Raw genomic sequence first — 576,716 nt, 5'->3', positions numbered from 1 at the left:
TATTGATGCTATTAGTCAACTGTGAAATCAAGACCAATAGATCAGTTACATACCCATTCCGACAATTTATCAAAAGTCCTCATGATGGTTACAACAACAGGTTATCAATGTACGGATCAGATAATTAGTATTGTAATATTGAATTAAATCAGTCAGCATCAATAAATTTTCAACTTCAATCCAATTTTTTTGTGTTGTGGGGGGGGGGGTTGTATGGTGTTAAACCCCAAAACCTTCTCTTGGCTATGCCGTTGCATGGAGTTATTTACTTCGCTTTCATTTTCCGATATGTTTCAGATCGATCCGATGGTTATAAGTTAGAAAAATTGCAGTCAGAAGATTCGTACAAATCAACATTTTTGCACTGATAAGTTATCAAGTTCCTTCCAGACAACTTCGAAGTGTTCGGTGATTATTTCTAGCGGTTGTAGATAGAAAAATGAAATACAAAATTTGTTTTATCGAAATATTGTTTGGCTTATTTAAATGGATTATTACTAATTGAACAATAAATAGGCGACAAAGAGTAACCCACAAACAACAAGCCATAACTTTTAAAGTATTCAAAATAGATATTTGAAGTCTTCAGTAAAGTTATTCGCAAAAGTAAGAGCTACAAAGTTTCTGAAGACATCATTTCGATATAATCACTTCCACGAAAATTTGTGAAAATATCTCACTCATTGGGGGATTAATCAGCAAAAGCACAATACCAAAAGAAAGGGCATATTGCCCCCATTAAATTCTCCGAAGATACTATTGACCTAAAATAAGCCGTTTTGGCGTTAATAATAGATTACATGTTTTTGGTCATATTTCTGGCAATGGGAAATGATAAAAATCTTTCGTCCGCATTTAATGTTAAATATCTTTTTTGATAATAGTCTGATTTCAACAATCTATAGCTTGTTCGAAAGGTATTCGTTAAAGCTGTCTAAAAACATATAAATTGTTAATCTATATTGTCAATTTCGGCAGATAATTTAAAAAAACTGCAAAAAACGCCATTTTTACGCATTCAAACATTCATATCTTGGAAACTAAACATCAGAATCAAAAACAAATTAATAGCGTTCATACTGTTTTTTAGTTCTTTCATTTAAAATTGGTTTGGATAAGATCGGTTCAGCCATTGCTGAGAAACACGAATGAGAATTTGTCCGTTACATACACACACAGACACACACACACACAGACATTGTCCCAAATCGTCGAGCTGAGTCGATTGGTATATAAGACTCGGCCCTCCGGGCCTCGGAAAAAATCTTGAAAGTTTGAGCGAATTCTATACATTTCTTTTATAAGAAATGTAAAAAGTAGTGTCCCACATTTATACGTTCACCCTACTATTTTTGGACAACTTTTTTTCTATTTACAAAAACTGCTCCAGATTTTCAGCGCTTATTTTAAAACTTAATGAACGATTTTTCTCGAAGTTTGGAAACCTTGGTGCATCTTGTTCGTTTGTTATGGCAATTTAAGTGAAAAATGTGTTCCTTATGTATAACGTTTTTTTCATTGAAACTTATTGCCCCAAATTTTCAAAGTTTATTTTAAAGCCTAATTTACGATGTTTCTCAAATTTTCGAAGCTTTGGTGCATTTCGTTCGTTTATTATAGTAGTTTAAGTGAAAAAAGTTGTTCCTGTATTTATACGTTCACTAAGAAAAAAATATAGTTGTTACCAAAAAATGCTTTACTCAAGTAAATATCCGGTATTAATCAACACTACGTTTATCAGTCAATCGAATTCCCATCATTTTTGAATACAAGTTTCATTCGCTTTGGCATGTAATTATTACGGTTTTCTATATTTCATGCTCTGAGCTTGTTTTAGAATGATTTGATAGCTTTCTTGAACTTTGCAACTGACGAATACTTCTTTGCGTTGTCATACATATCAGAGGTCATTCAAATATCGATTTCTCCGGACGTTATCCCGATTGAAAATGTTTCAAGTATGATGGTTCGTGATGTATATGACAACGCGAAGCAGTATTCGTCAGTTGCAAAGTTCAAGAAAGCAATCAAATCATTTTAAACCAAGCTCAGAGCAAGAAATATAGAAAATTGTAATAATTCAATGCTGCAGCAAATGAAACTTATATTTAAAAATGATGGGAATTCAATTGACTACTACATGAAGTGTTAATTATTACTGGATAATTACTTAAATAAAGCATTTTTTGGGAAAGACTATATTTTTTTTCTTAATGAATGTATAAATGCAGGAACAACTTTTTTCACTTAAACTGCTATAACAAACGAACGAAATGCACCAAAGCTTCGAAATTTTGAGAAACATCGTAAATTAGGCTTTAAAACAAACTTCGAAAATTTGGTGCAGCACGTTTCTATGAAAAAAAAATGTTATTCCGAGAAAATAGGGTGAACGGATAAAAAAGGGTCAAACTTTTCACTTAAATTGCCATAACAAACGAACAAGATGCACCAGGATTTCCAAACTTCGAGAAAAATCGTTGGTTAGGTTTTAAAATAAAAGCTGAGAATCTGGAGCAGTTTTTGTGAATAGAAGAAAAGTTATACAAAAAATAGTTGGGTGAATGTGTAAATGTGGGACACTACTTCTTTCACTTAAACTTCCATAACAAACGAACCAAACGTACCAGAGCTTCCAAATTTCGAGAAACATTGTTGATTAAGTTTCAAAACAAACACTGAAAAATTGGTGCAGTTTGGTGGAAACGAAACAAGTTATCCCAAAATAACGGGGTGAACGTATAAATGTGGGACACACTGTATTAGAAACCATGGACTCACGAGTTTCCCATGGCTGAAGAGAAACTAACTCATACTGAACTAGAGGGCTTTGGTTTAAAAGGGCCAGGCAGTAATACAAGCCTTGGCGCCCGGCGCGGCTCTCGACGACCCTGGGTGCAGGGCTTGTAAGTCATCTGTCAAAATTGACTTTGAGAGAAAATTAACATTTCATTAAGTACTGTGGGTTTTGTGCGGCCGGTAACGGCTTGTTCGAAATTTCAATTCAAAGAGATTTCTGACAGTTGATTTTTCCCCGTAATCATATGTTTGTCGAGAATTGTTCTAATATTTCTAACTTCCGATTTTTTACTTTTTTGTGGACCTAAGCGCAGTGTCGTAGCGTGCGGTTGGCCCGCCAAGGGCGCCAATTTTAGGGGGGTGCGCTAAAATCTTGTTCTACTTTTTAAAATAAGTGACTAATAAAATAACTTAACCAGTCATGAAATTAGTCAGGATAGGAGTATCATTCACAGGTACACTCAAAATTTTTGTTTGAAAGTCGAACTGAAAAAGAAAGCCAAAGCAGACAGCAAAACGGCGCATTACTGACACTCTACCAAAGGCGTCAGACGACTACGCTACGGTCCTGTTAGTCCAGAAGAAACAGCAAACTAGACAAAGACAAATTTTAACAAAAATAGCGAAAAATATTGCAAACTTTTTCCGCTCGTTTTCTCAGTTTCATAGGAACAAGGCGAACGGAATATGGTCATAGCCAATAAAGCAGGCCGTCCTAAAGCTGTAGCAAAGATCGTAAAGTAAGCGAGATCAATTACCATCGAGAAGATAACCCTATTAAAGTCTCATCGATGCCGGGAGGAGTTCCGTAATACCACAGTTCCCAAGCTTGGTCTAACTAACCCAGCACTAAGTTGAATCTCTGGTTGGAATGTCACATGGTTTTTGGAGTTTCTCGAAGCGTTGGAAATTCTTCTGAATTATCCAGGTGCTGTTGATTTTGGATTTTTGGCACAGCTTTTTCTTGCTGGTATATTTAACGGTCGTTCAAAAGAGAAGACTCATTTGCTTGTAATTAGTGCAATACTGCATGCATTACGCGCGGTGAAAAAAACAGCCGATCTTGCAGACGATCCATGTAGAAGAAGACGCTATGCAGTCTCGCCAAAAGGTCACTCAACACTAGTTTGAATGTCCGGTGCGATTGTCACTCAAAATCTTCGCTCCACTGAAACAAGGGGTCATGGAAACAAACAATCCCGTCCTACACTACACTATCGATCTCAATTTTGTGAGCGGGCATGTAAACGCGCTAGTTCTTCGTGAAAGTCTTGTCGCCAGTAACGTCATTTGTTTGCTTTAGACAAATAATCACAATCCTGAGCTTAACTAGGCGAACTTTCGAGATATCTGGCAATGCTGAATATTTATGCGCCTTGCGGAATATTTGAATACTTCGCGGACTATCTTTGATCCGAAAGGAGAGCGGAAACGGTCGAACCCAGTTCAATATGTTCGATTTTAAATAGAAGCTTGGACCTTTGACGACGAATCTTGTTCGACATCCATTTTAGGATCATTTCGGTCAATTCAGGAGTACTCTTAATATAGGTTAGAGTGTCAATATTTATGGTCTTCCTGAAATTTTAAATCGGATGCATCTGAAAAGTATTGGTACTTCGAAAAAAGTCCCCAGTAGTATAAACCTTCAATTTAATCGATATTAGGATCCACTAAAGATCCAATCGAAACACTGGGCAAATCTGGGGATTACAAAATATCATGTTCTCATTGTGATAAAATTTATATTTGGCAAACTAAGAGAACGATGGAAGTTCGGTCTAAGAAACACATCGCTGAAAACGCAAATGCTTTAAAGGCCGCTGTTAAAGAGTTGGCAACCATAGTTGGTTCTCCTGAACGGAACTCGCAGAAGATAGTTCTTACATAGAGCTCGAACGCGGGCTTGAAGATCCAGACGTCCGAGGATTGTAGGGCAATCCCCTCTGGCAGAGAGTAAGTCCGAGACGAACAGGGCTCGAGAGCAGTCCCTACGAATGCTGAGTGTATCGAGATGTATTGGCTGGCAACGGTTTTCATAGCTCGGCAGCTGAAATGTGTTTCGCCATAGGAGATGCCGAAGGGCGAAGCGTAATGAACCTGCGTTGGACAGCCTCGATTCTGTCAATCCCGTTCTGGTAGTACGGATTCCAAACGGCAGAGCAATATTCTAACGTTGAGCGGACCAGTAAAGCGAGTAGTAAAGTAGTAAAGCGATTTAAGACAATATACGTCCCTAAAGTTTTTCGCTATTCGGAAGATGAACCCAAGCTGTCGTGATGCCTTATCCACGATGTATGAAATATGTAATTTGAATGTTAGTGCCGAATCCATGATGACTCCGAGATCTTTGATGTGAGAGTGTCTTGGAATGCTCGAGCCGAAAAAATGGTTGTTAAACTGAGTCGGATGGCGTTTCCGCGTGAACGTAACGATTAAGCATTTGGTCGGGTTTAAAACCATTCTGTTTAGAGCACACCACATACTAAAGCTGTCCAGTTCCCTCTAAAGAAGTTCGGCATCGGTTTTATCCCGTATTTGTTGAAAAATTTTCATGTCATACGGCACTTAAAAACGAGATTCCCCGATTACTATTAATGTTCGAAGGAGTCGGTGCAGTGCAGCAGTACGGAGCGTAGTCCCGGGCACTTACAAAGCAGAGGTGGTTGCAATCATATCTGTCTAGTCGGAGGGCTTTCGTTGAAATTGGTTCAACACGTTCTAGCTTGCTCGACATGCCAACCGGAGTCCCTCAAGGAAGTCACCTAGGGCCGCTAATTTTTATTTTATTTATAAACGACATTTGTGCTCGTATCAAATCTGGAAAACTATTCTTCGCCGACGATTTGAAAATTTTGCGTTCCATTGCTTCTGGACTTGACTCTGCTGCACTTCAAGATGATGTACTTAATATTGAACAATGGTGCCTGTTGAATGGTATGCAGATAAACGTTGACAAATGTAAAATGATAAGTTTCAGGCGATCATCCACTCTATCTCATTATGAGTACTTGCTCCAAGGCCGCGTCATCGAAAGAGTGGACTCCATTCGTGACTTGGGAGTGCTTTTTGATAGAAAGCTTAGCTTCTCGGATCACATCACCGCAACGACGGCGAAGGCATTCGCAACACTTGGTTTCCTGAAGCGAAATACCGCTGGCTTTAACGATTTCTGCGCACTAAAATCTCTATATTGCGGATTGGTGCGAAGCATTTTGGAGTATGCTGTGCAAGTGTGGGCTCCACATCACAACGTCCAAATAAACCGATTAGAACGCGTACAAAGATGTTTCGTGCGATACGCTCTAAGACATTTGCCGTGGAACGATCCTGCCCATCCATCACCTTACAACGATAGATGCATGCTGCTTGAGTTACCGACGTTAGAGTTCCGCCGCACATTCTTGCAAAGAATGTTTATATTTGATATGTTGTGTAATAACATTCACTGCCCAGATATTCTTGTGCGGAAAAATGTGATTGTACCTCCTCGCGCTCTTAGGAACCGTCCTTTTTTGTGGATTCCTAGACATCGTACTGTTTACGGTCAAAACAATCCTGTGGATAGATGTTGCTACAAATTCAACGAAACTTCACATCTGTTCGACTTTACTGTCACCAAATCTAGTTATAAGTTAGCTATTAGGAATTTTTAATTAATTTAGAAAGTATGTTCTATTTTTTAATAATCTGTACGGTATCTACCGAAGATCGAACAAATAAATAAATAAATAAATAAATAAATAAATAAATAAATGAATAAATAAATAAATAAATAAATAAATAAATAAATAAATAAATAAATAAATAAATAAATAAATAAATAAATAAATAAATAAATAAATAAATAAATAAACAATGTACGTCCATTCTCGTTGGTGACATTATTAATTTGCCGAAGAGTTGCGCTGCTGTAGTTGTCCAAAATACAACTGGCATTGCTAATGAGCGCAGATTTTTCGATATCCAATCGTAGAAAACCATTACTTGCCTGGCACCACGTCAAGCCAGGTAAGTTGAAGTCGCCCAGTATAACAATATCATCAGACGGGGCGGCGATCGAGGCGATAAAAGAAACGGAGGATTGGATTATGAGATTGCGTTGTCAGAAGATAAGAGACAAATGATGATGTCTATGTTACTTGCACAAATAATATTCTTAACATTAATATATGTTTATGCACTATAAAATAAAACTAATTACTAGCGTACAAAACATGATTTTCGTGCCACCCTAGTGCCCGTGTAGTTAGTATTGTACATTTCGCTTTATTGCACCACATCGTTTCCTCTAACTTTCCATACAATGTCTTATGAGCTATGAGCCCGCGTATTGTATCATTACTTTGTGGTGCTTTACACCGTGTATGTGTGTGTGAATCTAGAACGAATCTCCCTCGATCGTCTATTCAGAAACCTGCTTTATATGAGAAACACCCACCTCGAAAGCGCGGCGCGGCGTCATAACAAGAACGTGATTGGAATCGTAAGTATCGGCTGGCTGATGGGTATTTAACCGGGACGCCGCGACTTGTTCTTGCTATGTGTTGGTATCATCCGGAGCTGGAACAAAAAGAAAATAAGAAGAGAAAAGATATCACAGAGATGCAACGAGGGTGGAAATGGCAACAAGGAGGATTTTGTCTGGCGGGAGTGTATCGAATTGGTACCTAATCACAAATAGGTTTGTTCAAATGCGCTTGTGTGAATTTAAGAACTTTTACAGAAGTCGCGAGAGCATGTTTGCCGCGAGTTTTGGGAGAGTTAGGATTAGATACCTCTAAAATATTTGGTAATGCAGCCAACAAAATAATTTGGTGCTGACATTCAACTCGAAAAGTGTGCGGATAATAACAGTTTAGTCGGTTGATAATTGCTATATCGTTTAGTATAATTATTGGCGCTTTTTCACCAGGATACAACATTTTTGTATTTCTAAAATTATCGATTTATTTTGCGTGCCTGAACCAAAAATCTGCTAAAATGTTATTCCACAATCCATGCGCATCGTGATACTACACAATTATGCCGACTCGATCTGGAGATTGTCATCTGCAAGTGCTTCTGCTCCAGTTCCAGTCACGATCAATCGTCGGTTGGCCGCAACCTGTTGCGTGTTTCGTCAGTCGAGCCGGGACAAGGTGACCTTTTTACCGCCCAGACAGAACCGATTGGTGCACGTGCTAAACGCGGCCTCGTTTGCGGTCGATGCGGGGTTGATGATTAATTCTCGATATATGTATGTACTTCGCAGTGGGAAACGATGACGTCTGTTGGAAAGCGGGAATGAATTTCATAATACTGATGCAGTTTTGAGTCACTTGTATAAGTAAACACTCGTAGACAGTAACTTCATGTAGCGGTGGTAGTATAAGCTATCTCTAGATGATGAGTTCGTGCGTTTCGCGCAAAAAAAACTGCACCATGAGATATGTACTACAAAAACATAATATGAAACTTGACACACTTAGGATAGCCAAAAATATGATCAAGGCGACCAAAGAGAACGAAACGCTCCTAGACACTCTAAGTATTTAAGTGATATTTTTTGTTTTGTTTTGAACACTATCCGTAAAGATATAATCTATCGCAAAGGATAGAATATTGTTTTCGACCAAAATGCGAAGAACACACACACTAACATTTGTTTTCGTTCCTAAGAACCAGTGTTTCAAAAATGACATAGTGAAATACTATCTACTGTTTGAGCACAACGAAAACTCCTATAGAGTATGCCAATTTCCACCGTACCATTAGAACCAATGCGTTGAACAAAGATGTTGCTACTTTAACCAACGGCTTCAAATGGGTAGGAAGAATTAATGTAAAAGAAAATTATTGATGTCCTAGCTTAAAAATTACTTGACGTCCTATCTTTAAAATTTAGAAAAAAATGAAATATTTTTTATTCCCTCTCCTAGGTTGACGGGTTTGACGGTATTGCAAACAACTTCAAGCATATTTGAGCAGACACCTGCTTTAGGATGGTTGTTGCATTGCGCCTCGATAGTGGTGCATCGAGGAGACCGAGAGGGCTTATGGACCTTTTTCATGTTTTGTGTTTTTTCATACTCTGCGCCAGTCCAAACTAACAGTCAACTAAGAGCCTGTGCACACTGGCGTGGCCGATTGGCGGGTCGCCGTGGATTGACTTTTTCTGTGGGCTGTGTTTGCAGACATTGTTCAACAGCTTAACGGCAGTCTTTGTGAGCACGGCTCGCAGTGGAAGTCATTGTGTGTCGATTTATCGGTCGACCTCGGCAACGTGCACAGGCGCATTAAAAAAAAATAACAGTAGAACCCTATTAGTTGTGTTGTGTTGTAATAATTGTGGTTTTTGGTACTAGTGTACAGTTGTGTGCTAGCCGTGTGTCTATCTGTGTATGTGGGCGTCTGAGTATTTGTGACATGTGGACCAGAGAATGGATGCAGAACTGACTTATATGATGGAATAGTGGGTGATCCTTCTTGGGATTCGTTGGTCATTTTTTACTGGTGTTCAATTCGTGCATTCGATTCGATTCATTCGGATTGGATAAATGAAGGTACGATTGATTTACCGATGCACGTCAATGATCCATTCCCGTCCAGCATAGCATGAGAAACTTCTAACGGAGTTAATTGTCGTTAATGGTAAATATATATATATATATATATATATATATATATATATATATATATATATATATATATATATATATATATATATATATATATATATATATATATATATATATATATATATATATATATATATATATATATATATATATATATATATATATATATATATATATATATATATATATATATATATATATATATATATATATATATATATATATATATATATATATATATATATATATATATATATATATATATATCATTTTCTGGCATTTGGACGATTCCAAGTAGTTTTATTGCATGGTACATGTGTTGTTCAATTAATATTCAATAACAGCACTAACTCTACTCTTTATTTTATTTTATTTATTTTTAATCTCATGCGTCATATTCCTCTGATGACTTCTCCGAGATAATTTAACATAAAAGGGCAACATTGCTGTCAACAAAGACTATTCGCTGCCATCAGACGTCGCCAGGTTTTAGAAAAATTGAGACGTACTTCCATACTCAATTGAATCAGATAAGTAGGAACGAACAACAAACTGTAAGTAGCATATTACACATGTCTTATTTTAACATCATGCATATTTGTATTAACATATTATTTACAGGTAACACACATATCTCAACATGCAACACTTCCCATACACACGTAAACATTCACACACGCAAATATACAAATGCTCGACAGGTGACTGGGCCAAGTGCATTCACTCGTAGGATCTATCATTTCGATGATCGCCTCGATTCTACGAAACCAGTGCACAATTAAGCTGACATAAGCTAGTCTCGTCTGGTGAATGCATGTAACCTGGAAGCCCCAGACACGACAGGACGAGACGGACAGATGACGGACTGGACTCGACGGGGCCTAGTTCAGAGTTTTAGGCATTCTTCAATGCACGGCTAGCGACCTCAAAAAAAAAATGAAATATTTTTTATTGGTCTAAAATGTGCTTTGGTGTCATGAAAATGACATACCAAAAATGGAATGCCAAAATAATATTTTTATTTATTAATTAATTAATTAATTAATTAATTAATTAATTAATTAATTAATTAATTAATTAATTAAATAATTAATTAATTAATTATTTAATTAATTAATTATATTTTTTATTTTTTTTTAATTTTCGCCAAGCATATGTAGACTACATAGAACCATTTTTTTCCTGTCACTCTATTGTACACGTTGAGAAATAATGTGGTTGGCTTAGCATGGCTAATTCGCGGCGTTCTTTGAGTGTTTGTATATCAATGAGCATGCAACGTGCTTTATATGATGGAAGAGGAAATGTCCTCCAGTTTAGTTTACGAAGTATGTATGTATGTATATGGGTAACCACCATCCTAGCTTGAGTCTTGCTCTGCATGCGGCTCTACTTAAGAGTACACTGAAATTTGGTCACTATTCTGAATTCAGCATACCGCTGTATGAAGGGGCAAAAGAGGGTTGACGGAACCGTAGACAATTAGACATACTCAGTATCCACGGGAATCAAAGAGTATCCTTCCAGCAATATGATCCAACAGATTGAATAACGAATTTCGCGATACTTGTCTAGCTTTCCACGGTATGATATGTTTGAAGAAGAGCGGGTCAAAATGTTTACAATTGTATATCTGTCGTACTTCCCGAACCCTCTTGCTGAATCCGCCGCCGGTTTTAAGTGTTTTAGCGTCGACACATAGCATTTCAAGTTCGTGGCTGTCGTTTAAGGAGGGGGTAAGTGTTCAGCAAGACAAAAAAAATACTTTTTTTGCGATTTTTTTTACAAATTCAGGTAAAGCGAACCAATCAAAAAAAAGTGTATTATAACGCATCATTTCAATAACATTCTATGATTTTTTTATGCACAAATATCGACGAGCGACTCGATGACGAAGTTTTTTGTAAAACATCTCTGAAAAAAACATGATTTGCGGTGTTAACTGCCATTCAAAGCCTACTCAACCGATTCTTTTCAAATTTTGCATGCACATTGTATGTAAAAAAAAACCTAACCCCTACGTTGAGCTTTTGTGAAAAAATACAATTAAGGGTGTTTTTTACTCATTTGAAATAAAAATTGCCAACTTTCACGAAAAATTCCACCATTTTATGTGTATTTTACTCATAAAACCCCCTTAATCGAAAAAATTTCACAAAAACTTAACGTAAAGGTTAGGTATTTTTTATATACAATGTGTATGCAAAATTTGAAAAGAATCGGTTGAGTAGTTTTTGAATGGCAGTTAACACCGCAAATCGTGTTTTTTTTTCAGAAATGTTCTACAAAAAGCTTCGTCACTGAATCGCTCATCGGTATTTTTGCATGAAAAAATTACAAAATGTTATTGAAATGATGCATTATAATACACAAAAGTTTTGATTAATTCGCTTCACCCGAATTTGTGAAAAAAATCGCAGAAAAAGTATTTTTTTTGCTGAAACCCTAACATTATTCTGGAGGAACTAGGAAATTTTATTTGAGGCGTGGGACTTGATGGTGAAGGGGGGCTTTAGTGAAGGGTGATTTGTGATGAGGGGGGGGGGGGAGGGGGTTGGTGATAACCCCTCACCGCATACCTCTAAATACACCTCTGTTAAAATACAGAAAACCTATATCAGTAAAAAAATTGGCCAAGCTGCCGGGATTAGGTTGACGAGGATCAGAGTGATTGCAGTACCTTTCTAAATGAGGAGAGGTAAAAATGTGAATTTGCTGTGTGGCCGCACTCTTCAACCCGTAACTCCAGAACTGAAAGTCGAATTCCAATGAAATTCAATAGCAGCCTACGTTCATCAGATCACCACGTAATCCACGTAGGAGTGAAATAATAGATTTCTCATACAATTCATATTCGTACTATACTAGTGGAACCACCGAGAGCAACTGTATTGTTGAATCCCAAAATTCTAGTTTTACTTTTACAAAATATATGTTATGCTGGCCATAGCGCAAAAAATATTAGCTGCATTATTTATAATAAGGATGTAAGGAATCCAAATATCGCCTAATTTATAAAAAAAATAATGTCACAGCACTATCACTTATCATTCATCAGTCGTAAACCCCCCCTCTACCATTTTTCACTCGCCACTCACAGAAACAAATTTAAGTACGAATGTTTTATCCTACTTGGCAAAGAAAATATTTGTAGTTCTGAGAAAATTTGCAAAATGTTTGTATTAAGAGAAAACAATAACTATTTTATATAAGGATGACTCGAAAGAGTATGCCTTGTAATCGACTGAATGCACGGCTTTTGTGCTATCAACAATAAAATAATCGTCAATATAGCTTAGACAGTTTAACACTCCCTACTATTTACTTCATTTTTTTAAATTTCATTCCGTACACTCCATTTTTCAGTGTATTCCTCATATGGATTTAATTCGTTTTGTTCATTTTATTCATTTTGAATATTTGACTAATTTGGATTCGATCTGATCATTTTCTTCATTTCATTATTATAGAAAAATTCCTACATACGTTGCTTGTTAATATTGTTATAGTGGATCGAACAAATTTAAGCTCTAGGTCAAATATTACGGAAGATAGATTTCCGGTCGTGGGCACGTCAAAGGGAAAATGCTACACAGACGCCATCTTATGGCAAAATTATTTGAAACAAATATATTTTCTACTTCATAACTAAAATAATAAATCCTTGCTAAGTCAAAAGAAATTTCGATATCATTAATTCCCATCAGCTTAACTAGAACTCCTTTTCTTAAGGTATATCTCGAAAGTCTAGGGGTTTGCTCAGCAACACAAATAGTGTTCTCGTTTTTTGGAGCTAGCGTCAATCCGGCGCTAGCTTATTACTATCACTAAGTTAGTGTCGGATTCTGATGAGTCGATGAAGTCGAAACACAAATTCCATAACTGATTTAACATTATTGGTTCTATACCGGTCTATGTCATGTCAATATGTCAAAAGAAAACTTTTTTATTGAAAGCTTCTTCATGATCTAAATACACCAAAAAAAATTGTGTCTTTAAAACGATAGAAATTATATTGTTGATATTTTATAATTGGGAAATGCGAATAACTTATAAAAATTTGTATTAATTGTTTTTGTAGCAGTAAAATTTCAAATATCTCAACAACTATTGCAATGTGGAAGATTTTTATTAAAAGTGCGAAATGGTACTTAGAATGATATTCTGTAAAAAATAGTTTTGAATGTCAATTTGAATTAAATTTTAAAACATGTATAAAGTTATCGTTAGAAAACCTGTTTTACCAATAAGTTCTCCATCATGCAATCTTATTCAAAAAGTTTCTTTTCTATTTAAATTTTTGTTGACAAAATATAAGAAAAAGAAATGGGTTTTTTTGCAATATAAATTTATAACATAAATTTTTGTTTTTGTGAAAAATTACACATTTTTGCAGAGTATCGCTATGTTTTTATTTTCACGCTACCCATTTGAAGCCGTTGGTTGGGTCAAATGGTAGCACAACAATAGTGGCACTCGATTCGTGTTTTCGTTGCGCTCAATCACGAGAATTTCACTGTTTTCAGCGCATGTATGTTATTATCTTGGTACTTAACAACGAAGCAAAGCTGTTGATGCCAATTTGTACGCATTCCATTGTTTGTAGGCCAAGTGATTAATGAATCAGTGAGGCGCCCTCCTTAGTATGGTGAAAATAGGCACTTCACCCTATATGTTTCGTACAGAAGAGTTCATTCCCTGTAACTCGTTCTCATGTAATTTTGCTGATTGAAATACAGTAATCGAACAAAAAAAAACATTTAAGGTGATGTACACAGAAACGTCTACGCCCTTTCGAAAAATTGCTCTTGTATCAAAATATTGGCATTGATAGAGAAACTCATGGAGATTAATGCAGTTTTGTTTGAATCGGCGATGGTCATATTTTGTGATCGGATCGAAACTGGTTCTCATGTAATCCCTCTCCTGTCACTAAGTTACTGTCGGATTCTGATGAGAGGAGCTCGAAATGCCTCTCCGATAACTAATGTAGTTATAGATTTTGTGCACTTTACGTGCAAATGTGGTTTAAAACAATTTTCTCCTTAGTGGAGAAAAAAAAATTATTTAATTTTTCTCCACTAAGGAGAAATATAGCATAGTGCATGGAATTACAGTTTGGAGAAATGAGAAAGGCATAATAGCACCACTAGGAGGACTAAACAGGTTTTTGTATTGCATTCGATAAGACCTACTACCTTCACTGGGTTTCCTGAAAGTTTGAACCACTGTTGTAGCACCGTGTAATTAATACCTGAAAGTTGTCTCAAACAAGTGAACAAGCTTAAGTAAAAATAATAAATTCCTAGAAATATTTCACGCATGTCATTACCTCTGCAAACCACCGATTCAAAAATCGCGATTATTCGCTGGTAAAGAAGAGTCGAGAACTTTTTTCCACCCATGCGTTTCCATCAGATGGCGCTTTTAAAAGTCTATCAATATCTTGATCCAGAACCACATGGGGTAATTTTTCTTGCTCACAGTTTCTAAAGCGCCTGCTCGTCTTTAAAATTCGTATCATTCTAGCTTTCGTTCGGTTGTTGTTGTTCCATACAGTCAGTACAATCGAAGCGCTACTGACGAATGGTAGGATGTAGGTGGTAGAAATGTCATTCTCCCTGTCTGGTTCGTAAAAGTTCTTTCGCGAACGAGCTGTGTTTACGCAGTTTGTGGAGAACGTCATACAGTAACATTCAGCCAGTCAGCCTACCCATAGCAGAGCCTTTACATGACGCCATCAGATCAGATGATAGGGTAATAGTTCCCTAATTCATCTTAGTACCTCTGTTTATGCCACCCATTTGAACACATTAGTTAGAGCAGTGTTTGACATCAGATGTTCAGATTCTATGTTCAGCGCATTAGCTTGAATGGAACACAGAAAATAAAATATTGGTGAAAGTAAGAGTGTTCTGCTCTTAGCAAAAAACAACCAACGCCAACTATTAGGTTGAAAGTAAAACTTTTAAATTAATCAAGAATAATAATCAAAGTAAAAGTTTTCCTTTTAAGCAAATGAAGAATAGTACTCAAAACAAAAGTTTTATTTTTAAACTAAGAGTATGCGTTTGTTGTTTTTTGCTAAGAGTGAAAAACTCTTATTTTTACCAATCTTTTTTCTGTGTGTAGGATGAATAAGGGGGTGCGATGCACTCGATTTTTTACTTCGTTCAAACGCGAGCATTTTACATTTTCCAGGCCAAATTTTTCATTGTATTACTTCTTAGGAATGAAGCAAATATATTGAAACTTAAACGCAATCCAATGACAATTTTCCGAGTTATTAACAAAATAGTGTGACATTCTGACTAATGAGATGAATGAGGGCTCATCTACCCTATATAGAATCCTTCGTGTAAATAGGGAACCATTTCACCCAGAAGAGATGACAAATATTAAATTGAATAAGGATAAACATTTGCGTCGAGTGAGGACACAGTCCCCAAAGCCAGCCAGTCGGTGCTATGGGAAGCTAATCAAAGGGGGAAACATGGAGAGTAACGATGTTGACTAATTTGAACCTGTTTCGGCGAGAGGATGCCACTGGCAACGGTCTGAAGATTGTCTGGTTCTCGAAGCACAAACTTTCACGGTACAACCCGACCGACGCGCAAGGATGAATATAATCAATGTGCAATTTATTTTCAATTACCACATTATAAATTGCTTGTCTATTTGCGAAAGTTATTCCACTCCAACTGAGGTTGGGCTTGTGCTGAGAAAGTTGTTCAAGCTAAAGTAAGAGGGTCCAGTGGGTCGTATTACCTTGTCGCAAGGCCCGCCCAACAGGATGAAGCCATCATGCGCATACGACCCTTTTTAGCACTGCTGGTGGCTGAGGAAAGGCTAGCTAGAAACTCATCTAGGAATTGGGGATATTGACAGCTCAATCGGGCAGTGGTGGTTATTGTGTGCAGTTTGAAATTTCTAAAATCACAAATCATACGAGAGCCAAGTCGATCAAAATGAAATAACAAGATCATAACAAAATAAAACATTCGTACCAAACGTTGTTTTAAATTGGGTCTAGTTTTTAGTTTGAATATCAGAACATTATAACAAGTACCAACAAGATATACCGTTTTGGTAATGTTTTGTTGTGATCTTTTAATCGGGGATCGTTTAATATTTTAGCTGATTGATACTTCGCAAATAAAAGTGATAGCTATGGAACAACGGTCTCCCCTATAAGTGTTGCAAAGTTCACTTGGTTAACCTGTTCAGATAAGTTTCGTATTGCTTCAAGGAATATTTTCCCGGTTGAGTTAATTTATCTGAGGTTTTCTTGCACGTTTTACCTCTCTCTTCATCACCAAACCAGCAGCGGTACGATATCTAACGTTGCACTTAAGAATGCTTGAATAACTTTTATATTTCTGTTTTTAGTCACGGTGTGACAAGATAAATTTAAATTTCTTTTTGAAATTTGAAATCTCTTTACTTTGATCTTTGTAACCCAGATGACATTTCCTCTGGTGCAGAATTAATAGGCTAAATTAAGGGTTGTATGTCGTAAAACTGGATGGTATGCAGAGTTACGTATTTTTTATTATAGAGGTCATTCGCCTCTTTTAGGAATAGAGGAATCTCTTTTGAAAAAAAAAATTCTAACCGTTTGTGCGGGGTTGGGAATCGAATCCAGGTGAGCTGCGTACAAGGCAATCGATTTACCAACAACACTATACCGGTTCCTCGTTACGGATTTTTCTTCAAGTTTTAAGATAAATACTAAAAAGAAATAAATATGAACTGTTTCCATATGTATGTAACATACAGGGATTTTGGTTAATAGCATTCCACGGGAAGTGATCAAGGCACGTGTAATCGACTTTCACGGATTTGAACCAAATTTGGTGGAATTGTTCATCTAAGGCCAATATATAAAAAAAACCCAAATTTTTGTGTCAATTGAACCACCCTTCGGGTCATGGAAGCACCCCCCGTTTTAAGGACATTATACATGCGAGCCACAACATAGCTCCTACGCCGCACACACCCCTCTCCCCTGCCTAACCATGTATCTGACATGGGCAAATATAAAAATACGTTTTTCAATACACTAATACACACGGTGTACCACGAAACTGCTACTTGAGGAAGCTAGAGCATTTTCCTATACAATCAACCCGAGTTTTTGACGGAAATGCATCTGTAGCTCTTATTTTGTGCGCAAATATCGCCCCTCTTCACTTGGGGTTTCTTTGCGAAAGACTCTTATTTTTCTTCTTCTAATTTTCAGAACACTTTTTCAAATGCACTTTAATCACACACCACTGAAAAAACACCCGCGAAACATTAATCGTTTACTAACTAAACTTCAAATTTTCTGCCAATGTCCAGATGACCAAAGGAAAATGTCCGAAAACTCTCATTTGTGCTTTTGAATTTTCACATCGAATTCCATTTTTTTCTCAATGTAAACAAGCGCGTCGGTGCCTAGCAACAAGCGTGCTTTCCTGGCTTCCACATATCTTCACCTTAACAAATTGCCAAAATTCTTGATTTTCTTTTGTTCATATCTCTGGTTTAATTTACTCTAGAATCAAACCACAAGTTGGCTTTTGAAGAAAATTATTCAAGGAGTCTAGACAAAATATTAATTTTTAGTGGCAGTGCTGTCAACTATGCGATTTTTTCAGTTAAATATTAAAAAATATTTTTTCTTCCAATACATATATTTTAATTTTGAAAATTCTAATGCCATCGTGTTCCTCAGACATTTTTACAACACTAAAAAACCAACTTGAGTATTCTAAATTCAAACATGATTTTTCGTGACGTAGACGAGAAGTGATGAAAAACTACGTTTTTGGTTTGCTTCTAGCAGATCAGGGTCGATTTTTATGACCGTTTGAAGATTTTCTCAATTTCGGTCAATAAAAATGGGTTTTTATATGAGAAAATGCGAGATTTTCCCTTCAAAACGGTGTATCTCAGGATGCGCTCAAATTATATTGAGATTATAAGTGTTTCTTATGTAAAAATGTCTGAGGAACACGATGGCATTAGAATTTTCAAAATTGAAATATATGTATTGAAAGAATTTTTTTTATTTAACTTAAAAAATCGCATAGTTGGCAGCACTGCCGCCAAACATTTATATTTTTTCTAGACTCCTTGAATAATTTTCTTCAAAAGCCATCTAGCGGTTTGATTCTAGAGTCAATAGAACCGGAGATATGAACAAAAGAAAATCAAGGGTTTTGGCAATTTGTCAAAACGGGCGGTGCTCCCATGACCCGAGGGGTGGTTCAATTGACACAAAAATTTGGGTTTTTATATATTGGCCCTAGATGAACAATTCCACCAAATTTGGTTCAAATCTGTGAATCCATTTTTTGATCACTTCGCGTGGAATGACCCTTATAAATTTCTTGACGGTAAATCATACCACTAATTTAAGAAAATCGTGTTAAGCTAAGAAATTTTTTTTTTGTGAACATTTATTTGTTGTTCGCAAATAAAACTTTTCCCAGGTTCTTCCTTAATGTTCATAAATTATGATGATCATATAAGTATAAGAAATATAAGCATAATAAAACGCGAAAAATCCAATCTAAATGGTTTAAATTACTTCTTTTCAAAACATCCCAAACACCTTTCAATGTATATTTATGTTCAATATACACCGAAAACGTTCGATAATTTCTTATTTTGAAATTACCGAACCATTCGGTAGATTTTGACAGATCATTAAACAGTTCAATTACTGAACTATCCGTAATAAATTTAATTACTGAACTGATTACCGAAAGTTCAGCTGTGGAAGGTCGGTAAAAACTTACCGAACACAGTAATGTTTTTAAGTATGAATGTTTGACTTAGCGAGGAGCAATATTTAAAACGTTTTAACCGTTATGTGTTGTACGCGGTACCCGGGCACCTTTTAAGGTTTCAATTAATGAAATTCCCATGTTTTATCCATAGCTGGAAATTGAAACTTTGTGACATCTTAGAACTTCACTAAGTCAAGCTTTTGAGTTAATAATATTGTTGATATGGTAAAGGGGGAGTTAGGAGGGGCTCCTGATTTTTTTTTACTACGTAACAGGCCGACGTGGGTACCCGGGTACCCACAAAACTGAAATGCCAATAACTAACGTAATTTCCAACAGATTTTGATACTTTTAGGTGTTTTGGATTCAATAACTTTAAGACATGGTAAAAATGAATCGGGTTACTTTATTCGGTTACGAGGAATCCGGATTTCCGGAAGCATGTTTCAGTGCTGGGATACAATTTGTGAATTTGAATGGAATACCGGCAATATTGGTATCAAAATTCTTGGTTTTGGAACCATTTGGTGATTTGACCCCGGAACTGAAATTCCGGAGCAGGTTCCCGTGGGGCCGTGAGTGGCCATTCCAATTCCATTTTTCAAACTGCTATAGGGTCCCGTAACAATAAAAAACAGACTTCCGAGACAATTTGAAGAGTTTTGATACGCATATTGCTAGCACATTATTAAAATTTACAAATCATACCCTAGTACTGGAACATTACTCCGGAAAATTTGGATTACCAAGAACGAGATCCATTCATCCGGTTCAATTTTACCGAATCAAATAGTGGACGAGTTCCTGAATCCAAAACATCTAAAAGTGTCCAAATCGGTTAAAGGAAGCCATAGTTATGAGCATTTCAATTTTTGGATACCCGGGTACCTTCGTTGGCCTGTTAAAGGTGTTTTTTTGTTGGGCACATAACGGTTAAACAAACCGTATTAGTATATGCCAACAAGCTGCAGAAGGATAAACTTTAATCAATAGATCGATTTTCAGAAATATTGAAGATTACTCACGCTCAATGATACACAATGCCATCTTCTAATTTGAAATTTTCACACCTGAAGCTCAGGTAGATTTCTTACATTTGCTAAAATTACGTTCATTCTATGTGTTTATGTTATAGATTTCAAGAGACATTAAATTGAATCTCGTTGGTGTCACATGAACTAATAATCTTGGCACAAAAAATCAATCTATCATATATTTCACGTAATATTTTTTGAGTGTATCAATATGAAACACGTCTGGAGAAAATTTTAAATAGGACACTAGTAACAACACGGTGTCTCTGGCAGAAAATAATAAAACAAAAAACTAATATCACTGAAGTACTTACTAATCGCAAGCTCGTCGCGGTTGTGCTATCTTATAAAAAGCGCTATTTAGCACATTTCGAGAAAATCGATTTTTAAAATTTGAGATTGAATATCTTGAAACTTATAAATAGTATAAACAATTCAAAGAAGACAATTGATGCTTCTATCTTTTCTGTATTAATCTCCCCAATATTACTTACTCAATAGATCGGTTGACTATGTTGCGAGTTTTTACTATAAATGAAAATAAAAGTCGCACTCACACGTGTCATAGGTGTGTATCGATGACAAAATTTGTATGACGTGTCATAATCGTGCATGGAAAATTTTCCATAGAAACAAATCATAAATTTTTAAATTTTATTCATGGCTTTGGTTATAAACAATCGGTGAGATGCATTTTGAAGGAAATGAGTCCCCTGACTTACAATCTAGAAAAAAAATTGTTTTTGGTTACAGTGTTTGCCAAATATATTATATTTCCAGTTTAAAACTTAAACTGCATTTTTCTCACAATTCGTGTATTTATGTTTTGAAAATGATTTTGCCATTGCGTTTCTCAGACAGTTTTACACATAAATACATTTTATATATCAAGCTAACTTGAGCCAATCCCCAGGCACAGTCACTTGAAGCAAAAATCTAAAAAATTCTCAGCGCGTTCCTCGCTATATCTCAGTAACCAAGCAGAATGTTGAAATTTTGAAAACGCCACTTTGTAGAGATTTTTTAGACAAGTGTGCCACATCACTATCTATCTAGCTCAGTTTACCCCAAAATGGCGTTTGTCATAAGATAGCACAACAACGACGAGCTTAAGTACTCCTACTTCATCTAAGCATTTTGATAATCAATTTTTTAGGTAATTTTCCAATGAGTATCTTAAAACAGATAACTTCCTTTTAAGAGGTTAAATCAGCGAACACACATTGTTAGAGGAACGGACTTGTAACGTTAATGAAATCCTTCGAAGAAACCATTTAGCCAGTTTCGTGTTTGTAATTGGGTGTTTAAATATTCGCAAACGAAACGATTCCTTCAATTCTTCCGCGGAAATTTTGGAAAAACGTGTCTTTAACAACTGCGCCAGGTTTTGTACTTCTGAATGACTTCTTCGGTGTCCTTATCGTCGCCAGAGTGTGGAATGGAAGTTGTGCATTCCGGCTCACGTGGTTCTTACCTTTTATTCCTTTTCCTTCTTTTGAGAATTTGAACGGCACAATACCTATGTATAACACTAGTTTCCAAAAAGTAATTTGAGGATAAGTTTTTTCAAGCTAATTTTGGGATGCTGAGAACAAAAAATCGTTTTAGACATTTTTTCGTAATATAACTTTTGCTTCCTTTAGGTATTGGTCAATATCTCGTGAGACAATTATCCGATCAATACAGATAATAAACGTTTCAAAAGATGTAGGTAAGCTCTTTCCAGAAACATATGTGGATCACATGTAAATTTTCAGAGTTACAAGCGACCGAAGTCAAAACTATAAAATAATTTTAGTTAGGTCGTTTCGAACCTTAATAAATATATATATATCGTCTACACATATTGCACATTTTTGGAATTGATAGATCAATATCCTTTCGAATTATAAGATTGCCAGCGTCGGCGGTAAAACATGATGATGAGTTATGTTCTACCATAGACCATGCGGTAGACTTGGGTGCAACGCCCAACTCCTACTTAGCAGAAGGCAAAGAATTCTTCACATTTCCTTTCGATCATGTCCATATGAGCCTGCCTAGTCCTAGTTTTCCGTTCTAAGTTTATAACTGATTCGCTCTAGAATAATATCCGTCTTTCAATTTCATTGCTTTCGTTTCTCTTAGTCTCAAATTTGCCGAAAATAACCAACAAAATCGATACAGTAGAACCTTGCGGAAATTAAAACATAGTAACAATTATAAGATTATTACGTCGATCTGATTTTCTTTTACGAGATATTAACAAAAATCTCTAAATGCACTTAAAAAATGTTTTTTCACAAGATTTCAAAACGAAAGATATTTTTTCGGGCATTTTGTCAATCAACTCCATCGAGAAAAATCTGTTTTAATCCACCTAGTGGTGTAATTGTGCTTTTCTCATTTGTTTAAACTACGATTCCATGGCTCCATTATGTTCAATACAATGGTGGAAATGTATATTCCATATTCAGTACGATTTGCACATAGTACATACAATGGATCGACAGCCACGATTTTGAGATACTATGTGTCGGCACTGAAACATCGCTTGAAACCAGCGGCGAATCAAGGAGGAAGATCCGTTAAGAAATTTTTTCCCATTCATGCCCATGTTGTTTGTGGACAACAACGTTTTTAAACAGCCATAACTTTTGATTGAGGTAAGATTTGCTCACAAAAACAAGTAAGACTAATAAATATGACTATTGCCTTTCATTTAAGTATTAACACTTATAAGCATCAGCTCTAGAACTGAAGTTATTGTAATTAGTCTGATTGGATTCCGATGGAGCAGTGCTGCCAGGGACAGTTTATCTTGACTACGGAAAATGAATTTTCCATATATCTTTGTTATGTTGCAATATTATTAAAAACTGATAAAACTTATCAATTTAGATTGTCTTTGGCTACGTTTTCCACGCAAGTGATCTATTGTTAATATTCTAGAAAAATTGTATTGAGCATTGGAAGGTAAAAAATGAGCAGCTTCTAGCACTGCGAGGGAGGCACCTATCTTTATGAAAAAAGGCTTTTTGTGTTTCTAGACCCCAACGTTGTCAAGGAAAAATAGTTTTGAAACCCTACATACGCTAGAAAAAAGTTGGGCATGAAAGGGTTAAACTAGTTATAATTTTAAAGTAGCAACCCCTTACTGCATATTCCTACCTGACCCTATAACGCCGGGATTAGGTTGACGATTTTTAGAGCGATTGCATAACCTTTCTATAGGAGAAAGGCAAAAATGTGCCAAAGTCAAAAAAAAAATTTCGGGGTTACATTAAATCTCAACGTTTCATGCATTTTAAAGTTATTTGACATCCAAAATAGAAATTCGATTTTGAAAATTTCCCTTACTCCCCCCTTTGAGAATTTTTCATTTCAGTTTATATTGGAATTTGCTGTGTGGTCGTACTCTTCAGCCCATAACTCCGGAACCAGAAGTCCAATCAACAAAAAATTCAATAGCAGCCGATGGGAAGGTTGTACCTTTCATTTGAGACTCAGCCATCTCTGAGAAACATAGGTGACTTTTTTCCACATACACACATACATACACACACACATACATTTTCCGATCTCGACGAGCTGAGTCGAATGGCACATGACATTCGGCCCTCCGCACCATGGGCCACAGAACGATTTTTTTGGTCGAAAATCCAGTACTCATAAACCGTAAGTACTAGACATTCAGTTCAGAGTAATTTCTCCAGAATAGATGCGCTTCATTTTAGGGGCAATATAATTAGGGTGGCCCTTGCAATTTTAGAAATAAAAAAATTATCTCCTGAACCAGAAAAGATAAAGGAACATGATATATTAGAAAAATGTAGAGCAGACATTGCTGAGAAACTTTGCTGAAAATATCAAAACTCTATCGTTAACGGTTTTTAAATTACAGCGATTTCCCCTAGTTGGTTTAGGGTGACCCTTAAAAAAACAGTTTTTTTCAGTATAGCATCTTCGGTGTTAATTTCTCATAAATTTCGTCTTCAGACAAAATTTAGCTTTTACAAATGCGCATATTTCTTCTTCAGAGTCTAACTTATTATCTTCTATATATTCGGAGATATTGATGATTTTATGTGAAAAATTCAACATTTACAATAGTAAATAACTCCGAAGGTGGCAAAAAGTGGCAATCAACCTTATTTCCATTCGATAGTACACCTAAAACACTACAAAATGAGGGGTAAACAGTTTGTCTCCTAATGATTCTTCACGAGAAATTTCGGCTTGTAAACTCTCACAGCTATGGAAAATACTGGAGTTTCGAATTGAGAGGAGTGTTGAAACACTACCCATTGCTAGCGGAACTATACTGATAGGATGTTGCAATTTTTTTTTCGCGTGTACATACTTCAATGGCATAATAGTTTAATTCAATTCTTTTATTACTAACTCGAATGGCTACATTATTGTATCCTACAGTTAACAGTTTATGTAATTATATTCTCTACCGGTCCAGTTACGATTCTTTGTCATAGACAGAGAAATCAATTTCCAAATCTCGCAATCTTGTGAATAAATCTCGCTGCATAACATGTTTTGATTTTTGACTATTTTACAACAGGGTCAGAGGAATCCATAGCTCTATAGAACACATCTTCCATATTTGCTAATCTAGATCACTTTCGTCCATGGAATAAGCGGTCATACCGATAATATTTGTTCCGTGCTTCGGCTCCTTGTTCGTTCATAAATCCAGTTGAAAGTGGAAGGGTTGACATTATGGAAGATGAGTGAACTAATATTTTGTGCAAAGTGGCTGACATTGGAAACCATTTGTAAATACTTATATACAGATTATAGGTATATGCACACAAATTATCAAATTGATTTAAATCGACCTGCTCCAAGCTATTTACAATAAAAAAGATAGCGGCCAAATTTTTACTAGGGTTCTATCCAGGCCCAATGCATCTGCTAATTTGATTGGATTTTCCAGTAATCTTCTACACAACGGGGGAAATCAACTCGCGCATTGAATTCATCAAGCAATATTTTTTGAACTTCCAGTTTCCGATCTGCTAATTGCGATTTGTGCTTTACTGTCCTAGCTTGCCAAACTTTAATATTAATTCTATAGGAAATATGCAAAAGACAATTAAAAATATTAATGGTGGCATGGAGTGGTTGACAACCGTACACCAACAATGAGTGGTTTGCATTAAAATCTTCTCTCTTGAGATTATTAAAAGTCGATGGCCTAGCGTGGCAAATTGGACAAGTTTGTGATGACTTCGTGCCTGTTATGATATTTAACACTTTGCCATCTATAACCGTTTCATGGAACTCGCAAACAACTTCAAGTTTGTTACAATTTTCAGTAAATATAATGGAATTCAATTTTCTTATCTGTTCGTTAAAGCTGAACATCAAGTACGTAGTGTGGTTCCTCTTTAGCATGTTCCAACATCAGGGGGCGAACGAATTTCACGGATTGAGGTGCCTCGTTCTGCCATAGAATTTCGCCACTTTTTGTGTTAAGTTGCAACGGCGTCATCGTGACTGCAAATAGTGAATGATCATCTACCACTATCCCTTCGGAACATGCCTGATTGTACCGAGATTGCCCTGTGGAGCCGTTCATTCCCCATGAAAAAATCATTGTTGCTACATAAATAAATTATAGTTATATCAAACCAGTATATAATGTAATGGACAAATATCACCTTCTTCTGCTTTATCGATTAACGAATAATGATCAACAATTCGGCTAACTGTATGCTTAGCAAGCGCAGCAATTGTAGTTATTGCTTTCGTCGATGAAACAGAAATTGATTTTGAAGTAGAATACTTCTAACGTCTAACGTTTTATAGGGGTCCCGTTTCAAAATTTTCTGCCAGAATTTTACCCGATTTTTTAAACGTGAATATCCGCCTTTGTACTGAATGAAAAAATAAGATTATTACGCTATCTGATTGAAAATATGTACAACAATTTTGTATCCAATTCGGTAGTATGTACAATTACTAAAAATAGCGGAAATAATGGATTTTATGAAAGTAGTAATTATCTGATCCATGATTGGTTGGTACAATTCGCTCAAAAAGCAAGCGTTGCTGGGACTGCCTCTTTTTCGTCGAAAGAACTGTGACGGGTATAAAAAGAGAACACAAGAAAAATTCGTTAGTTTGTGTTCTGACGTTGTAAGCGTAGCAGCAGCTGCGTTTCATGTCAGCACATTCTTCGATGGTAGGTAATAGATACCATGATTGCCGCCAGGCGCTGATGATTCTAATCATGAAATGACGTGACAATTTTTGTATTTCAATATCACACTATTGAAAAACAAGCAAAAATGAACAGATCTGAAAAACGTGAAAACTACCATACATCAGTCAATCTATCCCCTCAATAGGGAGCAGGTTAGTAATTCAAACGAACACGAAAAGTTATAAATAAATGTGCCGCGCGCCTGTTTGAATCAGTTGTTGCTCTTTTGCCAGACAAGTAACATCGTGCCTATAGCGTCTCGTACGACAGATTTGATCACCCAGCACACTACGCTTCTATGAATGACGTCATCATCGACTATTTAAAGAATACAGTTAACTCTCTCTATGTCGATATTCTCTATGTCGATATTTTTCTCTATCTCGATTATTTTGTAGGTCCCTTCAGATCGCACGTATAAAAACCCCTCTATGTCAATATTTTCTCTATCTCGATATCTCCCTATCTCGATGTACCTAGCTTTATATTTGCCTGCATTATTCTCTCTCTATGTCGATGTGTTTTTTTTCTCTCAGGACATCACAAAGCATATACGTAATGAAATGAAAATTGGCGATCAGGGCGCTAAGTCCTATATCAATATTCTGCATGTAGGGGCAGTAAAGACATGATTTGGGGTAAAGTGGATATTCAATATGTTTTCCTACGAGACTTTGTGAAACGATTTCATCTTAATCTGCATATATCGAGCTTTTATAGAAATTATGCATTTTTAGGTTCAAAATTTTAACTTTAACGTGCTATAAAAATATTTAAAATGCAGGCATCTGTAGCACGAAAATCATTCTTTCGTGGTGAAAACAATATCAATTAGGGGATCATGGAGAGACTTGACCAAACGCAGAATTCTATTATTGGCTATGACGTGTTCTATTAGGTTCTTTAAAAAATTTCAGATATTTTTATACTAGTTTCGGTCTGTCAAGGTAATTTTAAAAGTTTGGAATGAAAAATGCTTTCCTTATAGAAAAGATTCCGTATTTAATAAATTTACCTTAAACGATGTAATTTTGTATCAAACTTTGTATGGACATATCTACTCGCCTAATAATTACTTCTAAAGTACTCATACATTATTTTATACTTTATGAACTAGTGAAATAATTTTACATAAATCAAAACATTGAAGTAGTTATTACTAAAATTTGCGCGAGATTGACGCAATAACTAATGCTGGGGAGACTTGACCAAGATTTTATGGGGAGACATGACCACGTGGCAATAAGCCGAAGAAAGATAAATTTTTTTCTGATATTTACTATGCTGTCGTACCTACTGTTAGTGTAAATCACAAACACCAGTCTATATCTTTTTGTACTAGTAAACAAAGTTAGTAGTAATGGCTGATTTCGTGACGTGTTGATATGCAATGTAAGCAGTACAGTTAATCCTTAAAAGGAAATGCATTAAACACAATCGAAATTTATGAAATGCAACCCTTTTATATTTTTTACTGCTACCCAATGACATCGACAATATGGAAAAAGGATTACAGAATTATTTGTCATTTTTTCTTCTGATTTTTCAAAATTCTCTTGGTCAAGTCTCCCCAGGCCTTGATCAAGTCTCGCCGCAGTGGGGAGACTTTACCAAAAAAAAAACGATCTCAGACAAACTTTTACAACTTTTGAAAAAGTAAATTAAAAATTTCGCAAAAACATATGAACACGAATGATACCTTTTTACATTATATCTCAATGACTTTGGAAGGATTGACAACTTTTCTAGAGATTTATGCAGGTTTAGCTGAAAACCTGGTAAAGTCTCCCCATGTTCCCCTACATGTGGGGCAGAATGATAAACTGCAAATAAGGGATTCCTTCTCAAACAGCACTCTTGATGTTTTGCAGTGCGAATGCACTTTACCTCGTCGTCTACTACCCTACTCCCCCCAATACGAGCATCTATCTTCATTTCCCGGTATGTATTATGATGTCCTGAAGTAAAACTTGTCTCAAAGAAAATCATTGTGTTCTATATGTCGATCTCTCCCTATGTCGATGGTCCCTTCAATATCGACATAGAGAGAGTTAACTGTATCATTTCTCGAGCGACTTCATTCTCCCGTCAAACGTCGAGCCGTAAAGAGCAGCAGTAGCAGTCATGCATGTTGACAATGCGCTGCAAAGAGTGCTGCATTTGATCACTGCTACCTCTGGGGGTGATCCGATGTAAATAGCGCGCGGCTGGAAGAGTTGGCAAACCTCAGTTCAAGCTGACTAATTGTTCCATAAATTAAAAGCCTTTTTAAGGGCTATAACAATAAAAAAACAAAAAAGAACAAATTGTAATATTTCCAATCATTGATAGCGATAATCCAATTGCGCAGTTTATATTCGTTATTTGTTGCTTGCGCGTATATTGACAATCTGAAATTTGCAACAATCTGTTATTTGTTTAAATTTATCCTTCCGAAACAATACAAAAATGTGCAGCTACTTAAAGTACATTTCCAGGTTGAATTTAGCGAAAACCTGTGATTTATTAAAAATCTCGACAAACATATGATTACGGCCTAAAAGCCAACTGTCAAAATTCACTTTGAATGGAAATTCCGGACAAACCGTTACGCGCCAATCACAGATGTTGGTAGTAAACGAAAGAGAAAAGTTTTCTCTTTCATAAACTGTTGTGAACTGTGTTCGACTAGTAACGGTTTGTCCGGAATTTCCATTCAAAGTGGATTTTGACAGTTGGCTTTTAGGCCGTAATCATATGTTTGTCGAGAAATAGTCTTTCGGAAACATAATCCAAAATTCTGCAATGTTTCAGAAAATTGGAGGATGTGGCAACACTGCCAGCTAGCGAAAGCCGTACCAAAAAGAATCCGCAAATATTTTTTCGTTATTCTGCATGAAGGCAGTCCTTCCATCATCAGTGCGAAAGTGATAAAAGCCGATGTCACGTTTCAAGTTATCAGTATTTCGTATTAGATGCTGAAGAGAAAGGTCGTTTCTTTTCATTTCGATATATTTATCTTATGTAAGTAACGTGCGGCTGGAAGAGATGGCAAACCTTTTTTTGCAGCTGACTAATTGTTCCATTCTGCATGTTATTTTTGTTAAACCAAAAGCCCTTAGCTAGTTTAGTATTTTTCATTCCATAGCACACGTGTTTGTGTATCCCACAAATAGTCTTTTTCAGGGCCCCACATACAAAACAGTTAATTTGAATGATTCCCTTAAAATCGTTCGTTTTAGGACCCCAAATATAAAACATTTCAGAGTTAATGTTAATTAAACCACCAAATATATAAAGATACATATATTAAACTTTCTTCGTTTACGAATAATTTGATTTATGATCAGTTATTTTTCTATCGTGCTTGCAAACATTTGATTTGATAGCAGGTATTTAAAGATAGATGTAAGGTTTTGTTTGTGAGCATCATTAACTTATGATCCCATTTCATGGATTTGAAACAATTTTTTTTTAAACTTGAATTTATCACACTATAGGTTATCGATTTTAATTTAAAAATTCAACAATTATCTCTAGTGAAGAATAGCATGCCTGTGTGTAGTTCTGAAACAGTCGATGGAATTAACGGGTTTTAATTTGGCCACGGATAATATTGCTTGCTCATAAAACTGGCTGCATTTTTAATGTCATCGTGGTCGTGTCTTGCACACAACACTTATTTTTTTTCAGAGTTGAATAAATGGATTGGCGATGGGGTGGTTTGGTGCGAGAACCGCGCTCTGTTGTTCTTTAAATTATATGTGGCGTCAGGTGCTTGTACAGATAAATTCACCCCGACGCGCGTTCCAGTGTGCACCGTGGTGAATTTATCTGTGTGTTTGTTTCCTCCGGCAAGCCGTAACGCGTACTGGTTGTTTCGTTGTGTAAAGGAGATGGTGTTGGCTTATTGGATACTGATATGATTTTCTGTTCATGATTTGATACGAGTTACTTCGGAAAGTTTATTTACAAGTTTATAGAGCATTTTTGCACTACCAGGGGAAATTTAAAATACTTGGTCCTCGGAGCAAACTGAGCAAAAGTTTAACGTATCATCATGTTATAAACTCAGTTAAATAACGGTCCGGAAAACAGATTAATTGTATCCACATTAAGCCCGGCTTATTTTGTGTGCGGCTAAATTACGCAATGTGCTTTTTACTTATTTTGTTTGCGAATATCGCGGCTACATAAATGAAAAGCTCCATTATTGTGAAAACTCCACTCTAAGTCACCTGCTTGGTTAAGGTTCGAGCATATTATTATTTATGAAAACATGGGGTAAACGCGCCTCCTAAGGAAATATGATCATAGTTTAGCTATAGAACATTAATTGGGAGAATTTAATAAATATAATTCAACCAACATTTCCCCCTGTAATCGCAATCATAACGCTTTGAAAAATGTTCAAAATTTAAATGATTCCCAACAACAACGGGACAGAAAGCTCGTTGGACTAACACGTAATTTTGTTTTCTGTTGAGATTTCACAAAAGTGTAGCTTTAAATCGCCTTAGGTTATGCAATTATTAAGTTTTCAAAACAGTTATTTCGGTATTTCTAATGGAAATAGCGAAATAACGGTACAAGTATATACGATTCTCTACTGTTGCCAAATTAATTGATTCACTCTCATTTAATGCTCTTTGCAGGGTTACCATATGAGGATAAATATGTTGGTATATTTTAGGTTTCGATGTACGTGTACCGATATTTCGGTATTTCCATTAGAAATAACGAAATAGCTGGTTTTAATATAACCTAACAGAATATAGTCAAAATTGTAGCATTCGCATTAACATCCTAAAGTGTATTCTACTTCACTCTGGTTATGTCTCCGACATTACCCACCCATCTTTTTATTTCTAAAATTAAAAGGGCCACTCTAATTATATTGCCACTAAAATGAAGCGCATCTATTCTGGAGAAATTTCTCTGAAGACACTGAAAGTCTAGTACTTACGGTTTATGAGTACTGGATTTTCGACCAAAAAAATCGTTCTGTGGCCCATGGTGCAGAGAGTTGAATCACACGTAGCATTCACTCAGTTCGTCGTTATCGGAAAATATCAGTGTGTGCGTGTGCATCTTTTTCATCGAGGGCGAATCTTCAAAAATTCGGTCTATCGACTTGGCCGTGGTGCTGTCAGATTCTTACTGCAGCTCTTTCTTCAGAAAGTCAACAGACTAAACATAAACCTCTTGTATCTCCATATCCTCTTCCTCCCGGGACCACCGTTGGATATTACTGTGCGTAAGCATGTGTCAAATAATCTCACCAACTCACTAATCTCAGAAATGTCTGGACAGATTTCAATTATATCATATTCAGATGAAAGTTAATCGCCATAGACTGCTATTGATTTTTATTTGGTTCTGGTTCCGGAATCACAGGTTCAATATTTTGGTCACACAGAAAATTCCCATATAAACCGATAAAATCTTATATTTTCTAAATTACTGGAATTCATGATGCTGTCTCACTGACGCCAAATTAAATGCTTTTTGATGACTTTGGCCACCTACGATGGAACCGGAAGCGTCGAGGTAGTACAAAGTCCCTGAATTAAATACACATTTGATTCGTCGGGATGGTTAACTCTATTTTAACTAACTTAAATTCGAACGAAAGGTAATGGCGGTGATGGCTCTCCCGAAACCGTTGCTCGCTGTTCATCATACCATTTCCGCTGTAAGGTGGTCATGATCCGCGTCCCCACTCTGCTTTTCGGACCGCCCACGTTTGGCATGATCCTCACTATCCCGTTCGTTGCTTTCGCTGACCTTTCGCAGGCGTAGTCGACGTGGTTGTTGAAGCTCAACCGGTCGTCAATTAGTTTTCCGAGTTTTCTGAATGAATCCAGCAGACATATATCCCTAGTAGCAAATTAGATTTTATAGTGGTTTTGTAACCCTTCACAAAACTTAGATTGGTGTGGTAACATGCTATAAAACTTCAATTATTACTTGGGTAGGCCTGTACGAGGCGGAATCACTCTGTAACCATTTCGAAGAAGTTGCCATCATCTAAACACTTCTGCAGCACCATCCTGAATAGGTCCGTATATACTAGGGATCACAGCTTTCAAAGCCACGTTTCGGATTCCATCCGGACTGGGGCTGAACACCGTTTACTGTGTGGCTCCAGTTTTCACGGCATTGTGGCGTCACAAGCCATCACAACTACCTCAACTTTTCCACGCTGCAGCAGGTTTCCTTGGCCGATGTGGTAGCGAATCGTCTGCTGGTTGCCATGGGTATACTTCTCTTACACTCTCCACGTTCGCCGTTAGTGAAGGACTACAGAATGTGACGTCGATGATAGGCTCTCTACCGTCTCTTCGAAATGTGCCACCTGAACCTTCATAGCACAATCGAACATCATTCACTAGAGCGTCCTGCTGTGTATATCCTCTTGTGTTGGTTACTCTACTGCCCACTTCACAAGCCAGACATTGAAGTCACCACCAATGACTACCGGCTTTCGGCCGATCAACTACTGGTTTAGCTGTTCCAAAACTAGGCTGAACTGCTCCTTGAACTGCTGTTGTTTCAGATTAGAGTTCAATGTACACCTGTGAACAGTAACACGGTTCTACAAAAAACAGTCTTCCCAAATGAACATCGTAAACAATGTTCGTTCTGGTTCTGTGCTCATATTAAACCCACACCCAACTCAAACACGCTGTTTCATACCGGAACACGTGCACATGTTCGCCTGCACAACCGAACCTATGTGCGTACACATAGGTTCGTGGTGAGATGCAGTATCGTATCGTTGCTAGTGAAACTAATCATGGTACCCCAGGACCGCGAAACACAGAATCAATAAACCGACCAATCAAAATAAAACAGCACGTGGTGAAAATAAGTATGGTGTCCGGGATCGCAAAAGTGCAAATGTTTACATCACTAACCAATCAGAATGAAGTATGGAACCACGAGCTTTTGTTTTCTCCTTCATTTCTTCTTGTTTGCTCAAAAAAGTGACAGCCGACGCACACAGAAAAAATGTGGACACCTGTACATCTCGGATTCGTGGCACCAGCTTTTTCTTTCTCACTATCATCATCACTAGCGTTGACTCTTTTTTCCTTGTGTGAATCGTTATCGTGTACGCACCCGGTGTACGTACACGGATGTTTGAGCCAGAGTTTATACATCGTTAACTTGAGTTCGATGCTCGAGGCGAACCTGTAAATCGAGACGAAGCATGTTTGAGGTTGAACGCGTGCATGAAATTTTTGTACACAGGTACAAACTTGTCAATGTTCATGGGAAATCTAAAAACAAAACAAAACCTGAATGAGCTTTTCATGTGATCTAGTATGGGTTATAGGTCTAGTTATATTCAACACAAGTCAACTAAAATTATAACTCATATTAGATCACATGAAAAGTTAATTCAAGTTTTGTTTTTTTTGTAGAACCGTATTATTGTTCACTGGAGTACATAGAAATCTAATCTGAAACAACCGGATGAACGATAATGTTATTGAATAATTTGCCCATATCTTCCTTTCCTTTCACGATCAGTTAATGTCAGAACTGTTATCATAATGTATTAAAAGCAATTTATCAGATGGATTAATCCGTTTTTTGCACAATCAAATTTGAGCTCGGCGTGCCCAAATCCATTGAAAATATATGGTTCTATGACGAAATTCCCGAAAGTATTTCAGGTCGCTTTTCTTATAGGGAACACTGTGCGTTCGAATGAATGTAGATATCGAATAGTGGAGAGTTTTGAAATGAGTTTTTGCGAGGTACTGTATAACTACCATGAATATCAATGGATTATCCATAGATGAGTTTAAGTGGAGATAATTCCATATATTAGAATCCTTTAGTTAAACTCACAAGTTTTTCTTTCATTTTATACCTGCAATTACCCCCACAGTAGCATGCTTTCGAGAAAGGCAATTTCCATAAATATCCCATTTATATTCGATCCCATCCTGCCGGCTGTTGCCAAACATCTTATCAGCATTCCGACGAGCCGTTCGCAATCCGCATTAGAAACCACAGTGGCGAAACCCGTAAAACATGTGTTATCCTCTGGTTGAAGTTCCCAACACGCCAGCAGTGCCCCAACGGAAACAGCTTTTCGGAACATGATCCTGATACCACAATCACCAGTTTCAGCATTTGCTATCTGTGGCGTTATAAATTTCACAAACATCCTTCCACAGGAAAGGAGCAGCCTGGAAACCACCACTCCTATGCCTTTATCATACTACGAAAGCTCAATCCACGCTCATTTGCTTTATCTAGTGGATACGAGGGGGAGGGGTGATTTTGTTTGGCGCATTTTGCTGCGACCCAATTATGACCACACTCGGTTTTTCATCGTCAGCAAACCGATCGTGATTTGAACACCAGCGCTCCGCGTCGGCCAGGAATCCAGACAGACAGACAGACAGACAGTGGCAAACGTCCCTATCTACTGTTAATCTGACTTGCGTGCCATGGCTATCGCTTTCCTATCGGTCGTGCTGGGAATTCACAAAATTAGTTAGTAACGTTCTCTGAGCAGAACAGCAGCTGAACAAAAAAAAGCAAAAATGCAAAAAAGCAGAAAGGGAAACATTTTTCCGGTTATCGCTACCGGTGGCCAGGAAAGGGAATTCCAGTTTCACATTCATAATCCGGATCTATGGTGCATGGTTGCTACTAGACTCTGCTGATGAAAACCATGCCGATTTCAATCTCCCTGTGTCTCTCTTCAGAGGGAGAGAGAGACTGATTAACGAAGGGAAACTTTCAATTGAGTTCAGTTGAAGAAGAAATTGTTTGTCACAGATGAAACCATTAAAGGTTTGTGCTTAGTTTAAATATTGAAACAGTGTCTGATCCTATATTTCAGTTCGCAACTTCCTTAACTGTCAAATTGTAAAAAAAAATGAAAAAGTCTAAAAACTTCGAAATGAATGATAATATTTACATACAATATTCAATGATTTTATTGCCGCCACAATGGTCTCACTCCACGCGAATAACCATTACTAGTTATCCAGCACTACTACTTTAAATACAAAAGAAATTTCGCCTCGCCTAATCACTACGTATTAACACCGGAACCTGCAGTACTGCAACACCAAACCCTTCGTTCATTCCAACAAACTATTTGCTGCCCGCTGTAATAAATCATCATATTAAAGGCACTGACAGAAAGCTTTTCCGATTCTATTTGCCACCCACCCACACATACCTGCCCACCGAGTAGCAATCAGATACATATAGTCAGTCTGAAGTATAATCTCTCCCAGTACCACCGGAACAGTTGCTATATAGCCCTAGTGACGACGAAGGATTTTGCTGTTGCTTAGCTGGTTAGTTGCTTCGTTGAATGTTATGATATCCTACCGTGAAATCAAGATTGCCGATCGCCCCCGCCCGCGAAAATCCCTTCAGGTCCGATAATGGTGGTCGGTGAATATAAAAGCCAATGGTCGAGTGGCCCATTCCTTTCGAACCGCTAGCGCACCGGGGAATTACTTATCTGATGGTGCATGGAAACGAGTGCCCAGTGCAGCAGTGGTAGGATGATGATAGCAGTCGATTTCAATGAATCCGGTATGTTTCCGATGTATATAAAATGTGTTTCTCGTTGGTTTGGAATTTTAAACAAAATGTTAACTCGGATTAACATTTGGAAGTTGCTGATTAGCGGTGCTACTACATACCTTAGGGCAAACAAAATATAAACATTTTTAGATTTAATGTTATTCTCTCGAATGGTTTTAAGCAATTGTTTCAGTGGCTGATCCAAGGGGAGAGTCCTGGGGGTCTGGATCCAACCCGAAATTTTTTAACTTGTTGAAGAATTTTAAAATAGATTTTTAATGGAATTCGTTCTGTGCTCCAAATCATCCCAAACGAAAATTCGACCACCAAAACTAAATTTAATTTAATGAAGATATTACGTATTATATAATGAACATTTCAAAATTGAAATTTCTGGATCCGCCCCTCAATTGTTTCCTTAGTAAAAAATATAGTTCGAAGCATTGCATTGGCTTGAAAACAGAACCGTGTTTCGATCTTGATCTGTTATAAATTCGTCGCTGTTGTGCTATCTTATGACAAACGCCATTTTGGGGTAAACTGAGTTAGATATGCCACATCACCTGTCAAAAAAATCTCTACAAAGTTGTGTTTTCAAAATTTAGACATTCTACTTGGTTACTGAGATACAGCTAAAAACGAGCTGACAAATTCTGTGATTTTAGCTTAAAATGTAAAGTTTAAAGTTATTTAAAATCGGCGAAAGACCATGCTGGTGCAGCTTCTCTGACAGAATGTTGATAGAAGCTGAGTCAAAAGCCCCCTTTATATCCAAGAAGACTGATGCCATCTGCTCTTTGCTAGCATAGGCCATTTGGATTTCTGTAGAAAGCAACGCAAGGCAATCGTGCGTCCCTTTGCGGAAGTCAAATTGTGTAGCTGACAGTAAGCCATTTGCTTCGACCCAATTGTCGAGCCGAAACAGGATCATTTTCTCGAACAACTTCCGAATACAGGACACCATTGCAATCGGTCGATACAAGTTGTGGTCAGAGGCTGGTTTTCCTGGTTTTTGGATGGCGATGATCTTCACTTGCCTCCAATCATGAGGAAAGGGAAGAAACTTGTTAAATAAGTTCAACAAGCGCCTTTTTGCAGTGTCAGGCAGATTCTTCAGCAAGTTAAATTTGATTCTGTCTAACCCTGGGGCGTTATTGTTGCATGACAAGAGAGCAAGTGAGAATTCCACCATCGAAAACGTGAGGAGACGCGGTACGTTTTCTGTACCGGGACAGAGTCCGGACAGATCTTCTTGGCGAAAGCGAATATCCAGCGGTTTGAATATTCTACGTTCTCGTTGGTACTGTTTCGGTTACGCATACGCCCAGCCGTACCCCAAAGAGTGCTCATCGCTGTTTCTCTCGTTAACCCGTCGACGAACTGGCGCCAATAACTGCGTTTTTTGGCTTTCATTAGACTCTTCATTCGCCTTTCTAACGACGCGTACTGTTGATAGCTAGCGGGTAGCCCGTCTTCCCGGAAGGCCATATAGGCATTGGACTTCTCCGCGTACAGCTCTGAGCACTCTTTGTCCCACCACAGGGTGGGAGATCGTCCATGGGTATTCGCGCCCAGTACTGGTTTAGTCTGAGCTTGATTCGCGCTGTCGAGAATCAAGCCAGCCAAAAACCTGTACTTTTCCTCCAGAGGAAGTTCTTGATTGGATTCGATTTTAACGGATATCGCAGTCGCGTAACTCTTCCAATCAATTTTCCGTGTGAGATCGTACGAGACGTTGATTGTTTCTGATGGTCTTGCACCGTTAGCAATTGAAATCAAGATAGGCAAATGATCGCTACCGTGGGGATCAGGGATCACCTTCCACATGTAATCTAACTGTAGCGATGTCGAGCATAGCGATAAATCCAACGCGCTTGCGCGTGCTGGTGGTGTAGGGATCCGCGTAATTTCTCCCGTGTTTAAGATGGTCATGATGAAATTGTCGCAAAGATTTTTGATTAATGTTGATCTACTATCATCGAGAAGACAACGCCATACCGTTCCGTGCGAGTTAAAATCGCCTAGAACTAGCCGCGGTGCCGGTAAGAATTCCGTGATATTACAAAGCGTTCGGTGCCCTACCGAAGCTCTAGGAGGAATGTAGATAGAAGCAATGCAAAGGTTAATTTGATAAAAACTTGACAAGCGACAATTTCAATGCCTGGTGTCGAAAGGAGGTTAATTCGGTTGAAAGAATAGCACTTTTCAATCCCCAAAAGTACTCCTCCATAGGGGTTTTCTCGATCCAGGCGAATTATATTAAAGTCGTGGAAGTTGAGATTTATATCGGAAGTTAACCAAGTTTCACATAATGCGAAAGCATCACATTTTAAACTATTTAGTAAAAATTTAAAGGAATCTATACTCCTGGATACTTCTGCTGTTCCACTGTAGAACAGTGATCGAATCGGTGACCTCGTTCGATGACTAAGCCATCGAAGGATACGATCGCTGCAAGGAGGGGCCATTTAGTAGTCAACTGCTTCAAAAATGTTTGCACTATAGGGAGAAAACGTATCAGAAGGCTTTTAAGAGAATCAGTAACATTGAAAGCTGTGAAAATTAAGTCGATGTCAGAAAATTTTATTAGTCCATTACTGGACTGAGTGTCTGTTTGAAAAAGAGGGACACTTGGGATTTCTGGTGCCCCGGAAGTAGTGGGTATGGGTACTCCTTGTTTGAATTAAAATTTCCAAATCCGGGAGCAGATTGCTTCGGGTTTAAGGCAGCACTTCCGTTGGATTTATTAGATGCTGTTGGCGTACTCTGAGGAGGACATCTTGGGACCCTTACGAGGTAGTCTAGAGGAGGCTAGAGTTCTCCTCTTCCTGGACTCCCCCGGGTTAACGAGAGATGTTCCCTTTTGAGGGTCGTCAGATTCTTGCTCAACGCGAGCCAAAGCAACAAAGGGATTTTCAGACAGGACAGATGGCGAAGCATTCTTTAACATTTCTGCATTAGAGTGCCTCGAGCGTTCCTTAAGGGAGCGTTTAATTTTATCCCCGCGCTGTTTGTACGCAGGGCATGCGAAGGGCCCCGCAGCAAATACACTTTTCAGTTTCTTTGTCAGTATGACCATATCTACTTTCATGTCAAAAGGTCCATAGGGGTGCCGACAACCAAGCAGTGCCTGCAACCGACAACTTTCCCCAACGTATATGTGATACTACATACGTCAAGTATTATAAAATTAATAAAACTTTTAATTTATTTTCTTTCCTATAACATCTAAAAGTTCGTGTTTGAATCTATGTAGGACATCGAACAAGACTTATTTTGGGTTTAAAATCTCAAAATCTGAATTTCAGAATGATTTTAAGTATATTGAAGTTTTGCGGGCCAATACAGTAAAATCGGTACGTCGTAGAAGCCAATGTGAATCCAATATAATTTCAAATTACAGTCTTCTAGATGTTTTAAAAACGTAAAATAAATTGTTAGTAGAACAAAAGTTGACGAAATAGTTTAACATTTTGCGTCATCATGGATTTCCAATATGTAAATAAGGTCGATGTGGAGCGTGTAGTATACAACGAAATTTGTCCATATACGATTATGTAAGACACATGTTAATATTTTTTGATACCAATTTTTTTATGACATAACTCCACTGAGCCAATAATTTGGCTGTTTCTGTTATCAGAAGTTAATTAATGGAGCCAAATTATTGTTATCAGAAATCTTGAATCATTTGGATAAACGAGTTCGAATGTAACCTCAGATTAAATTCCTTCAGAACTCTTCAATTTGCTTGTATAACAGAATTCTGGCAGAGCATCCCCCGTATATTATGAAACAAGCCCTAGAAAAAATTAGATTGAGACGGTTCAATCAGTTGACCCAGAGAAACTCAAAAGTTACAATTCCACGAAAAATTAAATAACTTTCACAATTTCCATCCGATTTAATCTAATAATAGCTTATTTTGCTTGGTTATTGGCAGGCTTTAATTTCCTATAAAAATACAATTTTTAGGATTGCCTAATCGTGCCCAAAATCTTGACCAAACGCTAATTTTTCATTAAAAAATGAGGATAAATTAAGAAAAAGTTCAATAAACTAGTAAATAACGTCAGAACTACCAGACGCACTAAAACAAAATGTTCAAACGACCGAAAGTGCATTTAATTACCTTTAATTCAACATAATATTATTCCATATCGACGCACTACAACCGAAGATATTTGTATTTTACCGAACGTACTTTATATTTTAAAGGTAAAATTCATTTTTTTACTGTAATTCGACAACTGTTCTGCTGTAATTTTTTGGACTTAATTTTCGGATTCAGCACACGATTTTGTAGCTTATTGAGTTCAGAAATGTTTCACGCAACCATCAAACCACAGTAAGGATCGATTATCATCGAATAATCCGAAGCCTAGAAATGCTGTCCAGCAGATTACTAAAATCCGCCCGTTTTGACCTTCCCTAAAAAAATCCGCCCGGCGACGTTCCCTGGAGCTGGGATAACCTTTCGTCTTGTCTGATCGATTCGATTTCCCGTGTACCATTATCACACCCCGTTGCCAATCTTATGGCTAAAAAACCACCGTACTCGAAATGTTTCGACAGATTTCCCACTGCGTCAAAGTTGATTCCTTATTATCAGGAATGCGGGTAGGTACTGTACAAGGATAGATTGCATTTATTCAAAATCTACGTGGCGGCGGAAACCTTATCAGATCCTCGCTCGTAGAGGCGGAGAGAACGGCAACTAAATAGGAAGACCAATCACGACACTTTCCCGCCTCGTCCTTGTTCGCAGTCATAAAACATTTATTAAATATGCTAATTTGTTGTGCAAACAATCGCCTTTAGCTTAGAGGTTCGCTTCCTCGCTTGCTCAACCATTGTTCATGCCAAAACAAAAGACGCCTCACACCATCGTCCGAGGGATGGTAAAGATTTCACAGCTAACAAAAAAGGGGTAGTAATATAGTATTGATTTTCCGATAATAGGTTAGATAAATTGCCGATAACTTGCCCGAAAGACAAGCGTCAATCAAAGTTTGTCTTCGTCGGGCAGGCTGAGAAAGGATATTAACCTTGGGGTTGAGATTAAAAGTAAACCGAGAGTAAATTAAAGTCGACCCAAACAAGAACGAAAAAAAGGTCGACGAAAGGACTAGATTGTTAAAAGAAGGTTTCAGTTCCAATAAATGAGGTTGAGTGTTGTTCGTAACACTTTACTGAGAAACACTCATCGAATCGGATTTTTTTGCTACGGAAACGTGCTACCTTCAGTCAGTAGAGGTTTATGCTATATGTTTGATTATATTTGCAATATATAGCTTCAAGTTATTAAAACACAAATTACATTTTCTTCTCTCTTACAGCAAAAAGTCAAGAATTGAGACCTTTAATTGAGACTTCAATTAAAAGGTTAAATTCAAACACAAAAAATTACTGTTGGCGTCGAATAATATTTAACTGACATTCCATTCAAACGTTTGAAATTCATTAAGGAGTAGTAAATGTTGTTCTTTGTCGAAAAAACAAAACGAAAAAACAATGCGTATATTTGAAATATGAGGGATACCACGAGAAATCGGCCGATCATAAAATGTGCCTATCGCCGATTCGAACAAAACTTTGCAGTTGTGTTCCGTTTTTGAAACTGCCTGATTTTCTCTGGAAATTTTAACATTTTCACACAAAAGCAATTTTTCAAAAGGGCGTGGGCGTCTTTGTCTGCATTTCATTAAAACAAAATTTGTTCGATTTCCGGAACTATCTAAGAAAGTGTTAATACTTCTACACGAAAAAAATAAACACTAAAAAAAATGTTGATCAATTTTTTTACGAAAAAACATTTGTCAAAAGACATTTTTAATGGTGGCTGCATGATGGAGAACAACGGATTCAGTTCAATATTCCTCATCAGCAAACATGAATTTCAGCGCTCACTACCGAAACAACATGTTCTATTAGTGATCAGGATCACAAGCGTGTAGTGAAAACTTTTAAGCGGAATCCCAATGCTTCGATCAGCGAAATGGCCAAAAAGTTGAATCTGTCCAAGTCTTTCGATCAGAAAGGCAAGGACCGGGAGGGACGTACAAAGTGCAGAAGGCTCCAAATCGTGACGAACGGCAAAATACGGTGGGAAAGTAACGGGCCCGGAAACTGTACACCCAGATGCTGACGAAGCTTCATTGTCTCATCATGAACGATGAGATTTACGCCAAGGCAGACTTACGGCAGCTTCCGGGGCTACAGTTCTTCATCGCCCAGCACAGTTTGATGTTCCGGAGGAAGTAAGGTAGCAGAAACTTACAAAGTTTTCCAATAAATACATGATTTGGCAAGCGATCTGCTCATGTTGCAAATGGAGTGCGCCGTTCGTGACTACCGAGACTGTAAACAGGGAGCGTCTTCTTCCTCTGTTGAAGAAACACGAGGGCCTTATGATCTTCTGGTAGGATCTAGCTTCGTGCCACTATTCAAATGTTGTCCTGGAGTGGTACGAAGCCAACGGGGTTACTTTCGTACCCAAGGATATAAAACCAACCACGCCCCGCCCCCCAATGCATCGGAACCAAAGCCCATCGAAAAATAATTGGCAATTATGAGGCAGACACTACGGAAGCATTCCAAGGAGGTCAAATCTGAGGAGAAGAGGATTTGCGCTCAGAAGAAACTGCAGCCAGATCATTTGCAGAACCTAATTAGTTGAGTTAAGCGTAAGGTGCGAGCGTACGGCTATGGCATTGAAATAAATATGCCAAATGCTTACTAATAGCTTATATTTTATTGTCTGAAAGTTTGAAAAGGATCGATCTACTAGATAATTTTCTACAGCGTTTTTTCCGTAATGCAATTTGATGTGGGACACCCTTTACTAACCACTAGTTTGAGCGTTCACGCAAAGACGTGTGACTTTTTCGATATTAGTGTCTAACTGACGCAATTTGTTGCTGGTTTAGACTTATTTAACTAGCATTATGTTGTTGTTAGTTACTTTTACGAGCAGAATCCGAAACACTAAAAACCAAACTTTTAGTTTTTTAACCTGGGAATTCGTTAAAAGTTTTCAGTGCAGCATACTTGGATTGATAGACCTGGATATAGGCGACTTCAGTAAGCATAAGCTCCATTTTCACCTTTAGTCAATGTAGCACATTGCGAATACTCGGTCTAATATAGAAAGGCCGGCAGTCAATAGCCACTGTATTTGGCCTGAACTTCACTACTTGCTTTTGCGACTCTATCATCCTGTGTTTACTTTATGTTTCAGCCAATGCATACAAGTCATTCGCATCGCGATGAAAGAATAAAAAAGTGGAGTATCATAACCGTTGCAGTTGCGTTTCTATATTGCTAAATCTTAAATATCCCCTACGTGGTCTGAAGCACATTAAGTTTTTTTTAATTTTTGAGAGTATTGTACAGTACAATAGCACAACTGGTTTGTCCATTTTGGACCTTCACATACCCGACCGTAAATACTATAGCGGCCTTTTTTACCAAAATGAAAAGCGCGTTGAAATATACTTCATTAGAATGCTTAAACTTTCGCGGGTGAACGATGAACTGAAACAGTAACCCCTCCCATAGTGGGCTATTTACTACTATCACACTCCACCCGCAGTACGATTTATTCCTAGCGAGCCAATACTATGCTCACCACACCGGTATTTATTCCCTATTTCGTACTGAAAATATTCCGATTGATTCGTGTGATGATGTGTAATGATGAGAAAATCAAATAAACACATCAATGAGTGCATAACAAGGCACTTTACATAAATATTAATTTCAATTGCTCAACACTGAATATATACAGGCAATTCTCCAGCTGCCAGCTCGTTTTTTGGTATTACATATTTACAGTTATTTAATTGATGTCTTCCCAGCATAAAAATCGAAAAAGATACTAACAGGAAGGATTACCAACAGTTTTATAGCGATGATTCTGTTTGAAGTCACCACAATTTCGGCCAGCTCAGCTCAGGAAGCGTTTGGTGTTGCATGCGGCAGGGAGTGAGGATAGTAGTGTATTCTATAGCACTTCAGTTGAAGTGTGGCCGTGGGGAGGAGGAGAGCATATGGTGTGTCCGGGCGGGCGTGGGATTTGACGTATTTATATTGTGAATGTGTCAAATTTCATGCTCGTTTGGATAGGTCGTGTTTTCTTCTGTCGCATGGCCGCACTCTGACTGGATTGCTCTAGTGAATGCTGGTGTGGTGGTGTGGGATCGGGGTGAGCTGTGGTTCAGATGCAAGACGGTACAGGTGGCCGGGGATGCCATTATGCCAGTTTCATCAGCCAGATTTTTTTGAGGTGAAGGGGAACGTAAGCGAATGACGTAGTACACTTTTCTTTGCCATTGGTTGTTTCTGTTCGATCATAATTATTTTTATCGGTGGTTTCGAGATAGTGGGTGGCCCCGACTGCAGGGTTACCATATTCACAGATTTTTCTGAAATATCACAGATTTTGTTTCACAATGTTTGATCACAGATTCTTATTCATTAGGAATTTTTGTTATTTGAAATTAGGAAGCTTTGTCATTTGAAAAATTAGTATTCTTCGGCATAAATAATAAAATAACGGCATTTCAGAGACTTTATCGGCATGTCGGCATTGAGTATAAAAACCGGTATATCTGGCAACGCTGGTGCATGGTCTTGTTTGAGTGGAATGCTGGCTGTTGTCATGTATGAGAGTTGGGAATAGACAATTCGCAAGAGGGACCAAGGACCAGTTAATAATTTACTGCAGTCGTGTCGGCTCGCGGAGCAAATGTTTTGGTGACATGTTTATTGATTTGTTTTATGGAGCCGTTTTCTTCACTCGCGCTTTACTTTTAGGACTGATTTAACGCACCGTTGAACCCTGTGTGGGGTTGGGCGTGGATGAGGAGAGTGGTTCATTAAGTCATGTACGTTATATTTGTTGTTCTATTTGTGGTTGTTCCTTCTGTATACTATCATATACTTAGCAACATGAGCTCAAACACCTGAGGTAACTCTCCGCTTGTTTATTCACTCGAGGGGCGGCTCTCAATGGGCATCTCGACCATCCAACCGTGGTCTACCTCCAGCGCCTTGTCAGCAGCGGATACCGATAAAAGAATTATCGCTGTCTGAGTCTCTCCATACCCCTTCGTTAACCGGATTGTCATGTGCACCTCGCCCAGGTTGCACTGCTGGTTCAGTGTACCTCTCAGCTCATCTACAGTCGTGATCTCATCCACGTCCTTACACAATCACCGTCTCCGGGTTTAAGGCTTATCTTCTGCCTCTTCACTGGGAATTAGCTACTGCATAGTTGAGCTGTTAATCGTGGGATCCCCCTATCCTGTGTATGTATACATGTATGAAGGTGCGGATATGTATGTGGGTATGTGTATATGTATGAATATATGTATGTATGAATGTGTGTGAATATATAGGTATGTTTATATGTATATATAAATGGACCCAAAATGATTTGCATTTTACATGGGATTGTCTTGTAATGTATTCATATAATGTATTAATGTGAAAAACTTGTAGATAGAAGCCAGATCTTCCTCCAATTACAGCTCCTTGGAGATCTCCAATGAAACGACCTACACAAGTCCTACAGGCAGTGATACCAGGCTAAGAGAAACGAATGCGCTGAGGAAGACACGGGATCTATCGGCCCTTTCTTATTATTTCCTATTCTCTTTCTTCAATAAGCAGGACTTTCAAGAAATATGGAGTTAAAGGAAACGTAAATAGGAGTCAGGAAAAAAAGGTAGCATACTGCAAAAATGGTAAGTTTTCTAGTACACATGTTTAAATTTATATATAGAAATCAAAGTAATACACTAAATACGCGTCGATTTCTTTTTTCCTGAAGGAATTCGAAAGTTTTACTGTAATGTTAAAATCCAAATGATACAAACATTACAGTAAGGCGGGGCTGATTGATGGAACGATGACCTCGGAACATGTCTGGCTCTGTACACGAAATGGGTCATCGGAAAGTCAATTGAGCTAACACCTACCTAAATCCGTGAACCAAGTTATTTGCATGAATATGTTTAAGTACATGCAAACATCTTTTTTCTGTAAATCACTACCAGCTAGTGGGAGATAGGATGGTTAACACACACACACACACACACACACACACACACACCACAATTTCGGCTTTTCATTTTGATTATCACTGGTTAACTCCGACCTGGGGTATTAATATTCACAACACAAATGTAGCAGCAATCCAAAAGACGACATCCTACAGACGGATCAAAAATCACCCAACCAAAATAAACCTTGTCAACCCGACACATCTTGTGCTCAAACCACAATCAAAAGGTTACCCGGGCTTTCAGGATTAAACATTTATTGCATAAATCCACAGCATGTACAGGAAGCGATTCGAACGGAAAATCATCTCCATCACCATCAACATCAGCAAGTCGCTATAAATAAACCATTGTACAGCTCGGAAAAGCCTCGAATGTTGAACGTAGACATTTGGGCTGTTCGCCATTTATCAGAAGCACATTTATGTACCTACGTGGAGGGTTGTGGTGAATATCACTTCCTTCACTGACACATTTAATCTACATCCATTGAAACATGAACATAAACAAGTGGGAGCTGAATATGAAATTAGATTTTCTGAACGTAAGTTTCTGCTATCGAGTTGTGCAATGAGAATCTGACTTGAGCGTTGCCTGGCCAAATGATACTCTGTAGCTCGAGACAGTCACGAAACGCGTAGGATGATCTCATTTGGGTTGTAAAAGGGACTTTCAAAAGTGTACCATATTTGGGGCCGTACACAAATGACGTAGCTTTTTTTCGGCTATTTTTAACCCTTCCCTCCCCCCTCGTAGCATTTTGTCACAAAATTCTAACCTCCCCCTCGTAAATAACGTAGCATTTACCTACCTTCTCCCCTAGTCCCACGCATAGCGGCCGGGTGAACATAAGTTACATATGTTTTTCAATTATTTTAAATACATGTCCTTTCAAAATGTTTGACGACTTTTATCAACATTTTCATTATGACTGCAAATTGCGTTCAAAATAAGCCCATTTCATGACAAATATAGAGTTGATAGTTTTGTTTTAAATTTTATATGTCAAGGGGAGCATGAAGAGAATTTCTCTCAGTTCACAATCCTGCAGCTGCCAATGATTCTAAGTAGCATACGTTCACCTAAATTACTAAATTTTGTTTGGTTGAATCCGAAGTGAAAATTTAATTCAGCTTCCAAACTAAGTCTACCAGTTAGCAACATTAGCTAACTAATGTAGCAAGTTAAATCCGCATACAAAATCTTTTCGTATTATTGCGAACTTGCAATTCCGCGAATCGTAATTTACCTCATGAAAAACCGCATCAAAAGTAACTTGTTTGAATTTAAATTTATTTCTCTTGGGAATGGAGTATCATTAAATTGTTGTCTGTAAACGATGGGTTTTAAACTTAATGCTACGTCATACAACTTTTGACCCTACCCTCCCCCTTGTCATACTTCGTCACAAATTTGGTATACCCTCCAAAAAGCTACGTCATTTATGCATGGCCCCTTTGATGGCGAATAAGCCCAGAATTTAAAGCTGCCGATATTGATTTTTTGTTTGTAAAATAAAACGATAGATGTCTACCTAAAAGAAAAAAATCCAAAGCTTTACACTTCTTCCGTATTTAATATCACGCTAAATCTAGTCATACAATTGGGAGAAAAAAGTTACCCCTGCTTGGCGTAGACAGAAACTTGTCTTAGGGGGATTCTTATTAAAATTTGCGATTTTTAAAGTTTTTAAAGTAAAGGTACACTAATAAATATAAAATATTTCATGAGTAGGTGTAGGCAGATTTTTGTGAGACAAAGTCGTTCAGTAGAATTATACTAGATTACACTGAAAGAATAAAGATGTAAATAGAACGCAAATGATCATACAATGTACGAATTCATTTGTCGTTTTCTGCAACGAAGCATTTTCGTGCATTGTAAATAGTTGGTTTCGCTCATTTCGCAGACTGAAAAAATAGTGACTTGATGAACGAAAATGTTCTAAATACTACGTAGAGTACGTTGCACGAAACTAATAATCGTAGATTTAACTATTTTACGAGAATGTAACAAAATGTTTCGTTCTTTTACTAAATGTTTGTATATAGTACGAATATTTTTGGAAAGAGCGAATTTAATATTCGTAAATTGAACGATTTTATTAGTCACACGATTTCATTTCCGTTCCTCGAAGAAAAGACTTAGTATATATACATATTATTTTTCATCCTATCCTTTAGGAGCGATGCTTGACGTCATCGATTTATTTTTGAAATTAAAATACTGTTTACGAAAATTGGATGCACTATCGTAATAACTATTTTTTTATGAATAAATTTCTTGGGTATTGACAAACACCGTGAAATTTTCTTGGTTTGATGACAATACTTTTTGCCTTTTTCATATAGAAAGGTTATCCAATCGCTCTAAAAATTATCAACCTAATCCCGGCCCGGAGACTGGGGTACAAATGTACCCCACGCCAACTTTGACACCTGCTTCCACAAGGGCTATAAGCAAACTGGCTATACCACCTTTTCCTATTCTTACTAAGAACTCTAAATTGAATTATGGTTAGGATCCCAGGTCGATAAATGCCGGATTCTCGTTTTCACACGGCTCCAAAGAAGGTGTGGGGTACATTTGTACGTTCTAGGGTTAAAATATGGGTCATTCCACGCGATGTGAACAAGGCACGTGTAGTCAACCTTCACGGATTTGAACCAAATTTGGAGGAATTGTTCATCTAGAGCCAATATATAAAAACCCAATTTTTTGTGTCAATTGAATCACCCCTCGGGTCATGGGAGCACCCCCCCCCCTCCGTTTTGACAAATGGCGAAAACCCTTGATTTTCTTTTGATCATATCTCCGGTTCTATTGACTCTATAATCAAACCGCTAGATGGTTTTTGAAGAAAATTATTCAAGGAGTCTATTAAAAATATTTATTATTGGCGGCAGTGCTGCGATTTGCGATTTTTTCAGTTCAATATTAAAAATTAATTTTTCTCTCAATACATATATTTTAATTTTGAAAATTCTAATGCCATCGTATTCCTTAGACATTTTTACATAAGAAACACTCTTAATCTCAATATAATTTGAGCGGATCCTGAGACACACCGTTTTGAAGGGAAAAAATCAAGGGAATTTTGAATATTGAACTGAAAAAATCGCATAGTTGGCAGCCAAAAATTAATATTTTTTCTAGACTCCTTTAATAATTTTCTTCAAAAAGGTTTGATTCTAGAGACAATAGAACCAGAGATATGATCAAAAGAAAATCGACTTTGCAACCGAATCTTCAATGGCCGAGTGTGGTATACCATTCGATTCAGATCGTCGAGGTCGCAAAATGTCTGTGTGTATGTATATATATATGTGCATGTGTGTATGTATGTGTGTGTCAAAAAATGTCACTCAATTTCCTCAGAGATGATTTGCACAAACTTAGTTTCAAATGAACGGTATAACGCTCCCATAAGACTCAATAGAATTTTTAGTAGATCGGACTTCCGGTTCTGGAGTTACGGGTTGAAGAGCAAATTCCCATATAAACTTGTAACCCTATGATATCCAAATGATGTGATACATATTCAAGTCGGTTCACTATTGCTTGGATTTGCAGGTCTAGATCACTAACGATTAATCAAAGTAGCTTTGACCACATTGGCCACCTATGACGTATCTTGATGCCCTCGGGAAATTCGTCATGTTCCTGAGCTAATGTCACACCTATTTCCCAGCGCACTCTTAACCGATTTCAACGAACTTGATTTAAAAAGAAAGGTATAATACTCTCATTTATCTTGAATATCATTCAGTTCTGACTTTTGGTTCCGGAGTTACAGGTTGGTTATTGTCGTCACTTAGGAATTTCTCATATAAACCGGTACAATTGTAATACCTACTAGGTTAAAAATTGGATTGGATCCGCTCCTGTGTTGAATCAAAGATTTTTGAAATATATTGTCCAGTATCGATAAATCCGGAAGTTCCGGGTTCCGGGCAAATTCCTGAACTGAAGCCACTTCTAGGGTTACCACCTCTGGCAAGACTCTGACCCGGAGATTTTGAGTGACCTCAAGGATCATATGAGTATTTACTGGAATCAAACAGAAATGTGAATCAAAGTGATTGCACGATATTTATCGCTTTTTATTATCCAATGAGTTAAAAGTGATAAGTATGCTCTCATTTATTTCTTCTGAAACTAGTCGAAATATCAATTCAGAGCTGGTTGATTGAATTATTACCTAAATAAACTCACATTTGCAAAGTAGAAAAAATACCAAAACCAAGAAAAAATACTACTAATTTTCCTTGGTTTTGACATACTTTTCTATATGAAAATCCAGTTAACAAATTTTCTACTGCGATTAGAGCTATGTTCACCTGTTAAAACATGTTAAGATATGTGTAAGGAACAACCTTTGATGATATGTGGACGTGTAGGGCTTATCAAATCAGAGTGTAAGTGATCTTCCTATGGAAACATAGCAAAAACACGATTTTTGCTTGGAGACACCTCTAAATCATGTCCAAATTAAGCACTTTTTGGCAAAAGTTCTTAAATTCACGCCTAGAACAAAAATTTGAGCTGACCCATGTATATTTCAAAACTTTTTCAAAATGTGGAGAGGTCTAATATACATATGAACACTTCATTACTCGTTTATATATCGATATATGAAACTAACTTTTTTTTGAAAGTTGACGTATAATTAGTATCAGAAAACGATTTCTTAGTTAATGATTTATTTGTGTTCTTTGAATTCAATTAGTTATGTGTATGTATTGCTTAATACTTAAATTTAGAGCATTTGTCACAAACGTGCTCCCTTTGAGCGAGAAGCCATTTTGATGTGTACCAATTTCAATGATTACAGTGTTTGTTAGAACACTTGTTATAAGTACGTTGGCCTAATATCTGCTTCCTATTTACTAATATCGGCTTCCTACTTCCATGGTAAGTGAGATAAAAGTGTCTTTGTAGATTAATCTTCTGAAATTGGCTGAAATTTTCAATACTTTCTTTTTGGATTTGCAGTGCATTGAGCACTAAATATTACTATATTTTGCCTTAAAAATGCTACCATATGGAAAACGTTACAATTTTTCGCATCTACCAAGTTGTGAAAATATTTAAATTATTTTTTTCATTTTATTATTTTAAATAATTGAGTTTTTGGGCCAACATAGGGTTTAAATCTGTAACAATAACTTTTTAGAATTTCTTCAAATTCGCAAAACAATACCATTTTGTTTATATTTTATGATAATAGATTTTTTTTTGCTCGGGATTCTTTTCCGACCCTTTTCTTGCTTAAAATTATATCATTTTTGGATTCCTCAGAACATTTTACCTTTATTTGATGTATTTAGATCCTTACCTTACTGCTTTCAAATATTTTCTCGCACCCTCCAAATCAGATAGTATGAAATGATTATGCGGAAAATATAATTTTCTGCTAAAATGTGAACCACTGCTCCTATGTGTTTTAGAGGGAGAGTCTGTCGATCGTGTTTGAACTCGTAATTTTCAAGAAAACTGAAAACTAAAACAAGTCAAATTGAGCATTGTTCGAGCATTGGTAAAATTTTGAATGTATCATTAGTTGCAAGGAAACCCCGAGCAAAAATATATTCCGAAGAAAAATAAATTGAAGGAAACGATTTGTATTGCAAATTTCAAGACCCCTTAATACCAATGCGAAAATGGCTAAATGGTGTCTTCGAAGCATTTCATTAACGTTATAAGTCCGTTCCTCTGATAGTGTGTGCTTTAACCTCTTAAAAGAGAGATGTACGTTTTGAGCTACTCATTGAAAAATTACCTAAAAAATCATCAGAATGCTGAAAAAATGTTCTAGACCCCCCGATAGATCATTTCAAAGTTAGGCTCAGATGAAAGAGGAGCATCTAAGCTTTCGATTAGTGAATATTTTGGCAATACTGATTTTTTTGTTTAAATATTTTCTATCAGAGACACCGTGTATAATACCGGGAGAAGGGGAGATATTTATAAATTACATTACGAACCATGGGTACTCAAACACTACCATGCGTATCCTTCAGACATATCTTACCTTAGGTTAGAAGGGGGCACAAAAGACATGATCTTTCCGAACTGTTCCCAAAAAAGTACTGCCACTTAGAACATTATAATTTAATGCATTTAATGCACGATTTACTATTTTTTCTTCGTGTCTGAGTGAGAAGAAAGGCTTGTATCGACTTAATCGAATCGCAAGTATATGTTCCAATCCGAAAAGGCACTTATTGTTGAGGTTATAGTGAATTTATCTAAACCAGAAGTTGCCATCTTGGATTTCAAAAATGGCTTTTGGCAACGATTTCCATTATGTACTCGTCAACCCCATTCCAAAAATACACATATTGTTGAGGTTATAGAGAATCAATCTGAATGCCATCTTGGATTTCAAAATGGCTTCAGATATCGGTTTCCATCAGTTACTTTTCAAGCCTATTTCAAAACTACTCGTATTGTTGAAGAGAGAGATTTTTTCTAAATCGGAAGTCGCCACCTTGGAATTCAAAATAGTTTCAGACATCTATTTTTCATCATCTACTCGTCAACCCCATCCCGAAAATACTTCTATTGTTTTAACGACTTTAACCTTCCGGAAGTCGCGCTACTGCACTGAGTGTACGCTGCTTTGAAAATTTAGCGAAATCGTCTCAGGGCACCAGCGCGGAAGCGACTTCCGGAGGGTTAAACCGAAAATTTCTATCTTGGATTTCAAAATGGCTTCAAACGTCGATTTCCATCATGTACACGTCAAGCCTATTTCAAAAATACTCATATTATTGAAGTTAGAGATTTTTTTCTAAACCGAAAATCGCCGTCTTGGATTTAAAAATGGCTACAGGTATTTATTTTCATTCCCATTCAGAAAATGCCCATATTGTTGAGGTTATAGCAACTTTAAACCGGAAGTTGCCCCCTTGGATTTAAAAATGGCTAGAGACATCGATTTCCGTCATATACTCGACCCCGTTCCGGAAATACCCATATTGTTGAGGTTACAGAGAATTTATCAAAACCGGAAGATGGATTTCTTGGATTTCAAGATGGCGTCGTACAGCGATTTCAATTATCTACTCGTCAACCCCATTCCAAAAATACCCATATTGATAGGTTATAGCGACATTATCTAAACAGGAAGTTGCCATCTTGGATTTCAAGATGGCTTCAGATATCGATTTCCGTAATGCACTCGTTAACCCCATTCGTCGCTGCCGTGCTATCTTATGACAAACGCCATTTTTGGGTAAATTGAGTTAGATATGTCATATTATTTGTCTAAAAAATATCTGCATAATAGCGTCACTGTATCATGGAATTGATTCAAGTTATATTAAAGTTTTAGATGTTTTCCTGTGTAAAAATGTGTGGAGAACACAACGGCATATTTATTTTCAAAATAAAGATGCACGTATTGCGAGAAAAATGCTGTTTTGGTTTTGAACTGGAAATAGCGCGAATTTTTGCAACAGTGCAACCAAAATTACTATTTTTCTAGATTTCTTGATTGAGTTCCTTTAAAATGCATCTCACTAACTGTTTCTAGACAAAATTTAGCCGAAGATACGAAAAAAGTTCATAATTGATGTTTTGTTTGTATAGAAAATTTTCCATTCACGATTATGACACGACATGCATAATTTGTCATCAATACGCACTTGTGACACATGTGAGTGTGACTTTTGTGTACCGTAAACCGGGGTGACATTGATCACTTTTTGAAGTAATCATTACATATTTTTAGTCGCAACGCATTTTTTTCGAGTTTCATATTATTAAACCATGTACTGATGTATGGAGAATAAGACTGGATGGTTTTACCTAAAATTGTCCGTTTACAGCTATTTTTTGAAAAATGATTTCAAGTTGAAATCCGTTTTCGTGTTCCGGGGTGACTGTGATAACCTGCATGTTCACCCACATTAAGTTATTGATGTAAATGCTTTTCATTCAAATGTTTGTTTAAACTAATTCTGGAAAGATACTCATTGTTAAATAGATGTTAATTAGTATTATATAAAGTATTTCAATGTACTGTAAAATTCGAGTAACCAAAATTCGTATAATTTGTGTCCAATTAGAATAAAAGATTCTGAAAACTTTTAAAACTGCTAAAATTGTTTTGTTTTAGTGTTTTATCAATGTACAAAAAGTTTCATCCATTTTAACACGTTGGAATATTGAACAATAAAAAAAATGTTGCGAATTTTAGCTTAAAATAATTTGAAATTATTGCCAACTAGTTTCACAAAAAATATATTAAAAATAAACAAACTCTTAAAACTAAATTTAGCATATCCCAATCTAAAGGAAAATAAAATTGTAATGTATTACTCTTGCTCAAATATGAGATTTAATTGTTTTATAAAAAATAGACACTTTACGAAGCTTCGTAAAAATGAGGTGAAGTCAAATTTCGGTTTTTTGTAGTTTTTGTACCCAAAAACCGAACAATATTCTCAAAAAGTATAACAAATCATTATTTTATAAGTTTAGAGTAAAAATCAATTCAAATTAAAATGATTCGGTAGACTATTCTATTGGTCGGCAATGACTGGGCAGTGCGTAAGCCTCTTGTACCTGAAGGCATAAAATAGACCCCACTTGCGGTCCTTAGCTTCCTGCCCAGTAACTCCTAGCCCTGGCCTCCTCGTGGCGTCGACTGGGATACGAGTAACCTTAGTGAAGATCGGGTAACCAACCCCGGTGGGAACTTTGGTCGTATGCTGGCAGGGAAGGGGGGTTACCCTTCTTCGGAAGGTGTAAACCTGTCCTGGTGTCCAGGTGGGACCCTAAGCAGTCCTGGCAAATCGACCACGTTCTAATCGACGGTAGATTCTTCTCAGACATCACAAACGTCCGCACTTATCGCAGTGCGAATACAGATTCGGACCACCACCTGGTTGCAGTATGCTTGCGCTCAAAACTTTCGACAGTGCATAGCTCTCGTCGAAGCCGAACGCCGCGGCTAAACATCGAGCGGCTACGAGATGGCAGAGTGGCTCAAGAATACGCGCAGCAGTTGGAAGTGGCACTACCAACGGAAGAGCAGCTAGGCGCAGTTGCCCTTGAAGATGGCTGGAGAGATATCCGATCCGCAATAGGTAGCACCGCAGCCACTGCACTAGGTACGGTGGGCCCGGACCAAAGAAGCGGTTGGTACGACGGCGAATGCGAGCAGTTAGTCGAAGAGAAGAATGCAGCATGGGCGAGAATGCTGCAACACCGCACGAGGGCGAATGAGGCGCGATATAAACAGGCACGGAACAGGCAGAACTCGGTTTTCCGGACCAAAAAGCGCCAGCAAGAAGACCGAGATCGCGAAGCGATGGAGCAGCTGTACCGCACTAAAGACATACGGAAATTCTACGAGAAGTTGAACCGCTCGCGCAGGGGCCACGTACCACAGGCCGACATGTGCAGAGATACAAACGGGAATCTTCTCACGGACCAGTGTGAGGTGATCCAGAGGTGGCGGCAGCACTACGAAGAACACCTGAACGGCGATGCAGCAGACGACGAGGATGGCACGGTAACGCACCTGGGAGCACGCGCGGAAGACATTACACTACCGGCTCCGGATCTCCAAGAAATCCAGGAGGAGATTAGCCGACTCAAAAATAATAAAGCCGCTGGGGTTGACCAAATACCAAGCGAGCTACTAAAACACGGTGGCGAGCCACTGGCTAAAGCGCTGCACTGGGTGATTACCAAGATTTGGGAGGAGGAGATTTTACCGGAGGAGTGGATGGAAGGTGTCGTGTGTCCTATCTACAAAAAGAGCGACAAGCTGGATTGCTGTAATTACCGAGCAATCACCCTGCTGAACGCCGCCTACAAGGTACTCTCCCAAATACTATGCCGTCGACTATCACCAATTGCAAGAGAGTTCGTGGGGCAGTACCAGGCGGGTTTCATGAGCGAACGATCTACCACGGACCAGGTGTTCGCTCTTCGTCAAGTACTGCAGAAATGCCGCGAGTACAATGTGCCCACACATCATTTGTTCATCGACTTCAAAGCCGCATACGACACTATCGATCGAGATCAGCTATGGCAGATTATGCACGAGTACGGATTCCCGGACAAACTGACGCGATTAGTGAAGGCGACGATGGATCGGGTGATGTGCGTAGTACGTGTCTCAGGGACGCTCTCGAGTCCCTTCGAATCACGCAGAGGGTTACGGCAAGGTGATGGTCTCTCGTGTCTGTTATTCAACATCGCGCTGGAAGGTGTAATAAGAAGAGCAGGGATCGACACGAGTGGTACGATTTTCACAAAGTCCGTTCAGCTACTTGGCTTCGCCGATAACGTTGATATTATTGCACGAAACTTTGAGAAGATGGAGGAAGCCTACATCAGACTGAAAAGAGAAGCCAAGCGCGTCGGACTTGCCATCAACACGTCGAAGACAAAGTACATGATAGGAAGAGGTTCACGAGAAGAGAATGAGAACCGCCCGCTTCGAGTTTGCATCGGTGGCGACGAAATCGAGGTGGTTCAAGAGTTCGTGTACTTGGGCTCACTGGTGACCGCCGACAATGATACCAGCAGAGAGATTCGTAGACGCATCGTGGCAGGAAATCGTGCTTACTTTGGCTTCCGCAAGACACTTCGGTCGAACAGAGTTCGCCGTCGTACGAAGTTGACCATCTACAAGACGCTGATTAGACCGGTAGTTCTCTACGGGCACGAGACCTGGACCATGCTCGCGGAGGACCAACGCGCACTTGGTGTCTTCGAACGGAAAGTGCTGCGTACCATCTACGGTGGAGTGCAGATGGAAGACGGCACATGGAGACGGCGAATGAACCATGAGTTGCATCAGCTGTTGGGGGAGCCGCCCATCTGTCATACCGCGAAAATCGGACGACTACGGTGGGCCGGGCACGTAGCCAGAATGTCGGACAATAGCCCGGTGAAAACGGTTCTCAATTGCAATCCGACCGGTACAAGAAGACGTGGCGCGCAGCGAGCACGATGGATCGACCAGGTGGAAGACGATTTGCGGACCCTTCGCAGACTGCGTGGCTGGCGACGCGCGGCCATGGACCGAGCGGAATGGAGGAATCTTTTGTATACAGCACAGGCCACTTCGGCCTTAATCTGTTAATAAATAAAAAAACGGTAGACTATTCTGGTTTAATAAGCGATCTACGAAAAAAGTTTCGAGTGATCAAAGTCACCCCGATGATCAAAGTCACCCCGGTTTACGGTACATATTTGAAAAATATATTTACATATGTTTAGTCGCAACGCATTATACCATCAATATAGTTAACAGATCTTCGCAATAATATGTAGAAATATCTTCCCTGAATTGTTTCTGAAAGTTTCAAAATATTGAATCTTAAACCTTAAAAATCATTTTTCTCGAAATGAAATGTGCTAAATGGCGTTGTCATAAAATAGCACAACAGTGATGCATTTCGAAAATACCCAACTTTCATTAGTAGCAGTTTGCTTCGAATCTGATAAACTGTATACAACTTCATGCTGTACTGTACGTAGTCAAACTTTTTTTGAACGTGGCTCGTAAAAAAAGAGTTCATTATTTCGAAATTAGTTAATTAAAAAAGTTACATTAATTGACTATTACGCAGAAAAAGGGTTCGTAAATGGAGGTTTTAGTGTGCCGGTATTTTGATACCTACAATACTGCACATAAAAGTATGCATTTTCGCCAATCATGCAGTGGATTATATTGCGGTTCACCTTAAACCTAGAATTTACAACTGGAACTGACCACTATCGCGTAAAATCCCAAAACTAATTTGTCCCATTCATACGACTGTATGGAAAAGTAAATTCTGATCAGTGTTTTCCTCGGCTTGCTGTTTTTCATTCTGGGACTTAGGATATGCATTTATAGGCAGAATGGATCACTGCCGATGCAGCAACCTTACACGCCCATACTGACATACATGAGCAGAGCCAATGCAAATTGCTCAATAGCTTCTACTTGTACGCTTCCTCCATGTAAGCAGAAAATCCCTTCCCAAAAAGCTCTTCGGTTGACCGGATATGAAACTCGAATGGTGTTGAGTTGGCCCCATAAACTGATTATTTACGGTCAACCAGCAGGGATTATTAATCGAACCTACATTAAATAGACAGATTACTGAATAATAATGGCTTCCCATAACTTACAGCATGACCAGACCGAACCAACGGCCGTTCAGTGTCCAGCCGGACAAATCTCTGTGTATTGTTTAGGACAGCTGCTGTAGACTTCCAAAGCGGAACGTGACGTAAACACATGTTTCCGTGTTGGTAATCTCACCAGACGAGAGAAAGAGAGCCCACCAGCTTGCAGCAGACGGAAGTTCTATTGAATATAGAGTCTATCGAGCAGGATGCAATGTTCAAACGAGAAAAGGCACTGGCCATAATTTATGCGAATACGCGAAGCTTATAGGCAGTAATTGGCTATCAGGGTAAAGGGAATCTACGATAACAATGGATGAGATTTTTTAATAAAAAGACATTTGCGCAATGCCTCATTATCTGACATATTTAGATATTGTCTTCTTGTAGTAGTTTATAAGAAGTCTTGAATCCTACTTTACACCGATGATTTTGACAAAGAGGCAGCATGTAACTTTCGATGAACATAATTTGTAAATCTAACAACATTAGCTATGCTATTTATTCATATAATATACTATTTGAAAATCGTATTCGATAAATTGTATGTATGATGATGGCATGTAATCAAGTTAGAGTGGATCTAACCAGAAACCACATCATTGCTCTGTTAGTCTGTGATGCTTCGAATTAGAAGCTTTTGCTTACTCCTTCAGAAATACGCCGACAATAACGTAATTGATAAAGTAATTATTTCAAGAGCAGCACTGCGACTCAAGCATCTAATTGAATCCTGAATCCCTCTGGTCGGTCGGTTGATCCAAGAGTATGCGGTTTGAGCAAACGTCTATATGGTACGACGGGGTTGATCGCTCCTGCTGCTAATATTTGCAATTATCGCACGATGGAAAGCTTAATGGATAATAATTCATCGAGAAGCTCCGAGTTCTCAGAGTAAGCACGTAATACTACGTGTGAACATACCACACAATCAAAGTGAAGCCGCTTTAGTATAACAATTTTCAGCGGTGCGTTTTATGTTCAACCCCTCTGCAGGAATGACCGTCACGTTGCCACCACCGCACCGGTACTAGTAGGGTTGAAATGGTACACATAGTTACACATTCAAGTGGGAAGGGGCTCCATGTTAGACCTGAATATGGTGTGATTATGTGTTGTTGGTATATCCGATGGTTCTTCCCGATCGACCGAGGTGGCGGTTTGAACGGTGCGATTTGAAGCGAATGAAGCGTCGTGTTCTAATGGGCTAATTATGCAGTTTGTAGTACTAGACGGATGAATTATGATGTTGGCGGTTTTCCAAGTGGCTTTCAGCGCTGCTTTGATTGGTGTTCTGTTGATAGGTTGCATTTAAAAGGGGATAATGCCATTATGCGTCATGGAAGGATCGGCCATTCATTACTAAGATTGGTGCTTTTTGCTTTCGTGATATGAATTTCGCTACGAAAAAAAAATTGAGTTATTTTATTGATCATTGACCGCTGTATGGGTTATCCTTATGTTCAATATACAGTCGGGTCTCCTACTACGCGATTAACTGGGGGCGTGAAAAAGGAATCCGCGTTGTAGGATACCCATAGCTTATGGGATTTCGACTAATTGGGGCTGTGGCCGATTATTTCGTCCGTGTCAACATGTAGCGCCATACTTTCTTTGGCAAAGTTGTGGTACACACTTGGGCCTACAGCTTAGTGTAATTGGGTATCCAATTAGTTGAGAACTATGCCGCCAGGGGTGCTATGAAAAAAGAGTAAATAAATCGAAATTCTCGTCGTAAATTCGACTATCATCAAATGGATTCAATGTCAAATATATCAAGACCCTGATTATTTTGAAAGGTGGTGTCTTCGGGGAATTTATTAAAGAAGTTCAGAGCTTCTGGATGGTAGAAAGTATAACTCGCAATTACCCCACCAGGCGGCGCTAGTGCTAATGCAAATATTCAACACATGTTAAAATAATTCTATATCTCAACATCGTGATTAGATAGACTAGTACTGTCTTCAGCAAAGTTGCTCGAGAGGTCGAGGACTACCCAACGGTAACAGATTAGTTTCGCATATTCTCACTATGCGGCGCTAGTGACCGTAGAAGCTTTCAACATATGGTAGATTATGATATATCTCAAAAGTCTAATAACTTGGAAAAATGGTGTTTTCGGCAAAGTTCTCGAGGAGGTCAAAGGCTACTAGATTATGGATAGATTAAACTGGAATGGACCCACTAGGCGGCGCTAGTGAGCATTTTCTTTCAAACCATGTATCTCGAGATCATGATCATTTGGAAGGGTGGTGTCTTTGGCAATATTTATAGGCAGGTCGAGCTCTGTCCTACGGCGAACAAATTAGTTCAGAACTCGCCCACTAGATGGCGCTAATGAGAATGAAACTTTCTTAACATTATAGATATATTTCTAAAGTCTGATAATTTAGGAAAACACTGCTTTTGGTAAAGTTCTCCAGGGGGACAAGTGCTGTTTGACAATGAATAGGACAATTTCGATTCTACCCACTAGGTGACGTTAGTCAGCACGAATTTTTCCTTTCAATTTCTGCATCAAAGGCAGTTTAGAAGGGTTGTGTTTCAACAAAGTTTCTCGAGAAGTCGAGGACAACCCAACGGTAACAGATTAGTTTAGAATACTCTCACTATGCGGCGCTAGTGAGCGTAGATGCTTTCAGAATGGAGTAGATAATGATATATCTCAAAAGTCTAATAACTTAGAAAGATGGTGTTTTCGGCAAAGTTCTTGAGGAGGTCAAAAGCTACTCGATTATGGATAGATTAAAGTTGAATGGACCCGCCAGTTGGCGCTAGTGAGCATTATTTTTCATATCCTGTATCTCGAGATCATGATCATTTGGAAGGGTGGTGTCTTTGGCAATATTCATATATAGGTCGGGCTCTGTCCTAAGGCGAACAAATTAGTTCTGAGCTTGCCCACTAGGCGTCGCTAATGAAAATGTAACTTTCTCAACAATATATATTTCTAATGTCTGATGATTTAGGAAAACGCTGTTTTTGGTTAAAGTTCTCCAGGGGGACAAGTTCTGTTTGACAATGTATAGAAAAATATCGATTTTACCTGCTAAGTGACACTAGTGAGTACGCATTTTTCCTTTCAATTTCTGCATCTCAACATAAAGGCAGTTTAGAAGGGTGGTATCTTCAACAAAGTTGCTCGAGTCGTCGAGGATTACACTAGTTTACAGCATTTCTGAACTAAATAAGCAAGTGGTCATTTTCAATGTAAAATAGTGTGCTGAATCCGAAAATGAGGTCCAAAAAATTTACAGTAGAACAGTTTTCGAGTTACAGTGAAAAAATGAATTTTACTTTTAAAATTGAAAGTACGTTCAGTAAAATTCAAATATCTTCGGTTGTAGTGCATTGATCTGAAATATTATTATGTTTAATGGAAGGTAACTGAATGCACTTTCGATCGTTAGAACATTTTGTTTTAGTGCGACTACTGGTTCTAACGTTATTTACGAATCTATTGAACTTTTTCTTAATTTATCGTCGTTTTTTGAACAAAAAATGAGCGTGCGGTCAATATTTTCGGCAAAATAAAGCAATCCCAAAAATATATTTTTATAGGAAAGTAAAGCCTGCTAATAACCAATGAAAACAAGCACTTGTTAGTTTAAATCCGATGAAAATTTCGAAAGTCATTCAATTTTTTGTATAATGGCAATTTTTGTGTTTCTCTGGGTCAATTTATTGAAACGTCTCGATTCCAATTTTTCTAGGGCTTGTTTAATAATAAATGAGGGACTCTCTGTCAGAATTCTGTTAAACAAGTAAATGGAAGAATTTTGAAAGAATTTAATGTAGGGTAATATTCGAACTCGTTTATCCAAATGATTAAGGACTTCTGATAACAATAATTTCAGCCTCAGTGCACAGTGGTCCGAATTCACAATTTAGGAAGACAAAAATGTTTGTGGCGAAACCTTATGTTTTAGAGCTATGATGTCTTCAGGACAAATAATCAGTATTAATTAGGCCATCTCCAGATGTAGATGGTATTAGGGTGGCTCTTATTGTTAGGGTGCTTCAAAAATTATTTTCTGATTGTGAGGAGATAGAATATTGCAGTCTTCAGCAACATTGTAGAGGAACTTACACCAAGCAACTTTGCCGAAGACGTCATAGTTGTATCTCCAAAGGTTTTTATTTTATAGCTATTTTAATTGAGCAACTTAGGGTGTTCCTAACAAAAACATTTTTTTTGCTCTAACTTTTTTATTTTTTATTTCTCATAAACGGTGACTTCAGACAACTTGTAAAGCTTATGGAGACAAATTTTTTCATAAAAGAAGAATTCAGATATCACTTTCAGAACCGCAGTTATGAGTAATATTGAATAAATAATAGGTCCTTTTAAAATATTTATATCTAAAATTGGGGCAATTAAAAATAATTTCTTCTTCTTGCATTTCAAAGAGCATACTTTCAGGCATGTTCATTAAAAAAATTGCGAAATTTAAATGGAGTTTGAAAATTGTGATTTTACTACCGAAAATTCCTCATATAGAGTCAAAATTTGTCGAATGGGCCACCCAAATTGTCACATTTTCGATGGAAGATCCAATTTTTTGGTAGTATGTGGCATTGCAAAACCAAATCAAGATGGGCACCTAAAAAAAATTTGTTTTTACCATAATATCATAGGTTAACAGACATAACACTTTGAGGAAATTCGTTAAAAAATATCGATCCGCGAATTTTACTAGAACACTAGCTCCACCTTTTATACACGATCCCAACCATTAATTTACAAAAAAGTTATCCCTCAGGCTCAGGCACAATTTTTCACTAGTGTTCTATCGCCCGTATACTTGCGCATATCGTCGCTGTTGTCCTATCTTATGACAAGAGCCATTTAGCACATTTCGAGAAAAATGATTTTTAATGTTTGAGATTGAATATATTGAAACTTATAAATGGTAAAAACAATTCAAAGAAGACAATTGATGCATCTATTTACTCTGCATTAACATCTCAAATATTACGAAGACCGGTTGACTATGTTGTTTTTACTATAAATGTAAACAAAAGTCGCACTCACACGTGTCATAGGTGTGTATTGATGACAAAATTTGTATGGCGTGACATAATCGTTCATGGAAAATTTTCCATAGAAAAAAAAATCATTAATTTATTAACTTTTATTCATATCTTTGACTACATTTGGTCCATAAGCAATCGATGAGGTACATTTTGAAAGAAATGGGCCAAGGAATCTAGAATAAATACATATTTTTAGTTACAGTGCTACATTTTCGGTTTAAAACTTCAACTGCATTTTTCTCAGAAATTGTGTATTTTTGTTTCAAAAATGATTATGCCATTGTGTTTCTCAGATAGTTTTACACATAAAAATATCTTATACATCAAGATAACTAGAGCCAATGCACAGAAACAGTCATTTGAAGCAAAAATTTAAAAATTTCTCAGCACGTTTCTCACTACATCTCAGTAACCAAGCAGAATGTTAACATTCTGAAAACGCGACTTTGTAGAGATTTTTTTGACAAGTTATATGGCATATCTAACTAAGTTTACCCCAAAATGGCGTTTGTTATAAGATAGCACAACATCGACGATATATAAGTGGTGCCATAATCTCAAATGCGACCACAGTCCCAACTAAAAATGACCGTCAAAGCGGGCGAAGAATTGTTTTCCAGTTTTATGTGTGTTAGTCTGTGAATATTGACATTTGAAGTTTTTAACCCGCTTATTTTTAAAATGTTACTACGGGCGACCTAATTAAATTTTAACGAACTAATCAGCAAAAAAAATTGTCACAGATTGTTCGTAATTTTTTCCAATTCGAATTTTTGTAGATTTTTTAAGCAATTGTCTATAAAAAATGGAATAAATCTTTTTAACATTTTTAACAACATGCCGTCGAGAAAAAAGATGGTCCGCCATTTACATTATTCTAAATTAAATGTGGGGACGAGCATAGCGTATTTGGAAATCGATTACCTTGTACGCAGCTTAAAAAAATATATAAAGAAAACATTTTTTTTCGCGGAACCCATCTGGATTTGGTTTTGCAATGCTATATACTACCAAAAAATGGATCTTCCATCGAAATTGCGATATTACCTAATTTGGGTGACCCATTCGTGAAATTTTGACTCTACATGAGGCATTTTTCAATAGTAAAATCACAATAATCAAACTTCATTTAAATTTTTATCAGAAATATCACCTTTGCAATTTTTTTTCTAAACATGCCTGAAAGTATGCTCTTTGAAATGAAAGAAGAAGAAATTATTTTTGTTTGCCTCAATTTTAGATATAAATATTTTAAAAGGACTTATTTTTTACACAATATTACTCATAACTTCGGTTCTGAAAGTGATATCTGAATTCTTCTTTTATGAAAAAATTTGTCTCCATAAGCTTTACAATTTGTCTGAAGACAGCGTTTATGAGAAATAAAAAATGAAAAAGTTAGAGCAAAAAAACTGTTTATGTTAGGAACACCCTAAGTTGCTCAATAAAAATAGCTATAAAATAAAAACCTTTGGAGATACAACTATGACGTCTTCGGCAAAGTTGCTTGGTGTAAGTTCCTCTACAATGTTGCTGAAGACTGCAATATTCTATCTCCTCACAATCAGAAAATAATTTTTGAAGCACCCTAACAATAAGAGCCACTCTAATACCATCTACATCTGGAGATGGCCTAATCAATACTGATTATTTGTCCTGAAGACATCATAGCTCTAAAACATAAGGTTTAGCCACAAACATTTTTGTCTTCCTAAATTGTGAATTCGGACCACTGTGCAGTGGAGTAATGTCATCAAAAATTTGGAATTAAAAAATACGCACAATATTTACATGTACAAAATTGTATATTTACAAAACTGCACGCTCCACAATGCCTTGTTGCACACATCGGAAGTTTATGACTGTGCGAAATGCTAAATTCGGGAACTAGCTTCCCTCCCCCTTTCACCTATTTCGTCACGTTTTGTTCTACTAGCAATTTATTTTACGTTATTAAAACGTCTAGAAGTTTATAATTTGAAATTGGATTATTGGCTTCTATGATGTACCGATTTTACTGTACTGGGTCACAAAACTTCAACATACTACAATATATTGCGTAAAACATCTAAGTGCAATTGCAAAATATTCTACGTTCTTCAAATCATTGTTAAGTTCAGATTTTGAGATTTTAAACCTAAAATAACTCTTGTTCGATGTCCTACATAGTTTCAAAATACGAACTGCTAGATGTTCTAGGAAGGAACACAAATTAAAAGTTTTACAAATTATTAATTTTATAATACTTGACGAATGTAGTATCACATATTTCCACGGATTCGTATAGTTTGTATCAACATTGTACAAACCCAATTGAGCAGCTAGCGTTTCAAAATATTTTATAACGTGTGCGGGTTTAGTTTACAACTAATTTTGTATCATAAGAGTGTTATTTTATGTAATACACTTGTAAATATTACACGCAGTATTGCATACCAATCATTCGATGACTTATAATTTTATTGAGTTTGATAGGTCAAGGACTACCCAAAGGTGACCGATTAGTTTGGTATACTCTCACTATGCGGTGTTAGTGGGCGTGGAAGCTTTCAGCATATGGTAGATTATGAATTATCTCATAAGTTCAATAAATTAGAAAGGTGGTGTTTTCGGAAAAGTTTTTGAGGAAAAATAATGGTTACTCGATTATGAATAGATTATTTACTGCTCTGATTCTTGTTAATTTTATTTCAATTTCTGAAGTAGCCTCAAAATGGATAAGAGGATAAATTCATGCCATCATCAGACAGCTCTAGAACTACAGAAAAATTTCACTGAAGAAAGCCTGCTTCTAAACTGTCATGATTTTGAGGTGCTAAAATACGTAAACATTTTTTTTTCTTTCTAATGCCACGTAGTAACTGAAATCCACGTTAATCTGATAACACTATTTTCATGAATTATCAAACTTTTGACTTGAGCTACTACGTAGTAGATGTTGTATTATCCTTAGCAATGAGTGAGTTCTGAACTAATCTGATCACAGTAAGATAAAACTCAACCTGTCGATGAATTTTGCCAAAGATACCACTCATCCCAATTATCCTGATCCCGAGAAATAAAATTTGAAAAAAAGCTTGCTCATTAGCGCAGCCTAGTGGGTCCATTCCAATTCAGTCTGTCTATAATCAATTTCCTCAAGAACTTTGCCGAAAACACCATCTTTCTAAGTTACACTCTTGAGATGTATCATAATTTACCAGGTCTTCTGCGCTCACTAGCGCCGCATAGTGAGAGTATTCTAAACTAATCGTTGGGTAGTTCTCGGCCTCTCGAGCAACTTTGTTGAAGATACCACCCTTCTAAACTGCCTTTATGTTGAGATGAAGCGGGTTAATCTAAAATATTTTTTACATTGTCACACAGCACTTGTCCCCCTGGAGAACTTTATCAAAAACAGCGTTTTCCTAAATTATCGGACTTTAGAAATATATCTATAATGTTGAGAAAGTTTCATTCTCATTAGCGAGGCCTAGTGGGCAAGTTCTGAACTAATTTGTTCGCCTTAAGACTCGAGCTGTCTATGAATATTGCCAAAGACATCACCCTTCCAAATGATCATGATCTCGAGATACATGCTTTGAAAGAAAATGCTCACTAGTGCCAACTGGCGGGTCCATTCAACTTTAATTTATCCATAATCTAGTAGCCTTTGACCTTCTCAAGAACTTTGCCGAAAACACCATCTTTCTAAGTTATTAGACTTTTGAGATATATCATTATCTACTACATGCTGAAAACATCTACGCTCACTAGCGCCCCATAGTGAGAGTATTCTAAATTAATCTGTTACCGTTGGGTAGTCCGCGACCTCTCGAGAAACTTTGTTGAAGACACCACCCTTCTAAACTGCCTTTATATTGAGATGCAGAAATTGAACGGAAAAATTCGTGCTCACTAGCGTCACCTAGGGGGTAGAATCGAAATTTTTCTATACATTGTCAAACAGCACTTGTCCCCTGGAGAACTTTACCAAAAACAGTGTTTTCCTAAATTATCAGACTTTAGAAATATATCTATAATGTTAAGAAAGTTTCGTTCTCATTAGCGCCATCTAGTGGGCGAGTTCTGAACTAATTTGTTCGCCGTAGGACAGAGCTCGACCTGCCTATAAATATTGCCAAAGACACCACCCTTCCAAATGATCGTGATCTCGAGATGCATGCTTTGAAATAAAATGCTCACTAGCGCCGCCTGGTGGGTCCATTCAAGTTTAATCTATCCATAATCTAGTAGCCTTTGACCTCCTCGAGAACTTTGCCGAAAACACCATTTTTCCAAGTTATTAGACTTTTGAGATATATCATAATCTACTATATGTTGAAAGCTTCTACGCTCACTAGCGCCGCATAGTGAGAATATTCCAAACTAATCTGTTACCGTTGGGTAGTCCTCGACCTCTCGAGCAACTTTGGTGAAGACAGTACTAGTCTATCTAATCACGATGTTGAGAAATAGAATTATTTTAACATGTGTTGAATATTTGCATTAGCACTAGCGCCGCCTGGTAGGGTAATTGCGAGTTATACTTTCTACCATCCAGAAGCTCTGAACTTCTTTTATAAATTCCCCGAAGACACCACCTTTCACAATAATTAGGGTCTTGATATATTTGACATTGAATCCATTTGATGATAGTCGAATTTACGACGAGAATTTCGATTTATTCACTCTTTTTTCATAGCACCCCTGGCGGCATAGTTCTCAATTAATTGGATACCCAATTACACTAAGTTGTAGGCCCAAGTGTGTACCACAACTTTGCCAAAGAAAGTATGGCGCTACATGTTGACACGGACGAAATAATCGGCCACAGCCCCAATTAGTCGAAATCCCATAAGCTATGGGTATCCTACAACGCGGGTACCGCGCAGTAGGAATCCGCGCAGTAGGAAGCCGCGTTGTAGGAATCCGCGTAGTAGGAGACCCGACTGTAGCTTCATTAGCATTGTTCTTGAAAAGTGTTTGAACATTTGAATACCTTTTAACAATTCTAACAGATTTTCAATATTCTTCCAACCTTGACAATTTTGTAGAAAACAATTTTTTTTCTAAAACTATCGATTGTCTAAATTCTCAAATTTAGTATTCATAGGTAGTCAATATTTTGTACGTAGTGTTGTGATACTTTTCTTAAAATGTTTTCACCAAGTTCTAACTAAACAACCTAATTGTAAAGATAATATTGAAGCACTTTACTTTTGTTGGGGTACAGACTATTCTGCTCCTTTGAAACCTAAATCTCCTTCTTCAAAAAAAAATCGATGAATTGGCTTACGACATGGTTATTTATATTCTCTAAATAAGTTGTGGAATTTGCGTTTCGACTTCGTCTCAACAAAATCCGACACTAAATTAGTGTGAGGACTAAGCTAGCGCCGGATTGACGCTAGCTCCAAAAAACGAAATTACTATGTGTTTCTGAGCAAGCCCCTAGTTCTGCGTGATGGCACCCAAGAAAAGGAGTTCTGATTAAGCTGATAAGAATTAATGAAAACGAAACTTGGTTTGGCTTAGCAAACCAATGCAGTATGCACTTCTTCTCAGTGGATTTTTTTTTGGTAAAGACTATTTTTCTCCAATCACTCCACTCGTTAAATGAAAACAAAACGCAAAAAAAAATCGAAAAAATACACATTTCTTAGAATCGTAATACACTGAATCAACGCATAGGACGACCAGATGCCCTGGTATCCCATGATGTGTTCTGGTTTTTAATTAACTGTCGCGGTGTCCTGGGAATTCGAGGAAAACGGTTGATTTGTCCTGGTTGTTCTTCCCATCGCTTAAACACTTTTCACTGAGCCTTTGATTTATTCACTCTGGTCCCGGCCGCAGCCACGTCGGCAGCTATCAAAATTATTGAAATAAAGTTCTACTATGCTGGTGCCAACGGAGACTCCACTTTGGATCGATTGGATTCGCGTTTAGCTGTCAAAAAACGAATCCAATCGAACATTGCCTATCCTTATAACATTGGACGTGTTGCCATACAATGCGGGGCATACGTTGCCAAAAATGCTGTTTTTTCTCTCCGCAGTTCTCTTACTAGAGTTTTTCTAGTGCCAACTATGGTGGGTAGATTCGCTGCACCGATTCATCTTTGTTTCTTTTTGTTTGCTTTTCTCTGACCTTGCATTCTCGTTGTCAGATTTTAAAGATGTTTTATTAGGTCATTGAAAAAAATCAAGAACAGCTGGCTTTGAATTTAAATTTGGTAAGTGGTACGAAACTTATACTCAGGGCCGGCGGAAAGCGTGGGTAGTATGTGTAGTACTACCCACTCGAAAATAACCGAGTGGGTAATTACCCACTCGAAATTTTGAACCATTTCAAAAAATTTAGATGTGCAACGCATGTATCTCGCACTACACACATTTGAAAACATCGATGTACCACAATTCCATTTGCATAAACGAACGTGATTTAATGTGAATGTAATGTAAGCGTGTGCATTGCGAAAAGTGAAAAAATCCTTACTTATGGACCCCTCACCCCATGCTTTCTATCCACTCGGGCGTAAAGTGTTTCGCCGCCCCTGCTTATACTTAGAGTCAACTTTTTATAATAAAATACAGAAAACAGAGAAAACTGTAAGAACAAATCGAACCGGTACATGGTCACTTTTCGTGCTGAATATTTTGTTGGAATCAGTGCCGTAGCCAGAAACGCTTGATGAAAGTCACTATTTTTCTCAATTGCTTAACATTAAAGTGAATTTGATAAATTATTGAAAGTTCACAAACATAAGCAGTCAAACAGATGCCATGTAGACTCTATATTATAGAGTAAATTCTCTATAATTACTTCCAAGACGATTAACCGCCAAAATAATTCTATCAGAAGATGTGCCGTTTTACGTTGTAAAACTCTACAAAGATATGTTTCAAATTGATATGATCTCGACCGAAATATAAATATTTATTTATTTTTTTTCTTCACTAATAATGCTCACATCTTGCGAACCAGTCCTTGTACATACGAAATTTTATTACGCAATTTAATTTAGCACTCAAATATACAGTAATAGTAGCCAGTAACATGAAATATTTGAAAAAAATTGTTTTTTTCCAATCCTACGTGAAGGGTAGTTATATAATTGTTATGTATGTTGCGATGTAGGAAAAAAGGGGAAAGTTCGAATTTTTATAAAGATATGTAGCCACATTTTTATGAAATACTTGGTATACGTCTAGCGTAGTACAATGTCAAATTCGCAAAATCCACTTGAGAACATAAAAAAGCATTGATAATTGTCGAAGCAATTTAAGCAAAACACGTTTTTTTTCAGAGGTTTGCTGTGACTACTATTCCAGTCTAACAGCTCGACTGAAAGCATGAAACTAAAAAAAATATCATAAGTGTATGTATCTGTGGTGTCTTTAAATGATAGGTAAATTGTTTTTCTTCTTTTTGGAAACGGGGACGATTTTTTCAAAAAAAAACCTGAAAAAAATATTAAAAAATTCATAACATTAATATAAAAATTTTGACAAAAAAATAAAATCGTTCAAGAACACGGCAGTTAAATTACGAAAAAGGTAAAAAGAAATTTGTGATCGATTTAACACTTTTTCGACGATCGTAGTCACCACAAACACGTTTTTTAAGAAATAAGATTTCGAGATAATCGCGTTTAATGTTTCAAGTATAAGCCACGACTTCGTAAGGGAGCAAGATAAACAAAACGAATAAAATTCATGAAATGAGTATACTGAAAATGAAGGGGACTTGGCCAGGTTTTCAGCTAAACCTGCACAAATCCCTAAAAAGTCTTCAATCCTTCAAAACTCATTGAAATATTATGTGCAAATGTATTGCGCGTGTTCATGATTTTTTGCAGAATTTTTTATTTACTTTTTCGAAAGTTATAAAAGTTTTTCTGTGAACGTTTTTTTTTTGGGCAAATCTCCCCACTGCGGGGAGACTTGACCAAGGCCTGGGGAGACTTGACCATGGGAATTTAGAAAAATCAGAACAAAAAATAATGACACAAAATATACTATTCTACTTGTTTCAACATAGTCAAGATCCTTAAGTAGCAGTAAAAAATATAAGTGTTACATTTCATAAATTTCGATTTTTTACATGTCGTCGCTGTTGTGCTATCGTATGACAAGCGACATTTAGCACATTTCGAGAAAAACGATTTTTAAAGTCTGAGATTAAATATCTTGAAACTTATAAATGGTATAAACAATCCAAAGAAGACAATTGATGCTTCTATCTATTATGCATTAATCTCTCAAATATTACGAAGATCGGTTGACTATGTTGCGAGTTTTTACTATGAATGTAAACAAAAGTCGCACTCACACGTGTCATAGGCGTGTATTGATGACAAAATTTGTATGACGTGTCATAATCGTGCATGGAAAATTTTCCATAGAAAAAAATCATAAATTTTTAACTTTTATTCATATCTTTGCGTTCATATGGTCTGTAAACAATCAGTGAAATGCATTTTGAAGGAAATGAGTCAGGGAATCAAGAAAAAATAGTTATTTTTTGGTTACAGTTTTGCCAAATATGCTTTATTTCCAGTTTAAAACTAAAACTGTGTTTTTCTCGCAACTCGTGTAATTTTCTTTTGAAAATGTTTATGCCATTGTGTCCTCAGACATTTTCACACATAAAAACGTCTAAAACTTAAATATAAATTGAGCAAATCCCTAGATACAGTGATTTGAAGCAAAAAACTCACAATTTCTCATCATGTTTCTCGCTATATCTACGTAACCAAGTAGAATTTCAAAATTCTGAAAACGCCACTTTGTCGAGATTTTTCAAACAAGTAATGTGGCATATCTAACTCAGTTTACCCCAAAAAGGCGTTTGTCATAAGATAGCACAACAGCGACGATGTATTTCCTTTTAAGGATTAACTGTAGGGGAACATGGGGAGACTTGACCAAGCGCAAAATTCTATTTTTGGCTATGGTGTCTTCTATTCGATTCTTAAATTTTTTTCAAAATTTTTTTTAAACTTGTTTAGATCCCTTAAGGTAATTTTAAAAGTTTGAAATGAAAAATCATTTCCTTACAGAAAATATTACCTGATTAATAAATTTGCTTTATATGATGTAATTTTTGGATCAAACTTTGTATGGACATAGCTACTCGACTACTTATTACTATTAATGTACTAATATACCATCTTAATCTTTGTGAAGCAGTGAAATGATTTTATGTAAATTGGAACATTGGAATAGTTATTACTAGAATTTGAATGACATTGAACGCAATAACTAATATTGGGGAGACTTTACCAAGATTTTATGGGGAGATTTGACCAAGTGGCAATTAGCTGAAGAAAGATAAAAAATCCCTGATATTTATTATGCTTTGGTATCTACTGTTAATGTTAATCACGCCATAAAAAAATCTCACCTCAAACATAAGTCTTTATATTTTAGTATTAGTAAACAGAGTTAGCAATAGTACGGCTGATTTCGTGATGTGTGAACATGCAATGCAAGCAGTACAGTTAATCCTTAAAAATAAATGCATTAAAGAAATCGAAATTTATCAAATGCAACCCTTTTATATTTTTTACGGTTACTCAAAGATCTCGACAGTATGGAAAAAATAATTACAGTGTGTTTTATGTCATTATTTTTTGTTACGATTTTTCAAAATTCTCTTGGTCAAGTCTCCCTACACCTTGGTCAAGTCTCCCCGCAGTGGGGAGACTTGACAAAAAAAAACGATCTCAGAAAAACTTTTGTAACTTTTCGAAAATTAAAATTAAAATTCATTAAATTAAAAAATCATGAAGACGCACAATAACTTTACACATTATATCTCAATGACTTTTGAGGGATTGAAGACCTTTTTAGAGATTTATGCAGTTTTAGCTGAAAACCTGGTCAAGCCTCCCCATGTTCCCCTACTGCTTACATTACATATTTATACGTCACGACATCACTCATATTACTGCTAGCTTTGGTTGCTCGTTCTAAAAGATACAGACTGGTGGTATTTTTTGTGACGTAATAAACATTAACAGTAGGGTGCAACATCATAAAAAATATTTGAAATTTTGTATCTTTCTTTAGCTGATTGCCACTTGGTCAAGTCTCCCCAACATGCGTTAAATGTCGTGCAAATTTTAGTAATAACTATATCCATGTTCCGATTTATGCAAAGTTGTTTCACTAGTTCATAAAGAATAAAATAATGTATGAATACTTTAAAAGTAATTATTAATCGAGTAGATATGTCCATACAATGTTTGATGAAAAATTACATCATTCAACGCAAATTTATTAATTACGGAATATTTTCTATAAGGAAAGGATTTTTCATTCCAAACTTTTAAAATTGCCTTAAGAGATCAAAACAAGTATAAAAATATTCGTCATAGTCAATAATAGAATTCTGCACTTGGTCGTTTCCCCTTGTTCCCCTACTTTGTAGTGTTTCCTTTCCTTTTGTTTTCACCTTTTCGTTTTCGTTCTTCTTTTCTTGGCGGAGTCGTTTAACATTATCTGATGTTTCTACTATATTGATGGACCTTAATTAGTTGTAAAAAACAAGGAACGTTAAATTTGTGTTGGATGTCTTTTTGGTCCCAGATGCCTGATAAAAACCTATTTTAATCCACCTAGCCTTTCTCAATCATGAATCACGAGAATGTGTGCGTTGTTTATATTCATTAAAAACTTTTAAATGCATATATTACATTTTATTATTATACATCACATGACAACTATTTTTAGGAAAATAAATCATTATTCGAGTTCTAAAATTTTGAAAAAGAAAAAACAGCCATGGTAATATTGAACTGAAAAAGGTGCAAAATCGGCAATGTCCCAAAAAGTCAATTTTGATAAAAAAAAAATTTCGAGATAACATAAATTCTCGACGTTTCATGCATTTTAAAGATGTTTGGCATCAAAAATACGAATTCGATTTCTGAAATTTCATGGGGTCCCCCCTTTGAAAAAAAATTAGAGTTCCGACTTATATGGGAATTTCATATGTGACCGGACGATTTAGTCTATATTTCCGGACCCATAGAAGCGATCCGTATTATTATACATCACATGACATCTAGAACAGCAAATTTAAGTTGTTTGAGAGACATTTTAGCGAAATTTTTACCTTTTTTGCTTTCATCGGAGTATCGGTTTGAATCACAATTTGGTATGTGATCGCACGCCACAACCTGTAACTCCGGAACCGGAAGTCGGATCGGGATGAAATTAAATAGCCATTTACGGGGACGCAATACCTTTCATTTGAGGCCAAGTTTAGCCGAATCGGTTCAGCCATCTCCGAGAAACCGATGTGAATGTTATTCTGAATTTAGATACTTCCGCCGGGGCTTCCGGAACCGAGGATGGTGGCCAATGTGGTCAAATAGGCTTTGAATGGATGTTAGTGACCTAATACTACAAATCGAAGCAGTTGTGGTCATATTTTTGAAAAAATTTCACCTTTATACATTATACATTATCACCATTGCAGAATTTATTAAAATCGACATTTTCTGCGTGTTCGTACTTATCACCCTGTAATTCCGGAACCGGAAGTCGGATCCATTAGAAATTCAATAGCAGCCTATGGGAACGTTGCACCTTTCATTTGAGACTAAGTTTGTCAAAATCGGTTCAGCCATCTCTGAGAAAAATGAGTGACATTGTTGGTCACATACACACACACATACACACACATACATACATACATACCTACATACATACATACATACATACATACATACATACATACATACATACATACATACACACATACACACATACATACACACAGATATTTTGCGATCTCGGCGAACTGAGTCGAATGTTATATGAGACTCGGCCCTCCGGGCCTCGGTTAGACAGTCGGTTTTTGGAGCAATTGCGTAACCTTTCTATATGAGAAAGGCAAAAGAATAGTATTTAATTAGCTTAATCAGCATGAGTTCAATGTTATCTTCATGTGATTATATTTTGAAATGTTGGTGGAATGGGTTTAAAAGTGGAGGGAATGGGGGGTTAGTAGAGTGGGAGTGGAGGATGCGTCAAAAATCCTTCATCTTATTTTGGTATACGGGGTGGATGAAGGAAATGCGGGCGTGAGGGTGGTCCAAGGGGACGGTAGTGATGAAGGAGGGAGATGTAAGGGCAAGGCGGGGGGGTTGGGGGGGGGGGGGGCGGAGGGGCTCTGATGCAATACTCAGCTGCTTATTTTGCCTTCCATTTGAGACTTGGTTTGAGAAAATCGGTTCAGTCATCACCGAAGAACCGATGTGACTTTAATTGTGGAATATGCCCGGAATTCCGGACTTCCGGAATCGTCGATAGTGGACAATATATTCAAAGAATGTTTGATTGGCAATCAGTGATCTAGATCTGCGATTAGAAGTAATTTGGTGACCATTTCAATAGTTTTTAGCCTCTGAGGTATTACGATTGTACCGATTTATATGGGAAATTCCAGTGTATCCTTACTAACACCCCTGTAACTCCGGAAGCAAGAGTCAGAACAGAATGAAATTTAGCAGCAGTCAATGGTATTACTGTATCTTTGATTTGAAATCAAGTTTGTAAAAATCGGTAGAGAATTTGTTGGGGAATGGGTGTGATATTAGCTTAGGAACTTGGCGGGTTCCCCGGGGGCGTCATGAACTGTCATAGGTGGCCAATGTGGTCAAAGCTGCTTTGATTGATCATTAGTGATCCAGACCCGCAAACTAGAGTAATGTTACATCAATTTTAATATGTTTTACATCATTTGAACATCATGGTGGTACCAGTTTATATGGGAGTTGTGTGTGACCGCACTCTTCAACCCGTAACTCCGGAACCGGAAGTCGGATCAACTAAAAATTCAATAGCAGCTTATGGGAGCGTTATACCTTTCATATGAAACTAAGTTTGCGAAAATCGGTTCAGCCATCTCTGAGAAAATTGTGTGAGTTTAAATGACACACACACATACACACACACATACATACACACACAGACATTTGCCGATCTCGACGAACTGAATCGAATGGTGTATGACACTCGGCCCTCCGGGCCTCCGTTAAAAAGTCGATTTTTGCCTTTCTCATATAGAAAGGTTATGCAATCACTCTGAAAAACGTCAACCTAATCCCGGCCCGGAGGGCCGAGTGTCATATCCCATTCGACTCAGTTCGTCGAGATCGGAAAAAGTCTGTATGTGTGTGTGTATGTGTGTATGTATGTGTGTGTATGTGTGTGTATGTGTGTGTGTATGTATGTGCATATGTGTCAAATAATGTCACTCATTTTTCTCAGAGATGGCTGGACCGATTTGCCCAAACATAGTCTCAAATGAAAGGTGCAACCTTCCCATCGGCTGCTATTGAATTTTGGATCGATCGGAATTCTGGTTCCGGAATTACGGGTTTAAGAGTGCGGCCACACAGAAATTTCTCATCTAATCTATAGGAAAAATTAAAAATAGAATTTTTTTTGATGCTAAATGTCTTCAAGGTGCATGAAACGTCGAGCTTTGATGCAAACTCAAAAAAAAATTTGACGACTATTCACTTTTTTGGATTTTGGCACATTTTTGCCTTTCTCATATAGAAAGGTTATGCAATCACTCTGAAAAACGTCAACCTAATCCCGGCTCTAATAATTTTTTTTTGACTCTCAAAAGGTTTTTGGATTTTAACAGGGGCGTAGTTGATGGTTTAAGGAGAGGGGTTACACCCCCCCCCCCCTCTACCGTTCACTCCCCTCTCTTAAAAATCTCCTTAAATCACCCCTCAGCCCTCATACCCCTTCCCATCAACCCCATCATCTTTAAACCACCACTATATCATAAAGCAAACCAATTTAAGCTGGGGAGTCGTTCGTTCATGGAACTTTCGCCCACCTCACATACCCACCCCCGCATGACAAAATGAGTTAGCAAGCAGATAACATTGATCTAATACTGATTAGGCTAATGAAGTACGATGTTTTTTGTTTCAAGTGTTTCACCGTCGACACGTAGCTCATCAAGTTCGTGGCTGGCAAGCTATTGTGTATAAATGCAAAGTGTACTAAGAATGTAATGGACATTTCCACAACTATGTTGAACATAAAAAGCCTCCGTGCTATAGTTTAGAGAAATGAGAAAGGCACAATTGCACCGCTAGGTGGATTAAAACAGGTTTTACAGTGATTGCATAGCCTTTCTTTATATGAGAAAGGCAAAAAGATTTTTGAGCAGAATAAAATTTTAGGGTCCAGTATTTTAACGCATAATTGGACGTAGTAAACTGAGATAAGATGTGCTTTCAAGTCTCTTAAACAGAGAGGGAGAATGCGATCCGTAAATGAGACAGGTAGATAGTTCAAAGTATTCATTTGCTTTAAAGTAAATAGAAGAGAGTGTGAAGTGTCTAGGCTATGTTGGCTATGCTATCTTATTGTCGATAGCACACTCGATTTCAATGTAGTCTCTTTCCAGTCACCGTTACAGCTTGCCAATTGTTTTGTTCGGAATTCTCGTTCCAGAGGTATGGATTGATGCGCCCCATACAAAGCGGTACCATGAAAAAGAAATGGTTCAATCTATCCGAATAAGTTTTTAAATTCTTGGAAAAGCAAGTGGCCATTGAAAGCGTCCCCGAACATATAAACTGCTTTTGAGGTTTGAACATTCGTGACATTACGAGTCCTAATTTTTTGCACTAATCGTTTTATTTATGGCTATACAGGAATATGTATGGCGAAAATGTAGTCAGATCAGCTAGCTGTCCAATGCATTAATTCTGATTGTAATCATCGTTAATTTTCTTGTAGAATGCGGAGCATCCCAATGAAACGCGTGCTGAATTATCCAGCGCCTCTCAACTAATTGTAACTACCATTGGAACTTCAATTGAAGCGTTTTCTCTATAGTGCAAATATGTGCAACTGAAACCGTCGTTATAAGTTAGAAAAAAAAAGATATATCATTTAGAAGAAACACTCCCATCGAGAGTCTTTGGGAGACTTTTTTTTCTAATTTGTTGATATTTTTGGACTATGATCCGTTGTTTTTCATCGAGAGTCTTTGGGAGACTTTTTTTTTTAATTTGTTGATATTTTTGGACTATGATCCGTTGTTTTTCATGAAATTTAAGCAAGTACAATGAATATGCATTTTCAATAATATCACAAAACGGGTATTCTTAGTTTTCAAATAATATATTTGACCATATATTTCATTCAATGCTCAATAGAGATGCGAAGAGTTGTGAAGGTGAAACTTCTCTCTTCAAACATCCATGTTACTTTGTTTAATATTTTTCTGAGATACCCAAGAATTTTCTTGATCATACTGTATAGAAATTAATTAAATTAGAGTTGATGTAGTTTTCGATTTTTGGTAATATGTCTTCGCATAGTGCAACGTTTCGAATGTATGTATCTCTCTTCATCTTCAGAAGAAAGCAGGGTTTGAACATAAATTAGTTATGGTTTTCTCATAATACAAACATTTTGCCAAATTTCTCGGGACCACAAATCTTGTTTGCCTAGTAAGGTGTAATGTTAGATTTCTTTCTGTGAGTGGCTCTGTTCTACACTAAAATGCGGAAACTTTAGGCACCCAATGAATTTACTGATAGCCGGACGAACAGAGATACCTAAAATCTTGAATTTTTTTTATCGAATACCTATCCCTAATCTCAATCTCCCTCCTCCTGTTACACTTGTTAGAGTGTTCAGTAGTATGGACGGCCTCTAGTGATAACAAGTGGCTGAATAACATTCCTTCTTTCTTCTGCTGCGATCTACGCATGGACCTGTCCGGGGCCGATATCGATCAATAAACAACTTTGGATAACTAGGAGTTGTACTCCCACAGGCCTGTAGCCAGAGTTTTGTTTCGGGAGGGGCTTAAAACTTGTTGCATAAATGTGTTAATTCTGGTGACTGGAGATGGTCACTTGAATCTGAATGTAATTTTGAAAATTTCTTAGTGAAAACAGTTCCAAAACTAAGGCAATAGGCAATCTGTTGTCTGATACAAGAAATGGTATAGTACGTGGCGTATTATTAAAGATATTTGTCTTAAATATGCAATAAAGTTTAATAAAAAGCTTTTGTTTAAGGACTAACATGTCTTTCATACAGCCTATTTTTATATTATACTACTAGCAACATGCCCAGTAGACTGGTTCAATTTTTGACTTTTAGCTCCACCAGGCTCTACTGATTCCTTTTATGGCCCTTAGTAATTGTGCAAATTTTGGTACCAATCGGTTGCGTCTACGGACACTCCAAAAATTTCAAAGTTTTTTTAGTATGGAAAATCGGTTAAAATTGAAAATAAATTCATAAAAAATCATCTCATCAATCAATTTATGAGAACACTATATATTTATAAAGATATTCTTCTACTGAACACATTCGTGGAACATTGTAAGTTTGTGAAAATTCGCTGAGAAAAGTTATTAACTAAAGAAGCAGCATGACATCAAAACAAATGGATTTTATTATTAATCATAGCAACCCTGTTTTTCTAAATCAATGGAAAAATGAAAGTATTAAATGTGGATCTGAGTTATTGTTCCTGTGTCAACAGTAACAAGAAGCAGTTACCGATGAAGACGGATTTATTATGAAGACGGATTAAAAAAATATTTCATTCTCGATATTTTACAGCCCTCCATCCGCCCGAAGCAGCCAAGTACGAATGATAATAGAAACAAATCTGTAGCGGACCTATATTCAAAACTTTTCATCAATTAAGTGTTCGGTTTTGTGCACCAGATTGACGGCTCTGACCGAGATAAGCTGAAAATTTCCACCATTACCGAGTAGTTTTCGAAAGATTTTTCGAAACACAGTTTTTTTGTTATTTAGGCCTGTTATACATACTCCAAATTTTAATACTACATTGCTGAATATATTTTCGATCAAATGGCCTGACACGTCAAATTATTCTGTTAAGTAAAATGGAAGTTATTAACGTTCAAAAACTGATGCGGCTGCCACATCGACATTCTGAACCGGAACCCCTATGTTGAATGCTTAAATGTATTGTACATTAAAAGAACACTTCTTGCTTTTGAATTTGGTTTTTAATATTAATTTATAAGCTACCATTTTCACCGTTGGAATTTGCAAACGTGGTCTGGTGAGTGCCCCCATCATACAACTTGAAGCCAACGAAGTGAGGTTGTCCAGCGCAGATTCATACGATATGCGTTACGTCAATTGCCTTGGAACAATACGTTGAACCTGAACCATACGAAGATCGTTGTCGATTATTGGGACTACATACTTTAGAAGATCGTAGACCCGCGTTGTAAACTGCTTCTTATGGCTGAATATGATGTTCCCGATCTTCCATCACACCAACCCGTGTCCTTTGTTTTCGAACACTGCTGCACTCTGAAATATACAACACTAACTACGGTGCCAACAACCGATATTAGAAATGACCTGTCGCTTAAACGATTATAACGACATCTTCGACTTCGTTATTAGTTCCGCGCATGCCACTTCCGGTCATTTCTTTTTAGTATTGTTCATTAACACTCAATTATTTAAATACAAATACAAGAGAATGTCGAAATTTGCTCCAAATCTTCTGATTGGTGAGGCGATTTGTAGATGCGCAGAAACGGTTCAACTACTATTCAACCCAAATTTATAGTAATTTTCAATTTAAATGATGATACATTAAAGACTATTTTCAGACAAGAGAAAACAACTAATTATTTATCTATTTAAGTATTCAGATTTTTCACAGATCCCATTCTTTTATGATATTGATACTTTTTATATCATTAGACAGGCTTATTTTTCTAGGAAATTCTTCTACTAGATCCTTGAAACTATGGCAAAAGACAGACCAGTACATTGGTTTGTTGACATGTAAAGGGTGTACAAAAAATACTACTGATTTCTCTACAAAGCATAAATAAGAACTATAGCTGTATTTACCTAGATTAAGCAAATATTATATTTGAACACACGAAGCTTACATCCCAAGTAACAACTGAAGTTTTATAGCACGCTACAAGTGCAATCTAAGTTGGCTATAAAACTATCATAAAACCATAATTGTTACTAGGGAGGTTTTATTTCGGAATTCATAGATTTTTGGACAATACAAAAGAGATGTTTCAAAGACTTAATTTACTAAACTAGCCGGAATTTTATCTACTATAGGGCTGTTCACTAATCGTAAGGAAATCCCCTGATTACTGTTATCTTGCAAAATTACGTAATGTTGTTAAATGTAACCAGAGCTTAAAAAATTGACATCCCTGCGTGAACTTGAAAGAGAACCGAAATACAATCCCTGCCCGCCGCGATGAATGAAATGTTTGGTTCGTTTTCCTCGTCATTCATTCTCCCGACATAGCGCATTCGGCTTCGCATATGTTCGGTTTCAGAAGCAAACTGAATTTTGTTTCTATGCTAGCTCTGAGAGGGATTATTGAGCAAAAATGCACTAGACATAGATTACGCAGCTCACTAATGCTCGAACTGTCCGCATAATAACAAATGAATGCTTTGGTTGGTGAAGGAATTTATATTACCTCTGCCCTCAAAAATTCGATTCTGCATAAAATTTCAGTCAGTTGGAAAGTGAATCTTTTGCAAAATTATCGTATCCTATCGTATTACTAGTTGCCTTGTCTTGTCTTAGGAGTAAACGGTCGAACTCGTTAAAATCACTTGCAATAATTCGAGTTCACTTTTGGAGAGTTTTAGTACTCAGTCGTCCATTACACTTCTTCTACTATTTTTTAAATAATTCATAAGTGAACTCGGTTCAATGCTTTAGCCAATCGAAATAGTGGTTCTGTTATCTAGTTATATCTGTTTTCAACAATAAAAATAATAAAATGAGTTTTACTGGTTGTCCGACAGAACTCACGCAAGCTCTTAACCATTGCACGTAGATACCTGTTTACGAAGCAGGGAAATATTTTTTCCTCACCAAATGCGTATAGGGGGTCGTTCATATCTATCTCGCTATTGAAAACTTCCGTGTCATATGTTCGCATACATGCTTGCTTGTTGCCTTTATGATTGTGAATTTCCTCAATGATTGTGCTGGTTATAGATTTTGAGATATTGACGCAGCTTTTGCCGTTGTCAATATTACCTGAACATGTGCCACATATTTTGTAATTGTTTGTGTTCAGCGGTAAATAAATCGTAATGTGACTTTTTTCCACAGAACTGGAACGTACTAGTTTGCCTTTCATATGTGCAAAGAATACTATGTGTAATTGTACTATCGCATTATGTTTTGTACTGCATTTCTTCCATATGTGATATGTATCTGCAAGTAAGCGGTATCCGATCTTGTAACCGAACATTAATTTTCTCACCGTCCATTTATATGAAAATCTTAATTGCAGCATTGTCACACACAACCATTAAAATTTAATGGATTTAAATCATTCAAAATCAATGATTTCGCCGGATCCAATTTGTTTAACGCTATGAGCGCAGAATACCTGAGGTGGTAGAACTCAATAAAGATGGTTATCGTAAGTATAGCCTCCATTTTCACCTTCAGAAAATGTTGCTCATCAAAAATACTCGGTCTTATGCGAATCACCACTAATCACAGTATTTGGCCGGTGCACCACTTCTGCTTCTGCGACTCACTCATCTCAAAAAATTACTAGGGCATAGTATAGTAGAAGTTTCATTTGTTCTTCAGACAAGGAACACAATATAAAAGTAACTTTATTTGTCGTTCGCATCACACCGGCTGGGACAGAAGCATAAACCACACTGTTTTTCTTGACCATTGATTTTGGTTGTTGGAAACAGCAATCTTCTAACTTTATCTCAAACCAAACGAGCTACAAGCTAAAGTCGCTGATAATAATGTTTTTGAAATTTATTTTCAAAACATTTCGGGGGGGGGGGGGGGGGGGCTATAGCCCCCTAGCCCCCCACTAGATAAGTGCCTGACTCCCAAGTATTATCTATTGATTCTCGGAGCAATTTCTGCTAGTCCCGATCAATAGTAGAATTGCGGCTCTGGGTGGTCGCACAAGTCCACCTTATCCGATAATCGTAGATTGTTCATATTCGCGATGTTATCAGAACATTAAATAAAATCTCTTATATCAGCTATCTCTAATGCGTTTTACCAATAAATATTATTTTAATAAAAACATTGCCAGGTGCAAAGATTCTACGCTGCTCTTAGCAGTTCCAGCTTCTTCGTTTCTTTGCAATTCATGTATCATTGACCCACTGATATGATATTCATATTTGCTTTGACACAGACTTTGGACTTTGTGATCAACAGTTGGCTGCTGCCGCAGGAGTGAATTAATTTTCACATGCACATGGTTACTCGTTCGTTTAGCAACACTTGGCATAAAAATTTTAACAGCAGGAATTCATTGGGTATATTTTTTATAATATTCTGTTGAACCCGTTTCAACCCGTAACTTCGGACCCAGAACTCCGATACAAATGAAATTCAATAACAGCTTATGGTGATGTTGCACCCTTCATGTGAGCCTATATTTAAAAAATTTGTAATTTTTTGTAAATCGCTGCTAGTCAATGGGATATAGGATGGTTAACACGTACACGTAAAAATTCTTCTCTCCACTGCAACTCCCTTTAGACATTTGCAAAAATTGCGTAATACGTCACATGATCTTCCAAGCTAGGATCAGGAATCACGTCTAGTGCACATTGCATGGTTTAAAACTAATCCACCCAGCCAAACAGTTTCCGGCTGTGTAATACTTTCAGTGATGGACGGATCGCAAGAACGAAATTAATCTGCCGCTCGAGGCTAGAGAAAGTGTTTTCCATATCCGCGACCAAAAACTCTGGTACGTTTCCGTTCTGCTTTCTGCCGAAAGGAATACAACCACGGTTCGATTGTGATGAAATATCAGCCTAAAACGAATCCCGATGCCATCAATATGCTGCTCCTGTTAGGATTGAATATATGCACGTAACATGTTTGGGATGGCCACCCACCATGTGCACCAGCACAGCTGGTGCATATCGGGCAGCGCGCATTTGCCCAGCGGCTAGTATTTCACTGTTGAGCTGTTGTGACGAGATGCATGACTTGTTCGTCCAGTTGGACATATTAATCCTTCCAGTTGATTCTCCAGGCCATACATTGGATTTAAACTGTTGCGGTGAGGTTCGGATGGTCAATTGAACGGGTGATGGATGCGATTTAACGGGACGGCTTGCTCTAGCGTTTTCACTGAAAGTGAGAAAGGTACCGTCACATTCCATTCGTTATGAAAGAATGACAGCAGCAGCAGCATATGTATATCAATAACTCGATATCAACTTACTATGTTTTGCTTCCAATTTATAGTTTTAACGGTAAACTATTATAAAACTGTTAGAAATATATTCAAATTTATTGAAAATTCATTTTTCAGTTCTGTTCAAGGTGGCACCAATGCAGGCTGGTTCAGAATGCAAATTTAGCAGGAATTTTAAGTTTTTATTAAAAGCAACTAATTTAGCCTTATTAAATCTTTGGGAAAGTTTTCGTCGTTTATGAGTACAATATTTTTATTATATTTAATAGTGGGTAGGATGGTTCTAAATTAATTAAAATCTGTTATTAGTTCAGGATAGAGATTTGCAGTCTTTCAGAAAATTAAAAAAATCTTATTTTCTAAAACTTTGGCGAAGACATTGGAGCTTCATGTCTTATAACTTTCCTTTTGCAAGAAATTTATCCAAAAAATGGTTTTATTTATATAATTTTCGCAGTTTTAATTTTTCGTTAAGATAACTTTAGATATTTTTAGGAGAACAGTTTGTCTCCATATACCGAACCTCTAGCTACGTTGGTAAGTTATATAAACTTTTTACCACAAATTAACTATTTTTTGAGTAAATAATGCGATATATGACAAATATCGTCATGGCCATTTTGTTTACGTATATCACAAATTATGACATTTCATATGGCAGAAACTTGCCCTAATAGAGGATAATAATGTTTGAAAAAGTTGTATATTTTATTTATTTATTTATTTATTTATTTATTCTTATTTTTCATCTGACCTATGTTGGTCTACATGAAATATAGTTGAAGGGAAAACCCATTTCAGGATATACTTCAGAAGCAATCCTCAAATGGGCACAAAAACCTATTATCTTTTCATATATTCACACCTGATTACAATGGATTCACACTACAATAAAATATAATCACATAGTACACAGCATTACAAAAATAAAAAATACAAATATTAGAAAAAAAATAAATCTTAAAATCTAAGTCAACCTTTGTAATCTACTTTTGAAAACATCACAAGATACAGAAAAGTCAAAATGGTCATAAACACTATTGAAAACATTACACTTCGCCCTAATGGGTTCGTTTTGACCGTACTCGGTGCGTTGAAACTCGAGTCTTAAAAAGCTATGTGATCTGAGTAATGATTTCTGAATATCAGTTGTGAGTCCAGAAGTACACCGACGTCTCTGACAACTGTCATTCTCTCTAGCGATTCCCCGGAGATGATGTAGTTCCACAGTATTGGATTTTTTCTACGTGTAAAAGATATTATGGAGCACTTGGACACGCTGAGAGACAGCAAGTTACGATTACACCAACTACAGAAACCATCTAAGTGTTGCTGTAGTTCCTTGCAATCTTCTATTGACCGCACAATAAGAAATAGTTTGAGATCATCGGCATATATAAGTCTACACCCAGGACGTATTACAAAACAAACGTCATTGAAGAACAACGAGAAAAGCAACGGTCCTAGATTGCTCCCTTGAGGCACTCCCGACAAGTTGATGAAACTGTATGACTCGTTATTTCCTAATTTTACAGATTTACGAGATATGATTTAAGCTACCCTATAAAATTTTCCGAAGCGCCCAGCCGCTTCATCTTTGCCAGTAGAAGAGAGTGATATACACGATCGAATGCAGCCTTGAGATCCGTGTATACTGTATCGACCTCATATCCAACTTCAATATTTTTGAAACAGAGCGAAGTGAGTTGGGCTAGATTAGTAGTTGTCGATCTACCTGGAAAAAGCCATGTTGGTCCTTCGATATATATGATCTGGTCTCACGAAACAGCACATTTCCTACTAATATTTCAAATAACTTTGAACCAGCGCACAGTGGTCAAAATGTGTAAATTCATGCCTTTAATTATTTAGCGAAAAAACTATAAGGTTCTGTGTTTTGGTGACTTCGGAAAAGTTGTTGGGGCTACCAAGGCGGATTTTCGGAAGTAGACGGCCATGTTCCAAAATACAGTGTAAAGACATTTCTGAAATCTAACTTTTTACTGGTAGCAGATAGACAGTTTCAGTCTTCGGCAAAGTTGTAGAAAATATTATTTTTAGCAAATCTTTCATAAGAACTGACTCTCTAACTATATCCGTTCCAATGTTATGCGGTGTTTTCATGAGGACCCCCTTCAAAATTGGTTTTTTCATTATAACTCTTGTCGTATTTATTTCTCTACAAATATGTGTTCCGAAATGTTTTAGATATTACGAAAATGCATAACTTTGTTGAATATTTCAAGACAATATTATGTTTTTGGAGAGAGTTACAGCTTTTTTTATGATTAATATTATCAAACTTCATAGCCAGTTTTCTCAAAAAGTTGCAAAAATATGCAGATGAAATATTGTTATTTTGAAATTATTATAAATTCCCTACAAAATCCTGAAGGAATGGTTTGTATCCGATAGTATCCTAAGATGTTATGATTGAATGAACTTGTGAGTATATGAGTTTTTTCGGCGACACTCCGATGCTTGGTGCTCATGGAAGGCGTTACACAAATATACAAACTCATTCTGAAGAAGCGTTTATCTGTTACGTAATTAAAGAAAAAATTTAGAACAAAAAAATCTGAGTTATAAATCAAATTAGTTTTCAAATGCTGAAAAAATCACTTACACTTTCTGATCACGCGGTGCGGTGTAATTAATTTGAAATATGTATTCAAATATTGCGGGTAAGTGCAAACTGATGGTTACCATGAATATTTGTTTAGTGTATTGTAATCTGTGAAAACCACGCAACATTTTATTTAGGCAATTTCGTTATCTGTTAGTTTGGTGGGTAGTCCTCTCACGTTCTGATAGTATATACTAAGATGTTCCTGCAAGTAATATCCTGACGGTTGAGCGGTAGAAAGATGTGCGGCGATGCCGTCCACCTGTAATGGGGGTGGGTTTTCAGCGGTGGCAGCATCTGTATGTCCTACTTCGGAGGAACATATACATTCACTGCATTTACCTGACAGGGAAAGGTTGCTACCATAACATAAAAGTTCCGTGGAGAGCAGAACGTCGTTGATGGAATCTGGCTGATTGCACCCGGCGGCATACTGCAATTGTGGATCTAGTTTAAGGTGCGCAGTATCTTGAGTAGCTTCGGTAGGACATATACCCTCCTTAGCTTTACATAACCGGAAAAGGTCGCTGCAATAACATACGAGTTCCGTAGAAAGCAAAAGAACGTTGTTGATGGAATCGGGCTGATTGCAACCATCGGCATGCTGCAATTGAGGATCTAGTTTAAGGTGCGCAGTATCTTGAGTAGCTTCGGGAGGATACCCTCCTTAGCTTTACCTGACCATGTTATTTTATGTAAAAGTTCTTACAAATCTTGAAACCAAAATAGTTGGTGTATATCATCAAATTATGCGCCCTGAAATAAGCTTCAAGTTGTTCAAAGGATACTTTAGTGTAGAGTAAAAACCCAAAAGTTATATGAATTAAATAATTCTTTACAGGTACATCTCGTAGACTAGAAAGTATGAAAGATAGAGTTTGTATGTCTTCAGTAAATTTGTCTAGAATCCTTTGTTCAACAACATCATTGAAGACAGTCAAGTGAAGCACTTTCTGGAACCGTTGAAAAGATCAAATTAATGTCTTGCTAAAATTAGAACCACCATGTTTTCTAATTAAACTAAAAGAGAGGCCTTGTAAACTATTATTACTCATAATAATTGACAATTACAAGACTATATTATTTAGCCAAAAGTTACAATTCCTGCAAAATTCACATTCTGGTTCACTGTGCAATGAGTTTTGCAACATGTTTTCGTGCAACTTTTTCCACATCTTTCGTCATTGTTTTCAATCTATATATTCCATGCACCAGATTTTTTTCCATACTACATTTCCAACTTGCCAAGTACCTTCTGCTACTAATCGCATCGTAGCAACAATCCGCCACAAGATGGAAAACTTTTCAAGCGATCGTTTAAAGAGAGCAATCGGAAGAAGTATCCTATAAGTGCAAATGTTGCTTTAAACTTTCAACTTGGAGCGATTAGTTCCATCACCACTTCAACCAACAACACTTAGCGTGGGTGGGAAACTTCTGCCGACGCTAGCAAAATAACAAGCCGAGAAACCAGAGAAACTTGGTTTGCTAATTACGAAAAAAAAGTGAAAGCAGTCGAATGGACAAATATTTTGACGAAGAAACGGAAACGACGGGTGGAACGTAATCGCGATGATAATCAAACGTCCGGGAAAAAGTTGCTCTAATCTCGCGTCACTGGTGATGCAGCTAATGGGATGGTCTTGATGAGTTCAAATTTACGCTACGTTGCACAGTAGTGGATCAAAAAGGTCCTCGACAGCTGCCAGTAGGAGGATAAACCCTTGAAGCCTCAACGCCCCCAGTTTTTTCGCATCGCCGAAAATGGTTCACTTCATGAAGTTAGACTTTATTTCACTTCGTGGGTTGAAGAAACCATGACCACAAATGTTCCGTAGATGAGAAGTATTTGTAGAGGGCACTGGTTGAGTAGGATTAGGGTAGGGTAACCTCGGCGGTTATGTTTTGTGGGGTGTGGGAAGAAAACTCATCAGGGGCCGTACACAAATGACGTAGCTTTTTTTCAGCGATTTTTGACCCCTCCCTCCCCCTCGTAGCATTTGGTCACAAAATTCCAACCTCCCCCTCGTAAATAACGTAGCATTTACCTACCCCCCCCCCCTCTCGTCCCATGCACAGCGCCCGGGTGATGAAAAAAAATTACATGCTTTTCAATTATTTTAAATACATGTCCTTTCGAAATGTTTGACGACTTTTATCAACATTTTCATTATAACAGCAAAATAAGCCCATTTCATCACAAATATAGTGTTGATAGTTTTGTTTTAAATTTTATATGTCAAGGGGAGCATGAAGAGAAGTTCTCTCAATCCTGTAGCTGCCAATGATTCTAAGAAGCATACGTTCATCTAAATTACTATATTTAGTTTGGTTGATTCCGAAGTGAAAATTTAATTCAGCTTCCAAACTAAGTCTACTAGTTAGCAACATTAGCTAACTAATGTAGCAAGTTAAATCCGCATACAAAATCTTTTCGTATTTTTGCGAACTTGAAATTGAAATTCTGCGAATCGTAAAATTTACCTCATGAAAAACCGCATCAAAAGTAACTTGTTTGAATTTAAATTAATTTCTCTTGGGAATGGAGGATCATTAAATTGTTTTCTCTAAACAATGGGTTTTAAACATAATGCTACGTCGCACAACTTCTGACCCTACCCTCCCTCTCGTAACCCTTCGTCACAAATTTGGTATACCCTCCCTACCCCCCAAAATACTACGTCATTTATGCATGGCCCCTCATGGCGCAAATGGAATTGAAACAGTGAGAAAGGAGTTCAAATATGAGAAACTGATCGAAATTTACTCGTGGATCTATCGAAGGGCTCGATGCTTTAATATCTTAGCGTAAAATTTCAACAAGTTAACCGGATTAGACTATTACATTAAAATACATTCCAATTAAATGTCTGCTGATTTGCAAATCCATCAACCAGCGATTGATTTCATCGGCCATTTTTTTTCCATCGTGTTAGTAATAATTACAATCATAATTTTGCGGTGGAAAACGGAGTAAGCCATTGTCATGGTTATAACGGAACCGCGGAAACGCCAAGCAGACAAGTGCCCTCGCTGTTGGCAATTCGTGACAATCACTCATTTGAACTCACTTTCACCATTATCGTTCATCAATAATAAATTATGCTATTATTGTCAAGAACAATCAAACCAATTTGGTCGTCCATTTAAATGCTCATTCCGCGGGACAGTAATGGGCGTGAGTTATTGTGCTTTCAGTGTTCATTCGTACTATAGGAAACTGTACCAATGAGGACCTTGATCTGGCTAATTGATTATTATGCGAAATGATTTTCCATTAACGTTAAATAATAATCGAAATAATGTTTCATTGCTGCGGTTGGTCGTCAAATTGCTGCGAGATTGAAGTGTATTTTACACTGGCTTAGTATGGATCCTTTTAGAACAGCGAGCGTAGATCTTATCACTGTGTAAAGAGATTTGCGCCATTCTTTTATATTCAATTTTGTGTTTGATTATATTGTATACAGTGGTGGCCCTTTAATTAGCACAACGACTCGTCTCTTCTAAAATAACCTAGAAACGCTCTAATCCCGGTATATATTTAATAAACTTCATACAATTTATGAAATGTAGCGAAAATATCATGAAAGGTAGTAGTTGTTTTATAGTTTTTGATTTATTTTTTGTATTTTTGGTTAATATTTGTTACGGAATGCATTTTTTACTTGGCCGTATAATTAGCACATGTTACATTTAATAAAGAAAATTAATCAAAAAGTTATGAAAATGAATCAGATACCATCAATACTTAGTAGGGAAACCTTTCTGTGCAAGAACTGCTTCTAATCGCTGGGGTAGACTTTCCACAAGTCGTTGACACCTTTGGATAGGAATACTGTACCATCCTTCTTGGGCAGCATCCCATAGTTCCGTCAAATTTTTAGGTTTTTTTGCTTTAATATACTTTTCAACGTCGTTCCACAAATTCTCAATCGGGTTGAGATCAGGACTTTGTGCTGGCCAAGGTAAAACATCAATCTTTTGATCCAAAAGCCATTGCTTCACAAATCTGGAAGTATGCTTTGGATCATTGTCGTTCATGAATGTCCATCGCAATGGTAAATTTTCCTCTGCAAAAGGTTCCATATGCTTCACCAGAATGTTTTTGTAGAAATGTTGATCCATCCTACCATCAATCTTTGCAATTGATCCTACTCCATGCCAAGAAAATGCAGCCCATACCATTATACTGCCACCACCGCTTGTTTTTGAACGTTTTAGAGAAGTGAAGTCGACCTTTCAAATTTTTTTTGGAGACCAATGGTTTGTGCTGAGCTACACATCCTCGCAACCCGCTCCCATTCAGCCTTTTTCTAATGTTCGACTGCTAACCTCGATGTCATAATCTTTAGCGATCATTTCCCGAATTTCCGCAGAAGTGACAAATGGATTATCCTTCGCGAGGCGCGAGATTATATGATCTTCCGCCATAGTCGTTTTTCTTGGACGAGGCTTTCTATTTATTTTTGCAACAGTTCGATGTTGCTGAACATGTTGAATCACGTTGTACGCTAGTTTCCTAGAGCGACCGAGAAGATCTGCAATCTCAGTAGGAGTTTTCCCTTTATTTTTTAACCGCATGTTGATTTCCCTGAGTTCAGGGGTACATGACGCATTTCGGCGCATATTGACTGCCTGTTCTCGAAAAGTGCCAATTTTTAATTGTGAAATCAAAATACAACCTATTCTTAATCGTTTCGAAGAAATTAAGAACATTTACCTCGATTTGGGACTGTGTTTTAGAAGAAACTTTTTGAGTGTGCTACCTGTGACCACACTATTTAGAGCAAAACTAACAATGGCGTCGATTCTGCAGCTGTCAATCCCTTTCTGAGGGGAAAAACCAATACATATGGACGGCAATAACGCGTGCATCACGAATACTATAATAAAGTTGAGTTTTGAGAGGAGGCGTGCGAATGATTAAGAGGATAATACTTTTAAGATGCGGTGTGCTAATTAAAGGGCCACCACTGTAGTTTACATCACATTCCCGAGCAAATTCCCATGGTCGCAAACACCTTACAACTCCTTAAAATATCCATGAATATGATCCGTTTTGAATTGCACAACCATTAAAACAGCTTAAAATGGTCTCAACAATCCATAGCTATACTAAAATATGGCATTGGTGTTCCCATGGGTTGATCCCATTACAAACACTATTCAAATACCGTATCGTGGAGGTGAATCTGGACCATTAGCATGGGGGTAATATGGACTTCTCGTTTGCTCGGGTTTCTAATTCAATATATTGAGTGTTCAGAGGAGAGTTAATTGTTGCAGCTGATGATTGCCAAGATTGTTGTCGGAAATAGAAATAATTTCTAATGTTTCTATGCTTGCGAGTCTGTGCAATTCGTTTAAACTAACTGAATTGGTTTGAGCAAAATTCCAGGATCGGTATTTAGCGTTAACATCTATTATAAACTTCGGCTGAATTCTGTCTGTTTCCTTTCAAGAAATTAGTTTGTTCATCAATGCATTGAAAAGATAAATGCGATCCAGCAAAAAAAAATAATACCAAGAGCGATTGCAATTTCAATACCCAAACTCTCAATCACCTTTTTATCAATAGAGCGTAAGACGCAATGTTTGATTCTGCGATTAGCCGCTATTGCGATTCTTCCGCCGAATCCAACAAATTGATCAAAACATAGAGTTACTCTTCAATTTAATAGTTGGTTTTAAGAAGTTCGATCACGACGGCTATATCCACAAGAAGTTAAAAAAATCATTTTCGAACGTTTTTTAATGAAAAAGCTTTCCAATTTTATAAATTTTGATGATTATTTACAGTCGTTAGTAAATTTTAAATTCATTACTATTCTGTTAGCAAATTCCCACCCAGTTGAAATGCTTGAAGCACGGAGGTATAATGGAGCATTGTAGTCATTAATTGAAACATTGATTGCTGCAAAAAATCAATTTTTCATCCGTAATGCTACCTAGATCAATTGATGCTAAGGTAGAGGTATGCGTAGATGGAATCGGTCTTTTTGACACGTTACCTGCCACTGAAGCATAAGATGACGCACCATTGTAGGATAATTTGACTGAGATAGAAGATCCTTGTATTGGTAGAAAAGTTGTATTTCTTTTTTGAATTGTTGAACATGAATAAATAAATTTTGTTGAAAGGTATCTGAAGAAGTTGGTTGATTTTTGCTGTGTTTGTTGGGATATACTAGGATTTATAATTTATTCTTGAATATCACCGCAAGCGTTAAACCCCGCTGAAAAAAGATGGGTGGTTATTGTCAGAGACATAACCGCAATGAAGTAGAATACACTTGTTTTTCCCTTATAACTTGCGCCATAAATTGTCATTCTGGAATATGCAAGCACTTTAAAACTATGAACATTTTCTCCAGAACAATATAGACTGTACTTACTTTAATAGCACTATTACACGGTGCTACAATGATTTTGTGCTTTTCAAGTGACCTGGTATAGGTTGTAGATCTCACCAAATGCAACACAAAACAATGTTTGAAAAATGTTGTATAGGGGAACCCGGGGCTATTCGGACCTACTTAAGCAAATCGCCTTTTTAGGTAGATAGATGTGCGAAAATTTACCGGTCAAAGGTCCTAATTGTTAGTTTGAAACCTCAGCTACATTTTGATGCCATAAAAAGTTCATTTTCACCACTCAATGGCAGCGCTAGGCGACGATTTGAAAACCTCTACGTTTTTCCATCTTTTTACAATGTAGGGGTAACTTGGACCTCCCTACGGGGCAATCCGGACCGTGATTTTTCTTTAACATTTTTACAATGGAATTATGTTTACCTATGAAATATTTATAAGAGAAACTCCTTAAGAAGCAAAAAAATTGCTTTACAAAAACTTAATCTGGTATGTCACAGCAGTTTATTGGCGGCCCATGTATTTTCTTTGCTGTGGCGTGTGCAATCGTGTGCGCAGCCGCAAGCCGCTGAACGGTGGTTGCCGGAATAGGGGGTCCGAATAGCTTCGTTCGCTTATTTCGCACAAGTGTGGTGGGAAAGTATTTGTGTTTTCATCCAAACAAAAATCATTCCAAAAAAAGGAGCCTCAAGCTTTCCAAAACACTTATCTTATATTTTTCACTTTTATTTGTTGCGTTAAACACATTTTTTCCATTATAATGATTTTTGTTTTGAGAATGGCAAAAAATGAAACATTTTGTATCTCCTTTCTATAAAGAACAAAGAATCAAATTCAGCTGTCAAAATTAATGTTTCAGAATAGCGGTTCCAAGAATATGTACGATGGTCAGAAAGTCTTGATATTTTCTGAGAAATCGAGGGGGTCCGAAAAACCCCCACTGTCTTAATAGCCCCGGGCTATCGGCTCATCCGAGGACTACAGACTATAAAGGAATTCCACGAAGATCCATCCGACAATTTTTAAAATAGTGACCGACCATCTTAGATTCCGATGAAACTTTACACGTTTCACCGGCATGGCATGGAAGACTAAATATTTTCCACTGTCTGTGTCTAGGTGCAACAGTTTCAAAAAATTTTGCTCGATTACTGTATTTTAAACAGTAAAACTATCTGAGAAAGAGTTACAGAGAATGAATATTTCTATGCGAAAAATATATGCTAGACCGGCAACAGTTTTGACTTTTTTTTCGGAACACTGCTAAATCAAACGGTAATTGACTTCACATAGCATTTATCAAATATGAGCTTTTCCTGAAAACTCTAGTTCACTCACAAGAGTTTTGAAGTTTGTATGTAAAAATATATGCAAAATAGGCAATAGAAACAATCAATTCAATACAAATGTTTGCCCTCTCTCTTGTATATAGAATCTTATTTCTAGTCTTAAAATAGCTGTAAAATTGCTCTCTTCTATAAAAAAAAATATTACAATATTGTAACCTTCTAGTTTTAAGATATCCAAAATGTAAAAACAAAAGAATTTGGCACCGCCAAGCTAACGCATTTGTGCCTATCAAATACACTCAAGTTTTTTTTACGCGGTTTTTTTTTGCGCGGTATTTTTTACGCGGTTTTTTTTACGCGGATTTTGAAAATTACGCGGTTTTTTTAACGCGGTTTTTTTTGCGCGGTATTTTTTACGCGGTTTTTTACGCGGATTTTGAAAATTACGCGGTTTTCATTTACGCGGATTTCGAAATTTACGCGGTTTTCATTTACGCGGATTTTGAAATTTACGCGGTTTTCATTTACGCGGATTTTAAAATTTACGCGGTTTTCATTTACGCGGTATCCATCAACGAGGTTCCCTTTAACGCGGATTCTTAAATTTAAGTGGTCTTCATTTACGCGGATTTTGAAATTTACGCGGTTTTCATTTACGCGGATTTTGAAATTTACGCGGATTTCGAAATTTACGCGGTTTTCATTTACGCGGATTTTGAAATTTATGCGGTTTTCATTTACGCGGATTTTGAAATTTACGCGGTTTTCATTTACGCGGTTTTCATTTACGCGGTTTTCATTTACGCGGCCTGTATCCCCCGCGTAAAAAAACCTGGGTGTAAACGAAATGAATAAAAAAATGCCAGTTTCGTTTTGTGCATCCCAAAGTCTGCAGATATATAGCTTAAGGTATAAGGATCAACATTGCCGAAGACTGCAAATTGATCCGATTTTGCAGTAAAAAGATATTGTCATGTAAAGTTATGTGTTGCCTCTCTTTCTCGCACATGCTTAGAATAGGAATTTTCAAAAAAATCGGTTGGTCTTCAAAGTTAAATAACTTTATCGGGGAACCTCCTATCAATATGCAATCTTCAACAAAGCTGTTCGTTATAAAATAAGCTACGCGACCATAAGTTGCGAGGTATGCAGAGTTACTGTGGAATTTTTAATTGGATTTTAAGTTTTTATTTCCGAGTTTCCATATATATTACTATAGAAACTTGAAATCTCTTGTGAGTAAACTTGGAAAAAAGCTCATATTTAGCATATGATCTGTGCACCCAATTACCATTCGAATCAGCAGTGTTCCGAAAAAAGTCAAAATTGTTGCCTGTCTAATATATGCACTAAAAAAATGTTGTGTTATTTTTCACAAAAACAAAAGTTTGTCTCAAAAATTTAAATTTCAATAAAACACATTTTAAGGTAGATTCAATAGTAAAGTGTTTAATATTGAAGTTTAAAAGTTGAATTGGAACGGAAAATTCAACAAAGGGTTTTGATTTATTATCTCGAACAGTTTTGCTTCGATTTTTTTTTAATTCGAAACAAAACTGTTCGAGATAATAAGTCAAAACCCTTTGTTGACTTTTCCGTTCCAATTCAACTTTTAAACTTCAATATTAAACACTTTGCTATTGAATCTACCTTAAGGAATTTGATTTCCGGCTATTCGGCATTCTATGGAAGCTGTCCTTCAATGTCAGCTTCCTTCTCCGAGCAGCCTAAATAAGCTGTGTAGTGTCGGTAGTGGTTGTTTCAACCGGCTAAGAATTACACTATGGACCACCTGTTCCGGTGGTAAAACTCCCAAACAGGGAACCCCAATTCCATAGTGTCATGCGACCCGTGCTATGGTTAAAATTATTGAGGCGGTTTCAAGTATTCTCAATGGCGGAGCCTGGGAAGTATCGGGGCGAACTCCCCTTTCTGCATTCCTATGTCAGTGATGCAGTGACTGTTCACTCTACACACCGAATTTTCTTCGCAGAGGTTAGGCGGAATTTTGCTGGGTTTTCAACAGTTTGGTGGCTTACTAGGGTTTTCAGCTGATGGAAGTTCGTTGAAGTTTTGCTGGGTTTCTGTTTTCAAATTTCGGTGTGTACGGACGAACCTGTCGTGTTGGCTGTGATCCACTAGGAGGCTGATAAGTCTATTATCTTTCTCTGAAAAAAGCAGCCTATAGGCCGTGTGGCATCCGGTGGGTTGAAGTATCTCAGCCAAGAATGGATCCACTGGGCTTCTGCTCCCAGGTCGTAAGAGGCGACTGAAAGCAGAAATCCCAAGATGTATCTCCGTGTCGAGGACTGAATGGATGGCTGGGAAAAATATGCCAGTCGCGAACGGAGTATCATGGGCTTTGCCCTTACTGTGTTAAGCGAATCTCTTAAACAGTGGACTTTTTTTTCTTCGCAAGTCGTGGGACTCAAAGGATGAGTGACAAAACCAAAAAAAAAAAATATCCAGGCGAATCTGAATCATGCGAAAGGAGCAACTTTAATCCTTTGTCGCAGATTCACAAAAGAAAATATAGACGTGGCTATAATTCAAGAACCATGGGGGAACCCGGGGCTATTCGGACCTACTTAAGCAAATCGCTCTTTTAGGTGGATAGATGTGAAAAAAAGTTACCGGTCAAAAATCCTAATTGTTAGTTTGAAACCTCAGCTACATTTTGATGCCATAAAAGGTTCATTTTCACCACTCAATGGAAGCGCTAGGCGACGATTTGCAAACCTCTACGTTTTTCATCTTTTTACAATGTAAGGGTAATTCGGACCTCCCTACGGGGTAATTCAGACCGTCATTTTTCTTCATTTTTTTACAATGGAATTTATTTTACTTATGAATTAGTTACAAGAGACACTCCTTAAGAAGCAAAAAAAATCCTTACAAAAACTTAATCTGGTACGTCACAGCTGTCGATTGGCGGCCCATGTATTTTCTTTGCTGTGGCGTGTGCAATGGTGTGCGCAGCCGCAAGCCGCTGAACTGTGGTTGACGGAATAGGGGGTCCGAATAGCTCCGTACGCTAATATTGCACAAAAGTGGTGAGCGTCTCGAAAATATCTCTGTTTTCACCCAAACAAAAATCATTCCATAAAAAAGGAGCCTCAAGCTTTGCAAAATACTAACCTTTTATTTTTTTCACTTTTATTTGTTGCTTTAATGACGGTTTTTCTATTATAATGTTTTTTGTTTTGAGAATTGCAAAACAACGAAACACGTAGTATCTCCTTTCTACAAAGAACCAAGAATCAACTTCAGCTCTCAAAATTAATGTTTCAGAGTGGCGCTTCCACGAATATGTACGGTAGTCAGAAAGTCTTGCTATTTTCTGAGAAATTACCTGATATCTGATGAAATTTCTCTATCAGACCACACGTATAGGGTAAACAATTATAATACGCCCCCCTTAAGCAAAAATAGCTATATTTCACCATTGGATGCTATGATCTCCGCACCAACTACTCTAATTTATTGTTAAATTAGTTAGAAATTAGTACCCGTTTTATTTTTTATTAAAAACATTCTGATACAAGTATCATTAAACAAAGATGCCTAAATTCTAGTTTTTTCTTTCACCCAGGGCAAAATGCCCCCGGTTAAAGTGGAGTATGCCCCACAACAAGAGAATGATATGCTCCACAGCAATCGGTGAATATGCCCCACAACAATGGGTGAGGCATTTTAGCCGGTATTGAGAAGTTGTGAATGCGTGAATAATTCTGCACGCACGCATAGTTTTAAGCCAAGCTAAAAACTAAGAAAGTAACTATTAGATTCTAGTAAGCTACTTGAAATAGTTCTATCAAATCCGACTGTTTCTAATTAGTCGTAATGCTATTGGAAAAAGTGAGAGCTTACATCAAAGTAGCTCTTTTGAAACTTTGTGTTTATTGTTGTTTTGCAACATATTAAAAATACCAAACTAACTTAGTACGTTGATTTCATGAAACGGTACTGTTATCAGTCATTTTTACTTTTTAGATAATTCAGGAATCCTGAGAATTGAAGAGGGGCATTTTGCCCCGGTGGGGCGTATTATACCCTTTTACCCTATACTCTTCCTATATAAAGCAGGAGAAACACTAACAGAAGTTTACAGAAATCCCAAAAACACAAACTGAGATTCATTCTGCTCTCAACTGTTTAGCGCAAAAGCATGTTTTGAAGCAGAAATCCAAAACGAAGAAGAATTGGAGATCTCCACAAATATTGTAACATCTAAACTGACGGATGCTTATAATAGAAGCTGTCCAACAAAACGCGCACATCCAATAAGGACGCACCATGGTGGAACAAAATCCTAGAAAAGCTCAGGAAAGTTTCTAGGAAACTGTTCAACCGGGCTAAACGGACTGGACAGTGGGATGAGTATAAAAAGTCTCTTTCGGCATATAACCTAGAAATTAGGGAATCGCAAAGAAAAAGTTGGAGGTTGATGATCGAGCGGGTTGAACAAACTCCCGTCGTTGCAAGACTACAAAAACTCTCTCAAAAGATCATACAAACGGGTTGGGTAGTGTGAAGAAGGACGACGGAACTTTCACCATTGATTCCCAAGAAACACTTAGTATCATGATGAAGAAATATTTTCCTAGTTCGTTTCCCATTAATAATACACTCAGGTTTTTTTTTACGCGGGGGATACGAGCCGCGTAAATGAAAACCGCGTAAATGAAAACCGCGTAAATTTCAAAATCCGCGTAAATGAAAACTGCGTAAATTTCAAAATCCGCGTAAATGAAAACCGCGTAAATTTCAAAATCCGCGTAAATGAAAACCGCGTAAATTTCAAAATCCGCGTAAATGAAAACCGCGTAAATTTCAAAATCCGCGTAAATGAAGACCACTTAAATTTAAGAATCCGCGATAAAGGGAACCCCATTGATGGATACCGCGTAAATTCCAAAATCCGCGTAAATGAAAACCGCGTAAATTTCAAAAACCGCGTAAATGAAAACCGCGTAAATTTCAAAATCCGCGTAAATGAAAACCGCGTAAATTTCAAAATCCGCGTAAATGAAAACCGCGTAAATTTCAAAATCCGCGTAAAAAAAACCGCGTAAAAAAATACCGCGCAAAAAAAAACCGCGTAAAAAAAAACTTGAGTGTATACAAACACAGAATCAAATTGAAGCAGAGTCTGACTTATATGAAGCTAGTACCGAAGCTCACGAAATAGTCAGTGCTATATTTACAGGCGCAAAGGTGGAATGGGCGATCGACTCCTTTGAACCATTCAAATCGCCGGGGATGGACGGAATACTGCCAATAATACTACAGAAAATCAAACAGCATATCATTCCATACCTGACGAAAATGTTTAGGGTAAGCCTGATACTAAACTGTATACCTACAAGCTGGAGACAAACAAGGGTAATACTTATACCAAAATCGGGGAAGCGCGATACATCACTTCCAAAATCTTCTAGGCCAATCAGCCTAACTTCCATACTTCTGAAAATAATGGAGAAAATGATTGATTTACACATTAAAGCAGAGTACTTGAAAGACTCTCCACTGAGCGAATTTCAATTCGCATATCAAAGAAACAAATCAACAATAGATGCATTGCACATGTTGGTTGGAAAGCTAGAGAATTCTATTGAAACAAAGAAATTGCAGCTTTTTTAGACATAGAAGGAGCTTTCGACAATGCAGCTCATAGTTCAATGCGGAATGCAATGAGGAAACATGGGTTTGACATTTACACAATAAATTGGATCAACTCAATGCTTACAAACCGTGAAATAACTAGTACGCTTGGAAACACGTCATTGACTATGAAAACAAATAAGGGATGTCCTCAAGGCGGAGTTCTATCACCCTATTAATTGTAGACGAGCTATTGAAATCATTAACTGAAATGGGATACGAAGTGATTGGATTTGCAGATGATGTTGTAATCGTGAGGGGAAAATGTGATTATGTTATCTTAAATAGAATGCAATCTGCACTGAACTTCACTTCGAAGTGGTGTAAAAAGGAGGGCCTGAACATAAATCCCTCCAAAACAATCATTATCCCGTTTTCTAAAAAAAAGGAAATATTCCATATCAACACTTTTGCTCAACGAAACAGTAATTGAAATGTCCTCTGAGGTAAAGTATCTGGGATTGATACTCGATAAAAAACTAAACTGGAATGCGCACATTGAGCTGGTTATAGGCAAGGCAACTAGTGCTCTTTGGGTGTGCAGTAGAACAATTGGCAAAAATGGGGTCTCAGACCAAATGTGGTTCACTGGTTATACTCTACAATAGTCTAACCAAGAATAACATATGCCTAGTTAGTTTGGTGGCCTAAAACAAAAGAGACATCAACTCAAAAAGCTAGGTAAACTTCAAAGGCTTGCTTGTGGAGCGATAACCGGTGCCATGCGAAGTACTCCATCAAAAGCATTAGATGCAATGTTGCATCTCCTTCCGCTAAATTAGGTGATACAACTTGAGGCGGAAAAAACGCATTGAAAATAAGTCGTCGTAAACAATTATTATCTGGAAATTTAACAGGACATCTTGCGGTTCTGAAAGATTTACCTATAAATAACCTCGTCATTGTAAATTAAGACTGGTTGCATGCGATGCCGAACTTTGAAACTACTTACAATATTGTGGAGCCTGAACGATCAACCTGGGAACAAAGTGGCCCTAGTCTCCGCCCAGGCTCAGTAATTTTCTTCACAGATGGGTCAAAAATGAATTATTTGACAGGATCTGGTATTACAGGACCAGGAATAAACGCTAGTATCTCCATATATGCCATTCTAGAATGCACTTACGTATGTCTGAAGAGAAAATACCGGTATGCAAATATCTGCATTTTCTCAGATAGTCAGGCTGCGCTCAACGCATTAAGGGCTCCCATATGTCGCTCAAAACTCGTATGCGAGTGTATTCTTGCACTCCGACAATTGGCAGTGAAAAATCATGTTAATTTATACTGGGTTCCAGGGCATTGTGGAGTTGCAGAGAATGAAAAAGCCGATGAGCTTGCAAGGGTCTTCCACTAAGTTTATCGGCCCAGAACCATTCTGTGGAGTCTCATCGAGTGCCCTCAAAATGGAATTGAAGAAGTGGGAAATCACAGCTATAAGGAACAAATGGAGTACCACACCTGGACTACGACAATCAAAGAAATTCATCTCACCCAACGAGAAAAAAGCCTGGAGTTGCTTAGACTAAACAAAAAAAGAGCTAAGCATCATGACGCGACTATTTACCGGACACGGTCCGAGTACATATCATCTTTAAAAAAAATTGGTAAGCTTACAAACGATACATGCCGCGTCTACGGATTTGAAAGTGAAACATCAGAGCATCTGCTCTGCGAATGCAGTGCATTGATACAACGCAGACTAAGAGTCCTCGGTAAAAGAACATTGGAGCCTTTTGATATTTGGACTGCAAATCCCAAGCAGGTAATAAACTTCATACGAAGTGGAGTGCCTAATTGGGAAGAGTGTGTATCTCAATAACGACAATCACTCATCAATAGTGATACGTCATAGTAGATAGTACACTTAGATTAAGGAAGGAGCATACCACAATAGATCTAACTACTGGTCGCGGTGGTTCGTCTCCAACAAAAAAAGGAATTTGATTAATATAAAATACTAACACTGTTACTTGAAAACCTATGATAATAATAAAAACCAATCAGTGTCCTTTCTTGGTCAGATGGTATTACATTTAACGGGTGTTCAACAAAAAATGAGAATGATTTCAATACCTATACAGGTAATTAATCATTCTGTCGAGGAGTTTAAACCCGTTTTGAGTGTCGTATGTTATTAGCAACTCAAAACAAGCTTTTTGCAAAAGAATAACAGATAAAATATTTTTGGCCAGATGTTTCTATGAGACCTTCCCATAGTACGTTATTTATAGCCAGCTAATCGTCTCCTTCAAATCAACCATAGCTAAATGTATAAAAACAACACCGTTAAATTGTTATATATGTGACCCTGAGTTGGTTATTATTTTGAATTTTGCATTACAAAATGGGTATCTATTATTATACGATTTCATTAGAATACTTCTTAAATATGTATAAAGTAACAATAAATACGTATATCGGAAGTCTGTCATGAAATTTTCAAACCGCTTCTAAAGTAAGTTTTGCAAGCTTTCGTTCGCTGCCACTTGTTTTTAGAACTCGTAAAAGCTTTACATTTTTTATTCCCATGCACATCACAAACGACTACGGGCCACCATTTTTCTTGCAGCATCACCCCGGCAATCAATCATAACTGCTCGCTGTTACCCGTCAAAGCCAGCCCACTCACACTGATCGCTAATGCCTCCCGCCGCAACAAACTTTCATCGGTGGTTTTTTGGTTACCGCTGTTGCACACTGAACTACAGAAAAACGTATAATCTTAGGTCTTCTGTATCAAACCTGAACGAGCATCTCAAATACGTAAGCGTAAGCATAAGAAGATATTCGTTTTGTCTTGCTAGACTGCTTCCCACTATGCGTTGGTTTAATGCTTAGAAGTTCAGTTTGGAAGAGGGGTTGGTAAGAAACAGGCTTTTCCGAAATTGTTTTCCAGTACCTAAATGTTTTCAGATAGGGTTTTCGATTGATGGCACTGACACCGCGCTAGTGTTTTGCACTGGCACGGTGCCAATGGAACACTCAAATGCAAATCGAGTGCAGACTTGAATGTGTGCGTGTAGTTGCCCGAGCTGTCATTTAACAGCTGATGTTTTGCACTTTTTAAACATTTAACTTTCCCGTGCCGTTTAGTGGAATGTATATTCACTTTTTGCTACTTACAAGCGGAAAAAGGTTTTTCTCCCCACAAACAGACCGATCATCAAGTCGCTTCTGCAATATGGAAACTAAACAGAATAAGGAGGTAGGTAATGCTGATGCTGTTACTGGACAACAGCGGGCATAAGTTATTTCGAATCTCGCAAATGTTACAATTTTTCAGGATACTGCTCGTGGATGCTTAGCCACAGTGTGGTTCCCTCGCAATAAACTGATTTTGATAATGAATATTCAATACATTTCCGGAGATGTTTCAGGCTTGATAACATGATGAGGGAGTTCAGGTAAGTAGGTGCGAATAACATGACAATGAAAGCCGATCTTTGATCATTTTTGTCATTTCCAGCAATTCTTATCTTTGCTTGACGCAATGTTGAATTTTTGTGCCTACCTGCGGACCACAATGGGCTACAGTTGTAGCTATTTGCGCACAATTCGCACTAAATTAGTTTCCTGTCGAAGCTCGCAGAAACTGTTACGATGCAAACTGACAAATAATCGAATCGATTGCTATAATGAGCTGTGGAAAGCTGATGACGAATTTGTTTCTTAAAGCCTAACTAAATTACCATGTTCTCGAGCTGGTGTTGCTCCGCCAACAACGACAAACAAGAAATTAAAGTGCTGGACGGCAATTTTCTCGGAACCGGACTCAAAATTTCCACTCTTATCGATGTCCTGCTGGGGAAATTGGTAGTGAATTTTGATTTTGAAACCAGTTTAAAAGAAATTACGGTCTGTATCAGCTAATTTGGCAATTTTATGAATACAGGCAACCGGAAGTGACGTAACTCTACTAAAGTATTAGAGCTAAACTGCCTGTAATTGGAAGTCAGTCCCATATAGTTAGGCATCCCTTTAGAACATGGGACTGACTTGCGATTATGGGCAGTAAATGCTGTACTCGAATTTGTTCCGACTGGGACATTTTCTGCTCTTATTTTAGTTATTTGTTCAATGTTTTATGAGAAACATTAATCGGCTGGAATAAAGTTCAAAACATTAGAACATGAACTAGTATCATTTGAAAGAAACCGATAAAGAAGTACGACAGCTATTCTGTTCTTCACAACCGTTGTATTCCATGGTCTAGTAGCAACTCGAAGATGTTCGTAACAAATCCCGACTGTTACGATTCATCAATATCTTCGGCTCTGTTAGTGTTAGTGCTAATTTTATTAAAATATCCCTTTAAAAGTGAGATTACAACGTTTCAATATAGGGGTCCGTTCCAAAATATTCGGCCAGAAAGGGGCGGAAAACTTCAGATTGTCTAATTCACCAAGCCCTTGGGCTCCCTTATGCCATTCAGCACCATGACTCGACTCCCTTGTGCCAGTTAACACCGCAACTCCCTTCTCCTATAATTCAGTGCCATATACTCGTAAAGCTCCCGACTTGTTTATGAACTACTCGATCTAGTCCCCGACGGTGGACTTAGCCTACTCCGACGGAGAATTCCCCGGCGAGAGTTCTCCTGAAACCGAGCTAACCTACCAGGTGTCGAGGTTATTTCGGCGATTCCGATGGAGCAGGGCATCCGAGTCGCTGGTGCCCCGACGACCCGCGACTAGTGGTGTCTAGTCGCGGTCTACGACCAATTGCTAGCTGTGCGACGCAGTCTACTCGGTCTAATTCCCGGTGGATGATCTAGCCTACCGACAAGCTACCCGGGAGGGTGTCGAGGTCGGTCCAGAAATTCTGGTGAAGCTTGACGTCCGGTTCACAGGCACCCCGACGACCCACACTCTGTGCTACGTCACGTATTACTCAACTGGTCCCCGGCGGTGGACCTAGTCTACACAGTCGGAGAGTTCTCCGACGGCGGAATTTCTCTCGAAACCCGATTTGTGGCTTCTTGTTGGTCCCTTCGCCACTTCCTCTGCAGCTCGGAGAGTATGCTCGTAATCACTCTGTTAACAGCATCCTAGGTATGCTCGTCGTGGCACATCTCTTCGACGATATTGTCAACTGTCACACCAAGTATACCCCTACGAGGTTCTTCGAACCTAGGGCATTCGAAAACCACGTGTTCCGGTGTCTCCTGCACGGTCGCACACTCCGGGCAAAGGGGTGACGAAGCATGCCCAAACCGATGCAAGTACTTCCGGAAGCAACCGTGCCCGGACAAAAACCGCGTCAAATGGAAGTTCACCTCTCCATGCTTCCTACGTACCCAAGCGGACACATTTGGAATGTCAGTGGGTCTACCTTTCTTTCTCCGCGTTGTCCAACTCCTGCTGCCATTTAGTCAACTAGTCCGCTCGGACCAATCTCCTTGCGTTACGTGCATTTCTTCGCTGGTAGCATTCCACGTCCTCCGACAGGGTGATGCAGATGGGGATCATCCCAGCGATAACGCATACTGCCTCCGACGATATTGTTTTGTAGGCATTCGCGACTCGTACGGCCATCAGCCGGAATTTCCTTATATAATCATTTTTGCGTTAACAGTTTCATTAAACTAATGATATTATTCACCCATCCGCGAACTGGTTCTTGATACCTAGTATATTAGTTAGAACTCACCATTCGTGTTAGTAAAATAGTTCACAAAATTATAAAATATGATTACAAAATAATACTGCAATATTAATCCACAAAACGGAAAAGCCAGATTAAACCGATTTGCGCATTAAGAGCACAAGATCTAACTTTATTCAAGATTTATTTCCTGTATTTCGAATTCATCTCGTCAGTAACTAGCAGCAACTTGGGACTAAGTTAGACGATGTATCACTAGCAGTACCCAAAATAGCACTAGATAAACACAATAATCCAAACAGTCACATGACGCATGAGAACTAGGGTGTCCCAAAATGACATCATGTTAAAAAAGTCATCGGGCTCACTTCTTAAATGAAAGGTTAGGGTATTAGGACCACTTTCTTCTTCTGAGTGCGTTTGCTAAAACGCTTCCTACTGGTGGCGACTTTTGATTTTTTGAAAAATGGGCCGGATTTGGATAAAATTTCAAATTTATGCCTGTTGAAGTGGTCCTGAACTGTCTTAGATTTTTTTCAGATTTTTTTATTTTTTGGAGATCCAAACGGAGAAGTTTGGTTAGTTAGTTTGCACCAATTTTGCATTATAAGAGCGGCAGAGCCATTAAAACTTAGTAAAAAGTGAAATTTTTGGTGCTTTTCAGTATTTTTTCTTCAAAACTGGGTATCTACAAAATTTGAAAAGTACAGAAAACACTTTATATAGTTGAGCCGAATTCAGGGGCGTAATTTTGCTGAAGAAAGTGTATAGCTACGGCCAATGGAGTATAAGTTATTTAAGTTTTTGTTAAATAACCTTTTGGCATTTTATGATATTCATAAAAAATAACACTGTTCTACAAAATAAAACAACTTAAGTGGACTTAGTCCGCATATTATTTTTCGGAAAATAGAAGGAAAATGATGAAAAATGGCGTTTTTCGCTTGTCTCTAGTACATCAGAATCGGTTTTTATGAGCATTCGACGATTTTTTTAAAAATTATTTTTTATACTAATAGTCACCTAGCGGGTTTGAAAATCACTAAAATTAAACAAATATGTCGAGTTAATGGCAAGTTATGGCGTATATTTGAAGGCTGAATTGATTAGCGTACTTACATATTGTATATACAGTCTTATTTTCATGTTAGGAACTTTGAAATGGAAAAAAAGCAGAAGAGTGAGGTGAGTGTTGAAAAACTGATATTTACTGTTTAGATCACATAATTCCGAAATTGTCAAATTTGGGGCAAATATCCTCGAAAAAGTTGTACAACAGCAACATTAGCAAAGTTATTATTTTTATAATTTAAGTTACAAAAAAAATCATCAGATGCTCATTAAACCTCGGCCTGACATACTAAAGACGTGCAGAAAACGTCATTTTTCAAAATTTTTCTTCTATTTTTCGAAAAACAATGTGTGGTCAAAGCACATTTGAACTGATTTACTTTTTGGAACAGCATTATTTTTGATAAATTGCCAAAAATGTCAAAGGTTATCTAACAAAAACTTAAATAACTCATACCCCATTAGCCGTAGCTATACACTTTCTTCAGCAAAACTACGCCCCTGAATTCGGCTCAACTATATAAAGTTTTTTCTGTACTTTTAAAATTGTGTAGATACCCAGTTTTGAAGAAAAAATACCGAAAAGCCCCAAAAATTTCATTTTTTACTAAGTTTTAATGGCCTTGCCGCTCTTATAATTCCAAATTTGTACAAACTAACTAACCAAACTTCTCCGTTTGGATCTCCAGAAAAAAATCTAAGACAATTCAGGACCACTTCAACAGGCATAAATTTGAAATTTTATCCAAAATCGGCCCATTTTTCAAAAAATCGCCACCAGTAGGAAGCGTTTTAGCAAACTCACTCCGAAGAAGAAAGTGGTCCCAATACCCTAACCCTAATTCATTTAAGAAGTAAGCCCGATGATTTTTTCACCATAATGTCATTTTGGGACACCCTAGTAGGCACTCACGACTCGTATGGCCATCAGCCGGAATGTCCTGTTCAGCTTTTCACGGTTCACGATTGCTTTTCACGGTTGGTTTTCAGCGCAGCACCCCAGGCAGGAACTCCATACAGGAGTATCGATGACGAAACAGTAGATAGCAGACGTCTCGTGCTGCTTCTCGGGCCGTCGATGTTTGGCTTCGCTATTGCGTTCATTGCCTTCGACGACTTTTCGCAGGCTCAGTCGACCGGGTTGTTAAACCTGTCATCGATTATCACTCCTAATTGCTTCAGTGCACGCTTCGATTCAATCAATGCCCTCCGACGTCGATCTGCATCCGCTGAACCGCTTTGCACTTGCTGACCAACAACACCTCCGTCTTGTGGTGGGCTATTTGCAACTTGATCCCGTTCATCCAGCTCTCGATCGCGTCTATTGTCTCCGTCACCTCCTCTTCTTCAAGTGTCTCATCATCAACGTCGTCCGCGAAACCCACGATTTTCACTTTCCTGGGCAACCGCAGTACATCGTACATCCCGTTCCAAAGAGTTGGACCGAGAATGGAGCCCTGAGGAACGCCCGCTGTGACTCGCATCGACTTCTGTCCTTCACTCGTTTCGTACAGCAGCACTCTGCTCTTGAAGTAGCTCTTCAGGATCTGGCGCTGCAGCGATGGCTTCCCAGCTGGTGCAGTTAAATGCATTCTTCATATCTATCGTGACCACCGCGCAGTATCGATCTCCTTTACGCTTCTGTTTAGATGCCTTCTCGGCACTCTCGAGCACTGTCCGAATTGCATACACTATCGATGTTCGTTTGCGAAATCCGAACTGCATCTTGAACAGTCCGCGCTTGCCTTCCGTGAATTTCGTCAACCTGTTAGGAACGATCCTTTCCAGGAGTTTTCCAAGTGTATCCAGCGGGCATATGGGCATGTACGAGGCCGGATCGCCCGGTGGCTTCCATGGCTTCGGCAGCAACACCAGCTTCTGGACCTTCCACATTTCGGGGAAGTTGCCTCCATTTAGACCCTTCTGCAGCCCCATCCTGAACATGTCCGGATATGCTTGGATCGCAGCTTTCAGCACCACGTTTGGTATTCCATCCGGACCGGGGGCTTTCTTTGATTTCATGCGCTTCGATGCTTCTGCGAGCTCGTCATTAGTTACTTACCGATCGTCCGTGTTTCTTCCTTCTTCTTCGCCGTACGGTGTTGGTGGCCAGACAGTTGGATCGTGCTTCGGGAAAAGACCCTCGACGATTGTCTTCAGCTTAATTGGGTACATTTCGGCAGACGTCGTCGAGCCCTTCATTTTCGCCATCAGGTCAGCCGCATCCACGTTCTCGGTCCCGCCGTTCGGCCGAGCTGCCTCAATGAAGAGGTCTTTGTTGAAGGCTTTCGTCGTCCACTTTCGTTCACCGGACTTCCTTCTCCATACTGCAGCAGGGTTCCGTTGACCGATACGGTAGCGAATCGCCTGGTGGTCACTATGCGGATACGTTTCGCATACTCTCCAATCCATGTCCGCCATTAATGAAGGACTACAGAATGTGACGTCGATGATAGACTCTCTCCCGTCTCTCCGAAAAATGCTAACAGAACGTTCATTGCACAATCGTACGTCTAACTTCGCTAGAGTTTCCTGCAGGATACACCCTCTTGTGTTGGTTACTCTACTGTCCCATTCCACAGACCAGGCGTTGAAGTCACCACCTATGAGTACTGGCTTCCGACCGATCAACTGCTCGGTTAACTGCTCCAGCATTAGGCTGAACTGCTCTACTGTCCTTAGAGGAGCGTAACAGCTACACACGAAGACGCCATTGATTTGGCGATCACGAAGCCCTTATATGCGCGTTTTACCACTTCTTGAAAGGGGAATCTGCCCATAACTTGTATCACAGCCGTTTCTGATTTATCCGCCACCTAGTTACCGTTGTCAGGGGGACTTGATAAGGCTCTGCGATCAATATGACATCACACATAGTTTCTGTCGTAGACTGCCACAACAGTTGGTGTCACAGTGATTCAGGGTTATGTCCATTACCGTTGACCTGCAGTCGCCTTCTTCCGGCATTACAGTGTGTCAGCGTCAACTTGTTGCTCAATAGGTTCGTGCCAGTCGTGCACTTGTAAAGGGTGCCTTTTAAACGTCCGGCCAAGTAAAGTTATCGCAGATTGCTGCCAAAGAATTATCTTTTCGGGCGTGGCTCATGTTTGATTAAATGATTGTAAACAAACAAGACTGCCTATTCGTTGTGATGAGTATTCGGAGCAGATCCTAGAGATCCTATTTCATGCTAAAACAATGTCTGTGTGGTGCAGTTCTTACGCGAATGGTATTCTGGGCTCAGTTTTCGTCAATAATGATGCTGGAGCCAACGTTAATATCACTGACGAGCAATATCGAGAGATGGTCTAGGGCGGGTTGATTTCAAATGTTCTTGCACAACATTTTGAAGACTTAAATCAGAATCAGAAAGGTACAATTGCCTTACTAGGTGGATTAAAACAAATTTTTATTAGACCTAGTTAGAGAACACCGAATGAATCTGACCACTGGATTAGACTTTTCAGATGAAGAGTTTTCTCACATGTACTAGAAGTTTTGGCGTTCTATACTACCACTTCGGGGGATTGTTTTAGGTTGATCTTTCCTTCTTTAGACAGTTCTCAATCCAACTTTTTTGTTTTAGTACGCAATCTCAAACGACTAGAGTTTGGGATACATTGATCTACCAAGTAATGGAACTTCGGATGAAAAAGTAAATTACTAGTCAGAAAATTCTGTTCATCTCGTTCTGAATTTTGTACATGAAACCAATTTTTTGAACAACCATGATCTTGAGAAATAGAAATTTAAAAGATTTCATACGCCCGCTAGCGTCTGAGTTCTAAATTAATCTGATCAAGAACTTTGTTTGAGATACTATTCGTCTAAACCACCATGTACTCAGGATTGTGAAATAAAGCATGCTCTAACATGTACTGAAAATTTCAATATTGCTAGTGAACGAATTCAAAGTTAATTAGTTTACCACCAGTAGCCCTCGACGTACTCAAGAGCTTTGTCGAAGACATTATACTTCTAAATTGATACATAGGAGTTCTTCAAAATACATGCGCCGTCCTGTGAGCTCATTCCAATAACCCTAATTTTTTATACAATTAGGAATTTGACATTCAGGATGACGGCGCCGATGGTTGGGTGGGTGGTAGACGTGACCGCCACTCACCCCACTTGGTCTGGGTTCAATCCCAGTCGAGGTCGTTGAGAGTTTTCCGAGGTGAGAAAAATCTGAGGGTTACGCCTTGCTTCGGAAGGGAAGTAAGGCTGTTGGTCCCCGGTCCATAAGTTGATGGGTGATATCTAGTCCAGATGGGAGTCGTCACCTTTCTGGCGTCGGTTTTTGCCATCGTAGCGGAAATAGACCGACGAAGAATAACCAGAACTAGAAGAAGAAGAAGGCAGTCAGGATTTTAAAATATTGCCCGTTAATAGAATTCTTAATATACTAATAGAATTCACAATTAATCCGTCGATCTTAAAATAGTTCTTGACTTCTTCAAAAACATTTCCGAAAATAAAATACTCTTTGGATTTTTATGAAGCGTGAGTTCAATATTTGCCCCCTATCGGAAAACCCAGCACTATACCCATATACTTCAACTGTACGTATCCACACTTTCCGACACAGGTACTGCACCGGATAGATGTGAATGCGTACACGTAAAATATATGGGAGAATAAAGTACTATTTACACCTATCCGACCCGTTTCAGTGCCGGTTCAGCTCCGTGCACGGACGCCAATTCAGCAAGCATTCACACTTGTCCGGGGCGGTGCCGTGCCAGACAAGTGTGAATGTTCGCATTTGGACAGCATGAAAGAATATTAGTGTCCGTGCACGGTACTGTACCGGCACTGAAGCGGATCAGATAGGTCTAAATAGTGCTTTATGCTTTAATCTCTCGAACACCCCACCGCTCTGTATGATTATTATCAAGGCGTTTGCATGCGTAGTGATACCGCCTAGGTCAATTCCAAAATTATCTGTCCATCATCCGAAATACTCGATTTCCTGAAGAGCTTATCCGGTGATCACCCTTTCAAAAAAGCTTCGTTATATTGTATTTAATAAAAGCGGTTTGATTTATGCACTCTGTAGCACCCACAGCGGCTATTAAATAATTAGTTGTCCAAGGACTCCAAATCGTCCTGTTAGGAATTCAGTATGTATCAGGATGTTTGAGAAGGCAAAATAATGTTCATGTTAGAAAGGAATACAGAAGACGCTGGTATATAAGCCAGATTCCGAATGTTCGAGCTCCAACCACAAAGGACTTACTATAGTTTCTTAATTTAGCCGTACACTAAGTCCGTAGAAACAGATGTCTTTATTCGCTTTTTTGAAAACGAAATTCAATTCAAGGGATACGTTGCCGGTTTAGGGGATGGCCAATAACGACGGATGCATAGGTCCCTTAATGGATTTTGTAGTGTCTTGCTTGCAGGCCGACATTTGAAATTGTTACCAAGGTTAATGGAGTGGACTCCATTAAAACCTGTGCCTCGAATTTTCCTGCAAATATTAATTTGTGTTCATACGGTCTATCTGTTTTACCCATTCACAAAAGCAATTAAATGCCATATACTTACAACCAATTGTATATCCACTTTTCCCGTGTGCATTAGAATTATTTGAATCGGTTTGCTTGCGAAGGTATATTTCCATCTAGTATAATGTGGGTCGGCATTCGGACAAATTTGGGTCTTCACGACGCTGGCCGGTCACGTAATAAACCGATTCACCTGAGTGGGATGATACTCGTTGCCATCATTTACAGCAGGTCAACATAAGCAATATATTCGTTCGGCTGTCGTGATAACTTTCTGTATTATTAGATGCTTTCTCGTACAATTGTGCCAGTGAGCCAACATGTTTCTTGCTCATTAAAACATCGCAGTTAACGTAGTTCAATCTTAAATTAACGTAAATAAATGGAGCAAATTAAATATATAGAAAATTTAATCAAATAATGCTTATTTACCGCTAACGATTGTCCGGTCACTGATTTTCGATTTTTTTCGTTTCCATTTTGTGTTGTTTTGATCGTGGTTTTGACGTTTCCGTTATTGGTGTTAGTGCGTGCACTGGCTCCACCGACAAAATTTTCGGTGCCAAATCTCTGCCCCGAAATTGCACTGGAATTGCACTTTTTTATTGCAGTTCCAATCAATGGAACATGGTGTCGGTGTTTTGACAACACTTCTGCAAGAAAAGTGCAATTTCAGTGCAGAAAACTACACCAGTTTCTTCAATCGAAAACTCTAAGAGTTTCACCTTCAGAAATTCCGAGTAATGTACTAACGCTATGCTTGAGTTAGATTTCAAATAGCCAGTTCGCGTACTTCAGGAAAATCGTGCATACTTTCTGAACGAATCCTTAGTTAATTTATGTTGAATCTATCCCTTGACATCACAAAACCAACATGATGATGATGGTGATGAGGCTGAAATCCACATGGGTGCTATAATTCAATAAATCGTATTAATTAAAAGGCTTTTTGTTTTTGCTATTGTACATGAAACAATTCGGTGCGGGGGAAAGCCATATAGCAACGTGTGAAGCGAGAAGCAGTTCCTGTGTTGAATAATGTGGTGTGCCCGAGTGGGGGTGGAAGAGAGTTGGACGGAGCGTTGATTAGATTATGAATATTAATGATGGTAAGCTCGGATTTAGTACCGAGAATTGAGATGGCGCCGGAAATAATTTAGTTTCTAACAAGCGTGTCACCAAATGTTGCATATTTTCACACGGAAATGGCTTAAGTGTACCGAAAACTGACACAATACCCATTAACGTTTGAATATCAAAATCCAGTTTTGTTTTCGAGAATAGCACCACTGACCACCAATATCACTTCGTTGGCCATATATTGTTAAAGTTGAAAGTTGAAAGTCGATAGGAGTAAAGCCACCGAGTGCAGTAAAAGCCGCCGATAAAAGTCAATTATTCCACAGCTCTTTACTAGGTCACCGAAGCTGTCACAGTAAATCATCTGGGAATGCGGATTAATGCCCGAAAATGTGCACAAAATTAGTCCGAAAGCGCACGATTACCGTTTTATCTCGCGGAAAACCAACGGAACTGGAAACGATGGCAATGAGATGGCATCAGCACCAGTAGCCCGAAGCCGGGGTTGATTTATGCACGCGATGGTGTACTCTGCCGGCTCATCTGACATAATTAAAAGGCAACATAAATTTAATTAAATAATAATGTACAGATATGCAGGCAGCAGCAATTGTTTGGTGAACAAAAAGTCAGTTTGATTCCAGGGGGCTATATTTACAGTCATTGAAAAGTACATGTTTAAACAAAATAAAAGACATCTTGCTTCAAGTGTCCGGACCAGAATGGCACCAAAAACCGTCCTAAGCGGATGATTAATTTTGAAACTTGATTCGTCTTCTCAAACAAAAGTAGAAAGCAACTGTCATGGCCACGGACCATATGGACAGTGCAAGCAAATCTTGCTTCAATTCAAGCACTGGCATTTGCAGAGATTTCAGATACTTGGAAAGCTTGCTGTAGTAGCAGAATATCTCCGGACACTCCATATCTTTCCGGTCCAGACCGTACAGCACGTGCAGCAACCCTTCGAAAGCGTACCGCTCAAACGACACGTACGTCAGTGGTCGAAGAATCTCCGGTATCTGTTCGAGGGTTAGAAAGCATCCCGAAAAAAGCATCACCGGAATGGTGCTGACACCGGCCAGAAAGGCAGTCGTTTGTAGTTTGAAGAAACATCCGAGCATCAGGCCCCACATCTGCGAGATCCATCCGAACAGCAGGCAGATCGCCCAGAAGTACAGGATCCGATGAAGTTCCATTGGCTGAGATGTCATTACGTATACCAGCGCCATCATTAAGGCGGTATTAAGTATCAGAATCGGAATTTCCACAATCATCTTGGAGAGATAGTATGGGAAAAGAGCGTACGCATTGTTGCGGTGTTCCCGGATGAAGGCTGCCGACTCGAGAGGAACTGAAACGAAAAAAAAAACACAAACGTAATGCTATCTTATTTCGAAAAAAAATGCTAAAACTAATCTTACAAACCACCGCTGCGGGTCCGATAGTTGTAAACATGATGGTGTGTAGCACAATTTGGAAGAATGTAGTGTTGGAGATGATGCGGGCTGCATTGTTTCCAATGTCGTAATACACGGTGCCAACTAGCAGTCCAACGAAGATACTGATTGCAGTTTTCACTTTCGTTTGTGTCTGGAAATAATTATCACGGTTAGCGATTTTGGTGGAACAATTTTTAATACGACATTTAATGCTGGTGTTATATGATGAGCAGTATGAGTCTTTGGATCATATGAGTGATTTCAGTTGTTCAGTCGATATGATCATAAATCAATATTAATCAATTCGGCACAAATTACATTTTTTTAGTTGGATTAGGAATTGGGTCACCTTGGGAAACGAAAGCACTATCTCAACAAGGATTTTATATGCAAAAATTATACAACGAATGCACAATAGGATTGTAGGATTTTATTAGCCTTGACACAGTGCACAGTGGTCAAGAATACAAATTCAGTAGGAAGTTTAATTTTTACATTTCTTATAAACAAAGGTATAGAATTCGCTTAAACTTTCAAGATGTTTTCCGTTGCCTAGTTTTATGTACCAATCGACTAAGTTCGAGGATTTGGTATAATTTTGTGTGTGGCAACCCGCATAAACGAGAACAGTATATGGATTATTTTTATTATTGTTTTTCCACAATTTGTCATATTGTGATTCGACAATAAACACTATTTTACTGTACTATTATAACTGTTATAAACCTGTGCGCAAAAATTGATTACTATTTTCACCTTTCTTGTCCTGAATATTTAGCCGTACCATTTTTGTACTAATTAATATATGACCTATTTTAGCGTGAGGTTGCGATAAATATACCATTTCTGATCTAACAGAATATTTTAACCCACTTTTACTCTGAACAAAATTTCAACCCACTCTTGCTTGCAGCCTCTCATACAGGGTGTTTGGTTCATGGTTAAGAATCTCTTGGGGGTGATAGACTGCCATATTTGGAGAAAAAAATTGTTCTACACATACCATCAAATCTCAACCGTTACAGAGTTATTGAACTTTTTGTGTAAAAAATTTATTTGTCTTAGAATAGCTGTAACTTTAAAAGTATACTTTGCATTTTAAATATTTCAGTTCAATTCGAAAGGTGAGAAAATTTCCTATTGAATGGTGTTCCCATATCTTTTAAGTAATTAGTTTTAATTACCTTTTAGCTGTAAAGTATTTAAAAGTTAGTGTTTTTGAGGAGGTTTTTGCTAATTTTCTCGAAATAATGAAGTATGATTATAGCAATATACATTATCCAAAAGTTGGGTTTTAGGACAATTCATAATTTGTTCTTGGACGTCATATTTCTATCTCTTCTCATTTCTTTGTAATTTCATTACTATACTTTTCCTGTAACCGACTTGCAAGTGCTTAAAAGACTCTAATCTAAAAAATATGCTTTCTATCGTTATTTACAAGATTTCATTGGAAAGCTGTGAAAATGTCTTATCAGTGTATGTACAAATATCTTTTAGTTAAGTGTACTAAGTGATTTTTTGCTAACGAAATAACTCAAAATTTGTGTTTTTTGGAGAGTTTTTTAATTATTCTAATTATTAATCAACAAAATTTATCGTTACTATTGTTCATTTGATGCCCCTTAATGTTCTCTATAACTTTTTATTTGACACTTTGTCTATATCTCTTTTCATTTTGCTGCTATTTAATAGTTAACACAGCATGAGCTCGCCACAAATGTAGTGGGTTCGAAATCGTTATTTTTGCATATGATGTGATAAAAACGATTTTGCGTCGAAACCAAAAGAGATAATTGAATGGAGTCAAAGAAAGAACTGTAGAACTTGCTGAGATGCATTATTTCCATGATAATAATGGTGATGTTTATTATTTACTATTTAAAGACAATTAACGAAAATGCTAACAATAGCACTAACTTTAAACTAATTTACTTTTAAAAGAATACTAAATTCACTTAACTGAAAGGTATTAATACATTTTTCACTGTAAAATTTTCCTGGCTTTCGAATAAAAAGAAAAAAAAGTACAATAAGTGCCGTAATTTTCCAATTAGAGCTGGTACTAGTGAAAATGAGATAAAAATATCCAAGTTGAATAACCCAAAATCGTGAAAATAAGAAAAGGTAAGTGTATCATGTCAAAGAACGAATTAAGCAGCTCATCAAGACTAACAATCTGAATTATTAAAATGATGAGGTCAACTATTAGGATTTTCAAGAAATGAACGAAAAATCGTTTAAAATTGTTTAATTTTCAATAAATTACTTTGAAAAGGCTACTTAAACTCATTAACTGAAACATGTGAGGGCATCGCTCAATGCGAAATTTTCTCACCTTTCGAATGGAACTAAAACATTTAAAATACAAAGTATACTTTTAAAGTTACAGCTATTTTAAGACAAATAAGTTTTTTACACAAAAAGTTCAATAACTCTGTAACGGTTGAGATTTGATAGTATGTGTAGAACAATTTTTTTCTCCAAATATGGCAGTCTATCACCCCCCGAGAGATTCTTAACTATGAACCAAACACCCTGTATATCGTTGCAATCTTAAATTATGCGATACCAATTCAAACCCTTTCCAGGTCTCTAAAAAATGCTAACTTTGGAAAAAACTTCTCAAAGTCAAATGAAAACAGAATGCTTTACATTTGCCATTCAAATTCAAATTCACCCACACCTTCTTTAATTATATACTGAGCCTCTACTAAGGTGTCCCAAAATGACATCATGTTGAAAAAGTCATCGGGCTCACTTCTTAAATGAAAGGTTAGGGAATTAGGAGCACTTTCTTCTTTGGAATGAATTTGCTAAAATGCTCCCTACTGGTAGCGAATTTTGATTTTTTGAAAAATGGGCCGATTTTAGGTAAAATTTCACATGCATGCCTCTTGATGTGCTCCTGAACGAGCTTAGATTTTTTCACCATTTTTTTTATTTTCTGAAAGTCCTAATGGAGAAGTTTGGTTAGTTAGTTTGCACAAATTTTGAATTATAAGAGCGGCAGAGCTATTAAAACTTAGTAATAAGTGAAATTTTTGTTGTTTTTCAGTAATTTTTCTTCAAAACTGGGCATCTACAAAATTTTTAAAATAAAGAAAACACTTTATATATTCGAGCCGAATACTGGGGCGTAACTTTGCTGAAGAAAGTGTATAGATACGGCCAATAGGGTATGAGTAATTTAAGTTTTTGTTAAATAACCTTTTGACATTTTATGATATTCATCAAAAATAACTCTGTTCTACAAAATAAAACAACTGAAGTGTGCTTAGACCGCATATGAGGGATTCCATGAAAAACCGGCCGACCGCAAAATATGACCATCGTCGATTCGAACGAAGCTTTGCAGGTGTGTTCGCTGTATGAATCTCCATGATATTCTCTGGCAATTGGAATATTTTGATACAAGAGTAATTTTTCAAAAGGGCGTAAACGTTTCTACGTGTACGAATTTCAAAATTGTTTTGTTCGATTACTGTATTTTATACAGCAAAACTATCTGAGAGTAAGTTACAGGGAATGAATACTTCTGTCCGAAAAAATATACACTGAAAAAAATGTTTCATTTTTCAAAAAAAAACAAAAATTTACGATAAAAATTTAAACTGCGAAAAACCCATTTTTTAAAATTTTTTATATTTTGTTACCAAAAACTTAAAGAGAAAAGAAACATTTTGATTGTGATTGCATGATGGAGAAAAAATCGGTAAAAAAGTTTTTCTAACAATAACTTCGTACATGTACATGTACATACGTACATACGTACATACGTACATACGTACATACAAAATTGTAATTTTATTACAGAATATAATTCTAAGCACCATTTAAAATCAAAATGCATTTAACAAAAATCTTCCAAAATGCGATAGTCTTCGAGATATTTGAAATTTTGCTCCTTCAAAAACAATTAATTTGTGTAATTATGCTCTTTTTAAAAGTTATTCGCGTTACCCCATCAAGAAATGTCAAAAATTTAATGTTTATCGTTTTAAAGACGTAAAAGCAACCTTTTTAGTGTATTTGGATCATGGAGAAGCTTTCAATAAAAAAGTTTTCCTAACAACAACTTTTGACATTTTTTTATAATTCTTACTATTTGCAGTCAAAAATACAATTTTCTTTTTGAATATGACTCTAAAAGCTATTTTAAATCGAAATGCTCTTAACAAAAAATTTCTAAAATGTAGTAGTTCTCGAGATATTTTTACTTTTGTTTTAACAACACAATTATTTTGTTTTATTACGACCTTTTCATAAGTTAGTCGCATTTCTCCATCAACAATAATAGGTTTTTCAAAAGGCCCGTAAACTTTCGTGCAACTTTCTCTTCGACATCAAGGCGATATTGTAAACCATTTGAAAGTTACATGAAAGCAACCAAAATATATTTCAACCATAGGGTCTGTTGATTAAACTATATAGCTGAATCATATGTTGGTTGTTTTCATGTAACAACATTTTTTTCAGTGTATATTTTTTCAGACAGAAGCATTCATTCCCTGTAACTCGTTCTCAGATAGTTTTGCTGTATAAAATACAGTAATCGAACAAAAAAATTTTGAAATTCATGCACGTAGAAACGTTTACGCCCTTTTGAAAAGTTGCTCTTGAGTCAAAATAATCTTATTGCCTGTGGAAAATATTTAGTCTTGCATGACGGTGAAACGTGTAATGTTTCATTGGAATCTAAGATGGTCGGTCACAATTTTAAAGATTTTCGGACGGATCTTCGTGGAATTCCTCATATTATTTTTCGGAAAATGGAAGGAAAATGATGAAAAATGGCGTTTTTGCTTGTCTCTAACACATTAGAATCGGTTTTTATGAGCATATGACGATTTTTTAAAATTATACTTGTATACTAATAGCAACCTAGCGGGTTTGAAAATCACTAAAATTAAACACATATGTCGAGTAAATGGCAAATTATGGCGTATATTTGAAGGCTGAATTGATTGGCGTATTCACATTTTGTATATAAGGTCTTATTTCCATGTTAGGAACTTTAAAGTGGATAAAAATGCAGAAGAGTGAGGTGAGTGTTGAAAAACTGATATTTACTGTCACGGATTAAATAATTCCAAAATAGTCGAATTTGGGGCAAATATTCTCGAAAAAGTTTTACAACAGAATACAGCGCATCTTCTGACACAATTATTTCGTTGAAGATGCCTTCTAGATGTAATTATAGAGAACTAACTCTTCAAAAAATAATTAGAGACTTGGCGTCATTAGCAAAGTTATCATTATTTTTATAATTTAAGTTACAAAAAAATATCAGATGCTCATTAAACCTCGTCCTGGCATGCTAAAGACGTACAAAAAACGTCATTTTTCATCATTTTCCTTCTATTTTCCGAAAAACAATGTGTGATCAAAGAACATTTGAACTGATTTCTTTTTTGGAACTGCATTATTTTTGATGAATTGTTAAAAATGTCAAAGGTTATCTAACAAAAACTTAAATAACTCATACCCCATCAGCCGTAGCTATACACTTTCTTCAGCAAAATTACGCATCTGTATTCGGCTCAACTATATAAAGTGTTTTCTATATTTTTAAAATTTTGTAGATACCCAGTTTTGAAGAAAAAATACTGAAAAACACCAAAAATTTCACTTTTTACTGAGTTTTAATGGCTCTGCCGCTCTTATAATTCAACATTTGTACAAACTAACTAACCATACTTCTCCATTTGGATCTCCAGAAAAAATAAAAAATGCTGAAAAAAATCTAAGACAGTTCGGGACCACTTCAACAGGCATAAATTTGAAATTTTATCCAAAATCGGCCCATTTTTCAAAAAAATCTAAATTCGCCACTAGTAGGAAGCGTTTTATCAGATTCACTCCGAAGAAGAAAGTGGTCCTAATACCCAAACCTTTCATTTAAGAAGTGAGCCCGATGACTTTTTTAACATGATGTCATTTTGGGACACCCTAGCCTCTACACGAAAGTTTATCTTACCGGGTCCCGAATAGTACATATCACTGTTCTTTTCGTCAGCAAAAGAAACTGCTTCCACGGGCTTAACTTTGATCGACTCCTCTGTAGCACCAAGTGTAACGGGGTAGGCTCAATCTCTTCCGCAATATTCATATTCTGGTTGTCTTGTATCAGATTTAACACCCGTTCATCATATTCCATACTGGCGACCTCTAGTGCTGGAAAAACCAAATCACTTCCTGTCATTTCAATTCACACGGTTGTATTTAAATGTCAAAAAATACCAAAATCAGCCGGATTATGAGACAGTGGACATTCCAAGCCAACCCGGGCAAACCGTGGAATCACATCTGACAAAGACCCCCGATACAAACAGTTCCCTCTGGCCACCAGATAGACATCGTCAAACATCTTCAAAATACTGGAACTAGGCTGATGAATTACACACACCACAATACGTCCACCGTGGGCTAGGCTTCTCATTTGAGATACCACCTGAGTTGTAGCTATCGTATCTAAACCGCTGGTTGGTTCGTCTAAGAGCATTACTTTCGGATTCGCAAGAAGGTCTATCGCCATAGCAAGCCGTTTGTACTCGCCACCGGAAAGATTTCGCACCAAAGTTGAACAGCATTTTTCCAAACCAAGTGATCTAATCTGGTCGAGCGCAATGTTCTTCTTAGACAATTTCGCCCACGAGCGTGATTGCTGAAACTCAGCGGCATACCGTAACGATTCTTCCACCGTCAGATTCCTCCACAAGGAAACTTCCTGCTCAGTGTACGAGACTTCGTTGCGCAACTTTGAACCTTCTAAAGGTTCACCATTCAGCTTGATGATCCCGTCTGCTTTACTAAAACAATGAACTTACAGTATGTACTTCTAAATTTTCACAATCACTGATACTACCGGAATCCACTCAGAACATTCAGCAAGGAAGATTTTCCCGACCCCGAAGGACCGATAATCGCAGTCAGCCTACCGGAACGGAATGCACCACTCACATTGTTAAGAATTGGTTTACTACATTTTTCGGTTTCAAAAGCACGACTTGGCGGAAAACACTTCAAATTATTTGTTAATCTAGCAGGAATTCGAACTCGGTACGATATATTCTCAAAAGAAAACAATACCTCACTGTCTCCAGCGATGGGAGATAATTCGTGCACTTCCATAATGACAACCTTCTCACGCAATACTAATCACGCTAACGAACAAATAAATATAAATCATGTCTCAACTCCCCAGACGCAACGTACATTATGATGATCGAAATTCAAACACATCATGCATCCTACTGAGGCACTGCGATTTATCTAGCAAATCTCTTTCTCGCTCTCCCACATCTTTACTACCAAGCATTGAAGTCACTTGCGGTTTAGTTTGCTGTAGCTAGAGCGATCCCCAACAAACGCTCGTTGCCATTGGTTTCCAGTCGAGCCTGTGGCTCACCTTAAAATTTTCAGTAATGTCGTGTTTAGATGAATTGCACGAGCTGCAATGTTAAGGTTAAGCGGTAATTGCGAGGCTAGGCGAGATCGGTTAATTTCAGGTGAGTGTTATGAGCCAAACTTTGGACTCAGCTGACCCGATGATCATAAAAATGTTTACAGCGGTTAGATCAGTCTATTGTACCATATGACGCAAACAGAGTGGGACCAAGAGAATCGAATTGTTCGTAATGTATGACTGATACGAATAAAACTAGATATTGCAAACTCATCGAAAAAAATAAAACTAGATATTGCAAGCTCATCGCGGTAAAATCAACAGTGGCACTTGACCGTCGACCTTCAAGGTAATCTTGTCATTGCATACAAGCTCAACAAATTGACGCTGAAATGTGCGGTCAAAAATATTTTGAAGAAGCTTCAGTCCTTGGCTAAAAAATATCATGTCTAGAGGCACTGTCATCGGAGGTAACTTTACGGCGACAAGTGAATGGCTAATTAATAAAAGGGGTAACTCACATTTTTCCCAAAATAGGCATTTCTACATTTTTTAATATTCCCCGCGGCCGAAGCTTACGATGTTTTGAGAAATTTTTGAATTAGTGTAGACGAGCCCTTATCCATCTCATTAGACAGGATGTCACACTATTTCGATGATAACTCGACTTAGAGTGACTGAATCGCGCTTAACTAAGTGTCATCATCTTTGCTTCGTTCCTAAGAAGCAGTACAGATAATTTTTGCGTGTAAAATGTGAAATACTCGCGTTTGAGTGAAGCGAAAAGTCGAGTATAACGTTTCCTTATTCATCCTACCATTTAAGCTAATGCGTTGAATAGAGATAGCAGATACTGCTCTAACTAATGCGTTCAAATGGGTGGGATGAATAGACGAGCTAAGATGAATTAGGGAGCAGCAGTGGCGGATCCAGGGGGAGGGTCCTGGGGGTCCGGACCCCCTCCGATTTTTTTTAACTTGTTAAGAAATTTTAAAATAATTTATATTTTAAATTCGTTCTAAGCTCAAAATACTTTTAAATCAGATTTAACCACCAAAGCTTACTTGAGGTTATGAGATATTGCGTATTGTACACTGAACATTTCAAAATCAAAATTTCAGACCCCCTCCGAATTTTTTTTCTGGATCCGCCCCTGGGGAGCAGTAACCCTACAATGTTCAGTTTTTTACTATTTATCAAAGCTGCCCTAAAAGGTAACTCCAGATTTAGCTGGCGTCCAAACAGGAGTAACCATAGATTGCGTTTTATGGAAACTCGAGATATCTCGTTTATTTTCCGAGGTTTTAAGGAAAATGTAATCTATGAAACCATTATCTATGTTTGATAGGCTACTGTTCATATATCGGCAAATTCTATACATAACCTATTCTAAGTTATATGGCGCAGGTTGAAGAATCGATTATTTCAGGAACCGATTACTTCAAGAATCAATTATTGTATCGGTTTTGTTGGCTATCTTCGGCAAATTTAAGACTAAATGAAATTGAAAGACGGATAGGTATTCTAGAGTGAATCAGTTATAAACTTAGAATGGAAAACTAGGACTAGGTAGGCTCATATGGACATGATAGGCGGCGGTAAAACATTCTGATGAGTTATGTTCTATCAATGTCCATGCGGTAGACTTGGGTGCAACGCCCAACTCCTACTTAACAGAAGGCAAATGATTCTTCACATTTCCTTTCGATCATGTCCATATGAGCCTGCCTAGTCCGACTTTTCCGTTCTAAGTTTATAACTTATTCGCTCTAGAATACCGATCCGTATTTCAATTTCATTACTTTCGTTTCTATTAGTCTTAAATTTGCCGAAAATAAGCAACAAAATTGATACAGTAGAACCAACGACACGACTAGACACTGGCATTTCAAAACTGCATCGCAAATATGACTACCCCTCAGTGACTCAGGTAACTGGTACTGTCAAATATGACATTTCCTTAGAAAATACCTGAAACCAGCAACACTTTTTATTTTGTTGTTGACTTCGCGTCAACTGTCAGAGATATTTTTTCACCAGTCTAATTTTGCAATTTGTGAAATTATTTGTAAAGGTTTCGCTGGAGAGGATGGATGATGTTTTTTGAAGTTGCAACAGGTACTTAAAAGAACATTGATTGATTTAGTTCCGTTTTTACAATTCACATATTCGTCATGAAGTACGTTTGTTTCATTAGGAAGAGGGATCAAATATCGGATCCAGATTTCAATGGAGGTGTCATCAGCAAAATGAAAACTGAATGAAAAATGAAAAAAAGAACTCTTTTAAAGTAATTTATTGGATGTGGGAAGCAAGAGGTACGATTCATTGAATCAGAATAATGCATGCTTTTTCTCAATAATATGATCATTTCAGATGTTTACTTCGCACAAAAGAAAGAATTTTACATTTAGTTGCAGATCTACGTCTTTGCCACTGTAGCTGCTAGGGAATTTCCCATTGCTTCCAGTTCAATATAGCTCGTAGAAGGAAGAAATATACTGTAAGCAGTGCAATTCAAGAGCGCGAGAATACTAGCGAGTATTTGAAAATGCACCGAACAATTTGTGGAAACAGTTTCGAAACCGGCGGTGAATAGTTCACACGTATCATGATGAATTCTATGGATTAGAGCACATAAATGTGATCAATATGGCAAGTCGTGTCGGAGTCTAATCCACTCGAAAGTATAGTACCTATTATTAAGAATAATTTCGGTTTAGTCAATGTCTGACGTGTTTAAAAGCAACCAGCTATAATACAGAACCGACGGCGTATTTGCTGTGTGATGCGGGAAATTGTGAAAATAAGACATGCGCTAGACCAGTTGGCTTCAATGTAGCTGACAATTCAGAATAATTACTGCGCATTTAATTTCAAAATGGTCCCCTGGAAGTTGTCGTCGGTTTCGGAATGCTGAGAACTGGCAGGGATTAATAAATATGTGTTTTAGTAAGGTAAACACTAGCTTAATTCCAGAGTGACTAGAGTTTTTAGACAGCAATCCGCGCCACGATGTGACGTTTCACGTAACTGGCTTTGTTTGTACAGCGAAGAAGAACAAGTGGTCATCAGGGATGTCCCGATTAAGCTCAGCTGGGAATGAACCGGAATTCTGGCTGGTTTCAGTTCGCATTCCGGCTCCAGTGACACAACCGATTCTAGTTAGAATCGGTTGTGTCACTGGAGCCGGCGTACTAACTGGAACCAGCCAGAATTCCAGTTCATTTCCGGCTGAACTTTACTGGGGTATTGCACCTCAGAGCAAATAAAGAGAAGAATAAAAAACGCTCTTTGCACTTTTCATGCGAACCACCGCTCTTCACTTTCACAATAAACCTCTTCACTCCGATGTGTGTTGCTCCAATACGTGCATTCTACTCCATGGCTGCACACCTCAAAGTGTAGAAATAAAAAGGCTCTTTAGTGTGAATCCTGTTCCCCCGCGCTCCGTGAGCAGAGAAAGCAACCAAAGAACATTTTGATTTGATTTGTAGTTTGATTTGCCTTCCTACCTGCTTGCCAGTGAGCAGAGGCTCAAAAAAGTGTATCTTCAAGGCGACTGCGCGAAATTGTGCAGCTTATGGTGCACAGATCTTTCTTTTTCGTTTTCAAGTTTCTCTTTGTGTGGTCGTTCTGCATATCGCAATGTTTTTGTGATGCTCTATTTTTCATCGGAGTATTTCGCTCTTTGTGCACATTGTGTGAGTAAATAACAAGCCTGGTGGTCAAAATAGTAGAGTCAATACAATGAACAAAGATTGTCGATGTCCGGAACATTCAGTATATAAGGTCGTTGATATGTGTCAAACTAATGGATATTAAGTGCGTGCGAAAGATCGAGCAAGCAGTACTACTAGCGACTATCCTAATCTTGTCTCTTGTATCTACTGTCAACAACAAAAAATTCAGAATGTGAGCTTCGGCGGTTTGCTAAAGAAATTTATTTTTATATTTCGAAGTGAGAAATTTCACAATATTGTTATTCTAAAATACAATTTTTTGCTAACTCAAACCACTAGTACATAATACAATAAAGTGTTTATTCGTAACTAATACATGTTTTAGAGAAAATTTGGTTGAGAAAACCCTGAAATGAACCTTCTACGGAACTAAAAATTATAGTGGGTTAAATCCTCGCTACCAACATGCAAGAGCTACATAGTTTCACTGACCCATGGCACGTTTTCTATATTCATAAAAGAGATTGCCGACTCGTTTGATTTATAAAAAGCAAAGGATGATCTTTGTCACCGAAAATTAACAGCTTCAATGGTAATATTCAAATAGTAACTTATATCAATGGCATCTAGAAGTAAATGACAATAGCATAAAAATCCTCATCACATTATACAGCTCGCTTTGCCAATGCAATTTTATTGTTGGGCGAGCGGCGAAATCTTCATCGGGGCTTTTGTATTTCGGCTAGATCTGTCTGATCTAGCCGGTTATAGTCGGTGAAAATTTTCTTCAGACCTCCTCGCTCTAGAATGTAGCGGAATTAGCCAATCAAGCATTGATCTGCAACAGTTTTTGATACGATATTGCTGAAAAATCATTGATGCCAAATTGCCACAGACGCTGGAATAGAAATTATGTTGCAAATACGAAAAATACATTTATTTCGGAATTACTTACTTGTCTGAAAGATGTAAATGAAAATGTTTCCATACAAAAATTGTTCTGTTGGACGAATTAGTGGCTATTAATTTGCCATTTGGACAGTACAACGCGGACATGGTAACCATTGCAATACAGATAACGACGGCTACATCCTCTAGCTGATACTCCAACAATCATACAACCTGGTCCTGCACAAAAGTTTGCGGTAAATTTCGCAGGAGCATTCAGCATTAGTATCATATCGTGCGAATCTGTGGGGTTCGATCTTTTAGTTAATTTAAACAGCGGAATGTGCGTTACTTACCTGATGATACGAGAAACTCAATCCTATCACACAATTTTACAAGAAATCGTCCATGAACACGTCCGAATGAAAAAAATTTGGTAAACATGTTGGTTGCTAGCAGCAACTGAAAATCAAATAAACAAGGAAGTGTTGCTGCAAAAAATATTTTTTCGGTAGAATCAAGGGGTCACTCAATGTGCTGGTAAGTGGCTGCAAATATTTCGGTCACTTTTATCAGTATATATTGCGGCAATTAAAACATACTAACACAGAATCAATTATTACAAGAATCGACTATTTAAAGAATCGATTACTTGAAGAATTAATTATTTGAAGAATAGATTATTTGAAGAATGGATTATTCGTATAATCGATTATTTGAAGAATCGAATAATTGAATAGTCGATTGTTTGAAGATTTCACTATTTCAAGAATCGATTATTTGAAGAATCAGTTATTTGCAGCTGGGACGGGACCTGCGGATAGATGTTTTCATTTCCATTTTTTTGTTTTTCATTCTCCATACTACTCACATACGCTCTCATTCTGGTTCACATATCGCTCACATGTCATCTCATTCTGGCACACACTGGTTCAAAATGACGTTTGAGAGCTGGTTCAATTTGTCACTTGTTTTTTCTCAATCCGCATGTCCCGTCCCAGATTTACAGAATAGATAGCTGGAAGATCGTTTCTTCGTAGAAGCGGTTAATTGAAGAGATGATTGTCGTAAGCATCGATTATTTGAAGAATCAAATTGTATAAAGCAGTGATTCTCAACCTGGGGTCCGCGAACCCCAAGGGTGCCGTGAAGTTGTTGCTGAGTGCATATTGAAATTTACATTTGTTTCCTAACAAACTGAAAATAACATATTGATAGCATACAACATCGATGCTTATCCGCGGGGGTCCGCAGCAACCCAGGGTGATTTCTAAGGGGTCCGTGGTACGATAAAGGTTGCGAACCGCTGGTATAGAGAATCGGATTTTGAAAGTCTGTTATTTGAGCGACCGAAATTAAAAGTCGCAAGGATATAACATGCTTCGAAAAACCCGTTCCAAACATATTAGAATATAATAATCGGTAACAAACTTCAAGCATAAAATTCGGACAGAAATCCTTCAGCATAAGAATCGCTTAAAAAGTTCTCACCCGTAATACCCGGCAAGGGTAAACCTCCAGTATAAAAATCGTTTAAAAATAAATAAACCGCTCGTAGGAGCATCCGTATATCTTGATGTTCAAGATTAAAAGTCGGCTAACAAAAACTTCTTTGTAAGAATCGGATGTATTTCTTTCCGGTTTTTTTACTGAATGTTTTTTTATCCAACTCTTACGAAGGAATGTCCCAGTCCGATTTTTATGCTTGAAGTTTATATCCGGTTTTTACATTCTAATATATTTGAAACGGGTTTTACGAAGCATGTTCTGTCCTTGCGACTTTTCGGTCGCTCATTTGAAGAATCGATTATAGGGAAAATCGATTGTTTAAAGAAACGATTATTTGAAAAATCGATTATTTCACGAATCGATTATTTTAGGAATCGATTTTTTGGGAATTTTTTTATTTGGAGAATCAACTTTTTGAATAATCGGCTTGTCCAAGAATCGATTTTATGAAAATTCGATCATTTGAGGAATCGATTATTGGAAGAATCGATTACTTCACCAAACAAATATTTCAAATATCTACAATTTTAAAAAGCGATTTTTTAAGGAATCGATTAATTCAGGAATCGATTATTTGAAAAAGCCAATAATTGATAAATCGATAATTCCAAGAATCGTTTTTTAAGGTCAATTTTTTCGAATCGGTTAATTCAAGAATCGTTTATTTAAGGGATCGACTATTTGAAGAATCGATTGCTTGATTTTTTGAAGAATTGATCCATTCAAGAGCCTATTAGAATAATCTATTATTTGAAGAATTTATTGTTTAAGAAACCGTTTTTTTACCAAACGATTTTTTAAGGAATCGAGTATTTCAGGAGTGGATTGTTTGAAAACTCGCTTAATTCAAAATCGGCTTGTTTGAGACAGTTCGATTATTAAGAGAATCGATTATTTGAAGAATCGATATTTTGAGGTTTAGATTATCTTGAGGATCGATTTTTTACAGAATTGATGATTGGAGAATCGATTAATATAAAAATCGGTTACTTGATGAATGAGTTATTTAAAAACTGATCGTTTCAAAAATAGATTATTTAAAAAGTCATCCAATTTATCCAAGAATCGATTATTTGAAGAATCGATTATGTAAGGAATCGATTTATTCAAGAGTTGATTATTTCAAGAATCGATTCAACGAAAAATCAAATAATTCAATTTCGATTATTTGAAGAATCGATTATTTTAAGATTTGATTATTTAAAGAATTTATTTATTACAGAATCGATTATTTCAAGAATCGATTTGAGAAATCGATTATTTGGAGAGTGTAATGGTTCAAGAGTCATTTCTTTAAAAAAATGATTCTATGAAAAATCATTTAATTCAATTTCGATTATTTAAAAAATCGATTATTTCAAGATTTTATTGCATGAAGAAATTATTTATCGATAATTTGAAGAATCGAATATCTGCGGAATCTACTGTTTGAAAAATTTAAAAATTATCTCTAGGATCGCTTTTTATCAATTATTTGAAGAATCGTATTTTTTGGTATTGGTATTGGTATTTTTGGAAGAATAGTCTAATTCGAAAAACCGATTATTTCAAAAACCGTTTATTCGAAAAGTCGATTTGTCGAGGCATCCATTATTTCAAGATTCGATTATTTGAAGACTCAATTCTTGGAAAATTCGGTTACTTTAGGAATCGTTTAGTTCCTGAAACAATAATTATAAAAAAATCTATTAATGCTAAATCGAGCATGTGAAAAATTTACTGTGTTAAGAATCGATTTTTTGAAGAATTATTTTTTTAAGATTATTGAAAAATCGATTTAAAAAAAAACGAGTTTTGAAAGAATCAACTAATTCAAGTATGAATTATTTAGAGAGTCGATTACATGAAGAATCGTTTATTTGATGAATCGATTTTTTGAGGAATTGAGTTTTTAAGAATCGAGTATTCAACGAATTGATTAGATGAAGTCGCGTCGACCTTTTGGAGAATCGATTTATTTGGGAATCAATTATTTATGGAATCGCCTATTTGAAGAATCCATCATTTAAAGAATCCATTATTTCAATAATCGATCATACAATTTTTAGAAATTGCTTTAAAAATCGATTTTTGCAGAACCAATTATTTGAAGAATCAACTATTTGAATAATCGATTATTTGAAGAATCGATTGTTTGAAAAACTGTTTGTTTGAAGAATATTTTTTTTTGGAGAATCGATTAATTAAATCGTCGATTATTTCAGTAATCGACTATTCAAAGGATAATTATTTTGAAGAATCGATTAATCCATGAATCGATCATTTAAAATATTAATTATTGAGGACAAAAAGTTATTTCAAAAACCGGTTTTGTGAAAAATCGATTATTTCAAGAATCGATTTTTTGAAGTATCGATTGTTCAAAGGATCGATTGTTTCCAGAATTGATTATTTGAAGAATCGGTTCATTGAAGAATCTATTATCTAAAAATCGATTATTGGCGCTATCGATAATTTGGAGAATCGATGTTTTGAAGCATCGACTATCTAATTCGATTTTTTGAAATATTCGTTATTTCAAGATTCGATTATTAGAAGAATTAATTATTAAGCTTATATGAAGGATCAATTATTTGAAGAAACGAATATTTAAAGATTAAAACGATTTTATGAGAACTCTTTCTTATTTCTAGTATCGTTCTTTTAAAGAACCGATTTGGAGAACCGATCTCTTGAAGAATCGATTTTTTGCCCAATCCATTATTGGGAGAAACCAAAGAGAATAGGGAAAGAGACGAATAGTGTGAAGCCAAAAATACCTTATTGAGCAGACCAATCGTGCAATGTAAATAAACATTACTCATGCCTGAGTTAGAGGAGATAAGTATTGTACATCTATCAAAAAAGAAATTTGAGTTTTCGTCAGAACTTAGTTCAATCGTGATTGTAAGGTACATTCTAGAGTATATGTATGAGTAAAAACAAGCTTTAGAATTATTTCATCTCTTTGTTTCGGAATGCACATCTTTTGATAAACAAAACCAACGATCGACGTACGGTTTGTTTTCAAAATATAATAGGAGTCATTTAAAGTGCTGCCTGTGGAAGCGGTTGCCAAAATTCTAGTGTTAAAATCATCATAAAGGGAGTGTTGCCGTTTTGACTGATTTTCACTCTTCGTCTCTTTCCCTATTCTCTTTGGGAGAAACGATAGTTTGAAGCATCAATTATTTAAGAATCGAATTTTCGAAGAATCGATTATTTATGGAACCGATATTTTAAAAATTTCGAATTTTTGAAGAACTACTGCATGATTCGATTATTTGATGAATCGTTTTCTGGAAAAACGATTATTTTAAGAAACGATTGCTTGAAGAATCGATAATTTGATTAATCGATTATTTGGAGTATCGATTGGTTCAAGAGTCAAGTATTTAAAGAATCGATTATATGAAAAATCAAAGCCAAAAATTGATTATTTGGAAAATTGATTATTTCCAGAGTTGGTTATTTGAGGAATTAATTTTTCACCGAATCAATTATTTCAAAAATCGTTTATTTAATGAATCTATTGCTTATAAAAAAATATTTTAGAATCTTTATTATTTTATTGGGAATCAATTATATGAAAAATCATATATTTGGCTCGATTATTTCATTATTCGATGCTATTTTAAGAATCGATTATTTAAGGAATTGATTATTACAAGAATCTATTTTTTGAAAGAATCCATTAATTCGCGAATCAATTATTTCAAGAATCGATTAATCGAAAAATCGATTTTTTGATGCATCAATTATTTCAAGATCGAATTATTTGAAAAATCGATCAATTTAAGAATCGATTATTCGAAAATTTGGTTATTCTAAAAACCAATTAATTCAAGAAACGGTTGGTTGAATAATCGATTAATTAAAGAATCGATTATTTGAAGAATCGCTGTTTCAAGAATCGATTTAAAAAAATCGGTTTTTCGAAGAATAATTTTTTAACGAGTCGATCATTAAAAATCGATCATAAAAACTACCGATTTTTTAACGAATCAATTATTTCAAGTATTGTTTATTTAGAGAGTCAATTGAATGAAGAATCGTTTATTTGATAACTCGATATTTTAAAGAATCGGTTTTTGATGAATCGATTATTTCAAGAACTGTTCAGTTGAAGTGGAGTCGATTTTTAAAGAATAAATGAGATATCAATAAATAAATCAGAATCAGATGAACAATCTCTTATTTGAGGGATCGCTTATTTGAAGAATAGATTATTTAAGGAATTGATTATTTCAAGAAAAGATCATAGCTTTTTGGAGAATCGATCGCTTTGAAAATCAATTTTATGCGGTATCAATTATTTGAAGAATCAATTGTTTGGAAAATGGATTATTCCAAGAATAGATTACTTGAAGCATCGATTTACTGAAGAGTCGATTACTTCAAAATCGATTATTTACAGGATCGATCTTTTGAAGAATTAATTAATTAAGGAATCGATTATTTAAAAAATCGATTTTTTTAAGTAAATGATATGTTAAGTAACTATTTTATGAAGAATCGAAAATATCAAAAATCGATCATTCAAAGAATCGATTATCTCCAGAATCGATTATTTCCAGAATAGATTACTTCAAAGATGAATTTTTTGAAGAATCGATTATTTTCACAATCTTAATCTTGACAATCGATAACTTGAAGTGTTGATGATTAAAAGAACCGATTTTTTGATTAATCTATTATTTCAAGATTCGATTCTTTGAAGAACCGATTGTATCAAGAATTGCATACTTGAAGAGTCGATAATATGGTGAATCGATTTTTTCAGTAATCGTTTATTTGAAGAACTGATTGTTTGAAGAATCAATTATTTGAAAAATCGATTATTCGAAAATTATGTGAATTGATTAGTTGTAAAATCGATTATATTAAAAAAAAGTTTTGTTGATTAGATTGCATCACGATTTTGGAAGAATCGTTTAATTCAAGAATTCATTATTTGAGGAATCTATGATTTTAAGAATCGTTTCTTTGAAGAATCTATTTTTTGCAGTACTGGTTATTCCAGGAATCGGTTATTTGAAGAATCGGTAATTTCAAGAATCGATTATTTGAGATATCGATCACTAAAAATCGATAATTTGAAGAATCCATTGTCTCAATAATCGACTATCGACTATTTGAATTCTTTAAATAACAGATTACTTCAAGAATCGGTAATTTGAAGAATCAATTTTTTGAACAAGCAATTATGTTTTTTATATTTCAAGAATCAATTGTTTGAAGAATAAATTATTTAAAGAATCGATTTCTTTAAGAAGCGAGAATTTCAAGCGTCGATTATTTGAAGAATCGATCATCTGAAGAATCGAATTTTTAAATAATCGCTTTTTTCAATAATCGATTGTTTAATGAGTCAATTTTGGATTTTCCACAGAATAGATTATTTGAGGAATCGATTATTTTATTAATCTATTATTCGAAGAATTGACTTTTTCATGAATCGATTGTATGAATAATCGATTATTTGAATAATCGACAGTTTGAAGAATCCATTATCTGGAGAATCGATTTTTTGAAGAATTTTTTATTTGAAGAATACATTTTTGAAGATTCGAAAAAATGATTTTTTTAATTATATGGATATGAATACTGTGACGCATATCGTCGCTGTTGTACTATCTTATGACAAGCGCCATTTAGCACATTCCGAGAAAAACTATTTTTAAATTTGGAGATTGAATATCTTGTAACTTATAAATGGTTGAACTAATTCAGAGAAGTCAATTGATGCTTCTATCTATTCTGTATTAATCTCTCAAATATTACGAAGATCGGTGAACTAAATTGCAAGTGTTTACTAAAAATGTAAACAAAAGTCACACTCACACGTGTCATAGGTGTGTATTGATGACAAAATTTGTATGGCGTGTCATAATCGTGCATGGAAAATTTTCCACAGGAAAAAAGCATCCATAATAAACTTTTAATCATATCTTTGGTTTAATTTGGTCTATAAACAATGCATTTTGAAGGAAATGAATCAGGGAATCTATAAAAAAATGTAATTTTTGGTTACAGTGTTGCCAACGGTGCTATATTTTCAGTTTAAAACATAAACTTTATTTTTCTCGCAACTCGAGTATTTTTCTTTCGAAAACTTTTATGCCACTGTCTTTCTCAGACATTTTTACATATAAAATAAAAACATCTAAAACTTGAGCAAATCCTAAGATACAGTGATTTGAAGCAAAAACCTCATAATTTCTTATTATGTTTCTCGCTATATCTTAGTATCCAAGCAGAATTTCAGACAAGTAATGTGGCATATCTAATTCAGTTTGCCCGAAAATGGCGTTTGTCATAAGATAGCACAACAGCGACGATATGGGTATTATTAGGGTTGCCACCCCTCCGGGTTTGACCCAGAGACTCCGGTTTTCTGGAGCAATCTCCGGGCCTCCGGGTTTGACGTCAATTTCTCCAGGTTTGGTGGGAAGAGGCACAATCTCATTTTTTTGGAATTAATTGATTGCTTGCAAAATATTTAAAGTCTAAGTTAACTATTACTCTGGTTCAGACTTATTTTGCCCGACTAACCCTTCGTTTCAAGGTGGCGAAGATGAGTTCACCAAATATTGCTGATTTCTTTCATAAAGCATTGAAAATGGAAAAAAATAAAATTTACTACAAATTAAGGAAAGTAATATTTCGCTGTATGCTACAATTAAAATGTATCCAAAATCACTTCAGTGTTAGTGGTGCTTATCACCAGCTGCACCAAGGAATGTCAGATTTCTCGACAAACATATTATTACGGCCTAAAAGCCAACTGTCATAATCCACTTTGAATGGAAATTCCGGACAAACCGTTAGATGCTAATCACAGATGTACCTATCTAAACGAAAGAGAAAAGTTTTCTCTTTCATAAACTGTTGTGAACTGTGTTTAGCTAGTAACGGTTTGTCCGGAATTTCCATTAAAAGTTGGTTTTGACAGTTAGCTTTTAGGCCGTAATCATATGTTTGTCGAGATTTGTTCTAATCCAACTGACTAGATCAACATAAAACGAGTTCTTCCCGTGTTGTTGCTACTCCTGCAGCGACCCTTAACTGTTGGCTAGGGAGGTGAGTTTTGCCCCTTCGTTGCAGCCTCTGGTGATGAATAACCGACACCGCTTCCCATGTGATGCCGCAGCGCTGTCTCCTTTGCTCTCCTTTTCTTGTTAGTTATGGGGGAGAGCAATGCTCGAACGACTTATCCTCCACAGCGAGAGTAGCTGGTGCTTTGGTATTGGCACTTAGACGGGGAAGTGAAATACTACACCAGATTAAACCGACAAAACAGTTCTCAAACGTGAAAAATTTACAGTATTACTGTAACGTAGTAATAAAGCGATTAAAGTGCTCTTAAATGCCGAGCAATCGCTTTGATTACAATTTCCGTCTAGTTCCACTCATAATCCACCACCTCTTCCAGGTCAGTGAAAATCTCCGGGTCAAAGCCTCTCCAGAGGTGGCAGGTATTATTGTGGAAATTGTGTGTCCACTTCTGTCGCAATCGGCATGAAGCTTACCTAGGCTTACCATTCGATTGACCAGTATTCCGAAAAAATAAATTCCTTTTTATGCCAGTCTTATGTGTATATTACGTTTTATTATTTGTGCTGTTTAAAAAAAAGTTTGATATATCCTTTATACACAAAACTATTACTAACAAAATACGACTTTGAATCTTGTTAATCATGTTTATGCAAAATTTCAATCTATCTGATTTGATATAAAGTACATGTTTCCCCAACTAGTACATATTGCATTGATCATCCATCCAGCTACACTACTTACTCAATCGGAGTGGTGGTACTGGAAGGACTAGCAATGAAGGGTAATGAGCCTATTATGAAAGTAGTGTGTTGTATTGTGATCTCATTTCGCTCCTCTTGGTTTCGAACCAAGCATATGAGATAATAACTATAATGATAACTAAAAAAGTGTGCACGGATAAGCTCAAGTTGTAGTCATCATTAGTTAGTTATGCACATATTTATTTAGAGCTATCAGCTGAATCCAACTTTTGTTTAAAATAAAATTACCTTTTTGAAATATCTGCTAATTCGCTTCATTCACATATTGAACCGAAACAGGACGTGATGGTGTTTAGTAAAACCACAGAGAACAGACATATAAGCTAGAACAACCTGTGTAAGCATTTAATTGAAAATACGTTGAAAATCACCATCGCATACAGTTTCGCATGCATGAATCTCCTTCGTATCCAAGTTTGCACGCAACTGCCGTATAGCGTTTACTTACCGATCGTAGGGCTAGTAGCAAGTTGCTACTTGATAGTGACATTTCAAAACGACAGTTTCATTTCTTACACACATTGAAAACTTGACTTGTATGTCAGTTCTCAGTGGCAAAACTAGAAATATGAACAGACTTCTACCGCCTTTTATTACGTTATAGCGTCAGAAATATATTAAATATTGCGCTGATACATACCAATATATTAACTGGAGAATCTATGTAAGTTTAATTCACTGTAAAAGCTCCCGTTAAACGCATTGATAAGCCTAATGTTATAATACGTAAAATACGAAGGGTCCATTGTTCGCCATGTTTGTACAGACACACTACCACAATCAAAACAATATTTCTGCAACCAGCACACAGGAAAGAATCGGCAGTTAAATTGCAGTTATAAGCAATAAATTATTTTAAGTTATTCAACTGAATGCTGAAAGCAGAGATTTTCATCTGCACATAAAAGTCGGCTCGGGACAATACAATGTTTGATGTGAAACAAGTCATTACCAGTTGTTAGCCTTCGCGTAGTTTTTTTCCTGCAAGGGAAATTCTCGGAGAACTTCTTCTAACAGCTGATAAAGATAAACTTTATTCATGTGCATGTTTTTTGAACAGATATATCAAGGTATCAAATTCGAAATATTTCGGCGGAATAAAAATAAGGCATTGCATTTCAACCAGCGCAGAATAAAACATTTATTTTCATTGATGCTCAAAATAGATAATTTTTTGCTAAATAAGTCTTAGATGTTTAAGAAGCAGTACACTGATATTTCATGCTGAGAAAGGGTATATAGATAATATAACATCATTTAAAAGTTAGTCAAAAATATTGCTGTCCTTTCCCTAGCGTCGAAATAAGCTCATCGGTTGATCCCATGTTCGTAAACTAAAATACCCTTTAGCTGCTGACCAAAACATAGTGTCGGTTTTTTGCACTTCTAGTATGAATGGTTCTAATCCTTGTGTGCCGATCCCATTTCGACAACGATTTATAATCTCTGCGACAAGAGATTCCCCTTGCTCCGATACCTCTCCAGTCTAGCCATTTAACCAGTTTCCCAGTATACAGCCGGTGTTAGTACCATGTTTATGCTGGTTTATTTTAATGGAACATAGAACTACGAGACGCCATTGACGGTCGGTCGTGTAGTCACTGCTGGATAAAGGGAGTGTCATCTTTTTATCGGGTTTGTTGTATCTTGTTTGGCCATTGTGTACATTTATTCAGAAAAGCTGCTCTTGTCGTACGGAGGAACCTCTCCGCTCGGATCAGCTGAATGAAAAGCGAGGTCAGTATGTGTGCAGTTTGTTGGTCTAGTTGGGTTATGCAGCAGTTCACACATGTTGACTCTGGTGATGGCCGGAAGATGCGTTCTTCTGCATGTTGGTCGGTATGTATGTTGATAACCTTTTCTCCGAGGAATAAGCCCTGGAGCTTATCTGCTATCCGAGTCTAGCTGATGGTATGATGAAATCCTCTGCTCAAGCTTTTGACGTTTAATGCGACATTGCTGTGAGGACATTGATAAATATGATACATGTTTTGCCATAATTTTACAATGTGTGCGAGAGTGGTTTGTTCGGTGGATTTGTCAACCTACAGTAGAATGAATGAGCATAATTTCTATACGTAATGTCAATAAATGATTCAATCTATCTTAGTGATGCTTTTTTCTAAGATAAAATTCAAGAATTACTCTTTAATACGGCATGTGAACGTTTGGGGCTTTTTAATGTGGGCATAGCAATTTATCAATAGGTTTGTCACTGTATAATAGTTAAAGGTACCTAATTTCAATTTGGTATTAGGTCACGAATTGAAACGACAGAGAAGTTGGGGTTCATGCTAGGTAATCAAGAATATGTTGGCTCGATTGAAACGCATCCTATGTTATTCAGAGCTTTATGCCTTGCCATGTCGTATCATCACTTTCCTGATGGGAAATGGAAAATGGTAACACACAGTACAAAACATTAAACTGCCTGGATTCTTCACTCCTGAAAGAATAATGAACCCTACTGATAAAGTCTATGGTTCTCTACCACACTGGGTTAGGAACAATAGCACATTTTTGAGTTTTAACTCCCTGAACATAGGTTCATCTATGTATGGATAGGCAATTGCATTACTGCAGAGCAGTTACAATTCAAATGAGAATCGGATTCACAAAGATCACACGAGTAACTGTCTAGTCAGTGTCATGATCAGAATACTTCAATTGTGCATAGAAAATGCAACAATTTCTTTAACATTTTTGTACCCACATCTGACAGAAAAATGGAGTAGCATGTTAGGATGGAACCCAAAAGAAAATCTTATGCTTTATCTAACGTATCGACAGGGGTTAGAACTTGTTCCGGAGCATTCTTTTCCAGTAATACCAGATTTTTTTAAATTTCGATTATAGAGGTTTTAACCTTAAGGTCATTCGCCTCTTCGGGTTAGAAAAATCTCTTATGAGAAATTTCTAACCCTAATGTGCGGGATCCGGACTCGAACCCAGGTGCGCTGCGTACAAGGCAATCGATTTACCAACTACGCTACGCCCACCCTATAAGACCAGATTAACCAGGCATACATAAAAAGTAGAAAGCATTTGATATTGAATGAAATATCATCGATTTGAGTTCGACATGCGATTACTAATTTCGATTCCGAATCTGATTGTCAGAGCAAAACTATAATCTTTTACAACATATTCTCTGTTGAAGCGCTGATTGTACGCGGCACAGTATCTCGAAGATCTCTGCTTGGACCTTGGAATACGGTGTTGTATCTACCAATAGAAATCAACACCGGCTCGGCTCTTCAACAAACTATGTAACAAATAATGTATTGTTCAGTTGTTGTTCCATACAGCCAGCCAATCGTTCCTGGCGAGGAAGAATTCTCACATTGGAAATTTTAAAAGGAAAACTACATGTAAATGTAGGATCACTGGGGGCAAGTATATACTTATTCCAATGAATGGCTGGCATCCAAAAAGGGCTAACTCACATTTAGTTTTCCAAAATTGACATTTTTGCATTTTGAATAGTTGTAAGTAATTCACGTGGACTGTCATTTGAGAAATCTGAAAATAATTTTTAGATTTTTGCTAAAAATCACTCTTGACCATGGTGAGTACCCCAGTATTAGGTGGCGTTCAAAAAGAGCTAACTCCACATTGTGTCTTATGGAAATTCGAGTTTTCTCGTTCGTTTTCCGAGGTTTTAAGAAAAAGTAGTCTATCGGTTCGTCCTCAGTAAATGTAAAGTTGTAGCTCACATATCGGTGAACTCGATATAATACTTTGATACAAAACTTTTTCAGTTGGATTACATTGTATGTTGACGTTTCGGCCCAAAGAATCGTTCCTGGAGATGAGTGCCCCTCACATGCACATACTTATTAGGTATGACTATTTTCTATTATATATTTCTTGCATATATATTGTTGAACTTAATTTTTCGAAGATTCAAGTGCAAAAGTTACGTCTCTACATTGAAAGATCACCGAGCAATAAGGTATCAAAAGAAAAATGGTACATTCTTGTCGGGAAATAAAAAAAACGAAGAATCAATTATTATCTTTCATTACAGAGTTATGGTGTCTTCGGAAAAGTAGATGTATGGCACTAGAGCTTTATTTGGTTGAAGCATACTAGTTCGGAATTCAGTTGCTATGCCGGCGCTGTTATCAAGTATTCACCATTAGCAGTTCTAGTCGAACTGACATAAAAGTCTTACTATTTTGAAAGAAACTCATTTAATCTACTAGTCTCATTGAGACTTAAGACAATTGTGCAGAAGCTTTTACAACCACTTCGCATAGATGATCGAAGGGCATTTCTGCATGCTTTGCGGGCCAACTTTAATAAGTTAGACCCGTTCCTGCGTATGCGATTCCAAGCTCGCCTACATAACTTTTTGAGTCGAACAAGCTCAGTATTCCACCTAGGTGTTCTTCTAAGAGCACGCATAACACGAAGCGGACAAGTCTAATGGTATGTTACTACTATGAGTGAGTTTGTTTTATCCACGACCTCATCCAAGTCACTTGGAAATTCAATCGATGTACTTATGATCATGACGGTTTGAGCTCGTTGGGTACGAACCAGTGTGTCAAATCATGCGTAATGCCGTCAGAGTAGAGAGTTACATCTAACACCTCCTCTCGACCAGATCGTGCAATTGTTGGCCAATTTCCTACATTAATTCTATGCTGATTTGTGCTATTTAACCATTCCATCAATTCGGTGGATCTCAAATTGATATCAGAGCTTCCTCAAAATATTTGGTGGACATTTGCATCACGGTCGATTATAAGAAGAACCACATTTCTGCCACAATATGATACAACCCTTTCGAAATCATCAGAAGGTAATGATTCATTATGCAGCAAATATTCCGAATAATAGACGCATTTCTTGTTTATGTTATCAACAGTTCAATTGAATGTAACAACACCAGGCATGGGAAAAATTCATTCGAAATTCATTCCATTGCATTCATTTTCTGATATAACTCATGCTCTCTATCTCTATGTTTGTCTCACGATGTGAACGCCACAAAGTATACACTGAGCTTGTGACAAATCTCATTCGTGCGTGGAACTATATTGATTTCCGTTCATGCTAAATCGGAGAGCCTCTCATTCTCTCAATATTTTTTTGTGGATGACGAATGGATGTGAGTAAATAAGATTGAAATATTATGGTTTTGATTTGCGAGCCACTCAAAGAGTCCATATCCATTCAATCGTCATATTCAATCATTCAATCGGCTCTCTATTAGACTGGTTCAATTTTTGACTATAAGCGCCACCAGGCTCTACTGATTCCTTTTATGATCCTTAGTAATTGTGCTAGTTTTGGTGTTGATCGGTTGTAATTACGGGCAAAAATTTCAAATTTTATATGGAAATTAGTATGGTAAAACGGTTAACATTGAAAATAACTTCTCCAAAAATCACCCCATCAATCAATTAATGAAAACACTATATATTTCTAAATGTATTCTTCTACAGAACACATTCGTGGAACATTGTAAGTTTGTGAAAATTCGCTGAGAAAAGTTATTAACTAAAGATGTAGCATGACTTCAAAACAAGTGGATTTTATTATTAAATATAGCAACCGTGTTTGAATAGCTGCATATATCATATTTAAAAACCTGTTTTAATCCACCTAATGGTGTAATTGTGCCTTTCTCATTTATACAATAGTAAGTTATATTCAATATATTTGTGAAAATGTCTATTACATTCTAATTACAATTTGCACATATTTACAAGAGCACGTCACGAACCTGATGAGCAACATGTTGACGATGGCGTCCTTGGAAAAAATAGAATATTTAACTGGATAAATCAGCATGAATTAATTGTTGTCTTCGTGTTAACATATTTTGGAATGCAGTGGGCGGAAAAAGGGATTATAACTGTAAAAGAGGATGTGGGAGAGGCCTAGTTGGTGAAAATGGATTCAGTCATCACCGAATCCGATGTGACTTTAATTCTTGAATATGCCCGGCACCGGTTTAAATTCCTATGTAACCGTAGTAACTCCGGAATCAAAAGTCAGATCTGAATGAAATTCAATAGCAGTCAATGAATGTGTATTGATCATTTGAAACCAAGTTTGTAAAAACCAGACAAGAATTTGCTGGGCAAAAGGTGTGACATTATCTAACGAACTTTGATAGTTCCTCGAGACTATCAAGAACCGTCATAAGTGGCCATTCATTTTTTTGTTTTGATTATAGACATTTTAACCTTAGGGTCATTCGCCTCTTTATCGGGTTAGAGAAATCTCTTTAGAAAAATCTCTAACCCTATGTGCGGGGTTGGGAATTGAACCCAGGTGAGCTACGTACAAGGCAATCAATTTACCAACTACGCTATCTCCACCCCCTAAGAAGTGGCCAAAGCTACTTTTATTGAGTTTTAGTGATCTAGGCCCGCTAATCTAAATAGAGGAACTGGGGGTAAGACGGACATATTAAGGATATACTGAAATATAACATAGTATTAGCATGTTTTTGTCAACGTGTAATACTTTATGTTGTAGTTCCGTATGTTGGTTTTTGAGTGCCCAGAGGGATTATGTTACAAAAATCAATCAGTATCATTTTTTAACGAACTAGACAATGAAGAAATATCTGCTCTTTTTCCAGACTGCGAGTGAAACGGACATATGGTGGGGGTAAGACGGAAATGTTGAAAAAAAGATGATCACAACACCAAATATTAAACTTAACGGATGTTTTGAATAAATTGTGGTTCTTCTTAATATATTTGTTAAATTCGAGGTAAAAAAACGTTTTGGGGTTTGATTTAGAGTTTAAGCAAATGATGTATTTTCTAATATCGTTTTTGCCATTGTCATAAAGAGAGCTATACAATCAGTTCCAATGATCAGTCACAATTATTTATACAAAACTGGAAATTATATATTGAATGCGTATTTGGTAGGGGGGAGTGGGTACGCTTGATCCCACTTTTGTTTTTTTCTCATAACTTTTCAATGTAATAAAAATTTCAATTACAAAATTTGCCATCTTGTAGTCAATTCGAATTGTTAGAGCTATGAATAATGTGTAAATCCGAATACTATGTCCTGTCAGTAAAATGAGCAGTTTTGAATGTCATGCCAAAACGAGGTTTTTGTAAACACGTGTGGTAACTTGATCCCTCGCCTACTAGGGCTAAGGAAACAGCACAATATGACCTATAGACGAAAGTTCAGCTAACCACCTATCCTGACAAATTAATTAATAAGACTAGCTTTTTAGATGCACGACAAACTTTAACCACATTAGAAAGTCAAGACAAGTATTTGCGGTAAATCAGTGATGTTTGACTGGCTTTTTCAACCTTCAATAGCTTATACCATCATTTGTCCACGGAAGACCATTTTAGATCAATTAATAGTGCTAAGCACGTTAAGAAAATGATGTTTTTCTATTTCTATACATTTCGAAAGTATTTGAGAGAACTAATGATAGGGATCAAGAACACCCAATGTTACAGGGATCAAAGATATCTGTTGTATGAGGTGAATGAAATTTATTTTTTTTTGTGTGTGCTGTAAATCTTTTTATTCGAAAAAAAAAACTTGTTTTTCTAGGCAAACGCCCTTAGAAAGTAATTCTACTTGAAAATATTCATAAATAATTAGTTTGGCGATCTCAAATAACCTTTTAAAAAATTGTGGAAAGATCTTCGAAATGGATTTAAACACATATTTTCTAAAATATTATATAACTTTTCCAAACCAAATTTAATACATCAGATTTGTTTGTTAAACATCATCAACGACCAAATACTTCATTTTCTTTTTATATTGTGATAGCTTTATGCGTATAGGTTAGGAGATATTGCCAGGGAATCAAATATCCCCAAGGATCAAGTGTCCTCACTCTCCCTTAATCTCAGTTCCTCGATTACACACAGCCAGATTATGGGACCTGCACAAAGTCGTCTACCTTATCCAGGTTCTATGTCACATTAACGTACATCCTACAGTCTGTTGCATATGAGATTTCAGCTAACTGGATTATTATCCACGTTTGACTGCTAGAATTTCGTGTCTACACGTGAGACATTCATATAACCAATAGAATGAATCAAGACTGCCCGTCTTGCCCGGCCAGTACACATATTTTTTAAACGTTTGTACGTTCACGCATAAATCTACTTGCCTGTTATTTTCCACAAAGATGTCACTGAAGAGTTACTTTATCGAAATAAAGGAAAAAATCCACGAAAAAATATTTTTTCATCGATTAACCTTAAAATCAGAAACTTGAAAATTACATCCGCATGAAGCTGCACTACTGATTATCAATATTTGCTTTAATTGTACACGTTTAGCAGTATTCAAGGCCTACTAAGTGTTTCAAAATTCAAGGCTACCCATAATGATAGGGTACACATACAATACAAGTTTTAATGTCATATCCCTAAAATAACCACACGCAGAAAAAATTAGCATATTTAAACCAATAATATGTGTTATGGAATCCAATCATTTATTGTTTATCACTTTAACAAACAAACTTATTGGTTTGAAAATATTTTTTTATTAGAACAATAACAAATTTTTGCTTTCAATAAATACATTTTTAGTATCAATAATTTTCTTTTAATTTCAATAAAATTATTATTGAAAAACGGAACGATAATTTTGTTGTATTGAAACAATAAATAAATTTTATTGAATTCAATAAATAATTTTATTGTCTCCCGACCAATAATTTAATTTATTGAATTTAATGCATAATTTTATTGAACCTACAAATCTTTTTTCTGCGTGCATGTGTCCGTCTTACTCCACCTGTCCGTCTTACCCACAGTTCCCCTAATGTTAAATCCGTTTCAATATATATTGCATCATTTGGATATCATTATTGTGCAAGTTTATATGGGAATTTGCTATGTGGCTGCAGTCTTCAACCCGTAATTCCAGAACCGGAAGTAGGATCAACAAAAATTCAATAGCAGCTTATGGGAGCGTTAGAACCGTTCATTTGAAACTAAATTTGTGCAAATCGGTTCAGTCGTCTCTGAGAAAATTGAGCGGCTTTATTTGACACACATGCACCCAAAGACATTTTGCGGTCTCGACGAATTGAATCGAATAGTATGTGTCACTCTGAGACTCGATTGGCAGCTCCATTTTTTGGAGTTATTGCCTAATATGTATATTTGAAAGCCAAGAAACATTTATATTTCCAAGCCAAACTAATTTCCTATTGGTATTGCAGAATAGATTTGTTTTGTAATGAAATGTTTGATAGGTCGATTGATTTGAGATATCATCTAATGAAAGTAGTATTGCTCGTGAAATCTTGGTACTGGTTGTAGCTTCGCCAAACGGTAATCAGTTTTAGTTTAGCTGTGTAAATATTTTTTCGTAATAGATGTTCAAAAACATGGTAAGCATGTTTGGTTATATTCAAGATGATGTTGTTCGAATAATACTTCTAACAGTAATAGCATTATTTCAGCAACAATTATTAGCTGACAATTAGGTAACATATATATTTTCCATATCTGAACGGATCTGATTTTTTTCAGATTTGGACGAATCTGAAGCTGACAAGTAACAAATAGTGTTATAACTACTGTATTAGGAAAAGCTTGACGATTTAAAATAATTCATTTGCTCCTTTTATAAACTGGCTGTCCCGAAATGGACGAAAGCAAACAGAACAAAATCAAATATGATTTTCAATTATTCGAATTGCTTGAAACACACAAAGAACATCACTGGACGTGTGTGACAAAAATCTATTTTGCGGAGAGTACATTCGCAATGAGACGAGAAGGTTTTTATGGAACATTGTTGTCATGTTTGTTACTATTTCAAGCAAGGTACAGTCAATGCACATATCTACATTATAGAGAGAACGATACCATTACATTATACGATTGATAGATTACAGTGAAGAACCGATTTTGTCAGCTTTTTGATCCGATTTTATCAGCCTCATATGAAAATTGATAGTTGGTAGTTTGACGGACCCTCTAGCAGAAGAACCAAGTTGAATTCGAATAATTTTTTTCTTGAGCTTATTTTTCTTATCTTAGAGATCCTAAATATGAAAAAAATCCAAATTTTAATTTTTTTTAAATTTTGCTCTGTCTGACCCTATTAAGCGGAATTTAAACTAAATAATCGGAAATGGTTATGAAGCTATATCTAAAGAAGAATATTTTAAGGTGAAGATATGTAGAAGCCTCGTTGCTAGGCACCGACTCGCTTGTTTACATTAGGAAAAACTGAAATCTGAAGTGAAAATTCAAACGCACAAATGAGTGTTTCCGAACATTTTCCTTTGGTCATCTGTACATTGGCAGAAAATTGGAAGTTTTTTTAGTAAACGATTAAATTTTCGCGAGTGTTTTTGCAGTGGTGTGTGAAAAAAGTGCATTTGAAAAAGTGCAATGAAAACGAGAAAAAGAGTGTTTCGAAAGGAACCCCAAGTGAAGAGGGATTATATTTTCACACAAAACAGGAGCTACAGATGGCATTCCGTCAAAAACTCGGATTGATTGCATAGGAAAATATTCTAGGTTCCTTAAGTAGTAGTTTCGTGGCACACCAGCAAGGTTAGTGTGTTGAAAAACGTATTTTTATATTTGCTCATGTCAGATACATGGCTAGGCAGGGGAGAGGGGTGTGTGTGGCGTAGGAGCTATGTTGTGGCTCGCATGTATAATGTCCTTAAGAGATTCGGTTTGTTAAAAAGAAAGAAAAATATATGTCCCGATTTTGTCAATATCCCCGTTGTAACAGCCTAAATCTCACCAAAGGGCTTCACTGTATTAGAATTGTCTAAAGTTTATGTAAGTTATTATGAAAATTCTGCTAATTAATTTGAGTGCTTATGCTACAGAATTTGCGAAGTTGAATGCTGATGATTTACTATCTCTGATAATCGACACTAAGCTAACAAGGCACCAATACTTATTAATTTGCGAATAAGTAGTCGAAAAGCGTCTTTTAATATTTGGCTAGATTATAAAGAAGCGCTTTTTCTAAAGATGAGTGTCATACCTAAATCTAAAATACAGCTAAGAAATCAACCGAATTGAGGCTAGTCTAAACACACAATTGATAAAATCGTCGATTAAAACCAACAAACGATACCGAGTTGATAGCTGAAAGTCATAGTAAGAATCTCGATAGATTCAATCATCTAATATAAAATTTGTAGTAAAAAAAGTAAAGTACGTTAAAATCTAATCTGCAAGAACCGAATTGACGATAATGAAATCGGATAGTTTATTTATGTTCTCATTCGTATTCATTACCAACTATAGGCAAAACTTATATCATAAAATGTGTGACAAAATCAATTCATCACAATAAGATGAATTGATCCGATCTTTTCGATATCAAATTTGAGCTGAGCGACTCCAAATTCACTTATAATATATGGTTATGGGACGAAATTCTCTAAAAATATATATATATATATAACGGATGAAGAGAATATAGGTCAAGGGGGAGGGAGGGGGATGTGATGTAAAAAGAGATGGTGTGAGAGGAAGTTGAGAGGGGGCTGATGGAGTATGCAACACCCACCCACATTTGAGATTTGGTTTATGAAAATCGGTTCAGTCATCACCGAGTAATCGATGTGACTAATTCTGGAATACGTCCAGAACCCGAAAATTCCGGAACTGTCGATAGTGGACATTATACTCAAAGAATCTTTGATTGGCCGTCAGTGATCTAGACTTGCAAAACGAAATGATGTGATCCTAGACTTGCAAATAAAAATGGATTTTTAACCTTCGAAATATTACGATTGAATCGGTTTATATAGGAAATTCCTATGTGGTCGCAATAACAAACCTGTAACTCCGGAACCAAATGGCAGATATGAATGAAATTCAATGACAGTCCATGGGAGTATTGTATCTTTCATTTGAAACCAAGTTTATAAAAATCGGTCAAGAATTCCCTGAGAAAAAGTTGTGAGATTAACTTACGAACTTGGAAAGTACTTGGTGGCATCAAGAACCGTCATAGGTGGCCAATGTGGTCAAAGCTGCTTAGAATGATCAGTAGTGACCTAGACCCGCAAATCTGAGTTATATTGCACCATTTTTAATATGGTAATACATTTCATTTGGACATCATGGTGTTAACATTTTATATGGAAATTTGCTGGGTGACGGCACTCTTCAATCCGTAACTCCGGAACCAGAAGTCCGACGGACAAAATTGATTCAATAGCAGCTTATGGGAGCGTTATATTCATTTGAAATCAAGTTTGAGCAAATCGGTTCAGCCATCTCAGAGAAAAGTGAGTGAGTTTTGAAAACACACACACATACACACATATACAGACATTTGTCAATTTTGACGAACTGAGTCGAATGGTATATGAGACTCGGTCCTCCGGGCCTCGTTTGAGAAGTCGGTTTTCAAACTGATTGCATATCCTTTCTATATGAGAAAGGAAAAAATCGCTTCAACATAAACTCTATCATAAATGAGTGTGAATTGAATTATCTTGAAAGAAAACTTGAAAATCTCATATAAAAACAAAACAACCACCGTTCGATTCTGCATTGCCGTGCGTCTGTCCTCTGATTAGACAGTCAAATATCAACGAATACTAATTTCCCAAATCAAATACTAATAAATCGTTTGTAAACATGCTTCATAGGACCACCAAAAAAGCTGATACTAGCTGTGCGGTCCTCGTTATCACAACGAATGGTTTCGGTTGAACGTACCCAAGAGTGTACCTTAATGATTCATTTAGTGGGTTGTTTTTGGCAAAAGATTGAACCACGCAGCGATCAGCCAACATACATATTGCATTGTTTCGCGTTTGAATCGGTACAGAGTTCACCGCTAAATCGGATGTCCATCAAGAACAGTCCGAAATTCTGAAAAAAGCATGCCGTAATAATAGGGTGACCATACGTCCTGGTTTCCCAGGACATGTCCTGGTTTTGCATTGACTGTCCTGGTGTCCTGGGAAGTCAAGGAAAATGCTTGATTTGTCCTGGTTTTTCTCCTGTAACCCTAATATATTTCTATTTATTCAGTCTTCGCTTTTCACTATGCTCCAGATCGCAGTTATGACCGACTACAACCATAACTGCAACGTATACTCATCCTCAATCGGAATGCGTCAAACAAAACTTAATACAGTCGAATCTCCCAATTTTACCTTCCAATGTTTTTTTAATCGCTATTTAGTACCTCGTCAATATCGATGAAATAATGGTTACAAGCGCTTCTTTTCGGCTTAAATCGTCTTTCAATCCGGGACCCGAAGAATTCCCTTTGGTACCTCTGAAAAGACACATCGGCGTTTTGGTGCTTCTGCTTCTACTTGAGTTCTCTTGCTATTGGCTTTTTCATCTTATTGGAAATACATCCCATAAAAAGAAAAATAGCAACTGTCGTGGAATAATTTCATTGAGCGCTCCCTCGAGCTGGGGATTATGGAATTGCTACAGGCTCGAAACCAGAATCTAATCAGTTGCTCTGGTTGTTAACAGTGCAGTGAATCAAACGAACGTTTCTACCTAAACTCTGCTGTCTATTTGTACTGAGCTAGTACTATAAACAAGCAAAGAAATTGAATAATAAAATCGTCCAAAGCCAGTGTCAACAATAAAGCACCGTTACTTTCATCGGTGCGATATCGACCATTCATTTCAAGATGTTTGAAACTCAGCAGCAAAATTCAACAGCAAGTTTGCAAATGCAGTTTAGACTAACGGAAGTCGTCGTTATACAAGCCCACCATACTCGTTACTGATAACGATTAAAACTTCGGCCATACCGGAAAGCTACGCTATGGAATACAACATGCATTACGTCGTTGAGCATTATAATGTTAGGACCAAGATACCCGTTTATATTGACAATGATAAGATTTATATGCGCCTGCACGATGCACACCTGGGTACTATTAATAAATTTATTACAACCATCATGTCGGAATACGTAACGGTGGAATCATTTAAGTTTGAAACCTGGAGGAAATTTTTCTAGGTATTTCCAACGGTATTTGTTTCGTGAGAATGCGAGTGAACGAACCTACTACTGCATATGTAAACTTTCAATTCAAAGCAAAACGCGTGACCAAATCTCAAATCACGTTGTGCACGTAGGGAGGACAGACCCCTGCGAGCCCTGCTCTGTTACACAAGAAGACACACTACGATAAACCATGTACACAAACCTCTAACGAAGCAATATCAACTCCAAGCATACCCATCACACAGCCCTTCATCAGCATCAACTAAATCATAAACCACCGGAGCTGCAGCTCAGGCTCCAACGAATACTGGAACAACAGAACCTACGCACAACGTTAACGGTCATTGTGATGCGCCTACTACTTCCCAATCAACTGCCAGCACCACCGAAAATAAAGTAAATAACAAAGAACATGGATAAGCGATCGTGACCCGTAGGCCCCACAAACAACTCAAACCAGGTAATCGTGAAAGCCCATACAACATTAACAGCGAGTATAGAAAGAAAACGATAAACCGAGAGAAAGCGGACTAAGTGATCCACAAGCAACAAGAGGCAATGAAGTAAATAGATCTTCAACAAGAAATAAGATCTTTACGCAAAGTAATAAATCGCGTACACAAGATCCGATGGATATACAATAAAATTCGATTTATTTATTTTTATTTACACATTGAAAATATTAAAAGATCCACGGCTCAGGTAATGCATTGAGGCGTGTCAAATAAATGAAATAGCTAATGGACGATTAACATGTCTTCACGCCTGGACGCTGAACAGCAACTAACCGCCGAGTCTAGCATCCTACATAACAGGGAGTATGCTGCGACACTTCAAAATCAGTTACTTATTTCTGCGTGTATTTACTGAAACCAAAATTCAGATTCATCGCCTCTCTCATTCATTAACTTCCCAACTGACTGAAACTGCATGCGGAATGGAATGCTTGAGTGCAGTGGAAATATAAATTCCTTCACCAACCAAAGCATTTATTTGTTTTTATGTGGACAGCTTGAAGGCAGAAGCTGGCATATGTCTACATTTTCGAGCATAAGTGAACTGCATAATCTATATCTGGTGCACTTTTGCTCAATAATCCCTCTCATAGGTAGAATGGAAACAAAATTCAGTTTGCTTCTGAAACCGAATATGTCCAAACCTGAATGCGCTGTGTCGGGAGAACGAATGACGAGGGAAACGAACCAAACATTTCATTCATTGCGACGGGCATGAATTGAATTTTGTTTTCTTTCAAGTTCACGCAGGAATGTCATTTTTTTCAAGCTCGGGCTCAAACTGATATTAATTACACCAAGCTATCCGTCGGTTTTCATATAACAATCTATTAAACGGAGAAATTTTTGGTAACAACGGAAGGTTTTGCAGATCTCAAATCGAGAGATAATGGTTGTCATTGGAAATTACCAGGCATAGCGCAGGGAATCTAGATGGGATCGCTGGTGATTCTGATTTACGTCAATGTCGTGTTTTTAGCACTGAAAACTCGTCGCCGGTCGTACACAGACCATCTCATGAAACGTTTGTTGATGGTGGTGTAGCAAGAACTGCCTTTGTGTAAGTCCGAAAAAGTTCTTGGTGATCGAATTCCGATGAAAGACTTTCTGGAAGAGCTCTTCCTCCCAGACTTCCAAAACTTTTTTACTGTCGAAGCTCTGCCTGCCAGACCCCATAATTTTATAACAGCCGAAAACATGCGGAAAAGGCAATATCGATTGAGCGGTAACGAGGGGAAGCAGTTTCGGCTGTCCTGGTTTTTTACTCGTCTGATATGGTCACCCTACGTAATAATGATAAGTGTTTTGTAAACAACCAATCCAAAGATTTTTTAAGCTATTTTCGTCCCGCGAGTAAGACTGTTATCATCCCAAGAAAGTGGTGACCAAAACAAACCCGCGATCGGATTCAATATGACTAGACAGTATCGTTCTGAGCTTCCCCGCGTACAGTCGATTATTTTGAATAACGCAAGAGTAATTGAAGCTACTTCAAACAAATGCAGCCAAGCGTTGAAACATTAGCGCAAAAAACATTCAGTTTATCTTTTCATAACATCACGTACCGATGCAAACAGAAAGGTGCCCGAATTGTCAGTGCGCAGTGATACAAGTGATCATAATAGGTATATCGAAGTCGTTTCAGATGAATCTGTGAATCTAATTCTTAATAATGTATCCGGTTCGTTCAACTCCGGCCGTATGGCCTGTATTCTGGGACCATCCGGAGCAGGTAAATCGAGCTTTTTGAACATCCTCAGCGGATACAGGTTTGTTGCACTCTGAATGTTCGAGAGCAAGGCACTGATTTGAATCTTACAGGAAATCGGGAGTCTCCGGTCAGCTAAGAATCGATGGTGCCATTCTATCGAGTCGACAAAAACGGAAGTTAATTTCGTACACACCTCAAGAAGCTAGTCTCTGGTTGAATCTAACCGTTATCGAAAGCATGAACTTTGCAGCTGACTTCAAACTCCCAGCAACAGTGACAAAAGATACTAAACGTGCGAACAATCGAAAGTTACTTGAAGTTTTGAGTCTCGGCAAATGTTCAAACACACTGGTGAAGAATCTCTCCGGCGGGGAATTGAAGCGACTGGCGATAGGTGTCGAGCTTGTTTCCGATCCGAAAGTAATGCTCTTGGATGAACCCACCAGCGGACTAGACACGGTCACTTCTTATCAGGTGCTGAACTACGTTCAAAGTTTAACGTTTCATCAAAATAGGGTCATAATCTGCGTCGTACATCAGCCGAGCTCCAATCTTTTGAGGTTGTTCGATGATGTGTTGGTTATCTCGAAGGGTAGGAGACTATATTGTGGACCGTTAGCGGAGATGGTGAATACTTTCGGAACGGTTGGATTAGAGTGCCCGGTTTCACATAGCCCAGCTGATTTCGGTACGCACGAACGCAGTAATGCAGAGAGGGTAAAGTTTAATTCTCAGTCTCCTATTTTATGTTTTAACAGCACTTGAAGTTGCCTGTCTTGACCACGAGGATGACAGATTGCAGCAATTGATGGCTAGCGAGGAAGAGAAATCGCTAAAGGTGTGTACTGAAGAACGAATCTCGGTGGACTCTGAAGATCAACGGAGGTATATGCTTAGTAACCGTGAACAGCTCAGCGTTCTTCTTAAGAGAACAGTTCGCTGTACGCTAAGAGATAACGTACGTCTATTTGGGTATAATTAATGGTTTGTTCGTAAATTGATTTTTCATTGTAGTACAACGTGAAAGCTCGCACTATAATCAGCGTCCTGATCGCTACGCTGACCGGTATTGCATTCTATGATACAGGAAACAATGTGGCGAAAATTATTTCGAATACCTCAGTGCTAATGGTCATTATGTATAGCGTGTTCTTCACAAGTGCATTTTCAGCGATCCTTACATGTAAGTGTGATGATGAGTTTATCTGATATTAAGTATTCTAATGAAATTACCGTTTCTATTGAACAGTTCCTTTAGAATCAGCTGCCTTCATTCGAGAACACAAAAACAACTGGTATTCGCTGACACCATACTATTTCTCTAAGCTTATAGTGGAAGTTCCAGCTCTGGTTCGTGATATAAACAAAACAATAATAAGAGATCGTTACACCCTGTATACATTTATTCTAGATTTTCTCTACAACAGCGTCCTTCCTCATAATGTACTTTCTGACAGGGCAACCGATGGAACTGATACGAATACTGGTCCTGTGGATCACATCTATACTGTCCGGTTGGGTTACCCTACTGCTAGGGCTTCTCCTGGGGAACATGTACCCAATGCAAACGTCGGTTTTTCTTACCGTGCTCATTATCATCCTGTTCAGTCTGTTTGCCGGATTTTTTGTGACGCTGAAAGATATGCCCCTGTATTTGAAACCCTTAACGTTCATTTCTTTCGTACGCTATAGTCTGGAAGGAGCCGTCAACGCTGTCTACGGTTTCGGCAGAAGGGATATGGAGTGCCGAGACGTGTTCTGCTATTTTACACTAAGGAAGTTTCTAGCTCTGCTGGGTATGCCGGAGATTGATTGGATTTACGACTTTCTTGGTTTGGTGGTTTGGAGTTTGATTCTGCATGTAGTACTGTACCTAAGTTTGTTGAAACGTACCAAAAGGGATGCATAATTGTTGTTGTATATACCGTATTATATTAGGTTAATGGATAAATTGCTTGTATTTAACTTCGGAGTTTAATAAGTTGGACTTTGTGTTACGAATTTTTCTCATCAGTAGCTGGCAGACCAACTTAGCTCTTTTGCTAGATACCAATAAATTCTCATACAAAATAAAACCCTAATTATTCTGTATTGGTAACAGGGTTACCATATTCACAGATTTTTCTGTAATGACACAGATTTTTTTTCACAATTTTTAATCACAGATTTTTTTTTCACAGATGACAGATTTTTGGCATTTTGATAAAAATTTCACAGATTTTTGGAAATATTGTGATTTTTCACAGATTTTTTGGAAATTTATCAAAGATTTCCACAGATTTTTTCCCCGTTTTAGTCATCACAGATGGTAAAATGATTTTTTTGGCCGAAACACAGATTTCAATGTGTCATCCCTGATTGGTAAGTCGAACTTTATTGAAATTTTTTATACTGTCATGTTATTATTACTGCATATGCTTTGGAATGACACCGCCTTTTACTTTCTTCACCAGCATCAGGCGTTTCTCAAAACCATCACAAGCGGCACGCACGGCCTCAATCGACATTTCGTCCCAAATTCGTTCAATTACTTTTTTGAATTGGGTTATATTGCTCATCGATAAAATGTTTGACCACACAAAATAATCCAAGGGATTAGGATCCGGGGAGCTGAGAGGCCATTCTTCCTCTGCCAAAAAATCGTCCAAATTATTCCGACACCAGCTCTGAACGACATTCGCTGTGTGGGAAAGCGCTCCGTCCTGCTGAAACACGTAATGGTCATTTCCAAACATTGTTTGAAGACTTGACTTTAAGACTTTCTCCAAAACTTCAGTTTTATAATACACAGCGTTAATTTTAACGCCTCTGTCGATGAAAACAAGCGAAAATTTGCCACGCTTGCAAATTGCTCCCCAAACCATCACTGAACCGCTTTGGAATCGAGGAATGTTCCTGTCACTATCTGACAAATTCCTGAAAGTGACAGCACACAATCGATTATTTTGGGCATTGTGAGACTGCTGCAGGAAAAATAATTTTTCATCAGAAAATATAAATTCTTCCCCAGCGTTCCGTGATAGGATAGTACTTGCTCTTTCCAGTCTTTTTTTTTTCTTGGAAGCTTCCGAAACTCCGTGTACTTCACGTTTTGCTTTTCTCATATAAATAAAGGCTAATAATCACTCCAAAAATCGATTTTCCAACCGAGGCCCGGAGGACCGAGTGTCATATATCATTCGATTCAGTTCGTCGAGTTTGCAAAATGTCTGTGTGTGCGTATGTATGTGTGTCTGTATGTGCGTATGTATGTGTGTGTCAAATAAAGCCACTCAGTTTTCTCAGAGACGACTGAACCGATTTGCACAAACTTAGTTTCAAGCGAAGGGTATAACGCTTCCATAAGACGCTATTGAATTTTTAGTTGATCGGACTTCCGGTTCCGGAGCTACGGGTTGAAAAGTGCGGCCACACAGTCTCAGGTCGAGATTTAACATATTGTGCATCGATGATTTCGACATATTCAGATCAGCGGCCGTTTTACAAACAGAGCGGTGAGATTTTCGCCTAATCCGTTCCTTGACGACTTTAACTATGCAAATTCCCAAATGGGAAAATTTTGGACGATACCAAATTTTTTGTGCATAAGGACACATACCTTACATAAAGTACGGTTTTGTTTTAGTGTTTCGGATTCTCCTCGTCAGTAACTAGCACCAACTGGGTGTCTAGTTAGACGATGTATCTAAGCTAGTACCCAAATTAGCACTAGTTAGACACTAAAATCCAAAAAGTCACACGTCTTGCGTGAACACTAAACAACTGGCTTATACCGAGTGATGTCTCGATAGTAAGCACAGAAGTTCTGTTTGCCGACGAAGAATATGAACCGAAACTGTCTTATGGTTTGAAGACCCAAACGCCTGAGATTATGCAAATTCCCAAATGGGAAAATTTTGGACGATTCCAAATTTTTTGTGCATAAGGACACATACCTTACATACTAACTAGTGCTAATTTGGGCACTAGCTTAGATACATCGTCTAACTAGACACCCAGTTGGTGCTAGTTACTGACGAGGAGAATCCGAAACACTAAAACAAAACCGTACTTTATGTAAAGTATGTGTCCTTATGCACAAAAAATTTGGTATCGTCCAAAATTTTCCCATTTGGGAATTTGCATAATCTCAGGCGTTTGGGTCTTCAAACCATAAGACAGTTTCGGTTCATATTCTTCGTCGGCAAACAGAACTTCTGTGCTTACTATCGAGACATCACTCGGTATAAGCCAGTTGTTTAGTGTTCACGCAAGACGTGTGACTTTTTGGATTTTAGTGTCTAACTAGTGCTAATTTGGATACTAGCTTAGATACATCGTCTAACTAGACACCCAGTTGGTGCTAGTTACTGACGAGGAGAATCCGAAACACTAAAACAAAACCAAGACTTTAACTACTTATCCAGTCCTTACCGAACAAGGACGGCCGGATCTTTTTCTGTCATCCAATGAGCAAGTGTCACGGTACCTTTGGATGGAACATAATCGCGCTTTACTCCTACACTCTTCAAACTTTTGAAAATAGCGCCCGGGTGCTCACCAACCAAAAACTTATTTATCACCACGGCACGGAATTCCTTCATCGTTGATAGAAAATGTAAACTGAATGAAAGCATGTATGTCATCATGTCAGTAATAGTACAAACATAGTACTATCTTCAAGGCTAGATTGAAACAGTACTTTAAACATAGGCTTAACGAAATATTTAATTAATGATATTGTTTTGTAATTTAATGTAAACATCCGTCAGCAGTATTTAACTTTAATTTAATTTATAATGTGGATCCCTTAACAGGAAATCTATTTCCACTGGGATTCCACCTTAGTTAATTATCTTAAACTAATTGCACATCAATAAATGTCTGTCTCAGCTCAGTTTGTTTTATTTGTTTTGTTTGTTTTTGTTGCCATTGTTCATGGGCTGAGACAAGTTGCGTCCACTACCAGGGCGCTCTTGTATGAGTTCTTTGGTGTGGGGGAGTGTGGTGGGCAATTAAAAAAAAACATAAAAAAATATATAGTACAACATGTCACCAATACATAGGTAATTTATGTGTTGTGCGTACACGACAACAATGCCTTTGAAGAAATGTATGAGAATTTATTGGACACGGTGTAAATGCAAAAATAACATATTAGGTACTTGTTTTTTTTATTATCGAGGGGAAATCTTTAAAAGAGACCGCCTTTGTACTGTCGGATTCTTACTGCACCTCTTTCTCCAGCAACTCTGCCGACTAAACCTAAACCTCTTGTACCTGTGTATGTACTTACTCCAGAAGCCACCGTTGGGTATTACTTCGAGAGAGGATTGTGCTTTTGTAACTCTTTTTTCCTAGAGCCTATTGGCTTCTCGACTGCGCCTGTTCGCTGTGTGGGTGCTTCCCTTTACCTTTTTTCGTTTTTCTTTTTGTCTTTTCTATATTTTGTTGTTTGTTGTTGCGACTGCAAACGTCGGACTCCATCGAGGCGTGAACCGATCCAGAAATACCGAAAACCTAACTCACATCCCTTTGCAGCCACCCTCGCAGCATTTTAAACAGACGCGAAACTACTTGTGGGTGTTGCCAACTTAATGCTCGTAACTCCGCTGCGCTGAAGCTCCGACAGAATTAGTGTTACCGTCATTAGTTCTGAGCTGTCCTGGAGCCCGTTAACCTCTCTACGTACGCGGAGCTCTTTGGCTCCACTGCGTAGGCTGAGTCAGCCCGCTATCCAACCCTCGCTGCGTAACCAGTCGACTCCAGGACCGTCGCCAACGTTGGAACCCGTCGAGACATGAACCGATCCGGAGATGACGGAAAATTTGACTCGCATCGCTTCACAGCAACCCTCGTAGGATTTTCCACTGACTTGAAACTACCATTTCGCGTTTGCTAACTTGCTCGTTTCTCCGCTTTCGATTCCTTGAGCCCACTGCCTCCTCTGTATATGTTGAGTCAACTTGTTTGCAAATCCTCGCTACGTAGCCGGTCCACATACAACCGTTGTCCGCGCTGGAATCGGTCGAGACGTGAACCGATATGAAGGAGCCAAAACACCTGGCTCGCGACCCTTCACAGTCGCTGGGTTTATAATCAGCTTGTACCACTCGCCCATATCTTGCTAGTTGGTGTTGCCAGCTTGCCCTTCTATTCTCCACTTTCGCTGAAGTTCCGACAGTATTAACACTAGACCTGTGCGCCGCTGCGCCACGCCGCCGCCGGTAATTTTTAACGTACGCCGACGCCGAACGGTAGACCGGCGGCGCGCCGCCGATGCATTTCTCCCGCGCCGAAAATTCGCGAACTCTAAAATTGTTGACTCATAATTTTATCCACAAATCTAGGAACACCAGCCTGGAAAATGAAGTAATGTGTCTACCTTGAAAGGTGTCCTTACACGATCATTAAAAGTGACATTTCTGCGCAGTAATGCCAATAATAACGCCTCGTGTTAGGGTACCTGATATCTGCGGGATTCTAAAAGAGCGACGGTAAACAACTCAGGGACAACTTGACAGATAGTGCTTGTTTCATATATGCACCACCGATTTGATGGTGGCGCTAGTATGCCTTCTCTGTATGAGTAACACGAACAACGAAACGAAAAAGTTTCAAGAGAAAAGCGTGTTTCGTTACGTGTGTTATGAACGCCGTCAATGCGGCTAGAACAACATTTAGAAAAAACTTATTCCAAAATATGAATAAAGAAAACCGTCAGCAAAGTTGCATAAATCTTGTCGTTGTTTTTAACAACCGGCTCTCTTCCTTCCTAAACATGTTTTGGTTTTCTTGTTGTCTGAAGTTTGAAATCGTTAAATCATTGGTGCTTTTTATCTCGAGAAATGTAAATGAAAAACATTTTGGCGAATGAAAGTACATCACCACCAAGCTTAACAATTCGTTTTGAATAGAATTTGTATTTTTATCAGAATTCTAGCAGCAAAAATAAATGGTAGAAATGCTTAAATTTATTATTTTCCACAGATATGGAAAATAATAAATGGGATGCGCCTTTTTCAAATTTTGCTCCATTCGAGCTGCCATGACATCACCAAATCACCCCAAAATTTGCTTATGAATTCAATATATGGGAGCTGTCAATTGTCCCCGGGCTTACGGTAAAGATGACTAAATAGAAACAAAAAACAATGAAACGACAACAACAATTAATTTCCTCAAACAAAACAAAAACTGTTTTACCGTTGCTTAATTTCCCAGATATAGAACAATAAATAATTATTATGGGTCATTGAAATACAGTCGTTACTCTACATTCTTCAAATTTGTCCATTGCAATCATTATTTCATGCGAAGTCGTAGTATGCGACATCGACAATTTTTCTATTTCGTTCTTCAAATTTTACAACTGTAAAAATAGTTCCACCTTTCATTTATTATCTTGCATTTGGCAAGCAGGGTGGGCACTATTGGAGCTTCAGTTGAAAAAAAATTGATATGGTTGCGAGAATTACATTTTGTGCAATGTGTTCAATAGATGTCGCTAGTACATCGTGGGCGATGATTTTTTTAGATTTTCTTAAAGCTGTAACGTTTGTTTGTATGTGATGTGAAGTCTGTTATAATAGAAACCGAAATTTTGGGAAAGGACTTGTACTGTCAAGAATTTCTTTTAGTTACATAAGCGTCAATATTCGTCACGCCGGCGCGCCGCCGCCGATAGAGTCCAACGGCGTGACGCCGCCAACGCCGCCGCCGCCGGCCAAAAATGTCGCTTACGCCGCCGCCGATTAAAAATGCATCGGCGCACACCTCTATTAGCACATACTAACAGACATAACACTCGGTAACAATACTTCGACCGCTTTAACGGTCATTTTAAATATATTTGTAGTTAGGACTGTGGCCACATTTGCAATTATGGCACCACTGACATATGAACAAGTATATGGGGGATAGATCACTAGTGAAAATTGTTCTCAAACTTGAGGGGTAGCCCACCTACAAATGAGTGTTTGGGACCGTGAATAAAAGGCGGAGCTAGTGAAAATCTATGAAAATTGCCGCTTCGATGTTTTTTGAGGGAATTCCCTCATAGCGTTAGCCTGTGGTATTAGTGTCACTACTCTACTGACGGCATTCCATGCGCCCTCGTCTCGACACATCTCTGCGCTCTGTCACAATATTCCCTACGTTAAGCGAAGTTAGATACACTTCGTGCCGTAACCCAGACCAGGCCTCGCTACCTCAGTATCCACGATGATACGCTATCCAGAAGACGTCTCTTGCTACTGCTTGATCCGGAATTGTTCGGCATAATGCTGGCCAAAGCGTTTATGCCTTTGGCCAGCATTATCGATCATTACGCCCAGCTGGTTCAGTGCCCGCTTCGTGATTTTTCTCGCTGCAGCACAGTTGCTAACCAATAGCATCTCCGATTTGTGGTGGGCTATCTCCATCTGCTCTCCCAGTAACGTTATAACGATGTCGTCCGCGATCCGGACGATCTCGACGTCCCTAGGCATCTTAAGTGTCGCTACTTGTGTGTGCGGATTAAATGACTGGTCAGGACTGCAGACTCAGCGCAGGTCAATTGTCAAGGCAATAATATCGTAGATTTGCTTTGCACGAAAAAAGTATCCCAAATATTGTTTTTACCCCCATTTAGGGATTGTGTGCCAAAAACCCCAACCTGAGTATTGAGCGCAGAATGATTTTCAAAAATACACCGACACTAGATAGTCTGTTTTTCTTTCACGACTACGACTCATGGCCGTGCAGAGCAACAGAGAGTATCAGCGATTCATATAGAGCAGGGTCCGTACACTACGAAACATCGGCTGACTACTCAAACCGTGGGAAGAACTATTCGAAGCTTCCACACGCATTGTCTCTAATACTGCCGTCCACGAACCCTAGAAGCATATGAGATATAGTGATGTTAGTTCGTTCTTTTGCACACCATATATTCGTATCGCACCTTTGAATGCTATATCAAATAACAAATTTGAAAGCAAGCCTACACTGAAAAAAATCCAAACGTTAATTCTATTTGCTTCAAACCGCTTAAAATTCATATGAAGAAGAAATGCTATTGTTATCACGCGCACACATACCTTCTATGTGTCAACTGTATAAACTATGTATGTACACACATAAGTTATATGTGCATATTGTTATAGAATGGGGTTTTATGTGGCTAATAGTTATGAAATGTGAATGAAAGATTAATATTTCTTGTAAATACACACATTAGGTTTATGTGCCAACAAATAGTGTCTATATGCCTCCGTTAATTGCAAAAATCTATGTGTAAAATCAATAGGCATAACGTTTACTTTTTTTTTGAGTGTAGTTCAATTGATATAAGAGGAGATGTTATTCGGTCCTCAGTTTTCTTGAAAAGTTATGCTGAAATGTTTCTACCCAGTTCACTTCATTTCAATGAGAGGTACGCTATCTTGAAAAGTCCAAACGGTTAGGGAGGCCGCTAATCGTCGCAAGTATGCTTCAGGAAGGTATTCAGAGGGGGAGGTCTTCGGGTGATACTTGTGGGTATCATGGTCGGGGGAGGGAGGATTAACCAAGATGACAGGGGGAAATTAAGTGTGCAACAATTATATCAACATTCTATTGAATTCAACCTCCTTGTTGTGTACCTCCCTTATGGTATGTGTCAAACACCATTTTTTTTAAATAGTTCATTAAATTGTAACGAAAATGCCTTATTGATTCTGACGATTTGACGTAAATTCTTCGACTTCCAAACTGAGGTATTGTCCAAATGCATGTGCAAAGTTTGGGAGCGGTTGGTTGCTTCCCGGGTTTGCGCATTGCGTTCAAAGTTTGTATGGGATTTTATATGGGGATATCAATTATTTTGCGTTTACGTTAATAAAGATCGCTATTTCATTCAATATGAAAAACAAGCTTTATAAAACTATAGCTCACTATAGCTAGCTTGGTTAACAACTTTGTCGAAGACGGTAAATAGCTACGAGTTTTCAAAAAATAGTTATATCGATTTTAAAGCTTATGGTTCCATCCAAATGCAGAAATTCATTATTTCTTCCAACACTGTCAGTATACCACGACACCGATACTTGAAACTTAAATAAATGAGAATATAGTCATCGCAGAGACTTGGTACCTTTGAATGCAATGTTCAAAATGAATTGTTGAATAACATAGACGTAGTCAGAAAATGAAAAGAAGAAGGGGTGTGGCTTGTGTACTCCCCAGTTCCCTATTTAGATAGTTTAGTATAACATAAGGAGCACATCTTCAACGCAGGGTTATACCGCTGAATTAAAAATTTGGATTTTGCCATAAGTTTTACAATCGTTATAACTATTTTTTTTTTGAAAACTCGTAGCTAGTTACGGTCTTCAATAAAGTTGTTAACCAAGGTTTGAACAATAGTTTTATAAAGATGGTTTTTTCACATTCAGTGAAATAGTGATATTTATTAACGTAAATGCAAAATAATTGATTTCCCCATATAAAATCCCATACGAACTTTGAACGCAATGCGAAACCCGGGAAGCAACCAACCGCTTCCAAATTTTGCACAGGCATTTGGAACCACAAAAGGAACTAAAAAAGTGCTGTGCCCGCTAGTTTAAATCATTTTGAAGTTTTCCCATCCAACCGCGAGCCACTCTACTGGTCATGCGTGTTCGCGCCGGGTACTGGTTTAGTCTGAGCTTGACTCGCGCTGTCGAGAATCAAACCAGCCAAAAATCCGTATTCTTCCTCCGGAGGAAGTTCTTGAAACATAATATTGCTTTAGCTGAGAAACAGCTGGGGGTTCTTATTGGCCGGCGGTCCAAATGGGCCCACTTCCCCCTAATGATCCAATCTTAAGTTTTTTAGTGTAAACTGCCTATTCTCTCCATACTACGGAGGGTGTCTCACAAATGTAATAAATGGAATGCGTACAAATTGGCATCAACAGTTTTGGTTCCAAAATTCTTTTTGCTTAAGTCTGTTGAGATCAAGAAACACGACAAACCTATGTTTCTCTGGTAGTGCTGGAAGCTACTCAAGTTTTACATTTCGGTGCTCCATTCAATTCTTCTAGAATTTTCACTGTAACCCAAATGCAACTTGAATGAAGACAGCCGAAATTCATAGGTGTCAACAGTTTTTAATAATATTGTAATGCAACGAAAATAATATCAAAATATCATTTTTCACCTTTAACTGAAACTGTCTGCCAGCACTGCTTCGTTGGAAACCAATATGGTTTATTGCAATAACTTCTGATATATGGATTTTTATAATATGTGCTCAAATGAAAGGTTATAGTCCGTCAGGTTTCGTGCTGTCAGTGTAAATGTGACAATACCAGTTTAAATACTGGTTGTTTTACTACGTGAGTAACAATTGATGTTTGTATACAACTGCTCGCAAGTATAATTTGCACACAGTAACTGCTGTAACAGTAACGTTACGTGTTACCAATGTACTACTGGCAAAAAAAAAATTTCCTTTCATTTTCCACTCCATTTCGTGGTATTTTCCAAAATCTGATTTTTAAACTTTCATTCTTCCAAATAATTGCACTTTTTTCAAAAATAGCGAAATTCCATTTAAAACCATTTCTAGATCATTCTTTTAACTTTTAGAATCATTTGATTTTCTTCTAATCGGTTGAAAATTCGCAGTTATAGAAATTTTTGTGAAAAAAGTCAAAGCCGCGATTTTTTCACTTTTTTTGTTCAAACCAATTTATGTATTATTGACTCAATAAATTCCGTACTTTCACTTACACAGCTGTTTTCGAAATTGAAAAACAAAGAAAATGCTGTATTATAAATTTCTGTTCTTTGCATTTTTACCTACTAAAATTGCGATCAAACGCTTGGGGTACGTTTGTACCCCAGTGCAACGTTCTAGAGTAAAAAACGCAAGTGCAACGTTCTAGGGTTAAAAGTACACATATAAGATAAAAAATAATCTGTCCCATAGATTACTTCTACTTTCTAGCTCAGTAAAAAAATAAATCCGTTAGAAAGGCAATTGTAACTGAGTAATTAAGCAATTAGTGTTCAAGGATACAAAAACACAACTTTTGGATGGCATAACAAATTTTGCAAACATAGTATTCTGCTGCATTAATCAATTCTACACGATTCTGCCTTTTAAATGTAACCTATTAAAAAGGCAGAATTTCTTTAGTACCGCATTAAAATCGGTAGTTATGAAGTAATTATGTACCCTATATTAGTATTATGTAGTTTTTGGCAAAAACTGTGCCAATTTCTAATTTTGCTTTAGGCGTATCGAGATCATCACGTACTATGCCGCGAAAAGAAAATGTTGGATGGCAACATAACCTTGATGGCAACGGAAAATAGAAAAAATAACACATTGGTACTCTCGCCTTTCGTGTGCACGTCGTTGTAAACTAAACACTAAACATTCATTATAATTAGTTTGCATTTCTATCGTAATGGGACAAAACGAAGAAAACGTTTCGTCAGTTTCGTTTCCTATAGGAATGTCAGTGTCGATAAAATAGAACACTACCTGTCATGCATCAAATTTCCACCAGAGGCATAACAGTATGCGGGCAGGCAGCCGTATCACAACATTGGTGCAACATGTTGACTGCTGCGACAAACCAAACATGCAGTACAGCATTTGCTATGTTTTGTTTCCTCGCAGCTAGGGGAACATTCTCAGCATCGTCAGCATCACTGACCGCACGAGGCACAGCATAGTATTCGTATCCTTCGGTAGAATCAGTCCTTTCCTATTCGTCGGTTCGTTCGGTCGTTCGTTCGGTCGTTCGTTCGGTGTTCGTGCTCCCAGTGAATCAGTTCGCTTTCCTTATCCCAAATAGGCAGCGGCCGTAGAGCTGTGTGCAGTTTAGCAGCCTATTTACTGTACTAACATCAACCCGCTGTCTGCTGGTGAGAAACAAAGTTTCTTAATTTCGTTTGGGCTTTGTTATTAATTAAAAAACCGCTGCTGTGGAAAGGATGTTGCCGTCGGAGTTAAGGCCCTAGTGTTTGTGGTGGCTGTCTAGCCTGTGTGAAATGAAAAATCTAAATAAATGCTAGTGTTAACAAAGCGGAAATTGAACGGTGTAATGCTTCATATATGTCCCCGGAAAGTGTTCGACGGTGCAATCGTGTAGCATTTCTGCGTGTGTTTTTATCAACATGTATTTTAAATCGTGCATTAGCCGAAAGATAGTGATTGGATTTATTTGTTTTCTGGTGCAAATTAACCATGGGATAAGCCAGCTGGTGATCAACGTACAAAATCAGGTCGGTATGCAGTATAGGCAATGTGTTTATTTTGTGTTTTTATTTTCAATATAACCACATCTGACGTTTCTCGTCCAGTCAGTTGTCTCCTGCTGGTCGGGTTTGTAATGTATCGTGCAACACGCTACTGATGTCGCATGATTGGCTATCGCGATTTGACAGCGTTTTGTTGTTGTGAACTTTCCATAGCCATATGTTTTGGGGTTTGTCGCTATTTTTTGCTGGTTATCCGGATAGGTGGAATGTTTATTTTTCGCTAAGGATAGTACATATTCGAGTGGAAAGTATAAATAAATAATACTATTGATTGGTTTCCAGTCGAATGAGCAATGCCAGTGTGTCAGGCGGGTAGAACATTATCGGGGTTTGTGTGCAAACAGTAAATTACTCCCTCGCATGTGTAGACTGCATATATGATAAATCGATGTCACGTACTCGCGATGAACTGTGCCCACAGCTATTTACAACGGGATTTATTAATAGATCTCGATTATTACCGTGTGTGTGGACAGAGAACGTTGGAACTTGGCTTGAGATTTGGATTATGAGATTGTTGACTGTAAAGCGTTTGTGCTTGTCAATAAAGAAACTTCGTAAGAATTGCGATTTTCTTGTTGAAGTAGGGATAACTACGTTGTTATATATACTATAGGCAAAATTGGCAATCTGATTTTTTTACAAACTGCAAAATTTAATAAAAATTTAGCGAAACCACAATATTTGTAGAAGATTTTAAATGCTTCAGGGAAATATCTCTATCATCAAATACGAGAACCCTATAAGATATTTCAGCTAAACAATTTTTCATTCAGGTTCCCGCCAATGAACATAATTTTTTGAAAGCAGAAATTAACGATTGAATCCTGAAAATCGTTTATCGTTATCGTGAAATATTTCTAGATTAACGTGCTGGGAAATTAACATGTGTCCGGGAGGGAAACTATATTTTATTCATTCAAAATTAAGAAAAAAAAAATTTTCATATTGGGTCGAACGGGCACAGGTGCTAGGGAGTCATGTATTAAATTCGTATACGAATACAAAGCAGAATACTGTCAAATTGCATAACCTTGGGCTAGTTCTTACTATAACAACACTGTTTTGTAATGAAAGAAAAACAAAATTGATTGATTGAGATAAGTCTCAATCCCACTTTTCCTAGGTCCATCTATACCAATCTCATGTCCATTTTTCCAACGCCAAGCGCCAGACATGATATTTTGTCCTCTTTTCCACATTTTAAACATGTGTTTGTAATTGTAGTTAGGGTGATAGAATATTTAAAAAATCACAGTTTGTGAGCAAATCGTGAATTGAACAAACAATATTTACGGTGTCGATTTTGTTGGCTCTCGCAAAATTAAGACAAAGAGAAACGAAAGCTGTGAAATTAAAAAAAAGGATAGGTATTTTAGAGCTAATCAATTATAAACTAAGAACGGAAAACTAGGACTAGGCAAACTCTTGTGGACAATATCTTAGTTTATTGCCATCTGAAACAACTTTCTTTTGTTGTGAAACAAACCTTTCATCATTCTCTTCATTGCATCACTTTGTTCAGTTCATTTGCTTTATTTATTTTGTTTATTATATTTGTTTCATTTTTCCATTTGTTTTAATTAAATATTTTTTATTTATTTTATTCATAGTAGATATTCTATTTATTACTTGCATATTTATAATTTTATTTTTTTACATTATTATTTGTTATACTAATCTTATTATTTTCATTCTGTTGATTACTGTAATATTTTTTTCGAACTTTCCGTATTATTTCTATTACTTTTATTCATTTTATGCCTACTGTTTTCTTTGCATGTTTTTCATTGATTACATGCATTTTGTTCATTTCATACATTTTTGTACCACGTTCATTTTATTTGTTTAAATTATTATTCAAGTCAGAGTCGATTATCCGGTGATTTAAAAAAATCACCCCCCCCCCCCGAATTCAAACTTTTTTGTGTTATTTTATGAATTTAAGCTTCATACTAATATTGGCCCTGGTTAATATTTTTGAATTGAAATTCAAGTGTAATTTGCACAAAATAAAAAAATGCATGTACTAGGTAAAAGTTGTAGGTCTGGTGAAATGCAATACAAAACAACGTTTGGTCAATTTAATATTTAATATGAAATTCTGCTTGGTTTCTTGAGATATTGTGAGAAACGTGATGAGAAATTGTGAGTTTTTTACATTAAATTACTGTGTCTTGAAATTTTATCACGTTGTACCGAAGTTTTACATGTTTTTATTTGTAAAAATGTCTAAGAAACACAATGACGTAATATTTATGCTTATTTGGCAACACTGTAAACAAAAATAACATCTTTTCTAAATTTCTCGACGAATTTCCTGTAGAGAGCATCACAGCCATTGTTTCTAGACCAAATAAGGCGTAAAAATTTGTGACACGTTATACAAATTTTGTAATCAATACACACTTATGGCAAGTGTGAGTGCGACTTTTGTTTACATTTTTAGCAAAAACTCAATATAGTCAACCGATATTCGTAATATTTGAGAGATTAATACAGAATAGATAGACGCATAAATTGTCTTCTCAGAATTGTTTCTAGCGTGTAGCATTTATGTTCAATCTCAAACTTTAAAAATGGTTTTTTCGAAGTGTATTAAATGGCGCTTGTCATAAGATAGCACAAAAGTGACGTTAAAGCGAAAAAAACTATTCTCGGGTCTTTCGGCATTACAAAATCATCTACGCGGTCATAGATCAATTTCGAATTTTTTAATGTTCTAGAAAGATGGTCTCTCCGACGGTATCCTAAGTTATGTTCTTTTGTTGAAAGTACTATGTAGTTTTGGGACAAAAATATAAAAGCTACCATTACTTTGCGATTTTTACATAAAAAATATAAAAAATGCTTCACTTTTTATAGGGAACTTTAAAATGTTTAAACAAAAAAATTAAAGAGAAAACTTAATTTTGCATCTAATGACCAATTTGCCATCAAAATCGATTAAACAATTTGAGTGTTATAATTTTTTTAAATCAGAAACTTGCACGAAATTTTAAGAGGACGGTCTCATATAACATTTTCAGAAATCGATTTTTTTGCTCGAAAACGTATGCATTCAAAAGTATGTGTGTAAATTTTGAAGTTAAATTTAAAGAAAATAACGAGATATATGATCACAATCTCTCCCACCCTAAACGTACCAACGCTCGTATCCTTCGCGATAACACAAACCTGATTACAAACGCGAACATATAATTGCTGTCATCCAAACATACTTACGCGTGCGATCTGACCAACATAAAAACACCTCGGTAATTAAGAGAACGTTTCAGCACTTAAATATGAACCAATACAAAATTGCGCTAATATTCACTAGACAACACGCTACACGGTGACATAACCGGGAACTAGTGAAATGGGAGAACTCACTCTCCTCAAGCATCTGAACCATACACTAAAACATCAGTATTAGATTCACGGTCCGCGCGCAATTATTCAAGAACATGCGAATGACCACGCGGTGATAGAAAATAATTTATACAAGCGAAGTTATATACACGCTAGCACACGTGACACAAACGTTAACATACAAACGCTCGAGCCTTTCGCGATCATCCACGCAACCTGCACCCGCAATCTCGCAAACATGGTAACATTCCGGTGATAAAATGAACATCTCTGCCCTAATATATTTTCAAATGGCGTCTGAAGCGTGAACCTACAAACTCGCGCGATCATGACTCGGTCACATCCGGAAGTTTTTATCTTCGGTATCAGCAGTCTAGCTCTTCAAATGGACCAATAAAAAAAGAAAGCTCTCGTATCCGCTGGACAACACGTTCCATCGCGACATGACTGGGACCTTAGTAATATGGGTAACTCAGTTCCTGTCAGAATGTGAACTGTACACCGAAAACTAAATATCAGAATGACGGTCTGCATAACCATCAAAGAACACGCTTACACGGTTACAAAATCGAATTTATACACGCGAAGTTCCTTACACGCGACAAACACGTTAACATGCTAACGTTTGAGCCATTCGCGATCATCCGCGCAATCCCAACGCCAGCGATCGCGCAAACTTGATAACACTTCGGTAATGAGGTGAACTTTATAATTCTTACGAAGTTACAAACGCGGTCTCAAACGCGAACCCGCAGACGTCCATGTTTGCGCGATCGTGAACCGGTCATGTCGGGAAATCTTTACCCTCCGTCCTAGCAACGTTGGTCCCTATATTCAGTTAAACCAGGCAGGGAACTCTAGTGATATGGAAGAACCCTCTTTCTTCTAGAATCTGAACCGTACACGAAAATGTAAGTATTAGATTCACGGCCCGCGTGCGATCATTCCAGAACACACGCGAATATGCGAAAGGCACGCGGTTATAAAATAGAATTTTTACACACGTTGGCACACGCGACCTACAAACGCACACGCGATCGAACACATTAACGTACAAATGCTCGAGCCTTCACGATAATACACGCGATCGCGAAGTCCCTACGCCCGCACATATCTGAACCGCACAATGAATATCACATTTAGAATCACGGAAAAAATGCTTGCAACTGTGAAACTAAAAGAGATTAAAACTACATCGCTTCGGAAAAAAATGCATTTCCAAAACTCTAAAAATCTTTAGAACAAAGTATTTCTATTCGATTCCTATTACCTAGTGCGTGTGAGATATGAACAAACAATAAGTGACAATCCCAAGTCAGTTTTTTCCCCGATTCGGTCAAACAGTGTTGCTGTTGACTTTTCGAAATGTCTGGTAAGACCATCGATTCGTGAAGTGGAGCAATGATTGAAGATGAACATGAAACTCGACATAGCAGAAGTTAATGCTGTGCAATTCCACCATCTACGTCATGTCATACCAACGCTTAACCACTGGTCTATGCACGGTGGCGTGGCCAACTGACGGATCGACGTAGATTGACTTTTGCTGTGCGCCGTGTTTGCAAATATTATTCTATTGGTGGTATTCGTAGACGGGGCTAACAGAGGGAGTCACTGTGTGTCCATTTATCGGCCGACTTCATCATCGTGCATATACTAACTAAATTGATTTAATAATTAAATTAATTTAATAAAGTAGAACAAGTAGAAAACTATTAGTTATAGCTTTGTGATAATCGTAGCTTTTCGTACTAGTGTACAACTGTTATGTGCTAGTCGTATGCCTATCTATGTATGTATTCGACTGAGTATTTGTGACAGTTGGGTCAGGGAATGAATGCAGAACTGACGTATATGATAGAATAGTGGCTAATACTGCTGGTGATCAATCTGAGCATTTGGTTCTATTCATTCGGGAAAGTTGGGTTGGATAAATTAGGGTAAAATAAACGTGAGTCATCCATTCCCGGCCAGCATAGCATGATGAAAGTCTAACAGCATGCAATTGTCGTTAGTGATAAATATACAACATTTGCTGCGTTTAGACGAGTTTTATTGCATGTTACATATGTTTTTCTATTCTACTTCATTAGTCTGTTTCTTTTGTACATCTATTAGTTTGATTTTCCATTATTTATGTATACCAAAATAGTATTGTTCAATTTATACACTTCTAGTCAAGCTCTTTGCATCTTTTTTCTTTATTCGGCATGCTATGATTCCTTTTATTAGTATGTCTCTACTATACACTATTTATACTCATATAGGTACAAACGCTCGTGGCCTTCGCGATAACACAAACCTGGCCACAAACACGACCATGCAATTGCAATAATCCACATATACTTACGCCCTCGATTTCGCCTACATGAAAACACCCCGGACTAATGCCTCCAGTTGAACCAATCAAAAAAGTGATGCTCACTAACCAACACGTTCCATGGTGACATGACATGGAACTCAAGTGATATGGGAAACGGATTCTTCTACCATCTGTACCATACACTAAAAATTAAGCATCAGATTCACGGTTCGTGCGCGATCAAACAAGAATACACGCTACATCATTATAAAATAAAAATTATACACGCGAAGTCACATACACGTAGCAAACACGTTAATATACAAATGCTTGAGCCCTTCGCGACCATCCACGGCACATACACCCGCGATCTTGTAAACATGATAACATCCCGGTGATAATGTGAATGTCTCAGCTCCTATAAATTTTCAAACGCGGTCTCAAGCGTGAACCTAAAAACTCCCGCAGTCGCACGATCATGAATCGGTAACTTCCGGATATTTCTATCCTTGATATCAGCAGACTAGGTCCATGCCTTCAATTGAATCAATTAAGAAAAGAAAGCTCTCATATCCACTGGACACCACGTTAAATGGCGACATGACCGAGGACTCTAGTGATATGGGGTAACTTACTCCCTGTCAGAATGTGAATTGTGCACCGAAAACTAACTATCAGAATGAAGGTCTGCGTGACCATCCAAGAACGCACACGTATATAGGAAATGCCACACGGTTACAAAATCCAGTCTTGTACACAGGAAGTCACAGAAACGCGAGCACACATGACAAACACGATAACCTACGAACACTTAAGCCCTTCGTGAATAACAACGCACACCTACGTTCGCGATCGCGCAAACTTAATAACACCTCGGTAATAAGGAGAACGTTTTAGCACTCACGAAGTTTCAAACGCTGTCTCAAACACGAACCTACAAACGTCCGTTTTCGCGCACTCATGAATCGGTCACGTCCGGAAACCATTACTCTCTATCCTTATAACTTAGGTCCATACATTCAGTAGGACCAATAAAAAAATAAAGCATTTACCCACTAGGCAACACGTTCCAGGGCGACATCACCGGGCACTCTAGTGATATGGAAGATCTCACACTCTTTTAGCATCTTAGCAGTACACCAAAAAATAAAGTACTAGATTCACGGTCCGCGCTCGATTATCCAAGAACACTCGCAAATATGCGAAAGGCACACGGTTATAAAATATAATTTATACACGCGAAGTTACATACACGTTAGCACACGCGACATACAAACGCGCACGCAATCGAACACGTTAACGTACAAATGCTCGAGCTCTTCGCGATGATACACGCGATCGCGAGTCCCTACGCCCGCACATACCTGAACCGTACAATGAATATCACATTCAGAATCACGGCCCGCTACAATTGGCCTAAATCAGTGTTTTAGTGGGCGACATTGCCTGTCTCGTCTGCAAATTGTAGTATGTAATTGTAGTGTGACGGGGAGCACTTCCGTGAACCTAACTCTACAGCTTCAGTAGGACAACTATCGAAAAAAATTGTCATAATTAGCCAGGTTTGTTGTTTTATTTTTTGTTATTTTAACAACTAACCAGTCGGTTTTATAACAGGTTCTGTTTCAAAATATTTTTGAAATAAATAACTCCAGGTGTAATAAATCAGTTATGCTCTTCTGATCGGGTCAGCTCTGGTTTTAAAGATCCATAATCACGGTTTTTCGTTTGATTGCATATTATAATAAGCCAAAATTTTCAAATGAATCAATTTATCACTCTTTTTGTTCTAAAAATCGTTTGATCTAATAGGGTGATATTCCAAAATCCTTGCCAATGCTTCAAACTAACTCAAAATGTTAACTTCAAAACATCTACATTTACCCGGGTCACGCACAGATAAGTACCGTTTGATTCTTGCTTTTCCTTTCCGTTTCCCGGCCCTTTCTTCACCCCTGCAGCGCAGATCAAAGACGCTCCACATTCGCTGAAAATATCCGCATTAAATTCAATTATTTTCTTTTCACCGCGATCATGAATAAATAATTCGCTCTCAAGCAAACAGTCGGCTGCTGCAGTGCAAACAACGACGACGAGTGTAGCCTTCGCTAGCTGGCAGGGCAGGCTCCTTCCTTTCTTTCCTCAGTAGCGCGCCGGCTAAGCGTCCCATCACTGCCAGTCAGCAGTCTCATTTTATGTAACTACACAAAAAAGGTACAGTGCGAGAGACAGAGAGGGAGAGAAAGAGAGAGAGAGAGAGACAGTAAGACACGAACTGAAGCTGCACATTTTCCTCACTAACTTGAAGAAACCGGAAAATGCGACGGGTTGCACCGCAAAACCGAGTCAGTCTATAAGTAGTGGGACAAGGGAAGAGAGAGAACGAGCATCTTTCAATTGGGCGTACATACTTCTGTGAGGATGAACATACAAAGAAGATTTGCTCCACTGTAATGGATGTGTTGTTGTTGTTGTTATTATTATTATTGTTGTTATGCACGTTGAAGCTCTCTGGCAGGATGCATTCAATTCCAACGAGTGCGAATTCTACGGACCGGTAATACGAGCCAAGCGCCGGGGGTAAGCTTGTTTACCGGGATTTGCTTTAGATTTTTCCGCTTTCGAACTCTTTGAATTGCGGGAAGCTTCAATTGAATCAAAGTTTGCTTTAAAAGTGGAAAACAAGCTGCTATCCCGATCGGATTGTTATAACAAAATACGAGAAAACATGATATTCCTTTGATACTTGTTATAAATGTTTGTTATTTTCATAATTAGCGTGGCCTGGGTTATAATACAATTTGTAACTAAACATTCTGCTATAATTTTGTTATTTTATTTTGATCGGGATACCGCCGAATTATGGACTCAACGGTATTCCGATTCCAACCTTATCGTGACAATAGGAAGCATGTCAGATATTCCGAGTGAGATTATTATGAGGGATCCTTCCCTAGTAACAATTGAGGTTTTACGGTAGTTCTGTAGCCACTGATAAAACTTAGATTACACTTTTAGCATGCTATAAAGCTTCAATTGTTACTTGGGTTGTACTTGTCAGAAGATTCCACAGAAATTCTTTTCAGTTTTTCAGTTCTCGTAAAGACCAGTGTAAACTTTTGGCTTACGTGATTTATGATCGGTCCCTAACCGCATTTTTGGTAAATTCACAATTTCAAAGGCCGTCAATTTTCCTACTATTCCACAATTTGTATATGCACACCTAAAAAAAATAGTTTAAATTTACGTCTTCTGACCATGACATATACGAGCATCAAAAATGACTTAGTCTTACGTTTGATTTTAATTTCACATGACGTTTAATTTCGTAAATCATGTAAAATTACTCCACATATAGCGTTTGTTCTGAATTGTAGGAAGTGTAATTTTATGTCATTGGGCATGTAAAGTATATGTAGCATGTAAAATTAAACGGAACAAGGTAATGTTTCGTCATTTCGTGAATTACTAGTTGTTGAATTGAGTCATGTTTGCAATTACGTCAACGATAAAATTCAGATTTTTTTGGTGTGTGTATACCTATTAATCCAATGAAGTTTGAAGTCGCGAAATTCAAGCATCTTGTTCATGTTGTTGTTTGTTTAAAATTCATATATTTGTAATTTAAAATAAAAAATTTAAAAAATTGGGCAATGTCTTGTTTTAGCTATTTCAAAAAATTCGGTGGCCTTAAAAAATAATTTTGATAAATTCTGAAATTTGTCCAGGCTAGATGTTGCGCTAGGGGTGTTGTTTGATCCCCATCTCAAAATGTCTCAGGTAACTTTTTTGCCATGGCGTAGTCTATAGGCTGCAGAACGGGATGCGCCGCGTTAGACATAAATACGTTAGGCATAATGGACGATTGGCACACTTCACACAAATACAAGAGCAATCGCAAGACTTTCTTTATTGTAGAGGTTTTAACCTTAAACTTGTCTTTACTATACTTTCGTATAACTTCTACTAGAGACAGCAAAATGAAAAATATAATGCGATATATTTATCTCTCACCTTTCGATTTTTTTTTCTATTTTTCCATGGATGTGCTGAATGCTTTCTTCATTTGGGTGAACAGTTTTGGTTCAACCCTATTAGATGTATTACCAATACAATTGTATCCAAATATTGCAAAATGAAGCTAATTTTTGGAACCAATGGAAACTTGCAGTGTTAGGTACAGTATCAGTATTAGACTACGGATGTTTCGTTTGTGTCGATATCTTTATGGTTTTGGTATCGTTTTGGTATAGTACACGTACAGTGAACTCTTCTTTGTATCAGACACTTTCCGTAGTTCTATCTATGATGTCCTCAAGAATATAATGATTGAAATGAATAATAATAATATTCGTATATTCGTGTAATGAATAATAAAATACACCATTCTTTCTTTCATGAGCTGTTCTGTAAGGCGCATATGTTTTCTTGGACAATTGTACCATGCATGTATGTAGCAACTAATCTAAGCTAACGTGTGCTATTCATACCTTAATACGTGTAAGAATTTTCACAAACATCCCTAAACAAAACTTTCCGTTCATGCTTGCCTACGATCACCAACTGTGCCCTCTCGTGGTGGGATAAAAGACTGTTGGGAGCTTTCACGTAGATCGTTTTCCCACATCCACCCTATAGCATTTGATCGTACGAGCTTGAGCCACGAGTTAAATCAGGAATTTAATTGTGAACCCCTTTGCCCGTAAAGCAAATATTGCACAAAGGGTTATAATAAATTCAATTAGGAGACCTGTGCGTGCGAATGAGAAGGGATGCTATTTGAACAGCGTTCGTAAAATAATGTATCGGATTAAGTACCCAGGGAGAACAAAGCTTCTTCATTTAGATGATCAGACCACTTCTATAGAAACCGTTAAAGCAATCAGAGTGATACAAAGTTCGGGTTAAATAAAATCGTGTGATTAACTGTAGAAGTACGCCCGAGTAGTAGCTGCAAGAATAAAAGGGCTTTTTTAGATAGACTGCCAATTTTTCACACGTAAGCTATATCATATTGATCAATCATTTTTAACCCATGTGAAACCAGTGTCTTTGTATCACACAGCAAACATTTAGAAGCCATTGCGCTTGGCCAATAACTAGAAATAGTACTCAGGAATTGGAATAGGCAGGTAATACGCATTAATTAACATAATCAATAAAACGTTCTCATGAGTGTTACGTCGAACAGGAAAACCCACAGTTCGACGTGGGTCTTTGTGCCGGAGTAGGGTCACGTGCAGCACGAAAAACTTCACACGTGGTCCCAATCGGCTAAAATCGGTACACCCTAGTACACGGCCCCCGCTTCTACCCAGCCGGAAAACTCCGTTGAACTAATCCTACGACCCGCCGTCAAATTATCTCGTAGCGGTATCGACGTCACGACCAATCCTCCACGTGGTCGAAATCCGAACTATTTCCCGAATGGTCACGCACAACACGTCTAACGTCGAGTAACTAGTACCGTGTCGCCATCGCTGAACGTAACGTGGTACTATCGCGCGCTAGGATTCCGACAAGTGTCTTTGCTACGGAATACGCGCCGGCACGCGTGGGAGTTCTACTGACGGTTTTTCACGCTCAAAAATGAATTGCTGCAAATGGAAACATCATGGTGTTACGGTCTAATCGACAATTGTGTGCTGTCCCGGAGCGGTGTCGGAGAGATGTAAGTCAGATGTCGAGCACAGACAGTCTAAGGAAATGCGTAGGAGTACATTTAGCCATTAAGAAAACTATACCTGTACACTAGTGTTAAATGAGGACGTTAATCTGAAAATAGAACATAATCTAGCTAGAATGTCATGACGGTTTCGCCTAGTTTTTGTCTGTACCAGATTTAGAATCGCGATTTAGATAAACTCGGGTTGATGTAGTGCTAACGCGTTCAAAAAGCAATTCATCTTATACAGGTTTAGGAACGATCGTATCTTTGGTTCGGTACAGAACTCGAGTCTACTTGGATGTTCAAATGAAGTCGGGTGTTTGATTATTCACTTATAACCCGCCCTGGGAAAAAGCCTCAGCCGGGCAATCTAAAATGCCTCAACAGCCTCTCCCTAGGAGAGTGGCGCTAAAGCTGTTGTAGGTGAACAGGACAAACTCATTCGTCACATACGAATGGGATTGATTTTTAACAATAGTATCGAAACTATTTTAGTCATGTATAGTTTACCGGTTGAAGGTCATTTGGCATAATCGACATTTGGTATAATCTATTTTATCTCTAGGATAACGGTCTTTTAGCATAACGGTCATTGGGTATAATTTCTACTTTGCGTAAAGGAAGGGGCATTTGGCATAATTTTGAGAAGTGATCACACTGGAGGTCATTTGTCATTTTTTTGTCTGCAGGATCGAACGGTGTATAATTCGAAAGAACAGCTCATGATACAAAGAAGGATAATAGAGGTAAAAGGTGCCCCACATCAAGTTATATCACAGAAAAAACGCTGTAGAAAATATCCCATCGGGTATTTGTGATCCAGCGAAAAGGGATTCTTGTAGTACAGAAGGCAATGGAGAAGTTCGTAGATGATTTAAATTGCGATCGGGATTCCTGCCAGATTCCAATTCGCCTAGATTCACTGGATCGAATCTACAAGGAGTTCCTGGAGATACTAGGACAGATCGAGCTGTACAATAAGTCGGATATGTTAGATTCCCACCTGGAAGAACGCATAGATATCGAGACGCGTTATTGCCGGGACAATGGCGACCTCCGCTCACGTTTCATCCTCGTTCCACCTACGATTACCCAAGATCGACCTGCCTAAGTTTAGCGGCGATTTCTCACGATGGCTCACTTTCCGTGACACGTACACGTCGATAATCCACAGCAAAACAGATATTCCGACGGTTGCGAAACTGCAGAACTTGTTGCAATCGCTAGAGGGAGAAGCCCGAAAACCATTCGAGTCCATAGACGTAGAAGCGGACAACTACGCATTGACTTGGGAAGAATTGCTGAAGCGGTACGACAACAAGCGGTTCCTAAAGCGTCAGCTTTTCCGAGCTCGTTACGACCTCCCACCGATCAATCAAGAAGGTCCCCAAGAAATTCACGTTTTGGCTGTCGATTTCCATCGGCATGTGAGGGCTTTGGCAAAGTTAGGCGAACTAGTCCATTATTGGGACATCCCGTTGGTCAACCTCCTTTGTTACAAGCTGGATTCGACTACGCTACGTGCTTGGGAGGAGAAAACCAGTAACAACGACGATGTAACCTACGATATGCTGATAGCATTCCTTTACCAACTTGCCCGTATGCTGACGTATGTTTATTTATTTATTTATTTATTTATTCTTATTTTTCATCTGACCTGTGTTGGTCTACATGAAATGTTTCTAGAATGGGAAAAGCCCATTTCAGGATATGCTTCAGAAGCAATCCTCAAATGGGCGTAAAAACCCATCATCTTTTCAAATTTTTCACAGTTGATTACAATGATTTTACACTACAATTAAACTTAATCACATAGTACACAGTATTGCAAGAACAAAAATTACAAATATTACAAAAATGGAATCTTAAAATCTAAGTCAACCTTCTTAGTCTATTTTTGAAAACATCACAAGATACAGAAAAGTCAAAATGGTATAAACACTATTAAAAACATTACACATCGCCCTAATGGGTTCGTTCTGACCGTACTCTGTGCGCTGAAATTCCAGTCTTAAGAAGTTATGCGATCTCAGATTTCTAGGGGGCACATAGATATGTATTTGTGAGAGAATATCTGGAGCATCTATTTGACCAGTTAATATCTTCCCAACAAATACTGCTCTAAATGTGTTCCGCCTTTTCGCTAGGGTTTCCATATCGAGCAGACAACAGCGATCGATGTACGGTGGTAGCTCTGCTGGGTTACGCCATGGGAGAGTTCACCTTTTTTAAAAACGGGAAACATAACTGATTTTTTCCAACACACGGGAAACGCCGATTGCAATAGTGATTGATTGAAAATTAGCCTTAAAGGCGTACACAATGCGCTTGCGCATCTTTTCAGTATAATGGAAGGAATACCATCTGGTCCTGCTGATGTTGAAGACTTTAGCTTTCTCATGGCAGTTAAAATGTCTTCGTCAGTAAATTGGATATTACCTACATTAATTACATCATGAGGGACATTCTGAAGGCCATATTCCACCTGAGTGGAGTTAGCCGAGTCCTTTTTAGCAAAACGGAGGAATCTTGCCTGCACTGCTTCTATTCGGTTGATCCAAATGTTCGTATAAGGACACCAAATGGGTGCTGAAGCTTCCAGGACAGATCGAACTAGTGAGAAATAGAGTGCCCGTAAACAATATGGATCAGTGAATTCTTTGGCGATTCTTATAATGAAGCCGAGGTTTCTATTTGCCTGTGCTATAACATGAGAGTAATGATTTCTGAATGTCAGTTGTGAGTCCAGGAGTACTCCGAGGTCTCTGATAACTGTCATTCTCTCTAGCGATTCCCCTGAGATGGTGTAGCTCCAGAGTATTGGATTTTTTCTGCGAGTAAAAGATATTATGGAACATTTGGCCACGCTGAGAGCCAGCAAGTTGCGACTACACCAGTTACAAAAAGCATCTAAGTGTCGCTGCAGTGCCACGCAATCTTCTATTGACCGCACAATGAGAAATAGTTTGAGATCATCAGCGTATATAAGTTTACACCCTGGAGGTATAACATAGCAAACGTCATTGAAGAACAACGAAAAAAGTAACGGTCCTAGATTGCTCCCTTGAGGCACTCCCGACAAGTTAATGAAGCTGTATGACTCGCTATTTTCCTAATTTTACAGATAGAGAACGATTTACGAGATATGATTTAAGCCACCCTGTAAAATTTGACGAAGCGCCCAGCCGCTTTATCTTTGCCAGTAGAAGAGAGTGATCTACACGATCGAATGCAGCCTTGAGATCCGTGTATACAGTATCGACCTGAGATCCAACTTCAATATTTTTAATACAGAGCGAAGTGAATTGGGCTAGATTAGTAGTTGTCGATCTGCCTGAAAAAAGCCATGTTGATCCTTCGATATGTATGCTTTGGTCTCACGAAACAGCACGTTTCCTACTAAAATCTCAAATAACTTTGATCCAGCGCAGAGTGAGGTTATGCCACGATAGTTCGCAATATTTTGTTATCACCTTTTTTAAAAACGGGAAACATAACTGATTTTTTCCAACACACGGGAAACGCCGATTGCAATAGTGATTGATTGAAAATTAGCCTTAAAGGCGTACACAATGCGCTTGCGCATCTTTTCAGTATAATGGAAGGAATACCATCTGGTCCTGCTGATGTTGAAGACTTTAGCTTTCTCATGGCAGTTAAAATGTCTTCGTCAGTAAATTGGATATTACCTACATTAATTACATCATGAGGGACATTCTGAAGGCCATATTCCACCTGAGTGGAGTTAGCCGAGTCCTTTTTAAATACACTCGAGAAATGTTGAGCGAATAGGTCACAGATGCCGCTTGGAGTGCTTGATGTTTCACTTGCAAGGAACATACTGGAAGGAAGCCCATTTTCTTTGCGTTTTCCGTTAACGAAAGACCAAAACTGCTTTGGATTTTGTTTCAGGTTTGATTGGGTTTGTGCTACGTGTCTTGAATAGAGGAACCGATTATATGTCTTGTAACTGTTGCTAGCTTGAATAAACTCTCGTTTTGTAATGGGGTTTCGTCGGCTGGTGTAATGCCGAAGCGCAGCTGCTCGCAATCTTTTCAGCTTACGTAGCTGACGATTGGACCATGCCGGTTTTGGTCGGGGACGTGGTGCGGGAACTGTTATTCTGAATAGCTGTTTCAGGACCAGTGAAAGTTTTTCTACGGCAACATCTACATCGATCGCGGAATTTAACAAAGTCTCCCAATCAATTGCCTGTAGTGAACTTTGAAGCCTAGAGAAATCAGTCTTCGAAAAGTTGAACTCCCTGACATCCAGAATTTCGTCAAAAATAACCAACTGGGGACAAATCTGCGTTACTAGAAGAGGAGGATGATATGCGTCACAGGCAACTAATGGCTCAAGGGCTTCTGAAACGGCGCAGTTAATAGAAGCTTCTTCATTTACGAACAGGAGATCCAGGGTTCGATTTCGTCTATTATTTACGGTACACATTTGCAGCATGTTCAATATAGACATTCCGTCCAATAAGGCAATACTCGCTCTCGAAAAGATAGATTCAGAAGGATTTGGAAAGGCATAACCGGAGGGTGTACTCTTCCAAAGAAGTCCTGGCTGATTATAGTCACCAAACAGTAGATGAGCCATGTTGGGTTGAATGGAAGTTGCGATGTCAAGTGCTGAGTCTATGTGCTTCTGAATAATATCTATATCACTTGCGGAATCAGGGGGAATGTATACTACGCCTACACAAATATTAGTATCGCGCCCGCGAATATCTACCCATAGTTGTTCGAGATCGTTACTATCCGTTTTATGTTTGGACGAGAGCCGGTTGGATACTGCAATAAGCACACCACCACCACGTTTTTTCCTGTACTGTCTGGATCGCGATCTTTACGGTAAACCGTGTACCTTGGACCGAATAACTGGATCGAATGGATTTGATTATTCAGCCACGTTTCGGTTAGAACAATGACATCATATTCGGCCTCTGAAACAGCGACGAACAACTCGTCAATTTTTGTGCGTAGTCCTCTCACGTTCTGGTAGTAGATACTAAGTTGTTCCTCCAGATAGTGTCCTGATGGTTGAGCTGTAGAAAGACGAGCGGCGATGGTGGTGGCGTCTGGCTGTAATAGGGGTGGATTTTCAGCGGGAGCAGCATCTGTATGTCCTACTTCGGAAGAACATATACATTCATTGCATTTACCTGTGTAAACAAAAGCAGGAACTTCAAATTGCTCTAATTGTTTTAGACTGCTGTTATCTGACCGGAACATATCGTAGTCTCTGCTTTCAGATTTTGTTGTCAACATACAGGCGTCGGAGTTAAGCTGATCACGTCCGTTGGTAAGCTGCAATTGTAGATCTGACCGGGAAGGGTCGCTGCCAAGTTCCGTGGCAAGCAGATGGGCGTCGGTGATGGGTTCTAGCTGATTGTGCCCATCGGCAAGCTGCAATTGTGGGTCTGGCCGGGAAAGGTCGCTGCCATAGCATACAAGTTCCTTAGAAAACAGATGAACGTCGTTGATGGAATCAGGCTGGTTGCATCCGTCGACAAGCTGCAATTGTGGATCTAATTTAAGGTGCGCAGTATCGTGAGTAGCTTCGGGAGGACATATACCCTCCTTAGCTTTACCTGACCGGGAAAGGTTGCTGCCATAGCATACAAGTTCCTTAGAAAACAGGTGAACGTCGTTGATGGAATCAGGCTGGTTGCATCCGTCGACAAGCTGCAATTGTGGATCTAATTTAAGGTGCGCAGTATCGTGAGTAGCTTCGGGAGGACATATACCCTCCTTAGCTTTACCTGACCGGGAAAGGTCGTTGCCATAACATACAAGTTCCTTAGAAAACAGGTGAACGTCGTTGATGGAATCAGGCTGGTTGCCTCCGTCGACAAGCTGCAATTGTGGATCTAATTTAAGGTGCGCAGTATCGTGAGTAGCTTCGGGAGGACATATACCCTCCTTAGCTTTACCTGATCGGGAAAGGTCGCTGCCATAGCATACAAGTTCCTTAGAAAACAGGTGAACGTCGTTGATGGAATCAGGCTGGTTGCCTCCGTCGACAAGCTGCAATTGTGGATCTAATTTAAGGTGCGCAGTATCGTGAGTAGCTTCGGGAGGACATATACCCTCCTTAGCTTTACCTGATCGGGAAAGGTCGCTGCCATAGCATACAAGTTCCTTAGAAAACAGATGAACGTCGTTGATGGAATCGGCCTGATTGCATCCGTCGACAAGCTGCAATTGTGGATCTAATTTAAGGTGCGCAGTATCTTGAGTAGCTTCGGGAGGACATATACCCTCCTTAGCTTTACCTGACCGGGAAATGTCGCTGCCATAACACACAAGTTCCGTGGAGAGCAGGTGAACGTAGTTGAAGGAATCGGGCTGATTGCACCCGTCGGTAAGATGCAATTGTGGATCTGGACAGATGAGGTCGCCATCGTTGCTGCTTCGTTGTTCTAACCAAGATTCATTCTCCGATGGCGTCGCTGCCACAGAAGAAACATGGTTGCTGTGGTTGATTTGTCGTTTGACCGGAGGAATTATTTCACGAACAACGAAACCGGTTTCACGGTGTTGTGTTAGTTGCTAGGTGTTGTAGTCAATGATTCGACGTGACTGCCGAAGACGAGTTTGGTACAGTGGACACTCAGAGCTCCAGGAGGCATGATCTACTTGTATTTGGTCAGCATCAGTTCTCGCAGTATTGGCATTGTGGCAGTTTATGCACTTTCGGAAGTTTGAAACACATTCTTCAGATTTGTGTCCTTCGGCACAAATTGGACAGCATGGGGGCTTCGTGCATGCTTCAGCTTTATGGCCGTACTCAGAACACCGAAAGCAGCGAAACACGTTGACACATTCAGTAATTTTGCAGCGCATCCAACCTAAGTTGACACGTTGCAGCTTTATCAGTTCTTCGAAGGTTTTGGCATCGGTTTCAAGAACAGCAGACATAGGATTGTCTGTGTGTTTTTCGTTTCGCACAACTCGTATCACCGTTAGGTTAGCAGACTCCGAAAGATTGTTTTGCTTTACCAATTTTTCCACGAAATTCTCCGCAGTGGTATCGTCAGTGAAACCAGCAATTTTTACTCTGGGTTTCAGAGCTTTTTTAACGTCAGCATCGTACTTTCCAGACAGATTTGCTTTTACTGAACTAAGCAGTTTAAGCGCTGATTCTTGGGAATCGCATCTAACCGTTGCTTCACCATTGGATCGGAAAAAAGGTTTCTTTAACACCCAACATAACAGGGTCGAGCTTGCTTTGGATGTCTTTCTTTGTTACAGTCGCGTCTTGGTGCTCAGTAGGTCTAATGACTACTGTTCGCTCTCGCTTTACTATTGCATTAGACTTCACTGAGAGTGTTTCTGCAATGTTCTGGACGGGTACACCCTTGGGGGTGTTCTCGTTGGAAACTTTATCACTTCTAGGGGGAACAGTTAGACATCGACGTTTACCCGACCGCAGTTGGCCTATTTCCAAAATATCGCTGCCATTAGGATTGGACTGTTTATGCACCGGACAATCGCCAGCAGATATCATGGGACTTTTTCTTTTTCTGTTTGATGCTGGGTCGCTCACACAAGCTTGAACGACATTTGCGTATGACAGGGTATTTGTATTTTCACTGGTATTCAAATTCACGAGCGATTGCTTCATAAGCTGGAGAAAGTCCGAAAGTTGTTGCTTGATGTTGTTCTCGATTTTGCCCACACACTCATTCACTAACTTGTGTGTCAGCTCATGTTGTGCCTTCTGCAATTCAGAAACCGCGTTCTGCAGTTCCCCACACTTTTTCAGCACATCATTCAAGCAAGACTGTTTTTTACGACAGTCAACGCAAACATATCGTAATGCATTATTGCTTTTCAGGGCACTTGCACTGGCGGTATTCAGATCGGCACATTTTTCATGCAGGATATGATCGCAGCCGCCGAAACAGCAAACACGATCATTCACTGATGAAATTTTATTCGCACACGCACTGCATAGAACAGTGGTCATGATATCGCTATCGGTGCTTCACACTCTTCTCTGCTCCGCCCCGAGACGGGCTAACGAAGCAAACCAAACAACTAATCACTGGTTGGCTATTGTTTTACCGGACCAACAGATAATGCAAATGTGTTTTTCACTTCAGATTGCGTAGATAACCGTCGATTCTTCAAGCAAACTATTTCACCAGAGAGAACACTTTTTCACACATCCGCTGGTAAAGTTTCGCGGCGAAAATTACTATTTATCACGAATAAATGAGGGTTTAATTTCAACGCAACGGATCACATCACCATCACACACAGTAAACAAATCAATGTTATAACCGATCTGCGATATCGGTCCCGACAACCAGTTCCACCTAAGCTGGCCGGTTCGATTCCAACCCCGAAGCCGTTCAAGGTTGCATACAAGACAGCTACCATTGAATCGAGCTACAGTGTGCTGCCGTGTCTCGCCTGTCCAGAGAAGCATTTCCACTTCCAATGTCCAACATTTTCCGAGATGTTCGTCTGCCAGCGTCGTAGGCTGGTTTCCCAGAAACGCCTATGCTGCAATTGGTTTCGTCCTGGACACCAAGCCAGGAACTGTACCTCCGTGTTCTCCTGCCGTAACTGCCATGAAAAATACCACTCCCTGCTCCACGAGCCAACAACGCCGAACATGCAGTCTACTTCTATCTTGACAGCAAAACAGCCTCTTCCCTCGATATCCGCCAGCGCTGGCCCCTCCAGCTCGGTGAAGCCGAACAGCCCAGTGAGCGTGTCGGTTCAGGCTGAGCACATCACCGTTTTGCTGGAAATTGTTAACCTCCTCGTTTTAGATCAGAACGGCGAAGAAATACCCGTGCGTGCACTCATAGATCCCAGATCTATGTGCAATTTCATCACCAAGAAACTTGCGAATTCCCTGAATCTTCGTCACACCAAGGCTGCTATGATCAAATCAAAGACGGCTCCGTACTACATCAAGCTTTAGTTCCTGATCCTCAACCTTCCGACCGTTCCGATCGATATTTCCGCGTGGATTCTTCCAAAGTTGTCGCTAGCTTCCACATCCCATACGATATTGACATGGTTGTCGGAGGTGAAGCGTACCACGAACACGGCAGCTAGGTTTCCTTGGGAGAGGGACTACCGTTGCTGACTGTTTCCGGAATCATCCCATCATCCCATAGTGCCCCGTGCCTGTCATTTCCCCACTGTCGACAGACTCCTAGGACATGCGTCGCAGAAGAATGTCCCCACTGTCGACAGACGCCTAGGACATGCGTCGCAGAAGAATTAGAGATGTTTAAGTCGTGTTCCGTGGATTTAGATGAAGGAAAATATTATGAAGAAGTTTATGCTACTACCACCACTCGCAATTCGTCCGGTCGTTTCCCCGTTCGTTTGCCACTCACCCGCGATCCGCTAGTCGATCTCAGCAAACCCAGAGCCATCGCCGAACGTCGTTTCCTAAGTTCCCAGAAGCGAAAAGAGCGTGATCCAACCACCAAGGATGCATACTGCAAATTCATGGACGAATTCGCGCGAATAGCACACGTGAAAAAGATCGTGTATTCAGTAGAGGACGCCACCCCGCACTGTTACAGCCCTAACAAACCTGTATTCGAAGAATCTTTCACAACAACAAAGCTCCGAGTTGTTTTCAATGAGTCATGCGAGACGTCGGCAGGCACCTGCATTGGATCGTTATGAAGTTCGGCACACACACGGTTGTCTTCGTAGCCAACACCGAAAATATGAACCGGTGCCAGATCCAGCAGCTCTTCGAGGACCTTCCGCTTCAACGCGTTCTCTGGCGTCCCAACCGCGACAAGCCGCTCGCAACGTACGAGCTCCGAACCTTTACGAACGGTTTTGCATCCACACCACTCCGGGCAACTCGCACGCTTCAACCGGTTGCGCAGGACAAAGGCGAAAAATACCCAGCCGCTGGAGATGCCGATCTACACGAGTCTGATCTAGTCGTGAGTCGCGTAGCACAACGGGAGATGTTCTTCAGGGAGGTTTCGAAAATATCGCAAAGGGATCCACTACCAGCATCGTGAAAGTGTCTAAAACCGAAGCTGTACCAACACAGTATCATCAGAGTCGGTAGGAGATTCAAGCACACCGTAACTTCCGTAAATTGAAGCATCGAATTAGGCAGCTGGCGAAGAACCCGATATCTGTAATACTATCCGAGAACTGCCACAAACAACAACAACCACACGCAAGACCGCAACTGACGCTAACCATGGTGCGTCAGAAATTCTTGATAATTGAAGGACGCGACCTCGCTCGCCGCAAGTACCGTCAGCGCTTCACGTCGTTTCATGGCAAACACCCTTTGATCCATCCAACCGTAGCAGATTTGCTATCCTCGCGCATCTCACCAACCGTACCGTTTTCCTTATACACCCAGGTTTTTTTAACGCGGTTTTTTTTGCGCGGTTTTTTTGCGAGGTTTTTTTACGCGGATTTTCCAATTAACGCGGTTTTTTGACGCGGATTTTCCAATTAACGCGTCCTTTTGAATGCAAGGGATTTGGACTTTTTCCTGAAAAAAATTTCTAAGTCCTTTTAAATGCAAAGAACTTAGAAGAATTTTGGCAGTTTATATTTTGCGCGGATTTCGCAATTAACACGGTTTTTGCAAAAAATATTCTAAGTCCTTTTGAATGCAAAAGACTTAGAAGATTTTCGGAAAGATGGAAGAGACGGGTCTGGAAGATTCCTTATGGCCCGCACCCCAACGATATGGGTATTTTCGGAATGGTCTTGAAGAGTAGGTGCCAGAAATTGATTTTTGACGACATTTTGAAATCCAAGATAGCGACTTCCGGTTTAGCGAAATCGATATCACCCAATCAATATGAGTATTTTCGGAATGGTCTTGAAGAGTAGGTGCTCGAAATTGATCGTTGACGCCTTTTCGAAATCAAAGATGGTGACTTCCGGTTTAGCGAAAGTAGGTGCCAGAAATTGATTTTTGACGCCATTTTGAAATCAAAGATGGCGACTTCCGGTTTGGTGAAACTCGCTATAACCCAATCAATATAGGTATTTTCGGAATGGACTTGAAGAGTAGGTGCCAGAAATTGATTTTTGACGCCATTTTGAAATCAAAGATGTCGACTTCCGGTTTAGCGAAATTCGCTATAAACCAATCAATATAGGTATTTTCGGAATGGTCTTGAAGAGTAGGTGCCAGAAATTGATTTTTGACTTCCACTTTTGCGAAATCGTGTCCCCCCGCGTAAAAAAAACCTGGGTGTATGGTGTAGGCCATTGTGAACGATTATACCTGAATTCTTCGATACGCAACCATACAACCTCTAAGGACATAAACTTCGTAACACCCGCGTAACATCCGCGCTGTCCATATCAAAGTGAGATCTGGGCTATACACTTCAACGCATTCCTCCTTCGTTTTGTTTCCACAAGACGAAGCAAAAGAAAAGGTAAAAGTGTTGAAGTAACCGTGTTACTTTAAGGTGGCCGGAATGTTGATTCATAATTTCAACATAGAAATATAAATACACAAATTAAACCTAAATATGTAAAATGATAAACTTCTTAACTCATTAGTCCTATAAACATGCCATTTTATAGCGTAGTTACGGGAGTTCATGAATACTTTTTTTTAAAGAATCATTCCAGATTACATTAGATTGGGTCCCTCCGTATTGCTCCAACCGGCGATCACTAAGGCGGCGAGCTAAGGTGGGAATTAGAGGGTGACATCTACGAAGGTTAAATTTGCTTCGACGAAATTTTCGGTTTTCCTCTTCAGACCATATTGTACAATGGGGAACTTGATCACAGGCTACATTCTACTATCCTGAAGGTTGGGATTTTATTCGTGTGATGTCCATGTCAAATCATTACACATTGGATGTACATATAAGACGCATTGAACTTTTGACAGCTGTCTCTGTAATTGTGATTGTTATCACAACATCGAGCATGTTGTCTGGACGTGCGCCTAGGTCTCATCCACTTTTCATTTAGGAAAACCATGTACATCCACTACGGTAGTCCTTTTGTTAGTCACATTTAAATCTGTCTTTCGGCCTAAAAAAATTGTTGCATCTGTGATGACTTGTTTATTTGTTTATTTGTTGTACCGTCACCAACAGACCCCTTGGCCCCAATGGTGGTTACTTAAACTAATTACATTTCAGAATACGAATTATTTTAGTTTTTATCGAATTCCTTGTCAGGTTGAAGTCAAACGCCGTCGCCACACTGTTAAACACACGCTGGAGTCCGGTAACAGCGCCCTGGCGCCCATAGTTAGTTCTCCTGAATGGGACTCGCAGAAGAGAGTTATTGCGCAGAGCTCGAACGCGAGCTTGAAGATCGAGGCGTCCGAGGATTGTAGGGCAATCCACCCTGGCAGACAGTAAGTCCGAGACGAACAGGGCTCAAGAGCAGTCCCTCCGGATGCTTAGAGTATCGAGCTGTATTAACTGACAACGGTTTTCGTAGCTCGGCAGCTGAAATCTGTTTTGCCAAGGAAGATGTCGGAGTGCAAAGCGTATGAACCGGCGTTGGACGGCCTCGATTCTGTCGACACCGTTCTGGTAGTAAGGGTTCCAAACAGCAGAACAATATTCCAGTGTTGAGCGAACCAGCGCACAATAGAGAGATTTTAAACAGTATACGTCCTTAAAGTTTTTCGCTATTCGGAAGATGAACCCAAGCTGTCTTGAAGCCTTATCCACAATGGATGATGTATGTGGTTTGAACGTTAGTGCAGAATCCATGATGACTCCGAGATCCTTGACGTTAGAGTGTCTTGGAATACTCGAGTCGAAGAGATGGTAGTTAAACTGAATCGGATGGCGTTTCCGCGTGAACGTAACGATTGAGCATTTGCTCGGGTTTAAAACCATTCTGTTTAGATCACACCACGTACTAAAGCTGTCCAATTCCCTCTGAAGAAGCTCGGCATCGGTTTTATCCCGTATTTGTTGAAAAATTTTCATGTCGTCGGCAAAAGAAAGGCGGGGTCCTTGTAATTTGATGTTGACGTCATTAAAGTAGAGGAGGAATATCACTGGACCGAGATGGCTTCCTTGTGGGATGCCGGATGTAGCGAAGAATGGTGTAGATAGACAGTCCTTAATGCTGATTTGAAGTTGCCTTCCATCGAGGTAGGAACGAAACCAGCGCAGAAGTTGTCCATGAATACCGAGTTTGTCCAGCTTCGCTATTGCGATATCATGATTGATTTTGTCGAAGGCCGCAGATAGATCCATGTAAATAGCATCGGTTTGCAATCCGTCAGCGAATCCATCCATTGCATATGTTGTGAACGAGAGCAGGTTAGTCGTTGTCGATCGTTTAGGCATAAATCCGTGTTGATCGTCTGCAATGTAGTGTTTGCAGTGAAAGAAAAGAGGGTCTAAGACAACCAGCTCGAATAGTTTTGATACTGCACTTAAACACGAGATTCCTCGATAATTGTCAATGTTCGATTTGTTTCCTTTTTTGTGAACTGGAAACATGAGCGCTGCTTTCCAGCAGGAAGAGAATGTTCCAGTATTGAGTGATAGCACAAAGACTCGCCGAAGTGGTTCAAGAAGCCCGCTGATGCACTTTTTGACAAAAATCGAAGGAACGCCATCTGGACCCGGGGAACTAGATGCTTTCAGCTTGGAATTTGCTGCAAGAATGGCAGCATTATCGACACAAATTCGGTTGATGGTTCGTCCTAGAGAAGGAGTTAGATTTGAAGCGGCAGCGACTTGTTGTGGGGAAAGGTTCTCGTCGGAAAAAACGCTTGAAAATTTGTCGGAAAACAATTGGCAAATTTCCTTAGTGTCGGTGCCTAAAACTCCATTTAATGACATACAAGATGGTAACCCGGATTCTTTTCGCTGCTCGTTCACATATTTCCAAAACGACTTGGGCTTGGATTTCAGTTGACGTTCGACGTTTCGCTGATATCTAAAAAAGGCACGTCTGCTTTGCTGTTTGTATTCGTGGTTGAGTTGAAAGTAGTGGTTTCGTAATGCAAGTGTCTTATGCTTCGAGAACTTTTTAAATGCGGCTCGTTTGGCAGTTTTTAATCGTCTAAGCACTGTTGATTGCCAGGGAGGGTGTTGATTTGTGCTGACTGTTCGTTTTGGCACATGACGGTCGATTAGGTAGTTAAGAATATTAGAAAATGTCATCGCTGCTTCGTTCGCGTCATCATTGTTAAGATTTTCGTCCCAGTTTATATCCAACAGCGTGCTAACGATGCTGTCGTAGTCAGCGTTTTTAAAATCGTAGACGATAGAGCTTGAGACGTCTTCAAAACTCACTCCTAGGTTACCAGCGAGTACAAGATGTAGTGGGGGATGATGGCGCACATGCTGAACTAAAGGTGTCGGAGCGGCGCAGCAGTACGGAGCGTAGTCCCGGGCACTTACAAAGCAGAGGTCCAATGTACGTCCGTTCTCGTTGATGATATTATTAATTTGCCGAAGAGTTGCGCTACTGTAGTTGTCCAAGATACAACTGGCATTGTTGATAAGCACAGATTTTTCGATATCCAATCGTAGAAATCCATTACTTGCTGGGCACCAGGTCAAGCCAGGTAAGTTAAAGTCGCCCAGTATAACAATATCATCAGATGGGGCAGCGATCGAGGTGATGAAAGAAACGGAGGAAAGATGTACATCGATCAGGCTGTAATCACGAATTCGGTCAGGTGGAAAATACACGACACACAGGAAGAGATTGCGATCGGCAAGAAAGAGTTAAGTTAAGAAAAAATCTGTGAAAATCTGTGTTAAATTTACTAAAAAAAACCGGAAAATCGCACTAATTCCAACAATATGTAAAAATCTGAGATTGTAAAATAAAGCAATTCAGAAAACTGTGAATGTAGTAACCCTGTTTGTGGTACCTGGTACCAAGAACCTGTCACTTGTGAAAAAGAATCTGAGAAAAATTCAAAAATTTTGAAATAAAGCAATTTAGAGAACTGCGAATGTGGTGATCCTGTTGGTGGTATCGACCCGCACCAGAGAGCAACGACGTGATCGTCTTCACACCCACCACTGTGCCTGCAGTAACCGTGTTTGAAATGAGACCAACTTGAAAGTCTAACCCATTTAAATGAAATTTTTGCGGATACGAAGCGGACCATAAGTGATATGTTGCCAGCCCATGGCTACAAGTAACAGCTATGTGTCCGATAGAGTACCCTAACTAATTTGGATACATAAATGTTACGGACCCAGGAACTCAACCTCTTTTAGACTTGTTCAAAAAGAATCGGATGAATTCATCTGTTTCCCGGGAATTCGGATTTTCGGAGATAGATTCCGGTACTGGCGTATTATTTATGAATTTCAATAGAATCCATCGAAATTCTTTGAATCAGAAGACTACATCTCATTGTTATGTGACCGTTTCATGATTTGACCGCGGAACAGTAGTTATGGAATATATTCAGTGGAACCGTGCGTGAAAACTGGATACGCGGGAATCGGATGAATTCATCCGGCTTATTTTCACGGAGTCCAAAAGTGGTTGAGATCCTGATCCAAAACCATCCCTGAAATCTCCGCTAGAAGTTAGAAAATACATTATACTGGCATCCCCCATATTACCCAGAAAGGTAGAATATTTTTCTGAAATACCTAGGGATTTTCTCAGTGAAAGTATATAAATAAATACTCTTATCGACAGGATTCATTATTCTATTTGTATCGCTGTAAGTTTTTCATCAGTTTCAATTTCCGTTCCGGCTCAGGCTGAGCGACGTAAGAGGACAAATTTATTTTTGCCAAAAACCAATGATGCAAAGATTTTAAAAATGCGAATTTAAGAAACACTAGAAATTTTAAAACGAAATAAGATAGCAGTTCTAATTAAAATATGGTATTTGTTTTAGCTGTAAACAAAATGTTTTGTACTTTATCGCGCATTGTTTTTCTGCAGCTTTTTCCTCCAGCAACGTCTGAATAAAATATAGTACAAGCATTAGTATCAGAAGCGCCCAGCTTCAGAGGACGGAAGGTAACCTCCCTCTTCAATGTTCGATTTGACGTCAAGAACACCCCTCAAACATATCGAAAACTTTGAATGATGAAGTTTAACTCAACATATTCCCCCGTGCCACGTACCCTGAGAACATGAATCCCGGCACGGGCCGGCGCCAATAACCATATGTTCGAACAAGGTGTTGTCGCTCTCGTACGCTACACGTCCTGCAACAGCCCTTTTCATTCACTATCTTTTGTTCCCACTCGGAAAGCGGATCGAGCTTACATCATTCATATCACATTACAACATGTTGATTTATGGGTGAAGGAAACAACACTTCACTAGCGGGGCAACCAACAGCTCAACCGGGTTAGAAAAAGAAGAAAACGCGGCGGCGGCGGCGGCGATCCCGTCTCTGACACCACTTGGGGGCGATGGTTGTCCTTTTTGCCTTCCGGACATTAGAATGAAGGACTTCATAACAGCGGATATAAATAATGGCGCAACAAAAGGTTGAGTTTATTTTTTATTTATGTATTACTTCCCAAGCTCCCACAGCGCGGTGTCGGTGTCGCATTGCACGGTGGGAAAAAGCGGCTCCATAACCGCGAACCTATTTGAAAGCTGTAAGCCGAGAGGAGAAAATTGCAATTTCGATTTCTTGAACTGTATGGTGTGTTCAGTATATACCATGGGACATCATTTCCCGTACTGAAAATATATCAATAAACTTTTACCCAAAATGCCATTTTCCCACACGATCCAGAGCGAAGGGGATTGTGAGGCTTAATTTTTTCCACCACATAAAAATTGGGGAAAGGAAAAACACGCGCGCAAAAGGCTATAAAGCCATCGAACTGGAAGTAGTTAGAACCAACTCGACAATGGCCGCCCACCGCCGACGGACGTTTGGCTGGGCGATGATAGAAAGAGTAAATGGGGTGGGTGGGTTAAGATGGCAGAGTCCCAGTCCGGTTGCATGCAGAGCGCAAAATCGTAAACAAAACACAGCTGCTGAATAAAAGATAAAGTTGCTTCTGTTGATGATGTTGTATATGTAGAGGGAATCGAAATGTTTATTGTAGTACTGCTGAACTGCTAGCTGGTTGTGGAGCCGAGAAAATGAACAGTGGTCTTCTGGGCGGCGTTGAACGATTCACTGGCTACCCCAGGGTTGCTAAATATATGTTTTAAAACAACTTGTGCATTACGGTTTTCAGAGGCTTGCTATCGAATTAATAACAAATAATATAGCAAATATTATTATACATGCTTCTAACGGTGTTATTTACAATAAGTATCCCACTTTCTACCTTTTTCCTTTACTAACATAAGAGGGGAGCAAGCCGCCCCTAAATACGGCTTTCTCTTTCCCCCTCTAACACGTGCCATGTACCTTAAAAAATGAATTATCGGCCTCGTTAAGCTACCGCATTTGGGCCTAAATAAACATAGTTAATATAAAATAGAAAAAACGGTGTTATTACAAATGTTGTTAGGTTGTCTCATACTTAATAATATGTATTATTTACAATATTATATCAACGAACGAAGTGTTCAAATGTGAAAAAATAAAAGTCAAATATTGAACATTTGGAGTTTTTTGGAATTAAAAAGCTATCATGCAGAAAACTTTCACATACCCTTCCATAAAAGTCGGAAGATTGATCCAGTGTACTTCGAGTTTCATGTCGATAGTGAGAGCATGAGACAATGGAGCTGTTTTTAGAATGCGCTTTCCATACAAAACTTATAATAAATGCAAAACATGTGCCTCGTATGCACACTTTGAAGTTTGTTTTATATTTTCTCATTCAAATGACAGTGCGCATGATTATAACAATATCTAATGTCTTTCTCTAATATATTGTAGCATATGAGTCGTAAGTCTATCCAACCTTTACAGAATTAATGTTTAATTAATGGGTTATTTTCCTGTTTGGTGTTTCTTTCTCAACGGCACTCAAAAGCACACGCGAATATGTAAAATACGGTTTCAGATACGCATCACTATACGCGAAATTACAAACGCGACACAAAAACGCATACGCGAAAAAAAGAAAGCCCACAATGATATACAAACGCTCGATCTTTCGCAATAGTATAAACCTGGTCGCAAACGAGATCACTCATGCCCACGATATCGCAATTATATTGATGTCCGGGCGATTATGTCAACGTCGTAGCACTTACGAATTTACTGTATCGATATTGTTGGTTATTTTCGGCAAATTCAAGACTAAGGGAAACGAAAGCAATGAAATTGAAAGACTAAGTTTGGAACTGATTCTAGAGCGAATCAGTTCTAAACTTAGAAAGGAAAACAAGGATTAGGTAAACTCATATGGATACGATCGAAAGGAAATGGGAAGAGAATCTTTTGCCCTCTGCTGGTAGGAGTTGAGCGTTCCACTCAAATCTACTGCGAGGTCATTGATAGAATATAACACATCATCATTGTTTATCTGTCCTGTCACTAAGTTAGTGTCGGAATCTGATGAGACAATTTCATAAACTAATATTAATAATTCTTTTCATAACTAATATTAATAATTCTTTGATTATACATAGTTGTTTGATAGCATTATCGCTGCTGCGTTGTTTCAGTTTTACGTTAGTTGTATAACTCGACCATGAAATAAATATCATTGACTCACCCTAATAGATAGTAATGAAACTTAATATTTTAAATTGTCCCAATTCAATGTTCTGCAACTAATTCATCTTATTTAAACCATAGACGCAAAATAAATGTTTTTGAGCCACCCTAACTAACAGTCAATTTTGGCTTCCAGATTAAAATCAATGTTAAAAAACAAAATCAGTGCACTAAACTTACTTTAAACATCTTATTTGCTCCGTTTAGCGATAGTTTTTAAGTCACCCTGAGAACAGTATTTTTTTCATATATTTGTGATGTCCATAATGAATTTAGTATACCAAAATTATTTGAAACCATCTTATTTAAAACTTCTAAAAAGTGTCAACCTTCTCAACCCGTATTAATTTAATTTCAAAATCAGTTGTCATATCATTTGTCAAATACACATGAAGGTGAAACTAGAAATACAACTGATTTGGCATTTGAAAGCAATAGATTTAGATTTGAGAGTACTTCGACCTGCTTCAATTCATCTAATGTCACAAACGAGTCGAATGTTTTCGGATGGTTGTACTGACGTTTTATTTTGACCCAACATTTTATTTTGTTTGGTTGAATCGTACGCCGCTTTGAAATCCGCAAGGATTATTTCTGGAATTTATCCAGGATTTGTCACAGGGTAAACATCTGGTCCTTCTCCTACTTTGGTATTCTCTGCACAAAAACACTGCTACACTGGTCTCGAGAGAGAGTATATCAACATTGAGGGTCGTTATACCTTGGTAGCTATTACGCTCGAGTTTGTAGCATAATTTGATTGTGACATTTGTCTAACAGTTTGATTAACCTTTTCGTCTGACTTTTTTGTATGATTTTTAGGAAGTCTGTGGGTAAAACTGTTTTTCTCAGCGATTTATTCTGAAAAAATGCTAAACATCCATTTTTGGATTATTTTATTAACATATCATACAGCGTCATCTATATCTATCTAAAGCGGCTTAACCGATTGCCGTAAAAATTTATACATAGAAAGCATTTGTTATGGAGCCTGTTTGTGTGCTATTGGTTGGGGATTATCTGTCCGCTAGATGGCGCTTCGGAATAAATTGTGTTTTCCTCCTATTTCGTTGAAAGTCGCAGCAACGCGCGACTGTTATTAGTACACTATAGAAGTGTCGGAGCATATCAAAATGTTAAAACAACTTTTAAAAGATTTTTTTAATTAGGAATTAGGATTCTAAGATACTTCACTAAAAAATCAAACTTCCAGATTACATAGCTAAAGCGCAAGAGAATTTTTTCGTCGAACGTAACTGTTTGTTCCATCTACAAAATACGCCTTTAGGTTGATGTGTTTGGCTGTACTGCAAACATCATCAAGCATATTTCGTGCATCACTTTTAAAGAACCTCTGACAGACTATTGCTTTAAGATAATTATTACATTACGCCGGTAGTGGTGCATCGAGGAGACCGCTCGCGCCCTTCACGATAACATAAACCTGATTACAAACGAAACATGGAATTGCAATCATCCACACACCCCGGTAATTAAGTGAACGTTTTAGCACTTATAAATTTAATAACGCGGTTCCAAGTATTAACCCACCGCTCACGTGATCGTGAAACGGTCACGTTCGGAAGTCTCTACCCTCGATCCGAGCATACGCTCATACCCACTAGACAACACGTTCCACGGCGACATGATCGGTAATTCTAGCGAAATGAGTGAACTCATTATCTTCTATGCGGTAAATATTAAGTTTCAGATTCACGGTCCACGCGCAATCATTCAAGAACATGCGAATGGCCAAACGGTTATAGAAAATAGTTTAAGTGACATACACGATAGCACACGTGACTGAAACGTTGACATATAACCGCTCGCGTCTTTCGCGATCATACAACTTACACCCGCGAACGTCTCAGCACTTATAAATTTTTAAACGCGGTTTCAAGCGTGAATCTACAAACTCCTGATTCCGCGAGATCCTGCATCGGTCACTTCTGGAAGTCTCTATCCTTGGTATCAGATGGCTAGGTCCATACCTTCAATTGGACCAAATAAAAAAAGAAAGCTCACATATCCACTCGACAACATGAAATATATGAATAACGGCCCGCGTGGCTATTCAAGAACACACGCGAATATCTAAATGGCCACAAGGCTACAAAATCGAATGTTTACACGCGAAGTCACATACACATAACAGTTTTTGCAACCGACCGAGACGGTTGTGCCTCCAGGTGGAAGGATTTGTTCTCGAGAGAGTGACGGAGTGCGAGACGCTGTATGCGTTATTGTGGGAGAGAGAGAGAGAGACCAGTTTGTTAAGTGTGAGTCGACAGTTGATACGTCGGAGGCGTGGTCAACGGCATCCTCGACAAGTGGTGTTTTGACAGCAAACCGCGGGTAGACGAATTTGCCTACCGCGGTGGCAGAGATCGACAGTGATCGTGCCTGTACACACAGAAAAAAATATAGTGTATTGGTGTCGTCGGGCAATTCTAATCGACGAGAGGGAAGCGTCACAGGTAGACCCATTTGCTCTATTTGTCTACCGCAGAAGTGGTACGACGAATAAGGAAAACAAGTGGCACTGAAAAGTGCCGCATCGACAGTGGGATTTTCGCAGCAAGCCACAGGTAGCCACATTTGTCTACCGAGGTGGTGGAAACGGAGAGAGCGCGCTTGTGGTGGTGATACCGACGAGCAGCTTAATCGGAGAGAGTTTTGAAGTGTTGCAGGTAGGACTATTTCTCTACTGAAGAAGCAACGCGACGAAGAAGAACAGCAAGTGTCACATTGTCAAACAACGGGCACCGAGTTTACAACGTAACACATGAGGTGTGTTCTACAGGTATAACAGGTATATTTTTCATTCCTTTTTGTGATAGTTTTTCTTGCTAGGTAAAATGGATGAAGAGATGGGAGAACGAGTAACAGACCCTCCCCCTAAGCCTTATGCTGAAAATGTAAATCCGACTAGAATTAAAATTTACCCAGAGTCGTCAACGGGACCATGGATTGTATTTATTAGGCGTAAAGTAAAGGCGCTAAATATTATTCAAATTTCTAAAGATTTGACTTCGCGATTCTCGGATGTAAAAGAGATCGTCAAAGTCAATAAAGATAAAATACGCATTGTCGTTGGTAGTTTCAAACAAGCCAATGCAATTGCTTCTTGCGAGCTTTTTACGCGTGAGTATAGAGCGTATATTCCTTCAAAGGAAATTGAAATTGATGGGGTCATCACAGAATCGAGTTTGACTGTTGATGACTTAGTTAAGCATGGGGTTGGTCGTTTCAAAGACACCATACTTAAAGACGTAAAAATACTTGAATGCAAGCAATTGCATTCAGTATCACACGAAGGAGATAAAAAAGTTTATCGACTGTCTGACTCATTTCGAGTGACTTTCGCTGGGTCTGCGCTGCCCAACTATGTCATTATCGATAAGATTCGTCTCCCTGTTCGCCTTTTTATCCCTCGTGTAATGAATTGCCTTAATTGCAAACAGCTTGGCCACACAGCCACTTACTGTTCCAATAAGGCACGGTGTGGCAAATGTGGGGGTTCTCATCAAGAGGATACATGTAATGAAAATTCAGAAAAATGTTTAATGTGCGGAGAAAACTCACATGAGGTCCCTGCATGCCCCATTTATAAATTGCGTGAGGATAAAATTAAACGATCCTTGAAGGAGAGGTCTAAGCGCTCCTATGCAGAAATGTTGAAAAATGCTACCCCTAAACCCATCTTCTTAGAAAACACTTACACATCTCTATTTTCGGAACAGTCTGACTCTGACGGAGCGTGCGAAGGTACATCATTTGTTTTACCCGGAAATTCCAGAAAAAGAAAACAGTCTTCTTTTCCCAAGCTGCCAAGCAAGGGCCTTAAAATTTCTCCACCAATAGATAAACTGCGCCCAAAACCGAAAAATTCCGATTCAAAACCGAAATCAATTCCGCCCGGTTTTGGGAACGTACAATCCAAACAGAACACCATTACTGGAAATAATAAAATTTCGACTTCCTCTGAGCCTCAGCCGGGGGTAGGATTATTGAAATTTTCTGAAATTGTTGATTGGATTTTTAAAGCATTCAATATTTCTGAACCACTAAAGAGTATACTTTCAGCTTTCCTCCCAACAATTAGAACATTTTTAGAGCAGCTGATTGCTCAATGGCCCATCCTTGCAGCGATTGTATCTTTCAATGGGTAATTCACCTCCTCCAATGAAAGATTCCATCACTGTTTTACAGTGGAATTGCAGAAGTATCATACCTAAAATTGATTCCTTAAAAATTTTACTGCATAATTTAAAATGCGATGCTTTTGCTCTATGTGAAACATGGCTTACCTCAAACATTAATTTCAACTTAAATGATTTCAACATTATTCGCCTAGACCGAGACACCCCGTATGGAGGAGTGCTTCTAGGAATTAAAAAGTGCTATTCTTTCTATAGAATTAACATCCCCTTGTTTGCGGGCATTGAGGCTGTAGCTGTCCAAACGAACATTAAAGGCAAAGACATGTCTATCGCTTCTATATATATACCTCCCAAAGTTCAAATTGGACAACGTCAAATTTTTGAGGTAGTGGAATCCATGGCTGCTCCGCGTCTGATACTGGGAGACTTCAACTCGCACGGAGTATTGTGGGGTTCCCTCTACAATGATAATCGATCCTCTTTGATTTACAATGTTTGTGACGAATTTAATATGACAGTTTTAAATACTGGCGAAACAACACGCATCCCCAGACCTCCTGCACGTCCAAGTGCATTAGATCTATCTCTGTGCTCGACATCACTTCGGTTAGACTGCACGTGGAAGGTTGTACCTGATCCTCACGGTAGCGATCATTTGCCAATCGTTGTTTCAATTAACAGTGAATTAGGCCTTACGAATTCAATCAATGTTCCTTATGACTTAACACGAAATATTGATTGGAAAACATACGAAACATTAATTTCCACTTCTCTTGCTTCGACAGAAGAGCTACCCCCTACCGAAGAATATGAATTCCTAGCGGGTTTAATTATTGAAGCAGCAGAACAAGCCCAAACGAAATGCAATCCTGGAATGACAATAAATAGACGGCCCCCTAATCCTTGGTGGGACAAAGAGTGCTCTGATGCATATGAAGCTAAACAAGTTGCCTACAAAGAAATTATGAAACAGAAAGGGGGTATACGTGAGAACTTTGAAAATTATTTCATTTTGCAAAACAAATTTGACAGTATACGTCGTGCCAAAAAATCTAGTTATTGGAGACACTTCGTTAATGGCTTGTCAAGAGAAACATCAATGAGTACTCTTTGGAACACAGCCAGAAGAATGAGGAATCGAAACGTGACTAATGAAAGCGAAGATTTTTCGAATCGTTGGATATTTAATTTTGCCAAGAAAATTTGTCCCGATTCTGCTCCTGCGCAGAAAATCACTCGCGATGCTCCCACAAGTAACGATTTCATAGATTCGCCCTTGACAATGATGGAATTCTCAATTGCACTCCTCTCATGCAACAATAATGCTCCGGGACTAGACAGAATTAAATTCAACTTGGTGAAGAATCTGCCTGACCTAGCAAAAAGACGCTTGTTGAATTTATTCAATAAGCTTCTTGAGCAGAACAATGTCCCGCACGACTGGAGACAAGTGAGAGTTATCGCTATTCCAAAACCGGGAAAACCAGCCTCCGATCATAACTCGTATCGACCGATTGCAATGTTATCCTGCATCAGGAAATTGTTGGAAAAAATTATCCTACGACGTCTCGACAATTGGGTTGAGGCGAACGGCTTGCTATCAGATACCCAGTTTGGTTTTCGGAGGGGAAAGGGAACGAATGATTGTCTGGCGCTACTTTCGTCAGAAATCCAACTAGCTTATGCAAAAAAAGAACAAATGGCGTCTGTGTTCTTAGACATAAAAGGAGCATTCGACTCTGTTTCCATTGATGTTCTCTCAGAGAAACTACATCAATGTGGTCTTTCACCAATATTAAATAATTATTTATACAACTTATTGTCAGAAAAGCACATGCATTTTTCATATGGCGATTTGGCAACATTCAGAATAAGTTACATGGGCCTCCCACAAGGTTCTTGTTTAAGCCCCCTTCTCTACAATTTTTACGTGAATGATATTGATAATTGTATTGTCAGCCCATGCACTCTAAGACAACTTGCAGATGATGGCGTGGTTTCTGTTACAGGACCAAAAGCCTTAAATTTACAACAACCACTGCAAGATAGTTTGGATAATTTATCAAGTTGGGCTTTGAAGTTAGGCATCGATTTCTCTACGGAGAAAACAGAGTTGGTTGTTTTTTCAAGGAAGCGTGATCCAGCTCAGCTTCAGCTTCAGTTGGTTGGTAGAACGATAGCCCAAGTCCTGACTTTTAAATACCTTGGAATTTGGTTCGATTCTAAAGGCACATGGGGAGGCCACATTAGGTATCTAATAACGAAATGCCAACAAAGGATAAATTTTCTGCGAACAATAACTGGATCATGGTGGGGTTCTCATCCAAGTGACATGATAAGATTGTATCAAACAACAATACTTTCAGTAATGGAATATGGGTGCATCTGTTTCCGTTCAGCTGCGAACACTCACATTATTAAACTGGAACGGATACAGTATCGCTGTTTACGAATTGCCTTAGGTTGCATGCAGTCGACCCATACGATGAGTCTTGAAGTACTAGCGGGAGTTCTTCCTTTAAAAGACCGATTCTGGGATCTTTCTTCTCGTTTACTTATTCGATGTGAGGTTATGAACCCACTGGTAATTGAAAATTTTGAAAGACTTGTCGAGCTTCAACCCCAAACCAGATTCATGACAGTGTATTTCAATCACATGTCACAAGAAATAACGCCTGCTAGGTATGTTCCCACATACGTCAATATACTAGATATTCCTGAATCCACTTTATTCTTCGACACGTCCATGCAAGCAGAGATTCGTGGAATTCCGGATCATCTACGCTCGCGGGAGATCCCTAAAATATTCACAAGTAAATATCAACACATAGACTGCCTTAAAATGTTTTACACTGATGGGTCACGAATCAGTGAGGCCACTGGTTTCGGTATTTTCAACAATAATTTTTCAATTTCTCTCAAACTTGCAGAACCCGCCTCTGTTTATATAGCGGAACTAGCAGCAGTTCACTATAGTTTGCAAATAATTAATACTTTACCCCCGAACCATTACTTTATCCTCACTGATAGTCTCAGCACAATTGCAGCTCTACGCTCAAAGAGGATTGATAATCACGATCCCTTCTTTTTGGGGAAGATACGAGAATCTCTGAGTAACCTGACAAGAAAATGTTATAAATTTACCCTAGTGTGGCTCCCCGCCCATTGCTCTATTGCGGGCAATGAGAAAGCTGATAATTTAGCCAAGATTGGTGCACTAGATGGTGAAATATATGAAAGACCCATCGCTTACAATGAATTTTATAGCGCTTCTCGACAGAGGACACTTGCTAGTTGGCAAACATCTTGGGACAATGGAGATATGGGACGATGGCTACACTCAATTACCCCTAAAGTATCAACGAAGGCATGGTTCAAAGGATTGGATGTAAGTCGGGACTTCATCCGTGTGATGTCTAGGCTCATGTCCAATCATTATACTTTAGATGCGCATCTCCGTCGTATTGGGCTCGCTGAGGGTAATCATTGTGCTTGTGGAGAAGGTTACCATGACATTGAGCATGTTGTTTGGTCCTGCACTGAATATCGTGAAGCCAGATCACAATTAGTAGATTCTTTACAAGTCCGAGGAAGACCAATCCATGTTCCTGTTAGAGACATCCTGGCGTATCGCGATCCTCTATACATGGAACTTATCTATCATTTTCTAAAAACAGCGTCTGTCAAAATTTAATTAAATTCATCTCCTCATACTCTCATCCAAGGCTAATCATTCACCAATTAAAGGAACCTAGAATATTTAGTTTTTAAATTTAGACAATAACAGAAAAAAAAGTAAATAAATACACCCGAAAATACTAGATCAGTATGAAATACAACAATGTAAGGAAAAAAGCAAACAATAAAGTGATTTCAGTGTTAGTTTTAGACAAAGTACTAGTATAGTTAAAATTAGTCTTAAGGATTTTTGTAACGTGCTATGTAAAAAAAGAAACTGGCGTAAAAAGCTATTGCAAATGCCGTGTCAAATAAACGTATGAAAAAAAAAAAAAAGTCACATACACGTGGCAAACACATTAACATACGAACGCTTAAGCTTTCGCGATCATCCATGCACACCTACCCGCACGATCGCACAAACTTGATAACACCCCGATCATAAGGTGAACGTTTTAATTTTTAATAAATTACAAACGCGGTCTCAAACGCGAACCCACAAACGTCCGTGTTCGCGCGATCATGAATCGGTTACGTCCGAAAATCTTCCCCCCTCCGTTCTAGCAACTTAGGTCCATACATCCAGTTGGACCAATCAAAAACCAACTCAACTCATATCCACTAGACAACACGTTCCATGGCGACATGACCGGGAAATCTAGTGATATGGAAGAACTCACTTTCTTCGCGCGATCATTCAAGAACACACGAGAATATGCGAATTAGCACACGGTCATAAAATAGAATTTATACACGCGAAGCTACATACACGTTAGCACACGCGACATACAAACGCACATACGAACAAAAACGTTAACGTACAAACGCTCGAACCCTTTGGGCTGATACATGCGATCGCGAGGTCCATAAGCACGTGCATCTGAACCGTGCAATCATTAGCGCAATCAGAATCGTGGCCCTCTGCCACTGGCCTAAAGTTATGTTTTTACGGGTGACATTTCCCATTTCGTCTGCAATTGTAGTAAGTGATTCCGACGGGGAGCCCTACTGAGAACCCAGCTTTACAGCTCCAGTAGGGCCACACTCGAAAAAATGGCAAAATTTGTTTTTGGGGTATTCCTAATGAAATGCTGTCCAGTGCCATGTACATACATTTTGCATTATGAACTACGTTAGAGAATATGCCGCAAAGGCCAAAACAAACAACTTTGTAGAAGACAGTTTTTTCTGAGATGTTTCTATCAAAAAATAATTCTTATCTAGATTATTATCAACTTATCTAGATCAAAACCAAAGTTGTCAAATTATAGCCCAGTTCTACCAGAGACACTACGTCGCATACACCAAATCATTACTGTACGTATCTAGAGAAGTTAAGCTCTGATTGTCAACAGTATTGTAGCTGCTGGCTACTTTGCGTCGCGACGCGTCGTTGCTGGCAAAACTTCCGTCTGCTTCAGTGAGTATCTTTTCGTCGTACCAGTAAACATGTTTTCCCGTATTATTCCGTTCTGAATTCTGCCAAACTTGCTTGTTATTCACCGGAATCCTCAATAACGAAATGTATTGATACCTTGATACCTTGTTGGCTACAACGTCATCTCGCCAATGCCGGGCGTATCATAGAGCTCCATCTTTGTCGGTCTTGGGCGGCTTCCTTCCAGTTCCACCGCAAGTTCACGGATCTCAGGTCCTGGTCCACTCCCACGAAGTCGGAGTTCTCTTCCTGGCTCCCTGCTGAATATTATTTTTGAAATTCTTTCTTCCGACATTCGTACCATATGCAGTATGCCGTATTTTATCTGTTTCAAAATATCCGCAGTTTTGTATACTTGGTACAACACATGATTCATGCGTTTGCGCCACACTCAATTTTCGCTTATCCCGCCTACTAGACCTACCTCTCTCTTTACCTGCGACCATGTACTTTGTCTTGGCTAAGTTGATGAGTAAGCCTATCCTCGCTGTCTCCCTCTTAAAAGGCACGGAGGCCTCTTCCACTGCTCTACGATCGATTCCAATGACATCAATATCGTCCGCAAAACCAAGGAGCGTATAGTCAAGGCTCCGAAAATGGCAACCACAAGCGAAATTTTTTTTGTCAAATTTTGCGTCAAACTGTTTGTTTTCCGTATGTATATAACCTCTAATATTAAAAAATATGAATGGTGAGCCCAGAAAAAAATTCCATGTCTGTCATTTATAAAAGTTAGTTGATGCTACTTGCATGACCTGAAAATGACTAAAAGCTCGTAAGGAGATAAAAATGTACACAAAATCCACATTTTCAACTTTTTGCCTTGAACCACATTTTTCCATCGTAGTCTAATTTAAATTTGATGATATTGCTTGAAAAATTGAGATGAATATGGATAAATGCTTATGTTCAATTGTGAAGTAATGGAAACCATATAACTTGTAACATGACAGATCAAAAATTCGAAAAAGTTTTGTGGACCACACTAAAAGCATGCATACAACGTCTAACCAATATTTTTTCTTACTATTTTGAGTCTACTTTTTGAAATTGTATTGTGAAAAGCTTAAAGCTTTATTCATTTTTGTGAAAACACAGTTGATCTTATGTAACGTGACAGATGTTTTCTGCTGTGAAGCAATTCCATCAAGTTTGATTCAATTACGTCAAAAATGGTGACCATCTTCGATTCTGATGAAATCTTTTACGTCTCATCTTTATGGGAGACTAAGCATTTTGCATTATTAAACAAAGAATTTTTATTCAAGAATGAAATTTAAAAAGGCGTATCAGATCTTGAATGCACTACTTTCAAAATATATTGTTCGATAATCGCCATTGGTGTAGCAAAGCTATATGATAGCGGGTTCTAGGGAATCAATTCTTCTGTGTGAATATTTTTTGGTGAAATTTTTCAATAAGAAAACAAAACAAAAAATGTTATTAAATACAATTACAAAAAACTATGATTTTTTTGTTAACGAAAACCTAAACATTGAAGAAACTGTAATTACATTATTAGAAAGTTATTAGTAAGGAAGCATTTGTAACTTCAAGTATATTTCTAAATTTCTTAGTATTTGCCAGTCATAAATATAATTTTCTCATACAATACTAATACTAAATATAATTTCGAAGTAAAATGCTCTTAAAAATTTTCCGAAACATTTTGATTTTTTTCTTCAACAAAAATATCTAGTAGTGAAAATACGCCCTTTTAATAAATAACTCACAGATACCAAACGCAAAAACATAACACGTTTAAAATTTAATTGCAAATAAAAAATGTTTAAAAAATAATTGCATTGTGGAGAAAATAACAATAAAAAGTTTTAACATATTTCAAAAATTCCTTTAATTTTTAAATTTTAATTTTTTTTTGCTTTAAATAATTTAGTTATAGAATGTATTTCAAAATAGTTTTTTAATTCAGAATTCTCAAGAAAAATTGTGCTTCAAAATGCAGATGTTTTTCAGTTATTTCAGATTTTTTTCGAAATAATATCTTACTTTGTGAAATTACGACCCTTTAATAAGTTATTCACGTTTGTTCATCAAAACCAATATGTTTTTCAAAATAAACATGAAATTTCTCGTTAATACTCAGTTCCCAGACCTAGGATGATTTATGCCCGACTGTCTCGATATGCTTGCTTCAATAAAAATATAGATCTGTAACGTGACAGATTCTGGTTGTAACGTGACAGATAATTGAGAATAAAATCGAAAACAAAGTTTTTCTTCAGGAAAACTATATTTCAAACTCTTCCTTGTTTTCCAAGCTTCAATTTAAAACTGTGTTCATGCGAATTTGGGGGCCAACAGAACAGAAAAATGTTACGTGACAGACAGAAGCCTTGACCATATTTGTTTCTCTGCACGCCAGCTCTCTTGATAGTTCCTTCAAAAGCAATATTGAACAATAAATTTGAAAGTATCATCGCGCTCAGTCCATCTAAGGTCACAAATGAGGATGAGATCTAATCTGCAATCGGAATACTTGATTTTGATTTTGAACCATACAACGTCGCACGTATCAGTCTAATCAGTTTCGCCGGAAAACCATGTTCTGATATAATCTGCCACATCTCATTTCTTCTTTTCTTTTCACCGAGTCGTATGCCGCCTTAAAATCAATGAACAGATTTGTTAGTTGTACTCCCGGAATTTGTCTAGGATCATCCGCAGGCTAAACATCTGATCAGTCGTTGGTCAGCCCTCACGAAAACCAGCCTGACGAACGAATTGTATTACTGTTCGCCAAATACTGTTTCAACTGACGAGCAGTCGAATAATTGGGAACTGTTAAATATACATTTAGAACACAGTGTTCCCAACGCGATATTTTGGCTGTCTATTTCAAATATAGTTTGTACGACATTGTCATTATTTATCGCTTATGAGACACTTGTTGTTTTTTCTGCTGTCAGTTGCTACCCATAATAATGAAAAATATATTTTTTTATTCTAAATATTTATTTGAAACGGCTCAATGCGTTAGCACAACTGAGCTGTGGGTCTTTTAATTTTTTTTACAATAAGTAAAAATAAAAAGGAATTAAGAATGTCTATCTGTCAGATCTTGTTGACGCAGTTTGCTACTGCGTGTTGAGATCCTCTTCCTTGGCGGTGAAGCCGCTTGGGGGCATTCAGTCTGCCTTCTCTCGCGTTATTGTTCCCGTCCATGCCATCATCGGTACTGCTTTCTTGTTGTTCACGATCAGAGGTTCTTATTTGTTTCTTGTTCTTACATATAAACGCTCGGTTCCACGCGATCATGAAATCTTCACGTCCCTACATATGAACCAACCACTCAATATCACAAATAAAACAACGGCCTGCTGCAATTAGCCTTAAGCATTGCTGTAATGGGAAACTTTTTCCGTGTCGTTTGCACACTACCATGAATGCAACACTACAGTTCAAGTTGACAAAATTTACAAAAAAGTCTGATTGCTGTAATACAATCACATAAAAATTTAGATGCGAAGTATAACTTTCTTTCCGATAATCCTCTCGTATATTCTCCTTCGTGAAACAACAATAAAAATATCGTTCTGGAAGACATCTGAATTACAGGAATTTTTATTCTGAGTACAATACAATATTTTGGCAAAATATGACGAGTTTAGCTGATTTATAGATGGATCAAAAGATTATGATAAAAAAACCTATTTTAATCCACCTAGCGGTGCGATTGTGCCTTTCTCAATCATGAATCACGAGAATGTGTGCGTTGTTTATATTCATTAAAAGCTTTTAAATGCATATATTACATTTTATTTTTATACATCACATGACAACTATATACTAGGGTGGGGCATTGTTATATGGAAAAATGTAATCATAGCCCCATCAACCGAGCACAGCACTTTTTTGGTACTTTTTGGGGTCCCAAACAACTGTGCAAAATTTGGGGTCGATTGGTGTTGACCCGGCGTGGCGCATTGCGCTTGAAATTTGTATGGAGATTAGTATGGGAAAACCTACATTTTTGCATTTTTAACTCTACAGACTACAATTCTTCTTGTAGTATGCCAACAAATAGATAGAAGTATAGTCCAGGATATGCTGAACAACTTTGCCGAAGGATGTATGGGGTTAGAATGTCTCTAAGCCAAGTTATAGCTGTTCAAAGTTCGATACATCAAATTAAATGCCAAAAATCATTTTTATTGCCAACACTGCGGGTGTACCAATGGTATTTCATATAGCATTCCAAAATAACATTATATATTTGAGATTTACCACATTGGTATGTTTGGATGAATTATTCAAAAGCCTTAGCTCAATTTCATGAGCGTAGGTAGTTGAGCAATAGGGCGTAGTGAGGGGTGAGGGGGGGGGGGGGGACTTTAATATGTAGAAATTCGAACTGAAATGTTGTCGAGTTGGAATTTTCAGACGAATTATTTCAAAACATTTACACAATATCCTACGCATAATAGTAACGTTGAAATAAAACATACTGTATCCTTTTGCCTTGACTTTTATCAATAGAAATTACGTTACAGACTGAATCAATTGATGTCGAGTTGATATGTCAGAGGATTGCATTTATTATATTTCAGTTTAATACGCACTATGATTTGATGGGATGCTCATTTCGATGCTGCTCGATCACCTGAAACAAAAATTGCTGTCGGGATCTGGTAGATTTTATGTTGAAATCCAGAAATTAGCTTCACGCCTCGTGATCGAACAGCATAGAAATGAGCATGCTATCAAATCATAATGCGTATTAAACCGAAATATAATCCTCTGACATATCAACTCGATATCATTTGATTCAGTCTGTAACATAACTTCTATTGATAAAAGTCAAGGCAAAAGGATACAGTATGTTTTATTTCATCGTTACTATTATGCGTTGGACAATGTGTAAATGTTTTGAAATAATTCATCCGAACATTCCAACTCGACAACACTTCAGTTCGAATTTCTACATATTAAAGTAACCCCCCCCCCCCCCCTATCATCCCTCATTACGCCCTATTGCTCAACTACCTCATGGAATTGAGCTAAGGCTTTTGAATAATTCATCCAAACATACCAATGTGGTAAATCTAAAATAAATAATGTTATTTTGGAATGCTATGTGAAATACCATTGGTACACCCGCAGTGTTGGCAATAAAAATGATTTTTGGACTTTAATTCGATGTATCGAACTTTGAACAGCTGTAACATGGCTTAGAGACATTCTAACACCATACATTCTTCGGCAAAGTTGTTCAGCATATCCTGAACTACACTTCTATCTATTTGTTGGCATACTACAGGAAGAATTGTAGTCTGTAGAATTAAAAATTCAAAAATGTAGGTTTTCCCATACTAATCTCCATACAAATTTCAAACGCAATGCGCCACGCCGGGTCAACACCAATCGACCCCAAATTTTGCACAGTTGTTTGGGACCCCAAAAGGAACCAAAAAAGTGCTGTGCTGAAAAAACGATCATTTTGCCCCACCCTACTATATACAGGAAAATACATCATTATTCGAGTTCTAAAATTTTGAAAAAGAAAAAACAGCCACGGTAATATTGAACTGAAAAAAGGTGCAAAATCGGCAAAGTCCCAAAGAGTCGATTTTTATAAAAAAAAAAAAATTTCGAGATAACATAAAATCTCGACGTTTCATGCATTTTAAAGATGTTTGACATCAAAAATACGAATTCGATTTCTGAAATTTCATGAGGTCCCCCCTTTGAAAAAAAAATTTGTATTCCGGCTTATATGGGAATTTCATATGTGACCGGACGGTTTAGTCTATATTTCCGGAACCATATAAGCGATCCGTACGAAATTTTATAGACATCTATGGGGATATTATAGCTATCATTTGGGACTAAGTTTGTGAAAATCGGCCCAACCATTTCCGGGAAACTGATGTGAGTTCGTAAATTTTGAAAGATGGCCGCTTTTCCCGAGCACTTCCGGAACCGTCTATGGTGGTCAATGTAGTCAACGAAAGTTTGGTTGGCCGTCGGTGACCTAGAACAGCAAATTTAAGTTGTTTGAGAGACATTTTATCGAAATTTTTACCTTTTTTGCTTTCATCGGCGTATCGGTTTGAATCACAATTTGCTATGTGATCGCACGCCACAACCTGTAACTCCGGAACCGGAAGTCGGATCGGAATGAAATTAAATAACCATTTACGGGGATGCAATACCTTTCATTTGAGGCCAAGTTTAGTCGAATCGGTCTAGCCATCTCCGAGAAACCGATGTGACTGTTATTCTGAATTTAGATACTTCCGCCGGGGCTTCCGGAACCGAGGATGGTGGCCAATGTGGCCAAATAGACTTTGAATGGATGTTAGTGACCTAATACTACAAATCGAAGCAGTTGTGGTCATATTTTGGAAAAATTTTCACCTTTATACATTCATTGCAGAATTTATTAAAATCGACATTTTCTGCGTGTTCGTACTTATCACCCTGTAATTCCGGAACCGGAAGTCGGATCCATTAGAAATTCAATAGCAGCCTATGGGAACGTTGCACCTTTCATTTGAGACTAAGTTTGTCAAAATCGGTTCAGCCATCTCTGAGAGAAATGAGTGACATTTTTGGTCACATACACACACATACATACGCACATACATACATAGTATTACATACACACATACATACACACACAGACATTTGCCGAACTCGACGAACTGAATCGAATGGTATATGTCACTCGGCCCTCCGGGCCTCCGTTAAAAAGTCGGTTTTCAGAGCAATTGCAATACCTTTCTATTGAGAAAGGCAATATCATTAATTTGAAGGTATTCTCAGTATAAGGGTAATTGATACCGATAAGATATGGTATCCCTATAAAGCCGATCCGATTTTTTATTATTTATTATCGAAACCGAGAATTTAAAATTTCATGAACCCTGATCCGGTATCCAGAAGCCCTACCTTAGGCCCCCGCTTACTATATCATTTTATTTTTTATTCCCTCATTATTTTAATGCTAAGTGATGTTCTAAGATGTCACTAAGTATCAATTTTCAGCTTGGGAAACAACACTGGATTTTCATGGATTGGGTACCGTGTCGGACATATAAACTGGTAAAGAACTGGTAAGAATGTGAGACAGATGGGATTTTTTTGGACATCTTAAATCGGCTAATGCCGCAGCCAGCGATAACCCCAAATCATCCCCGTCAAACATCTGTCATCACCTCGTTGGTAGCTCGAATGAATACTCTGTTCCATGGCTGAAAAAGTGCGATGGGTGTCATCAAAACAGAACGGAATGGGAGGCGTCTTCCGGTCTATCTCTATTAGATTGCCTAAGCAGCAGACGGAAGGCCGACATTTGCGCGCCATGAAACCTGTCGTTCGACAAAAACATCTTGATAGGACAAGAGAAAAAGGACTCGATTAAGTCTGCATTGCATTGGAAATCCGCTGTCAAACACACGCACACACACACATACACACGATAGAAATAATTTAAGTTCGAATCGCAACAAAACAATCCACAGTACGGCCTGTCCGATTGATTTCCGCTTCTTTGTACAACGGATTTATTTTTTTATCCGTGCTGGAAGCAAGCAATTTTGTTTTCTGGCGGTTAGTGATCGTAAAAGCTTCACTTGGCGAACCGTTCGAAACAGAATGAACAGATAAGCTTTCCCCGTAGGTGCTATGCTGTCTTCGTGCCCTCGCCTGAAGCGTAAGCGTGTTTTGAAGCATCATAAAAAGATGTTGAAAAAACATTCAGAATAAGAAAGCAGGAAGCAATCTAGCGCTATTCCTTAGGATGTTTGGTTCTAAACGAAACGTCTGATAGATAGGGTGATGAGCCTATTTGCGCCATGTTTCTATTATCACCCTACCCATTTGAAGCCGTTGGTTAGAGCAGTGTCTGCCATCTTTGTTCAACGCATTGAGTCAAATGGTAGCGCAACAATAGGGGCACTCGATTCGGGTTTTCATTGTGTTCAAACACGAGAATTTTACTGTTTTCAACACATTTGTGTTATTATATTGGTTCTTAACAACGAAGCAAAGCGGTTGATGTCAATTTTTACGCATTCCATTGATTGTAAGGCAAGAAATTACCGAATTAGTGCGGCACCTTGCTTAGTATGGTGAAAATAGGCTCATCACCCTATACGCTTTGAATCTCGTTGGTTGGGGAGTTTTGTTCCATTTTTTTCCAGTTCAATAGAAAGTTTGTCGCCGGTTTACCTTCGTCGAAAAGTAAATATTGTGACTACAAATGCGAATATTTTTCAAAACTTGCTCGAGGTATTTTTTAGGTGAAAGTGGAATAAAAATATACTATTCCTGTAAGACTAATACAGGAGCAATGGTTAATGGTCCATGCCATCAATTCAGTCGTCAAGATTCTGCGAGCTAACATCAAAGAATCAAAACATCTAAAAATAATTGTTCTGTTTGTAGAGATCCCAGTTTTGTAATTATGTGACGTTATCTAGTGTAACATTTAAATGATCGTAGAAGTTTTTTTGCAATCAGGAAAGTTGGGGCTCGTTAGAGCTGAGTGAATTAGCAGACTACTGCGTAATACTGTCGGAGCAAGGAGTTTGATCTAACACCTCTTCCATGACAGATCGTGCAAATGTTGAGTGATTTCTCAAATTGATTTCTGAGCTGCTCCGAATAAAGTGATGGGCTTTTGAATCACTGCCGATTAGGAATGGAAACTTATTTCTTTTTCAGTATGATACTAATATGTAGAACAATAGACGTATTTCTTGTATATGTAATTAACATTTATAATGGCTGTGACAGTACAAATATCGTGAGTTGTGAGCTCGGCTGTAAGACATTTCAGACAATAACAATATGTGGATTTTTCATTCCTATTTTTGTTGTAAACAACAAGCACGGGGTTTGCTAACATTTCAATATAGAAGTTTCCAGTTTGAATATATGATTCTTTAACCATATCTGATGAAGCCTTTTCTTCATGCAGAAGACAATATAGAATTATAATTATTGTGCACCTATGCATGAGATTAATTTGAGTTACTCTGACCATTGTCGATCAGAATGCTATGTAGTTTATCTTTAGTAAATATAACAAACAAAAGATACCGAGCAAGTTTTAAAAATTGCCCTTACGCCAATTAACGTCTGATGATTAACATCTCACTGTTTTTCTTGACCGTAAGCTTTGGCCGCCCCTTTCTCGAAATCATGTGTTTCAAAATGACGAAAGTGATCGATTTTTACATTTCTTATAAAAGAAATGTATAGAATTCGCTCAAACTTTCAAGATTTTTTCCGAGGCCCGGAGGGCCGAGTCTTATATACCAATCGACTCAGCTCGACGATTTGGGACAATGTCTGTGTGTGTGTGTGTGTCTGTGTGTGTGTGTATGTAACGGACAAATTCTCATTCGTGTTTCTCAGCAATGGCTGAACCGATCTTATCCAAACCAATTTTAAATGAAAGAACTAAAAAACAGTATGAGCGCTATTAATTTGTTTTTGATTCTGATGTTTAGTTTCCAAGATATGAATGTTTGAATGCGCAAAAATGGCGTTTCTTGCAGTTTTTTTAAATTATCTGCCGAAACTGACAATGTAGATTAACAAGTTATATGTTTTTAGACAGCTTTAACGAATACCTTTCGAACAAGCTATAGATTGTTGAAATCGGACTATTATCAAAAGAGATATTTAACATTAAATGCGGACGAAAGATTTTTATCATTTCCCATAGCCAGAAATATGACCAAAAACATGTAATCTATTATTAACGCAAAAACGGCTTATTTTAGGTCAATAGTATCTTCGGAGAATTTAATGGAGGCAATATGCCCTTTCTTTTGGTATTGTGCTTTTGCTGATTAATCCCCCTATGAGTGAGATATTTTCACAAATTTTTTTGGAAGTGATTTTATAGAAATGATGCCTTCAGCAAATTTGTAGCTCTTACTTTTGCGAATAACGTTACTGAAGACTTCAAATATCTATTTTGAATACTTTAAAAGTTATGGCTTGTTGTTTGTTGATTACTCTTTGTCGCCTATTTATTGTTCAATATAGTAATAATCCATTGAAATAAGCCAAACATTATTTCGATAAAACGAATTTTGTATTTCATTTTACTATCTACAACCGCTAGAAATAATCACCGCACCGAACACTTCCAAGTTGTCTGGAAGGAACTTGATAACTTATCAGTGCAAAAATGTTCATTTGTGCGAACCTTCTGACTGCAATTTTTCTAACTAATGACTATCGGATCGATCTGAAACATATCGGAAAATGAAAAGCGAAATAAATAACTCCAAGCAACGGCGTAGCCAAGAGAAGGTTTTGGGGTTTAACACCAAACAACCCCCCCCCCCACAACACCAAAAAAAAATTGGATTGAAGTTGAAAATTTATTGATGCAGACTAATTTAATTCAATATTACAATAACAATTATCTGATCCGTAGATTGATAACCTGTTGTTGTAAACATCATGAGGACTTTTGATAAATTGTCGGAATGGGGTCCTGATATGTAACTGATCTCTTGGTCTTGATTTCACAGTTGTCTAATAGCATCAATATCAAATTCCTGCCTGAAAACATTCCAATAGAAAATTCCAGAGTTCTGTAATCAATCATAATCCTCAGATTTATTTTCAAATTGATCTCGTTTTTGTAGAGATGTACTGTAATAAGGGTCTTTATTTAATAGGAAGCGAAGTTAAAATTGATTTAATTCTATGAAACATAGAACTGCTCAACGAAAAATGCATAAATTTCAACAATTGCTTAAAATGTTTTTGCCTTTCTCATTCACTCTAAAATTCGTCGATCTAATCCCGACCGGGAGAACCGAGTGTCATATGCTAATCGACTCAGTTCGTCGAGATCGGAAAATGTCTGTGTGTGTATGTATGTCTGTATGTATGTGTGTGTGTGTATGTGTGTGTATGTGTGTATGTGGAAAAAATGTGACCTCTGTTAATCGGAGATGGCTGGATCGATTTGCACAAAGTTAGTCTCAAATGAAAGGTACAATCTTCCCATCGGCTGCTATTGAAATTTTTATTGATTGGACTTCCGGTTCCGAAGTTACGAGTTGAAGAGTGCAATCACACAACAAATTCCCATATAAACTGAAATGAAAAATTTTCAAAATCAAATTTGTATTTTTGATGCCAAATGACATTATAATGCATGAAACATTGAGATTTGATGTAAACTCGAAAAAATAACGTTTGACAAAAATTGATTTTTTTGGACTTTGGTACTTATTTGCTCTGTTACTATTTTCTGAAAAATTAATTCTGCATAATTTTAAAACTTCAAAAATTACGGTTTCGGAATTATGCCGTTTAGACATTAAGATCGATTTTCACCAAACCCCCACCAATTGTAAAATTGGTATTGTAAAAAAACGTAAGGGCGATACTTCAATGCTGATAGGTGGGAGCGAAAAAGTAAACAATCGCCAAAGGAACTATATACTATATATACAATCATTTTGTCAATTTCAATAGCAAACACAAATTTTAATTTAATAATTTCAAATACTTCATGAAGTTTTGGGTTTCGATCACTGAATCATGCAATCTAGGATGTAAAAAACACAATAGTTCTAAATTGGAAATAAAACCAAGTCTGGAAATATGCACTGTTGATTTTCTTTGAATGCACTATGAGTCACAAGGGCGATTTTTCGGTACAAAAATCAATAACTCCCAAACCGTTCATTTTAGAGAAATTATGTCTGAGAGAATATTTTTGGGGATTAAATTCGCTTTCTTTTAAAGTAAAATGTAGCTAGGGTGGTCCTCTCAAACATTCTTTTCGAAAAATTATTTTTCGAACAAAATGGTATAGCAAGGTACTTACTTCAGCAAAGTTGTAGAAAAATGTTTTTCAGTTAACATTTTCAAATGAATTAAAGTTATAGCACTATCGGATATTATGTTATAATTATTTTTATTCTTTAACTTAGGGTGTTTCTGAAAAAGTCAGTTTTTTAACTATAACTTTTTAAATAGTTAGTCTATCTTCATACTCTCTATGAAGCAATTTTAGTACTTTTCATTGCGCTGAAGAATGTGAATCGATATCATTTTTCGTTATCGAATTACGATCATTTTTTTAAATAAAAATGATAGTTTTCAATGTCCTCTAACTCAGAAGGTTGCAAAAACTAGCAGCTAAATTTGTACTCTTTTGAAAGTGCATCAAAAATACTATAAAATATTTCAAAATCAAAGTCAGCATTTTTGCCCTTCGATGTCAAATATAAACAACAACACCACGAGTCGTGACAGTTTAATTGGTATCAATCTCATTCATGAATCGAATCGCAGTAGCCGACGACTGCTTTGATCAACGCGTGTAGTGCTTTGTATGATTAGTGCTGTTAAAATGCATAAAATAAAGTTGTTCGATCTCTGGAAAGTGGCCAAAGGTGAAAATAAAAATAAAATAAAAGTTGTGTTTGAGGAAATAATGAGATAATTTGATGTGGGACAAAATGAAAAAAATAAGTTCACTCAGAATGCAAAAGCTGTAACAATTAAAACATGTAAAAGGTTTGATCAATTTTGGAAAGACAGTAATCGAATTGAGACGAAAGTGCTCGATAAAAATTCGAAATATTTTGAGAAGCCGTTAACAGTTCCTACAAAAGATTCAAACTGCACTTCCTCCCAAACCAGCATTCACAGAAATTCGTCGCTTACTTAGAACAGAATGAAGGGTAATCCTTAATTCATTTGCTTTTTAAGGCAAAATGCGCTACATTTTATATTATGTCAACACTTCCATTACCAACAAGTTTCATGAGCGAACAAGGAGCTGAGGCTCGGAACGATCGACTGAGTCACGGTAGAAATTGCTCAAGAGTCGCGAACATGGAAGATGTTTTCTTTAGAGCAATGGACTCGTCTAATCCGGTTCTTGCAGTTAGAAGATCCCGATACAGTAAACGCACTGAAATAAGTTCAATATTAAATGAGTTAGCACTTTGAGAAAAGAGACACGATTCAGATAACTATAACGACGACGATGCTGATGATGTTGATGATTGTGATTATAATAATTATGAGGATGACGATGATAATAAAGTAGTTACGTAGAATAGTAAAATAAATATCTGTCTGAGCCTAACGTTTTCAATATTTGTGTACATATATTTGACAAGCTCAAAAAATCATTTAACAACTCGACTTTTTGATCTAGTAAAGCAGGTTCTAAATGGCAATGACCAGACCCTTAAAAACAGCCGTATGCTGATGTCATTTAATCATAATGTTGATGTCAACATTTTTCGCTGAATGACAAAAAAGCAAAAGTTGATTTTGAGATATTTTACAGTATTTTTGATGCACTTTCGAAAGAGTACAAATTTAGCTGCTAGTTTTTGCAACCTTCTGAGTTAGAGGTCATTGAAAACTATCATTTTTATTTAAAAAAATGATCGTAATTCGATAACGAAAAATGATATCGATTCACATTCTTCAGCAGAAATATGCGCAATGAAAAGTACTAAAATTGCTTCATAGAGAGTATGAAGATAGACTAACTATTTAAAAAGTTATAGTTAAAAAACTGACTTTTTCAGAAACACTAAAATGACACCCTAAGATAAAGAAGAAAAATAATTATAACATGAAAACCGATAATGCTATAATGCTATAACTTTGATGCATTTGAAAATGTTACTTGAAAAACATTTTTCTACAACTTTGCTGAAGTAAGTACCTTGCTACACCATTTAATTCTAAACATAATTTTTCGAAAATAATGTTTTAGAGGACCACCCTAGCTATATTTTGCTTTAAAAGTAAGAAAATTTAATTTCCAAAAATATTCTCTCAGACATAATTTCTCTAAAATGAACGGTTTGGAAGTTATTGATTTTTGTACCGAAAAACCGCCCTTGTGACCCATAGTGCAATGGTGGGTTTTTTCAAGAAAAAGCGTTGATTTCTTTATTCTCAGTCGCGTTGGAAATTTGAGTAAAGTATAAACTTCAAATCGATTAAAAAAAATCGATTTTTTTGGCTCAGTACAATATACATAACCCCTTTAGAAAAATCAGTTTTCCCACCACAATGCATTGATTGAGGAATTTAGATATTTTATTAACAGAGCATTAACAATAATTCGTTTGTATGTCTATTTTATGGGCCATTTTTTCGCCTTCTCATTGATTTGGTTTGAGATTTCTAGCACTGATGTTGTCCTATGCTGATTTGAGTGATTCTCTGAGTCCTGCCACTATCCCATGTAGTATGTGTTATCAAAAACATCGCGAAGCATCAAGTTCTAAATGTTCTCAAACGATATAATATCCGAAGAGAGTGATAAGAGTTATAAGAAATGTCTCATCACACTGTTAGGTGGATTAAAAGCGTTTTTTAATCCAGTATTAATTTTAAAAGGCATAAAAATTTACTCTAGATAGACTACGGACATAGACAACAAATCATTTGTGGACTTGTATACCGATTTCATTTTCCCAAAAATAAATTGCAAAAAAGGTCTTCTTTTTCGCCTCCGAAGGATTTCTCGCCTTAAATCTCACAATTTGATTCACTTGATACAGTACGGGCAAGCCGCCATATATTAGTCCCGCTGCTGGCATACATTAGCCTCTCTAACCATTCAGTCTTCGACACGGAGCTACATTTTGAATGTTTCTGTCGTTTTCTGCGCCATGGAAAGAGGAAACCCAGAGTGAATACATGCTTCGCTAGGATACTTCAACTTGCCTAATTTCAAGCCAGCAACAGGCTTGCAATGGACAAGTAGCATCTGTGAAATAAACTCAAGCTGTACGTCTTTGTCTACTTTCCCCTAATCCTCATTTACATTTCAGATGCTTCTAAGCATGCAAAAGGTATCCGGGATGGGGCTTCACTGAATGCGGATCAAACATGAAACATTTTCAACCACCCGAATCAACCATGCGAGGGGTGTACCTGCGTGGTCATATGTTACCAACGATTTTTTTTATTTTCGTGCGCAAATCTTTTCATCGCCCCGTGCTTGTTGATGTGCGACGACATTTCGCAGCATGATTTTTCTTTGAACCGAAAGCAGCAGTATCTTGGCACGGTTGACATATTAAACGTTTATACGGCTTGGCTTGTTAGTAAAGCAGGAAATCGGGTAGCATTTGTCCGGGTTTCTTTTGGTTTGAAGGTTCAGGCAATAGAATAAACGCATTCGTTAGCTTATCCACCTTTTTACATTTCTTATAAAAGAAATGTATAGAATTCGCTCAAACTTTCAAGATTTTTTCCGAGGCCCGGAGGGCCGAGTCTTATATACCAATCGACTCAGCTCGACGATTTGGGACAATGTCTGTGTGTGTGTGTGTGTGTGTGTCTGTGTGTGTGTGTATGTAACGGACAAATTCTCATTCGTGTTTCTCAGCAATGGCTGAACCGATCTTATCCAAACCAATTTTAAATGAAAGAACTAAAAAACAGTATGAACGCTATTAATTTGTTTTTGATTCTGATGTTTAGTTTTTAAGATATGAATGTTTGAATGCGTAAAAATGGCGTTTTTGGCAGTTTTTTTAAATTATCTGCCGGAATTGACAATATAGATTAACAATTTATATGTTTTTAGACAGCTTAAACAAATACCTTTCGAACAAGCTATAGATTGTTGAAATCGGACTATTATCAAAAGAGATATTTAACATTAAATGCGGAAAGATTTCTATCATTTCCCATTGCCAGAAATATCACCAAAAACATGTAATCTATTATTAACGCCAAAACGGCTTATTTTAGGTCAATAGTATCTTCGGAGAATTTAATGGAAGTAATATGCTCTTTCTTTTGGTATTGTGCTTTTGCTGATTAATCCCCCTACGAGTGAGATATTTTCACAAATTTTCTTGGAAGTGATTATAACGAAATGATGCCTTGAGCAAATTTGTAGCTCTTACCTTTGCGAATAACTTTACTGAAGACTTCAAATATCTATTTTGAATACTTTAAAAGTTATGGCTTGTTGTTTGTGGATTACTCTTCGTCGCCTATTTATTGTTCAATATAGTAATAATCCATTGAAATAAGCCAAACATTATTTCGATAAATCGAATTTTGTATTTCATTTTTCTATCTACAACCGCTAGAAATAATCACCGAACACTTCCAAGTTGTCTGGAAGGAACTTGATAACTTATCAGTGCAAAAATGTTCATTTGTGTGAACCTTCTGACTGCAATTTTTCTAACTTATGACCATCGGATCAATCTGAAACCTTTCGGAAAATGAAAAGCGAAATAAATAACTCCAAGCAACGGCGTAGCCAAGAGAAGGTTTTAACACCATACAGCCCCCCCCCACCACACAAAAAAAATATTGGATTGGAGTTGAAAATTTATTGATGCAAACTGATTTAATTCAATATTACAATAACATTATCTGATCCGTAGATTGATAACCTGTTGTTGTAAACATCATGAGGACTTTTGATAAATTGTCGGAATGGGGTCCTGATATGTAACTGATCTATTGGTCTTGATTTCACAGTTGTCTAATAGCATCAATATCAAATTCATGCCTGAAAACATTCCAATAGAAAATTCCAGAGTTCTGTAATCAATCATAATCCTCAGATTTCTTTTCAAATTTTCAGCTTTTTTCCTATACAATATTGCGAAAGCTTGTTAAACAATTTTTCCTAATAGGTCTGTGAAAATTATAAACTATTTGAAATTTTTTAATAGTTTTATTTTTTATTTAACCGTGATTTTTTAATAAATAGTGATCATCGCTTCACAACGCAGTCTATTTTTCATGGTTTGCGGTGAGCACGAACTCTCGAATTGCTGAATTGAAAATTATGGAATAGAAATTATTTTTTAGTATTCTTTACAGACCCGCTGGTGCCCTAAGACGATTTCGCTAGATTTTTAGAGCACTGTGCACTAGACTGCCCAGAAAAATGATGAATTTTTGAAAACTCAATCGGCCCACCCCTGAGTCGATTCCTAGTCCCACCAGGAGTACTTGTACCAAATTTGAAGCAAATCGGACAAGTCTAACTACCGGACCAACGTGCCTGAAGTTTATATTGGATTTTTCAACAATTTACATGGAGAAAACTCACTAGCTCGTATTTTCGCCGCTAGGTGGCACTGTATACAACGTATTATCACTGTAAGTGAAAATAAGAAAGATATTTTAATTATCTACAACTTTGTCGAAGACTGGTAGTAAATCCGGCTATGTTAAAAGAAGTTATTAAACTTTTAACGAAGTGATGTCTGCGTCAGTTTTGCATGGGGCCTAGCAGTGCATGGTTGTGTATCAGTACTCGACTCCCGCGAACTATATATTTTTGTGAAATAATGGTTAGATTTAGCCGAATAGTATGTTTACAAGAATTATAATAAATAATACGAGTTATGTTTTGGTTAGAAAATTTTAGTTCCACCTGTGACCGCATAGAGGGCGCCACTACTAACTTTTCATAGAAGAGAGATAGAGTATCAAGATGTTCAGAAGAAAATATGCCGACGACCTGAAGATTTTCCGAAAAATAAAATCTCCTCTAGACTACGTAGTTCTTCAAGCTGACATCGACTTAGTTCAAGATTGGTGTAAACTCAACGGAATGGATTTGAACATAAACAAGTGCAAAGTGATTAGCTTTAGTCGATGCCGCTTAATTTCTCGTTTCGACTATAAAGTAGATGGCTGTAGCCTAGAAAGGGTGTTGTCAATTAAAGACCTAGGCGTTTTATTTGACTGCAAACTGAAATTCAGCGACCATATTTCCACAGTAGCTGCCAAAGCTTTTGCGAGTCTTGGTTTCTTGCGAAGAAACGCTTCAGATTTCAGTGACCCGTACGTACTCAAAACATTGTACTGCTCTCTGATACGCAGTACCCTGGAATATGCTGTCCAAGTTTGGGCGCCACACAACGCAACTCAACGTGATCGAATCGAGCGAGTGCAAAAACGTTTCATACGATTTGCTCTTAGAAATCTGCAATGGCGCGACCCAGTACGTTTGGCTCCATACTCCGACCGATGCAAGCTGTTGAACATGCAGACTCTTGAACAGCGACGGGTTTTACTACAGAGGCTTTTAGTATTTGACGTTATCACTGGAAACATCGATTGCCCTGATCTACTCCAGAAAGTAAACTTTTATACTCCGCAGCGCCGATTCCGGAACCCGCCTCTTCTTTGGATCCCCTGGCATAGAACTGCATATGGACAGAGTAACCCAATCGACATGTGTTGTGTATAGTTTAACGAAACAATTGGTGTTTTTGATTTTAATGTGTCTAAAAAGAGTTTTAAGTTAGGTATAATCAATGTATAGCATTAAGGTTTTATTTTTTAACGTCTGAACGGCAGTCAGCCGAAGATTTGTATAATAAATTAAATTAAAATGCCTGTTCTATAACTTTGTAGAAGACACCAACTTTCTATCTCTTTCCGTTGAAAAGTTAGTGTTGGCGCTCTCTATGCGGTAACAGGTGGAACTAAAATTTTCTAATCAAAGCATGACTCGTATTATCTACTATAATTCTTCTGAACATACCATTGAGCTAAACCTAACGATCATTTCACAAAAATGTTTAGTTCGTGTGAATCGAGTACTGATACACAACCATGCACTATTAGGCCCCATGCAAAACTGACTCAGACATCACTTCATTAAAAGTTTAATAACTTCTTTTAACAAAGTCGGATTTACTTGCAGTCTTCGACGAAGTTGTAGACAATTCAATTATCCTTCTTATTTTCACTTACAGTGATAATACGATGCATACAGTGCCACTTAGCGGTGAAAATGCGTGCTGGTGGGTTTTCTCCATGTAAATTGTTGAAAATTCCCATACAAATTTCAGGCCCGTTGGTCCGGTAGTTAGACTTGTCCGATTTGCTTCAAATTTGGTGCAAGTACTCCTGGTGGGACTAGGAATCGACGCAGAGGTGGGCCGATAGGGGTCATTTTTTTCCTGTCACCCTACTGTGCACCCAGTGCATTAACGCAAGTGACGGAAGGTTATCGAAAAGTTTCGTGAAAATGAAAGTTCCAGTAATGATGATGATTTTCCCAAACGGTTCGTTTTCGTGAGGTTTTTATTTGTTCTTTGGCATTAGGATTAGCGATAATAATTCAAATCAAGAATACTACTGGGAAGTCACCTTTAGAAAAAGTCGATGTCGAAGTAAAATTTGAAACTATGCACGCATGTACATCAGAGATAGCGTGATATCAGGAGCTGCGATTTCATTTCAACGCTTTTTTTGTGAAAAGGGCGATACTTACAAATGTAAACATAGGGTTTTTTTCTTACATGCGAATGAGGGCTCTGAAACGCAACAAATTAACCTAAAAATTTTAATTCTACGATATTGCTTTCTTAAACTACAGCAAAAAATACAACGGGCGAAACTGTATTTTTGTTTGCTTATTTAAAGTTTCGCCCTCCACGCTCCATGCAAACAAACAGGGCGATACTTTTTTTGCTAGCAGTTTAGAGGCGAAACTGTTATTTTCGTATTTTTTAGGATTATCAAACTGATACCAGCTGTAAATAGTAACAATGATCTCTATTGAAAAAACCCGGACGAAATCGGTGGTGTAAAACGGTAGTTATTGTAAAAAAACGTAAGGGCGATACTTCAATGCTGATAGATGGGACCGAAAAAGTAAACAATCGCCAAAGGGGCGATACTATCATTTTGTCAATTTCAATAGCAAAAAACAAATTTTAATTTAATAATTTCAAATACTTTATGAAGTTTTGGGTTTCGATCACTGAATCATGCAAGCTAGGATGTCAAAAAACACAATAGTTCTTAAATAGGAAATAAAACCAAGTCTGGAAATATTCACTGTTGATTTTCTTTGAATGGTATCACTGCTAGTATCGCCCTTTTCAAGAAAAAGCGTTGATTTCTTAGTTCTCAGTCGCGTTGGAAATTTGAGTAAAATATAAACTTCAAATCGATTAAAAAAATCGTTTTTTTTGTTTCAGTACAATATATAACCCCTTTAGGAAAATTCAGTTTTCCCACCACAATATAGATATTTTATTAACAGAGCATTAACAATAATTCGTTGGTATGTCTATTTCATGGGACATTTTTTCGCTTTCCCATTGATTTGGTTTGAGATTTCTAGCACTGATGTTGTCCTATGCTGATTTGAGCGATTCTCTGAGTCCTGCCACTATCCCATGTAGTATGTGTTATCAAAAACATCGCGAAGCATCAAGTTCTAAATGCTCTCAAACGATATAATATCCGAAGAGAGTGATAAGAGTTATAAGAAATGTCTCATCACACTGTTAGGTGGATTAAACACGTTTTTTTTATCATATTTATTTTCCGTCGTTTTCTGTCCGCGCTGAGTACCGTCAGAGAGGCGACTCTACCATCTGGACCCTAGATCATTATCAACACATAGACCGGTTTTACTTCCCTTCCGAACCTAGACGTGACCGCAGATTTTTAATCTCAGAAAATCTCATCTATCTCGGCTTGAATTGAGCCCAGACTCAGTGGGATGAGAAGCAATCATGCTTACCACTCGACCACCGTCACCGTTCTTATCCACCAAACAAATTACAATTGTTGTGTCCGATTTTATGTTCTGACATGTGAAATAAAACCCCTCTCCTAGGTTGAAGGGTTTGACGGTATTTCGAACATCATCAAGCATATTCTGTGCATCAGTGCCAAAGAACCTCTGACAGACAATTGCTTTAAGATGGCTATTACATTTGCACTACGAGGAGACCGAGAGGGCTTGTGGACTTTTTATATTTTGTGGTTTTTCATACTCTGCGCCAGTCCAAACTAACGATCAACCATTAAATAAATGTAAAAAAGAAGCCTAATAATGTTAGTGTAATACTAATTGTTGTTTTTAGTACTAGTGTTCAATTGCTATGTGCTAGTCGTATGCGTATCTGTGTATATGTTCGTCTGAGTAATTGTGACAGCTGGGTCAGGATATGGGTGCAGAACTGACGTATATGATAGAATAATGGGTAACTTATTGTCTCGAGTGCAGTTGTTTTTCTTTACAGTGTTCGTTGGTTACTTATTTCCGGTATTCGGTACGAACATTCGATTCGATTCATTTGTGAAGGTTGAATGGATAAATTAAGGCACGATTAATTTACCGTCGCACGTGAATCATCCATTTCCAGTCAGCATAGTGTGAAAAATTCTTATAGAATGCACTTGTTGTTAATGGTAAATAAATACCATTTGCTGACATTTAGACAAGTTTAAGTAGTTTGATTACATGTTACACGCGTTGTCTTATTCTATTCCAGTACAACAAATCAGACTTTCTATTGGTTTGCTCTTCCATTACTCATTTATACCAAAAATGGTATCGGTGAATTTATACGCTTCTACTTAAATTCTATGCGTCTATTTTATCTTGTTATTTTTATTTTTTCATATATCTTAAATTAGACATATGATAACCCTCATTAACGCAATCAATTGCATATTCTCTCATATGTACCCACAATCTCACTCATTTCAAACGTACAAATGCTCGTGGTTTGCGCGGTAACACAAACCTTGTCACAAACGCGAACATACAATTGCAATCATCCACACATACTTACACCCACGATCTCGTCAACATTAAAATAGCCCAGTAATTAATTGAACGTTTGTACAATTACAAACGCTGTCTCAAACATTAACCCACTGCTCCACAGTTGGACCAATCCAAAAAAGGTGCAACGAAACCTATTTGGGACCTTAGATGTCATTTTAGAACCAGCATTTCTTTGTAGGATACGTTCAAAATATTATTCTGCAACTTTGTTAATAAAAAGAGTTTTGATAAGACTAAAGTAGAGTATCCACAAAAAAAATTCCCACATTTCTTTATTAGAAAGTTGATGATTTCGGTAAAGTTGAAGAATATTATGTTTTGAATAGGTTCGGTTTTTTCTACTCCTAAAACTATTTTCTATACAAATATGCACTATTTCCGGCAAAGATTTCGGTTTACGTGCGAATTGTCACACGGTTATAACGTTAATATACAAACGATCGAGCCCTTCGCGATCATCCACGAACACCTACGCCCGCGAACGCGCAAACGGGATAACATCCCGGTGACTAAGTGAATATTTTAGCACCTATAAATTTACAAACACGGTCTCGAGAGTGAACCTGCACTCGCCCGTTTTTTCGCGATGATGAATCTGCTACATCCGGAATTCTCTACTCTCGGCCCTAGTATCCTAAGTCAATGCCTTCAGTTGAACCAGTCAGAAAAAATGACGCTCATATCCCAAGTAACATTTATAGTTTTATAGCTCGCTTCAAGTGCAATCTATGTTTAATCAGTAGCTATAAAACTACCATAAAGCCTGAATTGTTACTAGGGATTCACTATACAAGCAACATGGCCAGGAACTCTAGTGACGTGGGAGAACACACACTCTTCTAGCATCTAAACCGTACACTTAAAATTAAGTGTCAGATTTGCGCGCGATCCCCCAAGAACTCACGCGAAAATACGAATGGACACACTGTTGTTAACTTGAATAAGTTTCATATACGCTAGCACTCGCGACATACAAACGCTCAAGCTCTTCGCGATGATACACATAGACGACCATTCAACCGCGATCATGCACGCACTATTACGTCCAAGATTTCGCGAACATACAACTCTTCGATGGTTAAGCGAACGCCCTTGCACTTATAGTCTAATTCAGCGGTTCTCAATCTTTTTCGTACTACGGACCCCATAGGAAACATCCTGGTTTGCTGCGGACCCCCACGGGTAAAAATCGATTTTGTATGCTATCAATATGTTATTTTCATTTTGTTAAAAACCAGCACTTGAAATTTCAATATGCACTCGAAAAATATATTTTTCTTCGCGGACCCCCAGCAACGACTTAACGGCCCCCTAGGGGTCCGCAGAACCCACGTTGAGAATCGCTGGTCCAATTAACACAGTTTCAAAAGCGCACATATAAAAACACTCATTCCCACGCCTGGACACCTGAACCGTACACTCGCATCACAATTAGAATCACGATCCGCTGCAATTGGTCTTACTCAGTTTTAGTGGGTGACATTTCACGTCCCATCTGCAATTGTAGTGAGTGATTCTGAAGGGAAGCCCTTCCGAGAACCAAGCTCTACAGCTTCAGTAGGTCAACTCTCGAAAGAAGAAAATTTGGCCATAGGAAGTTCATCTGGTTATTTTCGTTTTACTTGAAAACAATTGTTTTTATGGCATTACTCCACCAATTTGTATAATTATTGTTTAAATAGCTATTTGTAGTGGTAGCACAGTACTTATTCGAAATCTTTGAATTTTCTCTCTAAAATAAGTCTAAACGAGTTTTGCGAAAACTTGCGATAAGCAAATTAACCCTTTAGAAGGCAGTGACAACTATATTGCCACCTTTTCGTTTCTTTCAAAATGCAGGAATATGAAGTGAGAAGTGTTCCAATCTTATGAAATCTACTTGTTAGGAGTCTGGCAACTCTTCTTATTACTTTTTATTGAGATACAGTTAAAAGTGTTAGATTGGTGAAGGTTTTTTACATTTCTTATAAAAGAAATGTATAGAATTCGCTCAAACTTTCAAGATTTTTTCCGAGGCCCGGAGGGCCGAGTCTTATATACCAATCGACTCAGCTCGACGATTTGGGACAATGTCTGTGTGTGTGTGTGTGTCTGTGTGTGTGTGTGTATGTAACGGACAAATTCTCATTCGTGTTTCTCAGCAATGGCTGAACCGATCTTATCCAAACCAATTTTAAATGAAAGAACTAAAAAACAGTATGAACGCTATTAATTTGTTTTTGATTCTGATGCTTAGTTTCCAAGATATGAATGTTTGAATGCGAAAAAATGGCGTTTTTTGCAGTTTTTTTGAATTATCTGCCGAAATTGACAATATAGATTAACAATTTATATGTTTTTAGATAGCTTTAACGAATACCTTTCGAACAAGCTATAGATTGTTGAAATCGGACTATTATCAAAAGAGATATTTAACATTAAATTCGGACGAAAGATTTTTATCATTTCCCATTGCCAGAAATATGACCAAAAACATGTAATCTATTTTTAACGCCAAATCGGCTTATTTTAGGTCAATAGTATCTTCGATGAATTTAATGGAGGCAATATGCCCTTTCTTTTGGTATTGTGCTTTTGCTGATTAATCCCCCTATGAGTGAGATATTTTCACAAATTTTCTTGGAAGTGATTATATCGAAATGATCCCTTCAGCAAATTTGTAGCTCTTACTTTTGCGAATAACTTTACTGAAGACTTCAAATATCTATTTTGAATACTTTAAAAGTTATGGCTTGTTGTTTGTTGATTACTCTTTGTCGCCTATTTATTGTTCAATATAGTAATAATCCATTGAAATAAGCCAAACATTATTTCGATAACACGAATTTTGTATTTCATTTTTCTATCTACAACCGCTAGAAATAATCACCGAACACTTCCAAGTTGTCTGGAAGGAACTTGATACCTTATCAGTACAACAATGTTCATTAGTACGAACCTTCTGACTGCAATTTTTCTAACTCATAACCATCGGATCGATCTGAAACATATCGGAAAATGAAAAGCGAAATAAATAACTCCAAGCAACGGCGTTGCCAAGAGAAGGTTTTGGGGTTTAACACCATACAACGCCCCCCCCCCCCAACATACCCACAAAAAAAATTGGATTGAAATTGAAAATTTATTGATGCAGACTGATTTAATTCAATATTACAATAACAATTATCTGATCCGTAGATTGATAACCTGTTGTTGTAAACATCATGAGGACTTTTGATAAATTGTCGGAATGGGGTCCTGATATGTAACTGATCTATTGGTCTTGATTTCACAGTTGTCTAATTGCATCAATATCAAAATCCTGCCTGAAAACATTCCAATAGAAAATTCCAGAGTTCTGTAATCAATCATAATCCTCAGATTTCTTTTCAAATTGAGCTCGCTTTTGTAGAGATGTACTGTAATAAGGGTCTTTATTTAATAGGAAGCGAAGTTAACATTGATTTAATGTCTATAAAATATAGAACTGCGCACCAAAAAATGCATAACTTTTAATATTTGCTAAAAATGTTTTTGCCATTCTCATTTACTCTAAAATTCGTCAATCTAATCCCGACCGGGAGGGCCGAGTGTCATATGCCAATCGACTCAGTTCGTCGAGATCGGAAAATGTCTGTGTGTGTATGTATGTGTGTATGTGGAAAAAATATGACCTCTGTTAATCAGAGATGGCTGGATCGATTTGCACAAAGTTAGTCTCAAATGAAAGGTACAACCTTCCCATCGGCTGCAATTGATTTTTTTTATTGATTGGACTTCCGGTTCCGGAGTTATGAGTTGAAGAATGCAATCACACAGCAAATTCCCATATAAACTGAAATGATAAATTTTCAAAATCAAATTTGTATTTTTGATGCCAAATGACTTTATAATGCATGAAACATTGAGATGTTTGACAAAAATTGACTTTTTTGGACTTTGGTACATTTTTGCCTTTCTCATATAGAAATCACTCTAAAAATCGTCAATCATACCGGCCCGGAGGGAGTATGCAGTGAGTGGTTGCTACTTTAAAATTAAAACTAGTTTAAAATTTTTGATTTTGATGAGAATTTGATTTTTGTTGTATGACCAATTATATGTATAGGTCAAATGTTTAAAAACAGTAATTTAAGGTCAAGATAGCATCATTTTGAAACCGCCAATTTCGGAGGTTTAGTATCTTCGATGAATTTTACAAACGTTAAACAGCGCATCATTTGATAAAATTATTTTGACGGTATATCGTCCAAGAAGTATTTATGGTGAATGTTCTCAGGTTAATATTCATCACTACAATAAAGTCTCAACAAATTCGCTAAAGACACGAACTCTGTTACTATTTTCTGAAAAATTAATTCTGCATGATTTTAAAACTTCAAAAATTACGGTTTCGGAATTATGCCGTTTGGACAGTAAGATCGATTTTCACCAATCCCCCACCAATTGTAAAATTGGTATTGTAAAAAAAACGTAAGGGCGATACTTCAATGCTGATAGGTGGGACCGAAAAAGTAAACAATCGTCAAAGGGGCGATACTATCATTTTGTCAATTTCAATAGCAAACACAAATTTTAATTTAATAATTTCAAATACTTCATGAAGTTTTGGGTTTCGATCACTGAATCATGCAATCTAGGATGTAAAAATCACAATAGTTCTTTAATAGGAAATAAAACCAAGTCTGGAAATATTCACTGTTGATTTTCTTTGAATGGTGTCACTGCTAGTATCGCTTTTTTCCAGAAAATTGATTTTTAGGTCTCAGTCGCGTTGGAAATTCGAGTAAAGTATAAACTTCATTTCGATTCAAAAAAATTCGATTTTTTGGCTCAGTACAATATACATAACCCCTTTAGGAAAATTCAGTTTTCCCACCACAATGCATTGATTGAGTAATTTAGATATTTTATTAACAGAGCATTAGCAATAATTCGTTTGTATGTCTATTTTATGGGCCATTTTTCGCTTTCCCATTGATTTGGTTTGAGATTTCTAGCACTGATGTTGTCCTATGCTGATTTGAGCGATTCGCTGAGTCCTGCCACTACCCCATGTAGTATGTGTTATCAAAAATATCACAAAGCATCAAGTTATAAATGTTCTCAAACGATATAATATCCAAAGAGAGTGATAAGAGTTATAAGAAATGTCTCATCACACTGTTAGGTGGATTAAAAGCGTTTTTTTTAAATAAATAGGGCGATTTCTTTTTGGACAATAAATCTAGTTCGATTTTGAAAAAAATACTGTAGACCCTATAAGTTGGTGATGTAAATTTGTAAGTAATAGGTGATGTTACAACTGTCGTTGGTACAGAGAGGTATATTCGGCTTTTCAGTCAATAAATAATATCGAACACTACTTTTTTATAATGTCCAGACGTTTATGAAGCGAAGAACAAAACGCTACCTATAATTTCCACTGAAGAAGGCCGAAACCAACGGTTGAAACGTCTGGACATTATAAAAAAGTAGTGTTCGATATTATTTATTGGCTGAAAAACCGAATATGGCCCTATGCAAATTTGTAAAAACAGCTATTTTTAATCCGGAAATTTTGTTTATCGGTGGTAAAAATTGCAAAGAAAAATAAAAATAAAATGAATAAATGAACGTCTGTAATCTGTATTCTCATTTTTCAACTTATCCTCAGAATCCAGGGGTTATTTACTGATGATCAGGTAAAAACCAGTAACCCACCTTAATTTCTTTTTGAATTTCTGATCCAGCACGATGTGCCTTTATATTTGCACCAATCTAGTTGGAAAAGCATCGAACATTACATAGACTGACGTTTTCTAACGGGCGGTAGCAGTATATTTTCAAAATAGTTTTTTACGAAATAAATTTAAATGTATTCTAAACTAAGTGAGAGAACCGTGTTTCTATTAATATAACATTCATTAATAGCCTCAAACACGTGACCTTATAAAGGGTTAAATAAAACTGCTAATGGAGACGCTTGGTTCTTTCTGATATTAATTTTGATTAATCACGTTATAGCTAGAATAATGACAATAATACTTTAAAATAACACTGAGAGGATGATCGACGAGGACTACACTAGTGACCAAAAGAGAGGAGCCGTGTGGATAGAGTGATGAAAGTATTCATATTGTTTAAAATTCAGTAAATATTTGAACCTATTAAATTATTGTTATTAAATGTTTCTGAAATTACTTCATGATAACTGTCACAGTATATGTCAAATTTAGCAAATCATTTAGTAACACTGTTTTGATCAGAATTTGTATTGTAATCCTAAGGATAAGGCAAAAACTACATTACAATACGTTCTGAATTTCTTAAAAACATATTTCATTCATTACCAGAAAATATTCTTTAACCTTACTGATTAGAGAATTAGACATGGAACTTGTGTTTCAACGTCGTCTCATCAGAATCCGACTCTAATTCAGTGATAGGAATAAGTTACCGCTGGATTAATCTCAGTCCCGATAGGGTTTTTGAGTTTTTAATTCAACCATCACTTTCATAAACTTGTGTCAACAGATACGTATTTTTCGATAACGACTTGCGGTCTTCATCAGTGTCGAAGTTCTGGACTACAGCTTTAAAAGCAATTAATACTACATTCCGTTGTTGAATTTGACCTACTGTTTCGACTTCCCATTCTATTCCTGGTATGCAGGACAATTGGATAGCTAGGGTTACGATCCTACTGACCTCAAACTTTTTTTCCTAACTAGGGGTCGAACAAGACACCGACACCTAACCCTTTGAACCGTCAGAACTATATCTGCATAATATGCTAAAACACCAAATCAGAATACGAAGCAAAATATCATCGCAAGATTTTTACTTGGAAACTTTACAGGCAGTTGCTCACCAAATCGTGCTGTATTGTGGTGGATGACTTACGACGAACTTACGTCCAAGCCACATTCCGTTGACTCTTTGGACAGAAACATTTCATATCCGTTTCAGAGCATGTTAGTATAAAGAATATGTTGAAATTTTCTAGGAAATTTTTGATCTGGCAAGGGATTTGTGGATTTGGTGAACGCTTACTACTGGAACAATAAACAGTGACAGTTTAAAAGTCGTCAGAAGTGGCTCTTGTCACATCCGTTCAATTCTGTTTATACCTAATAATGGCCTCCTGTTCCTATGCTGGAAACGTGTAGGAATTATACGAGCTCAACAACGTGAACTTTGTGATGAAGCCATCGTACATATTTTTCGGAGCTTCATAAAATTGTAGGCTATTATGAAAATAGTATATTGTGAGTATTACAATAACGAAAAATGTGAAAATCATTTGTTCAAAATTGTGGATGGGAAATTTATTAAAATAAATTATGCAAATTATAATACAGTCTATAAATTATAATAATGTCCATAAAGTTGCATGAAAGCCGAAATTTTGGTAAGCAATATAGAGTGCACATTTTTTTTTTACGAATGCACACGTTTCTATGGGAACCATGAGATAATCCAATCAATGCAACCGACCTGATGGCCTGTGCCAGAAAGTATGGACGCACCCAGTTTTCTGTGAAACTAATACACAATGTTGGTAATTTTATCTTTATTTGATATACTATTAAGATTAGCAGAGGTCGAAAAGTTTTGACATTTTGTTCCAATCTTTTTCAAACTTGATTAGTCTCTGATGCCGAGACAAGTTTGAATGTGTTAAGAATAGCTGATTCTCTGAAGCTCAGCACTGTTTCACCAACTTGTCGATGTCAGATAGTCTGCCAAACGAGTTAATTTTGAGGAAACTCCGACCGTTTCATATGCTAGAAAATGTCGACAGTCTTTCGGTTACCGTATAAAACTTTTAACATTTTCTTTAACTCGGTGTGCGAGCGGATTTGACTTTTGCGGTGCGTGAGCAAAATTTTAACGCGTTGCTTTTCTTGCTTGGACGCCTGAGGATTCTGGAGAGAAAATGTTAAATTCAAAACAGTGGCATGATTCCGCACGAAATGAGTAGCATCTCGGTTTTCAAATGTAAGAATATAGAAATTACGTCATGATTAGGTCGGTCAAATTTTGCTCGTAACATTCTTTCATTCAGGGGTCAAAATATGTGAACGTACTTTGTTCGCTAGGCGCTAGCGCGAGAAATGGAAGTATTCGACTTCCTGTTCAGCAGTAAAATATTCATGAAATTGTTTTTTTTATTTTTTTATTTTGATTATAAAAGGTTTTAACCTTAGCGTCATTCGCCTCTTCTCTTCGGGTTGGAGAAATCTCTTATGGAAAAATATCTAACCATATGTGCGAAGTTGGGAATCGAACCCAGGTGAGCTGCGAGCTGAGGTGAGCTCATGAAATGCTGTTTTAGTACTAAAATAAGAATATTGCTCAGAATAATCAACTAACATCTATTTTTCATTACCAATGACAATGCCATTAACTTTCTTTATTTTACTCCTTTTCAGGTAAAAATATGATGCAGCAATGAACCAAGCAGAAATAAGTATTTTTTAATTGAATCTAACAACACGAGCTTGCCTGCTTATCCGCAGTTTTCATATGCTTTGTCATAACTCAAACAAGGAGCTGAGTCCACGTTAGTTCCAGAATATGACAATCGTGATAAGATCAAGTTGGTAAATCTGAACAAAATGAAATTTCTAAAGAAACATTAAACAGAAAAAATTAAACCACACTCTGTCGTTCTTTGTGGGTGCTGAAATCTTTCAAAATTGTGGAACTGCGCGTTCTAAATGCCACTCTTTCAATAGTCTGGCGAGTAACTCTTTTAAGATTTGATTGTTTGAATTTTTAAAGCAAGTACTGATACTTATAAATTGAAGGCGCTTTAAAAAAGTAGCATTGCTTCGTTTTTTTGTTTTTTTCGTTTTATATCAAATGTAAAATATCTTTTTGTGAATTAGCAGTTGTAATTACCTCAACTTAAAACAGCAAAATTATTGTAACAAAAAGAGAAATAACATTCGAAAAGTAATGTAAATTGCATAGCTTCAGGCAGTTCCATGGTCCAATATTGTTATGTCCCTAAAGAAAACTGAATTGCTTGGAAAGTGACAGATGACTTTTGTCGGGCCTTTTCAGAAAAATGGTCGAAATTATATAGTCAACAACAAAAATCCCTGATTTTTGTTTGTATTATTTGTCAAATATATTTACAGTTTGTATTCATAAAAAGTACTTTAAATTATAAATTACAAATGGATAGCAAATAATACTGCCAATGGAAACTGATCATGTTTAGAACAGATTTTGTTTTTGTTTTGATGATTTTGTTAAAAGGAATCTTATCGTATGTTACTGACGTTTTTTTTCTATGATGAAAGGTACCATTCCACCGTAATAAATCGAAGTTTAGTTCTATTCTGGCTGTTAGAAATCAGTTCGGAATCGAAAGGACAAAATGCTAAACAGTCTCAACGGAATCCGAACTTTCATTGATTCGGGATGCCATACATTTCCAGTCGTCTTAAGTGAACTCAGCTCGGGATCAATACCCTCAGCGACGTAATACTTGACGATGGTAGTCATTGTAATCTTGCAGAAAAACTAAAAATAAAAATTTCCCGTATAGCTTTTCGTTCTGAAGTACCCATAGTCGCCCCAAAAATTTTGTAATCAAAGAAGAACCGTGACCAAAGTCCTGAGATCGTGACCATAAATCATGCTATTCTGCCAAACAAATCCGGTTTTAAACTCATGTTAACGTGATGAGAAATTACGAAAATCGCGACTAAGCTCCTGAAATCATGCACAACGTTTAACTATCGACTCTGATACAGTTTTTACAAAGCAGTAATCCTTTAATTACGTACAAGAATCTTCACAGAAACCAAACATATTCAGAGAACAACCACAGCAACCCAACCAACATTCGACTATTACGCCATGTATATTGTTGATGCCAACTAGTTTTTTGAAAACACAAATAGCTTCATGAATACGAGATCTTTTTTTTTCTCAATTTCAGAAACTTGATCACGATTTTCGTAAATCGTTGAATTTTCGAGATAGTGATTTTTTTCATGAACTTATGAACGGATTTTTTTTCGTATAATAGTAACACTCGGCTGCAGGGTCCACGAGCTGTCGTTTTAGTTGTGTCAGTTTGTTTATTACAATATTTGACAATTTTTAAAGTTGACCATCAATCAAGACAAGATTGGTTGCATTGAAAGATTTTAAAAAATGTTCAAAACAATACTATCAAAACATTTTTAGAACTAGGAGTGCTGTTATAAAATAAACTGTTTTCGGATGCCAACTAAAGTACAATTTATATTTATGCCGGAAGGAACAACCCACACTAATGGCAACACAATACCCGTGCGGAGGAATTATTCAGAAAATCAATCAATTCCGAAGTTACCCGTGCTAAAACTGTTGCTTCTGTCATTCTAGCTTTTCGTTTCGATTATTCATTCATTCATTCTTTCGTTCCTTGAGTCGTTGGGTTCTTTTGCTCTGCTATTTCACAATTGACACATAATGTCATTTCTAATTACGCCCGCTTCTTCAGGTAGAACAGCGACTCTCAATGGAGAGCCTTTTTTTATTATAATCTCTGTCCTTGTGCCAGTCGGTCGTTATTCACGATCCAAATGTCAATAAACCACCCACTCATAGTTTCTTTTTTATTTATTTTTCAATTCGTAGAGAAATTCGTTCTTTTTTGCTTATTAGATTGAAACGTCCCGTCCGTGCAACCTAGCAATTAGGTGCCAGGATTCGTTCACCGCGCGGAAAACCCACCCGCCTATAAACATTACGATGCGAGGCACTCACTGCGGGTAACGAAACGTAAGGCTTTGCTGGTACGTGCAGCGGCTTCTGTGTGAATGTGTGTGTGGGGGTCGCAAATTTCGTTCGTTTGATACGTGCTAGCTATTTCCTCTGACGAGTGAAAATCGGTGTGTGGAATGTTGAATTTGGGTAATTGGTCCTTAGAGATTCCACTTTATGCTTTCGTTTGACGCAATTTGGATTCGATGATACTACAGCGAGTGCGGTTGTACAAATTGAAAAGTGGAAGAAAGCAACACACGAATGTTATTACTTGTACTTGAATGCACAGGGTTTGAACTACAACTCGAGAATGTGTTCCATTTTTCATAATCAGGTACTAAAATAAATTAAATATTTGTTCGAAATCATCATCATTTTAATCCCAATCGATCCTGCAGGATAATAGGGGTGCGTCTCTGGTTGTGGGTCGGATTTTGTTTCCTACCCATAACGTTCGATTTGATGATCATACAAATGCAAGTTCAATACAGCATTCGAAAAGTGTGACAAATAGCTAAGTTTCCGTAGGAAATAGGTTATTTTTCTGTTTGAAATAAAAAGTTATGGATGATTTGCTAAGATATTTTTAGCCAATTAATTTTGTGTCACCCGGTGTGAGCCACCTAGGAATGCACTTTATTAATAACATCACTTTTTTGTACAATAAACTACACCTCTAACACTTAGTTTAGTTATTTTTTATTCATCCACTTTCGATGATTTTATCAGGAAAAACTCAATATAACAGAATTTAAAAAAATATCTCATCTTGATTAATATTTCAACACCGCGTTCAGCACAGAACATGCGAATAGATGTTTTTGATTCGGTGTGTACTCAAAAACTAGCTTATGTTAACATGTACAAGGTTCGATAGCTAGCAAAACGCTCAGGTCAAAAACGGCGGGTGGCCCATAACCGGGAACATTCTGCTATATCTTTTGTGGGCCGTACATCTATGATAGATATGAGAGAGATATTTTCCAAACCAGTTCCAGCCTAGGAAAGGATTGACCCGTCTTGTAATTGAAACCACTTGTTCATATTTCATCGAATTAACTTTCAATATAATATCCTAGATAACTTTTGTATACCTCGAATTGTTCAGTAACTATTCAACGACATCTTTTACTAATTCAGTCATCTAGTAATCAAACAATGAAAAATTTACCTTCGTTGCTGCCGTAACAGCAACGTAGCTAACCATCGTTTATTGCCAAATGTTAAAAATGGCTCACCCTTCCCGTCTTCACTATCCATAAGTGATCGATAAATTTTTATGAACTTAAATAAACCAGGAGGCGGAATTTTCATGCTTTCACCTCATGTTGCGGAAACTGCTCGATGGTGTACCATCCTTCTACATAACCAGGTTCCATCTGTTTGGACGACATGGCTGCACTGCCCATGATCGCATACCAGTCCTATACAGATAGGAAATCCCATAGAAAACGGAACAACTATGCGATCATGGGTAGTGTAGTAAGTTATAAAAATGCAGCAAAATGTTTGTACAATAATGTCAGCGAATATGCACTAACAAAATTAAGGGTAAGTGTTTCACCGAAAAAACTCAGTTTCTTTGTCAAATTTTTTTAGCAAGATGGGTGAAGCGAACTGATCGAAACTTTTGTACATTATACTACATCATTTCAATAACATTCTGTAATTATTTCATGCAAAAATATCAACTAGCGACTCGGTGACGAAGCGTTTTGAGGAACGTCTCTGGGAAAACACGATTTGCGGTGTTATCTGCCATTCAAAAACTATTTAACCCCCCTCCCCCCCAACCAAAATTAATCGAATTCCCCCCACCCCTCAAACCAAAATTAATCGAATTGAAAAAAGAACTATTGGTGGTGACCAGTTTAAACTAAAAAAAAAATAATGTTTAATATTTAAATAATAATTTTGGAAGTTTATTATCTAAACATTACATTGAGAACTAAATGTTTTAAACCCCATGGTGACTATTGGTAAATTGTGGGAATGGGATCCTGTGCCTGATCTCTCGTTCTTAAGTTAGGAACAGTAATAGCGAAGAAAAGTAAAATAAGTGCTTGAAAACAGTTTTTACGATCAATATAGCATAGCTTCAAACCGTCAACTTTAGTGGTTTAGTATTTTCGAAGAATTTTGCAACGTAAAACATTTTCTGATGAAATAATTTTGGTGAATAATCCTCCCAGATAAATGTTAATAATTCTCCAAACTAGTTTAGTTTCAAAAACCTGGTGTCCTCAGTAAAGTTTTCGAGAATTTTATTACAAATAATGTGGCTGCATGCTCCATATATTCAGGGAATCGAGATATATTAGACTATTTGCGAAAGTGAACCTTCAAAACAGCATATTCTGATATTACTGTATATGATCAAACTCTTCTGCTGTTAATACAAAATAAAATAAACATTTTATCCATGCCATCTCTGAAGCTTGCAGTAATATTGAAAAAAAAGTGGAGGCAAGAATAATTTCGTAAATATCGTTGTATATCTCGATATGCTACATACTTTAGAGCTTTCATATCTTCAATAAAATGTTTTAAATGAAATCCCCAACAACTTTGCTGAAGACACCAAGTCTCTTACTACTTTTTGGAGAGTTGATTTTCCATGTTTATTTCTAGATGGATTTATCACTAAAATGATTATATCGGAAGATGTGTTATGTTGGAAAATTTGTTGCAAAACTTTCACTGAAATGCTTCACTTACTAATCAGTCTAAGGTCATGTTGTCCTTTGCTGTATCAAGAAGTCGTCTCCAGTTCACTCTGTCCATGACTGTTTGTCGCCTCGCAGGACACGAAGACTCATCAGGTCTCCTTCATCTTGGCCGATCTCTCCCCCTTGTAGCTGTCCAATTAGTTTCTAGAACCATTTCCCCGAGTTGTTCACCATTATGAAAACATGCCCAGTCCACCGCAGCCGGCCAAATTTTGCTGAGCGAACAATGGGTGTTTCTCCAAGCTACTGTTGCAATTCGTTGTTCATACGCCGTCTCCGCATTCCGTTTTTCATATGTATCCCATCGTAGATCGTTCTCAACACGTTCCATTCGAGAACGCGTTGATCTGCCGCCAGCATGCTCCAGGTTTCTTGACCGTAGAGCACAACTGGTCTAATGAGCGGTTTGTAGAAGGTTAACTTCACACATTACTCGATCTATTTTCGTTTGTCCGAAAATCCGTATTTGGGAATTATAAGCTAATTTTCTCAACGAACACGCTTGCTAACGGTGATTGGCGGCGACAAAGAATTTGGGAGATCACCTTCAGCAATATGATTGCTCGGTAACTATTTGCAGCAATCCCGCTTAACACCCTTTTTATAGATGGGACATACTACTTCCTCCATCCAACCCTCTGGTAAAATGTGTTTCTCCCAAATCTTTAAAACCATCCAGTAAAGTGCTCTAACTAACGCCCTCTTTCGTGTTTCAGCAGCTCACATGGCAGTTGATCATTGCCAGTGGCTTTATCAATGCTCAACCCGCCGATCTCCTCATGAATCTTCGTTAGATCTTGCGCTGGGAATCTGTCGTCGGCTGCGCATGTCCTTTGGCTGATTCTTGCGATACTCTCGTCGTCTACTGCTATTTCGATGTTCGTCATAATACACATGTCGGTCAGCTCACACTCGGTCGTGAGAAGGTCTCCATTAGTATCTCTTCATATGTCAGCCTGTGGCACATAGCCTTTGCTTGAGCGATTTACCTACTCGTAGAATTTTCATAACTCTACAGCTGCTTCATCGCTTCGGTATCCCGATCTTTCTGAAGGGATTCTGAATCTATATTCGCACTGCGGAAGGTGCGAACATTTGTGACGTCGGAGAAGAAACTTCCATTAATAAGAACGTGGCCGTTTGTTAACCCGGTGATCTCAAGTGTGGCGTTCATGTCGCTAATGAGGAGTTTTATATTCTGTCGCCGGCTCCAAATGCGCGTAAAATCCTTCTTTCTCGTTCTCGGACTACACTTCGTGAGGGCAGTGCACGTTGACGATGCTGTAGTTGTATAAATAACCGTTGATCCACACACATTCTTTTGCGGATCGTCTGCTACTTGATTACGAGTTGGCGCATCTTGCCCAGCACTACAAAACGGATTCCCAACTCGTTTGTTATGCCGTCGCTCTAATAGAATGTAACCGCTCGATACCTGCTTTTTCTACAATGCTACGGCTTCAAGTTGCGAGTTTTCAGCTCATCGTGTAGGATTCGTTCGAACCCAGGGACGCAAAGTGACTTGCAGTTCGATGTGCCAAGTTTTCAATCATAGTCCTTTTTTCGTTACGTAAGCTTTAACCGATTGTTCCGATTCAACTTTTTTTGACGTAGGACTACGTCTTTGTTTTCGATATAGGGGTGCACGTTGCAAATTCTACAAAAATGGTATGTAACGAAAAGTGGTCCAATTTTAAACGCATATAATTCAGCCATCTCACGATAAATTTTTAATTTTTTTGCGCATATCGCCCCGAAATACTTCTAAGAATAGATTCCGATAGATAAACCCAAAGATTTTTGATATCATGGCATGAAAAATTTAAATAATGAGCAACCTAGTCAAAATATCGCGCATTTACACACAGAAGATAGCGCTTCCCTAGTCCAGCACGATAGATTTGTGTACCTAGCGCGCTACGCTTCTATGAATGACGTCAACATCGACTATTTAAACGGACGGATTTCGCCAGAGCAGCTCAGTTGCCTGTTGAGCGGCAGACGAAGCAGGTCACTGCGTTGTGTGTTTTCACAGCCAGTGTAGCTGAGTTAGAAGTCCGTTACACTGCTTGTGGAGGTACGCTACCCAGTGAATGCGAATGTATAATTATGCGTACACAAAATAGTTTGTACATGCGAGCTCCATTTGCAAACACGGTTAACATAGTGTCGTGGTATTAGTTGTCTCTTTCGCTCTACCCATCATCATCAGCGTTCATTCATTTTGCTTTGTGCGCTTGGGTTTAATGTTTGAGGCGAAGGTGTAGGTAGGTAGATCAAATTTGTAACTAAATTGCACAACGAAAGCTTATTATTTACGCTCGATCAATTCATTTCTCCTTCACGTGATTCATTTTCACTCAGCTTATAGTATTTTGATTCTACTAATAGGTACGTACTACAAAGCCTATTTATGAATGAATACACTGTCACTTGAAAAACCGTTGCAAAACGCATCTTGTCCATATATAAAATTGTTTTCGATTCTTGTATATTTATAGTTTCGATATATGATTAAGATCACTGCATTCGCTATATTTGTATTCGTACTTTAGGCAAGTTACAATAATGGCAAAATATATCTAGATTGCTTAGTCTATAAATGAAATGTGATTATATTGTCTAAAATTTTATTTTTCTTCACTGGTCCGGGTTTTTTACCACACACAATCGAAAAGTTTTTACAAGCTAATCTTATGCTATAAAGATTTAGTTCCAGATATTAGTTCGGTCGCAGTTTTCGGTCTTCTTTCTTCAGATCTTCTTAAATAAGTTTAATCGAATTCGATCACCTACTACAAATGAAATGACTTTATAACCATGAGGTTTGGTTCAATATGTAACATTAGATGTTGATTAGTTATGATTAAACCATACGTAAGAAATATATTTGATTTATTATTACTATAAATGTACTAAGAAAATAAATATTTTACATTAAGCAGTAAAGTCCTACGTCTACAGCTCGTGCAACCCCATAGGGCTGCCCCTTGTAGTTTTTTCCTGATTCTTCGAAACGTGGTGTATTCTGGGCGGCTTGTTGAGTTTAACACAACCTCCTATCTCCTCGGACAGCCGCGCGGGGTTTCTTTGCCACCTCACGTATTCAGTTCTGTCTACGGTAGGGTTATAGCGCATATGCCTCGCACCTTCTCATTTCGCTTCTACTGCACAAGATGGTAGTACCCAGTCGATGCCGGGATACAGATTTACTGTCATCAATATACGCACAGAGAAGCATGAGATAGGAGCTTGTGAACACAGGGAAGTATTCACTATTTGACGACCAACCTTCGAAGTTGATGGTTTCGAATTTATGTGATGTCGACCGTAAGATATATTCATTTTTAAAAGTATATATTACTTAATTTTTAAACATTTTATAAAAGAAAGTTGTCTATGAAGATATTCTATTTTTTTCTTATTTATAGAATAGAATGGTAACTGCTGAACTGTTTTTGTTTCTGAACTTTCAATATTTTATCAAATTTGCATTATATTGAAGCATTTTCAAAAAATCGACCATCTTCGTCAAAACCTCCCCTAAACCAAATTTCTGGCTACGCCACTGATCTCTATCGCTTACCTCTTTTGGAGTGGTCTACATATATGGTTGTCTTTCTTGCAACAGCGCTAGTGTCCCTCGATAAAAATGGCGCCCATTCGGCGTCGTTTCAGCACACCGTTTCGTATTCAATTATTTCGCACGTAATCGGTGCCCAAAATCTTTATTCACACGCAGCTGTCGCTCGCTTGTAGCGACGAGTTATTATCTCGTCGCTACAAGCGAGCGACAGCTGCGTGTGAATAAAGATTTTGGGCACCGATTATTCGCGAGTCACTTTACCCCGCACCGGGAGTCGGCGATCGGGCCAGCTCACGTCAGCGTTGCCGGGAGTCGGTGACCGAACTAGCCCTTGTGTGCAATGTGCGGAGCTTAACTTATGATCGACCGATCACGACGATGGTTAGAACCGAACTGATAACAGACAACATTCATCTGTGAAAAGTTGAAAAAATCCATTTTGACGCATTTACTTCACAATGTGCGTTTAAAATGTCCAATATCACCCAATTTTGTTTCGTTTACTGTTTTTCCAATTATCCACTAATGCACGGTGTTCATTATTTTACCCATTTTGTATAGCAGTTCTTTGCCAACATGTCACATAACAATTAAACCTATTTCTATTTTCGCACCATTCGCAAACAAACCACATATGTCACAGGTCAGTAAATGTACACTCGATTGAAAAACCAGTTCTGATTATAGGCAAAATGTATCATGTCATAGTACACACCCTTGTGGCACACGTCGTAAGAATGCGCACCTTGTACCTGTACATTAGGGCATTACAAAATTTTTTTTTTTGAATTCTCAAAGGCCCCCCCTCTCATATTGTGACAAATGTCAAAGTAAGCTCAGATGCCAAATTTCACATCATTTGGACAATTTTAGACCCCCGCCCACTTCGCTTGATATTTTTTGAAATTGGTACTATGGTAAAATATGGAGGAAAAATACATTAAATGCTATAACTTTTGAAGTAGCAATCAGAAAATTACAATTTATACCTCTTTTGAAAGGAAATAATCTTAGTATTTGAATGAAGATATATTTGTTTCTTGAAAAATACGGGAAAGTGGGGTACTGGGTCATTTTGGCCCCAAAATCCCCTATTTTTAATGTTTTTTATGCTCCGTGATGCAAATCATACATATTTTGTAGTTTTTGTAATGTGAAATAATCTCAGAAATCGAACAAAACCCTTTTGACCTTAGTCCGAATACGAGAAGTTGGGGTTATAGGGCTTTTTGTCAGTCATATTAAATTTTATCATTTTCTCATGCATATATCTCTATTATTCTTCAATCAATTTTCATAAAATGTAACTTATTGAACGTGTAAAATTCTGAGGAATAAAACAAAAATAAAAACGTTAAAGGTAAAATTCAGAAACATCAAACTTTTTGATATTTACCCTACAAACCTCATTTTTTCATTATTTGTCCTAATACCCCAACTTCCCCTATTTTTCCAGGAATGAAACTTTTCTCATGTGATCCCTAAGAATATTTTACACTAAAAGTAGTAAATTAAATAAGAATTTTGTTGTTAAATTGAGTTAATATTTACGATTTTATGATAAAAATGAGAAATCGACACTATATGTCAGATAATTTGATGTTTCTGAATTTTACCGGTAACGAATCTATTTTTGTAATAATTCTAAGGATTTTCCACGTTCAACAAGGTATAGTTTATGAAAATTGAGTGAAGAATAATAGAGATATATTCACGAGAAAATGATGAAGTTTAATATGAATGACAAAAGGCCATTTAACCCCAACTTCTCGTATTCGGACTAAGGTCAAAAGGGTACCGTTCGATTTCTGAGATTTTTTCACATTAGAAATACTACAAAATATGTATGATTTGCATCACGGAGCAGAAAAATCATTAAAAATAGGGGATTTTGGGGCCAAAATGACCCAGTACCCCACTTTCCCGTATTTTCCTATAAAAAAATATATCTTCATTCAAATACTAAGATTATTTTCTTCCAAAAGAGGTATAAATTTTAATTTTCTGATTGCTACTTCAAAAGTTATAGCATTTAATGTATTTTTCATCCATATTTTCCCATAGTACCAATTTCAAAAAATTTCAAGTGAAGTGGGCGGGGGTCTAAAGTTGTCCAAATGATGTGAAATTTGGCATCTGAGCTTACTTTGATATTTGTCACAATATGAGAGGGGGGGCCTTCGAGAATTAAAAAAAAATTTTTTTGCAATGCCCTACTGTACATGTCACCAACTAACACCCTACCAATCAACAAGTTGACCGGTTATGACCATGACTTTTTTTTTCATACGTTTATTTGACACGGCATTTGCAAAAGCTTTTTACGCCAGTTTCTTTTTTTACGTAGCACGTTACAAAAATCCTTAAGACTAATTTTAACTATACTAGTAATTTGTCTAAAACTAACATTGAAATCACTTTATTGTTTGCTTTTTTCCATACATTTATTATATTTCATAATGATCTAGTATTTTCGGGTGTATTTATTTACTTTTTTTCTGTTATTGTCTAAATTTAAAAACTGAATATTCTAGGACACTTTAATTGATGAATGATTAGCCTTGGATGAGAGTATGAGGAGATGAATTTAATTAAATTTTGACAGACGCTGTTTTTAGAAAATGATAGATAAGTTCCATGTATAGAGGATCGCGATACGCCAGGATTTCTCTAATAGGAACATGGATTGGTCTTCCTCGGACTTGTAAAGAATCTACTAATTGTGATCTGGCTTCACGATATTCAGTGCAGGACCAAACAACATGCTCAATGTCATGGTAACCCTCTCCACAAGCACAATGATTACCCTCAGCGAGCCCAATACGACGGAGATGCGCATCTAAAGTATAATGATTGGACATGAGCCTAGACATCACACGGATGAAGTCCCGACTTACATCCAATCCTTTGAACCATGCCTTCGTTGATACTTTAGGGATAATTGAGTGTAGCCATCGTCCCATATCTCCATTGTCCCAAGATGTTTGCCAACTAGCAAGTGTCCTCTGTCGAGAAGCGCTATAAAATTCATTGTAAGCGATGGGTCTTTCATATATTTCACCATCTAGTGCACCAATCTTGGCTAAATTATCAGCTTTCTCATTGCCCGCAATAGAGCAATGGGCGGGGAGCCATACTAGGGTAAATTTATAACATTTTCTAGTTAGGTTACTCAGAGATTCTCGTATCTTCCCCAAAAAGAATGGATCGTGATTATCAATCCTCTTTGAGCGTAGAGCTGCAATTGTGCTGAGACTATCAGTGAGGATAAAGTAATGGTTCGGGGGTAAAGTATTAATTATTTGCAAACTATAGTGAACTGCTGCTAGTTCCGCTATATAAACAGAGGCGGGTTCTGCAAGTTTGAGAGAAATTGAAAAATTATTGTTGAAAATACCGAAACCAGTGGCCTCACTGATTCGTGACCCATCAGTGTAAAACATTTTAAGGCAGTCTATGTGTTGATATTTACTTGTGAATATTTTAGGGATCTCCCACGAGCGTAGATGATCCGGAATTCCACGAATCTCTGCTTGCATGGACGTGTCGAAGAATAAAGTGGATTCAGGAATATCTAGTATATTGACGTATGTGGGAACATACCTAGCAGGCGTTATTTCTTGTGACATGTGATTGAAATACACTGTCATGAATCTGGTTTGGGGTTGAAGCTCGACAAGTCTTTCAAAATTTTCAATTACCAGTGGGTTCATAACCTCACATCGAATAAGTAAACGAGAAGAGAGATCCCAGAATCGGTCTTTTAAAGGAAGAACTCCCGCTAGTACTTCAAGACTCATTGTATGGGTCGACTGCATGCAACCTAAGGCAATTCGTAAACAGCGATACTGTATCCGTTCCAGTTTAATAATGTGAGTGTTCGCAGCTGAACGGAAACAGATGCACCCATATTCCATTACTGAAAGTATTGTTGTTTGATACAATCTTATCATGTCACTTGGATGAGAACCCCACCATGATCCAGTTATTGTTCGCAGAAAATTTATCCTTTGTTGGCATTTCGTTATTAGATACCTAATGTGGCCTCCCCATGTGCCTTTAGAATCAAACCAAATTCCAAGGTATTTAAAAGTCAGGACTAGGGCTATCGTTCTACCAACCAACTGAAGCTGAAGCTGAGCCGGATCACGTTTCCTTGAGAAAACGACCAACTCTGTTTTCTCCGTAGAGAAATCGATGCCCAGTTTTAAAGCCCAAATTGATAAATTATCCAAGCTATCTTGCAATGGTTGTTGTAAATTTATAGCTTTTGGTCCTGTGGCCGAAACCACCCCATCATCTGCAAGTTGTCTTAGAGTGCATGGGCTGACAATACAATTATCAATGTCATTCACGTAAAAATTATAGAGAAGGGGGCTTAGACAAGAGTTTTGTGGGAGGCCCATGTAACTTATTCTGAGTGTCGCCAAATCGCCAGATGAAAAATGCATGTGCTTTTCTGACAATAAATTGTATAAATAATTATTTAATATCGGTGAAAGACCACATTGATGTAGCTTCTCCGAGAGAACATCAATGGAGACTGAGTCGAATGCTCCTTTTATGTCTAAGAACACAGACGCCATTTGTTCTTTTTTTGTGTAAGCGAGTTGGATTTCTGACGAAAGTAGCGCCAGGCAATCATTCGTTCCCTTTCCTCTCCGAAAACCAAACTGGGTATCTGAGAGCAAGCCGTTCGCCTCAACCCAATTGTCGAAACGTCGTAGGATAATTTTTTCCAACAATTTCCTGATGCAGGATAGCATTGCAATCGGTCGATACGAGTTATGATCGGAGGCTGGTTTTCCCGGTTTTGGAATGGCGATAACTCTCACTTGTCTCCAGTCACGCGGGACAATATTCTGCTCAAGAAACTTGTTGAATAAATTCAACAAGCGTCTTTTTGCTAGGTCAGGCAGATTCTTCACCAAGTTGAATTTAATTCTGTCTAGTCCCGGAGCATTATTGTTGCATGAGAGGAGTGCAATTGAAAATTTCATCATTGTCAAAGGCGAACCTATGAAATCGTTACTTGTGGGAGCATCGCGAATGATTTTCTGCGGAGGGGCAGAATCTGGACAAATTTTCTTGGCAAAATTAAATATCCAACGATTCGAAAAATCTTCGCTTTCATTAGTCACGTTTCGATTTCTCATTCTTCTGGCTGTGTTCCAAAGAGTACTCATTGATGTTTCTCTTGACAAGCCATCAACGAAGCGTCTCCAATAACTAGACTTTTTGGCACGACGTATACTGTCAAATTTGTTTTGCAAAATGAAATAATTTTCAAAGTTCTCACGTATACCCCCTTTCTGTTTCATAATTTCTTTGTAGGCAACTTGTTTAGCTTCATATGCATCAGAGCACTCTTTGTCCCACCAAGGATTAGGGGGCCGTCTATTTATTGTCATTCCAGGATTGCATTTCGTTTGGGCTTGTTCTGCTGCTTCAATAATTAAACCCGCTAGGAATTCATATTCTTCGGTAGGGGGTAGCTCTTCTGTCGAAGCAAGAGAAGTGGAAATTAATGTTTCGTATGTTTTCCAATCAATATTTCGTGTTAAGTCATAAGGAACATTGATTGAATTCGTAAGGCCTAATTCACTGTTAATTGAAACAACGATTGGCAAATGATCGCTACCGTGAGGATCAGGTACAACCTTCCACGTGCAATCTAACCGAAGTGATGTCGAGCACAGAGATAGATCTAATGCACTTGGACGTGCAGGAGGTCTGGGGATGCGTGTTGTTTCGCCAGTATTTAAAACTGTCATATTAAATTCGTCACAAACATTGTATATCAAAGAGGATCGATTATCATTGTAGAGGGAACCCCACAATACTCCGTGCGAGTTGAAGTCTCCCAGTATCAGACGCGGAGCAGTCATGGATTCCACTACCTCAAAAATTTGACGTTGTCCAATTTGAACTTTGGGAGGTATATATATAGAAGCGATAGACATGTCTTTGCCTTTAATATTCGTTTGGACTGCTACAGCCTCAATGCCAGCAATCATGGGGATGGTAATTCTATTGAAAGAATAGCACTTTTTAATTCCTAGAAGCACTCCTCCATACGGGGTGTCTCGGTCTAGGCGAATAATGTTGAAATCATTTAAGTTGAAATTAATGTTTGAGGTAAGCCATGTTTCACATAGAGCAAAAGCATCGCATTTTAAATTATGCAGTAAAATTTTTAAGGAATCAATTTTTGGTATGATACTTCTGCAATTCCACTGTAAAACAGTGATGGAGTCTTTCACCTTAGGAGTTGAGTTAACCATTGAAGGATATAATTGCTGCAAGGATGGGCCATTGAGCAATCAGCTGCTCTAAAAATGTTCTAATTGTTGAGAGGAACGCTGAAAGTATACTCTTTAGTGGTTCAGAAATATTTAATGCTTTAAAAATCCAATCAACAATTTCAGAAAATTTCAATAATCCTACCCCCGGCTGAGGCTCAGAGGAAGTCGAAATTTTATTATTTCCAGTAATGGTGTTCTGTTTGGATTGTACGTTCCCAAAACCGGGTGGAATTGATTTCGGTTTTGAATCGGAATTTTTCGGTTTTGGGCGCAGTTTATCTATTGGAGAAATTTTAAGGCCCTTTCTTGGCAGCTTGGGAAAAGAAGACTGTTTTCTTTTTCTGGAATTTCCGGGTAAAACAAATGATGTACCATCGCACGCTCCGTCGGAGTCAGACTGTTCTGAAAATAGAGATGTGTAAGTGTTTTCTAAGAAGATGGGTTTAGGGGTAACATTTTTCAACATTTCTGCATAGGAGCGCTTAGACCTCTCCTTCAAGGATCGTTTAATTTTATCCTCGCGCAATTTATAAATGGGGCATGCAGAGAGCTCATGCGAGTTTTCTCCGCACATTAAACATTTTTCTGAATTTTCATTGCATGTATCCTCTTGATGAGAACCCCCACATTTGCCACACCGTGCCTTATTGGAATAGTAAGTGGCTGTGTGGCCAAGCTGTTTACAATTAAGGCAATTCATTACACGAGGGACAAAAAGGCGAACAGGGAGACGAATCTTATCGATAATGACATAGTTGGGCAGCGCAGACCTAGCGAAAGTCACTCGAAACGAGTCAGATAGTCGATAAACTTTTTTATCTCCTTCGTGTGATACTGAATGCAATTGCTTGCATTCAAGTATCTTTACGTCTTTAAGTATGGTGTCTTTGAAACGACCAACCCCATGCTTAATTATGTCATCAACAGTCAAACTCGATTCTGTGATGACCCCATCAATTTCAATTTCCTTTGAAGGAATATACGCTCTATACTCACGCGTGAAAAGCTCGCAAGAAGCAATTGCATTGGCTTGTTTGAGACTACCAACGACAATGCGTATTTTATCTTTATTAACTTTGACGATCTCTTTTACATCCGAGAATCGCGAAGTCAAATCGTTCGAAATTTGAATGATATTTAGCGCCTTTACTTTACGCCTAATAAATACAATCCATGGTCCCGTTGACGACTCTGGGTAAATTTTAATTTTAATCGGGTTTACATTTTCAGCAGAAGGCTTAGGGGGAGGGTCTGTTACTCGTTCTCCCATCTCATCATCCATTTTACCTAGCAAGAAAAACTATTACAAAAAGGAATGAAAAATATACCTGTTATACCGGTAGAACACACCTCATGTGTTACGTTGTAAACTCGGTGCCCGTTGTTTGACAATGTGACACTTGCTGTCCTTTTTCGTCGGGTTGCTTCTTCAGTAGAGAAATAGGCCTACCTGCAACACTTCAAAACTCTCTCCGGTTAAGCTGCTCGTCGGTATCACCACCACAAGCGCGCTCTCTCCGTTTCCACCACCGCGGTAGACAAATGTGGCTACCTGTGGCTTGCTGCGAAAATCCCACTGTCGATGCGGCACTTTTCGGTGCCACTTGTTTTCCTTATTCGTCGTACCACTTCTGCGGTAGACAAATAGAGCGAATGGGTCTACCTGTAACGCTTCCTCTCTCGTCGATTAGAATTGCCCGACGACACCAATACAATATATTTTTTCTGTGTGTACAGGCACGATCACTGTCGATTTCTGCCACCGCGGTAGGCAAATTCGTCTACCCGCGGTTTGCTGTCAAAACACCACTTGTCGAGGATGTCGTTGACCACGCCTCCGACGTATCAACTGTCGACTCACACTTAACAAACTGGTCTCTCTCTCTCTCTCTCTCTCTCTCTCTCTCTCTCTCTCTCTCTCTCTCTCTCCACAAAAACGCATACAGCGTCTCGCACTCCATCACTCTCTCGAGAACAAAACCTTCCACCTGGAGGCACAACCGTCTCGGCCGGTTGCAAAAACTGTTATGATGACCATGACTTTTTCCAGCTATAAATATTAGAATTTCGGAAAGATATGTGCAAAAATTTCGGAAAATTTATTGTAATATGACCGAATTATATGCGATCAAAACATGACCATCTTTCATATCATAACATTTTTGTTGAATTTGAAAAGTACACAACCATATGGAAAACAAAAACGTAGTCCTACGCCAAAAGTATGCCTGATTTTGTAAATGTTCCGATATTATCGGCATAAAATATAGCGAGTTATTACCGTACTTCCTTTCCTAAAAATTCCAGAAAATTCAGCCACCTATTTTAGATATCCGATGTTGTTTCACATATGGTCGGTGTTAGGTCAGACCGGACTAAGTGACAGTGCATTGATTTCGAGAAAAACGCGTTTAAGGTTTGAATCGCAGCATCCTTTACAATATAATTGGAAAATAATTTTTACCATAATTCTTGTTTATTGTTTCATATTTTAAATCTGGTAAAAGTTGAATGTAGATGAAGAAATTCTTTATCCAGTGCTATCAATAACTCATTTTTTGATGTTTTGCGACTTGGTCCGGTCTGACTTAACACCGACCATATGTAAAGTCTTTACCGATTTAGGATAGCCTACTTTATTAATTAAATATCAGGACAGTTATAAGAATTTGCAATAAATTCATTTTCCTGGTTTTAGTCTTTCCAAATATAATCTATACGGTTCTGGTCATATTAAGTCTCGGTTCGACACACAGCATAATTGGAAAAACCATAATTTGACAAGTTGAATTTATACCCATTTCTTCGACGGGAAAAACCTCCGTGTCTGGAGTTGTTTTCCACGTCTGGCGAACTTGTTTGCACCGCCTTTTTCGTTACTATGCAAATTATTATTATCGTTATTTAATTATACCGCCATTTTTTCCTAGCACGTATGCATCAAGCTAAACCGTGCTGGGCTGGGGCTGAACAAACGAAACAGAGCCAGTAGTTGAGCTGAGCGGTCACCGGAAAGCGGCACGGTCTGCCGGTCTGGGAACAGAGGATTTGCAGGATTTCCGCCAACGAAAGCTTGGTGGCTCTTCTGGAACATCTGTAGCTATATTCAGTAGCTGGTACCGAGTGGTGTTAGCCGTGGGGAACACCGTTGTTAAGTTGTTGCAGGTAAATTAACGAAGCAAAAATTTATTAGCTACCGTTGTGCGCTTATTTTCGAGTCTCGTTGGAAGCACTCCGTTGTGCGATAGAAGCACATATTTGTTCTGGTCTGGTTGTAAATTTGGCTCTGTTGAGTTTTTCGACAGGTACTTTGCACCGGTTGATATAGTTAGAGCAGAGCTCCAGTCCCGAAAGGGATTGTTACGGCGTCGTTTGTTTCGCGATGGCTTTGAAGGGATGGGAAAGTTTTGGTCGTAATGTTTTGCAAACTGTTTTGAACCTGCTGTAATTATGATTCATACTCTAATAAGCAAATAACAAAGTGTTTCCACCTTTTCGTGTTTCGGATCAGGATTTTTAAAAATGCTGGTTTAAGCTTTAAAATTCCCTCCCTTCGTTTCGCGCAAACCGTTGCTGTCGACGGGGGTTTTAATCGATATTCTAATTCAGATCGTTAAGTTTATATGTCAGAAGAATATTTTCAACGGCAGTGTTTACAACTTTCCTACACAGGAATATACCATCAATACACAACATATGACCGCAAATGGGTTGATAAAATTATAAAAAAAAACCCTCCCACAACTGAGAGTGAGGCAGGAAGCGATTATACCAGCCACGTACCGGCGGCAGTAGCAATTTGATAGTACTCATCACACTGGCAGCGGTAATGACCGTCATCATCATCATCATCACCATCATCATTACCGACGTCACCAGTGCAATCGGAAGGAATCTAAACTAGTGCTGCAGCCAGTTCCGGTGAGGGTACATTCACACGCCCGGTTGCACAATTACTGGCCGCTGAAGTAGCCATCGGTGAGGGAGAGTGGTGATTGAGTGGCGCTATCACGCGGCGTCAGTGTGGGCACTGTTTTCAGGACCACCAGGTTGGAAGTACGTACCGATAGAATGCAGAGACCATGATTACCTATACGCCTATACCTACCCCCGTCCCGGTTGTTATCGTTCCACCCGTCGTCGGCGGGAGGCTATATGTGAATTTAATAGTCGTGTAGTTCAGCTCATCGATGCTGGTTTACACCGGCGCAATCATTGTTCGATCGTTAGTGTGGTCAGGCTCACGGAAATAGCCCATAGATGGTACTTGGCAGGATCGATTCAATATTCATAAATTTACATTCTGTCAATAGAGTTGGGCACATTCCGCTACAATCGAGCTGCGGAGGCTCGTCCGGAAGTTACAGCGTTTTCGAGCGTTTTGGTGCACGAAAAATAATGACTGGCTTTGTTACCTGTGAATATCCATCCATTCCGCTGGAACGTGATTGTTTACAGAACAGAACGTTGTCAACATGTTCATTTCGTTGTTTGGCAAAACTGGAAATTGTTTATTGTAGTATTTGTTCGGCGTACAATGTTTTTCGGATCAATAACTTTGCTGGGCGTACAGTTTGTTTTAATATTTTACAACGCAAAATGGTCCGTGTGCACTAACGGATCGTTGAATGGCTCTCGAATATTCATGTCAATGTTGGCTTTTCCCACAAAAGCAAGGTTATTAAATCACTACGAAAACTGTATTTTGATGAGAGTGCGTGTGATGCAAATATTAATTTTTCAACTGATCAAACTTAATACACATTCCATAATAGGTTGAAAGTTCAGAAGCAATTACTATTCTAATAGCCAGCGCCCAAGCCTATTAATCTAAAAGACGAATACGAAAATACTGCAACACAGTGAATATTGTATTTATCGAATAAAAACCAAATGTTAGGAAATTCATGAATAAAATATCACGATTTCGGGGACAGGCATAGCGGAATTGGTAAATGAAATTTCTCTAACCCGTAAAAGAGGCGAATGACCCCCCGCCTCTATAATCAAAAATTTTAGCAAATCACGATTCCGTGAACTGAACAATTTTCGAAAATCGTGGCCAAGTTCATGAAGTTATGGAAAATAAACCTCGTACTCATGAACCTATTTGTGTTTCCAAAAATCTAGTTTACACCAAAAATATACATGACGTTACATTCCAACGTTTGGTTGGGTTATTGTGGTTGTTCACTGGATATGTTTAGTTTGCATCAAGCATGTCAACTAAATGAACCCGACATTTAAACGATGTTCATGATTTCAAAAGCTTTGTCGCGATTTTCGTAATTTTTCATCACGCTACAGAGATATTTTAGTCATGAGTTTATCGGATTTTCTGGCAGAATAGGGCGATTTATGTTCATGATTTTAGGATCTTAGTTACGGTTTCCGTAATTTCTATTCAAGTTATCATGATTTTAGTTACAAACAGTGATTTTTATGCTTGATTTCAGGATCTTAGTGACAATTTTTGATATTTTAGTCACGAGTACTGTAATGTAGGTTCATGATTTCAAGATTTTTGTAATTTATATGCACGTTATCGTGATATTTTATTCTTGAGGTCACTTTCGAGTTTGACACTTGGAGTAATTTAACTCATGTTCATTATATAAACAGTTTCGTCATGATATTCGCAATTTCTCTTCGTCTTAGCGTAATACATTCTATTTTCTAATTACTATTGGATTATTTATTCGATGTAACGTGACAATATGAAATGGATCATAAAGATGTGACTGATTCACGGTATCTTGTTATGTGAACTATATCACAAACTCGTTTTCGTTTTCTGTACGGACATCACTTTGCACAGTGGTCCAGAATGTGAATTTAGCAGGAATTTAAACTTTTTGCTAAAATTAAATTACTTGGCCTTACAATATGTTTGGCAAAGTTGTTGTACTTTGCAAGGTGCTTTTTTGTTTAAACAGATGCTAGAGTGGTTCTAATTTAAGCAATATTTAATATTAAAATTTTTAACGGTTCGAGATAGAACTTAGCTGGCTGAAGTTGTAGAGCAACACATTTTAGACAAATTTGCCGAAGATACGCATCCTCTAGCTTTTGTACTTTTCATTGCACGAGAAATTCAAATGTGTTTCTTAAAAAAACGGTTTTATTTCTATAACTTTTGTAGTTTTTATTTTACACTAAAGTACCCTTTGGACAACTTGGAGTTTATTTTAGGGCGCATAATTTGCTTCAGCACACCAACTACTACACTTTTTACCTTTTAAAGCTATGAGAACTTTTGTATAATAAATATAACTTTTTCAAAAAGCATTATTTTCGATTAGGGCACTTAATATTAAATGCCGTTGCTGTCATATGAACTAGCATGCTTTGTTGTACAGATCACCGGAAAATGGCAAATATATTTTTTATATCTTACAATATTTACTCAAAAAATAGTTCATTTTCAGTAAAAAGTATATATATCTTTCTAACGAGAGAAACTTGTGTGTCAGATACCAATTTCCCTCAGTCATAGCAGCACGATGAATTTTTTTTCATATTCTTGTAGCGAAAACGGTCGATACTATTTAGTTGTGGCCCCAGTTTGTTTCCCCTCTTGAGGGATTCCATGAGAAACCGGCCGACCGCAAAATATGACCATCGTCGATTCGAACGAAACTTTGCAGGTGTGTTCGCTGTATGAATCTCCATGATATTCTCTGGCAATTGGAATATTTTGATACAAGAGTAATTTTTCAAAAGGGCGTAAACGTTTCTACGTGCATGAACTTCAAAAATTTTTTGTTCGATTACTGTATTTTATACAGCAAAACTATCTGAGAACAAGTTACAGGGAATGAATACTTCTGTCCGAAAAAAATATACACTGAAAAAAATGTTGTGTCATTTAAAAAAAAAAAACAAAAATTTATGATAAAAATTTAAATTGCGAAAAAACCCATTTTTTAAATTTTTTATATTTTGTTACCAAAAACCTAAAGAGAAAAGAAACAGTTTGATTGTGATTGCATGATGGAGAAAAAATCGGTAAAAAAGTTTTTCTAACAATAACTTCGTACATGTTTTTAAATTTCATACTAATTGACATACAAAATTGTAATTCTATTACAGAATATAATTCTAAGCACCATTTAAAATCAAAATGCATTTAACAAAAATCTTACAAAATGCGATAGTTTTCGAGATATTTGAAATTTTGCTACTTCAAAAACAATTAATTCGTGTAATTATGCTCTTTTTAAAAGTTATTCGCGTTACCCCATCAAAAAATGTCAAAAATTTAATGTTTATCGTTTTAAAGACGTAAAAGCAACCTTTTTAGTGTATTTGGATCATGGAGAAGGTTTCAATAAAAAAGTTTTCCTAACAACAACTTTTGACATTTTTTATAATTCTTACTATTTGCAGTCAAACATACAATTTTCTTTTTGAATATGATTCTAAACGCCATTTTAATATCGAAATGGTCTTAACAAAAATTTTCTAAAATGTAGTAGATCTCGAGATATTTTAACTTTTGTTTTAACAAAACAATTATTTTGCTTTATTACGACCTTTTCATAAGTTAGTCGCGTTTCTCCATCAAAAATAATAGGTTTTTCAAAAGGCCCGTAAACTTTCGTGCAACTTTCTCTTTGACATCAAGGCGATATTGTAAACCATTTGAAAGTTACATGAAAGCATTATTGATTTCATTAATTTAATTGATTTTATTGTTTTTGTTATTTTATTGACATCGCTGATTTCATTGTTTTCTTTAATTTCAATTTAAACAATTGTTGAACTTTTAACAACTGCTCAGAACCAGCTATTTCGATATTACCCCATTGACTCTCAACAACTAATTGAACTCAATTCAGTTGTCTATTCGGCAGCACTGCAGACGAATTTACTGCTTCTTCTTTCAACCGAAGCACCGTGTACAGAAAAAACCAGGCTCGGTTTTCTGAAGCTAAACCGAAACCGCTGCTGAGAATATATCAACACAAGTTGAAATTCGTACACACATGTAAACGGTGCTGAGTGGCTCGGTTTGGTTTTATAAATTGAGAGTCGGTGGAGATTTTTCTTTCGTTTACCGTGTGAACGAAATCCAAACCGAATACGATGTGCATCACTCATTTACACGTGTTGAGATTTTGAGGACAATACCAGTGTATGTACGTACCAGTTGGTTTTCTTTCCCACCTCTGGTCTCAGCACTCATAAACTTACTAACGCGATCTCAAGCGTCAATCTACTAACTCCCGCGTTCACACCATCATGAGTCAGGATCGTCAGGAAGTCTCTATCCTCGGTACCAACAGTCTAGGTCCATGTTAATCATTAAAAAAAATTAAAAAATTAAAAAAAAAAACTCCCATATCCACTAGACAAAAAGTTCCATGGCGACATGACCGGGAACTCTATTGATATGGGGTAACTCACTCCCTGTCAGAATGTGATCCGTACACCGAAAATTCAATATCAGAATGACGGTCCGCAAATATATGAATGACCGCAAGGTTTCAAAATCGAATTTATACACGCGAAGTCACATACACGCGACAAACACGTCAACATACGAACGCTTAAGCCCTTCGCGATCATCTACGCACACCTATGCCCGCAATCGCGCAAACTTGATAAGACTCCTTATAACTTATGTGAGCGTTTTAGTACTTACGAAGTTACAAACGCGGTCTCAAACGCGAACCAGCAATCGCGCGCGATCATGAATCGGTCACGTCCGGAAATCTAGCCTTCATTCTAGCATCTTAGGTCGATACATTCAGTTGGACCAATCTAAATAATAATGCTCATATTCACTAGACAACACGTTCTACGGCGACATGACTGGAAACTCTAGTGATATGGAAGAACCCACTTTCCTCTGAAATCTGAACCGCACACGAAAAATTAAGTATCAGATTCACGGTCCGCGCACGATCATTCTAGAACACACGCGAATATGCGAAAGGCAAACGGTTATAAAATAGAATTTATACACGCGGAGTTACATATACGTTAGCACACACGACATACAAATGCACACATGATCGAGCAGGTTAACATACAAATGTTCGAGCCCTTCGCGATGATACACGCGATCGCGAGTCCCTACGCCCGTACATACCTGAACCGTACAATGTATATCACATTCAGAATCACGGCCCGCTACAATTGGCCTGAAGCAGTGTTTTAGTGGGCGACATAACCTGTCTCGTCGGCAAATTGTAGCATGTGATTCTGACGGGGAGCCGTTCCGAGAAACTATAACTCTCGACAAAAAAGAAAAAAAAAAGAAAACGGTCGATACTATTTAGCTGTGGCCCCAGTTTGTTTTCCCTCTTGTTTTTTTCTATTCGAGATTTTTTATTGTTTTTTTTCTTTTACTGGTTTGTCTTTTGTAGGATTAATGTTTGAATTAACTGTATTTGAACTGTAAAACTGTCAACTATCTCATGTTTTTATACTTCTTTAGTACTTACTTGGCATAACCAGCAGTAATCACAACAATAAAAAAATCGCGTGCGTGGTAGTGATTACTTAGATTCGGCGTTCTACTCTTTGCTTGGAATCGGCATTCTGTTATACTGTTTCTACGGAAATAACTCAGTTTAAAATTCTTGTTGTCATATTTTTGCAGTTTGATGAGTACCCCTCTTATTACGAAACCATTATACAGGGTGTTTGGTTCATGATTAAGAATCTCTCGAGGGATGATTTACTGTCATATTTGGAGAAAAAAATTGTTCTACACATACCATCAAATCTCAACCGTTACAGAGTTATTGAACTTTTTGTGTAAAAATATATTTACCTTAAAATGCCTCTAACTCGAAAAGTATACCTCGTATTTTAAATATTTCAGTTCCATTGGAAAGGTTGAAAATTTTTCTATTGAATGGTGTTCTCATATCTTTCAGTTAGTTTTAATTTCCTTTTACTGGTAAAGTAGTTAAAAGTTAGTGTTTTTGATGAGGTTTTTGTTAATTTTCTCGAAATAATGAATTATTATTATAGAATTATCCAAAAGGTGGATTTGAGGACGATTCATAATTTGTTCTTCAACATAATATTCCTATCTCTTCTTGTTTCCTTGTAATTTCACTTGTAAACTTTTCCTGTAATCGACTTGCAAGTTCTTAAAAGACTCTAATCTAAAAAATATGCTTTATATGGCTATTACCCGGGCTTCATTGGAAAGTTGAGAAAATTTTCTTGCAATGTATGTACAGATATCTTTTAGTTAAGTGTACTAAATGACTTTTTACTAGGAAAATAACTCAAAATTTGCGTTTTTTTAGTTTTGTAATTATTCTAATTATTAATCAACTAATTTTATCGTCACTATTGTTCATTTGGTGACCCTTAATATTCTCTACAACTTGTTATTTGACACTTTATTTATCGCTTTTCATTTCGCTGCAATTTAATAGCTAACACTGCATGACCTCATCACAAATGTAGTGGGTTCGAATCGTTATTTTTGAATATGAAACGAGGAGATAAAAATGATTTCGCTGATGAAACCAAAAGAGATAATTGTATGGAGTCAAAGGAAGAATTTTAAAACTTGCTGAAATGCTTTTAGTCCATGATAATAATGGTGATGTGTACTATTTACTATTTTAAGAAAATAACGAAAATGCTAATAATAACCAGGGCCTAAAATTCTCATACCCATTCAATGAACGATGAAATTCACTGAATTCACCTTCGTCTTTTCGCTGCCTCCTTCGTTACTAAATTCACACAAAGCGAAACAATAAAGACAACGCCCCTTCTTCTTTCGATTCTATGCATGCGAGTAGCAGAAGTAGTGACTTTTGTTTTCCTATGACAATACGAAAATTCAATCTCGTTTTAATTTCCAATCAGTAATTTTGATTTTTATTTTAATTTTCATTAAATGAAATTATAGCAATGTACATCATAAAATGCAACTAGAACGCCGCAAACACAGGAAATACGCACACCACTGCCCCTTCAGTCGTCCAATATCATCGCTGGCTTGTTATTCTCCCAAATCGAACAACGGCAAATAAATATCGTTACTAGTTTCTTTTCGTTCGGCCAGCGCTATGTGCAATATCGAAGAGACTAATGTCGTTCTCAATTTCGAAGCGAAAACGAATGTGTGGAGGAAATAATGGAATTGAATTTACCCGCATGCTTTGTCGTAGGCCGTTGTCTCATTTTCGGTTTCGTAATGTTCTAGTGGTTTAGAAAGTAGCATCGCTCACTCGTCATTTTCGTCGGATTTTGGTAAACGAAAAAAAACATTTTTCGACTCTGATAATAACACTAACTTTAAACTAATTAGCTTCTAAAAAAATACTAAATTCACTTAATTGAAAGGTATTAATACATTTTTCTCTGCAAAATTTTTCTGGTTTTTGAATAAAAATAAGAAAAGGTGCAATAAGTGCCATACCTTTTCAATAAGAAGTAGTATTAGTGAATATGAGATAAAAATATCTAAATTCAATAACCCAAACACATGAAAACAAGACAAGATAAGTGTATCATGTCAAAGAACAATGCTACTCTTCAAGACTAACAATTTGAATTATTAAAATAGTGATGTTAACAAATAAAATTTTCGCGAAATGAACGAAAAATCGATCAAAATTGTTAAATTTTAAATAAATTACTGTGAAAAGGTTACTTAACCTCATTAGCTGAGACATTTGAGGACATTTTTCAATGGGAAATTTTCTCACCTATCCAATGGATCTAAAAGATTTGAAATGCAAAGTATATTTTTTGAGTTAGAGCTATTTTAAGACAATTGAGTTTTTAACACAAAAAGTTCAATAACTTAGTAACTTTTTCCAAATATGACAGTCAATCATCCCTCGAGAGGTCCTTAACCATGAACCAAACACCCTGTATATGTGCAATTCCAACTATCTACAAAAATAGTGCCTAACACAAGAAAAAATAAGGCGCGGAAAAATACCTTTTGTATAAGATTCCATATTTTATTAAAACGATCGCCGGGTAAAATCAGCACCAGTACTATAGAAACCAAGAAAAATTCGTCGCGTGATAGCAAAGTGACCGTTACCGATATATTAAAATATAAGCGATGCTCCTCATAGTCGGCTATCCAGAGTAGGGTTCGCAGTACAGACCCTTTTTGGTACTTACGGTACTGAAGTCCTCAGTAGCGGTAGTACCGGTAAAGTATCGGTACTCGAGTATGTTTTTAAAAGATTCGAAAAAAGCTTCAAAGTGAAATTAAATGCTCAAATTGATGATCTTATTCTCAGATAATTGATTCGTGCTGATCAAAAAACATGTTTATTGCTTTTAATTGCTTCGGCATAGCATGACTCATTTCAGTAGAAGATATTTTTCGTATCACTTTCTTTATCGAAATCTTGGCCACCTTGAAATCAATAACTGCTAAGCGGTGTGACTTTCGTCGATTTCACAGATTGTAAATGTAAGAAACCCTATTAACTACAGTAAAACAAAGAGAGAATGACAGTAAATCCGAGCAGGCTGCTCGCATTTCCCTCTTGCTTTTCTGTATATTGGTTTCGACCTTTATGTCGTTTGCCAACTATTCTCTACCGGTATTACCGGTACCACAACCCTAATCCGGAGGTCAAGTTGCTTATTTCCCAAGTAACAGTCCAGGTTTTGTGGCATTCTCGAAGTCGTTCATAATACTTAGATTACACTTATAGTGTGCTACAAGTACAAGACATCAAATGTTACTTGGGTTGACCAATCCTATTATTACGACAAATAATCCCGAATTCTCGTTACATTGAACGTACCAACTATTAAATCATTATTCGAAAAAATGAGAAAGGCCCAATTGCAGCACTAGATTGATTAAAACGGGTTGTTCTTCTTTATTCGAAATGTTATTTCCTTTTATTACTATATCTTAAATTAGATCCGTACTAGCACTCACTAATACAATCAATTGCATAGTCTCTCATATGCACTGTTCACGCCGAAGTGAACATAGTATCGGAAAATTATTTTGACCGCTAAAATCGACACCAGCTGACAGTGTGCCAAATCGAATAATTTCCCACCCGTGGCACAGATGAATTTCTTCTCCAATTTCGGTCAGCTGGCACACACGTAAAACGAAGGCAAGCTAATATCATTGCTGTTCAGCTGATTGCTGCTGGTCTTTCCAACAATGACTTTTGCAGTCCGGTGGTTTCTACGCAAATTCGTTGCCGTAGCAGCACCGACTGAAGAGGATCGCACACACTCGGGGCGATCATCATCTTTTACCCGTCAGTCCATACCATGCCTGTGGGACCGGACGGGTAGTACTAAGTTTATCGCCGATCAAGACAGTCCAGCACAACTGACTGTGCGTCGCGCTCGCCGTGCATACGTTGCACACCGCTTCCCCACAGACCGGGAATTAGAAATAGTTTCGAAGCAGTGAAATTTGAATATAACAATGTTGTAAATAGTGTAAATAAATGTTATGATATACAGTAGGACTTTCTGGTGTTGTGTGGACTGGAAAGGTCCGAAGAAGGCGGAAAAGAACGCCCTTTTGCTGGCCTGTGCGGGGTCAGCCAAGTTTGTTTCGTTCCGGGTGCTGTTCGTCCGCCCTGTGTTTCACTGTCTTTTCTCGGGCTTGAGTATCGGCCAGATCCCGGCGTAAACATGCACTCCAATCTCTTTCATTCAAAACGTACAATCACTCGTGGCGTTCACGATGACACAAACCTGCATGCATCAAGTGAAAATGTTGGTCGAGTGGGTTCAGTTTACAGAGTATTTCTACAAGATCAGAAGAGGACACACATTTACGCTCTTACCACCCAACGCCATCGCCGCCCAAAAATAAGTTTCTTTAATTGATACATCAATATGTTTATTTGTGCATAACGTCCAAATAGTTCACGTCCACTATGCCTAACGTATATTATGCCTAATGGGGTACACCCATAGACACGTGTAGCAACTAGACGCCCAAGACTTCGGTTGATGATGGTCAATACACTGGTTCGTGATTCTATGGAAAAATAAAAATGATCCTATATATCGTAGGCGGCAGTTTTGAGCACCTGTTTTGATCTCAAATTACTATTCAAACTATGGAGGCGATTTCCCAGTTAAGCCGGAAATAAACCGGAATTCCGACCGGTTCCAGTTCGTATTCCGGCTTCAGTGACACAACCGATTCTAGTTAGAATCGGTTGTGTCACTGGAGCCGGAGTGCGATCTGGAACCAGCCAGAATTCCAGTTCATTTCCGGCTGAACTTTACTGGGTGATTGTTCCTCGGCATTCCGCATCTGCTTTAAAATTTGTATGGGAGAAGTCACTTTTTTCGTCTCAGGTCATCAGAATATACTGGCTCGGAACATTTGCATTGCAGAAACGTCATCAGATTTCATAATTGAAATTCTATTATTTGGCTTAATTTTTTGCTGTCAATAAATTGAACAAAATGAATGCTTGACTGCATCGTCACAGCTGTACCGGATGCTATTTGCAGAGCACCAATATTGATTAGCACCACTCACTTGAACAAACATTTTCGAACATTTCGGATTTTTTCGGTCAACATTTCCACAAAGCAATAGCTTCCATTAATCATAACCGTTTTCCATCCCCCTCCAGCAGCGGATGGAGAAAACCAAAATCGACATCAACACAAAATGGCAGTGCGGTGGATGTTTGCGGTTTAACTTTCGCGCCACTGTTTCATAACTTTTCTCGGCTCTGGCATTCGGTTATCCGGGCCATCCGGCCATCACCACAGGAAGCACGAGCGTTTGGTTAGAGACGTGTTCCGAGCATCGGTGGAGAATGTGGAAGGCTCTGCGGTTAGCAGCACATACCACACAGCTGTCTCCCATTCACAGAGTAGCCGAAAACTTAGCCGAAAGGATCCTCCGCGCCGATCCGGCAGTCGGAATGTGCTGCAGCTAAATCATTTCCTAATGAATGGATCCCGCGCGCTGGGGGAATACCTAAATTGGTATCGTCCGGAACTCTTTGTCACGGGATCTAGGTCTCGGAACGGTTGTCGCAGCAGTTTTAATTCTAATCTACCAAAGCTCGTTGCTCGAGTTGCTACTACCCGGAGGATCTATACCGAAACAACGCCAAGGCACGTTCGGTGCGGCTGCCGTGCCGGCGCGACAGGAAAACTCTCGCATCATAAAGCACCATTTACATGGGCTCATTTTTCGCCACCATCGTCGCTTTCGGCATCAATGATGGCTGGTAGTTACTGCGATGAAATGGACGAGTCCTCTCCCGTTGTGCGGTCTTAAACGATTTTTAACCACAGACATCCCGGCGCGGGTTTCCACTGATAGATATAGAGAAAAATCGTTTTCCCTGCAATATGGTTCTCCAAGTAGCGTCGTCGCTTCGAAAGTGAGGATGGGCACCATCGATGCTGCTGTTGGATGTTGGGTCTTCCTTTCCAATTTCCTGCTATAGATAATGATGATAATGACGATGGTTATGATTACTATTATTATGTTAAACGCTTAAAACGTGTGCTTCGGCAACGCCATCCATTAGTGGGTGTTACATGTTGGTTTAGGTTTTCCGTATCGCGCCGCGGAGATAAAATGTTTACTGGTGTTATCGGATTTCGTGGCACCGTTTTGGTTTTGTTTGGATGGTAAGGATAACCGAAACACATTCCTTTGTAGTAAAGTTTTCACGAAATAATCATTACCTAATGTTGTGCGGCTATTTTGTTCTGTTCAAAATTTTCATTCGGTACCATACCTTTTTGCGTTCTAAAATTTATTGAAAACTATGTCAAATTTTTCCAGCGCTCAACACATCGCACGCTATACGGCTAGGATAATCCGCTGGATGTTTGCTGCCAGCTTTTCAACAATGTTTATCATCTCTTTGATTTTAGTATAAGCAAAGAATCAATAAAATTAAAAATAGTTTATAGTTAGATTATAGTTATTTAGTCTGTGCGATGTAATATTTTTAATCGAAGACAATATACAAATCAAATCAAATCATCAAATACAATTTGATTATGCCTAGCCTTATTAAAAACACAGTTCAAATTTAAAGAACTCACTGGTTAAAGTACTGTCGTTGGACAGTTGATCGTTCATGTAAACATATTTACAGAATGATACTACTCCTGAGATATTTGGGTTTGAGATTTTGAACTTTACACTGAAAGCAAAGCAAAGTGGAAACTTTAAGATTACGAAGAACAAGACAAATTAGAAAAGATATGACAAATTAAAAGATGCGCCAGGGCTAAAATGTGGACATGTATTTTTACTCGATGTATGGCTGAATGCTGTCCATTTTTTTAAGCAAATGCAAAATGAATGTGTAAAAACCTTTAACAGCATAAAATTGGTTTTCTTTCACTCGCTTGTGCAAAAAGATGGGTGGGTGATATCTGGTACATAATCCGATTGTCGTTTCAGTACTTGGATTACTAGGATTGGTAATTCCAACTTAACGCTATTCACTGCAATCAACAACCCCCTACGTGAACTGATTTCAAAAAGTCCCGAGAAAATCCTCTGTCCGTCGCCTTCAAACACCGCAATGATCATATTACAAACTTATATTTTAAATTGCATTACCGAAATGGTTTGGCAAATTCTGACATTAAAAATGTTTTACTTCACTATTTGGAGTTAGGTGTCATTTTAAAATCTAAAAAATCTCTTCTGTAACGAAAATATGTAAAGTTTGCAACTCCTATCACTCCACTACTAGTCAATAGATTTTAATTATTTACACTCCTCTATTCAGAAGTACTTGACTTGAATATTGGTAATATTTTAATATCTGTACCATAAAGCAGTCTATTGAAAAATGGAAAAATTCGCGACAAAAGAAAAAAATTCCGTCCACGAGGCAGCTATTTCAGGCTGAGCCTTCAATAAAGAGCACCTAAAACACCCAAAGAAATATTGGGAAGTTGTATATAAGTTCCGCGTGTCCATATTCTACTATTCGTTGCTTAGGTATTGAACGAGCAACATATGGAATGAAGCATGCGGACAGCACAGGACAAGATTTTCTGCAGTACACGGCAACACATTTAAACCATACAAGTACATAGTTTTCAAGCGCTAGTTGCACACGTACCCATTTCCTAGCTGTTGGCCAAGCAGGGTTACCATATTCATAGATTTTCCTGTAATGTCACTGATTTATTTATCAATTTTTAGTCACAGATTCTTTTTCACAGATGACGAGAAAAAAGGTCGATAAAATTGGGTGTGTGTTGGTAGATCGGATAAGAATAATAATTTGGCAGTATCGAGTGTTGTTGATTATTTTGATTGGTTTTATGAAGGACAGTAGTTATATTTTAATTGAGAAGAAAAAGTTCGATAGAAGTGAATAAGCAATTGCCCACATGAAGGGCGATTCAATTCAATATGCATAGTGTATTTTTATCGCTCAAGTAGCAATCCGGTTTTGTGTTCACAAAGAAGATGCTGGGAGAAAAAATCGCTTCTCGGAGGTTTTCCTTCCCAGCAGAAGCATTGTCAGGAGCGAGAACAAGCGGGTCGAACGAATACATGAAAGGTTAAACTTTACACACACAAACAGTGTCTGCAAATTCGTTGGATTCGAGGGAGGCATGTTGGATGATTTGTGATGTTCATACTCGGTTAATTTGGATTTTAATTGAATTCAACGTTAAACCATAGTGTATGTGATGATTAATTATTTTTTTTGGGTTTGGACGTAAGTGTTAATACCTTTGCTTAGGCCAGTTTCAGGATTGCATTTCATCGAGGTAGCGAAAGTTAGGTTAATTAGAAATCACAAGACGAACGAAATAGATAGGCGTTACGGAACAGTTTGTTGCGTTTCGTTATCCACACACACTTCCTGAACAGAACAGTTGTGTTCAACTAAAAATTGTAGCTGCCTATATATAGCTCACACTACTAACACAAAATTCAGTGATTATCGGTAGTTCGTTCTCAACTTATTAATCTGTGAAATACTGCACAGTTAATTATACAGTAATACTCAGAAACAATTGTATAATTACTTTCAATTCGTGAACCAATAACATAAGTGAATTCTCTACAGAACTGCACAAGCTTTGATAATCAATTCTACGGACAGAATAAACCAACCAAGTTTAACTAAGATGACCACGAGTATTGACTCCCCCGCGAACTGAACAAGTTTTCCATATCCAAGTGTTCCGACAGCTCACAGACGTTGATGTGCGGAAACATTTTGGTCCTTCGAACCGGATTTAATCGCTGTTGGAACTGAAGAATGTCTATTCGCGAGTGTGTGAAATTAGTCGAAAAAGGTCGGTATACCTCGTGGTCAAAAAAAATCGAGTGATTCGTACAAAGCAATCCAAACTACGTGACCATACTCGTCACTGTGTGTGAATCCTCAATTGCGTGAACACTGTAAAAAACAGATCAGACGATTGCTGTGCCAACTACTAATCTGCTGGCGAAAAGAAGCCAGGTAGTGTGACTATGCGCGTCACCATGTGTGTGTTAAACCATATACGCTAAACGGGCGAAAAACTTTTCCTATCAGAACAAAACAGTACAGTTCGGTGAAATCGACGAACAAGTTGCGCAGTAAGTTTTACGGAAAATGTCGCTTGACATCGCGGAGATGCCTAGTGTAGCACCATTTTATAAGCAGTGGCAGCCTTTTTCAATCCGTGAAGTGTTGACCGCATCAGTAATATTAGCTAAACTTCACAATTAATTATCACGATTCACAAACATCCCTACATTTATCGCTGTATCTTGGTGCGGGCGAAAGCATAAAGTGAGACAACCTTCTCAATCGATACAACATGCGCTCATCGGCAGAGCACAGAGATGCCAGATTTGCAGATATGTCTGCAAATTGGCAGACTTTTAATTTTAGCTGCAGATTTTTTCGATGATGCAGATATTTGCAGATTTTTTAGATTGGTTGCAGATATTTGCAGATTTTTTAGTTTCATTGCAGATATTTACAGATTTTTGAATATAAAGGCTTTTGGTTACACTAGCTTTCCTGGCATTTTTTGTTCTTCCCAGACTTTTAAAATTATTATTGCAGACATTTGAAAAAAGTATCTGGCATCTCTGGCAGAGCAAGTGTCAAAACGAAAAATCATTCACAATAATGTTTTCGTCAGTGCAGTTCGTTTTCGCGTCGGTCGCAAAACTAAAACCATGGACCAAATCGTGAAACAAAACGCGTTTTCGTCGCAGCAGTAATTAGCAAAACAGCTGGTGCACATTACTCATCAACTTGTCGACGGCCACATCTCTCAGGAAGAAGTTAATTTGATCAACTCAGCGCCAGCAGTAGTGCGAAAGTGGTGGCGAGAAAGTGCGGTTACTGTTGGCGAAGACGGTGTCATCCGCGGAGCTAACGAAGAGCTGGAAGAAGCATATTTAATGCTATTGCTCAGATCTCGCAAACAAAACGGTGGCCCAAACGGTGATAACGGCTATGGAGCAAACATACCAGCATGGTGGAAAAATCGTTCCACCCCGGTGTCATTTTTGCGGTAAAAAAACATTTTTTGTTTAGATGCAACGAGTTCCAGCAACAGTCACCAAGGAAGCGTTTGGAGTTTGTGCAGGACTTCGAACTTTGCTACAACTGTTTCAGCCGCGATCATCGCACCATAACCTGTCGTCAGGGGTCCCGATGTATGCGCTGCAATGGTAGGAACCATACTTTACTACACACAGCAATGCAGGCTTAATGCATAAATCTACAGTACCGTTCAGTATACATTTTCACTATGAATTTTCTTTGATTATTTGGCAAGGAGCATTTTTTGAGTTTCTCGTTTTGTCGTTAAATACAAGTATGAATTATTTGTCCAATTTCTTCATCCACCATACCTGAGCCCTGTGGTAAACACTCTCCGATCTGTTGCACGTTCAAATGAAGAAGCTATCATCCGTTTTGGTGTTCAGGAAAATTGCTCTGCCGTCATTCAAATTTCAAAATGAGATGTAAATTTGCGAAATCTCCATATTTTTATCATCTAGTTTCATCATATCCACAACGAAAATACTACAGCGTGGTGGTATAAGTCCTCGCCCATCTTGGGTGCATTTACCGGGTTGAATTGCGTAGAATTCAACCAACGTTCAACGTTGAACGTTCACGGCTGACAGAGCCACTGCAGTCCGGTACACATACAATGCAGCGGAGCTGGATTGAGATCCACTAAACTAGAAAATGCACCCCCAATACCACCATCGTGCACAACGGATCATCAAATCGTTTTGGTGATAATTCCAACGAAGAGGATCGTTGGAGTTCAGTCCGGGGGTCACAGCCCGCCGGAGTAATTTCGGAAGGTTTCACTGTTCACTGTCCTAGTCCATTGGGACCTTCTCGTAACCATCGTAGTACAACAAACACATCACAATAGCGACATGTATCAATCGAAGGCAATCACAGCAAGCACAGCAGCAGAATCAATAACACCAGTCTAGAAGAGGCAGAGCATCGTTTTTTCGTCCAGACAGAACCAGTCGGTGGCATAAGCCGCTGAATAATATCAAAGTAGTCAACTTCACTCATCCAATCGACGTGATAGCCAAGCTGAACATTTCGGAGTATATACCGTTCATCTCACCAAGCTTCCAGCATCGCATCTACTCAATCAACAATCGTCCCTGCAAGAATAAATTTGAACCGATAATAGTGCACAAAATATTATGCTGTCCGTTTGTCGAGTAGTTTCCAGGCGGCTTCTTACAGAGATAGAACCAGCTCAGCGGCAGCAACAACACCACTCCACCCCTCCATCCCTTCTGTTCGGTGGCCACCGGCCAAGGTATACAAGTATTAGCAACTCAATCCATCCCGATTGATATCTGTCATCCCAAACTGCATCAAAGCACTGCTCGCTGCTCGACGTAATAGTCCTATCATTGCTGATATGGTCTTAGCAATACTCCAATACTCCATCACGTGGGAGTCTATCCTTCACGTAGGAACGCGAAGGCGTCATAGAGCATACCACGGATTACGTCGAGAGTCGGTTGAAATTAGCAAAACATTTCTCAGCAGATGCAGCCACACATCAAAAGTGGCTTCGAGGTTCCAGCAACAACGCAAGCGGGGGTGGCACGGTTTTGGTTGACTCGATCAGAATTGCCACCCCAGCTTAACTCCAAGTTAAGTATTCTTTCCACAATTAACGCATCAGAAACTTTTCGTTTTCCTGTACAGGTACAGATTCAGACGGTTGATGACGCTGCTGTCAACAGGTCGGACTAACCAGCAATGTACCGATGCTTCCAAATACTTCATAAAATCGTCATAGTCTACCAGCTATCTGCATGGATAATGGAACAACCGTGATAAGGGGTGGAGGAGGTCAATGTAAGCAATCAACGAGAAGTAACTACAACCAACATGTCTCGTCCTTGAGGAGTTGGGGTTCATCGCCAATTACCACGTGACGCAGTAGAAGCAACTCCATCAGACATTCGAATACATATAGATCGCAACAATACGCAGCACCGGAAGTTATAGTTCTAGTTCGACGGAAAAATTCTTATTTATCAAATGGTCAGATGATAACAGCGCCATCATCAGCACACAGCCAACGAACAATGATAAGCATCAGTTAGCATAGAGCGGTCCACAAGCTGGGCCAAAAGGAGTTCATAAATCGAAAGTGAAAAGCAGTCATGCTTAGTACGAGTGAATACTAAATCTTATATTTTTGAAAGATCCGTCTTTCAAGGCGGGCGGTATGTTTAGGCCAGTTTCAGGATTGCATTTCATCGAGGTAGCGAAAGTTCACTGTAGCATAGGTTAATTAGAAATCACAAGACGAACCAAATAGCTAGGCGTTACGGAAGAGTTTGTTGCGTTTCGTTATCCACACTACAGTAGGATTTCTAGACGATTCTCACTTGCTGAACAGAACAGTTGTGCTCAACTAAAAGTTGTAGCTGCCTATATATAGCTCACACTACTAACACAAAATTCAGTGATTATCGGTAGTTCGTTCTCAACTTATTAATCTGTGAAATACTGCACAGTTAATTATACAGTAATACTCAGAAACAATTGTATAATTACTTTCAATTCGTGAACCAATAACATAAGTAAATTCTCTACAGAACTGCACAAGCTTTGATAATCAATTCTACGGACAGAATAAACCAACCAAGTTTAACTAAGATGACCACGAGTATTGACTTCTCCGCGAACTGAACAAGTTTTCCATATCCAAGTGTTCCGACAGCTCACAGACGTTGATGTGCGGAAACAACCTTATTTATGTATTTTTGGTGGTTTCCAACGGACTGGAGTTCCAAGGTTCGAATCCTGTCTCTGGGGTGATTTTTTCTTTCTTTCAACTCACCATTTGGATCTGTTTTCCCCGTTGGATACCAACAAAAAAGTCGTAAATGGTGTATGTTTCCTTTCGCTGCATGTGAGTGTATTTACATTGTGATTAGTTGAATAGGTTATGCTCTCATATACTAACTCTGGAAAGCTAGGAAATGCAATTGATTCCGCCACCGAAGTAAAATGTATTATTTTGACACTACAAATAGAGTCTATTATAGGTACGGAACGAACCACACCCGATCAGAGTGAAATAACTAGATTATAACAAAATTGAATTTTTGTAACAAATTGCGTAATAAATTGTCTTGTTAGTAGCTAAAATAACTGAGAATTTAAACATATATCGGCGGAAGATTGTGTTTTGATATGTTTTCCTTCTGATCGGGTACTAATCGCCATAACAGCAAACAATCCAGTCTGTCTGAACCTCCCAATATAGTAAACTTCACCTTGTCAGATGTAACACTTTTATTCTGTTACTTGAAACATATATCGGAAATCATTGTCGAAAAATCAAATCAAAAATTGTTTTCGATTCTCATATATTTATAGCTTTGATATATGATATATAAAATCAAATCATCGAAATACTAGGTATTCAAACCTCAATGATGGTTATCAAACAAACTTCAGAACTACAGTTCACTTAAAATGGTGATCCACTGTTATAACAGGTCTTCTGATTGAGAATATTATTGTATTTGTTTTTTTACGAATAGGCTAGTATTACTGCCGGGCCCTTTTGAACCTGAGCCTTTAGTTCAGCATGAGTTAGTACCTCTTCAGCTATGTGAAACTCGTGAGTCCGTGGTGCAGCGATGCCAGATTTATAGACATGTCTGCATTTTACAGACTTTTGATGTCTCCTACAGACGTAGCCAGAGATCTACAGACTTTTAAAAGGGTAATAGTGTTTAGTAAAATTGCACTAGAATAACTGTTTTCGAATACGAGTGATTCCTTCACAATAGAATTCTACTTTCAATCTATTTTTAAAGTAAATTTTTAGTGTAACTAGAATTTACACAACCATCTACAGACTTTTACAGACATTTTAGTTATTCTTATACAGACATTTCATAAAAACATGTGGCATCGCTGCCGTGGTGTCTATTAGTCTCCGGTTGACTCATATTGCCATATCCACAGATAGCGTACCAAACAGGTAAATTTCGACAGGTTCTTATTCCGTGTTTTTGTTTGTGTCATCGTATATATATATATATATATATATATATATATATATATATATATATATATATATATATATATATATATATATATATATATATATATATATATATATATATATATATATATATATATATATATATATATATATATATATATATATATATATATATATATATATATATATATATATATATATATATATATATATATATATATATATATATATATATACAAAAAAAATATTTTGTGATTTTAAGTTTATTTTCATGCACATATTTGGAGCATGAATATAAATGTAAAATTAAGTTCCACCAAAAATCCACACGACTTGCCGTGCTTTCTTCAACGAATTTTATTATAATCCTACACGTGGATTGAAAATTACAGTTCCTTCAAACGGTTAACCAATGCACTTCAATGTATTTTTTACACGCCTATTGCTGTAAAATGAATGACATGTAATATTACACGAATGAAAGTGTAAAATTGTATGTTTTTTGATGCTCCAATTGAGTGCATTGATTTTAACGTAATTTTCAATCAAAGTTTTGATTCAATCTGTTTCGCGAAACAAACGCTTCTGTTTGATGGATGGTGTGGAACATAAGCACGCTATGTCTAACATGGTGAAATTGTAGGGTGTAAACATTGGCCATCTTTAGCTCCATTTGTACTTTTAACAGTAGATCTTAAGGAATGTCTCGAAAAGTAAAGAAGAATGCAGTATGACTACAATAGGCTACTTTCTGCTTAGAATCGTCACTCTTTTTTTCAACATAGTGGGTTGGAACACGATAGCGACACACGGTTTATTTGCTGGTAGTGGTGGAGAAATTTTTAGCTTTTGTTGTAAACAATGTGAGAAGGTAACAGATGCAGCTCGAAATTATCATTTAAATTTATGAAATCAAAAAAGTTTTCGATTTACATAAGTTTATCTCATAGTGAATCCCAGAAAACCGTTTCTAACCGTAGATTTTATGCAGGTTTTATTTATTAACAATGTGATATGTCTAACGTAGGGCCGGTTTTGATATGCTGTAAAAATATGTTAAGCTGCAAACCAACTCCTTCATACATAACCATTTTATACTGATCAACAGAAAATGGGACGTTTCACCAGACATCAGACTGGTTATGCACCCATGGTAGATTCCTATGCGTGAATTTTACAAAACGACAATGTACTACGGATTTTACAAAAAGACACTGCACCACGAAAACAATGTTCAAAAGCCGCCAAGAAAAGCCCGCCTACTATAACCGCAAACATTACACCATTATTTTATGCCAAATCACAAACGGCTACAAAACCAACATCTACGGATCTGACAGGAACAAATATTCACTCGACAACAATCGCGTCCAGTGATTCCAAGCTAACAACCGCCACTACCAGCAAATGAGCGAACTTAGAAGAAGACGAATGCGTTTGTCCTCGCATTGCAGCTTGACGCTCTATTGCTTTCTTCGAAAATACTTTGAATTCGCTTCTCAATATTTTGTACTGTATTCCGTCGATTGAAGCAATAGAACTTGTTTTTTTGACTTGTACACAAAGCAGACAACTAAGAAAACCATTAAGAACGTTTGTTTTAACAAATGTTAGCTATCAAATAAAGTTTTCATTTTTTTACGCTTTCGTCATATAAAATAAGGCGAATGATTACAAAGAAATTACTATTAATATTTTTATTGCTCGTGTTCGCCCATCTCCCGGGTAAAAACGCGGGCCGCCAAATTCGACCCGGGCCCCAATGCAATTGTCCTGACTGACCGCCCCCCCCCCTCTCATCGGGCCTAGTGACAACACTGAATTCGACACCAAACTTCCCATCTCATAGTATCGATTCGTTAAAAGTGTAATATCCTCGCAACCGATACCAACGTGCCACAACCAGCATTCGAACGCGTGAGAAGAAGAAAACATTCACTAATCATTTGTTCCCAATTTTCATTTCCAGCGACAATAATTGATCGTTATCGGTCGACCCAGACGACTCTAATTGGGTGAGAAAAGCCACCTCCTGTTGGAAGATGGTACACCGGCTCTTTGCCAATCTGTAGAACTTCTACTTCTATACATACTGCGCCGTCGTTGCCGCCCTCCGGCATTCGCCATACACTACAAGAAGTCAACAGTCTTTCGATTTTATGCTCTCCGTTATTTCTGTTGCTGTGATGCTGGATGTGACTGGTCTATATAGAGTAGGGGAGACCGGGGTTAGTTGGCGGTAGGGGTAAATTGGCGGAAGTTTTTTTTTGTGTTAGATATATGATGATGTTTTTCATTGTGTATTTCTAATGAAGTAAAATACAGGCTCCAAAGTGTTGGGGTCGCTTATCATTTAGTTTTGTAAAAGTTTTAAGCGATATTATTTTTCGTGTTCAGTAATTTTTCTTGTCGGAAACATTTTGTGACATTTATAGAGAGTTTTGCATTATTGCAACAATCATTTCAGATGTTTCACTTAATTACAAGTTATTTTGATTACTGTTTTATGAAATGTACGTTGGTCGTGTGGGAAATACTGACGGTGCTTCTCACTGTGCATAGATTGCCATCAATAATTTTTAATTTTGGATAAGATTTTTTTATTGAGTTTGACGAGATAATTTCGCATTAGTTCGGGTCATATAGAATGTTTCGGAAATTTATGTTGTTATATATGAAGGATATGTTGAAATCGCGGTATTGAGTAATGTCTTTTGTAGTTTATTTTTTTTTTTAAAAAACATCCAAACGTTTTACCAAGATTTTTAAGGTACCTCTATTACTATTCGATTGTGTTTATGCAACTAATTTGATACACAATTGTGTTACGGAAAAAGCGCAAATTGCTTGTATGATGTGCAACATCCTGAAATTTTTAAAGTAACAGTTGTGCAATTTACCCTACTTCGTATATATGAATTTAATTTCTTATAAAAATGTTGCATAACAGATGCTGAAAAATATTCATCATCGCTAAATGTCATGTCTTCTTTCATGGTAATATTTATCATCTGCCTAATTCCAAAAGGAGAATAATTGATATTGTGATTGCGTTTTTAGTCAAGAAAGTTACAACGAACTGTATTTTTACTGTGCAACACACAGTTCTACCTCTCAGATTCTTACGCCCCATTGTGAATTTGCATTTTTATTCGCATATTACAATTTCATCAAAAATAATTTTTCAAAGTTTTGGTCAATATTAATAAGAAAACGCAATCAAAGTATTTGTAGACTCATTTTCAATCAATGTCATTGTAGGTTCATTAATTGTTATTGGAAATAAGCGAGAAGTTAGTTAAAAAATTCAATTTGCTTTTGTTTGTTTTTATTCAAAATGGCTGCACGCTATACGTGTAAACCTTCTTATGATTATGTGCTTATAACATTAAGTTTCATAAGCAAAACATACAAGCTGTAACATAAAGTCAAGAATACAAGTAATTTGACATTGAAATGCGGATACAAGTTGCACTAGCAATAACATGAACTGTTCCTGTAGAATATGACGATCAGGCATTGTAATTCTCTCTCACTCACGCGAGAAGAAGCTTATCCGATGTCCAACTTTTCCGAGATAAGATGAGTCGCAAAATTCTCCGTCTCCACAAATAGCGTGAGAATGATTTTCCGGATAAAATTTATTTGACTTTTTCCTTCTCACCTGAGAAGGTGATAAAATTTTAATTTCGTGGAAATCAATTAAAACTTCACTTAACTTAAATACACTTAATAACAAAGAAAAACGGCAAAGAAGTATGATAGAGTTGTTTTTTCGTGTTTTGAAATAACGACAGCAAAGCAGCGAACGCAAAAAGAATACCGTGATAAACTCATTAACTCATTCTCCGGCTGTTTTATTTATCCGGAGAAATAACACGTTGTATTCATCCGGAGAAGTTGTGTGAGTGCCAATAACTTTTCGTGTGAAAATGTGAGTTTTTATTGTCGCAGTAGCAAACTATCCGGGCGCATTTACTCATATGAGCGATAAATACAATGCCTGATAACGATTCATGCAACTAGTTGAACTGCTGGTTCAACATATCTCTGTCTCTGATCAGTTACTCAATTATTATATATGTTCCAAAGAAAAGCTTCATCATCTCTCAATTTCGAAATTTTTTGTGTAATTTGTTTGACTGCTTTTGAAACGTAGCACTGTTTCTGACCAGTTTCACAACTGATAATGGTGTTTTAGATCATGTTACTACGAGGTTTACCTCGGACGTATAGTGCACATCGACAACGATGTGTTAAACAATCAATTGAAATACGCTTAAAATTATTTTTCGAACACATCAAGTGTGAAAATCTATTGTGCTGCAATTGTAGAACATCTCCAACTTCCAGCAAGTTACAATTGCTACTTGTTTGGGGTACCCTCAAACAGGCCTGACGAGAGAGGGGGTCAGGGGGGGCAATTACCTCGGGGCCCGGATCAATTTTAGGGGCCGCATTTTTAACTGAAAATAAAAAAGAGGGTAAAGATTAAAAAAATGAAGATCCTCATTCAAGAAAAAACAATACTTAATTGTAATACATATCTTTATATTTATTTGTCTCATTGAAAAAAACGAACCGAATTGAAAAAATCTTTAAACTTGAACTAATTTTGTGAATGTTTCTTTAGTTAAAAATATGTTTTGTGGTGTGACAACAAATCTGTGAGTGAAGTCAAAACATGCTATTATTGCTTAAAAATTACTGAAATTATTAACCTTTCCATGTCCATGTTGTTTATAAACTACAACGTTTTCAAACAGCCACAAATTTCGATTTGGGGAAGATTTGCTAACAGCAACACGGAAAGTTAAATACTATTACCATTCATTTGAGCATTAATAGTCATAATTATCAACTGTAGAACTAAAGTTATTCAAATTAGTCTGATTCTATTCCACTAGAGCAAGAGTTTCAATTACCGATGAAAGTTGAAATTTTTATATATCTGCGTTATAATACTGAAAACTGTTGAAACCTATCAATTTTGGCTGTCTTGAACGTCTTTTTCATGAACTTGGATAATTGTAAATGTTTCTGAAAGATAGTATTGAGCATCGGAAATCAAAACTTGAACATCCTCCGAGAAAGGTTGCAAACCTAATCATAACAGCTTTTTTGTGTTACCTCAACATAAATTTTTGCGGTATATTTGCCCCTTCTGTCTTAAAATCATGGCAGCATTCATATGAAAAATCTATGGCAGTTACTGTTTTCGGCAAAGTTAATCTGAACTACTTTTTCTGTTTCGACCATGCCAGCGTAAAGCGAACGACAAAAACAGTTACTTTGATCTGTTTTGCATTGTCTGAAGAACGAAAGAATCGTTTATTCTTGTCATGTGGATCGATCGAGATAAATGATCAGCAGCAGCAAAACATGGTGCTCCGTATAAATACGGTAGTCGTTGACTTTAGGTCTGGTCGTATTAGCTCGAGTATTCATGATGTGGAGCAATTTTTGATAATTAAGTGTAGGTTGGCGGTAGTCGCCTATATTCAATTTCACTATATCGGCAATACAGTACTGAACATTCCAATAAATTAATCCAGGCAAACAGAATCATTTTAGTATCAACCTAAAACATTTCTTGAAAGCAATAGCGCTCGAATCGAAATCCCCCTGAATATGGACCATGGACAAATCGAGGTACGGCTACATTCTCTAGCACCGCATAGGTGCAATGTCGCCATTAAGGAGTTAATGTCGAAATTCTGAGTTACAGTGGATACATAGAGAAGCTTCTTCTCAGACGCCCTCAATAATGTTTTTGTTGTAAGAATGCGGTTGGGCCCATTCCTTCCAACGTGACCCTGGGAAAATGAAACACAATGCGGTACAACTAAACAGACAATTCTTTGCACATATAAAGGACCATTTATTACCTATCAGTTCTGTGATCGGACTGCACATTACGGAAAGCATGTTCAGAAACCACTAAGGAAAATACGTTCAAGTCATAATGACATCTGCAATAGCTGCATCCAGTACCTCAAAATCAACAGAAAGTAACAATAAAGGAATGAAGACAGTATTAACGATGGTAACATACAAAATGGCGTGTATGACAGCTCCAGTCGCGAAAAAGGGCTTCAATTGGGTCATTAAATTAGGATTAAAATTTCTATTTTGTTACTTGAACCAATATTGCTCATATTTCTGAATATTACAATAATTCAACCATTAAAACTTCAGAATAATTTTTAATTGATTTTTTACGAACATGTAAAAACGTGTCCGTTTGACACTATCGCTCTTCCTTGACAGTGAATTTAGCCACAAGGGTTAGCATTTTTGACAGTTATCCCAGAAAAGGGGTAGGGAGCAAGATAAATCAATGGAAGGTGTGGTCGTAATAATTCAATTTTATAAAATATTTTTGTTTATTAGTTTTTGAACAAAAAAGGAAAAAAAAGTTCGAACATATCTTTAACTTCAGCTGTATTGAAAAAAAAAATAAAAGCAACAATATAGCTTAATGACCCAGTTGTAATTGAAAGTCACGCGAAAGTGATTCTGTTGGACAACCACTAATATTCGTTTATTTATTTGTTTTTTTTTTATCTATTAAATGAATAAAAGACACACGACTCTGTTAAGCTGACGCATTAAAGCATGTCAAAAAAAAAATTTATATAAAAAATGGTTTGATTTAAAAGGAACAATTTGCCTAATGGATATTCAAATGAGTAGTCAAATCTAGTAGGGCCCGTCAGTAATTTTAGTCCCGGGGTTCGGGCGTGACTCTCGACGGCCCTGCCCTCAAACTGCTTCATAACTACTACTGATGCCATGTTGATTAAAAGGGATTCCGCGTCACATATTGATAGTTTTTCTTTATAGAGGGATTCCATGAGAAACCGGCCGACCACAAAATATGACCATCGTCGATTCGAACGAAACTTTGCAGGTGTGTTCGCTGTATGAATCTCCATGATATTCTCTGGCAATTGGAATATTTTGATACAAGAGTAATTTTTCAAAAGGGCGTAAACGTTTCTACGTGCATGAATTTCAAATTTTTTTTGTTCGATTACTGTATTTTATACAGCAAAACTACCTGAAAACAAGTTACAGGGAATGAATACGTCTATCCGAAAGAAATATACACTGAAAAAAATGTTGTGTCATTTTTCAAAAAAACAAAAATTTATGATAAAAATTTAAATTGCGAAAAAACCCATTTTTTAATTTTTTTATATTTTGTTACCAAAAACCTAAAGAGAAAAGAAACATTTTGATTGTGATTGCATGATGGAGAAAAAATCGGTAAAAAAGTTTTTCTAACAATAACTTCGTACATGTTTTTAAATTTCATACTAATTGACATACAAAATTGTAATTTTATTACAGAATATAATTCTAAGCACCATGTAAAATCAAAATGTATTTAACAAAAATTTTCCAAAATGCAATAGTTTTCGAGATATTTGAAATTTTGCTACTTCAAAAACAATTAATTCGTGTAATTATGCTCTTTTTAAAAGTTATTCGCGTTACCCCATCAAAAAATGTCAAAATTTTAATGTTTATCGTTTTAAAGACGTAAAAGCAACCTTTTTAGTGTATTTGGATCATGGAGAAGCTTTCACCCTCTCGCAGGTTGATGGGATTGACGGTATTGTAAACATCATCAAGCCACAATATATTCAATAGAGTTATCTAAATATAAGGACCTTCACTCTTTTTAGTTTTTATTTGCACCAAGTTCTACTACTAGAGGTTAATTAGTTCTCATGTTAATATTCCACCAAACATTATGACTACTGAGGATTTGATTTATATAAGAAGCCCGCTTCAAGATGTTGATTACAATACGCCTCGATAGTGGTGTGTCGGGGAGGCCGGGAGGGCTGATATGAGCCTTTTGTCTGTTCTATACCTTTCCTCTATTCACCAGCTCATAACCAACAATCAACCAGTAACAAATAGATAATTGAGAAAGGATGTGCTATGTGTGGTGATTGGCTATTCAAGTATTAGTAGTGTTTGAAGTACTAATGTATGTCTCATGTGATGATCATAACTTCAGCTGTATCTTGTACCTATCTAATCTATTACGTCTCTCATATATTGTCTTTTATTTCTTCTTTTCGAGTCCTATACTGCCATTCTACACCCGCCTTCAGCTGGGTCAACAAAGATGGTGATAGTGAACGTCTTAACACTCACACATTCTCAAACGCGGTCTCAGCGGGAACCTACAAAAATGCCATCGTGCACGCGATTACGAATCGGTCATGTCCGAAAGTCTATCCTTGATCCTAGAAGCCTAGGTCCATGCCTTCAGCTGGACCATTTAAGAAAATACGCCCATACCTATTAGACAACACGTCTCATGGCGACATGACCGGGAACCCTATCGATATAAACGATCCCACTCTCTGCCAGAATTCAAACCGCGCACTGAAAATTTAATATCAGACTCACGGTTCGCGCAACCATTCAAGAACATACGTTACAAAATCACGTCAGCGCACAAACGTTAGAGCCCCTCGCGATTTTCCAAGCAACATACGAACTCGCAAACATGATTACACCCCGGTGATAAGGTGAAAATCTCAGCACTCATAAACTTACCAACACGATCTCAAGTGTCAACCTACAAACTCCCGCGCTCGCGCCATCATGAATCGGGATCGTCCGGAAGTATCTATCCTCGGTACAAACAATCTAGGTCCTTGTTAATTATTAAAAAAATAATAAAATTGAAAAATAACTACCATATCCACTAGACAAAACGTTCCATGGCGACATGACCGGAAACTCTAGTGATATGGGGTAACTCTCTCCCTGTCAGAATGTGATCCGTACACCGAAAACTAAAGATCAGAATGACGGTCCGTGAATATATGAATCGCCGCAGGGTTTCAAAATCGAATTTATACATGCAAAGTCACATACACGCGACAAACACGTCAACATACGAACGCTTAAGCCCTTCGCGATCATCTACGCACACCTATGCCCGCGATCGCGTAAACTTGATAACACTGCGGCAATTGTGTGAACGTTTTAGTACTTACGAAGTTACAAACGCGATCTCAAACGCCAACCCGCAAATGCGCGATCATGAATCGGTCACGTCCGGAAATCTTTAACCTTCATTCTAGCAATTTAGGTCTATACATTCAGTTGGACCAATCAAAAAAAAAAAAAATAAAGCTCATATCCACTAGACCACGCGTTCTACGACGACATGATTGGGAACTCTAATGATATGGAAGAACCCACTTCCTTCTGGAATCTGAACCGTACACAAAAAATTAAGTATCAGATTCACGGTCCGCGCGCGATTATTCTAGAACACACGCGAATATGCGAAAGGCACACGGTTATGAAATAGAATTTATGCACGCGAAGTTACACGTTAGCACACGCGACATACAAACGCACACGCGATCGAGCACATTAACGTACAAATGTTCGAGCCCTTCGCGATGATACACGCGATTCCGAGTCCCTACGCCCGCACATGCCTGAACCGTACAATGAATATCACATTCAGAATCACGGCCCGCTACAATTGGCCTATTGCAGTGTTTTATTGGGCGACATTGCCTGTCTCGTCTGCAAATTGTAGTATGTGATTCTGACGGGGAGCCCTTCCGAGAACCTAGCTCTACAGCTCCAGTAGGACAACTCTCGAAAAAAAAAAAAAAAAAAAATTTGGATCATGGAGAAGCTTTCAATAAAAAACAACTTTTGACATTTTTTTATAATTCTTACTATTTGCAGTCAAAAATACAATTTTCTTTTTGAATATGATTCTAAACGCCATTTTAAATCGAAATGCTCTTAACAAAAATTTTCTAAAATGTAGTAGTTCTCGAGATATTTTAACTTTTGTTTTAACAACACAATTATTTTGTTTTATTACGACCTTTTCATAAGTTAGTCGCGTTTCTTCATCAACAATAATAGGTTTTTCAAAAGGCCCGTAAACTTTCGTTCTACTTTCTCTTTGACATCAAGGCGATATTGTAAACCATTTCAAAGTTACATGAAAGCAACCAAAATATATTTCAACCATAGGGTCTGTTGAATAAACTATATAGCTGAATCATATGTTGGTTGTTTTCATGTAACTTTAAAATGTTTCACAATATCGCCTTGATGTCAAAGAGAAAGTTGCAGGAAAGCCCTTTTGAAAAGTTGCTCTTGAGTCAAAATAATCTTATTACCTGTGAAAAATATTTAGTCTTGCATGACGGTGAAACGTGTAAAGTCTCATTGGAATCTAAGATGGTCGGTCATGATTTTAAAGATTTTCGGACGGATCTTCGTGGAATTCCTCTATAACTAAATTTAGTTAATCAAATTCTGATAAAATCCTGAGCTACAACGGCGCCGGTGGTTGAGTGGTAAGCGTGACCGCCACTCATTCCAATTTGCCTGGGTTCAATTCCAGCTGAGGTCGTTGAGATTTTTCTGAGGTGAAAAAATCTGTGGTCACGTCTTCCTTCGGAAAGGAAGTAAAGCCATTAGTCCCCGGTCTATGAGTTTGGATGTATCGATATCTAGTCCAGATAGTGAAGTCACCTCTCTGGCGTCGGTAATGAAGAAGTGATCCTACTTCTATACTCTTACTGACAAAAATGTCCTCCTCCTGTGATACTTGTGGAGTGCGCAGTAGTATATACGGCCTCTAGCAAAAGCAAGTATCGGACTAACCATTCCTTCCCTTTCCTTCCGCGATCTACGTTCGAGCATGGCCGGCGCCGGTATTGATCAATACTTTAGGATTACTAGGAGTTGCACATTGAAAGATGTTTCGCTACTCCCAAGCATAATAATCTACTTATTCTCTGTGCAACTTCAGCTAGTCCAGATCGATAACGGAGTAGCAGCCAGGGGTGGTCGGACAAGCTCAAGCTCTGATAAAATCCTGAGCTATAATCGGCAGTCTGTCCTTTTATGCGATGTATTCTATTTTTCAAGTAAATAAAAAGAAAGGAAATTGAAATCACCTCCAAGTACCCTCGGATCCCCTACCACCGCGAGAAATGTATAAGGGTGAAGCTAGTAGTAGGAAAACTCCCCATCAACTTCCCATCTATTCACGCTGAGTAGAGAATCTTGCGTTCATCGTATGGTACTCCTCGTTCCGATAGTATAGTTGTGAATCAGCGTTTTCCGTAGAAGCTTTCGCCTGAGTTGCAAATGGAACTAGGTAATGAGCACCACTTCCGGGTTTCGAATTGTGTGTGTGCCTTGCTGATAGGATGTTTGAGAAATAGTGCTTGTTTCGCCGAATTTCCAATTCTACACTCAAAACTCAAGAATGACAAAAGACCATGAATAGCGGGTTTGGTGATACAATCATACACTAATTAAGTCAACACCAAGATCAGATTATTCATCTATTTATGTTACGTAATAGTAAACGAAAGAACTAGTATAAACAATCTTACACTATTGCTTGCCTTCAATCTTCGAAGACCTATTCAACGTTTGACTATAAGAAGTTAACATAACTTTTTAGCATTTTTCACCAACCATCACACAAACACCATCACTATCGTGTGTAAAGTTCCACCAGAAAATCATACCCGTCACCGGTTTGGTTTCCCTGCATCAGGATAGCAACATGCTCGTACCCGACTCCACCGTCCAGTAGTTGCGCCACACCAGTTCGCTTCTCGGAGCGGTCGTATGCACGGACTGCGGAAAAATTGTACATTCCATGGTAGACAAAGTGATGATTGACGGTAGCACCGGGGATTCCGGGTAAGCTGAATGTTTTCGTGTAAACCATTTGATCGCCGGGAAGAACGTCGCCAAGAATTAGATCCGTCGCGTAGATCGTCCCGAACAGGCCTAGCGCCGCTACCAGTACGAATCCGAGTAGCACAGGTTTGAACATTTTGTGTATTGATGGATATTCGATTGGACTTTGTTGATGAATTTGAACTGGTCCGTGCTTTTATAGCACTGGGCATTGTTTTTAATAGAAAACTAATTTCTCATCACGCGAACGGAAGCGTTTGATAAGAGGTGTGATTGGTTCTGATTGATAGATTGTTGGGTCGAGTTTCAGCTGGACATTGCAAAGATAATGGAAAGTGAAACCCCTGTTGGGTGATTCATGGTAATCGTTTCTTATGATTTGTTACTTCCGATAATAACATTGTCTTTGACACACCGTGTATTTGGATCAAGATGTAGATTAAGAGTATAACTGGGAATAAATGTTCGACAGCCATGGTGAGGCATAATATGGCAATGCTTGAGGGTTCCTGAGTATTTTTCTTCCGGACACCTGGTACCAATGAAAAACAGAGCAAATATTTCGGAATGAAGACTATGTTCTAGTTGAAATGAGGTGCAAACGAGTTGCAGATGATTTATTATCATACGACTTCGGATGAAATAAAGTTCTACCTATATAGAATTCTTTTGTCCGGTTCCTTGGTTGCTACTCCGTTGTTGATAGAGACTTGCTGAAATTGCCCAAATAATCAATGGATTATTAGGCCTGGGTGTGACAAACCAATGTACAACTCCTGATAATGCCAAGTTGTTTATTGATCAATACCGGTATCGGCCAGGCGCAAACGTAGATCGCTGCAGAAAAGGGAAGAAATATTAATCCGACACTTAATTTGGATAGAGGCCGTATATATGTACTTTCACTTCAATATCACGCGAGGAAGGAGACTGTTAGTAGGGATAGGGATTTGATTCAAAATTGTACTAGAGTTCACGTGCGATTCAAGATTTTAGGATTCTTTGGGGGCCTGACAGCAATACGTTACGCTTTAGGAATACGGTAAGGGGCCGTACACAAATGACGTAGCTTTTTTCTGGCGATTTTCGACCCCTCCCTCCCCCTCGTAGCATTTGGTCACAAAATTCTAACCTCCCCCTTGTAAATGACGTAGCATATCTCTAACCCCCCCCCCCCCCACGCAACGTGACCGGGAGACGAAAAAATTACATATGTTTTTCAATTCTTTTAAATATATGTCCTTACAAAATGTTTGACGACTTTTATCAACATTTTCATTATAACAGCAAATTGCCTACAAAAGAAGCCCATTTCATGACAAATATAGTGTGGATAGTTTTGTTTAGAATTTTACATGTCATAAAGCATGAAGAAAAGTTCACAATCCTACAGCTGCCAACGATTTTAGGAAGCATAAGCTCAACTAAATTACTAAATTTTCTTTGATTGAATCCGAAAGAAAATTTAATTCAGCTACCAAAATAAGTCTACTAGTTAGCAATATCAGCTAACTAATGTGGAAATTTAAATCCGCATTAAATATCTATCCTTTTCTTTGCGAGCCTGTCATTCCGCGAACAGTAAAATTTACAAAATGAAAAGCCGCGTGAAAATCAACTTAGGAATGGAGGAACATTAAATTGTTTTCTCTAATTAATGGATTTTGATGCCCGCCAAAAAATTTAAACTTAATGCTACGTCGCACAACTTCTGACCCTACCCTCCCCCTTGTCACACTTCGTCACAAATTTGGTGTACCCCCCCTACCCCCTAAAATGCTACGTCATTTATGCATGACCCCTAACGGCGAATAGCGAGAAAATGTCTAGAAACATACTTAATTCGAATATCCCTCTGGCGGTATTGCAAACATCATCAAGCATATTACATGCATAAGTGCAACAGAACCTCTGACAGACAATTGCTTTAAGGTGGTTATTGCATTACGCCTCGATAGTGGCGCATCGAGGAGACCGAGAGGGCTTATGGGTCTTTTTTATGTTTTATTTTTTTCACACTCTGCGCCAACCGATACTAATGCTCAACCACTAGCCTGTAGCCTGGCGGGTTGACGTGCATTGACTTTTTCTGTGGGCTGTGTTTGATGGCATTATTCCACAGCTAAATGGCAGTATTGGTTAAGGGGCTCACAGTGGAGGTCATTGTGTGTCCATCAATCGGTCGACTTCGTCATCGTGCACAGGTTGATTAAATTAATTTAATTATTAAATTAATTTAATAAATACATCATAAGAAATCTATTAGTTGTCGTTTTGTAGTAATTGTAGTTTTTAGTGCTAGTGTACAATTGTTATGTGCTAGTGGTATGTCTATCTGTGTATGTGTTCGTCTGAATATTTGTGGCAGTTGGCTCAGGGAATGGATGCAGAACTGGCGTATATGATAGAATAGTGGGTAATCTTTCCGGTATTCAATTTGTGCATTCGATTTTATTCATTCTGGAAGGTTGGATTGGATAAATTAAGGTACAATTGATTTACCGAGGCACGTGAATCATCCATTCCCGGTCAGCATAGCATGATGAAAGTCTAACAGAATGCAATTGTCGTTAATAGCAAATAAACAACATTTGCACGAGTTAAAGTAGTTTGATTTTATGTTACATGTGTTTTTATATTCAACTTCATTAATCTGTTCTTTTGTACATCTATTAGTTTGCTTTTCCATTACTCATGTATACCAAAATAGTATGCACGTCTAATCAATCTCTTTGCATCTTTTTTTCTTTATTGGACATGCTATGATTCCTTTTATTAGTATACTCTATACTATACTCTATCTATACTCATAGAGGAACAACCGTACAAACGCTTGTGTCCTTCGCGTTAACACAAACCTGGTCACAAACGCGACCATACAATTGCAATCCTCTACAGATACGGCCGCGATTTTGCCAACATTTGAACACCCCTGTAGTTAAGTAAACGTAACACCTATAAACTTACAAACGCGGTCTCAAACATTAAACCACCACTCGCGCGGTCTTGAAACGGCCACGTTCGGAAGTCAAACCGCGGTCCTAGCAGCCTAGACTAATGCCTCCAGCTGAACCAACCAAAAAATGACGCTCATGTTCACTAGACAACACGTTCCATGGCGACATGACCTGGAACTCTAGTGATATGGGGAAACTGATTCTCTTCTACCATCTGTACCATACACTAAAAATTAAGCATTGGATTAACAGTCCGCGCGCGATCATTAAAAAATACACGCATGACACGCAACATGATTATAAAATCGAAATTATACACGCAAAGTCACCTACACGTGACAAACACATTAATTGTTGATGAGTGTAAGCGTGACTGCCACTTAGCCCAGTGGGTCTGGGTTCAATGCCAGCCCAGGTCGGTGAGATTTTATGAAGTGAAAACTCTGTGTCACGTCTTCCTTCACAAGGGAAGCAGAGCCTTTGGTCCCGGTCCATGTGTTGATGACGCGTTATGTGGTTGTGGAAAAACTTCTCTGGCGTCGGTGATAGGCACTCAGTGTGGACAAAGACATTTGAATTTACTCAGTGTACTCCACAACAGTTCTGCTACGAAAGTTTATTTGCACTATACTTAAAAGTAGAGAACTATCTTTCCAATAGATTTCGAGCTTAACCGTTTCGGTGTTCGAAAAATCTGCAATGGTGGGCCCTTATGCTAGACCCCCCGGACTCGTAATTTCACTCTATAGCCCTTGTAAAGTATAACTCAAAATCTATTGGATCAATCGTTTTTAACCCTTTCATGCCCAACTTTTTTCTAGTGCATATAGAGTTTCAAAACTATTTTTCCTTGAAAATGGTGGGATCAAGAAACACGAAAAGTCTTTTTTCATAAAGATGGATGCTTGCAATACTGGAAACTGGTCATTTTTACATTTCTTACAAAAGAAATGTGTAGAATTCGCTCAAACTTTGAAAACTTTTTCCGAGGCCCGGAGGGCCGAGTCTCATATACCAATCGACTCAGCTCGACAAATTGGGACAATGTCTTTGTGTGTGTGTGGGGGGGGGGCATGTATGTATGTATGTGCACTAATGTCATGTAATTATCTCAGCAACCGCTGAACCGATCTTAACGAAATTAGTTTCAAATGAAAGGCCTAACGTTGCCATTTGACACTATTATTTTTGTTTTTCGATATATTGTTTACTTTCTGAGATATGAGTAATTTTGTCAAAACACAAAGGGTTTTAAGCAAATAACTTACTTTCAAATAAAGCGATCACATCGTGCATACTCTATAGTAATAGAAAGCTTATGAAAATACCTTTCTAACAAGCTATAAAGGGCGAACACGAAATTATTGCGACACCGAAAATGTCATACCAATTTTCTTATAATGTTTAAAATCAAACCAAAATGTTAGGGTAGCTTTATACATATATTTACTTCAAAAATCAAAAAAATCAAAAGAAAAGTTAATCGATGGAGCCTTGAGTGTAAAATTGAACGCATTTTCGCTTGATGCCCTCCATCAAAGTCTTTACAGTGTCATTCGGTACCAGTTTCTCAGTTTTTTTTTTCCATTTTCTTAACATGTCCTTCTCGTCTTTGACTGTCTTCTTGCTCTTCCGAAGTTCCCGCTTCATCATTGCCCAGTACTGCTCCACCGGGCGCAGCTCCGGACAGTTTGGCGGATTCATTGGTCCTTTGGAACAAAATGGACCGAATTGGCCTCATTCCACTTCAGGACACTTTAAGAATAGTGGCATGATGCCAAATCTGGCCAAAATAGCGGAGCTTCGTCATGCTGCTGCAAGAACGGCAAAAGGCGCTTCTCGAGGCACTCAGATTTGTAGATCTTGCCATTTACTGTGCCCTTTGTCACGAAAGGCTCACTTCTCAGTCCGCAAGAGCAGATGGCCTGCCAAGTGAGATATTTGGAGGCGAACTTCGACATTTTCTTCTTCTTAAATTTGTCGTCCACATAGAACTTGCTCTTGCCGGTGAAAAGCTCCAACCCCGGAATTTGCTTAAAATTCGCTTTTATATACGTTTCGTCGTCCATCACACAGCAGCCATATTTTGTCAGCATCTTCTCGTAGAGCTTCCGTGCCCGAGTTTTAGCCGTAGATTGTCGCCGCTCATCGCGGTTTGGGAAGTTCTGTACCTTGTATGTATGTAGTCCAGCTCTCTTCTTTGAATTCTGGACGTAGCTCCGCGACATGCCGATCTTTTTAGCCAAATCACGGTTTGAGACGTTGGGATTTGCTTTAATCATCCGCTTCACCTTTCCCTCCGTCTTTTTGTTCTCCGGTCCCGGTTTTCTTTCAGTTCCTTTGCCGTGGTCCAACGTCAACCGCTCCTGGAACCGCTTCAACACTCTGTAGACGGTTGAATGGTGAATGTTCAGCATTTTTCCCAACTGCCGGTGCGACAGGTCAGGAAATTCCAGGTGTTTGGAAAGAATTTGTTCTCTCGACTCGCGTTGGTTCACCTCCATTTTCGTTGAATCGAAAAACACGACTTCGAGTTTGCCAGCATGTAAACAATACACATCAATGAGAAAGTGTGCAAAATTTGGTTGATTTTTACCCAATGGTAAAAAAGTTATACCCTGTTGAATTTGTCGCAATAATTTCGTGTTCGCCTTTTAGATTGTCTAAATCCGTTCACGAGTGGCGGAGATATTAAACATTTTGTATTTTCATTCCTCGCTTACCAATTTCCACTAACTAAAAATGAAACCGTTTCATACAGAGTATTGCTTTACTGGTTGTTTAGGGTCAAAACTAAACCGATTTTGAATATCCGGGTATGAAAACACATCTGCGTGATTCAAGGATTTTGATTCCGAAAACATTTTGTGAATTTACGTAATAACTAATTACCTATTTCTCAAAAATTAATACGCAAGTTCATTTCAAACACAAAACAATGTGTAAATTCACTTCAAAGTGCAAATTTGTCCAGAGTTGTTGTATTCACCCGTTGGATTGAGCAATGCGTTCACTCGTGAGATAAACATTGGATAGTATATGAATACACCAAGTAATCCTCCTAGTAGTGAGAAAATAGATTTCTAATATAATTCATATTCATATTATACTCGTAGCATCACCGAGAGCAACTGTATTTTTGAATAGAAAAATTGTAGTGAAAATTTATCAGTTGCATTATGGATAATAAAGATGTAAGGAATCAAAATTTCGTCCCATGAACAAAAATAATGTCACAGCTATCATTTACCATTCCTCACAACTGACACTGAGTTGTACTGAAAACCCCAATATACATTTTTCATGATCAATGTGACTAAAAGCATATTTATTTGCGAAAAAATACGACATGTAATTTCAAGAATGTTCGTGTCTCAAAGCAGTTCAGGGGTACTTTCAATACTAACTGGCTTTTCGATGAATTTAAATACTTATTCTGGTAGTTTGAACCATTTCTCTGCAATGGTATTGCTTTGTATAGGACTCATTAACCCATATCTCCAGAACGAGAATTCCGAACGAAACAATTCGCAAGTAATAAGGATGGGTGGAAAAAGACTGCATTGTAATCGACTGAATGTACCGGGTTTTATGCCATCGACAATAATATAATTGCCAACATAGCCTGGACACTTGACACTCTTTTCTAGATATTTCAATGCAAATGAATACTATTTACTGGTGGCATTATCTCAGTTTACTATTTCCAATTTCGCGTTAAAATACTGGACCTGAAAATTCTATTCTGTACAAAATAATTTTTCAGATGTCTGTAACCAAAAAGATATCTTTTAATTCCAAAACAAATTCCTTAATCCATCAATAAAGTAGAAACACCAGATAATCCTAAAAATTCCGCCAAGAAAAGAAGAACGAAAACGTGCTCTTTGCAATGGGATTTTCACAAACACTTCAGATTATTCTGAAGCAATGGTTTTGGAATTCGTGAAATTCGTTTTATTCATTTACTTCATTTAAATAACCTTCTTTAAATTTTATGCTCATTTTTCCAGTTCATTCATTTCATATTCGTTTTGTTTATTTTTTACATTTTAAATATTTGACTAATAATAAATATATGATGATTAAATTTAAAAAAAAAATTCATTTAGCATTGTTTTTATTTATTTTGTTTATTTGACCTAATTTTATCTATTGTATTCTTTCAATTCTTTGTATACATTCTGATCAGTTTATTATATCATGCATCTTATTCGAATTATTCATTTAACTTATTCACTTTTCCTAATATTTTTTTCTGATATTTTTTCGGTTCACACTTTTATTAATTTTAATAATCTGACCAATTTTGTTCAGTCATTCACTTTATTCATTTCATCAAGAACATTAATTAGACACAATATAATTTCTTCTATTAATTCTATTACTTCTTAATATCGCTGATTTTTCATTTTAATAATTTAACTGCTTAAAACAAAATAAAAAAATATAAAAAGTATAGACAGAAAACACTTTTATTGTGATAAAAATTCTTCATTTTGTTTATTTTATTCATTCCATTCATTTTATTGATTTTATTAACTCTCTGTTTATCCTGTTATTTATGAACAAGAACATTTTCAAATAGCAATACTGCCCATGCTCGCAAATCAGTCCCATAAAGATAAGAAATCCCATAGAAAACGGGACAAATATGCGTTCATGGGCAATATAACTATGGGGTTGGACAAGATTTCTTCACAAAAATACTAATATTGTGTTCACAAAAATACTAATAATTGTGACAATCACCGTTTATTTGAGCGCTAATAGTTACAAGAAATATCCGTAGAACTGAAGTTATTGCAATTGCTCTGATTGTTATCGGTGAAATATTATATTTTGATATATCTTCGTTTTCTTCAAATGTTTTTGAAAACTGATAAATCTTATTAATTTGGACTGCTTTCGGCAACCTTTTTCTGCCCAAACGAACTATTGCAGGAGATGTGTATTAAGGATTGGTATGTAAAAATTCAGCAGCTTGTAACACTGCAAGAGAAGCATCTATCTTGATCAAAACAGGTTTTTCGTGTTTCTTTACTCTAACACTTTTAAGAAAAACCGGTTTTGAAACCCTATATGTGCCAGAAAATAATTAGGTATGAAAGAGTTTATTTAATCCATATTATTTATATTTTTATTTTATTATTCCAATTTTTATGGTTTTATTCATATTATTTATTTCAATCATTTTATTAAATGGTTAATTTTTCCCAGTTCACATATTTTATTCAGTTTCTTCATTTTATCAATTCGTTTTAGCCAGTCCTTTTTGTTATTGTATGACAGCTTGTTATCTTGAAACAAATTAATTTGCTCTTAATTTCATAACTTTTTTAATATTGTCAAATTTTAGTTTGAGCTAATTTCATTTATTTATTTTATTAATTTGATTTTTGCTAACCATTCTATCCCTTTTATGAATAACTTTTTATTTTAAATTTATTTTTCTTTAGATACTCAGTTTATTCGAAGCGTTATTCGTGCACATCTCACATCTAGTTGCTTGTAAACTTAGCGTGTGATCGGCAAACTAATGAATAATACAACAGTGATATGTGTAAGAAATGTCTCTTCTCACTGATAGGTGGATTAAATTGGTTTTTACCTTCCAATGCACAATACAAATCTCCTAGAATATTTACAATAGTCCAATTATGTGGAAACGGAGCCAAAGACAGTCTAAATTGATAAGTTTTATAAGTTTTCAATAAAATTGCACCATAACAAAGATATATGAAAAATTCATTTTCCGTCATCAATGTAAACTGTCCCTGGCAGCAGTGCTCCATCCAATCAGACTAATTGCAATAATTTAAGTTCAAGAGTTGATCCTTGTAACTGTTAATGCTCAAATGAAAGGCAATAGTCACATTTTTTTAGCCTTACTTGTTTTTGTGAAGAAATCTTGCCTCATTCAAAAATTATAGCTGTTTAAAAACGTTGTTGTCCACAAGCAACATGGGCATGAAGGGGTTAAATTTTGCACCATTTCTCTTTACATAATTTCCCGGGTAATGATGGGGGCGTTAAATTTTTTTTTCGATTTCTGAATTTTTCATAGCCCTTTAAAACCAAAAAAACGATGATCGTAAAAAAATCGGTTAACACGTTATTGTAAATATAACATTAATATTTTGTAAAACACTTCTGTAGTTACCTGGGCAATGATGTGAAGAAGAACTGTGCGAATTTTAAAACGATTTTGAGGAAATTTTGAGTTATGCTTCACAAAGCATGATTTCGATTCCCCTCCTGATGATTCACTCTCACTGGCCAAATTTTTAATGTCTTGCAAAAAAAAAATTAGAAGAATATGGTTCAAATGTTGCATTATTGTATGGAAATTGACTGATTAGACCACACTCTCTGCATCGCAAATAAAATAGTTTTTTGAAAACGCTTTTTCTTTCACACCTTGCCCTCTCTATACCGGGTGCTAGTTTGATGAACAACAAATCATTGAATGTTAATGCAAGTTGATAGATACTATTATTTCTTCGATATTCAGTATATTAATTGCATGTTTAACATAAATTATCGTAAAGCTAAAACCGAGCGCTACTTTGTACTCTACCGAGCGTATAACTCGACTTGAAAATCGTATCCTTCGCCGCTCCGATCTCCGTGCATCAGGATTGAGACATGCTCGTGGCCGATTCCTCCGTCCAGAATCTGCGCCACCCCAGTTTGGTTGTCGGACCGATCGTACGCACGAACTGCTGTTATATTGTACGTTCCAAAGTACACAAAATTGTACGTCACGATACCATTGGGGTTTCCGATACCGCTAATGGCTTCGGAGCACAACTTTTGATCGTCGGGAAGAACTTCACCAAGCATTAGGTCCAAAGCGTTGTTCGCGCCGAGCAAAACGGTTGCTAGTAGGGTTCCAATTAGCGCAGATTTGAACATATTGCACGTTGATAAATGAACTGAATGAATGAATCCGACCGTTCAGTGCTTTTATAGCAACTGGACAGATATATCCGATGGTAGTCTGTACTGAACGGTAGAGATAAGTCTCGGCTTGATGGGTGTAAAATCTGTACCTCATTAGTACCAATTTCACCCCAGTTTTTTGTGTTGATTCTAACAGTAAATAATTTTTAACATTGTGAATGAAATATATGTACTTCTTATTCCAAATACAAATTGCGCAATTGTTCCGATCTTGTAAGAATTAAATACAGTTGCTAGCATAGTAATTAATCCCGTCCTACGCATCACCATTTAGAACTAAACTCGACTCATTGAACATAATAAAAAGAAGTAAAACGGTTCCACAAACTTTAAATATGTACTTATTCAGATCGTGCTTCGACACTCTTTTCCATATCATTAAAGACCGTAGTAGCTCCCATTCACTGATGGGATTCTTGCCACGAGTTTAATATTCATTTTGCGGTTCCCAGCGCCAAATGGTTGTGCTGTGTTCCACCACTATATACAGTGTCGCAGCTTGTCCCCACAGCAGACGGCATCTGCGTGGGAGCAAATCGTTGCCAATCCGATCTAGAATGCATCGATTGAGCACTGTGCACATATGTGCAAAGGATGCGCTGCTGGAAAGCATCCCGATCGCTGGTGAAATCACTTCTTACTGTCTCTCCGCGGAGGATAGACAGTCGTACAGTCTTCCGCAAATGACGTGCGTTAGTCGGCAAATGCACATTGCTAAGTGCATTTTGCGGCCACGGCATCATTCCTCGTTTGCCAGGACATAGTCGGAGTAGGTATGGGTAAGGGTAATTTCCGAACTGTAATGTGTTCGTCTTGTCTTGGTGCGATTTGTGGATTTATTCAGTCCATCGCTTTCGAAAGTGTTGAACTGGTTTCCCTGCCTGTGACAGCTTTACAGCGCTGTGTGTGTGTGTGGGAAAATCGGTCGTTTGTGAAGTGGTCTGGCGACGCGAGAGCAGAAAGGGTAAATCCTGGCAATCGATTATGGCGATGCGGTAATTTGAGCTTCGGTCGGTCGAATCGGCGCAAACTGAACAGCCGATGTTTGTTCAAATCCAACGTGCCTGCGATGGAATAACTTTGGTGGAGTGGCATCTATGACCGCTTCGTATAATGGATGGATGTCGGTACATTATGAATATGTAAATTGCAATTGATGGGTTCGGTGGAAAATAGAAAATAAACATTGCTGGAATAGGATTTGATAATTGTAGTTTTGCGGCCTCTGGGAGCCGCTACTGGAGGGTAGAGTAAATAAAAGTGAAGTATATCATGCCAAAGTATTGCTGTTTGATTGAAAAGTTTTTTGTTGATTTATACTGATCCATGTAAAATTAATTTTAATAACTGAGTTATAACATCGGTATTTTTTCATAGATACGTCGGAAAAGTTATACACTCAGGTTTTTTTTTACGCGGGGGATACAAGCCGCGTAAATGAAAACCGCGTAAATTTCAAAATCCGCGTAAATGAAAACCGCGTAAATTTCAAAATCCGCGTAAATGAAAACCGCGTAAATTTCAAAATCCGCGTAAATGAAAACCGCGTAAATTTCAAAATCCGCGTAAATGAAAACCGCGTAAATTTCAAAATCCGCGTAAATGAAGACCACTTAAATTTAAGAATCCGCGATAAAGGGAACCTCATTGATGAATACCGCGTAAATTCCAAAATCCGCGTAAATGAAAACCGCGTAAATTTCAAAATCCGCGTAAATGAAAACCGCGTAAATTTCAAAATCCGCGTAAATGAAAACCGCGTAAATTTCAAAATCCGCGTAAATGAAAACCGCGTAAATTTCAAAATCCGCGTAAAAAAAAACCGCGTAAAAAAATACCGCGCAAAAAAAACCGCGTAAAAAAAAACTTGAGTGTATCTATCAATTGTAAGGATTGTTTTCTATCTTTTCCTTTCAGGTACTTGCCAGTTATAGATAGTCAACACAGCAGAACATGAACAAACGGATAAGTAAATTGTGATCAACGTTGTTTATAGGTTTCTTATTGTAATTGAATGACCAAACGTCGTGGATTAGGTCGGGCAATCTTGGATTTCTACTGCTTTAGCTTAATATCAAGACGTTGTGGCGTAAAAGCGGAATGGAGGGTTGGTCACCCCTCTCCCGCCGAAATATTGTGTGTCTTGAAACATTGAATATTATCGACAAGAAGCTAGTAGGCCTCTTCGACGGGATGAGCTCTACCGGCATTTCTCTGAGATAATGCAGAGAATGAAAGATGGGCTCATTTGCTAAATCTGAGCTTGTCTTTGTGGACGAACGGAAAGCATGGTGAGATTTTTACCCATCACAGTTCCTATCAGGTCACGGCTGCTTTTGGAAGTATCTGCACCGGTCACACAAACCTTCACCCTACTGTTCGGAGTGCGAAGGTGTGAAGGAAATAACATGTGAAGGAAACGCCGGAACACGTAGTCTTTGACTGCCCCAGATTCGAGGAAGTGCGAAACGAGTGACCGGCTTTGTTCAGAGAATGTAGTACAAGGAAGTCAAGAAGAAAGGACGTGGAATACAGGCAGCAGAGTGGTCGCGCCGATACTAGTCGAGCTGCAGGGAAAATGAAGAAAAGATCAACGAATCGGTCGCCATGAAGTAGGCAAAATCTGGGAAGCTAGCACGAGTAGTTCGCGTCGATGCACCGGTTGTGGGTCATGGAGGCACCGGTGTATTGTACTGGACTGATCTCGGCACCCTATCGGGTAGTTCGTGAGTAGGCTAGATCCACCGACACGGACTAGAGCGAGTAGGTCACTAGTGATCTGTTGGTCCGTTTGATAGGCTAGATCCACCGCCGTGGATTACATCCAATAGATCGGAACATAGCGGGCAGCCGAATGGCTCACGAAAACGAGCATAGATATCGAGAGAAATCTTCCGTCGTAGTAGGGTTTATTTACCCCTGAGAAATGTCCTAGTAGTTCTGGATAAAGCTAGGCGTTAAATGGCTCAAAGAAACGGGTATCGTGCTACAATGCCCTGTGTAGAGAAGTAGACATTAACCCCTGGAGCAACGCTTACCTTGTCATGTTGGCCAATATCAAGTGTCCGACGACGTCAGCTGAAATGTGCGATGAGAAACTGGAGACTATCATGGATGGCGTCTTCACGAGTTACGACTCAGGTCCCAGACGGTATCCCCAACGTGACACTGAAGCCCGCGATTCAGGCGTTTCTGGACATGTTCAGTGCTACAGATTTGCATGGGCGAATTCTACTTCACGGCTGTGAACAGCGTCAGTAGATACTCAATTCCATCAATGCAATGCAATCATTGCAATGCTGGCACTGAAGTACCTGGGTGTGATGGTCGATGATAGGTTAAATTACAACAGGCATGACAACTAGGGCTACGAAGGCTGCGAGGACAACTAACGCATTGACAAGGATCATGCTGAACATCGGAGCAGTAAGATGCAGCACGAGACGTCTCCTGACGGGTATATCATCCTCAATACTGAGGTAGGACGTTCCGGTCTGCGCTGCTGCGCTGAACTCAAAGCGGAACCGGACGAAGCTGACTAGCACGTTTTGCTTAATGGCTGTTCGTGTCGTGAGCGATTAAAAAACGATATCATCGCCGAAGAGGGGATAGCCAGGATAACAACTGACAACGTGCTGCAAGGAAGAATCCGCTGTAGTAGTAGCAGGGTACCGGCGAATAGAGTTGTCAGCTCCAAGTGGCGCCGAATGTCGTCGAGTTACCGTCAGAATACTGCCTCCATCGAAGCGAGTGCAGACAGAAGTGCGACGCACAGTGGCACCTGTTCATACAAAGTTGTGACAAAATTATAAAAAATGGTCTATATGGCTAAAACTTGTGGTTTTACCTAATTTTGGGTCGCTGAATCCATTTCTGCTATCAGTTTTGAAATTCCATATTTAATTTTTTCGACTACTTTTATGTAAACCCATTTGAATGTGTTGGTCGTTAAATGGTTAATATAAACATTAATCATAGTTTCCTATCACATCGGATAGCAGAAATGGTTGACAAAACTAGTAAAAATCACTTATTTTTCAGTAATATGATGTTGTTTAGGCAACCAATTTGTAAGGAGATTTATGAGCTACAGGGCGTCTCCATATCGGTATTTTCAAAAACATAGATATACCAACTTGGGCGCAAAAATGCGCAAGATGAGCCCTGTATATCTTGAAACTACACTAAATTTTGAGTCAATTTCATGATAAGTAACCCATGGGAGACCATCTCAAAAATTGGAAGACGTATAAAGATAAATTACTGATATAATATGAAATTTTTCAATTGGGTTTTTTGATGCAGTACAAACATAAATTAGTTTTGCACAAAAATCTCACATCTATAGTTTAGCATGTTCATTCTTCTTTCCAATGAACTTAATGTTGCTCCAATCGGCTGTGTAGTTCTTGAGATATCGCCATTTGAAATTCTAAGGTACTAACAATTCTAATTAATTGAATTGAACAGAAATCCTCGACATCACTTGCTTCAACGACATGTTAAAAATTCATTTTTCGTCCGATTATAGTAAAATTTTGAAATGCCTTTATTCAAACTGAGAGAAAAATAAAATAAATATTTACAAAAGAATTACAAGACATTGATTTTTGGGATTTTGTCACTTGTCGTGCCACTGTACGATGGTGTGGAGACAACGCGGGAGCACGTGGTCTTCGACAGTCACATATTCGAGAAAGTGCGAAGAGAATTATTGGGCCTAAGACAATGTCATTCAAGATATGTGCATAGAAGACAGGAAGTGAAATACCGTCAGTAGAGTAGTCGCGAAGATCCTAGTGGAACAGACTGGATCCATTGCCCGGGAATAGAGCGATTAGGTCGTGCCAAACTGCCAGCGGCGGGTCTTTGTGGCGCCAGTAAACCGGAAGCCACGCTGCTCTCGGTATCTCTTAATGGACCTCGACACCTACCGACTGGCCTGTTGCATAGGCTAGATCCACCGCTATAAAAATAACATCGAGTAGATCGCGATGAAGCGAAAAGCTAAATGGTTCACAAAAAGGAGCATCGATGTCGGGAGAAGCCTGAGAATCGGGGACATCGCAGTCGGAGTATGATCTTTTCATCACCGGGGATTATCCGAGTAGATCTCGATAAAGCTGAAAGCTAAATGGCTCAAGACAACGGGTATCAAATTCGAGTAGATCCGCAAATCATCAATGTCATGCGAGAAGTGTCGTGCTGCATACCAATTTTCAAGACTGCGGGTTCGATGATCAGTATCACCGCGAATGGCGCGGAGATAGCGGTTTCGGATCAACCTTAACCAAGAGAGCTTTGACGACATCTTTCAAATCAGTTATGTCATTCTTTATAGATTTCATGGAACTGTCGTCGGGTACTATGTCGCAACAAAGCGAAGCCATTCTACGGAAATTATCATTCGAAAATAATTTGCACATCCAAAATAGATGTAATATAATATAAATCAATATAACGTCACGAACATCATAATCCATCTTGACGCAAATTATGTGGAACGAATTTCCGCAGTAGCCACGAGATGTGATTCGATCAGAGTCATTAACCACTTTCGAGCACTTGGTACAAGCCATGCTCTTGGTGTAGAAATAACGCCTAGCGAGTATGCAATATGCGCAAAAGTAACTAACGGGTATGATAACGTGCGTCAGTCAAAGCGAATTTGCACGCAACGTGTGATCACAGCTATCTACCAGAAGATGTCGCTTTTGGCGGAAAAATTGAGCGCGACGTAGTGCGCAGTGATAACGTCCACAAAAATCACAAACGAAACTATCACTTTCACGAATCAACACAACCAGATATTATCGTGCTTGAAGCCAGCAAACATCAATGCACTCGTACAACGGATAAACAAGATAAACAGATAATACAAAAATAAAATAGATCGCGATTGTAAAAATACTAAAAACTTGAAAAAAAACTCAGTCCTATAGAAAACCGGAATACAACAAATACAGTTCATAGATGAGGAAGGAGATGTAACATGTATGAATTTTGAAGATCTTTTATATTTACTTGTGATGAATATATTTTTATTTTAATCATGCGTTAAAAGTTAAATTTACTCAACACAAGAAATGACCACTCATACTCAATACTCAAATTCCCTTAACAGGAAATCTTTTTCCACTGGGATTCCACCTTATTTAATTATCTTAACCTAATTGCACATCAATAAATGTCTGTCTCAGCTCAGTTTGTTTTATTTGTTTTGTTTGTTTATGTTGCCATTGTTCATGGGCTGAGACAAGTTGCGTCCACTACCAGGGGGCTCTTGTATGAGTTTTTTGGTGTGGGGGAGTGTGGTGGCGCATTTACGTTTGATCGGTACTAGGTACTGAAGTTGTCGCATGTCAAGTCTGAATCAAAGGCAAAGACGCGAGGTGATCAAGGCACGTGTAATCGACCTTCACGGATTAGAACCAAATTTTAAGGAATTGTTCATCTAGGGTCAATATATAAAAACCCCTCGGGCCATAGGAGCAGCTCCCGTTTTGACAAACTGTCAAAACCCTTGATTTTCTTTTGAACATATCTCTTTTTTCTATTTACTCTAGAATCAAACCGCAAGATGGTTTTTGAAGAAATTTGTTCAAGGAGTCTAGAAAAAATATAATTTTTTGGCGGCGATTTTTTCAGTTGGGCTGAGACAAGTTGCGTCCACTACCAGGGGGCTCTTGTATGAGTTCTTTGGTGTGGGGGAGTGTGGTGGGCAATTCAAAAAAAAAAATTAAAAAAAACTCAGCATTTGCAAATTCTTTAGAGACCTTCGCAAATTTTTGTGTAAGCTGCATGTTCAACTATTTTAGATCAGAGGAAGCAGGGCCAGTGGAACACTTTTTTCCCGAGCTAACTCCATTCTTTTAAATTTCGTTGCATTAATTTTTCGTTCCCTCTGATAAAACCTCCGGGCCCTGGATTGTCTACTTCCGGACTAAATATAAGCCATTTAACATCAACGATATGTGCGTGATCTAACTTAGCAACACTCGATCATGTACGAAGAATTATCTTGTACACGTACCCACCCAGGAAGTAGATATCGACGGTGTAGTCTCCGGGTCTGAATTGCGAAGTATTTGCTCCTTCAACAACCCTTCGCTTCACTCAGTAAAAATTCTGATTTGCAAGCAATTGTGTTCAGCAAAAATTGAGGAGTATATGATAACTTATTTTTCATTAGCCTCATTTCGAGGATCTCACCGAATCTGCTCTTCTAAACTTTGTTCTTTTGAACGGAGCTCGTGTACATGTTTGCCTTTTTGTGGTCAGGGGTATGAACTGCCGTCGCTGCAAACAATCGGGCATACAGCTACGTATTGTAGAAACAAGACACGGTGTGAAAATGCGGAGAGAATCATTAAAAGTTCTCCTATTATAGAGAGACTCCGCACGATGTCTCTATATGTCCTGAATGTAAATTATGTGGGAAAAAACTGAACTCTTTTAAGGAACGCTCCGAGAAAGAATGTTAAAGAGGGTTACGCCATCGGCCACGACTAAGTTTTACGCTTTCTTATTCACTACAGAGCGAAGGTCTAACCATTCCATTGTGGGAACATCTTCTAATATGCCTATAAATTTTCGATAGAAGAAAGTCATTTTCACTCCTAAGCTTCTTCGTAAAGGCCTGAGAGTATCCCTTGAAAGGTGCTGTTACCGAAGTAAGTGGCTCCTGGTCTCGGAAATCTTAGAAACTGACAGGACATCAAAAACCTCAGGTGTCCCTACATTTCAGTCCATAAATTTTTCCCAGTGTAAAACTTGGTTAACATCGACGAAGATCTTCCACAATTCTGGCATTATACGTCAGGGCTGAGAAAGCACTATGGGGGAGCGTTTTTGGGAATCAAAGTGTGCTGTTCTTTCAACCGGATTTACGTTTGATCGGTACTAGGTACTGAAGTTGTCGCATGTCAAGTCTGAATCAAAGGCAAAGACGCGAAGTGGTCAAGGCACGTGTAATCGACCTTCACGGATTAGAACCAAATTTGGAGGAATTGTTCATCTAGGGTCAATATATAAAAACCCCTCGTGCCATAGGAGCAGCTCCCGTTTTGACAAACTGTCAAAACCCTTGATTTTCTTTTGAACATATCTCCTTTTTCTATTTACTCTAGAATCAAACCGCAAGATGGTTTTTGAGGAAATTTGTTCAAGGAGTCTAGAAAAAATATAATGTTTTGGCGGCGATTTTTTCAGTTAAATATTAAAAGTTAATTTTTCTCTTAATACATATATTTAAATTTTGAAAATTCTAATGCTATCGTGTTTCTCAGACATTTTTATATAAAAAACACTTATAATCTCAATATAATATGAGCGCATCCTGAGATACTTTGTTTTGAAGCAAGAAAGTAGCAATTTCCCATGTCCTGAGGGGTGGTTCGATTGACACAAAAATTTGGGTTTTTATATATTGGCCCTAGATGAACTATTCCGCAAAATTTGGTTCAAATCTGTGAAGATCGATTTCAAGTTTGCATCTTTTTTGATCACTTCGCCCATATACATCGCATCTCAGTTGGTTCTAGAAGACTTCAACTCCCACACTAATGTTGGCGTTAGCCCCTCCTGTGTATTTCTTTTGCTTTGGATCATCGCGAAGGGTTCGAGCGTTTATACGTTAACGTATTTGTCGCGTGTGCTAGCGTGTATATAAGTATGTGCACAGAAACTAAATTTTATAACAGTGTGGCCTTTCAAATACTCGTGTGTATTCTTGAATGGTCGCGCGCGGATCGTAAATCTGATGCTTGATTTTTTGAGTATCTTTCAGATGCTAGAATTGAGTAAGTTTCCCCATATCCCTAGAGTTCCTGGTCATGTCGGCTTGGAACGTGTTGTCTAGTTATTATGAGCGTATTTTTTTTGGTCCAACTGAAGACAGGGACCTAGGCTGTTAAGACCGAAGGTAGAGATTTCCGTGATTGGGTGTTTTCATGTTTGCGAAATCTCGGACGAAGCTCAATCGTTCGTATATTGACGTGTTTATCGCGTCTGCTAGCGTGTATTTAACTTCGCGTAAATAAATTTGATTTTATAACCGTGTGCCCATTCAGTTATTCACGTGGGTTAAATGATCGCCTGGACAGTCAATCTGAAGGTTAATTTAAAGTTTACGGTTCAGATATTAGAAAAGAGATATCACTGGAGTTCCCAGTCATGTGCCATGGAACGTGTTGTCTAGTGAATTTTGAGCGTCTTTTTTTGACTGGTCCAACTGAGGGCATGAGGCTAGGCTACTAGGACGAAGGGTAAAGACTTCTGGGGGTGACCGATACATGATCGCGCGAGCAGTGGGTTAATGCTTGAGATCGCGTTTGAAAATGTATAGGTGGTAAAACGTTCACGTAATTACCGGTTTTTATTAATGTTGGAGAGATCGCGGGCGTAAGTATGTGTGGATTATTGCAATTGCATGGTCGCGTTTGTGATCATGTATGTGTTATCGCGAAGGCCACGAGCGCTTCTACGATTTAAAAGAGAGAGAGAGAGAGAGAGAGAGAGAGAGATTGTGAGTGTTTATTAGAGAGTATGCAATTGATTGTGTTAGTGAGTGTTAGTCTGAATCTAATTTAGGTTATAGTAATAAAAATAAAATTTCGAATAAGGGAAAAAATTACAACAGGGGAGGACCATCAACCTAGGACAGAGAGAAACCCCTTAAAGTAAATTTATACAAAAAATTTAAGACATGGTGATGAGTTTAAAGCTAGGAATTAGAGAAGAACATTTAAGCATACTGAAAAAATATGTCCTGCTTTCTTCTGTATCGCACAAGGGGCCTAATAAAAACGATTGATCACTGTAAAACTATCCATTGGAATTTGGCATCGATGGTCATCTGTATGCCGTTAGTAAAGAGCAGAAGATATAGAATTGGCCTTCAATCGGAAGTATTTCAGAATTGGTTTGATTTAGAATAAGACGGTAGTAGAAGAAAATGTTTCTTATTTATTGTCGTTTAGCAAGGATTTTCTGTGTTGGTGTAAGTAGTTGTAATTGGTATTATAATTATGAGACTTTGAATTGTTTCAGATTCCTTATTAAAAATTAATTGGAAGTCCATTTTATTCGCATAACATAATTTCAAATGATTCTTTGGCCATTACAAGGTTATTACAACGCTTCTGCTGATACTAGAAATGTTTTTCAATTAGATTCCGTAATAACAGCCTCTTCATAAAACTTGTATCACTTCACCTTGGCAATTGATTGAGAAAATGTATAAAACACACGTGATAGATAGTATCGGAATAGATTGATCACACTATTAGGTGAGTTGAATCGGTTTTGTGATTACTCAACTACCTTTTCGTAATTCAGAAAAATATTTTGAACAATTCTTTCGAAGGTTATAAGCCCCTACGATGAACATGTTCTGAGGTATATAGCTTCGAAACGTTAATACTGGTGGTACATTTGCAGTGTTCACAGAATTATTAAATTTCTGAGATTCATTTATTCCTTCTACCTTAAAATTGTAATTTGATGACGGTTATGTGAAAGTAGATTATCCGCAACATTCTTGGGCTCCTTTTCCTCATTGCTCGCCATAAATTCGATATCTCCTGAGGAAGTTAAAAAGCGAAAGATGTTTAAATAATCCATAAAATACATGATTTGGCAGGCAATTTGCTCTTCCGGAGAACGGAGCACCCCGTTCGTGGCTACTGGATCGGTCAATGGGTAGGAAGTATTTGTAAGAATACCACCAAAAGCGTCTACTTCCGCTCCTGGGGTCACACGAAGACCCTACACGGATACGAAAAACTACCAAAAGTTGAGCTCTTTTGACTCAATCTCGGGGTATCGTGGAATAAGGTAAAATTAGGTAAACCGTGTGGAAGGTAGTTTCCCTTTAACCACGGCAAAAACCACAGCTCATTGACAGGTTTTTTCATACTCAACCTTGAGTTAAATATGCCTAAATTTAAGTTGATCCTATCTAATTTGGAGTATACCTCAAACAACTCAAAAGTACCTTATTCCATGGAAGGCCTCGACTGAGTCGAATCTCTCTGTCCCGTTGTTTTTGACAACACTAATAAGTGCGAAAGCGACGCAAAACTCAAAACTACCTAAATGTAAGTTAAACAAAAACACATATTCTCCGGGTTGTTTTATTTTTCCGTGTACGCTTTTCTGGCTGGATTTAATCTCGTGCCATTGCTCGAAATATGTTCTGGGGTGGCACAAGACTATGAAGGTCCATTTCGTGCCAAAGGATCTTAATCTACTAAACGCACCGAAAATCCCTCCTCCATTGATAAGTTTGACAGTATTGCAAACACTCTGACAGAATTGCATTACGCTTCGATAGTGGTGCATCGAGGAGACCGAGATGGATTAGGGGCATTTTTCATGTATTTTTTTCATACTTTGCACCAGCCCAAACTAACGATCATCCACTATGTTGTGCACGCTAGCGTAGCCGACTGGCGGGTAGACGTGGATTGGCTTTTGCTGTTGGCCGTATTTGCAAACATTGTTCCATAACTTAACCTTCCGGAAGTCGCGCTAGTGCACTAAGTGCACTCTGTTCTGAAAATTTAGCGAAATCGTCTTAGCGCACCAGCGACTGTGACGTTCAATGGGCCATTTGCGCGACTTCCGGAGGGTTAATGGCGGTGTTGGTTGACACGGCTTGCAGTGAGGGTCATTGTGTGTCGATTTATCGGTTGGATTCGTCATCGTGCTGGGTCAGAGAATGGATGCAGAATTGGCGTATATGATAGAATTGTGGGTAACTTTTTGTTTCGAATGCAATTAGGACCGACGCATTTTTCTGAGGTGTTCATCTCGAGCATTCGATTCAATTGATTTGGGAAGATCGGATTGAATAAATTAAGGTACGATTAATTGACCGACGCACGTGAATCATACATTTCCAGTCAGTATAGCCAAATAAAAATCTAACAGAATTCAATTGCGTTAATGATAAATAAATAGCATTGCTGGTATTTAGCCGAGTTCACGTAGTTTGAATGCATGTTCACGTGTTCTTTTCTTCTACTTCATTATTTTGTTTTTTCGTTGTCCTTCTATTAGTTTGCTTTTTCACTACACATGTATATCAAAAATAATATCGATCTATTTATACACCTCTCATTAATCTTGCAAACATTAAAACACTCCGGTTACTAAGTGAACGTTGTGTCACCTAGAAACATACAAATGCGGTCTCAGGCATTAATCATCACTCGCGCGATCAAGAATCGGTCACGTCAGGAAGTCTCTACCCTCGGTCCTAGCAGCCTAGACTCATGGCTTCAGTTGGACTAATCAAAAATGACGCTCCTATTCACTAGACAACACGTGACATGGCGACATAACATGGAACTCTAGTGATATGGGGTAACTCTCTTCTAGTATCTGAACCATGCATTGAAAATTAAGCATCAGATTCACAGCCGGCGGGCGATCATTGAAGAATACACGCGAACATGCGAGAGGCCGCACGGTTATAAAATCAAATTTATGCACACGAAGTTAGATACAAGCGCAAGCGCAAGCGACCAACGCGTTAACATACAAACGATCGAGCCCTTCGCGATCATCTACGCCCGCGTTCTCGCCAACAGAATAACACCCCGATGACTAAGTGAACATTTTAGCACTTATAAATGTACAAACGCGGTCTCAAGAGTGAACCTCCAAATGCACGTGTTCGCGCGATTAAGAATCGGTTATGTCCGGAAGTCTCTACTCGACCCTAGAAGCAATAAAGTCACGTAAATAAAAATAAAGTAAAAAAAAGACCCTAGAAGCCTAGGTCTATGCCTCCAGTTGGGCCAATAAAAAAAGACGCTCAAATACAGTAGACAACTCGTTCCATGGGGACATGGCCGGGACCTCTAGTGATATGTAATACCTCACTCTTTTCTAGCATCTGAACCGCACACGGCATGGGCCACGGTAACGCACAAACACTCGAGCCCTTCGCGATAATACACGTGATCGTGAAGTAGCTACGCTCGTACATAACTGAACCGTACAATAAATATCACATTCAGAATCACGGCCCGATCAGAAGGGCATTACTGATTTATAACACCTGGAGTTATTTATTTCAAAAATATTTTGAAACAGAACCTGTTATAAATCCGGCTGCTTAGTTGTTAAAATAATAAAAAAATAAAACAAAAACCTGGCTAATTATAACAAAATTTGATATGATTTTATCAAAGTTAAAACTAAAAGAGATACATTTTTTTCCAAAAGTATATAGGTATTCTGTGAGACAACTGTATTAGATATAATCATCTAATGACAGTGACCTAGTAACATACGATCAATCCATAAATTGATGGTCTCTTAATAGATTATGTTATAATATTGATAGTATGGAAAACTGTCCGCAATCCACTTTCAATTCCGTTATCTGAATATATCTCCAGTTGTTATAAATATCAACCATAGTTATAATAGTGTTATTGTTTTGTTACCCTCTTCTGATCGGGTGGGGTTACGCATGAAATTCCCATATACATCGGAATCAGCATGATATCTAAAATATGTAAAACTTCATAAAATGTGTTCCAAAATGTTTGGATTTATAGTTTCAGCTCACTGATGCCCAATCAAATCCACATTGACCACATTGGACGATTTCGGTGGAACCGGAAGCTTCGGGAAAGTGGTTATGTTCCTGAGTTGAATTCACATCTGCTTCTCAGAAATGTCTGACTCGATTTTTATAAAATTAGTCTCAAATGAAAGCTAGAACATTGAATGCTATTAAATTTTCTTTGAATCAGAGTTCTAGTTCCTGTGTTATGGGTTGAAGTATGCGGCCACATGCGAAGTTCCCATATAAACCGTTAATCAATATATGAATAAATGATGCAAAAATAATTGAAATGGGGTTCAAATTGCTTGAAATTGTTGGCCGACACTCTTTTACCATTCGACTCACTTCGTTGAGTTCGGAAAACGTCTGTATTCGTATGAGTGTATGTCTGTGTGTGACCAACAATCGCGCGTCAATTAGTCGGAGATGACCGAACCGATTTTCTTAAACCAATTGTCTCAAATGGAAGGTATAATAAGCAGTTGGGTGTAGTATCGTCTCCCCCCCACTTACCCTAACACCTTCATCATTTTTCAACCCCCTCCCCCTTGCACCCACATTAGGGCACTGTAAAAAAACACTCGTTTTTGAACTCTCAAAGGCCTCCTATTGTGACAAATAGCAAAGTAAGCTCAGATGCCAATTTCATATCATTTGGACAATTTTAGACCTCGGCCCACTCTGCTTGAAGTTTTTGACATTGGTTCCATGGGAAAATACAGTGTGTTCCATATTTATACGTTCACCCTAATTTTTCAGAATAACTTTTTTCTATTCAAACAAACTGCACCAAATATTTTGAAGCTTAATCAACGATGTTTCTCGAAATTTAGAAGCCCTGGTGCGTTTTGTTCGTTTGTTATGGTAGTTTAAGTGAAAGAGTGATTTCCCATATTTATAAGTTCACCTTATTTTTTGCCTTTCTCATATAGAAAGGTTATGAAATCACTCTGAACATCGTCAACCTAATTCTGGTCAAATTTTTTATACTTATATAGGTTTTCTGTATTTTAACAAAGGCGTAGTTAGGTGCCTACAGTGAGGGGCTATCAACCCCGTACCCCCATCTCATACCACCCTTCTCTAAAGCCACCTTCCCTCATCAATTCCATCCAACCCCCCCTCCCTCCGAAGAAAAAAATTTCCTAGTTCCCCCAAAATAAACTTCCCTAGTGGGTCTGTAAAACCAGTGAAAAATTTGGTTTGAAATGATTTTGAGTTTGAAAACTACTTTAAAATTTCTTAATAAGTTGAATTTTTTTGGCGGTGTCCGGACTCCCCGAACCCTCCTCCTGGATCCGTTGCTGAGTTCAAGTGTTTCAGCTGCGACACATAGCTTCTCAAGTTCGTGGCTGTCGATCCATTGGACTGAACATGTATTGGACATTTTCATTTCACTATTATATTCAACATAACCAGCCATGGAATTGTACACGAAAAAAAAATCCGTTCATAAATTCATGAACGAAAGGTCACGATTTCGTGAACTGACCGATTTACGAAAACCATGACCAAGTTCCCAAACCCGATTTAAATCGCACGGCTTAAATCGTACGATTTAAATCACACGATTTAAATCGTATAATTTTAGTCGCCCGTTTTAAAGTGCAATTTAAATCGCACGACTTAAATCGTACTATTTAAATCGCACGACTTAATACGTACGTTTTAAATCGCATGTTTTAAATCGTACGATTTAAATCGCACGATTTAAATCGTTCGATTTTGGTCGCACTATTTGAAATGCGATTTTAAATCGTACGAATATATACGCGAACGGAAGTTTTAGCGGAATGAACGTACTTTATATGTGTTTTTCTACCATTTAATTCCACTATGTTTGTTTATAGTTAAATGCACTTCACTATTTAACAGATACTTGGTATTTCGATTAATACTTGTAGTCTTTTTACAAACACTGAAGAAGATGTCAAGTAGTAATCAAATTACTAGGTATCAGTAAATAGTGGAGTGCAAGTGCATAGTGGAATTAAATAGTAGAAAAGGTACGAATATAATTTTAAATTATTATTGCGATTTGGGTACGATTCGATTCGGTCAATATAAATCGTACGATTTAAATCGTACGATTTTGATAGCACGTTTCAAAATGCGATTTATAAATCTCCCGCGGAATTTTGAATCGTACGAATTACGATTCTATTCGACCGATATGATTCGTTCGATTTAAATTGCACGATTTAAATCGTACGATTTAAATCTCACGACGTAAATAGTACGATTTAAATCGCACGACTCAAATCGCACAATTTATATCGCACGACTTAAATCGTACGATTTTGGTCGCATGTTTCAAAATGCGATTTCAAATCGCACGAATATACTTTTAAATTATTCTTGCGATTTAGGTACGATTCAATTCGGCCGAAAAAATCGTACGATTTAAATCGCACGATTTAAATCGTACGACTTAAATCGCACTACTTAAATCGTACGATTTCAATCACACGACTTAAATCGTACGATCGCACGTTTCAAAATGCGATTTTAAATCGTACGAATATAATTTAAAATTATTCTTGCGATTTGGGTATGATTTAAATTCCACGTCTTAAATAGTACGATTTAAATCGCACGACTTAAATCGCAGGATTTAAATCGTACGATTTTGGTCGCACGTTTCAAAATGCGATTGTAAATCGTACGAATATAATTTAAAACCATTCTTGCAATTTGGGTACAATTTAAATCGCACGACTTACATCGTACGACTTAAATCGTACGATTTAAATCGCACGATTTAAATAGTACGATTTAAATCTCACGGTCTAAATAGTACGATTTAAATCGCACGACTCAAATCGTACGATTTTGGTCACTTTGGCACTGAAAATTAAGCATCAGATTCACAGTCCGCGTGCCATCATTGAAGAATACTCGCGAATATGCCAGAGGCCAATAAAATCGAATTTATGAACGCGAAGTTAGATACACGTGCAAGCGACCAACGCATTAACATAGAAACGTTCGAGCCCTTTCCGATCATTCACGTGCATCTACGCCCGTGATCTCGTAAACAGGCTAGTACCCCGGTGACTAAGTGAACATTTTAGCACCTATAAGCTACAAACGTGGCCTCAAGAGTGAACCTACAAACGCCCATGTTCGCGCGGTCAAGGATCGGTTACGTCCGGAAGTCCCTACTCTCAGCTCTAGAAGCCTAGGTCCATGCCTCCAGTTGGGCCAATAAAAAAAATCCACTACACAACACCATGGTGATATGACTGGAAACTCTAGAGATATGTTAGACTTGACTCTCTTTTAGCATCTGAACCGCGTACACGTTGGAACACGTTAACGCACAAACACTTTAGCCCTTCGCGATAATACACGTGATCGTGAAGTAGCTACGCCCGTACATAACTGAACCGTACAATAAATATCACATTCAGAATCACGGCCCACTGCAATTGGCTTTAGGCAGTGTTTTAGTGGGTGACATTTCCTGTTTCGTCTACAATTGTAGTGAGTCGTTCTGACGGGAAGCCCTACTGAAACCCTAGCTCTACAGCTGCACTAGGACGACCGTCGAAAAAAATTACTCTCGTTTATCTCAATATTTCCATTTAATTTCCACTGGACATTACCATATCAATATTGTGAAGAGGTTTTCTTGTTTTGCTAGTTGAATTCAAAAAACCAACAGTACACGTATTCTGGCAAAAAAAAACTTTAAACACGTAACAGTGGAACACGAGAAAAACAAAAACGAGTTACTGAGTCAAACAATCGAAAACAGAATTTACAAACAAATTGTTTATTCACCATCTGCTCCTTTATCCGAGTTTGGTACAGGCACATTTCATGCACAAAGCATCCTGCTTATTCTCAGTTTCACAACGGATACACGTATAAGAGTATGTTTTTCTGCACATACAAACAATTTATCTGATCGGTTAGTAACACTAACTCCCATGAGAATGAAGAAACAAAAGTAATTAGTGAACCATTTGAAATATTTGAGTTGAGCTTCCTGCACGTGAAGACTCCTTCGGGCAACTATTTTGGTGGAGGAGCATGATACTTAATACGACTCATCTACATAGCTGCATTTTTTTTTATTCTATGCATAAATTTAAAAGCCACATTTTTTTTTAATTGTTCAAACCATCCAGCGATAAAGACATGGTTATGACATTTCGACATGATAGGTCCGATTCGTTTAGAAAGGAACAAAAAAAACTTTTCCATTGTACTCTACTGTGCAAACGACAGTGCCTTACATAGCATATAGTATGCACATATGATGAAGGTATTATTTTCTTTTGTTTTATCTCCCCAGATGAAAGTCGGCTCGGATGCATCACTGCTGCTTGAGTTGTGTCGGCGGCATTACACATGTCATTCTGTGCAAAGTATGAATGATAAATGCCCTGCATGAGTGACACGTTTCACTTCGGCTGTACTAACTGCATGTTGTACTTAGATACTGACTAGGATATGATTTAGAGAAACCTTAAACATTTCCTGCACACTGACTGACATTATTGTTGTGATGCTCTACATATGGCACCGAACACTTCACCGTTTCTAAAGTTCAAGTACCAGTAACGTTTGTTTTTTTTTCTCTCTCTTTTTTCGAGACCTTTGACACGTATGACACATTTCTGCGCCGCATTCAATCGCTTTGTGAGTATCATTTTCATTTTCTCCGCTGCCAAACAAACAAGTGCATGCAGAAAAGGAAGGAATCGGCCTCCATTCGAGTTTGGCACGCATGGAGTGGCAGAACCATTCCCCAATCTCATCTAAGCCCCTTGTACGTGCTGGGTGCTGCTGGGTTTAGTGTTCATTGACTACTGCTAAGAGAACCGAGGCGGCTGATAAAAGGACACCATCGCCGGTACCGGCTCACGTGTAAAAGGAAAATAAGCTTCTTTTGTTCGTGGTCTTAGCTTGCGAGGGCACCGATAAAAGGCCTCGGAAAAGGGGTTAAGCGGGCGGTTTCACCAGTCGGCTTGTGTTTTCATTCCACTTTTCCTTGCTGGGTGTGTCAGTTAGCAGTTCATTGTTTCACTTTCTATACCGATCTTGCGATAAGCCATTGATAGTTTGATTCGACGCAGGTTCAAAGGTGTACGATTTTTGAACCGGATCACCTGAATGATTTGGTTATTCTGTTACGATAATGGTTGCTTTCATCAAAGGATATCATCATTTTATTCATTGTATATTAATACAAAGAGAACTAAAAACTGTATTTGAATTGATTGCAGTTCAACGAACTGCAATCATTCATATACCGCGTGCTGTTCAACATTGTCCACCGATTCAAACAAATTGATTCAATCCGGCTGCCGCCAGCCCTCGCGTAATTCACGAAAACGAAAAATTTTACCAATCCATAATTCCATTTATAACCGGATCCTGTTTCTCGTTCCGAATCGTTTATCGTGTTTGATGGCTCGTTAAAAATAGAACCGGCACACGGCTAGGTTTTTTTTAATTGAAAAATAAATGTAACACTGATTGAAATTTCCACCCCGCCGCACCGTTTGCCGAGCTGACGTGCCGCCAAGCTGCTGTCAGATGGCATAAAAAACCAACCATTGCCAAGCGCGTTTCGGTTCGTTTGAAAGCATGAAACTAGAAAATGGCTTGATCGAAAATAGAAAAGCTCACTTTTTCTGTCACCAAGAATGGGGGGATCACGATTCCGACGACAAAAAATGGCTTCCGGTTGAAGCTTTCCCTGCAGCCAACCGTTCGGATTCGGCGAGGAAAAAAAACCCCGCAGCCTTCATTGTTATGTCATTTATCCTTATTTGCACCTGGGATTTTTTTTTGCGCTCCCGATGGAAAGGATACTTTCTTTTTTCGATACCGCGCGGAAGATGGCAACTCCAGGAGAAGATTTATCGATTTGCTAGCAAAAGCAGGTTCCGCTGGCAGGACCGATTCTTTCCATTCGAATCCGGAAGTCATCGGCTAGAAGCTCTGGCAGGTTGAATTCACAATAAAAAATAAGGAAAAAACTGTTAATGATGGTACCATTTGGCAGATTGAATTGTTCACTTCTTTCATTGCAGGTCGTAATGGTTCTTTCTTGAAGCTTTTTCATGCTTAGCTGATGTTAGTCTTTTGTTTCTTCTTGGCCTCGTTTACCGAGCGATAGTTGAATTTTAACTGAACGGGATTTTCGATGCTGTTCCCACAGTTCTCATTAAAATGGGTACAGCAAAAAAAAAATCGCCCATTTTTCTATGTTTGTGTAGAATAAAAACACACAAAAGTTCTATTCTCTGTTGCACAAGCAATGACTTTTAATTATTTTAAGACATGCTCGTAATTTAGTGAGTAAAAGAAGTACTATAAAACGGGAGAAATTTGAGCAAAACGTTATTGAATAATTTAAATCAAGTAGAAGTTAATTCTTGTATTTTTAAAGCAAGTACTGTAACCCATAGATTCAAACCATTCCAATTGGTGGTGTAACTTTGAGTAGATCGAACTGTGAAATAGCGTTCAAAAATTTAATGAATTGTATACTTTCAGGAAATTTCATATCCAATATAATTCGTCCCAAAACAAAACGAAATTGCCTGTACGGATTGAAAATACTTTTACAGAACTTTTCCAGGTAAATAATCGAAATTAAATAGTTTACTAGTTTTTGGTCATTTGATAAACATACTTTAGGTTTCTAAAAAACAGTTATAGTTGCTTGGCTTCATGGATATCCAAGGGATTGTTTTAACGGATCGATAAGATGCAAGAAAGTTACATCTTTTTCAATTTTAATTTATGATAATGATGATGATATAGGAGCCCGCCTCAGCGCATGAAGGACTCCGGTGGCTGCAGATGCTTTTAACGGCAAAGATAAAATCATGTTATCAAATGGCATTCACATTATCACTGTACGAAGAGTCAAAAAGATGTAGATCCACAAACAGAGCCATTTATGCGCAATCCGCAGGGATAGATAACCTGCCTCCAACGATAAGATCCGCATTAGTTATGGAATTTGCGTTTCCACTTCGTCTCATCAGAATCCGACACCAACTCACAGTGGTCGGAAACACCAAAAACGTGAACTTAATTCACTAGAGGCCAAACCATCGAATATATTCACAGGGTGTCTTTGGAGGAATTGTTCGTATGAATATTCCCCACAATTTGAAAACAATTGAAATTAGGCGTGGCTTACTATGATCGAACTAAAAAAAATTAACTTTTTATACTGACGAGATAGAAAGTTGGTGTCTTCGACAAAGTTTTAGGAATGCTTATAGTGAAGAATTTTGTTAAAGAACTTGAGCTTGTAGGAGTAAAGGTTATCGATTTATAAGGCGTTTTCTATGACAACCCCCTTAAATCTAGTTTTTTTAATATAACTTTTTTCATTGTGACTTTTCGGGCAAACTATGTATAACACAAATATGTAGGTATCAAAACTACATAATATTGTCGAAGACTGTATGTAAAAATACTCATTTGTTTCAAAGTTATTGAAGATTTTTACGTTTTTTACGCCAACTTCAATTACGTATAAGAAAGAAAGGTGCAAACCAAAATTCACGAACAGGCACTTTTTTAACTCTATAAACTATGCACAATAAATCTAAGAAGGTTTGGTGCGTGGCACTCTAGAACCCTATGAATAGTGTTATTTTACTTTATGATGGTTTTTGACTTTTTCCATACAAAAATCAGCAAAAAAAATTTTTTTAAGTTTTTTTGCCCCAATTTTTGAAATTCTTGGTTCAATGTTCAATTACAAGTATTATTTTCTCTTATACCTGCATATTTCAGATTTTATAAACGTGGGAGCAAAAATGTAAAGTTTTTAATATCATTGCAGATTCCAAACTAATATATACTCAAATATACATGTCATAATGAATTTAATGCTTACAAAAGAATGTCATACCATTATTTATTAAATTTTACGGAAAAAATCGAAAAAATTTTTTTTTGCTGATTTTTGTATGGAAAAAGTCAAAAAACATGACAAAGTAAGCTTACCCTATTCATAGGGTTCTAGAGTACCACGCACCAAACCTTCTTAGCTTTATTGTGCATAGTTTATAGAGTTAAAAAAGTGCCTGTTCGTGCATTTTGGTTTGCACTTTTCTTTCTTATACGTAGTTCAAGTTGGTGTAAAAAAATATAAAAATCTTCAATAACTTTGAAACAAATGAGTATTTTTACATACAGTCTTCGACAATATTATGTGGTTTTGATACCTACACATTTGTGTTATACATAGTTTGCACGAAAAGTTACAATAAAAAAGTTATATTAAAAAAACTAGATTTAAGGGGGTTGTCATAGAAAACGTCTTATAAATCGATAACCTTTACTCCTGCAAGCTCAAGCTCTTCAACAAAATTCTTCACTATGAGCATTCCTAAAACTTTGTCGAAGACACCAACTTTCTATCTCGCCAGTATAAAAAGTTATTTTTTTTTAGTTCGATCATAGTAAGCCATGCCTAATTTGAATTGTTATCAGATTGTGGGGTATATTTATACGAACAATTCCTTCAAAGACACCCTGTGAATATATTCGATGGTTTGGCCTCTAGTGAATTAAGTTCACGTTTTTGGCGTTTCCGACCACTGTGCAACTTAGTGACAGGACTAAGCTAGTGCCGAATTCGTTCTGTCACTAAGTTAGTGTCGGATTCTGATGAGACGAAGTCGAAATACAAATTCCATAACTAATTCAGTGACAGGTTTTGTGCTCTTCACGTGCAAAGATGGTTTTAAACAATTTTCTCCTTAAGGAAGTTGGAACTCAAAAACCGATTTAATCCACCTATCAGTGAGATGAGACATTTCTTACACATATCACTGTTGTATTATTCATTAGTTTGCCGAACACACGCAAAATTGGCAAGCAACTAGATGTGATATAAGCACATACAGACATTGTCCCAATTTGTCGAGCTGAGTCGATTGGTATATAAGACCCGTCCTTCCGGGCCTCAGAAAAAGTTTTCAAAATTTGAGCGAATTCTATACATTTCTTTTGTAAGAAATGTAAAACCTTCTTAATTGAAAAATTATCTCAAAAAATCAACGAATTTTTAATATAGAATGTGTATGCAAGGTTTGAAATAAATCGATAAAGAAGTTTTTGAATGGCAGTTAACACCGCAAATCGTGTTTTTCCAGAGACGTTCCACAAAGAGCTTCATCACCAAGTCGCTTGTAGATATTTTTGCATGAATAAATTACAGAATGTTATTGAAATGATGTAGTATAATGTACAAAAGTTTCGATTAATTCGCTATCATCCATTTTTTTTAAAAATATTTGACAAAAAAACTGATTTTTTGCGGTGAAACCCTTACCCCCCTTACAACTTAAATTCTTTTTTTTTTGCTTAAATTTTCAAAATTCGGTTGGGACACTATCGAACGATAGACTTTTTTATGCCTATATCAATTTTGTACGTGGTACGACCGATCTTGAATGTTCAGGATTACGATTCCGATGCCGATACCAGGGCCGGCGGATTACGTGGGTAGTATGGGTAGTACTACCCACTCAAAAATTACCGAGGGGGGAATTACCCACTCGAAAATTTTGGAACAAACCACAACCTGAAATTAACCACGTAGTGTCTCGCGCACAAAATGCATGCGTCTGAAATTCTCGATGTACAACAATTTCATAATAAACTTGCAGTTTTTTGACATACAGAAAATCACTGTCCGGACATCATGAACCGGATCGCCGACTGGCCTCCTTGGATCCGCTGGGAACGTTTGGAATCAGATTTCCAGGTAGCTGTTAGCATGACAAGCAAAAGAGAAGAGACAACTAAATTCGGATATCTAACGGGGGTTTAAAAATATGTGTATGAGAGACATACAGGATCAGAAAACTGGCGCTAGAACACTAGGCGCACGATCAGACAACATGTTTAATGTTGCGATAATCGCCACCACAAGCGCAGAGACCGTTCTTCCCGATCCCAATACTTCGAAGATGCACATTCAACGCACCGTGATTGGACATGACCCGACATACCACCCAACGGATTTCACGACCTTCATCTATCCCCTTTAACCAAGGTTTGCTGATACCTTTCGGATTCCAAAACTTTCAATGCCCCACGAAATTTGATAAATTTTCATGCGTCCTTTGAAAAGATATACTGAAAAATTCGTTGAAGCTCGCGATCTTTCATAAATATCTCCTTCTAATGCCTAAGTCTCCGCCTTCTCATTACCCGGAATGAAGCAATGTGAAAGAACTCAAACTAATAATTGTATCTGGTAATCTGGCACGATTTTTCGTTTTTTTTCTGAATCAAGCCAGTCAAAACGTTGTATGCTTCCACCGGAGGAATTTCTTGTTTCGATTCGATTGTTGCGGATATAGTGGACGCGTAACTCTTGGAATCAATGGGCACACTAAATATAGCGAGGTCGAGTACAATGATAAATCTATCGCGCTATGCCGAGCTGGTAGCGAGGCGCACAATCTAGTGCGGTTTATAAGGCCTTGGCCCAAGAGGCGCCCAGGTGAGTTCGTTATGGGCGGAAATGACTCTCCGGTGTAAGCAACTGGACGAGTTCACGATCGCAGACGATGTCGTCGCTGCCGTCAAGGAACACTGTGGGCAGCAATTGAGCGGGCCTCTGTGCGCTTGAGAGCGGGACTCTCCGGCACGCAAGTAGCCTACCTCAGGCTACTGGAAGCGGAAGCAAAAAAGGTTACCGTGATTGGTAAACTGAAGATCGGCTGGTCAGTATGCTCAGTTAGCATACCCCAGCCGCCTTCAGTGGATAGATGCTATCGGTGCCTTGAGTCCGGCCATAAGTTGTACGAATGTAAGGGTGCAGACAGGAGCAAACTATGTCGTCGCTGCGGTGAGGAGGGGCATAAGGAGCGGGGCTGCACTAAGGCGCATAAATGCCTTATCTACACCACTAAGAAGCAAGCCCGTAACCATGCTATGGGCGGACATTCGTGTCCCTTCGGTGAGGCAAATAAGAAGAAGCCGTGAACGTCACACAGCTAAGCTTAACCATTGTGCAGCAGCCCAACAGCTGTTGTGGCAATCGGTCTCGGAGTCGAGGACAGATGTCGCCCTCCTATCCGACCCGTACAACATCCCTGCCGGCAACGGCAATTGAATGTCGGACGGGTTTGGGATGGTGGCAATCTGTACAACGGGACGGTTTTCGGTTCAAGAGGTAATAGACTCCTCCGACGAGGGTGTTGCGAGTGCCAAGATCAATGGTGCGTTCTATTGTAGCTGCTATGCTCCACCAAGGTGGCCCATAGAATAGTTCAACCAGATGATCGACAGGCTCTCGTCAGACCTAGTGGGCCGGAAACCGGTAGTCATAGTGGGAGACTTTAACGCTTGGGCAGTAGAGTGAGCAGCCGCTGTACAATTAGCAGGGGCCAAGCGCTACTGGAGGCGCTTGGCGGAACTCGACGCTGTGTTAGCCAATATTGGCTCCGCTAGCACATTCCGTGAAAACGGGGTGGAGGCATGGATTGACGTAACAGTCTAAGCGGGGATGCACTGGTAGCCGTTCAATCACGCGCGTGCGACGCCACTATGCCGAGAAAAACCCTGCCAAGAAACGGCAGATGCCCGGTGTACTTGTGGAGGGCCGAGATTGCAGCTCTACGATCAGCCTGCCTCAGAGCTAGACGTAGGATGCAAAGAGCCCGCACCGAGGATGCAAGAGAGAACCGCCGTGAAGTGTTTCGAGCTGCGAAATTGGCTCTTGACAAGGCCATTAAAAGCAGCGTGTTTCGACAACCTGTGTGAGAGTGCCAACGCGAATCCGTGGGGTGACGCCTACAGAATCGTGATGGCCAAGACCAAAGGGGGCTCTTCACCCCCAGAACGGTCTCCGGACCGGTTGGCGACGATTATCGAAGTACTCTTCCCGTCTCGAGCCACAAGCCCCTGGCCACCTGTACCACGAGACAGTGCGGGCGCGGCCGAAATGGTGGCTCCGGTGACGAATGAAGAACTACTCGCAGTGGCTAATTCCCTAGCAATGAACCAAGCTACAGGGCCGGATGGAGTTCCAAACAGCGCTCTCAAGGTAGAGATAATAGCGAGCCCGAACATATTCAGGCTAGCTATGTAGAGATGCCTTGACGAGTGCCGCTTCCCAGATAGTTGGAAAAGGCAGAAATTGGTGTTGTTGCCGAAGCCCGGGAAGCCGCCAGGCGACCCATCGGCGTACAGACCAATCTGTCTGACCGACACGACTGGCAAATTGCTTGAGAGGATCATCCTCAACAGGCTAACTCCGTACGCAGAAGGTACAGACGGCATGTCAAGCAACCAGTTTGGCTTGCGGAAGGGTAAGTCCACAGTGGACGCTATGAACTCAGTGATAAAGACTGCCGAGATAGCGATCCAACGAAAAAGGCGAGGCATTCGATACTGTGCGTTAGTGACAATTGGCGTGAAGAACGCATTCAACAGCGCAAGCTGGGATGCCATCGCGCTCTCGTTACACCGGCTTAGCCTATCGGTGGGTCTGTACCAGAACCTGGAAAGTTACTTCCAGAACCGCGTACTGCTATACGAGACCGATGTCGGTCAGAAAAGGGTTCCTATTACCGCCGGAGTCCCGCAGCGCTCGATCCTAGGTCCGGTGCTATGGAACGTCTTGTATGACGGGGTTCTGAGACTGAAATTCCCTCCTGGGGTCAAGATCGTCGGCTTTGCATGCAAGAGAGCGTCGACTGCTGTTGCGACTTTATCGAGGATGATGTCAAACAGCTCAAAGGTGTGCGCCAGTAGACGTAGGCTACGAGCACCTAAATAAGCCTCACATGGTATGTCAGAAGTGGGGCCTAAGAAAAATGGCCCACATGGGGTGCCAGGGGGAGCAACAAGGGTGTAATAGAGTGATATGATTGAGAGTGAATCAGGTGATAGGGTGAGCATCTAAGTCAGCCTCACATGGTATGTTAGAGGCGAGCACAAAAGTAAGCCTAGCAAGGAATGAAAAAGGTGAGCACACAAGTCAGCCTCGCAAGGAACGACAAAAGTGAGCACAAAAGTAAGCCTCATGTGGAGTGTTAGAGAGTGAATCAAGGTGTGACAGAGAGAGCACCCAAGTAAGCCTCACACAGGACGTATGAACGCGTGAGCGAGAGTGAGTGAGTACATCAAGTACAGCCATCCCCCCAGAAGTAATACCGAGCCCAATGGAGTATAGTCGGTATTAATGGCGGCGTCACCATGAGAGCCCGACACACCCCCAGTACACCCCGTGTGGTAGCTTGGCATCTATTAATAGCACGTGTACTAGGTTAGTACGTAAATTGTATTCTCCATTGTAAAAAAAGGCCGATCTGGTAGAGTTGGCGTTCGTGTCATTTCCATCGTAGTCAAGATGGTCATATTGAAATTGTCGCGAATATCATCCATTAGGATAGATCGGTTATCATCGTGAAGACAAGCCCATGGCATACCGTGCAAGTTAAAGTCACCTAGAACCAGCTGAGGGGGGATGAGTATGAAAACAATATCATTAAGTCTTTGCCTTTGATTGGGATTTGACAAACGACAACTTCAATATGTGGTACCGAACAAAGGCTTGAAATAATAGCATATTTTTAAACAAATCGGATTGAAATAATAGCATATTTTTAAATTAATAGTGTTTTTGCGGCTCTAATGAATAATATTAAAATTGGGAAAGGTCTACGTCGAAAGTTAACCAGGTTTTCTATAATGTAAATACATTGCGTAAAACTTAGGAAAATAATAGGAATGACGCACTTACTTCGGTTTTGTAACAGCACCCATCAAGGGACACTTTCAGGCATTTACGAGGAAGCTCAATGAAAAGATATTCCCTCAGTGGAGTTGTCAGAATCTCGCTCTTTAGTGAGCGTAGAAATTAGTCGTGGTCAATGGCGTAGCCCACTTTAGCATTTCTTTTCGGAGTGTACCTCAAAAGAATGCTTCAATGTTTCCCCGTCTAATTTATGTGTGGGATATGTCGGAGTTTCTCCACAGAAGGAAAATTTTTCACGATTCTCTCCGCATTTTCCGCTCCGTGACTTGGTTCTACAATGGGTACCGTAAACCGGGGTGACTTTGATCATCGGGGTGACATTGATCACTCGAATTTTTTTTCCTAGATCGCTTATTAAACCAGAATAGTCTACCGAATTATTTTAATTTGAATTGACTTTTACTCTAAACTTATAAAATACTGATTGGTTATACTTTTTGAGTATATTGTTCGGTTTTTGGGTACAAAAACTACAAAAAACTGAAAATTGACTTTACCTTATTTTTACGAAGCTTCGTAAAGTGTCTATATTTTATAAAACAAATAAATCTCAGATTTGACCAAAAGTAATAAATTACAAGCGACTTTTTATTTTCCTTTAGATTGGTATGTGCCAAATTTAGTTTTAAGAATTTGTTTATTTTAAATACATTTTTTTTGTGAAACTAGTTGTCAATTATTTCAAATTATTTTAAGCTAAAATTCGCAATATTTTTTTATTGTTCAATATTCCAACGTGTTAAAATGGATGAAACTTTTTGTACGTTGATAAAGCACTGAAATAAAACAATTTTAGCAGTTTTAAAGGTTTTCAGAACCTTTTATTCTAGTTGGACACAACTTATGCAAATTTTGGTTACTCGAATTTTACAGTACGTTGAAATACTTTGTATAATACCAATTAACATCTAATTAACAATGAGTATCTTTCCAGAATTAGTTTAAACAAACATTTGAATGAAAAACATTGATATCAATAACTTAATGTGGGTGAACATGCAGGTTATCAAAGTCACCCCGGAATACTAAAACAGACTTCAACTTAAAATTATTTTTGGAAAAATAGCTGTAAGCGGACAATTTTAGGAAAAACCATCCAATCTTGTTCTCCATACATCAGTACATGGTTTAAAAATATTAAACTTGAAAAAAATGTGTTGCGTCTAAAAATATGTAATGATTACTGCGAAAAGTGATCAATGTCACCCCGGTTTACGGTAACTATATAACCCTATTGTTTGCAACGTCTGTAGTTCATGAAGAAAAAGGCGAACAGGGGTTTGAACCCCGTTGAAAAGAACAAAGTTTGGAAGAATAGATCCGGCGAAAAGCTCGAAATGAGGCCAATGGAAAATAAGTTGTTTTCTAATACTCCTCGATTGTTGTCGCAATTGTTTGCATACTAGAATTTTAACTGACTGAAGCGAAGGGTTCTGGAAGGAGCCAATCCCATATTTCGCAATTAAGGTCCCTCCCGGAGACTGCACCATCAATCTCTACTTCCCGGACTACGTATACAAATACTTATTCGTACACGCCCGAGTGTTGTTTAGTTAGATCACGCGATGTGGTCCGGAAGAAGACCGTCCAAGGGCCGGTTATATTAGATGGATATGGTTTGTATTGAAAAGGAGACTTATCGGCATTATTTTTGTAATCGGAGAAATATTCTCTGTCGGTCGTCGGAGATACCTCCCCTTTAGTCAATATTATCATGCGGGCTTCAATATCCACCAAATAGAACCTTCGCAGGGAATGCAACGAAATTGAAAAGAAATGATTGATTGGTACTTAGCTGTACAAATGTTCTATGTAGTATCAGTAATTAATAAACACATTTTCTCTAAACCGTCTGTCATACAGCTCGTTAACAAAGGGTGTTTCCAAATGAATACAAGCTATTATCAGGGAGATTTCATTTTCACTTACACACACCATATCTAAACTTTCATCAATACGAGTAGAAATCACTCCGAATCTACCACTCGGGAAAAAAGTAATCCGCCGGCCCTGGCCGATACCGGCGGTACAATAGTATTTCTCTTTATATTGAACAAACGACAATGTGGTCAATCAATTATTGACCCTAGATTCTATGTGCCAATCTTCCGGAAGGTCTGAAACATCCGTTAAATGGGTCAATCCATGAACCTTGTCTTGGTGCTCTAATTAGGTGATAAGTTTATTTTCGCCCTGCTTCAAATAGGGGAGACCAGTGCTAGTTGGCAGTGCTTTCAATTTTCAATTTTTACCGCTTTGATGTAGGTAGATCTTGCAAAATAGACCACGCGGCATGAAAGAGTAGACTGTTGGCAACATCTCTGATTTTTTAAAGTGTTTGATGCATTGTCTCCATTTTTGGAGACAAAAATATGTGACACGGAAAACCCGCCAACTTACCCCGACCCCGGGGTAAGTTGGCGGTATGCTAGGATGTGCCAAAAACTAAGCAATCAAATGGAGATGCAATTATTTCAAGGGGCCTTTTGGAACGTGCTGAATGTCTTTTCGAGAAAATTTATATTAACTGACGTTTGCTATTATATTTCAATTTCAATACCCCGGCATTTTGACTTTGACGCGTACTCCCTATTCAAAAGCAAATTTTCGAAATTCTTCATGCAGTTGGCCGGAGTAAATGTCTCCTACATTGGTTATATACACAAAAAAAGATTTTCTTACTTTGGAGTGAATTCCAGAAAAAAAAATTTGATGACTTTTTTTGCACTGTAAATAGTACCGCCAACTTACCCCAACCGCATATTTTATAAAAAAAAACTATTTAAAAAATAACTTTTGTTTGTGGATAAATGTAATATCTATACGGATACTGAAAGCTCTTTTAACGCGCTATCGAAAAATATAATCATTCGGGAAATAGATTGAAAATCACCCTAAATAACGCAAAGTATTTAAAACTTAGAAAATTTACTTGGTACGCTCATAAACACAATATCACCCACAACTTCCAACCAAACAAATCGTTTTTTTTCGAGAGTTGTCCTACTGGAGCTGTAGAGCTAGATTCTCGGAAGGGCTCCCCGTCAGAATCACATACTACAATTTGCAGACGAGACAGGCAATGTCGCCCACTAAAACACTGCATTAGGCCAATTGTAGCGGGCCGTGATTCTGAATGTGATATTCATTGTACGGTTCAGGTATGTGCGGGCGTAGTGACTCGCGATCGCGTGTATCATCGCGAAGAGCTCGAGCATTTGTAGTTAACGTGTTCGATCGCGTGTGCGTTTGTATTTAGCGTGTGCTAACGTGTATGTAACTTCGCGTGTATAAATTCTATTTTATAACCGTGTGCCTTTCGCATATTCGCGTGTGTTCTTGGATAATCGCGCACGGACCGTGAGTCTAACACTTTATTTTTGGGTGTACTGCTAAGATGCTAAAAGAGTGTGAGATCTTCCATATCACTAGAGTGCCCGGTGTTGTCGGCATGGAACGTGTTGTCTAGTGGATATGTGCTCTTTTGTCCTACTGAATGTATGGACCTAAGTTATTAGGACAGATAGAAATGGTTTCCGGACGTGACCGATTCTTGAGCGCGCGAAAACGAACGCTTGTTGGTTCGTGTTAGAGACAGCGTTTGAAACTTAGTGAGTGCTAAAACGTTCTCCTTATTACCGGGGTGTTATTAAGTTTGCGCGATCGCGAACGTAGGTGTGCGCTGTTAATCACGAAGGGTTTAAGCGTTCGTACGTTAACGTGTTTGTCACGTATGCTCGCGTTCATGTGACTTCGCGTGTACAAAACTGGATTTTGTAACCGTGTGGCATTTTCTATATACGCGTGCGTTCTTGGATGGTCACGCGGACCTTCATTCTGATAGTTAGTTTTCGGTGTACAATTCAAATTCTGACAGGGAGTAAGTTAGGAGTAAGGTCATGTCGCCATGTAACGTGGTGTCCAATGGATAAGAGAGCTTTCTTTTTTTAATTGATCCAATTGAAGGCATAGACCTAGTCTGCTGATATCAAGGTTAGAAACATCCGGAAGTGACCGATTCATGATCGTGCGAGTGCGGGAGTTTTTAGGTTACCGCTTGAGACCGCGTTTGAAAATTTATAGGAGCTGAGACATTCGCTTTATCACGAAGATGTTATCATGTTTACGAGATCGCGGGTGTAGGTGCCGGGGATGGTCGCGAAGGGCTCAAGCATTTGTATATTAACGTGTTTGTCACGTGTAAGTGACTTCGCGTGTATAACTTCGATTTTATAATGACGTTGTGTGTATTTTTGTTCGATCGCGCGCGGACCGTGAATCTGAAGCTTAACTTTTAGTGTATGGTACAGACGGTAGTCCGATTCCCCATATCACGTGAGTTCCAGGTTTTTGCTTGGTTCAACTGAAGGCATTAGTCCAGACCGCTAGGACCGAGGAAAGACTTCCGGACGTGACTGTTTCATGTTCGCGCGAGTGGTGGGTTAATGTTTGAGACCGCGTTTGGAAGTTTAAAGATGCCACGTTTACTGAACTACCGGGGTGTTTTCATGTAGGCGAAATCGCGGGCGTAAGTATATGTGGATTATTGCAATTGCATGGTCGCGTTTGTGGCCAGGTTTGTGTTATCGCGAAGGCCACGAGCGTTTGTACCTATATGAGTATAGATAGCGTATAGTAGAGATATACTAATAAAAGGAATCCTAACATGCCGAATAAAGAAAAAAGATGCAAAGAGCTTGACTAGAAGTGTATAAATTGAACAATACTATTTTGGTATACATAAATAGTGGAAAATCAAACTAATTGATGTATAAAAGAAACAGACTAATGAAGTAGAATAGAAAAACATATGTAACATGCAATCAAACTCGCCTAAATGCAGAAATGTTGTATATTTATCATTAGCGACAATTGCATGCTGTTAGACTTTCATCATGCTATGCTGGCCGCGAGTGGATGACTCACGTGCGTCGGTAAATTTATTTTACCCTAATTTATCCAACCCGGTTTTCCCGAATGAATAGAACCAAATGCTCAGATTGATCACCAGAAGTATTAGCCACTATTCTATCATATACGTCAGTTCTGCATCCATTCTCTAACCCAACTGTCACAAATACTCAGACGAACACATACATAGATAGACATACGACTAGCACATAACAGTTGTACACTAGTACGAAAAACTACGATTATCACAAATACAACTAATAGTTTTCTACTTATTCTACTTTATTAAATTAACTTAATTATTAAATTAATTTAATTGGTATATGCACGATGACGAAGTCGACCGATAAATGGACACACAATGACTCTCTCCGTGAGCCCCGTCCACGAATACCACCAATAAAATAATATTTGCAAACACGGCACACAGCAAAAGTCAATCTACGTCGATCCGCCAGTCGGCCACGACACCGCGCATAGACGCGTTGGTATGCGCTGGTGCGGAGTATGAAAAGACATATAACATATAAAAGGCGCGTAAGCTCTCTCGGTCTCCTCTATGCACCACTATCGAGGCGTAATGCAATACCCATCTTAAAGCAATTGATGCTTGATGATGTTTGCAATACCGTCAAACCCCTAAACCTTGGGGAGGGAACTTCCAACCAAACAAATCGTTTTGCAACAAAAACACATTGGATAACGGGTTTCACATAACTTGAGGTACACAAGAAGAGGCTGCGCTATATGTCTAATATAAACAGAGAAAAAGGAATTCCGCCAACTTACCCCTACCGCCAACTAGCCCCGGGCTCCCCTATCACATTACCAAATTGAAGCTGTTGGTTAGAGCAGCGTCTGCCATCTTTGTTCAGCGCATTGGCTCAAATGGTACTGCGATTCAAAATTTTGGTTATGTCCGACAATTCTCAGGTTATTTTGGGAATTATGTTGGTTTTTAGGACCCAAGCAAAGCTACTGATACAAATGTAATTTATACGCATTTCATAGATTGTAGGACGCGTAATTAATGAAATAGGGTGGCCCTCGAATAGTGAAAAAATAGGCTCTTTACGCTATATCGTCGCTGTTGTGCTATCTTATGACAAGCGCCATTTAGCACATTTCGAGAAAAATGATTTTTAAAGTTTGAGATTGAATATCTTGAAACTTACAAATGGTATCAACAATTCAAAGAAGACAATTGATGCTTCTATCTTTTCGGTATTAATCTCTCAAATATTACGAAGATCGGTTGACTATGTTGCGAGTTTTTACTATGAATGTAAACAAAAGTCGCACTCACACGTGTCATAGGCGTGTATTGATGACAAAATTTGTATGACGTGCCATAATCGTGCATGGAAAATTTTCCATAGAAAAAATTATCAATTTTTAATTTTTATTCATATCTTTGCGTTCATACGGCCTATAAACAATCGGTGAAATGCATTTTGAAGGAAATGAGTCAGGGAATCTAGAAAAAAATGTTATTTTTGGTTACAGTGTTGCCAAATATCCTTTATTTACAGTTTAAAACTAAAACTGTGTTTTTCTTACAACTCGTGTAATTTTCTTTTGAAAATGTTTAAGCCATTGTGTTCCTCAGACATTTTCACATATAAAAACATCTAAAACTTCAATATAACATGAGCAAATTCCTAGATACAGTGATTTGAAGCAAAAAGCTCACAATTTCTCATCATGTTTCTCACTATATCTAAGTAACCAAGTCGAATTTCAAATTTCTGAAAACGCCACTTTGTAGAGATTTTTTAAACAAGTAATGTGGCATATCTAACTCCGTTTACCCCAAAATGGCGTTTGTCATAAGATAGCACAACAGCGACGATATGCATTCTGCGGTTTTATTCCGAAGGAATATTTTTCTACTCACAGCAATGAAATCTCTATATTGAAGATGTGTTGTGCCCTTCCCTTTTCATCGCATAGTACTATTTGCAAAGGCAAACGTTGTGTTTAAACTACGCTCTTGATTTGAGAGATCAGAACATATAAATTTTTTTCTCAATGCTCTATTTCAAAATACCAAATACAACAACGACAACACTTTTCCTTTTTTCGGTAATTTTCGGTGCTTAATTATATTACCAATTTGGTTTAATGCCTACGCTTTGATCAACTTATTTAATATCAAACATCAAACGGATGACATAACTGACACCCGATGCGCCTCGGTTCACAATAGTGTCAACGAGATATTGACATTGAAGCAATTTATTGAGTGCAATTCACCGTTAATGTTTTCCCCATTCTCTGCGTCAATATCGCTCGACTTGTTATGAAAAATCGTTTATTCATGCTTGATAGCACCGAAAGCAGCCAACAGTCGACAACACAGTGTGTGGGTGCAGAACAGAGCAGATGCCGTTCGGATCAAGAGATTTTGCCACCCGACTGAGTTTATCTTCCATGTTTATCACCCGTTCTGACGCTGCTGGATGGAGACAAAACACAGCTCAGTATCGGTATCAGTCGCGAACCACTTGACAAACAATTCGAACTAGGGGGATTGATCCATTATTCATCTGAGACTTCTCCGTGTATTCATCGCATTATCTACCAAGTTGAACATCAAACAAGAAAAATACTGTTCGAACTCACAGGATCAACCGTTTAGGAAGTGACATATGTTCCTTTGATTTTAATTCATACTTTATTGTACAGCAAGTTTTGGAAATTCCTGTAAAAGGTTGTAATATATTGGTATCGAACGGCTGAATTTATAGTCTTAAAAAATGCTAACGATCTGACGACAAATTCGTGATTTATTTTATAAACATTATAGTTTTTTTTTAATTTGGCACTCATTATGTCTTCAATGCAAAATCATTTCTGGGTCATAAAAGTTAACTTTTTAGCGGAACATGCTTGTTTTGATTCAAACATTTATTTTAAAATTAAAAATTAAGCCTAAATGAGATGAATAATGCATCATGCACCCTAACTACATTACCACAGGATGTAACTGCCGCATCCTTCCATCATCAATTCTTCATTAATCAATGTTTATGTTTCACTTATCGCAACATTACAATCAACATGGGTAGAGTACACTCAGTCCTCAGAGGCCGATCAAATCACAATTCAACCACCATCATAGCCTTCATTTCTACTTCTCAAGGATCCAGCAAGCAAGAAAGCACTCAAACGTGCACTCATTTGCTTCGGTTCATTCTCGTGCGACTGAATTTCAAATTAAGATTAAAGCAGATCAATGCGCCGGAACGACAATTATTTGTCACACTTCACTGACACGATGGCTGCCTGTTTGACATCGGTTGTCTTTCAGTTTGAATAATTTATCAGTGAAAGTGATAATCTTCTCATTCTCTGCTAATTTGGTCCTGGCCTACGCTGGACGAACCGTATCTAGCGAGAAAGAAAGGCTCTCTTAAATAGTTGCAAGTAGACATATCCTTAAAGGTACGGAATAATACAAAAGCGACGTTGCATCCCTGCAACATCCATCACGTATATGAATGCATATTTTGAAGAATTAGATAAGCTTGCTTGGAGAAAAGCTTGCTTTGTGCAAAGAACATTTCTCAAACCGTATTTGTTAATCATAACTCATATCTGCGATAGACGTAATTTCTACGATCAAGCATAATATATAACCAGATCAATAAATATAATATTACCCCACCATTCCACATATGTCCCCTGTTGTGCTTTGTTGTATCTAGAAGTCCGTCTACGGCCGTTCGTTGTTAGCCACGCAGGGGATGATGTTGTTGTATGAAAATAACACGACGCTAACTTGTCCACATCAAACGAGAACAAATCTTTTTTGATTCCATATGGAGCCTCAAACAATTGTGCAACATTCAGGGTAGACTGGTTATGCCAATATTTTTTGTACCCACAGAGATCATAAATAACCCTATACAACAAATTATGTGTAACTATAGCCACAGGAAGTACAGTACGGTTTAATTCGTCATATTCCTCAAAAAATGCTAAAAAATCCTGCGAACTCGATGGTAAATCCAAAACTGCTTTTTAGTCCAATAAAGCGCATCAACTTCTCTCGGCCCTCCCTTAGGTTGATGGGTTTGACGGTATTGCAAACATCATGAAGAATATTTGTGCATCAGTTTTAAAGAACCTCTGACAGACAACTGCTTCTAGCCCAGTAAAGTTCAGCCGGAAATGAACTGGAATTCTGGCTGGTTCCAGTTCGTACTCCGGCTCCAGTGACACAACCGATTCTAACTAGAATCGGTTGTGTCACTAGAGCCGGAATACGAACTGGAACCAGTCAGAATTCCGGTTCATTTCCGGCTGAGCTTAACTGGGAAATGGCTATCGGATTACGCCTCGGAAGTGGTGCATCGAGGAACCCGAGAGGGCTGTGGGTCTTTTTTTATATTTTGTGTTTTATCATGCGCTGCATCAGCTCACACTAACGATCAACCATTTGTCCGTTGCTTTCTGCCCTGGACGTCTGACGGATCAGCGTGGATTGACTTTTGCTGTGGGCCGTGTTTGAAAACATTGTTGCGCAGCTTAATGACGGTGTTGATGGACACGGTTCGTAGTGGGGACCATTGAGTGCAGATTTATTGGTCGATTTCGACATCATGCACAGGCTAATTGAAGAAAGAAATGTTAAAGTAAAAACCTATTAGTGCTTGTGTAGTAATAATTGTAGTTATTAGTACTAGTGCACAATTGTTATGTGCTGGTCGTACAGATATCTGCGAATGTGTTCGTCTGAATATTTGTGACAGCTGAGTCAGGGAATAGGTGCAGAACTGGCGTATATAATAGAATAATATTTTTCATAGGATTCAGTGGTCACATTTTAACGGTGTTCAATTCTATAGGATAAATTATGATACGAGTGGTTTATCGACGCATGCGAATCATCAATTCCCGATCAGCATTCCACGATAAAATTCTAACATAATGCAATTATCGCATTTGCTGTCATTTAGACGAGTTCAAGTAGTTTGATTGCATGTTACATATATGCTTTTCTTCTACTTCTTAAGCCTGTGTTTTCTGTAATTCAAGTAGTTAACTTTTCACTACTCATATACCAAAAATAATATCGGCTAATATATTCGCATTTACTTTAGGGGAGGTGGCTTAAAGGTTTCAGCGCAAAAACACTTTTTTTTGCGAATCATTTTAGAAAATTCGGTGAAGCGAATTGATCGAAACTTTTGTACATTATATTACATAATTTCAATAACATTTTGTAATTTTTCCATGCAAAAATATCGAAGTTAACGAAACTTTTTGTGGAACGTCTCTGGAAAAAACAAGTTTTGTGGTGTTAACTGCCATTCAAAAACTACTTAAGCGATTTGTTTCAAATTTTGCATACAAATCCTATTTAGAAAACAATTAACCTCTACGTTGAGTTTTCCAGATATTTTTTCAATTAAGGGGGTTTTCTGCTCACAAAATAGCACAAATTTTTCTTGAAAAATTGTATTGCCTCCATTTAATGAGTAAAAAATCCGCCTTTATTGAAAAATTATCGCAAAAACTCAACGTAGGAGTTAGATATTTTTTACATAAAATGTGTATGCAAAGTTCGAAATAAATAGGTTAAGTAGTTTTTGAACGGCAGTTTACACCATAAATCGTGTTTTTTTCCAGAGATGTTCCACAAAAAGCTTCCGAGTCGAGTCGCTTGTCACTATAGTTGCCTGGAAAAATTACAGAATGTTATTGAAATTGTGCAGTATAATGTACAAAATTTCGCTCAATTCGCCTCACCCAAATTTCAAAAAAAATCGCAAAAAAATGTTTTTACGCTAAAACCCTTTTCACCCCTTAATCTCTTTTTTTTTTCTTTTTCGGGAATGTTATTTTTCGTTTTATTACTATATCTTAAAATAAATTCATACTAACCTCACTAACACAATCAATTGCATATTCTCTCACATACACTTACAATCTCTCTCATTCCAAACGCTCGTGGCTTTCGCGATAACATAACCCTGGTCACTTACGCCCGGGATCTCGCTAGCATTAAAACACCCCGATAATTACGTGAGGTTTTAGCACCTATATATTTACGAATGTGGTCTCAAGCATGAGCCCACCGTCTGCGCGCTCATAAATAGGTCGCATCCGGAAATCTTTACCCTCGATCCTAGCCTAATGATTCTAGTTGGAATCAATAAAAAATGACGCTAATATTTACTAGACAACACGTTCCATGGCAAAATAACCGGGAACTCTAGTGATATTGGGAAACTCTCTTCTATCATCTTAATCATAAACTAAAAATCATTCGTGATCATTCAAGAAAACGCGAATATGCGATTGACCACACGGTTATAAAATCGAACTTATGCACGCAAAGTTACATACACGCTACCAAACGCGACATACAAGTTAACTTACGAACGCTCGAGCCCTTCGCGGTCATCCACGCGCACCTACGCTCGAGATCTCGCAAACTTAAAATTTACAAACGCGGTCTCAAAAGTGAACCTGCAAACTCACGTGTTCATGCGATTATGATTCGGTTACGCCCGGAAGCCCTAGTAGCTTAAGTGCATGCCTTCAGTTGGACCAATAGAAGAAATGACGCTCGTATCCACTAGACAATACGTTCCATGGTGACATGACCGAAAACTCTAGTGATAAGGAAGAATTCACTCTCTTCTAGCATCTGAACCGTACACCGACAATTAAGTATCAGTTTGACGTTTCGCGTCAAAGAGTAAGCAAAATTTTTGTTGGACGATGAAGAAACATAGAACCGTTTTAGAATTCAAAATTTTTAAAACGAAAAAAAACAAAACGGAGCCCATGGTGAAGTTTTGTCTAAGGTTAGGTGTTATAAGGCTCTCGCCTCGGAAAGGACAAAGTCCCAGGCTTGCCTAAGCTTCGACTCCTGGTATGGGAGTCCTGGAGTGGGCACCCAAGGCCTCTTTAGTTCCGAGTCCCAGGGTGTTGTGGAAGTAGGCGAGCTTTCGGATGTGTGACGGTCCCAAATAACGTACAAACTTTCTACCTTTTGTATAAATTTATTCTGGTTCGGGTGCGGTGGTGACGATGGCGTGACAGATTTATATGGCGGCAGGTAGCGAGCGGCAGGTAGGGAAGTCGAGCTATGTTTTGTAGGTACGAGGCCGGTAGAGCCAAGAGGATTTCGATTAAATGGATCCGCGAGGTTCTACATCTGGGCGCACTGGCTTTGTCGTCCTTTACGTTTAGCAGGCGAAAGTGTCGGAATGCACGATGTAATCGTGTCCTGCGACGGGGTCCTTTACGTTGAGCCGTTACCTTTTTGAGAAACACGGCGACCCAATTTGGAAATGGACCCAGCAGGGGTAACCCGATCAGAAACACATAACAGAAATATTTCAAAACTATATCTCGCATTGTTACTTGTTATAAATTCCTGTTTTTTTAACTACTAACGAGACCTAATTTATAACACAATATGCTACAAAAATTGTGTTTTGTTACAATCTTGTTATTTCATTCTGATTGGGAACTTTCCCGTTAACAGCGTTTATTTCAACTCTACTTATCTCGCTAGGGCCGTAGCGATGGCATCACGAAAGCGTCTTGCACTTTCTACTGTCCAAATCCAACTATCTCCCATAGCCTTCTTTTATCGTAGCCTCTTAGCCAACTCCAACTCCCGCTCACTATCTCTCTCATTCTTTCCGTTTCATTTTCCGCGCCAACCCACTGCATTTTTCACCCAAATCCTGCTATCTGATTCACATCCCTTCTTTACCGACCGCCCACTTTAAATTGACCGTTGCTCCTACACTAACTGATTATAATTTATTCCTACGGTTCACAAAAATAAAAATCGCGATTCCAATATGGCGGACTAAAATGACATTACCAATTTTGACCAAAATATTTCGTTTTTCATCGTTTTCTGTGGTCACGATTAGTCTGCAATCCTTGTACAGATCAAACCGTGAAATACGTTCTCGAGACTTGTACACATGTATAGTGCAACGCAATGCATACTGGAAACGTGCATAATGCCATGAAAAGATTTATACCTGAGACACACGTCTCGAGTCGCGAGTTTCCCATGGCGACCAGGACGCCGCTTCGAGCAATGGCATCTAGAAACTTTTTGGTACACGGAACGAAAAACCCGTCGACACTTATCTCTTAAAATAATGCAAAGAAAAAAAATATATTTTTAAAAATATTGCATGAGAACCTCCCCTTAAGAGGTTTGAATATGATTATCACCGAATGGAGTTTCTTGAAAAGAACTGTTGCGATCAAAAACTACTTAACCGAATTTCATTTTTTTTTAAATTGCTCGGATTTACATTCTCGTGTAACTGAACGGTTCATTTTTCATCCAAAATTTTTTGAGTTATTGGAAAAAAAATTTGTTTAAAATTTTGAGCACCTCAAATATTGATTTTTTGTCAACGTAGTATTTTTATTCGTAGGAAGACAAATTTGTTTTGGGAAACCAAACCGTTAAAGTACACCAGAGACCCTTTTCTTTAATAATTTTCTTACTTTTTTTATTTCAGTTCAGCGGTTCGTCTGGGAGAGTGTTCACAGCCAGCCTCTGCGAAAAAATGCTTTTCAGGGGCGTGGCCATAACTCCCGCAATTTTCAATATTTTTTTTAATACAACTTGTTTTCATTTTCTTCGATAGTACTGCCAATAAATCGTCTTTCGTCCATTTAAAAAATCGCAAATTTAGCTCACTTTTGCCCCTCGCCATTGGAAATATTCCCTTAAGGAAAACGGTCCCCTCAAGTAGTTTACCGCCAACAACGTGTAGAATCTTCCCAGCAGGTTGGCAAAACTGTATTATCGTGCAACATGAGGCCAATCTATGTCCCCATTCACCTCTGATACAGAACCCCTATCCCTTACCTCTCCGCGGTGCCAACCGGGGTACGGGCCTCCTTTTGCCATGTTTGCTTAAACTCGGTACTGGGTCGGATTCTATCCCCAACTGCTGTCAATTCGTTCACTTCGACAGATTGACGGATTGGAGCCCGTTCTCAGTTTCGTTTCGAGCGGGAGTGGCATTAGTGAAGATCGTCTAGGATTTGTGGTCGTATGCTGACAGGGAAAGAAGACAAACGACGCGCGCGTGAAACTTCTAGTGTATCCGTCTTGCAGAGTGAATCTTCCGGTACAGTTAATGGTTATTTTGGGCAGCTCAAAATTATTTCTTGGTTTTCTTTTGTAAGTTCGGTTTTTTTTCAATTTGTTTATTTGATAAGGCACGTATGCGTTAGCTTAAAGGTGCCATTTTTTCATTGTTTTACATTTTGAATTTCTTAAAACTAGGGGGTTACACATTTCAATATTATTTTGTTTTATATAATGAAACTAAAAAAAAACTTTACAGCTAACTTATACATATAAAAGAGGGTATAATATAATATTCGTAAGATTTGGGGGACGGGTCATTTTGTGTGTTCTTTGTATTGTAATTCACTTTATGATTTTTAGAAGGGAGTTTGTAGGAGAAAACTAAAACTAGATGATAGGGGGGCACATAAGTTTTGGGAAGATATTCAAGGGGAGAAGGGGGTGAAGACATACATCTGTGTATCAGAGACATGGGAGAGAGGGTGGACAAGGCTGAACGGGGGGGGGGGGGGGTGTGGGGTAGGCAGTGATGGCATTTCACCCTAGTGATGCACTAGCGCGCAAGTGTGATGCCTACACAGAGGATACAATATCACACACCACAGAAAAAAACAAAACGCTCTTTCTTTCGGAGCTGTATAGACCGATTTCAAGTGTGCGCTGGCGTTGGGGTAGTTGGGTGCGAGATAACCATGCTCTCTTGCTCTTGAAATTCTCTGTGGCGCGCTCAGATAAATTCACCACGGCGCGCGCCCCAGTGTCGCTGCGGTGCATTCACTGGCGTGTGATCTGGTTTGTTTTCGTCTGGCAAGCGGCAGAGCGATTGATTTGATTTGCACTGGTGGCTTATTTCAAGCTTATATGATTTTCTACGGAAGATTTGATGCAAGTTGCTTGGTAAAGCTTACAAGCTTATAGAGTATTGTTACACTACCTGCAAAACTAAAAGTACTCGGTCCTCGGAGCAAGCTGGGAAAACTTTTTACGTATCATCGTATAGAGAGTTTTATAATGATCAGAGGCATTATAAAAACTTAACTTAATCCTACAAGTTTAAAACGAAATTTTAGATTTCGTCCACATATTCAGTAAAATTAGGTATATAGGTGGCGATAATTAATTTACAGTTTACAGACAACATCACAATTGAGCGTACACCATTTGTTCATTTGTGTATTATTTTGCGTGGAAATCGTTTAAACAGCAGGTGAAAGTTTCAAGAGCATGGGAGGCGGGAAGGGGTTTCTGCGCGTTAATGAGCAAATGAATGGCTCAGTTTCGGGTTCAAGAAAACTAGTGTTCACGCCTATTTAAAATCTCATGTTTCATAAAAGGGTGTTATAAAATGGGTCAGCAGGAACAATGTTTATTATGATATACGTATTCTAGATTTTTGCGTCAGTTAATATTTTAAACCGTAATTATAATGCATGGACGCATTGCACGTAATATCATCAGCAAAACAAAGTATTAGTTAGGTAATATCTGTAGGAATCTCTGTCAATCTCTATGAAATTTTCGTATTTTCAAGTAACAAGTAAGGTGTTTCCTCAAATTTAAACAAGCGATTTTTGTGTGATAAATTATTCCTCATTATAACTTTCTTGAATGAGGTGTTTTATCAAAAAGGACTAGGAACTAGGAACAATGAAAAGTTCCAATTGCAATCTTGGAAATTTGCTCAAAAAACAGTTGAAAAAAATTGCTTTGAATTTTTAGTTCCTTGCACGTATAGTTGAGCTAATGTATTTATAGTTGCATGTCCCATAGGAGCCGCATTTTTTTAAAAAGCTTTATTATCACAAAAACTATTTAGTACATAGAATTCTGCTCAGTATATAATCAGTTTCCACAACCAATCTTGCACCGTTATACTCTACTATTAACTAATATATAATAATATCAAGAAATGCTTGAAATGTTTTTCAAAAAGAAACTTTTTGCTCCATCGAACTTCGAGTATTTTATTGTGTAACTCGTTCAAATTTCCATTTCCGTAATTTCTCACACAGTATGCCATCGTTTCAACTGTCAACCACAATGCTGCTTTGTATTTAAAATTATACTCTGCTATACTTGTCGATAATATAGTTTCTGTATCATCGATAATGATTTTCAATTTTTTTCGTATTGTGTTATTCAACCATTCTAATATCACCGACGAGGCAACGCATTCTTTTAAACGGTGTTTAATGGTATCTACAAATCACAGAATTCGCAGTAGGGCGAATCTAAACCTCTAATGCCATGCTTATACATTTTAGATTTGTGTGGAATAGTATCTCTGAGTATCATGAAAAAAAACGATTTTCCTGGTGACGATAGAAAATTGCTATTGTTATTTTCCAATAATGTTTCCCACAGTCAATTTGGATTAGCGAATTGCTTTTTGGTGGTAATATTTTTTATCAAGTAAATGATCGTATATTTGTTTGCTTGTTTCTAATTTATCATTAATCTTACATTCTTCTACTATCTTTAACCATTCACGTGCATTTCTGGTAATATTTGTATTGCTCTGTAATCTGTTGTGCCAACATGAATAAGTCTATATCTACTGTGGAATTCATTCGCGAAAAAACAATATTTTTGATAAAAAGCGATTTACATTTGTTTTCAATATCAACCAGAGCTAGGCCACCTTTTGGCACTGGGAGGTATAATTCTTGACGGTCAACTTTATAGAAACATCCCTTCCATAAACAATTTCCGCAAATATTCCTTAGTGAAGCCCTGTGTTTATTTTCTGGTGGAATGATTTGAACTATGTACCATAATTTTGAAAGGATGAATGTATTCAAGATCCATACCTTTTGAAATGGATTCAGTTTTCTGTATTGCTGGAAATTTAAATTTGTTTGGATAATCTGAATAATTTCGGTATAATTTTGTTCGACTATTTTTCATAATTTTGTTGAAATTTAACACCTAGTATTTCAATTTCGTCAATTTTTTCAATTTTCTTAATCAATTGTGGTCCAATTGCACAATTGTTTAATCTAAGAAAATAAGACTCTTTCAAGTTTAGTTTGATTTTTGAGTATAAACTGTAATAATTAATCAGTTCTAGTGTAACATTAAATTCATGATTATTTCTAAGGAAAACATTGATATCATCCGGGTATGCTATAATTTTTATGAATTGCTGATCTATAATTACACCACTGATATCTTGATCAATAAGTCTTAAGAGTGGTTCGATGTACAGTGTAAATAGGGCCATGCTCAACGGACAACCTTGGCGCACTGAGCAAGAAATTGCAAACGGAGATGTTAAAAAGCCGTTGTATAGAATTATTGATGTTGCATTTTTGTATAGTTTATAAATACAGCTGATGAATAACTGCGGGAATTGAAATTTATTTAAAATCGTCACAAAAAATCATGATGCACCCTGTCGAATGCCTTTTCCAGATCCAAACTAAGTACTGCTCCTTTGAACTTTCGGTTTTTGTTTGCTGTGATAATAACATGTCTGACGTGGTGGAAAATTTGAATATTATTTTATTGTTTTCTCGATTCATTTTTTGGAATATCAATTTCAAAATCCTAAAGCACATTTTAAACCAATAAATACAAATTCAATGTTTTGAAAAATCTACAATACTGTAATTCCTTAAGAGCACTGTACCGGACAAATAGAAGCGCTTCTAAACTGGCGCGTCATTATTTTTAATAACAATGTGAATCCTCGTGAAATTTATCTGGTTTTATATGGACGTTATAAACGTATGTGTTAGAAACAATTATTTTATTGTGGTCGGAATTTAATTTACTCCGTACATATACATGATTCTTTAGTTAAACTTGAGCTTGTAAGTAGTGGGCTTAAAATGATCTGCACTTTTCTTCAAGATTATAAAACTAGCATGAGCACTAATCATATGTTTTACCTGCGATTACAGATACAGCAGACCCAAGAAATAATCATCTAGCTGTATTTTTAGAAATAAGCCAGTTTAACATGTGTAGATAACAAGTACTTTTTGGACCCACTGTAAGTAAACCATAAATAAAAGTAGGTTCAATCCTCGACCAAGCAAGATTCTTAGTTTTAATGGGATTGTCGCACTAACCCTTCAATTATCACGTATGATAATAATCGAAAACGCGTGTAATACCAAGACATTACTTGTAATGGATCACTTTACTTGTTGGCGTCGCCAAATTCGCAATCAAAATAAGTAAAATACTTCAAGTTTCCCAGGGTAGTGTAACAACACTCTACAAACTCGTAAGCTTTACCAAGCAACTTGTATCAAATCTTCAGTAGAAAATCATATAAACTTGAAATAAGCCACCAGTGCAAATCAAATCAATCGCTCTGCCGTTTGCCAGACGAAAACAAACCAGATCACACGCCAGTGAATACACCGCAGCGACACTGGGGCGCGCGCGGTGGTGAAATTATCTGAGCGCGCCACAGAGAATTCCAAGAGCTCTTCTCCACACTCTAGATCGTTCCAGTGTTGGGTGTATGAAAATTTACCTCTGATATCAGCATGCGCTCACACATATCAAATACGGTGGTGTATATGAACGAAAGAGAAGCGCTCTCGTTTCGCTTGGCAGAGTGTGGGGAGCAATTTCAATTTCTCTTTACTGCACAGAGGATAGGGACATCACTGGGGGTAGGTATATAAACTTTCAGTTTCCGGCATCAGGAATCAACGGCCAGGATTACAGATTCGAACGGATGCATCAAGTATTGGGACGCCGGGCGGTTTTCCTCGAGTCGGCAGGGGTTCCTCCAGACGATTTCGTAGTACGGTTCAGATACGGATCGGGAACACATCGCGTTGCGCGTGTGATGTTGTACTGTAGATATCGTGTTGTTGGTTCATTCGACAGATGTTTTGTCTCGTCTTGGAGTGGTATCAAACCATCGTTGGGGTACGGTAGTCGGAAGAGGGCACTTCTGGGAATGATAAGAGAAAAGATAGGGGCATTTAAATTTGGATATTGATGGTTTTGAGGAACGTGTATATAAGGGACATGTAGAGAATATCGCGGCTTGCTAGTACATCTCGAACCGGGACATTGGGTGATCTTCCTCGGGCCCGAAGGGAATCGAATAGTTGAGATCTGGCAGAACAGTACTCGGCGCATGCCCAGACAACATGTTCGATTTCGTGATAACCGTTACCACAAGCGCAGATACCGCTATCCACGAGCCCAATACGCCGGAGATGTGCGTCCAGCGTGTAGTGATTGGACATGAGCCGAGACATCACGCGAATGAAATCCCGACCCACATCCATCCCCCTGAACCAAGGTTTCGTCGATATTAGGGATTATCGAATGTAGCCACCTTCCCAGTTCACCATTGCTCCATGAAGTTTGCCAACTTTCGAGGGTTCTCTGATGAGTAATACTGAAAAATTCGCTGAAGCTAATTGGTCTTTCATATATATCACCTTGTAAAGCGCCCGCCTTAGCTAAAGAGTCCGCTTCTTCATTACCTGGAATGCAGCAATGCGAGGGAACCCAAACTAAGGTAATCTTGTACGATCTTACAGATAAAGCACGCAGGTGCTCCCAGATTTTCCCCAGAAAATATGGAATGTAATAGTAATGGAAAGTAATGATCGGTGGGCAAAGTATCAATGATCCCAAGGGTATACTGAATAGCAGCAAGTTCTGCGACGTAAACTGAAGCAGGATCATTGAGTTTGAATGAGGCGGTGAGGTTTTGATTGAATATACCGAAGCCAGTGGAGCCGTCGAGGCTTGACCCGTCGGTGTAAAACATCTTGTTGCAGTCGACTTCTCGAAATTTACTATGAAAGATGCTTGGGATCACTTGCGGAATAAGTTCGGTTTGTATACATCCTTCGATTAATATTTTTTCTCAATAAATAGTTGCTCGGAAATCAGCCCCAATAAGACTTCAATCTGACTAGTATCGATGATCAAGGGCCAATACGTACTGAAGATTCGCGGCGTCTGTTTTTATTAATCTAATTTCGAGTTCTGTTTATTGCTCATAAGCCCGTGCATCAGGTTAACGATCCTTTGTATTTCCCGTCAATGTTTGATATTATCGTTCATATACGTGTATTTCACAAACAATCCGATTTGGGAAATATGAAACACTTTCCTTGTTTTATAACATCTCGAGCTATCATAACGTGCCACTCGAGAGTTTTCAACCCAATAAATAAATCGTAGAAAAAAAGGGATTTTTTTGTATACAGTCGCAATAAATAGTGATCCGGCCCATTGCCATTGAATTGCCTTGATAGCCGGCTACCCAGACTTTAAAAAGAACCAAAAACTAAATAAGATCTTTTCTTTTTCGAGTGATCGTGTCCTCAAAAATCAACTAACCTACTATCTAATAAACCATTCTTTACAGGTCGCATCGCTTGCTTGGAGCGAAGCGTAGACCTTATACCCTTCCAAACGACCAACTCCGCGACACCTATGGAAGAGCCTGATGAGTCGTCTACCTTCCGTTAAGTAGGTGGAGCATCAACACTTCCCGTCTACCTTATCCTTTATCCGTCCCCGTGAACGATGAAGATGGGGGCGGCCGGCAATGATGGCTATCATGCTGTTGAGGTTTTAATATGGGTCGGATTGGTATGAATTCCTACTTACCACTTCCTAAGCAACTCTTATAAGGTAATCAGCAGTCCAACATGATGAAGTCAGTGTGCAATCCGCCAAAATCATCGTCACAACGCAGCAACGTGTAGAACCTTCCCAGCATGTCAGAGTATGGTCATCGTTAAGCGAAACCTGAAGTAAAGAAAAAAACTGTTGAAAGTGAACAGCAGTTTAGCTTGAGCTTGTGCGGCCACCCCTGGTTGCTTCTCCGTTATCGATCTAGACTAGCTGAAGTTGCACAGAGAATCGGTAGATAATTATGCCTGGGAGTAGCGGCGAAACATCTTTCAATGTGCAATTCTTGGTAATCCTAAAGAGTTTATTGATCAATAACGGCGCTGGCAAGGCCCGAACGTGGATCCCAGAAGGAAAGGAAAGGACTGTTAGTTCGATACTTGCTTTTGCTAAAGGCAGTATATGCTACTGCGTACTCTACAAGTATCACGGGAGGAGGGGGATGCTTGTTAGTAAGATTTTTTCACCTAAGAAAAATCGCAACGACCTCGGCTGGGATTGAACCCAGACCAACTGGAATGAATGGCGGTCACGCTTATCACTCAACCACCGGCGCTATCTTTTGAGTGTGAACAGCAGTTTAAGACATAAACAAGGTCAAGCGATGCTGTATAGAATTTACAGACAAGAGTTTAAAGAAAAGCCCAGAAATTTAATTCGGTCACCAGGTTATTATTCAATTCGTTTATTTGAATGGCACAAATGTGTTAGCTTGGCGGTTCCGAATTCTTTCGTTTTTACATTTTAAATTCTTAAATCTAGTAGGTTACAATGTTCAAATATTTGTTATATTGAGAGGAAGAATTCTACAGCTATCTTAAGACTCGAAATACAATTAGGGATACAAGATTATTCGTGAAAATTTTTAAAACGGAATCCAGTTTGATATACAAGAGAGGGAGTAATAGTTTTTTACGAAATATTTCACAGTTTTCTTGAAACTAAAAATATAGTTTGGTATACAAAAGGTGGAACAAGTTTTTATTAGTACTTTCACAGTTATCTTAAAACTAGGGATACAGTTCTATTTACAAGTCGGTCAACAGGTTGTCTGTATTTTGCACTAATTAAGCATCAAAAATAAAAATTTCATAACATTTACCCGAACCTATGTTTGACCACATTTTGATCGGAACACCCTTTACAGTAGTTCGCCATGTAACATGAATACCGAAAAAAGGACATCTGGTATCATCCAAAATCAACTACAACAGTGACGGCAACTTTCTGTGTTTACCTATTCAAAGAATTAATTCTCCATCGCACTTTTAGAGAGATTAACCACAAAAATGTGCTTTCATCTATAACGTTTGAACCTGAAATGTTTCCGATTGTCGTGATGGTGGCAAGTTAAACTTTCAGCAGTGAGATAGTTTACACTGATGTGTTATCGGGTAGAGGTGTGCGCCGCGCCACCGATTTCAGGTAAAGGTCGGCGGCGCGCCGGCGTCACGCCGATGTGCTTACTATTTTCACATGCAATCATCGGCGCGCCACGGCGGCGGCGGCGTGGCGCACACCTGTAATCGGGGTTTATATTTTTAGTTCAGTATTGTTTTTATTCAATACATTTAAACAATTTTGGAATCACTACAGTACTAATTTCAAAATTGGCAGATTCACGCAATTTTTTGAAAACCCTTATACTGTTCAAAAGAAAAATGTATAATAGACTCTTGAAAAATCATTGTTATAATATTTCATTTTATTTTATCACTATTTTAAATTTCTGGCTATTTGAAATTATTTTGGTTTGGGGGTCTGTTTAACTGTCTGTCCATAATGTAAATATGTATGACAAATCGATTGCCCACAGTTATTCGCACTAGAACACAATTTGACATGATAGGGTTAAATCATTCACGTTTTCCTCACTTCACCTTAAATCCAGCTGTATCGCTCCGTCCGGCTGTCCAGCTTTCCTTGTGTCAAAATGGAACAGTTTTGCGGCAAACCATCACATTTTATGTGGCTGCTTGTGGTTCCTCAATCTACATACCTATCTATACCGATTGCAGCGGCTGCTCATTGGGATGGAAACTAATCAAGCCAGATGACCGAAGTCATCAGCTGCATACGGGAGGTAATGGTTGGTGGCTCCGTTTCTCGCATCCTGGCCTGTCGGAAATGTGTTTTTGTGCCGCACAGTAGGTACAAGGAGGTACATGGTCGAAGGAATTTGACTGGGACTAGGTTGGGAATTTGTTTTAGATTACATAACATTTTCTTAACACATCAAGCGCATTGAACTTCCAACCGAGACTTAATCCATTTCTGTGTTTTCCTTTCCCAACATTCCACAGGGAGGAGAGGTGGTGCAGGAGACAATAACGTCCAGCGTGGGCGACGATACGTGTACACTCGAGTTTCAGCGAAGTGATGGCACTCTGGTCACCAAGCTAATCGACTTCAGAAGTGTAAGTACATACATACATACATATATCCCGTACTCTGTGCTCGTTTCCTACCAAAACGTCACCAGCGCTGCAACCTGGGTCACTTGTCTTTAGGAACTTTATAGGTATCACAATCTATGTTCGTACAACCGAGGTTAGGGATTTGAATATACCGGCTGACCGACCGGCAAAATTCGACGCAAAGGTATCCCTAAAAGCCATTTTACATAATCGTCATACGCTGCTATCAACGACCGGTCGTCGTCGGTCCGAAAAAAAGACGTAATCAACACCGACCGAATGAAGCGTCCCTTGCCATCAGTGGAAGTCACCGTAGGAGTGTTGTTGCTGTACCCACCGCTCGACCGACACCGAGTCGTCTTCTTTCCGAAAACAGGGTGGCCTAAACGTAGGACCAGCTGAAGCTGAATCTGTGATACGATGTAGTTTGAAATTAAATTGAATTTTCATCCTCTAACCACCACTGCTGCTTGATATACCAAAGGACGCCATGGCTTTAGGCTGAACGGTACGGCACTTGTGCCGGTAACAGTAAAGTTGTGTGGGGGCGATGGATGGAGAAAACGACACGCGCCTTATGTACTTTTGGGTCCGGACCGGTTCCGGCGAGACGAACGAGGCAAGAAGTTTATTTTTGGGAGATAAACTGTACCTGTACTGCAGCAGGTTTTCCAACAGCCAGGTTAGAGTTTACTTCCTACTAGGAAACAAGTTCGACTATAGTTTTGACTCTGTACAGGTGAACTGTGCAGGGGAAAGCTTTATTGTCTAATCGGGAAGTGACTAGTAGAAACAAGGGCAGCATCTGCGATGGGATGTTGATGTTTTCATTGGTTGGGCGATAGGATGCGAAAGGGATGTTGTTAATTCTCTATCTCTTCGATCAAGCGTAGTGTTTCCCGGATACAAGTTTTGCTAACTTTAGGACGAACTTTCAGAGATGAATTTATTATTTATTTTCGTTGTTTCATAAAAAGCGAAGTTTAATTATGTTGGTGTAATTGCTCAAAAGGCTATAACAATATTACGATCGGATAGAGGCCAAATTTATGTTGACTCAAGCAATGCAATGTGAGAGAGCACCAAAAACAGCATTTTTTGTTCATGAAATACAGTTGAGGAAGTCATAATATTTCATCAAAGATCCGGTTCTAATATGTTTATTTAAGAGAAGCTCCTCATCAGTGGCTCATAAAAAGTTGGTTTTTAGGATATTTTTGTCAACATAAATACAACACGAGAGACAAATTATCTTTTGTGTATTTTTGAACATATGTTTCCTCTACAAAATCAAGTTTTTTTAATGTCAAAATAAATAAAAACTGCGGATTTATGAATAATCTCGCGCAACACCTGGACCTAAATGTCAAAAAATCTAATGTTTTTTAATTTTACCGGCAAGAAATCTTTTTCTATTTTGTTCCTGAGAAATTAACATGTTCAACAAGGTACGTTTTATGAAATTTGCACAAGAAATGGCAAAATTTGATATCAGGATAGTCAGATTATGATTTTTTCCAGATAAATTTCGACTTTTTGTTTTAATAATCCTAATTGTCTCTATATTATAGAGTCAACAATTCGATGGAAATATTAGGATAACAAGTTGAAATTTACCTAGCATAATTCATAATCTGACGTACCCCTGAGGGTTGAAAAACATTGCTCTAGAACCCCAACTTCTCGTCTTCGGACAAAGGTCTCAATAGTTCCGTTCGATTCCTGAGATTCTTTTCACATAAAAAAAATCGTCAAATTATGTATAATTTGCAGCATAGAGCAGTAAAGCTATTAAAAGTGGAGTTTTTGGAGACAAAATACTTCAAAAGACCATTTTTTCATATTTTTTGAGAAACTAACATATTTTCATGGAAAATTCAAGAATATTTTCTTTCAATAAAGTAAAAAAGTGTGATTTTCCGGATGTTACTTTAAAAGTTAAGGCATTTCATATATGTTTTCATAATTTTTCACATAGTGTCAATGTCGAAATCTTCAATCGAAGTGGGCGGGGATCTTGCCCAAATGGTGTGAAATTTGGCATCTGAGCTTGATTCGATATGTTTCACGGGGAACGGGCAAAGCGCAGCTGGTAAACCGATTGCCTTGTACGCAGCTCACCTGAGTTCGATTCTAAACCCGAAAGGAGGCGAGTGACCCTTAGGTTAAAACCTCTATAATCAAAATAAAAAAGACATGCTTCACAATGTGAAAAAGGAAAAATTGATCCTTTTTACAAGACCCTAGTGAAGACAGTTGAATAAAACGAATAAAATGACTTATAAATTAAATCAATAAAATGAATAAAGTGAATAAAATAAAATATATAAATTATATAAACAAAAACTTTAAAATCATAAAAAGAATAAAATGAAACTTAATAAAATAAATAAAACCAATAAAATGACTAAAATTAATAAAATAATGAAATTTAAAAAAAATGATATGATAAAATTATTATTGTGAATAAAATGTATAAAATGAATGAAATAACATGAATAAAAAAAGCAGAATGTGAACAAAATGTATAAATAGAATTAAATGAATAAACCAAATAACATGAATAAAACGAATAAATTGAACAAAATGAACAAAATGAACAAAGTGAACAAAATGAACAAAATGAACAAAATGAACAAAATGAACAAAATGAACAAAATGAACAAAATGAACAAAATGAACAAAATGAACAAAATGAACAAAATGAACAGAATGAACAAAATGAACAAAATGAACAAAATGAACAAAATGAACAAAATGAACAAAATGAACAAAACGAACAAAATGAACAAAATGAACAAAATGAACAAAATGAACAAAATGAACAAAATGAACAAAATGAACAAAATGAACAAAATGAACAAAATGAACAAAATGAACAAAATGAACAAAATGAACAAAATGAACAAAATGAACAAAATGAACCAAATAAACAAAATGAACAAAATGAACAAAATGAACAAAATGAACAAAATGAACAAAATGAACAAAATGAACAAAATGAACAAAATGAACAAAATGAACAAAATGAACAAAATGAACAAAATGAACAAAATGAACAAAATGAACAAAATGAACAAAATGAACAAAATGAACAAAATGAACAAAATGAACAAAATGAACAAAATGAACAAAATGAACAAAATGAACAAAATGAACAAAATGAACAAAATGAACAAAATGAACAAAATGAACAAAATGAACAAAATGAACAAAATGAACAAAATGAACAAAATGAACAAAATGAACAAAATGAACAAAATGAACAAAATGAACAAAATGAACAAAATGAACAAAATGAACAAAATGAACAAAATGAACAAAATGAACAAAATGAACAAAATGAACAAAATGAACAAAATGAACAAAATGAACAAAATGAACAAAATGAACAAAATGAACAAAATGAACAAAATGAACAAAATGAACAAAATGAACAAAATGAACAAAATGAACAAAATGAACAAAATGAACAAAATGAACAAAATGAACAAAATGAACAAAATGAACAAAATGAACAAAATGAACAAAATGAACAAAATGAACAAAATGAACAAAATGAACAAAATGAACAAAATGAACAAAATGAACAAAATGAACAAAATGAACAAAATGAACAAATGAACAAAATGAACAAAATGTACAAAATGAACAAAATGTACAAAATTAACAAAATTAACAAAATTAACAAAATTAACAAAATTAACAAAATTAACAAAATTAACAAAATTAACAAAATGAACAAAATGAACAAAATGAACAAAATGAACAAAATGAACAAAATGAACAAAATGAACAAAATTAACAAAATTAACAAAATTAACAAAATGAACAAAATGAACAAAATGAACAAAATGAACAAAATGAACAAAATGAACAAAATGAACAAAATGAACAAAATGAACAAAATGAACAAAATGAACAAAATTAATAAAATGAACAAAATGAACAAAATGAACAAAATGAACAAAATGAACAAAATGAACAAAATGAACAAAATGAACAAAATGAACAAAATGAACAAAATGAACAAAATGAACAAAATGAACAAAATGAACAAAATGAACAAAATGAACAAAATGAACAAAATGAACAAAATGAACAAAATGAACAAAATGAACAAAATGAACAAAATGAACAGAATGAACAAAATGAACAAAATGAACAGAATGAACAGAATGAACAGAATGAACAAAATGAACAAAATGAAAAAAGCGAACAAAATGAACAAAATGAGCAAAATGAACAAAATTAACAAAATTAACAAAATTAACAAAATTAACAAAGTTAACAAAATTAACAAAATTAACAAAATTAACAAAATTAACAAAATTAACAAAATTAACAAAATTAACAAAATTAACAAAATTAACAAAATTAACAAAATTAACAAAATTAACAAAATTAACAAAATTAACAAAATTAACAAAATTAACAAAATGAATAATGAATGAATCGGATGAATCGAATGAATCGAATGATTCAAATGATTCAAATGAATTGAATGAATCGAATGAATCGAATGAATCGAAACGAATCGAAACGAATCGAAACGAATCGAATGAATCGAATGAATAAACTGAGTAAAATGAATGAAATAAATTAAATAAAATGGTGAGAATTGATAAAAAGAAGAACAAATAAAATAAAAGAAACTAAATGATTAAAATAAAAAAATCGCTCTGCTGATTAGATATAAAATTAGAATTTCGAAACGAATCGAAACGAATCGAATGAATCGAATGAATAAACTGAGTAAAATGAATGAAATAAATTAAATAAAATGGTGAGAATTGATAAAAAGAAGAACAAATAAAATAAAAGAAACTAAATGATTAAAATAAAAAAATCGCTCTGCTGATTAGATATAAAATTAGAATTTTTTAAATTGAGTCAATTTAAATCGAATCGAAATAATAAATGAAATTCAGCGCGTTATGTACATGTTGTATATGGGTCATTCCACGTTAAATTTATAACCAAAATTTTGATTCCTTCCAAATTTTTTTCTTGCATTCTTTAGCTAAAAATAATTGACACGTATTTTTTGTTTTGGCTGAACATGATATTTTTAGTTTTTGAACTTGTGAAGTTTAATAAATTGAACATTTTTCAATCATTGATAACTCGGAAATGATTCGATATATGGAAAAAAAATTAAACAAAAAAAGTGTCGTTTTCAAATGAGCTTGCCGAAAAAAAATCACAATAAAATATTTTTTGTTATATAACTTATAAATTTTGAAATTATTTGAAACCAATTGATTTTTTTAAAGTTGGACCAAATTTTTTTTACAGAGCATCCATTCTGATTTCAAGAGAAAATACCAAATGGGTTATTTTCTACAGCGTTTTTTCCGTGATGTAATTTGTTGTGGGGCACCCTTTACTTTCACAATTAAAAAAAAATGAGGAACTTATGCGTCATAATATCCGAAGCTAAGAGTGCGTCATATAATCCCGGATTTTATGACGCAATATCTTTGCGTCATAATATCCTAATATCTGCATCTGCATCATGAGTTCCCGGAAATTAGGACGTATTGTTGTTTTCAGATGCTATGACATACCCTTTGCGTCACGATACCAAGGACGCTGTGACGCACCACCTTTCAGACGTTATGACCTCGGGCGTGACACGGTGCATCCAACGTCTTCCTCACGGTTGGACGCAATGCTTAATCCAAGGGGTAAATACCTGAGTTCTGGAAAATTCTTGATTTACACGTTACTTTTTAAGAACTAGCTCTACCATTATTGAGTAAATTGTTTGGGAAACCAAATTCGTTGAATTACGTGGATGTGTTTTAATATCACGATGTTCAAAATTGGCCTCTAAAACGCCTGTAAAGTAACACTTTTTATGTATCGGTCTCATTTTTATGTATTAGAAAATGGTAAGTGAGACATAAAAATACAAAACCTTTAATATCTCTGCCATTCTCGAACGGATTTTGATAATCTATGGCTTTTTAGAAAAGTATTCTCATAAGCTTCCTAATTATATGCAACCTGAAAGTTTTGTTTGGAAGTTATATGTCGAAAACACGTCGTATTTTGACAAAATCATCTATATCTCAGAAAGTAAAGAACATATCAAAAATCCAAAAATTAGTGCACATACGTGCAAGCATTGAACCAATTTGTCGAGTTAAATATGAAGATTCGGCCCTCTGGGTTTAGGAAATAGTTTTGAAAGTTTCAGTGAAAATATTCATTTATTTTATTAAATAAATATGGTAAGATATTATGAGATCAGATCAGATCAGATAAAATCCGATAAGATTAGAAAAGATAAGATGGTGGAACTGAGAATGTTATCCACGACGAGTAAAATTTGAGGATTCAGCATGTGCCGAAACAGTCGCCAAGTTCCCTGATCATTCAATTCGTTCCGTTTGCTTAGAATTCAACTCTTTCCCTAATCACAATTCAAATAAATCAGGGACCAGTTCGCTCAGAAAAATAAACTCAATGAAAAATTATACTCCCAGCAGCTTCATCATACACTATCATAAAGCATCCATTGCCTCACCCACAATTTCCCACATTCTGTCGGCGGCAGTGATGAGTGATGTGGATACCAACCATTATTTTTCCGCCTGCATTCGCCAGTTGTTTGCTGGAACAATATTTAAAAGTGAACGAACGCTTCCGGTTAGATATATGTACGGTTTTGCTGACTTTGCTTTGCTCTGTCCCGGCGAAACCGGGGGATGATTCGATCATATGATGAATCATTGTGCGGTGTCGTCCTTGTCGTCGCCGTACTGCTTCTGATGCTGCTGATGTAGGGAAAATCAACTCCTCTCCAATCGACTCCTGCTGTCGGGCGGCAAAAAGTGAAGTGCAATCAACGGAAAAACAAGCGAGAATCAGCACTCCCAAAACAATATTATTACCGCAGGAGGCGGTGGTAGAGGGAGGGGGAGAGGGTTCGGTACAGTAAGGGATAAATTTGCAAGTTTCGTCCGAGTGGTGAAAACATCGTTCATGGTGTCCGGTATCCGGTTCTGGTGTGCTGGATTTCAACAATATTGAAGCAATTTGCCTATTCAGTTTCAGTCACCGGATGTGCCAACTATTGGCTTTTTTCAGCCGCAGCAGAGTTCCGAAATGCTGCTAGAACAAATGGCGCAATGTTTTCAGAATGCATGTATCCGAAAAGTACAAAATGCATGTTTACTGAGAAAACACTGTTGTTTGTACATAAACATTAAACAAATTAATTTAACCGGGAGGAGTATGTGCTAAAAATAGCCGATCTTGATAATGTTGAGTAATCAATGGACAGCAACTTTTGTAACTGTTATAAACTGAAAATTTTGTATACTTTCAACAGAAATTTAAATGTAATACGAATATGTAAAACTAGTAATTTTGCTAGAAGTGGATGTAGAAATATTGTAATTTTCATCGTTCAAAAAGGCAAACATTTTGCAACTTACTCGCAATTAACCATGCTTTTATTATTTGTCAAAGATTCTAATCACTCCAATCGGCTTACTGGTTCCACGGTAGAAAGCAGGGCACTGACTCTGCACCCGACAGTTATATCCTAATAGAAAACAGAGATAAAAAGATATCACGCTGGTAAATGTGTTTTCCGTCTGTGCCAAGCCTCCGCCATCATGTTAGTAGTCAGAAAGGCACCAGCATCAGTACTCAGTGGGACTAGGTATGCCTGTGCAAACCTATTCGTGATTTTTTTTCCCGACATATACCTAGTAGCGAAAACAGGATACTTTGCCTTCTTGATGAGTAACAAAGTTCCTGCCTAACAATGTATCTATACCTATTTGTGTGTACATAGAAGAGAAGCTACTCTAGCTGTTACTACACCGAGTTAACGAGCGAATGGCGGGTAACGTTAAAAATAATGCACCGCGAATGTCTGCCTCACTCTTATCTTTGCCCGGAGCTTTGTAGTGTTTTTTTTCGTTAAATATAATGACTGGATCAGGCATAAGCATTCACTACCTACCTTTTGATTTGGATGTGACTTATTTTGCCTACTTACGCGAAAGGCAAAATAAGTCACATCCAAATCAAAATTATTGTGAAACGCGCAACAAGCTTAAGGGAATTATGGTTAAAACCGACATCTTAAGCTTAACCCCTTTTCTTAGTACCCACGAAACCAATTAATTTATAGTTTTTGCGCAGAATTCTTCTTTAGAACATTCTTCCCTCTCGCAGGTTGATGGCATTGACGGTATTCAGGGCCGGCGGAATACGTGGGTAGTATGGGTAGTACTACCCACTCGAAAATAACCGAGGGGGGAATTACCCACTCGAAAGTTTGGAACAAACCCAAACCTAGGATTATCCATGTATGTGTCTAGCGCACAAAATGAATGCGTCCGAAACTCTCGAAACAATTTCATATTTTAATTCAGATACAAATTTCTTTGCTTTACAATTTCAATTTCTCAAAAATGTGGGATAATAATCAGGATTCGATTGAAATTTGAAATTAATTTTTATTTCTCAAACAGAGGAATTCTGATCGATATACAAAAAAATATTAACGCGATTTTATTCAGAATAGAAGCATGTTAGAAGACTTAATATATGATTCGCATTTTTTCAAAAAGAATTATTGTTTGATCAAAAATTGAAACAAAGAGAAACACTTTTATAAGGAAAGCAAGACATACACAAAAGGAATTGATTTCAACATCAGAGTAGCAGAGATCGTGTCAGGGGAAGTGAAGAGAGGGCGGATAACAATGACAGGGAAAAGAAGAAGAAATTTAACTTGCAGCTTTTTGGCAAACGGAAGACCACTATCAGGGCATCATGAACCGGATCGCAAACTCACCTCCTTGGATCCGCTGGGAACTCCTTTCTTTGAGACCTGATTGCCAGGTAGATGGTAACATAACTACCAAGAGAGAAGAGATAACAAAATTTGGATATCTATGGTGGTTAAAAATATGTATATGAGAGACATAAATGGGAGATCGAGGATAGCCAGCACAGTGGAATGAGACCGAACGTATTCGGTTAGCAGAGGTCTAACGTTAGAACACTAAGCGCACGACCAGACACCATATTTTATGTCGTGATGGGATCTCTCCACGAACCCAATATCACGGAGAAGCGCATTCAACGTATAATTATTGGACATGACCCGAGATATCACTCGAAGAAAGTAACGAAACTCATCAATCCCCTTTACCCAAGGTTTGTTGATACCTTTGGGATCTCTAAACCTCCATGGTTGCATGAAATTTGCCAATTTTTCAGCGTCCTTCGACAAAAATACTCAAAAACTATTTGAAATTACGCGATTTTTCACAAAAATGACATTCTAATGCCTAAGTGTCCGCCTTCTCAATACTCGCAATAGAGCAGTGCGAAAGAACTCAAACTAATATTTGTATCTGGTAATCTGGCATGATTTTTCAGATAAAGCACTCAGGAACTCTCATATTTTCCCTAGAAACCCCCTTGCCACTTCACTACTGTCATAATAAATAACATAGAAGCTATGCATAGCTGGCATCTTTTGATGAACGTTACGGTAATATGCGCACTGCAATGCTTAGCGCGAGCATTTATGCTGTCAGATAAAAATGTGTGTTTAAAAAATAATCTTTTAGTTTAAATACAGCATTATCATTTCATCGTCAAATGTCGATTTGAATGTGGATCTACACGGAATGCTGTTGTCACTGAATAATTATTGGTTGCGTGTATTTCGATCAAAGGTTGAATCGAATACACAACGTAGGGCCTAGCCACCAGTTGAAACATTTATTCTCTCGTTAATCCGTCGACGAACCGGTGCCAATAACTGCGTTTTTCAGCATTCGTTAAGTTTTTCATTTGTGTTTCTAACGTCACGCATATTCGGAATAATTCGGGCTTTCAAAAAGTCTTTATAAGATCTTTTCGCGTACAATTCTGAACACTCTCTGGTCACCACGGAGTGGGAGACCGTCCACTGTTGCTCGCGCCGGGTACTCGTTTCGTCTGACATGTACTCGCAGTGTACAGATTCAAACCAGTCCAAACCTTGTATGCTTCCATCGCAAGAATTTCTTGTTTTAATTCGATTTTTTCGGATATAGAGGACGCCTAGCTCTTTCAATCAATGGACTCACTAATTGTAGCGAGGTCGAGTACAATAATAAATCTAAAGCGTTTAGCCGTGCAGGTGGAGTAGGAATTTGTGGCATTTCAAACGTATTCAAGATGGTCATATTGAAATTGTCACAAACATCACGCAGTTAGATAGATCGGTTATCATCGTGAAGACAATCCCAGAATTGAAGTCTGCTAAAACCAGTTTAGGTGCGATGTATAAGGAAACTATATCAATAAGCCTTTGCCTTTGATTCGTCAGTCTCTAGCTTTTACGAGGAAGCTAAGGAGAGAAAGCGATTTTCCTCCTTCGAAAATGTATATGGCGCACTAGAAAATGTTCCCACAATGGGGTGGTCAGGCTCTCGCTCTTTAGTGAACGAGGAAGCGGATAAATTAATCATGGCCGGTAGCGTAGCCCTATTTAACAATTATTCTCGGAGCGTTCTTTGAAAGAGTGCTTCAATTTTTCCCCAAATAATTTATATGTGGAATATGTTGAGAGACCACGCAGAGTCTCTCCAGTTCTCTCCGCATTTTCCACACCGTGCCTTGTTTCTACAATAGGTAGCTGTAGGCCCAATGGCTTGCGACGAGGGCAGTTCATGCCTCGCGGCACAAAAAGACGAACAGGTGGACGAGCCCCATTCAAAAGAACAAAATGTAGAAGAGCAGAGACCCCGTAGGAGACTACACCGTCAATCTGTACTTCCCAGGCGGGTACGTAGACAAGACTTCTTCGTACATGGCCGAGTGTTTAGTTAGATCCCGCATATAGCGATGATGTTAAATTGCTTATATTTGCTCCGGAAGAAGACATTCCTGGTGCCGGTTGTATTAGATGGTTATAATTTGTATCGCAAAGTGGCCTTATCGGCATTTTTGTCACCGCAGAAATATCCAAATCGACCTGCATTGAGCATGCGGGGATGGCGGTCGTTGGAGATATTTTGCTGTTATCGTGCAGGCTTCAGAACCTGCGAAAGGTTTTAACGGTGGAAACGGAAAATTAATGCAATTAAATTTAAAAGAATGGAATAATTGGTAGTTAGCTGTGGAACATTTGAAGTATCAGCAATCAACGAACACATTTTCGCTGAGCCGTCGGCCACACAGCACGTTAACAAAGAGTGTTTCCAAACAGCCACTAGAAAGAATCCGGGAATTTTCCTGTTCACTTACACACGCCAGGACTGATCTTTCGTCACCACGGGTAGAAATCACTCCGAATCTTAGTACCCACTCGGGAAAAAAGTGTTCCGCCGGCCCTGACGGTATTGTAATCATCATCAAGCCACAATAGATTCAATAGAGTTATCTAAATATAAGGACCTTCGCTCTTTTTAGTTTCTGTTTGTACCAAGTTCTCCTACTAGAGGTTAATTAGTTCTCATATTAATAATCCAGCAATCATTATGACTACTCAGGATTTGATTCATATAAAAAGCCCGCTTCAAGATGTTGATTACGATACGCCTCGATAGTGATGTATCGAGGAGGGCGGGATGGCTGATATGAGCCTTTTTCTGTTCTATACCTTTCCTCTATTACCCCGCTCATAAGCAATAATCAACCAGTAACAAATAGATAATTGAGAAAGGATGTACTATGTGTGGTGGTTGGCTATTCAAGTATTAGTAGAGTTTGAAGAACTAATGTATATTTTTCATGTGATGATTATAACTTCAGCTGTATGTTGTACCTATCTAATCTATTACGTCTCTCATATATTGTCTTTTATTTCTTCTTTTCGAGTCCTATACTGCCATTCTACACCCGCCTTCAGCTGGGTCAGCAAAAATGGTGATAGTGAACAACACTCTTAACTTAACACTCACACATTCTCAAACGCGGTCTCAAGCGGTAACCTACAAAAATGTCCTCACTCACGCGATTACGAATCTGTCACGTCTGTCCTTAATCCTAGAAGCCTAGGTCCATGCCTTCAGCTGACCAATTAAGAAAATACGCTCATACCTATTAGACAACACATGACCGGGAACGCTATCGATATAAGGGATCCCCTATCTCTGCCAGAATTCTAACCGCACACCGAAAATTTAATGTTTAACTCACGTTTTGCGCGACTATTCAAGAACACACGTAAATATGTTACAAAATCACATCAGCGTACAAACGTTAGAGCCCCTCGCGATTTTCCAAGCCCACGAACTCGCAAACATGATTACATCCCGGTGATAAGGTGAACGTCTCAGCACTCATAAACTTACGAACGTGATCTCAAGCATCAACCTACAAACTCCCGCGCTCGCGCCATCATGAGTCGGGATCGTCCGGGTGTGTCCATCCTCGGTACCAACAATCTAGGTGCATGTTAATTAATAAAAAAATAAAATTGAAAAATTTAGAAAAAAATAACTCCCATATCCACTAGACAAAACGTTCCATGGCGACATGACCGGGAACTCTAATGATATGGGGTAACTAACTCCCTGTCAGAATGTGATCCGTACACCGAAAACTAAATATCAGAATGACAGTCCGCGAATATATGAATGGCCGCTGGGTTTCAAAATCGAATTTATACACGCGATGTCACATACACGCGAGCACACGCGACAAACACGTCAACATACGAACGCTTAAGCCCTTCGCGATCATCTACGCACACCTATGCCCGCGATCGCGCAAACTTGATAACACTCCGGTAGTTATGTGAACGTTTTAGTACTTACGAAGTTAAAAACGCGGTCTCAAACGCGAACCAGCAATCGCGCGCGATCATGAATCGGTCACGTCCCGAAATCTTTAGTCTTCATTCTAGCAATTTAGGTCCATACATTCAGTTGGACCAATCAAAAAATAAAGCTCATATTCACTAGACCACACGTTCTACGGCGACATGACTGGAAACTCTAGTGATATGGAAGCACCCACTTTCCTCTGGAATCTGAACCGCATACGAAAAATTTAGTATCAGATTCACGGTCCGCGCGCGATCATTCTAGAACGCACGCGAATATGCGAAATAGAATTTATGCAAGCGAAGTTACATACACGTTAGCACACGCGATATACAAACGCACACGCGATCGAGCACGTTAACGTACAAATGCTCGAGCCCTTCGCGATGATACACGCGATTGAGAGTCCCTACGCCCGCACATACCTGAACCGTACAATGAATATTACATGCAGAATCACGGCCCGCTACAATTGGCCTAAAGCACTGTTTTAGTGGGCGCCATTCGCCTGTCTCGTCTGCAAATTGCCCTTCCGAGAACCTAGCTCTACAGCTCCAGTAGGACAACTTTCGAACAAAAAAAAATTCTTCTTTAGAACGCTCTTAACAAGGCCTAATTTTGCCAGCGCTTCAAAAATTTAATTTTTTTTAAAAATGGAAACATGAAAAACAAAGTGACTTCTTTCGGGCACTGTGGGTAAAACCGACACCCCATAGGGGTAAGATCGACATCCTCTTTAATTTCTTTTCTCTACACTTTTTAATTGTAGCTTCATCATATAGTAAGGAAGAGAGTACGAAAGCGTAGTGTTATAAACAAAAGTATTTTATTGTTTCGTCGTAAAGATATTCCCAAGTAATCCTTCCGTACATTATTGTAAACTTCTGTGTCATTTTATTTCGTAAGAGAAGATTTGCTATCGTTCTACATTCCGTTAATAGGATTCATTCACGTATAAGTGGCACACACTTCGCAGTAAAGCTACTTGGTTCAGACTTTCATATTTCGGGACTCTGATCATCAACGACCCAACTATATATACAAAATATCATTGTCTCACTGCCATAAAGTTTATCTAGGGCAAACCAACAACACTGAAAATAAAGTTTAACGAGCTTATTGCAGAAATATAAGAAACTTTGAGAGAATCTGGTAAATAAAAATTCCATTTTTTTTATTTTAACAGAGATTTCTAAGAAATAAGCGCAATAAAAGCATTTATATGTATTTCTGCTATTACCACAGTGAGATAATAGTGTAATTGAAGTGTCACTATGATTCCCAGACTTCTATTGAATTACAAATAAACACAATCATCTTAACAGCTGCAGCGTGTCGGCCTTTATCCCAACCAAAGGATGTCTGTTTTACCCCAACAGCGACCATTTTTTTTTCAAAAAAACGATAACAAATATTGAATATCTCAAACTCGTCTTCAATGCACAAAGTTGATCATTTGAAAGACCGATGATAATGAGTACTGAAAAGCGATGATTTGATATATTTTTGTTCGCTTAAAACATTACAATCTACCAATAAAATTTAACATCTAGACGCGCATGACGCTGCTATCGTATGTTTTGTTTATTTTTATGACATTTGTCGTACTAATGTAAATCCGATTTGTCTTAAAATGCTCTACATAATCGTACCAGGGTGTGTATAAAACCACCTCGCTGTAGGAATAGAAGTAACGGCTCTTTGTAAAATTCTATATTTTTTTTGTTGGGGCATGTTTTTTCGTTAAAGAATGCAATAGACGTTTTATACACTCGTTTATTATAGCCGGCTCGGAAAAACTTAACAGGCGGACCAAATGACATATTTTAAAGAGTAATGTCAATCTACCTATTTGCATTTTAGAGACAGAGCGGGTATTTTAATCCCAATCGAGATCACTGGGCTTTTTTAAAATGAAAAATTCAAACCTTCCTTCGTGAAAAAAGTGCCTCATACTATGAATTTGTGTTCATCGTTTGACCTAAACTGAATTTTTGAAAGTAACATATATGAACTACATTGTTAACTTTAAATTAAAATCCCGGAGCCCCTGGCCTATGCCCAATGTGCCCAACTGCCCACGCATAAAGACGGTTCTGGTTCATACCCACCGCTTTTACATTGGTTCCACAGTTGTGTTAAAAATGAATTTGTGGCAAAGATATGCCGTTATATGTCAGAGAACAATTTATAGATAGTGTTTGGGGGCATAATTTGAATAATCGCAATATAAGGACATTATTCAGCATAAAATGTCTTTATATTTCCAATGGAAGTAGATGAATAATGATATGTTGCTTACTTATTGGGTTAGGACTATTTGAACACCTGAGTTAATGCAGAAAAGTTCCCCGAAGAAATTGCGAAATTAATATAGATGGAAATATGGTCTTAAAGAACGAGTTGTAGCATCGGGTTGATAATCAGAATTATTGCTTATTATTTCGGAAAATTAATGATCATCTCTCACTCTTTAATACTCCAAGCACCAATCCTTGAGCTCAGTCGAAACGCTAACTTGAACTGTATCTGTTCTCCAAATTCCTGAAAATAACCCCAAGTTTGTTAAAATACCGCAAGATTGAAAATTGGTTAATATTACGACATATAAATTCAAATTTTCCGTGGAAGGTTTTATTTTTACCCACAAAATGCAATTCCAGCTTGCAGCTTTAGCTAGCAAGTCTGGCATTAATCTAAGTATTTTTTACCGGGTAGGTTGTGGGTGTAGATCATTTAATATTTAATACTGTTACTATCTATTCCCCGCTAAATATTCCAACCACTCCTAGCTGTGATCTTTCTACTCCACCTAAATAAGAATGCGGAACGAACCTTTCTTTATCATTTCATATTTCGGGTATCCTTCAAGGCTATCAGTTTAGGCAAGCCCATCTACCATACATCGTTCGTATCAACTGGTTTTGTATATATTTTTTTGATTTTTCCGGGAAGGAAACCGGTCATATTCATTCAACTTGATGGGGGGTAGATATATTTATCAAACCGCCTTCCCAGCTGGCAATGGTAGACCACTGAACAGCCAGCGGGGGCTGGAGATGTCGTGACGTTGTTCTAGTCAGTGAGTGCCTTCCGGAGATGAAAACTCAAATACTACTTCAACAACCCCTCACCCTCCAAAAAATGGGGACCCTTAACACGCGGCAGGCTGCCTGCCTGCCGTGCTGCACGAATAGAGATGCGGTGATGCAGCCGTGGGTGGCTGGCAAGCTTCTCCTATTCCGATAACTTTCACATTCCTCCCACGCCCACACCGAAAACAGACCACTTCTATCGCATTTCGGAGTCGTTGAACGGTTCGGTTGGCTCTGTGAAAAGGATGTTGTGCATAAATATCCGTAAGCTCTTTGCTCGGAAATGGTTTCTGGATTATGCGGGTGCCAAGTATTTTCCGCTGGAGATATCCCATGTCGTGAACTTTTCACAAGAGGCTGTAGGGATAATCTTGGTTTCACTGATGGGAAACGGATTTTCTAGGAAGAAGATGAAACCGAATATTATAGATCTCGCTGTTTTACGGAAAATGTGCATTTCAGCGTGGGTTTTACCGGTAGTTTCAAATCTATGAGAACCAGATCTTGATCAAGGTGTAATAAATCATGAACTAGGCCATGCATAGTTGGACCCTGAATAATGTTCCCAAATCTATGAATAAAATCACGACTAGCTCACGTGCAGAAAATCGAATGGGGAATGACATGGCGGAAACCGTGACTGAAGTTCACAAAGAAAAAATAAATATAAATCATAATTATAAAACATTTGATTTTTGTTCATGGTCCTGTAAAAATTCATCGTAACGTACAAACGTGTATGAGCACTGTTCCCTAGTAACATTTGAAGTTTTATGATAGTTTTATAGCCTTTCATAAAACTTAGACTACACTTGTAGCGTGCTATAAAACTTCAATTGTTACTTGGGTTGTAACCTAATTGGTCTTGAACTGCTTAGTGCTCGGAGCTATGTTTCAAAAGCTATGTTTATGTCCAATTTTCTTTTGGAGAATATTAACTTTCCCAGCCTTCTCAGTCAACTGAACACGCACACCAGACGCAGAATTCTTAGAACTAATATTTGCGCATTACCGCCTCTGCAAGCACAGATTATGGGTTCAACCGATATTACAAGTCCTTTGATTTTAATTTGCCCCGTGTTTCCCTTAAACGTCTTGACAGTGATATTTTAGAAACTTGACTCATAATAATGTATGGTTACCTTATTCTTAATTGTTGGTGTTATTTTTAAGTGTGTTGTTTGTGTAGCTATAATAAATTTTTGTATCATTTGGATTATGTCATATCTGTTAGTACTAAAAAAACGAGGAAGTTTTGCGCCCACTTGAAAGAGAGCCAATGATTATTCAGCTTAAATGGGTTTTCCAGGGCCGCAGAGAAAAAATACTGTGTATTGCCTGAGTACAAAAAAGTTAATGTTTGAAATCCATTGGAGTTCACTGATATTATATATATAGTACACTGAAATTTTATATTTATGTCCAGTTTTTTACTCTAGTTGTTTTTAGTGCCGATGAAGAAAAAAAACGTAGATCTTTTCATACTTTGGGAGTTTTTTAATACCTCTTCGACAGTTTTGGTGACTTTGAAATGCGCCATTTTTGTCTATAGTATTTTTAAAAGTAAGGAGAAAGATTGAAAATGTAGTGATTACAAAAATTGAAAATATCTAAACGGCGATCAACGGCAAAACAAATAAATAAACAATAGTAAAACAAAATATTAAAAGAATGTAAAAAACCCGTTTTAATCCACCTGGTGGTGCGATTGTGCCTTTTTCATTTATCCATACTACGATTCCATGGCTGGGTATGTTTAATATAATGGTGGAAATGTCTATTACATATTCAATGCGATTTAGACATACGTACAATGAATCGACAACTTCGAACTTGAGTTGTTATGTGTCGACACTGAAACACTTGAAATCAGCGGCGGATCCAGGAGGAGGGTTCGGGAGTTTGAGCCCCGCCAAAAATTTTCACCTTGCTAAGAAATTTTAAATTAGTTTCTCAACTCAAAATCATTTCAAACCAAATTTTTTCACTGGTTTTTCAGACCCAATAGGAAAATTTATTCTGGAGGAACTAGAAAATTTTCTTCGGGTAGGGATGAGCGAAGGGCGGTTTAGGAAAAGGTGGTGAGGGGAGAAGGGGTACCCATCACCGTATTCCCTTAATTACGCCCCTGTTAAAATACAGAAAACATATACAAGTCAAAAAAAATTAAGTAAGGTTTAAGATGACGATGTTCAGAGTGATTGCATAACCTTTCTATAGGAGAAAGGCAAAACTCTTCAATCGGTAACTCCGGAACCGGAAGTCGGAATTTAATGAAATTCAATAGCAGCCTATAGGAACGTTGCACCTTTCATTTGAGACTAAGTTTGAAAAAATCGGTTCAGCCATTCCTGAGCAACCGATGTGCTTATTTTTGGTCACATACATACATACACACGCACACACACATACGCACGCACGCACAGACATTTGCCGAATTCGACGAGCTGAGTCGAATGGTATACGACAGACGGGGTTAAGTTGACGATGTTCAGAGTGATTGCATAACCTTTCTATAGGAGAAAGGCAAAAAGCTAAAAACCACAAAATCAACCAAATAAACAAATTAATGTCAATTGTCAAAAACCTGTTTTAATCCACCTAGTGGTGCAATTGTGCCTTTCTCATTTGTCCAAACTACGATTCCATGGCTGGTTATGTTCAATACAACGGTGGAAATGAATATTACATATGGTCGGTGTTAAGTCAGACCGGACTAAGTCGCAAAACATCAAAAAATGAGATAATTATAGCAATGGATACAGAATTTCGTCAGCTACGTTTGACTCTTGTCAGATTTGAAATATATAAACAAGAATTACGGCAAAAATTAAATTCCAATCATAATGTAAAGGATGCAATCATAATGTAAACTTTAAACTCGTTTTTCTCGAAATCAATATTTTGTCACTTAGTCCGATCTGACTTAACACCGACCATATTCAGTACGATTTGCACATACATACAATGGATCGACAGCCACGATCTTGAGATGCTATGCGTCGACACTGAAACATCGCGTAAAACCAGCGGCGGATCAAGGAAGAGGATCCGGGGGGGGGGGGGGGGGGGGTCCGGACCCTGCCAAAAAATTTCAACTTGTTGAGAAATTTTAAACTAGTTTCAATTTTAAAGTAGCAACCCCTCATTGCATACTCCTACCTACGCCTAAATAAGTAAAAAAACGCGGCCCGGCCGGGATTAGGTTGACGATTTTTAAAGTGGTTGCATAACCTTTCTATATGAGAAAGGCAAAAAGGTGCCAAGGTCCAAAAAGGTCAATTTTAGTCCAAATTTTTTTTTCGAGGTTACATCTAATCTCAACGTTTCATGCATTTGGCATCAAAATTGCAAATTCGATTTTGAAATTTTCCCCCCCTTTGGGAATTTTTCATTTTAGTTTATATGAAAATTTTCTGTGTGGACGCACTCTTCAACCCGTAACTCTGGAACCGGAAGTCCAATCAATAAAAAATTAAATAGCAGCCGATGGGAAGGTTGTACCATTTCATTTTCATTTCACTAAGTTTGTGCAATTCGGTTCAGCCATCCCTGAGAAACAGAGGTGACATTTTTTTTCCACATACACACATACGCACACACATATACATATACACGCACACACACAGACATTTTCCGATCTCAACGAACTGAGTCGAATGGCATATGACATTCGGCCCTCCGGGCCGGGATTAGGTTGGCGATTTTTAGAGTGATTTCATAACTTTTCTATATGAGAAAGGCAAAAATGTTTAATCGAGAAAAACCAAAACAGTACCTATAAAAAGGAAACAGGAAACTAGGAAAACATAATGCAAAGATCAAAGAAGTCGAACATTATTGAACAAATGGTGAAAATAATTAAAAATCAGTAGGAAAGTAGGAAAAAATTTAAGAATCAATGAAAATGAAAAAAAAACTACTAAAAAGAATACAGACATTAATATGAAAAATCCATAAAGCTGAAAAACTCGATACATCTTATAACTTATTTACCATTTAAAACAAGACATATTTAAAGAGTTAGAAAAAGTAAATAAACGTTAAGAATGCATAAAATTAGAGTATATATAAAAACAAGAATAAAATAACCATAAAAAACTTTAGAAAAATTGACGAACCGGAAAATTTTGAAGAACTGGAAAATTGGAATGATGAAAAGACGAAAATGTAAAGAAAATTGAAACTATAGAACAGAAACGAAGCAAACAGACCAAATGAATAACAAAAAATTAGAATTTCGAATTAAATTGGTCACTCTTCAGAATTTTGGAGCGATTCCATGGCTTTTTATTGTATAAAACGCTTAAAAATAATTAAATATGCACCCTTTTATTTCTTGTGTAGCTCGTAGGCACTAGGAGGAAAAATATCTTATTTTCTTCACATTCACCGTAGAGTGTAATGTTTTGGTAAAGCACTTTTCTGTGCCGTTCACATTTAGTTGCATGTTTTGCCTTTCTCATATAGAAAGGTTATGCAATCACTCTGAAAAACGTCAACCTAATCCCGGCCCGGAGGGCCGAGTGTCATATCCCATTCGACTCAGTTCGTCGAGATCGGAAAAAGTCTGTATGTGTGTGTGTATGTGTGTATGTATGTGTGTGTGTATGTGTGTGTGTATGTATGTATGTGCGTATGTGTCAAATAATGTCACTCATTTTTCTCAGAGATGGCTGGACCGATTTGCCCAAACTTAGTCTCAAATGAAAGGTGCAACCTTCCCATCGGCTGCTATTGAATTTTGGATCGATCGGAATTCTGGTTCCGGAATTACGGGTTTCAGAGTGCGGCCACACAGAAATTTCTCATAAAAACTATAGGAAAAATTAAAAATAGAATTTTTATTTTTGATGTTAAATGTATTCAAGGTGCATAAAACGTCGAGATTTGATGCAAACACGAAAAAAATATGACGAAGATTCACTTTTTTGGATTTTGCACATTTTTGCCTTTCTCATATAGAAAGGTTATGCAATCACTCTGAAAAACGTCAACCTAATCCCGGCCCGGAGGGCCGAGTGTCATATCCCATTCGACTCAGTTCGTCGAGATCGGAAAAAGTCTGTATGTGTGTGTGTATGTGTGTATGTATGTGTGTGTGTATGTGTGTGTGTGTATGTATGTATGTGCGTATGTGTCAAATAATGTCACTCATTTTTCTCAGAGATGGCTGGACCGATTTGCCCAAACTTAGTCTCAAATGAAAGGTGCAACCTTCCCATCGGCTGCTATTGAATTTTGGATCGATCGGAATTCTGGTTCCGGAATTACGGGTTTCAGAGTGCGGCCACACAGAAATTTCTCATAAAAACTATAGGAAAAATTAAAAATAGAATTTTTATTTTTGATGCTAAATGTATTCAAGGTGCATAAAACGTCGAGATTTGATGCAAACACGAAAAAAATTTGACGAAGATTCACTTTTTTGGATTTTGCACATTTTTGCCTTTCTCATATAGAAAGGTTATGCAATCACTCTGAAAAACGTCAACCTAATCCCGGCCAAATTGTTTTTTCGACTCGCATAAGGTTTCTGGATTTTAACAGGGGCGTAGTTGATGGTTTACGGAGAGGGGTTACACCCCTCCTCTACTGTTCACTCCCCTCCTTTAAAAATCTCCTTAAATCAGCCCTCAGACCACCACCTCATACCCCTCACTTTCAACCCCATCATCTTTAAACCACCACTATATTACAAAGCATACCAATTTAAGCTGGGGAGTCGTTCGTTCGTGGGACTTTCGCCCTCCTCACATACCCATCCCCGCATGACAAGTTAGCAAGCTGATAACATTGATCTAATGCTGATTAGGCTAATGGAGTATGATATTTTTTTGTTTCAAGTGTTTCACCGTCGACACGTAGCTCATCAAGTTCGTGGCTGGCATGCCATTGTGTATAAGTGCAAAGTGTACTAAGAATGTAATGGACATTTCCACAATTATGTTGAACATAAAAAGCCTCCGTGCCATAGTTTAGAGAAATGAGAAAGGCACAATTGCACCGCTAGGTGGATTAAAACAGGTTTTTGCATTTGTGAACAGTTTTGTTGATTTAGTTGAGTGTAGTACTTTGCTTCCTCGGATATTCACAAAGATTCTAAAAGCACCAACCACTCTCGCTGTGAAGGATAACCCGAACGAGCTTTGCTCTGCTCCACAGTAAACAAACACGGGGAGTGAAATCACACTTCAGTTTCTTTCGAGAATCTTTGTGAGGAAAATTGATCCATTGAAGCGAAGGTTCAATGGGGTAAAGTAAACCCAAATGACACTTTTAAAATAATATTTGCCAACACCAAGAGGGCCCTCCTTAACGATCTGGGCTTGCAATCCGAGGATGATGTTTACGAGGACTGGGTGCTGGACGATGCCTGATAAAGAAAAGGGTAACGCAAAATTACAAAATTATCCAATGAATTCTTCCGGGCGAATTCGGATTTACCTGAACGAAGACACGCAATTCGCCTCCATCAACCGGTGTGGCAACCCTAAGCAGGGTTTTTACATTTCTTATAAAAGAAATGTATAGAATTCGCTCAAACTTTCAAGATTTCTTCCGAGGCCCGGAGGGCCGAGTCTTATATACCAATCGACTCAGCTCGACGATTTATGACATTGTCTGTGTGTGTATGTAGCAGACAAACTCTCATTCGTGTTTCTCAGCAATGGCTGAACCGATCTTTTCCAAACCAATTGCAAATGAAAGGCCTCACACCCAGACAGAACAGTATTAATTAGTTTTTGAATCTGATGTTTAGTTCCTAAGATATGGATGTTTGAATGTCCAAAAAAGGCACTTTTTGCGGTTTTTTTGAAATTACTGTCGATTACATAGATAAACAATTTTTACATTTTAAGATAGCTTAAACGAATACCTTTCGAACAAACTATAGTATGTTGAAATCGGACTATTAGCGAAGGAGATATTAAACATTAAACACGGGTGACAAATTGTTGCCGTTTCCCAATATCTATAAATAATACCGAAAACATGAAATTGACTATTACCGCCAAAACGGCTAAGTTGAGGTCAATAGCTTCTTCGGAGAAGTTATTGCATTTAAGAAGCTCTTTCTTTTGACATTATGTTTTCACTGATTAATCCCCCTATAAGTGAGATTATTTATTTTCTTTTAAGTGATTATATTGAGATGATGTCTTCAGCAAAGTTGTAGCTCTTCCTTTTGCGAATAACTTTACTGAAGACATTGAGTTTCTTTCTTCTATATTTTATAAGTTATAGCATGTTATTTATTGTTCAATATAGTAGTGAGACGTTTAAATTTACCAACTTAATTTTATTACGATAAAACGGAAAACGGATATCAGGACATATTTTGTATTTCATTTTCTTCCTACCACCGCTTGGATTAAGAACCAAAAAATTTCAAGTTGTCTGATTGTGTCTTGATTATTTATCAATGCGCAATCTTTCAATTACCAGTACCTTCTGACAGCTATTTTTTAACTTATGACCCTTTGATCGATCTAGAATATATCTCGGAAAACGAGAACCGAAATAAATGACTTCAAGTATGTGGAAAAAAGTCATTATAAACTCGTCCACAAGAAACTTCTTCGAATACTGTCTACTTGGGGATTATTTTTGAGGAAATCTTTTTACTATTGCATCGAACTACACCAACTACACCATTTTTGGTAGTTTGTTAACAGAATAATTCACAGCTTTTTTTTCCTTTTTTATTTCGACTATGTTAGTCACATTTTCTTTTTTACATTTTAACGACATTCAATTAGCTAGAGATTACTGGGTAGGGAAAGTTATGATAATTAGAGCCATAGTACTCAAGTGAGAGCAAGGATGTGAAGTAAACAGATCGGAAAAATCAAAAGTGGCAGGGTCATTAGAACAGGCTTAATATCGTACGGGCTTAATCTTTGTCTTCTGTTAATGAGGGTCGAGCTTAGGCAGTATAACTACGAATCACCCGAGTTCACTAACATGTGTCCTGATAAAGGTAGACGTGTCTATCTTTACCGCGACAACCGACAGATCGTGAACAGGATCTGGCAGACAGACATTCCTAGTATTTTTTTATTTTTACTTATTGTATAAACTTAAAAGATCGTCAGCTCAGTTGTGGTAATGCATTGAGCCGTGTCAAACGTTAAAATGTTTGTTAGAATCGTAAAAAAATTACATATATTGTTGTGATAGATTCTTCGTTTTATCTATCGCCATAAGTAAAAAAATCGATCTTGTATAGCAGGTCACCTCGTTAAGGGTTTATATATGTAGCGGATCGACAAAGATTAGAAAATTGCATTATTTTCTCTAAACAAGATTGCAAAATTTTATCGAGGGGTTACAGCACTGTAAAACACGAAAACATACGAATATTTTGGAAATTTTACTTGATGCAATGTAAAGATGAATCGAGACCCCGTAAATTGAGAGTTATAATACTAGTTTTGATGTAAAAAAAACTAAAAGTGTCAAGTGTTTTCAACATAAAATTGCGGCTGGACAACATTTTTCCACTGGCGAGTTCTTTTGGAAAAGCTCCACTGCCGAAAATCTGTCTTCCGTAACTTTCAACCTAGAGCCAAAAACAAAAGTTTTTTCGATTCCTTGGAACGATAGAAAGCAACGATATTTTGATTTTGCTTTTGATATGAATTTTTATTTTTCGCAAAATGGCAACGCTGAACATTTCATAAAAATCGATACAAAATTGTTTATTTAATAAAAAGTGCAATAAAAATGAAATGCTATGTACGTCGCTGCAGAAAGCAATTTCGAAAACATTGTACAAATTTCAGAACGATAAAAAAATATTTGTTTGAGTTATATTTTCTACCACCGCAACAAAGTGGTTTAGAGAAAAACACAAAGTTTTTAGTACACTCAGGGTATGAAGAGCAAGCGTTGCGGCAAAATTGAAAATTTGAGTATTAATTTGTTTTTGCCGCGTTCCATATTTGGACACATTATCCTAATGCATATTTTAGGCAAATGAATAAAAATTAGATTCTTTTAAAAATTCCACTTTTTATTAATAAGGGTGTAAATATTACAAAGTACTTGTATAAATATTATCAAATCAAAATCCTTTTTTCAACCACTAGCTATTGTGAGTCAAAATATGTTGCTTACTATGAGGTTACTTTCAGAAAAAGTCGATATCGAAATAATCGCGTTGAGGTAGCTTGTTTGCATGAGGTGCAATTTCAGTTCTAGTTCTCAGATCGCCATGAAAATTTGAATAAACGCTATTAATGATATGTAATTAAAATATACGCAGCATTTTTTTCCATTTTTTGGGCCAGCACGTATATAGTCATTAAAAGGAAATCAGTTTTTCAGTTGAATGAAGAACTTAAATATTTTATTCACAAAGCATTAGTATTAAATGGATTGTCGGCCTATTTTGAGGGGTATTTTTTCGTTAAACTTTTATTTTGATTTGACTTTCGACATTTATCGCAAAGAATTTGATCTACTTGCTAATTTGATGGATAAAATATCCGAAGATGCTTGATGGATAAAATATCCGAAGATGATTTGAGCGTTTCTCTGAGGCCTACCACTGTCCCATGTAGTATGTGTTATCAAAAACATCGCGAAACATCATGTTGTAAATGTTCTCAATCGTTATAATATCCGAAGAGAATGATAAGTGTTATAAGAAATGTCTCATCACACTGTTAGGTGGATTAAACTCGTTTTTCTTTCAATAATTACTTTCGATACTAATCCAGCACTTTCGAAGATGGGAAATTCTATTAAATTTTAAATGAAAATATCGATTTCATATAGAAGAAATTTGAAGACAACTTCATTACTTCTAATCAAACAATTTAATTGTTTAACCCTTACAAGTTTGATCATATGTTTGTTAAATTAAATTTTAATTTTATTTTTGGATTAATCTTATTTTTTTAGTATATAGAGTATAGAGTTTTTGATGACTCATTTGACCAATTGATATTTTCAAATATTTTTATTTCGATTATAGACATTTTAATCTTAAGGTCATTCGCTTCTTCATTCAGGCTAGGAATTTTCCTAGAAAAAATCTCTATTCCTGTGTGCGGGGTTGGGATTCGAACCCAGGTGAGCTGCGTACATGGCATTCGATGTACAAATTCCGCTATGCCCGCTCGAGTCTGATCTTGTTTCGACGTGAGAATTAGGTTTGTATAAACATAGTTGATATCAAATATGCAGTTGCATGCTCAAATACATTTTTGTCGAAAAAGTATTTGTCAAAATTTTAGTTTCTGTTAAAAATCCGGGCCCCCTTCAGAACTCCGGGCCCGCGGGGAAACACTCATGCCCCCCCCCCCCTCTCGGCAACCCTGTTTTTCCCTTCTCCAATAATCCACCATCCACTGAGTCGCTGTTTGTTAAGCAGATGACAAATGATTTGATTCGCTTAAAAAGAACTGGATAGTCAATAGAATGTAAATTGACCAATTTAGCATTTTGTTTAAGGTGGTCGTACTGTTTTGTCCGACCCTGTAAATAACGATAACTCAAACGACGCGCTGGTAGTAGATCATTTTATAGAAGTAGACAACTAGAGGACGCGACGTTTGGTTTCTTATGTTCCATCGAAAACCAGTTGGACATGAAAGGGTTAATTGGAAATCAGTTCAAAAGTTTGCGATAACGTTAACATCGACGATCACGTTGTAGTCAACTAAAAAATCAACACCACTACTGGAGTCGAATTTACTGTTATCGGAACTAAAGTTCAATCCTACATTAACATCTCTGGTAGCAAGAGACTGCCGTAAATCGGAAAATCTTCCCATTTACACTTTAATCCCTAGCAAAAATTCTACTTCCTCCTATAAACATCACTCTAATCTTTTAAGCCAACCGATGAGCGGGAAAATCATCTGCATCACACAGGCCGGCTATTTCCAAAGCAAACCTCCGTCCATTCACTAAAGCGCTCGATTGTATAATTTCCGGTTACGTTTCTCGGCAACAGCGCCCACCTAATTGGAAGGGCAAACATTTGCCAAAGCTCATCCCAACGCAGCATGAAGTCAAAGCTGAAATCCGACTCAACGGCACAAAAGGTACTCATTTAAAATTGATAATACCACTTGACTATCTTGTTCGGTTCTAACTTCAACCACGCTACACCGGTCCGCTCCGCAGCACAATCACGACCACGGCAGCACGGGGACCTATTAAGTTGTCCTTAAGGCAAATGTTCCGTCGTAATCTAGGGTTTGAATGAAAAAAAAAACCGTTGCTCCCAGTTCCTAGTCGGCTAATTTACTCTAATACCCCAGTAGGTCCCAGCTGCTTATCTCGTTCGGAACTTAAGGAACGGGAAGAAAACCCGAATTAAAGCAGAGGAAGAAAACGGGACAAGTACCGGAAATGATGACTACTCGACCGTCCAGCTGCGAAATTAATTAAATTTAACTAATCGAAACGTGAGCGTGCAAATCTGAAATCCTTTTTAATTACCGTGGTGTCGCCGTAAAGAAAAAAGTCCTGCTTCCTGGCGATGGTCCACGTCAAAATTAAGGTTTCCCCCTCTAGCAAAGTGTTGACAATCGAGATGACGAGGTGCGACGAGCGTGCAGGTTGAAAAAAAAACGCAATGTTTCCATGCAAAAGAAGGACATTTTTCGTGCAGGCGGATAATCCTTTTCTTGTTTGTGTTCCCCCTCGAATGCTAGATGCAAGTAAAAAACATTTGAGGCAGTGTCACCAGTACTTTTACTGCGATTAAAGGTCAGACGAAACCAGTACCCGGGGTGAACACCCGGAAACGGTCTCCCGCTACGTGCTGGGCGGAGATTCCTCAGAATCGTACGCAAAAAGGTCCTACGAGGACTGTTTGAACGTCGGATTGTCCGAATTTTTGGAATATACGCAACGTTAGAAACGCAAATGAAAAACATGATGAAAGCTGAAAAACTCAGTTATTGGCACCGGTTCGTCGACGGATTAACGAGACAAAAGCAATGTTTCATCTGATGGCAAGGTCCTACCTTGTGTATTAGATTCAACCTGTGATCGGAATACACGGAACCAAGAATTCTTTTTCGGCAACTGCAGCATTCCATATAGATCCACATTCGAGCAATAGACGTTTCGCGATGAAATGATAATGGTGTATATAAACGCAGTTTTTTTTTACTAACGAAAGGGTGCATTCATGTCGGGAGAAATATATATATAAACGTAATGATTGTTCTTTACATACACAAACTTATCTGACAAAAAAGATGCTCGCGCTAAGCATTGTAGTGCGCACCGAAACGTTTGTCAAATAATGACAGCTGTGCATCGCTTCTATGCTAATTATTATGACAGTGGTGAGGACAATAATAAAATAGGCTGTTCTGCAAACATTCTCCCCACTGATGATTTTATACTTACCTATCAACGACAATGCCCACACCGTTACAATTCCAAAGAGACTCCGTTCGATGGAGCATGGAAGGCACTCCTTGTATATCCTGGAGAAAATATGGGAGTTCCTGAGTATTTTATCTGAAAAAATCATCCTAAATTACCTTAGTTTTAGTTCTTTCGCATTGCTCCTTTCCATGATATGAGAAGGCGGACACTTAGATTAGAATGGTAATGAGAAGGCGGACACCTAGGCATTAGAAGGTCATATTAATGAAAGATCTCGTAGCTTCAACGAGTATTTCAATATTTCTTGTCAGAGGACGCTCGACAATTGAAATCCCAAAGGTATCAACAATCCTTGGTTCATGAGGATGGATAAAGGTCGTGATTTCATTCGGGTGATATCTCGGGTCATGTTTAATCTACGTTGAATGCGCATTTCCGTTGAATCCGCATATGTGTATTGGGGTCGAGGAGAGCGGTCTCTGTGCTTGTTGTGATGGTTAGCGCAACACTAAGCATGTTGTCTGGTCGTGCGTCTAGTGTTCTAAATAGTGCCAGATCTCCGTTAAACGAATCACTTCGGACTCGTCCCAGTCCGAAATGTCCTGACTATCCTCGATCTCTCCTTTATGTCTATCATATACATATTTTTAAACACGATAAATATCCAAATTTACTTATCTCTTCTCTTTTGGTTTACATACTGACAGCTACCTGTAAATCAGGCCCCAAAAGCGTTACCAAGCTAATTCAAGGAAGCCAGTCGGCGATTCGGTTCATGATGTCCTGACAGTGATCTTCCGTTTGTCAAACAGCTGCGAGTTTAATTTCTTCGTTTCCCTGTAATTGTTGTATGTCCTCTCTTCATTTTTCGTGATGCGGTCTCTGCTACTCTGTTGGAATCAGGCCCTCTTGTATCTTTTGCCTTCTTTTTAAAAATCATAATAGTGTTTCTCGTTGTTTCAGTTGTTTTTTTTTCTAGAGTTGTCCTACTGGAGCTGTAGAGCTAGGTTCTCAGAAAGGCTCCCCGTCAGAATCACATACTACAATTTGCAGACGAGACAGGCAATGTCGCCCACTAAAACACTGCTTTAGGCCAATTGTAGCGGGCCGTGATTCTGAATGTGATATTCATTGTACGGTTCAGGTATGTGCGGGCGTAAGGACTTGCGATCGCGTGTATCATCGCGAAGGGGTCGAACATTTGTACGTTAACATGCTCGATCGCGTGTGCGTTTGTATGTCGCGTGTGCTAACGTGTACGTAACTTTGCGTGTATAAATTCTATTTTATACCGTGTACCGTGTGGCTTTCGCATATTCGCGTGTTTTCTTGGATAATCGTGCGCGGACCGTGAATTTAATACTTTATTTTTGGTGTACGGCTCAGATGTGAAAGTGAGATCTTCCATATCACTAGAGTTCCCAGACATGTCGCCATGGAACGTGTTGTCTAGTGGGTATGAGCTTTATTTTTTGATTGGTCCTACTGAATGTATGGACCTAAGTTATTAGGACAGAGGGTAATAATGGTTTCCGGGCGTGATCGCGACGGACGCTTGTAGGTTCGTGTTTGAAACTTCGTAAGTGCTAAAACGTTCATCTTATTACCGGGGTGTTATCAAGTTTGCGTGATCGCGGGCGTAGGCGTGCGTTGTTAATCGCGAAGGGCTTAAGCGTTCGTATGTTAACGTGTTTGTCACGTAGGCTCGCGTGCATGTGACTTCGTGTGTATAAAACTGGATTTTCTAACCGTGTGGCCATTCCACAGTGGTCCAGGAAGCGAAATTAGCATTAGCGGGAAACAATTCTTAACGCATTCATCTTTAGGTTTAGAGATTTGGTGTTTTAGAAACATTTATTGTCCGTGACAAACTGCATCTTTTGGCTGAAACGGTTTTAGGGTGGTCCTTAAAATGTCAAAGTTGTAGACATTATTTCATATTATAGTTCAGAGAGAATGATACTTTCTTCTGTAATATTCTAGAACAATCAATTCTGAGCAACTTTGTTGAAGATACTAACTTTGTATCTCAAACCGTTTTCATTTTATAGTGAGTTCCATATCATAACTTAGGGTGTCTCTCAAAAAAGCAGTTTTCTCCGTACAGTTTTTTAATATGATTTTTCTCACAAAAGTATCCTTCAGTTTACTTTTAGAGCATGATTAGAGGCAACTTTTGCTGAAGAAAGGAAAATTTTATCTTGTCGAGTTCAAAAGTTATACTTAATTTTCACTTAAAAATACGCCCTTTTCAAATGTCGATATCTTAAAAGGGGGCAAACAAAAATTGATAATTTTGATTGCATTTGAAAGGCTGTACTTTTGCCTACAATATATTGAAAAATTGGAGAACGCTTTTCTGTCTTTCTCAAATAAATAATATTTAAGTAAAAGCATTTTTGCGTATAATCCTACAGCGCTCATATTAAAAAATATTTGCTTTACGCGGATTCTGTGAATTCTTGTCAAGACTTTTCAAGGATCACATACATTTGCAGGTTTTTCATATTGCAAATAGGGTGATGACCCTATTTTGGGATCACTCGTTAGGGTGGCGCACTCTATCATTAATTACTCGACCTAAGTACAATCGTTGAAATGCATATAAATTATGATCAATGCGTTGTGGTCAATATATTTGCTTTATTCCTGAGAACCAGTATATTAAATAACTTGTATACGAGTGTAATAGAAACTAGAATCGCTTTCCTCTTACTTCCACCCTACCATACCACCAACAAACATAATGGAGCCATCGAAAATCCAAATATATACTGAAATCTTTTTAGGCGGTTTTTTATGCGCGCATCCCCTACATAAAGAAGCCTCAGTGTACAGTATGTAGAATAATTAAAGACACCCTCGTTCTTTTCTATTTAATCCCATTACCACTACTACTATTACGACGACTAACTTATTCAGTTTTTTATTTGTTGGCTGTGAAACGGTAAATCAAAAATTTTAAAAGAATGCTCATCGTACAATACAACAAACCTTTCCTATGACCAAAACTACTGAAACGATATAGGGGTGTCTTTAATTTTTTACATACTGTATATAGGAATTGTTGCATTCGCGCAATTGTCTGTTTTCATCTTCGTCGATGAATCTTTGATCATACCCATTAATTTTTGTAGTAGAAGATTAGTTTGATGATTTAAAAACCACAATAAGCACGCCTTTTAAAGATTACTGCTAGTGTGTGTAATACTGGAAATCGTTACCAAACATCTTAACTGCAATGAGTCGAACTCTCATCAGTTCCCCATTTGATAATCAAAATCATGCTTAGTTTTGTGGGTTTCAGTATTGCACTTGATGTACTCAATTAAGCGCTTTGCACGACAGTCGTTTTAAAGTACTTGAATGATTCTCTTATTTCATTTAAAAATATTGAAAACTATGTTGAATAATTTGTTGCGTTTATATAACAAAAGGATATCAGATTTTTTTTACTTGAGCAATACTGTTATATGAAGGTCAATTTTGTTTTTGGTTTGAGGTTAGTAGATTGCAGATCTTGATACTGCTACCTGCTGAAACCGTTCCTGCAAATGAACGAAATCGATTGTAAATTTGTGTAGATTTTGGGAAATCTTGGCAATAATTGGAAGCAAATTATAGGTCAAGTCATTGGTGATTGGTGGTCTTTACCCTATCTGCATTATGAAAAGCCTGCAAATGTATGTGATCCTTGAAAAGTCTTTATAAGAATTCACAGAATCAGCGTAAAACAAATATTTTTTAATGCGAGAGCTGTAGGATTATACGCAAAAATGCTTTTACTTAAATTTGATTTATTTGAGAAAGACAAAAAAGCGTTCTCCAATTCTTCAATATATTGTACGCAAAAGTACAGCCTTTTAAATGCAATCAAAATTATCAATTTTTGTTTGCCCCCTTTTGAGATATCGACATTTGAAAAGGGCGTATTTTTAAGTGAAAATTAAGTATAACTTTTGAACCCGACAAGATTTTCAGCAAAAGTTGCCTCTAATCATGTTATAAAAGTACACTGCAGGATACTTTTGTGAGAAAAATCATATTAAAAAACTGTACGGAGAAAACTGCTTTTTTGAGAGACAACCTAAATTATGGTATGGAACTCACTATAAAATGAAAACGGTTTGAGATACAAAGTTAATATCTTCAACAGAGTTGCTCAGAATTGATTGTTCTACAATATTGCAGAAGAAAGTATCATTCTCTCTGAACTATAATTTGAAATAATATCTACAACTTTGACATTTTAAGGACCACCCTAAAACCGTTTTAGCCAAAAGATGCAGTTTGTCACGCACAATAAATGTTTCTAAGACACCAAATCTCTAAACCTAAAGATGAATGCGTTAACAATTGTTTCCCGCTAATTTCGCTTCCTGGACCACTGTGCATTCCTATATACGCGTGCGTTCTTGGATGGTCACGCGGACCTTCATTCTGATAGTTAGTTTTTGGTGTACAATTCACATTCTGACAGGGAGTAAGTTACGCCATATCATATCACTAAAATTCCCGGTCATGTCGCCAAGTAACGTGGTGTCCTGTGGATATGAGAGCTATCTTTTTTTTAATTGGTCCAATTGAAGGCATGGACCTATGCCTATGCATCTATTTTTTCCGATATTTTTTTAATACAAATGATTAACCAGTCTTCATTTCGATATGTTCTGAATTGCACATATGTTGTCCTATGTAATTTTAAATGTTCTTTGATTCGATGGCATTGTAAGGGAACTCGTATCTGCCGGCAGATGCCAATCGAGCTGTCATTTCTTTAGACAGAGAAAACTAATTTATTAGTTTGTTTAGTGTTTATTTGACCAACTAGGAAACGAATCCAGGTCTTTAATGCGCGTGAGGAATTCGCATGGTCTTGTCTGAGTGAATGACAACTTTGAACTCATGTACGAGGGTTGAGAATTGAGAATTCGCAAGAACAATTCAAAACCATTTACCAATTTGCGACACTCATTTCAGCACAAGGAACAAATGTTTTATTGTCATATTTAATGGTTTACTTTACGAGCTAAGTACGTACTATTTAAGGACAGGATGTGTTTGATTCGTGCATGATATTAATATCTTTTAGGAACGCAGTATCGACATTTTTTCTCTGTTTCGCGTCTTCATTGTAATATCGCAACGTTTACTCGAACGAGGTGGAAAATTTCAAGTACGGGATCTCAATATGCTTGTGATCATACCTATAAAGGAGAATTTATAAATTCTGCACGCTATTAGGGGGAAGAGCAGTGACAAATAGTGACATAAATATGATGAGGTGCACGTCATATGCTTTGACGCAATCGGCTGTTTTACGCACTATTGTACGATGTATATAGGAAATTCCATAGAACATGGACACCTTTGCGTGCATTGGCAGTATTGCGATCTTACAAAAAAGGAAAAACCGAAATCATTTGATTGGTATTATACCAAGGGGATAAAGACCGTGGTAATATGAGAGAAAGTTAGTTAGTATTGGGCAATCTTTGCGTGACATAATTTATGAATGGTCCGCAATACCACATTTAAACTCATTGTTTATTTTCGACAACTCTCCCGACAGCCGGCTGTTCGGAGTTCAAGTTTTTTTCGATAAAACAAACTCTCGACAAACGGTTACCCAGAGTTTAAACGCCTTTACATCTAGAACATTTACGAATCCTACAGTCAATAAACTATTCACACTTTTTATCCACGAAAATATATTCTCAGCCGCATCGCTGGCTTCAGCCGAATCCTGACTAAAAACCCACCCACTACCCTATCCGTGGTCCTTATGGGAGTGTCACTCAGTCGGGGCCTTCCGTTAAGTAAGTACCACATCAACACTTCCTTTCTCATATCCCAAGTTACGGTACAGATGGTCGTGGCCCACAATGGTGGTTCTCAGGCGAAATAAGTGTTATTCCCAAACAATGTTCCTCAAGTAGTCTGGGTGGAAATGGGAGTCATCAGTCTACAATCTAAGAAGCATACCGTGCTTACGCAACGCAATACTAATTATTGTTATTATTTAAATTTATTTTTTGTCGGTCTCATTCCGCACACAGGGACACCGACATAAGAGAGGCGACTCCTCCATCTTAACCCAATGATTGGCGCGTAACCACTGACGTCATCTTTGAAATACCAATTTGTTGGATTTGTAGACAGTTATTATTCCTTAAAATATACGTGTTAGCTTTCTACGTCCCCCCGACACAGTCAAAAAGTTCAAAAAGAACCATTCACAATAAACGAGTGTATCAAAAATAAACGAATCTCCAGGCGACTAACGCGCATTGATTCAACATAATATTGATTGATTTCAAAGGCTGTAATATGTGGCATATTCCAAAAAAAGAAATCGATTTTATCCAATTTCATCATATCAGAAACATCGAAGTTGAGAGCAACACTGAACGAAACAATGTAAATATTGTAAGTCCCGTAGTCTAAGGTGTGAAATTCATACGTTTCATGTCATTATCACGTTTGGGTCGTAAACAAAACATATGAGAACAAGTTGAATTTTATCGGTATACTGCTTCTTCTGAGTGAACAAGACTCAAAAAATCTATCAAGAATACAACCGAAAAACGGTCAAATTTTTTACTTTTGCTGACAGTGTCGATTAAAAAGTGTGATATTTTGGTAATGGTCTTCTATAAAACAATGTTTGTCTAAATGTTAACAAAGTTTGTTAGCTACTGATATTGAATATCAACAGAGTTAAGAAATTCAAATATAAAATGTGAAATCTATATGAGGTAACGTTCAAAGAATGGACGTTTCACCCACTCCACTTCATCATTTCTCCTTCGTGACGAAGGCACTCTTCAAACAACGTCTTACAACTATGAAGGTCAGATTACACCGTATGGAGAGAGTAATCCCATTACACCGTGCGAAGCTCACCTGAGTCCAAACTCCCACCACAACATATAGTACTTTAGGCTTATTACCACTATCGATCGGAAATGTCAGTAACTTTTTAGGATCTACTAAAATCGTCTTGAGTGTTTCAACGACACTTGAATATTTACAACAACACCTAGTGATGGAGTTACCTCGTGCAGTAAAACTTCAGCTATTCGAATTCAAAAACTGCGAATCCATTCCGGCAAACGGGACCTTTCTATCCAAAGTTTAAAAATATACAGCTTCAAAAAAAACTCGCCAACACTGCTCCGCTTCAGCACCTGGAGTCCACCGGAAACCGACGACAGCACTGCGAAGAAAGTTAATTCAAGTAAACAAAGCGCGAGTTGAAGTGAGGTGAAATAATTGCTCATCTCTTGCACGCCAGGTGGTGGACTTCCAAGCGACGACACTTCCCTCACCTTGCGTTGGGCTTGTACGCGCTGACGCTGACGAAATGGCAGTAATGGTCGCCACGGCGCGGTGGGTGGTCGGATTCGAGTAGACACCGGTCGTCCGTTGTCTGCCGGAAGGACGAAGTTCGCGCGGTCGCTGACAGTAAAGCAGGATTTATTAGCGGACCGTAACGGTGCTGGGTGGTGAAAAAGAGTGTCCGGATCCGGCTGCCGGCTACCGGTTGCGGGTGGTGTTGTGTGGTGATTGCAGAAAAACGTTCGACCGCAAAAAGCTGGCGTTAATGAAAAGACCGAAGCATAAAGAACGGTGTCACCTCGCTCGTCAAATTATGTGCGAGAGGGATGTGGATGCGCTTCGCCTAACAAACCGGTGTGCCGGTTGGCGGGCGGGCGGTTGGTACGGAGAGTGTTAATAAAAAGAAAAATGTCAACATTTTTTATGGAACCGTTTCTGGGCTCTGTTTTGATACTTTTTGTGCTTTACGGCTACATGTCAACGAGATAAGAGCAGTTATTTTTCAACTTTTAATGGCTTTCCGTGATCTTTGGGCACAAAAACGAAATTATGGAAATTGCTTATCAACACGTCTATTTTTTGCAACGATTTTCACTTGTGCTTGAAAGTAAACGAAGAGGTACAAAAAATGCATTCTAATGAAGTTTTCGTGTAACTTTTATTTAAGACTGTTGTTCAAAAAACCACGCGCTTTCCTTACTTCGCAGTAATTGTTGAATTCAACGACAACTACCATAAAATCTATATATTCACGCATTTATCTTGCAACAGCTAACCCCTCAATTAGTTTGTACCATTTACTTCTCAAATTCCTCATGACTGATGATAGCGGCCTTTGCACTTTTCACCGGAAAAAAGTACCCTTCCAGTGGAAACACCTTCCCTATTTGCCCAGAGCTGTGTCAAAGTCTGCATGAATTATTATAGTAATTTTTTTTTTAAAAATACCACATTCATACTCAGACCGGCAAGGAGACGTTACGCCCGACAAAAAATGGTAGGGGAAACATATTAAAAAGGGTAAAAACTACGGCAACCTTTAGCGAGTGAGTAAGAACTTGCCGATGAAAGAAATGGAAATGACCCTTGCGTTTGTCAATGACTACCGCGTTTGCACAGAACGGTGCACTCCGGAAATAGTTGTGCCATTAAAAACCTGGCTCGATCCACTCAGCAGGTTGACCAGCCCCAACATGTCTTCAGCAACACGATTTGACACTTTTAAGAAATATTCAGACATTGCGTGCAAACTTGGATGCAACGGTTATTCACGTATGCGACATCAAGTTCGATGGTCATTTGTGTAGTATTTCTATTCGAATTCGAACCCAATTATATCTTCGATTATGGAAGAATCCCAACGGATATTCCAATGATTTTAGAGCTCTTCCCCTATCCAGAAATGAACGGAAAAGGACGTGGTAGCGGTCGCCAGCTCGGTATGTTGTAAGTAAGTACAAATTTTCACCCCGTATTCCCGAGATCGCAGCGAGGGAACGGCACAAAGCGTACTATACCGCTGCCAGTCCGCTTCCAACTGGTAAATACCTAGGGCAAGCGGTGAAAACAATTTTCACTGCTTCGCTGTAATAGTTTTAAATTAGCTATGAATAATTAACATTCCGCTCCGATGGTGCTGAAGTGAACTTTGTTATTTTTAGCAGGAAAGTTAGTCGCAACATATTTGGTGGAATCGTTTTTTCTTCACTCCACTTACTTCCGGTTAGCTTTTGTTCGAGGGCAGCAGAAACAGCAGATCGTGTTGCAGGTTAGGAAACTAGTAGCGAGAAGTAGTTTACAGTGTGTTTGTCAGAATTTTAATTAAAATTTGAAAGTCATAAAGAATAAAACTGTTACGACAACTAACTACAATTGTACAAGAGTTCTAGAGGCTGAACGACGACAAAAGATTCGATTACAATTGGTTTCCAGTCACTGTACTTGGTAGACACGGCCGTCTCAAGACTACTCGGGTCAGGGCGGCGAAACACTTTACGCCCGTGTGGGTAGAAAGCATAGGGTGAGGGGTCCATTAGTAAGGATTTTTTTCCCTTTTCGCAATGCACACGGTTACATTACATTCACATTAAATCACGTTCGTTTATGCAAATGGAATTGTGGTACATCGATGTTTTCAAATGTGTGTAGTGCGAGATACATGCGTTGCACATCTAAATTTTTTGAAAAGGTTCAAAATTTCGAGTGGGTAATTACCCACTCGGTTATTTTCGAGTGGGTAGTACTACCCATACTACCCACGCTTTCCGCCGGCCCTGACTCGGGTCCCCTGAGCATTATAGAACAAAGCGACTCCATTAATGAAAAGGTGTGAACAGATGTATTGTAAAACTTGTTCCCATATTCGTGAATGCATTCTGGAACAATCACATGTTTATTTTACCATAACAAGATCATGAAATCATGAACAAAAATCATGTATTTTATAATTATGTTCAATTCCCCTCCAGTAACGCCTGCATAACGCTTACATTAGTCGAGATATTTGTTTTAGTTTTGCGAACTTCAGTGACGTATTTACTCTACGTGAAATAGTTTACAACGCTATTGACATTATTCATAAAACCAATGGTTAACTCGTGATTCTCACGGAATTCCGGCATCGTAAATTCAATGTCCGAAATTTTATGTCGGAAATCCGCTGCCGGAATTCCGACGAGCAAAATCTGACGTCGGAAATTCGATATCGGCGTGGAAAATCCGACATCGGAAATTCGATTTCGGAATTCTGACGTGAGAAACCCGACACTCGAAATCAGCTGACGCCGGAAATCCGATCTCGGAAACGTCGGATTTCCGTCATCAGATTTTCAACGTCAGATGTCCGATCTCAGAATTCTGACATCGGATTTCCTACATCAGATTGCCAACGTTGGAATTCCGATATCGGATTTTCAACCTAGAAACTCCTACATCGGATTGCCATCGAATTTCCTAAATCGGCTTCCGACGTCAGTTTTTCAACGTTCGAATTCCGACGTCGGATTTTAACAGCGGATTTTCTACGCCGGAATTCCGACATCGGATTTGCGACGTCGGATTTTCGGTGTCAGATTTCCGACGTCGGATTTCTGGTGTCAGATTTCCGACGTCGAAATTCCGACATCGGATTACCAACGACAAAATTCCAACGTCGGATTTTCGATGTCGGAATTACGACATCGGAAATTCGATGTCGGAATTCCTACATCGGAAAACCAAAGTTGGGATTATAACGTCGAAAATTCGATCCGATGCCGGAAATCTGATGTTCGAATTTCGACATCGGATTTCCGACGTTGAAATTTAGACAGCAGATTTTCTGCATCGGATCCGGCGTCGAAAATTCGATGTCTGAAATTCGCTGTCGGAGTTCCGACATCGGAAATCTTACTTCGGAAATTTCGCATGGGAAATCCGATATCGGAAACTCGATGTCGGAAATCCGACGTTGAAATTCCGACACCCGAAATCCGATGTCGGAAAACCGATGTGGCAAATCCGACATCGGATTTCCGACATTAGACTTTCAACGTCAGATATCCGATACCAACATCGGCATTCCGATATCAGATTTTCAACGTTGGAACTCCGACATTGGTTTCCAACATCAGAATTCCGACATCGGATATCCGACATCAGATGTTCGACTTCAGACGTTGGAAATCTTACTTCGGATTTCGGACATCAGAATTTCGACATCGGATTCCTGCCGAGGTTGGAATTCCGATATCGGATTTTCAACGTAGGAACTCTTCCATCGGATTTTCAACGTCGGAATTCCGACATCTGTTTTCTGACGTCAATTTATCGACTTCAGCATTCCAATGTCGGATTTTAACAGCGAATTGTCAATGTCGGAGCTCCGATGTCGCATCTCCGTAGTCGTACTTGCGACTTCGGAATTCCAACATGCGATTTCGGGTGTTGGAATTCTGACGTCGTGTCTACTGCGTCGGTATTTCGACATCGGCATTCCGACAGCGGATTTTCGACATCGACTTTCTGACGTTGGGATTCCGACGTTGGGATTCCGATGTTGGAATTCCGTCGTTGACGGAAGTATTTCCAATGTCGGATTTCCGGCCTGGGATTTCATACATCGGGCTTTCGACGTCAGATTTCAGACGTCGGTATTTTGACATCGGACATCCGACAGTGGATTTCCGACATCGACTTTTCGACATTGCATTTCCGACGTTGGAATTCCGACGTCGGAGTTCCGCCTTAGGATTTCCAGTTTCGGATTCCTGATGTCGGCATTTCGACATCGGAAATCTTACATCGGATATTTCGCGTCGAAAATCCGATGTCGGAAATCCGACGACGAAATTGCGACAACCGAAACACGATGACGGAAAACCGATGTGATAAATCCTATGTCGGAATTCCAGCATTATACTTTCAACGTCAGATGACCTCAGAATACCGACATCGGATTTCCGACGTCAGATTTCCGACGGAATTGTGATATCGGATTCTCAACGTCGGAACTCCGACATTGGTTTCCAACATCGTAATTCCGACATCGAATTTTCGACATCAGATTTTCCACGTCATCATTCGGACATCGGATATCCGACCTCAGAACTCCGACATCAGATGTCAAATTTCCGACTTCAGAGCTCCGACATATGGTTTTCGTGTCAGAATTGCGACATTGGATTTCCGACGCCATATTTCCGACACCAGACTTCCGACATCAAATTTCCGACGGAATTTCGACGTGGAAATTCCATCATCGGAATTCCGACATCGGGTTTCCAACATCGGATTTCGGACATCAGAATTCCTACGTCGGATTTCTGACGTCAGATTAGCGACATCTGAATTCTGACTTTCAATTTCCGACATACGAATTTAAGCACCGAAATTCCGAGATTAGCCTTCCGTCGTCGAATTTCCGTCATCGGATTTCCGTCGTCGGAATTCCGACATCGCATTTCCGACTTTGGATTTCCGACGTCGGAATTCCGTTCCGACATCGGATTAGCGAAGTCAGATTTACGATGAGAGAAATCCAACATCGAATTTCTGACGTCGGTCTTCCAATACCGAATTTCCGACTTAGAACCGGAAAACCGAAGCCGGAATTTCGGCATCGGATTTCTGACGTCGGAGTTCCGACGTTAAATTTACTACATTGGATTTCTGAAGTCGGAACTCCGACATCGGTTTCCGACATCGAGATCACTACATCGGATTTCCCACGTCGGAATTCCGACATCGGATTTCTTATGTCGGAATCCTGCTGTCGGAAATCTGACTTCGGAAAACCTATGTAGAAATTCTGATTTCGGAAATGCGATATCGAAAATCCGATGTGAACAATCTGATGTCGGAGTTCCGATGGTGGTATTACTATGTCGAATTTTGCCGTCGGAATTCCGATATTGGATTTTCGACGTCAGATTTCCGACATTGAAATTTCATTATCGAATTTCGGACATCTGAATTCCGACATTGGATTTCCGACGTCGGATTTCAGCTGTAGGATTTTTGACATTGGATTTCCGAAGTCGAAATTTCGACATCAGATTTGCAATATCAGAAATCCGACATCTTTTATCTGACGCCGGACTTCCGACCTCGGAACTCTGGCATCAGGTTTTCGACGTCAGAATGCTAGCAACAGACTTCCGACTTCGGAGTTCTGGCATCCGAGATCTGACGTCGAAAGTTTCGGCATCGGATTTCTGACTACGGGTATCGGACGTCTGAGATCCCATGTAGGAAATCCGACATCGGAAACGTAATGTCGGAATTCCGCCTAAAGAAATTCAATGTCGGAAATCCGCTGTTGGAAATCTGACGTCGGAAATCCGATGTCGGAAGACCGACTTTATTTGGCTCGTGAACATTACTGTATTTTTAATTTCACTGTCGTCATAGCTTGTAATCAACGATGTTTCGACCTTGTTTTATGGCTTTTTAAATTTAAAATTCGAAAAACAACATTTAGCTTCAAAATATTAAAATTAAATTTAGTATTCATTCCGTAATTAATGATTTTAAGATCGAAGTTTCAGACAACAAAAATAAAGAACACTCGTAGCTCCCTTTCTCCAACGTTTCGGTCCTTATTGAAGCTTTTGCAACGAATGGAAAAAATTTTGTGTTTTGTTGTCAGTTTGTTAGAAAACAGCCAAATTTTGGGCCTCGAGAGTTGCGGACCCCTGAAGCCACCAGAGTTTGTAATGTGTTCCTTTTAGGTGCCACTAAAAGGCATACTTTTAAATATATCCAAATCCCTTTAAAAATCTCACAATAAAAATATATCTAATTCCAGCAAAACAAAACTGTTAAAAAACGAATAAACCGGAAATGGAAATGACCTTCCGGAAGTCGCGCTAGTGCTCTGAGTGCACGCTACTGTGAAAATCTGGCGAAATCGTCTTAGCACCAGGGGCTGCTAGTTCATTTGCGCGACTTCTGGAGGGATAAAGTAGATATATAATATTCATAGCCACTCCACATTTGCATATTTCCGTGTGTCTAACTTTATCCGAAACTGTAGCTGTACAGAAAAACTCCTAAACAAGCATAAAAGAACCTAGATCTGTACCAACAAAACAAAATACATTGAAACCTAGAAATCCACGTTCTATTGATTTGAGCAAATTACCTACCCAAAACTCGAGCATATTTTCTAGTGAACTATTTCGATTATCGAATCTGAATTCTCGCTACAAATTGGAAAGCATTTTCCGCTTACGAGCTTGCGACACACCTTTCGATATCGTTTTCATCCAACTAAACATCACCGGAGTAGGGGCATGAAAAATAAAATATCTCACAAATTTCCATCTCCATATACGAAACTGAAACCGTCAAGCCTTTCTGACGGGATAGTACCACCAACTTGGTTGTACTTATTTTCACAGTCAGGGGAAAAAACTAAGCGGCAATGCGAGAACTTTCATCGGCCAACTTCAGAACCATCGGTGCATTCGAAGGTGCGTCTTACCTGCCAACACGTGCCGTGGAACAAAATATGTGCTATAGCCTGGACACTCGGGCCGACCTGACCGCAAAGTTTATACAGCAAACAGAGCAGGTGGGGTGATAGCTTCCAGGCGCCATTTACCGGCCCGGATCTGACTGCTGCTGCTGCTGCTACGGCTCCGACGATAAGTTCAAGGATAATCATTTGATATTATCTCTGCATTTTCCAACTTGTTGATTGTTGGCTTCCTTCCGCGTTCAAACCCCCGGGGTGGTTTACTTCAAAGTGTGTTTTATGCTTGCTTGAATGGAGACGAGGAAAGTTTTTTTGCATTCCGAGCACCGCCGGTACATCAGTTCGGTTGCCTGCGGTCATGCAATGAGCAATCGGGTTCTATTATCGTTTGATGATAGTTTCGAAAATTGTCCTCTAATCAGGAAAGCGATAATCAAGACAAAATGAACATCTAAGATATTAACGCTACATGCTCATGATTGTTAGAACAAAATCCACGGGCTACAGTAACTTTGTTGATAAAGCGAAACATATGCAGTAAAGACCCGTTTTTATCATCTCCTTTTTCTTTCTTTTTAAAAAATAGGAGCTCTTTAAATATTATTCTTTAGTCCCTAGATATAGCCTCATAACCTTTCCTGATTATTTAGCTTAAATTTGCCTTAAGAGGGTCTTTCCCAAATCTCGAATGAAAATGACAGATTTTTTTGTAAAATTGAGGAATATTTGTTTTTCCCGTAAAGGTTGAGTCTTTAATTATTGTGACTAGTTAGATGATTGGTAAATCGGATATATTTATCGAAATGTAACCAAAGTTTTACAGTAGTTCAGTATATGCATTTATTCCAGCTCACATACGTCGGTTAAGGGGTTACAACACCAATAAAATAAATTCGATTTTTTTTATTGGTTCAAAATGTGCATTTGGGTCTTGAAAATGATATAACAAAAAATCGCAGGCGACAATAATTGCTAAATGTTCTAATTTTCAATTCTGCCGCAATTAATTGAAAATTACGGGAGATAGGTTTCCGGCCGTGGACCCTTTCCAAAAAGAGGAAAATGCTGCACAACCGCCATCTTGTGACAAAATCACTTGAAAAAATATTTTTTTCCCCACAGCTATAGTATTATAAATCCCATTTTACAAGATTTCGATTCTTTTCTTTATTGCGACCAGAAAAAAATCCCAAAATATGTCTATTTTTTTCGTGTTGTACTGTGGTGTAATCCCTTAAACTATAGGATGAGTTTGATTAAAATAATGAACAGTTGTGATTGACGCCCTCCACCATAGCAAGTGCTGTCCTTTCCGGTACGTTTTGCTCAGCTTTTTTCACTCAGTTTTGTAAATTTCACCGCTCACGGTGTCTTTTGGCACGAATGGTTCATTACGTTTGCCACATGCCCATATCACGGTGTCGAACAACTTTATTCAAAAAAATTCGGCATCTGTAAAACTTCGGGATACGAAAGAATGGACGTTTTCCTTTTATTTGAAAGTCAAATTAAAATATTCTGTCGGGGGTCTAGAACAACTTTTTATTTTAAAACTTTTTGATTGAAAACTTAAGTTTTTTAATGAAATTAATTCGCATTTTTGCTACTGATTGGTACTATAGACATAAAAAAATACTAAAAGTGAGAATCTAATGAACAATCTCATTGTCTACAACTTCGTAAAATGCTATAAATCGATGTAAAATCATCCGAGAAAGTTATTAAAATTTAATCACTTTTTAGGTGTGCGCGGGGCCTTTGGATTAAGAAGTCGATTAACAAGGACTTACAAAAAATGTTGGGTTTTAATGAACAGTAAATTCAGATAAATTTCAATATATACAAAGTCCCGTTCTCAACAGAAAAAATATATTTTCAGATTTCTCTGGGTCTTGGGCGAAAATGACACTTTATGAACAAGGAGGTGTGGAAAGGTGTTGACCAAATATATTCGATAATCTTATACCTTTTCAAGATAATGTAGTAACGGATTTTATCATGCCTTTTTCATTTATTTTCTCGCTCTATCTCCTCGCTAATGTAAGCTAGAATGACCCTTCTTACTGATTCTATCCTGCCTGGTAAAATTCAATTGCCTTAAATTCAAAGCTTTAAATTTGATTGAACTAAAGTAGACAGTTCGAATCATTGTAATAAACAACGGATTTTATTGCAACTTTGGGTTGAGAATCCTGTCAACATTATCAACATTAAAAGAAAGATGATTGAAAGAGAAAAAAGCTCTTCGAGTTTTGGATCCGTGTTTGTTATCTTTTGGGGTAGATTCATTTCATCAGAATTTATAATGCAGATTTTTGCTGGTCTCAAATTTTATTTCCAAATCGAACACACTTCGCAATATAATCTTAGAAAAAAGAACAAAACCAAGTTTCATAATTTCCTTTAAGAAGAAATCCCGGAGTCATTACTCATTGAATACGGATCACAACAGAAAACGAACTAGAAAATATCAGGCTGGACCATACATTCAGTAAATTTTCAAAAGTAATACAAGTCTGTTTATTGAAGATTTCCCTGATAATATGGGATAAGAGCAAAGACAACATATCAAGAAGACAGAGTTGCCAGTTCAGTTCAGAATCTGAAGACATTAACAACAACACGTCTTTCGGGTAAAGGTGATACTTATATTTACTTTTATATTGAGATCGCTATCTTCGTACAATAGACAAAACCTTTATTTCTCATTTACTATTGCGATTTATGTTCATTCTACAGAGATTCCCAAATGTTAACATAAATCTCATCGAATTATTTTTCTATCCTTCGTGAAACTGTCAATCAGGATTCTCAATCGAAATCAAATGACTGAATATCTAATCGAGTTTGATCAAATATAATATTAAATTTTGGGCCAAATATATCCCACAAGAAGCTAACGAGCAAAAAGGTTTATTCAAGATTTCATCAAGCGTACTCCAGAATGAGTGAAGAAATAAAAAAGTAGAAACAAATATATCTTTGACAGAAAAAAAACTGTTTCATTTTTCTGTATTACCCAGCATCTTTCAAAAGAGTACTAATTTCGTTCAAATTTTATCTACTCTTCTGTATATCTCCTTGCTCCTAAAATATCACTGGTGCGTATAAAACGGTGGAATCTGGAATTATGTTTTTTCCGTTTAAAAGTGGGACTTTGCCAGCATTTAGGTTCTTCTGAGCACACTGTTAAAATAAGGCATTTTTTTATAAATGAAAATGTTTTAGGAATAAAGCTTCTTAACCAATAGGCCCCGCGCGAATCTAGAAACTTTGATAAAATTTAATAGCTTTCTCTGGCGATTTTAGATCGCAATGTAATTCTCACTTTTGGTAATATTTGAATGTCTAAAGTACTACCCAGGGACAAAAATGTGAACCAGTTTCATTGAAAAACCTAAGTTTTCAAACAAAAAAACTTTAAAATATAAAGTTGTTCTGGAGCCCCCGACAGAATATTTTAATTTTACTTTCAAATGAAAGGTAAAAGCGCATTCTATCACATGCTGAAGTTTTAGCGATGCCGATTTTTTTTCGAAAAAAATTGTTCTACCAAACACGCCGTGCATATAGCTTGCCAAATCAGGTGTCTCGATGGCAAATTTACTCTTAAATGCATACTGTTTCCATTTGGCAACCTACCGAACTTCGTGATATAAAGCCTTAACAAGAGGTATATATCGTATCCATCCAGAAAATTAGTACCAAGGAAAAATGAATTCCATGCATTTAAGGGTTAAAGATTCTTAGAATATATTGACAACTCCGGAAGTCCAGGGCACCGGACATATTCCAGAAGTAAAGTCACATCGGTTATTAGGTGATGACTGAACCCATTTTCACCAACTAGACCACCCACAAATCGCTCTTTACATTTTTAATCTCCTCCCCACTGCATTCCATGTGAACACGATGACAACATTTAACTCATGCTGATTCATCAACTTATTATATATATTATATTTTTGGTTCCAAATGTGTCATTGTTGACATGTTGGTCATCAGGTTCGTGGCAGTTGTGCCGTTATAAATATGTGCCAAGTGTAATAAGATTGTAATAGACTACCACAACAGATCTAAATACTGGTCGCAGTGGTTCGTCTCCAACAAACAAAAAATAGACATTTCCACAATTAAATTGAACATATCCAGCTATTGAGTGAATGAGTAAGGTACAATTAGACCATTAAGTGTATTAAAACAGGTTTTTCCTATTCTTGGAACTACTGAAAATACGCTTTGAGGTAGGTCTCGTCGTAAACAATGCAGCACCTGTATTGTATTTTGCAGCGTCGTGTTTGTCAACAATCTGCACGCGTTCGTCTCGATTTGGTGAATCTTCCACATTACACCTAGGGTTGTGGTACCGGTAATACCGGTACCGAAAATCCCGGGAATACCGACCCATTTTTGGTACCGTAATACCGGTACTGAACAAAATCCAGTACCGGTATTTCGGTACCAATGGTACGTACCATACATTTTTTTTATGAACAATATGTGGACTCTCTAGGGGAACCTGTTTCAAAATATTGGTCTGCACGATGACTTTTAATTGTATTAATTACCTTCTAGATAAATCGTGGAGCTAACACTTTTGTGGGGAAATGAGGTGGAGTCATTATCATAATAATTCTAGAAGTTAAACACTACTAGCTCCCGCTGTACTGAACGGTGTGTTTAATTTCCTGCACTATTTTGTCGAAATTAAATTTTAACGATCTTGTACTAAATTTCGTAATATTCAGAGCAAGCGTATGAGACTTAAAATTTTTGCTATGATTTTTTTTAATACCGACATTCTGATTGATTTCCATTATTCACTGAAAGGCGCGTAAAAAGAATATGGTCTAAGTCATGTCTGTATTTGGTTTGCTCTTAAATCGTTATCTATAAAAGAACGAACAGCGATTTAGTAGCTAACAATTTTAGACTTGGTGAACTGCTTCAAATGGAGCGATTTGTAATTATTGGTCATCGGAAAATTCAGCAAACCTCCTTAGTTTACAGGAACGCAATGGTATGCACAAGAGAATAGTAGGCAAACGACAAAGGTCGAGACCAATTTACAGAAAAGCAAGAAGAGAAATCCGAGCAACCTGCTCGAATTTACCGCCATTTTTGCTTTGATTTACTGTTGGTAATAGGGTATCTTACATCTGTTGAAGTCGACGAAAGTCGCAGTTATTGATTTCAAAGTGGCCTAGATTTTGAAATAAAAGAAGGTGCCGCATACGCTGAAATGAGTCATGCCATTCCGAAGCAATTAGAAACAATGAACATTTTTTTTCATCAGCACAATTCAATCATCTAATAATAAGGCCATCAGTTTGAACAATCAATTTCACTTTGAAGCTTTTTACGAATTAAAAAAACAAAATGTTGGAGTACCGGTACTTTATCGGTACTACCGGTACTGAGGGCTTCAGTACCGTAGTACCGGATCTCGCCAAAAAGGGTCGGTACTGCGAACCCTAATTACACCCAGGTTTTTTTTACGCAGGCGATACGTACCACGTAAAAAACCGCGTTAAATAGAAAATACGCGGAAAAAATCGCGTTAATTGGAAAATCCGCGCAAAAAAAAACGCGTAAATTCGAAAATCCGCGTAAAAAATTGCGTTAATTCGAAAATCCGCGTAAAAAACTCTCAGCAAAAGACAATATTAGCAAATATTTTTGGAAGTTTTTTACATTTCTTAGAAAAGAAATGTATAGAATTCGCTCAAATTTTCAAGATTTTTTCCGAGGCACGGAGGGCCGAATCTTATATACCAATAAACTCAGCTCGACGATTTGGGATAACGCCTGTGTGTGTATGTGTGTGTGACGGACAAACACTCATTCGTGTTTCTCAGCATTGGCTGAACCGATCTTATCCAAACCAATTTTAAATGAAAGGCCTATCACCCAGACAGAGCGCTATTAAATGGTTTTTGATTCTGATGTTTAGTTTCCAAGATATGAATGTTTGAAGGTGCAAAAATCGCGTTTTTTTGAAATTTGCTGCCGAAATTGACGACGTAACTAAACAATTTATATATTTTTAGAAAGCTTATACGAATACCTGAACGAACTATAGATTGTTCAAATCGGACTATTATCAAAAGAGATATTTAACATTAAATGCGGACGAAAGATTATTATCATTTCCCATAGCCAGAAATAGGACCAAAAACATTCAATGAATTATTAGCGCCAAAACGGATAATTTTAAGTCAATAGTATCTTCGGAGAATTTAAAGCATACAATATGCCCTTTCTTTTGGTATTGTGATTTTACTGATTGATCCCCCTAAGAGTGAGATTTTTTAATAAATTTGCTTGGAAGTGATTGTACTGAAATAATGCCTTCAGCAAATTTATAGCTCTTACTTTTGCAAATAACTTTACTGAAGACATCAAATACATATTTCGAATACTTTAAAAGTTATGGCTTGTGTTTGTGGATTACCCTTTGTCACCTATTTATTGTTCAATATAGTAATAATCCATTTAAATGAGCCAAATATTAGTTCGATAAAACAATTTTATATTTCATTTTTCTATCTACAACCGCTAGAATAACCACCGAACAATTCCAAGTTGTCTAGATGGAACTTGATCACTTATCGGCGCAAAAATTTTCATTTGCGCGAACCTTCTGACATATAACCGGATCGATCTGAAACATATCTCGGAAAATGAAAAGCGAAATGAATAACTCCAAGCAGTGGTGTAGCCAAGAGGATGCTTTGTGGTTTAATCACACCTCCACCCCCCCCCCTCACCCAAAAAAATTGGATTGAAGTTAAAAATTTATTGATGCTGACTGATTTAATTCAGTATTAAAATGATAATTATCTGACCAGTACATTGATACCTATTACCTATTGTTTGAAACATTATGAGGACCTTTGAAAAATTGTGGGAATGCGATCCTGATCTGTAACTGATCTATTGGTCGTGATCTCACAGTTGTCTAATAACATCAATATCAAATACTTGCCTAAAAACATTCCAATAGAAACTCATTCCAGAGTTCTGAAATCGATCATAATCATAATCATAATTTCCTGTCATATTGAGTTCAGTTTTGAAGGGGTGTACTGTAATATGGATTAGGGTCATATTTTAATAGGAAGCGAAACTGGAATTGCTTTAATGTCTATGAAACTTAGAACTGCTCACCGAAAAATTGCATAACTTCCAACATTTGCTGAAAATGTTTTTATTTTGTGAATGCGTCGAGTTGAGACGAAAACGTTATAGAATTAATAACGAGAAAACCACCTTCCAAAAGTAGGGGAATTTATGAAAAATGGCGTTTTCTGTTCCGTCAATTTCGCAGGTTTAGTACCCTAGATGAATTTTACAAACGTTAAACAGCACATCATTTGATAAAATAATTTTGGCGTTATATCCTCCAAGAAGTATTTATGGTGAATTTACTCTTCGAACAAATTTAGTTCCAGACTTAATGTTTTCAGCAAAATTTTAGGGAGTGCTATTACAAACCACTTTGTTGCAGACATGAAGGCTCCATTTGTTCAAGGTATTGACATATTTTAGGCTATTTCTATTTAATTTTAAATTAAATAATTATGATTTTACTGGTTATGATAAATCTCTTCTATTGTTTATAAACGATAAAATTACATTTTATCCAAGCTTGAGTTTGTGAAGCTTGCAATAGAAAGTTATTTTAGAAAAAAATAGATTAAGGAACACTTCGTAAATATCATTTTATAACTCGATATACTCCATATACGTAGTATTCATGCCTACAATAAAGTTGTTTTAAATGAAAGTCTCAACAAATTCGCTAAAGACAGGAACTCTGTTACAATTTTTTGAAAAACTGATTCTCCATAATTTTAAAATTTCAAAGATGGCGGTTTTGTAATTATGCTATTTGTACAGAAAGTTAGATTTTCACCAAATCCCATTTCTGACAACGCCGCTGACTCCAGGTAAGTAGAAACAAAGTCTTTCTACACTCGTCCACAAGAAACTTCTTCGAATTCTGCCTATCTATTATAACACATTGAAGACCCGATTTCATCAGCCCCCAATTTTACCAGCCTCATATGAAAACATGTTTGATGAGCTCTAGCAGACAAACAAGGCTGAAGTTGAGTAAATCCTTTCTCGACCATGTTTTCCTTATCTTAATGATGCAAAAATAAAAAAAATCATTGTTTTTAAATTTTGCGTTAGGAGACTATATTAAATAACCAGAAATAGTTATAAGACTACATCAAGGGAAGGGAAGAATATTTTAACAGCTTCAGTTTATTATGAAGAAAAAAAATGTCGCGATTTAGTCAATGTCCCCATTTTGTCAGCCTCAAATACACCATGGAGATGATAAAAACGGGTCTTTACTGTATTTATTATTCACAGTAATAGGAACATCCCATTTTCTGAAGATGTTTTCTCTCAATTGCATCGAACTACACCAATTTTTATGTAGTTTTCAAGGGGTTATTTTATCGAATTCTTCCAAAATTCGGCGAACCTATTCTCATTCGTGCGATAGTTTATGTTAAAACGGTATCATAAATTAATTGGTATACTTAAGGGTTTATATGTTGCAGATAGAGAAAATTCATAAATGCTCAGCTTTTCCTACACAATTTTACAAAAGCTTTTTAAACAACTGTTCCTAATAAGATTGTGTAAATTATAAAGTATTTGAAAATTTTTAATAGAAGTGACGGAAGGTTATCGAAAAGTTTCGTGAAATAGAAAATTCCAGTAATGATAATTATTTTCCCTAACGTGTTTCGAGAGTTTTTTATTTGTTCTTTGGCATTAGAGGAATTCGACGAGGATCCGTCCGAAAATAATTGAAATCCTGATCGACCATCTAAGATTCCTTTGAAACTTTACACATTTCATCGGCATGGAAGACTAAATATTTTCCACAATCAGTAAGATTATTTAGACTCAAGAGCAATTTTTTAAAAGCGCGTAAACATTTCTACTTGTATTAATTTCATTTTTCTATCGATTACTGTATTTTATACAGCAAAACTTTATGAGTTTGAGAGAATGAATATTTATGTGCGAGAAAAATACACACTGAAAAAAAATTTGTGTAATTTTTTACAAAAACAAAAATTTGCGTTAAAAATTGAAATTGTAAAAAAAACCCTTTTTTCTAGTTTTTTATATTTTGTCAATAAAAACCTAAAGAGAAAAGAAACATTTTGAATATGATTGTATGATGGAGAACTTATCGGTAAAAAAGTTTTTCTAACAATAACTTTATACATGTTTTTAAATTTCATGCTAATTGACATACAAAACTGTAATTTTATTACGGAATATTATTCTAACTCTTATTCTAATTCAAAATGTATTTCACAAAAATCTTCCAAAATGCGACAGTTTTCGAGATATTTGGAATTTTGTTCCAACAAAAACAGTTAATTCGTGTGATCATGCCCTTTTTAAAAGCTATTCACGTTATCCAATTATAAAATGTCAAAAATCTAATGTTTATCGTTTTAAAGAAGTAAAAGAAATTTTTTCGGTGTACTTGGATCATGGAAAAGCTTTCAATAAAAATTTTTTTCCTAACAACAACTTTTGACATATCGTCGCTGTTGTGCTATCTTATGACAAACGCCATTTTGGGGTAAACTGAGTTAGATATGCCACATCTAAGGGTGGGCGAAACGCGATTATGGTCTATACGGTACGAAACGAAACAAATAACTCTTCCGTATTCTCTTAACGATACGAAACGAAACGAAATTATAATAGTAGATGTTGTTCGCAACACGAAATTCTATTTTGACGAAAACATTTGCGAACTATTGCGAAATTTTTCAAAAACCAATTGTATATAAGGAAAGTAAATTCTTTTGAATAGTATAATGTGGCTAATTATGAAAAATATTTGTAACTCATGGTAACAAAATTATTTCGTAATATAATTTCATTCATTCTTTGGTTTTTGATCAATATCTCGTATGAAAATTGCCCGATTAACACAATTAATAAACTGTTCAAAGCATGTTCTCTTCCCAATAATTTAAAATCTTATGTAAGATTACATGCGACCACTGCCGAAATAAAATAAAATTAAGATTGTCAAAAATTATATTCATTACGGCTTAGTCGCTTGAAACTTCAATAAATGTATGTTTGATCTACCCACGGTTTCATCGGATTCTTTTTAAATTTCGAATTTAAATTTTGATAAATTTCGAAAAGTTTCGCAAACTTTGCGAAACAGGCAAAAAATGTTCGCAAAATATCGGCGAAATTTGCGAATTTAAACGAAATTTTCCTTAAAGTTTCGTTTCGCAAAGTTTGCGAAAAATTTCGTTTCGTTTCGTTTCGTTCCGACATTTTGCGAAAAAATAAAATTTCGCCCACCCTTAGCCACATCACTTGTCTAAAAAATCTCTACAAAGTAGCGTTTTCAGAATTTTGACATTCTGTTTGGTTAATAAGGTATAGCGAAAAACGTGCAGAGATTTTTTTTATTTTTTGCTTAAAATGACTGTCTGGGGATTGTTTCAAGTTATCTTGATGTATAAGATGTTTTTATGTATAAAAATATCTGAGGAATACAATGGCATAATTATTTTTAAAACAAAAATACATGAATTGTGGGAAAAATGCAGCTTAAGTTTTAAACTGGAAATATAGTATATTTGGCAACATTGTAACCAAAAATAACTATTTTTTCAAATAAAGCCAAAGATATGAATAAAAGTTCATAATTGGTAAATTTTTATATGGAAAATTTTCCATGCACGATTATGACACGCCATACAAATTTTGTCATCAAAACACACCTATGACATGTGTAAGTGCGACTTTTGTTTACATTTATAGTAAAAACTCGCCATATAGTCAACCGATCTTTGTAATATTTTTGAGATTATTACAAAATAGATAGAAGCATCAATTGGGGGCCGTACACTAATTACGTAAGGCTTTTTAGAGCTTTTCAACCTCCCTCTCCCTCAGATAAGAGTTCGTAAGATTTTGGTGAACTCCCCCTCCCCCTACATAAGATCTTATCATGATTATCGTAATTAAAAAAATCAAATTGTTAATTCATCAAATAATAAGATAGCGAAAACGATATGTATAGAATTATTACAAGAAAACTCATGACAAAATTTACCTGTAATCATCTGCAGAATTTTAATTGCATGCCAATCTCGCCCAGTAGAAAGAATAACTGTTGTCAGATATTCAATAACTCTAATTTGGTCCACATGATCTGCTTTGCTGTTCCACTTCCTTTGAATCTATTTTCTTGTGATGTAGAATTTAAAAGAGTTTATAATCCCTTCCGGCATGAATTTATTCTGAGTTCCTGCTGTTACACTAATCGTACGCATAGCTACGAGTTAACCATCTTCGAATTTTCTTGAATTAAAATACAGTTCACACTCTGGAAATATTCGACACTCAAGATCTTTGACAATCGCATGTTGGAACATTTTCCAGATACCTTGCGAGTTTGAATCGAACGTTTGAAAAGAACAAAGTCGGTCAAACAACACGAAGGGTATCAACACTTCTTAACTTGTAAGGCATATTGTGACTCCAGTTCCCGAACAGAACAATGTACAACCAAAAGCCAAAAAATTACTCATATTGTTTGATATACAAGGATTATATGGTACAAATGAAAATAGTTCCCTTTTCTTATTAAAAAGAATATTTTCCTTATGGATTTAATTTTTTAAACTTGCTTTATAAGAATTTGTAAGATATTTTGAAACTCCCCCTCCCCCCATATGCCCTTACGTAATTAGTGTGTGGCCGCTTGCCTTCTTTGAATTGTTAATACTAGTTATAAGTTTCAAGATATTCAATCTCAAACTTTTGAAATCGTTTTTCTCGAAATGTGCAAAATGGCGCTTGTCATAAGATAGCACAACAGCGACGATATATTTATAATTCTTACTATTTGCAGTAAAAATACAATTTTCTTTTTGAGTATGATTCTAAACGCTATTTTAAATCAAAATGCTAATAACAAAAAATTTCTAAAATGTAGTGGTTCTCGAGATATTTCAAATTTTGTTTTAGCAATATAATTCTTTTGTTTTCTTACGACCTTTTCAGAAGTTATTCGCGTTTCTCCATCAACAATAATAACTTTTTCAAAAGGCCCATAACATTTCCTGTAACTTTCTCTTTGACATCAAGGTGATATTGTAGAACATTTGAAAACTGTACGATAACATTAAAAATACTATTCAACCATATGGTCTTATGATTAAACTAAATAATTCGATCATATTTTGGTTGTTTTCGTATAGCTTCCAAATGATTTACAACATCATCTTGATGTCAAAGAGATAGTTACAGGAAATGTTATGGGCCTTTCGAAAACTGTTTTTGTTGGAACAAAATTTCAAATATCTCGAAAACTATCGCATTTTGGAAGATTTTTGTTAAATACATGTTGATTTAAAGTAAGACTAAGAATTATATTCTATTATAAAATTACAGTTTTTTATGTCAATTAGTATGAAATTTAAAAACATGTATAGTACAAAGTTATTGTTAGAAAAACTTTTTTACCGATAAGTTCTCCATCATACAATCACATTCAAAATATTTCTTTTCTCTTTAGGTTTTTGTTTCTAAAATATAAAACATTTGAAAAAAATGAGTTTTTTTGAAATTTCAATTTTTAACACAAATTTTTGTTTTTTTTTTGAAAAATGACACAGCATTTTTTTCAGTGTATATTTTTCTCGCACATAAATATTGATTCATTGAAACTCGTTCTCAGAAAGTTTTGCTGCATAAGATACAGTAATCGAACAAAAAAAATTGAAATTAATGCACGTACAAATGTTTGCGCCCTTTTGAAAAATTGCTCTTTTATCAAAATATTTCAATTGTCAGAGAAAATAATGGAGATTCATAAACCGAACACAACTTCAAAGTTTCGTTCGAATCGACGATGGTCATATTTTAGGATTAGGGATATCATTAGAATTAGGGATAATAATTCAGATCAAAGATACTACTAGAAAGTCATTTTTAGAAAAACTCGATATCGAAGTAAAGTTTGAACTATGCACGCATGCACATTAGAGGTAGCGAGATGTCAAGAGCTTAAATTTTCAGTGCTTAGTTCTCAGCCGCGTTGGGAATTTGAATAAACGCTATTGAGTATGAACTTCAAATCCATTCGAAAGTTTGTTTTCCGAATTTTTTGACTCAGCACAACATACATAACCCCTTTAGGAAAATTCAGTTTCCCTACACAATGCATTGATTTGCAGAATTTAGATATGTTATTAACGGAGCATTAGCAATAATTCGTTTGTATTTCTATTTAATAGGCCATTTTTTCGCTTTTCCATTAAATTGGGTTAACCTTTGAGATTTCTTGCACTGATATTGTCCTATGCTAATTTGTACATCGCGAAGCATCAAGTTCTAAATGTTCTCAATCGATATAATACCCGAAGAAAGCGATATGAGTTATGAGAAATGTTCATCACATTGTTAGGTGGATTAAAAGCATTTTTTCCTAAATATCCACTTTCACAATACACTCTTACCCTTGAACCAAACCTGTTTCTGGAGGACTTGAACCAAATCTGTTTCTGGAGACCTCTTGCGCCTTAAACTTTAAAGTGTAACTAAAAATTCAATATACATTCTATTCTTTTTAAAATTTGAAACAATACACTATAATATACCCACAAATACAAGAAAAACTATTATCACTGAAAATCAACCATTTTTTTCTGGGGTTTTGTCCAGTTTCTTTCCATTGTGCGTGTGTCGTCGTCGTGTCAAAGAAACTAACTGATTGAAAAAATATGAATGTTTTCTCTGGGAATTCATCTCGGGCATCTCAATTAAGCCACATGGATTGTTATCTAGATTACATACGAATAACAGTGTCACAGCAAGGAATATGGTTACTTCAACTACTATGAAACGCCTTTTGGAACAGTATATCTTTCCATTTAATACCTTGAAAATGAAGCCGAAACCGGCACGGAATCCAATATAAGTAATCTATTAAACAGCATTATTTTGCCTGGACTTGCCACCGGATATCTGAATGGAATAAAAGAATCCAGAAAAAAAAAACATTGTCGACAAGCTGTCAGCCTCGAGCGCTACGAACTGTATCCGCCCAATGTCACGCGCGTACACAAGCACACACAGATCTACTGCAGTGTGACGACGTCGCCGCCACCGACGACGACGAAGACGACGACGATGAAGGAATGATGCCCAATTTCTGTCGTACCTACATTAGCTCAAGTCACGAACTACGTTTGCCAAAATAATGTCAAATTTCGGCACGCGATCTCCTACTGCGGCTGACGCTCCAGTAAACGACCCCCGAAATGTGCGGTAAACATGCACGGATAGTGATGGAAACCGTACGTGGCATATTTGTTGCTGCTGTGGGTGCTTGACTCCGTTTGCCGTTATGATGAATGTAGATTTACGGTAAGCATGCAGATATACATTTCCTGACATGTTGAATATTAGATGTTTATATATGTAAATATTGCCGAATTTTTACCCAATATTGTTATTTTTTCTCCTGAAGCTATCGAACGTTACATAAAAACAAAACAACACATATTGTTTTGGAAAAAGCAATGCAGGAAACTTATCATATCACAGAGTATCCTCCTCCACGCACCAACGAAGAGCTTAAATTTACCACCACGAAACACCTGTTCCTTACAAGTTCTGAAAATGTTAAGCTCATTAACCTTCAAAATTGCGTGAATAATTTGCACGGTTTCGGTGGTTGCTCGACCGTTTCACTTGAAACCTTCCCTCACAGCCTTCACAGCAGAGCATCCAAAGCATGCTACCAATCTACCGCCAGTATTCGGAGCGAGGGCTCACGGTTCGGTGTACCGTACGACCCGCGGCCACGGCAAAGGCCAACAATCTGTCGAGGCGTGAAACTGTCGAAAATTCCGATCGCGATCAGTGTGGTGTGAAAATTCATTAAAACTTTTGCCTGTCGCTGAGCCGTCACAAACCGCATTCCACTCCTGTCAGCACATGGGAAAAACAATTTACTTAAGAATGTTCTCTCAGAACCGTAAAAAGTCGCACAATGTTTTCTAAAACGATTCAGTGAGTAAAACACCAGTCCGTTCGCAGAATGCCTCCGGAAACCGGAGACGGGAAGCTTATAGGTGAAACGTGGAATGTCATATAGGGCTGAATGAAATTTTCCCATTACGATACAAGCACTGACTGCGAGAAAAAGTTTCAACAATTCGAGCTCCAATTGATTCGGATTTCGAATGCAGAAAAACATATCATACCGACAAGAAATACTTACTCGCAAGGACTTGTCCAATCCGCTTAGCAGCTAATGGAAACAGTCGTTAAATCGGTTTAAAGTGTAATTCATGGGATGGACATCCATTTCAATTTCTCGGTGCTGACCATCGGTACGTGAACAGCGTTGGGATGGGATCCAAGTTAAATCCCCGAAACTAATGCTTCCTCTGGGCAAATTCGTAAAGTTTTCCTGCAACCGAATGGCTTCCATCGCACATGGCCGGTGCAGCTAACATTTGAATACATGCGTTGCTATAACTTATGTAGGGTACCAATACGGTTCCTGCCTTTCCGAAAAACTTTTCGACTTTGTCCACTCGATGTCCCTGTCCAAGCAATCAATCTCCCAGTGAACATCCAGGTGGACAATGTATAGGTTTACGGAACAGTATTTTTTCTTCTGCATTTGTATAGTTTATTCGATAGGTGTTGGTCGGTGAACGGCATGTGGCTTACAAGTAGTTATTTGAATAATTATAATCCAATAGTTAATTACGAAATCTCAATGATAAATTGAGAAATCGATTAAATTGTTTGTCAACCCTTTTTTTGTCGAGGAACCTTTCGAAAATAATTTTTTTCCAGCGCCCCATTTTTGTAAAATGTAATACAAAATTGTAGTTTGACAAAACAGGTTTTTTTTACTTTTCTTATATTACAAAATCACTACAAAACACGTCAACCAATCAATCAGTCAATATCCGAAATCATCATAGCACGGAATTGATCCCGTCGCACATGCAATGTATTGAGTCCAATAAGCAAACCCCGGCTTTCATAACTTGGCAGCTGGTGAGGGTTGCTCCAAGGCAATCGACGAAGGGCAAACCGAACAAATCTGCGCTGTACTGCCTCAATTCGATGGACACCGTTGAGATAATGAGGGTTCCACACAACTGAACAATATTCCAGAGTTGATCGAACGAGTGAGCAGTAGAGAGATTTCAAGCAGTAAATATCTGAAAAGTGCTTAGATATTCTCATTATGAACCCCAAACAGCATGATGCCTTTGCGACAATATAGCTGATATGCTGTTTAAACGTCAGTTGTTCATCGAGAAAAACTCCGAGATCTTTGACGCAATTCGCTCTGTCAATTGTGGATTCAGCTAGACAGTATTCGAATCGAATTGGCGTTTTTTCCTCGAGAACGTAATGACCGTACATTTCTTGGGGTTTAGGGTCATTCGGTTGATCTCGCACCATTCCGCAACGGTTTCCAGTTGGCGTTGAAGGAAAGCTGCATCATCACTATTCCGGATTCTATGGTATAACTTGAGGTCGTCGGCGAAAGACAACCGTGGTCCTTCTAAACAAAAGTTAACGTCGTTGAAATACAGAAGAAAAATCAATGGACCGAGATGGCTGCCTTGCGGAATACCAGATGAAGCAAAGAACTTTTCGGATACACAATCACCTATCTTGACTGCTAGACGACGATCACTGAGATACGATTGCATCCAACGGAGAATATTAGTACCAAAGCCGAGTCTATCCAATTTTGCCACTGCAATAGCATGATTAATCTTGTCAAATGCAGCTGAAAGGTCCGCGTAAATAACGTCAGTTTGAAGGCCGTCAGACATGTCATCTGTCACATATGTTGTGAACGACAGAAGATTCGTAGATGTTGAACATTTCGGCATAAATCCATGCTGAGTCTCGGAGATGTACTGTTTGCAGTGGCTGAAGATGGGTTCCAGCACTGTCATTTCAAACAGCTTAGGAACTTCGCTTAGCGTTGTAATACCGCGGTAGTTGTCGACTTCCTTTTTATCGCCTTTTTTGTGAACTGGAAACATGAAGGAAGATTTCCAGAGTTCGGGAAATACTCCGGTTGTTAGCGACCATTGAAACAGATGACAAAGAGGTTCAATTAGACCGGCAGAGCATTTTTTTAGAATAATAGTTGGTATACCATCTGGGCCTGCCGAGGTTGAAGCCTTCATTTTGCTAATCGCCAGTTGTACCATATTATTGTCGATATTGATAGAGTTCAAAGACTGGTATGATTGAGGTACATTGAGAGCCGCGCGTGAAGCCTGGGTCGGTGTCAGTTTCTCGTTGGAGAAAACACTCGCGAACTTTTCAGAGAATAGTTGGCAGATCTCCTGTAAACTAGAGCTCATACGTCCTCCATAGCTCATCGTTGAAGGCAACCCGGATTCCTTTCTTTGCTCGTTTACATGCTTCCAGAATGTTTTAGGTTCGGACTTCAACTTACGTTGCACGTTTCGCAAGTAATCGACATGGCAACGCTTCGATGTCTTTTTATAGACTTGGTTAACATGAACGTAGTGTTGTCGCAGCACGTAGCCCCCAAACTTGGAGTACTTCTTCAGAGCGGATCTTTTAGTCACTTTTAACCGTCTCAGCTCGGCAGTGTGCCACGCTGGGTGCTTAGATTGAAGGCCACTTCTTTTGGGTACATAGCGATCGATAACATAGCTCATAACATTGGAGAAGGTCTGCACTGCAACGTTGACATCATCATTGTCGAGAATTTCAGTCCAGTGGATATTCGACAGGAAGTCAATAATGCTATTATAGTTGGCTTTTCTAAAATTATAGCTGGCGGTGCCAGAAGCATTGCAGTCATGCTTCACTCGAATCGCTTCAAGCAATATATGCAGGGGAGGGTGGTGTCTAACAGTCTTTACCAGGGGGAACGGTGCTGCGGTAACTTTTGGCGCGTAGTCAGATTTGCTCGAAAAACAGAGATCAAGGATTCTGTTGTTCTCGTTCACCACATAATTCGTTTGGCGCAGCAGATTTAGACTGTAGCAGTCAAGCAAACTGGTGATACCAGCATGAAAAGATGACAGTTCGGGATCAGCGAACATAAATCCGTCAGAAGCAGAGCGCCATTTTAATCCGGAGAAATTGAAATCACCAACAATCAGGATCTCATCAACCAGGTTTGCTTGAGCGGAAATCCGTTCCAGTGACTCAGTATGTGAATCAATCAATGTCGAATCGCGAGTGCGGTCCGGTGGAAGATAAACCACGCAAAGAAAAAGTGCGTAGCCAGCCAGTTTGATTCGCACCCACCAGGCACGTAGCCAGAGGGGGGGCTAGGGGGCTAAAGCCCCCCCCGAAAATTTTCAAAAATAAATTTAAGAAACATGTTTTTCGGTGACTCTTAAAAAAAATTGTATCTTGTTTGGTTTCAACAAATTAATGCGAGAATTGTGAGGAAGATTGCTATTTCGAACTACCGAAGACAGCGGTCAGGATATCTACTCAGTATTCTGAGTGTGATAAAACAGTTCCCTTCATATAGTGTGACTCGTCGGAAGAACAAAAGAAACTGTTACTTTAATTCTTGCTGTGGGGATCTGTCGAATGATTGACTCGCAGAAGCAAGAAGTAGTGCTCCAGCCAAATACGGAGGCTATTGACTTCCGGTCTTTTCGCATAAGATCGATCTTATCCGAAAAGACCTGAAGTCAATAGCCTCCGTATTTGGTTGGAGCAACATTCATGATGTGAAATATTTGCTGAAGGTGAATATGCGAACATCGCCTTTAACGAGTTTAACCATGTCAGGCGTTCAGTGCAGATGCCATTTAACAAATTAGCCCAGGCGAAACCAGTCATTTTGCATAACAACTTGTAACATGAGGTTGATCCTCATATGTATGGACGATGAGAAAATCCATGCTCGGCTACAAGATCTGATACCACTTACTTGCACCGTGGCTATTAAAAGATTCCTGTCACTTTTGGAAAAAATGGTATTCATTATAAAGGACACATCTAGGAAGTAATTCCCTATATATTAAATGGTGTTTTTGTGGTGAAAATCTAGGTGAACAGACATATTTCCTCCAACCTGACCCTGCACGTAAAAACTGAATGCGATAGTATTATTTTACACATTATATCTTTGCATATACATAGTCTCCAAAACCATTTCCTGAAAAACAAACATTTGCCAAATTTTGGCTGCCGTTCGGATAATATTGACGGCAAAAACTGCGTCTAGTATCTCAAAATCAACGGTCGGCACCATCATTGAGGAAGTCGACACTCGTGACCCGTCAGAAATTCGCGAACATGGACATGGCAGTAACCACTATGATGATAAGGAAGTGTACGAAATAGAAATGAACAACCACCGCGACACTGTTGGTTAGGAAAAATATTTCCCAGCCTAGTAAATAGTTCTTCACACGCAATTGCTAGTTGTTCGCACGAGATCTGTAGGACAACCATTTACGTTTTATCACTTTCATTGTTCACATCATGGAAATATATTGAAGACACAAGGCTTCATTTAGCTAATGCATTGAACCGAATAAAATAAACGAAATATATAATAAAAATGCAGAAGTTTTATAGAAAAGTGAGCTCAAAAACTGTCCCAAAATGAGAACTTTATCGCTAGTGGTTGTGTCTAACAAAACTCAGATATTGTGTTATATATTAGCCAGAATAAAGTTAGTTAAAGCATAAGCAAATTGAATTTCTGTAATAGGTTAGTGCACTGCACGCTTAGTAGAAACATCAGGCATCTCACTCAAGCGTGCTAGACAAAAACATTTCCGTTAGTTGATGACAATATACTGCCGTGATAAGCATAACAGTCCCACTTGCATAGGAAATCCATAGCAAATGGGACTGTTATGCGTATCACGGCAGTATAGTCGAGAAGACAGTTTTTGTTTTCGCGTCATTTTAATGCAATAGTATTTCTGTTGACACTCAATTCCATTTTATGCGGAGAATGCGTTCCGTATTTAAACATTATTAGTCCGCAAAGTAGTGATATTTTAAGCAATCGAACAATAAGCAAGAAAAATGCCAAAAAATAAACAAGCCAAAAAGTGGTAAAACAGCAGTTTTTCTGAGGTGTTCATCAACCCACGAATTGTATACCGTCGTATATTACTAATGTTGTTGACATACAGAAATGTACATAGTAGCGGTAGGACTATCTGTTGTGATTTTATCCTTACTTTTCAACGGATGTCAATTGATGCTAAACCACATATTAGTCAATCAATCATAATAAACAGCAGCATTTCCATGTAAGTCTAAAAACGACGTGACGATACAGTGAACAAACATCAGTAGCCTATCACGGAGAGCGACTAAACTGTTGCAACTAGTTGAGTCTACAGTCAATAAGTTGGGATTAATGTTTCGATTTCATGTTTTCGTTTTATTTGAGTTCGTTATGGAATAAAATGAGAGAGATGAGCAGAGATCACGAAAAAATAATAAATAAATTGAAATCGATCCTAGAGCAGCTGTTCTATATTTTCTAGGCACTCAACTACAGAACAACAGAAATCATCAAAGAAAGTTGGTCTTACACCTACGTTACTCTTCGGCAGAGGTGAAGTAAGTGCGATGTATACCCGTCCATGTGTCGGAATAAAGAGATGCTGAAATTATTGAGCTTGTTCATATTTATAATATCTAGTTCTTTTTTTTTTCAATCTAAAGTTTTATTTGAAACGGCTCAATGCGTTAGCACAACTGAACCGTGGGTCTTTTAATTTTTTTTTATATTAAGTAAAAATAAAAAAAAATTCTAAGAATGTCGGTCTGCCAGATCTTGTTGACGCAGTTTGAGATCTTTTTCCTTGGCTTGGCCGCTTGGGGGTCATTTAGCCTGCCTTCTCTCGCGTTATCGTTCCCGTCCATGTCGTCATCGGTACTGCTTTCTTGCTGTTCACGATCAGAGGTTCTTATTTGTTTCTTGTTCTTATGGGTCGCTGTTGTATATCCGTCTTCATCGGTATTTGCTTCTTTATTGGCGATGCTAGTTGTTGGTTTGTGAGCGGTTGTCGTGGTCGTTGTACCTGCATTATTGGGTAATTGGATCGTTGTTTTAGGTTTATCTGAAGGTATCGGTGGCTGCTTGTTAGAGTTGGCTGTAGTAGATGAGTTTTGACTAGTTGCTTCCGCGCATGTTTTTCCGTAGTAGGCTGTATAGTTACAGAATTGGCAGACCCCACCCGGGATATGTGATTAGCGTTGTTTGCTTATAGGTCACGCCATCCTTCGGCGATTTGCATTCGATAGTCATGTAAGAAGGTGTTGGTTTAGTCACTCGCATTCTCACAATACGAACGCCGTTGGGAATGCCGGTGAAAAAAATTATCTAGGTGTCATTCGTAATAGATTCTACTTCTTCATTTGCGATATGATTCGTTTGATGAAATCTTCCTTCGTGCGCGGGGCCAAATCATGGATACGTCCACCATGTCGTTTTCCATATGCACGGGGATCTTGATTCTGGTGTTACTAAATTCGACCTCGTGTTGCATGTTGTTCTTTGCAATGAAGTTTTCGGCCTGTGCTAAGCTTCTAAACGTGATCAAAACACAGTTTTTACGTGATGTAGCTGAATGTAGGTAACTTCTGCGAGATTTAGTTCCATTTTCACTTTAACTAATTGTTCCACTTTCTGAACTGTTCGTGTTATCCCGTAGCACAGGCACTTTTGCTTCATTTGGCAAACTCATTTCACTCCGCAGCCGGGGGCAACGATACAATTTGTATGTGCACTGATATAGAACAATAGCTAGCTTGATTCACTGGTGCCTATAGCCTGCTATAGCGTAGCGATTTTTTTGCTTCTGCTTTTTGCGACGTCAGAAGATAGACCTTCTAGTTCTTTTGGTATTACATTTAACAAATTTCACGTCAAGTCACCAGTTACCGTGCGTTTACGTGGATTTGACGTGACTTCAAACCGTGTTTTTTTTTATCAAAATGAAAACCGCTCTCATAGTCACCGTAAAAATACTTATCTAAATACGTCACAATTTAGAAATAATATAAAACTATTAGCAACAAAACGAGAATAAGTAGTTGAGGACATTTGTTTGGCACCAGTGCACGTTATATGATCAACTTACCGTGTATTTAAAATTTTGATTCAACTTTAGTTGGAATGTTTCAATAAAACGATGAAACGAGAGGACTTGGGATCTGGATCTCTCCGATGGATTCAGGAAGCTAGTTCTTTAAATTTCGTGATTTTGGAACTGCACGGTGAACGAAACATGCACGGCGACTGGCGACTTGAAGGAAAATTAGAAGATATTAGTAATCAGTAATCGATTATTGCTAGTTGAAAACTACCTATTGATCACCAAAAATCCTTCCTAACTGGGGCTCTAATCTACCAGACCAAGGCTAGTCTTGAAAATAGCTTCATTTAAATAGAATATATCAAAAAATTCTGTTAGCATGATGCCTTAGAACTGGTAATACTCGCTGAACGCAAGTCAAAGAAAATAGAAGTTGAACCGTCTCTGCGCATCTACAAATCGCTTGCTAAATCAGAAGATTTTGTGCGAATTTCGACATTCTCTTCGTTCGAACATTTTATGGATATTTTTCTACTCATTTCGGTTTAGTATCTTCTACGCCTTTTAAAGGTGTAGCTTGGAACACCTACTGTTTTCCACCACCGTCAAGCATTGTCATATTCGGTTAGCGCATAAATACTGTGAACTCTAGAATATACTTTGTTGTGACGAGAGTAAGTACTATAACCTTTCTTGTGACAATGAAAATATTTTTAGGATTGTCTTAGATTTGGAATTGATTTCATAATGAGCTTTTCAAAATTTAATTTAGTTTCTAGTGACTATATCAAATTGTCAGAATTAAAAGCTTTATGCAATTTTTTTAAGCCCCTCCCGAAAAAAAATCCTGGCTACGGGCCTGGCACCCACACCTGCTCGACACAGACCCCCAAAGTATCGTCAATCAGTTGCGCTTTCAATCGACGATGGATAGCCACAAGTACCCCGCCGCCGGTAGCCTTGAGACTGTTGCGTGAGCTGCGATCAGTTCGGAAAACATCGTAGTTGGTACCAAATGCTTGCACTGACAGGGTGCTATCGCTAAGCCACGTCTCTGTGAGGGCGATTATGTCGAAGCATTCATCCGAACTTGCTACCAAATAATCTTCGATTACTGAATTCGTACCACTGGCATTCTGGTAATATATTTGTAGGTTTGAATGCTGCGATTGATTGCCGTTGGTATCGATTTGGAAGACCCCTTCACCACTCCTGCACACAGGACCGGGACGACTGGTGAACGCTGGCTGCAATGGCTCGACTGTGGCAGGGAGATCAAGGGCTTCCATAGTGCTAGCTGCAGTGCGTCCCAGGGTGCGATGAGTCATACCAGCATAGCATAGAGTGCTTAGTCCTTCTGTGATCGTTGTAGAGCCGAATGTGCTATGAAGAGACGTGCTCGTTACGATGGGATCCAAATTTTGTTTTTGACATTGAAGATTCACAGCGGCGGTAGAGTTATGTTCATCAGCAGACTGTGTGAAATTTACATTGAGGGCGTGCAGCATCTTGTATTGCTTCGGAAGGACATATCGTCGCTGTTGTGCTATCTTATGACAAACGCCATTTTGGGGTAAACTGAGTTAGATATGCAACATTACTAATCTGATAATTCTCTACAAAATAGCGTTATCAGAATTTTGAAATTTTGCTTGGTTACTGAGGTATAGCGAAAAAAGTGATGAGAGATTGCCAGTTTTTTGCTTTAAATCACTGTATCTTGGGATTCGCTTAAGTAATGTAGAAGTTTTAGATGTTTTTATATGTAAAAATATCTGAGGAACACAATGGCATACAAATTTTCAAAATAAAAATACATGTATTGCGAGAAATATGCAGTTTTACTTTTAAATTGGCAATATTTCATGTTTGGCAACACTGTAGTTAAAGATTACTATTTTTTCTAGATTGCTTGCTCGATTTCCTTCAAAATGCATCTCATCGATTGTTTCTAGGCCGAATAAAGCCGAAGATATTAATAAAAGTTAATAATTGATGCTTTTTTTCTATGGAAAGTTTTCCATGCACAATTATGATACGCCATACAAATTTTGTCATCAATACACGCCTACGACACGTGTGAGTGCGACTTTTGTTTACATTTATAGTGAAAACTCGCAACATAGTCATCCGAACTTCGTGGTATTTGAGAATTTAATACAGAATAGATAGAAGCATTAATTGTCTTCTTTGAATTGTTTTTACCATTTATAAGTTTCAAGATATTCAGTCTCAAACTTTAAAAATAGTTTTTCTCGAAATGTGCTAAATGGCGCTTGTCATAAGATAGCACAACAGCGACGATATACCCTTCTTGGCTTTACCTGACACAGAAGAAGTCGCCGATTCGCCAGGTAAACCTAAATCGCTCACCGGGATACAAGAAGTTGGACAGACGAGTTTATCCGGAACAGCTTGGCGCTACTGTCCACCACCAGATGGATTCTTCTCCGCCGCAATCCTGATGATAGGTCGTTGGATTTTTGAATTGGTCACAAATTCACGAAAGTAGATGTTCTCCGGCCAAGAGTCTTTGGACAGAGCCTTATCCCTGTATGATTTGCTAACGCCAACTTTGAAAGTAATGAAGCTCAAAGATGAGAGATCCTTGTCCCTAGGAACTAGACGAACTATTCTCGGTTGCAGATTCTCCCCCAGACAATCTTTCACAAGGGTAGAAACTTCATCATCCGTCGTGCTGGGATCGAATGCTGACAAGTAAACCCATAACAGCTCATCAGGTGGTGAAACTGTTTTTATTGTTTCAAACGCAGCTTTGGATCCACGAATATTAGGAATTTTTGTTTTGAGCGAATCATCTTCACGTTTGCGCTTAGGCGTGTTTGAAACTGGATTATATTCAGCAATTCGTTTCCAAGGCGTTATAGTTGGGGAACTTTAACCGAGAGAGCTTTGACGACATCTTTCAAATCAGCTATGTCGTACTTTATAAATTTCAGAGAATTGTCGTCAGGCACTATGTCGCAACAACGCGAAGCCATTCTACGGAAATTATCATTCGAGAATAAGTCAGCACAGCCGTCGCACATCCAGAATAGATTCCGTGGGTGGGTTCCCAGGACGTCACGAACATCATAATCCATCTTGACGCATATCATGTGGAACGAATTTCCGCATTATCCATGACATGTGATTCGATCAGAATCATTAACCACTTTCGAGCAGTTCTTACAAGCCATGCTGTTGATGTAGAAATAACGCCTAGCGGGTATGCAATATGCGCAGGAAAACGCTAACGGGTAACGTGCGTCAATGGAAGCGAACTTGCACGCAACGTGCGACAACTCAACTACCCACCAGCAGATGTCGCTTTTGGCGAAAAAATTGAGCGTAACGTCTGTGCAGTGATAATGTCAAGTGAAAACAAAAATCACAACCAAAAACAATCACTTTCACGAATCACACCGGCAGATATAATCGTGCTTGAAGTCACGAATTTTCAATGCACACGTACTACCGAATAAAACGATATACAGATAAAACGAGAATAAAAATAATCGCGAGTGTAAAACACTAAAAAATCAAAAAAAAACTATCAGCTCTACTGACGACCGAAATATAACAAACAGTGATGCCACTGCTTGCCACTTGAACAATCCTTAAAATTATAAAAAATGGCACGTTCCCCATGATGATCACAGATTTAATCCTTGTCTTGTCCTTAATTTGCCTTTTTATCATTTTCTGATGGGGAAGTGGTAAGGTTGGGGATAAAGAAAATAACGACACAGAGAACATCGACAATACTGAAGTATTCTTCAGTCCCAAGGGAATAAAAGACACTTCCTGATGAGCGAATATATCCACCCCTCCGACGGGATATTGACATAACAAAACGACAACACCCCCGAAGAGATATTGTCATTCAAATACGGCTTAAACCATTGCTCTTTACCACACTGGATTAGCAACAATAGCACATCCTTAGATTTCAGCTCTCTGCACATAGGTCCATCTATGTATGGAGAACCAAAAATCCGGATACGCAATTGCACTACTGTAGGGCAGTTACATATCAAATGATATGGAGTTCCGATCAGATTCACAAAGATCACACGGATAATACTCAGTACGCTGAATAGTAGCCATGTGATAATTGAGTTTGCAATGTCCAGTCAATACCCTGCAATTATACTTGAAAGAGTGCAGCAAATTCTTTGACATTTTTGGACTCACACTCGGCAGAAAAGTCTTTGTTTAAACGCAAGCTTGTAAGTTACGCCAATGGTTGGCATGTTCGGATGTAGCCCAAGAAGGAATCTTGTGCTTTATCCAACTTTTGGACAGTGGATCAACGATGTTAGTCGCAGTGCCAGCTCTGGCCAATTCGTCCGACCATTCATTGTCAGTAATACCGGAATGATCGGGTACCCATAGAAAGTTGATAGCATTTGAAATGCTAAGTTCTTTGATTTGAGTTCGACATGGGATCACTGGCGGCTGCAGGGAGAGGCACGAGGGGCGATCAGTTTGTTTTTTTTAACACAATTAATTAAATTTGATAACAAAAGTAATTTCGAATCTTTGTTAATAACAAGCAAGGTATAGTTTCTACCAGTAATACCGGTAACTAAAATCCAGGAATCCCGACGGGCTCATTGTTTCCCATCTACAGGACGTCCTGCCCTGTCTCGCGCGCGTCACGTTTCTATAGTATATATCCTAGAGTTAAAACTTGACGAGAGTTAAAATGCCATCCCCCCAGAAATCTATTCGGTGATAACTGAAGCTAAATTACACACACATCAGTAGAATGTCGCAGTATAAGTAAACACAGTGGTTACACTGGACGTAAAAGACGACTTCAACAGTGCTAGTTGGGCTTCAATCGCCGATTCGCTGCACTGACTGAGAGTTCCAGAGTACCTCGGTATGACTCTCAGGAGCTATTTTCAGAATCGGCAACAGATCTACGAAACTGCCGCCGAAAAAAGAAGTATAACTGTGACAGCGGGCGTTCCATAATTGGCCCAACTTTTTGGGATGCTATGGGTATGACGGAGTGCTGAAGCTGAACCTCTCCAGGGGCGTGAAGACTTTTGGTTTTGCGGGCGACGCACAGTGGCGGCTCTTCAAACAAAAGTCGGACAAAACCTCAAATGTTACCTAATTTGGCTGAAAATCACAATTTAAGCTAATTTTGAGGTGCTGAGCTCATTTTTGATGTCAAAAGTCGTAAAATATTAAATACATTTTTCCATACAGTGTCATTGAACCTTTCTTATAACTATGATCCCGTTTTCATGATAGATTTTCCGTTACTGTTCACCAATGTCAGCAATCTTATAAAAAATGAAGAACACTACTTTAAATCCATTGTATAATGTGGTGGTTTACTGTAGATTGTCTAACTATTTTACACAAAACACCATGCGTCTCCATATCAGCAACAAAGCTTCAAAATCGCCTTAAACCTTTTTGCGCACCTAGGCGCAGAACGAGACCATGATATTCGAAAAGTAGAGGTAATTTCACATAGAATGTATACTATGTGGCCGTTCCGAAATGATTCCGAAATTTGTACAGAATACATTAGTGAAAAAAGTATTTTGGATCTGACCGCCTTAAACATATTTAAACTAAAAAGTCATAGTTCCAAGCAAATTTACCAAATGTATTTTACTCATTAACAAAGTTCTTTCGTTCCTCTACACAATGAAACTAGTTGTGCTAAAATCGGACCAAAATCAAAAGAGCAACATGCATTTGAAGTGAACAGAGCAATGGTGGTTTCGGAAATGAAAATCATTAAAAAATCCGGACTTTGGTACGTTTAAACTCCTGTTAAAAATCGTGTTCTTATCCAATGATCAGAAAATTTTGAATATATATCATTCAATACATGAGAAATTTAGGAAAAATATGAAATATCAATATTTCAAAAATAAGTTTTTGAGGTTTTGGCCAGCCTCCGGCCACTGTGCGACGTGATGCTCCTAGTGATCGGCGAATCGTTAGAGGAAGTAGAAATACTCTCAACAGGGGCGATCTATGTTGTGGAAGACTGGATACGCGAGAAGCTGGCGACTCACCACAAAACTGATATGGTTTTGATAAGCAACCGAAAGGCAGTGCATCAGGTGAGAATTTCGTTCGGAAAGTGTATCATCAACCTAAAGCGGGAAGTTAGACAACTGAGAGTAATGGTAGACGATCGGCTACGCTTTAATAGTCATATCGACCACGTTTGTGGGGGCGTAAAGGTGATCTCGGCAATATCTCGGAACATATCTCGGCTCAACAGCACGTTTAGGCAGCCTACGTGATAGCTGGAACGATTCCCCTAAACCTTCTACTCGAAGAAGATAGCGAGTGTTGCAGGGATCGAGGCACGAGAGGAGTTCGTTAACAAACCCGAGCTGATACCTTGAGTACGTGGCAACAACAATGGGATAACGTAGGAAACAGTGGATTGACCCATCGACTAATTGCATGCCTGTCGGTTCGGGTGAACAGGGTGCACGGAGAAGTGACCTTCCACATGATACAGTTCTTGTCCGGGTATGGCTTTTTTAAAAAGCATCTGAAAAAATTCGTCCACGCGAGATCACCGTTCTGCATCGCGTGCAGTGATGCAGAGTAAACGTCTGAGCACAAGGTCTTCGAATATCTGTGAGTAGGAGCAAAACGAAATGAGAACTATTGTCGGTGAGGACGTTAACATGAACAACATTGTCCAATGAATGTGTACGGAGAAACAAAAATTGGATGCGGTCTACAGAAAAGTTCATCGGATCATGTCAGCGTTGCAACGAAGATGGCGAGAGGAGCAACGACCAGCAACGTAGTAGTACACGGCTTCGAGTTGTCGAGGCACCGATAAACCGGAAGTTACACTCCAACCGGAATCGCCGGACGTGAGAATAATACGTGCGTTAACGGTTGCGGAAGACATTCTTTCGTCCAGGAACTCTTCACCGAGGTAGGCTAGCTCCACCGTCGGGGACTATGCCGAGTAGCACCGAACGCGACAAACCACAAGTCTAGGGTCATCGGGGCATCACTGCACCAAAAGCCACCCTCCAATCAGAATCGCTGGATCGATCACGGTATCAAACTGGTCAACGCAGAGAGGAGCGCATGTAGAATATCACGCCGTGCAGAACTGATATGGCGGTTATGAGACCAGCGGACTAGCACGACCAGCTAGACCTGGAATTAAGTGAAGTGTATGAACCTCCCCCCAAAGTAGTCATTGCAAGTTGAATCCGGCGGATCAGACAAATGTCGGACTACTTGGTGGAGGTTAGAGGAGTAGGGTTTAGAGTTATCTTTTCTGTTCAGAGTTCTCACTCTGGCACACGATGGATGAAATCACTCGAAATGGAAAACTATTGGACGTGTGCTGAGTCGGTGTAAAAGCTTTACCACCAAGTAAAAATACACACACACACACACACACACACACACACACAAATGGACCCCATTGGCGACCATTGAAGCATGTTCTTGCTGTTATGACAGCTGGCTAGATTTTGCCATAACGTAATTGGGCCATCATGGGACTGCTGATACTGATACTGAACAGGTCCCTTGCCAAACCATTTGTTTCGAAAACAAACTGTTTTCTGCTAGAAATCGTGAGCAGCAGACTTGTAAAATTCGAACCGCTGCATTAATTTAAAATTGTTTGGGGCTACTGTTAGGTTGTTTATTTGCACGGTGACATTTGTAGCCTTCTCGAAGACGGATTCGCCACACAGTTCAATATTCAATTTTTTCGCCTTAATGGCATAGATTTTTAACGAATAAACCAACCATCAATTGTCTTAGGTGACTTCCTTGTGTGAAACCTATAGGCATTTCAACTAAGATTGAGCCTGAGCTACCGACCCTTCAAAAGCTGCGTTAAGATATAGGATTTCAATCAATGTCAACGAGTTAGAAATAACGCTTCTCAACAGACTGACCTTTATTGAATGTGGTTGAATCACCACTTGTACTTGGACTTGTGCTAGTTTGTCTCTGGTTGGTTTTACGGAAATCTGCTTTTCCTGGAACGAGGGATTCGCCTGAATCAGTGAAATGCAAAGGATGACTTCGACCGAATAGGCCTGAATTGACTGACAGGACTTCATTTGTTTCAAAAAAAATGGTAAATAGATCTTCGTGTTTCTTCTCAGTTGCTAAATCAGGAGTCACACAAGAAAGCTATATGGGTACATTACTGTAGACGCTGTTATTCAAGGATGAAGAATTTATATATGGTGTTGGGTCAGCAAAATTACTCTATGACATCAAACAGAATTTCAATTTGCGTAATCAGTGAAAGTAAATTGATAATTCGGTTGCGTAAAATTGGACTTAACTAACTGGAAAACAAAAACATTTACCACGTGTTGTTTATGTTAACAAAATTAATAGTGAAATGGACTCCCTGGCGATTAGTAGAGAAATAAAAATAAGATTGCATGCGAGGATAATGTAATTTGTCTAACTATTCGTCAATCTGTAAATAAAAACCGTATTTAGAAATAACTTTCCAAAATTCGACACTATTTTGTCAAAAAGATGTGCCCCCCCCCCCTTTACCTACCGGATCAACTTTCAAGGCTACCTTACCGTTAGAGCAAAAATAGGTTCCTTTACCGCATTGTACGCCACACAGAATCGTGAAGATTTCTGCGTGGAATACGATGCTATGTCTACCAAGCGAATGAGTTTGGTTTAATCGTATTTCGACCAGTACAACCGCAAACTCGTGAACACGTCTACAACAATGTACCTACCTACCTTGATACCTAGTTGGCTACAACATCATCTCGCCAATGCCGAGCGTATCGTATAGCTCCATCTTTGACGGTCTTGGGTGGCGTCCTTTCAATTCCCCCGCTCGTTCAGGGATCTCAGGTCCTCTTCCACTGCGTATAGCGAATGTGTTCATGGCCTCCCACGAAGTCAGCGTCCTCTTCCTGGCTCCCTGCTGATTATTGTTTTTGCAATTCTTTCTTCCTACATTCGTACCACATGACCAGCCCATTGCAGTATGTCGTATTTTATCTGTTTAACGATATCCGCAGTTTTGTATACTCGGTACAACTCATGATTCATGCGTCTGTGCTACACTCCATTTTCGCAGATCCCGCCTAGTATTGTCCGCAGCACTTTACGCTCGAAGACTCCAAATGCTCTCCTATCTGCCTCCCTCAACGTCCACGTTTCGTGACCATAAAGAGCGACAGGGAGGATCAGTGTCTTGTATAAAGCGAATTTTGACATTTACAGGTTGCTAGACCTAAGCTGGTTACGCGGACCGTAAATGGCCCTGTTAGAAGCTGCAATACGCCTTTTTACCTCACGGGAAACATCGTTGTCGCAAGTCGCAGGTGTACCAGGATAAACGAATTCTTCGACCACTTCAAACACGTCACCATCAAGCACTACCTCGGAACCAACACCGCTAGACCTGCCTCTTTCTTCACCTGCGACCTGGCTGAATTGATGACTAAGCTTATCCTCGTTGTCTCGCTCTTAAAAGACACGAAGGCCTCTTCCACTGCTCTACGATCGATTCCATTTACATCAATATCGTCCGCAAAACCAAGGAGCATATGCAATCTGGTGATGATAGTTTCATTCCTTTTCCCGCCAGCTCTCCTGATAGCTGCTTCAAGAGCAATATTGTATAGCAAATTTGGCAGCGCCTTGGCTTTGCTTCTGATGGTAATGTTAGGATAACAAGTAAAATTTAATGCTGATTCTAGATTGGGGCAAACCCCTGTATTTTTGAATAGGTGCATATAACCTAACTTAAATTAAGTCATATTTTTGTATTTCGGATTCTCCTCGTCAGTTCAAATTTATCCCGCATAATTCACCCCCTAGAATAGTTTAATTTACCCCTGGGGGTGAATTCACCCCCGGTTGAAAATTACTGATCTAAGATCACAAGTGCGGTTGAGATCTCATCTGCAACCCGAATACTTGATTTTGAACCACCAACTTCGCACGTATCAGTCGAATCATGTTCTTTCACCATCTACCACAGCTCATTTCTTTTCACTTAGTTGTACGCCGCTTCAAAATCAATGTACAAATGGTCTGCCAGTTGTACTCCCGGAATTTGATTGATCGTCCCTCACGAAAACCAGCCTGGTACTCGTCGACGAAGGACTCCTCAAGCGGTCTCAGTCTGCTAAAAAGGATACGCCCCAGTATTTTGTATGCTGAGTTCAGGTGAGATATTCCCCTGTAATTAGCGCACTCCAGTCTGTGTCCTTTCTTGTAGATAGAGCAAATGAGTTCATCCAGCCAACTAGCAGGCAATTCTTCGTTCGACCATAATATTAGAATTATGCGGTGGATTATTTGGTGCAGCTGCTCACAAGAGATGGTCTGGTTCGGGTTTTTAGACCCGAAACCCGGACCCGACCCGAACCCGACGGGTTTCGGGTCAGGTTTGGGTTCTATAACTTGAAGCTTTTCGGGTTCGGGTCGGGTTCCGGGTTTTCAAATTTGAAATTCTCGGGCTCGGGTCGTGTCCGGGTTTTTAAAATTTTGAACTTTCGGGCTCGGGTCGTGTCCGGGTTTTTAAAATTTTGAACTTTCGGGCTCGGGTCGGGTTCAGGTTTTTCAAATTAGAAAATGTCGGGGTTGGGTCGGGTTCGGGTTTTGAACAAAACAACCCAACCATTTCTTGACGCTGTCTATACACAAAACCCAGTCTCTTTTTATACTTCGTGATACGAATGGAAGACACATATAACCGTACCAAATCGCTAGAATTCGTCGTATTTTCCGGTGCCCAAATATATTATTTTTTTCATTCTTGTATAAAATTCTGTCTCTTCAGTTCGCAAACTGACTGAATTATTTTATGTTTTAAAAGAACATTCATGAGAGAGCATTCAACAATACGTGTTTCACATCTAAAATTTCTTTGCGATTTATTTTTCATGATAATTAGTAATAAATCAAGTCAACAGGAATTTATCGGAAAATATTGGTTCAACTTTCTGTTTTAAAATATTAATTTCGACAGGTACTTTAAAACCGATACATAGGCCGAGTAAAACTCAGCTAAAGCGTACAGCAAATAGTATCTAAAGCAAAGTGAGTGGAAATCTACGGGAAGTAGAAACAATAAAAACCAATTTATTGATCGGCTTCTGATTGCTCGTTTTGACAGTCCCGAGAAATCGAACAGTGGGTGTGGCAAGTGCACTTAATGGTAGTACTTTTTTGCTACATATTGAATAATAATTGGCCATTAACCCTACAACGGTTTCGTGACTTTTTCTCTAAGTAAACGGTTTTATGGGATACATTCGTACCCCAGAACTAAAATCGCTCTAATATGCCTAATTTTTATTAAATTTTATTATTAAATTGGATAGTTTTATTCTAAAACATACAATTTTACACAAGTTTTTCGCTTATTATGTATCGATGTTTTGCTTTTAAAATAAGATATAATAATGTTTTCGGAATTATGTAAACATGACAAAACATTAACTTAAACGGTTTTGTGGGGTACATTTGTACCCCAAAGAAACTTTAAGCGGGTACTGTTAAGTTGGTCAAATGCAACAAATAGGTTGTACCTGCTTTAGTGGAAGTTTAGTAACAATCAAATTGATTTATGATAAAGATTGCTTTTAGTTAAAATAAACTGTAACCATTGACTATAAAGGGCGTTGTAGCCCGGGGACAGCAACCCTGCATCAAGCAGACAGCAGCAACTGTCATCGCAATACACACGCATACCACCCATCGTCGAAGAAAAGCCGATTTGACGTGAGCAAGCAGCAACGGTTTTAGTCAGAAAAAGCAGACTACAGAAGAGGCAGTTTTTTGTCAAAAGGTTAGTGCCGCGGAAAGTTTAAACAGCCTGAAAATAACCCGAAGTGCTTCGCGGTCGTGTCCAGTGAGGGGACAAATCAGGCCAATAACAAGCAATTGCGCGTAACTCCGTAAGAGTGGGCGAAATATTGGTGGAGGCCACTGAAAGCTGCTCGGACGGTACGACATGACCACGTGTGGGGACTAACCTCAAAACGACGGTTTGCTGGCGACGCATCCGGTAAAAGTTAGCTATCAAGGGCCGATAGCACCGCACGGGAAAAGACCTTCCTTTTTTTACAATGGAGAATGCAATTTATGCACTGACCCAGTACACGTACTTAGTAGATGCCAAGCTACCACACGGAGTGTATTGGAGTGTCGGGCTCCACTATGAACAAGGTTATACCGACCAAACTCCATTGGGCTCCGCCATTGCTCTCCCCAGGGACTACCTCTCGGTATTACTTCTGGGGGGATGGCTGTACTGGATGTAACAACTCACTCTCGCTCACGCGTTCATACATCCTGTATGAGGCTTACTTGGGTGCTCGCTCTGTCATACCCTGATTCAGTCTGTAACACTCCATGTGAGGCTTACTTTTGTGCTCACCTCTAACATACCATGTGAGGCTGACTTGGATGCTTACCCTATCACCTGATTCCCTCTCGATCATGCCACTCTATTATGCCCTGGCGCTCCCCCTGGCATCCCATGTAGGACATCTTTCTTAGGCCCCACTTCTGACAAATACATGTGACACTTACTTGGGTGCTCACCTTTTTCGTACCTTGTGAGGCTTACTTTTGTGTTCACCTCTTGCATCCCATGTGAGGCTGACTTCTGTGCTGACCCCTAACATACCATGTTAGGATACTCACCCTTCACTCCTCTGCCACGCCACGAGGTATCAATAGCGAAGCCCCAACATACTACGCTACGACCCTCCCATCTTGGCATGAGGCAGTCCATATTCACGCCTATTCACTCACTCTTCTGCCTTGCTTCGGGGTGGCTGGGTTTACCCCCTTACGCGGTTGCCAGTCGCTGCGCCAAACCTGTCTCAGCATGAACAGACCATTCACTCACTTTTTCGCGCTCGGCCCTTTCCGCTCCAACTAACCAATCACTAGTTAGTCGTGCCCATCGTCTGTTGCTCGGTGCGCCAGATTCTCTGTAGCCTGCAGGCAATCTGAGTGGTAGCAGTCGAGACTGCGTTCCACTTCTCCACCGCTTGACACATCCGCTGAATAAGGGTATCAGGGGTTGTGTCCCAGCCACAGACATCAAGAATTGCTCTCCTTTCGACGTCGAAGCGAGGACATACGAACAGCATGTGCTCGGCAGTTTCGTCAACACCTGGGCAGTCAGGGCAGACGGCGACCTCCGCGTGCCCGAACCTGTGGAGGTACTGTCGGAAGCAGCCATGGCCTGACAGGAATTGTGTCAGATGGAAGTGAACTCCCCCATAGAGTCTACCTACCCAGCTCGATATGTTAGGTATCAGCCGGTGGGTCCACCTGTCTTTCGAGAAGTTATCCCACTCACGCTGCCATCTGGCAACTGAAGCCACCCTGGTGCGCTCACGGACTCCTCTAATGCTACGCAGCTTAAAGCACTCCTCATGACCAGCCCGACTGGCATCATACTCGCTATCACGCAGGATGCATTGTGTGATACCGTGCGGTAAGCAGATATTTCTCTGAAGCACATCACGCGGTAGGTGCTCTCCAGTTTCTGCAGGTAACTGGTTACCGTCAGTGCCCTTTACCAGGACGGGCCGCTGTACCTGAGGATAGATACGGCAACGCCTGCCAGTAGCCTACGTCTACTGGCGCACACCTTTGAACTGTTGAGTATCATCCTCGATAATACCGCAACAGCAGTCGAATCTCTCTTGCACTTATAGTCGACATGGCTGCCGAAGGTCAGCTCGTCGTCTATGATGACTCCGAGAGACTTCAGACTCCGCTGTGAAGTGATCGCGACTTCTCCCACCTGGATAACTGCATGTTATGCCGACTTGCGGTTGTTGACGATAACCACCTCCGTCTTATGCTGAGCGAGCTCCAGGCCTCTCGCGCTCATCCATTCCGCCACAGTGTTGATCGCGTGTTCTGCGGTCAGTTCTACCTCGGGGATTGACTCCCCGTAGATCTCCATGGTTACGTCGTCCGGCAAAGCCGACGATCTTGACCTCCGGAGGAACTTTAGTCTCAGAGCTCCGTCATACATTAGGTGCCATAACACCGGGCCTAGGATCGAGCGCTGCGGGACTCCGGCGGTTATAGGAACCCTTTTCTGACCGGCATCGGTCTCGTATAACAGTACACGGTTCTGGAAGTAACTTTCCAGGATCCGGTACAGACCCACCGGTAGGCTAAGCCGGTGTAACGAGAGCGCGTGGCATCCCAGCTTGCGCTGTTGAATGCGTTCTTCACGTCAAGTGTCACTAACGCACAGTATCGAATGCCTCGCCTTTTCCATTGGATCGCTATCTCGGCAGTATTTATCATTGAGTTGATAGTGTCCACCGTGGACTTACCCTTTCGAAAACCAAACTGATTTCCGTGACCGTCGTATCAATATATGAAAAATACAAGGCATCAGGGTTTGCAGAAGAAACTGGATGAACTGCTAGGCCAACTACAACGACCAACGATAATTCTCGGTGATGTCAATGCCCATCACTACGCCTGGGGGGGGGGGGGGGGCGTCCAGCACAGATAAGAAAGGTGCCGAAGTAATGGCAGCATTTGAAAACACAGATATGGTAGTGATGAATGACGGAAGCCCGACTTTCTTGAGGGGCAAGACCGAGTCCCACATTGACATCTCAGCAGCCAGCAGCGAAATTCTCCAACTTCTTCATTGGACCATTTCAACCGACTTTCATGGGAGTGATCACTATTCGATATCGATATTCGATGCAGTGAATAAGCACCCAGCACCACCCGCCGACCTCGATGGCGATTCGACGAGGCAAACTGGGAACAGTACGATAGAGCGATCATAGACACAACTGACTCCAATGTAATATAATCCCCAGAAGAAATAACTCAACTGATCTGGAATGCAGCACACATCAGTGTCTCGCGATCCAGATCCATACCAAAAGCCAAGGCTGTGTATTAGTGGTGTGATGACGTCAAAGTAGCCATCAAAACTCGCCGAAAAGCTCTACGAAAATATAAACTTCCCTCCGATCATCCGGAAAAAGCAAAAGCGAAAAACGGATTTCGAAAAGCTAGGAACAACAGTCGAAAGAGCGTCCGAAAAGCTAAAGCCAAATCGTGGGAATCATTTATTGAAGGAATCAACGAAACCACACCCGCTGCTGAAATATGGTGCAGGGTTAATGCTCTAAGTGGAAAACGCAGAGTAAATGGCATGGCGATCAATGATGGTACTACCGTGTCTCGAGATCCAATTCATGTAACCAATGCACTGGCTGAATACTTCAAAGAGATTTCGTCAATGGATAGATACAACGAACAATTCATCCGCTCTCGATATGTTAGTAACTGCCCTTTGATCGATAGTCCGACCCCAGAACTTGAACCCGATGCAGAATATAATCGGCCGTTTGACATTAGCGAGTTGTTGATCGCCCTTGACTTATCGAAAGGCAAATCAGCAGGACCTGACGAAATATCCTACCCACTACTGAAGCGGCTCCCATTAAAAGGAAAACTGGCTCTACTGGACACTATTTATAACATCTGGTCTAGCAGAATTTTTCCCACAGGATGGCGAGAGAGTCTGGTGGTACCGATTCCCAAACAGTGTGGTAGCCCATCAGAACCCAAGAACTACCGACCCATAGCACTAACCAACTGCATTAGCAAAGTCATGGAGAGAATGGCTTCTAAACGTCTCATGACCGTTCTGCGCGACTGTGGTTTATTAGATGAGAGGCAGCACGCTTTTCTGAAAGGTAGAGAAACTAGCACCTACATGGTGACGCTGGGACAAGTAATCGACTATTGCTTAAAGGAAGGGCTCCACATAGATATAGGCATACAATAGAGTATGGAGACCAGGAGTTATAAAGCGGCTTCTAGACTGGGGCATAGGCGGGAGCCTAATAAGCTTTTTGCAGGGTTTCCTACAGAACCGGACATTCCGAGTAGTACTAGGTAATCAAAAATCCAGAATAATTGCAGAAGATACCGGAGTTCCCCAAGGTTCTGTGCTAGCTGTTATCTTGTTTTTGATAGCAATGAACGGAGTTTTCGCTACTTTTCCTGTAGGAGATTACATATTTGTTTTTGCTGACGACATCGTCCTACTGGTCGTAGGCAAATCGCCCAAAGTCATCCGTAGGTTGCCAGGTGGGCGGACGAGGCTGGCTTCTCTATGTCTGCCGAAAAATGTGCCATTTCTCATATTTGCAACCACCATAACCACCCCTGGGGAAACCCCGTAACAGTCCAAGGAGTAGAGATTCCTTACAAAAAAGAACTAAAAATTCTAGGAGCGGTTATTGATAGGCGGGCTATCTTTGAAGTATACTATAAGATGATACATAAGGACTCATAGAAGAGAACATGACTGTGTGATACGTCCGGTCTACAACCAAACCATCAGAACTGTATCCGGATTGCTTCCAGGAACCCCAGCCCTGGCCGCATGTATCGAGGCAGGAGTTCCTCCTTCGATTTATTAGTCAGACAGAAAATTGAAAATGCAGCAATTTCTTTTCTTGAGAAGACCTTCGGTGGCGACAATGATGTGTACATAAAGGAACAGGCCAACAAAAATTTTACGGAACATAATTGTCACGAGCTCCCACGTTTTGCTGACCGCTATAGGGTGATGGACCGCAAATGGAATCTGCTCCCGATTAAAGTCGACTGGACCATAAAACACGCCATCAAAGCAGGGGAAGAACCGAGGAAGGTAGCTGCAATAGTGGGTAGCACCTTGCAAAAAAACTCCCAAACCGCCGAAAAGTTTATACGGATGGATCCAAAGCACTAGACCGAGTTGGTTTCTGTGTAAGTGGGTCGGGATACAATATTGCGGACCGATTACCGGACCATCTGCCAGTATTCTCGGCTGAAGCATGGAATAACGAAAGAGCGTTGCCACTGAGGAAAATCAAAATGCAAACAAGCAAATGGAAGGACCGAGCAGAACGAAGAGCGCAGCGTACACTCTCCCGGTTGAGGGTAGGACACACGGAATATACACACCCTCACTGCATCTCAGCAGCAACGAGACCTCTATGTGAAGCTTCCAGAGTTCATATTATAGTGGACACATAATCGCATCCTGTGAAATCTACGAAGACCTCAGAAAAGAAATGGAAATAGATCCAAACATTGCAACGGCACTGCCAATGACCCCGTCGAGGAAGAAAAAAATGCTAGTTTTCATAAAAGCTGCAGGTCTTTACGATAAAATCTAAAAATAGTGATAAAATATAAATAAAATAAAATCTAAAAATAGTGACTATTGTAAAATAAACATAATTCTTTCTAATCATCACCATCACGAATGACACGTATTACGGTGTTAAGTGACGTACTTGGCACCACTGTTCATTTCGGTGCCCTGAATTGTACACTGCCTTGAAATCCACAAACAGATGATGAGTTCGCAAGCTGTGATTTCGGGATCCAGGGTATGTCTTCTAAGGAGCAAATATTGGAATCGAGAGCCGTGTAGATTGAGCAGAAAACCCAATACTGTTGAATTTTCAGTTATTTACGTTTATTAGCATAAAACATTCCAGAGTGTCAAACACCTGATTCCGCAATGAAATTCCGACTTCAATTTGCATAGTGAGTTATCTAAAGATACCTGAACAAGTTCTTAGAATTTTATGTCGCCCAAATTTGAAGATTATCTGGATACACGAAGTATCCCAATATTTGTTTCACAATTTTCGTCAATGTGTTGTCCTCTAACACTATTAGAGACGTTTCCGTTTGGAATAATCTGTTCAGTTCATCGATGATCGGTCTGCAATACACTTCACCGTTTAAGATGTAGTGAAGTCTCTAGGGTCTACGCTGACTTTTCGTCGTTTTGAATAGGTAGATCAGTTTGTTTGCATACCTATTTAACCAAAAATTAGGCTTACCAGCCTGTGACCTTTCTATGTACAAAACTGCAAAAGGTTTGCCTATTCAAAAAATCATTTTCAATGGAAAATTGCAAAATATAAAAAGTATATTGTTGCAAGTTACACAAATTCCATGAGATAATACGTACATCCGCAGAAAGGACAAAATCCAGTAGATCTACGAAAAAATCCGTAGGGTTGGCTACCCTTTGTAACGAAAACTATATGCGAGATCACAATCAAAGTATCTTGTCATCCACGCATCCATAGAAGCCTAGTATAATTCCAATCATAAGTTCTGTGTTGTTTTTTAAATTCCAAAATATTAATGCATGCGATCTAAGATAAACAAAAAATCGAATAAAGTGGCTCCAGCTTAATTTTACTATAAATTCCACATAATCGAATTCGAGTCGAATGCATAAATTTCTTTTGACAAGTGTGTTCACTGTTCAACCTGTGCCGAACATTGCCCAAATATCTCAACCTTTATTTGCCGTTATCATGCTTACACAGAAGGATATTGATTGTGGCTCTTGGCCCTTCTTCTGGCAAACAGCTTAACATCGGTTCGGGATATATGAGAGAGAGGAAAAATCCTTCCTTCTCGACTGACGATAGCAATCGTTACAGACCGGTTCGTTAAGTATCACCATGCCCTCCTGCTACACTGTACTGAGGTCGATGGGAGTAATCCATGGCTCATTGCACATTAATCAGCCTTCTCTGTGCTGAAACAAGCGCAGGTAAACACTAGAGGGAGTAGGAGCAGTCCCCAATAGAACCAGTGCCAATCAAATACCTATGGCATTCGAATTTTCGTTCGACTGGAAGCTTTGTGCTGGATGGGTGTCCAGTCTGAATCTTTGTCTTTTACTTGTCAGGTCAGACATCGGAAAGTATGTGATAACGTTTCAAATTTCTAACGTGACAGAAATACTCGATTGAGTATTTATGGTACTGGCTTTCGCATTTGCGGTAAACATATTCGACTTGGGCAGCCAAGTATGAATGCTGCAGAAGAACGACACATTTCCCGGAGGCAACGTTTGAATTAGTTATTGATGGACACAGATTATTCGAGACATACCTTTCGTTCCGAACAATCTTTTTCATCTATTAGGGTTGAAGATTTACAGAACACATGTATTGATTGCTCCTTCTAAAGTGGAGCCGATTTAGATTTAGTTTATATTCCGGAGGCACGGTCAACGACATTAAATTTTACTAAAATCTCTGCAGAATATAGTTACTTGTTAATGGCCCCAATCGGTTTATGTTAGAAAACAGCGACAATCTCACATTGTCAGACCTGTTAGAAACGCAAACGCAGCTAAAAAAATTGAAAGGTGCACCACGCCAAACCGTAGATACGTCACTGTATCAGTGTTTACATGCGGCAAGATATTCGCAAGATAAATAGAGAATGAAACGGGAATCTGCTTCCGGACGGTTCAGAATGGACACTTTCAGGTAGTCATTTTCAACAGTGATTTTCCACTCTCACATTGCAGCAAAAAGTAAACAGAAACTGAGAAGCTTTATAGGCTGCTGCTTCCGCTCCTGTGCACGCCTCACGTCTATGAAAAAGAGAAGAACAAAAACTTTTACTGTGCTTGCGCTGCAGAAGGAATGGTTGTAGAATCATATGATTATATTTTCATATTGTTATTATTCTTTGTAAGATGAAGCTTGGTTAGGCATCAACTTCTTATGGGAACCCAAAGTGAGACAACAGTTCTGTTTTCAAAAAGGAATGTATCAGTTTTCGCCTCTCTAAATAGTGTAGTTTATTGAGAACAAAAACGACCACCTTGTTCCTGAATTTAGAGATGGCTTTTTGATCCTTGGTTACACGCACAAAACAATATTTGAATTAGCATTTCGAATCGCCGATCAGAGTTGCTAAAATTTGGAATGTTTTTGCCTTTCTCAATAGAAAGGTATTGCAATTGCTCTGAAAACCGACTTTTTAACGGAGGCCCGGAGGGCCGAGTGACATATACCATTCGATTCAGTTCGTCGAGTTCGGCAAATGTCTGTGTGTGTGTATGTATGTGTGTGTGTATGTATGTGTGTGTGTATGTGCGTCTGTGTGTGTGTACGCGAACACAATCTCACTCACTTTTCTCAGAGATGGATGAACCGATTTTTACAAACTTAGTCCCAAATGAAAGGTGCAACGTTCCCATAGGCTGCTATTGAATTTCTAATGGATCCGACTTCCGGTTCCGGAATTACAGGGTGATGAGTACGATCACGCAGAAAACGTCGATTTTAAGAAATTCTGCAATGAATGTATAATGGTGAAAATTTTTCCAAAATGTGACCACAACTGCTTCGATTTGTAGTACTAGGTCATTAACAGCCATTCAAAGTCTCTTTGGTCACATTGGCCACCATCATCGGTTCCGGAAGCCCCGGCGGAAGTATCCAAATTCAGAGTAACAGTCACATCGGTTTCTCGGAGATGGCTAGACCGATTCGACTAAACTTGACCTCAAATGAAAGGTATTGCGTCCCCGTAAATGGCTATTAAATTTTATCCCCAACCGACTTCCGGTTCCGGAGTTACGGGTTGTGGCGTGCGATCACATAGCAAATTGTGATTCAAACCGATACCCCGATGGAAGCAAAAAAGGTAAAAATTTCGCTAAAATGTCTCTCAAATAACTTAACTTTGCAGTTCTAGGTCACCGACGGCCAAACAAACTTTCGTTGACTACATTGACCACCATAGACGGTTCCGGAAGTGCCCGGGAAAAGCGGCCATCTTTCATAACTAGCAAACTCATATCAGTTTCTCGGAAATGGTTGGGCCGATTTTCACAAACTTAGTCCCAAATGATAGCTATAATATCCCCATAGATGTCTATAAAATTTCGTACGGATCGCTTATATGGTTCCGGAAATATAGACTAAATCGTCCGGTCACATATGAAATTCCCATATAAACCAGAACTCAAAAATTTTTTCAAAGGGGGGACCCCATGAAATTTCAGAAATCGAATTCGTATTTTTGATGCAAAACATCTTTAAAATACATGAAACGTCGAGATTTTATGTTATCTCGAAAAAAATTTTTTTTATAAAAATCGACTTTTTGGGACTGCCGATTTTGCACCTTTTTGCCTTTCTCAATAGAAAGGTATTGCAATTGCTCTGAAAACCGACTTTTTAACGGAGGCCCGGAGGGCCGAGTGACATATACCATTCGATTCAGTTCGTCGAGTTCGGCAAATGTCTGTGTGTGTGTATGTATGTGTGTGTGTATGTATGTGTGTGTGTATGTGCGTCTGTGTGTGTGTACGCGAACACAATCTCACTCACTTTTCTCAGAGATGGATGAACCGATTTTTACAAACTTAGTCCCAAATGAAAGGTGCAACGTTCCCATAGGCTGCTATTGAATTTCTAATGGATCCGACTTCCGGTTCCGGAATTACAGGGTGATGAGTACGATCACGCAGAAAACGTCGATTTTAAGAAATTCTGCAATGAATGTATAATGGTGAAAATTTTTCCAAAATGTGACCACAACTGCTTCGATTTGTAGTACTAGGTCATTAACAGCCATTCAAAGTCTCTTTGGTCACATTGGCCACCATCATCGGTTCCGGAAGCCCCGGCGGAAGTATCCAAATTCAGACTAACAGTCACATCGGTTTCTCGGAGATGGCTAGACCGAATTAACCAAACTTAGTATCAAATGAAAGATGTTGCGTCCCCGTAAATGGCTATTAAATTTTATCCCCAACCGACTTCCGGTTCCGGAGTTACGGGTTGTGGCGTGCGATCACATAGCAAATTGTGATTCAAATCGATACTCCGATGGAAGCAAAAAAGGTAAAAATTTCGCTAAAATGTCTCTCAAATAACTTAACTTTGCAGTTCTAGGTCACCGACAGCCAAACAAACTTTCGTTGACTACATTGACCACCATAGACGGTTCCGGAAGTGCCCGGGAAAAGCGGCCATCTTTCAAAATTTACGAACTCACATCAGTTTCCCTGAAATGGTTGGGCCGATTTTCACAAACTTAGTCCCAAATGATAGCTATAATATCCCCATAGATGTCTATAAAATTTCGTACGGATCGCTTATATGGTTCCGGAAATATAGACTAAATCGTCCGGTCACATATGAAATTCCCATATAAACCAGAACTCAAAAATTTTTTCAAAGGGGGGACCCCATGAAATTTCAGAAATCGAATTCGTATTTTTGATGCAAAACATCTTTAAAATACATGAAACGTCGAGATTTTATGTTATCTCGAAAAAATTTTTTTTTATAAAAATCGACTTTTTGGGACTTTGCTGATTTCGCACCTTTTTGCCTTTCTCATATAAAGAAAGGCTATGCAATCACTGTAAAAATCGACTTTTTAACCGAGGCCCGGAGGGCCGAGTGTCATACACCATTCGATTCAGTTCGTCGAGATCGGCAAATGTCTGTGTGTGTGTATGTATGTGTGTGTGTGTGTGTGTATGTGTGTGTGTGTCATTTAAACTCACACAATTTTCTCAGAGATGGCTGAACCGATTTTCGCAAACTTAGTTTCATCTGAAAGGTATAACGCTCCCATAAGCTGCTATTGAATTTTTAGTTGATCCGACTTCCGGTTCCGGAGTTACGGGTTGAAGAGTGCGGTCACACAGCAAATTCCCATATAAACTGGTACCACCATAATGTTCAAATGATGTAAAACATATTAAAATTGATGTAACATTACTCTAGTTTGCGGGTCTGGATCACTAATGATCAATCAAAGCAGCTTTGACCACATTGGCCACCTATGACGGTTCATGACGCCCTCGGGGAACCCGCCAAGTTCCTAAGCTAATATCACACCCATTCCACAACGAATTCTCTACCGATTTTTACGAACTTAATTTCAAATGAAAGATACAGTAATGCCATTGACTGCTGCTGAATTTCATTCGGTTCTGACTCTTGCTTCCGGAGTTACAGGGGTGTTAGTAAGGATACACTGGAATTTCCCATATAAATCGGTACAATCGTAATACCTCAGAGGCTAAAAACTATTGAAATGGTCACCAAATTACTTCTAATCGTAGATCTAGATCACTGATTGCCAATCAAACATTCTTTGAATATATTGTCCACTATCGACGATTCCGGAAGTCCGGAATTCCGGGCATGTTCCACAATTAAAGTCACATCGGTTCATCGGTGATGACTGAACCGATTTTCTCAAACCAAGTCTCAAATGGAAGGCAAAATATGCAGTTGAGTATTGCGTAGCCGCCCCTTTCCCCCCCCCCCTCCCCACCTTGCCCTTACACCTCCCTCCTTCATCACTCCCCTCTTCTTGGCTCACCCTCACGCCCAGATTTCCTTCATCCACCCCGTATACCGAAATAAGATGAAGGATTTCTGACGCATCCTCCACACCCACTCTACTAAACCCCCATTCCCTACACGTTCAAACGCATTCCACCAACCTTTGCAAATTATAATCACATGAAGATAACATTGAACTCATGCTTATTAAGCTAATTAAATATTATTCTTTTGCCTTTCTTATATAGAAAGGTTATGCAATTGCTCCAAAAACCGACTTTCTAACCGAGGCCCGGAGGGCCGAGTCTCATATAACATTCGACTCAGTTCGCCGAGATCGCAAAATATCTGTGTGTATGTATGTGTGTATGTATGTATGTGTGTATGTATGTGTGTGTATGTGCGGATTTGTTAACAAAATGTCCACATCGGTTACTCGGAGATGGCTGAACCGATTTTTACAAACTAAGATTCAAATGAAAGGTATAATATTCCCATAGGTTGCTATTGAATTTCATTTTCAACCGACATCTTGTTCCGAATTACGAGTTGAAGAGTATGATTACAAAACAAAATTTGTTGATTTTTCCAAATCAGTTTCTCGGAATTTTCTGAACCGATTTTGACAAACTTAATTTTAAATGAAAGGTCCATCAGCTGCTGTTGAATTTTGTGTGGATCCGAGTTCTGGTTCCTGAATTACAGGGTGATACGTACGATCACGCAGCAAATCCCGATTCTAACGAATTCTGCGATGAATGTAAAAAGGTGATTTTTTTCCAAAATGTAAACACAACTGTTGAATTTGTAGATCTAGGTCCCCAACAGTCATGTCATGGCCACCATCGACGGATCCGGAAGCATCCGAAGTCAGAATAACGGTTGTATTGGTTTCTCGAAAATGGCTAGATTTGCTCAACTTAGTCTCAAATGAAAGGTGTTGCGTCCCCAGAAACTGATATTAAATTCCATCTCCATCCGACTTCCAGCACCGGAGTTACGGGTTGTGGAGGTCGATCACATAGAAAACTCCGATTCAAACCGATACCGCGATGAATGCAAAAAGGTGCTCTTATATATACTTACCAAGTGTAATAAGAATGAAAGACATTTCCATAAAGTTATATTGTACGAACCAGCTATTAAATCATAGTTTGGAGAAATGAGAAAGGCACAATTGCACCTCTAGGTGGATTAAAACAGGTTTTTTGATATGCATCTACGACGGTTCCTGAGTTTACAGAAGTAGGAACTGAATAAGAAAATTTTAAAATCAAATTTATATTTTTGATGCCAAATGTCTTTAAAATGCATGAAACGTTGAAATTTGATAAAATCTCGAAAAAAAAGTCGACCAAGATTGACTTTTTTGTATTTTGGCAAATTTTTGCCATTGCTTTTCTCATATAGAAAGGTTATGCAATCACTCTGAAAATCGTCAACCTAATTTTCTTTCGACTGACATAGGATTTATCGATTTTACAGGAGCGTAGCTAGGGAAGTAAGGAGGACATCAGGTCCGGCGAGCGTGTGTAGGTGCAAAGTGTATAAACCCTAGAACGTTGCACTGGGGTACAAATGTACCCCACGCCTTCTTTGGAGCCGTGTGAAAACGAGAATTCGGCATTTACCGGCCTGGGACCCTCACCATAATTCAATTTAGAGTTCCTAGTAAGAGTAGAAAAAGGTGGTTTGCTTTTAGCCTATCTGGAAGCAGGTGTCAAAGTTGGCGTGGGGTACATTTGTAGTGTACGGTGGCCGTTAGTGTTTCGTCAGATTTCGTGCAGTCAGTGGAAATGTGATTCGTGACAATACCAGTTTAAATACTGGTTGTTTTATTGCGTAAATAACAACTAGTATTATATGATCGTTTTTAATCATTTATTTAATTTCATTTTGAAGCGGATCAAAAAATTGTTCTCATTTTTGCTGATTTTCATTGTTTTATTGTTTATATTTTATAGTTTTTCAAAGCAATGGTATAATTTGCGCACAGTAACTGCAATAACAGTAACGTTGTGTGTTACCAATGTATTACTGGTCAGAAATATTTTTTCATTTTAATTTCCACCCCATTTCGTGGTATTTTCCAAAACACGATTTTTAAACTTTCACTCTTAAAAATAATTGCACTTTTTCAAAAATATCGAAATTTAATTTTTTACCGCTTCAAGACCATTCTTTGAACAATTAGAATCATTTGATTTTTTTCAAATCGGTTCGAAATTCGCATAATTATAGTAAGCGATTTTTTCACTTTTTATTTTGTTCAAACCAATTTATGTATCATTGATTAAATAAATTCCTTACTTTCACTTACAAAGCTGTTTTCGAAATTTAAAAACGAAGAAAGTGATGTATTATACATTTCTTTTGTTTGCATGCAACATTCTAGGGTGGAAAATGCAAGTGCAACGTTCTAGGGTTAAAAATATAATAGACATTTCCACAATTATATTGAACACACCGTTAGGTGGATTGCACCGTTAGGTGGATTAAAACAGGTTTTGCCTTTCTCATATAGAAAGGTTATGCAATCACTCTGAAAAACGTCAACCTAATCCCGGCCCGGAGGGCCGAGTGTCATATCCCATTCGACTCAGTTCGTCGAGATCGGAAAAAGTCTGTATGTGTGTGTGTATGTATGTATGTGTGTATGTGTGTGTATGTGTGTGTATGTGTGTGTGTATGTATGTGCGTATGTGTCAAATAATGTCACTCATTGTTCTCAGAGATGGCTAGACCGATTTGCCCAAACTTAGTCTCAAATGAAAGGTGCAACCTTCCCATCGGCTGCTATTGAATTTTGGATCGATCGGAATTCTGGTTCCGGAATTACGGGTTTCAGAGTGCGGCCACACAGAAATTTCTCATATAAACTATAGGAAAAATTAAAAATAGAATTTTTCTTTTTGATGCTAAATGTGTTCAAGGTGCATGAAACGTCGAGATTTGATGCAAACTCGAAAAAAAAAAATTTGACGACGATTCACTTTTTTGGATTTTGGCACATTTTTGCCTTTCTCATATAGAAAGGTTATGCAATCACTCTGAAAAAACGTCAACCTAAATTTTTTTTTTCGACTCGCATAAGGTTTCTGGATTTTAACAGGGGCGTAGTTGATGGTTTACGGAGAGGGGTTACACCCCCCCCCCCTCTACTGTTCACTCCCCTCCTTTAAAAATCTCCTTAAATCAGCCCTCAGACCACCACCCCATCCAGCCCTCATACCCCTCCCTTTCAACTCCATCATCTTTAAACCACCACTATATCACAAAGCATACCAATTTAAGCTGGGGAGCAGAGTCGAAAAATGTTTTTTTCGTTTACCAAAATCCGACGAAAATGACGAGCGAGCGATGCTACTTTCTAAACCACTAGAACATTACGAAACCGAAAATGAGACAGCGGCCTACGACAAAGCATGCGGGTAAATTCAATTTCATTATTTCCTCCACACATTCGTTTTCGCTTCGAAATTGAGAACGACATTAGTCTCTTCGATATTGCACATAGCGCTGGCCAAACGAAAAGAAACTAGTAACGATATTTATTTGCCGTTGTTCAATTTGGGAGAATAACAAGCTAGCGATGGTATTGGACGACTGAAGGGGCAGTGGTGTGCGTATTTCCTGTGTTTGCGGCGTTCTAGTTGCATTGTATGATGCACATTACTATAATTTCATTTAATGAAAATTAAAATAAAAATCAAAATAACTGATTTGAAATTAAAACGAGATTGAATTTTCGTATTGTCATAGGAAAACGAAAGTCACTACTTCTGCTACTCGCATCCATAGAATCGAAAGAAGAAGGGGCGTTGTTTTTATTGTTTCGCTTTGTGTGAATTTAGTAACGAAGGAGGCAGCGAAAAGACGAAGTGAATTTCATCGTTCATTGAATGGATATGAGAATTTTAGGCCCTGCTGGGGAGTCGTTCGTTCATGGAACTTTCGTCCTCCTCACATACCCCCCCGCATGACAAAATGAGTTAGTAAGCAGATAACATTGATCTAATGCTGATTAGGCTAATGGAGTATGATATTTCTAGAGAAAATTTTCAATAGGACGTAAGTAACATTGAGAGCCTCTCTTTGTTTACTTTCTCTTTCGTTTATTACGACGTCATTATAACACTTTGTACTAATTTTCCAGTATATATCGAAAGCCGACGGTTTTTACTACAATATTATGCAAAGAGTAGAGTAGTAATGGCCGAATAATGAACAGAAGAGAAAGACCTCAAAGAGAATCTCTCATTATTACTTACGTCCTATTGAAAATTTTCTCTAGATTTTTTTTTTGTTTCAAGTGTTTCACCGTCGACACGTAGCTCATCAAGTTCGTGGCTGGCATGCCATTGTGTATAAGTGCAAAGTGTACTAAGAATGTAATGGACATTTCCACAAGTATGTTGAACATAAAAAGCCTCCGTGCCATAGTTTAGAGAAATGAGAAAGGCACAATTGCACCGCTAGGTGGATTAAAACAGGTTTTTAATGATTGGTGTTGCCAATAGTCAACATGTTTGAGGGGTCGTTTCTGAAATTATCAACCTCGTACGAAATAAAACACGGGTGTAGTATAGGATCGTAATTAAGTGAGGTTATAATTTTCCAGTGAATATTAAAAATACATTTACACTCATATAAGCATTTAGTATACGAACTAATATAAACATAGATATAATAATTAAACTAATATTTTATATTTACTTACATTTAGTTCCCTTTTTAATGAATTTAATTCCGGCTTTAAAAGCATTGTATGACAAAGTGGGTTCAGAAACGCTTGTCATCGACCATATGTAATTGTTCGTATTAGATATTAGCGAGTACTTTATATAAAGAGAATTAGTTTTAAGCAAGAAATGTTAACAAAACATATTTACCATCTAGATTTAAGTATAATTAAGTTATATATACACAAAGAAAAAATTCTAACGTGTAAGAACACGAGGTGGTTTGTAGTAATCTACATCTTGTTCACGTTTGACCACTTCTTTGTAATGAGTGATCGAAGTGATGATTAGTCACAGTGATGACATTATTGATTATCATTCATTCAGGCATATAAAATAACCGCGTTCAGTAGTGTGTGAGAACAAAGTAGTTGAACGGAAGGTGCGCACGGATTGGGAATTATCCGGAACAGTTAGTCCAGACAATCATTAATAACAATTTATTATTATTTTGGTATGAAAAATTCGTAAATTTGTAAGAAAAAACGGTAACAATTTGCAATTTTCGCAAACTTGCGCAAGACTTCCCTAACACAGTCCTCATCTCTACACGCATAAGCGTCTTACAAATTTCATCGCTTGATATAAAAGTAATATTTGTGATCGAATTCTGGTAGGATTTCGCAGCGATGATTGCACAAAACATACCGAGAGGAGAAAGTTCGTCGATGTTTATTGGAAAGATAGACAAAAACGGTGATTGCACAACAGATGCCGAATTAATGGTTTATACCGTGCGTATGAGTCGTGCCGGAAGGTTTACATTCGTTTCATAGGGTACTCCTAGTTATCAGCAAATCGTCCGTAATAGGACGAATACATAGTGTAAAGAGAATGGAAAATAAAAGGCGGGTCTTCCATCTGCATCGGAATGTTAATAAAAGAGGTTACCGCGTTTCAAACGTGCTCATTTGGCATGAGCTGCGATAAGGTGAAAGTTCGTCTATGCGCGATGAAATCATTTCGCTGTTCGTCTGCCCAAGCGAGGAGCGCACAACAGATAACGAGATGCCGAATTACTGGTTCATACCGGCAAGGTTCATGAAGCGTACTCTCTCGGGAGCTCCCATTCTAGACATTCTACACTAAACAACAAGTCTCTGGGCGCCATTGTTGTAGACCCCAGCGGGGAGCTACCTTTATTCCTTCTTCATTTGAACCGCGTACTCCTATTTAAACATAAGATTAACGGCTCGCTCGAACATTCTAAAGCCCCCTCGAACATGCAAACGACTATACGATTATATAAACGAATTAAAATCGGCGAAGTTATAAACACGCTAACATACACGGCATAAAAACGCCCACGCGATCAAACGCGTTAACATAGGAACGTTCGAAACGCCACGGCGATCAAGTCAATATGTTAGCACTTAAAAACTTATAAACGTCATTTCAAGTGCGATTATACATTCGCCATCGAGCACTCAGTCGAGATAGAAGTCTTTTCTTGTCGGTCCGTACACTCTATAGCGACAAATAGTGTTAATCCGCATTCAAGGTTATTCGCACACTCTACGCCTAAAGGTTTCAGTATTTTTCCCTTCTTTTGTGTTTCTGTTTCTAAGTACCGTTAGCCGGTCAGTGACAAGTGAAGCAGTGTTCTTCTATTAAGCCGTCTGGATACCGTTACCTACACAAGCTAAGTATTAGTTTACATTTCCCCTTCTTGGTTGTCTTAATAACGTGCACTGGGCAATAGGCCCGTGCAAAAATGACTTCCCCTGACGGCGGTTCATCTCAAGGTGAGATGGATGTCGAAACAAAATCGGCTCCCCGGCTCAAAATATATCCGAGCTCGGCCACCGGGCCATTTGTGATCTTCTTTCGGACCAAAGAAAGAAAGTGTTTGAATTTGTTGCAGATTTCTCGAGTTCTGACGGATCGGTATTCGGCCGTGTCAGAAATATCGAAAATTCGTCCTGATAAGCTTCGGGTGATTGTTAACAGTTCAACTCAGGCAAACGATATTGCTGGCTACGAGCCCTTTACGAAGGAGTACAGGGTGTATATTCCAGCTAGCAGGGTTGAAGTCAGTGGGGTCGTTTCCGATTCGAGTCTGAATTGCGAGGACCTGCTAAAATATGGGACTGTCTGTTTCAAAGACCTCATGATTAAGCCAGTGAAGATACTGGAATGCAAACGTTTGCATTCAGCATCAGTCGCAGCTGACGGGAAGAAAATATACGTCAACTCAGACTCTTATCGGGTGACTTTCGCCGGCTCTGCCCTACCCAACTACCTCCCCTTTGACAAGGTTAGTCTACCTGTTCGCCTCTTTGTGCCGCGGGTCATGAACTGTACTAATTGCAAACAATTAGGACACACAGCCTCCCATTGTAGCAATAAAGCCCGTTGTGGGAAATGCAGTGGGAATCATGCGGATGATTCCTGTGGTAGAGATGTCGAAAAGTGTCTCTACTGTGGGGGAAACCCACATGATCTCCCTTCATGTCCCGTGTACAAACAGCGCGAGGAGAATCTTAAGCGTTCCTTCAGGGACGCTCTAAGCGATCTTTTACAGAAATGTTTAAGATATCGACGCCACCTGTCTCTACGAACATCTATACCAACTTGTCTACTGACGAAGGCGACTGTGATGAAACTCAGGAGGGAACATCTTCTACTGTGCCTAGAAGCAATAGAAAAAGGAGGAACATTTCTTCTCCCAAGCTTCGTCGTAAATGTGTCTCTTCATGGCCCCCTTAAAATAACTCCTCAAGGAAGTACTGGTGCAAAACCGAAGCAAGTTGCTCCCGGTCTCAGTAACCTGAGCTCAGAAAAGGAGTTCCCAGCACTTCCAGGAACATCAAAAACCCCAAGTGTTCCCATATCTCAGCCAGAGAAAGAAAACAGCGCTGGCTTAATAAATTTCTCTGACATTGTGGACCGTATTCTTACAGCTTTAAATATTTCTGAACCCCTTAAAAGCATCTTGATAAGCTTTCTCCCCGCAGTAAAAACATTCTTGATGCAGTTCACTGCGAAATGGCCTCTCCTTTCAGCGACTGTATCCTTCGATGGCTAATTCATCGAACGAGGTCGAGGATTTAATCAATGTTTTACAGTAGAATTGCAGAAGCATTATCCCGAAAATCAATTCGTTTAAAATTTTACTAAATAATTTCAAATGCGATGCATTTGCGCTATGCGAGACATGGCTCACTTCAGAAATAAACCTACACTTCCACGATTTTAATATTATTCGCTTGGATCGAGAAGACTCTTGCGGAGGAGTACTTTTGGGGATCAAAAAGTGCTATTCTTTCAATCGGATCGACCTCCCCTCGACACCAGGCATTGAAGTTGTCGCTTGCCAAACCAGAATTAAAGGCAAAGACCTTTGCATTGCTTCCACCTACATCCCCACTAGAACCTCAGTTAGCCACCGACGGCTTTGCGATATTGCGGAACTCCTCCCCGCACCGAGGCTAGTTTTAGGTGACTTCAACTCCCACGGTACGGCATGGGGTTGTCTTCATGACGATAATCGATCTACCCTACTCCATGAGATTTGCGACAACTTCAATATGACCATTTTGAATACGGGTGAAATGACACGAATTCCTACCCCTCCAGCGCGTCCGAACGCCTTAGACCTGTCCCTCTGCTCGACATCGCTGCGGTTAGATTGCATGTGGAAGGTAGTCTCTGATCCCCACGGCAGCGACCATCTGCCAATCGTAATTAATATTGCTAACGGTTCAGGGTCACCTAATACAATCAATGTTTCGTATGACGTCACACGAAATATTGATTGGAAGAGCTACGCGTCCGCGATATCCGACAAAATCGAGTGCACTCAAGAGCTTCCTCCGGAGGAAGAGTACGGGTTTCTGGCTGGCTTGATTCTCGATACCGCGATTCAAGCTCAGACTAAACGCGTACCAGACGCGAACTCACGCCGGCGTCCTCCCAATCCATGGTGGGACAAAGAGTACTCAGACGTGTACGCGGAGAAGGCCGCTGCGTATAAGACTTTTCGGGACGACGGACTGCCAGCTAGCTACCGACAGTACGCGAGGGCGGAAACGCGCATGAAGAGTTTGATGAAAGCCAAAACACGTAGCTACTGGCGCCGGTTCGTCGACGGACTAACGAGAGAAACATCCATGAGCACTCTTTGGAATACGGTCCGGCGTCTACGAAACCGAAACAGTACTAACGAGAGCGTGTAATATTCAAACCGTTGGAAATTCGATTTTGCCAAGAAGGTTTGTCCGGATTCCGCCCCGGCACAGAAGATCTACCGCGCCGCGTCCCCTCACGATAACGCGAACGATACACCGTTTTCGATGGTGTATCGTTTCGATTCTCACTTGCTCTCTTGTCATGTAACAATAAAGCCCCAGGGCCAGACAGAATCAAATTTAACTTGTTAAAGAATCTGCCAGACTCAGCCAAGAGACGCTTGTTGAATTTATTTAATAAGTTTCTTGAGGGTAACATTGTCCCTCCTGACTGGAGGCAAGTGAAGGTCATCGCCATTCAAAAACCAGGAAATCCAGCTTCCGACCACAATTCGTATCGACCGATTGCAATGCTGTCCTGTATCCGAAAGTTGTTCGAGAAAATGATCTTGTTTCGCCTCGACAATTGGGTTGAAGCAAATGGCTTACTGTCAGATACACAATTTGGTTTCCGCAAAGGCACGAACGACTGTCTTGCATTGCTCTCAACAGAAATGCAAATGGCTTATGCTAACAAAGAGCAGATGGCATCAGTTTTCCTAGATATAAAGGGGGCTTTTGTTTCAGTTTCTATCACAATTCTTTCTGAGAAGCTGCACCAGCATGGTCTTTCACCGACTCTAAACAGCTTTTTGCTAAACTTGCTGTCCGAGAAACATGAATTTTTCGCATGGTGATTTATCGACATCAAGAATTAGCTACATGGGTCTTCCCCAGGGCTCATGTCTAAGCCCCCTTCTCTATAATGAATGACATTGACGAATGTCTTTGCAATTCCTGCACGCTAAGGCAGCTTGCAGATGACGGTGTGGTCTCTATTACAGGATCCAAAGCCGTCGATCTGCAAGGACCATTGCAAGATACCTTGGACAATTTAAGGTTTAACAATTATAAACTCAGAAACGAGGCCTCAAACGCGAATCTACAAAGGCCCGTGATCGCGCGATCATGAATCGGCTACGTCCGGAAGGCCCTACTCTCGGTTCTAGCAGCCTAGTTAGAGTTATTCAATGTATTAATTAATTTATTTATTTATTTACTTGTTTATTTATTTATTTATTTATTTATTTATTTATTTATTTATTTATTTATTTATTTATTTATTTATTTATTTATTTATTATTATTTTTCATCTGACTGTTCCTACGTAAACTGAATATGTTTCGGCTTTTTGCAAGGATGTCCATGTTAAGCGAAAACATCGGTCAATGTAAGGCGATAACTATCGAGTTGCGCCATGGCAGAGATTTAAGAGCATATCGATGCACCTAGCTTGTATAGATAGGATTCTGTTAATCCTGATACCCGCCTACGGATACCATATGACAGCTAAAGCTTGTAAGATGGAGCGAACACGAGAAAAATGTACAGTGATCTCAGGCAGTGTGGATCATTTTGCTATTCTAGTGATCAGGTATTCAATTTATATAAAATACTTTTTTATGATTTCTTCCGTTTATTTCCACTATTTTTTATGAAAATGCAAAAATGCGCTGTCATATCACAGATACGTATTTCGACTGCGACTTGCAGCCCTCATCAGTGTTTGTATCAGTATATACTTATACACTGCAAATAGTGGAATTAAACGGAAGAAATCATAAAAAGTGTTTAATATAACATTCCACTAAGTCGCTCAAAAACAGTGCTTTTCTAAAATTGCATTCATAACTCTTGTTTTTCATTTGTTTATTTGACACAGCTCAATGCGATAGCTTAGAGGAGCCATGTGTCTTTTATATATTTACAAGATGTAAAAAATAAAAATTACAATAAATTTTATTTTGAGCCTGTAAGATCCCGTGCGCGAAACTTGCTATTGCGAGCGGAGATCTTTTCCTTCTCTCGCCAACTTCGGGGTTATCCATGTGCCTCTCATTGTTGTTTACGCCCGTATTAAGATCTTGATTACTGCCATGATACTCGCGATCAGATGTTCTTCCTGGCTTCTTGCCCTTGCGGGTCACGAATGTGAACACTTCATTCTTGGTGGTAGCTTCTTCACTGGTGGTATTAGTTGTTAAGTTTGAAGATTTTGCAGTTGTCATTATTTCCTTAACTGCTGTCATAAATTTGGCAACCGTTTGTGGTTTACGTAAAGATATTGGAGCTTGTATGTTGGCATATCTTTGTGAAGGTGAGCTTTCTTTAGCGGTTTCTGGGCAGGATTGTCCGTAATGTGCCGTTTGTTCACAGATCTGGCACGTATTAGTTTGTCCTTCAAAGAGTTCGCTGTGTAATGGTATACCCCTCTTCTGTTTTGTACTGCAGGGTAAGGTAGGAGAGAATGGGTTGGTTTACCTGCATTCTCACCATAAAGACACCATTTGAAATACCTGGGAAGTAGTTTTTCCATGTGTACTCCGTAATAGATTCCACTACTCCAAAATACGACATGAATCTTTTAATCGCCACTTTGCAAGTAAGTGAAGATAAATCGTGTAATTTTACTTCGATATTTCCATTATCTATGTATATGGAGATCTTGATTTCAGCGTTGTCACAAAAAAGAACGTGTTTTAAGTTGTTCTGCGAACTGAATCTTTTCGCCTAGGCAAATTTGTTGAAGCTTATCAGCACCGCATGCCTGACCTGGTCAAGCTGTACGTGGGTGTCTTCCGAAAACCGAAGCTGCATTTCCACCTTCAGGAGATGTTTCACATCACGAATGCTTATTCTTATGCCAAAAGAAGTCAATGGCCACTGTGTTAGGTCGAATAATCACGCTTTGTTGGCGAGGCTTAGTCATCTTGACAGATCATGTAAGAATAAAAATAACGGTATCCTTTGTTCTTCAGACAATGCACACAACTAACTGTTTTTTCGTTCGCTTTGCACTGGCTCGGACAGAAGCAGGAGCATGATGGTTGAAAATAGACTGATTTATAAATCATATGAGTAAATGCGTCCGGATAATTTGCTACTGCAAATTAAAACTTACATTTTCACACGAAAAGTTATTGGCATTATTTCTCCAGATAAAAAATCCGCCGGAGAATGAGCGATTAAGTTTATCACGATATCCCTTTTGCGCTCGCTGCCTTGTTGGCGCTATTCCAAAACACGACAATACAAGTCTATCGCACTTTGTCAGTTTTCTTGGAAATCATGTGTATATTTTGACGCTTTTATTGAAAACGAAAATGAAATATTATCACTTTCTCCAGTGACATGGAAAAAATTAGATAAATGTTATCGGGATTATTCTCAAGCTATTTGTGAAGACGGAGAGTTTTGCGACTCATCTTATCCCGGGAAAGTTGGATATCAGATAAGCTCCTTCTCGCTTGAGTGAGTGAGAATTACAATGCCTGCTGATAAAACCAGGACTCCTGTTGGCTTTTGCGAAAATGTGGGAATAATGTTCTCTGAACGACAATTTAGAATTCAGCTGTACACAGCGGTCCTTGATAACTGACATTCTTTGTAGTGATTTCCCCGAGATAGCATAATAACGCAAAACTAAGTTTTTTTCTAAGAAAAAGTGTAAAAGAAATTTGAATTCACTGAAAATCAACCAATTTCTCTATAAAACTCATCTAGTTGTCGCAGTAGTTCTGCGCCGTCCGGTTCAGATCGAACAATGAGAAACAGTTTATAGTCATCTGCATAGATTAGTTTGAATCCTGATGGAAGGACATTGCAGACGTCATCGCAGAACAGTGAGACAAGTAAGGGTCTGAGATTGCTACCCCTATAAATTTATGGAGTTATATGATTCGATATTTCCTAGTTTGATAGACAGGGAACGGCCAATGAGGTATGATTTGAACCACTCAGTAAAGCTGTGCGAGGTACCAAGTCGCTCTAAATTTGCCGGTAGCAGAGAGTGATCGACGCGAACGAACGCTGCTTTAAGATGTCGTGGATGTTTTTTTTTTTCATAAAACGTTTATTTGACACGGCATTTGCAAAAGCTTTTTTACGCCGGGTTTTTTTTTACATATCATGTTACAAAAGTTCTTAAGACTATCACGTTATAATAAAAATTCACTTTCTAATGCCAACACTGAGGATAATCATCATTTTGAAAATTTATAATTATTTATACTCTATTTTCTTGAATTTCATTGTAAACCTATTGATAGTTTTTCTGTAATCTTTGTTTATTTTTTCTTTATTTATATCGTTTTATCTAACTTATCTAACTGCGAAGAAATCTAAATTGTTCGTGGGTAGCAAGGGAAAAAAAACTAGGATCGTTGTGGGGATAATTATATTTGAATATTTGTTGTTTTCAGGAAATGATAAATATGGCCCATGTATGTAAGATCTCGTAAAGCGAGGATATCACGAACAGGAACATAGGGTGGTTTTTTTCTGGCTCGTAAGGAGTCTATTAATTGGGATCTGGCTTCACGATATTCAGTGCAAGACCAAACAACATCTTCAATGTCTTCGTAACCCTCTCCGCAAGCACTTTGATTATCTTCTGCGATCCCAATACGGCGGAGATGCGCATTCAACGTATAATGGTTGGACATGAGTCTAGACATCACATGAATGAAGTTTCGACTTATATCCAACCCTTTGAACCATGCCTTCTTTGATACTTTAGGGATAATTGAGTGCAACGACCGTCCCAGATCTCCATTGTCCCATGATGATTGCCAACTAGTAAGCATCCTCTGACGAGAAGCGCTATAAAATTCATTGAAGACAATAGGTCTTTCATAGATGTCACCGTTCAGTGCTCCTATTTTGGCTAAATTATCCGCTCTCTCATTACCCGGTATGGAGCAATGAGCGGGAATCCACACTAAGATGATTTGATAAGATTTATTTGTTAATTTAGTTAAGTATTCTCGTATCTTCTTCAAAAAGAACGGAGCGTGATTGTCAAGCTTTAATGAACGTAGTGCCTTAATTGTGCTGAGGCTATCTGTGAGAATGAAATAATGGCTCGGAAGTAAAGTATCAATGATTTCCAGACTATAGTGAACTGCTGCTAGTTCGGCTGTGTAAACAGAGGCAGGTTCTGCAAGCTTGAAAGAGATTGAGGTGTTATTGTTGAAAATACCGAAGCCAGTGGCCTCATTGATCCGTGACCCATCAGTGTAGAACATTTTATGACTGTCAATGTGATGGTATTTAATTATAAATATTTTAGGGATCTCCAGAGAGCGCAGGTAATCCGGGATTCCACGAATTTTCTCTTGCATGGACGTGTCGAAAAATAAAGTGGAATCGGGAGTATCTAGTATATTAACACATGTCATAACATAACTAGAAGGCGTTATTTCTTGTGACATGTGATTGAAGTACACTGTCATGAATCTGGTTTGGGATTGAAGCTCGACAAGTCTTTCAAAATTTTCAATTACCAATGGATTCATAACCTCACATCGTATAAGTAAACGAGAGGAGAGATCCCAGAAGCGATCTTTTAAGGGAAGAACTCCCGCTAGTACTTCAAGACTCATCGTATGTGTCGATTGCATGGAACCTAAGGCGATTCGTAAACAACGATACTGTATTCGTTCCAATTTAATAATGTGAGTGTTTGCAGCTGAACGGAAACAGAAGCACCCATATTCCATTACTGAAAGTATCGTTGTTTGATACAATCTTATCGCGTCACTTGGATGAGCACCCCACCAAGATCCGGTTATTGTTCGGAGAAAATTTGTCCTTTGTTGGCACTTCTTTATCAGATACCTAATGTGGCCTCCCCATGTACCTTTAGAATCAAACCAAATTCCGAGATATTTAAAGGTCATGACTTGGGCTATCGTTCTACCAACCAACTGAAGCTGAAGCTGAGCTGGATCACGCTTCCTTGAAAAAACAACCAACTCTGTTTTCTCCGTAGAGAAATCGATGCCTAGCTTCAATGCCCAACTTGATAAAATATCCAAACTATCTTGCAGTGGTTGTTGTAAATTTATGGCTTTTGGTCCTGTAACAGAAACCACGCCATCATCTGCAAGTTGCCTTAGAGTGCATGGGCTGACAATACAATTATCAATGTCATTCACGTAAAAATTGTAGAGAAGGGGGCTTAAACAAGAACCTTGTGGGAGGCCCATGTAACTTATTCTGAATGTTGCTAAATCGCCATATGAAAAATGCATGTGCTTTTCTGACAATAAGTTGTATAAATAATTATTTAATATTGGTGAAAGACCACAATGATGTAGTTTCTCTGAGAGAACATCAATGGAAACAGAGTCGAATGCTCCTTTTAGATCTAAGAACACAGACGCCATTTGTTCTTTTTTTGCGTAAGCTAGTTGGATTTCTGACGAAAGTAGCGCCAGACAATCATTCGTTCCCTTTCCCCTCCGAAAACCAAACTGGGTATCTGATAGCAAGCCGTTCGCCTCAACCCAATTGTCGAGACGTCGTAGGATAATTTTTTCCAACAATTTCCTGATGCAGGATAGCATTGCAATCGGTCGATACGAGTTATGGTCGGAGGCTGGTTTTCCCGGTTTTGGAATGGCGATAACTCTCACTTGTCTCCAGTCGTGCGGGACAATGTTCTGCTCAAGAAGCTTATTGAATAAATTCAACAAGCGTCTTTTTGCTAGATCAGGCAGATTCTTCACCAAGTTGAATTTAATTCTGTCTGGACCCGGAGCATTATTGTTGCATGAGAGGAGTGCAATTGAAAATTCCATCATTGTCAAAGGCGAATCTATGGAATCGTTACTTGTGGTAGCATTTTCTGCGCAGGAGCAGAATCTGGACAAACTTTCTTGGCAAAATTAACTATCCAGCGATTCGAAAAATCTTCGCTTTCATTAGTTACGTTTCGATTCCTCATTCTTCTGGCTGTGTTCTCAAAGAGTACTCATTGATGTTTCTGTTGACAAGCCATCAACGAAGCGTCTCCAATAACTAGATTTTTTGGCACGACGGAGACTGTAAAATTTGTTTTGCAAAATCGAATAATTTTCAAAGTTCGCACGTGTACACTGTACACCCTTTCCGTTTCATAATTTCTTTGTAGGCAACTTGTTTAGCTTCATATGCATCCGAGCACTCTTTGTCCCACCAGGGATTAGGAGGCCGGCTATTCATTGTCATGCCAGGATTGCATTTCGTTTGGATTTGTTCTGCTGTTTCAATAATCAAACCCGCTAGAAATTCATATTCTTCGGTAGGTGGTAGCTCTTCCGTCGAAACAAGAGAAGTGGAAATTAAAGATTGGTATTTTTTCCAATCAATATTTCGTGTCAAGTCATAAGGGACATTGATTGAATTCGTGAGGCCTAATTCACTGTTAATTGAAATAACGACTGGCAAATGATCGCTACCGTGAGGATCAGGTACAACCTCCCACGTGCAATCTAACCGAAGTGATGTCGAGCACAGAGATAGATCTAATGCACTTGGACGTGCAGGAGGTCTGGGGATGCGTGTTGTTTTGCCAGTATTTAAAACTGTCATATTAAATTCGTCACAAACATTGTATATCAAAGAGGATCGATTATCATTGTAGAGGGAACCCCACAATACTCCGTGCGAGTTGAAGTCTCCCAGTATCAGACGCGGAGCAGCCATGGATTCCACTACCTCAAAAATTTGACGTTGTCCAATTTGAACTTTGGGAGGTATATATATAGAAGCGATAGACATGTCTTTGCCTTTAATATCGTTTGGACTGCTACAGCCTCAATGCCAGCAATCAAGGGGATGGTAATTCTATAGAAAGAATAGCACTTTTTAATTCCTAGAAGCACTCCTCCATACGGGGTGTCTCGGTCTAGGCGAATAATGTTGAAATCATTTAAGTTGAAATTAATGTTTGAGGTAAGCCATGTTTCACATAGAGCATAAGCATCGCATTTTAAATTATGCAGTAAAATTTTTAAGGAATCAATTTTTGGTATGATACTTCTGCAGTTCCACTGTAAAACAGTGATGGAGTCTTTCACCTTAGGAGTTGAATTAACCATTGAAAGATATAATTGCTGCAAGGATGGCCATTGAGCAATCAGCTGCTCTAAAAATGTTCTAATTGTTGGGAGGAACGCTGAAAGTATACTTTTTAGTGGTTCAGAAATATTGAATGCTTTGAAAATCCAATTAATAATTTCAGAAAATTTCAATAAACCTATCCCCGGTTGAGGCTCGGAGGAAGTTAAAGTTTTATTATTTCCAGTAATGGTGTTCTGTTTGGATTGTACATTACCAAAACCGGGAAGGACTGGCTTCGGTATTGCATCGGAATTCTTTAGCTTTGGCCGCAATTTATTTGTTGGAGGAGAAATTTTAAGGCGCTTGCTTGGCAGTTTGGGAAAAGAGGATTGTTTTCTTTTCCTGGATCCTCTAGGTAAAACAAATGATGTAACTTCGGACGCTTCGTCAGAGTCAGACTCTTTCGGCAATAGAATAGCGTATCTGTTTTCTGGGACCGTGGGTTCAGGAGTATTATTTTTCAGTATTTCTGCATAAGAGCGCTTGGACCTCTCCTTCAAAGATCGTTTAATTTTATCCTCCCGCAATTTATATATGGGACATGCAAGGAGCTCGTGTGAATTTTCTCCGCAATGTAAACATTTTTCTAAGTTTTTATTGCATGTATCCTCTTGATGAGGCCCCCCACATTTGCCACACCGTACCTTATTGGAACAGTAAGTGGCTGTGTGGCCAAGCTGTTTACAATTGAGGCAATTCATCACACGAGGGATGAAAAGGCGAACGGGGAGACGAATTTTATTAATGAGAACATGGCTAGGCAAAGCAGACCCGGCGAAAGTTACACGAAATGAATAGGATGGTCGGTAAACTTTTTTCTCTTCTTCAAGTGATACTGAGTATAATTGCTTACAATCGAGTATTTTTACTTTATTAAGCAGGGTGTTCTTGAAACAACCAACACCATGCTTAAGTATATCCTCGGCAGTGAGGCTGGGTTCGGAGATGACTCCATCGCATTCTATATCGCGCGAAAGTATATAAACTTTATATTCACGCGTGAAGAGTTCACAGGCTACTATCTCGTTAGCTTGTCTAATGTTATCAATGCTAACTCGAAGTTTGTCTTTATTTACTTTCACGATCTCTGTTACAGCAGAAAATCGTGAAGTCAGATCCCGTGCAATTTGGACAAGGTTTAATGGCTTTCCTTTCCGCCTGAAGAAAACTTGCCATGGTCCAGAAGACCCTTGAGGGTATAATTTTATTCTAGGGGGAGTTGAGGGAGAGGGATCAGAAGAATTTTGCTCTTGTGAAATGGAGGATTCCATCTCACTATCCTCCATCTCGCCTACCATACACAATAAGTTGATTAAATACTAACACTAGCTAAATTATACTAAAAATCTACCTGTCCTTCGAAGAGTTGTAGTTTCACGCTGTCTCCCTCTGTCACACGCTCGAGTTGAACACAGCGCAACCACCACTACCAAGATGGAGCCGCTGTTTACCTGTGGGTCCAGTGGTATTTCCTTACTACGCAGCGTGGCTAGGTACACAAATACACAAAAGCCCGTGTCTGCACTAGCATAGATGAATAAGTGATGATGAAGCAAGACGCTTCTCCAACAAGATGCAGCTCTGTTTCACTTCGTCACAAGCGCCGACTGTGTGCAGCGCAACCACTACTACCACCAAGGTGGGGCCGCCGCTTACCTGTGGGTCCAGAGGTATTCCCCTACCACGTAGCGTGGCTATGTACACAAATACTCAAAATCCCGTATCTGCACTAATACGGATGAATGAGTGATGATGAAGCGAGCCGCTTCACCAACCAGATGCAGCTCTGTCTCACTTCGTCGCAAACGCCGGTTGTATGCAGTGCAACCACTACCACCACCAAGGTGGGGCGCCGCTTACCTGAGACTTCGTTGCCTTCGCACCAACACTCGCTTATCGCGTGGTAACACCACCAAACGACCGCTTTCGCAGCCAACAATCCTGCCTGTCTCCGCACTAACACAGCATCAAATACTGACACGGTACACAAACTTCTAGCCTATTCACGGCTTGCACAGCTTTGGTTACTACAAGCAATCAGCAAACACAATCTTTCAAGGCGAAGGCTAAAACTGTTATGATGTCGTGGATGTTGATCTACCTGTCTAAAACCTGCGTTGAACCGTCGATATATATATTTTGGCTTTGCGGAGTATAACATTGCTAACAAGGATTTCGGCCAGTTTGGAGCCAACACAAAGTGAAGTTATGTTATGTCTTGCTTATCTCCTTTTTTGAAGATGGGAAACATAACCTCTTCGAACACAGAGGAAACGTTACTTACGATAACGATTGGTTGAAGATGAGATGATAGCAGCGATCCCATCTGGACCGGCTGATGTCGAGGACTGCAACTTTGCATTGGCAGCAATAATATCTTCATCAGAGAAACTATCCATCCCTAGGTTTATCACGTCACAAGGGACATCACATGTGCTGTCGTAGCCGAGGCCGTTTCAAATGCACACGAAAAAAACGTGTTGCAAATGACTTACAGATAGCACTGGCCGTGCTAGAGCTAGTAGTAGGAAGTCCTCTCTGCTTACGTTTTCGATTTACGAAAGACCATAAACGTTTTCGGTTCCGCTTAAGGTCACACTGAGTTTGTAAAACGTACATAGAGTAAAGGAATTGGTTATAGGCTTTGTAAGTGTTGCTCGCGAGAATGAATTCTCGCTTAATAATGGGACTCCGTCGATTAGTATAGTGTCTCTTTCTCGTTTCAATACCCGGAGTCGTCGGTTGACCCAGAGCGGTTTTGGTCTGAGATAGAAGGGACATGTATTTTGAATAGACTTTTTATGTCTATTCAAGGAAAAAATGAGAACATGATGTAAAGTTTATATTGGGCAAACCAAGGGAACATTAGAAATCCGGTTTAAGGAACGCATCGCAAAAAATACTAATTCTTCTAGAGAATCAGATAAAGATGTACCATTTCACTTCAAATCTAAGATAGCGGAACAGGCGTTTTTCAAAAACACGACCTAACTACCGAAGATATAAAAATTCAACGACAAATTTCCAATCCCTGGAAATTAGATATAGCTAAGAACTTGGAAATTTTCAAACAGTCCCCTTCGTTCTTCCTCAATCGAGATCAAGGTAGTGGATATTCATGGCTTTTCAAACTACTACCCGCACACAAAAAACGGACAGCATCACGCATTTAGTTACCCACCGATCTTTCTTCATGTTTTTCTCTTCATTAATTAACACAAGATCTGAGGTGCGATTTCGAGTGTAACAGACACATCTGCAGTCTGTTCAGAAGGGACATCTCATCCAGTAGTGAAATACTAGATCACGATAAGGTTGAGTCAGAGGAGTCGACATAAGCATACTCGGACAAAGTGCTTTTTCACTCTATACCAGGATGATTTTTATCTCCAATTAGTAAACTATGAGCCTTTGAATCGAATGATTTTGTAAAATCCAGCTCAGCATCGCTATGTTTCTGAATAACACAGATATTTGTTCCACGGTTATTGATGTTTACCCACCTCCACCCCTCATTGTGCCAGGAGTAATTTTATCACGATCGTTGCGATATACCGTATTTCCAGGATCGAATAACTATAACGAGTTTATATAGTCGTTCAGCCCTATTCTGGTCTGCATCAGATGTGGCCACAAATAGCTCATCGATCTTCGTGCGCATTTCTCTCACATTCTGGTAGTATATTCTGAGCTGTTGAGATCAGCATCAGACGGTCGGGCACCAGAAACAATCGTGGTTTGAGTTAGTAATTGCTAGACGAGCGGTGGTACCAAAACTGGAGCTGTGTTGTCCACCAATCAACTGGAAGCGGACATTTCTTTGAGGGGGAGTAGTATCGAGGGTTGCTTTGGGGGGGCTTATATCCTCCCTAGTATTACCTGAAGAAACAATAGTGGGTCTGGGTTGCTGATCGCAAGACGAGTGGCTGTAGCGGAATTGGAGCTGTGTTTTTTTATTCAGTTCGTTTATTTGATAGGCACAAATGCGTTAGCTTGGCGGTGCCAAATTCGTTTGTTTTCACATTTTGGGTATCTTAAAACTAGGAGGTTACAATGTTGAAATATTTTTTTTATATTTAAATTTTAATCTTATTTTTTATAAAAGTGGAAAATGTTTATCTTAAAACTAGAAATTCAATGCTATATACAACAGTGGGATACAATAGTTTGTTTGAAATTTTGTTACAACTATCTTAAAACTAGGAATCCAGTTTAATATACAAAACAGGGAACATAAGTTTTTTTACGAAAAAATTTACAGCTATCTTTAAACTCAGAAGTCAGTTTGAGAAGGGGAACAAATTTTTACAAGAATCTTAAAACTAGGAATACAATTCGATATACAAGGAGGGAAAGAATAGTTTTTTATGACAAAAATACAGATCACTTAAAACTAGGAATACATAACAAATTTGGTTTTTTTTTCAACATCGGTGTTGCGTTATATCAGAGACAGAAGAGAGTAGGCGGACATGGGGACAGGTAAAGAAAACCAAACTTGCCACTTTCAGGCACACGGGAGATCAGCGACATAATGTAGAGCTTCAGGCTAGCCAGACGTCAAGACTCGGGTTGATGGTAGCGATTCATAGGGCCTGTGGAGCATCGGGTCGCTCTCGCTTCGAATTTCGTGGTAAACGCGACGGCGCACAGTGGCTGGAGGCTGGCCAAAACCTCAAAAATTTATTTTTGAAATATTGCTATTTTATATTTTTCCTAAATTTCTCATGTATTGAATAATGTATATTCAAAACTTTATGATCATTGGATAAGAACATGATTTTTGACATAAGTTTAAACGTAGTAAAGTCCGGACTTTTTAATGATTTGCATTTCCGAAACCACCATTGCTCTGTTCACTTCAAATGCATGTTGCTCTTTTGATTTTGGTCCAATTTTAGCACAACTAGTTTCATTGTGTAGAGGAACGAAAGAACTTCGTTAGTGAATAAAATACATTTGGTAAATTTGCTTAGAACTATGATTTTTTAGTTTAAATATGTTTGAGGTGGTCAGATCAAAAATACTTTTTTCACTAATGTATCCTGTACAAATTTCGGAATCATTTCGGAACGGTCACATAGTATACATTCTATGGGAAATAACCTCTACTTTTCGAATATCATGGTCTCGTTCTGCGCCTAAGTGCGCAAAAAAATTTAAGGAGATTTTGAAGCTTTGTTGGTGATATGGAGGCGCATGGTGGTTTGTGTAAAATAGTTGAGCAATCTACAGTAAACCAACACGTTATACAATGGATTTAAAGTAGTGTTCTTCGTTTTTTATGATATTGCTGACATTGGTGAACAGTAACGAAAAATCTATCATGAAAACAGGATCATAGTTATAAGAAAGGTTCAATGACACTCTATGGAAAAATGCATTTAATATTTTACGACTTTTGACATCAAAAATGAGCTCAGCACCTCAAAATTAGCTTAAATTGTGATTTTCAGCCAATTTAGGTAACATTTGAGGTTTTGTCCGACTTTTGTTTGAAGACCCGCCACTGTGCGGCGGTCAGATAGTGGCACTTTGGTGCTGATCGGCTCCACAAGGCAGGACAGGGAACTTCCAAAAATGAGAAAGAAAAAATAGGGACTAAATTGGGATATTTATAGTTTTTATGAAAATATAAATAAGGGACATATAGAGGAAATCGCGAATTGTCAGAATATCACGAACTGGAGCATTGGACGGTCTACCTAGGGCCCGAAGAGAATCCTTTAACTGAGACCTGGCGTCACAATACCCGGCGTACACCCAGACAACGTGCTCGATGTCGTCATAGCCCTCGTCACAAGCGCACAGACTAGCCTCTGCAAGCCCAATATGCCGCAAATGCGCATCCAATGTGTAGTGGTTTGACATAAGCCGGGACATTACACGTATGAACTCTCGACCCACATCCATCCCCCCGAACCAAGGCTTCCTTGATACCTTTGGGATAATCGAATGTAGCCATCATCCAAGTTCCCCATTGCTCCACGAGGTTTGCCAACTGTTGAGTGTCCTCTGAAGACATATAATAAAAAAAAATTCTTCGAAGCAGATTGGTCTTTCATATATGTTACCATCTAATGCGCCCACCATTGCTAAAGAGTCAGCCTTTTCATTGCCCGGGATAGAGCAATGAGAGGGGACCCAAACAAAGGTAATCTGGTAAGATGTTTCAGATAACTTGCGCAGAGACTCCCGTATCTTCCCCAGAAAATACGGGAATTGCTTTTTAGGCCTCACCGCACGAAGAGCCTCGATAGAGCTGAGACTGTCCGAAATGATGAAGTAGTGATCTGTGGGCAATGTGTCGATGATCCCGAGGGTATACTGAATTGCAGCTAATTCTGCGACGTAAACTGAAGCAGGATCATTGAGCTTGAATGAAGCGGTGACATTATCATTGAAGATACCGAAGCCAGTGGACCCAACGAGATTTGATCCGTCGGTGTAAAACATTTTGTCGCAGTCGACATCTCGGAATTTATTATAAAATATATTGGGGATCACTTGTGGTCATATATGATCCGGGATTCCACGGGTCTCTTCCTTCATGGATGTGTCGAAGAATACAGTAGAATCAAAAGCATCTAGGAGACAGACGCGGTTGGGATTATACGAAGAAGGATTGATGCTCTGTGCCATGCAGTCGAAGTACAAGGACATAAATCGGGTTTGAGAATTAAGCTCGACGAGCCTCTCGAAGTTTTCAATCACCAACGGGTTCAAGATGTCGCATCGGATGAGTAATCGATATCAGAGTTCCCAAAATCGATTCTTCAACTCAAGAACGCCCGCCAGCACTTCGAGACTCATCGTATGGGTCGAGTGCATGCAACCCAAGGCAATGCGCAAGCAACGATACTGGATTCTCTCCAGTTTGATGAAGTGTATATTCGCAGCGGAGCGGAAACAGAAACACCCGTACTCCATCACCGACAATATCGTTGTTTGGTACAACCTGATCAGGTCTCCTGGGTGGGCACCCCACCATATTCGAGTTATTGTCTGGAGAAAATTGATCCTTTGTTGGCATTTCTGTTTCAGATACCTAATGTGACATCCCAAGGTACCTCGAGTCGAACCCCGAGAAGCTTCCTAGAAAAGACAACCAATTCAGTTTTCTCCGTGGAGAACTGGATACCCAGCTGGAGAGCCCAAGCAGACAAATTGTCCAAAGTATCTTATAATGGTCCTTGCAAATCGGCAGCTTTGGGCCCTGTAACAGAGACCACTCCATCGTCTGCAAGTTGTCTTAGAGTGCATGAATTGACAAGACAATCATCAATGTCATTCACGTAAAAGTTGTAGAGTAGGGGACTTAGACATGAGCCCTGGGGAAGACCCACGTAGCTAAATCGCGATGTTGTTAAATCGCCATGCGAAAAGTGTGTGTGCTTTTCAGACAACAGGTTTAGCAAGGAGTTGAAGGGAGAAAGTTTAGAAAAGCGTGCAAGGATCATATATGCAAGCTTAGAGCTCACCGGCGACTTAACTTTTTTGTCTGCTACCGTAGGAGTCGGTTCCGACAGGTACTTGTCTGGACATGCCGTAGACTCAGGTAATTCGCATTTCAGACCCTGACTCCTACGGTAGCAGACGAAAAAGTTAAGTCGCCGGTGAGCTCTAAGCTTGCATATATGCTCCTTCCACGCTTTTCTAATCTTTCTCCCTTCAACTCCTTGCTCTCCCTTGAGTACTATGGCTCTAAATATTGTAAAATATACTTCACCTTCCAGTCCGTTAATGCCGTAACAACTGTTGACTAATTGACTCAATAGGTCGTTAACAAAAATGGTTAACAAAAAAATGGTAAAAATAGGTTTAGCAAGAAGATATTTAAAAATATAGGTGAAAGACCATGCTGGTGCAGCTTCTCTGACAGAATGTTGATAGAAACTGAGTCAAAAGCCACCTTAATATCCAAGAAGACTGATGTCATCTGCTCTTTGCTAGCATAGGCCATTTGGATTTCTGTAAAAAGCAACGCAAAGCAATCGTTCATTCCTTTGCCTTTGCGGAAGCCAAATTGTGTATCTGACAGTAAGCCATTTGCTTCAACCCAATTGGCGAGGCGAAACAAGATCATTTTCTCGAACAACTTCCGAATACAGGACAGCATTGCAATCGGTCGATACAAATTGTGGTCGGGGGCTGGTTTTCCTGGTTTTTGGATGGCGATGATCTTCACTTGCCTCCAGTCATGAGGGACAATGTTTCCCCTAAAGAAACTTGTTAAATAAGTTCAACAAGAGCCTTTTTGCAGTGTCAGGCAGATTCTTCAGCAAGTTGAATTTGATTCTGTCTAACCCTGGGGCGTTATTGTTGCATGAGACGAGAGCAAGTGAGGAGTATCGTGAGGAGACGCGGCGCGGTATGATTTCTGTACCGGGACAGAGTCCGGACAGATCTTCTTGGCGAAAGCGAATATCCAACGGTTTGAATATTCCACGTTCTCGTTGGTACTGTTTCGGTTTCGCATACGTCGTTGTATATGCGGGAATGTGTCTGATTATTAGATTACAAGGTAAAATAAAAAAAGAGAAAAGGAAAGAAAGCAAACGAGAGGAAAAAAACAGACAAAACTTATCTGCAGTAACCTCGATTGTTCCGCACCAGCGAAAACAATACACTGGACTTGTCACCGGCACCAGCAAAACGGCAGCTAACAAACGAACAAAGGCTGACCTTCACTCACTGAAACTTACACACCGAACACCACTGTGAAGTATAACGATCTGCTCCGTTGAAAGGCTCGGAAACAACTGATGGAGCTGTATTTCTCATCGGTTGACTAGAAACACGAGCTTCTTTGAGGGAAAGAGAGGTAGTACTGAGTGTTGCTTCGGTAGAACTTATACCCTCCTTGGTACTACCTAGACGAACAAAAGTACTGGTAGACGGTAATTGCTATTCATCACGTGTTATTTGCCGTTTCCTTCTCACAAGCATCCTGTAGACGGCGCGCTCTATGGTATAAACCCCATGCTCTGAATGAAATGAATCTGAAATACACTAAACAACACGTTCCATGGCGACATGACCAGGAACTTTAGCGATATTTGGGAGCTCAATTGCTTCTAACATCACTGAAAACTAAATAGGGTGGATAAGCCCTTATTCATCTCATGAGTCAAGATGTCCCCCTGGTTCGTTATTAACTCGGCTTTCAGTGATTGGATCGCACTTAAATTGGTATAAATATTTTTCATTGGTTCCCAAAAAGTAGTATATTAAAAATCTGGTCTGGAAAAAGTTAAAAACTCGCGTTTGATCGAATCAAAAACTCGAGTACAACGCGTTCTTATTCATCGTACCATTCGATCTAATGCGTTGAATAGAGATAACCCGATCAGATTCACGGTCCGCGCGATCATTCAAGAAACAACACGGGAATATGAAAATGGCCATCCAGTTATAAAATCGAATTCATACGCGCGAAGTTACATACACGTTGGCACACGCGACGTACATTCGTCCACGCGATAGAACACCCAATATTTCCCAAAAAAAACGCCATCATGACAAGGTGAACGCTATAGCACTTAGAATCTGATCAACGCCGGCTCAAGCGCGAAAAAAATAATCTTTCATACCCACGCGTTCGTGAAATCCCTACGTTCGGACATCTGAGACGTACACTCAATATTACAATCAGAATCACGGCCTGCTGTGTTTGGCCTTAAGCCTTGTTTTAGTGGGTAACATTTCCCGTCTCGTCTGCAATTGTAGGGGGTGATTCTGACAGGGAGCCGTCACAACAACCACCTCCAGTAGGACCACCCTAAAAAAGAAGAAGAAATATTAGGTCAAAACGTGTGCTGCATTATATGTTCGTTCTGTTTGTGCATAAATTACTTAGAAATATTACCCTTAAACTGATTTTTTTACTAAAATTGCTAGTTAGCAAAACGTACGTTGAAATTCGATTTAGATCGATTATAGCTATTATAATTCCTTTTGTACTAAACTATCGACGCATTTGAACCCACGTCGAACTACTAGGTGAACTCGATCAACGCTTTCATCGTCGGTGTCGGTTGGTAGCATGATGGGAATATTTTTTCTCTGTTCTCACATTCGTTGTGTTGGAAAGTGACAATAGTTTTTGTCGATGGGGCTGGCGGTGTTTGCCATAGTGTAGATAGTTCCGCCGCCGCTGTACTCTATGATTTGTTTGACGTTCGTGTGCTAATGTTCTCGTTCAATCCGGGGAAAGACAAGGGTCCACATTGGGCGAATGCCGATACTACGATGTAGGAACTGCACCTGAGACAGCGACAGATTTATTTTTTTTCTCGCTATCTATTGTCCACATGAAGACTGTAGCTTATGATTATGTACGTTGAATGGCATAATATTGCGAATAATATACATACTAGACTAGCGACTGTGACTTGACTGAATCGGATTTATTTTCATCTTGAGCGATGTTTGAAATAAACATTTAACAAATAATCAGCTTATACTGAACTTTTAAAGACCAAATCCTTACAGACTAACATCGTAATTCTCGAAATTGGGAAAACATCAATTGACGCCCTATAAATTAGTTGATGATGCTTTTCTTAGCACACTATAACAAGAATCCCCATTCCACTTCTTACCCGATTGTAGCAATATCGTGTTGAACGAACGCCAAAGCTATTGACATCCACTCTACTATATCTACAGAACCAATACTCATCGATTTGTGTTTTTCTACCTTTTTTTTTTCTTTCGACAGGAAGTTCAAGTGCTGAAAGCCCTGGTCCTGGGCGAGGAAGAACGTGGCCAAAGTCAGTATCAGGTGATGTGCTTCGTGACTAAATTCCAGAAGGGAGATTTCATCACAGCCGATGCGATGGCCAAATTACGACAGGTAAGTCGGTCGCTGCCCTTTGCGCTTTACCGTTTCCCAACCTGCTTTTCCGTAGAGGAAGGATGGTTACTATCCGGTTTTATCTTAGAGGAGCATCTCGTGCCGTTAACGATAGAAGACTGCAATTTCCTGCCATACTTTTTCCGCTGGTATACGCTGTCACCTTCATGGTTTGCTCGTTTTCATCAAAAATTCAGCTACCTCTGATATAGATACGGTACGCAGTGGCGGATCCAGGGGGAGGGTCTTGGGAGTCCGGACCTCCCCCTCCAAATTTTTTTAACTTCTAGAGAAATTTTAAAATAGTTTATATTTTAAATTCGTTCTAAACTCATATTCATTCCGAACCAGATTCGACCACCAAAACTGATTTTAATAAAATGAGGTTATTACATATCACGTATTGTGCAATGAACATTTCAAAATCGAAATTTCAGACCCCCTCCGAATTTTTTTTTGGATCCGCTCCTGACGGTACGGTACGGGGTGAAGAAATGTCTTCTTGTTGATCTTCGACAAATAGTTCCAAAAACAGTGATTTTCACTTAATTCCTGAGGGAATACGAGAAAAATATTGGAGGAACTGAGTAGTATCAGAATTGAGAAGCGTGAATAGATGGTCTAATCCGTAGAATCGAATTAATTTTTCTGTTTTCCAACGTATCTTCATTCTACTTGTTTGACTAATTGCCGTTTTTGGTTTCAATTCAAACTGCTTCATGATTATACATTTTTACATCAGTTGAGGTTCAAATTTGACTCAGGTTCGCTTCAAGTAAAAGCCACATTAGTAAGGATTAAACGGAGCACAATCACCCTATTTATTGTGGGAGATATTATTAGAATTGTGATATACTAAAGTTATTTATTTGTGCGAACAAATTCGTTTGATCGACATTCGAATTATAATCGAGAAAGGTTAGACCACTTTACACGTCCCAAGCTCAAAAGTAGTTTTTCCCCTATCAGCAAACTTTCACCCACTTGGGAAGTGTCACTCCTTGGATAGTGTATAAAAACCGAAAGATGAAGTAAAGTTCTATCCACGGAAACGACGGACACAAAAGCAACTACTACGACGACGACGTTGGGAGTACGTGGAAATGTGCCATATTGTAGGGAAAGTATTTGACTTATTAAAAAAGTTGCTTCCGGCAAGATTATGCTCCGAGATGGAATGTGCTTCTTTATCGGATATGAACGTTCTGCTTAATCACGCAGCAAGTTTCTTTCGTTTGATTTCCATGCGATGGCCCACGATGATTTACTAAGACTTCTCGTTTATAAAAGTATGCCGTAAATTTAGGTATATGTATTAAGATAGAAGCAGACGCAATCAATTTTAAATTAATTTTTAATACGTTTATTGGACATAGATCAACGGAGAAGTGATTCTTTTCTGTATTTTCAAAATGTGAAAAATTAAAAACGTGTGCATTGATGGTTGTTCGTCAAATCTCGTGCACGTATCTTGCGCGTGTAGACCTATTCCGTGGCGGAAAAATGTTTGTTTGTAATTCACTTCTCTGCGTTCTCGTGCACGCCCATTAATTCGTCTTTAGTATTACTTTGGTGCTCGCAATCAGACGTTCTTTTTCGATTCTTGCACTTATGGTTCACGGCAAACCCGCCGCCTTCGATGTTAATAACTCGTTGATGGCAGGGCCGCGGAATTCTTTTTTCCCGAGTGGGTAATGGGTGTGATTCGGAGTAATTTCTACTCATATTGATGAAAGTTTAGACATGCCGTTTGTAAGTGAAAATGAAAACACCCTAATAATAGCTTGTATTCATTTGGAAACACCCTTTGTTAACGGGCTGTATGACCGACGGCTTAGCGAAAATGTGTTTATTGATTACTGATACTACATAGAACATTAGTACAGCTAAGTACCAATCACTCCATTCTTTTCAATTTCGTTGCATCCACCTTCTTTGGTGGATATTGAAGCCCGCATGATAATATTGACTAATGGAGAGGTATCTCCGACAACCGAAAGAGAACGATTTGAATATTTCTCTGATAACAAAAATAATGCCGATAAGTCTCCTTTTCAATACAAACAATATCCATCTAATACAACCGGCCCTTGGACAGTCTACTTCCGGACCAAAGAAAAGCTATTTAACATCACCCATATATCGCGTGATCTAACTAAACAACACTCGGGAGTGTACGAATAAGCATTTGTATACGTACCCGCCCGGGAAGTAGAGATTGATGGTGTAGACTCCTGGAGGGGCCTTAATTGCGAAAAATGGCATAGGCTCCTTCCAGAACCCTTCGCTTCAGTCAGTGAAAATTCTGGTATGCAAGCAATTGCGTTATCGAGAACAACAATCGAGAAGTATAAGAAAACAACTTATTTTCCATTGGCCTCATTTCGAGGTTTTCGCCGGATCTGTTATTCCAAACTTTTTTCTTTTAAACGGGGCTCGTCTAGCTGTTCGCTTTTTGGTGCATGACCTACCTTTTTCCCTACTGTGGAGAGACTCTGCATGAACTGTCGACATATCCCACATATAAATTAGACGGGGAAACATTGAAGCATTCTTTAGAGGTCCACTCCGAGAAGTAATGCTAAAGAGGGCTACGCCACCGGCCACGACTAATTTCTACGTTCACTAAAGAGCGAGATTCTGACAATCCCATTGAGGGAACATCTTGTAATGTGCCTATAAATTTTCGAAAGAGGAGAAGCATTTTCTCTCCTGAGCTTCCTCGTAAACGCCTGAAAGTGTGCCTTGATGGGTGCTGTTACAAAACCGAAGTGGGTACGTCACTCCTATTATTTTCCTAAGTTTTACACAATGTATTTGCATTATAGAAAATCTGGTTAATTTTCGACGTAGATCTTCCACAATTTTAACATTATTCGTCAGAGCCACAAAAACACTATGTAGGAGCGTTTTAGGGATCAAAATTTGCTATTTTGTCAATCGGATTAGCCTTTGTTCGGTACCACATATTGTAGTTGTCGCTTGTCAAATCCGAATCAAAGGCAAAGACTTATTGATATTGTTTTCATACTCATCCCACCTCAGCTGGTTCTAGGTGACTTCAACTTCCACAGTAAGCCATGTGCTTGTCTTCACGATGATAACCGATCTATCTTTATGCATGATATTCACAACAATTTCAATATGACCATCTTGGCTACGATGGAAATGGCACGAACGCCAACTCCACCATCTCGTCCTAGCGCGTTAGATTTATCATTGTACTCGACCTCGCTACATTTGGTGTGCCTATTGATTCAAATTGATTCGAATCAAAACAAGAAATTTCTCTGGCGTACAACGTTTTGACTGACTTGATTCAGACGAAACCAAAAATCTTACCAGATTACCAGATACAATTATTAGTTTGAATTCTTTCATATTGCTTCATTAAGGGTAATGAGAAGGTGGACTACATTGGGTCATGTCCAATCATGGTACGTCGAATGCACATCTTCAGAGTATTGGGGTCAGGGAGAACGGTCTATGCGCTTGTGGTGGCGGTTATCGCAACATTACACATGTTGTCTGGTCGTGCGCCTAGTGTTCTAGCGCCAGTTATCCGATCCTGTATGTCTCTCATACACATATTTTTTAAACCCCCGAGAGATATCCGAATTTAATTATCTCTTCTCTTTTGGTTGACATGCTAACAGCTTCCTGGAAATCTGAATCCCAAGAGTTCCCAGCGGATCCAAGGAGGCCAGTTGGTGATGGTTTGTTTCAAACTTTCGAGTGGGTAATTCCCCCCTCGGTAATTTTCAAGTGGGTAGTGCTACCCATACTACCCGCATTCCGCCGGCCTGGTTAACGGCTGTGGTGCGCGGGCTAATTTTTTTGCGCCATTTCAGCCAAGAATAGGACCACTGGGAACTTGCTCCCATATCGTAAGAGGCGTCTAACAACATGCTAGGAGTTCCTAGGTCAAGGTTTTGATCCGTTCCGAAGACTTAACCTGGATGGACCTTAAGTTTTTGCATCATAGCCTTTATCCATTCTATATTGTGTAAATCACTAACATATAGTCACCTTTTTTGATTCGCTATTCCCGATTGTGTACCAACGTTTTAGGTTTCTTCTGGCGGTTGCACAATAGCCGTAGAGGATGAAGTCTAATTCTACATTAAGTGACAGCATGTATTAATATACCGGCTCTTCCACGCTAAGGTATAACTTCCAAAGCTTTGGTTTAAAACGTATTTAAAAAACTACAAGGGGCAGCCCTATGGGGTTGCACGAGCTGTAGACGTAGGACTATATTACTTAATGTAAAATATTTATTTTCTTAGTACATTTATAGTAATAAAAAATCAAACATATTTCTTACGTACACACTTAAAAATATTTACATCTCGTAAGATGCACATAAAAGGAGCGTCGCCATTCACTTGAATTTACATTCAAGAACATATAAAAATGAGCTTTGTTCACAATTCTCCATCTCCATTCAACCGAGTTCTACATTAAAAGAGACACAATATTTTATTTCACATGTCAAAACATGTAAAATCCCATTATTAGACAGCAAAATACGTTGCAATTTTGTTTACGTTAAATGTAACTTCCATTTTTTCTATGTGTGTATGGTTTAATCACAACCAATCAACATCGAATATTACATATTGAACCAAACCTTCTTGGTTATCAGGTCATTTCATTTGTAGTAGGTAATCGAATCCGATTAAACTTATTTAAGAAGATCTGAAGAAAGAAGACAGACAACTGTGACCGAACTAATACCTGGAACTAAATCTTTATAGCATAAGATTAGCTTGTAAAAACTTTTCGATTGTGTGTGGTAAAAAAACCCCGACCAGTGAAGAAAAATCAAATTTTAGACAATATAATCACATTTCATATATAGACCAAGCATTCTAGTTATATTTTGCCATTATTGTAACTTTCCTAAAGCACGCATACAAATAAGCCGAATGCAGTGGTCTTAATCATATATCGAAACTGTAAATATACAAGAATCGAAAACAATTTTATATATGGACAAGATGCGTTTTTGCAGCGGTTTTTCAAGTGGCAGTGTATTCATTCATAAATTGGCTTTGTAGTATGTACCTATTAGTAGAATCAAAATACTACAGGCTGAGTGAAAATGAATCACGTGAAGGGAAAATGAATCAATGAATTGATCGAACGTAAATAATAAATTTTCGATGTGCAATTTAGTAACAAATTAGATCTACCAACCTACACATTCGCCTCAAACATTAAACCCAAGCGCACAAAGCAAAATGAATCAACGCTGATGATGATGGATAGAGCGAAAGAGACAACTAATACCACGACACTATGCTAACCGTGTTTGCAAATGGAGCTCGCATGTACAAACTATTTTGTGCACGAATAATTATACATAAAAGTGTGCTGGAAACGAGCACAACACAATAGATAGCATAGTGTTTGAACGGAGAAGCTCAATCGCATTCACTGGGTATCGTGCCTCCACAGGTAGTGGAACGGACTTCTAACTCAGCTACTCTGGCTGTGAAAACACACAGCACAGTGATCTGCTTCGTCTGCCTTGCAACCGGCAACTGAGCTGGTCTTGCGAAATCCGTCCGTTTAAATAGTCGATGATGACGTCATTCATAGAAGCGTAGCGCGCTAGGTACACAAATCTCGTGCTGGACTAGGGAAGCGCTATCTTCTGTGTGTTAATGCGCGATATTTTGACTAGGTTGCTAATTATTTAAATTTTTAATGCCATGATATCAAAAATCTTTGGGTTTATCTATTGGAATCTATTCTTAGAAGTATTTCGGGGTGATGCGCGCAAAAAGTTTGAAAATTTATCGTGAGATAGCTGAATTATATGCGTTTAAAATTAGACCACTTTTCCTTACATACCATTTTTGTAGAATTTGCAACGTTCACCCCTATATCGAAAACAAAGACGTAGTCCTACGTCAAAAGCAAAATTTCAAGCAGGAAATTTTTTGAATTGGCCTAAGATGAAGCAAAAAGTTTTTTGTGTGGCAAGCGATCTGTAGATGTGTTAAAACAAGCCAGTTTTTTAATAAATCTTGAATCGTCTACCAACATTTGCTGTTTGAACATTTGAGCGCTCCAAAACTTCACTCTGTCAGAAAATGTAGGGCCATCGGAAGCTAATACTTCGTAAAATCGCACTCCTGGTCCTTTCTTCAAAATCATCCAGTGCAGTACTCTGGGTCACTCTTTAGAGTTTGAACCGCTCATATGGTAGTCGGTCTTCTCCCATCCATTCTTCTTATGGACCGCCGATGCATCAAAAACCCTTGTCGTTGTGTTTATTATATTTATTACGCATGTCGTTTGCAATTTGACATTTAACCCAATTATGGAAACGTGTCCGATAGAGAGAGTGGAGATGCCAACTTGTCATTAACATTTCGTAGTGAATTTTCACTGGGTAGGATGCGTCAACGCGTGACTGGATGGACTCCGATTAACGCAAGGATGTGTAAGTAGAGGATCAAAGGCCGTTTCTTCAACTACAGCATCATCAACGTACACTGCCCACACGATGAGAGACCCGACGACGAGAAGGAAGCGTTCTGCGCGAAGCTGGAGGAGGTGTAAGACGGCTGTTCGCAACGGGGCTTGAAAACCGTCATCGGTGATATGAACGCTCAGGTAGGACGGGAGGTAATGTTTAGACCGGTAATCGGGCCAAACATCTTGCACACCGTATTGAGTGGCAGCGGCCAACGATGCGTGAACTTCGCAGCCTCCCGAGCCATGGTAGTCCGAAGTACCTTATTCCTGACCAACGCACCGGAAACCAAATCGATCACGTTCTAATCGAAGTGCGACTCTTCTCTGATATGACCAACGTTCGTACCTACCGCAGTGCGAATACAGATTCGGACCATTACCTAGTTGCAGTATGCACGCGCTCAAAACTCTCGACGGTGTACAACACTCGTTGTAGTCGGACGCCAAGGCCCAACATCGCGCAACTTCGGGACGCCGGGGTTGGCCAAGACTACGCACAGCGGCTGGAAGCAGCACTACTCACGGAAGAATAGCTGGGCGCAGCTACTCTTTGAAGGCTGGAGGGAGATCCGTTTCGTCATAGGAGGTACTGCTATGGCGGCACTAGGTACAGCGATTCCGAATCGCGGAAACGACTGGTTCGATGACGAATTAAGCAGTTAATAGAGGAGAAGAATGCAGCACGGGCGAGGATGCTGCAGCACGGAACGAGACAAAATGTGGAGCGATACCAACAAGCACGGAACCTCGGTCTTCCGAAGAAAGAAGTGCCAACAGGAGGAACGAGATCGCGAAGCGATGGATTAACTGTACCGCGTAAACGACACAAGTTCTACAAGACGCTGAACAGTTCGCGCAAAGGCTACGTTCCGCAAGCCGATATGTGCAGGAACTTAGACGGCAACCTTCTTACGAACGAGTGTGAGGTGATTGAGAGGTGGAAGCAGTACTATGACGAGCACCACAACGGTGAAGCAGCCGAGGACGAAGGCGGAATGGCAACGGATCTTGAAGCACGCGCAGAAGACGATAGGCTGCCGGTCTTTGATCTCCAAGAAGTCAAGGAGGAGATCGGTCGGCTGAAAAACAACAAAGCTGCCGGTGTAGATCAACTACCCAGCGAGCTATTAAAATACGGTGGTTAAACACTGGCTAGAGCGCTGCACTGGGTAATCGCCAAAATTTGGGAGGAGGAGATTCTTCCGGAGGAGTGGATGGAGGGTGTCGTTTGCCCAATCTACAAAAAGAATGTCAAGTTGGATTTCTGCAACTAGTACGCGATCACACTACTGAGCGCCGCCTACAAGGTCCTCTCCCAAATTCGCCGAGTATCACCATTTGCAAGGGAGTTCGTGGGGCACTACCAAGCGGGATTCGTAGGTTCCCGCGCCACCACGGACCAAATATTCGAGATTCATCTGGTTCTGCAGAAGTGCCGCGAATACAACGTGCCCACACATCATTTGTTCATCGATTTAAAAATCGGCATATGACACAATAGAGTGGCTCGAAAATGACATTTTTTCAGCACAGCACTTTTTGAGTTCCTTTTGTGGTCCCGAATGCCTGTGCAAAGTTTGGGAGCGCACATTGTTTTAAAACGTCGTTTTCGTGCTAAAAATGAATATCGTCTAAACCGTTGACTTTAGAAATATAGTTTGTTGGGAGAAGTTTTTGTTCTTATGTTTGCGCATCCACAAGTGTATACCGTTCAGTGATTAATGCACCTATAAGTGATATACGAAATTTATTTTCCGAACGAATTAAGATAGAGACTTTGTGTCTTCGGCAAAGTTGTAGAAAATGTTACTACAAAAGAAATTGTTGAAGACATCATATATCTAGTTTTAATAGTTTACATGTTATGGAACATATTATATGAAAGACCCCATAAAATAAATTTTTTCATGATAACTTTTTAAGACATTCTCCTATCTTCTTGGAATCTTCCACAAAGTTGTTTGCGGTATCGAAACACATATTTTTGCCGAACATAGTTACTTCCCATCTGTTAAATTTAAAGAGATTCCAAATTATGCGATATTTTTGGGGTAACTTCCACCTCGAACGTAAATAATAAATTTTCGATGTGCAATTTAGTAACAAATTAGATCTACCAACCTACACATTCGCCTCAAACATTAAACCCAAGCGCACAAAGCAAAATGAATCAACGCTGATGATGATGGATAGAGCGAAAGAGACAACTAATACCACGACACTATGCTAACCGTGTTTGCAAATGGAGCTCGCATGTACAAACTATTTTGTGCACGAATAATTATACATAAAAGTGTGCTGGAAACGAGCACAACACAATAGATAGCATAGTGTTTGAACGGAGAAGCTCAATCGCATTCACTGGGTATCGTGCCTCCACAGGTAGTGGAACGGACTTCTAACTCAGCTACTCTGGCTGTGAAAACACACAGCACAGTGATCTGCTTCGTCTGCCTTGCAACCGGCAACTGAGCTGGTCTTGCGAAATCCGTCCGTTTAAATAGTCGATGATGACGTCATTCATAGAAGCGTAGCGCGCTAGGTACACAAATCTCGTGCTGGACTAGGGAAGCGCTATCTTCTGTGTGTTAATGCGCGATATTTTGACTAGGTTGCTAATTATTTAAATTTTTAATGCCATGATATCAAAAATCTTTGGGTTTATCTATTGGAATCTATTCTTAGAAGTATTTCGGGGTGATGCGCGCAAAAAGTTTGAAAATTTATCGTGAGATAGCTGAATTATATGCGTTTAAAATTAGACCACTTTTCCTTACATACCATTTTTGTAGAATTTGCAACGTTCACCCCTATATCGAAAACAAAGACGTAGTCCTACGTCAAAAGCAAAATTTCAAGCAGGAAATTTTTTGAATTGGCCTAAGATGAAGCAAAAAGTTTTTTGTGTGGCAAGCGATCTGTAGATGTGTTAAAACAAGCCAGTTTTTTAATAAATCTTGAATCGTCTACCAACATTTGCTGTTTGAACATTTGAGCGCTCCAAAACTTCACTCTGTCAGAAAATGTAGGGCCATCGGAAGCTAATACTTCGTAAAATCGCACTTCTGGTCCTTTCTTCAAAATCATCCAGTGCAGTACTCTGGGTCACTCTTTAGAGTTTGAACCGCTCATATGGTAGTCGGTCTTCTCCCATCCATTCTTCTTATGGACCGCCGATGCATCAAAAACCCTTGTCGTTGTGTTTATTATATTTATTACGCATGTCGTTTGCAATTTGACATTTAACCCAATTATGGAAACGTGTCCGATAGAGAGAGTGGAGATGCCAACTTGTCATTAACATTTCGTAGTGAATTTTCACTGGGTAGGATGCGTCAACGCGTGACTGGATGGACTCCGATTAACGCAAGGATGTGTAAGTAGAGGATCAAAGGCCGTTTCTTCAACTACAGCATCATCAACGTACACTGCCCACACGATGAGAGACCCGACGACGAGAAGGAAGCGTTCTGCGCGAAGCTGGAGGAGGTGTAAGACGGCTGTTCGCAACGGGGCTTGAAAACCGTCATCGGTGATATGAACGCTCAGGTAGGACGGGAGGTAATGTTTAGACCGGTAATCGGGCCAAACATCTTGCACACCGTATTGAGTGGCAGCGGCCAACGATGCGTGAACTTCGCAGCCTCCCGAGCCATGGTAGTCCGAAGTACCTTATTCCTGACCAACGCACCGGAAACCAAATCGATCACGTTCTAATCGAAGTGCGACTCTTCTCTGATATGACCAACGTTCGTACCTACCGCAGTGCGAATACAGATTCGGACCATTACCTAGTTGCAGTATGCACGCGCTCAAAACTCTCGACGGTGTACAACACTCGTTGTAGTCGGACGCCAAGGCCCAACATCGCGCAACTTCGGGACGCCGGGGTTGGCCAAGACTACGCACAGCGGCTGGAAGCAGCACTACTCACGGAAGAATAGCTGGGCGCAGCTACTCTTTGAAGGCTGGAGGGAGATCCGTTTCGTCATAGGAGGTACTGCTATGGCGGCACTAGGTACAGCGATTCCGAATCGCGGAAACGACTGGTTCGATGACGAATTAAGCAGTTAATAGAGGAGAAGAATGCAGCACGGGCGAGGATGCTGCAGCACGGAACGAGACAAAATGTGGAGCGATACCAACAAGCACGGAACCTCGGTCTTCCGAAGAAAGAAGTGCCAACAGGAGGAACGAGATCGCGAAGCGATGGATTAACTGTACCGCGTAAACGACACAAGTTCTACAAGACGCTGAACAGTTCGCGCAAAGGCTACGTTCCGCAAGCCGATATGTGCAGGAACTTAGACGGCAACCTTCTTACGAACGAGTGTGAGGTGATTGAGAGGTGGAAGCAGTACTATGACGAGCACCACAACGGTGAAGCAGCCGAGGACGAAGGCGGAATGGCAACGGATCTTGAAGCACGCGCAGAAGACGATAGGCTGCCGGTCTTTGATCTCCAAGAAGTCAAGGAGGAGATCGGTCGGCTGAAAAACAACAAAGCTGCCGGTGTAGATCAACTACCCAGCGAGCTATTAAAATACGGTGGTTAAACACTGGCTAGAGCGCTGCACTGGGTAATCGCCAAAATTTGGGAGGAGGAGATTCTTCCGGAGGAGTGGATGGAGGGTGTCGTTTGCCCAATCTACAAAAAGAATGTCAAGTTGGATTTCTGCAACTAGTACGCGATCACACTACTGAGCGCCGCCTACAAGGTCCTCTCCCAAATTCGCCGAGTATCACCATTTGCAAGGGAGTTCGTGGGGCACTACCAAGCGGGATTCGTAGGTTCCCGCGCCACCACGGACCAAATATTCGAGATTCATCTGGTTCTGCAGAAGTGCCGCGAATACAACGTGCCCACACATCATTTGTTCATCGATTTAAAAATCGGCATATGACACAATAGAGTGGCTCGAAAATGACATTTTTTCAGCACAGCACTTTTTGAGTTCCTTTTGTGGTCCCGAATGCCTGTGCAAAGTTTGGGAGCGCACATTGTTTTAAAACGTCGTTTTCGTGCTAAAAATGAATATCGTCTAAACCGTTGACTTTAGAAATATAGTTTGTTGGGAGAAGTTTTTGTTCTTATGTTTGCGCATCCACAAGTGTATACCGTTCAGTGATTAATGCACCTATAAGTGATATACGAAATTTATTTTCCGAACGAATTAAGATAGAGACTTTGTGTCTTCGGCAAAGTTGTAGAAAATGTTACTACAAAAGAAATTGTTGAAGACATCATATATCTAGTTTTAATAGTTTACATGTTATGGAACATATTATATGAAAGACCCCATAAAATAAATTTTTTCATGATAACTTTTTAAGACATTCTCCTATCTTCTTGGAATCTTCCACAAAGTTGTTTGCGGTATCGAAACACATATTTTTGCCGAACATAGTTACTTCCCATCTGTTAAATTTAAAGAGATTCCAAATTATGCGATATTTTTGGGGTAACTTCCACCTCAAATAACTCGTTCAGGAGCAAAAAGGAGCAAACAGCATCATAACAGGCTGAAAATTATAGCTTTATACTTTTATATTCGCTCAATTGTTAGTCGACGCGATTCTCTTCGAGTATTATGTTCAATTCAACATCCCATCGCAGTGGTTTTAAATGAAATATTCAAGCGCACTGCAATAAGCAGCTTCATCTTTTTATGGTAAATTGCATAAAATATATTCATCGATGTCCAAAAAAAGGAAAAGAGAACATTGACCACAATCAAGATCAAAATACGAAACGTATATCGTGCGTTCGAGAAGTATGTCAAGTGAAATTTAAACAATCAGTGGATTCTAGTAAACTGGAAAAAATTATGGAAATCCCACCAGAAGGTTTGTTAATGTCTTTCGTGACATTTATAATGGAGCTTGATAATTTATAATGAAAATATCGACATTATTAAACACATCCAAATCTACACTTAGATTTTTGAAAAGAAAACCATATGCATTGCATGTTATAGGCGAACGTGTTCTACGCAATTTACCATAAAAACATGAAGCTGTTTGTCGCAGTGCGCTTGAATATTTCATTTTATACCACTGCGATGGCATGTTGAATTGAACATAATACTCGGGAAGAATAGCGTCGAATAACAATCGGGTCACTATATGAAAGTAAAAAGCTAGTACTTTCCGCATGTTATGATGTTGTTTGCTCCCTTTTGCTCCTTAACAAATTATTTAAATTACCCCAAAAATATCGCAAAATTTGGAATATCCTTTTAAATTCAACAGATAGGAAGTAACTATGTTCGGCAAAAATATGTGTTTTGATATCGTAAACAACTTTGTAGAAGATTCCAAAAAGATAGGAGAATGTCTAAAAAAGTTATCATGAAAAAAATTATTTTATGGGGTCTTTCATATAGTACGTTCCATAACTTGTAAACTATTAAAACTAGATATATGATGTCTTCAACAATTTCTTTTGTAGTAACATTTTCTACAACTTTGCCGAAGACACAAAGTCTCTATCTTAATTAGTTCGGAAAATAAATTTCGTATATCACTTATAGGTGCATTAATCACTGAACGGTATACACTTGTGGATGCGCAATCATAAGAACAATAACTTCTTCGAACAAACTATACTTCTAAAGTCAACAGTTTAGACGCTATCAATTTTGAGCACGAAAACGACCTTTTAAAACACTGCACAGTGGCGGATTTGCCTAAAAACCTGGCCAAAAGTCGAAAATTGCATGGTAGCATTTTGGGTTCTAGTACATATATTGTCCTTCAGATGGTGCTGCCGCATGCTATTTTAAGTGAAACGCTCCAAAATTTCCATATTTGAGGTGTTGGCATATTCAAACAGTTTAAACCATCGCGTTTTGCTTATATTTTTTTATCGAGTGCTCGAAATATCAGTATTATTCAAATGTAGCTGGATTTTGATAAACTGGCGGTTTTGAATATGGAATAATGGAAATTTATGCTGAAGGTATATTATTTATTTATTTGTATTGATGTCAAAAGATATTATCTTGTTTGTTTATTGAAAATGTCAATAACTTTCACGATTTTGTAGCAGACGGTTTCAGCACACATTTTTGCCACACTATTGAAATACTTTTTTGTCCACGTATGTCCACTATGTTTCAAGGCAATTTGTGTTCCTTGAACGATTCTCCTTTTGGAACATTATAAAATACTTGCCTGAATTTGCCCGTTTTTGAGTAATCTTTGGTTAAGTGGAGATGGAGACGGATTATAAGATTTTCAGTTTGAAATTTAGTCTCGAGCTTTTAATTACTGCTGCACCTCCCGTTGTCGTAGCGAGTCGCACAATACTGCATTTTGAACAGGAAGAATTGTGTATTTAGTGGTGAAAATTTCATCGAGATGCATAAATATTTTCAAAATTTATCGAACGTGGAACGCAAAAGACGTAACTAATTTTGGTCGTTCATATTGAAAACCAACGAGGTCAACAGAAGTGATCGCCAAAGGATTCAAATTTCAAAAATCGATTACGGATACCATGGTTAAACGTTACCGGGAAACTATGACGTTTGATCATGCAAAGCAAAACAAATCTAGAGGTGGAATATACAACTTGATTATACGAGCGAAAATCAGTAGAGTAGTGCAAAAGAATACTGGTATCTCCGGCCGTGATTTGGATAAAATCTCACTTTGGCGTACACTGCAGCTTGGCGAATATGTTTTTTAAGAAAGTTGTCAGTCGTAAAATGTCAGCAAACATGACAACAAAACGTGGTTGCTCAAAACTATATTAGGAAGCAGTACAAGCATGTTCTGACCAAGTATAACGCATGCATTTAAATAGACTCGTAATCTAAATAATTCATCGTAATAATGGACTTTGGGCAAATCCTCGGTCCAACAATTTAAATGAAACTATGAACCTTCGTGAATTTCACTTGTTTTCGTATTTTTGTCATATTCATTTTTTAGTTACTACAATTTACATGCAAACTTGTTGTCAATTTTCACTCCAAGCATTTCGTCGCAGAATCGGCATATTTTGTATTATTTGAAAAAAAAAATACTATGTTTCGTTCTTTGAAAAATAAGTTCATTGCACAGCAATTGAATAATAATCATACAGAGAGTTGAAAAGTTTTATAACTATGTTGTAGAATATTTCAAAATAAATAGTTTGAAATGACTAATAACATTAATTCTCATAAATTCATTTGAATTTTGAATTTTGAAAATCTGACTTCAAAATCGTAATCTGCGCCGTGGTATGTACCTTTGCAGGTCAATCAAAACCATTTTCGACTTTTGGCCAGGTTTTTAGGGAAATCCACCACTGTGCACTGTTCCTAGTGTTTACGATACTTCGGAAAAAAATCAAAAATATGGTTTTGATAGCACATTCTTATAAAGCGATGGTTGGGGGGGGGGGGTAAATTGCTGTACGGTCACATGTTTGAATTATTGGCGCAAAAATTGCCTTAACGTGATATAGCCTGAAAAACAAAGTTATGTTCAAACAATAAACCATGACTCGTTCTACAAGATAGTCAGTGGATCGACGAGCACAAAACATTTATTGTCCTTTCCAGCATCTCATTCAACTCGTACCAGCGTTTAAAACAATAAAATGTGTACAAAAATGAGTTATGTATAGCTCCGAAATGTGGGAAAACTTATGCCCCATGTTTCGTTTCCCGCATAGTTATACACCATACGAGTTGCCGTACCATCTATGTAGTTTGTAGTCTAAATAGATGGTGAACTGTTTGATGATCAATACGTGGTTTGGTTTGTTTGTGCTTTCCGTGTTCTTTCTACGAAATAATATTGAATCAAGGAGTGAATATAATCGTTTTAAAGCTTCCTTGCTGAAAATATTTTGCATGGGGAGAGCCAGCACATTCATTTTAATTTAAACGTACATTAAAGTCTACCTCAGATTACGAATAGAAAACAATCCCTCCCACCATTCTGTGCTCCACGTATACTATAACATACTCAACTCTCGACAGAGACAGACGTTCATCCTTAAATATTTACCCGTTTCAGAAAAATCCCAGCACCATCCGAACGCCGGAGGAGGACCGGGGCAAGGAGAACTACACGATGACGGGCTGGGTGCAGTTGGATCGAGCATCGCCCATTTCCCGCCACATAGCCCCACTGTGTTCAGAAGCCCCGGACTCGACGTACGCCCGGGACGTCGACCTCAAGGCGTGGGCCGAACTGCCAGGTGAGTCGAAAGAGCTACGAAAACTCTACAAGTCCACCTCCCGTGCCAACGGGGGGAGCACAGGGACTGCCAACGGCGGCAAGTTTTGTTTGATGGCGCAAATTTATCCCCGGCACGTACACTCTCTGTCTTCCTTTTTCTTTGTTATTGCATTGTCAAATCTGTTGATTCAGGACAAAACTTTTCGTCGGTGGGATAGGTGGTGGGGTGGTAGCAGGTGGGGTAAAAATGATGCGTGCCGAGTATTACAGATTGGCTAAAATTTACGCCTCTCTGTTCGTTGTTGGTATTAGAAGATTAAGTAGGGTGATTCTACAAGGCAATAAACAATAACGAACAAAGTAAAACACGGCGATGAATTATCTGGTAGGGTAGATGTTTCAATAGTAGTGATACTATAAGGAAAATGCCTATAAAAAACCGTGGAAGATCTACGAGTGATACTGACTTATATGTTTACCAATCAGATATAGTAATGTGAATTGAAAATTTTCAATCCCTATTGCATAGCGAAAATTTTCAATATGGCATTAAACTTATTAGTATACCTAAACCAATTGATCCACTATGTATCATATAGATATGTATTGCATATGAAATGAACCTCTATAATTTAAACCACTAAAGGTGCAAGATAAAAGTTGAAATTTCAAGTATATGTATTATTTCTTACTTCTTTTTGGTAAATTTGAAGGATAATACCTTAATGGCTTGATTCTAGTTTGCTCTATTAGTACACAATATTTGAGCAATTTGAGATTTACGAAAAACAAAATTATTATATTAATCACTAAGGAATAAAACACTATACATCGAAAATTTCGTCGTTCAACTCATTAGTAAAGTTTGGAGCACTCTAGGTAGAGTTCAATCAAAATGAATTTGACGTATCCAAACGAACAGAAATCTGTCGTATTTATATTGTGAATACGTCAAACATCATACTGGTCAGAATGGATACCATGTAGGGTTGTGGTACCGGTAATACCGGTACCGAAAATCCCGGGAATACCGACCCATTTTTGGTACCGTAATACCGGTACTGAACGAAAGCCAGTACCGGTATTTTCGGTACCATACATTTTTTTATGAAAAATATGTGGACTCTCTAGGGGGACCTGTTTCAAAATATCGGTCTGCAAGATGACTTTTAATTATATTAATTACCTTCTATAAGTTAAACATTACTAGCTCCCGTTGTACTGAACAGTACGTTTAAATTCCTGCTTTATTTTGTAGAAATTAAATTTAATAGATCTTGTACTAAATTTCAATATATTCACATCTAGCGTAAGGGACGTTATAATTTGCCTTGAATTTTTTTTATTAGCGACATTCTGATAGGTTTTATTATTCTCTGGGTGGCGCGTAATAAGACTATGGTCTAAGTCATGTCTTTGGTTTGCTCTTTAACCTTCATTTATAAAAGAACGAACAGCGATTTAGTAGCTAACAATTTTAGAATTGGTGAACTACTCCAAATGGAGCGATTTGTAATTATTGGTGATCGGAAAATTCAGCAAAACTCCATAGTTTACAGGAAAACAAGGAGCCTTAGTATGCAGGTCGAAACCAATTTACAGAAAATCAAGAGAGGAACTGCGAATAAGCTGCTCGGATTTACTGCCATTCTCGCTTTGATTTACTGTAGTTAATAGTATTTCTTACAATTACCATCTGTTGAAGTCGACAAAAGTCGCACCGCTTAGCAGTTATTGATTTCAAAGTGGCCTAGATTTCGAAATAAAAGAAGGTGCCGCATACGAAAAATATTTTCTGTTGAAATGAGTCATGCCATTCCGAATCAATTGAAAACAATAAACATACTTTTTTGATCAGCACAAATCAATCATCTGAGAATAAGGTCATCAATTTGAGCATTCAATTTCACTTTGAAGCTTATTTCGAATTTAAAAAAAAAATATTCGAGTACCGGTACTTTACCGGTACTACCGGTACTGAGGGCTTCAGTACCGTAGTATCGGTTCTCGCCAAAAAGGGTCGGTACTGCGAACCCTAATCACATGTTTGCTTCTTCTTTATAGCTACACTCTAACTAGAGTGCTCTACTATAACTTTGCGTGTTAGTTCAACTATTGGGTCAACCACCATAGCAGAAGTTTTCCTGTGAGTTAAACTTTGAGCGCGTAGAGATTTGTTATTTAATTAGAGTGGATGAAGCTCAATGGAGTTTACTGTATGGAGATTAAGCAGTTCGGCAAATAGTTTGTTCTGTTCACAGCAGATCAATTTTTTGAGGCCTGTAAGAATGAAAGTTAATTATAATCAAATTGTTGTTTTACTAAAAAAGAAGTAGTGCGTATCGTTGCAATTACTTTGGTTTTGATTTTAAAGCTCAAACTGAGATTTGCTGAGTTTTCACAATTTATTAAGTGATTCACAAACTGGCCTGTGGTTTACCAAATGAAACTTATCCTAAAAGACATCTACAACTTATTCGATTTCTTGCGCTTGGTGTAAATGCTCCGTCTTTTTCTAAACTCCGGAAATGTTGTAGTGAAGTTATCTGGAATCTTATCGGCTGAATCAGTAAAAAAAAATGATTAAAAACGACGTGTTATCTCTTTAGCTGACAGTTTCGATGATGTTATGTCCTTGTTGAAGGTGAAAAACATTTACTGAAACTGTCGGATAAAGAGCAGATAATTTTTAATAACTCATTGTGTCGATAATATCACAAAATTTAAGTTCTAAAGTCGTCAAACGGCTAAAAAGGTATTATTGTCGTGAGCATTGCGTAGACCAAGAGTTAGTTTTGGAACGGTTTTTGACATGAAAACATCTTAATACGCTAGACAGTGCGAGGAGTGGAATGCTCAGAATGAAAATGTGTATTGCTGATTATGTAATATGCTCTTGAAACAATTCAACAATCTAATCCAAATAGATGACTTCATTTACAAGAACCACATGAAACGCTTCGTTGAACATAATAACGGACAACAACTCATGTGTGTCGGGGGGTGATGCAGTCGAGGTACGACTATATGATTTGTCTTCTGCTAGAGCAATCCGCAGATTCTTGTAGCAATAGCTAAGCTGCTCTACTGCTCTCTTCATAAACCTGAAACACGGTACCTCCTATGTTCAAACTGCACTGTGCACCTAATTCAAGACTGAGCCACCTAAATCGCTCAACTGAAATAAAAAAAGTGAAAAAAATATTGAATAAAAACGTTTGCGGTGTATTTGAACGGTTCGGTTTCCCGAAAAACACTTTGTTTCTAATAAAAAAAAAACTATATTGACAAAAAATAATGTTTGAGGTGCTCAAAATTTTAAACAAAAACTCATTATGCAATATTAATTCCCATAAGGGAAAATTGGATTAAACCACTTTGCGCGTTAAGGGCACAAAACCTAACTTAAATTAAGTTTTATTGTTTATGTTTCGAATTCATCTCGTCAGTAACTAGCACCATCTGGGTGTCTAGTTAGACGATGTATCTAAAGTAGTACCCAAATTAGCACTACTTAGACACAAAAAAATTCCAAACAGTTCACATCACACATGTAAACGTTCAAAGCAACTGACTTATCCCGAGTGATATCCCGGGAAGCAAGCACAGACCGGGACATCTCTCGGGACAAGTCAGTTGCTTTGAACGTTCACATGTGTGGTGTGAACTGTTTAGATTTTTTTTGTGTCTAAGTAGTGCTAATTTGGGTACTAGTTTAGATACATCGTCTAACTAGACACCCAGATGGTGCTAGCTACTGACGAGATGAATTCGAAACACTAAAAAACTGAACTGAAAAATATGTTAGTTATTGTTTAATCAAATCGTAGGAGTTATGAGAATTCAGGACCCTATAAGATGCTTAATAATCAACTATTGTCTTTGGACTAGGAACAAATGAGAAACACTGGTAGAGGGACTGTGTGTAACTTCAACCCTTTTGACATAGGACTACGTTTTTGATATCGATATGGGGGTGCACTTTGCAAATGTATTAAAAATTATATTAATCGAAAAGCCATTTAATGAACCATTTTTACGTTTTTAACGACATTCAATTAGCAATGGACTGGAAAGTAAGGTATATTTTTCAATATATAGAGCCATAGAGGAAGGAAGGGTCATATGAACAAGCTTAGAGTTTACCGGCGACAACAAAGCATATTTTTCTTAAGGGGTTAGGTACTTCTTCATTTTTCATAAAATCGAAAAGTCCTTGAGAATGTTTTCCCAAATTTTTATAGAGATCCGAGAAATAGATCGAAAGTTACAGCGCTTCCAAGCGCGCTTCGTCTACCAAGAGCAGTGGTAATTTGAAATTTTAAACTCGATTATCTAAAACTACTTAATCATTTTTTTTCTTATTTTTTTCAATTGATCATAATTAATTTTTCTCGTACCTTAACGATTCTTTTTTATTCATAAATTTTTGTTTCTTGGATAAGAATTTTTTAATAGAATTTTTAGAGCTTAAAACAGCGTTTTTTTTACTAAAAACGTTCTCAAATGCAGGAAAAAAAATTATTTTTTATTCAACTAATCGTTAAGGTACGAGGAATACTCATATACTAATGGATTTTTTTGAGTTTTGGGATTTTAGATGATCTATTGGTCTTCAATCGTAATCACCGCAAACCTCTTCAATAAAAACGGGTTTCGGGGAAAAAGCCATAACTCCGCCAATTATCAATATATTTTTATAAACTTATACTTGTTTATTTCACTGTGGCTAAAAATATTTTTTATTCAACTAATCGTTAAGGTACGAGGAATACTCATATACTAATGGATTTTTTTGAGTTTTGGGATTTTAGATGATCTATTGGTCTTCAATCGTAATCACCGCAAACCTCTTCAATAAAAACGGGTTTCGGGGAAAAAGCCATAACTCCGCCAATTATCAATATATTTTTATAAACTTATACTTGTTTATTTCACTGAAAAATGTACTACCAAAATATTATAAGTTTGATGTAATGAAATAATTGCTTTACTCATTTACCTAAATTCAAACTTTCTTGGAATTTTTATCATGAAAAGGTACGTAACACCTTAATCAAGAATCCCATTAAAAAGAGTTTATGTCATTAAACGAATATTCCATTATTACTTTTTTTTTGTTTAGTGCTGAGGAAGAATCAGAGAAAGAAATAACCACCACAACATTATGTATTGAATTTTACATAATTATTTTTTTTTTTATAAATAACATTTGTCTTAAAACTATCTTCATACATGCTATTTTGTATTATTTTTATACAAGAAAAATATTTTTGGTTCATCTTCTTAATTAGAATACCTTTTCGTCCACCAGGAATGGCACAAAACAGTGGAATTTTTGAGTTCCAGATATTGTTGTGGAGTTATTATATAGCTCTTCGAATTCTTTTGATATTTTGTTGTACTGTTCAGTGAACATGTAGCAGAAAATTAATTTTGTGATATTTTTATGAGTTTGTTCAACTGCCCAGTTATATAACTCTCGGGGAGTTGTCATGGTATTTCAGTAGTCGCCAGCAAAACTGGCTCTTTTTGCCACTCGCTTGACAGTGCCACCAATAGCATCACAGGGTCCTGGGATGCTGCAATAAAATGCCATTCTGCGCTTCACTCATACTTTGACTGGATTCTACACAAGCTTGCGAAGTTTTTCTTATTTTTGTATTGTGCTGCTGCTCCATCAGACATAAAATAAATTTTAGAAATTTATCAGTTTTGAGAGAAACAAATGAACTGCTGTCTTCAAGTCTTCCAGTCTTTTAGTCTTCCAATCTTCCAGTCTTCCAGTCTTCATTCAAGTTTGTTATGAATATATACCAAATTCGTTACAGATATATTTTGTATTTATCAGGCAACTAGCAGCTGGGAAAATGGATTCTGAGATGATTATGACTTTCATTGGTTTAATTTTCGATAAAAAATACCCTGAAAAAAGTCAGTTCAGTTTGGACAAGGAAAAGTTTTTTTCAAATAACTTTTTTTCCTTGAAAGTGCCCAACTTGAATTTTTGACGGTAGATAGGGAACATAATTACCTTTCTTGGATCAAATTTTCATCCAAATCAAAAATGGGTTTTTTTGTACATCGACTTTAAAATAAAAATTGTACATCGACTTTAAAAATTTTTTTAAAATCGATATTTTACAGTGTAGGAGTCAATGAAGAATTTTTTCAATATTTTTATTCAAAAATTTGACTAATTTTGTCAAAACCATTTGTCATTTTTAGACTAGAGCCACTTTAAAAAAAATGTTAAAAAATTTTGGCTCTTTTCAAAAGACAGTCTAGATCATTTTTGGAAAAACAAAGTATGCAAAGTAGCTTTTTGTGACAAAGTCTTCATGTACAGAAAGTTTCATTAAAATCTGAGAGGGTGCTGCCAATATTTGCAAACTTTTTGGGAAAATAACTTAGCATTTCGCTTCAATCGTGAAAAATAGTTTCGTCATCCACGATAAATTTCGTGTAACGTACATGTAAGATTACGAAAATTTTCGTTCTTCATTTTTCACTTCGTTAAATGAACAACTAGGGTAAAGAGCTTACACCCACAACTCGGCCTTAATACCTTTACTAATAAGAAATGCTCTAATAGTTTAACCCTTTCATGCCCAACTTTTTTCTAGTGAATGTAGGGTCTCAAAACTATTTTTCCTTGAAAACGGTTGGATCAAGGAACACGAAAAGCCTATTTTCATAAAGATAGGTGCTTGCATGGCAGTGCTAGAAGCTGGTCAATTTTTAGCTTCTAATGCTCAATACAATTCTCCTAGAATAATTACAATAGTCCAATTACGTGGAAAACGTAACCAACGACAGTCTAAATTGATAAGTTTTATCAGTTTTCAATAATATTGCACCATAACGAAGATATATGAAAAAATCATTTTCCGTCGTCAACGTAAACTGTTCCTGGCAGCACTGCTCCATCGGAATCCAATCAGACTAATTGCAATAACTTCAGTTCTAGAGCTAATCCTTGTAACTGTTAGTACTCAAATTAAAGGCAATACTCACATTAATGAGCCTTACTTGTTTTTGTGAGCAAATCTCGCCTCAATCAAAAGTTATAGCTGTTTAAAAACGTTGTTGTCCACAAACAACATGGGCATGAATGGGTTAATACTAAAACGGTCCCTACAAAAAAATCCTCAAACGGAAATATCAACACATTCAAATCTTCTCTGCGTCGCACTCATGTTTCATCAATTCTTTTACAATAAATATTAACGCTTCGAATTGTCTGGAAATGTGTAGCACTTTGCTTGTCAATGTATTGTGCATCAAGCAAAGCGAACACAATGTGGATAAAGACTATTTTCTCTACACGTCACATTCCGTATTTGAAGATCGGCTCACATTCGTCTAGCTTCAAAGCACTGCCAGAAAAAACTGACTTTGAAAATTGAAATTTCGTTTCTATCACGGACGTCAACAGCAAGGTAGTGACTGCACAATACATGATCAGTCCTTCTCGTCATGTACGGGAAGCAAAACCTACGGCTTGCATCCACGCATCCGAACCAAGGCACAGTGGTACCACCCCATACAAAGTTGTGACAAAATTATAAAAATTAGTTTATGTGGCTAAAAATTGGGTTTTTAACTAATTTTGGGTCGCTGAATCCATTTCTGCTATCAGTTTTCAAATTCCATAATTCTATTTTTTTACTACTTTTATGTAAACCCATTTGAAGGTGTTGGTCGTTAAAGGGTTAATATACACGTTAGTAATATTAGTCAATAACATCGGATAGCAGAAATGGTTGCCAAAACTAGTAAAAATTGCTAATTTTTCAGTAATATGATGTCGAGCAGGCAACCAATTTGTAAGAAGATTCATGAGATACAGGGCGACTCAATATGGGTATGTTCAAAAACATAGATATAACAACTTCAGCGCAAAAATGCGCAAGATGAGGCCTATATATCTTAAAACTACACTAAATTTGGAGTCAGATTCATGATAACTGACCCATGGGAGACCAACTCAAAAATTGGAAGAGGTATAAAGATAAATTACTGAAACGACATTAAATGTTTCAATTGCTTTTTCTTAATACAGAACAAAGGTATATCATTTCTGTAGCAAGGTCTCATATCTACATTATAGTATATTCATTTTTCTTTCCAAAAAACTTGAAACTACTCCAATCAGCCATGTAACTCTTGAGATATCGCCATTCGAAGTTTGAAGGTGCGAACAATTCTATGGAAACGAATTGAATAGAAATCATCGACATCACTTGCTTCAACGACATGTGAAAAATTCATTTTTCATCCGACGGTCGTAAAATTTTGAGATATCTTTGTTCGAACAAAGAAAAAAATAAAATAAATATTTTAGAAAGAATTGCAAGACATTGATTTTTGGGGTTTTGTCACTCGTCGTGCCACTGTGCAAGGGTCCAAACACTTGTCTGGATCTAAGCACCAAGTCTGGGCCTGGTTCAGGTCCGGATCTGGTAAGGGAAAAAGGAGATGGGCTAGATCCAGAGACTGGTCCGGATGCGGGTACTGGTCCAGGTCCGGGAACTGGTCTGGATCCGGGAACTTGTCCAGATCGGGAACTGTGTCGGATTCTGGAACTAGGCCAGATTCGGAAACTGCCTAAAATTTTTATTTCACTATCCAATCTACTCAGTAAAAAAATCCGTAATTCCGACTGGTTTCTGCCAATATTGGGGCAGATTCCAACCTGAATTCGGCCAGAAATCCGCAAGAATTCCGGTTGGTTTGACTTGATACTAAGACTATCATAGAAATCGACCGAATTACACTACATATGAGCCGAGGTTGACACATACTGAAAAAGTGATTGGTTGTGTGATACACATACATGCGGCATTACGCCATGCGTGGTCTGTTACCGAAAGGACAATAGAATCTTACCCAAAAGTAATAGAAACATACCCGTCGGATTTTGGAGGTATTTAGTACTAATAACGAGGTTGCCTCACTATTTCATTAATTGCTCGGCCTACAATCGATGGAATGCGTAAAAATTGGCATCAGAATCTTTGCTTCGTTCTTGAACACCGATATATTAACACAAAGAGCCAGAAAATGGTGAAACGCTTGTGTTTACGCGCACTGAACAACAAAGAACAAAGATGCTGCTCTTACAAACGACTTCAAATGGGTATGGAGATGAAAGAAACAGGGCGAAGGTATATTGTTCTCTTTACAATACATTCAATGGAATGGATTTTTCGAAAAAAAAAATCATTCGTTGCTAAATGAAGACTTTTTTCAATAGGTCCAATCTGCAAGAGAGCCTCTCTTTGTTAACTTTCTCTTCCGCGAATTACTCGGTCACCTTTCTGATTTCCCTTCAACTCTATGCATAATAAGCTAGTAAAAACCTTGGTATTTCGAAACATACCGATAAATGTTTAAAAAGTTTTATGGTTTCGCAGTAATAAGCGAAAGAGGAAGCGAAAAATGAGGGCTCTCATTTGCAGATTGGACCTAATGAATTTTTTTTTTCAAATATGCTCATAAATGAGGAATTCCACGAAGAGCCGTCCAATTTTGTAAAAAATCGTGACCGACCATCTTCGATTTTGATGAAACTTTTTACGTTGCGCCTATGTGGGAAATTAAGTATATTCAAGAGATAATCAAATTATTTTGTCTCAAGGGCAACTTTTTAAAAGGGCGTAGGTGTTTTTGCGTGCTCTACTTTCTAAAAAAATATTGTTCAAGAACCGTAATTTGTACAGCAAAACTATTCGAGAATGCGTTGCAGGGCATTCATTAATCTTTTTAAAAAAATATGCACTGAAAAAAAAATGTACCGATTTTCAAACAAATTATATTTTATATTAAAAATTGAAATTAAAAAAAACCATTTCTTTTAATTTTTTATTTTTTGCCAGCGAAAACCTAAATAAAAAAGAAACATTTTAAGTCTAAATTCATGTTGGAGAAGTTATCAATAAAAAAGTTTTTCTAACAATAACTTTGTACATGTTTTTCAATTCTGTACTATTTTACAGACAAAAATATATTTTTTATCGATTGTGATTCTAAATGTCATTTCAAATGAAAATGCTCTTTACAGAAATCTTCGAAAATGTAGTCGTTTTCAAGATATTTTAAAGTTTGTTTCAACACAAAAAGTAATAATTCGTTAAATTACGCCCTTTTCATAAGTTATTCGTGTTTCTCCATCAACAATCGTACGATTTTCATAATAGTCATAATACATTCTACAACTTTCCTCTTTACACCATGACGGTATAACGAACCATTAAAAAACTACAGGAAAATAATAAAAAAATTATTTGACTACATAGAAATTGAATTCTCTAAAAATGTTTTCAGCGCCAAGCTGATAATATTCGGATAATAGTTCAATTTGTACGTTATTTAAGTCGCACATTTGAGAATTACTCTTTATTCTGGAGAAACCATAGGAGGACATAGATTTTACCTGTCAATGTTTTCTGAAGCAAAATAGTATGAACCATGTATTAAAACTTACCTATATTTTACATTGAAATAGGTTAACACATTAAAGAGACTTAGTCAGTACGGTGTTTTGATGTCAACAAAAGCAAATTATTATGGATATCAATAAAGTAAGGTGTTGTAAGCCATTTCCTAGTAAACGGTGTTCATCGAAGCTTCGCAAAGTAACGCAAAAAATTATTGAAATTTTAAAATCCACAGAGTGTAAAATTCAACTGGATGAGTCTGTTTTTATATGTGATACTTGCAGGTTGCAGGCATGCAATTCTGACAATATAAAATATCTGCAGTTACCGAGCATCTACACTACAGAACCACAACCTTCAGGATATGATCCAGTAGACATACCATCGGTTACATCAATCTTCTCAGCATCTACTCAGGAAAGCGATGTGCAGGATTATTCCAGAATACATAACATTGAAATATTCAATAAAGGAGTCCTGGGAATCAACGTTTCACCAATAGCAATAAACAAGCTTCAACAAGTCAATTATTCCAATAGTAAATATTCGAATATTTCACATGGAATACGAAAACATTTATTCGGGTTTAATGTAGAAAATGATGAGCTGGAGTTATTGAAAACGAAAGCTGCTGACCTTGATGATATAATTTCTCAACTGAAAGAGAGATTTGCAGATTCAGGATGTTCAAGAAACAATCAAGTGAGGTTATTGTCTATTTTACCAAAATCTTGGTCAAATCAAAAGATAATGGATGAATTTCATCCAAACAAACACATTGTATCGCAAGCTAGGTTGTTAGCAGAAGGAAAACATCACAACAACAAGAACAACAACAACGAAAAGATGGTTCATACTTTGGATTCACAAACAAAAAACACGATGTTACAGTTCTATGATAGCGACCAGATTAGCAGAGCCATGCCTGGGCTAAACGACTATGTTTCTGTGAAAAAGGATGGTAAGCGTCAACATGTACAAAAACGTCTGTTAATTTGTTCATTGAAAGAGGCTTTTAATAGGTTTAAGGAAATTAGTGAATTTACTATTGGATTTAGTTCATTTGCATCATTGAGACCGAAGAATTGCAAGCTATTAGGAAGTTCAGGTTCTCATAACATTTGTGTTTGTACGATTCACGAGAATATTATTTTAATGTTCTATAGTCTACAAAAATATTCTTTCGAAAAAGATTACAAGTTGTATTTCGAAAAAATGTTGTGTAGTGCATTGTCAAGATCAAAAGATTGTTATCTTCGTGAATGTGACCGATGACCAAGTATTTTTAGCATATATAAACGAACAAAGTGTTAAGGTGTATATAGAAGATAGGAATTGTATGTAATAGGAAGAAATAAATTTTAGTATAAAAAATGACCGATAGTGATTTTATAAATCGGACCTATAACTTGCAACATTATCCTCTTATCATCTTGGTGTCGAAAGGTAATTTGTAGAACTTATCATGACTATTATGAAAATCGTACGATTGTTGATGGAGAAACGCGAATAACTTATGAAAAGGGCGTAATTTAACAAATTATTACTTTTTGTCTAAACAAAATTTGAAATATCTTGAAAACGACTACATTTTCGAAGATTTTTGTAAAGAGCATTTTGATTCGAAATGACATTGGGAATCACATTCTATAAAAAAAAAATATATTTTTGTCTGTAACATAGTATAGAATTGAAAAACATGTACAAATTTGTTGTTAGAAAAACTTTTTTATGGATAACTTCTCCATCATAAAATTAGACTTAAAATATTTCTTTTTGCCTTTCTCATATAAAGAAAGGCTATGCAATCACTGTAAAAATCGACTTTTTAACCGAGGCCCGGAGGGCCGAGTATCATACACCATTCGATTCAGTTCGTCGAGATCGGCAAATGTCTGTGTGTGTATGTATGTATGTGTGTGTGTGTATGTGTGTGTGTGTATGTGTGTGTGTGTCATTTAAACTCACACAATTTTCTCAGAGATGGCTGAACCGATTTTCGCAAACTTAGTTTCATCTGAAAGGTATAACGTTCCCATAAGCTGCTATTGAATTTTTAGTTGATCCGACTTCCGGTTCCGGAGTTACGGGTTGAAGAGTGCGGTCACACAGCAAATTCCCATATAAACTGGTACCACCATAATGTTCAAATGATGTAAAACATATTAAAATTGATGTAACATTACTCTAGTTTGCGGGTCTGGATCACTAATGATCAATCAAAGCAGCTTTGACCACATTGGCCACCTATGACGGTTCATGACGCCCTCGGGGAACCCGCCAAGTTCCTAAGCTAATATCACACCCATTCCACAACGAATTCTCTACCGATTTTTACGAACTTAATTTCAAATGAAAGATACAGTAATGCCATTGACTGCTGCTGAATTTCATTCGGTTCTGACTCTTACTTCCGGAGTTACAGGGGTGTTAGTAAGGATACACTGGAATTTCCCATATAAAACGGTACAATCGTAATACCTCAGAGCCTAAAAACTATTGAAATGGTCACCAAATTACTTCTAATCGTAGATCTAGATCACTGATTGCCAATCAAACATTCTTTGAATATATTGTCCACTATCGACGATTCCGGAAGTCCGGAATTCCGGGCATATTCTACAATTAAAGTCACATCGGTTCATCGGTGATGACTGAACCGATTTTCTCAAACCAAGTCTCAAATGGAAGGCAAAATATGCAGTTGAGTATTGCGTATTTAAACCGATACCGCGATGAATGCAAAAAGGTGCTCTTATATATACTTACCAAGTGTAATAAGAATGAAAGACATTTCCATAAAGTTATATTGTACGAACCAGCTATTAAATCATAGTTTGGAGAAATGAGAAAGGCACAATTACACCTCTAGGTGGATTAAAACAGGTTTTTATTTAGGTTTTCGCTGGCAAAAAATAAAAAATTTAAAAGATGGGTTTTTTTAATTCCAATTTTTAATATAAATTATATTTTTTTTGAAAATCTGCACAATTTTTTTTCAGTGTATATTTTTTTACAAAGATCAATGAATGCTCTGCAACTCATTCTCGAATAGTTTTGCTGAACAAATTATGGTTTTCGTATTATTATTGTTTGTTCATTGTGCATGCATAAACACATACGCCCTTTTTAAAAAAAGCTCTTGAGTCAAAATGGTCTAATAACTTGTGGAAGTCATGGAGATTCATAATTCAAACATAGCTGCAAATTTTTGTTCAAATCGGAGATGGTGGATTTTTATGGTCGGCCACTTCCCCGTGGAATTCCTCAAATATTAAAAAGACTTTCGTAGATTTCATCAAACAATTTCGTTTTATTAATGAAACCGATTCGTAATAAGCCAACGAAAGTCGTTTCGTGGTTTTCACGAAAACCTCGTAATACAAATAAAAACATTTCCGTAGAACTACGAATGATTCATCACAAACGTACGAAAAATGTGTATGTTTTACTAAAGTTTTCTGAACGAAACCTATTCGTAGCATATTTACGAATATATTTTCTCAGTGTTTCGATATTTTAATCTCGAACAAAACAACTGTCATATACGATTACAATGTGCGAGACTATAATAATAATCCTGTGGGCATCTAGTAGTTTTATAACTTATTAATATTATAAGTAGTAATTTTATTCGGGCTTAAATTGTGGTTATGTATAATAAGACGATGAGATGATTTTACAATTAAAGGTACTAAACGGGAGGTAGTTTAGTCCCTTTAATTATAATTAGTTAAACCACTCCAATATGCTCAGTATTTAGTTTCGTTGTTCCTGTAGTCAGGAATTATTTTAAATATCGTCTAAAAGGGGGTATTTAGTTTTCTGTTATCAGTGAGTAGTACAGACATGGTGACCACCAATTCTAGAGAAAATTTACAATAGGACGTAAGTAACAATAAGAGATTCTCTTTGGGGTCTTTCTCTTCTGTTCATTACTCGGCCATTTCAACATTTACTACTCTACTCCTTGCATAATATTCTAGTAAAAACCGTCGGCTTTCGATATGTACTGGAAAATTAGTGCAAAGTGTTGTAGTGACGTCGTAATAACCGAAAGAGAAAGTAAACAAAGAGAGGCTCTCAATTTTACTTACGTCCTATTGAAAATTTTCTCTAGAATTGGTCGGCGAAATTGTACGAAAACGCTGAGAGTGAGGACTGGCGAGCGGAAGTGAAAAAAAAGAACTTCGACAAGGACCTTTTTGTGGAAGCACTTCGTGCTGACAGAGTCACTCCAATTACGAGTGCCGATGAGCTGTCGAAAACATTAGCGAGGGCATGACCGGCGTGCTGGTGGAAAGAAAGGCTGCCTGCCTAAAAGCCAGAAACCGAGTGTAAGGTGACATTCCGAGCGGCAAGGGCTGATTTTTAACTCGAGATAGTGCTTAGCTACAACGCGCTGTGCAGAAAAGTAGGCGCTAACGCCTGGGGCAATGCTTACCGCGTCATTATAGTCAGGATCAAGGGTTCAATGACGCCAGTCGAAATGTATGCTGATAAACTGAAAATTATCGTGGAGGTCCTTTTACCGAAGCACGACCCAACCGCATGGCAGCCAATACGATGATACAGACGGAGGATATGTTGGTGGCAATGGAGTCTCCAACGACGAGCTTCTTTTAGTGTCAAAAGGGATGAAAGCGAAGAAAGCTCCCGGTCCGGACGGTAAAGTGGCAGCGAAGGCCGCGATTCTGGTGTTTCACGACATGTTCAGGATAGCTATACAGAAATGCCTGGACGATGGCTACTTCCCGGACAGATGGAAGATCCACAACCCGAGCAAATACTCATGGGTTCAAACATCTCATAGCTCCTTGAAAAGACCTTAAACATGGTCCGTGCCAAAATTTACAACCATCAAGACACCAAAAAGTGGTCTCAATAACCCATAAATACACAAACATATGGTATTTTATATGGGATCTACCGGACCATGGTGATGGTGTTTTCATGGGTTGAACCCATTTCAGACACCCATGTCAAACCCCATGAGTATGGGGGTATTATGGGTTATTCGTTTGCTCGGAAAACTGATGTTGCTGCCAAAACCACCAAAATATCCAGCATCGAATCGGCCTATATACCTGCTAGATACTCTTCATAAGCTTCTGGAGAGGGTCATCCTCAACAGGTTAACGAACTACGCTGGAAGTGAGAACGGGCTATCGCAAGGGCAATTCGGATTCCGGAAAGGGATCTCGACGGTGGACGCCGGGGTAATCGCTACTGCGCCGTGGCAACGATAAACGTGAAGAACGCGTTCAACAGCGCCAGATTAGTGGTTATCGCCGTAGCGTTTCAAACCATGCGGCCCTGGGACTATTGGTGCAAGGCTCTCAGAAGTTACTTTCAGAACCATGTACTGTTCTACGAGACGAACATGAAACAGAGGATGAATGGGGTCACGGCGAGAGCACCGCAGGACTCCATACTCGGCACAACGCTCTGGAATTTAATGTACAACGGGCTCTTAATACGGCAACTGCCCAGAGGAGTCTAGATCGTCGGCTTTGTAGATGATGTTGTTTTGACGATAATCGGGGGCCCCTAGAGTAAATGGAGTAGTTGACGGCGGAAACAATTGGAATTGTGGAAACCTGGTTGGCTGACGTCAAGTTGTAGCTGGTTCACCACAAGACCGAGGTACTGCTGGTCAGCAAACGTAAAAAATTCAGTGTGTCGTGATCAGCATCGGCGGACACTCGACCTCATCGATGCGTGCGCTGACGCACCTGGGTGTGAAGATCAACGATCGGTTAAATTACAACAGCTATGTCGACTATGTTTATAAGATGGCTGAAAGAACAACTAACGCATTGGCAAGGATCATGCCGAATCACGGAGGAGCAAAATGCACCAAGAGACTTCTCCTGGCGAGTGTCTCATCCTCAATACTGAGGTATGGTGTACCGACCTTGGCGACTGCGCTGAACTCAAAGCGGATCCGGACGACGTTGACAAGCACGTTTCGCCTAATGGTTGTTCGTATCGCCAGTGCGTACAGAACGATATCGTCGGATGCGGTATGCGTAATTGCCGGCATGGTTCCCATCTGCATCACTCTGGCTGAATAGGTAGAATGCTACCAACGGAGAAATGCGCGAAATGCAAGGGGATTGTTCCGAGCGGGCACGTTGGCTAAGTGGCACCAAGAGTGGGACTTGGAAAAAGGAAGGTGGACCCACCGACTCATTCCAAATGTGTCGGCTTTTGTGAATAGAAAGTATGGAGGGGTGAACTTCCATTTGACGCAGTTTTTTGTCCGGGACTGGATCCTTCCGGAAGAACTTGCATCGGTTTGGACATGCTTCGTCACCCTTTTACCCGGAACATGTGAACGTTGTAACCCGTCAGGGTAACAATTTAGCGCTGGGTGGACATATACCCTTTTTTGTGTGTACAGTCCGTAGAATGTATTTGTTTACGAAAAATTATGCTCACCGCTGTTCGGTACTGTTCACAATTAGTTGTAAATTTTTGTTCGTTTTCGCGTTTGTGAACGGTTTTATTCATGTAGATAGATAGGTTAGATAATTTTTGTTTGACATTTGTGAATAAGTAACATAGGGTTAGATAGGTTACAATTCTCCCTTGCTGTCGAAAAGTGTGCTGAATTCGCGAAACGGTAGGTGTCAGCGAAGGCAATGGTGGAAGGCGGGCGGTTTATTTACATCGTGCGAGAGGCAGCCCTAGTAGTTGAGCAGTGAGTTTCGGACCACGTTGCTGTGCAGGTCAGTTTTGGTTTCGCTAGTGACCGATTTGTTGCTGGAAAAATCCTGCCCGCCAAAGACGCGTGTGTGCGGAAGCAAATCCCCGCAAAAGTAACGGTCGTGGTTCGGGAAATGTTGTCTGGTGTCGGGTCGCCGATTAGGGAAGCTAATCGTTAAGGAGCCAGTCGCTTCCCCGGCTAACCATACAGGACCCAGAAGACGCCAAGCCGCTCTCGCAGTGGAGGATCAGCCGAACGAGCCTAGCTCTACTCCACTGCTAATCGTCAAGGAGAGCGAAGCAGGTTGGACAGCGGATCCACCCGAGGTAGGTCACTGCGGTGTCTACCTGGGTCATTCACGGGGAATGACTGGACCCGGCGATTATAATAATTCAAGCAAACTTATTGAAAAGGTCCTATGTGCAAATGAGAGCCTCTCTTTGTTTACTTTCTCTTCCGCTAATAACTCGGTCGCATTTGCGTTTGCTGCTTAACTCTTTGCATAATATGCTAGTTAAAACCATACTCTTCCAATATGTACTGGATCATTATTGGAAAGATTAATGGTAATGCCGTGATAATCGGAAGAGAAAGTAAACAAAGAGAGGCTCTCTTTTGCACATAGGTCCATTTCAAAAAGTACGCGAGAATTATTCGCCCCGTCACTAGGGAGGTTCCAACAAAAGAGCAAAGCTCACCTCCCTAGCTAATTGTCAAGGACCGCTGCCGGAGCAGTCAACTCAAATTAGGAGAACTCGGCCGTTGCTGTCCCGGCCGGTCGGACGAGACCACCCGCCTTTCCGCCCAGCACTAGCAGATCAGCCGCAGCAGCAGCAGTGGAGAGAGTTGGAGGAAATAAAACGGTAAAATTAAATTTATTTATTTGTGTTCTATTAGTTTGTTGTGTTACGAAAATCCGAAATTCCGGGAGAGGCACCTAGGCCGCCCTAAAAAGAAGGGTCCGCCGGGCAATCAGAACCCCAGTGGTGAACTTACCGCTTCCTACAACGTGCAGGAAACACCGGAAAACGAGGTCTTCGAATGCCCTAGGTGCGAAGAAGTTCGCAGGGGGGATATGCCACATGTCGGGTATCGGGAGAAATTCCGCCATCAAGGAACTGTCTGTCGATGTAGACTAGGTTCACCGTCGGGGACCAGTTCAGTAGTACGTGACGTAGCACCGGGTTCGGGTCGTCGGGGCGCCAGTGAACCGGACGTCTGGCTTCACCACAATCGCGTGACTTCGACACCCTACCGAAAAGCTCATGGGTATGCTAATTCCACCGACTGGGATTGAAGCGAGTAATCCGCGCCGAATAGCTAGCAGTGGGTTGTTGGGGCGCCAGTGTCCAGAAGTTACGCTTCACCCGGAATCGCTGCACAGACCTCAACACCTACTACCAGGCAAGTAGATCGGGACGAAGCGGGGAGCTAAATGGCTCACAGAATCGAACATCGGTATAAGGAGAAATCTACCACCGGGGAATTTACAGTAGGATAGATTCGCCGCCGAGGACTATCCGACTATATCGTGACAAAAATGGGAGCTAATTGGCTCACTAAATAAACACCGGTACCGAGAGAAATTCTGGTGCCTCTCAGTCGGAGTTGGGTAGTTCACCGCCCGATTATATCCGAGGCCATCTCGATAAAGCTGAGAGCACACAGTGCCAGTGGCGTAGTAAGAAAATTTTTCGGGGGGGGATATGAAATTTTTTTGTATATATATGAAAAAATGTTCAAAAACATTCTGAGCAGGAAAAAAATGTTCAAAACCAACAACTCAGGGAACGGATTTGGGTAGTAAAGCTGTTGGTATAGAATTAATGCTCTTCCCCTGCGAGGACAATCTGGGCGGCAAACTTCAGACTGTCTAATTTACTGAGCCCTTCAGTTCCCTTGTGCCATTCAGTACCACTTCCTCGTTGAGCTTCCGACTGGTTCGCGAACTACTCGGTCTAGTCCCCGACGATAGATCTAGCCTACTCCGACGAAAAGTTCCCCGGCGAGAGAAGTTCGAAAGCAAGCCAACGAGCCAGGTGCTGCGAGCAGTTAGGCGATTCCGGTAGAGTAGGGCATCCGGTTTGCTGGAGCCCCGGCGCGGCTGGTGGTGTATCGTCGCGATCTACGCGGTCTCGTTCCCGGCGGTGAATCTGACTACGCTGACGGAGAGGTCCCAGACAAAAGAAGTTCTCCCGATACCGATTCTTATTTGGTTTCAGTACTACAACTTCTTGAGCCCTTTGGCTCCGTGGCCGGTGCCATTTAGCACCCCAACTCCTTTAAGCCCTTTAGTTCTCTTCTTGGGCCATTTAGCACTACTTCCTTGATGATTTATTCAGCTCCTCAACTTGTTCGCGAACAACTCGGTCTATTCCCCGACGATGGACCTGACCTACTCCGACAGAGAATTCCTCGGCGCGAGAAGTTCTCCCGAGATCGAGCTAATCAGCTAGGTGCCAAGGTCAGTTCGGCGATTCTGGTGAAGCAGGGTGTCCGGTGCACTCGTGCGCCGATGACCCGTGACTAGTGGTGCCTCGTCGCTGTCTACTCAGTCTAGTCCCCAGCGGTGAATCTAGCTTACGCTACCGGAGAGTTCCCTGGCGAAAAAAGGTCTCCCAATATCGATTCTTCTTTAGTTTTCGCTATTTTCTATCGGAACAACTGGTGGGGTGCCGTGGTCGGTCTGACGAATCCGCATGGAGCGTGACGTCCGGTTCGCTGGCGTTTCGACGACTCATACTCGCTGCTCTGTTGCAGTCTACTCGACTAGTCCTCGTAGGTTGGATGTCCATTCCGTTGTAAGACGGTCATGATCTACATCAGCGGTTTTCAACCTTTTTCGTATCACTGACTCCTTAGATATCACACTGGGTTGCTGCGGACCCCCATAGTTAAACATCAATTTTGTATGCTATCAATATGTTATTTTAAATTTGTTAGGAAACATGACTTGAAATTTCAATATGCACTCGGAAAATATATTTTTTTTTCGCGGACTCCCAGCAATGACTTCGTGGCCCCCTAGGGGTCCGCGGACCCCTGGTTGAGAATCACTGATCTACATCATATCTCTGTTTACTGCGTTCCACGTCTTTACGTTGCTTGTCATTCTGTAGGCTACATTATCCGGGTTGATGATGGTGAGGACCGTTTTAAGTAGCTCCCTGCACATCACTCCAAACCTCGGACATTCAAAGACTCTCCTCGGACATTCAAAGACTTCAAACCTCGGACATTCAAAGACGCTCCGGTGTCTCCTCGACGATCTCACACTCCAAGCACAGTGTTGACGTTGCGTACCCACACCGATGAAGATACTCCTTAAGCAGCCGTGGCTCCGTAGGAGCTGTGTCAGGTGGAAGGTCATCTCTCCATGCTTTCTATTGACCCACGCCGATAGGTTTGGATGAGCCGGTAGGTCCACTTTCCTTTCTCCGTATTGTCCCATTCCTGCTGCCACGTCACCATCGAATCGATTCTCATCATCTTCCTCACGTTTCTGGCGTTTCATTGTTTGTAGCACTTGATATCCTCCGTCAGGGTAATGCAGATGGGGATCATCTCGGCGACAAAGCATACTGCCTCCGGTACGCAATCGCAGCTCGTACGACCAGCAATCGAAGCATCCTGTTCAACTTTTCGCGGTTTCATTGTCTCCGTCACCGACACCTCCATTTCTTCAAGTGTCTCACCGTTAGTGACACATCGTCCACGAAACCAACGATTTTCACTTTCCTGGGAAGCCGCAGTGTTAAGACCCCATCGTACATCCCATTCCAAAGTGTTGGACAGAGAATGGAGCCCTGAGGAACACCCGCTGTGACTCGCATTGCATATTGCCCGTTTGTTCGTCTGGTACAGCAGTGATCTACTCTGGTAGTAGCTCTTCAGGATCTGGCTCATTCTTTTATGTCACGCTGCAGCATTGGTCTATTCGAGGCTGGATGGCCCGGCGACTTCCCTGACTTTAGCAGCAACATCAGTTTCTGCACCTTCCTCATTTCGGGGATTACCATCATCTACAGACTTCAGCAGTAGCATCCTGAATATGTCCGGATATGCCAGGATCGCAGCTTTCAGCGCCACGGTTGGTATTTCATCCGGACAGGGGGTTTTCTCTGATTTTAGTCACATCGACGCTTCTTTGAGCTCGTCGTTAGTCACTTATCACTCGGCTGTGTTACCTCCTTCTTCTTCGCCGTACGGTGTCGGTGACCAGGTAGTTGAATCGTGATTCGGGAAGAGACCCTCAACGATTATCTTTAGCTTACCCGGGTATATTTCAGCTGGTGTCGACGGACCCTCGTCTTCGTCATGACGACTCAGTACGCGTCCCCAGGGATTGGCGTTTATTTCTCAGCACAGCTACTTATGGCAATTGGCTTGCTAAGCTTGATCTCCCGTTTTAAAGAGTCCCTACCTTCTCGAAACGTCGCTTGCGCTCCTCTCTCACTCTCCGTTCTTACGATCTGAGCCTGCCTTCTGGATCTAAGACAAGAAGCGTGTACGCCGTCTACTGCATGGCCCTAGTTTTCGTGACATTGTATCGTCACAAGCCGTCACAATCCTTCTTGTTAGATCAGCCGCATCAACGTACTTGATTACGTTGTTCGCCGAAGTAACTAGGTTTTCGTTAAAGTCTTTCGTCTTCCACTTTAGCTTGCGGCCCGTCCTTCTTCATGCTGCAGCAGGGTTCCATTGGCTGATGCGGTAGCGAATCGCCTGGTGGTCTCTATGGGGATGCTTCTCTCACACTCTCCAGTCCATGTCCGTCGTCAGTCAAGGACTACAGAATGTGGCGAAATTTCTCTCGGTACCGATATCCGTTTCGTGAACCAATAAGCTGCCAGCTCCTCGCTTCGCCGCGATCTACTTGTTATAGTCCTCGGCGGTTGAGCTAGCCTCCACACCGTGCCGTCAGGTAGGTGTCGAGTCTGCAGCCAATTTTCACTACAAGGAAATATTTTCACAAGATAACTTTAGCAAATGAAACTTTGAGAATTTTATTTAAAATTTTAGGCATATTTTTGTTTAACATATTGAATTTTTGCAAAATTCTCCAAAATATTTCGGGGGGGGGGGGGGTTTCGTCCCCAACCCCCCCCCCCCCCCCCCGCTACTACGCCACTGCACAGTGCCAATATACTACAGGACACGTTTTTTAAGCTTTTTAAATCTTACAACAAAAGACACCGGTGTAGCACCAGGTAATATCGAACACGCTATGAGATTTCCCCTGGCAGCACTGCTCCAGCAGAATCTAATCAGAATAATGGCAATAACTTCAGTTCTACAGGTAATTTTTGTTATGTTGTGGCACCTGGTGTGGTTTTATGGTCGAGCTGGCTCTACGTTCTGGTAGTTAGCCGCTTGGATTAATACAGCTTCGCTTGCTGGTGTACTACGTTGGAAGCCGGCGACCGACCCACGTGGATTGTATCGACCAAGAAAAGATGGTTTCTTCTCCTAATTGCAGTTTATTGCTTGGGCAACTATTCGCTGTCTGCCGTTTTGCTAAGGAAATCTAACGGATTCTGTATGGGAAGAAAATGGGCAATTTCAGTACGGGAAAGCATGAGTAGATTTAAATTAGTTATGGAATTTGCGGCTTCGACACTGACTTAGTGATAGAACTAAGCTAGGGCTGCATTTACGAAAACACCATTTGTGTTTCCTAACCAACCCCTATTCGTCCAAAATATCTCACAAGAAAAGGAGCTTCAATTAAGCTAATGAGCTGATGGCAGCCCTGCTCTAGCAGAATCTAATCAGAATAATTGTAATAACTTCAGTTCTACAGGTAATTCTTGTTACTATGAGTGCTCAAATGAAAGTCAGTTACTTGTTTTTGTGAACAAATATTGTCTAACCCAAAAGTTATAACTGTTTGAAATCGTTATTGTTTATAAACAACATTGGCAAGTCACAGTATTCAGCAAAGTTGTTAACCACATTCTGGGCTTTTCTTTCATTGCAATGATTTTTCAAATTGAGTGAAATGGCGATCTATGTGAGTGGAATTGCAAAAACAGCACATTTTCCCATTCTAATTTCCATACAAACTGTAAACACAACGCGCAAATCTGATGAGCAACCAATCGCTTCCATGATTTGCACAATCATTTGGGATCACCGAAAGAACTCAAAGAGTAGTTTGCTTGCTAGTTGGAATTATTTTTAGTTTTTCCATGCAACCTTGAGTCAGTCTAATGTTCATCTTAGCCAGGGTTTCCGTCTTCGACGCATTTCCTATGTACTGCGGTAGAATGTAAATATTTTATATCGATGCGTACAGCTTTTTGTCGTGACTAACGACTTCCCTTTAATATAGGGACCGCTTTTCAAAATTTCAGAAGAAAAATAATGTAAGATTTTGAACGCTTATATCTTTTGTTGTACTGAATGGATTTAATCAATTTCATCGGCATTTTGTCGAAAATATTTGTACCAATGTTGTATTAAATTTTGGAATATGTAGGACATTCATTATCAACGGAAAATAGTGTTTTGAAAAATCTTTCGAAAACTGCTCGGAAAAGTGAAAATTTTCAGCCCATCCCTCACAGAGCCGTTAATATGGTGCAGCAACCGAACAATAAAATAATGGCTCATGCACGCCATGAGAACGAGCGAGAAAGCGATAGTAGTGCATATTAGCGAAAGCGTTACGTACACTTTGAACCTTAAAAACTTTTCTTCTACTAAACGGATAGCCAATCTTGTTTCATAAATCGGAAGGAAAACGTTCAACGCTTGCTACCGATACGTTGTTTGCTATATAAAATTTGTTTAAATAATTCAAAAACTACTTTAAATGAGAATCAACATTAATGATAAAACCTATAAATAGGGGTGTCGCAGCTTTTCTCAAAGCAAGACTTGTGTAAGACGCAGTGCATAACAGATGTGCGTGGTCATGAAAAGCTGCATCGGACGACCAATCAAATCGGCTACCACCGGAGAGAAGAAAAACGTTGGTGGAGGTGGTGGCGGTGAGAAGGCCAAAAAGCCAAAGGCTAAGAAACGCAGTCACTGAAAAGGCGGTAGTAACTGCCACTAAAAATGCCACCAAAACATCGAAGTCTGCAGCGAACAAGCCAAAGAAGGCCGCCAAACCTGCCAAGAAAGCTGCCCGAAGAAGATAAGTGAATTCACGCGAATGATGAAACGAATGATGAAAATATTTTCATTTATCGCACAAAAGGATGGTCTTCCATCTACATTGAAAAGTAAATAAATAGGAACGCCTTGATGCAAAGCGTGCTCATTCGGTGTGAACTGCGAAAGGGGAAAGATCATATGTATGTACGCAGTAAAAACAATCGTCGGCAAGGTTTGAATTGTTTCAAAAGATTCTCGTCTTGTATCAATATAGTTATCTATAAACCGTCCTTATTAGAACGAATGCAAAATGGAAAAAGATGGGTTGGTAATGTATATGACATAACAGGGGTGTCGTGACCACACTTCGAAGTTATTTCAAATCTTGCAAAGCATAAATTGACATAATTTCAATGATTGTTCCTATATGAATGAAATGACAAATTTTCAGGTCAACGCGGCAATAACTTTGCAATTTATAGAACAATTTTATATTTTCAGTTATCATATATTAACTGTCATCTCTTCTAAACAACTTAACCCTCTGCTGCTAATCCCGTGGTTTTGCAGGGTTAAGGAGAATCATTGTAGAATGTCCAATACACGATTTTATGTTGTTACCTCCACTAAAACACTTCAGAACACTCCCACCTGTCATACATGTACATTGTCTGCTTTTTGAAATCATTATATGAAATTATTCAGCTGTATTCAATGCGGAGAACTCGGTAATAAAATTGTTTTGCTGAATATACTAGCGAACGGGATCCCCAGGAAAATTTCGCTGAGCCCGTTGAATCGAACTTAATGCGTTAAATTTGGCCATTTGAAAGAGATACAAGCAGAATTTTAAGAATATGATCTTCGTGGTTATGTCCCGGACATTACCCGCCTCTAGTTTTTCGCTAAGCGTGTTCATTTCTGTACGCTAGGAAAAAGATTCCGATGGTCGTTTCGAGAGATTTTTACATTGATATTTCAAAGCAAGAAAATATGAAATTTGTTCATTTCATAAATGAATGTCTCAACGAGCTTAGAATCCAGCGCATCCCCTATCAATGCAGATGCCAACAACAAAGGTTCTTTCCAGAACCACCATAATTATTATAAAGAATAACTTGAAACATTCCCACATATTTCATTTGAATTACAAGTCAAACGAGTAGTCACGACACTCCGGTTATGTCCTAGAAGAATATCAATAGGTAATTATACCGCACATAATGATTGCACTTGAATAAAGAAATTAATCCAAATGATGATAATGGTGAATTAAATCCAACCAAACAGTACTCCATAACTGAGCAGATCAATATTGGCTCGATATTGGAACTTAACGTTTCCAACCGCAGCACATTTATTCAGTTCATGCAATCGCAGGTAATAACCACTCCGCAGGTTCTGCCAAATGGAACCCGCCTCGTGAAAGTTTAATGCGCAAATAAGCGTGCTTTATTCGGCAACAATTCAACCCACGTCGCCTGGCTGTGGCTTCTCGGTCGAGTTTCCCACTGAGAGGCTGGCTGGTTCGATGTTAGGTTAGGTATGTAGCTAGGTACGGTAACGGTAGCTGACGTAACTTCCTGGCTTGGGCTGAAGTTGAATTGAAAGCGACCGACAACGGGACCGGCAGCAGTAGCAAAGTTGGCTGACGTAGATTTATGGAAAGTAACAGAACAACATTTCCTCCCACAAGATAGGTTGGTACAGTTGGGTTTGCGGGAAGCACCTTGTTCATTGTGTTGGGAGGGAAGCGTACATTCGGGAAGGAAGCTTTTGCTGTGAATAAAATATGCATGAGACAGTGAAATAAACGTCTCTGTATGCGGTGGAGGTTTGGAAAAGTGATCTTCGCCGGATGGACCAGAGAGGGACAGCGTGAAACGAGAAATTTTACTGCATTTTGAGTGACTAGCGTGGGACAAGAATGTTGGGGCAGTTTTTGAAAGTTTCTATTTGACAGATGGAACAGACGAGAGCAACACAATGTAGTCGTGTTTAGTTTGAAAATGTGACAATCAGACAAAAGATGAGAAGCGTCGAACAAATGGACAGGTATAGTCAAATGGACACCATTCAATGGTTGAAGAAAAACTTTCTTGCTACTTTAAACCAACTATTTGTATGTCTGAAGCTTGTCGAATTCAATTGAATATACCACTGGTGCAAGTGTACTTTTTGTGTGCTTCAAATATAAAACACGCCAGCATTATGAGCGCATTTTCGCCGTTTTTTTTCTTCAATTTATTGCAAAATCATCAACTTCCATCGATTCGGCTATGGCAGGACGCTTCATAATACGGAGAAGAATCCACAATGCTAGGGGCAGTCAATTTCTTTATTGACAAACGAATTCGATCGTCACAGCTAGTCGCTAGTTATTTGGTGTGGCGGAAAAAAGAGAGGGCGACAGAAAACTAGGAGGAAGCATTTTGACCAGTCGTGAGATTCTTTTGGAATTACAGTCGGAAGTCATTTGGAGTGGAACGGAGGTTCGTGAAAATTCTCACCCGATTAGGGAGGATTCCGCTTTTTATTTCGTCAATGTAATCGATGAAATGCGTCTAAACCAATGTTTTTAATAAATAACTTATGACAATACTTTTGTAGTCCCAAAATTGCTTTTATCTATACATACAAACGCTTGAGACTTCGTGATCACCCACACACATCAAAGCCCGCGGTTTCACAAACATGAAAACACCACGATGATTTAGTGAATGCTTTAGCACTAATAAACTTATAAACATTGTTCCAAGAATGAACCTATAAACACCCGTGTTCGCGCGATCATGAATCGGTCACGTCCGGAAGCCCCTACGTTTGACCCGAGAAGCCTAGCTCCATGCCATCAGTTGAGTCAATACACAAATGACACTCATATCTTTTAGACAATACGTGACATTACCGGGAACTCTAGTGATATGACAGAATTCATTCTCTTCTAGCATCTGAATCGCACACCGGGAATTAAGCATCAGATCCACTGTCCACGCGCGATCATCCAAGATCGCACGAGAATGTGCGAATGGAAATACGGTTAAAAAAAATAGAAATTTAACACGCGAAGTTACATACATGCTAGCACACGCGACATACAAACGCCCACGCGATCGAACACTTCAACGTACAACCGCTCGATTGCTTCGCGATGATATGCGCGATATTGAAGTCCATACGCCCGCTCATATCTAAACCGTACAATGAACATCACATTCAGAATCATGGCCCGCTGCAATTGGCCTGAAGCAGTGTTTCAGTGGGTGATATTTCCCGTCTCTTCTGCAATTGTAGTAATTCTGATGGGGAGCGCTTCCGAGAAACTAGCTCTACAGCTTCAGTAGGACAACTCTCGAAAAAATAAATTATTGACAAAGGCAGCATTTTTTGTGTTCATCTATCGTGCACAAGAACATTCGTGAAAATTTCAACATTGAAAAGTCTGATATATCTTACTTTTGTGCAAAATAGTAGATTTAATCAAGTTTTCAACTTTGTTTTGAAATTCTAGAAATTTGATTCAGATATCTGAATCTGCATAATCGTGACTGGAATGAATGGTTATATGGGAATACAGCAATCGCTTTTTCGGATTATTTAATTATTTTGACATTTGACCAATTAGTTCTGCATAGTTTTTTTAACCACCTTTAAATTGTCACAAGGGAAAAAAGAACCAATTAAATATATCCGTTCTTCAATACGTCCAACTGTACGAACCACCAGCGTCCATTCCGGCATAAGGGTACCACTCCGTCCATACCATACCGCAGTAACAGTCCCGACATTCCACAACGGAAAAAAGTATGCGAGAAATTGATCACGATATGATTGAACTTGAAGCTAGTACATATACAGTTTGCAGGAATTGTGCGGAACAATTCGATATATGATTTTTTTTCTCTCTCTCTCTCTCTCTCTCTCTCTCTCTCTCTCTCTTCTAGCTTCGTTAGATTCCGTTACGAATTCTTCCGAGGTAGGGTATATGTCAGCAAGGACATACATGTACCTACACATGGTATTGCGGGGGAAAAAGAGATTCAGTTCAGTCACTGTGTGTGCTTGTGGCTGTAGATGTACTCACCGGATAATGCTTCCTCGCAAGCTTATATTGCAAAAGTGCCGCCAGCCATAACTGAATGGATTTTATTTAGTTTATTGAGAACGGAATTGCTTGCTATTGCGGAAAATGAACTTCCCCGGGAGACATTCGCTTTTTTTCTCTGTGTGATTAAGGGACACTTTTATTGACTTCCAGGAAACTGTCAATTGAACTTGGACATTCTGAAAGCGGCAATCTATGCTGTAGAAAGTTTGTAGTAGAAATATGCAGTTTATGCCATTCAATGGTGAGGATTTTTTAGGTCAAATATATGTCATTCTTTTTTTAAAAATTAAAAGGGAAAAGTTAACATTTGATTTTGTTTCCTTTTTGCTTTTCTCCTGTAGAAAGACTATGTAGTCACTCTGAAAATCCCCTTGTTAACCGAGGCCCGGAGGGATGAGTCTCGTATACCATTCGACTCAGTTGGTCGAGTTCGGCAAATATCTGTGCTTTTTTTTATTTTTTTTTACAATGGAGAAGACCTTTACGTCCTAGCCCAGTACACGTGCTATTGGTAGGGTCCAAGCTACCGCACGGGGTGCACTGGGGGCGTGTCGGGCCTCATTCACTCTCACTCACTGTACTCATTCACTCTCACTCACGCGTTGATACGTCCTGTATGAGGCTTACTTGGGCTCTCAAACACCCCCATATGAGGCTGACTTTTGTGCTCACCTTTTTCGTTCCTTGCGAGGCTGACTTGTGTGCTCACCTTACTCATTCCTTGCTAGGCTTACTTTTGTGCTCGCCCCACCCATACCATGTGAGGCTGACTTGCGTGCTCACCCTATCACCTGATTCACTCTCGATCGTGCCACTTTATTGTACCTCTGTCACTCCCCCTGGCATCCCATGTGGGACATTTTTCTTAGGCCCCACTTCTGACATACCATGCGAGGCTGACTTGTGTGCTCGCCTTTTTCATTCCTTGCTAGGCTTACTTTTGTGCTAGCCTCTACCATACCATGTGAGGCTGACTTTTGTGCTCACCCTTAACATGCCGTGTGAGACTGACTTGGATGCTCACCCTTTCACTCCACCCTCCCGTCTTGGCATGAGGCAGTCCACTTATATGCCTATACACTCACTCTTCTGTCTTGCTTCGGGGTGGCTGGGTTTACCCCTTACGCGGTTGCCAGTCGCTGCGCCAAACCTGCCTCGGCATGAACAGACCATTCACTCCCTTTTTTGCGCTTGGCCCTGTTCGCTCCAGCTCACCAATCACTAGTTAGCCATGCCCGTCGTCTGTTGCTCGGTTCGCCAGATTACCTGTAGCCTACAGGCAATCTGGATGGTAGCAGCCGAGACTGCGTTCCACTTCTCCACCGATTGAGACATCCGCTGAATAAGGGTATCAGGGGTTGTGTCGCAGCCACAGACGTCAAGCATTGCTCTTTTTTCGACGTCGAACCGATGACATACGAACAGTATGTGTTCGGCAGTTTCATCTACACCTGGGCAGTCCGGGCAGACTGGGACCTCCGCGTGCCCGAACCTGTGGAGGTACTGACGGAAACAGCCATGGCCTGACAGGAATTGTGTCAGGTGGAAGTGAACTTCCCCATGGGGTCTTCCAACCCAGCTCGATATGCTAGGTATCAGCCAGTGGGTCCACCTCGCGGGCTCCGCTATTTCCACGTAGCTCGAAGCACTCCTCATCTTCCCGAATGACCAGTCCGACTGGCATCATGCTCGCTATCACGCAGGATGCATCGTGTGATACCGTGCGGTAGGCAGATATCACTCTGAGGCACATCACGCGGTAGGTGCTCTCCAGTTTCTGTAGGTAACTGGTTACCCTCAGTGCTCTTGACCATGACGGGCCGCCGTACCTGAGGATAGATACGGCAACGCCTGCCAGTAACCTACGTCTACTGGCGCACACCTTTGAGCTGTTGGACATCATTCTCGATAGAGCCGCAACAGCAGTCGACGCTCTCTTGCATGTATAATCGACATGGCTGCCGAAGGTCAGCTTGTCGTCTATAATGACTCCAAGAGACTTCAGACTTCGCTGTGCGGTTGTTGACGATAACTACCTCCGTCTTATGATGAGCGAGCTCCAGGCCTCTCGCGCTCATCCATTCCTCCACCGTGTTGATCGCGTGTTCTGCGGTTAGTTCTACCTCAGGGATTGACTCCCCGTAGACCTCCAAGGTTACGTCGTCGGCAAAGCCGACGATCTTGACCCCCGGAGGGAACTTTAATCTCAGAACCCCGTCATACATGGATCGAGCCCTGCGGGACTCCGGCGGTAATCGGAACCCTTTTCTGACCGGCATCGGTCTCGTATAGCAGTACGCGGTTTTGGAGGTAACTTTCCAGGATCCGGTACAGACCCACCGGTAGGCTAAGCCGGTGTAACGAGAGCGCGATGGCATCCCAGCTTGCGCTGTTGAATGCGTTCTTCACGTCAAATGTCACTAATGCACAGTATCGAATGCCTCGCCTTTTCCGTTGGATCGCTATCTCGGCAGTATTTATCACTGAGTTGAGAGCGTCCACTGTGGACTTACCCTTCCGAAAGCCAAACTGGTTGCTTGACAGGCCGTCCGTACCTTCCGCGTACGGGGTTAGCCTGTTGAGGATGATCCTCTCAAGCAGTTTGCCAGTCGTGTCGATCAGACAGATTGGTCTGTACGCCGATGGGTCGCCTGGCGGCTTGCCGGGCTTCGGCAACAACACCAATTTCTGCCTTTTCCATCTATCGGGGAAACGGCACTCGTCAAGGCATCTCTGCATAGCTAGCCTGAACATGTTCGGGTTCGCTATGATCGATGCCTTGAGAGCGTTGTTTGGAACTCCATCCAGCCCTGGAGCTTTGTTCATTGCTAGGGATTTAGCCACTGCGAGTAGTTCTTCATTCGTCACTGGAGCCACCATTTCGACCGTGCCCGCACTGTCTCGTAGTGCAGGTGGCCAGGGGCTTGTGGCTCGAGACGGGAAGAGTACTTCGATAATCGTTGCCAACCGGTCCGGAGACCGTTCTGGGGGTGAGGAGCCCCCTTTGGTCTTGGCCATCACAATCGGCGAGATTGTTTGACACATGCACATATACATACATACATACACACACATACAGTCATTTTACGATCTCGACGAACTGAATCAAATGGTATAAGATATTCGGCCCTTCGGGCCTCGGTTGAAGAATCGAAATTTCGACCGATTGCATAACCTTTCTATATGAGAAAAGCAAAACTCTAAAAAACTGACTTTTTCTATGTTTTACAAAAATACTCATAACTTCTATATTTTTATTTAGATTTCAATGAACAACCGCTCATTATTTTCGTAATTGATCATTCGACGAGTCAATATGCGCTCATGCAAGGGTCATATATGCTTCATCGGTATTTTCGGTGCCGTTGCCGGTCACAGCGCACAGCGAGGACAGTAATTATATCGATATTTGCCTTCGTGCGGTGGCTTAGATAATAAAACATTGGTGTAGAGTTGACAATAAGATTTGTTGTTAACATTCTGTACCAAAACAAATCCAAATAAAATCGATTCAAGAATCGATTATTTGTAAATAGCAAACTTTAGGAAAGTAGGTATATAAACCGAAAAATTGTATAATAAAATCAAGTTGAAAACGAACAATCGTGAGTAGTGCTTCACTCCAGTCACAAATCCTTTACTTCGTGCCCAGACCCTGGAGTTCTTCGTTGGTTTTTCCAATTTAATAAATCCCAAGTCAAATTACTTCCTTGTTTGTCACGCAAGCGGGGAAGCAAATTGTCTTACGGCCAGATTTAGTATTGGTTTGTTACGCAGAACGATACTAACTGGACGAGGAATTCCCGGCTTATTGAGCTATAGCGTGTGGTATTTGTAACGCAGGTGCCACAAACTATACTTAGTCTAGAATTAGAAGTGGTTTGTACCGCAGCACAGTGGCACGACGAGTGACAAAACCCCAAAAATCAATGTCTTGTAATTCTTTCTAAAATATTTATTTTATTTTTCTCTTGGTTCGAACAAAAGTATCTTAAAATTTTACGATCAATTGAAAAATTTAATATCATTTCAGTAATTTATCTTTAAACCTCTTCCAATTTTTGAGATGGTCTCCCATGGGTCAGTTATCATGAATCTGACTCCAAATTTAGTGTAGTTTCAAGATATAGCCTCATCTTGCGCATTTTTGCGCCGAAGTCTATGTGTATGAAAATTCCCATATGGAGACGCCCTGTAGCTCATTAATCTTCTTACAAATTAATTGCCTATTCGACATCATATTACTGAAAAATTAGCAATTTTTACTAGTTTTGGCAATCATTTCTGCTATCCGATGTTATTGACTATTATTGTTAACGTGTATATTAACCCTTTAACGACCAACGCCTTCAAATGGGTTTACATAAAAGCAGTAAAAAAAAGAATTATGGAATTTCAAAACTGATAGCAGAAATGGATTCAGCGACCCAAAATTAATTAAAAAACCAATTGTTAGCCACATAAACCAATTTTTATAATTTTGTCACAACTTTGTATGGGGAGGTGCCACTGTGCGCAGGACGCTTCTAACTAGACCCAGCACCCCCTTCTGCGGCGTGAGATCGTTCGACGGAACGATATTACTCATAACTAAAATATCACGATAACGAGAATAGAAATTACAAAAATTGCAACAAAGATCCTGAAATCATGAATTTTAATCCCGCTAGTCTGATATAAAAATGCGATAGTAAACTCATGAATAAGATAGCACAATAACGTGATGGGAAATCACAAGAATCGCGAATGAGCTCTTGAAATCACGAACATCATTTGACTGTCGGCTGTGTATTCCCTGTGTGCACTTGAGAAGCTATGTGTAGAAGCTGAAACACTTGAATCCAGCAGCGAATCCTGGAGGAGGGTTCGGAGGGTCCGGACCCCGCCAAAAAGTTTCAACTTGTTAACATTAGTTTCAATTTTAAAGTAATTTTCAAACTCAAAATCATTTCAAATCAAATTTTTGACTGGTTTTACAGACCTACTAGGGAAGTTTATTTAGGAGGAACTAGGAAATATTTCTCGGGGTGGGGTGGGGGTACTTAATTGATGAGGGAAGGTGGGTTTAGGGAAGGATGGTGTGCGATGGGGGGATAGACCGGGATTAGGTTGACGATTTTCAGATTGATTGTATTACCTTTCTATATGAGAAAGGCAAAAAAGTAAGGTGAATTTATAAATGTGGGACATCACTTTTTTCACTTAAGGTTGGACAGAGAAAGGGTAAAATCCGCAAACGAAAAAAGCAGTTTTTTTCCACACCGTATGTCAGATCTTCATAAAAATCAATCAGCAGTACTGTAACAACATTCTACATACGCTGATTGATTTTTATGAAGATCTGACATACGGTGTACAAAAAAAAACTGCTTTTTTCGTTTGCGAATTTTGCGCATTCTCTGTCCAACCTTAAACCGCCATAATAAACGAACAAAACGCACCAGGGCTTCTAAATTTCGAGAAACATCGTAGAAGCTTCAAAACAAATGCTAAAAACTTGGTACAGCTTATTTGAATAGAAAAAAAGTTATTCTATGTCCATCTTCTCATTATCATTCTAACCCAAGTATCCGCCTTCTCATTACCCGCAATGGAGTACTGCGAAAGAACTCAAACTAAGCTAATCTGCTATGATTTGTCAGATAAAGTTCTCAAAAACACCCATGCTTTCTCCAGGAAATACAAAGAGTGCTTTCCATGCTCCATCAAACGGAGAGCTTCCCGTAACTGTAACGATACGGGCATGGTCGTTGATAGGTAAATATAAAACCATCAGTTTTGTGGGGAGAATGTTGGCAGCACAGCCTCTTTTATGATTGCACTCACCACTACTCTCATAATAATTAGCATAGAAGCGATGCATAGCTGTCATCATACGACGAGCGTTCCGTGTATTCCAATCACAGGATGAATCGAATAAACAACGTATGCCCTAGCCACTAAACGAAACGTTATTTCTCTGATGATCCATCCATTGATCTGTCGACGGACTGGTGCCAATAATCGCGTTTCATTTGCATTTGTAGCGCTGCGTGTATTGGGAAAAAATCTGGCGATCCTACGTTCAAAAGTCCCTTTCGCGTACAATTCTAAGCAATCTTTGCCCACCACGAACTAGGAGACTGTTCACGGTTGTTCGCGTTGGGTACTCGTTTGGTCTGACCTTTAATCGTAGTGCAAATGCATTGTGTAAAATCTGGGGGAAAATGTAGGAACTGAAATATAGGGACACTTGAGGTTTTTGAGGTCCCATGTGTAAATTCCTGCTAGTGCCTTGTTTCTACAATAAGTCGCTGTAGGCCCAATTGTTTGCAACGACGGCAGAACATGCCTCGCGGCACAAAAAGGCGAACAGGCAGACTAACCCTGTCCAAAAGATGAAAGTTTGGAAGTGCACATTCGACGAAAGGTATGAAATGAGGCTGATGGAAATATACTATACTCCTACATATACTCCTTAATTTTTCCTGAACGCAATTGTTTGCGAACCAGAATTTTCACTGGTCGAAGCAAAGGGTTCTTGAAGGAGTGAACCTCATACTTCGCAATTAAGGTCCCTGTTGGAGATTCCACCATCAATCTCTACTTCCCGGGCGGGTACATAGACAAGATACTTCTTCGTACACGGCCAAGTGGTATTAAGTTAAATCTCGCAAATATCGATGGTGTTAAATGGTTTATCTCTGCCCTCATTTAAGTTTGGTATGAATATATACCAAATTCGTTACTGATACTTTTTGCGTGTTTCAGGCAACTAGCAGTTGTTGAATTGAATTCTGAGATGATTATGACTTTCATTGGTTTAGTTTTCGATAAAAATACACTGAAAACAAAATTCAGTTTGGATAAGGAAAAGTTTTTTTCAAATAACTTTTTTTTCCTTGAAAGTGCCCAACTTGAATATTTGACGGTAGGTAGATAACATAATTACCTATCCTGGAACAAAATTTCATCCAAATCAAAGATGGTGTTTTTTTGTAAATCGACTTTAAATTTTTAAAATCGATTTTTTTCAATGTCAGAGTCGATAAAATTTTTTTTCAATATTATTAAAAAATTTGACTAATTTTGTGAAAATCACTCCTAAAACATTTTTTTATAGGATTTGTCATTTTTAGACTATAGCCATTTGAAAAAAATTTGCAAAAAAAGTTTGACCCTTTTCAAAAGACAATCTAGATCATTTTTCTAAAAAACAAGGAATGCAAAGTGGCTTTTTGTGACAAAGTTCTCATGTACAGAAAGTCCCTGGGCTTGGGTGATGAGCCTAATGGGCGCGTACTCTTGCTTGGTCGATAAGAGTGGGAGATCCGAGCGAGTGCTGGTTCATTGATCTCTGAATCTCATGACTAATAATCATTCGATCGAGTGTTTTGGCGGACGGCTGATATGGATGTTTCTACTTTCAAATGGAGGAACATGCTGGTTCGGTTGTTCGGGGACTCATTTGATCTTGAGCATAGTGATCGAGTCATTCGATTCGGATCGCTGGACTGTCATCTATAACAGATGATCAGACTGAAGGTGGGTGTTTTTATCTCTTAAATCGCTCTGTCGCTCTGGCTCGTGAAGATGGCGAGTAACACTCGTTTATAACGAATCGGATTCGCTGTTTTCAGAAACAGAGATGACAATCTCTTATGGATGGAACCTTCTCTTAAACATACTGTTCAACCACTAGTTAATGCTCAACTAGATCAACTTAATAAACTGAAACACGTAGTTTTTGAAGAAATCCAATCCACGTGAACCACATCACCAAACACCTAAAAGTAGTTTAGATGCATGTAATATCTATTTCTGTGATATCTATTATCTTATCTATTCTATTATCTATTAATATCTATTTCTTTATCCCTCTCGCAGGAGGATTGACGGTATTGTAAACATCATCAGGCCACAATAGACTAAATAGAATTATCTAAATATAAGGACCTTTCGCTCTTTTTGGTTTCTATTTGCACCAAGTGCTACTACTAGAGGTTAATTAGTTCTTATGTTAATAATCCACCAATCATTATGACGCAAGATTTTATTTATATAAGAAGCCCGCTTCAAGATGTTGATTACAATACGCCTCGATAGTGGTGTATCAAGGAGACCGGGAGGGCTGATAGCAGCCTTTTTTCTGTTCTTTACCTTTCTTCTATTCACCCGCTCATAAACTACAATCAACTAGTAACAAATAGATAATTGAGAAAGGATGTGCTATGTGTGGTGGTTGGCTATTCAAGTATTAGTAGTGTTTGAAGTACTAATGTATGTCTTTCATGTGATGATCATAACTTTAGCTGTATCTTGTACCTGTCTAATCTATTGCGTCTCTCATATATTGTCTTTTATCTCTTCTTTTCGAATCCTATACTGCCATTCTACTCCCGCCTTCAGCTGGGTCAGCAAAGATGGTGACAGTGAACGTCTTAACACTCACACATTCTCAAACACGGTCTCAAGCGGATACCTACAAAAATTCCTTCGCGCGCCCGATTACGAATCGGTCACGTCCGGAGGTCTACCCTTGATCCCAGAAGCCTGGGTCCATGCCTTCAGCTGGACCAATTGGGCAAATACGCTCATACCTATTGGGCGGCACGTCTTATGGCGACATGACCGGGAACCTTATCGATATAAGGGATCCCACTCTCTGCCAGAATTCTGCCCGCACACCGAAAATTTAATACTCACGGTTCGCGCGACCATTCAAGAACACACAACACACGCCAATATGTTACAAAATCACGTCAGCGTACAAACGTTAGAACCCTTCGCGATTTTCCAAACAACCTACGCCCACCAACTCGCAAGCATGATTATGCCCCGGTGATAAGGTTAACGTCTCAGCGCTCATGAACTTACTAACGCGATCCCAAGCGTTAATCTACAAACTCCCGCGTTCGCGCCATCATGAATCGGGATCGTCCGGAAGTCTATCCTCGGTACCAACAGTCTAGATCCATGTTAATTTAAAAAGAAATAAATAAAATTGAAAAATTAAAAAAAATCGCTCCCATATCCACTAGACAAAACGTTCCATGGCGACATGACCGGGAACTCTAGTGATATGGGATAACTCACTCCCTGTCAGAATGTGATCCATACACCGAACTAAATATCAGAATGACGGTCCGCGAATATATCAATGGCCGCAGGGTTTCAAAATCGAATTTATACACGCGAAGTCACATATACGCGAGCACACGCGACAAACACGTCAACATACGAACGCTTCAGCCCTTCGCGATCATCTACGCACACCTATGCGCGCGATCGCGCAAACTTGATAACACTCCGGTAATTATGTGAACGTTTTAGTACTTACGAAGTTACGAACGCCAACCCGCAAACGCGCGCGTTCATGAATCGGTCACGTCCGGAAATCTTTAGCCTTCATTCTAGTAATTTAGGTCCATACATTCAGTTGGACCAATCAAAAAAATAAAGCTCATATCCACTAGATCACACGCTCTACGGCGACATCGCCGGGAACTCGTGATATGGAAGATCTCACTTTCATTTAGCATCTGAGCCGTACACCAAATATAAAGTATTAGATTCACGGTCCGCGCACGATTATCCAAAGAACACACGAGAATATGCGCCCAACTCCTATCAGCAGAAGGCAATAGATTCTTCACATTTCCTTTCGATCATGGCCATATGAGCCTGCCTAGTCCTAGTTTTCTGTGTTATGGTTATAACTGATTTGTTCTACAATACCTATCTTTCAATTTCATTGCTTTTGTTTCTTTTAGTCTTCAATTTTCCAAAAACAGCCCACAAAATCGATACAATAATCGAAATATCGCTCGTTTACTCTCTTCACGGATATGGTCGGACAAAGTATTCAACCGGGTTGTCAAACATCAATTGAGTTATTTGAAGCCAACGAAACGTGCACATATTTTATGTGTTTGGATATATACCATCACACGTGGATTAATCTATATGAAATGGAAAAAACAGCGTTATAATTTACGAATACTTAAAGTATGTACAGTTTTTCCGCACATATATGAAAGCTAAAAAGAACTACTTAGACAGTGCTAAACCATGCATATGATATGCATTGATTTAAAAATTGATTAATTGCGTATTTAAACAATTGCTTGAAACCTACTTTTGTTTAGTCGATAAGGTTCAACTTCGAGTTAAATTACAATATATTTCTTTCGTTTTATTTAAATGACTTAAAATTAGCGAATATTGTAGTGACGCTTCGATTTTCGCTTTACCATTTCGATCAATGCATACCGTTTTAAACAACGCACAAATTTTAAACTTTTATGCCGTACGAGTACCTAAATAAATCGAAATGAGTGAGAGTGTGCCTTTGTAAACACACCGAGCTTCAAGGTGTTCCACGAAGCTCAAAACAATCGGCTTTCCAAATTTGAGAACCGTCGATTTGTTTTTTTTGTCAGTTTATAAACTCTGTATCGCAAAAAGCAACGCGGTACTAGATTCATCGCAACGGCATGCTCTGAACTAGTATTGAGTGCCGTAACTCACAAGTTGTGGAGTGCAAAGCAGTACACAGTGCACTGCATAATTTAAATATATCTGTCGGCTATTGCTGTCGTCAACGCTCCGACGTTCGACCAGATAATGAGCTCATCCGAGAAATGCTAAAAGTTATATATCCGAGGAAGATGTCATCGGCAAAATCAAAACAGCCAATCAGAGCCATGGAAAGGAGACATTACGAACGCTTGGCCGCTGGATGCCTAGACCTGTCGTCGTCCCCACCCCCAGCGGTAGCAGGGTTCAAATGCAGCACTCATCGCAGCGCATTGTCAACATGCCTGACTAGTCTTTACGGCCCGACGTTCGACGGGAGATTGAACTCGCTTGAGGAATGATATTCTTTAAATAGTCGAGGACAACGTCATTCATAGAAGCGTAGTGTACTGGGCAGGGATGCCATTATTCTAGATTTATTTGGCACAACCAGAGTTCTTTGCAGCTTCCTCCTGACAAACCTCTCACTCTGCCAGATTTTGAAATTATAGAAGTGTTTGCACACACATTTTGGATATTTGCGGCGCATTTTCACTAATTTAACAAACATCGAATGATAAGTTTCGATGACTTTGAGGTCGTCGATAAGTGACAGAATTTGCCAGACATTTTTAATTGATCTGCCAGACATTCTTTGAAAAATAGTGGCAAACCTTTTCGTGTTCGTTTGAGTCACTAAGGTGCTCCCTATAGACGGCTCTGCCGGGGATAGATTGGCTGATGTATAGGAGTTTCCGCGTTTTCCGAGATCTATTCATTTTTGCTTGTTTTTCAATAGTATGCTATTGAAATACAAAAACACTATAGCAATAAAACTTAATTTCAGTTAATTCCGAATTGTTTGGTGATAACCAGACGGAAATCCGTTCATAAATAACAAAGTTATTAGCGTTCAAAATAGTGACGCAAAAACGTAACATCGCTTAATTTAGAATGACACCCCACCCCAGATAGTGCAGTAAGACATTTTCAATGTCAAAACTAAATTTAAGGGGGTTGCCATAGAAAACGCTTTATAAATCGATAAGCTTTAATCCTACAAGTTGAAGTTTTTCTACAAAATTCTTCATTACGAGTCATTTTTTATAGTGCGATCATAGTAAGCCATGCTTAATTTCAATTTTTATCGGATTGAGGGGAATATTCATACGAACAATTCCTCCAAGGACAACATGTGAATATTCAATTCACATGGTATCTATATAGGAATTGTGTTGATGGTTTGGCCTCTAGTGAATTAGGTTCACGTTTTTGGCGTTTCCGACTAATGTGGGTATTCGGGTTCCGAGTAGTGATAAGACCTGGTTTAATTAAGATCGGTTCAGACATTTTCTAGAAACACACACATTGTTCAAAATCAATTCTCCAGACGTCGGAAAATAGCTTCAAATTGGAGCCATTTTCATATCTTTCTCTTAAAAAGAAAGTAAAACTGTTTAAAAATATGAGAAATCATTTTTTCCGCGCACCAGTTTTATTTCAAGAACTAAAGATCAGCGTCCTTTTTCCAATTCATTTCAGTTTTCGTTTCGCTTGCAACATAAACAGCAATGAAGCCACATATAAAATCAATAAGATTCATAAATTGTGACTGTTGAATAAATAAATTATGACCCTTGGACACATAGAACACCGAAATAGGGCAACCGAGTGCTCATATTGGCGAATGCAACATGAAAACAGAAGCGTTGTAGAGTATAGGAAAGTACTTCGTTGAGGTTATATTTTCATGGTACCGAGTTGAGCTCAAGAGGAAAGCACAGCAGAAAACTATAATTGCACCTACTACGTATGGGAAGTGTGGCAATGTTCGGTGAGTGTCTGTTGGTGGTGAGCATCGTTGCACCAGCGAAGCACTGAAGGACCAGTCCAAGCTGTGGTATTCCGTGTTCGTACACAGAATGTGAACAGACTATGTGGGGATCTATAATATGGTCCAGGGGATTTAAATGCAACTAAAGTGCCATTGGGAAAACTAACTGTATCGGAAAGTGCTGTTCTTTACGAGACCGGTTGGTTGAAGTAATTCCACCAAACACCACTGCTGCTCTCCGCATGGTCATGGTGGAACTGGATTTCGTTAAAAAATATTGGCGAATAAACTCATTCAACAACACGATGGACGGAAATTCGGTCCGACACATCACTGTCCTGTTTTGGCACGTACCGCGAAGCATGGGAAATGCACTGAACAGAGAAAATGTTGAAACGGTAGAGGTCTGTCGAGTCATGCACAAATGGGCAAACGCATGTGATCCTCGCAAATGCTTTAATTGATTATAGCCCATCAATGTGATCTGATAGCAATGTAACACATGTTGATTGACTGTTTCGAAGTAATTGGTTGATTGCGTACTGATTATGTTTAGCTATGCTGTAACATTATTTAGGTATCAATTATCGAAGTTGGAGCCTTTGGGTTCCAGTCGCGTATGATTCAAGATTTAGAGAAATAGTTTAACTGTAATATTTCATCGATTAAATAAGCACCATAACTAACAATGTACAATTTTCCTCTCTTCCCTAGGTTCATCCATTTCGATCCTGGAATCAGCGGTCAAACCGTTCCCATCGGTGACGACCGGGAGCCCTCCCTCGCGTTGCAGTGACGTATCGGCCATTTGGGCTCCTTGCATCTGCACCCTGGAGATGTGCGTCGGTTGGTACCCCTGCGGGTTGAAATACTGCAAGGGGAAAACGGACAGCAACCAGCTGCTGAACGGCGGTGGTGGTGGAAGTTCCAGCTACCGCTGTGGCATTAAGACTTGCCGCAAGTGCCATCAATACTCGTACTACGTACGGGAAAAGCAGCAGTGCCTGTGGGATGAATGACCGCAAGTGGGCCACTGGGAGAAATGCGAGCACACCAACGACAATTATCATCACCACCACCACCAACACCATCGACTACCGGAGGAGTGCCATCGCGAAGATGGCAACGAGAAGCCGCTGGTAACCGGACCATGCACCGGCAGCAGTTTCCGCAATCGAGCAACGAGGTCATCAACAACGTCTAGATGCGACATTAACACTGTTAAACACAAATCACTGGCAGCGACAGGGATAACTTCGAGTAGTTACGATAGAGATAGGAACAGTTATAGTACGAGTAATAATAGAACCACAACTAGCATTAGGAGATGGTCGGTAGCAGCGGCAACCGAAACAATCAGTGAATTTAGTTTTTTACTCCATGATTATACGCCGGGAATGCTCAATCCCAGCCGACAGCGGTTTCCTTTACGGAGAACCAACGAAAGCCGGCGGGGAACAACCACAGCAGAACCAGATCCAGTAACTCGTCTAACGGATGTAGAAATGTGTTTCGAGTTGAATGAAATTATTTTATAGCACAAATAGCTTTGAATGAGTTTTATTTCTTCCCCCGTTTGTTTGGTTGTTTTATATCCGAATGTCCTTGTGCGTTCGCGTTTGTATGTTTTACTGAAAGAGTGATAGGAACATGAGTTCTTAGAAAGGCCAATAAACATTTCAAATGTTATGTCATAAAGAGTGGAACGATAACAAATTGGTCGATTTGCAGTTAGCGTTTTGGCTTTAAAAATGTCTTACTCAATTATTTGGGGCTCTAATCTAAAATATCTCCACACGACAGAACTATGTACGGTTTGCTTATAACTCCGCTAGTAAATGGATTTTGTCATTTACACACCAACCTATTCAGAAACGCCTAACTTAAATATTGGTAATAATTTAATATATCTGCAATACAAGTAATCTTTTGAATATAGGTAAAATTGGAAAGCTCACGAAAAAAAGGAAATTGCTATTCGTGGGGCAGATTTGTCAGGCAGAGCCGTCAATGGTCAATCAAACACGAAAAGTCATAAATAAAGGTAACGCGTGCCTATTTGAATCAGTTGCTTTTTGATAAGCAAGCAACATGATGACTATAACTAGGGACGTTGCGATACTTCCGGTACTATTTACTACGGAATCGTTACTTCTGTTTCCGATACTCGATGTTTTGGCATCAATACTACAAGAACGATACTTTACTGATATCGATACATAGTTAACGACATCGAAAAGAATCGAAGAAACCAGTGGTTTTTTGACCAAAATCGTGCGACCTATTAATTACGCCTAAATCGTTAAATTGGGTTAATGATATCTTCGGAGGACTTGTTGACATTGCAAGCTTTTTTACATGGTGTTGTTATTTATACGATTATTCTTCCTAAAATAGAAATATATTTCTTGTGAGTATATTAAAATTATGCCTTCGGCAAAGTTGTAGAGCTTTTGCCAACAATTTCGCTGAAGACACAAAATATGTATCTTTAATATTCTCAACATTATTGCTGGTTGTTTGTGGCTGATCCCTTTAAAGCTAAATCAGTTACACTGCTTTTTAAATATCATTCTGACAAGTTCGGTATGTTTCGTAAAAAGGTTTGATTTATCAAAATGGGCAAGTTTCTGCGTTACAACAATGGCTGATCTCGTGTATTTTCGAAGTAATTGGGCAGTTTTTAAAGATATATTTCAAATACTGATTGGTTGTTTGCGGTAAAACAGCTATGTTTCGTCAAAATCTTCCGCGTAGAGGAATTTTGGGAGGTCGTCTTTACAACTGCCATTTTGTATTTTCCTAGAATTTTTCATGAGATGAAACATGTATCGAAATGTGCGCAAGAAACAACAATGTGTTGTAGTTTTGTCCAGAAAATCACAATGTACTTCGACTCGTAGACAAAAATATTAGTTAAGGAATTTGCGTGTCCACTTCGTCTCATCAAAATGACACTAACTTGGTGAAAGGACTAAGCTAGTGCCGGATTGTCGCTAGCTCAAAAAAATAGTGACAAAATTTTTGATCCTGAGCAAACCCCTAGTCAAGCGTGATGTCCCGCCATTCCGGTGCTAGTTTAATTCTGCCACTAAGTTCTTGTCGAATTCTGATAAGACGAAGTTGAAACGAAAATTCCATTACTAATAGTTATAGGTTTTGTGCCCTGCACGCGCAAAAATGGTTTTAAACGATTTTCTCCTCAATGGAAAAAATAGCTTGTTCTCCATTAAGGAGAAATATAGCATAGTGTAGAACAAAAAAAAAATAAAATTTAAAAACCTTGAAATATTTCTATTTGTTCGTGCATTACATTCTACAATGATGTAAACTTTTAGGGGAATAAGGTCCTGGCTTATGCACAAACATTATGTTTTTGCCGCATTGGTAGAAATTTTCCACATGTTCAGGTTATCACTGAAAATCTTCAAGTTTCGTTGAAGTCGACAGCAAATGCTACAAAGACTTCTACCCGTATTACGTGTCGAATGAAGAACTTTTAAAGTCACGTAAATAATCAAAATAATAATAATGTATCAGAAATGCTAATATCATCACAAGAAAGTGACTTCTTTATGTCTGCGGGTAGATTGGGAAGATCGGTACAAGGTCAGTGCAATGTAAGCTATTAATCTTTTAAACCAGGATATTCTCATGGTAACAATCAATTACAAAATTCATGTAGTGCAATTAACTAGAAGAACTAGTGCTACTGGAATGAATGTGGTTAGTAATTTTATTGTTGTATGACAAAATAGCAATTTATTATTTCTAACTGACACTAATACTTGTGAATAAATTGGATAACAGTAGAATAGCGCAATGGTATATCGGGAAGATTCCTGCCGTACTAGTCTTTTGCAATCTAAAAAATCCTATCCCATATCCCATTGTGTTCCAATCAGAAATTGTTCTACCTCCTAAACATTGAACTATAAATCAAGAAACCTAAAGAAATGGGATGCTTCTGCCACTGGTGATGTGATACCATAATGATAACTTTTCTCATCCACAAGATACAAGGCCCTATTTCCGCGTCCTTCCTTCCAGTGGGATTGTTTTTATGTGTTTTTCTACATCAGCATCATCACTTCTGGTTATATCCTACTGAGACTGAATGTTTTTTCGTAACGAAAAACCATTCGTGCTTCATACGACATGGGCTTTTCGGCAAACCCTGACTCGAAATCACCCATGCCAAGGAAAAACTCGTTTCATTCGCGTACCTTGCGGAAAATCGTAAAGGTTTTTATTAGCTTTCAGGAACGATCGTAATTAAGTCTTGCGTTTCCGACGGTTGAGCATCGGTTTCTTACTGGAGAGGGGTAGTTTGCTCGAAATAAAGTTGATGGACTGAGAAACCGTATGTCGAACAAGATTACACTCATTTTAATGGTTTGCTGCATCGAACGCGCGATGACCGTCTTTACGCATGGGCACACTGGGCAAGGGCCAGGGGTTCCGTGATTTTGGGGGCCCACGCTTAGGATGAATATAAAAACATTCAATAGACTAATTTTCAGAAAAATGATTGTTCGTAACTTTTTAGCATAGGGGCAACAATATTGCCACTCTACGCATAATTGTCTCGTGTGTATTGGGAACCCCATAGTACATGGGACAGTTATTTATTTATTTATTTATTTATTTATTTATTTATTTATTTATTTATTTATTTATTTATTCATTTATTTATTTATTTATTTATTTATTCATTTATTTATTTATTTATTTATTTATTTATTTATTTATTTATTTATTTATTTATCATCGGACATTATAGCTCAAATGATTTGGGTGGGAAAAAGTGCGTTCGAGTAAGCCTCCTCTTACCAGGCACCACCCTCAAATGGGCGTAAAAACCACTATCTTTGCGTAAGGTTAAATATACAAAATTATGTAAAATTACAAGTCAGGTTTCTTATTACTAATACACATAATAATCACTGTAAACACAATCTTCTTATATTGCTTGCAAATATTTCCTAGGAGTCACCAAACTGAAAGGCACAATCAGCACGAGAAATGGTTCGAATCATTGAAGAAGTGGTTCATGGAATCCAAAAGATGTCTGTACTCTTTCCAATTTTAAACACCAAGTTAGATGATGCTGATTCCAAACCGGCGAAACGAACTCGAGGATTGGTCTGACGAATGCGCAGTATAGGGATTTTGGACAGTACGTAAAATCCCGTGAAATCTTAGAAATGAATCCCAACTGCTTTCAAAATTATGTTGGTCATATGAGAATTGAAGGACAGTTTGTGGTCAAGAATTACACCCAGGTCTTAGACTGCATTGACATTGACTGTAATCGAAGATTAACGGATCGTTCTTCCTGTGGAACGTCATCACGGAGCATTTGGCAATATTTACAGTGAGCTAATTCATTCCACACCTCTTCACAAAGCGATCCAATAGTACTTGCAGTTGGTGGCAGTCCTCGGCTGACTGGATGACTAAGTACAGCTTAAGATCGTCGGCAAATATGAGCTTGCACCTGGAATCCAACACTACTGCTACATCATTAAAAAAGAGTGAGAAAAGTAGTGGGCCCAGATTGCTGCCCTGCGGTACACCTGATCTATTGGTAAACGGAGCCGATATGCAAGAGCCCAATTTCACACAAGACATTATGTGCGTAAGATAGGAGCGTAGCCACAACGTAAGCTTATCGGACGCTCCTAACTTGTACAACTTCTTGAGAAGTATTTCATGGGCAATTCGGTCAACAGCAGATCTCAAATCTGTGTATATAGTGTCGAGTTGTGTTTTCTTGTCCATGCAATTGATGGAAGTTGAAGTAAATTCAAGCAGGTTTGTTAAAACGGATAGCCCGGGCATGAAACCATGTTGGTCTGGTGAGATAGAACTTACTGTACGGCTGAGGATGAATTGATTGACAACAATTTCAAATAACTTAGATCCAGCTGAAAGATTCCGCGGTACTGTTTGATATTTCTCTAATCTCCAGTTTTGAACACCGGGAACATATAGGGTTGTCTCCAAAGGTTCAGCCAAAGCGACAGCACAGCGACAGTAGACACCAGCTGAAATCCCGTCCAGGGGAGAAAGAGCTTTTTAGCTTTCTTGCAGCTACTATTACCATGTCGGGTGAAATCGAAAAGGTGCTTACTTACTAATTACTAATGCGATATCGATTTCCTGATCAGATGCTGAACAGGGTGCAACGACGGATGCGAAGTGATGGGCAAACAATTCACAATCTGTTGCAGTGGGCGACGCTGCCTTTTCAACGAGGTACACATTGGAAGGAACGCTGGAATGTTTCCGTTTTGAATTTACAAACTTTCAAAATCCTTTAGGATTACCTCGTAAGCCTACTTGAAGTCGTTGTACGTACGATCTATACAGAACAGCGTTGAGATTCCGGTATGCTTCACTGACAACGTGAAAGTCGTGGCTCGTAGCCGGCGATTGTTTGCGACGCAGTTTGCGTTGGCATGCATTTCGTTTTTTTCTGCGAAGGTCTCGCAGCGTCGATGTACTCCGCGCCGGGGAGACGGGCTGTCGTTTTACTGGGAGATTATTCTGTCCTGAATTACTCGGCAGAAGTTTACAGTCATTGCATCTGCATCGCTGTTTCCTAGATGCGTTGACCAGTCCAGATGGAGCAAATAGTCACACAGCTCGGAAAAATCAATCCTACGATAATTCAGCAGTTGGCTAGCTGCCGCCATAACCGGGCAACCAGGCGATTGAACCATGACAACCAGCGGTTGGTGGTGCACGTCGACGTGCAGAAAGGAGACCCTGACTTCTCGACCGAAATGTTGTGGTCCTTCGAGTAGAAAATTAAGTCAAAGAGCCGTCCGATTTGATTGGTATGCGTATAGCGGCAGTATAGATCTGTAGCAGCTTGGAATCGCACATTGCACCGTATCTAATGTGATCAAGCTGTTTGAAGGGCATCAGAGCGGTAGCAAACGAGGCACTACATGGCTATTGAACCAGTTAAAACATCAATCCCACATTTAGATTCAAGTTTCAATTTATTTTTAACTACAGCAATCAAACATTTGATACACCACGTATACAAAATTTGGAAGGCACCGAACTTTAGCTAACCAACTAGAAAACTTTATTTGGCAAGCGATTTGCGGATGTGGAAAAATATTTATTCCTATGTCATATTTGAGTCTGTAAATGGACAAATTCACATGGAAATGCCCAAAAGTTACTTCCTGAGGTCTTAAGAAGACTCGACACTATTTGGTCGGATTTGGTATGTTTCATTTTGCCTGGTCAGTCTTAGACTGACACAATACCAATAATGTTGTTCTGTAATGCAACCGCCTTTTCTAAAAAAAAAAATCATCATGTACACAAACGTTATGAAATCCCAATAAAAAAAGTTTGAAAATACCCTTTTTAAAGTGTTTACACATATAAACACTAGCTTTCCCCTAGATTTGAATAAATGAGTCACGGCAAGTGAACCTCGGATATTTGGTAGCGTAATTTTTTTATAAATAGTCTTGTATGGTGCCTCACATAAGCAGTTCTCCTAGCTAAATTGAAAACCTCAGTTTTTGGACAAAAGGCGAATTCTAAGGTACAAAAGGCGTCGCGATAACGTGCGTCTTTTATATTTCGACCGTTTTACATTTCTGATATTGAAACGAATTGTACCGAACATATTGATAGATTCCAGTAATCTTTTGTGTCATTTTGAAAGCAATTTTGAACAAACTTTGTGTTACAACTAAGGTATTGAACACGTCTTATATCAAATAGTGAGCATGTTAATGGATGTCTTCATAACACCAATTTGTTGAATAGGGATACTGATATTATTACCAGTTCGCCTCTCCGAACCGGTACACAATAAATGAATGCACAAAACATCTGTCGGAATATATAGCAAAAATCTAACTCACCAACAATTCAAAGAATCATTATTTCTATTTCGACAGAAAGGAATGCGTACAAAATGACGAAACGATTCATGCGCTGAGATTGAAAATAATACCGATTGATTTCAAAGGTTCCCAAATTTGGTCATCTGTAAGTGAAGTGGAATATTCATTGAAGGAAAAAATATGGCTTTTTACAAAGTCGGAAGTCGATTCCATTTAGTTTCTTTATAGGAACATCAAGAAGCTTTCATACCAGGAACAACACTAAACGAATCAGTGCAACTAGACATGTGAAAGCATTCCAGAAATTATTAACAGCAGAGTGCTTCGTTATGGTTGAACATTATGGAGTATGCATGATGAAATTTTTGCTACACTACACACATCCTACCCCAACATTCCTCCTTCCTGATGAAATCACCTCAAACACCTCCTCAAACAACGTCTTCCAACTATGAAGGTCAGATTACACCGTCTGGGAATACTATAGCGTAGCATAAGTGCATGACGATATTTGGACATCGGTAATGACACAAGGTTGTGGAAATCTGAAATCGTATTTGTTCTCAGTATAATTTGAATCCCATTTTATTTTTAAAGTAATGTCAACTCGGTTGACAGATTTGGCTCAAATTTGGAAAAGAGTCTCAGGGTGATATGGAGTGGAAACGGTACCGTAAAACTGGGAATCTTTTTTTCATCATCCTACTATTAAAGCTGTTTATACCTGTTCAATTATAGTGGCCCCCTAGCTCAAGACTGCCCAGGGGCCCCGTGTAGTCCTAAGACGGCCCTGCATAAAACAGGAATACGACCAATCAATTATTGAAAATATTAACAAACATTGTTAACGCATTTTAAAGATTTCGGATATCCATGAAAAACAATACAAAAAGAAATAAAAGATGGCTTTGTAGTCACGGATTTCTGACAAAAATATTTATTTTGCGTCTAATGGCAGACGTTTCGAATGAAATACCCTTCATCTTCAGGGGAAAACGATTACAAATAAATTATTTGTCAAGTAGGGTTCGTTGGCAATTTGAAATTAGGGTAGTAGTGGTCGCACGCTTATGCGTTATCTCTTCACCCACCAGAAGAAAGAAAACTTCCCCAACTAACCAGTAGCGTCAATTGAAAAACTTGACAGCGGAAATGGAACACCTTCCTTTAGCACCCCATCCACTAGCATGCGGGCCACGGGTTGGACAACGATAGTTTCACTTGATGCGCTTCCACTGCAGGAGGCGAAACATAGCATCACTTTACTCTGTTCGCCTTAGGCTATAGGAATGCATATTTCAATTCGTAATTTATTTTCGAAAGATGCCGAGAAGGAGAAGGGTATGCTTTCTTGCTTCCGAGTCCAAGTTTGATACGGAGCCGGAATTATTGATATATTCGTCTTTTCTGTGAAAAACCTGTCATATTTGGTCCAAAAAACACGCTGTTTGGAGTTTTCCCGTCCCACAGATGGAAATGTTATGCAACAACTTTGAAAATCGACACTCTAATCGATGCCTTGGGGAACTAGTGTCAGTTACCATTTAACACAGCTAGGAAAATTTCTGCGTGTGTGTATGTATTAGGAATCAGAATATATTGGCTCAAATGACACGTTCACCATGTGTAGTCGGGGATTTGTGCCTCGCTGTGTCTTCTCATAATTTCTCTGATCGGAAGGAAAGGACAAGAATGAGGAGGAAGTAGAATTGTAATCGTGAGAAAAATGAACAGCCCAAAAATAAACAGAAAGTAAGTTAAAATCACTAATACACACTTAAAAAATGAAAATTTTATTTGACGTAAGAAACACTGCGACGTATTTTGCTGTCTAACAAAGGAATTTTACATCTTTTGATATGTGAAATAAAATATTATGTCTCGTTTGATGTAGAACTCGGTTGAATGGAGATGGAGAATTGTGAACATAGCGTATTTTTACATGTTCCTAGATGTAAATTCAAGTGAATTGTGACGCTCCTTCTATGTGCATCTTGCGAGATGTAAATATTTTTAAGTACTTGTACTTCAAATCGCCTGCGAGAAATCCTAAGCCTCTTAACCGCACTGGATTAAAATCATTAGTATGTTACTAAGTTTCAGTCTCCCAAACACAACATTGTCTATGTAAAGACTGCCGAAAACTAGAAACCACAATTACGTTTCCGCTGGGCAGTTGCATATCATATGATATGAAGTTCCGTAGTCGGATCCACAAAGATCACATGAAAAAGACACAGCGCGCTGAGTAGTAACCATGTGATAATTGAGTTTGCGGTGGCTGGTTTAAACCTTGATCAGCATGCCACAGTGGTATTTCGAAAAGTGTAAGAGTGTTTTTTTTTTCAAAATCACTGGGCACGATTTTTCCAAAACAGCTTTTAGATGGAATGACGACAAGCTTGTAGATGGAACCAATAGTTGCACTGCTCGGTTGAAGACCAAAAACCAAATTCATCTTGTTGAAACTCGGATAGCAGGCTCGGGACCAACAAATTCAATTTCTGCGCCTGCTCTGACCAATTCGTTGGCCCATTCATTACCAATAACACTGGAATGCCAAGGCACCCAAACGAGGTTGATAGTATTATCAATGCTAAGTTATTCTATTTGACTTCGGCATGCAAACACTAGCTTGGACCGGGACTTGTCCGAGCTAAGGGTCTTGATTTCCACAGAAGTTTATAACTTTGCCGAACAAGCTCTGCTGCAGGGTCGATTGTACCCCGCACACAATCGCGAAGATTTCTGCTCGGAATGTAGTACAGTGTCCACCAAGCAAGTGAGACTATCCGAGCCTCATTTCCCGACAGTAGACACTAGCACCAGCATGTTTCTCCATTAGGGAGCCGTCAGAGTAACAGGCCAACTGCGTTTGTTGTTATCTTTCCATATATCCAGACAACCACTCATCTTGAGAGAGAATCTTCACATAGAATGTCCTGTAAGAAAATCTACATGTAAGCATAATATCGCTGAGAGCAAGAATTTCTTCACCCCAGCAAGATGAACGTGGTTACTGTGTCTTCACGACTGACGCGCCATCTGCCATCAAGCTCAACAACGCGACCTGTGATTTTCCCCTTGGTGCGGTGGATAGGGATGTTTGTTTCGGAACAATCGTTTCTCTCTGCAATACAAAAAACAAAATCGTCTTATGCTCCGGGACTAAGTGCAGGCATATTCAGCTCTTCTGAAAAAATATGTTCCGATATTTAACCCTTAAAGGCGCAAAGCAATTTTTTTCAAATTTTCTGAAAATTGTCTCAGTTTTAATACGTATTAAAACTGGATGATAATTTTGAGATGGTTTTCACAATGTTGTTTTACAACAACATTGCGCATTTAAGGGTTAAGCGATCCCACTGACGCAACTTTTCAATGTGTCACTTCAGCAGCAAAACTTTCCCGATAATTGAAAGTGTTCCGTTATGTTTCCGGTACACAAGAAAGGTGATAAAAGCAACATCGAGAACTACCGGGGAATCACTTCGCTGAGAGTCAAGTCAAAAATTTCGATTCACTCGTCAACGCGGTGTCATTTTCTGCTAGTAAACGTTTCTTAATACTTGTCAGCACGGAATCTTCCCTGGTCGATCGGTTGAGATGAATCTAGTTAGCTTCACATCATTTTGCATAGAAAAAATATCCAAGAAACTCCAGGTGGACATGGTCTACACAGATCTTAAGGCCACTTTCGACACAGTTAACTAGGAGATTCTGCTAGCAAAGCATGATAAACTATGCATGTACCACGAGATTCTGCCACTGGCTTCGATCCTATCTTATACATCGCGAGGTCGCACAGTGTCGCCTAGCCGGACAAATCCTCCAAATTTTATCTTAGATTTTCCGTGAATTTACATTTTTCTCCGTTTCTTAACATGTTGAATAAAGTCTTCTCAAAATATTAAGTCCCGAAAACGAGAGTTCAATGTTTTACAGAACTTCAAAGGTGAAATAGATGATGAATTCTGAGGAAAACTCTTTTCAAACCTAAGTTATTCAAATGAATATATCTTTTTAGTTAAGATTCCGATTGGGGTCAAACTGATTTCATTTGAAAGGTTATTCACTGGACTTATAGCTGCCATTCGATTTAGTCGATGCAAGCCTTTCTTCTTGCTCAGACATAAAAAACAAATAATAAATCGAGCAATAGTTTAAAGTTATAATATTCAAAGTGGCTGTACTTTTTTTTGAAACGGTTCGGAAAGATCGCTTGTTGTTCATTATACTTGAAAATTAGTGAACTTTCCGAAAATGAATTGTTTTGCCGCTTTCTGCCCCGAGGTATGAAAAAAGGTGATTTTTCATGATACATCTGAAGGAGACGCATGGTAGTCTTTGACTACCCAGGGTTCGCAATATAATTTATAGATGTGTCTTATCATTATCAACAATTGAAAAAATGTGTATTCTGCTAAAAAATTCACAGCACCTAATTTTTTGAAAATGAATTTTCTGAAATAGTGCACTTTATATTCGTAAATGTTGAATTTTCAAACCACCCTAAGTGCCAAAATTTTTTTTAGGATATAAAAAACAAAAAAATAAACATCAAATATGAATTCAGCATCACAAAATTACCCTAATGTGAAGTTTTCATCAAATTCGGGCCACTTTTGAGGTTTTGTCCGACTTTTGTATGGAAGGTGATCACTGTGGGTCGTCGTGCAAATTGGTGACAACGTGTCTGAATCCTTTTCAAATAATTCCGGTGTTCTTCAAGGTCCGTCACTATTTGCATTATTTGTAAATGCAGCGACTTTCGTTCTAATGCGTGGAGGTAAACTGTTTTTCGCTGATGACTTGAAAATATTTCTTGTCATAAGGAATGAAGCCGATTGCCGTGAGTTACAGTGACTCATTGATTTATTTCACTACACAAAATTTTCATTTTTTGAAACCAGCATGCCACACGATCTAACTACAAAACTTTTTAAAATTTGTCCACTTTTTTCATTTCTTCCACTTTCTTTTGGATTTTGTTCAATTGCCCCAGTTTTTAGTCTGTTTTCACCGGTTTTTCATAATTGCGATTTTTGATAATTAATTTCAGATTTTCTCTTTTCCATTCATCCGGCGTTTTGTTTGTTTATTCATATGTTGTTTTATTTTTTTTTCAATTATTCTGTTATTTTTGAAAATGTTTCTTCATTTTTCCATTTAACCCTCGTTGGTATTTATTTTTCTGTTCGTCTTTTTCTATATTTTTCGCTTTACTTTTTTTTCATTTAATTTTTAGATTTAGATTCCACCAAGATTTTTCCATGGTTTTGTCAATTTTTTTAGTCTATGAATATATTTTACTTCCTATTTAGCAAGTTTTTAATATTTTTTTAACTGTGTAGTTTTCTCCCATTTTTGTTACTATATTATTAATTTCCTGCCTTTTATTTTCTCCGATTTATACTATTTTGAATTTTCTATTCATTTGTCTATTTGATTCCTTTTCAATTTGTTCAATCCAGAAACATCCAAATTTCTCCATAATTTCATTTTAGATCTCTTTAGAAAAATCTTTGACTTTATGTGCTGAATTGGAATCTAACCCAGGTGAGCTGCGTGCAATGTAATCTATTTACAAACTACGTTTTTACTATTTTCGATTCATTGATGTTTTTATTTACATCCATATATCAGATTAATCGTTATAACTTTTATGTGTTTTTATCCTTCATTTTTTATTGTTCTGTTTATTTTTCCAACGTTTGTCGTTGTTTTATTAATTTAGATTGTTTATTGTTTGTTTTGTGGTTTTGTTATTTTTTATTTCGCACATTTTTTAAATTTTCACTTATTCTATTGTTTCAATGTTTCCGGTTTTCCATTGTTCTAAGCTTAGATGAGGCTTTCTATCTTTGATATCGATAGTACAATTGATACGTTTTTGACTGATTTCTTCACATTTTTCACATTAACAAGTACTACTTACATTTTTCCCTCTTCAGTTTTTAACTCTTTGCTCTTCAAACTTTTGTTTTACTTAAAGAAGTTATTGTAGATTGCTTTTGTAATGAGATAACCGAAAAGCTGTTGCCGCTTCACGAAAGTTACGGATTTTTTATTTAATTCCCAAAAATTTCCAAAACTACGATTTGACAGCTAGATAATAATTTCTAGTGAATTGACAACAAAATTTCACAGCAACAGTGAACACTTTCAGTTGACAACTTATCTTTTTTTAAAATTTTGGCATGCAATTCAAATAGTGTGATAGTTTTATTTATCTATATTATACAACCATACACAAAATATGTTTTTCCTCGTTTTTCACATTCAACGTCGTATAAGAGATGGGACTGTTACGAATATGCTTTCGTTAACATACAATCGTGTTTTGAATATTCTTCATCGAATTTTCCATAATTCGCCAAAAAGCGGAGTTAGGCTGCAGAGCGATAAGTTTTTCAATTTATTTATTTCATTTTCTTTTCTTGTTTTTTGATTTATTATTCTTTTATTCTTTATATATTCTAACATTTATTTCATTTCTATTGTTTGATCAACCAGACCGTCATTTTTGAAGAGGTATTGAAAAAATTGAGGTCCCATTCGAAGATTTTCTATGCAATTTCGCTTATTTTGGCCAATCAAGTTCTAGCCATCAAGCTCATGCTCATGAAGATGAATTGAAAAAAACTACAATAGATTATCAACCCAAACTTTATTCAAATCTGGTCCTTTCACTAATACATTCTATTACACACAAAATCAGAATTAAAAAAGCAGAGAACTATTTTTTCCAATAAATCTCGGAGCTCAAACATTTTGATGGTCGAATTATCTACAGTGGCGGGGGCCCTTATGTAGGACCCTAGGGCCCCGCATTTTCGCTTTACGGTCCATCATGCAATTAAGAAGATTCTCTGAATAGAGCATGAGATCTTAAAAAGACCTAACGCAATGCTTCAGCAGGATAACAGCTCCGCATCGGTGGTCACTCCGTCAATTTTAACTTCCGATGCGGGAATCTTACTTGCCAGGTTAAAAACCGTCACTCTAAATTAATCTGGTCGAATATTTGTTACATACGGCTACGATCGTGTATTGGTAATAGACTATGAATGGACCGGTCGAATTATTATGTGAATACTCCCTACTGAATGGTATTGAGTTTGTCGGTCCCAGATTTACCACTAAGCTTATCAGTTGGAAGTAGGGGTCGGTCCCATCTCCATTGATTCCTGTGGAAGACGTTCTTCACCTGCCGATAATGTCATGCGTGTTCGGTGGCCCCCATAAGAAATCGCTAATCTCAGTGTCTGGTTATAAATGTATGAAAAAAAAACGTATATAATAATAAGGTAATACTTAACTGTTGAGGGTCTGTTTGAACCAGCAGGTATACGCTATCGCTGACGCACCGGTCCACATTGGCACAACTTAGAACAAAAGGTGGACTTAAGTCAAAACATTGCCGTATCGGTTCAAATAGATCGATTTTTTGTAATTTTGGTACGCCAAATGCGTTAAAACATATTAAAAATAAACAGTTACTATTCATTAGGGTGTCTCAAAAATATCTATTTGATCGAAAATGTTCTTAATTTTTTTTTTGTATGTAAATTTTCGTTCGCTAAACAGTTTTTGATTTTAACACTTGTTAAAAACCTTCATTTTACAGGAGAGTGGCTAAAAAATAATTATTTTGTTGTGAAAATTCATAATTTTTAAAAGAAATTTTTAGGTTATGAAATTTATTAAAATTTTACTACTTTTTAGGGTGACTCAAAAGTAAGTATTTTATCTTTACGAGTGTAATGATTTTTCAGTAGTAGATATGGTAAACTGAATTTATTTTCAATGTTGAAACGAATCGATTTACACCTCAATATGGTGCTTCAGATACGATTAATCAGTTTTTACTAACCAAATAAGATGTGTTCGAATAATTTTGGAACGTTAAATTCATTATAGGAAGACTTAATATAAAACTATATTATCATTAATTTTTAAAACAAAAATTTTGAGGGCCTTAGTCGAATGTTTAATTACATTTACTAATCAACAGGATGGTAATCGAAATATTTTTCCGCAGGTGTGTTAAAACACACAATAATTTTGGTGGCTTATTTCATATCTTGCATAAAATATAAAATAAAACCCATTTATTTCAGGGATGTGATATTCAAAAATGATCTTAATTTACCTGTGTAATATTGCTTACCCTTAATATAAATCAGTACTATACACATTCTCATCAAAATATTTTATCTCTTAAGTAGAATTTGACAGTTACTGCGTAATTTATCGAGAAATAGTTTCCGAAAAATTTAATGGCATATTTCAAAAAGTTGAACATAGTAGGGGAATGTGTTCGGTTGTCGGCATACTTTCGGTTTTTGCTCACATTACTCCAATTGAACAATGTATGGGACTAGAAATTAATTTATTCTATCAATTAAATTTAAAAAAACCAAAATAAACTAAAATTTGTTAACAATTTAGTAAAATGATAATTTTGCACAATTTCAAAAAAATGTAGTCGGTTGTCGGCACCCTAAAAAAATTATTAAAAATAGAAAAATATGAATGATAATCATCAAGATTCAAAGGGAAAAAAAATAATTAATTTCAACAACCATCAAAGGCATTATGAACATCATTTTTCATCATAACCACAATTACACATATTGTGTGAAAAACTAGTGCGAATATTACGCACTTCTAAGGCACTGACGGATCGCATTCACTGCAATTGATTAAGTTTCAGGCAGTCCATTTTTTTACCAAAGCTTCAGACAGATCAAATAGAGGTCAGCCAAAGGAGGAGGGGAGCTACAGGGTTAAACCTCCCCCCCACACCAAATTGTCTTTTTTTACAATGGAGAAGACCTTTACGTCCTAGCCCAGTACACGTGCTATTGGTAGGGTCCAAGCTACCGCACGGGGTGCACTGGGGGCGTGTCGGGCTCGAATGGTGACGCTGCCATTAATACCGACTAAACTCCATTGGGCTCCACCATCGTTCCTCCCAGGAACTATCTCTCGGTATTACTTCTGGGGGGGATGGCTGTACTTAATGAACTCATTCACTCTCACTCATGCGTTCATACGTCCTGTATGAGGCTTACTTGGGTGCTCTCTCTATCGCACCTTGATTCACTCTCAAAAAATTCTTTCTTAGGCCCCACTTCTGACATACCATGCGAGGCTGACTTGTGTGCTCACCTTTTTCATTCCTTGTTAGGCTTACTTTTGTGCTAGCCTCTACCATACCATGTGAGGCTGACTTTTGTGCTCACTAGACCTCTCCACATTTTGAAAAAGTTTTGAAATATGCATGAGTCAGCTGAAATTTTTGTTCTAGGTGTGAATTTAAGAACTTTCGCCAAAAATGGCCTCATTTGGACATGATTTAGAGGTGTCTCCAATCAAAAATCGTGTTTTTGCTATGTTTCCATAGTAACATCAGGAATCAGAATATATTGGCTCAAATGGCACGTTCCCCGTACATAATCGGGGATTTGTGCCTTGCCGTGTGTTTTCATCATTTCCTGAGCGGAAGGAAAGGACAAGGAGGTGTGGGGAAGTAGAATTGCAAGGGTGGGAAAAATAACAGCACAAAACAAAAATAAACAACAGGTAAGTTAAACTCTCAAGTAGTTCGACTTGCCTGCGAATAAGCCTAAAGCTCTTTACCACATTGGATAAGAAACTTTAGTATGTCACTGAGTTTCAGTCGTCCAAACATGGTTTCGTCTATATAAGGACGGCTGAAGACTCGAAATCGCAATTGCGCTACCGCTGGACAGTTGCATATCAGATGATATGAGGTTCCGTAGTCGGATTCACAAAGATCACATGAAAAAGATTCAGCGCGCTGAATAGTTGCCATGTGATAATTGAGTTTGCAGTGGCCGGTTAAAGCCCTGGTCAGTATACCGCAGTGGAGCTCCGAAAAATGTAGGAGATTTTTCGAAACCACTGGGCATGGTTGTTCTAGAAACGCCTTTGTTTGGCGACACGTTTGTAGATTTCTCCAATAATTGCGGTGCTCGGACGAAGCCCAGGACCGTATTGTTTCCCTTATCCAACTTGTCGAAATTGGCAGCGCGGGCTCAGGACCAACGAAGTCAATCGCTGAACCTGCCCTAGCCAATTTGTCAGCCCATTCATTTCCAGTAATACCGCAATGTCCGGGCACCCAGACAAGGTAGATAGTGTTGACAATGCTTAGTTCTTCGATTTGGGTTCGGCACGCGATCACTAGCTTGGACCGGGATTTATCTGAGCTAAGGGCCTTGATTGCAGCCTGACTATCGGAGCAGAAGTTTATAACTCTGCCGGACAAATTCAGTTGAAGGGCCGATTGCACCCCGCACATAATCGCAAAGATTTCTGCTTGGAATACAGTACAGTATCTACCTAGTGAGTGAGATTGTTCCAATCTCATTTCACGACAGTAGACACCAGCACCAGCACGTCCCTCCATCAGAGAACCGTCAGTGTAACAAACCACTTGCGTTTGTTGTTGTCTTTCCATAAAGCCAGACAACCACTCCTCTCTAGAGGGAATCTTCACATGGAATGATTATGATTACTGTTCCAAAGCCCAATAACCTGCAGTCTGTATGCACATGATAGTGCTTCTTGTTTTAAGTGTATGTGTAATGGTTTGATATTTAGAAGTGCCTCAAGAGCAGCAGTCGGAGTCGTGGTGAAAGCACCAGTCAACGCCATGAGCGCCATTCTTTGCAGATGGTTTAGCTTTGACTGGACTGTCACCACCTCTCCCCTCTGCCACCACACAAGGCATCCGTATGACAGTATTGGACGTACAATTGTCGTGTAAATCCAATAGATGTATTTAGGTTTGAGACCCCAGGTCTTTCCAAAAGTTCGTCTGCACTGCCCGAAGGCCATGCACACTTTCTTGACTCTGAACTCAATGTGAGCAGACCAATTCAGTTTGGAATCCAATATGACTCCAACGTATTTGACTTGATCTGCACACAGCAGCTCAGAATCAAAGAACTGCAAGGGACGAACCCCGGTTGTTATTCGCTTCTTCGTGAAAAGAACCATTGAAGTTTTGCTTGGGTTAACTGATAGTTTAACTTGTCGACACCACTATTCGACAGCTCTTAATGCCTGTTGCATTAAGTCAATGATTGTTCCGATGCAAAATCCAATAATTAGTATTTGGTAATCGTCAGCAAACCCGTAGGTTGGAAATCCAAGCTCATTGAGTTTCTTCAACAAGCCGTCAGCTACTAAGTTCCATAACAAAGGTGACAGAACGCTGCCCTGAGGACAACCGCAAATACTCAACTTCCGTATCTCAGCCTGTCGCAGTGACGAGAAAAGTATGCGGTTACTAAGCATTGCGTTTATCCAATCTGAGATACATGCAGGTATCCCATGACCGTGCGCCGCTTCCAGAATAGACTGGAAGGACACATTGTCAAAAGCACCCTCAATATCTAGGAATACACCCAAGCTAGATTGCTTGAGCGAGAAGGCTTTCTCAATGTTGTAAACAACATCGTGAAGCAGAGTGATCGTGGATTTCCCACACTGATATGCATGTTGCATTTTGTGCAGTGGATATTCAACTAAACTAACGTTCCTGATGTGATGATCGATTATCCGTTCCAAAGCTTTCAGAAGAAAAGAACTTAAGCTGATAGGCCTAAAACTCTTGGCTTCTTCATAGCTTGAGCGCCCCCCTTTGGGAATAAATCTAACAGTGATTTCTCGCCATGCTTTCGGGATATACCCGGTAGCAAGACTGGAAAGCAAAATCTTTTTCAAGACATGTTTAAGAATATCAAATCCCTTTTGCAGTAGCACGGGAAGTATTCCATCTTTTCCGGGTGATTTGTATGGAGCAAAGCTGTCAACTGCCCACTTGACCGATTCAGTGGAAACCAATGTGCGTGCTAACGCCCACGAGTCCGAATCACCAGAATGAGATCTGTGAACATTGTTCAACTCCTTACTTACACTCTGATTTAATAGGCCCTACATGCCCACATATCATCAAAGATTTTTTCTTACCCATATCTTAACATGTTTTAACAGGTGAACATAGCTCTAATCGAAATAGAAAATTTGTTAACTGGATTTTTATATAGAGAAGAAAACCAAAACCAAGAAAAAATACTACTAATTTTCCTTGGTTTTGATATACTTTTCTATATGAAAATCCAGTTAACAAATTTTCTACTGCGATTGGAGCTATGTTCACCTGTTAAAACATGTTAAGATATGTGTAAGGAACAACCTTTGATGATATGTGGACGTGTAGAGCCTATCAAATCAGAGTGTTAGTGATCTTCCTATGGAAACATAGCAAAAACACGATTTTTGATTGGAGACACCTCTAAATCATGCCCAAATTAAGCCATTTTTGGCGAAAGTTCTTAAATTCACACCTAGAACAAAAATTTGAGCTGACCCATGTATATTTCAAAACTTTTTCAAAATGTGGAGAGGTCTAGTGCTCACCCTTAACATACCGTGTGAGACTGACTTGGATGCTCACCCTTTCACTCCTCTGCCACGCCATGAGGCATCGATAGCTAAGTCCCAACATACTACGTTACGACCCTCCCGTCTTGGCATGAGGTAGTCCACTTATACGCCTATACACTCACTCTCCTGTCTTGCTTCGAGGTGGCTGGGTTTCCCCTTACGCGGTTGCCAGTCGCTGCGCCAAACCTGCCTCAGCATGAACAGACCATTCACTCCCTTTTTTGCGCTTGGCATTTTTCGCTCCAACTAACCAATCACTAGTTAGCCGTGCTCGTCGTCTGTTGCTCGGTTCGCCAGATTACCTGTAGCCTACTGGCAATCTGGATGGTAGCAGCCGAGACTGCGTTCCACTTCTCCACCGATTGACACATCCGCTGAATAAGGGTATCAGGGGTTGTGTCCCAGCCACAGACGTCAAGCTCTTCTTTCGACGTCGAACCGATGACATACGAACAGTATGTATTCGGCAGTTTCGTCTACACCTGGGCAGTCCGGGCAGGCTGGGACCTCCGCGTGCCCGAACCTGTGGAGGTACTGTCGGAAACAGCCATGGCCTGACAGGAATTGTGTCAGGTGGAAGTGAACTTCCCCATGGGGTCTTCCCATCCAGCTTGATATGCTAGGTATCAGCCGGTGGGTCCACCTACCTTTCGAGGAGTTGTCCCACTCACGCTGCCATCTGGCGACCGAGGTCACCCTGGTGCGCTCGCGGGCTCCTCTATTTCCACGTAGCTCGAAACACTCCTCATCTTCCCGAATGACCAGCCCGACTGGCATCATGCTCGCTATCACGCAGGATGCATCGTGTGATACCGTGCGGTAGGCAGATATCACTCTGAGGCACATCACGCGGTAGGTGCTCTCCAGTTTCTGTAGGTAACTGGTTACCCTCAGTGCTCTTGACCATGACGGGCCGCCGTACCTGAGGATAGATACGGCAACGCCTGCCAGTAATCTACGTCTACTGGCGCACACCTTTGAGCTGTTGGAAATCTTCCTAGATAGAGCCGCAACAGCAGTCGACGCTCTCTTGCATGTATAGTCGACGTGTCTGCCGAAGCTCAGCTTGTCGTCTATAATGACTCCGAGAGACTTCAGACTCCGCTGTGAAGTGATCACGACTTCTCCCACATGGATAACTGCATGTTGTGCCGACTTGCGGTTGTTGACGATAACTACCTCCGTCTTATGATGAGCGAGCTCCAGGCCTCTCACGCTCATCCATTCCTCCACCGTGTTGATCGCGTGTTCTGCGGTTAGTTCTACCTCAGGGATTGACTCCCCGTAGACCTCCAAGGTTACGTCGTCAGCAAAGCCGACGATCTTGACCCCAGGAGGGAACTTCAGTCTCAGAATCCCGTCATACATGAGGTTCCATAGCACCGGGCCTAGGATCGAGCCCTGTGGGACTCCGGTGGTAATCGGAACCCTTTTCTGACCGGCATCGGTCTCGTATAGAAGTACGCGGTTCTGGAAGTAATTTTCCAGGATCCGGTACAGACCCACCGGTAGGCTAAGCCGGTGTAACGAGAGCGCGATGGCATCCCAGCTTGCGCTGTTGAATGCGTTCTTCACGTCAAGTGTCACCAACGCACAGTATCGAATGCCTCGCCTTTTTCGTTGGATCGCTATCTCGGCAGTATTTATCACTGAGTTGAGAGCGTCCACTGTGGACTTACCCTTCCGAAAGCCAAACTGGTTGCTTGACAGGCCGTCCGTACCTTCCGCGTACGGGGTTAGCCTGTTGAGGATAGTCCTCTCAAGCAGTTTGCCAGTCGTGTCGATCAGACAGATTGGTCTGTACGCCGATGGGTCGCTTGGCGGCTTCCCGGGCTTCGGCAACAGCACTAATTTCTGCCTTTTCCATCTATCGGGGAAACGGCACTCGTCAAGGCACCTCTGCATAGCTAGCCTGAACATGTTCGGGTTCGCTATGATCGCTGCCTTGAGAGCGCTGTTTGGAACTCCATCCGGCCCTGGAGTTTTGTTCATTGCTAGGGATTTAGCCACTGCGAGTAGTTCTTCATTCGTCACCGGAGCCACCGTTTCGGCCGTGCCCGCACTGTCTCGTAGTGCAGGTGGCCAGGGGCTTGTGGCTCGAGACGGGAAGGGCCAATTTCGCAGCTCGAAGCACTTCACGGCGGTTCTCTCTTGCATCCTCGGTGCGAGCTCTTTGCATCATACGTCTAGCTCTGAGGCAGGATGACCGTAGAATTGCAATCTCGGCACTCCACCAATATACCGGGCATCTGCCGTTTCTTGGCAGTGTTTTTCTCGGCATAGTGGCGTCGCACGCGCGTGATAGAACAGCTACCAGCGCAACCCCGCTTAGACTGTCGGTGTTGGCCTCCAGTCCCAGGGCCGCGGTGAAAGCTTCGCTGTCGAAATTATTGGACTTCCACCCGCGTACCTGACAGGGATCTCCCGCCCTCGGATGCTGCACACCATACTTGATCCTAAAGCGGATTTGCTAAATGATTCCATGCCTGGAGCCAGACTCGGGCTGGCAAATGTTACGACAATCCACGCCTCGACCCAGTTTCTACGGAATGTACTAGCGGAGCCATTATTATCTAGCACAGTATCGAGTTTCGCAAGCGCCTCCATTAGCGCTTGACTTCTGCTATTTGTACAGCGGCTGCCCCACTCTACTGCCCAAGCGTTAAAGTCTCCCGCTATGACTACCGGTTTCCGGCCCACAAGGTCTGACGAGAGCCTGTCGATCATCTGGTTGAACTGTTCTATTGGTCACCTTGGTGGAGCGTAGCAGCTGCAATAGAACACACCATTGATCTTGGCAATCGCAACACCCTCGGCAGAGGAGTGTATTACCTCTTGAACCAGAAACCGTCCCGTTGTACAGATTGCCACCATTCCAGACCCGTCCGACACCCAATTGCCGTTGCCGGCAGGGATGCTGTACGGGTCTGATAAGAGGGCGACATCTGTCCTCGACTCCGAGACCGACTGCCACAGCAGCTGTTGGGCTGCTGCACAATGGTTAAGATTCAGCTGTGTGACGTTCACGGCTTCTTCTTATTTACCTCACCGAAGGGACACGAAGGTCCGCCCATAGCATGTTTATGGGCTTGCTTCTTAGCGGTGCAGATAAGGCACTTGTGCGCCTTAGTGCAACTCCGCTCCTTATGCCCCTCCTCGCCGCAGCGACGACATAGTTTGCTCCTGTCTATGCCCTTGCACTCGTAGGATTTGTGACCGGACTCAAGGCACCGATAGCACCTATCCACTGAAGGCGGCTGGGGTGTGCTAATTGGGCATACCGACCAGCCGATCTTCAGTTTACCTTTTTTGGTTACCTTTTTGGCATCCGCTTCAGTAGCCTGAGGTAGGCTACTTGGATGCCAGAGGGTCCCTCTCTAAAGCGCACAGAGGCCTGCTCGATTGTGACGTCGCATTGCTCCTTAACGGCTGCGACGACATCTTCTGCGGTCGTGAACTCGTCCAGATGCTTGCACTGGATAGTCATTTCCGCCCCTAGCGACCTGACCTGGGCGCCTTCACCTCTTGGGCTAAGGCCTTGTACACCGCACTAGATTGTGCGCCTCGCTTCAGCACCAGAAGCATTTCTCCCGTGTTGGTGCGTCTCACGCTACGCACATCTTTCCCAAGGGCCGAAAGGCTTTCGGCCGCCTTCATCGACTTTAGGACGTCGGCGTATTTGTCCTTGTCAGTTTTTAACTACAAGGCCTCGCCTCTGTCCTTGGCCTTCTTCGCGGGCCGCGGTACCTCCGGTGTCGGTGCCGGCTTCTTCCTGGTGACCAGCGTCCAGGGGTTAACGCCCCCCTGCCCCAGTCGCGCCGGGTTGCTGGTACCAACGCTCTGCTGGTCACTCTCGCCCTCGCTTACCTCGACCAAACGGCGTCTGGCCTTAACGGTTGCACGCCGTGTGGTGTCGGTTTTTTCACCCTCGCCTGGCGACTTCCTAGGGCGCTTCGCGTTCGGCGCCGTCTTACGATTGCCCTTGCCCTTGCCTTTTCCCTTCGAGGGGAACTCGGCCGCCACACCAAATTGTCTGGTCGTGGCAATCTGGTATTTACAGTGCTACCTAGCGGTGTAAACATGACCAAGTATGCTTTCTTCATGTAAATGTAAAACGCTAAGCCGGAAGTCGCCTTCCTGGTTTTCAGAACGGTGCCATAGATCGATCTCTGGTATCTATTCGTAAAGCCCGTTCCAAAATACCCATATTGATCAGGTTATTGAGAGCATTTGCCACAAGCAATGGGGTGCCTACAACCGATCATGTTTGGGTGCCGACAACCGATTTTAGTAACCTTCTTGAAAACTGACAAAAAAATCTGGCGAACATTTCGATGCTATTCAATGTTGAATCGCAAAATAGAATAAATTCACATCGTAAATATTCAATGCGCATACTTTTTCCATCGATTTACTTCTTTCTATAACACTAAGCAAATCATCAAAAAAAACTTTTAAGTAGAGTTTCACTTGTTTAAAAAAATATGTTGGTTGTATAACAAAACATTCAAGTCTGTTTGCTTCAGCAATCGGCGCAAAAAGATCGTGCAAATATAATACATAAATAATATTTATCGGAATGTCCATGTCTGGTTTCTGTCAATAGCTACATAGGGGTGCTGACAACCGATCAGTGCCGGCAACCAACCACTTTCCCCTTCCAGAATTTAAACATTTTGAATACCTTCACCATCTAAGAAATAACTCTTTCTGCTCGGCTCCTCGCTCTTGATCACTGGTAAAACCCTCGAGGCGTATGCTCTCAATGCTATTTGAAAGTTGTGCATGTATTCGTGTCATTATTCTAACTATAAAGTGATTATTTAAGTATCATATCAGTAATAACCATGCGTCTCTATGCACAATTTTTTTAAATTTTGACTGCTTATCGCAACTTTTCCTAAAACTAGCAAAAACTCATTTTAAAGAAGAAATTAAAAGCTTCCGAATGAGTCTAGCGTGATCGCAGGCATGCATCGGCGTCGTTGTTGTTATCGCATTTGAAGTTTGAATTCAATAAAAGTTAATGCTGTCTGTCGGTATCTAAACAATAACTAAACTAATTAGTAACTTGTTTTTGGTTATGATGTTATTTAATCACATGGATAATTTTGCTGAAATAATGCAATGCATAAAATCAGCCGTTTCTTACAAAAACGAAAATAACCGGATGTAGTTTCTATTATCAAATTATGCAAAAAACGCTTGAGTTAAGCATATATAAAGGTTAAGCGAGAATATCGCGTAATCTTTATATATGGGCTTAAGCCCGGGTTCGTCCCACTGAGCGGTCCTTTAACCTTTGTGCACTAGCTATTGTCCGGCGGTATTTGATTTTCGCTTAGCCGTGGTCTATATATTTGTCGCTACAGACAAACAATGCATAACAATGAATAACAATGCACGTGTCAAACATGGATAATAAAACGATACACCGAAGCGCAACAAAAAATTAGCCTGTTCGGTCGGTTTTTGAATTATTATTTTAGTATTGATTTCATGTTTTGTATTTATGTCATTGCCAAATGTAATAACAATATAAGTAAAATGCCCAAAACTATGTTGAACGTAATCAGCAATGGAATTAAATCACTAAAGGGATTAAAGCAAATTTTTATACAAGCTTTTCTAAACGAAGTCAGAATCGAAATAGATTCACCGAAAGGTGAAATTACACATAACCAAGCACAACCAACGATGAGATGAAAGACATTAGAGTTCAGGCAAAACAATCAAAACAGAAATTCCAACAATATTCATGCTCAACAAAGGCGATGAATAGTGCATACATGTAGAAATTGCTTCTGTCCTGTTTGTGAGTGTGTTCCTGCTTCTGCTCTAGGAAGAATGTATGTTCTAATTATATCCTATACTGTTACAGGAAGAGAAGGATGATCCGAAGGGAGCAAATTCTAGGATATCGCTACAACCCGGCTCATGTCAGTCATATCGTAACACTTTCCCGAGGATTTTCTTCTTTCTATCTAGTACGGAAAAAGAAGTAGGTTGAATTCTATTGCGTCATCACTAGCGTGACTCAACTTTAAGTCTTATTTTGATGGAAATTCTAGAATAAAAGTGACATGGTCTTGGAATTAATTTTCGATTAACTCGAATGTTAAAAACTTGTAGTGGAATGTCCCAAAAGTATTCTTGCTAATTAATATCATCGTTTCACGGCTTGTTTTAATCGCTTCAACACGATATCAGAATCTTGGTAAGCCCCACTAATCTTCATACTGCATCAGCATTTGCCATGAAATAACACCAGTGCTTAGAGCTTTGACTGAAGAATCTTTCTAGATAGTTCATTTGTTCGCTCATGATGACGCCACGTTGAATGATATAAATGCAAAGTTATGCACTGCTGTTGAACGGGCGAGTGAATGGTCTGGTGGAAGAGATTTCCGGTCTATACCGGGCAAACATTTTCTAGTGGAAAATGGAGTGCAATTGGGTGCAGGGATGAGCAGATGAAATAAAAGGGGTAATTTATGATACTTAGAAACTAAAGATGGAGAAGCATGGTTGATCAGTCAACACGACGGACCAAGCTTCTACACAGTGAGATATTTTTTTTCATTCCCACACACATTCGTACAACCAAAACCAAAATTTATTTCACAACACTTCCAATTCCATCGCAAAATACAAAACCTTAAAACCTATAGCACCTTCCAGCTCGTCCTCAAATTCATCGTGTGCATCCTTGACAAACAGCTCTAATCAGAGCAAATGTTGTAACACTCATTTGCTTTCCCTACGTAATGACTCTGCAGCAAAGTAAGTGCACGATTTTCTCCTTTCAATTTATTCCGACACCGAAAAGTGGGTGACAAGCTTAAACCACCCAACTTGTTGTAACAAAATAATCCGATTTTACGTACATCGTACGGAATGGCGCTAGAGAAATTGCTATGCAACCGTCGTTGGAAGAAAAGAAACTTTTTCCGCTTTTCCAGTAAGCTCGTCTTGATTTGTGGTTGTTTAGAGATTGGTTTTGCTGCCACGGCTCGGGGCTTCAAACCACATAGAAGTAGTTATAGAATCGCGAGGGATTTTATTTGAATGTGCAGAATTAATGTATGTTAATTAATTTAAAGTGAGGAGTAAAATTCCGGGATGCATTTATTTTTTTTACATTTCTTACAAAAAAAATGTATAGGATTCCCTCAAACTTCGGCAATTTCTTCCGAGGCTCGTAGGGCCGAGTCTTATATACCAATCGACTCAGCTCACCAAAATATATGTGTGTAAATTTTTTTTAATTCAATTCGTTTGATTCGTTTGCGTTAGCTTAAAGGTGCCATTTTTTCTTTGTTCTACATGTTGAATTTCTTAAAACTAGGGGGTTACACATTTAAATATAATTTTGTTTTTATATAATGAAACTAAAGAAATTTTACAGCTAACTTATAATATTCGTAAGATAAGGGGGGGGGGGGGTTCATTTTGTGTATTTATTGTATAGTAATGAACTTTAGGATTTGTAGAAGGGATATTATTGGAACAATTAATTATTAACTAAGCGGAACATTTTACAGATATATTAAAACTAGAAATAACTAGAGGGGGTGGTTCAATTTTTATTAGGATTAGGGGTGGTTCATTAGGGCTATTTTAAGTAGTGGTACTGTTGGGCAGTTTTAAACGAAATTATATATTGATCAACTAAAACTAGAAGACAAGGGGTACATAAATTTTGGGAAGATATTCAAGGGGGTGGGGGGAAGGGGGGGGGGGTGAAGTCCTACATCTATGTATCATGAATTGTGACACCGGGCGGTCTTCCTCGAGCCGGCAGGGGTTCCTCCAAACGATTTCGTAGTACGGCTCAGATGCGGATCGGCAACACACCGCGTTGCGCGTGTGATTTTGTACTGTAGATCTCGTGTTATTGGGTCATTCGATAGAGATGTTTTGTATCGTCTTCAAGTCGCATCAAACCGTCATCGAGGTACGGTAGGCGAAAGACGACACTTCTGAGAATGATAAGAAAAATAATGGGGGCAGTTAAATCTGAATACTGATAGTTTTTAGGAAGGTGTATACGATGGACATATATAGGAGATCGCGGCTTGCCAGTACATCTCGAACCGGGACATTAGGTAATCTTCCTCGGGCCGGAAGAGAATCCAATGATTGAGATCTGGCAGAACAGCACCCGGCACATGCCCAGACAATATGTACAATATCGTGATAACCGTTGCCACAGTTGCAGATACCACAATTTGCGAGCCCAATACGTCGGAGATGAGCGTCCAGCGTGTGGTGATTGGACATGAGCCGAGACATCATACGAATGAAATCCCGACCACATCCATCCCCTTAAACCAAGGTTTCGTCGATACCTTAGGGATTATCGAATGTAGCCACCTTCTTAGTTCCCTATTGGTATTTCATATATGTCAACTTCTAAAGCGTCCGCCTTAGCTAAAGAGTCCGCTTCTTCATTACCTGGAATGGAGCATGCGAGGGAGCCCAAACTAAGGTAATCTTGTACGATCTTACAGGTAAAGCACGCAGGTGTTCCCAGATTTTCCCCAGAAAATATGGAATGTGCTTTCTAGGTTTCATTGAACTTCGATTGAGCTGAGGCTATCCGAGACAATAAAGTAATGATCGGTGCGCAAAGTATCAATGATACCAAGGGTGTACTGAATAACTGCAAGTTCTGCGACGTAAACTGAAGCAGCTCGACATTAACAGAATTGAGCTCGACAAGCCCCTCGAAATTCGCAATTACTAACGGGTTCAAGATATCGCATCGGATGAGCAATCAGTTTGAGAGGTCCCAAAATCGAATTTTCAGCGGAAGGAGGCCCGCCAGTACTTCTAGACTCATCGTATGTGTCGAGTGCATGCAACCCAAAGCAATACGCAAATAACAATATTGGATTCGCTCTAGTTTGATGAAATGTATGTTCGCAGCGGAGCGGAAACAGAAACTACCGTACTCCATCACCGACAATATCGTTGTTTGGTACAGCCTGATAAGGTCTCCTGGGTGGGCACCCCACCATGTTCCGGTTTTCGTGCGGAGAAAGTTGATCCTTTGTTCGCACTTCTGTTTCAAATACCTAATATGACATCCCCAGGTACCTTAAGCAGGGCCGTAGATAAAAAATACGGGCCCGGGGGGTCCAACGTACGGGCCCCCACCACTGTATATTGCCCGTGCATCACAAAGTTAAAGTTTGAAATCCATTGTACTTAATGATATTATGTACCTATATTACACTGAAATTATATTATGTATCAGTTTTTTGCTCTAGTTATTTGTAGTGCCAATGACGGTAAAAACGAAGGGCTGTTAATACTCTATAGTATTTTGAATACGTCTTCGTACGTTTTGGTGACTTTGAAGAGGAATTTTTCGTCAATAGTATTAGTAAAAGTAAAGAAATGGAAAGCTTAAAAATGTAGTACATAATTGCAAAAATTATAAACATTATCTAAACAAAAAAAATTCAAAAATTCCCTTTGTTCAATTGTACAAAAAACAAAATAATGGGAAAACTTTATATTGAAAGTGTATATAGAAAAACTAAAAATCGCAAAACCATAAACAAATTAAAGTCAATTGTCAAAAAAAATGTATAATCGAAAACAAAAACCAAAACAAAACCTGTAAGAATCGATAAAAGAAAACAGGAAACTAGACAATCAAATTGCAAAGATAAAAGAAGTCGAGCATTGTTGAACAAATGGTGAAAATTATAAAAAAAAATCTGCATATGTCATAAAAATTAAAAACTCGAAAATAATAAAATATATTCAAAATTAAAAACAAGAAATATTTAAAGCAATAGAAAAAGTGAAAAAAGTGTTAAGAATGCATAAAAGTAGAGGAATAGATATAAAAGACAAAAATAAAATAAACATGAAGAAATTAAAAAAAATGAATTGAACAAAAACGGACAAAATGGAAAACAAAAAATGGTATAAAACTAAAATGGTATATCATAGAAACACACAAAATTGAAAAAATAACAAGAAGAAATTGAAAAAAAATAGATTAGATTATTTAAAGAATGGAAAACAACATTAGAAATGAAACTTGACTGAAATTCAAACAACAGCCTAAATGTAAAACGAAGAAAAAATACGCACAATGGCAAAAAAAATAAATCTAATGTTTTCTAGAAAAATAAATAAAATGAAAAAACAAACCTATTGGAAAATGGTCAACAGAAAAAAGTACTTTCAAAATAGATTATATGGAAAAATGAAGAATAACAAAAATGAACAAAATGAAAGATTAAGGAACATGTGTAAAAAATAAAAAAATATAATAAATTAGCAATGAGAAAAAAATAAAACTACAGAAAACGGAAAGCTAGAAAACATGTACCAAAATACGAGAAATGAAGATAAAGGGACAATGAGACATTTTGGAATGAATTTAAAATAGGAAAAATGCAAAAATATATAGAGAAAAAAGAACACAGAAAAGGGAATGATAAGAATGAATGGAACTAATATACTAATTTTAAAAGTTTGATGGAATGACAAAAGAAACAAATAAAAAAGCAGGGTGTTAAAATATGAAACAACAGAAAAAATAAAATAGAATGGAAAAAATGCAAATAAAATGGAAAAACTCAGCAATGACTATAAATTAAGGTAAGTGGTATGGATAAAAATGCAAAAATAAACAGCGTCAAAAGCAGGATAAAATAAAAATATGGTAACAATGAAATAGATAAAAAAGCAGAATGTTGAAATTGCAGATATACCACGACTTGCAGCCTTCATCAGTGTTTGTATCAATATGCGAAAGACATCAAAAAAGAAAAATGTTTAATATAACTTTCCACTAAGTCGCCCAAAAACAGTGCTTTTTAAAGTGCTGAAAAGAATTGATCAACGAAATTTTAACAAATTTGAAAAAAATCCATGTAAAAATGGAGAAAATAGCGAAACATGGATCAAATTACAAATAAGGGTTGTGGTTGGATTTTATTCTATGCTGGTTTCGAAAACATTCATAAAAGCTAAATAGGCTCTGCTTTATTTCTTATGTAGTTCGTAGCACAAAATATATCATACATTCTTCACATTCACCGCAGAGTGTAGTGTTGTGGTAGATCATTTAGGTGTATTTTTCACATTTGTGAAGAGTTTTGTTGATTTAGTGGGGGCAGTACTTCACATCCTTGAATATCTGCAAAAAAATCAAAAAGCACCAGCCACTCTCGCTGTGAAGGATTACCCAAGCGAACTGTGCTCAGCTCTACAGTAAACAGTCGCAGGGCGTAAAATCACACTTCAGTGTCTTTCAAGGATCTTTGTGAGGAGCATATAATCCGTTGATCCATTGAAGTGAAGGTCGTGTGGGGTAAAGTAAATCTGAACCCAAATGGTGGTGAGCACTTTTTAAATATATTGGCCAACACGGAGAGGGGCCCTACTTATCGATTGGGGTCTCCAACCCGACAATGATGTTTATGATGACTGTGTGCTAGACGATTTATAAAATGATGCTGAGAATTGCTGATGAAGAAAAAATTGCAAAATAATCCACTGGATTCATCCGGGCAAAATTCGAATTACATTAACAAAGACCCGGAATTTGCTTCAAAAAACCGGTGTGGCAACCCTAAATAGAAGGTTGAGAAGTTTTCTTTTTCTTTCTAATTGCTTTTGATAATTACTGATCTTCTAATTGGGTATAAATACATATATTTGATATCCAACATGCAGTAGTTTTTAAAATCATACACAAGATATTGAATTTTTTTTTGAAAGTGTTGACCAAAATTTTAGTTTCCGTTAAAAATCCGGGCCCCCTTCAAAGCTCCGGGCCCGGGAGGAAACACCCCGTCCCCGCCCCCCTCTCGGAGGCCCTGCTTTAGAGTCAAACCAGCTCCCGAGATATTTGAAAGTTGAAACCTGAGCAATAGTTTGACCCATTATTTGGAGCTGTAATTGCGCTGGTTCACGCTTCCTTGAAAATACGACTAGCTTAGTTTTCTCCGTGGAGAACTAGATACCCAGCTGGAGGGCCAAAGCAGACAAATTGTTCAAGGTATCTTGCAATGGTCCTTGCAGATAGACGGCTTTGGGACCTGTAACAGACCGTCATCTGCAAGCTGCCTTAGCGTGCAGGAATCAACAAGACATTCGTCAATATCATTCACGTAAAAGTTATCGAGAAGGGGGCTTAGACATGAGCCCTGGGGAAGACCCATGTAGCTAATTCGTGAAGTCGACAAATCACTATGCGAAAAATGCATGTGTTTTTCAGACAGCAAGTTTGGCAAAAAAGTCGGTGAAAGACAATGCTGGTGCAGTTTCTCAAAAAGGATCCTGATAGAAACTGAATCAAAAGACCCCTTTTTATTTAGGAAAACTGATGCCATCTGCTCTTTGCTAGCATAAGCCATTCGAATTTCTGCTGAGAGCAACGCAAGACAATCGTTCATCCTTTTGCCTTTGTGGAAACCAAATTATGTTTCTGACAGTAAGCCATTTGCTTCAACCCAATAGTCGAGGCGAAACAAGATCATTTTCTCGAACAACTTTCGGATACAGGACAGCATCGCAATCGGTCGATACGAGTTGTGGTCGGAGGCTGGTTTTCCTGGTTTTGGATGACGATGACCTTCACTTGCCTCCAGTCATGAGGGACAATTTTTCCCTAAAAAAACTTATTAAATAAATTTAGCAAGCATCTCTTGGCAGAGTCTGGCAGATTCTTCAAAAAGTTAAATTTGATTCTGTCTGGCCCTGGGGCTATAATGTTGCATGATAAGAGAACAAGTGAGAACTCCACTTTCGAAAACGGTGTTTCGTTCGCATTATCGTGAGAGAACACGGCGCGGTAGATCTTCTGTGCCGGGGCGGAATCCGGACAAACCTTTTTGGCAAAATCGAATATCCAACGGTCGACGAACCGGCGGCAGTAGCTACGTTTTTTGGTTTTAATCAAACTATTCATGCGAGTTTCTGCCATCGTGTACTCCCTGTAGTATACTTTTTGAGTTAGAGCTATTTTAAGACAACTAAGTTTAAAACACAAAAAGTTCAATAACTTAGTAACGGTTGAGATTTGATGGCATGTGTGGAACTATTTTTTTCTCCAACTAGGACAGTTAATCATCCTTCGAGAGGTTCTTAACCATGAATCAAACACCCTGTATATCAAAGAGAACTTTTCATTGTACAATTCGAAATTTAGTGAAAATCAAATAGGAATAATTTAGGCCAAAATAGGAATTTATTTCCATTGCAAAAAGTTGACAATAAATGGATGGTGGAACAGGGTTGGGGTAATTCGGACCTTTTATGTATTTTTGAGCAGAATCGTTTGTACACAATACAAATCGGAAAGTCGCCTTAGAAAAAAATGTGCGCGATTGATCAAACTTCCAGGAAAAAAAAATATTTGTGAATGTTGACACGTTTCAGTACTATAACTCATCAACCCTTACTAGGTCCGAGTTGGCCGAGTTCCCCTATGATATGTTGGATGGATCTTATCAGGTTAATTATTATTTTTTATCATTCCGATCCTCTCACGAGGGACCTCTATAGCTACTGCATATTTATACGAAATTCCAAAACAGCATTCATTGATATAAATGTTGTTGTACATATCTTTGATAAACATAGCGCTTGTTTGTACAAATAATAAATGATAACGTACTATGGGACCAAAGCATGAGTATTTATTCACTGCCCAATCTCACCAATTTAATTAAATACAATAGTTATGGACGAAAATCAACATAGCGGATATAAACTGCAGCCAGAATAAAACCAACAATGACACGAAATATTTCTGTCAGTCTTTCGAAAATCAATTACCCAACAACGGGAATTAATTCTGATAACATTCAGCCATCAATCGGCACAGTTGTATATAAATAAATATGCTCCCAGATCAAGACTCGAACCGTGCCCATAAATTATGAAGCAACTTCAATTTACAGTTCTGAATAAATCATAAACCATAATTAAAAATATGAATAATACCCATTCGCATCGTACTGATTCCCAACAGCATCGGTGCATCAGGACTACGGCGCTTCACGCAGCTTGGCTTTACAGTTCGAAGTTGAATTGCCATCATCCTGATGAATAATTATGGTGGTGGTCGTGGTGGTGTTATGTTGGGTGGCACAGCTATCTGGGAAGGATACAGGGATACAGGTGCAGCAGGAAACACAAATTTTGCACATCACTCCCGAGGGATATTTTCTTAATTCAACAGCACCCACACCGGTTCAGGGTAAACAGTTTCAGCAGGCCGCAGAAGAGTGTGGAATTGAACACGATCTCAGAGCTCCGGAATGCGTTATATTTCCAGTTAGGTATTTGCTTTATAATGCAGTTATAGCGCATCGTATTTAATTGACTTTAGGAAACATTATTTTAAATCAAATTTGTCTTGGATACATTTGGTCTTCCTAACATTTTTAGAGCATTAATTACTTGCAAATCGTAACCGTTTTTGGTAAATAATTAAAATTGAAATTTAAACAGGCTTATTGATGTTTTGGGTTTATCATTTAGTGAATTATTAAGATTCTACATAAACCGGAACCAAGACGCATCACCGAAAGTGCTTAAGGCGTCCACAATAAACTTTTATTTGTGGTACCTACAGTAAAGCTCGGTTACGGTTATCTTCAAATTGCATAAACTTCATATCTCATTCGACTGCATCTGCCGGCTATAAAAATACACAGCTTGTGTCACAATACGAACGCTGGCGCTTTAGTGAGGACACAATATTTTCCTTCCCGGAAGCGGCCATAAAATCTTGTCCGACCAGAACATATTGGAATACAATAAAACTTTTCAAAACTCGAAGTACGACGTTTTTATGCCTTTCCTGGTTAAACAATCTAGATTCGTCGGACAGTAAAGCTAGAAAGTTATAACTTTTTGCGGTGCCTGCGCTGGGGACGGGAGGTGGTGGGTTGTAGGTTGTGGACGTGATTTTCTGGTGATAAGGGAAGGAAAACGACTGACGGTGAACAGAGACAGTGGGTCACGGCAGAAAAATAATGTTTTATTTTCTTAGTATCCCGACAAATGTTAATGCAATTCTCGACAAACATATGATTACGGCGTAAAAGCTAACTGTCAAAATTCACTTTGAATGAAAATTCCGGACAAACGGTCACTCGCCATTCACAGATGTTGGTAGTAAACAAAAGAGAAAAGTTTTCTCTTGCATTCAGTGCTGTGATCTGTGTTCGGCCAGTAACGGTTTGTCCGGAATTTCCCTTTAAAGAAAATTTTGACAGTTGGCTTTTAGTCGTAATCATATGTTTGTCGAGAATAATTTGTTTGGTTGACTCAATACATTAACATGCATCCGAAACCTCTAAGATGTTGGTCTGAATGGCACACAAAAATAATAGTCAGATTTTTCGAAGTACTATTTTAAATTTGAAACCATGCAACAAATAATGATACAATCGAACAGTTAAACTTGACCTCAAAATGTGTAATTTAATTTTTGGATTACCTAAATAGTTGGTTTGTACTTTCTGACTGTCCCACTGTACCCCAGCCGCAGGCTATTATAATTGTAAATACTGAATGAGAGTGCGTATGTTCATCACAGATAACAGACGTCGAGGTTTCCATTCGAAATACATTCATTTCGAACTTTAGTAATTATTAAATCATTATAAGGAGTCGGTTGTTTGTAGCACTACAGTGTATGGTAAGAGAATATTTACCAAACTACGCGTAGCGAACAGTTGAATAGATAACCGTAATGAACCATTCATCGCCAAGGTATATCAATGTGTAAGGTTCTTCAATAAATCTCGTTCTAAACTAAACGTCTGTTATCCATGGTAAAACTTAGTAACCGACTAAACCAAGTCCTAGATGTATGCCTTAGGAGCAAACAATTCTACAAACTATGCAATCTTACTGAACGAAGCAAGATCATTCATGGGAATGTGGTGTGGTTGAGCTTAACCTAATCTGTTTTACCACCCGCTCACGTTCTGTTTTCCACTCGACACAATACGTCTTTGCACGATAAGAGAACAAGGTACCGTAAACCGGGGTGACTTTGATCACCGGGGTGACTTTGATCAATCGAACCTTTTTTTTATAGATGACTTTACTTATCTTTAATAGTCCTACGATCATTTATCTTTCATATGGATTCTACTCTAAACTTACGAAATAACAGCTTACAATACGTTTTAAGAAGTTTGTCCGTTTATTATAGTTAAAAATCAAAAAGACAAAAATACTAGTTTTGCTCAACTTTATAATGTGTCATAAAGTTTCTAAGTTTTATAGAACAAAAAAAACATGCATACTTGTGACTGTAGCAAATTTAAATTTTGTTACTATTTTTCTCAACAATCTGATACATTAAATTTATTGGCATTTAGTTTACTGATGTTATAAACAACATTTTGTGAAACTAGTTCAAAATGTTTCCCCTTCGCAGCTTTCATCCTAACATGACAACCTTTTCTGTTGAGAGCGCCCAGACCTACATTATATAGAGCAAACATGAATCAGCCATATTGAAAATTCTGTTTATCTTTTCTGCTGTTTTATAAGCAACATAAGTTTTTGCACTTTTGAAAAGTTTTCTGTTGTTAAAATGCCAAGAAAATATATAAAAAGTTTAGGTAAAAGAACCTACACTGCATATGCATCGGAAACAGTGTCTGCCGCTATAAAATCAGTGCGAACAAACTGCTATTCACTTCGCGAAGCGTCAAAAGTTTTCGGAATTCCGTACGGGACTCTATACAATAAATTCAACGGGTTACACATCAAAAATATAGGTGGCCAAACTATCCTTGATGAAACTCAAGAAGCCGAACTAAGAGACGCTATCGAGCTCGTGGGGGAATGGGGATTTCCATTAGCACCGGCCAACATCGCACAGCTGGTCAAATCTTATCTGGATAGTAACCAAATGACAACACGGTTTCCGGACAACTCACCCGGTAAGGATTGGCTCGTTCTATTCATGAAAAGATCAAAATCACTGACTACTCGATGGACCGAGAACATCAAGCGAAGTCGGGCTAAAGTGAATGATGAGATTGTAAACCAATATTTTGACAATCTGGCAAAAACTCTGGAGAACGTTCCACCTGAAAACACAATAAATTATGATGAGACGAACTGTGCAGATGATCCGGAATCTAAAAAGGTTATCGTCAAAAGCACGTCGAAAATGTATTAGACCATTCAAAAACTTCCTACTCAGTTATGTTTGCTGGTACTGCCAGTGGAAAAGTACTTCCACCCTACGTTGTACACGGAGCTGTGCATCTGTATCCGGAGTGGACAGCTGGAGGTCCGAAAGGGTGCCGGTACAACCGAACTAGTTCTGGTTAATTATTAGTAACGGACGAGTGAGTTTACATTTTCTAACGTTCTGGTTTTATTTTCAGGTTGGTTCGATACCACGGTTGTTGAAGATTGGTATGAAACCATTGATTTGCGGTATTGTAAGCAACTACATAATGACAAACCGAGAGTAATTATTGGCGATAATGTGGCATCTCACTTGTCATATCGTATGGTTAAAAGTTGTCTAGAAAACAACATTCGAATTGCGTTTTTACCACCCAATGCAACCCATCTGTGCCAGCCTCTAGATGTGGCTTATTTTCGGCCATTCAAAAAGGCATGGAAAACTACATTGGAACAGTGGAAAAAACAATACACGGGTTGCATTCCAAAACATTGGTTCCCGCGACTTTTGAAAAAAAACTCTCCAAGCAATTGAATCAAAAACCGAGCGGAACATGATTTCTGGTTTTAAGGCCACAGGTATTTTTCCATTGAGCAGGCAGGAAGTGTTGAAGCGGATTCCTGGTGATCAGCTGGTACGGAGAGTGACAAATGAAAACTCATTTTCAGAGCAGCTGATTCAGTTACTGAAGGATGAGCGATTTGGAAAAAGATCGGAGCGGTCTATTTCAAAAAGGAGACGATTGGTGGATATACAACCGGGAGCGAGCGTGTCAGAGGATCAGGCTCAGCAGCTTTTGGAAAGGAAATTGAAAAGGAATGAGAATGATGGAATGGTGATCAAAATGGAACCGAATGTAGAGAAGGAAAGTGAAGCAGCAATATTGAAGTCTGTAAAGATAGAACCGGATACGAAAAAAGTAAATATGACTGTTAAACAAAAGGCAACGCGAAAGAGACCAGCATCTAAAGCGAAGATAGGAGCGAAGATCAGAAATGTCGCAAATCACGAAAAGAGAATTCGTTTGTAGAATACTTCGATGCTTAACTTCTTCATATCATTGTTGATTATTGAATTTCTTTTAAATAAATCTTATTTGGTGGTTTAAAATTGATTAGATTCATTTATGCTAATTTATCCAACACTATAAATGAAATGATTCGTTCAACCTAATTTAGATTGTGCAGCAAATTGTGCGAATGATTCGAATAAATTAACAACACGACTGTCGAAAAATCTTATAAGTTTCAAGGATATAGATCCGGTATCTAGACTAAACCGATTTTGCTAAAATTTGGAGCAGACATTCGTGGTGGGTCAATGAATCGACTCAGGGAGACGCAGATATGAGTATTTTTTTGCCTAGTTGATCAAAGTCACCCCAGAATTCAAAAGCAGACTTTAAATAGAAATTTAATTTTAAAAATTGGTTTTCAGCGGAAAACTTCAGAATCAACTTTCGGAATTTGGAGTACATAGGCCAGTACATATTTAAAAAAAAATAATTTGAAAAATATATTTTTCGTTGAAAAATAATAAACATTTAATTCGAAAAGTGATCAAAGTCACCCCGGTTTACGGTACTTTTTTCCTTTGTCCAGCATTGACTTCTGTTTGGTATTTATTATTTTGGCTTTTCTTTACGAGTGAAGGCTACGGAACCCATCAGAGCCACTATTTAAAGGCATCGGAGGGCATGAAACATTTTATAGCTGCAGATTGGAAAAATGTTCTAGAAACACATGTGTTATATCTAAGCATATATGTTTTTTCACAAATGCACGGACCTAACTGAAAGATCGTCTAATGTAAAGGGTGTTTTTTATTATTGTTTTTTTAAGTGCGATTTCTAACTATCCTGAATCGATTCCTTGGACTATTTGCCTAGGAATCACTGCTTACGATCAGCCGCATTTACCCTCTTTCTGAAATGTAGTAATTGGGGTAAAACGGGTACACACGTTCCATACGGCCATTATAACTACAGTCGAGCGATAACCGGGACTTTTTACATAAGAATTAGAACTTTGAACAACCATGTTCAGTCTTTTACCGAAATATAGAACCAGAATTAACCTTAAACTCAAGTTGTGCGAAAAATTCTGGTAAAATGGGTATACACGTTTCGTGATATTATTATTACTATCTTCTATCGATTCTCTGAACTTTTTTACATAACAAAAACTAACTTTGGTCAGGCGTAGGTTGTCCGGATTATTTTCATAATGGCGTCCGGTGGCTAATTTCGTATGTGTAGTTGTTGTAGAATATTTTGAAAACTTATTGCTTGAAAAATAAATAATAGGGTAAGGTGGGGCAAATTCGACAGTGTGGGTAAAACCTATCTCCCTCTGTATTCGGAAATCGTAAGCACTACGCAAACTAATATCAGTGTGGTCGTGTAAAGTATCGAACATAATCGTAATGGTGACATGGCAGCGTTTTATTAGACTTTGGGCTGACACGCGTGCTGTTCTACTCCCCGAGGAAGGATGGCTGACACCGACTTGAAATGGCTAACCCACTGCCTCCGTCCTGACAAAACCCTAGAAGGTCTCCGGGTACGTTCAAAACTCGTCACCATTTAGTTCGTTGGAGCATTCCCGATTTTACGCCGATCCGGCTCCGAACACTACTCCCCATGAAGGATAGTGTCAATGCTAACAAGGCCTCCCTGCTGCTTGTAAGCTAATCAGTTCTTAGTTCTTAGTCGACCGTTACCGGTAGTAGACGTAGTTGAACGGCGCTACGCTACAAGTATTTATTTGATTAATTTAATTCAAGCCGCGCGCGATTTTCGAAAAAAAAAAATAGTCAGCATTATGTCGTGCAGTGTTCGATCGTATTCAATTAGTGATGATCGTTTCTTATGGAAGTGCGAGTTTTGCAACAAATTGTATCACGCAGCCTGTGTAGGAGTGCAACGGCACCAAGAGCATCACATCACGTCTTTTATGATTCCTCTATGCTCGGATTGTCAGCATAATCTTAAAACGGGGATTGACACATGTAAAGTGCTTTTCCAACAGGAGCAGCTGTTTAATTTAATCAAGACGCAAACGGATTCCAATCTTCGAATGGCTGCTGACATCAAAAAGTTGAACGCATTTGGTGATCTGTTCGACAACATTGATCACCAGCTAAAAGAAGCGGTGACTAATGTAAATAATATCACCTGCGCGAAAGTTGATTATGCGGTGTCAACATTATCGCGCACTATGGAAAACAACGCGGTCAATAAGGCCGATGAGCTCGTTGTTTTAAAAAAATCATATAACGTCATTATTCAACATATCTATGGAATCCACAAGGAAGCGCATTGAGGAGTACGTGGTGGAGCTCACAACTGACCTGACTCGTGAGCTAAAAAAAAATATGCTGCGAAGTTCAAAATTTAAGCGTAATAACCATTGACATGGCGTCTCAATGCAACGAACATACCGGTAACCAGTCGTTTTCTGCTCGTGATGCTCTTGACGAAAATAAATCACAAGCCAGCGCTGTTGGCGATTATAGTTTAGACGAAGTAAGGGCAATTGCCGCGACAATTAGTACCCTGGAAACCAGTGTTAATAATGCTCGTTTGACACCTGTGGTGTCTCCCCCCAGTCTGATGGACGAATTGACCGTCGTTTCAAATAAAACTGCTATCTCAGGATCGCAGCATAATCAAGTGGCAAAAGATGGATGGCGCACACTTGGTTCGAAAAGAGTGTGGCGCTCCGACTGGTCAGAATATGACTTACGTAAACAGCGAAAGGGAAAGATAAAGCAGCAAAGCAGAATTAAAAATCGAGAAGAAAACATGGTACAAGATACAGCAATATCAACAGTAATAACAATAACAACTACAACAACAAAGATAGCAAGTGCAATAAGAACAGGAACCGCAATAAGTACAACAATAACAATAATCACAACTACAACCAAAATAGAAACAACAACAATAGCAACAAAAACAATAGCTACAAGTCCAATAATACCACCAACAACTTCAATAGAAACAGGCACAACATAAACAATAACGACCACAACGGAAACAGAAACAACAACATTAACAGCAGTAACAACAACAGCAACAACAACAATAATCACAGAATAAGCAACTACAACAGAAACAGCCACTACAACAGTAACAACAACTACAACATTAATAACAACAACCACAACGAAAACAGAAACATCAGTTACAGCAACAACAACAACAACAGAAACAGCATTTGCAATAGAAACAACAATAGTCTTAACAACAATCACCATAACAATCAACATCATTGTTCATCTTGCTCCTGTGAACGTTCATATTTTCGCCAATTTTAACGCACTTCTCAGAGGCAGACCAGGACAAGCATGACGCAGCTGGTAACAGTACGATAGTTTTAAACAATATTTTTACGAATAACGCATCACAACCAACTTCTTCGAAAGCCACTGAAATTTTGGTTTACTGTCAAAATTTTAATAGAATGAGGAGCGCCGTAAAGATGAACGAAATCCATAAGAATATATTAGGCTCCTCATTGTCAATAATTCTAGGTACCGAAACAAGTTGGAATGAGGATATAAAAAGTGAAGAGGTTTTTGGTAGTGACTATAATGTTTTTAGAGATGATCGTGATTTACGACTAACCCAATTTATATGTTCATATTTATGGTGATTTTAATCAGCGCAACTTAGATTTTATTCCTGACTCTGAAAATGAGAGCATTCTACTTCCTGTCGTTGGTGAAAACGAAACATTACAATATATGTTTGAGAAAATTGCATTGATAGGACTCAATCAAATAAACCATATAAAAAATCAACACAATCATTATTTAGATCTGCTATTAACAAACATTAATGAAGATTTCTGTGTTGATGAATCTCATTCTCCCTTATGGAAAAATGAAACGTTTCACACAGCAAAAGAATTCTCTATTTTTGTGCTCAAGAATCATAATTTCATTGATTATACTGCCGTTCTACGCCCAATTGTCCCTTGTTGCAAAACTGGCAATTGAGAAAAACGCGATTGAAGATGAAAATTGTATTAGCAATCTGGAGGGAAACGGCGTAACAAATAAAATTTTATTGTCTAGAATTACGTTCATAGCTATCGTTTTCAATATAATCAGTCCAGTTATTCATTATAGAGATCCAATTAACGTTAGCTGTTACGAAAAATGTTAAGTGGGACTGTTATGCCGAGAAATCGTATGGAAACCGGAAAATTCTACGCATATCAGTCCCATAACGATCTATGAAAACGATGCTCATAAATCATTTTTTTTTACAAAAGTGTATGTCGTGAGTTTTTCTGTTACTCGCGAGGTTTTTTGCTTCATCAAAATTGGAAATAGGGTAAAGTACCTATTTTTGCTCTATTTAGAAGGATACCTCACAAAATCATTAATTACTCTGACTACACTCGATAGAGTGCATATAATTTGGCATCCACAACCTTGCTTCGTTCTTAAAAACCAATCTAATAACATAAATGGCCTAAAAACGTTGAAACGCTAGTGTTTGATCGCAACAAAAGCTCCAATCGAGTGTCCCAATTGTCGCCCTACCATTTGACCCAATGTGTTGAACAAAGATAGCAAACGCTGCACTAACCAACGGCTTCGAATGGGTTGCATGATAATTGAAACATTTCGAAAATAGGCTCATTATCCTAGATGCGTTCGCCATGTTATGCAAGCGACGATAGTGATGAAGAGCTTTATAGGATTGTTCTCACTGTTGTGATTAATATTGCCACTGCCATCTCTTTTTTAATGAACTTGTATTTTTCCATCATTTTTTTCAGTGTTCGACATCTAGCGTAATGTACTTCTTAACTAAGCGCTACGTAATTATTTTTTTATTGGGCGCTTTTTTGGGATTTTTGTTAGTGGGACAATTATGCGTAGAATATCAACAATGGGACAAACAGACTCAGGCACGTAGCCAGAGGGGGGGCTAGGGGGCTAAAGCCCCCCCGAAAATTTTCAAAAATAAATTTAAGAAACAACCTGTTTTTCGGTGACTCTTAAACAAAATGTATCTTGTTTGGTTTCAACAAATTAATGCGAGAATTGTGAGGAAGATTGCTATTTCGAACCACCGAAGACAGCGGTCAGGATATCTACTCAGTATGCTGAGTGTGATAAAACAGTTCCCTTCATGTTGTGTGACTCGTTGGAAGAACAAAAGAAATTGTTACTTTAATTCTTGCTGTGGGGATCTGTCGAATGATTGAGTCGCAGAAGCAAGAAGTAGTGCTCCAGCCAAATACGGAGGCTATTGACTTCCGGTCTTTTCGCATAAGATCGATCTTATGCGAAAAGACCTGAAGTCAATAGCCTCCGTATTTGGCTGGAGCAACATTCATGATGTGAAATATTTGCTGAAGGTGAATATGGAGGTTATGCTTACGAACATCGCCTTTAACGAGTTTAACCTTGTCAGGCGTTCAGTACTGATGCCATTTAACAAATTAGCCCAGCGAAACCAGTCATTTTGCATAACAACTTGAAACATGTGGTTGATCCTCTTATATATGGACGATGAGAAAATCATTGCTCGGCTACAAGATCTGATACCACTTACTTGCACCGTGGCTATTAAAAGATTCCTGTCACATTTGAAAAAAAATGGTATTTATTATAAAGGACACATCTAGGAAGTAATTCCCTATATATTAAATGGTGTTTTTGTGGTGAAAATCTAGGTGAACAGACATATTTCCTCCAACCTGACCCTGCACGTAAAAACTGAATGCGATAGTATTATTTTACACATTATATCTTTGCATATACATAGTCTCCAAAACCATTTCCTGAAAAACAAACATTTGCCAAATTTTGGCTGCTGTTCGGATAATATTGACGGCAAAAACTGCGTCTAGTATCTCAAAATCAATGGTCGGCACCATCATTGAGGAAGTCGACACTCGTGACCCGTCAGAAATTCGCGAACATGGACGTGGCAGTAACCACTATGATGATAAGGAAGTGTACGAGATAGAAATGAACAACCACCGCGACACTGTTGGTTAGGAAAAATATTTCCCAGCCTAGTAAATAGTTCTCCACACGCAATCGTTAGTTGTTCGCACGAGATCTGTAGGACAACCATTTACGTTTTATCACTTTCATTGTTCACATCATGGAAATATATTGAAGACACAAGGCTTCATTTAGCTAATGCATTGAACCGAATAAAATAAACGAAATATATAATAAAATGCAGAAGTTTTATAGAAAAGTGAGCTCAAAAACTGTCCCAAAATGAGAACTTTATCGCTAGTGGTTGTGTCTAACAAAACTCAGATATCATGTTATATATTAGGCAGAATAAAGTTAGTTAAAGCATAAGCAAATTGAATTTCTGTAATAGGTTAGTGCACTGTACACTTAGTAGAAACATCAGGCATCTCACTCAAGCGTGCTAGACAAAAACATTTCCGTTAGTTGATGACAATATAGTCGAGAAGACAGTTTTTGTTTTCGCGTCATTTTAATGCAATAGTAAAGTATTTCGGTTGACACTCAATTTCATTTTATGCGGAGAATGCGTTCCGTATTTAAACATTATTAGTCCGCAAATTAGTGATATTTTAAACAATCGAACAATAAGCAAGAAAAACACCAAAAAATAAACAAGCCAAAAAGTGGTAAAACAGTGGTTTTTCTGAGGTGTTCATCAACCCACGAATTGTATACCGTCGTATATTACTAATGTTTTTGACATACAGAAACGTACATAGTAGCGGTAGGACTATCTGTTGTAATTTTATCCTTACTTTTCAACGGATGTCAATTGATGCTAAACCACATATTAGTCAATCAGTCATAATAAACTTAATGTTGTAAGCAGTAGCATTTCTGTTTCTTTCGATGGTTTCCAATTAATGTCCATGTAAGTCTAAAAACGACGTGACGATAAAGTGAACAAACATCAGTAGCCTATCACGAAGAGCGACTAACATGTTGTAACTAGTTGAGTCTACAGTCAATAAGTTGGGATTAATGTTTCGATTTCATGTTTTCGTTTTATTTGTGTTCGTTATGAAATAAAATGAGAGAGATGAGCAGAGATCACGAAGAAAAAGAGAGAGAAAATAATAAATAAATTGAAATCGACCCAAGAGCAGCTGTTCTATATTTTCTGGGCACTCAACTACAGAACAACTGAAATCATCAAAGAAAGTTGGCCTTACGTTACTCTTCGGCAGAGGTGAAGTAAGTGCGATGTATACCCGTCCATGTGTCGGAATAAAAAGATGCTGAAATTATTGAGCTTGTTCATATTAATAATATCTAGTTCTTTTTTCCAATCTAAAGTTTTATTTGAAACGGCTCAATGCGTTAGCACAACTGAGCCGTGGGTCAATAAGTAAAAATTAAAAAAAAATCTAAGAATGTCGGTCTGCCAGATCTTGTTGACGCAGTTTGCTGCTGCGTGTTGAGATCTTTTTCCTTGGTGGTGAGGCCGCTTGGGGGTCATTCAGTCTGCCTTCTCTCGCGTTATCGTTCCCGTCCATGTCGTCATCGGTACTGCTTTCTTGCTGTTCACGATCAGAGGTTCTTATTTGTTTCTTGTTCTTATGGGTCGCTGTTGTATATCCGTCTTCATCGGTATTTGCTTCTTTATTGGCGATGCTAGTTGTTGGTTTGGGAGCGGTTGTCGTGGTCGTTGTACCTGCATTATTGGGTAATTGGATCGTTGTTTTATGTTTATCTGAAGGTATCGGTGGCTGCTAGTTAGAGTTGGCTGTAGTAGATGAGTTTTGACTAGTTGCTTCGGCGCATGTTTTTCCGTAGTAGGCTGTATAGTTACAGAATTGGCATGTTGGGGTCTGCCCGGGATATGTGATTAGCGTTGTTTGCTTATAGGTCACGCCATCCTTCGGTGATTTGCATTCGATAGTCATGTAAGAAGGTATTGGTTTAGTCACTCGCATTCTCACAATACGAACGCCGTTGGGAATGCCGGTGAAAAAAATTTTCTAGGTATCATTCGTAATAGATTCTACTTTTCCATTTGCGACATGATTCGTTTGATGAAATCTTCCTTCGTGCGCGGGGCCAAATCATGGATACGCACGTCCACCATGTCGTTTTCCATATGCACGGGGATCTTGATTCTGGTGTTATTAAATTCGACCTCGTGTTGCATGTTGTTCTTTGCAATGAAGTTTTCGGCCTGTGCTAAGCTTCTAAACGTGATCAAAACACAGTTTTTTACGTGATGTAGCTGAATGTAGGTAACTTCAGCGAGATTAAGCTCAATTTTCACTTTAACTAATTGTTCCACTTCCTGAACTGTTCGTGTTATCCCGTAGCACAGACACTTTTGCTTCATTTGGCAAACTCATTTCACTCCGCAGCCAGGAGCAACGATACAATTTGTATGTGCACTGATATAGAACAATAGCTAGCTTGATTCACTGGTGCCTATAGCCTGCTAAAGCGTAGCAATTTTTTTGCTTCTGAGTAAAGCCATGTCAAGTGATCCTCGAATTTTTCGCAAAATCACCGATCTTTATGAGGTATATTTTATTGTATAGGGATTATGGTGAATAGCTTTTGGTATAAATATTTCGTTAAAATTCCTTTTTTTCTTTAAGATATTAACCCTTAAACTTTATTGCATGATAAAATTGAAAATTTTATATCTCAAAGACTACTGAAGATAATTCAATGAATTTTTGCACACTTATGGTATGATGTTTGCACTATCTTATAAAAATATTTTTACTTTATAATTGTGTGAATAACGTTACTTTGCATCTATTTAAAATTTTCAATTGTATTTTTTCTTGTGTTCTTCACGCTAAAAATTTTCAAAACGTATGTCAAGTTATGCGGGAATCTTTCACCTTCAATAATCTGTATTGATAATTTTTCATTTTTGTTCCTATCGAGAGTTATGAAGGATTTTGTAACAGTGCGCTGTTTCAACGCACGGCCCACTTTGATGCAGCCCGCGAGAACGTTCATATTGGCAACGTCGCACGTCACTACGTCAGAAAGCGCATCGTGTGGGAAGTGCGCATCGCATGACTAAAAGAAACCACATCTCTCGATTAGCGCAAAAGGGCAAACTTTTCAATACGAATCATCGAAGGTGATTTTTTTCCGGATATTTTGAGATGCGTTAATTTTTTTTGACTGAAGTGCACAACAAAAATTATAGTTGTTTAATATATTTTTTATTATTATAATTTAACGCCACTAACAATTAACATCTTTAAAAACACTTTTGTTAGTCAATATACATCTACGTTATATCCAAATTCTTTTTTAGTCTACAACATTAATATATGAAAGTGGAAAATCTTATGCCAACAGCATTTTATTTCACATTTTTATTTTCACCGAGTGATATTACCTTTAAACAACGATGTGTCTTTTGAAAAAAGTTTACATAAAATCTGTTGTTCAATCGCATCGATGTTGGGGGTTTTTTTATCACTATTGCATCTGTTAATTCTGTTAATTGGTGGTTCTCCAAGTTCTAGTAAGATATTATTTATTTTTGTCGAATTTTAATTAATCATCAACGATCTTTATTTCAAAATCATCGTTACAGTTTTCCGCATATACCTGTTGAGTCATCGAATATTCCAGTTCCATTACTTTGGCAAACACTATAAGAAGAAAAATTTAACGTGTAAATTTTCCTATATTTTAAACGCGTTATAGAGGAACCCATTACTATAAACATGGGATGTAAAATTGAAAATTTAAGGAAAATTGTGTTTTGTTCATGTTAATATTTTCGTTGCATTTTTTGCGCCCATTATGACATATGCTACACATGTGTTGACCAATATAATTTTTAAATTTATCACTCCACATGGATGCCACAAAAACAAGATATGACGAACATATTTATGAATTTTTTTAACAGAATACATCATTCGTGTGATCGACCCATATTTATAACATAAATCAATCGAATGTTTTTTTGAGCAAATATTGTCTATCTTGAGATAATATAGCACTTCGTCGAGTTGCCTCTATATGGGTAACTCCCAAGTGCGATCGAAACAAAAACAAACGTCAAAACGTTTTCTCACCACAATATACCGTGCTACCTCTCAGACAGAACCAACTGAAAATAAAACGTGGTGAAGTATGTCAATTTGCGAAAAAATATGCCAACGCAGGTTAAAACATGCCCACTGCTCAACTTTGCTCACCGGCTGGCAACATCCGAGCGCACTTGTCCGAGGTATTGAGTGACAGAAAATTAAATAACTCTTGAGCAATATAATAACACTAAAGAGCATGCAAATTACTCAGAAAACAACACTTTCAATTATCCATAAAGAAAAGCTTGTCTTTTTGCTTTAATCTCAGAGATGCCAATTTTGAACATGAGATCACTAGTAACAATGGAGGTTTTATGATAGTTAAAATAAAACTAAGATTGCACTTGTACCGTGCTATAAAACTTCAATTGTTACTTGAGATACGCTCCTTCAAAGCGATGCGCATTAGGACATTGCGACGTGCGGCGTTGCCAATATGTACGTTCTCGCGGGTTGCATCAAAGTGGGCCGTGCGTTGAAAGAGCGCACTGTTACAAAATCCTCTATAACTCTCGATAGGAACAAAAATGAAAAATTATCAATACAGATTATTGAAGGTGAAAGATTTTCGCATAATTTGACATAAGTTTTGAAAATTTTTAGCGTGAAGAACACAAAAAAAGATACAATTGAAAATTTTAAATAGATGTAAAGTATCGTTATTCACACAATTATAAAGCAAAAATATTTTTATAAGATAGTGCAAATATCATTCCATAAGTGTGCAAAAATTCATTGAATTATCTTCAGTAGTTTTTGAGATATAAAATTTTCAATTTTATCATGCAATAAAGTTTAAGGGTTAATATCTTAAAGAAGAAAAGGAATTGTAACGAAATATTTATACCAAAAGCTAATCACCATAATCCCTATACAATAAAATATACCTCATGAAGATCGGTGATTTTGCGAAAAATTCGAGGATCACTTGACATGGCTTTACTCTTCTGCTTTTTGCGACGTCAGAAGATAGACATTCTAGTTATTTTGGTAATACATTTAACAAATTTCACGTACCGTCAAGTCACCAGTTACCGTGCGTTTAGGTGGATTTGACGTGACTTCCAACTCTGTTTTTTATCAAAATGAAAACCGCTCTCATAGTCACCGTAAAAATACCTATCTAAATACGTCACAATTTAGAAATAATATAAAACTATTAGCAACAAAACGAGAATAAGTAGTTTGTTTGGCACCAGTGCACGTTATATGATCAACTTACCATGTATTTAAAATTTTGATTCAACTTTAGTTGGAATGTTTCAATAAAACGATGAAACGAGAGGATTTGGGATCTGGATCTCTCCGATAGATTCAAGGAGCTAGTTCTTTAAATTTCGTGATTTTGAAACAGCACGGTGAACGAAATATGCACGGCGACTGGCGACTTGAAGGAAAATTAGAAGATATTAGTAATCAGTGTTTTCGTTCGATTTGTAGACAATTTTCTTTAATAAATTAAATTGTGGGCAGTTTCCTTCAGTTTATTTAATCATTTAAATTTATATTTTGATCCTATTGATCACCAAAAATCCTCTAATCTCTAATCTACCAGACCAAGGCTAGTCTTGAAAATAGTTTCATTTAAATAGAACTGGTAATACTCGCAGAACGCAAGACAAAGAAAATAGAAGTTGAACCGTCTCTGGGCATCTACAAATCGCTCGCTAAATCAGATTTTGTGCGAATTTCGACATTCTCTTCGTTCGAACATTTTATGGATATTTTTCTACTCATTTCGGTTTAGCATCTTCTACGCCTTTTAAAGGTGTAGCTTGGAACACCTAGTGTTTTCCAGCACCGTCAAGCATTGTCATATTCGGTTAGCGCATAAACACTGTGAACTCTAGAATATACTTTGTTGTAACGAGAGTAAGTACTATAACCTTTCTTGTGACAATGAACATATTTTTAGGATTGTCTTAGATTTGAAATTCATTTCATTATGAGCTTTTCAAAATTTAATTTAGTTTCTAGTGACTATATCAAATTGTCAGAATTAAAAGCTTTATGCAATTTTTTTAAGCCCCTCCCGAAACAAAATCCTGGCTACGGGCCTGAACAGACTTGGTATTTTTTCACGAAGTCTTCGAACAAACTGTATGATTTGGATGTGTTTTCTGAAAATATACATCGAAAAGGACTGTTTGATGAAAAAAAGTGAAAATGACCAAAAAGCAACATGGGACAATTATGCGTAGAACGGCAGTATAGAAAAGCAAATTATGAAAATATTAAATATAAATTAAGCAGTGCTAATTGGCAGTCCCTTTCAAAGAATCAAGAGAACGTTGAATGTGCAGTGGAGATATTTTATAATATTTTATGGCAAATAATACAGGAGGAAGTTCCAGTTCGGATCGGAGGGCCGAAGGCATCGGACGCAATTTTCGTTTCTGCTTCTCGGGCGTAGTTAAGTTGCTTGGCTTGAATGGCGTGCTGCTGCAGTGTATAAACTGAGAGCTTTTTGTGAATATTTGGCAATTAAAAATCAATCCAATATCAAACCAAGGTGTGAATTTAGAAGAAAGTGATATAAGTGTGATACCAGATCATTTAAATTACCGTAAAACCGCACTAAGCAGTCTAAATATATGAATAAAATCTATAATACCTAGTGGTGTATGTATGTACAAATAGTCTGTATGGCAGTGGTAGTGAAAAAAAAAATTCAAAACGTGCTAATACCACATGCTTGGTGTGTGTGGTTTGCGGAGCGTTGAAGCGGAGTGAGCAGCGATGCCACATGTTTTTTTGAAATGTCTGTAGAAGAATAACTAAAATGTCTGTAAAAGTCTGTAGATGGTTGTGTAAATCCTAGTTACACTAAAATTTTACTTTAAAAATAGATTGAAAGTAGAATTATATTGTGAAGGAATCACTCGTATTCGAAAACCGTTATTCTAGTGCAATTTTACTAAACACTATTACCCTTTTAAAAGTCTGTAGATCTCTGGCTACGTCTGTAGGAGACATCAAAAGTCTGTAAAATACAGACATGTCTGTAAATCTGGCATCGCTGGGAGTGAGGAGAGAATCCAGGCTGCTGAGATCAAAATTCAAACGGGTGATTTCAATCTGATTTACCATTATATCGTTTTGTTCTTTTCAGCATACTGTGTTTGAGTATCGTATTTCTCACTTTCCCGTCGTGGTATTGAGAGACATGACTGTAATTGTCCATATGTGTGAATACCCTTGCATTGACCTTTTAAATAGCAGGTGAACGTAAGGGTATTCCGATGAACTATGCGTGTAAGTAGGTTTATAGTGGTCTTTTCTTGAACTGCGAAGGAGGCCCATCTCTCGGTTCATTAGGTATGATGGGAATCATGTGGGATTGTTGTTGGAGGGGTTTTACGGCCTGTTTGACGAGTGCTGCTGAGGAAATTGCTGTGGTCTTTTCATACAAAGTTGCATTATGTCTGAACATAGTGTGTTGGTGCGACGATTATTTTTTCGAGAGCGATGTACAGATGTGACCATGGATATTTTAGTGGCTGTTTTACGTGATTTCAGGGGTATATTTTCATTGGGTCTAGGTTGGCGTTGAGAGATTCTCTTTATTTGCTTTCTTCTCTGTTCATTGATTGGCCATTTCAACATTTACCTCTTAACTCCTTGTATAGTATACTAGCAAAAACCGTAGTCTTTCGATATGTTAAGCGAAATTTGTGGAAAGTATTTGAGTAGCGTAGTAGTGATCGGCGGAGGACAGTTCGGTTTGGTAAGCCGAAGTCGTGTGCGTAAATATCTCTACGTGTGCGGTTTGTCTTGCAGCTGTTCGGTCGAATCGGATGGCGTAGCGCTACATAATTTAACTGCCCCTGAAGTTTATGCAGTAGTTTCTAATAAATTTAGCATTTTGATCATGTGAATGCCGCGAGGAGTTTATAATAAATCATATATAATATATATTATATTATGAATTAAATATAACATATCATGCTTTACATGTACTACAGTCGTCACATTCATTATATGCATTATGATTATTACAATCAATATATTATATCCTATGCAGAATATTACTAATAATCCCGTTTAATTTATAGTGGTATATTTGGTAGTAAATAATGATTCACAATGATTTATTAGCAAACATACAATAGAGCAGAATGAATATGCACATTATGCTATTTATATAATTTTATTATATACCTAATATAACTGTATATATTTTACGTTCCTTATATTTATTACATTTATTTGATTAACTGTACCGAAAAATTTTAATGTAAACATTTTACATTTTTGTGCCTCATATTTGCATATTATATTCAGTATATTTGTTTATTAATTTAGTTCAATGCCTTATTCTCATTATTGCCGTTATATACAACACCTTTTTAAATTGCCCTAAAAGTATCCAACTTTATCAAATACTTATTAAAGTTATTTTTAATACTTATATTATTTTCGTTACATTTATTATATTTATTATATTACATATACTTTTATATACAAATAGTACTGGGTAGGGAGGGATGTACGATAACCTAACAGTTCAGAAAACAATTCGGAACTACTGTAAGGATCACCTGAAGAAAAACCTTTAAATTAAATTCAGATATTTTTGTTTTATTTCGGATCATTTATCTAGATATACCTAAAACGTTTGTCATCAATATTTATATAATATGAGAATCATTTAAAAAAATATGCTGCGACCATAGTACTTTAAATTAAATATACGCAGAAATGTCCACATATAATTGCTACATTATTTTAACGCATTATAAAGTTGTATTCGTGTACATTCAATACAATGGAGATTGAATATCATATTTATTATGTTTATAGGCCAATTTCATAGATGTTTCATAAATTTATTGTAGGCATTATATTAATTACTCATTTTCAGTTTTATACGCTCGCTTATTGTATGTGTTATATCCATTAAACTCATACTGTATGTTACTGCATTTTATTTTCGTACCACAATCAGTATATTTTCAGGTATACATATTATATACACTACATACTTCATTTAATTATATTTGTTACGTATACATTATTTGGATTAGGTTAATCACTTTGCGTTTTTCAGGCAGAAGACATCCACTCAAAACATTCATTATTACCATTTTTTAAATATATACTACACTGTATGTTGTTTTCACAGTCAACATATTCATTTTATTGTACTATATTATATTATATGTTCGTTATATCAGTTCAACAAGGAAATTATTAATTTGAAAAATCGGAAGCAAAAAGCTCACAAAATTTACAGAAAACACAATAATCAGGATAATTTGAAAAAATACCTTAACATTCGTGACCAACTAACTTTGGCTATTTCTTCGGCACTAACTGTATATAATGCAAAAACTGAAAATGAGATCAAGTCATGCCCAAAAAACTTTTTTAATTACATCAAAACTAAGTTGAATTCATGCAACTTCCCATCAAAAATGTCTTTAGATGGAAAAGAGGGTGAAACTTCAAAAGTAATCTCTTCGCAATATTTTTTCAAGAAACTTATTCTAACTCTTTAGACAATGATCGTGACTTTGAATATTTTTCTTATTTTCCTGATTATTCAAGGGATGTTGGTGTCAGTCACATTAATGCTCAAGATATCTTGTCTGGTCTCAATGATCTAGATGCCACTAAAGGCTCAGGACCTGATGGAATTCCACCTGCTTTCATAAAGAATTTAGCAACTGAGCTACCTTTATTCTGGCTGTTCAATAAGTCACTAGAATCTAGTATTTTCCCAAAAGATTGGAAAAAATCTTTTTTAATACCTATTTATAAATCGGGTAAAAAATCTGATATTCGCAATTATCGTGGAATTGCCATTCTGTCTTGCTTTCCCAAACTTTTCGAATCCATCATAAATAAAACCATTTTCAACCAAGTCAAACATAAAATAACAAATTCACAACATGGGTTTTTTAAAGGCCGTTTAACTAGTACAAACCTTTTAGAATTTGTTGATTACTCGTTTGATTCGTGGTTTCTCAAGGTTCACACTTAGGACCTCTTCTTTTCATTTTATATGTCAACGACATCTCTCTTATTTTAAAAAACTTTAAAATTCTCATATATGCGGATGATATGAAGCTATTTTTAGAAATTAGAAATAATAATGACTATAATGTTTTTCACAATGAAACACAAATCTTTTATACATGGTGTTGTAAATGTTTACTGGAATTAAATGTTAAAAAATTTAATCTCATGACTTTTAGCAGAAAACAAATTACGGCTTCCGTGTCAATTACATTAGGTAATTAAACCGGTCAGAAATGCGATAAAATAAGAAATTTAGGAGTTATCTTAGATAAAAAATTAAAATTTGTGGAACATTACAACACAATTGTTCATAGAGCTAGTAATATGCTTAATTTTATAAAACGCTTCGGATATCACTTTCAAGATCCTTACACAATTAAAACTCTTTACGTAGCATATGTTCGGTCTATTTTAGAATATTGTAGTATTGTTTGGCCACCATTCATAAAAAAACACGAAGTGAGAATTGAATCAATCCAAAAACAGTTTCTATTATATGCACTACGCAAGTTAAGATGGACAGTATTCCCTCTTCCATCTTATGAAGCACGTTGTATGTTGATAGATATTCAAACATTGAAAGAACGTCGGGACTATGCTATGATCTCGTTTCTAAACGATATCGTCACGCAGCGTGTTGACTCATCTTACATATTGCCGAATTAAATTTATATGCTCCTACTCGTCAATTACGCAATAGAAATTTGTTCGCGATAGGTCATCACCGTACAGACTATGCTAAATTCGGACCACTAAACCAGATGATGGCTGTGTATAACGAGCATTGTGAAAGTATTGACCTTACCATGCCCCGAACAAGTTTAAAACAGTTTTTCAACTCTTTACGGCATCATAGTACATAGAAATAGTATACAGGATAGTATATAAGCAATTAATATTTGTATAATGTAGTCTACACTTTATTGACGAAATAAATAAATAATATTAATTATGAGATCACGAGAGGCGACTATGTACAACGAGTGGAGATAGCGGCCCGGAGATGGGACCCAACAAAATAGAGCAAGAAACTCACACATATGAAGTAGACGTGGCGAATCTCTTCGCCAAAAGTGGTTTAACGAGGTCACCACCTCCGCAAATCCAACCAGTGCAACAATAGCAAGACCAGGAGAAACTGTTTGAAAATACCAAGCTTGCCGAGTTTAGCGATAGCTAAAAAACTGATAGACGAACTGCACAACTTTGTTGACAAAAGTAGTAATGTGTAAAAGGACGTCAAGACACTGGCCCTGAAGATACAAGGAAACCTCGGATTGACCGTCAAGGAATGGAGAACCTAGGAACAGAAAGCGGAGGTAACCAAAAAGGAGCTGTTGATGGCAAAGAAGTCCTTGGAAATAGGGCAAAGAGTGGCACCACCGAAAGTGAGGGAAACTTACGAGGCGATAGATATACCCCAGGGGATGGCAGAGGCTAAGAGCTTCGACAGGTGAGGTTCCAAGAAATACGAGGAGGCTCCTGTCGTAGTGGTACGCGTAGCGAACGAAACAGTCACCAACGTGGATAAAAACACCCAATGGGAAGTCGTCGGCAGCGCAAAACAGAAGGTGAACAACAAGAATAGGTCCGAAGAGCGAAAACTCTTCAAGGGACGAAACAAAGGATAAGCACTCATAGTCAAAGCTAACGATGACTCGTACGAGAAGGTACTGTGCGCAATGCAGAAAAACCCGGTACTCAAGGGAGCACCCACACCGAAGAGATGATTCTGGAACTGAAAAAGGATCCTAAGTCAAACAGCTCTACTTATAGCTTAGCTCACCGCGAAATCTATGGGCGAAACGATAGAAGTGAGAGTCTTGTCCCCGGAGGCAACCATCCAATGCAAGAACCTGTATGAAATATCCTCGGAAAAAGAGCTAAGCGAAGCTCTGAAAACACATTGCGAGCTTAGAGAACTGTAGATGACGATCCGAATTAGGAAGGGACCTTTAGGCACACATGCGGCTTCGGCTAGGCTTCCAGTCGAAGCAGCAAACATTGCACTTAAAATTAGGAAGATCAAAGTTGGCTGGCTGGTATGTCCACTGCATCAAGAGTTCGGCTACCTGGTGAGAAATTACAGTGGACCTGACAGGAGCAAATTATGCAGAAGGTGCGGGAAGAAGAGCACAAAGCCAAATACTGCCGGCAGACTCAGAGATGTCTGATGTCAGTCACAGTGCAGGTAATGCCAATCAACCTCAACCACTGCGACACAGCACAACACTTGCTGCGGCAATCTGTAGCGGAGTCTAAATGCGATGTAGCTATCATTTCGGAACCTTACCGTATCCAGGCCAGCGATGGGAACTGGATAGCAGATAACACAAAATCGCCGGCGATTTGGATGACGGAAAGATATCCATTTCAGGAAGTGGTTTATCGTGCAGCTGAGAGCTTCGTAATCGCCAAAATCAATGCAGTCTTCTTCTGCAGCTGCTACGCACCTCCGCGGTGGATGACCGATCGATTCGCAGAAATACTCGATAAGCTGATAGAAGAGCTTATCCATCAGAGAGCAGTCGTTATAGCCGGCGATTTCAACGCTTGCGCAGTAGAATGGGGCAGTCGCTTCACCAACTCAAAGGGGAGTAGTGAACTCGAGGCCTTTGCAAAGCTGAACGTAGATGTTGCAAACGATCGTACAACCAGCATCTACATCCGCGAAGGTCGACATTCAGTTATTGACATTACCTTCTGCAGTCACGGGCTGGTTGGAAGTTTAAATTGGAAAGTGTGCGAGGGGTACACCCACAGCGACCACCAAGCGATCCTGTATTCTATCGGAAGCAATAGACAGTAGGAAGCGCGTATGATCCAATCAAGCGAACGGAGGTGGAAAACAATGAAGTTCGACAAGAGAGTCTTCGTTGAAGAATTGAGGCATGAGTGTAATAACCTCGACTTTAGTGCAGATGAAGTGACAACGAAATGGTTAAATTTGGCGATTGCCGACCTACGTGTATGTTGCCACCGAATCAGGAGGAAAATACACACAGCCCACAACGTCGCTGAAAGAGATGCTCTAAGACCAGCGTATAAGGCGGCAACAGCCGCACTTAACAAGGAAATCAAGCTCAATTAAAAAGCCTGCCTAGAGGAGCTTTACTACAACGTCAATTCAAATCCTATGAAGTTGCCATGGCGAAGATATGAGGACCGGCAGAAACACCGGATAAGTGCCCGGAGAGGATGAGAGTCATCGTAGAAGCGCTATTTCCACAGCATGAACCGACGGCCTGGCCGCCCACGCCACACGGAACGCAGTATGACTAGGAAGAAGAAGCTCAAGTGACTAACGAGGAGCTGATAGTGGTGGCAAAAGCCTTGAGAACCAAGAAGGCCCCGGGATCAGACGGTATCCCCAACGTGGCTCTGAAAACAGCAATCCTAACGAACCCGAACAGGTTTAGGACCACGTTGCAAAACTGCATCGACTATGGTAATTCCCCGACATCTGGAAGCGACAAAAGCTAGTGCTGTCCAGGCAAGCCCCTTGGAGACCCTTCAGCATACAGGCCGATATGCCTGTTGGATACAGTCGGCAAGGCTTGAAAGACTAATCTTTAATAGGCTTATAACATACACAGAGGGAGATAATGTACTATGCAATATGCAGTTCGGTTTATGGAAAGGAAGATCCACTGTGGACGCCATACATACGGTTGTGGAAACTATGGGAACAAAGCAAAGACGACAACCGTTACTGCTACCAAAGACAAATAATAAAGACGTGAATCATACGAACAAGTTATAGAAAATATGTGGCTCATTTTATACTTGTAGAATGAGTTACTCCGGTCCCTTCAGATTTGACTGCACTCACCGCTTAGTGGCGCCACAGATTGATCAACGTTGGTTTGATGTGTTCTGAGAAAACGAAAATCATCAACGCAGGCCTGGATACGGGTAAATAAATATAAACAAACTATCTACGTGGAAAAATGGGAGAGAAATGTGCCAGAAAAATACCCTTGGTGTCCTATTATTTTCCAGAGATGTTGAATATGTAATTATATTTATTTATATTAATCAAATTTTAATTCCCGGCAATCTTCTTAGCTACAGAAGCAAAGCACTGAATCACGAATATGAAGCAAAGTCAGCACATAAGGATCATCTTGTAAAATTGGCCCAACATGCACTATGCACTGTTTTCACCGCGATGCAAACGGATAATTTAACTACCGTCGAAAGAATCTGACTTAAAATCAATCCTATTCGAGCGTACTTTGAAAACACTTATAAACATACTGTTCGATTTTTTGATTGAATGCAGTGAATTGATTGTGTCAGCCAGATTGGTTAACATTGTATTAAGCGCATGTGCAGCGAACAGATGCCCTGCGCCAACAACGATTTAACTGGCTCAAGCATCAATATATTTAGAACCGAGTTGTTCACCTCGTTTAACTTTTAAACCAGGTTTACCAGAACGTTTAAACCTGGCTTAAACGTTAGGCAAAGGTGAAGAAATCGGCCCTTCAAGTAGTTCGATTGTTCCCTAACTGTAGGCTAAGCAACCCATCGACGTTGCGACTAGTG

General features: G+C 38.5%; 3 protein-coding genes and 2 long non-coding RNA genes across 10 annotated transcripts; 2 read left to right on the top strand and 3 right to left on the bottom strand.

The window, feature by feature from the left end:
* Window positions 1-112,437: 112,437 nt before the first annotated feature.
* LOC131686233 (uncharacterized) lies at window positions 112,438-113,108 on the bottom strand. The gene is made up of 3 exons (XR_009304948.1): window positions 113,046-113,108; window positions 112,654-112,976; window positions 112,438-112,576 (listed from the first exon to the last, which is right to left on the bottom strand). It is a non-coding gene; the product is annotated as an uncharacterized LOC131686233 (long non-coding RNA).
* A 1,218-nt stretch (window positions 113,109-114,326) lies between these two features.
* LOC131681135 (ATP-binding cassette sub-family G member 1) lies at window positions 114,327-122,489 on the bottom strand. 3 transcript variants are annotated; one of them, XM_058961846.1, is made up of 6 exons: window positions 122,228-122,489; window positions 122,004-122,158; window positions 121,379-121,947; window positions 121,116-121,312; window positions 115,118-115,286; window positions 114,327-115,047 (listed from the first exon to the last, which is right to left on the bottom strand). In XM_058961846.1, exons 1-6 carry the CDS (start codon window positions 122,267-122,269, stop codon window positions 114,446-114,448), a joined length of 1,734 nt encoding a protein of 577 aa, XP_058817829.1. In that variant the 5' UTR covers window positions 122,270-122,489; the 3' UTR covers window positions 114,327-114,445. The 3 variants fall into 3 exon arrangements, with proteins under 3 accessions (XP_058817829.1, XP_058817830.1, XP_058817828.1); XM_058961847.1 differs by having other exon boundaries at window positions 121,379-121,746; window positions 121,822-121,947; window positions 122,004-122,488; XM_058961845.1 differs by having other exon boundaries at window positions 122,004-122,489.
* A 39-nt stretch (window positions 122,490-122,528) lies between these two features.
* Window positions 122,529-155,611, top strand: LOC131681136 (ATP-binding cassette sub-family G member 4-like). 4 transcript variants are annotated; one of them, XR_009303877.1, is made up of 8 exons: window positions 152,345-152,468; window positions 152,533-152,656; window positions 152,709-153,286; window positions 153,357-153,556; window positions 153,613-153,781; window positions 153,848-153,948; window positions 154,010-154,959; window positions 155,052-155,611. XR_009303877.1 is itself a non-coding variant. In XM_058961849.1 (7 exons), exons 1-7 carry the CDS (start codon window positions 122,595-122,597, stop codon window positions 154,505-154,507), a joined length of 1,722 nt encoding a protein of 573 aa, XP_058817832.1. In that variant the 5' UTR covers window positions 122,529-122,594; the 3' UTR covers window positions 154,508-155,611. The 4 variants fall into 4 exon arrangements, 3 of the variants coding, with proteins under 3 accessions (XP_058817832.1, XP_058817831.1, XP_058817833.1); XM_058961849.1 differs by lacking the exon at window positions 152,345-152,468 and adding an exon at window positions 122,529-122,646 and having other exon boundaries at window positions 154,010-155,611; XM_058961848.1 differs by having other exon boundaries at window positions 152,339-152,468; window positions 154,010-155,611.
* Window positions 126,671-127,547, bottom strand: LOC131681139 (uncharacterized). The gene is made up of 3 exons (XR_009303878.1): window positions 127,471-127,547; window positions 127,182-127,417; window positions 126,671-127,124 (listed from the first exon to the last, which is right to left on the bottom strand). It is a non-coding gene; the product is annotated as an uncharacterized LOC131681139 (long non-coding RNA).
* Window positions 155,612-165,275: 9,664 nt separating the features above from the next.
* Window positions 165,276-519,046, top strand: LOC131681125 (out at first protein). The gene is made up of 5 exons (XM_058961836.1): window positions 165,276-165,821; window positions 345,423-345,536; window positions 460,997-461,131; window positions 476,639-476,822; window positions 518,215-519,046. The coding sequence occupies exons 1-5, from the start codon at window positions 165,714-165,716 to the stop codon at window positions 518,517-518,519; spliced, it is 846 nt and encodes a 281-aa protein (XP_058817819.1). The 5' UTR covers window positions 165,276-165,713; the 3' UTR covers window positions 518,520-519,046.
* Window positions 519,047-576,716: the final 57,670 nt, after the last annotated feature.

Source organism: Topomyia yanbarensis, chromosome 2, assembly GCF_030247195.1.
Source record: "Topomyia yanbarensis strain Yona2022 chromosome 2, ASM3024719v1, whole genome shotgun sequence".
NCBI lineage: Eukaryota > Metazoa > Arthropoda > Insecta > Diptera > Culicidae > Topomyia > Topomyia yanbarensis.
Note: the sequence above shows the minus strand (reverse complement) of the source record. Positions and strands in the feature narration are given on the sequence as shown.

Coding starts and splice junctions, on each gene's coding strand:
- LOC131681135 (XM_058961845.1), bottom strand. CDS start 122,269: ATGGAAGTGCACGAATTATCTCCCATCGCTGGAGACAGTGAGGTATTG. Junction 121,948..122,003: donor AATGTTCTGAGTGGATTCCG/GTAGTATCAGTG, acceptor TCATTGTTTTAG/TAAAGCAGACGGGATCATCA. Junction 115,287..121,115: donor TATGTACTATTCGGGACCCG/GTAAGATAAACT, acceptor AATTATTTCCAG/ACACAAACGAAAGTGAAAAC.
- LOC131681136 (XM_058961848.1), top strand. CDS start 152,387: ATGCAGCCAAGCGTTGAAACATTAGCGCAAAAAACATTCAGTTTATCT. Junction 152,469..152,532: donor GTACCGATGCAAACAGAAAG/GTGCCCGAATTG, acceptor AAGTCGTTTCAG/ATGAATCTGTGAATCTAATT. Junction 152,657..152,708: donor AACATCCTCAGCGGATACAG/GTTTGTTGCACT, acceptor TGAATCTTACAG/GAAATCGGGAGTCTCCGGTC.
- LOC131681125 (XM_058961836.1), top strand. CDS start 165,714: ATGTATTTTAAATCGTGCATTAGCCGAAAGATAGTGATTGGATTTATT. Junction 165,822..345,422: donor TGATCAACGTACAAAATCAG/GTCGGTATGCAG, acceptor AACATTCCACAG/GGAGGAGAGGTGGTGCAGGA. Junction 476,823..518,214: donor GGCGTGGGCCGAACTGCCAG/GTGAGTCGAAAG, acceptor TCTCTTCCCTAG/GTTCATCCATTTCGATCCTG.